Source organism: Notolepis coatsorum (assembly GCF_963971535.1).
Source record: "Notolepis coatsorum genome assembly, chromosome: 3".
Classification (NCBI taxonomy): domain Eukaryota; kingdom Metazoa; phylum Chordata; class Actinopteri; order Aulopiformes; family Paralepididae; genus Notolepis; species Notolepis coatsorum.
Window position 1 is genome coordinate 160488866 of NC_140167.1, and position 450710 is coordinate 160939575.

Sequence of the window (450710 nt, forward strand, 5' to 3'; positions counted from 1 at the left end):
GAGAGACACAGAGAGACAGAGAGAGACACAGGGAGACACAGGGAGACAGAGAGATGCAGAGAGACACAGGGAGACACATAGAGACACAGGGAGAGAGAGACACAGGGAGAGAGAGACACAGGGAGAGAGAGAGAGAGAGACACAGGGAGACACAGGGAGACACAGGGAGAGACACAGAGAGACACAGGGAGAGAGAGACACAGAGAGACACAGGGAGAGAGAGAGACACAGAGAGACACAGGGAGACACAGGGAGACACAGGGAGACAGAGAGATGCAGAGAGACACAGGGAGAGAGAGAGACACAGGGAGACAGAGAGAGACACAGGGAGAGAGAGAGACACAGGGAGACACATAGAGACACAGGGAGAGAGAGAGACACAGGGAGAGAGAGACACAGAGAGACACAGGGAGACACAGGGAGAGAGAGACACAGGGAGAGAGAGAGACAGACCCTTCCTCTAGTCTAGCTGATCCCCTCTGACCTACTTCTAGCCAAGCTATCACAAGACTGTCTGGAACGCAGACACGCCCCACTGCTACTATGAGAACACTGTCAATGCTCATTAGGTTTTAGTCAATCATCATCAATCATCATCTATTTAAGATTAAGATAGATTTCTGAACACTTTGACTCATACAATAAGCCTTTTTGCAACTTAATTCATCACATCGTCATCATTTTACTTCAATGTTTACAAATGTAAACAAACACTTTGCAGCTTCAGAATTCACACACAACTGTCCCCATGTGTAAGTGAAGTAGTTTCACTACATGTCATTAAACTAGTAGTTTAACTCCATTCTGCAGTAGTTTGCTGGTAGCTCAACTAGAATGTTATGATGCTGACAGGTTAATTGTTCAGACTGTTGTTATGATGCTGACAGGCTCATTGTTCAGACTGTTATGATGCTGACAGACTCATTGTTCAAACTGTTGTTATGATGCTGACAGGCTCATTGTTCAGACTGTTGTTATGATGCTGACAGGCTCATTGTTCAAACTGTTGTTATGATGCTGACAGGCTCATTGTTCAGACTGTTGTTATGATGTTGACAGACTCATTGTTCAAACTGTTGTTATGATGTTGACAGACTCATTGTTCAAACTGTTGTTATGATGCGGACAGACTCATTGTTCAAACTGTTGTTATGATGCTGACAGGCTCATTGTTCAGACTGTTATGATGCTGACAGACTCATTGTTCAAACTGTTGTTATGATGCGGACAGACTCATTGTTCAAACTGTTGTTATGATGCTGACAGGCTCATTGTTCAGACTGTTATGATGCTGACAGACTCATTGTTCAAACTGTTGTTATGATGCGGACAGACTCATTGTTCAAACTGTTGTTATGATGCTGACAGGCTCATTGTTCAGACTGTTATGATGCTGACAGACTCATTGTTCAGACTGTTGTTATGATGTTGACAGACTCATTGTTCAAACTGTTGTTATGATGCGGACAGACTCATTGTTCAAACTGTTGTTATGATGACAGGCTCATCCACAAATGTTGGCGTGTTCTTTTAAGGCTAATGGTGAAGCCTGTTGGAACCAGGTTTTCTGCGCGCAAATGTTTGATCTGATCATTCTGTGATGTTACTTTCATCTGTAATGTCTAGATGTGTTTGTTCTGAAACTCTGTGCTGCTGCTATTCCTGGCCATGTCTCCCTTGTTCCTGGATCTTAATTGGACAAACCTGGTTAAATAAAGGCTGAATAAACTAAATGAATAGAAATGTTCTTCTGGTGGTTGAAACAGAATGACAGTATTGCATCAGATGTATGACACACTATGGTTAAACCCAACATGCATCTCTTCACAAGTTCTGGGGATAACCGTACGTACTAGCAGGGGGTTTTATCAGGTATAAGACTTCCTGCAAGCCAGAAAACAGTAGATGAAGTAGGTTCTAGGAATCTAGGCAATCAGCTTCTCCGAGTCATCATCTCTGTGTGGGAAGCCCCACAATCCTCTAACTGACAGCAGTATGATCGTCACATCTTGTGTTTACAGTGCTGTAGAAAGTGTTAAAACCAGACGCGGCATATTATCAACGCTCTGACTCATCTCTGTAGATACGGCAGCCCGTGAAGTTCCTCTCTCTAACGGACACAAGGAACTCATTACATTACATTTACACCAGTTACTGCAATTGAGTACTGTATTTAAATTCTGCCATTCTACCATTATTACTATGTACTGCTCCATTACTATTACTCTTTTCTGCCTGTACCTCCCCTCCATTACTATTACTAATGTTGTCTTTTCTGCCTGTACCTCCCCTCCATGACTGTTATTGTCTTTTCGGTAGCACTTTATAATAACACCCTGTTATAATACATTTATAACGCATTAGTGGATAATGAACTAATCATGAACAAACCATTTATATACATTCATAAATGATTATTAAATCATTTATAACTATATTTGTATAACATTTACAGATTAGTTCTACATTATTTATAACTCATTATTGACATTGTTTGTTTTTCATGTTCAACAAATTATTTGTTAAGACATTCATAAAACATCTATAAATCATTTGCAGATGCTATTGTGGGGGCCAATCTGAAGTGAAGCCTATTCATCATTAACAAATGTCTAATACAGTTAATTATTTGTTTACTTTTTCATCACATGTTACAAATGTTGTAGACAGCTTTCGGGTACACCCTTCTTTGTGACAAAAAACAGTGACAGAATTAGGACTAAAGATAAATGCAATTGTATTAACATTATAAAATACATGTGCATGACATATAATGTAACATGGGGGGGCACTAGGACCCAGGAGTACCCTGGCCAGGTAGAGAGAGGAAGTCTCACGAGAGTGAGACTTGACTTCACGTGTGTTGCCGTCTGTTTGAATGGAAGCACGATACATGCAGAACCAAGTTATCCGTGCTGCTCCTGCCCCACGCTTTTAATAAGGTATGAGCAGTTTAAACACCTTTTTTGTTGGTAAATCTATTCCACCATTTCCGACCTACAAACAACTCTTATATGTTGTGTAGACGTACTTGATGTGGTGGGCGCTAACGTTACATTTGTTCCTAATGTGTGCTCAGTATATTGCGGTATGTTATGATGACACGACACACAAGGGTAATAATTATTTGTATTTTCAGACTGTATAGGCGCCGATACAGCCGGAAAATACAAATAATTATTACTCTTGTGTGTCATGTCATCATCACATACCGCAATATACTGAGCACACATTAGGAACAAATGTAACGTTAGCGCCCACCACATCAAGTACGTCTACACAACATATAAGAGTTGTACTTGTTTGTAGGTCGGAAATGGTGGAATAGATTTACCAACAAAAAGGTGTTTAAACTGCTCATACCTTATTAAAAGCGTGGGGCAGGAGCAGCACGGATAACTTGGTTCTGCATGTATCGTGCTTCCATTCAAACAGACGGCAACACACGTGACGTCAAGTCTCACTCGCGTGAGACTTCCTCTCTAGATACTCTTCAATACCTGGCCAGGGTACTCCTGGGTCCTAGTGCCCCCCCATGTTACACTATATGTCATGCACATGTATTTTATATGTTAATACAATTGCATTTATCTTAGTCCTAATTCTGTCACTGTTTGATGTCACAAAGAAGGGTGTATCCGAAAGCTGTCTACAACATTTGTAACATGTGATGAAAAAGTAAACAAATAATTAACTGTATTAGACATTTGTTAATGATGAATAGGCTTCACTTCAGATTGGCCCCCACAATCGTATCTGCAAATGATTTATAGATGTTTTATGAATGTCTTAACAAATAATTTGTTGAACATGAAAAATAAATGGAGATACAGTATAGTAGTTTTTTCATATCCATTTTTCAAAGCATCTACAAATGTGTTACTACACATTAAACAACATTATTTAATGATGAACAAATCAAATACAAACATTGTTGATAATGAGTTATAAATGTAGAACTAATCTGTAAATGTTTGTTCATGATTAGTTCATTATCCACTAATGCGTTATAAATACTTTGTAAATGTTATACAAATATAGTTATAAATGATTTAATAATAATTTATGAATGTATTTAAATGGTTTGTTCATGATTAGTTCATTATCTACAAATACCTTATAAATGTATTATAACAGGGTGTTATTATAAAGTGCTACCGTTTTTTTCTGCCTGTACCTCCCCTCCACAACTGTTATTGTCTTTTCTGCCTGTACCTCCCCTCCACAACTCTTATTGTCTTTTCTGCCTGTACCTCCCCTCCACAACTGTTATTGTCTTTTCTGCCTGTACCTCCCCTCCATGACTGTTACTAGTGTCTTTTCTGCCTGTACCTCCCCTCCATGACTGTTATTGTCTTTTCTGCCTGTACCTCCCCTCCATGACTGTGAGTGTTGTCTTTTCTGCCTGTACCTCCCCTCCACGACTGTTATTGTCTTTTCTGCCTGTACCTCCCCTCCACGACTGTGAGTGTTGTCTTTTCTGCCTGTACCTCCCCTCCATGACTGTTATTGTCTTTTCTGCCTGTACCTCCCCTCCATGACTGTTATTGTCTTTTCTGCCTGTACCTCCCCTCCACAACTGTTATTGTCTTTTCTGCCTGTACCTCCCCTCCATGACTGTTATTGTCTTTTCTGCCTGTACCTCCCCTCCATGACTGTTATTGTCTTTTCTGCCTGTACCTCCCCTCCATGACTGTTATTGTCTTTTCTGCCTGTACCTCCCCTCCACAACTGTTATTGTCTTTTCTGCCTGTACCTCCCCTCCATGACTGTTATTGTCTTTTCTGCCTGTACCTCCCCTCCACGACTGTGAGTGTTGTCTTTTCTGCCTGTACCCCCCCCTCCATGACTGTTATTGTCTTTTCTGCCTGTACCTCCCCTCCACGACTGTGAGTGTTGTCTTTTCTGCCTGTACCTCCCCTCCATGACTGTTATTGTCTTTTCTGCCTGTACCTCCCTTCCATGACTGTTATTGTCTTTTATGCCTGTACCTCCCCTCCACAACTGTTATTGTCTTTTCTGCCTGTACCTCCCCTCCATGACTGTTATTGTCTTTTTCTGTCTGTACCTCCCCTCCATGACTGTTATTGTCTTTTCTGCCTGTACCTCCCCTCCATGACTGTTACTAGTGTCTTTTCTGCCTGTACCTCCCCTCCATGACTGTTACTAGTGTCTTTTCTGCCTGTACCTCCCCTCCACAACTGTTATTGTCTTTTCTGCCTGTACCTCCCCTCCATGACTGTTATTGTCTTTTCTGCCTGTACCTCCCCTCCACAACTGTTATTGTATTTTCTGCCTGTACCTCCCCTCCATGACTGTTATTGTCTTTTCTGCCTGTACCTCCCCTCCACGACTGTGAGTGTTGTCTTTTCTGCCTGTACCTCCCCTCCATGACTGTTACTAGTGTCTTTTCTGCCTGTACCTCCCCTCCATGACTGTTACTAGTGTCTTTTCTGCCTGTACCTCCCCTCCACAACTGTTATTGTCTTTTCTGCCTGTACCTCCCCTCCACGACTGTTATTGTCTTTTCTGCCTGTACCTCCCCTCCATGACTGTTATTGTCTTTTCTGCCTGTACCTCCCCTCCACAACTGTTATTGTCTTTTCTGCCTGTACCTCCCCTCCATGACTGTTATTGTCTTTTCTGCCTGTACCTCCCCTCCACAACTGTTATTGTATTTTCTGCCTGTACCCCCCCTCCATGACTGTTATTGTCTTTTCTGCCTGTACCTCCCCTCCACAACTGTTATTGTATTTTCTGCCTGTACCCCCCCTCCATGACTGTTATTGTCTTTTCTGCCTGTACCTCCCCTCCACGACTGTGAGTGTTGTCTTTTCTGCCTGTACCTCCCCTCCATGACTGTTATTGTCTTTTCTGCCTGTACCTCCCCTCCATGTATTTTCTGCCTGTACCTCCCCTCCATGACTGTTATTGTCTTTTCTGCCTGTACCTCCCCTCCATGACTGTTATTGTCTTTTCTGCCTGTACCTCCCCTCCATGACTGTTATTGTCTTTTCTGCCTGTACCTCCCCTCCATGACTGTTATTGTCTTTTCTGCCTGTACCTCCCCTCCACAACTGTTATTGTCTTTTCTGCCTGTACCTCCCCTCCATGACTGTTATTGTCTTTTCTGCCTGCAGTGTTCGAATTATGAGGGGGCCAATGGGGGCTCAGCCCCCATAGCTAGAGTCTGAGCCCCCATAGTCAAGACCCCCTGTGGGGGTCTCTCAAAAATGTATATACTTTTTTTTTTTTTTTTTTATGTACGAATTAGTATTATTTATGTTACCTAAATAAATTGTTAATAGATCATATTTTTCTTTTCGGTTTTTAAAAGAACTGAGTAATTAATGTTGTGGAATAGGCTGCATTTCATCTCCAAGCCGCTATGTGTCGCCCATGAGCGTCGCCCATAAGTTTAACGCTACTCCAACCTAGTGAAGAAGAAGCAGCAAGCAGCTGCTGTAAACAGAAGGCTGCCGGTCCGTGTCCTGCAACTGAAAACTTAAACACTAAACAGTACGCCACATGCCGCCAAAAAAAAGGCTCAACCCGCCGCAAGGCTGTACAAAGCTGGACAGCTTTGGTTTTATAAAAAGGCCAAAGACTGACGCTGTTAGTGCAGCAGCTAGCAGCGCTACTGTCACTGAAGTTGACACTGCTAGTGCTAGTACTAGTGTTAGCTCTGCTGCTCCTGTGCGCAGTGCACCTGTTATTGTTAACGCGCCGGTTGGCGTCTAGTTTTTTACCAAACGGTTCGTGCGTTTTGCTAATCTGATTGGCCACGCACGTTTCTGGTCATGTGACATGTGCGCCCAATCGCGTGACGAGCAGTGTCTTAGCCCATTTCCTCGTCGAACAGCCTGCAAACGACCTAACGCCTAGTTTATCACTGGTTAAGCTTAGGCGACTCTTTCGCAGTTGGGTTAGAGTTTGAAATCAGGGCTGGCGTTCTATCGCCATGCTCTAAGACAAAAAAAAATAAATATAGCTGTTTATTTGCCAAGGAGGGATGCATTGGCTGCCTTCCATGTAAAAACGCCAAGACATTAAATAAATCATTTGGAGCCCATTTGGCAGAGCAGCAGAATGGGACTGTGACTAGCTCTCAGAGCAAGAAGTTGAGGAAGAAAATATACTTGCACAGTGATAGCATTGCTCATGATGTGGTGGCTGTAGCTCAGGAGGTAGGGCTAGTCGTCACTACTCGCTTTGGATAAAAGAGGTCAGTGGTTTGAATCCCGGCTCTTCCAGTCTGCATGTCGGTGACATGCTGGAGTAGTTACATTTCTTCTTGTTGTTCTAAGAAGATGCTGCTACTTCTAATTTATTTTTCATTCAGTTCTTGATTACCTGTGCATATTTGTTTATAACATTATTTATTTTGATTTATACAAGTATTTATTTTATGTTCATTTTATTATCAGATGATAATGTTACTTACTGTATCCTGATAAATGAGGCTGTTGTGCCATACAACTATTTATTTTCCATTCGATTATTTTGTTAGTTTTTGATTTATAGGTGAAGAGACAAATACATGTTAATTCAAAATCATAAATTTGGTCTAATTTTTCAAATTAAATTGTTGTATTTTATCAGATGCAAAATGCAAATAAGTAAATATGGCATTATATATCAGAGGTGAGTAAGAAAATGAACAAATATTGATGGTTAAGAATGAGACTGAATAATGACATCACACAATAGTCTAATGATTAGACTGTTGTGTGATGTCATTATTACTTAGTATTAGACTAATCCTAATGAGATATTCCTCTAAATATGACTTTGAAAACAGCCACAATTTCAGGAAAAAAATTGGAAAAAAATAAAATTCAGGGGGCCCCCATAGCTCTCAGGTGATAATTCGAACCCTGATTGTACCCATTCTGCAAGTTTTGGAGCGGCAGACCATGTTGACAGCATCTTGCTGAGCCTGTAGTCTCATAAAGAGAAAGTCTCCATTTCTCATATACTCACTGTTGTCCACGCAGACCATAGTACTTTCAAGCCCCATTTTGAAAACTTCTTTGGTGGGTCCTTAGTTTGTGAAATCTTCATCTTCTTGTGAATTTCCAGCAATCTAGACACCTTTCAGCGTATTGCTGCCAATGCTGCCTAACTATAAACTAGTTTACAATCTTCTTCTTAGGGGCTGTCTACACGAGCGCTGGGTTTAATGTAACCGTGATTGTATGTGCGCAGTTGCACTGTTCGCCCACACACAACCGGGGTTTTGCTACACTGCAACCGCAGTCTTTGAAAACCGGAGTCCAGGGTGAAGTTTTGCGCACATCCCGGTTGCAGTGGGTGTGTGTGGGCATAGCAACCGAGGTTATTCCCAGTGTTTACAGCAGAGCTGTCGCAATTATTTCCCATGTTAACGGCAGATTGTCGCAAACAATAGCAAGTTAGCAACCGAGCGCGGGGTAGAGAGATTAGAGCAGAGCCAGCTACACCAGTGTTTACAGCAGAGCTGTCCCAAGTAGCGTTATATGAAAATGATTGTAACAAACTTTTGTTTAAAACGTATCGTCTGTGTTGAAGAGTGTTGTGATCGACTGATTGTTGATCTGTTGTCGCATTCCTGACCTGACGCTCAGAGTAAACATGTAGCTGCGGCTAAACTAAACTCATGTGTTGTCAAGTTATTGTTATAAGGAACCCAGTCCAGACTGCATCCCCGTAACAATTGTTTGTATTGAGCCGTATTGTATTGTACCTATTCTGCAATGTGTTAAATAACGTTTGCATCCATTCATTCTACTAGCGTTAACGTTACCACATTATTACGTTAGCATGTATGCTAACAAAATCGCTGATGCTAGCCTCAGCTAGCCTCGCTGCTTACTATACATAGAGAATGCCATTCACATTAGCATGTAGCTAACAACACCGGAGATCTTTTTGTGAGACTAACTATCCTCTCTTGGTGGTAAATTGTGTTGCTGTTGGTTTGTTTCATCAACAAATGAGAGGCAGAACACACAGTGAATGGATCCGTTTGTTTATTGCACTTTTATTGCACTTTGCTGAAAAATATATGCTACATTGGCTAAATGGCTAACGCAAGGTATTTAAAGATGGTGGCTTTGTTGTTTTTAAGCAGGAAGTGTAGTGAGAGTTCAACCTTTTCTGATTGGTTGTAATGGCCTTCATGTCTGAACAACATCGCCGCCTACTGCTTTGGCATTGTACTACATGCATATGACTTCACTCAGTGCAGGGTTTAAACCAGTCGTGTGGACAGTTTAAATGTTTTGAATAATTAAAAAAACTGTGTCATTAATACCCGTGATCGTGTGGACAGGGCCTGAATGTTAATTCAGGTTGACAGTTGACATCATTTGACAGTTGACAGGGGGCTGTAAAGTTGATTTAATAAAAGAAAAAATACTAATTTAATCAGATTAATCACTTTATTCAAATTGAGGATTTAGTTTGAGGATAAAAAAAAATAAAAAGTATATAAACAGTTTTTTTTTATTTAAAAACGAAGGTTTCAACATCCGTTCGAAAAACGAAGTTTGAATCCCAAAAACAGGCTTTGGGGACAGCCTTACCAAACATATTATTTATATTATTCAAATGGTACTCTAACATGTTCCATTGTGATGTCACAGTATAAATGTCATAATAGAATATTCTAGAACATTTGTGATGTCATAGTATGACATTTAGTCTCCCACACCAGCTTCTCATGCTGATTTTAAATTTCCTCACTGAGAGGGTCCAGGGTCCAGCAGGTCTTTGTAAATGGGCAGATGTCCAACATGTCGATTTCCAACACTGGCTCCCCCCAAGGTTGCGTTTTGTCTCCCCTTTTATTTATTATGTACACGGACAGCTGCAGATCGCTTCATGACCAAAGGCATCTGGTTAAGTTTTCAGATGACACTGTCCTGGTATCCCTACTGCAGCGCTCCGAAACTGATCATGGACCTGTACTTCACGACTTTGTGAATTGGTGTGATGAGAATTACTTGGACCTCAATGTCTCTAAGACTAAGGACATGATAATTGACTTCAGACACAACCCCGATCATCAAGCCAGTGTAGCTAGTGTAATTCACGATGAGGACGTCCAGACTGTTGAATCGTACAAATACCTGGGAACTGTGTTTGATTGTAAACTGAAGTTCAACCTAAATACAGAGTCTATTGTTAAAAAAGGTCAGCAGAGGATCTACCTGCTAAGAAAGCTGAACTCTTTTAATGTTAGTGCGAAGATCCTGAGCACTTTTTATAGTTCTTTTATTGAAAGCCTCCTAACTTTTTCTTTTATCTGCTGGTTCAGTGGCCTGTCTATTAAAGATAGGAACAGCCTACAGTATATTGTGAAAGTGTGCTCCAAAATAATTGGAGTAAAACAGAGAGACCTATGTTCTCTCTGGACGGACCAGGTGGTCAAGAAGGGGACGAGCATCATTAATCAACCCCTCCATGCTCTGTCTCAGCGGTTTTCACTGTTGCCTTCTGGCCGCCGTTATGACGTCCCACCAAGTAGGACCAACCGCTACGCCAAATCTTTTGTCCCCTCGGCTATCAGACTTTTAAACACAGACAGTAGTCATTTTAAGTAGCCTTTTGCACTTGGTTGTCTGTTTTTACTTTTACTTTTATTGCTGGATTGTATCACATGGAGTGTTTCTCTTTTTATTTTCCGTGCTGTCGTTGAGATGTTTTGTTGTTTGTTTGTCTTTGTTGCTTGTGGTGAAGCTGCAAATATGAATTGCCCCACGGGGATCAATAAAGTTGTCTGAATCTGAATCTGAATAATAGGACATTCTAGAACATTTGTGATGTCACAGTATGATGTCATAATAGAACATTCTAGAACATTTGTGTATATATATATTCAACAAGAGAGAGGGGAAGGGAGGAGAAATTAGGTATTGTGGCCTTCGTGGCAGGGGTAGTTACTGGTATGGCAGAGGCTAAGGGAAGAACAGAGATGGTGAAGATGATTGTTAGGATAGCGGTTCAACATCTGGGATTGGAAGGTCTGGACTGGAAGGAGGTGTATAGTGAATTGGCTGAGGGGGCTGCGAGGGACAAGGCTGCGAGGGACAAAGCAGCCCAGGATAAGATAGCAGGGGGCAAGGAGGGTCCCGCGGAGGGGGGCTCAGGCAGGAAGTAGCAGCAGTAGCTGCACTCCAATGGACAATGTAGTTGATGACGGGGTCCAGTAGAAGAAGAAAAAGACGGTGAAGAAGGAGAAGGAGAAGAAGAAGAGCCCATAAAAAGAATTGCGGAGGGCAGTAATACGCCACGATGCGTCTACTCTGCCGGAAATTCAAATAAGAAGAAGAAGAAGAAGATCTCATTGTGCATCTTGAAACAGTACTGAACAGATAGACTAAACAACATAGATTGAAGCCTGCATTTCTAGACCAAGGTGCCTTGCCTACCGTTTTGCTGTGGAAAGGTGAGTGTCCACAACGGCTAGCTAGCTGTTCTACTTGAATACTGAATGTTAATATTGAATCAGACAATATTGAATACTGAGAGGCTGTCTACACGAGCGCTGGGTTTAATGTAACCGTGATTGTATGTGTGCAGTTGCACTGTTCGCCCACACACAACCGGGGTTTTGCTACACTGCAACCGCAGTCTTTGAAAACCGGAGTCCTGTTGTCGCATTCCTGACCTGATGCTCAGAGTAAACATGTAGCTGCGGCTAAACTAAACTCATGTGTTGTCAAGTTATTGTTATAAGGAACCCAGTCCAGACTGCATCCCCGTAACAATTGTTTGTATTGAGCCGTATTGTATTGTACCTATTCTGCAATGTGTTAAATAAAGTTTGCATCCATTCATTCTACTAGCGTTAACGTTACCACATTATTACGTTAGCATGTAAGCTAACAAAATCGCTGATGCTAGCCTCAGCTAGCCTCGCTGCTTACTATACATAGAGAATGCCATTCACATTAGCATGTAGCTAACAACACCGGAGATCTTTTTGTGAGACTAAACTATCCGCTCTTAGTGGTAAATTGTGTTGCTGTTGGTTTTGTTTCATCATGAGAGGCAGAACACACAGTGAATGGATCCGTTTGTTTATTGCACTTTTATTGCACTTTGCTGAAAACTATATGCTACATTGGCTAAATGGCTAACGCAAGGTATTTAAAGATGGTGGCTTTGTTGTTTCGTGTGGACAGGGCCTGAATGTTAATTCAGGTTGACAGTTGACATCATTTGACAGTTGACAGGGGGCCGGGAAGTTGATTTAATAAAAGAAAAAAATACTAATTTAATCAGATTAATCACTTTATTCAAATTGAGGATTTAGTTTGAGGTTTAAAAAAGAAAAAAAAATTATATAATTTTTGTAAATTTAAATGTTTTAATTAAAAACGGTTCGAACGTCTGTTCGAAAAACCCTGACGAAGTTTGAATCCCAAAAACAGGCTTCGGGGACAGCCTTACCAAACATGTTATTTATATTATTCAAATGGACCTCAAATGGACCTTATACTGTGGACATCCTCAAATGGATGTCACAGTATAATGTCATAATAGAACATTCTAGAACATTTGTGATGTCATAGCATGATGTCATAATAGGACATTCTAGAACATTTGTGATGGCACAGTATGATGTCATAATAGAACATTCTAGAACATTTGTATATTCAACAATTCTCTCAGAAGATCTCATCGTGCATCTTGAAACAGTACTGAACAGTACTGAACAGATAGACTAAACAACATAGATTGAAGCCTGCATTTCTCAACCAAGGTGCCTTGCCTACCGTGTTGCAGTGGAAAGAGACAATACAGACCCTCTCCCGTTGGCCGGCGGTTCACAGGCATCACCGACACTTTCACAACTTCCCAGCACGGAATTGTCTAGTTTCATATTAATAGTGATATTATATGTTCAAAGCTATGTGTTTCCTATTCCATATACACTGATGGTAAAGAGTACTTGATGTTTTCACAGGCAAGAGAGACGGAAAGGATGGAGCCTCTCATTATGCTTATCCTACTAGCAGGTATTTGTTTGAATGTTCATGCTTGTGTGTGTGTGTGTGTGTGTGTGTGTGTGTGTGTGTGTGTGTGTGTGTGTGTGTGTGTGTGTGTGTGTGTGTGTGTGTGTGTGTGTGTGTGAGAGAGAGAGATAATGAGTGGGAGAGAGAGAGAGAGAGAGAGAGAGAGAGAGAGAGAGAGAGAGAGAGAGAGAGAGAGAGAGAGAGAGAGAGAGAGAGAGAGAGAGAGAGAGAGAGAGAGAGAGAGAGAGAGAGAGAGAGAGAGAGATAATGAGTGGGAGAGAGAGAGAGAGACAGAGAGAGAGAGAGAGAGAGAGAGAGAGAGAGAGAGAGAGAGAGAGAGAGAGAGAGAGAGAGAGAGAGAGAGAGCGCGAGAGAGAGAGATCATCAAAGAAATAACGGTAGGACTTCTACTGTACAATATAACGTTCTGACATTCTCCCACAGGACTAGCAGGAAGATCATCAGCTAACAACAGTACAGCGACACCCACAAATGCAACACTGACTAACTCAACAACAGGTAATACAATTATATTATTTCAAATGTACCTGAAATAAACCAAAATTCAACATTTCAACTTCCAAAGAAGCTAGTTTTCAAAGGAGTCAGCGAGGCAAATGGCACAGAAGTGGAGGCTGCTAACTTTTACCTGTCCGACTTTTACCTGTTTTATTTTTTTACAAGTCGATTATTAATTTCAATATATAATATTAGTTGGCAGCCCTACACGTACAATTAGTTACTGCACACTACATCACCCCTGAGTGGAACATGGAAAGCCAAACTTCCCCCACTGTACCAAAAACCGTACCGAACCTTGACTTCAAAACCGAGGTACGTACTGTACTGTGGTTTTTGTGTACCGTTACACCCAGTAAACACAACCTCATCCCTTACTGGTAACAACGTCACCACCAGCAAATATAACTCCAATCCCACCACTATACACAACTTCACCACCAGTCAATACCACTGCAACATCAGTCAATGCAACTCCACCATCCATCAATACAACTACATTCCTAACCAATAATGCAACTTCACCACCAGTCAATACCACTGCAACATCAGTCAATGCAACTCCACCATCCATCAATAGAACTACATTCCTAACCAATAATGCAACTACACCACCAGCAAACTGCCATCACCTCTAACTCATCTGGTCTCACTCTTCCTATCAGTGCATCCTCTATTGTGGTCACAGCATGCTCATGTAACTTGTTTTTATTTGCAGATGACTCAGCCCTGCTAGTCTCACACAAGGATCAGAACACACTAGAACAGATGCTAGGAGAAGAACTTGCAGGGGTCAGCAGTTGGCTTTCGGACAACAGGCTTTCTCTTCACCTAGGTAAGACAGAGGCAGTACTATTGGGCTTCAAGCCCAAGCTCAGGAAAGCACGGGAGTTTAACATCCAGTTAGGAGCTGTAACCCTAAAACAGCAAAAAAAAAAGCGAAGTATCTAGGCTGTATGATAGACGGGAGCCTAGATGGGGAGGCTATGGGCAAAGGCAACGCCCGCACCAGGTACCTAGCTAGGAAAGCCAACCTCCTTGGCAGAGATAGCCTCAGGCTACTAGCAAATAGCCTAGTACTCTGCCACTTTGACTATGGTAGCGTGTCTTGGTTCGAGGGCCTGACAGTGACCATAAAAAAGAAGCTTCAGGTTCCCCAAAATAAGCTGGTAAGGGTGGTAATGCCGCTCCAACCGCCGCTCCAACTGCCGCTTCAACCGCCGCTCCAACCGCCGCTCCAACCGCCGCTCCAACCGCCGCTCCAACTGCAGCTCCAACCGCCGCTCCAACCGCCGCTCCAACTGCTGCTCCAACTGCTGCTCCAACTGCCGCTCCAACTGCTGCTTCAACTGCCGCTCCAACTGCCGCTTCAACCGCCGCTCCAACCGCCGCTCCAACCGCCGCTCCAACCGCCGCTCCAACCGCCGCTCCAACCGCCGCTCCAACTGCCGCTTCAACTGCCGCTCCAACTGCCGCTCCAACTGCCAATCCAACTGCCGCTCCAACTGCCGCTTCAACTGCCGCTCCAACTGACGCTCCAACTGCCGCTCCAACCGCCGCTCCAACTGCCGCTCCAACTGCCGCTCCAACCGCCGCTCTAACCGCTGCTTCAACTGCCGCTCCAACTGCCGCTCCAACTGCCGCTTCAACTGCCGCTCCAACTGCCGCTCCAACCGCCGCTTCAACCGCCGCTCCAACTGCCGCTCTAACCGCTGCTTCAACTGCCGCTCCAACTGCCGCTCCAACTGCCGCTTCAACTGCCGCTCCAACTGACGCTCCAACTGCCGCTCCAACCGCCGCTCCAACCGCCGCTCCAACTGCCGCTCCAACCGCTGCTTCAACCGCCGCTCCAACCGCCGCTCTAACCGCTGCTTCAACTGCCGCTCCAACTGCCGCTCCAACCACCGCTCCAACCGCCGCTCCAACTGCCGCTCCAACCGCCGCTCCAACCGCCGCTCCAACTGCTGCTCCAACTGCTGCTCCAACTGCCGCTCCAACTGCTGCTTCAACTGCCGCTCCAACTGCCGCTTCAACCGCCGCTCCAACCGCCGCTCCAACCGCTGCTCCAACTGCTGCTCCAACTGCTGCTCCAACCGCCGCTCCAACTGCCGCTCCAACCGCCGCTCCAACCGCCGCTCCAACTGCCGCTTCAACTGCCGTTCCAACCGCTGCTCCAACCGCCGCTCCAACTGCCGCTCCAACTGCGAATCCAACTGCCGCTCCAACTGCCGCTCCAACCGCCGCTTCAACTGCCGCTCCAACTGCCGCTCCAACTGCCGTTCCAACCGCTGCTCCAACCGCCGCTCCAACCGCCGCTCCAACTGCCAATCCAACTGCCGCTCCAACTGCCGCTTCAACTGCCGCTCCAACTGACGCTCCAACCGCCGCTCCAACTGCCGCTCCAACCGCTGCTTCAACCGCTGCTTCAACCGCCGCTCCAACCGCCGCTCTAACCGCTGCTTCAACTGCCGCTCCAACTGCCGCTCCAACCGCCGCTCCAACCGCCGCTCCAACTGCCGCTCCAACCGCCGCTCCAACCGCCGCTCCAACCGCCGCTCCAACTGCTGCTCCAACTGCTGCTCCAACCGCCGCTTCAACCGCCGCTCCAACCGCCGCTCCAACCGCTGCTCCAACCGCCGCTCCAACTGCCGCTCCAACTGCCGCTCCAACTGCCGCTCCAACTGCCGCTCCAACCGCTGCTTCAACCGCCGCTCCAACTGCCGCTCTAACCGCCGCTCCAACTGCCGCTCCAACCGCTGCTTCAACCGCCGCTCCAACCGCCGCTCTAACCGCTGCTTCAACTGCCGCTCCAACTGCCGCTCCAACCACCGCTCCAACCGCCGCTCCAACTGCCGCTCCAACCGCCGCTCCAACCGCCGCTCCAACTGCCGCTCCAACTGCTGCTCCAACTGCCGCTCCAACTGCTGCTTCAACTGCCGCTCCAACTGCCGCTTCAACCGCCGCTCCAACCGCCGCTCCAACCGCTGCTCCAACTGCTGCTCCAACTGCTGCTCCAACCGCCGCTCCAACTGCCGCTCCAACCGCCGCTCCAACCGCCGCTCCAACTGCCGCTTCAACTGCCGCTCCAACTGCCGTTCCAACCGCTGCTCCAACCGCCGCTCCAACTGCCGCTCCAACTGCCAATCCAACTGCCGCTCCAACTGCCGCTCCAACCGCCGCTTCAACTGCCGCTCCAACTGCCGCTCCAACTGCCGTTCCAACCGCTGCTCCAACCGCCGCTCCAACCGCCGCTCCAACTGCCAATCCAACTGCCGCTCCAACTGCCGCTTCAACTGCCGCTCCAACTGACGCTCCAACTGCCGCTCCAACCGCCGCTCCAACTGCCGCTCCAACCGCTGCTTCAACCGCCGCTCCAACCGCCGCTCTAACCGCTGCTTCAACTGCCGCTCCAACTGCCGCTCCAACCGCCGCTCCAACCGCCGCTCCAACCGCCGCTCCAACTGCCGCTCCAACCGCCGCTCCAACCGCCGCTCCAACTGCTGCTCCAACTGCTGCTCCAACTGCCGCTCCAACTGCTGCTTCAACTGCCGCTCCAACTGCCGCTTCAACCGCCGCTCCAACCGCCGCTCCAACCGCTGCTCCAACTGCTGCTCCAACCGCCGCTCCAACTGCCGCTCCAACCGCCGCTCCAACCGCCGCTCCAACCGCCGCTCCAACTGCCGCTTCAACTGCCGCTCCAACTGCCGCTCCAACTGCCGCTCCAACTGCCGTTCCAACCGCTGCTCCAACCGCCGCTCCAACTGCCGCTCCAACTGCCAATCCAACTGCCGCTCCAACTGCCGCGGTATGCTAGGTCGAGGGCCTTGAAGCGGATACGTGCAGCAATGGGGAGCCATTGCAGGTCCCTAAGAAGTGGGGTGACATGGGCCGACTTCGGTAGGTTTGAGATCAGGCGGGCCGCTGCGTTCTGAATGAGTTGAAGAGGCTTGGTGGCAGTGGCCGGGAGGCGTGTATGCTTTTACCAACGCGTTCGTGTTTCCGGGGTTCCCGTTTTGCGCTCTGATTGGCCACTGACCTATGCTATTACGCCCCCCTTTACATTCTCGCCTGAAACGCGCTGTGAAGCACCAGCGGGGCGAGGCGATGGTTTGCTGCCGCCGGCTTGTCTCACATGACTCGGTCCAGCTCCAGCAGCAGCGGCCGTCTTACGCCTGCGGTATCCTCCCTCCAGGCCCCCGAGGCGGCTCGTTCTTATTATTATCCCCCATTGTTCAGGTCGACATGGTCGCAAAAACACGTAGGTTTCAATCACTGAGCTGTCTGTCTGTTGTTGTGTGTCTTCGGTTCGGCTACTGTACATGGAGATGAGACCCCCCGCCTCTCTCTCCATAATAGACGCAACCAGGCGTGCATTCTCCAGCCATGAGATGTGATAATGTTACCCAGTGATTTAGTGTAGCGGGAGAAGAGAAGGGGTCCTAGGACCGAACCCTGGGGGACACCCGTCCGCAGGGGCCGGGTGGCCGACAGGGTCCCTCTCCATGACACTTGGTAGGAGCGGTCATTGAGGTATGATGTCAGCCATGTCAGCGCAGAGCCAGCCACTCCCATTCCTGCGAGGGCCGTGAGGAGGATCTGATGGTTGACTGTGTCGAAGGCTGCAGATAGATCTAGGAGAATCAGGACAGAGGAGAGGCCTTTCGCTTTTGCTAAGTGAAGTGCCTCTGTGACCGCAATGAGGGCCGTTTCTGTGGAGTGGCCAGTCTGGAAGCCAGACTGATTAGGGTCTAGGAGGTCATTCTGTAAGAGATAAGCAGTAAGTTGGTTGGATACAGCACCTTCAAGTGTTTTAGAAAGGAAGGAGAGAAGTCAAGTCAAGTAATTTATTTATATAGCACGTTTAAAAGCACAAGAGCCAACCAAAGTGCTGTACAATCAAAGCTTAAAATCAATGTCCTAATATAAAATACACAAATACAAAAATACAAAAAGGCACAGCAGGACAAGACAGTACATTCAGAGAATAGGACAGTAGGACAACACACGGATAGGGGAACACAAAGTACAGTAGCACACAGGGGACAGAGGAGCATAAGAAGAGATACAAGAGGGAGGGGGCAGGATAAAATTACATGGGAGTGTGTGAGTTAGGGTGTGGGAGAATCAGGGTTTATTGAAGGCCAGGGAATAGAAGTGGGTTTTTAGACAGGCCTTAAATGTCTCCAGCGAGGGGGCAGATCGGATCTCCAGGGGAAGCTGGTTCCATAGCTTGGGGGCCACGGCCTTGAAGGAGTGATCGCCTCTCTTTTTGAGTCTGGTGCGGGGGGGGACCAGCCGAGCCTGGTTGGAGGATCTTAGTGACCTGGGTGCTGCATAGGGGGTGATGAGCTCAGTGATGTATAGGGGTGCTGCACCCGATAGTGCCTTAAAGGTGAGGAGGAGGATTTTGAAGTCTATTCTAAGTGGGACTGGGAGCCAGTGTAGGGAGGCTAGGACTGGTGTGATGTGCTCTCTCTTTCTGGTGCCGGTAAGGAACCTAGCTGCAGAGTGCTGGACCATTTTGAGGCGGGACATGGCTGCCTGACTGATGCCGGTGTAGAGGGCATTGCAGTAGTCAAGGCGTGAAGTGATGAATGCATTGACTACCGTTTCCAGGTTGACGGGTGAAAGGATTGGTTTTATTTTACTGATGTTGCGGAGTTGGAAGAAGCATGACTTGACTACGGCATTTACCTGCCGGTCGAATTTGAGCTCTGGGTCAAAGATTACACCCAGGCTCTTGACGTGGGGTTTGAGGTGGGTGGAGAGTTGTCCTAGGCTGTTGGAGAGTGTTTTGGTGGAAGAGGGGGGGCCAAACAAAATGATCTGTTTTATTTTCATATAGCTGTAAGAAGTTGGGGCCATCCAGCTTTTTATGTCCCTAAGACAGTTTTTAAGAGAGTCTAGGTTAAGTGTGTCAGAGGGGTTGAGGGGAAGGTAGATTTGGGAGACATCAGCATAAAAGTGATATGAAATGTTGTGTTTCTGGATGATTTCGGCCAGAGGGAGCATGTAGATGGAGAAGAGTATGGGGGCCAGGATGGAACCTTGGGGGACCCCATACGGTAGACTAGCTGTGGGGGAGGAGTGTCCACCCAAACTGACCGAAAAGGAGCGGCCGCTCAAGTAGGATGCGAACCAGTTTAGGGCAGACCCCCCAATACCTAGCCTGTGTTCGAGACGATCGACCAGGGTGGAGTGGTCGACCGTGTCGAACGCGGCAGAGAGGTCCAGGAGGAGGAGCATGGCACAGCTACCTGAGTCGATGGTGAGAAGCAGGTCATTGTAGATTTTGACTAGCGCTGTCTCAGTGCTGTGCCCTGTCCTGAAACCTGACTGGAATTTGTCTAGGAGGTTGTTGTGATGTAGGAAGGGGAGGAGCTGTGCCAGGACAGCCTTTTCTAAAATCTTAGATAGGAAGGGTAGTTTGGATATGGGCCTGTAATTATTGAAAAGAGCAGGGTCTAGGTTAGGTTTTTTTAGAGAAGAGAGAAGAGAGACAGGACGATAGTGGCCTATGACGGTGGGGTTCAGGGTTGGTTTTTTATGAGGGGCGTGACTCTGGCTTGTTTTAGGGAGGTGGGGACCACCCCCGAGTTGAGTGAGGAGTTGATGGTTGCAGTTAGGAATGGGAGGATGACCGGTGCTATGGTCTGGAGGAGTGGGGAGGGTAGCTGGTCCAGCTGGCATGTAGTCGGACGGTTCGACGTTACCAGTGTCAGGGTCTCGGCTTCTGTAATGGGAGAGAAAGATGACAGAGTGAAGGATGAGGTTCTCGATTTAGTGTTTGGAATGGGTGGGGGTTGGGAGAAGGAGCTGCGGATGTTCTCCACTTTTTTCTCAAAGAAGGTCGCAAAGTCTTTGGCAGAGAAAGATGAGGGAGGAGGGGGTGGGGGGGGAGTGAGGAGGGAGGACATGGTAGCATGCAGTTTGCAAAGATTCTTGGCAGAGGCCTCAATCCTATGGTGAAAGAAAGAAGCTTTGGCATTAGTAATGGTTATGGAGAATGTTAACAAGAGGTTGTGATGTGTCGATGTCAGCAGTGAGGCGTGACTTTCTATACTTCCTCTCAGCCGCTCTCAGGACCTGTCTTTGTTCTCTCACTGCATCTGTCAGCCATGGTCTGGGTGGGGAACGGCGGGCAGGTTTCTCAACGAGGGGACAGAGCTTGTCGAAGGAGGTTGCAAGGGCTGAGAGGAGGGTGGAGGTTGCCATCTGTGGGCAGAGCAGAGAAGGTGTCACTCAAAAGTAGAGTGGATAGTATGTCAGAGGAGAGGGTGGAGGGGGATAGGGAGGGAAGGTTGCGTCTGAGTGAGACGGTTTGAGTTGGGGTGAAGACCTTTCGGTTAAGCATGAGAGTTAGTGAGAAGGATATGAAGGAATGGTCAGATACATGTAGGGGAGTTACCGTGGTGTTAATGATGCTGGAGTTACGGGAAAATATGAGATCCAAGGAGTTTGTGCTTTGTGGGTGGGAGGCATGGCAGTGGGAGTCAGGTCAAACGATTGTAGGAGGGAGACCACTGGGACCGACTGAGATGAGTCAGGCAGGTTGAAGTCGCCCAATAGAAGGAGAGGGGTACCATCTTCCGGTAAGGAGCTTAGAAGCATGTCCAGCTCATCTGTGAAGTGATCGAGCGGACCTGGAGGGCGATAAGAGTGTAACAATGGTGAGGTTGAAAGGATTAGAGACAGATACTGCAAAATGTTTGCTATTTGAGCTAGCTATTCAATAGTTCCACATCGCTTCCCCAACATGTTCTTTGATGTTTACAACGTCATTATGAAAAATGTCAGGAATATCTGTAAAATGTTATGCATCTTTAAGTTACTGGTAGATATATAACTAAACTAGCATACAATTCTGCAAAACACCAGTTAAGCTTATTAAGCTTCCTATTTCTTGGAAAATCAATAAGACAATATTCAAATCACTTAAATTACATTTCTATTTCTTAGACCTAAGAAGCAAATATAGCTGTAACACATTTGAAACATTTTGACAAAGACACATTTTCATCAAAAGTAATTAAATAAATGCCTTTCTTGTGTTAAAAAGAGAAGTGCAGGGCGCCAGGGTGGTGAACCACGTTACTGCACTGCAGACCTACACGGTCGACCCGGGTTCGTCTCCCGAACCTGACGTACATTTGCCGCATGTCTTTCCCCCCATATCTTCTCCCGACCTTCCTCTCTCTGCTCTCTGTCGGTCATGTCTGACCTGGGAAAAAAGCTGTAAAAATGTGAAAGAATTAATCTAAAAAAGAGAAGTGCAAAGTAAACGTTATTGTTTTGAACGCAAACGATGCACGTTGATCATGTGCATTTTGGAGGGATCAAACCAAACTAATAGAAATCGAATTAGATTCCTCAATGCCCCATACAGTTTATGGATCAATGCAACTGATTACTCTATTGTCTTTCAGATCAACACGGTGTACCAGAACTCCTTCCCATCAACTTATCTTCGCTCCCTTGTAACTCAATTCACGTAAGCTGGAATTTACAATATTGGCAAGTCTTAACTACTGCCCGACTCAGTTGTCATTGATTGCTGAGTGCTGTTTTTTTCTTCTTTTTCTCCCATTACAGGAGTGGATTAGGAGTTGATGTGGATATGGTCCTTGTTTTCAAAAGCAATTCAGTCCCTAGCACAAGCAGTGTAGCAGCAGCCCTGACTACTGCACTCAACAACAATTCTACTTCCCTGAGCATCATAGAAGGCATCAGTGCACGTAAGTTATTTAACTTAAAGACCTCAACTTCAAACTTCCATCATCTCTGATTGAATGTCATATAATTGTGTCACATTGCCATAATGTAACCGTAACCATTTCATTGCTCATGAGATATAACACTTGGTATGTAGCCTAATCATCAGTCACCAAAATTAGCAATTGCAATACTCTGTGTTCTACAAGGATTGCAAATATGACATGGCAGGTTTGACAATACCACGTATAGTTTAAATGATAATATCGGTATTATTCATTATTATATCCATTTGCATGTTCCTGGTATCTAGGAACAAACAGTCTGGAAAGATTGATTTATGACGTGATGTCATTTTGGGACCGGTACCGGTCTCGTCGGGCTTAAGAGGTTAAAAGCAAGACGTGGTCGCTGTTCCATTCAGAGGTCTCCGATCCTTTTGAAAACTGCAGTGACTTTCCTTTACTGAACCCTGTTTGTTTTCTAATATTTCAGAGGCGTCAGCTATATCAGGCATTCCTCCCAGACCCACAATCTTCTCAATGCTAGTTTTGCCTCTCGTGCTACTGTTTTTGACACGGATACTGACTGGCTTATAGTCAGCCCCATAGTTGGACATTGGACTTCATCTGCACCTCTCATTTGGAAGGACTCGGCTACACCAATGAACTGAATATAAGCTAGCACAATGAATTTGACCAACGTAGTGTTTACATGTGGTAAAATGATGTGCATGAACATGAACATATTTATTATGGCTGTCAGTTTATTGCGTTAATTAGATTGATTAATTACACAGCAAATTATCGCGTTATGAAAATTAACTCAAAATGTATTACAAAAAAAATTATACCTGGACCACATACTAAGTGACTGAGTCACTTAAAGCAGAGTGACTGAGTCACTTAAAGCAGATGGATGATTTGGAGGGCTGGATCCAGATACCTACTGTAGGGCTAGATCCACAAAGAATGGATTGCACGGTGCTAATTGCCGTACTGTATTGTACCCATTCTGCAATCTGTTAATAACATTTTTGATTGATTGAACATTTTATTAACAGATTGCAGAATGAATAAAGTATGGCTCAATACACACAATTGTTAAAGGGGGTGCAGACCAGAGAAAGACTTTCGTCTTGTTTACATCAGGGTCCCCCATTTTTAGTGTATGGTACTAATAATGAATGAGAAATTGAATGGAATCTCAAACTATTGTCCCCTCCCATAGCCTCTCCAAACATTGTTAAATTGTCTTTAATGTATTATGCTACTATTGGTGTGACCACTGATGTCCCTGTCGTCCGCTGTCAACAACACAATTCCTCCCATGTGTCAGGCTCCTCATTCACTTACATTCATTTTGAGGAATATAATACTTTTGAATTATAAACAAATGTTATTCTGTGTAATATTTATGTAACATTTTATTTTGGATTTCATGGTGTTTTTTTGTTTTGTTCTTGATTTATTATGATGTTTCTTCTTGACATGTTTAAAGAAGACGTGTCCGGCCCATGGGGACATTAACGTGTGTTGGCGGCCTTACAAATACATTTTATTTGGGGCGCCCCAGTGGCGAACCACATAGCGCGCTCAGCCGTCGTTATTTGCCAAATGTCTTCCCCCCACTCTGTCTCCCATTCCTCCTCTGTCTCTCTCTACTGGACTGCCCAGTAGAAATAAAGCAATAAAACGAAGAAAAAAAAAAAAAAACATTTGATTTGATTTTGTCATGGTCCCAGCCAGGGATCATGCCCGAACAATGTGAACAGTGGTTTTCTGCCGCTCTTTGGTGGCCAAACGCAGCAGCTCCAGATATTGGACCTGATCAGGCCTTTAGTCCTAGGTCTTCTGGATATTATTAATGCTACTGTGTTTTCTCTGTTCATGTTGTGTGGTGCGTTTTAGCTTGTGTTTTAAAAGGTTTATCTTTTCATAAGTTTCCTTTAAAAGGTTAATCTCCTTTACATATGTTTTTGTAAGTGTTTAACTTTACATGTGTTTCCTTTAAGGTTCACCCCTTTACACATGTCTTTATAGTGTTAACATCTTTACATATGTTTCCTTAAGGGTTTGTGTTCCTTTAAGATATTCCCTTTACACATGCTTTTATTAATGATGTGAGTTTTATTTTACTATGCCTTGTGTTCACCAGCCTGACCTGATACCAGCTGGCACTTGTTAGTAATCACGGGCAGTATATAGAGCTGCCCGTTCCTCACATTCATTGTCGTGCCATTGTATTGTATTGTTTCATTGTTATCACAGTTGTGTTCGGTCACGTACTCACCTTGTCACCAGTGTTTCCCCATGAGTTTGTTCCTCTTAGTCCATGTTTTTCCAGCTCTGCTGAGTTTATTTCCTGGTTGTATAGTTCGCTTTTGTTTAGTAACCGTTTTGTTTTGTAAACCATTGTTGCTTGCAAACTGTATATTAAAAGCCCGTTCACTTCATTCCGTCGTCTCAGTCTCTTTTCTCTCTGCTCATGTTACCTGCATATGCTCAAATTGACCAGACCTGAAAAATCTAAGCAAATTAATAGATGGAAGATGATTAAACAGAAGGTTTTGTAGATACAGTACTGAAGTCTGCCATCCGGACACATGCAATTTGAAATATGATTATAGAATATAGAATATCAGGCATAAAATGGTTATGCGATTAAAATGTGATTAATTAGATTAATTAATTACAAACCCTGTAATTAATTAGATTAATTTGTTTAATCGCCTGACAGCACTAATATCAGTAGGAGTTAGATCATTTTGTGTACTGTACTGTGTAGGGACTGTCCTGCTCCACTAGGGGCAGGCTTTTCTCATTCACTAGGCTGGGGGCGGGGCTGGCTTTTCTAATTCACAGGAGCGATCTTTTCTACTCTACGTTGGCTTTGAGAGTTGTGAATGAATGAATGAATGAAAACTTTATTTAACAGATTGCAGAATGGGTACAATACAGTACGACTCAATACATACAATTGTTAAGGGTACAGTACGACTCAATACATACAATTGTTAAGGGGATGCAGACCTGAGAAAGACGTTTGTCTTGTTTCCATCAGGGTCCCCCATTTTCAATTCATATAGACATTTATGACATACACAACATACATGACATTTATGGCATAGGGTATTAGGGACATATAGGTATTTAGTACTGATACATTTGTATATTGTGACATAACCGGTATTCAAATATACAGTACTGTTACCCCTAGATCCTGACAGAGTATATACATATGATGGGGAGGGGACTGTACATTAGGAGGGGGTGGGTGGGTGGGAGAGAAATATACATACGGCGGGGAGGGAATATATACATGTTTGATTGATTGAATTGATTGAAAACTTTATTAACAGATTGCAGAATGGGTACAGTACAGTACATAGATGTAGCAGTAGGCCTACTGTCTATCTCTATGTCATGTATGGGGACCCTGATGTAAACGAGACGAAAGTCTTTCTCTGGTCTGCATCCCCTTAACAATTGTGTGTATTGAGCTGTACTGTATTGTACCCATTCTGCAATCTGTTAATAAAGTTTTCAATCAATCAATCAAAACAGCTCAATACATACAATTGTTAAGGGGATGCAGACCAGAGAAAGACGTTTGTCTTGTTTACATCAGGGTCCCCCATTTTCAATTCATCATAAACTGTACTGTGCAGGACAGTGATGCAACAGTAGCAGGACAGTGGATCACAGTGATGTAGCAGGACAGTGATGTAGCAGGACAGTGATGTAGCAGGACAGTACATCACAGTGATGTAGCAGGACAGTGATGTAGCAGGACAGTGATGTAGCAGGACATTGATGTAGCAGGACAGTACATCACAGTGATGTAGCAGGACAGTGATGTAGCAGAACAGTGATGTAGCAGGACAGTGATGTAGCAGGACAGTACATCACAGTGATGTAGCAGGACAGTGATGTAGCAGGACAGTACATCACAGTGATGTAGCAGGACAGTGATGTAGCAGGAGTCAGGACATTGGATCACAGTGATGTAGCAAGACAGTGGATCACAGTGATCATTTTGTGTAGTGTACTGTGTAGGGACTGTCCTGCTCCACTAGGGGCAGGCTTTTCTCATTCACTAGGCTGGGGGCGGGGCTTGCTTTTCAATTCACAGGAGCGATCTTTTCTACCACATTGTACAACAGAACTGCCGAGTCCCGAGGCTGGTAAGTGCTAGTTAAAATGTACAGTAGTGCACAAACTCTACGTTGGCTTTGAGAGTTGTATTATTTATACTGATATAAAAGTTATGCTGTAGGTTGTATGTGGGAGGGGGGCGGGGGGCTGCGTCGCCCACAGTATTTGGTTAACGTTACTGTGGGAAGTTATGCTGTAGGTTGTGTATGGGGGCGGGGGGGGGTACGTCGTCCACGGTCTATTTAACGTTATGTACAGTAGTTGTGTTTGATTGATTGATATTAACAGATTGCAGAATGGGTACAGTACAGTACATAGATGTAGCAGTACTGTCTATCTGTATGTCATGTATGTCTGTCCTGATGAATTGAAAATGGGGGACCCTGATGTAAACAAGACGAAAGTCTTTCTCTGGTCTGCATCCCCTTAACAATTGTGTGTATTGAGCTGTACTATATTGTACCCATTCTGCAATCTGTTAATAAAGTTTTCAATCAATCAATCAAAACAGCTCAATACATACAATTGTTAAGGGGATGCAGACCAGAGAAAGACGTTTGTCTTGTTTACATCAGGGTCCCCCATTTTCAATTCATCATAAACAGGGGTGTAAAAAGTACCCAGAAATTATACTTTACTACTACTATTATACTAAGTACACTGTACAACTGTACAAGCAAAACTGTACATTGGAATATTGACGAAACCATACTTGGTAATTTACTGTACATTGGAGGGGGTTGGGTTAGGACATTTACAGGGTCCAGTTTCGAATTGCAGTCTCCCGTAGTTGCTCTTTGAGAGTGGTTTTGAAAGTGGGTAGTGATTCACATTCCTTTACAGCAGGGATCAGCATGCAACCTTTTTGATACGAAGTGCCATTTTAAAATGTTCTTGTTAACCAGTGTGCCATATCAATGTTAAGGTTAATTATGACACCACATCACAATGTAAATCTCCAACAGATCTGTAATTCTATTCCATCCATATAGGCAACGTGCATAGCAATAGTTTTAATAACCATTTTCCTCTCATAAATATATAAGAGAATGCTGCCGTCTTTATGAGATGCTTGCTTGCCATACCTGGACACATTCAGCCTTGTCTGCCTCATCCTTTAAAGTTCTCATGTTTGGTCTCAAAATGGCGTTTAACACTCAATGTTCGGCAAACAACAACAGACTGACCCTTCTCATTGGCTCTGACCATGAAATATCCCTGGTATATCAGTCAACCTACAGTACCATAAATAACAGGCTGTGCAACTGCCAATGGCTGTGAAAGAGGTAACTGCATGGGGAGGTAACTCAACATTTCCAAAAAGGTTCCTCTTACACATTTGCTAGTGTGCCATGTTGGTTTAGATAATGTGTACCAATGGTGGCACTCGTGCCTAAGGTTGCTGACCCCTGCTTTACAGCTTTGGGTAGGGCGTTCCACATCGATGTGGCATAATTGCGAACCGTGTTTAGTCCCTTGTTTGAGCCGAATCTGGGTTTAACATGATTTGTGGAGCTCCCTCTGGTGTTGTGATCGTGGTATTCACTGACCTTTGGGAAGTATTTTGACATGTACATGGGTACCTTAGTCGTATAGTGTATCTTGTTGACCAGGCCCATTGCAAGTTGCTGTACTCTGTCGTCTACTCTAAGCCATCCTAGGTTGTCAAAGTGGGCAGGGGTGAGGTGGGTTCTAGGAGTAAGGTCAAGCAGTAGTCTGACCAGTTTGTTTTGAGATCTGCCAGGTTATGACATTTATGCTTCTACCTAAAACCAGGTTATGCGAGTAGCTGGGATTGGTTCAGGTTCTGATATTGCTGTACAGGCCAAGATTTCACTGATCGCTTTAGTACTTAGACACATAGCACTATGTTGTATCCTCTCACCAGGCTCCAATGCAATGGGGCACATTTTCACATGATGTTGCTGTCAATGACGCATTATACAAAATGGTCATCAGTAGTGGCCACAGAAATAAACCCATATTCCATAATGGGACTTGAGTATACTGAATATTTGACCATACCAAATATCTCATATAAAAGGCCTTCTAGTAGGCCAGTTGACTAACTCACATAATTAGCATCATATAGCCACAATACTAACTAACAATGCTTTACTTTTTCTCTTTCCTTGGCATGTCTCCCAGGGGGCCCGGAATCACTACTTACTGGTCTGTTTAGTCCTATCTCATTCCTCATCTCTCCTGCTCCATCCCTCATCTGCTGACTGTGGTCATCCTGTCCTGGGTGTGTTTGGTCTCCTGCTCCACTCTTCTTCAGGCTCTGTGATCCTGCACCTTTTTAGGGTGGAGGATATCAGCAGCCATTGGACGTGGTTGGCTGCCTGAATTTAGCTTAAGTCTATTGCTCTTTTTGCCCAACAAAGTAACTGCAATTTTTTTGAGGACCAGCACCATGAAAGGACAAGACAATCTGAATGTGTGCACATAACCTCACCATGCTCACTGAGAACACCTGCACAATGAGGATTACAGTTGATCACAAATGATGTGCTTGTTTATGTGTTGTGCTTGTAGTAGTAGTGTTAGCTTGTGTGCTATTTGATTGTTATTATTTACACTGTTTCTAAACAACTCCTAACTGATCAGAAAAAGATACTGGAATATGTTGTTTCTTTACACATATGTTGGATTATGTAATTGGTTTGTCTTTTTTATTGGTTTGTCATGACAAACCAATTACATAATCCAACATGTGTAAAGAAACAACATATTCCAGTTAACGGTATATTTTTTTAATGATTTGTTACGGCGAAATCAATACTTCCATTTGTATAAATTGCATTAAGCGGACCTTAGTATTGCTGCCTGGCTGAGGGGCTTGTTGCGGCTCATGTGCATGCGCACGCTCGGCCAATCAGAGCAACGCGGAAGGGCTTGTTGCTTACCGAAAGTATTCACGCGGTTGGGGCTCCTTTTGCACAAATTACTGCATCAATACAGCTAAATATATACTTTTCCACGATATTCTAATTAATTGAGCTGCACCTGTACATCACTGTGCTCAGGAGGCAAAACGATGTCTAACATGCCTGCCATGTATCACAAACAGTACTGTATTTGCAAATCTGGTATGTCATAAATGTATAGATGTAGCAGTACTGTCTATCTGTATGTCATGTATCAAGTTTCAAGTTCAAGTTTCTTTAATAGTTGTCATACAGAAGTACAGAATACTTTTATACAAAATGCTTCTTTCTGTTACGCTCCAGAGACTGTGCTAGACAAAAGATAAGTGAAATAAAATAGTATAGCATGTAAAAAAAAATAGAAGTAAAAATAGAAGTCACGTACGTAGACACAGTGTAAGGGCCATATGAGTGTTTTGATTATGTCGGTAGCTTCTCCGATATATATATATATATTTTGTAATTGTGTTTAGTTTAAGGCACAATTAGGCGCCGGTGTGTAGAGGCCAAGGCCAACTTGTTGGATTTGTATTGCTAGAATATTAGAATTAATTTTGTCTAGAATAGTGTCTTATTTATGTTTGAACACTAGAGGGCTCACCGCCTCCATTATAGCCAGCTGGAAGTCATGAGATTACTTGAATGTAATTCAAGCATATATACCTTTAGGAGTTGAACATGAAGTAGTATTTTAACTTTGGGTGGAATAAAGTTTTAGAAACATTTGGGATGAATACACCTTTAAAGCTATTTGTGGGAATACACATACAAAAATAAAAACGAAAGAATGGAAAAACATGCAGAACTGATCGCTAATGCTGTCACGTCCCTGATGAAGATGAACAGGAGCACTTGGATTGGCAAGGTATTGTATTGGAGCGGACCCACGACAGGATGAAGGATGACAGGATGGGTCAAGCGCAGATGACATTTCAATGGCAACCCCCCCAAAGGAATGCGTGTGTGCTGCCCATCTCACATGTGTTACAAATAAAGACTTCATAGTCACATTTCATTCATTTATTCATTCAAACGATTTGGGGTTATAAGCTTTAAAATGATTTGGGGAAGACACCATAACACAATTGGGTATTAGAACCTTTAAAACCATTTGGGTGGAATACACCTTTAAAATTATTCGGGAAGACACATTTGGGTATTAGAACCTTTAAGACCATTTGGGTGTAATACACCTTTAAAATGATTCGGGAAGACACATTTGGGTATTAGAACCTTTAAAACCATTTGGGTGGAATACACCTTTAAAATGATTCGGGAAGACACATTTGGGTATTATAACCTTTAAAACCATTTGGGTGGAATACACCTTTAAAATGATTCGGGAAGACACATTTGGGTATTAGAACCTTTAAGACCATTTGGGTGGAATACACCTTTAAAATGATTCGGGAAGACACATTTGGGTATTAGAACCTTTAAAACCATTTGGGTGGAATACACCTTTAAAATGATTCGGGAAGACACATTTTGGTATTAGAACCTTTAAAACCATTTGGGTGGAATACACCTTTAACTGTCCTGCTACTGTTGCATCACTGTGATGTACTGTCCTGCTAACCATTTGGGTGGAATACACCTTTAACTGTCCTGCGACTGTACACCTACTGTACTGCTACTGTACACCTACTGTACTGCTACTGTACACCTACTGTACTGCTACTGTACACACCTCCTGCACATTGTGATGGGGCTGTCCTGCTAACCATTTGGGTGGAATACACCTTTAACTGTCCTGCTACTGTTGCATCACTGTGATCCACTGTACTGCTACTGTATTATAACCTTTAAAACAATTTGGGTGGAATACACCTTTAAAATCATTCGATTTGGGTTATAACCTTTAACACTATTTGGGTGGAATACACCTTTAACTGTCCTGCAGCCATTTTACCACTGTACTGTACTGTACAGTCCTGCTACATCACTGTCCTGCTAACCATTTGGGTGGAATACACCTTTAACTGTCCTGCTACTGTTGCATCACTGTGATCCACTGTACTGCTACTGTATTATAACCTTTAAAACAATTTGGGTGGAATACACCTTTAAAATCATTCGATTTGGGTTATAACCTTTAACACTATTTGGGTGGAATACACCTTTAACTGTCATGCAGCCATTTTACCACTGTCCACTGTACTGTACTGTACAGTCCTGCTACATCACTGTCCTGCTAACCATTTGGGTGGAATACACCTTTAACTGTCCTGCTACATCACTGTGATGTACTGTCCTGCTACATCACTGTCCTGCTACATCACTGTAATGTACTGTCCTGCTACATCACTGTCCTGCTACATCACTGTGATGTACTGTCCTGCTACATCACTGTCCTGCTACATCACTGTCTTGCTACATCACTGTCCTGCTACATCACTGTGATGTACTGTCCTGCTACATCACTGTCCTGCTACATCACTGTCCTGCTACATCACTGTCCTGCTACATCACTGTGATGTACTGTCCTGCTACATCACTGTCCTGCTACATCACTGTGATGTACTGTCCTGCTACATCACTGTCCTGCTACATCACTGTCCTGCTACATCACTGTGATGTATTGTCCTGCTACATCACTGTGATGCTACATCACTGTCCTGCTACATCACTGTGATGTACTGTCCTGCTACATCACTGTCCTGCTACATCACTGTCCTGCTACATCACTGTCCTGCTACATCACTGTGATGTATTGTCCTGCTACATCACTGTGATGCTACATCACTGTCCTGCTACATCACTGTCCTGCTACATCACTGTGATGTATTGTCCTGCTACATCACTGTGATGCTACATCACTGTCCTGCTACATCACTGTCCTGCTACATCACTGTGATGTATTGTCCTGCTACATCACTGTGATGTATTGTCCTGCTACATCACTGTCCTGCTACATCACTGTGATGCTACATCACTGTCCTGCTACATCACTGTCCTGCTACATCACTGTCCTGCTACATCACTGTGATCCACTGTCCTGCTACTGTTGCATCACTGTCCTGCACAGTACAGGACACAAAATGATTTAACTGCCTCTCACTAATATTTATACAAGCATATTTTCAACATGGAATATTATGTATGTTTAGTTTATGTTTTGATTAATGGGAATGTTGACATGAATGAATGGTATGAGTAACTTTTTCTTATCGACAAAGTCACCTACAAAACACCAGGATAATTTCTTCCAGTACCTGGACCACATACTAAGTGACTGAGTCACTTAAAGCAGAGTGACTGAGTCACTTAAAGCAGATGGATGATTTGGAGGACTGGATCCAGATACCTACTGTAGGGCTAGATCCACAAAGAATGGATTGCACGGTGCTAATTGCCGTACTGTATTGTACTCATTCTGCAATCTGTTAATAACATTTTCATTCAATCAATCACCACACAGGTGATTGATTGATTGAAAATTGTATTAACAGATTGCAGAATGAATACAGTACGGCTCAATACACACAATTGTTAAAGGGGGTGCAGACCAGAGAAATACTTTTGTCTTGTTTACATCAGGGTCCCCCATTTTCAATTCATAATGAATTGTAAGTAAGGGTGCAATTAGCACCGTACAATCCATTCTTTGTGGATCTAGCCCCTAGTGTATGGTAATAATGAATGAGAAATTGAATGGAATCTCAAACTATTGTCCCCTCCCATAGCCTCTCCAAACGTTGTTAAATTGTCTTTAATGTATTATGCTACTTTACTATTGGTGTGACCACTGATGTCCCTGTCAACAACACAATTCCTCCCATGTGTCAGGCGCCTCATTCACTTCCATTCATTTTGAGGAATATAATACTTTTGAATTATAAACAAACAATACAGCAATGTTATTCTGTGTAATATTTATTTAACATTTTATTTTGGATTTCATGGTGTTTTTTGTTTTGTTCTTGATTTATTATGATGTTTCTTCTCGACTTGTTTAAAGAAGACGTGTCCGGCCCATGGGGACATTAACACTTTCAATGCCACCAGATGGCGCCAGAGTTAGCGATTGAATGCCACCATCGGCGCCAATGTTAACCTTAATATAGCCTAATCTATGTTTTAAATTATGGCTATGTGTCTAATCTGCCCGTCGCTTATCAAAGAATCCTTTTCCAGTCAGTGCTGTCAAGGAAGATTGGTTTTTTATCGCTTCATTTCCGTTTGAGAGCATTTTGAAAAGCACCCGTTTTGAGGTAAAAAACAGTCCATTCTGGGCCATTCTATGATAATCGTCTTTTACTGGAATATTCCAGAACGTTGATATTTGTTGGCCTATTTATGAATCGTTTTCAAATAAACGCTAGATGATCAATATTATACGTATACGCACGCCCATTCGAGCCGCGCACGGATAATCGCCGTGTTCATTTCCTCTTGGATTTTTACAGTGAAAACGATAGACATTTCACAAAACAGCTTATATCTTCATCAAAATGAGTCTGATTATCCTAACACTGATAACATAGATTCCTTACCTGACATCAGATGGTATCCAACTGGTATATTCCAATTCCTGATCACCATTCGAAAAAATCGATAAGTGTATAGATCTAACGTGATACAGTAGAACACATGATTCCGCGGGGCTCAGAGGCTCCAGAATGAACTCTGATAACCCGGCTGCATCAGTGGACTGGAAAATGTGGAGTACAGGATTTTTTTCCCCATCCATTTTCATTGAGTCCATTCCAAAATCCCTTATGTCATCTGGGAGATGATAGGGGGATAGGGCTTTTTTCCACATCTGATCGCCGGCGGCTCTCGGGTAGACTAGGGTAGGCTCGCGTGATGCAATATGATTTCAGATCACTAAAAAAAATAAAAATAAAAAATTCAGAGAAATCTCGTGAGTGGCTTTCAACGAGATATTAATAATTCCGAGAAAACTCGTGAGTGGCATAGAAAGTGTTAACGTGTGTTGGCGGGCCTTACAAATACATTTGATTTGATTTTGTCATGGTCCCAGCCAGGGATCATGCCAGAACAATGTCCACAGTGGTTTTCTGCCGCCCTGTGGTGGCCAAACGCAGCAGCTCCAGATATTGGACCTGATCAGGCCTTTAGTCCTAGGTCTTCTGGATATTATTAATGCTACTGTGTTTTCTCTGTTCATGTTGTGTTGTGCGTTTTAGCTTGTGTTTTAAAAGGTTTATCTTTTCATATGTTTCCTTTAAAGGTTCATCTCCTTTACATATGTTTTTGTAAGTGTTTAACTTTACATGTGTTTCCTTTAAGGTTCACCCCTTTACACATGTCTTTATAGTGTTAACATCTTTACATATGTTTCCTTAAGGGTTGTTCTTTTTACATGTGTTCCTTTAAGATATTCCCTTTACACATGCTTTTATTAATGATGTGAGTTTTGTTTTACTATGCCTTGTGTTCACCAGCCTGACCTGATACCAGCTGGCACTTGTTAGTAATCACGGGCAGTATATAGAGCTGCCCGTTCCTCACATTCATTGTCGTGCCATTGTATTGTATTGTTTCATTGTTATCACAGTTGTGTTCGGTCACGTACTCAACTTGTCACCAGTGTTTCCCCGTGAGTCCGTTCCTCTTAGTCCATGTTTTTACAGCTCTGCTGAGTTTATTTTCGGGTTGTACAGTTCGCTTTTGTTTAGTAACTGTTTTGTTTTGTAAACCATTGTTGCTTGCAAACTGTATAGTAAAAGCCCGTTCACTTCATTCCGTCGTCTCAGTCTCTTCTCTCTCTGCTCGTGTTACCTGCATTTGGGGTCTACTCTTCTATACCACGCCGAACCCTCACATATTTATTATATTTTTCTCAGTCAAAGGTACTTTTTAGCTAATACCATTAAAACATTTTGAGTATAGGAACTATTTCTTACTTGAGGTGTAGTTTGACCAACTGTCAACTTCTCATCGAATGTTAAGAATATTCCAGCAAGCCAGCAGGTAGCCACTCGTCAATGTTCTATGCAAGGGAAAGATACACAGCACACTCATACCTACAACAAATTAACCGGATCTGCTTTTACTTTAAGTCTGGAAAGACACGTCAAATGCCAAAACAAACACGTACCTTTGTCTGCTTTATAGAAATCTCTCACAGCAGTAGTTTGTTTATAATTCATTATATTTTATAGGTCCTCAAAAATAATGGAAGTGAACGAGGAGCACCTGGGAGGAATAGTGGTGTTGACAGCAGAGGACAAGGACAGCAGTGGTCACTAGCTTACTTGTAGATGACTTTAGATAGAGATACGACTGCTGATTTCTGACAGGTTATACTAAATTTAAATATCCCTCTAAGGATATTGATGGACAATTGCCACCATATATCATAATGATGCTATATTGGAATTATTGACCTTATCTGACCGTGCTGAAATGATTGGCTTGCACCAGTTCAGTCTGAACTTGGTACAGTATGTCTGCCTTTTGTTTTGATGCACCAGCTTCCCGGAATGATCTTCAACTCACAGTAAAAACCATTGCCTCACTATCCTATGGACAATTTAAAAACATGATCACAAACCTCCCTACCTCAGTATGTAATTGTTTTTCTGATCTCTTTCTTTGTTTTCTTTCCACTTTTCATCTGTTTTTGTCCTATTTATGTAAATGTATTTTATCCTTTATTATGAGGGTAAAACCTCAATATCCATTTTGAGAATAAATACATGTTTCAAACAATCTTGAATACTTTCTGCGCCACCCTCAGGTCAAACTATCAAGTTTGTTTATCTCCTGATCCGTTAGTCATACAGTCATGAAACTGGTATCCAGAGATGTGTCTACTCATGCACAACAACTACCACCAGGACATATGAAGTCTGCCATATTGGAATTTGTATTTGGAACGTTGGAATTATTGGAAAATCACGTTTTCCTCTACTCCCCCTCGCCTGTTCACCCGATTCTCACCAAACTTGCCGTATTCAATCTGGGGACTAACATATTCAAATTTGTAATTTAAATAATTGCCAAACCATACCACAGGTTAGATTAAAATGTATGGTAAACAGGAAATGATTCGTTACATGTGAACGTTCTGTCCGATTTCCACCAAACTTGACATATATGTTTGCCTTACAACAACAAGGAGGCCTGTGAGATCCTGAGTCATCTTGCCTCATGGTGGCGCTATTCTCATAAACCTAAACATTAACTACCCCTCAACGGCTCAGATTAGGGACATGGTCAAAAGGTGGATTGCTGCTCAGGGATAAACCTGCAGCACATGTTTAGTTTCCACAGATTCAGTTTATTTATAGAGATGGTCAATAATATGTTTCATCACCAGCTTGCACAATTTGTAAAGGTTTGATAACGATTTTCTTTTCTTTGAACATGATGTCACTTCCTTTTTTCTAATATGGTTTATTTACTTAATTAATTTTGTCCATGGATTTAATATGAGTAAACTCTATTCAAAATGGATATGCTGGATATGTTTCTTTGTCTCATGGGTTTAAATATTAAGGTTATACTGAGTGATTGATTGTGATACCAGTGCTAAACTGAACCTTACTGTTGTACTGTTGCAGCCAAATGTGGTCACATAGCCCCCTCTCAGCCTCCTATAAGTACCGATGTAAACAGCTGTAGGAAGACCTGAACGTTAGTAACTTTAACCCTTTCACTACCACATTACAGGAGGTTAACCCTTTCACTACCACCGTACAAAGGGTTAACCCTTTCACTACCACACTACAAAGGGTTAACACTTTCACTGGCACACTACAAAAGGATAACCCTTTCACTACCACGCTACAAAGGGTTAACACTTTCACAACCACACTACAAAGTGTCAACTACACATTGACAGTGTTGTGAAGTTCAAGTTTCTTTAATAGTTGTCATACAGAAGTACAGAATACTTTTATACAAAATGCTTCTTACTGTTACGCTCCAGAGACTGTGCAAGACAAGATAAGTATGAAATAAAATAACATAGTATAGCATGTAAATTAGAAGTAAAAAAAATGAGGTCACAGTGTTCAGTATAGACATATGTACAATGTTCGATGCAGAGTAGACGTAACTGAGTTACCATATAATATACAATACTGTGTAGTGTACTAATATACAATACTATATAGTGCAAGGCAGAAATAGGATGAGGTGCAATTTAGGTACAATTTACAGTAGGTGTACGAGTTGTAGTGCAAATCCTTTATTAATAAATATAAAGTGTGTTTGTGTGATCTAAAGTGTGGAGAGTGGGTGCTGCAGTGTGTTGTTTGTTTAAGTGAGTGTGTACGTGTGGGTGTGTGTGCTGTGTGCATTTGATGGTTGTTGCATAGTGTTTATTGTTCGTTTAGCAGCCTGATGGCCTGGGGATATAAGCTTCTTCTGAGTCTTTCTGTGCTCGCCTTAAGACTCCGGTATCGCTTGCCTGACCGCAGCAGTTCAAAGAGGCAGTTGTTCGGGTGGCTCGAGTCCTTAATAATTCTCTTAGCCTTCCCCTTGCACCGCTTGTTGTAAATGTTCTGGAGGGTGGGAAGCCCCCCTCCAATTGTGCGTTCGGCTGAACGTGTCACTCTTTGTAGTCTGCTACGGTCTTGTGCAGTGCTATTCCCAAACCAGGAGGTGATGTTGCCAGTCAGGATACTCTCTATTGTACATGAGTAGAAGTTCCTAAGGATCTTCTGACTGACTTGGAACTTCCTTAGGCGCCTGAGGAAGTAGAGGCGTTGTCGTGCCTTCTTCACAACACTGTCAATGTGTGTGGTCCATGTCAAATCCTCGGATATGTGGGCTCCGAGGTACTTGAAACTGTTCACTCTCTCAACCGGTGCCCCGTCGATGCTGAGGGGGCTGTAGTCCTTGACCCCCGACCTCCTGAAGTCCACAATCATCTCTTTTGTTTTGCTGACGTTCAGGGAGAGGCAGTTCTCCTGACACCACTGTGACAGGTTCTCTACCTCTTCCAGGTAGGCCCTTTCGTCGTTGGCAGAGATCAGGCCCACCACTACTGTGTCATCAGCAAATTTGATGATGGTGTTGTTGTTCCGCTGTGCTACGCAGTCATGTGTGTACAGGGAGTAGAGGAGGGGGCTCAGAACACAGCCCTGGGGGGCCCCTATTTTGAGCGTGATGGATGAGGAGGTGCAGTTGCCTGCTCTTACCACCTGGGGTCTGCCCGTCAGGAAGTCCAAGACCCACTGGCAGAGGTCATAGTTCAAGCCCAGGTCCCTGAGCTTGGCTATGAGTTTGGAGGGGACTATGGTATTGAATGCTGAGCTGTAGTCGATGAACAGCATTCTCACATAGTTCCCCTGCCTCTTGTCCAGGTGTGATGCTGCTGTGTGCAGCACATGGGCTATGGCGTCCTCCGTGGACCTGTTGGGGCGATATGCAAATTGCAGAGGGTCCAGGTTGATGGGGAGGGAGGAACAGATGTAGCCCTTCACTAGCTTCTCAAAGCACTTCATGGCTATGGAGGTGAGGGCTACAGGGCGGTAGTCGTTGAGGCAAGCGGGCGTAGATTTTTTGGGTACAGGGATGATGGTGGACTTCTTCAGACAGGTGGGGATGACAGCCTGTTCCAAGGACAGGTTGAAGATGTCAGTGAATACCGGGGCCAGTTGGTCGGCACAGACTTTTAGGACGCGGCCGGGGATGCCGTCCGGTCCTGCTGCCTTCCTGATATTCACTTTTTTAAAGATCCGTCTCACCTCATGCTCTGTTACCCTGAACACTGAGTCTCCATCAGCAGACCCCCCCCATTGCCGTGGTTTGTAGGCTGGTGTTTTTATTCACAGCCTCAAACCTCGCATAGAAGGAATTGAGATCATTTGCTAAGGAGATGTCATTATTCAGTTTGAGGGAGGTGCCTTTGTAATCTGTCATTGTTCTGAGGCCCTGCCACATGCCTCTAGAGTCAGCCTGTTCGAACTGAAGTTCAACTTTATCCCTGTAACGCCGTTTTGCCTCTTTTACTGCTCTCCTGACGTTGTATCTTGCCATCTTGTGTTCTTCCATGTTGCCTGTCTCCAGCCCGGTGTTGTATGCTGATGTGCGCACTTTCAGAGCCTCACGGACGGATTTGTCTACCCAGGGCTTTTGATTTGGGTAGATTTTAATTGTGGTGGAGGGGATTGTTTCTTCTACCAGAGTACAGACATAGTCAAGCACCGTTTCAGTGTATTCGTTAATATTGGCTGTGTTATCACGGAATACACTCCAGTCTGTGCATTCAAGTGCAGCTTGGAGTGACTCCTCTGACGTCACGGCCCAACGCTTAACCTCTCGTGAGACCACCGGCGTTCGCTTGAGACTTTGTTTATACTTTGGCAAAAGGAATATTGCGGCGTGATCGGACTTACCGAATGGACTAAGAGCCTGTGACTTATACCCATTCTTAAATTGCGAGTATACATGGTCTAATATGTTCTCGCCTCTGGTGGGACAGGTCACATGCTGATAGAAATTCGGCAACACCTTTTTAAGACGCGCGCTGTTGAAATCACCCAGAACCAAAATGGCAGCGTCAACGCTAGCTATCTGTTGTTTATTTACCTCGTCGTGAAGTTTTGAAAGTGCGACCCCAGTGTTCGCGTGTGGTGGAATGTACACTCCGATGAGGATGATGGACGTTAACTCTCTTGGGAGGAAGAAGGGTCGACATTTTATCGTGATAAACTCCAGGTCTGGGGAGCAGTGGTTAGACAGTTCCTTTGCGTTGCCTATATCGCACCACTCCTTGTTTATCATGAAGGCAATGCCGCCTCCTTTCTTCTTTAGTGACTCTTCTGCCGTCCGGTCCTTGCGAAGGACGAAGAAGTGGTCTGCCGGTTCTATTGCGTGATTCGAGACATCTGGACTCAGCCAAGTTTCTGTGAAACAGAGGACGTTACAATCCCGAATGTCCCTCTGGAATTGGATCCGTGCTCTGATGTCGTCCAGTTTATTTCCTATCGATTGCACATTGGCCAACAATATGCTGGGCAATGTGGTTCTGTGTCGTTTGGACCTCAGTCTGTTCCGGACCCCGGCCCTCTTGAAGAAGGCACGACTACGCCTCTACTTCCTCAGGTGCCTAAGGAAGTTCCAAGTCAGTCAGAAGATCCTTAAGAACTTCTACTCATGCACAATAGAGAGCATCCTGACTGGCAATATCACGTCCTGGTTTGGGAATAGCACCGCAAAAGACCGTAGCAGACTACAGAGAGTGGCCCGTTCAGCCGAACGCACAATTGGAGGGGGGCTTCCCACTCTCCAGAACATTTACAACAAGCGGTGTATGGGTAAGGCTAAGAGAATTATCAAAGACTCCAGCCACCCAAACAACTGCCTCTTTGAACTGCTGCGGTCAGGCAAGCGATACCGGAGTCTCATGGCAAGCACAGAAAGACTCAGAAGAAGCTTCTATCACCAGGCCATCAGGATGCTCAATGAACAATGTAACAACCATCAAATGCACTCACAGCACACACATCCACACGCACACACTCACTTTAAACAAACAACTCACTGCAGCACCTACTTTACACACTTTAGAACACCTAAACACACTTTATATTTATTGGGAAAGAATTTGCACTACAACCCATACCTCATTACACCTTACTGTAAATTGTACCTAAATTGTACCTCATCCCATTTCTGCTTTGCACTATATTGTATATTGTATATTAGTATATTGTATGGTAACTCAGTTACTTCTACTCTGCATTGAACATTGTACATATGTACATACTGAACACTTGTGTCTACGTACGTGACTTCTATTTTTTACTTGCTATACTTATTTTATACTTATCTATTTTTGTCTAGCACAGTCTCTGGAGCGTAACAGAAAGAAGCATTTTGTATAAAAGTATTCTGTAGTTCTGTATGACAACTAATAAAGAAACTTGAACTTGAAACAAAGGGTTAACATTTTCACTAGCACACTACAGAAGGATAACCCTTTCACTACCACACTACAAAGGGTTAACGCGTTCACAACCACACTACAAAGGGTTAACACTTTCACTACCACACTACAAAAGGTTAACCCTTTCACTACCATACTACAAAGGGTTAACACTTTCACTACCACACTACAAAGGGTTAACCCTTTCACTACCACACTACAGAAGGGACGCTTTAAGTTTATTTGCAAAAGGGACAGTGCATATTAATCTACATTAAAAATGTAAATACGCCAGAATTAGCCAGAAGGCTAGATTTCATCTGTAGTCCCTGGCCAAGATGTTAAAAAGGGCATCAACCTAAAGTGATAAAAAAGGTTATCACACATAACATACATCAAATAGGCCTACATAAAATACAATTCATCACAATACACATTTTAACAAAAATACACATATAAAACAGAATAAAGCTGAATTGCATATACAGTACACACCGTTAACACATTGGCGACCACGGTTTGCAGTGTAATATGGTTCTGGACGACCAGGGTTCGTCAACAAACCGATGTACTTTCTAACAGCTATATCAGTGGAGGCTGCTGACCAAATTTTTAGGTGAAGCACAAATTATTATATTATATTATATATTAAATAATATTTTTAAAACATCCCCCACTGTGTGTCAGTGGTCAGTGGACACAGATGAAAACATATTAACATTAGGTGACAGCGGACCTGACCAGATGAAAACATATTAGGTGACAGCGCACCTGACCAGATGAAAACATATTAGGTGACAGCGCACCTGACCAGATGAAATCATATTAGGTGACAGCGCACCTGACCAGATCAAAACATATTAGGTGACAGCGCACCCGATCAGATCAAAACATTTTAGGTGACAGCGCACCTGACCAGATCAAAACATATTAGGTGAAGGTGACAAGGAAGCCACAGACTCATACCCCCCCGACACTCAACTAACCGCCTCGGACAGTCCTTCATACCAGTGGCCATCAGGCTCCACAACAGTGGGCAGCGACTGCTGCCAGACATCAACCTAGAACTAATAGGAACCCAAGTAGGACAATAACACTACCTTATGCATAATGAATTATGTATATTTCAGTTAGTTAGATAGTAAATTATATTGACCTATTTGTTTACACTGCTTGTGTTGTTTTCACTACCTGTACCCCCTTCCCCCATGCTGCTATGATGCCTGAATTTCCCCAAGGGGATCAATAAAGGAATATCTTATCTTATCTTAAAAGGAAAGATGAAATTACCTACCTGGGTTCCATCCTATAGAGGCAAATCTTTCCTGTGACAAAATGGGATCCAATGTAATAAAACTAAGTCAACCAACAAACTAGATTCCTGTACCGGATCTCCTCTCTGGTAAACAAGAATACCTTGAAGACTCTAACAGGAGCACTCATTCAAGGGTACTACGACTATGCCAGCCCTACAGTGTGTACAGTAAGTTAGCTTGGTGATTATCATTGTGATGTAGGCTAAGCTGGCTAGCTACTGTTAGCATACAAGCACTGTAGCCTACTTACTTTTTCATCCACAACGTTTTTTCTGATCCAGATGCATAAGTTCACTTCTTCATGTTGCTCAGTTGCTGGTTTATACTTCGGTCCTAATGTTGGCGCAAAGTTTAATTTAGCCTGACTTGACTTGTTATAGATGTACAGCTTACTAACTACTAAACAACAACTTTCTCATAGTCTCAACTTTCACATAGTCAAAACGGGTCCAGCTGCATGTCCGGAGGATAGGTTTAGCTCGGGCCAATCTCAAGTTTCTCAAGTTTCTTTATTAGTTGTCATACAGAAGTACAGAATACTTTTATACAAAATGCTTCTTTATGTTACATTTTGTATAAAAGTATTCTGTACTTCTGTATGACAACTAATAAAGAAACTTGAGAAACTTGAGATTGGCCCGAGCTAAACCTATCCTCCAGACATGCAGCTGGACCCGTTTTGACTTTGCAATGCAGCAATCTCTGATTGGATTTGCAAGGCTGCCAATCATATTCAACCTCCGTGTATTGGATGTCAAGGGCTGTCAATCAATCAATCCTCCATTCAATGGCAAGAGTTTAACTGCACAGACCGTGCTTAGATGAAGTTAATAGCCTATTTTGATTCGCTGTTATTTATTATTTATTTAACAATGGGTCACACCTGTGAAGTTTTCTTCACGAATAATTACTGCAGGCAATACTGCAGTGCAGGCCTGCTCAGAGCTGTCAATTTTGGCCATTTTTGAAGAAAAAAAAATTCACTGGAATTTTTTTACAGAGGAAAACATTTATAATAAAAAAAAAAAAATAATTAAAAAAATATATATATAGTTTTTTTTTTTTTTTAATATATATATAGGTATATGTAAATTATTAATCATTATGAATTATGAGTGAATTTGTGTTTCACGTGTTGTCATAGAGAAACCTCCACTGAGCTATATATATACTTTATAGTATTGCTATCTGTCCATTCTCATTGTCACTTGAGTGCATAAACCGTGCCTTCATAATGGCTTAAAGAAAATAAAAATCCATCAGTTGGTTGTCATTTTATAGCGTCGTGAATATAAGCTTTATCGCAGTTTTCGTCTCGTCTTTTTTCTGGGAAGCTAGATATGAGGCTAAAGGCTAGTCATGTTATATCAAACGCCATTTCTGTTGTATATATACGAATGAAATAAAACAAACTGCTTAGCATCCGGACTATTACAGAGCATCTATGGATGAAATGGGGGCGATGGGGGACGCCGATCAGTATTATTGATTAGCAATACAGTGTGCGTTCAAGTAGCCACATTCACTGATCGATCGCTTGCGTGTTACAACAATGTCCAATCCGGCTGTAATTTGGGTGAATAGTATCCTACCGTCAGGCCATGTGATCGCCGGCAGCATTTCGTCATTATTCATCGGCATCCGGTAGTTCGATATGTCCATTGGCTGATCATAAATCCCATTATTCCAGGCTGAAATCTGCGTTCCGTAACGTGATCAAAGATGGAGGATGTTCGGCTGGGATCCAGGCTCATATGAAACGCCCCTAGACAATAATAAAAAAAAAAATCCCATTCGGCCTCAATGATACTGCAGTGGAGCGATGGCGCCCCTAAGAGGATCTGGCCGGTATTGCATGTTTCGGAAATCAAATATGCGGGTAGATCCTGCAAGTCGATCGGGGACGTTAATACCGTTATTAATATGGAATAAAACAATAACAACTTGCCACAAGTTAATCTGGTCCACAACGGGTGGAATCGAAACACGAGTTAACTCGTGGACGGTCCTTAATGTGTTAATGAATTTAGCTGTGGGTGCAGCTCTGGTGTTCTTTGAGGCAGATTTTAACAGTTTTTTTTTTTATTGTTCAAGCATGTTACAGATATGTATAGGCATAGTGTTCCATAGTGCGGTAGTTACCGACCTTTAAGCCTCCTCGGAACCGATGTCAAACTGTACTCTAAGATATTAGCCATCAGATTGCAAAAGCATATGACGTCTTTAGTTCATCCGGACCAAACAGGCTTCATAAAAGGTCGCCTGATCAATGATAACATAAGGCGAATACTGCACGTACTAGATGCAGACAAAGAGGACACCACACCTAAGGCGATGCTATCCCTGGATGCTATGAAAGCATTTGACAGGTTGGAATGGTCGTTTCTATGGGCAATATTAGAAAGGATGCGGTTAGGAAAAGGATTCATTGATATGATTAAAGTACTATACAAGGACCCATCGGCCAGGATTACAACAGGCACATTCATCTCCGATATCTTTCCGGTATCACGCTCAGCCAGACAGGGTTGCCCTCTTAGTCCCGGACTATTCGATCTATCATTAGAACCTTTAGCACAATTTATAAGACAATCCCAACACATAGAACCAATAGTAATCAAGGGCACACAACATAAAATTAGTTTATATGCGGACGACGTAATATTGTTCATGCAAAACCCTAACAACACATTGCCGCATATACTCAAGTTGATAGAGAACTTTGGTGATTTATCGGGATTTAAAATAAATTGGCCGAAGTCGGCTTTTCTTCCTCTTAACATCAGTGCAAAAAAAGACACAACCCTCCCAGGTGCGATACCCATGGTCAAACATTTTAGATGCTTGGGTGTGGAAATATTTCCCACCATAAGACAAACGGTGAAGCACAATTACACAAAAATACAGAACAAAATCAAAGACGACCTGGACAGGTGGGCAAAACTTAAAAACTCAGTACAGGCAAGGGTATCAATAGTTAAGATGGATGTATTACCAAGAATCAATTTCTTCAGCTCAATGCTTCCGTTACCTCCTCCAGAGGGCTACTGGAAAAGATTACAAACCTCCACATACAAATTTATTTGGAATAACAAACCACCTTGCATAAAAAGATCCACCGCACAGAGAAATAAAGCAGACGGAGGCATGGCAGTTCCAGAATTTTTACAATATTTTAAGGCTTTCACATTAAGACCATTGAAGATATGGTTTGACCCCCAGGCTTTGGTATCTTGGAGAGAACTAGAAGAAAACATAGTAGCCCCACAGAGACTGAAAGACATAGCACACACTAAACTTTCAATCAAGCATTGTGAGCGAGAATTTGGCCCAATAATTACCCATGCAATCAGAACATGGCGGGAAACACAAAAGAAATATCCTAACCCTCAAGAATGGCATAATCACACTCCCATATTCAATAACAATGCACTCTTAATGGGAAAACGCCCTATAAGATTCCCTATATGGGAAGAGCAAGGCATACACTCATTAGGGGATATTTTTAATAACCAGGGCCTCTGTAGTTATGTCGAAATATGCACAAAGTTTAACCTCACCGAGTCCACATGGCTTTTTTACATACAGTTACGACTTTGTCTGAGGTCTCACGGTGTTCCATTACTCATACCAATTGAACACCACAGATACCACAAATTTTTCTATGAAAGAGAAACATTGGGAGGTTTTGTATCAGGTTTTTATTATCAATTACTAACGTCCTCGTATGAAACCCTTCAACTAGACACTGTCTGGAGGAGGGATATACCAGACCTGGAAAATGACTTTGATTGGCAAGGAGCCTGGGCAAATGTCCGACTTACATCAAGGAACCCGGATCATCAACAAATCAATCTGAACTATATTCACAGGACATACTTGACTCCTATAAGGCTGTGCAAAATGGGGCTTAAACAAGACTCCAAATGCTCCCAATGTACAAATGGGGACGAAGGAACATTTATGCACATGTATTGGGACTGCCCACCAGTTAAGGCATTCTGGAAAGATGTGTCCCAACAATTATCAATACTCGTATCTTGGAATATACCTGTACACCCCTCGGTATTACTATTGAATGATGTTTTTGAGTTTGCAGTGAATCCACAACTAAAGAGATTGGTTTTATCGGGTATCACAGTAGCTAAAAAACTGATCGCATCACGTTGGTTTCAACCGGAAAAAATGTGCCGAAAAGTGTGGTTTCTTACATATCTCGATGTGATATATCAAGAAATATCTACAGCAAGAATTCTGGGTCTCAATGAATCCAAAATGTCAATGTGGGTAGAAGTGGTGGAGAGAATAAAAGCTAGCTTATAATGGTAGTGTCTGGTTAGGAGTGAGGGATAATGGAGGTACTATCCAAGAGGGGGTCCGGGAGGGGGGGGTTCGAGTTGGAGCATATGTGTGTAGGGTTTTAGAAAATAGGTATTAGGGGTATATTCTATACTAACATTTATATAATTGTAATTTCGCTGGATATACACTGTATACGGTTAAAATGTTATTATAGACTATTTTTGTTTTATCTTGTTTCTGTACTTGCATGTATTTTAACCACCTTTACTGAAGTTTCATTATGCATTGTGTGTTGAGTACTGACTTTTAATAATTTTTGTTTTGCAATAATAAAAAATATATAAAAAAAAAAAAGGGCATAGTGTTCCAGTAGTCCAGTAGTGTTTACCCCCCCCCCGCCCCCCATCTACCCAACCGCCTCCGATGTACAGTGTCTTCCCCCTCAAATGTAAATACTCTCAAATGTATATAATGTATAACTCTCTTCTTAGAAACTCTGTCTATTATTATTTAAATTGTTTTTATTGTTTTTTTTAAGGTTCAACAACATTATATACATACATACATACATACATACATACATACATACATACATACATACATACATACATACATACATACATACATACATACAATACATGACTACGTATATAACCACACAATACCTCAAATAAATGAAAAATAAAGTAGACAAAAAGAGAAAAAAGAAAATAATAATAATAATAATAATAATAATAATAATAATAATAATAATAATAATAATAATAATAATAATAATAATAATAATAATAATAATAATAATAATAATAATAATAATAATAAAAGAAAATTGCATCGTTCTTATACAGGTTGTCACTTGCCATACGGAAATTGCCTATCTAATAGATCACCGTCTTTTGCCTAAGCATCCTCAGCCGGGAATTTTAGATTAAAATAGTCAGTGTTTACAGCAGAGCTGTCCCAAGTAGCGTTATATGAAAATTATTGTAACAAACTTTTGTTCAAAACGTATCGTCTGTGTTGAAGAGTGTTGTGATCGACTGATGTCTGTTGTCGCATTCCTGACCTGACGCTCAGAGTAAACATGTAGCTGCGGCTAAACTAAACTCATGTGTTGTCAAGTTATTGTTATAAGGAACCCAGTCCAGACTGCATCCCCGTAACAAGTGTTTGTATTGAGTCGTATTGTATTGGACTGCCTGTACCTCCCCTCCACAACTGTTATTGTATTTTCTGCCTGTGCCCCCCCTCCATGACTGTTATTGTCTTTTCTGCCTGTACCTCCCCTCCACGACTGTGAGTGTTGTCTTTTCTGCCTGTACCTCCCCTCCATGACTGTTACTAGTGTCTTTTCTGCCTGTACCTCCCCTCCATGACTGTTAGTCTTTTCTGCCTGTACCTCCCCTCCATGACTGTTATTGTCTTTTCTGCCTGTACCTCCCCTCCCTGACTGTGAGTGTTGTCTTTTCTGCCTGTACCTCCCCTCCATGACTGTTAGTCTTTTCTGCCTGTACCTCCCCTCCACGACTGTGAGTGTTGTCTTTTCTGCCTGTACCTCCCCTCCATGACTGTTAGTCTTTTCTGCCTGTACCTCCCCTCCACGACTGTGAGTGTTGTCTTTTCTGCCTGTACCTCCCCTCCATGACTGTTACTAGTGTCTTTTCTGCCTGTACCTCCCCTCCACGACTGTTAGTCTTTTCTGCCTGTACCTCCCCTCCACAACTGTTATTGTCTTTTCTGCCTGTACCTCCCCTCCATGACTGTTATTGTCTTTTCTGCCTGTACCTCCCCTCCACAACTGTTATTGTCTTGTCTGCCTGTACCTCCCCTCCATGACTGTTATTGTCTTTTCTGCCTGTACCTCCCCTCCATGACTGTTATTGTCCTTTCTGCCTGTACCTCCCCTCCACAACTGTTATTGTCTTTTCTGCCTGTACCTCCCCTCCATGACTGTTACTAGTGTCTTTTCTGCCTGTACCTCCCCTCCACGACTGTTAGTCTTTTCTGCCTGTACCTCCCCTCCACAACTGTTATTGTCTTTTCTGCCTGTACCTCCCCTCCATGACTGTTATTGTCTTTTCTGCCTGTACCTCCCCTCCATGACTGTTATTGTCTTTTCTGCCTGTACCTCCCCTCCACAACTGTTATTGTCTTTTCTGCCTGTACCTCCCCTCCATGACTGTTATTGTATTTTCTGCCTGTACCCCCCCTCCATGACTGTTATTGTCTTTTCTGCCTGTACCTCCCCTCCACGACTGTGAGTGTTGTCTTTTCTGCCTGTACCTCCCCTCCATGACTGTTACTAGTGTCTTTTCTGCCTGTACCTCCCCTCCACGACTGTTAGTCTTTTCTGCCTGTACCTCCCCTCCACGACTGTTACTACTTTATACTTCTACTCCACTACATTTCAAAGGAAATGTTGTACTTTTTTACTAACCTACTTTTATCTGAACCCATACAACTTACAACTTTGAGGAAAAAGATTTTGCAAAAAATCACAGTTTTTCACATTAAGATCTAACATCCCAACAGAACCACCTTGTTTATGGTTTGATTCTGTTTTAAATAGACAATAATAAAAGGAGTAAGATAGAATAGCCAGAGTAAAATAGTGCACATAAAATTGTTCTGGATTACTGTTTAACAGTTTAAAGTTGTCTTTCCCTTCTCTGTTTCGTATCGACAGTTTAAATCTTGACAATCTTCCCTCCTGTTTGATACTCACTTTGACCATTCGAACCTCCCACTCAGGGCGCAGTTCCCTCTCTCAGGGTGCAGTTCTAGGCCTGGGTCCTACACAGTTTTAAAGCGTGACAGTCTTTCTTGTTTGATACCCACACAGTTTAATACCTGGCAGTTTTTAACCTAATGCGTTTAACCTAATCTGTAATAAAAAGTAATAGACAGAGTAAAATAGTACAGTGCAATAAAATAGTAGAATAGAATAGATAGTAAAATTATGCAACAGTGCAGTGCAATAAAAAGTTAAGTAAAATGATGCAAAGTGCAGTGCAATAAAATAGAATGGACAGAGTAAAATAGTGTTACAGTACAATCAACAGCAGAGTGTATTAAAAGGCTATGGTGAAGAAGTACGTTTTAGCTTATTTCTTTTTAATATTAAGAGATCTAGCTTCCCTAATGTCCATAGGTAGTGTGTTCCATAACTTTGGTGCATAGTTTGCAAAGGTTGCATCCCCGATTCTCTTTAGGCTGTGGCTTGGAACTTCAATAGACCAGTAGTAGATGATCGCAATGTTCTAGAAGGCACATAGTTGACTAGAGAATTTGCAATGTAGCTTGGTCCTATATGAAGATTATGTACTTTCAAGTTTGAAGCCTGTCAACTTCAAGAGGATGTAATCAGAGCAGCATAACTGGACCACATACCACTTTAACAGAACCTTTAATCGGAGCAGCATAACGGGACCATGTACCACTTTAACATAACCTTTAATCAGAGCAGCATAACTGGACCATGTACTGTACCACTTTAACATAACCTTTAATCAGAGCAGCATAACTGGACCATGTACCACTTTAACATTATCCTTTAGACGTCAGTGGATGGAGGTTTGAACGCTCCCAAGCATTGGAATACACAAACGTGATGTAGAATGCATACCTTTACTTTAGATACTTAAGTATATTCAATTACAAATACTTCTCCACTTTTACTTAAGTAGAATTTTAATGGAAGACTTTTACTTTTACCAGAGTACTCATTTATCTGAGTATTTCAACTTTTGTAAATGAACTGTGTACTTCTTTGACCTCTGTTGATCACCAACGGAGACAAGTCAGCCTACAGGAGTGAGGTTGAAAACCTGGCAAAGTGGCGCCAGGGAAGCAGCCTCACTCTCAACGTTGACAAGACCAAGGAGCTGATCATCGACTACAGGCAGGGAGGAGCGGAGCATGACCCCATCCACATCAACGGGGTCGCAGTGGAGCATGACTCCATCCACATCAACGGGGTCCCAATGGAGCATGACCCCATCCACATCAACGGGGTCGCAGTGGAGAGGGTCGACCCTCTCAGCTTCAAGTTCCTCGGAGTTCACATCACAGAGATGCTGGACTAGAGAGTTCACACCGGCCATGTGGTGAAAAAGGCCCAGCAACGCCTCTACCACCTCAGGAGACTGGAACAGTTTGGCATGGGGCCACACATCCTGCGGGCATTCTACAGAGCCATCACAGAGAGTATACTGACGGGATGCACCACCGCATGGTTTGGAAACGCCAACCAGAATGACCGCTGAGCACTGGAGAGAGTGGTGCCAAAAGATCTGTGGATGCAAGCTACCCACCATACAGTATATTCACTGAGCGGTGCGTCAGCAAGGCATACAGGATCCTGAAAGACCCCAGCCACCCAAACCACAAATAGTTTGAGCTCATGCCGTCTGGCAGACGGTACCGCAGTCTCAGGTCCACATCCAAAAGAACACTGAACAGCTACTTCCACCGGGCAAACAGACTACTGACAGATAGACTCTGAATTATCACATGAGCAAACGGACAAAAGCACTTTAAACAGTGACTTAAAAGTGATTTACACACCACACACACTGCTGCTACTTACACTGTAGAATAATTTACTTTTAGTTTCAAGTTTCTCAAGTTTCTTTAATAGTTGTCATACAGAAGTACAGAATACTTTCATACAAAATGCTTCTTACTGTTACGCTCCAGAGACTGTGCTAGACAAGATAGTATCAAATAACATAGTATAGCATGTAATTTAGAAGAAGAAAATGAGGTCACAGTGTTCGGTATAGACATATGTACAATATTCTGAGTTACCATATAATATACAATACTATGCAGTGTACTAATGTACAGTACTATATAGTGCAAAGTAGAAATGGGATGAGGTACAATTTAGGTACAATTTACAGTAAGGTGTACGAGTTGTAGTGCAATCCTTCATCAATAAATATAAAGTGTGGGGAGTGGGTGCTACAGTGTGTTTGTTTAAAGTGGGTGTGTGCTATAGAGTGTGTGGAGTGGGTGCTACAGTGTGTTTGTTTAAAGTGAGTGTGTGCGTGTGGATGTGTGTGCTATGTGCGTTTGGTGGTTGTTGTTGTGTAGTGTTCATTGTTCGTTTAGCAGCCTGATGGCCTGGGGATAGAAGCTTCTTCTGAGTCTTTCTGTGCTCGCCTTGAGACTCCGGTATCGCTTGCCTGACCGCAGCAGTTCAAAGAGGCAGTTGTTCGGGTGACTGGAGTCTTTAATGATTCTCTTAGCCTTGCCCTTGCAACGCTTGTTGTAAATGTTCTGGAGGGTGGGGAGCCCCCCTCCAATTGTGCGTTCGGCTGAACGTGTCACTCTTTGTAGTCTGCTTCGGTCTTGTGCAGTGCTATTCCCAAACCAGGAGGTGATGTTGCCAGTCAAGATGCTCTCTATTGTACATGAGTAGAAGTTCTTAATGATCTTCTGACTGACTTGGAACTTCCTTAGGCGCCTGAGGAAGTAGAGGCGTTGTCGTGCCTTCTTCACAACACTGTCAATGTGTGTGGTCCATGTCAAGTCCTCGGATATGTAGGCTCCGAGGTACTTAAAGCTGTTGACTCTCTCAACCGGTGCCCCGTCGATGCTGAGGGGGCTGTAGTCCTTGACCCCCGACCTCCTGAAGTCCACAATCATCTCCTTTGTTTTGCTGACGTTCAGGGAGAGGCTGTTTTCCTGGCACCATCCCGCCAGGACCTTGACCTCTTCCAGGTAGGCCCTCTCGTCGTTGGCAGAGATCAGGCCCACCACCACTGTGTCGTCAGCAAATTTGATGATTGTATTGCTACTCCGCTGAGCCACACAGTCGTGTGTGTACAGGGAGTAGAGGAGGGGACTCAGAACACAGCCCTGGGGGGCCCCTATGTTGAGGGTGATGGATGAGGAGGTGCAGTTGCCTGCTCTCACCACCTGGGGTCTGCCAGTCAGGAAGTCCAAGACCCACTGGCAGAGGTCATAGTTCAAGCCCAGGTCCCTGAGCTTGGCTATGAGTATGGAGGGGACTATGGTATTGAATGCCGAGCTGTAGTCGATGAATAGCATTCTCACATAGTTCCCCTGCCTCTTGTCCAGGTGTGATGCTGCTGTGTGCAGCACATGGGCTATGGCGTCCTCCGTGGACCTGTTGGGGCGGTATGCAAATTGCAGGGGGTCCATGTTGATGGGGAGGGAGGAGCAGTTTTTTACCTTGTAAAAAACACATTGCTTGTATTGTATAGTCTGTAGAGATCATTGTGTATTGTTGTCTACAAAGCTACTGCGGTTGAGAAGCCGGGAAAAACAAGCATTGCACATAATCTGAATCTAGATTTTTTTAAAGATTTTTAAAGTCACACCACTTTTAAAATCACTATGATTTTAGCTTGAAAACAACTAAATACCTACAGTAAGTGCTGTGTTGGAATCTGTACTTTTACTTTTCGGGACAAATACTGTCAAATTTACTGAAGTAACAGTGCTTTCTGTTTGAGTTCGAATCTCAGTAACTTCCACCTCTGCAGATACAGGAGGAGCAACACGAAGAAGCAACAGACAGGAGGAGCAACGCGAAGAAGCAACAGACAGGAGGAGCAACATGAAGAAGCAACATGAAGAAGCAACAGACAGGAGCAACATGAAGAAGCAACATGAAGAAGCAACATGAAGGAGCAACATGAAGAAGCAACAGACAGGAGCAACATGAAGAAGCAACATGAAGAAGCAACATGAAGGAGCAACATGAAGAAGCAACATGAAGGAGCAACATGGAGAAGCAACATGAAGAAGCAACAGACAGGAGGAGCAACATGAAGAAGCAACATGAAGGAGCAACATGGAGAAGCAACATGAAGGAGCAACAGACAGGAGGAGCAACATGAAGAAGCAACATGAAGGAGCAACATGGAGAAGCAACATGAAGAAGCAACAGACAGGAGGAGCAACATGAAGAAGCAACATGAAGGAGCAACATGGAGAAGCAACATGAAGAAGCAACAGACAGGATGAGCAACATGAAGAAGCAACAGACAGGAGGAGCAACATGAAGAAGCAACATGAAGAAGCAACAGACAGGAGGAGCAACATGAAGAAGCAACAGACAGGAGGAGCAACATGAAGAAGCAACATGAAGAAGCAACAGACAGGAGGAGCAACATGAAGAAGCAACATGAAGAAGCAACAGACAGGAGGAGCAACATGAAGAAGCAACAGACAGGAGGAGCAACATGAAGAAGCAACAGACAGGAGGAGCAACATGAAGAAGCAACATGAAGAAGCAACAGACAGGAGGAGCAACATGAAGAAGCAACATGAAGAAGCAACAGACAGGATGAGCAACATGAAGAAGCAACAGACAGGAGGAGCAACATGAAGAAGCAACATGAAGAAGCAACAGACAGGAGGAGCAACATGAAGAAGCAACAGACAGGAGGAGCAACATGAAGAAGCAACATGAAGAAGCAACAGACAGGAGGAGCAACATGAAGAAGCAACATGAAGGAGCAACAGACAGGAGGAGCAACATGAAGAAGCAACATGAAGGAGCAACAGACAGGAGCAACATGAAGAAGCAACATGAAGAAGCAACATGAAGGAGCAACATGAAGAAGCAACATGAAGAAGCAACAGACAGGATGAGCAACATGAAGAAGCAACAGACAGGAGGAGCAACATGAAGAAGCAACATGAAGAAGCAACAGACAGGAGGAGCAACATGAAGAAGCAACATGAAGAAGCAACATGAAGGAGCAACAGACAGGAGGAGCATGAAGGAGCAACAGACAGGAGCAACATGAAGAAGCAACATGAAGAAGCAACATGAAGAAGCAACAGACAGGAGCAGCATGAAGAAGCAACAGACAGGAGCAGCATGAAGAAGCAACATGAATAAGCAACAGAAAGGACCAGCATGAAGAAGCAACATGAAGAAGCAACAGACAGGAGCAGCATGAAGAAGCAACATGAAGAAGCAACAGACAGGAGCAGCATAAAGAAGCAACATGAAGAAGCAACAGACAGGAGCAGCATGAAGGAGCAACATGAAGAAGCAACATGAAGAAGCAACAGACAGGAGCAGCATGAAGAAGCAACAGACAGGAGCAGCATGAAGAAGCAACAGACAGGAGGAGCAACATGAAGAAGCAACATGAAGAAGCAACAGACAGGAGGAGCATGAAGAAGCAACATGAAGAAGCAACATGAAGAAGCAACAGACAGGAGCAGCATGAAGAAGCAACATGAAGAAGCAACATGAAGAAGCAACAGACAGGAGCAACATGAAGAAGCAACAGACAGGAGCAACATGAAGAAGCAACAGACAGGATGAGCAACATGAAGAAGCAACAGACAGGAGCAACATAAAGAAGCAACAGACAGGAGCAACATGAAGAAGCAACAGACAGGAGGAGCAACATGAAGAAGCAACAGACAGGAGCAGCATGAAGAAGCAACATGAAGAAGCAACAGACAGGAGCAACATGAAGAAGCAACATGAAGAAGCAACATGAAGAAGCAACAGACAGGAGGAGCAACATGAAGAAGCAACATGAAGAAGCAACAGACAGGAGGAGCAACATGAAGAAGCAACATGAAGAAGCAACAGACAGGAGCAACATGAAGAAGCAACAGACAGGAGCAACATGAAGAAGCAACAGACAGGAGGAGCAACATGAAGAAGCAACAGACAGGAGGAGAAACATGAAGAAGCAACAGACAGGAGGAGCATGAAGAAGCAACATGAAGAAGCAACAGACAGGAGCAACATGAAGAAGCAACATGAAGAAGCAACAGACAGGAGGAGCAACATGAAGAAGCAACAGACAGGAGCAGCATGAAGAAGCAACAGACAGGAGCAACATGAAGAAGCAACATGAAGAAGCAACAGACAGGAGGAGCAACATGAAGAAGCAACAGACAGGAGCAGCATGAAGAAGCAACATGAAGAAGCAACAGACAGGAGGAGCAACATGAAGAAGCAACAGACAGGAGCAGCATGAAGGAGCAACATGAAGAAGCAACATGAAGAAGCAACAGACAGGAGGAGCAACATGAAGAAGCAACAGACAGGAGCAGCATGAAGAAGCAACAGACAGGAGGAGCAACATGAAGAAGCAACATGAAGAAGCAACAGACAGGAGCAACATGAAGAAGCAACAGACAGGAGCAGCATGAAGAAGCAACAGACAGGAGCAGCATGAAGAAGCAACATGAAGGAGCAACAGACAGGAGCAACATGAAGAAGCAACATGAAGAAGCAACAGACAGGAGCAGCATGAAGAAGCAACAGACAGGAGCAGCATGAAGAAGCAACATGAAGAAGCAACAGACAGGAGCAGCATGAAGAAGCAACAGACAGGAGCAGCATGAAGAAGCAACATGAAGAAGCAACAGACAGGAGCAGCATGAAGAAGCAACAGACAGGAGCAGCATGAAGAAGCAACAGACAGGAGGAGCAACATGAAGAAGCAACATGAAGAAGCAACAGACAGGAGCAACATGAAGAAGCAACATGAAGAAGCAACAGACAGGAGGAGCAACAGACAGGAGGAGCAACATGAAGAAGCAACAGACATGATGAGCAACACAAAGAAGCAACATGAAGAAGCAACAGACAGGAGGAGCAACAGACAGGAGGAGCAACATGAAGAAGCAACAGACATGATGAGCAACACAAAGAAGCAACAGACAGGTGACGTCAGCAGCAGGAAAGCAGGTAGTTTCAGATGAATAAATGGAGGGGAATCCTGTTTTAGTTACTGTACAGGTCAGCATGATCACACAGTGAGTCATTCTGACGTTTGTAGTGTCAGTTAGATTAGATTATATTCAACACTTTGATGAACATTGTTACTCAGTTGATAGAGTTGTACCCTTCCTGCTGTCTTGTTGTACAAAACTTGTAAGTCGCTTTGGATAAAAGCGTCAGCTAAATGACTAAATGTAATGTAAAATGTATTGTCATCATACAGCACAAGTACAGTACAACAAAGAGAAGTTTGTGCAAATGTAACAGTAAACTAAATTAGTACTACTGAGTGCTAATCAGATGTATGTACAGAGTTGTAGTATTAATATGTACAGTGATACAGGTATAAATACACTTTGGTAGTAAGTCATACTGGTACTATTAATATGTACAGGGATACAGGTATAAAGATACTATGGTAGTAAGTCATACTGGCCAGCAGTATAACTAGTAAGAGTAGGTAAGCGATATGTACAGATATATATATATAGTATCTACAGATTATATGCAGGTATGTACAGACAGATGTGTATATATATATACACAGTAATAATAATATATATATGGTATATACACCATTATTGTACATGCTATCATACAGGTATATGGGTTATATGCAAAATAGTTATATAGGATTATATGCAGGTATATTCAGACAGATATGGATATATATGGTAAATATAAATATTTAAATGTATACAGTATATACAGCACTATTGTACATGCCATCATATGGGTAGTTTGAGGTAGGTAGTTACGATTAGTATATTGTAGATTTTGAATATTCTAGTAATAAAACCTACTTTTGATATTAAGGAGTTTATGTACCAATCTGAAACATTTAATGCACAGAATCATGGCGAGTTCATGAAAAATCATTTTATTGACCACCTGACAGATACTTCTATACAATAACTAGTGCCGAGAGACCATGCAGGGATACATCGTGCTGTTATGAGACTGACATCTGATATGAGAGACTGAAATCTGATGAGAGACTGACATCTGATATGAGAGTGACATCTGCCCCCATAAAAAACAACACATAGATCTTGTGTGTAAACTTTCTTTTTATATATATATATATGTAACGGTTGTGACATCGTCACCTTAAACTTCGATGCCCCGAGGGAGTTTCAAACCCGGGTCTCCCGCACCGCGGGCAACAGCACAGACCGCTATACCGAGGTGAATTCACTTCTTTGTAACGTGTCTATGTGTCTTTTGAGGATGAGTGAGTTTAACCCATAGCACCGCTACTCACCCCAGTCACTTAACAACATCTGAAGTCCTTTGTGACTGCGCTTCGCGGTACCATCTGTGACATATATATATATATATATATATATATATATATATATATATATATATATATATATATATATATATATACTGTATATATATATAAAAATTACATTCACAGAATAGGCAGAACTTTCAGTTGTATCATACATGGAGAGAGGGAGGAGAGGGAGGGGGAGAGGGAGGGAGGGAGAGGGAGGAGGGGGTACAGATATTGCACATGGTCATCATCAGTCTTTGGAATAGCTGACAAGTCTTCAAAGGCGCACTATGCAGTTTCAGAGGAAGAGGATTTGTTTTCAGAGCCTGCAAAAGAAATTTCCTGTAATTTCTAGAATTGCTCTATTTTATGTTATCATAGATGAAAACAAAATGAATTTTAGACACTGTGAACCAAAGGTGAGCCTAGAATATGTTTGTTGACTAAATTGCGGGTCCTGCCTTTGTAAACAACAGCAGTGAAATAGTAATAGAATAGTCAGGAAGCTTTCCATCTTCAAACAAAAAATATACCTTAGAAATGATTCACTTCTCCGACTCTCACTAAATTACATAGTGCACCTTTAACTAAACAACAAGACACTCAGCTTGTGGGTCTGTAGTACGTCTGTGACTCACTCCACAAATATAGGCCTCACGACTTTAGAAAAGCTCAGCTCAGCATGGCTTTAGACAATTAGCAAAAAACGTACTTGTTCACTTACTTAATACAGGCAGAACACTACATATCACAATACTGCTTTTTATACAGTATAGGCCTATCTTTTTTTTTAATACTTTGTAAAATAATTACATATATGAAGTGATGTGATTGCTTTTATACAAAAACATGACATTGATTCAATGATTCAGCCTACAGCTGTTTGAGCGGTTAACTGTAGCCTCCATTCACTCTCATCCACTCATCCACTCACATCTACTCTCATCCACTAACATCCACTCACATCTACTCTCATCCACTAACATCTACTCTCATCCACTAACATCTACTCTCATCCACTCACATCTACTCTCATCCACTCTCATCCACTAACATCCACTCTCATCCACTAACATCCACTCTCATCCACTAACATCTACTCTCATCCACTCACATCTACTGTACTCTCATCCACTCACATCTACTCTCATCCACTCACATCTACTCTCATCCGCTCTCATCCACTAACATCCACTCTCATCCACTAACATCCACTCTCATCCACTAACATCTACTCTCATCCACTGTACTCTCATCCACTCACATCTACTCTTATCCACTAACATCTACTCTCATCCACTCACATGCAACAACTGCAGATGCAACGTTGACCGTGTGTTTAATGAACTGTATGCACTGCAGTGTAAAAAGAGAGATGAGCGTAAATGGTGCATTTATATAACAGCTTTTATCCAAAGCACTTTACAATTTGTTCCTCACATTCACCCATTCACTCACACATTCACACACCGACGGCAGAGGCGACCATGCAAGGTGCCGACCTGCTCATCGGGAGCATTTAGGCGTTAAGTGTCTTGCTCAAGGACACTCCCGACACGCTGCCCGGGAATCGAACCCGGGAACCTCCAGATTACCAGACGACTGCTCTACCTCCCAAGGCGTGTGTGTCACGTTAAAGGTGGGCTAACTGTGAATGTGATCATTTATACCGGTCAATTTATACATTCACCACATTTGTGGTAATTTCACCAATCAATGTGCGTGTTTACAAGCGGCCGGTGAATGTGTGCGTTTTCCCAAAGTACATCTGGTGCTGGATCGGTGAGCGTACGCTGAGCGGTAGATGTGTACAATAGGCTACGTTCACATTTTCTCTCATGTACCCTAACATGATGCACTAACATAGATGTAACACATCTAATACAGACATGTACATTAGCTTACAGTATCTGCATTAGCCACATAGAAAACAAAAAAGTAAACATAACTTTTACATAGCAAATACAGGGGGGAAAAAACCATGTATTTAACAAAACACAAGTTAGAAAATCATGGCGGATATGAACCCTGGAGTTTTTATAAAAACAAGCAGTTACATCTGAAACCCAGACTTTGACAAACAAGATCATTTCACATGTTAGAAGACATGAAGAAAATACAAGTACATTGGCATGATGTCATTACAACACTGTAGATACAGTACACACTCACTCACTCACTCACGGAGGCACGCTCGCACACACACACACACACACACACACACACACACACACACACACGCATGTATGCATATTTTACACATACACAGCAGGGTCTACATTTGCAGCATTCAGCATATTTATGCTTTGTAGATGAAATGGTAACACTTTGCTTTAGGGGCACAATGATAATAATGAAGTACCCATAGGAACTAACGAGGAACTACTGTATTACCTTGAATCGACAAATCCATTATTCATAAAGTCCTGCACATTAAGATTTGTAGATATGGTGTACATAAAAACCTTGGAAAACATTTTTCGTGCTAAGAGTAAAAGCCTACCAGTTTGTATTCAATGTCTCTTTCAACCTAGAGAAGGAAAGTATAATTTAAGAGGGTTGTGTATTCTTAAAACATGTAAAAGGTAAGAACTAATGTAAAAGCTAGATGCGTTTCAATTTTGGGAGTTAAATTATGGAATAGCCTTAGTGACAGGTTGAAGTTGTGTACTTCTCAGGGGAGATTTAAAAAAGCCTTAAAGGATAAAATAATTCAGGAGTACAGTTGAGTAAAACATCAAACATTATGTAAACATTATATTTAGTTTTTAAGAATTTGTAAAGGATAGGCAAAAATAAGCATGTGCTTCAGCCTATTCCTTTTTTTCAGTCGTTGATTTTGGATTTTGTGTTTGAGTTTGCCTTGAATATGTACATTTGTGATTTTCAATTTTTTTTTTAAATGTTTTGCAAGTCCACACGGGTGTGTTTGATTTGTCTGTAAACAAGACCGTAAAATAAACGTCATTCAATCATTATATTATGCTATAACCGATTAGCCAGCAGTTCAAGTCTCAGACCTGACCTCAGACCAGTCTCAGTGAAATCCTTCCAGAATGGCTTCAACTTCGCCTCACAATAGTTTAGTTAAAAAACTGCCCTCTAAAAGTTAACAGTTTAATAATATTTGTTCCTACGTTTTGTTAGCATTATAGTTCCTCACTGGTTGGACTGCACATTTATATACCACTTTTATACAAAGTGCTTTACAGTTCGTTCCTCACATTCACCCATTCACTCACTGACGGTGGAGGCGACATGCAAGGTGCCAACCTGCTCATCGGGAGCAGTTAGGGGTTAAGTGTCTTCCTCAAGGACAACCGGAGCCGGAATCGAACCAGGAACCTTCTGATTACCAGACAACTGCTCTTCCTTCTGAGCCACTGTCACACCGTGGTTCCTAGTTACAGTACTTAATAATTATCTGTGCCTTCTAAAGTGTTACTGGTTTCTGAGTTGGCAAGTTGAAGTATGATCTTCAGAAATGAATAGAACTGGATTCAGAACCAGAATCAATAATACAGTACAGAGTCCATGCTTCCAGTGTGAAGAAATCCAATCACGGGTCGAGTATAAATGCAAAACATACAGTATACATTCATAATGTATATATAGCACTGCATTGAAGTCATCTACAAGGTGCTGTACCGAAGGCTTAGTTTAGATGTACAGTACATTATATAGGAAATAATTAATGTAAATACATAACATGTACGTGTGTCTCTTTTCATTAACAATTAGCTCATCTTTACATTGCAAGCAAGATAAATAACTTGGATAAGATCTTGTAAAACAAAATGAAAAACTGTTTAGATGTTCAATATTATTATTATTATCATTATATTATTAATACCAGCATCACAAGCCAGGTGAGAAAGCTGCTCTTCTTGTGGTCTAAGACGGCCCAGAAAAAAACAGAGTGCTAAAACTCAGTGATTGTCATTGTGATGTCATTGTGATGTCATTGTGATGTCACAGTGATGTCACAGTGATGTCATTGGGCATAACGTCTGGAGCTGTACCGTAGACCCAGGGGAATGATCTAGCGTACAGGTTTTCAAAACCGAGGACACTTAAGATAAATAAAATTAAAATCAGTGTCCCATTCAACGGAGCAGCTCCAGACTCTCATGACATCATCACACGTCTGAGCGCTCTGGTCTCTGGATGGGAGTAGCTCACAATCACAGACATGGGACTGAACGTTCCTCGGCCATGGAGATAACATACAGGGACTTCTTCATTTGGGTGGCGTTCCCCTTTTAGTGGGAGAAATTATTTTAGTTAATCGTTTTAGTGTCATGGTAACATGGTTAGTGTCGTGGTGATGGGGTTAGTATCGTGGTGACGGGGTTTAGTGTCATGGTAATGGGGGGTTAGTGTTGTGGTAATGGGGTTAGTATCGTGGTGAACAGGGTTTAGTGTCGTGGGAACGGGGGTTTAGTGTCATGGTAACGGGGGTTTAGTGTCATGGGAACGGGGGTTTAGTGTTGTGGTACCAGGGTTTAGTGTCGTGGTAACGGATACCAGTCACAGTTAAGGGTGTAACCTCCAGTCGCTCAGCGCGCCACCTGCCACTACATCTACAAAATATGGCACGAAAGCATTTCCATGTGCAACTTGAAGCTTTGGGCACTTTTAAACAAACGACTGAGGTAGCAAAATAATAATCTCTATAAACGTTCTTCTTCTTCTTCTTCTTCTTCTTCTTCTTCTTCTTCTTCTTCTTCTTCTTCTTCTTCTTCTTCTTCTTCTTCTTCTTCTTCTCTTCTTCTTCTTCTTCTTCTTCTTCTTCTTCTTCTTCTTCTTCTTCTTCTTCTTCTTCTTCTTCTTCTTCTTCTTCTTCTTCTTCTTCTTCTTCTTCTTCTTTCTTCTTCTTCTTCTTCTTCTTCTTCTTCTTCTTCTTCTTCTTCTTCTTCTTCTTCTTCTTCTTCTTCTTCGGATTGAGAACAAGCTGTTCAGTCACATCACGTATGGCTGTCCTGGACGTCTCCCACGGTGCTTTGGCATCAACGATTGGGTGTTTACAGTGTGTAGGCGTCTCCCTCGAGTCGCTACCTCAGGCCCCCCCCCCCCCCCCCCCCCCTCCCGCCCGCGGTGACTCCCGGTAAGTCCGCTGCCAGCGCCAGCGCCGGTCCGAGAGCAGATCCGGCTAGTCTTTGACGTCCTTGACGACGGTCACCTGAGAGACGGTCTTCTTGACGCGCAGGGCGGTGAGGCGCGCCGCAGGGTTGGCGTTCCAGCTCTCGCGCATCAGCTTCCCCATCACACGCAGAGCCTGGAGACACAGATTCAGATTCCTTTTATCGTCGCGTCATTCAGTACTTTACAGAACAGAAAGAGTGAAGTTCACTTTGTTGTGGTTCCCTCGACCATAGCAGCATCCAATAATATAAATTAAATAAAATTTGCATAGAATAAGAATAAAATAAGATAAAATATGACTAAAATAAAGATGACTATATACAGTTCTAAAAAGTGTGCAGTGCAGATAACAGGATACATTTACACAGTGGTAAATGTTTCAAGTTTGCTTTTATTTGTCACGTATAAAGTACATGTACATTACAGTGAAATGCTTGGTTCTGTATGAGCCTCCTGAGAATGTGCTTCATACAGTAAATAAAAGTCCCAACACTATACAAATATACAATATACAATATACAAAGAATGACATCACGCCATAAATCCATCTCTACAGACTGTGTATTTTTTTCAAATGTAGCCAAGCGTAAAGACCCTAACCCTGTCAAAACAGCAGTCAAAGTGTATATTTTTAGCAATACGTTTGTTTACCAATAGGTTAAATGTTATTAGTGAAATATGAGTTTTGGAAATCTAGTCGGAAACATGCGAATATCGACGCTAGGAAATGTGTGCCACCATTTTGTTTGTAGTCATATGAGGAGAGGAGACCCAGGGCTTTCGATGGGCTTTGTAATTTCGAAAAACGACACTACCTAGCCCCTTTCGTGACTGTGATGCACCGAGTGAATCCACAGTCACTCTCAGCTACGCCGCGACCAGGCTAAAAAGAAACTACCAAGCGTGATCGGGGGGCTCGGGGTGGGTCAAAAATATATCAGATATGAATTTCAAAGATACCCAGCGTACAATATGGGTTTAACACAGCTTTACAGTGGGGTCTGGAAGCTCGGAGTTGCTAATAAACAGTTTAAATCATTGTTACAAAATGAGTGGTACTTACAGAGCGAGCTGTCTATTTCCGCCATTGGTGTCACCGCGCATGCGCACCAGGCAGCCAAACGCTTGGTAGTTTCTTTTTAGCCTGGTCGCGGCGTAGCTGAGAGTGACTGTGGATTCACTCGGTGCATCACAGTCACGAAAGGGGCTAGACACTACCCAGCTCAAGCCAGCTCCTGTCAATCATATGACTTGTGGATACACTTTTTTATTTATCTTATTTTTCGGGATTATCGCCCACAAACCTGAACGTTATTGGCATACATTATTTACCTTTATGTGAACGTCTAGCAAAAAACAGCGTTGCAATCTGATGAAAAATGTCGGAGAAATCTACATTCTAAACAAGTAACTGTACTTACAGTAGATTTCATTCACGGTTTTTGCTGCACGCCTGGTGATACTGAATCCGGATTGAACGCCATTGGAAAGGGGCGATTTGGCCTGATCCATAGATGTGCGACTTGTATAGGCCTGATATTACATATTCTATAATCATATTTCAAATATCATGTGTCCGGATGGCAGAATTCAGTACTGTATCTACGAAACCTTCTGTTTAATCATCTTCCCTTTATTCATTTGCTTAGATTTTTCATGTCTGGTAAAGAACAATTCTAAGGTAGTTTTTAAGTTATTTCTCCGGCAGCGCACGCAAAAATATGGATTCCGGCAGCGCAGGGGAAGACATACATTAACACAAAAGTAACACACAGACTAACTAACTAACGTTAGATGTGTGATAAAACAGGCTCCTCCTCACCTCACAGCTCTGCCACTGATTAGGGATGTTGGGTCTCAGCTTCTGGTCACAGACCACCTTCCTCATGTCTTCCACGGACGGATCTGAAGGCACCAAGTCATAGTAAGGCAACTGGAAATCCTCGTGGAATCCTGTCAAAAAGGACAAGAAGGCAGAATTTCCTTTTATCACGACAAGATTACTTTTCATCAGATGATTGTCGCGCTTGATACGCACACAAGCGCCCGGGCAAAACAAGAAGCACTACGTTGTGTGTGTGTGTGTGCGTGTGCGTGTGTGTTAACATACCCCTGACTGAGCATCTCCTGGCTAGCTCCCAGAACACCAGCCCCAGAGAGTAGATATCAGCCCGCTTGAACGACTCAAAGCTGCTCATATTGATTGTATCGTCCAGGATTTCTGGGGCCATGTACCTATAGAGGATGCAGAGGATGTAGAGGACATAATATAAATAACTATTTGTATAAATGTGTTTATTTTCCATCACATTGTTTAATAATCTACTGAACATGTATCAGCATCATCTACACCTTTACCCTCATTGAGATGAACATGTATCATCATCTACACCAGACCTGGGCATTGTAATCTGGCTCGCGGGATGATTCTGACCGGCCCGCGAAAGATTACATGATAATTCGATTATTTTTTTTATATATATATTTTTTTATAATTCTTTTCATGTCAACGTTCACACGCACAATATACGCTTACCTAGGATTTGACTTGATTCAACAACAAAGCAGTCAGGGCAAGCCGAAAACGGTCGAAAGTGTGGTTATTTGAAGTTTGGATTTTTTTTTCACAACTGAGGTAGGTAGATTACATTTTTAGAGACTAAAGTACAGAAAAAAGGTACCGTTGGGTACCGGTATCGATTCACAGGTACCGGTACCGTATCGGTTCAAATGTGAACGGTACCCATCCCTACTGAACACACAACTGCAGGGCAGGGGCATTTTTGCTCATGAAATGCATAGCCATGTGAAAGCCTTCATGACAAAGTTGCAATTCATTTCAAGGCAACTACTGTAGGCAGCAACAATCTCAAACACATGAAAACCCTGAAAGAAGTCAAACCATCAGCTGATCACCGGCACAGGTACTGATCCATGTTGGGAGCACTGCATGATGAATTTTCAAGGCGTTTTCAAGATTTCAAAAAGGTTGAGGATGAAATGCAGCTGGTTTCCTCTCCCTTTACCTGCAGTGTTGATAGTTGTTCAGCTTGAACTCATTGACCTGCAGTCTGATTCACTACTGAAAGAGCACTTTAAGTCAGCATCACTGCTAGAGTTCTACTCTGCTCTCAAGGAGGAGAACTTTCCAAACATGAGGAGACATGCTCAGAAGATGTTGGTTCTTTTTGGATCCACCTACATATGTGAACAGACATTCTCAGTCATGACGTTTACCAAGTCCACGTACAGATCCTCTCTCACTGATGAACATCTGGCAGCTGTGCTTCGCATCTCCACCTCAGACATGCAACCTGACTTTGATGGACTTGTTAAAGCTCAACAGAGACTGGATTTCTCACACTGAATGAAATTTTTTTTTCTTTTTTTTGCACAGTTCTGAAAACATTAAATGTTTAATATAGGCATGTAAAGTAAAAAAGGCTACAAAACTGGGACACTTTTCTTTACACAGTTCAGTGACATGTCTTGTTTATTTTGGCTATAAGATGTTTAGAAAGCTAAGAAAATCCTTGTTTCAATAGTATATGAAACTCAAAATGCCCTTTGTTATTAATTTTTCACATTTTGTTTATCATTTTGGAAATAAATTATATTTGAATAAATGATATATTTTAAAGCTAACCTGACCTTTTAATTGCCAAATAATAACATACACTCTTACCAAGGGTCAAAACAATGCCATTTACTGCTTTTTATATAGAAATAAAATGTATATTATGCATAATTGAGTTTGGAATTTTGGCCCGGCCCTCCAACATATTTTCAGTTGCTCATTCGGCCCCCTGGGAAAAATAATTGCCCACCCCTGATCTACACATTTACCCTCATTGAGATGAACATGTATCATCATCTACACCTTTACCCTCATTGAGATGAACATGTATCATCATCGTAATGTAGATCTTCACACAGGGTGAGGAGATATATTGCAATGAATGAAAATGTAAGTGTCATTATTTGCTCTCTGATTAGATATTTATTTGTTTGGTATAGATGTATGGGCACCCTGACTTGATGTTGTATGTATACTGATGCTGTAAACAGAAAAAGAAAAATATTTAAAAAAGTTTAAAAAAAGAAAAACATGTATCATCATCTCTACCTTTACCCTCATTGAGGTCAAGGTCAAGGTCAACTTTATTTATATAGCACATTTAAAACCAACCGAAGTTGCACCAAAATGCTTCACAATAAAAAAAAACAGAGAAATACTAAAAAATACAATATAAAAACTGAGAAATACAAAAAAATACAAAATACAGTATACACAAAATCAGAAGCTGCAATACATTAAAACAATCACGACACGACCGGGGATGTATGGCTTACTAAGCCTCAAAACGCCAAAGAAAATAGGTGAGTCTTTAGCTGAGCCTTAAAATTCTCTAGGGTCTGAGCAGACCTAATTTGTAGTGGAAGACTGTTCCACAATTTAGGGGCAGCCACTGCAAAAGCACTCGGTCACCTTTTGTTTTTAGCCTAGACCTTGGGACATCTAAAAGTAGTTTGTTTGATGACCTCAGTGCTCTAGCTGGAGTGCAAGCATGGAGAAGTTCAGCTATGTACTGAGGGGCCAGACCATTTAAAGCTTTAAACACAAACATCGCAATTTTAAAATCAATCCTGAAGTAAACAGGGAGCCAGTGCAGAGAAGCTAGTACTGGTCTAATGTGCTCACGCCTCTTAGTGCCAGTCAAGGCGTTCTGCACTAGCTGCAGGCGTCGTAGGAAGAGCTGGTCGAGACCCACATACAGAGCATTACAGTAGTCCAGCCTTGACGATATGAAAGCATGGATGACCCTCTCCAGGTCTTTGGGAGAGGGGTAGGGCTTTATCTTTGCCAGGAGCCCAAGTTGAAAAAAGGAGCCTTTAACCACAGACCCAATCTGTTTGTCAAGTTTCAGATCACTGTCAAAAGTGACACCAAGGCTTTTTATAAAATTTCGTTTTTTGGCATCGAGGGGCCCTAAAACACCAGCCGAGTTTCCCAAGCGGTCCAGATGCCCAAACACATTTACCTCCGTCTTGCCGTCTCTTGCAGGTCTTGGGATATTTCAATGTTTTGGCTAATTTTGATTTAAATTGTATAATTCCCATTTTAAAATGTTTTACCATGGTATGTTTGGTATCTTTTTTTTTAAGCACAGCCTCACATATATGACCTGACAGTTAGTTTTCATATTGTATAATACTGTATATACTGTATACTGCATAATGTACAACACAAAACACAAAATCGGATTGAGAAAATGTGTTATTTTTAGTATGAACCAATGCAAACATATCAAATCAAGGATATAACAGTGGAAATGCACCCTCAGGTAGCATATTTACATAAACAAAAGAGAACAGATCAGAATTCAATTTACAAAGCATTATTTTCTCCATACACAGGTAATAAACACAGACGAAATTTTGATTCTCAAATGGAAATGATCACCAGCATGCTTTTTTTTACAAAGTCAGTAAATGTAATTTTTTTTACAAATAAAAAGTAAAAAAAAAAAAAATACAGTAAAAAAGTAAAAAATAACTAAATAATTAAATTGTGGGATATTCAATATACATATATACAGTACACATATGACTAGAGTGCAGTCATATAGAGTGCAGGATGCCTGAGGCGTATCCAAAAAAAATATTGCACCTGTCAAACTGTAACGCCTTTTGACAGGTGTTACCTGTGTATACGTGGCATGGGGGTCTAGCTGCGGTCCTGGGGGTCTGCACGGCATGAACCGGAGGGGCTGAGGGGCTAAATCAGGATCACTGTCGGTCTTCCAGGGCGTCTGATCTCCTGCCTGATCTCCTGCCTGGGCTGGACGTCTTGGCCTGGCCTGGGTTGTCCTGCGTCGGACTGGAGCAGGCTGCTCATCATGTCTGCACATAAATGGCACACACATTGTACATATAAAACACTGCTCATACAACACACACACTGTATATACACTCAATATTCCATTCTGTATATATTGCATACAAAGTCTGCAAACCTAGTAATAATAAAAAAGCAATAAACATCCATAATAAGTCTCTCACCTGTCTGGGTCATTTCTTGACCTGGATCTGGCTTGGGCACGCCCTGCCCCCCAGGCAAATCATTGCTGTAGACAATGACATGTAAAAATACATTATTTTCAACTTTTATGAACAGAGTAATAACTAAAACAAAAGCACTAATAATAATAATAATAATAATAATAATAATAATAATAATAATAATAATAATAATAATAATAATAATAATAATAATAATAATAATAGTCTCACCTGTCTTGGTTAGCCCTCCTTCCATGTCTCACTGAACTGGTTGAAGGCAGGGCTTCTGCTCCTTGCTCCTCCTCACTGTAGACATTCAACAAGGACTCTCTTGATGCACACTTATCATGTACACTTATCCTGTACATGTGCATTCATCATGTGCACTTATCATGTGCAAGCCTTTCTTTGCCTTTCCCAACAAGTCTGACTAAAACAAAAGCAATCAAAGTCCAAAATAAGTGTCTTTACCTTTCATTGTTGTCATCAGTGGACCTTTCGTTGTAGTCACCATCACCAACCAAAGATGGATCGTCAACGTTAGCATAGGATAGCTCAAACTACTACTACTAAAACGTCTACTAATACTACTACTACTGCTACTACAACTACTACTACTGCTACTACTACTACTACCACTACTATTACTGCTACTACTACTGCTACTACTACTGTTATAAAAGTCGAACTACTAACTACTAACTGTCCGACGAATTTCTCGCTCATGTGCAGGCTTGTTCTACTCTTTTTTTCTGGCAGTAACTTCCGCCTACTTCGATACTTCCTCCCAATCTGTTCTGTTTCATTCTAGCACAAAAAATTGTCAAGATATTGATAAAAATGTAACGCATGTAAAATTAAATCTGGCACATTTTACGCGTGCGTAAAAGTTTATTTAGCATCGAATTGAAATGATCCTGGTTGAGTCATTTATTGGTTTATCAACACAAAATAAAAAGTAGCGTGTAGTTTCAAGGCCACGTCATAATGCCACGCCGAAAAAAACCCGGAAATGGACTACGTTTTCGGTACAGAGCGTCACAAACTGATGACGTCACTTCATCACGGCGCCGTGAGCCGCGACCGGGAACCGTTAAGATTTAGGAAGTTTAGATCCATCCAAATCTTAATGTCGGCAAGAGCGGCCAGCAGAGGTTCAAGACAGTCATTGCACTCTACTTTCAGAGGAAGGTAAATTTGGACATCTTCCACATTGCAGTGAAAGGAGACATTATGTTTGCGTAGAATAGAACCTAAGGGCAGCATGTATAAAGAAAATAACAAGGGACCCAGGATGGAACCTTGGGGAACACCACAGGTAAGAGGGGCCACATTTGAGGAGAATTCACCCAGATGGACAGAGAAACTCCTATCAGTCAGGTACGACTGAATTAACATAAGGGCAGCACCTCTGATACCAACACACTGTTCTAGGCGGGATAAAAGGGTCTTATGATCCACTGTATCAAAGGTAGCGGTCAAATCCAGTGTTACCATAATAGCATCACACCCAGAGTCCACAGTTAAAATAAGGTCATTGAACATTTTTAAAAGAGCAGTCTCAGTACTATGACGAGGTTTAAAACCCGACTGAAACTTCTCATAGATGTCGTTTGTCTCTAAACAGAAAGGGCAGTTTCGAGATATGACTAAAATTTGAGAGAACAGAAGGGTCCAAATTAGTTTTTTTGATTAGTGGCTGCACTATAGCGTGTTTAAAAGAAGTTGGAAAAATTCCTGAACTAAAACAAACATGCACCAAAACAAGAATAAAAGAGCCAACTGAATCAAAAACCTCTTTTAAAAGGCGAGAAGGAACACTGTCAGAGAGGCAGTTAGTGGGCCGCAACTCACGAACAACATCGGACAGTGAGGTCAAGGATATGGGTTTAAACTCCTCAAAAGCAGCTGGGCACACAGGTAGAACCGAGGGGTCAAGGGCAGCAAGAGGGGGTGCAGACCGAAGAGACGAGATTTTGTCAACAAAGAAATTAAAAAAATCATTACAGAGAGCAGGCGATGGTACAACAGGGGCAGTATCACGAGGGTTTACAAGAGAGTCAAGAGTATTAAATAGAACCCTGGGTTTGCTAATATTCTTAGAAATAAGATTGGAGATATACTCAGTTTTAGCAGCCTTCATGGCTCTCTGATACTCCATTAGACAGTCCTTTAGAATCCCAAACGAGACATGCAACTTATCCTTCTTCCACTTTCTTTCAGCGCGCCTGCATGAGCGTCTGAGCACACGTTATTTATCCATGGTTCCGAAGGAGCCCTGAGGTGTTTGCTCCTCAATGGGGTAATAGAGTCTAGGATGCTGGTGCAAGTGGAGTTAAAAAGTGCAACAAGCTCCTCTACATTAAGGGCATTAAACCCATCCACACTAGAAAGCACAAAGTCATTACAAGCTGTATGGAAATTCAGCGCAGTGTCTGTGTTTATAGCACGAAAACGGTGTGCAGGAGGACGAATAGCAACTACAGAGCATGGGACAACAGCAGAAAATAAAACAGGCATATGATCAGAAATACAAGCACTATCACATATTTCTTTTACACAGACACTCAAACCATGAGACAGCACTAGGTCTAATGTGTGTCCTTTTTTGTGCGTTGGACCAGAGACCCACTGAGTGAGATTGAAAGACTCAATTAGAGACAAGAAGCTTTTAGCCAGAGGACTGGATTCACAACAAACATGAATGTTCATATCACCAGTGATTAGAAAATGATCGAAAGCCACCATGGTTTCAGACAGAAAGCCTTTGCCGGTAGTCCGTGGGGCGCTGAGAAATGTACAGTCGGGAGGGAGGAGTTCAGAGAAAGGTATGGACTCATCGACATGTAGCCAGGTCTCCGTTAGAAACATAAAATCCAGTTTACGGGAAGTGAAAAAATCATTCAGAAGAAATTTCTTGTTTGATAGCGATCTGGCATTAATCAGAGCCATATTCAAAGTGATGTTTGGCGTCACACTGGTCGCAGCACGTCGTAGCGGGCACAAGTTAGTGTGGATAGCCCCTTCGCTACGGGCTCTCAGCTGCCCAGGTAGAGGCACCGTCGTTGTTGTAGTCTGCAACATTTCTAGGTTATTCTGATGATTTGTGATCATCCCTACTCTATGGCTTGTAGGTCTATTATTTACTATAACCTGTATAATTGAATTTAAATTATTAATATCAATGTTATAATGGCACAGGCTACAATCCATACGATTTTCAATACTCGGAATAGCTGATGTGGAATATCTAGCAGGGGTATAGCGTCAGTCTGCAAGACTGGCTAGATGGCAGGAGAAGTTGAAAGATAGAACCGAGACTCCTTTATAGCTGGGATGAAGTTTATCAGGTTTGTACAAATCCCTCAGCGTCCAAAATGAATAAAAATGGCCAATGTATTCGTAGCCATATGCTGGACAGAAATTTCGCAGCCACTGATAAGTAAGCACGACTAAAAAACTCTGAACTCCAGCGGAGGGTTGGAATTAGACCGGAGAAAATGCACACTTTGCCAAGGCAGTTTATTTGTTTTGCAATAGCTTCATAGTCCTGATGGAGCTTCTTTGATTGCCTGCCTCTAATGTCATTTGTCCCAGCGTGCACAATGATATTTGCAAGATTGCGACCCCCCTCGCATTTCCCTCACAATGGTTTGATCAACTGCCTCCCACCCCCAGCAGTCAGTGGCGCATGCAGGTAGGCTACAGTGAGTGTGTGGGAATCACCGTGACCGAATCATTCAGTCATTGGTGGCAGACCTTTCCAGTAAGTTGTTCAAACAAAGGATATGTTAGACATGTCTTTACTTCTACCACTCAATACAATAAAACACATTTATAATCATAACCGTCTCTTCATTTTCACTGCATTGAATTACAGGTCACTCTTTATGTTAGCTAGCGGTTAGCTCACGTTTGCTAGCTAGCTAGTAACAACCAGTGTTTGTGTATTTGACTAGCTAAGCTATCTACCTGGTAGATCGAAGCCCATTAGAGTTTGAGTTGATTAGGATCCCCATTAGCTGTTGCATGATAACAACTAGTCTTCCTGGGGTCCACACAAAACATTACTTTCGACAAGACTTTTACAGAACAGTAAATAAAAAACTGATTTCCGAAGTCCATTTTCCTTCAAGCATTGACTTTCATATTTTCCATCATATACCACTTATTTTCTGATTTTCATTTAATTAATCAATAATGGTAATACAATAAGAATAGCCTTCAATTCAACTACCTACCTGAAATGAAAATAAAAGAGAAGAATGAATTATAGAATGATAGAAGATAATATGATAGAAGCCCATCTCCTACTGTAAATAACCTGCACACTGTGTGTGTGTGTGTGTGTGTGTGTGTGTGTGTGTGTGTGTGTGTGTGTGTGTGTGTGTGTGTGTGTGTGTGTAGCCAGCCAACCAGGTAGAACATGGCAGAAAAAAGAAAAAATACCGACATCAGAGCAATTTTCAGTACACCAAAACGCAAAGTAGGAACCCTAGTAGCCTAATATCTCAAAGACTTACACTAGTTGAAATATGTTCATAAGAAAGAGGTGAAATGCTAATGGTAATGTTTCATAATGATGTCATTAGGCAGAGCAGGCAAGATATGGTAAACAAACAGCAGAGCTGGGGACAGATAGGCAGGAACAGACTGCCAGTGTATTCATAAGTGTATTGCTCTCCTTAATGTAGAATGATGTGGTGACTGTGCAGACTCAGGGAGGAGGCAGAGGAAGTGAGAAAGAGACCCAAGAGTTACAGGTAATGGAAATATCAGACAGCTTAAACTTAAAGTGTAGGATAACATCCCTAGTAAAAAAAAACGCTATAGGAATCTATACGTTTTTGGAACCCTATAGGAATCCTTTACGATCCCATAGGATTTTGAGACAGTTCTATAAGAATCCTATAGGATTCTTCTCATGGATTATTATGGGTTTGGTTCCAAAAATGTATAGAGATTCTTATAGGATTCCCATAGCATTTTCTGACTAGGGATAACAAATTAAGCCACAAATACTTGGATCATATGTTCTTTTAACTAGTGTTTTAGTGCGCAGGCGCTTCCAGTTTGAACCTCATTGTCGGAAAAGCAGAAAAAATGTTATGATATTTTTTTCTAGTTATTCTTGAAAAGAGAATCACACATTCCATTATTCTATGGATAGTAAAAAAAACTCACTGCAGAAAGTACAGAAAACAATGAAAAACTAATTTAATATATAGTGCAACATTAACTGAGCTTTAAAGTGAAAAGAGCAGCTTTATTGGTCAAGATTGCAGAAAGGTAGGTAGGTGGTAGGGCTGGGCGATTCTTGCTAAAATGTGAATCACGATTTTTCTAAGAATTGAGATCACGATTCTCTCACCCGATTCTTATTTTTTCAATAAAATCATTTATTGCACTCTTTCTTAAACAGACAACATAACATATATGAAAGTGTTTGACTTAAACTTAAAAGTCTCTTGTAACATACAAAATAACTCAAGTCAGAATCGTCATCATTTAAAAAAGTTAAGTAAAAAGTAAAGACATTTTTTATAATTATTGCAAGTTGCTGTACTCTGATATATTATAGTTCCGTTCCACAGTGGGTCTTCATCACAGTGGGTCTTCATCAGTCTTCATCACAGTGGGTCTTCATCACAGTCTTCATCACAGTGGGTCTTCATCACAGTGAGTATTCATCACAGTGGGTCTTCATCACAGTGGGTCTTCATCACAGTGGGTCTTCATCACAGTGGGTCTTCATCACAGTGGGTCTTCATCACAGTGGGTCTTCATCACAGTGGGTCTTCATCACAGTGGGTCTTCATCACAGTCTTCATCACAGTGGGTCTTCATCACAGTCTTCATCACAGTGGGTCTTCATCACAGTGGGTCTTCATCACAGTGAGTCTTCATCACAGTGGGTCTTCATCACAGTGAGTCTTCATCACAGTGGGTCTTCATCACAGTGGGTCTTCATCACAGTGAGTCTTCATCACAGTGGGTCTTCATCACAGTGGGTCTTCATCACAGTCTTCATCACAGTGGGTCTTCATCACAGTCTTCATCACAGTGGGTCTTCATCACAGTGGGTCTTCATCACAGTGAGTCTTCATCACAGTGAGTCTTCATCACAGTGGGTCTTCATCACAGTGAGTCTTCACCACAGTGGGTCTTCATCACAGTGGGTCTTCATCACAGTGAGTCTTCATCACAGTGGGTCTTCATCACAGTGGGTCTTCATCACAGTGGGTCTTCATCACAGTGGGTCTTCATCACAGTGAGTCTTCATCACAGTGGGTCTTCATCACAGTGGGTCTTCATCACAGTGGGTCTTCATCACAGTCTTCATCACAGTGGGTCTTCATCACAGTGAGTCTTCATCACAGTGGGTCTTCATCACAGTGGGTCTTCATCACAGTGGGTCTTTATCACAGTGGGTCTTCATCACAGTGGGTCTTCATCTTCATTTACTCTGTCTATTGCTTTTTATTACAGGTTAAAAACTGTCAGGTATTAAACTGTGTGGGTTTTATACCAAACAGAGAAGGTAAAGACGACTTTGAACTGTTGAACAGTAATTTTTTTATTGCACTGTAATTTTTTTTTTATCTATTCTATTCTACTATTTTATTGCACTGCACTATTGCACTATTTTACTCTGTCTATTTTATCTTACTCTGTTTATTATCGTCTATTTAAAACTTAATCAAACCATAAACAAGGTGGCCTGTTGGGATGTTAGATCCTAATGTGAAAAACTGTGATTTTATATGTCTGCACTTTATGTGCTCATTTTATGCCTGTCTTTTTTCTGTTGTGAAGCACTTTGAGCTGCAGTTTCTGTATGAAAGGTGCTATACAAATAAAGTGTATTATTATTATTATTATTATTATTATTATTATTATTATTATTATTATTATTATTATTATTATTATTATTATTATTATTATTATTATTATTATTATTATTATCACAATGGGTCTTCATCACAGTGGGTGATGCAACATCTACTATGGAGACTAGGGATGCACCGATATGAAAATTGGCCGCCGATACCGATACCGATTGTTCAACTAACACCATCGGCCGATACCGATACCGATATTTGTATATTTGTATATAAGTATTTGTAAATCTTTTTTTTTTTTTTTTTTTTTTTTTAATGAAACTACTGTATATTTGTATGTGTATGTTTGTATTTGTAGGCCTCTTTACTTACTTAAAAAAAGGAAACATCAAGAAATATGTTTATGGTATCACTATCTCTCTCCCAGTATCGTCTTGCGGCCTGCAGAGGGATACTATTTTCTCAACCAGAGCTTTCAACCAATGCAATGGAACCATTCTTGCGGCCTGCAGCGGGATACTATTCTCTCAACCAGAGCTTTCAACCAATGCAATGGAACCATTTTGATTGACAGTCGATTCGGCCAATTACGCCACACCGCTAGCACCCACCTCCTGCTGTCCTTACCACCAATCGGCAAGCGTTTATGCATTTTTCTACTTCCGGGCATGCCGCCATTGCTCTGTTTGCGAGAGCAGAACACATTTAACGTAGCTACGTTAGCTGCCCGGCCCGCCGACCGGCGCTCCACGCATGACCAAATGAGACATAATGATTTTACTGCAACAAATGTTATAATAAAACAAAGCCTTTCTATACATTTGTCTGGTTGAAAACTTTATTAACAGATTGCAGAATGTGTAGTTGGGTACGGAATGAGCAACGGAATGGAACCGAGCTATGAACGGACTAACGGAGTAATGCCTTGTTTACTGCTATCTTCGGGTAAATAATATGCTTGTTATTGAACGTGTAACACTTCATTTTAACAGCAGATACTTTCTTAAATGCCATCTTCCCGAGAGAGGGTGTTGACGGGGAGTTGTGTTATTAATAGCATTGAACAGCTAACCGAAAGCTAGCGTTAACTATTGTTAAAGGTTTAGCCATAACGTTACCTTGGCTAAAGTTGGGACTATTCATAATGCAGCAATAATGGCTGCAGACCTGCAAGCAAAGTACAGCAAGTTGACAAAGGAGTATTCCAACGCAAATCATATTTTCACCAGTAAGTTAGTCTTGCATCTCCCGGTAGCTAATGAACGGACTCGGAGTAATGCCTTGCTGCTATGGGTAATAATAATATGCTGATGTTATTGTCCGTGTAACACTAACTATATAACGCTAATGCCACAAAACGAATGCCTTGTTAATCATAAATAGTTACTTTGATGCAGTAGCACTAGCTTGTGTGTGTGTGTGTGGGGGACGGCGGGCGTTGTGCAGGTGGGTCGCGAGTGAACTTTTTTTTTTTTGCCTTTTGACGCTACACAAATTGATGGGTATTTATCGGCGACTGCTATCGGCACATTTGAGCTTATCGGCCGATAGGCCGATAGCAGTCAACAAGGCACTTATCGGCCGATACCGATACCCGACCGATATATCGGTGCACCCCTAATGGAGACTGGAGAAATGGATGGAGAAACGCTGCAGTGCGACGAGAGTTCAACCTGTTTTGCTTGAGATTAGATTCCCGTGGTTTTAGTGACGGACTGGTCCCGATTGTAGAGTTGCTTCAGAGTGAAAGGTTTTGTATGAATCCTAAAGAGGAGCTTGCTGGCCGCGACACGTGGTCGAGGTCGTCACGGTAAGTCAAAGTCAAAGTCAGCTTTATTGTCGCTTCTCATAATGTGCAACATTTTATTTCGTTTCCCCCTTCCCACGGTGTATATATATAAAAAAGAAAATCTAATATAAACATAAAGTAACATATAGGACACTATAAACATAAGTAACATATGGGACACGATGTACATACACTATACAAGACTATACAGTATAAACAGTGGCTACAAAATGAATGTATGATTGAAATAAATATAGGAGGTAAAAGAGAACTTAGTGCAAATCTTTTAGCGTTTAGCCTGGAGGCTAAGAACGCCCGGTTGATTTCTCATCAGCATTCCGACCGCATGCAGCCCCCAGATTCCAGTTTGCAGGTTCTCTGAAATAATCTGCCATTGATTTTGGCAGGTGGACTTCCTGTCACAGTGTGAGAGCCCCTGTTTCGTCAGGTTTGCTGATGACCGGGTGATTACGGTCTCCAGCAGGACCATGAGTTGGAGCCTCAGACAACGGATCAAAAGTGATGATTCATACTTTGACTTTCACTGAACTGCATCTACTTTTAGCACAGTGGAGACAGTACGTCAATACAGGCATTTATGACTAAATTACTTTCAATGCCAGCGCCGACTCCCATCTGCAAAAAGGCAGATTCTTGAGAAAGTTGCAGGGTTTTAATGTTGACAGAGCACTCTTGGAAATGTTTCAAGTCCATTTTCTTTTTTTAACTTTTGCAATGATTTGCTGGTTTGGCAACCTCAGCATGCAGAAATAGGCCGGGAAACATTGTTCAACTTTGCCAAAAGAGAGAAAAAGTTACCAGCTGAACTGGTTTAACTGTATTCAGTACTGACCTCTGTGTTCTGAACAGACTAACTATATTCAGTACTGACCTCTGTGTTCTGAACAGACTAACTATATTCAGTACTGACCTCTGTGTTCTGAACAGACTAACTATATTCAGTACTGACCTCAGTGTTCTGAACAGACTAACTATATTCAGTACTGACCTCAGCTCTACCAGCTCAATCAGTTAAGACAATTAGTATGCCTTCTTGGAAGGTCATATGTTGATCTAAGGTTATAGGTCATATGTTGATCTAAGGTTATAAGTCATATGTTGATCTAAGGTCAGGCCAAGATGTATATATTGCTTAATATATAACAATATAATTTGTCCAAAATTAAAAGTAAATAAGATTCTTTATATTGTTTGTTTCCTAAAATTAACACGTTGTGTTCCGTCCTGATCAAGTCTCCATTTCCAGCACCATTCAGCAACAATATTCAACATATTCTGCAGATCAGTTCATGTTCAACTAGTAAATGATATAGTCCACATATAATCATATTTATTCATTCTTTATCACTCTGCATACTGCATCACTCATTATCACTCTGCCTACTGCATTATTATCCAATCCAACTTTATTTATAAAGCGCTTTAACAGCCACAGGGGCACAAAGTGCTGTACAGAGGGGGCATAATAAAAAACTGTAAGCAGCACTAAAAAATAGATAAAAGAACAAGAGTACTAAAAAGAAAAAGAAAAAGGGTAAACATAGGCAACAATAAAAATTAAAATAGATGAGAGTACTTAAAAATATTTAAAAGCAAAGGACACAGTAACAAAACGATACAACAATAACACAATAAGATCATAAAATCAACAAGCTACATGGTGTCGAAAGCCAGAGAGAAAAGGTGGGTCTTAACGAGGCTTTTAAAATGGGACAGTGATGAGGCCTGCCTAATCTGCAACGGCAGCTCATTTCACATTTTGGGGGCGACAACGGAGAAAGCACGGTCCCCCCTGAGCTTACGCCTAGTTTTAGGCACTACTAGGAGCAGCTGGTCAGCTGACCTGAGAGAGTGGGAAGGTGCATAGAACTGCAACAGCTCAGAGAGGTAGGGTGGGGCAAGGTTATGAAGAGCTTTAAAAGCAAATAAAATAATTTTTAAATGAATCCTAAAATGCACGGGGAGCCAGTGGAGTGAGGATAAAATCGGTGAGATGTGCTCATATTTACGAGTGCCAGTTAAAAGACACACAGCGGCGTTCTGCACCATCTGAAGGCGAGCCACCGAGGATCCACTCACCCCTATATAAAGTGCATTGCAGTAATCCAGCCTAGTAGTCACAAATGCATGGATTACTGCTTCAAAATGCTGCGCCTGTAGGATGGGCTTAATTTTGGCCAGCTGCCTCAACTGGAAAAAGCCTACTGCATCACTCATTATTATCACTCTGCCTGCCTACTGCTGTACACGATGTGAAACCTCCCTAAATCTAGTTCCATCATTGTGAAAGTCCACCGGATCACAGAATTATGGGAGCCCATTGTTGCACTATGCTACACTATGCTACACTACACAAGCCATTAAACTAATGTTTCTTACAGTGCTGCAACCAAACCTCTCAAACATCTCCAAACTGTAATCAACCCATTATATTAGAGACAGTCTGTTGCTTTTAGATTAGATTAAAATGAATTGTCATCATAGGTAGGTAAGGGATATGTCTACAGATATGTAAAAAGGATTATATGCAGGTATGTACAGACAGATGTGGATATATATATATATATATATATATATATATATATATATATATATATATATATATATATATATATATATATATATATATATATATATATATATACGGTAAGAATAAATATATACGTTATTGTTCATGCTATCATATAGAGTTATATGGGTTATATGCATAAATCAAGGGATATATTGGTTGTCCTAACCTGATTTAGGTACACAGGTGTCTTGCTATGGTTTCCAGGGCTCTCACCTGTCACCTGCCAGTGACTTTGTTTCTGTACCAGTGAACAAGCCCTGGCTTTGCAGCTGGAGTCGCCTCATCACTATATGAACACAGCATGCTGTAATATGAACAGCTGCGAGGCGCTGATGGGCCAAGAGAAAGAAGACACCCCGTAGTCAGGGACACAGGTTCCATAAAACCAACAGAGCGACGGGGGAGAGATTAGTTCCTCCAGAGTCCCCCACTGCTCACAAACACCCCATCCTCACTGCTCACAAACACCCCATCCTCACTGCTCACAAACACTGCATTCCCACTGCTCACAAACACTCCATTCCTATTGCTCACAAACACTCCCTTCCCACTGCTCACAAACACTCCATTCCCACTGCTCACAAACACTCCATTCCTCACTGCTCACAAACACTGCATTCCTCACTGCTCACAAACACTCCATTCCTCCTGCTCACAAACACTCCATTCCTCACTGCTCACAAACACTGCATTCCTCACTGCTCACAAACACTGCATTCCTCACTGCTCACAAACACTCCATTCCTCACTGCTCACAAACGCTCCATTCCCTGCTGCTCACAAACACTCCAGTCCCACTGCTCACAAACACTCCATTCCCACTGTTCACAAAGACTCCAGTCCCACTGCGCAATTTATAGATATAACCTGTATATAGTGTATACATTAAATTCCGAGATCATATTGGCTAAATCCTTTTGACCATGTTAATTTCTGAATAATTACATCAGAGAAACAAATGACCATGAATAATGGTCCTACAGATAACGTATCATATCTAGACACTCTGTTGAGTTACCTCTTGGTTCCAACCCTGTGGTTAGACGGTATGTCTATGGTGTTGCTGGTGGAGTCGTGCTTCACCGCGAGGCCCAGGTCTGCAATGACCGCCGTGCCGTTCTTCTTCACCAGGATGTTTTTAGACTTGATGTCTCTGTGTGCGATGGCAGGCTTCCCTGGAAGACAGCAGGGGACAGAGCAGGGGACACAGCTCATAACATGAACCTGTCTGTCACACAGAATTATTTTTATTAATATGTGTATTATTATTATCTATTATGTCTGTCTGTCTGTCTGTCTGTCTGGGTGTGTCGGTGTGTCTGTCTGTCTGTCTGTCTGTCTGTCTGTCTGTCTGTCTGTCTGTCTGTCTGTCTGTCTGTCTGTCTGTCTGTCTGTCTGTCTGTCTGTCTGTCTGTCTGTCTGTCTGTCTGTGTGCGTGTGCGTGTGCGTGTGTGTGTGTGTGTGTGTATCCAGAGCTAATCTCACCAACTACAAGGCTGTGGTGGATGAAACTGGACACATAGACTGACAGCAGGCCGGGGATGTGACTCCTGGAATATGACCCCACTTGGCCTGATGGGGGCGCTATAACTACAGATAAAATCTACCACACTTGGCCTGAAGGGGGCGCTATAATTACAGGTCAAATCATTAAAGTTTGAAAGGTCCTAACTCCTATGCCGTAAGTACGATTTACACAAAACTTGGTACAGACGTCCATATATCCTGACTCTACAAGGATCCATAAAGTCCATATTGTATATAAAGCCATATAAAGTCCACCATATTTGATCTTTTGCCATTTAGAATTTCTTTAAAAACACAATTGTATATGTTTTTCTTTTACATATAAGGCTCATTGATATTTCCTTGTATTTTGAAGATATTGACCAATGAACTTCAAAAGGGCGGGGCTAGTGTGTAATAGTGTACTAGTGTGCTGCTGTAATAGTGCAATAGTGTAATAGTGTAAAAGGAATACTGCAGGGAGATCTACTTTCATTGGTCTATGTTAGCCCCGCCCCCTCCACTTCAGCCCTGCCTAACGATAGGTTATGACTATAACCAAGTTCTGTTAATTAGGGGTGACGCTTGGCATCACTCATGCACTCCCTCGCGTACGTGCACGCGCACTGAATAAATTCCACAAATGTACCTTTAATACCAGTATTAGTCTGACCACACCCCTCATCAGCTTACCTTCATAAGCAGGTGTGTGGTCACCTGCTCTCCTCCTACCCAAGCTTTCACCACAAGGTGAGGTCAAGGGCTGCAGCGGCGTCGGATGCCAAGCGTCACCCCTAATTAACAGAACTTGGTTATAGTCATAACCTATCGTTCTGTATCATTAGGGGATCCGCTTGGCATCACTCATGCACAAAGGGAGGCCAAGCGGAGCCACTGGCCGACAAATACACCCCGCTGAAGGCCCCCCACAACCAACAGAACAGGGAGGGCCGAGCCCCCCCGACCCCCCCTAATGGAGGGCACCCCCCCTATTAGAGGTTTCCCGGGAGGGCGACGGACCCGACCGTGCGAAGAGGCACTCAAGCAACTCAACGCACAGGGTGAGCAGACCGTGGCTTGACCCCACGACTACACACACGCACAACCCGCATGCCACCCGGGAACGAACGGAGGGAAACAACCTCGTTACTGCCCCCAGAATCACGGGGTCAAGGGCAAACCCAACCCCGTGGCAAGGCCGTAGCAGTGGAGCGCGAAGGAAGACCCAGACCCACCAAAGGGACTGGACCCCCTGGAACGGGGGCCCGGAGAAGTCCATGATGCCAGCATCAAGACCCCACCAGGTGGGCACTTAGTGACCCCGCCCCCCACATCGCCAGCGTATTCAGACAAAGGCCCCTCAGCCGAGCGGGCCCCGTCTTCCCCAACAGTACACCGTCTGGCACACTGACCCTGCAACAGGCAGTCAGCATGGCCGTAAACACACAAAAAAGGTTAACCAACGGAAGCAGTCAGCGCACCGGGGAAAAAAACCAGGCAACAGGCTGTTAACCCTAGCCTGGAGACTGCGGACGAGACAGGCGCCAGAAAGGACAGCTGAACACAGCCGCCCCGGCGGAAGGGGCGTATGCTGGCGTTGTTGCATGACCAAGCCTCCATTAAAAAAAAACCCACCCAGAGGGGTCGAGGCAGAGAAGGCTGACACGATTGGCAGACGTCATGAACGTGCAGGGGCACCCTCAACCGGTGAACCCGGGAGTTGACACTGCAGCAACACACCAGAGAACCAACCACCCAGGTGTTACCCTATGCGGTGGTTGGTCCCATAACCCCTCAGGAAAAAACCCCAAAACACACTGCCGCAGCCCGTGTTCCAGTTTCCAACAGGGTTATCCCGGGCCTACGGGTCAACGAAAATATTACCTCGGACCGGGCCCGGTGATACGGGGAGCACAGGGTCCCCCGAGGAGGCCAAGACCACCCCAACAGGCCCCTCTTCGCCATGCGTAAGAGAAGAGCGTAAAAATGGAAAACCAGCCCCAGCACCCCGTACTTGGTATTCCCAGGAGGTCACCCAACCAAGTACCAACCAAGACCAACCTGCATGGCGGCCGAGATCCGACGAGATCGGGCGCGTACAGGTTGGCACGGCCATAAGCCATTACGACAGTGTAGAATACAATGTACCCAACAAGGGTTCCATAGCGCTCAACCCTGTGACACCCGGACCGACCTAGCATTTTTCCCCCTGAAAAAAGCCCAAGTCCCTCAGGGTACCAGAACAGCAGATCTGCATCCCCGGCGGACAACGGGTTCAACTGATCCGGACCAGCGCGACCAGAACCAGTCCCGTGCCCTAACCACGCCGACATGCCAACTCCAGGAGAAGGGGCAGATATGCGTGTTGATCTTAAACATAAAAAGAAGGCGCCACTCAGACGTTTCGGTGCGAACCGCGCCCGGCGGCCCACCCCCAGGGCGTGAGACCCTTCCACATATGTTCAGATCCATTCCGTTATCATCCCCTGATATGAACGAGAACCCATCGACAACCACACAGGGCGTCGGAAGAGGAAAAACTCCCATCCCAATTGCTTTATAAAAACGCTGTTTTAACCCTAAGCAATCAAGGCTCGCCAGTCAGTTACCAATGTCCAACAGAACATCCTGAGCTAGCACTATGTGTGCGTTGGACATACCCACATCAATAATAGGCTATTTAGACCATCTTATTGAATCCCCAAGACGCCCAGGGGAACGACAAGAGGGGCGAGATGCAACCAACTCCATGAATGAAAACTCTATCCAACAGATTGCAGAAAGGGTACAACACAGTACGGCTCAATACACACAATTGTTAAGGGGAGGCAGACCTGAGAAAGACGTTAGTCTTGTTTCCATCAGGGACCCCCATTTCCAATTCATATAGACACATCCAACTCTTTATAATAATAAAGAAGAAGCATCACCCGTATGAACCCAACTGCACAGCTGGGAGCAAAAAACCTGTTTTCACACGATTTTACATCCAGTCACTCTTTTAATCAGAGAGTAAGACTAGACCCTCCCAGAAAACCTTCCCACACGAGTTGTAGTCATGAGAAAGACATGCCAACTGTGAGTCACGTGACCAACTGACTCAAGTTACACATAAATCGAGCGCAGCAGACCCGTGAGCCCTACGCTCTAACTCGACACCTTAAGACACCGTAACTCATGGAAGGCGTCGCCATAGCAACACCGCTACGACGGGTGGAAACCCTGCCGGCTCCTGTTTGTAATAGGAGTTGGCAGGATAACCCTCCCCTCCCCCCCCTGCCAAGACGTCCTACCGGCTCGGCCCTGACTGGCTCAGCAGAAGAGATAAAAAATCTCCTAAACCAATCAAGTGGGAAGGAGGGGTTTATTCGACACCCCCTCACAAAAAAAAAAACCCTTCGTTCCCTACACACAGAAAACAACCGTAGCCATTTTGAAAAGCTCCGGTAGAATGCTAATGTATAGCGTAAGCTAATACAATGCCCGCTACCCACAAAATGTGAACAGGATTTACAACAAAAAACAAGTCGCATGTGTGTGAATCCTACACCCGTTGACTATGTCGTACATAGCAAAAACGCTGACCGAGAGTAACGGCTAGGCCGTGGAACGTGTGTGTACGAGTATTACTGCAACTAACAACACAGCATTGTGAGACACATATACTTAGTTCAAGCAATGGAATAACACCAGTTTCTACCTGCATGTGGAGCGTCAGGCTAATAGAACCCCCTATGACTGAGTGTATGTTGCAGACCTTGCTTAATCTCGTAACACAACACGACTCATCTCACAACGTAAAAGTGCAGATTCATATTTACACAACCCCATCATATGATCTGTGAAGAAACACACAGTTTGTTTGCCAAAAAACATAGTCCCCCTTATGTCGGGGAACTTTTTATTTCACAAGTTTTTTAAAGCACAAAATCATAGAGGGGCCGGGGAGGGTGTAAAGGAGAGGGGACACAGAAGAGAAAAGTCACTTTCAGCGGCGTCTGCCACCTCGCGCCGCTCGCAGAAGCGCCATCTCTTCTCCTGGCCTTCTTGGAGGGGCCAGCAGCGGCGGCGGAGGCAGTGGTAGGGACGACGGAGACAGCTCGACGTCGTGGAAGCCTTCTGACTCCACCGGCAAGGACGGGAGGCGGAAAATGGGGTTGGAGGATGGATCTCTCCTCTGCCATCTCTCTGCATGTTGAGGTCATCAACCGCAAGGCCTTCCCGAACAGACCAGCGTCGGAGAGGGCGGCCGTCAGAAGAGGGGCTCTCTTCCGTTCCGGCACACGGGCCTGCTCCAGCCAAAGATGACGCTGGCCCAGGGTGGCCAGGGCGCGCACTTTCCCCATGGCTATGGCCAGCACCTGGGAAAGGTGCAGGACAGCTCCTGCCGCCTGGGTGATCTGATCGCATTTTACCTCGTTCAGATCCGTGCCGCCCGTCATAATCCCCGATACAAATCTAGCCAGGTGGGCGATGTTAGATGCCGCAGCCAGCGATTGTGTACCAGCGATGAATGACTGGTCACCCCAATATGCCAATCGCCTAGCCGATCTACCCTGGAGGACCGGCTTGCATAAGGGTTCCCACACCATATCCGGACAGAGGAGAGCGGCCAACTGGTACGTAGGTGGGGGTTAGTCCCATGATAATAATAATTAATAATTTAGGACCTGCTCAGAGGTCATTAATCGGCATGCATGCGATGCATGTATGCGATTCGTCTCTGCGATTAACCCATCCCGTCGTCCTTCCCCCCCCAAGGGCAGCCGGGAGCAGACAGGGGCAACGTGAGCCGCGCCAGGGGACCAATCCAAGTGCTCCTGTCCGTCTTCGTCAAGGACGCCACAGCGTTAGCGATCTTGTTGTTGTGCATGTTTTTCCATTGGGTTTATCTTATCGGGGGGGGGAAATGATGTTGGCAACCGCCTGACCCTGACGAACATAGGCCCCCATTGAGGGGAAAAATGGGTAGACAACGTCCACCCCTCTCACTGGGCGACGCTGCCAGCGATGACCTATGAGATCATCAGGGACAGGTGCAGGCAATGGCAGCGGCAGCGGCACGCCGTTTGCGGCGGCGGCTACCGCCATGAGCTCGGGAAACAAAGCCTGCAGTTCCCCCTGCGGACCTTCCTCCACCGAACCCGCATCCCTCACATGCAGCAGGCTGCAACTGGTCAAGGAGCCACAGTCTGATGTGGCAGAGAGTAGGGCATCCTGCTGATGAGGCCAAGGTGGTTCCTCGACATCTTCGAACAGGGAGCCCCATGGAGCCATTTCTCCCCCCTCCGGTGTTTCCTGGATAGGAGGGATACTCTCCTCCACGGGACCATCATACAAGAATCCGTCCGCCTCTTCCATGAAGTCCTCAGTTTCCATCGGAAATCCAGAGCCGGACGCATCCTCGCTGGTCTCCAGCAGTTCCCCAAAACCAGGCCGTTCACGCCTGCATGCTACCATCTTGCGACGTGAACGGGCAGACGCGAAAAGTTTGCGTCGCAAATCCTCCGGCTCCAGGACAACCCCCCGTTCACCAACGGACGATTCCCTGGAACCAGAGGAACCAGAGTCGAGATCAGGCAATCGCCGGAGCGACGGCACCGACTCCTCGGCTCTTCAGAGAGGCAAACTATCCATCGGCTGTCTCCTGGGCTGGGTCGGCAACCACGAAAGTGGCAACAGCCCAGCACCAGAACGCACAACGGAGGCGGGAATGGAGAACCGCTGGTGAAGAGTAGGTCTAGCGGGTCTACTCTCCGCAGAATACATTATGACCCAAACTTTTTCTTTACAACAGATATGAGAGAAGAAAAAATTAAGCACAATGTAAACTCGTCACAACTCTTTTCAACTAACAACACGTCAAGTGGGGTACTACCGGGCACTTCCTTGTGGTGAAAGCGAGAAGGAGGAGAGCAGGTGACCACACACCTGCTTATGAAGGTAAGCTGATGAGGGGTGTGGTCAGACTAATACTGGTATTAAAAATACATTTGTGGAATTTATTCAGTGCGCGTGCACGTACGCGAGGGAGTGCATGAGTGATGCCAAGCGGATCCCCTAATGATACAGAACCCTGTGTAGGCTACTAGAGAAGAAATCGGTGGAGATTTGTGCCCTACTGAGAGCACCTTTCTAGTACTAAGTAGTAACACTTGTGTGGGAATATGTTGTGCTGTACCAGTGATGCATTTGTAATAAAATAAGGTTCACCGGCGCTCGTCAGTTTAGTGTGACAAGGCATTAGGGCTGAGCCCAAACATTCGAACGTTCGCACCTTCGTTCGTTACGTTGGCATTCGAATTATAAATCAACATTCGAATAAATATTTTTTAATAAACATTTAAAAAATAAATTTAATAAAAAACGTTATGCGTCTATTCATTCCGTTTAAACCAATGGGGTTTTTCTTCTCAGTTGCAGATAAAGATTAGGCTACACTAATATTATAGTATTAAAACTGATGAGTTATATTCATTAAAGAAAGTTGATTTAATAAAGAAAAAAGACTAATTTAATCAGATGAATCACTTTATTCAAATTGAGGATTTAGTTTGAGGATATTTATATATATAAAAAAAATTATTTTCTTTTTTTATTATTAAAAACGAAGGTTCGAACGTCTGTTCGAAAAACCCTGACGAAGTTAGAAGCCCAAAAACAGGCTTCGGGGACAGCCCTACAAGGCATCCAGTCAAACCCTGGCTCACCCTGAGTGCCGATGATCTCCATGTGCAGGTGGGCCAAGCCGCTGGCGATGGACAAGGCCAGGACCATCATGCCCTCCACGGAGACGGTGTAGTGGTTCAGGTAGTGGAACAGGGAGCCGTGCGCGTGGTAATCCGAGACCAGCCACAGCTGAGTCCACGAGCCGTTATCTGGAAGACACGCGGTGAAGGACCAGACTTATGAATGACCTTATTTATATAGCACCCTTCACAGCATGAATGCACAGGGTGCTTTACACTACAGCATAACATATAAAAGAAAATCTAAAATAAATGACAACAATAACAGACAGCAGTTAAAAACAGTGAACCAAATAAAATTAAATAAAATAGAAAGAATTTAAATAAAATCATCAGTCAATAACTAAAAACTATGTGTTTCCAGAAATGGCTCAATGAAATGATCACAATCATACAGATGGAGAGGATCCGCTATTACAGATCCAAAGAGCACAACAGGTTTTCGGACATATGGACATACGGGAGCGCGCGTGCAGTAGGTGCGTGCAACCCCAGATGATTTCAATAACGCACCACTGTGTACAAGCAAAACTGTACATTGGAATATTGACAAAACCATACTTGGTTATTTACTGTACATTGGAGGGGGTTGGGTACAACACAGGAGCAGAGTACAGTACAGGAATGATAAACAGTGTAAATGGGTTTTAACATTTTAGTTTATTTCATGCGGATATGATCTGTAATACCTGATCGGTACAATATCTACTAACCTGATCAATACAAGCCCCCCCCCCCTCTCATGGAACAAGGAACTCTTCAATCAATCACTCTCAACAACCGCACGTCAGCGCAGACGTACTTGCTTTTGACGTTCAATTAACGTTCGCTAACGGACGTAGAGAAACGTCAGACGTACTTCGAGATACGTCAGACGTACTTAGAGATACTCTCGCTATGTGTTGGAGTGCGCAATGTGTGTGCGCATGCGTGTGGACTGGAGCACGTGAGAGTATAAAGAGTCAATTTTTTCCTAACTCTTTCTCACATCACAACAAGAAGAAGAAGAAGAAGAACTCTTTCTCACAGTGTGGTGTGCGCGCACTGCGCCGGCAGAACAAGTTCTTTCTTGTTCTTTCATCTTCAACCAAAAATGTCTTTCAGTAAAAATGTAAGTACTTATTTCGCTATTTTGGACATTAGGTGCGCACGTTGCTTATCAAGGCCACCACAGACCAGCTGTGCAATCGAATTTAATTAGCTAACTGGCTCTCTCTTTCTCTCTCTGCTCTCTTTCTCTCTCTCTGCTATCTTTACTAAATATAAACATGCAAGTGGTGTAGTAGGACTGCTATCTTTACTAAATATAAACTTGCAAGTGCATGGTGTATAGGACTGCTATCTTTACTAAATATAAACTTGCAAGTGCATGGTGTATAGGACTGCTATCTTTACTAAATATAAACGTGCAAGTACATGGTGTAGTAGGACTGCTATCTTTACTAAATATAAACCTGCAAGTGGTGTATAGGACTGCTATCTTTACTAAATATAAACCTGCAAGTGGTGTATAAACCTGCAAGTGGTGTATAGGACTGCTATCTTTACTAAATATGTAAAAATGTAAGTACCTATTTTGCTATTTTGGACATTAGGTGTGCACGTTGCTTATCAAGGCCACCACAGATCAGCTGTGCAATTGAATTTAATTAGCTAACTGGCTCTCTCTTTCTCTTTCTCTCTCTCTGCTATCTTTACTAAATATAAACTTGCAAGTGCATGGTGTATAGGACTGCTATCTTTACTAAATATAAACTTGGTCCTGGTCATATCGCTATTAGACCTAACTATGTATAGTGGTACAGTGTAGAATTACCAGAATATTGCATTGTCAAACTTTTTTACATTTTCTATATGTTATGCTTTTTCATATTAGTGAGTGGGAGGCATTCGATGACAAAATCGACCGTGAAAGGAAGAAGCAGCGCTGAACTCGGCTGCAAGGGTCCTCACGCACACCAAACCCTGGCAGCACATCACCCCCACCCTGCAAAAACTCCACTGGCTCAACTACCGAATCCCCTACAAGAGCCTCCTCCTCCGCAATCATTAGAGTTATTTTTTTTTTATTATCTTTTCCCCCCTCCTTTTTCCGATTTTTCTCCCATCCCACTGTTAGTCGTTATGCCAATTCCCAACCCCCTTCCTGGTTGTTGCCCCCCCCCCCTACTGTTGGTCCGAGAGGCCGGAGACTGTCGCATGCTTTCCTCCGACGCATGTGCAGCCAGCCGGCAGCCAGCCTGGCAGCGCAGATTCTCACTGGGAGAGTAACTCTACTGTGCTGCTGCCTTTATAGATCTGGCCAAGGCCTTTGACACTGTGGATCATGAACAGCTTTTGGAGCGGCTGAGAGACATTGGTGTCACTAATCACAGTGTAGCATGGTTCGAGAACTACCTCTCTGATCGCACTCAGTCAATAAAAACCGACAACCTATTAACCCAGTCCCTATCCATCTCTAAGGGGGTCCCCCAAGGCTCCTTACTAGCTCCAATCCTCTTCTCCATCTATATAAACAACATAGGCCAGTTCGCTGGAAACTCCCTAATTCACCTCTATGCTGATGACACAGTCCTGTACACCTCTGGTCCCTCCCCGGATGCTGTCCTGAAAACTCTCCAGGAGAGCTTTCTAAAAATCCAAGCTGGTTTATCCGCCCTTTGCCTGGTCCTAAACACCAGCAAGACCAAAGTTATGTGGTTCGGCCACAAGGGTACCTCCCAGACTGGCACCATTGTAGCCGCCGATGGCAAAAAGCTTGAACTGGTCACCTTTTTTTTTTTTTTTTTTTTTATTCTTTTTTTAAACATACATATAAACAAACATGACAACACACGATAAGATACACAAGCATTAATATACAGTGTATATCCAACGAAATTACCATTTATACCAATGTCTTATACTGGATATACCCCTAATACCTGTTATCTAAAAACCTACACACATATGCTCCAGCTCGAACCGCCCCCTCCCGGACCCCTCTTTGGATAGTACCTCCATTATCCCTCGCTCCTAACCAGACACTACCATTATAAGCTAGCTTTTATTCTCTCCACCACTTCTAACCACATTGACATTTTGGATTCATTGAGACCCAGAATTCTTGCTGTAGATATTTCTTGATAAATCACATCGAGATATGTAAGAAACCAAACTTTCCGGCACATTTTTTCCGGTTGAAACCAGCGTGATGCGATCAGCTTTTTAGCTACTGTGATACCCGATAAAACCAATCTCTTTAGCTGTGGATTTACTGCAAACTCAAAAACATCATTCAATAGTAATACAGAAGGGTGTACAGGTATATTCCAAGATACGAGTTTTGATAATTGTTGGGTCACATCTTTCCAGAATGTCTTAACTGGTGGGCAGTCCCAATACATGTGCATAAATGTCCCTTCGTCCCCGTTTGTACATTGGGAGCATTTGGAGTCTTGTTTAACTCTTTCAGTGCCACGCCTGGTTTTCCGTTTTACCGCTTGAATGCCACCATCGGCGCCAATGTTAACGTTAATATCGCCTAATCTATGTTTTAAATTATGGCTATGTGTCTAATCTGCCCATCGCATTATCAAAGACTATTTTCCAGTCAGTGCTGTGAAGGCAGATATTTTTTTTATCGCGTCGTTTCCGTTTCAGAGCAGTTAGAAAAGCCCCCGTTTTGATATAAAAAACAGCTCATTCTGGAGCATTCTATGAAAATCGTCTTTTAGTGGAATATTCCACAACGTTGATATTCGTCTGCCTTTTTATGAATCGTTTTCAAATAAACGCTAGATGATCAATATTATACGTGCACGCAAGCACATTACGGCCGCGCACTGATAATCGCTCCGTTGATTTCCTCACAGACTTTTACAGTGAAACCGAAAGAAGACATTTCACAAAACAGCTTATAACTTCATCAAACTTACTTTGATTATCCTACCACTGATAACATAGAGTCCTTACCTGACATCAGATGGTATCCAACTGGTATATTCCAATTCCTGATCACCATTCGAAAAAATCGATACGTGTATGGATCCAACGCGACACTGTAGATCTCCATGATCCGCGGGGATCTGAGGCTCCAGAATGAACTGTGGTAACCCCGGCTGGATCAGTCAACTGGAAAATGTGGAGTACCGGATTTTTTTCCCCATTCATTTTCATTGAGTCCATTCCAAAATCACTTATGTCATCTGGGAGACGACAGGGGGCGCTTTTTTCCACAGTGATCACCGGCGCAGCTCGGCTATACTCGGGTAGGCTCGGGTGATGCAATAATTTTTCAGATCGCAAAAAAATAATAATAATAATAATTCCGAGAAATCTCGTGAGTGGCACGCAACCACCTATAAAAAAAACAGAGAAATCTCGTGAGTGGCACTGAAAGAGTTAAGACCCATTCTGTTCAGTCTTATAGGAGTCAAGTATGTCCTGTCAACTGGTCACCTCTTATAAATACCTGGGAGTGTGGATCGACACCAAACTCTCCTTCTCTGAACACCTAACTAAACTGCAGGCCAAAGTCAAAGCAAGGCTTAGCTTTCTGTATAGGAACCGTTCCTCCTTCACTAGATCTGCTAAACTCACCCTGGTCCAGATGACTGTCCTGCCGCTATTTGATTTTAGCGATGTAATCTACCGCTTGGCCCGTAAAGGTGATCTAGAGCAGGGGTTCCCAAACTTTTCAGGCCGGGGCCCAGAAAATAAGGCGTCAGAGAGCCGCGGCCCAATGCACATCGTCTGGCTTTTTTTTTTTTTTTTTTTTGCCAGGCGACCGATTTTTTAAGCCAAATATCACTTCAATCCTATTAAGTTAGTTCAAGTTAGTTATTCATTTATATGTGCTATTTATGAGAGGGCTAACTTGTTGCAAAATAATAATGATAATAATAATAGCCTCATAGGGCGGCTACGTGGCGTAGTGGGCAAGGCGCTCGCCACGAAATCTGGAGACGCTGGGCTTGCCTGTTCGAGCCCAGCGCTCCACATTTGCTTTCAGTTTAGCTGGTCGTCCGTACTAATACACATTGGCCGTATTAGGGGGTGGGAAACTGATGGGTGGGGATCGGGCGTTGTGGACAGCGACTCCTACAGGTCGGTTGGTGCGCCTGCGCAGTAGAATCAGGAAGTGTCGGGGGCAGCGTGAGCCTCCCACGCGTTACTCCTCACCACTGAGAGGTCGAGCTGCGCAGGTGAAAAGATGCGACTGCTGTTACCTCAAGTACCGGAGGGGACTTGTGCTATGTATGACTTAGTCCACATTGCAGCCGGCTTGTGGGAGGCAAGAAACAGCGTTCGTGACAGGGGAGGGTTGAATTGGATGATACGAAATTGGGATGGGAGAAAATATAGAAAATGGGAGAAAAAGTGGATAAAAAAATTAAAAATAAATAATAATAGCCTCATTAAAATACTATTGTTGCTTCGGTTGTTTTCAGCGTTTTATGTGCATAATCTGTTATTTAGTTTGAAATGTTCGTTGAAATAAGTAGATTTTTCGTTTTTGTTTATTTATTAAGTTAAAGGGGAACTATCTTATAAATGGCCTTTTTGAGTGTTTAGCATTGTTTCCTAGCTATGTGAACTTATATTAATATGATCTATGTCTCAAAATTCTCATATTGGCGCATTCTTCCAATTCTCCTCTCACAATATTCACCCTCACTGAACCGAGTCGTTTGAAAATGTGCCTATATGTGATGTCATATAGTCACCGCTGCATGTTAATGTTGAGATAGACGACGACGCTCCGCAGTGGTTTAGGAGCCGCCCTGCAGCCCAGGCTCAAAACAGCTCGAAATCTTGAGGTAGAAAAATGCTGTTTTTGAGGACTTGATTAGAAATACAAAACAATGAATAAAAAAAATATATATATTACAGAGGTGTTCCATAGACTCACAGGAATTGTGTAAAAGTGCCCAAATAGTGAAAGAAATAGTAAAATAGTTCCCCTTTAATATAAAACCATATAGTCACATTTTAGAATACAATAGAATAGAATTTTAGAATACAACTAGAAACACTGTCCTGGCCTGCTTCTAAGTTCAGTGGCCTGACAAAAAAAATTAAAAAAAAAAAAAAAAAAAAAAAAAAAAAAACATCTCGCGGCCCACCCGTGGCTTCTCGCGGCCCACCTTTGGGTCGCGACCCCGACTTTGGGAACCACTGATCTAGAGCATCCTATATCACTCCGCCATTCGCTTCGCTACCAATGCCCCCTACAGGACTCACCACTGCGAGCTATACTCCCTAGTAAACTGGCCCTCCCTGGAGATTAGACGCAACATCCACTGGCTGGCCTTTGTATATAAAACACTTCTAGGCCGTAATCCCCCTTACCTTACTCGCCTAGTCCACCCTCGTCCACTCCCAAATTACCACACCCGGTCAGCCACACATATCCTGGTAAACGCCCCCCATGCCAACTCCTCACAAGGCCGTTCCTCCTTTCAGTACGCAGCAGCTGATAGCTGGAACACACTACAAAAAACCTTAAATATGGAAACGTTTATTTCAATTAGATTGTTTAAGGAAACTTTAACAAACTCCCTAGAGCACTCATGTAGATGTTTCTCCATGTGCTAACACCATGCTGCCACTATTGTTCTGTTGTCCGCCAGTTGTTGTTCAGTTCAGTTGTTGCTCTGTATGTATGTCCTGCCTTTTTAATAATGTTCCTTTGTGTTTTATTTTTATTTATTTGATTTTATCCCCCATCCCCTTTCCCCTAGGGAGCTTTTTACCCCCAAATAGGCCGTTATTGAAAATAAGAACTTGTTCTTAATTAACCTGCCTATTCAAATAAAGGTTTGATGATGATGATGATGATGACGTGTGGAAGGTCGCACTACCTCTCTCATTGTACTGTACTAATAGATGAACCCTTCAAGAGCAACGGGTACAGGGTCGATATGACCCTGATGTAAACGAGACAAAACTTCTTTCTCTGGTCTGCATCCCCTTAACAATTGTGTGTATTGAGCCGTACTGTATTGTACCCATTCTGCAATCTTGTTAAAATAAAGTTTTCATTCACACTCAAAATCTGTGTTCATTTTTTATTTTGCATACTAATGTTCTGTGTCTTGAGTCGTACTTATATTGAAAAACTGATTTTATATGTCTGAGGAGAAGACTGGTACTCATCATATTCGTCTCCACAAAAAGACATGTGAAGTATGTTGTGTGCCAGGTTCAAACAGTGCTGTATATGTACAGTTTATTCCTACTCCTATCCAAGCTCCGGGAGGGTCATCAAAGAGAAGTCGCCTATTCTCAGTCCTTGCCCCACAATGGTGGAATGAACTACCCACCCCAGTTAGGACAGCCGAAACCCGTCCAATCTTTCGCCGTCGACTAAAGACTCACTTCTTCAACCATTATCTGAATAATAATTAAAAAAAAAATCTAACCCTAACTAACCTTAATGTCATGCACTTGTCCTAATAAACTAACCTACACTGTAGCACTCAACACTTTATGAACATTGTTACTCAGCTGATAGAGTTGTGCCCTTCCTGATGGCTTGTCGTACAGAACTTGTAAGTCGCTTTGGATAAAAGCGTCAGCTAATCATAAATGTCTAGATGTAACATTACTGTCTATGTACCTATGTAAACGAGATGAAAGTTAAGTTTACTCTATTATTACTAGATCTGGTATGTCATAAATGTCTAGATGTAACATTACTGTCTATGTACCTATGTAAACGAGACGAAAGTTAAGTTGAAAATGGGGGAAGGTAAGTTGAAAATGGGGGATCTATGTAAACTAGACGAAAGTGAAGTTGAAAATGGTGCGCAGTAGTGCAAATACTTGTCCAGGCCACTAATACTTGTCCAGGCCACGAAGCCCCGCCTCCAACCCGTCCACGCCTGGGCTCTGCGGCTCTGCAGATACCCCCTATTGTTTACTACGGCCTCGCCAAGCGCGTTGCATGACGGTTAGAATGTTGTCCGACTTGCTCTGAAAATCTGACGAGACGAGGCGCGGAACTCTCGCGGGAGCGAGCCACGCACAGCCTTCAGAGCGAGGCTCCACAGTACCTCTCAGCCGGCTGCTCCCGGCTGGGAAGCGACTTGCTACGGTCGCGCAAAGCGCCTATTGGCTCAGAAAAGTTGTCAGTCACCAGCCACGTGACAGCCAGGGAGTTATGAGACGTTTGATTGATTGATTGATTGAAAACTTTATTATGTTATGCGTTATCATCATATCATCATGATAAACTTCAAGCTGTCAGACACACACACACACACACACACACACACACACACACACATACACACATGCATCGTCTGTTTTGCCTCAATACTGTATATATAATTCTGTTTTGCCTCAATATACACAGTATACATATATTTATATTGATGCAAAACAGAATTATTCAGCAGTGTGTTGTGTGTGCGTGCGGCCAGGAGCGCGCAACAAGATGGTATACATTATGGTATATGAATAGTATATTCCACTATAGCAGTATATGGTGTGCTGTACATTTGAATCTGATCTAATTTTGCACACGGCCATCGCATTATAATGAGCTGGACAGGTGTGTAATGTGTGTGTGGTGACGTGAAAGCGTATCTGCCATGCGAGACTAGGCGAGAGGCTCTCGTGAAATCTGAAGTGTCCGCCTTTTTAACTCCTCCCCCGGCTTCACTCGGCTACTCTCGTCTACTTTCGAGGCGAACCGAAATCCATCTCGAACAAGCCTCAGACTACCTAGTCTAGACGTCGCGTCTGCGTATGCATTTAAAAGAGTTTACAATTCAAACTATTATAAACGTCTACTTTCAGCCCGGAAATGCATTCTGATAAACTGGATTAAGGATAAACCTCCATTTTTACAAATGTGGTATAGAGAGATCTTCGGTGTGCTACCCCATGAAAGACACTGTGCAATGCATAGAGGCAACAACGCTTCCTTTCAGGAGGTGTGGGCCCCACTATTAGACTACTTTCCTGCTGAAATGTATCGGATCCTTCTAAAGGCCCAGTGCCCCATTGTATGGACAGACCTAGGATAGGAAAAAATAAATATATGTATGTCTACATGTGAATGGGCTCGAGGCAAGTGCAATAATGTACAGTGCCTGTCTTGGTCCTTTTAGCTTGTTTTTCTTTTTGTTTTGTTTTTGCTTGCTTATTCTCGAAGTCAACTTCCTGTCTGTCCTGGCGGGATGGTGCCAGGAAAACAGCCTCTCCCTGAACGTCAGCAAAACAAAGGAGATGATTGTGGACTTCAGGAGGTCGGGGGTCAAGGACTACAGCCCCCTCAGCATCGACGGGGCACCGGTTGAGAGAGTCAACAGCTTTAAGTACCTCGGAGCCTACATATCCGAGGACTTGACATGGACCACACACATTGACAGTGTTGTGAAGAAGGCACGACAACGCCTCTACTTCCTCAGGCGCCTAAGGAAGTTCCAAGTCAGTCAGAAGATCCTTAAGAACTTCTACTCATGTACAATAGAGAGCATCCTGACTGGCAACATCACCTCCTGGTTTGGGAATAGCACTGCACAAGACCGAAGCAGACTACAAAGAGTGACACGTTCAGCCGAACGCACAATTGGAGGGGGGCTCCCCACCCTCCAGAACATTTACAACAAGCGGTGCAGGGGCAAGGCTAAGAGAATCATTAAAGACTCCAGTCACCCGAACAACTGCCTCTTTGAACTGCTGCGGTCAGGCAAGCGATACCGGAGTCTCAAGGCGAGCACAGAAAGACTCAGAAGAAGCTTCTATCCCAGGCCATCAGGCTGCTAAACGAACAATGAACACTACACAACAACAACCATCAAACGCACATAGCGCACACATCCACACACACACTCACTTTAAACAAACACACTGTAGCACCCACTCCACACACCTTATAGCACACACTCACTTTAAACAAACACACTGTAGCACCCACTCCCCACAATTTATATTTATTGATGAAGGATTGCACTACAACTCGTACACCTTACTGTAAATTGTACCTAAATTGTACCTCATCCCATTTCTGCTTTGCACTATATAGTATTGTACATTAGTACACTGCATAGTATTGTATATTATATGGTAACTCAGTTACGTCTATTCTGCATCGAACATTGTACATATGTCTATACTGAACACTGACCTCATTTTCTACTTCTAAATTACATGCTATACTATGTTATTTGATACTATCTTGTCTAGCACAGTCTCTGGAGCGTAACAGTAAGAAGCATTTTGTATGAAAGTATTCTGTACTTCTGTATGACAACTATTAAAGAAACTTGAAACTTGAGAAACTTGAAACTGTTGTTGCTAGGCAACTGCAGCGTGGGGGGAAACTGCCCCGCCTGGTACATTGTGTACGGTTCATTTAGTGCAGAAGCGGATCGTTAAAGCGTCAAATTAAAGACTATCAAGCGGAATTTTCTTCAGTCCTTCACAATGCCAGAGCTGCTGTGTTACGCGTTGTACTAATGACAAAAACAGAAACAGAAAAGTTTTATACCATCAAGGAGGAAAAAGTGGCTGGTGGCTAACTTTCGGCTAACTCGCTCTGCTGTTGTGGTCGTGGTAGCTACATGCTAAGTTAACGTTAATTACATAATATCGAACCGATAGGAGCTTATCTTATCTAATCTTACTTGGATGTTTGATCGGGTAGTGGCACACGTGGTACCACCACGTAAGATTAGATAAGCTCCTATCGGTTCGATATTATGTAATTAACGTTAGCTTAGCATGTAGCTACCATGACCACAACACAGAGCGAGTTTACATTTACATTTACATTTAGTCATTTAGCTGACGCTTTTATCCAAAGCGACTTACAAGTTCTGTACGACAAGCCATCAGGAAGGGCACAACTCTATCAGCTGAGCGACAATGTTCATCAAAGTAGCCGAACGTTAGCCACCAGCCACTTTTTCCTCCGTGATGCATCAGCTGGTATTATATAAAACTTGCGATTTGGATTTCTGTGTTTGTTATTAGTACAAAAACGTAACACAGCAGCTTCAATTTGGGTATTCAAGAGTTGGCCATGTCTGTATGTGTTTTGTATGGACATTATGTCAAGTCAATCAGGGGGAGATCTTTGACTCATATCTCGCCTTAGAATCACCAGAAAGGCTTTCGAAATAGTGAAATGCCATGTTGGCCTCAATATTTTCAAAACAAATCGTATGAAAATGTTATGAAATGAACAAGAATGTGATAAAACATGTAATAAAGACTTCCGGTATGAGAGCAGACGGGTAACACACGTGCGGTAGAGCTCCTGGTCAAATGAGCGAAAAAACTGATAAAAAAGGACCCGAAAAGTGATTAAAAATGAAAATGCACACGAGAAGTAAGGAAGAGACAACGATTGTGAAGGAAAGAGAAATGGAGAACACACGAGAAGGAGAATTTGAAGAAACAGAGTCCCCGAAGCGAAGCCGAGAAGAGACAGGCGGAAGAAGGGGGAGGTCCCGCTGAGGCAGACACGGGAATGCCAGGATGGGCCGTGGTCATGCAGGCCGGGATATTGGAGAACATAACAGCGGCGATAAAACTGAACACGGACACGATAAGGAATGATATTGGGAAGTTACGGGAGGAATTGAGGATGGAACAGGAGGACTTCAGAGGCGAAATGAATACAGAACTCAAAAGGGTGGATGAGAAGATGGCGGAACAGGACAGAAACGTGACCGAGTTACAGACTAGAACGGCGCAAGCGGAGGAATGGAACACAGAGATACACGAGGTATTAACATGTGCGATCCAAAAACAAGAACAGATGGAGACAAAGATATCGGACATGGAGGGGAGGTCACGGAGAAATAACATCAGAATATGGGGATTGAAAGAAGGAGTCGAAGGGGAATCGGTGACCCAATATGTAGAAAAGCTTATCAAAGAGCAATTGAAGGAGACGGGACTGGAAAAAATGGAGATTCAGAGGGCCCACAGGGCGTTGGCTCCGAGACCGAAACCGGACAGACCTCCGAGAGCGGTGATTATTAACTTTCTGAGATTTGAGATTAAGGAATTGATACTCAGAACCGCGTGGACCAAGAAGATAGAAATCGAAGGGAAAAGACTATCATTTGATCAAGATTACTCGACAGCGGTAGCAATAACACGCAGGTCCTACGCGGGACTGAAGATAATTCTGAAAGAAAACGGAATGAGATTCCAATCACCCATGACCTCGCTAAGGATTCACTGGGAGGAAGGGACGGTGACGTACGCGACGGCGCGGGAGGCGGCGCAGGAGATGAGACGACGGGGGATGCAGATGGCGGAGGACGGAGAAGGAAGGAGACATGAGGACCAGACGCGGAGCCTGCAGCAGAGATTGGAGGGGGCACGCAGATGGACCAGAGTAGGAGACCGAAACCAGGGAGAGGAGGGAGGAGAGAGGAGAAGGCCGAGATGAGACGTGACAGACCGAGGGCGGAGACGGACGAGGAGGCCAGAGACGGAGAAGGAGGGGAGAGGAGGCGGGAGGAGGCGAACGGATGAGTACACGCACAAGAGATTGAAAAAACTATCCAAATAGAGACAAAAAATAGAAACTGAAATAACATATGCATAAACACACATTCCCAGGTAGAGGCAGGATATAGGAATGAACATAACGTATACATGGACACATAATACACATGCTGATGGAGGAAATAAATGGAAATATAACTAGGTATGATAGACGGGACACAGAACATACTGAAACAAATACATAGACACACGCTGCGAGTAACACAGTTGGAAGGGATTAAGGGGATAAATGGACATCACATAGAAAATAGAGGGGAGGAAAAGAAAGTAAAAAGGGGTACACAGAAGGCACCACACACGGGTTTGGGAGGAAGGAGGGACATTGGAACATATGAGAGACATTGAGAGGGACCTAGGAAATGAGGGTCTTTGGTCAGAATGAAGGACAGAGCGCTTTTGACCAGGAGCTCGACAGCAAAAAAAACAGTAAGAAAGCTGGACAAATATGACGAGCGGTTGGGGGTAAAGGCTTCAAACCCCCAAGCCGTCAGGAGGGGGCCTCTCACTAGGAGAGCAATTACTCCTCACCCACCAGCAGGGGACAGGGGGGGACACAGGGACCCCCCGAACGCCTTGGGAGCACTTTATGTAAAGTTTATGTTTTTTATTTATGTTAATCATTATATGTATTCCGTGAAGAGAGCGGAGGCTCCAACCGGAGGGGGGAATGAATGTGACATGGGGGGGACTGACAGACAAAAGAAGAAGAAAGATGACAATGGTTAAAGGTATAAAAATGATGTCGTTAAACGTTAATGGAATGAATAATGCGATAAAGAGGGGCAAAGTGATGTTGAAATGTAAAAAAAGTGAGGTGGAAGTGATTTTTCTGCAGGAGACACATTTGGTAGCACAGGATCATGAGAAACTGAAGAGATTTGGATATGAAAATGCATACTATAGTTCCTTTAAACGGAACCCGAGGAGAGGAGTAATCACGTTAATCAAAAACAGTCAAATTTGAATTGATCAAGGAAGTAAGAGACAATGAGGGAAGGTTTGTTCTGGTGAAGGGGAAAATGGAGGGCCAAATGGTTACGTTAGTGAATGTTTATGCACCCCCAGAGAGTGAGAGGGATTTATATGAGACCATTTTTGATATGATAGTGATGGAACTAGAAGGGATATTGATATGCGCGGGAGATTTTAACGTAGTACTGAATCACGACCTAGACACCACGAGTACTAGAAAAGGACGAGCACCCATCAGTAGATATATGAATATTCAGATGATGGAAATGGGAATTACAGATGTTTGGAGGGGGATGCACGCCATGGACAGGGAATACACACATTACTCACACCCACACGTGACATATGCGAGAATAGACTATTTTTTGATGACGACAGGGGACAGTTACAGGGTAGGGGAGAGCAGAATAGGAGTAGCGGACATATCGGATCACAGTGCCATATATCTGACAGTAGATCTAGAAGGGAGACGGAGGAACACGATCTGGAGACTAAATGTAGGAATACTAAATAACAAGGGGGTGGTGAGTCAGATCAAGGAGGAGATAGCCAGGTATAAGGAGGAAAATGACAACGGGACGGTAGACCCGAACATTCTATGGGACACACTGAAGGTGGTGATAAGGGGGAAATTGATGGAGAAGACAGCAATGCTGAAGAAAGCCAGAACGGAGACATATCACAATCTGATAGGGAAGCTGAAGGATCTAGAGGGGAGACACCAGATATCAAAAGAACAGGGAACGCTCGGAGAAATCAAAGAAGTAAAGGCCAGGATAAATAGGGAATTATTGACGGAAATAGAAAAGAAAGCGAGGTTCATGAAACAAACGTACTATGAAGGGGGATCAAAAGCGACCAGACTGTTGGCTAGGAGAATTAGGACGCAACAGAAGTTGAACACGATACACACAATAAGGGATACAAAGACTAATGAAATATTGAGAGACCCAGCGGAAATAGAGAGGACATTTAGAGAATACTATGAGAAACTATACACACAGCCAAAAGCAGCGGGAGAAGAGGAAATAGAAGCATATCTGGAGAAGCTAGAGCTACCATTGATAGGGAAAGAACAGAATGAAGAATTAAATAAAATAATTACGGAACGAGAACTGGAAGAGGCAATTAGTAGAGCTAAAAACAACAAGTCTCCGGGGAGCGACGGATTCCCATCGGAATTCTACAAGACATTTAGAACTGAATTAGCACGGCGTTCAGACACACGATGGAAGAGGGAAAAATGCCCCCCTCGTGGAAGGAAGCCATAATCACCACGATACCGAAGGAAGGAAAGGATAGAGAATTGTGTAGTAGTTTCAGACCTGTGTCCATACTCAACGTGGATTACAAGATGTATACATCCATAATATCAAAGAGATTTGAGACGTTTATGCCAGACATTATAGATGAAGATCAAACTGGATTTATTAAAGGGAGACAGACACAGGACAACGTGAGAAAGACATTACACATAGTAGAGGAGATACAAAAACAAGGAGGTAGCGCGGTACTGATTAGCCTAGATGCAGAAAAAGCATTCGACAGTGTGAGCTGGACATTTTTATATAAAACATTGATGAGGTTCGGACTGAACGGGAGGGCGATGAAGATGATCAAGGCGCTATATCAAGAACCGACAGCGAGGGTTAAGGTGAATGGCAGCTTGACAGATAGAATCAGATTAGAGAGGGCTACCAGACAGGGATGTTGTCTCTCACCGACGCTCTTCGCCGTTTTCATAGAACCACTGGCACAACTGATCAGACAGACCGAGGACATTAAGGGAGTAAGGATAAAGGGAACGGAATATAAACTAGGCCTATTTGCGGACGACGTGATAGTATACATGAGGCAACCAGACAAGAGCTTCCCGGCACTGATGGATCTACTGAAGGAATATGGCCACTACTCAGGTTACAAACTAAACGTGACAAAGACACAGACCTTAGCATGGAACTATACCCCAACGACGGAAATTAGGGAACAGTACGGGATAAGATGGGACATGGACAAGATTAAATACTTAGGGGTGAACATCACGAGAGGGGTGGAGAAACTATATGAGGCGAACTATACACAGATAAATCAGAACATCAAGAGAGACTTAGAGAGATGGACAGTAATGCCCATGGACTTCAATTCAAGAATAGATGTCATTAAAATGAACATACTATCAAGGTTACTGTACCTATTCCAGTCACTACCAATACAAATACCACAGAATCAATTCAGGGAGTGGGACAGACTGATATCGAGGTTCATATGGGCGGGGAGAAGACCACGGGTCAGATATAAAACACTACAACTACCAAAGGAAGAGGGAGGGATGGCAGTACCCAGCCTACAAGATTATTACTATGCAGCACAACTGAGAGCAGTGACGTGCTGGTGTAACGACAGATATGAGGCAAGATGGAAAGACATAGAACAAGAAGGGGAGGGATACAAGGTACAAGCTCTGGTGGGAGATAGGGAACTATTTAAAGAAAAAGAGGGACTATTACTGTAGAGACACTACAAAAATTAAAGGAGAAATTTGGACTAGAAAACAGGGACCACTTCAGATATCTACAGGTTAGAGACTACTACAACAAAGAAATAAGGGGGGCCAAAGACGAAGAACAGAATGGAATAATAAAGATGATAGTATGGGCATACGAAGGGGGGCAAGGAAGAGTAATATCAGCAATATACCGGGCTATAATGAACAGCAAGGGACACACGACCGATTACATAAGGGAGAGAGAGCTAGAGATAGAAATAACAGGGAAGGAATGGGGGAACATATGCGAGGTACAACATTCAACAACAGGATCGAGGATATGAAAAGAGTTTGGATGGAAAAACATAATCAGATTCTTTATAACCCCAGAACTGAAGGGAAAATATGCACCAACACAAAGAGCTTGCTGGAGGATGTGTGGGAAGGAGGGGGCAAATCACACACACATATTCTGGGGATGTCAGAAGCTGAAGGGGTATTGGGAGGAGATAGGGGAGGCAATGATCAGAATACTAGGATACGGATTACCACAAACAGGACTGGTGCTTTACTTAGGAGACCTGACACACGAGGGAATACAAGGGGGGGACAAATATTTAATAAAGATAATGTTGATAGCGGCCAGAAAAGCAATAACGAGACTGTGGTACAAGGAAGACCCACCGACAATAGCACAATGGGTAGGAATAGTGGAAGAGATACAGGATATGGAGAGGATTACACACATGCTGACGTTACAGGAAGAGAAATTTGGGGAAAGATGGGGAAAGTGGGAGGACTATAAGGGGAACGAAAACGACATCACAGAGGAAGAAACAAATGCAACACAAGAGGGAGAAGGGTAAAGGAGGAAAGAGGTTCAAGGAGGGTCTCTGAACCCATGTCACACATTTTTGCTTTAGTTAGTATTCTCTATTTCTATCATTTGGGTAGGACGATTGCTTTATGTTTTTTCAATTTATCATTTATGTCTGTGGAACTTTTGCTTAAGTCGGTATTTATTATTTCTGTTTTTGGGTATTACATTTTTTATTGTTTTTTTTTCTTTATAATTTGTCTGTTTAACGGTGTTGTACATTATGTCTATATAATATGTAACTGGAAGACCGACTGAGAGGATAATAATATTCAAATATGATGTTGTTTGTATGCTTGTAATACGAAAATGCAAATAAAAATTTAGTTAAAAAAAAAAAAACATGTAATAAAAACGGACCTCAACGCATGCATTTGATGGTAGAAATCCGTATGGTCCCCCTATACCAGGGCTATTCAACTAAATTGTTCAGGGGGCCACATTGTCAGAAACCCAAGGGGCCAGGGGCCGGACTGCCATGGCGCCTCCCCGTGCTATGAATATATGTACACTTGACACAACACGCAACCACATTTTCACAACTTTTATTTAACTACATTGCAAAAGTAGTATACTTTTCAAATAAAGTGCTTCATTTATGTGCCACATCTGCAACATCTCCTGCAGAAAGTGCTTCATTTATGACTGTGCAACAACTGCAACATCTCCTCTTCAACATTTCAATATAAAAATAAAATAAAAAACAAACAAGTGCATGATGTGCATCTGAACATTCTAACATCAACACTTGAACAAACAAACACATTTATAGTGCAGCTGAGCTTATGAAAAAGTGCTTCATGTCTGTGCAACAACAGTAAATCACAGCATCTTATTAGCACTTATTGTCCACTCTTAACTCTCAAACATCAGGGGGGGTGGGGGGCAGACAGGCCTAGCCTACATACACACATCTAATGAGAGCGATTGCACTTCTTTGACTGGGCAATGGCAGAGAAAGAGGGTTCATAGGAAGTGAGGGCTACCCGCAAACAGTGATGCAAATGCTCATTTGTCAAGGAGGCACGGTTGCTTGTTTTAATGGCATTCATGTGAGAGAAACTGGATTCACAGGTGTATGTTGAGCCAAACATTGTTAGCACAGATATTGCCAGCGTTTTTATTTTGGGGAATGTCTTGACATGAATACACTTTATCCAAAATGTTGTGGTGGATTCATTCTCAAGTGCCTGCTTCAGAGCAGATGATGCTTGCATGTCAATTATTTCAAGTTGCAGGAGACCTTCATCAATGTGAAGTGATGCAAGGAACTCTTGTCCTTTTGTGGAAATAGCAGCTACATTGGCAAATGGGTTGCTCACAAAATGCATCAATTCTCTGGACATGTCAAATTCATCAAATCGACTTGCAAAGTTTTCCCTCAATTTATCAATGAAATCTGTCATTAATTGAGTGACTTTTGGCTCAATTGTGCGTGTTAACGTTGACATGAAAAAAAAAGTGAAAAAAAAAAAAAAAAAAAATATCATCATGTAATCTTTGGCGGGCCGGTCAGAATCATCCCACGGGCCGGATCTGGCCCGCGGGCCGCCAGTTGAATAGCCTTGCCCTATACCAAGATGGCGGCGGTCTCGTGACATCAGAGTGTCTTCGAGAATGGTGTGGATGATGGCATAGAGATGAACTGGCGGACCCCCCCCCCCCCCTTGTCCCAATGTGTGTTTTTGTAATGTAAGTAACTGTACGTGAAAAATCTATAATAAAAAAATAAATAAAAAAAGAACTAAAAGGAACTAAATTAGTTCATTTTTGAAACCATGAACTTTAGTTCAACATTTTGAATTATGAACTATGAACTGAACTAGTTCATTTAAAAAAATTTGAACTGTGAACTGAACTAGTTCATGTAGAAAGCAGTGGCGGCTGGCCACTGGGGGCGCTCGGGCGCCGACCCCCCTGTTAAAAGAGAGAAGAACAAGATTTTTATTTTTATTTTTTTTATAGCCCTATAAATAATATAAACATGTTTAAAATTAATAATATTTACTCATTTTAAGTATGTTTGTGTTTCCAATGCACAATATAACGTTAATATATCAAATAAAAATAATCGTTTTCCTGAACAGGAAGTGACTCACTGTCGCATAGCCGCATTTCTCTCCTAGCCGTATTTCTCTCGGCCCGGGCTAGACGCAATAGCGCTCTGAGTGCGCGTCACTGTTTCATCGCTGTATCCGTCGCAGCCAATCAGTGCGTAACGCGCTGTGCGTTGAAATATGATGTATTATGTTGGAAGCCGGGCGCGATTTGAAGCGGTCTAGGCAAGCAGCCTTAGCAGCGTCTAGAATTTCCGTAGCCGCATTTCGCGGAGACGCTCTCTGATTGGCCGACGCGATGCCAGTACTTTTCCGTAGCCGCATTTCGCGGTTTTGCTTGTGTGGACGATAGAACGCCAGGTAGTTTGCAGGATGTTCGATGCTGTGTGTTGTGATGCAGTCTGGAGTCTGGACAGTGGCAGTGGATATACATCGACAACAGTCTGGGGGACAGTCAGTGGACATACACTTTATCAAGCCCTCCGGCTGGACCACGTTTCAATTAAACAAAGTGAGTTAATTCTCTCTCTCTCTCTCTCTTAGCCACTCAGCTAACGTTAGCTGCTGTTAGCCACTCAGCTAATGCTAAACTAACTAACGTGATTCTCTCTCTCTCTCTCTCTCTCTCTCTCTCTCTAACTAACGTGATTCCGTGATTCTCTCTCTCGCGCTCTCTCTCTCTCTCTCTCTCTGAATGAAAACTTATTTTAACAGATTGCAGAAAGGGTACAATACAGTACGGCTCAATAGGGTGATAGTTGTACTGTTGTAACTGTACCTACTTAAATATTGTACGATTGTGTTTCTCTGACGCACACAGTAGGCTACTCAGTGTGTAGTGTGGTGAGTGATGGCCTCTCTCTCCTCTCTCTCTCTCTCTCTCTCTCTCTCTCTCTCTCTCTCTCTCTCTCTCTCTCTCTCTCTTCTCTCTCTCTCTCTCTCTCTCTCTTCTCTCTCTCTCTCTCTCTCTCTCTCTCTCTCTCTCTCTCTCTCTCTCTCTCTCTCTCTCTCTCTCTCTCTCTCTCTCTTCTCTCTCTCTCTCTCTCTCTCTCTCTCTCTCTCTCTCTCTCTCTCTCTCTGCGTATGCGTGTGTTTGGAGACGGAGCGAGTTTGTTTCTAACTTTTCTATTTATATATTGTGTTTCAAGTTGTGAATTAGACTGTACTTTATTTGACTGGTTGTGTGTTGTTGGTGGTTTGGTAGTGTTGTGGGGAGTCAGTGTTCGCTTGGTCAGCTGTCCGCTGCCAGTGACATGCCAATGCGTGGTACATGTTTGCAAAATGTTTGGTATAGCGCCCCCCCATGGAGAAGAATGTACCGGCCGCCACTGGTAGAAAGTGAACTTTCCCAACACTGTCGATCACCCCGTGTTATAAAGCCTGGACCTGGGGACCACCAGGAGGTGCTGAGGAGGAGGAGCAGCAAACCCTGAGCAGAAGACTCCTCCGCTAGCTACCAACAGCTACCTACAATCACTGGTCTGTTGAGGCCTGCACTACCATACTCCTGGTGTGGCCTACACTGCACCCTGGATCCTGTTCAACTGCTACCAGCAGCTACCCACCAGCCCTGCAGCAGCTAGCTACCAGCAGCTACCCACCAGCCCTGCAGCAGCTAGCTGCCAGCAGCTAGCCCCAGTCCTGCAGGAGCTAGCTACCAGCAGCTACCCTCCAACCCTGTAGCAGCTAGCTACCAACAACTACCTTTGTTGGATCACACACCTCCGGCCTGCACCTCCACCTTGGACATCACAGGCCTGCACTATCCCGGGACCTCATGACATAACATCCCCCACCTACAACTGTGAGGAAAGTCTTCTATTACTACCAGCCACTGTGAGGAAAGTCCTCCATTACTACCAGCCACCGTGAGAAAGTCTCCATTACTACCAGCCACTGTTAGGAAAGTCCTCCATTATTACCAGCCACTGTGAGGAAAGACCTACAGCTGACACCTGGACACAGTACCTACAGCTGACACCTGTTCACAGTACTTACAGCTGACATGTGGACACAGTACCTACAGCTCCGGAAGAGCTAGCTGGTTCTGCTGACCCTGCTCAACGTGCGCTAAGCTAGTGGAGCTTGTTGTTTCATGGTTACAGCTACCAGTTGAAAAGGTCTGTTTTATCTAATCTGCTTTAAAAGCAGTGGACTAGTTATATTGTTTTGAGAACCTCTCTGAATGTATGCTCTGCTCTGTTAGCAGTAGCCTAGCCTAGCTGGCTCTGTTAGCAATTAGCCAGGAGCTCCGGAAGAGCTAGCTGGTTCTGCTGACCCTGCTCAACGTGAGCTAAGCTAGTGGAGCTTGTTGTTTCATAGCTACAACTAAACGCTACCGGCTGGTCTTTTAGACCATCGAGGAGCTTGTTGTTTCATAGCTACAGCTAGACGCTACCGGCTAGTCTTTTAGACCATCGATATCCTAGGAAATATACAGCAACCCATATGACAGCTATGTGTGAGTCATGCAACCTTACCATTTCAAAGCTGAAAGAGAACATCTCTCAGCTAAAATCTGAGCTTAGTGAGAAAAACAAGCTTGTCATGGAGTTCTCAACAGTCGCCTCAACACAGGCGAAAAAAATCGCTGTCCTGTCAACCAGCTCCATGGGTACTCTTCTTTTGGATAGCAATAGTCTCTCCAGTCCAGACGGAGCTCCGGAGGCTCCGGGGCAGTCAGAGGAACCCTGGTAACTCCAGGGAGCTAGGCCCAAGCTTCGTGCCACCTCCACTCCTCGGCGTAAGCATGTGGAGGGTTGGTCCAATGTTGTTGCTGGCAAGGGTAAAAATGCCGGTAGGTTACACATTCGAGAGCCCGAGAGGATCCAGCTTATGAACAGATACGACGTCCTGAATATGCAGGATCCCCCCCCCCCCCACACTGGCTTCTCGGTTTGTGGATCGCCGCTCTGGGACAGCGACGGGGTCCCCCCAATCTGTCCCCCCAATCTATCCACAGGCTGGTCAAACCAGTCTAAAGCCATCGCCTGCACAGGGAGCTAATAGGAAGCGTTCCTGTCCCTCGTCCCCGTTAACCCAATGTAAACGCCTCCGACGGAAAACCCCTCCGCCCCCTGTTGACCTACTGTCCGAGTGCGTCCCTTCAAATAGCCGGCTGCAGCTTTCGCCTGCACTGAACAACCGAGTATTAGATACAGCTAAGGCAAATGGTGACATCACCAAGGAAATCCCTGTTCCCGCTTCGAGCAACGTCAATGCAGCTCTCAGCGACAGAGCTGTTCCTGTTCCTACTTCTTCCCCTATTGTCTCGGACACTCTTATTATAGGTGACTCAATCGTCCGCTATGTCTCTGTGAAAGGTTGCGAGACAAGGTGCTACTCTGGTGCTAAAGTGGCAGACATTAACGCTATGATACCTAGTCTGTTGTCTGAGGTGTGTCAAAATTCCCTGGTGGTTCACATTGGAGCCAATGATATCAAAGCTGATGCATCAGAGCTGATAAAAGAGGAGTTCAATAGATTAATGGACACTCTCAGTCTATGGGAGACTGGTAAGACCATAGCCATCTCAGGGCCCCTACCCTGCCTATATCGTGGGGATATGAAATACAGTCGCCTTCATCAATTACATCTGTGGCTGAAGGAAAGCTGCTGGTTCTGGAACATTGCCTACATAGATAACTTCACTCTTTTTTATGACAGATATGACCTCTTCAATAGGGACGGAGTACATTTAAACAGGTCTGGAGCCAAGCTGCTCTCTATGAATATTTCTGATACATTGCAAGCCCTCTTTTCATTTCTCCAAAAGCCTGTAAATTGATGCTCTGTATGCCCAAGTTCTACAGTAACTCAATTAACTCACCGCCTTCAACTCTCTCCCCAGCCCAGGCTTGGGCAGCTTAGTAATCAGGAAAATAGTGCCCCGCTAATATCTTCTTCAATTTTATCATCAAAGTTACCTCTACCATTTCATCCCATTCCTACAATAATTAGCAATAGACATCAAAATAGAGCATCTGGTAAAGCAAATTTGACAGACCTCCGACCTTTAAAGTATTACAGTCCAGTAAAGTGCCATGGTCATGGGATAAAGATGGCCCTATTTAACATTAGGTCACTTCTCTACAAGTCCTCATCGGTTAGTGACATCATTTGCGATGAGAAATTAGATATTATCTTTCTAACGGAGACATGGCTTGGCTCTGATGGAGCGGTAACTTTGGCCGCTGCCTGCCCCGCGGGCTATAGTTTTGTGCACTCAATACGTGAGGGCAAGAAAGGAGGTGGACTGGCAAATATTTTCTCAGACACTTTAAAATGTAAACTTCTGATTCTTGGCAAATATTCATCATTTGAATACCAGGCCACCATACTTGAGAGTAAATCCCCTGTGCTAATAATTACCATTTATCGTCCTCCAAAGCTCAGTAAAACCTTATTTTTAACAGAAATAGCTGAACTTCTATCTATCTGTTCCACTAACTACGACAGAACCCTGATAACAGGCGACGGAAACCTTCATGTGGAGAATGTATCAGATACTGAAGCTGTGGGCTTCCTACAGTTGTTGTACTCTTTTGATTTTATTCAGCATGTTGTCGGCCCAACACATAAACACGGCCACACCCTGGACTTGGTGATCTCTAGAGGTATGAGAATCACTGTCGACAAAATTATTGAAAGGCCGGAGCTATCTGACCACCATCTGCTATGTTTTAGTATGACTGTCCCTGATCTTGAGAAAAACAGTACAGACTATACTATTAAAAAACGTTTCTTTAGCCCGTCAGCAGCCAGTGAGTTCCCTAGTCATCTGGTAGGTGCGCCCGCCCTACCTGAATCTTCCTCAGTAAATGATATGGTTCAACATTTTAGTCTTAAAGTAAGGTCAGCTCTTGACAAAGTGGCTCCCTTGAAAACCAAGAGGAGACATAAAGCCAGAATAACACCCTGGATCACCGAACATATGCGTTCACTTAAGAGGGAATGTCGTAGAGTGGAGCGAGTTTGGAGAAAAACCAAGCTCACTGTCCACCTACAGTCTTTAAAGCAATCTACAGTTGCCTACAACAAAGCCATGCGTCTGGCAAGACAGACGTATTTCTCAGGCATTATTAATGAGAATAAGACAAATGCCAGAGTTTTATTTTCCACCATTGAACGTCTTTTAAATCCCCCCCAGTCCTACAAGCAGTCGCTCGCTGCCACTAAAGATAAGTGTAATGAGTTTGCATCCTTTTTTGATAATAAAATTCTTAACATTCGTGCTAGTATTGTGAGTGATGCTCTTAGCACAAACTCTCAAACTACAAATGCCGCTAGTAGTGCTATATGCAACAGGATAAATCGCTCCAGGGGAAGTCTAGCATCGTTCTGTGAAATTGATGAAAAGGAACTCCGCAAAACCATATCGCAAATGTCATCATCCTCCTGTTCTTTGGATGCCATTCCCACCCCCTTCCTCAAAGAGGTTTTAGACCGTGTGGTTGGAGATATCCTTAAAATTGTAAACAGCTCTCTCAAATCAGGCATCTTTCCAGACTCACTAAAAATGGCTGTAGTTAGGCCCTTACTAAAGAAACACAACCTTGATCCCTCTGTGTTGAGTAACTATAGACCTATCTCTAATCTCCCTTTTTTGGGCAAGGTCTTAGAAAAGACAATTTTTTATCAACTGGATGCGTTTTTACAGAAAAATGGGGTCCATAACAAATTCCAATCTGGTTTCCGGAGGGGCCATAGCACTGAGACAGCACTTGTAAAGGTAATTAACGACCTTAGGGTGTCTGCGGACAATAAAGAGGTATCCGTTCTCCTACTCCTAGATTTAACGGCTGCGTTTGACACAATTGACCACACAATTCTAATGCACCGCCTCGAGTATTGGATAGGTCTGTCAGGCACGGCCTTGTCCTGGTTTCATTCCTACTTAACAGGTAGAAGCTACTCTGTCAATCTAGCGAATTATGATTCCGACAAACACACCATCTGTTCTGGTATCCCGCAGGGATCCATTCTTGGCCCTTTATTGTTCTCCCTGTATATACTGCCGCTGGGTGGACTTATTACCAATCATAGAGTTAACTTCCATTTATATGCTGATGATACCCAGCTTTACCTCTCCGTAGCTCCAGACAAGCCCTGTGCTCTAGACCCGTTGTTGACCTGTTTGTCCAGCTTAAAAGGCTGGATGAGTGAGAATTTTCTCAAGCTAAATGAGGATAAGACAGAAGTTCTCATAGTGGGGTCTAGTGAGCAGAGAGAACTGATAAAAAGTAGACTGGGTAACCTGAACGTAGAAAATAACACTGCAGTAAAGAACCTGGGGGTTATTATTGATTCTGAATTGAATTTTAATACACACATTAATCATGTCACGAAGATTGCCTTCTTTCATCTTAGAAATATTGCACGAATTAGAGCCTATGTGTCCCTGGATGATGCAAAAACGCTAATCCACGCTTTTGTTTTCTCTCGGCTTGATTATTGTAATGCACTTTATTCTGGCCTTCCAAAGAAAACAACTGACAGATTACAACTTGTCCAAAATTCGGCAGCCAGAATTTTAACTAGAACTAAGATGAGGGAACATATTACTCCAGTTTTAGCTTCACTGCATTGGCTCCCGGTTGTCTTTAGGATTGATTTTAAAATTCTCCTGCTTGTTTTTAAAGCTCTTAATGGTCTGGCACCATCTTATCTCTGCGACTGCTTACATAGATATGTTCCAAACCGCCCCCTCAGGTCCTCTAGTGCGGACCTGCTCGAAGTGCCTACAATGAAATATAAAAAATATGGCGAAGCAGCCTTTTGTTTCTATGGGCCGACGGCGTGGAATAATCTCCCACTACATATAAAACAGGCAGCCTCTGTGGATAGCTTTAAAGCACAGCTCAAGACATATTTTTATACTCTTGCTTTTAGCTGATTTTAAAATGCCTGTTGTCATTTATGCTTTTTAGCTATTTTCTTAATCATGTTTTGCTGGTCTTAAAATCCTGCTTTTCTTTTCCTTACTTTTTTTTTGTGCTTTATTGTAAAATGTTGTGTTTTTATTTCTTTGCTCTGTTAAGCACTTTGAGCTGCACTCCGTGTATGAAAGGTGCTATATAAATAAAGATTATTATTATTATTATTATGGCACTGTTAAAACATTGTTTTGGTCTGATGCGTTGGTTGGGAGTTTAGTAACTTATCATAGTGTGAGTTTCTCCTCTCTCGACAGAAACCCTTCCACCTACAGCCACTGACATCAAACCCACACTCTGACCAAAGCAAAAAATAATATAAACAAAGTGCAGTATTAAGTGCGAGGCTCTTTTACCTAGAGGTCATTAGGTACCATGGTAATTTTCATTTAATTTAACCATTTAAACTGTTCTTGTCTACTTTGTTTATTGCAAACAGCTGACCATTTTAAATGTTTGCCAAAAAGCCCATTATATAATGGGGGTTGAATAATTTCGATTGCAACTGTATGTGCTTGTGTGGACCTGCCTTTGTTATCAGCCGCGATGAATCCCAGGATGTTGTCGTGTCTCAACATGATGGTCTGGTAGATCTCAGCTTCACGGAACCACGAGCGCTCGTCTCTGGAGGAGAAGATCTTCACGGCCACGTCCTCTCCTCTCCACTTCCCTCGCCACACCTCCCCGAAGTGACCCTTCCCGATGCTCTCCTGCAGGACGATGGTCCGCGCAATGGTCCGCTGCACCAGCAGTGGTAGGCCTGCAACAATTAGATTACATTACATTACATTAGATTCAATTACATTCAATTACATTTGATTCGATTACATTTGATTAGATTAGATTACATTACATTAGATTAAATTACATTACATTAGATTACATTACATTAGATTAAATTACATTACATTTGATTAGATTAGATTACATTACATTAGATTCGATTAAACTAGATTAGACTAGATTAGATTACATTACCTTACATTACATTCAATTCGATTTGATTACATTAGATTAAATTACATTATTACATTAGATTATATTAGATTACATTATACTAGATTAGATTACATTAGACTAGATTAGATTACATTAGACTAGAATAGATTTGATTAGATTACATGACATGACATTAGACTAGATTAGATTAGATTATACTAGATTATATTACATTAGACTAGATTAGAATAGATTCGATTACATTAGACAAGATTATATCATATTATTATTTAGATTAGATTCAAATGTATTGTCATCATGCCGCACAAGTACAGTACAAGGAAAATAAGTTTGGCATCCAACCAGAGTGCAAATGTAACAGTAAAGTACAATAGTAATATACAATGTACAGGTGATTAAACTGGGTATAAAATATATAAATGAGTACTACTGATTAATAGTGCTAATCAGATGTAAGTACACTACAGAGTTGTAGTATTAATATGTACAGTGATACAGGTATAAAGACACTATGGTAGTAGTCATACTGGTAACTATAAGAGTAGGTAAGGGATATGTCTACATCTACAGATATGTAAAAAGGATTATATGCAGGTATGTACAGACAGATGTGGATATATATATATATATATATATATATATATATATATATATATATATATATATATATATATATATATATATATATATATATATGGTAATAAATATATATATATATACGGTATTGTACATGCTATCATATAGAGTTATATGGGTTATATGCATAAATCATAACACTAAGGATGCTGCTCATTCTAACTGCAGTTGTTTATGTAATACTGGCAGATTGACAATAACAATGATTGATGTGCATTGTCACTGTAAAGATAAACAAAGTTAAATAAAGTAATGAAAAGTAATGAAAATTAGCTGCAGATGTAGCTAATTTAATAAGTGAAGTGCCCAATTCTTAAAGGAACACACCAACATTATGGGAAATGTTCTTACCGTCTTCACCACAGTCCGACAAGAAGATATATATCAATTTCCTCTCTGTTCAGTAGAAAGCAATCTGGCTGCAAACTAGCTTAGCTTAAACACTTTTTAAGCTAGGCTAGTGGTCCGTATCTGCTTCCATTCATTTGTCATTCCGGATAGCTTTCTGCTGAACACACAGAGAGGAAACTGGTATCCATCTTCTTGTCTCTGGAGAAGACGGTAAGCACATTTCCCATAGCGTTGGCATGTTCCTTTAAGGGTGATCCAAAGGCTCTGCCGTAACAAAATAATCAGGTTTTGATATTAGAACAATGAGAACATATGAACAGCAGGTATACATTTCTCTGTATCTTTTTATTTTTTTTTATGCATCTGAGGCTCGTGACGCAGGTTGTTTTTTTGTTTGTTTATTTGGGTATCTAGCAATATTATTATTATTATTGTTACATTTATTATTACATTTCCCCTGTAGGCTACTGGCTTCCCTCCACTGGCTTCCTGTGCGTTTTAGGATTGATTTTAAGGTTGTACTGTTTGCTTTTAAATGTCTGAACAGCTTGGCACCGGGCTACCTCTCGGACCTGCTGGAACCTTATGTTCCTCCAAGGTCCCTCAGGTCCTCTGATCAGCTCCTCCTGGCTGTTCCCAAGTCCAGGCTGAAGCTTAGGGGGGACCGTGCTTTTGCTGTGGCAGCCCCCTCTGGAATGAGCTTCCACTGCATGTTAGGTAGGCCCCCACTCTGCAGGTGTTTAAATCACGCCTCAAAACTCATTTATTTGCTTTGGCTTTTGGTTTTTAAACAGTTTGAGAGACCTGCCTTTTTTATGTGACATATTGTATATGTTTTTATTGTGTGGTTTTATCTTTTTATCTTATGTTGTGGGACTTGTACAGCACTTTGGTCAACTTTGTTGTTTTTAAATGTGCTCTATAAATAAAGTGGATTGGATTGGACTGGATGTGTGATGGAGCGGCTCAGTCACGGACCGAGAGCAGCGCACGCACACACATACACACACCAAACATTTACCATTTCCTTCTGTTATTGTACTGAGAACGTCAACCCCCCCCCCCCCCCCCCCCTTTCCTTTACCGCCCGTAGCACAACCAGGGGTGCACACCTGGGAGTTCTACATTCATATTATCATACATACATTCATACATACATTTATATATTTATTATATTATCATGGTTGTGGTTTTTATTGGTGTTGCTATGTGCTGGGTAGGTTAATGAATTGATGTGTAGCACCTGTGTAGGTAGTTGTTAATTAATGATGTGTGGCACCTGTGTAGGAAGTTGTTAATTAATGATGTGTGGCACCTGTGTAGGAAGTTGTTAATTAATGATGTGTGGCACCTGTGTGAAGTCTGATGTGAGGCTACCAGGTACATGAGGGCCGTTTTGGCCGAGCGGAGGAGTCTTCACGTGCTCAGTTACGAAGTAGGTGAGATGGTGAAGCTCTGTAAGTGTTTTTGTTAGTTCTGTCTTCTGTGTATTATTGTGAGTCATTGTGGAACTCATTTTGTATTGTAAGTATAGAGTATTTTGTGTTGTTATTTAGCTTGTGTCACTGTTTTTAAATAATGTCACCTCTGCACTGTGGGAGGCCGGCGAATAAATAACACCAACGATACTTTTTCCGACTACGCCATTGTTTGTGGGAGTTTTTGAGGAGTTGAGAGAGAACACCCCCACACATGATATTATTACCTTGTTACCAAAGTACACCCTGCCATAAATAAGGGATAATGTATAGCTACGAGGTCATTGTCGCAAAATAATTGACCGACACAGAGTTTAAAATACAGAGGCGCCTTGCCGAGGTGTTTTAAACCTCAGTGAAGGTAAATTAATTTGGCGACAATGATCGAGTATAGCTATACATTATCCCGCTTATTACATGGCTAACTTACTAACAATATACCTCATTCATTTTACATCGACAAGACGAGATCAAATGCAGACGCAGTTCTGTTCTGTCGCTCCCGCTGTCATCGTCACACACACTCCGCTGTCAGTGCAGCCGGCAGGTGTGTCTGATTGGCTGCACTGATGCAGTGTGTCAGTGGGCTTGATTGCGAACAGCTGCGCACAGCGGTCATTATTGTTCGGCAGAGGTCCGTTATCGAGTAATAACGGACCTCTGACGAGCGCTATTGACCAATCACAAGCAAGCATTTCGGCAAATGTGAAAACGCCATGTAATAAGAGTTGATAATGAAATTGTTCATATCAAGCTCTGCCTCGAGGAACCATGTTATTTCTTCTGGACAGAGACATTGCTATTGAGTTTTTCAAATGGATTTTTGGAGCGTTGAGTGCTTTGACTTTCAGCTCCATTGTAGTGGAGTGACGGCTGACTCTGTACAGTTACTTCCAAAACACAAATCGCAGTGAAACTAGCCGTCTGAGTACGAGGGTAAAGAGGCTGAAGTGGCCTCTTGTGTGACTCTGGTAAATGGCTGCATTTATTTAACAGCTTTTATCCAAAGCGCAATTTTGTTCCTCACATTTTACCCATTCTCATGCCTTCTAGTACACTTGATTGTACTGTAGCACTATTTTACTCTGTCCATTCTATTGCATAATTTTACTATCTATTTATTCTATTCTACAATTTGATTGCACTGCACTATTGCACTATTTTATCTTACTCTTTTTATTATTGTCTATTTAAAACTGAATCAAACCATAAACTAGGTGCCCTGTTGGGATGTTAGATCCTAATGTGAAAACTGTGATTTTATGTCTGCACTTTATGTGCTCATTTTATGCCTGTCTTTTTTCTGTTGTGAAGCACTTTGAGCTGCAGTTTCTGTATGAAAGTTTATTATTATTATTATTCCCTCACACATTCACACACCGATGGCAGAGGCAACCATGCAAGATAAGATAAGATATTCCTTTATTGATCCCCTTGGGGAAATTCAGGCATCATAGCAGCATGGGGGAGGGGAGGTACAGGTAGTAACGTACAGGTGCCAACCTGCAATTAGGGGTTAAGTATCTTGCTCAAGGACACTTCGACATGCTGCCCGGGAGGAGCAGCAATCGAACCGGGAACCTCTGGATTACCAGACGACTGCTCTACCTCCTGAACCACTGTCGCCCCTTGTGTGACTCTTGTGTGCCAACTGACAAATACAGATTAGAAGGAATATGGGCCAAAGAAATGTATCTTCGTTACCTCGAAAAGCAACAAAACACAACATTAAAACAGTGGTTTAACACTTTGAGTGCCAACGACGAGATTTCTCGTTAGTTCATGCCAACCGTTCAGTGCCAACGATGAGAGATCTCGTTTTTTTTTTTATTATTAGCGATTCCCATTCATATTTCATCAATCTAGCCTCACGTTACCACTGGAACTCTCTCTGAGCGCCATTGGGAAAATACCGCCCCCTATCGTCTCTCTGGATGGTACTGCACCCCTTTGGATTGGATTGAATGAAACGCATGAAGAAAAAAAAAGTCCTGCTTCCACATTTTACTTCTCAGGCATGTAACTCGAGCCGATCGGATTCATTGTGGACCATCAGAACAGCGTGGAATTGGTGTTTCGACCACCCAGCGTTGGATCAATAAACCCGATCGATATTTGGAATGGCGATCAGGAATTGGAATAATCTTTTTGGAGAACATCTGATCTGAGGTAAGGAATCTATTTGACCAGTCTTGGGATAATCAGAGCTTTTTTCACCTATATATCAACGTGGGCCCTATGTGCGTGTGTGTGCTGATCAGGAAATGGATAATCGATTTTTCAGCCCGCTTCTATAGCGTGCATAAGTACACATATACTATCGATAATCTAGCGTTTATTTGAAAACGATTCAATAAATAGGCCAAAAAATGACAGTTTTTTGTGTATTCCAGTGTATTCCACTAAAGGGCAATTATCACAGAATCTTTATATTTTCCTGAAACTTTCAACAAAAGTTTTTCAAAATGGTATAAAACGGAAATGAACCGATTAAAAAAAACAATCCGTTTCAATGTTGACTGCAAACAAGTCATTGATAAGCGACGGCCATATTATACACATAATTTAAGATATAGTTTATGTGTTCGCAAATATGAGAGCTCTATCATTGAAGTGGGCGTTGGCACGCAACAGGGTTCTGGGGCACCGCATGGCTGGCATGGAAAGTGTTAAGGTAAAACATGTAGGATGGCAGGCTTTAGACCACATGCATTCACATTGTTTTTACCAGAGGGTGACTTCCACATCTTATCATGCCACAGTAGTGACTTTCACATCTTATCATGCCACAGTAGTGACTTTCACATCTTATCATGCCACAGTAGTGACTTTCACATCTTATCATTCTACAGTAGTATTTGCTTCTTAACACATTCAGTGCCGTTCACGGATAAACGCATTTCTGATGCCCAACGGTTGAGTGCCAATCACTGATTAACACGTTTCTGGATCGTTATTTCTTTTATTTGCTATTTCCATTGATAATTCATCGGGGCAGCCTGTGCAGACTGTCCTGAATGGGTCTGAGATAGCAAACGTCCAATACCGCCGCCTAGCGCCTTGCGGCCGCTATTGCACATCCTTGGCTTCTCTCTGGCTCAGCCTGTATGTTGATCTACAAGTCCGGTCCGGGTTTTCCTACTCGGGCAGTAGTAACGTTTATAACACATGGATTGGGGAGAATCAAGCACCATGGATTCATGTACTTTCGTGGATTATCTTGGCAACACGATCAAGATCAATACTTGGAATGGGGATCAGATAATTGGAATATTCTTTTTGCAGTACATCCTAGTCAAGGTAAGTGCTTGTTATCAATCTTGCGTTGATCCGACCATGCATTAATTGTGATCCGTGTGTGTCCTGTAACGTTACTCCACAACTAGGGGTGTAACAGTACACAAAAACCACGGTACGGTACATACCTCGGTTTTGAAGTCAAGGTTCGGTACGGGTTTTCGGTACAGTGGGGGAAGGTTTGGCTTTCCATGTTCCACTCAGGGGTGATGTAGTATCCCCCGGTGGGCGGTCGTTAGTGGTTAGCATACCGTTGTATTCGTTCGGTACACTACACAGCCGTTCGGTACGTTACACATTGAAACGGTTCGGTACGGTATGGATACGTGTACCTTTACACCCCTATCCACAACGTATGCCGTTGGTGACCGAAGCATAACCCCCCCCCCCACCCTTTCATGCATGCATGATGAAACATAATACCGATAATCTAGCGTTGATTTCAGATTGATTGTTGATCCAAGCGAGGATGTGAAATGCAATAAAACGCTGTTTAGCGTAAGGTTATGTATATAACCAAGTTCTATGAATTGTGGTGACGCGTGAATTCGTGCACGAGCACTGAATAAAAAATTCCACAATGTACCTTTACATCCCAACATTCATCTGGCCACACCCCTATCCGCTTACCTTCATAAGCAGGTGTGTGGTCACTTACTCGCCTCCTTCCCAAACTTTCACCACAAGGTGAGATCAAGGGCCGCAGTGGCGTCCTGACGCTGAGCGTCACCAGAATTCATAGAACTTGGTTATATACATAACCTTACGTTCTATTTCATTCTGGCTCCGCTCAGCGTCAGTCTGCACAAGAGGAGCTGAGCGGAAGCCAGAAGCTCGACAAATGTACCCCGCTGAGGACCCCCACAACCATCAGACCGGGGAGGACCGAGCCCCCCGACCCTCCCTAATGGAGGATACCCTCCCTATTGGAGGACGGGAGGGAGACGGATCCGACCGTGCGAAGAGGAACTGAAGTAAATCAACGCACAGGGTGAGCAGATCGTGGCTTGACCCCACGACTACGCACACGCACAACCCGCATGCCACCAGGGAACGAACGGAAGGAACAACCCTTGTTACTGCCCCCAAAATCACGGGGTCAAGAGCAAACTCAACCCCGTGGCAAGGCCGTAGCAGCAGAGCGCGAAGGAAGACCCAGACCCACTGAAGGGACTGGATCCCCTGGAAAAAGGGGGGCCCGGAGAAGTCAATGACGCATCAAGACCCCACCAGGCGGTCACTTAGTGACACCGCCCCCCACATCGCCAGCGTATTCGGACAGGGCCCCTCCAAGAGCGGGCCCTTTCCCCCCATTAGTACATCGCCTGGCACACTGACCCTGCAACACAGCCAGTCAGCATGGCCGTAAAGCTTTCAAAAAGTTAACCAACGGAAGCAGGCAGCGCACCGGGGAAACCAGGCAGCAGGCTGTAGACCCGAGCCTGGAGCACTGCGGACGAGACAGGCGCCAAAGGGGTCAACTGAAAACAGCCCCCCCGGCGGAAGGGGCGTATGCTGGCGTTGTTGCGCACCATGACAAAGCCTCCATCAAAAACCCCCACCCAGAGGGGTCGAGGCAGAGAAGGCTGACACGATTGGCAGACGTCATGAACGTGCAGGGGCACACTCAACCAGGTAACCCGGGAGTTGACTCTGCTCCAACACACCAGGGAATCAACCACCCTCTTGGTACCACATACGGTGGTTGTTCCTATAACCCCTCAAGAAAAAAGGGTTATCCCAGGCCTACGGTTTCAACGAAACATTACTTTGGACCGGGCCCGGCGGCTCGGGAAGCACACAGGGTTACCAGAGGAGGTCCAGAAGACCCCCCGAAAAAAGCACAAGTCCCTCAGGGTACCAGAACAGCAGATCCGCATCCCCGGCGGACAACGGGTTAACTGACCTGGACCAGCGCGACCAGAACCAGTCCCGTGCCCTAACCACGCCGACATGCCCACTCCAGGAGAGGGGGCAGGTATGCGTGTTGATCTAAAACATGAAAAGAGGGCGCCACCCAGACGGTCCTATTTATACCGCGCTCAGTGGCCCACCCCAAGGGCGTGAGACCCCTCTACCTATGTTCTGATCTATTCCGTTGACATCCCCCAGATATGTACGAGAATCCGTCGAGACCCAGTAACAGGCTCTCGGAAGAGGAAAAAAAATCCCCCATCCCAGTTACCCTATAAAAACGCTGTTTTAATAACAAGCAACCAAGGCGTACTAGCCTCCCGCATGATTCTTAACAGAAACACCCCGAGCCAGCACTATGTATGCGTCGGGACCCAAAACATATCAATGGACAGTCTAACCAGACCCCACATTGATCCTTCAAGGCACCTGGGAGAACGACAAGAAGGTTGTCGTGCTTCATATTCTCCACTCTTTATTAAAAAACAAAGAAACAGCGACTGACATGAATCCCACGTGACGCAGCCGAGGGTAAAATTTTTTACATCTTTACATCCCGCCACCCTCACCACAGAGAGACGGAACTCCTCAGAGAGACTTCCCACGTGAGTCGTAGATTGAAAAGTCACGGTAACATTGAGTCATGTGACCAACCGACTCAAGTTACCCGTATATCGAGCGTAGTAGAACAGTAAGTTCCTACGCTCTGCCCCGACAACTTGACAACAGACCCTACATACGGGTCTAAACTCACGGAAGCCGTCGTCCAATAGAACATGCCCAGTGACGTTTGCTATGACGGGGGGAAACCCAAGACTCAATCGCATGTGATAGGTGCGGAGTCTGGGAACCCCCCCCCCCCCGTGCCAAGCTGCCTAACAGCTTGACCCTGACCGAATGAAAAGAGAGTCCCAGAAACCCCCTGACCAATCAGAAGAGGGAAGGAGGGGTTTATCCGGTACCCCCTCGCAAGCCCAACCCTCGCATATGACAACAACAGCCATATGATACCTTCAGTAGCAATGCCAATGAATAGCGCAAGCTAATCCAATGCACGCTAGCCACAGACATATCTGTGAACAGGGTTTATAGCAAGGCCAAGTTGTGTGTGTGTGAACCCGACACCCGTATCTATGTTGTAAGACACAGACAAATCTGATAGAGAGAGAGAGCGGCTGAGCCGCGGTACGTTTTCATACGAGCATTACTGCAAACCAACACAATAGTGTTGCAGCTCAATATCACTGTTTAAGCAACAGAGCACACAACTAACCTCTACCTTTATGTGGAGATTCAGGTCGAGGCAGAAAAAAACCCTTTTTCAACCGAGTGTAGGCTGCAGGCCTTGCTTAAGCTCTAACATGAAAGTAACGTCTAGCCCTCCTATCAAACCCATACTAGCGAAAGATTCACACGTTGCATCCCCATCATATGTTTGGTGAATAAACACACAGTTTGTTAACAAAAAATACAGTCCCCCTTTAGGAGGGACTCTTTATTTTCCAACAAAAATCATAGAGGGGCCGGGAAGGGAACAGGGGGGGACCACAGAGGGAAAAAGTCAATGAAGTTAGCGACGCCTGCCACGAGCCGCTCGGGGCTTTCCACCCCGTGGAGCCCCGGAGGGACGGTAAACGATCGGCGGCTGGTCTCGACGATCCCTACCGTCACCTCCGGGCGTAGATGGGCCGGCTGCAGTGGCGGAGGCGCCCTCTCTCCTCCTGGCCTTCTTCGCCTCCAGCAGTGGCGGTGGTAGCAGCGGCGGCCACGGCGGAGGAACCTCGACGACACTGCGGCCGTCTGACTCCACCGGCAACATCAGGCGGGGGGAAATGAGGCTGGAGCACGGAGCGCTCCTCCTGCATCTCCCTGCAGGTTGAGGTCATCAGCTGCAGTGCCAACCCGAATAGTCCAGCCTCGGAGAGGGGTGCCCTTCAGAAGGGGAGTCCTCTTCTTCTCCGGCACACGCGCCTGCTCCAGCCAAAGGTGGCGCTGGATCAGAGTGGCCAGGGCGCGCACTTTCCCAGCGGCTATAGCCTGCGGCTGAATCAGATCAGATCCGACTGGGCGAGCTGACCATGCTGTAAATCAGTCAGCTCCGTGCCGCCCGTCAATATCCCGGACATGAATCTCGCCAGCTGCGCGATGTTAGAAGTGGCAGCTAGAGATTGTGTTCCGGTGATAAATGACTGGTCGCTCCAAAATGCCAACCGCCTCGCCGATTTCCCTTGGGGAACCGGCTTCCGTAACGGCTCCCACACCACCTCAGGACAAAGGAGCGCCGCCATCGGCCTATCAAGCCGTGGCACACCCTCCTTCATGCAGTCTACCAAACCCGCCACCCGCGTGACTTGCACGTAGGCGGGAGTAAGGCCCATGATGTGGGAGACCACCTGGCCCTGACGGACATAGGCCGCCATTGAGGGGAAAAATGGGTAGACAACGTCCACCCCTCTCACCGGGCGACGTTGCCATAGATGACCTATGAGATCGTCAGGGACAGGAACAGGCAGTGGCTGCGGCAGCGGCACGCCGTTTGCGACTGCCGCCATGAGCTCGGGGAACAAAGCACGCAGTTCCCCCTGCATACTTTCCTCCTCCGAGCCCGCGTCCCTCACATGCAGCAGACTACTGGTCAAGGAGCCACATTCTGATGTGGCTGATAGCAGGGCATTCCGCCGCCGAGTCGGAGGTTCTAACCCAACATCCGCGGACGAGGAACCCCAAGGAGACATCTCACCCCCCTCCAGTGTTACCTGGACGGGCGGGAGACATGTCTCCACCGGGCCTTCAAACAAGAACCTGTCCGCCTCTATCATGTAGTCCTCTGTTTCCATCGGCCATGTAGAGACAGACGCATCCTCATCCGGCTCCAGCAACTCACCAAAACTACCCATCGGACGCCTACCGGGTGTGGCTGCCGACCACGAGAGAGGCCTCAACCCCGCTCCAAGACGCACGACAGAGAACGATGGAGAACCGCTGGTGAAGAGTGGCGTTGCGAGCGTGACCCTCCGAAGTAGACATTATGACTTAGCTTTTTTCTTTCGAAATATATGAGAAGAAAAAAACAAGAAAAAATGTAAACACGTCTCAACTTTCTTCAGCTAACAACCTCGTCAAGTGTGGGATCTACCGAAGGCACTTCCTTGTGGTGAAAGTGAAGAAGGAGGCGAGTAGGTGACCACACACCTGCTTATGAAGGTAAGCGGATAGGGGTGTGGCCAGATGAATGTTGGGATGTAAAGGTACATTGTGGAATTTTTTATTCAGTGCTCGTGCACGAAGTGAAGTGCGTGCAGACTGACGCTGAGCGGAGCCAGAATGAAATAGAACAGCATTTCCTGGGATTACACAGAATTACTCTAAAACTATACTCATATTCACCACGGTATAAACGGGAATGTATTGATGAAAAAATTATCTGTTTTTTGCATCTTGACCGGAAGAAACTCAATGACAATCAACTATAGTATTAGATCCATAGCTATAATATTTAATATAGTTTTAGCACTGCAAACACCTCTGGCGCCCAATGTGTTAAGAGGCACTCACATTATCTATATCTATCTCTCTATTATGTAAGGGATAATGTACGAGGTCATTGTCGCAAAATAATTGACCGACACGGTGTTCTAAACGCAGTGAAGGTCAATTATTTTGCGACAATGACCGAGTATAGCTATACATTATCCCGCTTATTACATGGCTAACTTACTAAAAAAAAATTTACAGCGTGGTCTCATTTCTGGTAATTTATTTGGACGTTTCCATTTATGGTGAAATTGGACCAGTTGAGGGGGGCCAGTCGAACCACACTTTGCGCACAAGTCCAGTCGCCGAAGTTGGTGCCAACGCACTGGACTTGCGCAGGATGGCCATGTCCACTGTGGTGATGCCAGGATGGTGTCGGCTGGTGTCTTGGCCATTTTTACGCAGCTTTTTTAATTACGGACTTAAACACCCCGTTACATACATAGATCAAAAGAAGGACTCTTCATTGCATCCATTTTTGAAAAATGTCTGCAGATTCCTGCGCGCAGGGCCATGTAGCTTGCCACAGAGTAAGCCGTTCCTTTGGTTGTTTGAACGGATGCGTAAAATACGCGGAGTGCCTGGTTCAATTCTTCAGCGCTGACTTCTCCGTCCACATCTAGTGGTCTCTTCGTCTCCTTCAGCCAGTCCTGAAACACCCCCATTGCCCACACTGTACTTTTCTTGATGTTTTTTTCATGCCGGTCCTCTTCAATTCGATCCACCTCATTTTCACCGACATCTCGATGTCTCTTGGTGGCTGTCTCCGTGGCCGCTTTCTCAACGTTAACGTGATCGGTTGTAATATTTTCCGTTGTCTTACTTTGTTTTGCCGGGGGGGGGGCATTCGTGATTTAAATCGAAATTAATGTTAAAATCCTCAACACTGTAACTGTAGGCCATTGTGGATGTAACTTTAGCAGTTGTTTTGAAAAGTCGGTTATACAAACAACAGGCCTCTGTGGTTATTTGCCTCATGGGTCGGCAGGTGTGTCCTGGGCCCCGTTCCCCGTACCTGGATAACTGAGTTAGCCGGATAACTTTCGGTCAAGCCTGACTTAAGCCGGACCTTCCCATTCCCCGACGCGCGATTGTCTAAATCACCATGACAACAGATCAAAAAGTTTGAGCCTGGTCGAGAGCAGGGTTAAGTTCAAGTTAGCCGGATGAACCATGGCCACGCCCCCGCAAAGAAGTGACAGCTTGTTTCCTGAAATGATTCTCACAGTCTAGGATCTGCATTATACCATTCTGAATTACGTTTCTGTGCTTCGTTTTCCTAGAGGGGGCTTTTGAAATGTATAATAATAGAACTAAATGCTGATAATAAATCATATTGAGCCTATAGATTTACTTTGTCCTAAATAAAATAATGCACGTCATATACGGCGCTCGGAGTCGCGATACACGCTGCATGTGGTTATTTTAATAAGTGTCTATGCGGGGATTGTGGATTTTGTGTGATATTGTAACTGGGATTAAAATGTCTGATGAGATGCGCTGTTTGACGGATTTGAGAAATTGAATGAGCCGTTGACGTCACATTAATGCATTTGAGAATAAAGAGATAAAACTTCATTCTAGCTCTCAACGTGCACCAAATTGAATTATTCCTACATTGCAAAAAGAAGGAAAAGACTAGGTTTCGAACCCGGGCCGTCTGCGTGAAAGTCAAAAGAAGAAACCGTTACACCACAGTGGAGATAAGTAAAAGATCGACCATACATCAATCAATGGGTAAGAGAGCCGTATCGTTATTCTGTATAACAGTTTAACTAATTATTTTCGCTAGCAAGATCTCATTTGATTATTCAATCCAGCAGGCAAGTTTAAAGAAATATAATCTGATTGATTGAGGTAATGAGGGACTTAAAATTAGCCTATAGATAACGCATTTAACTTGTCGGCGAGGCGATTGAGCCGTACTGCAATATGTTAATAAAGTTTTAAATCAATTAATCAATCAATGCCGTTAGAGAATCAGGATCTCTGCTATCGATACGTGCTGGCTTTTCAACTGAAGCGGCCGCGCGCACTTATCCTGGGTCTCAAGTCTGGTTTGAGTTAACGAGACTGAATCCACCTTCGAGGAACAGGAAAATCCCGGCTTCAAACATCGGGTTAACTGAATCTGGATAATGGGACTCTTGATCGACTTAGTTGAACCAGGTACGGGGAATAGGGCCCTGGGCCCTTTGCTATTTTCGATTTTTACATGATACCCCTCGGCAATATCATACGCAAATTTGGCATAAACTTTCATTTTTACGCTGATGACACCCAATTATATATACCTATTAAGCCAAATGATTCCTCCCAACTACAAAACCTTGAGGCCTGCTTGCTTGCCGTCAAAAAGTGGATGTCGCAAAACGTTCTACTCCTTAAGGGCCCGCGTCCACCTGGCTCACAAAAACGCTTGCAGTGCGCCGGCAGCGCTGGCATGAAGCGCATCTTGTAGATGACAGAAAGAAATCTACAGCCATCCTTTTATCGTTTTTTCATGCCGCGGTTTTGCACATATTATAGCATGTTTTAATAACTTTATTGTATATTAATTATATAGTTATTGCCTGACACCACAGTTCGCCCTTTGCTTTTTATTAGCTTTTTAGTAGTGTATTCATGTAGTTATTATTATTAGTGTATTTGTGTTTTGTCGCGAATCTCAATGGCCCGTCTACTGTGGGAGACAGCCAGACAGGCAGGCAGCTCCGGTGTCAGGTTACAAACAGAGTGGTAGATATGAATGCTGTGATTGGTTGTCTGAAAATGAGCTCAGCGCATCGCTCTGAAAAGTTAAGAAAGTTTAAACTTTCGGCCGCACAAAAAAGCTGAAAAAAGAAGCCGACTGCAGCGCACTTCCTATAGGCGGCGCATGCGGCCGCATACACTCTCTCCCCATTGGGATACATTGAAAAAAGACGCTTGCGGTCATAAATATGAGGCAGGTGGACGCGAGCCCTAATGCAGATAAAACTGAGATGTTAATTGTTGGCCCCCCAAACCACAGAGGCCTGTTTCAGGACATCTCCCTCAACTTTGATACTTGTCATGTATCCCAGAGCTCCACTATAAAAAACCTCAGAGTCATTTTTAATTCCTCCCTCTCATTTAAAGCACATATAAAAAATTTCACCAAAATAGCATTCTTCCATCTTCGTAATATCGCAAAGATTCGCCCCATTTTAACTCTGGCTGATGCTGAAACCCTGATTCATGCTTTTGTCTCATCATGTTTGGACTACTGTAATGCACATTTTTCAGGCCTACCTAATTCAAGCATCAAAAATCTTCAACTCGTGCAAAATGCGGCTGCACGGATACTAACTAGAACTAGAAAATTTGATCACATCACACCAGTTTTGTCCACCCTACACTGGCTTCCTATTCAAGCCCGATCTGACTTTAAAGTGCTACTCCTCACCTACAAAATTTTAAATGAGCTTGCACCGCTCTATCTATCCGATCTCATCTCCCGATACTCGCCCGCTCGTGCTCTGCGCTCACAAAATGCGGGGCTTCTCTCGATTCCTAGGGTTAAAAAGAAATCCGCCGGCAACAGAGCCTTTGTCTACCGTGCTCCCTACCTGTGGAACAAATTACCTTCCGTCATCAGGGGCGCCTGCTCTGTCGAAGCTTTTAAATCCCTGCTTAAGACCCATCTTTTCTCTCTCTCCTTCAACCTACCCTGATCTCACCTGGTCGGGGACTGACCTTTAGATTATTCTGTCTAGTTTAGTTAGGATGTCTATTTTCCCCCATGTCTGCTTTTTTGCAGCACCACAAACATGGGAACTCTCTAACTCGCTATCAGCTCTATCTTTAATCTTTCAAAATGTTCAGTTGCTATCGCTATCAGCTCTATCTTTAATCTTTCAAAATGTTCAGTTGCTATTGCATGCACTCATCTGTGTTTCACTACACACTTGAGTGCATGCTTACCAACTGTTAGTCTGCAACACTACTATCACCGACATCTAAGAAGGGAGATCCCCCCTTGAATGGCCCTTCTAAGGTTTCTCTCCTCCACACTGCCTGTGGAGCATTTTTCCCTATTATTAGGTTTTAGTGAGTTTTTCCTTACCTTCGCGTGGGGTATGTCTGGGAGTGCTTGCATTCTTTCATTTATTTGCATTTATTTTAAATTTGTTGGACCTTATGGTGTTCTTGTTCTGTTCTTGACTTATTGTTATGTTTCTTCTTGACTTGTTTAAAGAAGACGTGTACGGCCCATGGGGACATTAACGTGTGTTGTCGGGCCTTACAAATAAATTAGATTTGATTTGATTTGATCAGTGGGCTTGATTGCTCCGGCTGCGAACAGCGGCCATTATTGCTTGGTTGCCCCTGACAGCAGTGAATTATCGAGAAATAATTGACCGCTGCTATGGGCAATCGAGCACTATTGACCAATCACAATCAAGCATTTTGGCGAATGTTAAAACGCCATGTAATAAATATATCTACTATATATCTATATCTACTGTATGTCTATAAATCTACAGTGGTGGCCAAAATTATTAGAACACCTGACGGATCTGAAAACATTGACCTTTTCTTGCCTCCAAAACATGATTTAATTTCCTAATGTTCATGAAACATGCAGATGGTTCCTCGGAGCACAACAAATATCATATGAAGCGAGTCCTACTGTTTTTATCCACTTTTAACTTTAACCTCTTAAGCCCGGAACCCTATTTTCTGAAAATCCGCCTAAAATACATACCTAAGTAAATGGAATATTGCTCCACTTCTACAAGGTCCATTTGCATGTTCTTGGTATCTAGGGACATAATATGGACCTCAGTGAATGTAGTCCCAGTGTCAGAAATATTGTGTCTATTACTAGGCTTGCTTAAATTGTGATGAAACAAAGGAGAATAAGAATTATTATTTTTCTTTGCATCTTTGACAGTGAATAACACCATGCTAATAATGACCAGACATGAAAAACTGACAATGATCTCGTTCAGTACCTTCTTGCGATCATGTGTACAAAAGATCTAAGGAAATAAATAAAGGGAAGATGATTAAACAGAAGGTTTTGTAGATACAGTACTGAATTCTCCCATCCAGACCAATGCAATTTGAAATATTATTATAGAATATAGAATAGCAGGCTTATAAATTACATTATTGTAGCCAATTCGCACATTTATGGATTGTGCCAAATCGTATCTTTAAAATGTCCGAGTTCAATTTGGATTTAGTATAACCAGGCGTGCATAAGGAACAGATAATGAAATCGACTGTATGTACAGTAGGTTTTTTAATGTTGCAAGAGGTCCGACATTTTTTTACTGATTTGAAATCGGATTGTTGCTAAATGCTCAAAATAGGGGAGACAAACTAACGATAGGTTATAACTATAACCAAGTTCTGTGAGTAAGCGTCACGACTGCACTATACTTCACTCGTGCATGCGCACTGAATAAAAAAATTCCACAATGTACCTTTACATCCCAACATTCGTCTGGCCACACCCCTATCAGCTTACCTTCATAAGCAGGTGTGTGGTCACCTACTCGCCTCCTTCCCAAGCTTTCACCACAAGGTGAGATCAAGGGCCGCAGCAGCGCCTGACGCTGAGCGTCACCATTACTCACAGAACTTGGTTATAGTTATAATCTATCGTTCTGTTTCGTAATGGATCTCGCTCAGCGTCACGACTGCACAAGGGAGGCTGAGTGAGAGCCCGACAAATGTACCCCGCTGAGGCCCCCCACAACCATCAGACCGGGGAGGACCGAGCCCCCCCGACCCTCCCTAATGGAGGTCACCCCCCCTATTGGAGGTTCACGGGAGGGCGACGGATCCGACCGTGCGAAGAGGCACTCAAGCAACTCAACGCACAGGGTGAGCAGACCGTGGCTTGACCCCACGACTACACATGCACAACCCGCATGCCACCCGGGAACGAACGGAAGGAACAACCTCGTTACAGCCCCCAAAATCACGGGGTCAAGAGCAAACCCAACCCCGTGGCAAGGCCGTAGCAGCGGAGCGCGAAGGAAGACCCAGACCCACTGAAGGGACTGGATCCCCTGGAAAACGGGGGCCCGGAGAGGTCAATGACGCCAGGCATCAAGACCCCACCAGGTGGTCACTTAGTGACACCGCCCCCCACATCGCCAGCGTATTCGGATAAGGCCCCTCCAAGAGCAGGCCCTTTCCCCCCAATAGCACACCGCCTGGCACACTGACCCTGCAGAACAGGCAGTCAGCATGGCCGTAAGCACACAAAAAAGGTTAACCAACGGAAGCAGGCAGCGCACCGGGGAAACCAGGCAACAGGCTGTAACCTGAGCCTGGAGCACTGCGGACGAGACAGGCGCCAAAGGAGTCAGCTGAAAACAGCCCCCCCGGCGGAAGGGGCGTATGCTGGCGTTGTTGCATGACAAAGCCTCCATTAAAAAAAAAACACCCAGAGGGGTTTGAGGCAGAGAAGGCTGACATGATTGGCAGACGTCATGAACGTGCAGGGGCACACTCAACCGGGTAACCCGGGAGTTGACTCTGCTCCAACACACCACCAACCACCCTGTCGTTACCCTATGCGGTGGTTGTTCCTATAACCCCTCAAGAAAAAACTCCAAAACACACCTGCGGGCATACACTGGCTATACCGCAGTACAAGTGTTTCAGTTTTCAAAAAAGGGTTATCCCAGGCCTACGGTATCAACGAAACTTTACTTCGGACCGGGCCCGGCGGCACGGGAAGCACAGGGTTACCAGAGGAGGTCCAAGACCACCCCAACAGCCCCCTTTTCGCCACGCGTGAGAGAGGAGCGAAAATAATGGAGAACCAGCCCTAAGCACACCGCACTTGGTATTCCCAGGCGGTCTCCCAACCAAGTACTAACCAGGACCGAACCTGCGTAGCGTCCGAGATCGAACGAGATCGGGCGTGTACAGGTTGGCATGGCCGTAAGCCATTACGATAGTGCAGAGTACAACATGTACCCAACAAAGGGTCTCCATAGCGCCTAACCCTGTGACACCCGGACCGACCCGGCATTTTTCCCCCCGAAAAAAGCACAAGTCCCTCAGGGTACCAGAACAGCAGATCTGCATCCCCGGCGGACAACGGGTTAACTGACCTGGACCAGCGTGACCAGACCAGTCCCATGTCCTAACCACGCCGACGTGCCCACTCCAGGAGAGGGGGTAGGTATGCGTGTCGATCTAAAACATGAAAAGACGGCGCCACCCAGACGGTCCCCATTTAGACCGTGCTCAGTGGCCCACCCCAAGGGCGTGAGACCCCTCTACCTATGTTCAGATCTATTCCGTTAACATCCCCCAGATATGAACGAGAATTCATCGAGACAACCTAGTAAACTGGCGCTCGGAAGAGACAAAACTCCATCCCAGTTGCCCTATAAAAACGCTGTTTTAACAAGCAACCAAGGCGCACTTAGCCCCTGTGTGATTCTGTCACAGAAACACACCTGAGCCAGCACTATGTATGCGTCGAGACCCAAACACATCAATGGATAGTCTAGCAAGACACCAAACATTGTTCCTCCAAGTCGCCTGGGAGAACGACACGGAGCCGTCGTGCTTCATGTACCTTCCTCTTTTTATTCAAAAAAGAAAGAACACAGACTGACATGAATCCCTCGTGACGCCGCTGGGGGTAATTTTTTTTTACATTTTTACATCCCACCACCCTCTCATAGGGAGGAGACGGAAATCCCCAGAGAGACTTCCCACGCGAGCTGTATAGATTGAAAAGAATATATTGCAACATTGAGCCATGTAAAATGTTGGGTTAGGGCTCTCCGAGGAGGAGGCACTGAACCAATACACACTCAATCGAATTGAATCGAATACACACACAATAGAGCAGGACTCCTTTTTGAAGTTCTACTCACCTTGACAATCTGAGGAGGAGGCTCTGAACTCTGAGGAGGCTCCCTCACAGGGAAGGAGAGTCCTAACTCACAGAAGGCCCGAGTAGGAGCTTCGTGAGGAGGAGCCCTGACCACTCCCTGAAACAGATCCATCATATGGACCTGAACAGCTCACGGAAGTCTTACCAACAGAGACGCGCACAGTGACGTACTCTATGGCGGGGGAATTTCTGCGGTACACACGCCCAATATTCCAGGGCGTGGGACCAGGAAACCCCCCCCCCCCCCCCCTTACCCTGTAACGTGCCGAACAGCAACGTGACAAGAACATTGAAGGACAGGAGGTTGTAACCCCTGCCCATCAAAAGGGGAGGAAAGGATTACCAGTTCACCCCTTTACGACCCCACACCCATGATACGATGTAATGACAAAAAAGAGCATGACACAGTCACAGTCAGCTACATGAAGTGTCTAACAGCTTCACACAGCTCATGTGCTAACCTGCTATCTGATTTTTACTAAGGAAAAAACACAGAATAGAGAGGGCCCCCTTAAGAGCCCCGGTACCAGACTTACACATGTGCTTCTGTGGCCAACCTAACCCAGTTGTAGATCACAAGACACACACAACCCTTTATCACCACAAAAAATGGCAAATACACTCTACAGAGGAACGCCGTTTTTCATAATGAGAGAATACACAATTCTCGATTAGTATCGGCCACTGGCCTTGCTAAGCACACACGAAAAGTGACCAAACAATCTTTTCTTTAGGAAAATATAGTTTCTCAAGCGGTTTTAGCACAACCCCAGCAACCAAGCTAAGGGTTACATCGTATCCCACAACACAGTGACACAATATATTGTAAACAACATGTCTGAGAGGAGGGTGGGGAAGTCCCCAGGGAACCGGGGGGAACACGCCTCCTACCTTACCCTTAATACGGCCAGTTGAACAGGTAAACCCGTTAATATGTGAACACACTGTTCATTGTCATTACAGGCTGAGAAAAGAATTCATTCTTCACTCATATGTTACTGAGCATAGCTTTATAGGTTAATTTAACCCCCTTAGTTGTGAGTACACGGTACATGAACACACATGATGTTTCTCAACACAACAAACCAGATCATTTTTACATAATTTATGTAACAAAAAACCCGATTTGCATGGAGATGCTAATACCAGTGACAAGACAATTCACACACAACTCGCGTTGTATCCTAAATGTATTGCAGCAACACCCATTTGGAAAACATTGTTATTACAAAACATTAGAAGGAAAGGAAGAAGACGCGTTTTAAGGTCTGGTCGGGACCTTTCCTACCGTGAGCGCAGAGCACGCGAACTGCAGTCTGGCTAACAGGGCACCGATAGTAAACACAGCATCCTGTGTTGACGACACGGGCAGCGTCGCTGCTCCACCCCGCCGCTATGGTTCTCCTTGTTGACGCAGTCCTCGCCGGCCGGGCTCCCGGTAGGTTCGACTAACATCCTCTGTCAAAGATGACGTCGTAGTCAGAGTGTTTAAAGCATGTTATAGTCTCAGAACGTTCAACAGTGTAGCATTAAGCTAACAGCCGATCGGCTGATAGCCACAAGCTAACGTATACCAGCCTGGTAAACACAGCGAGCTAACGCCGCAGCTAACAGCTGCGCGGCTAACAGCTGACTGGCAGTAGGCCATAACTAGCACGCAAGCTAACCAGCCAACACCTGAACTGTATACAATGACATAACAAGCTACACTGCAGACAGGCCGCTGTCCCAATCCCTTCCCTAACAGGGAAAAGAAAAAGAGATGTCAGAACACAGTTTCAACGGTGATCCAGACACACACGGGGCCCTTTGAGCATGGAACTTCCGATAAAGAAGATCTTATGCCCACATTTCCTCGTTAGGGTAAACTTTCATTTGTATATGAAAGATGGGGCCTACACGGGACAGAGAAGCATCCGCTCTAGAATCCTGGGATCACCAGAACCTAGCGCGGGCCACTAGATTAGTCATCATGGGCATCAGGCCAAGATCCTCCGACCACCGTTTTAAGCCAAGCAGAGGACCTTAGCCTGGGGTCAGCGGCGTGAGCTCCTAATACGAAAAAGCCGGTGGAGGTGTAGAATGATCATCATCTTCCAGACACTCCAGTAACGAAGACACTATCGCCGTATTTTCTCGAAAATAGTGAGAGAGAAAATAAAGATATGATGTCAACGTATCTCTTGTTTTCCAACTTTCTTCTACTAACAACCTCGTCAAGTGGGGATCTACCGAAGGCACTTCCTTGTGGTGAAAGCGAAGAAGGAGGCGAGTAGGTGACCACACACCTGCTTATGAAGGTAAGCTGATAGGGGTGTGGCCAGACGAATGTTGGGATGTAAAGGTACATTGTGGAATTTTTTATTCAGTGCGCGTGCACAAGTGAAGTATAGTGCAGTCGTGACGCTGAGCGAGATCCATTACGAAACAGAACTGTGCTCCAATATATGCCAATAACGTTCAGTTTTGTGGTATATTATCCCGAGTAATAAGAGAATAAAAAAATATTCATAACAAGTAATTTGCTTGCCGGGACCTAGAGGCCTTTGGGAAGTGTATTTTTTTTTTATTCCAACGCTCATTGAAAGCTCTGGATGTCCTCTTCAAAATGGCCTCAAAATGACTACAATTTAGCGACTTCCGGTAATTCAAAATGGTGGATTTTCACAATCACAACACCACATAAAAAAAACTAAAACCTCACTAATAACACTTTAACCTATTGGTAAACAAACGTATTGATGAAAATATACATTATTTATAACTGCTGTTGTGACATGGTTATGATGTTTATTCTTGAATACGTTTGAAAAATAAAACGATAATTTTGTCAGACAGTGGAGAGATTGATTTATGACGTGGCGGAAGAGGTTAATATTTAGTATGTCCACCTTTTGCAGCAATTACAGCATCTCTCTGGCATAGTGTCAATATATTTCCTGAGAACTTCAACACTAATGTTATCCCATGCCTTTTGCAACTCAAGCCAAAGGCTTTCCTTTGAATGTACAATAGATCTGTCTAGTTTATTGTCCAACTCGCCCCAAATTAGCTCGATGGGGTTGAGGTCCAGACTTTGAGGGGGCCAGTCCATCATTTTCAATGTTTCAACAGATTCCTTCTGTTGCAGCGACAGTTAGAAGAATGTTTAGGGTCATTGTCCTCTTGGAAAATAAATCCAGGCCCAATAATTCCGTTGCATAAGCGTATTTGACCATCAAAAACGTGTATAGACATATACACTGGTAATCGCGATGGCGATGCGATCACTTGGAATTCTTCTTTTTGAATACCTTCTGGCTAAGGTAAGGTACATTCTATGTCTATTTTACCAAATCTGAAACGTGTTTTTCTAACGATCACACACACACACATGAGTGCATGCTTACCAACTGTCCGTCTGCAACACTACTATCACCGACATCTAAGAAGGGAGATCCCCCCTTGAACGGCCCTTCTAAGGTTTCTCTCCTCCACATTGCCTGTGGAGCTTTTTTCCCTATTGTTAGGTTTTAGTGAGTTTTTCCTTACCTTCGCGTGGGGTATGTCTGGGAGTGCTTGCATTCTTTCATTTATTTGCATTCATCTAAAAAATGTTTGGACCCTATGGTGTTCTTGTTCTGTTCTTGACTTATTGTTATGTTGTCTTCTTGACTTGTTTAAAGAAGACCTGTACGGCCCATGGGGACATTAACGTGTGTTGTCGGGCCCTATAAATAAATTTGATTTGATTTGATTTGATTTATGTGTTTCACCGGACGAACTTCAAAACTTCGTAAAACGTTAAGGTGGAAACTTAGAAACTTCGTAAAACGTTAAGGTGGAAACTTAGAAACTTCGTAAAACGTTAAGGTGGAAACTGGGAAGCGTGGCCCTGGCGACAGTGCCTCAGGCGGTAGAGCAGTCGTCTGGTAATCAGAAGGTTCCCGGTTCGATTCCCACTCCTCGAAGTGTCCTTGAGCAAGACAATTAACTCCTAATTGCCCCAGATGAGCAGGTCGGCACCTTGCATGGTTGCCTCCGCCGTCGCTGTGTGAATGTGTGAGTGAATGGATAAAAGCTGTTATATAAATGCACCATTTACCATTTTTCTTTTATTGTGAGCATATTTTATGCCGATTCATATATCTGCACGTTGACGTTGCACTACTTTTATTGTCTTTTAGAGATATTCTTATGTCTGCAATTCATGCATTGTTTTTAATTCTGTAAATTGTGTGCTGATTTTATGCCTATGTTCATTTTATACTAATTGCTGTTTGGTCCATGTGTGAAAAGTGCTATATAGATCTATATATGTATTATTATTGTAAACATTTTAAATGACATTGAAAATGAGGGTGACCTCAATTATTGTCCTTTTTCGAGAATAAACAAAAAGGTTTGAATTGAATTGAACTTAAATAAATAACGCTTTCTCTCACCGGAGCCAGACCCGGAGGTGCTCATGTCGTAGATCAGCTCCTTGAGACACTTGTCGGGGGACATGAGGGTCTGGTCGTCCGGGGCCTCCTCCTCCGCGTCCCGCTTGCGAGCAGCGCGGCCGTAGGCGCAGCAGCGCTGGCCCTGCGCGGCGAACACGCCCAGCAGCACGGACACGCACAGCAGGCAGGAGGGCCCCAGGATCAGAGCGGCCAGCTCCAGCCTGCCCCAGCCGGGCTCCTCCTCCTCCGGCTCGTCTGCAGACACGGAAGAAACGAAGAGAACGTACTGTAACTTCATTTCAGATTCACAGGATACTCAATGACAATGACACTATGTAACAACCCATCATCTACAATCACGGCACATATCCACATGTACACTCACTTTAAATAAACACTCACCTTAACACCCTACTTTACTCACTTTAACACGCTTTATATTTATTAGTAAAGAGATTTGCACTACAATTCATGCCTCATTGCACCTTACCCTAAGTTTGTACCTCATCCCATTTCTGCATTGTACCTCACTGTTACTCTTTTTACTCTGTATTGTATATTGTATTATGTATATTGCCTGAACACTTTATTTTACGTACTTTTGACTTTTTCTATTTTATACTTTTTTCTATTTTTATCTAGCACACTCCCAAGGGCTCATACAGAAAAAAGCATTTCATGATAAAGTATTCTGTATTTTACTATGACAATTAATAAACAAACTTGAAACTTGATTCAGAGTTATATTTGCCACATGGAAGTAATATAAATCATACAGTTCTCATACAAACACGTAAATCCAGTTCCCCCATGGGCAAAAGGAGCAGGAAGAAGAAAACATCGTATAAAATTACCTGCCCCCTATTCCTGAACTAAACAAGTAACACTTGATGGTCTGTGTACAACCTAATTTACACAAAATAATAATTTATACAATATACAAAGAAAACAATTCACAGATTAAACAAGAAAAAAGGAAAGAGAAAAGAAAAGATCACTATTCAGATTTGATAATGACAAAATATAAAATGTTTAATACTTTTTGAATTGACAAATATTATTACACCCCTTCATTTTAATTTATTCGTACATGGAATTGTTACAGTCCAACAGCGTCTTCAATACATATAGTTCACTTAATATGATCCACTAAATTCCATGGCCGAAAGGAACAGGAAGAAGAAAACTCTTATTGTACCTGCCCCTACACACATAGTACACTGATAAGACTATTCATAGCGCTATGTTGTGTACCAAACCAAACAAAATGTACATACTTATTTTGCAGAAATGAAAACATCAACACAATTAAATTAACTTTAGCTACAGGCAGAGCTACATTACAGACAGAGCTACATTACAGACAGAGCTACATTACAGGCAAAGCTACATTACAGACAGAGCTACATTACAGGCAAAGCTACATTACAGACAGAGCTACATTACAGGCAAAGCTACATTACAGACAGAGCTACATTACAGGCAAAGCTACATTACAGACAGAGCTACATTACAGACAGAGCTACATTACAGGCAAAGCTACATTACAGACAGAGCTACATTACAGACAGAGCTACATTACAGGCAGAGGCGAATATTCATGGAAGCCAAGGGAAGCCAAGCTTCCCCAAAAATATAAACAGTCAAAGAAAATTAAATTAAAAGAAAAAATGTATTTTATTTTTTTATAGTTTACAATCATAAAAAAATCATTCTTTTTCATCTCTGTGTTATAATAATTTTCTCCCTCCTGGAGAAATTAACCGAACGGGCGAAACTGCGCCCACTCTCTCTAACACTGTCACTGACTGAGGCAGCCCATACTGACTGACTGACTGGCCAGCCTGGTACCATTATTTTGATTGACATTTGGAGGCTTTTTGGACGCTAGGCCGTTTTTTGGTTTGTTTATTCGTCCTATTGCTTAATTATTAGCCAATAAGATTCAAGCTGGGTTGGGTTTAGCGCCTAAGCCTTAACACGGCCCAGCTTGGTTCTAGGTTATGGGGCATTTTTTCTAATTTGGCTTCTTCCCCCCCCCTGGCCAATCAAATCACATTAAAAGCTAAACGTGACCACAACGCCATCGCCTCGTGGGCACCTTCAAATTATCTAGTACTGTAGATAGCGTTGCAATCATGGAGGAAGGAGATATTGTCGACTAGCTTGCTTGCTAGCTAACGTTATGTTGTAACGTTATGCGAGTCTTGTGAATGTCTAAACAAACGGCATTGTTTGATTGATTGATTGAAAACTTTATTAACGACGCAATGAAGCATATAGCACTAGTTAGAGGGGAAATTCAGATTCCTCTCTCGGATTCATTCATTGAGCAGCAACTTATTTTCGGCCAGCGGGACCTTTACTGGGGACCAGCACACCACTGTGGATATTCTGATTTAACAAATCTATCTGTCCAGGAGGACGACCCACATTGGCCAGGTAAGCCTGCATAGGCTAGCTTGGTTGCTAACTAACGTTATCAGAGTGTAATACTGTGTTATTATTTGACGGTCACCGAGCCATACTGTACATGATGACTGCTTGGTTTGATGGGCCGCCAAGCCATACTGTAATAACTGTATACTGTATGTTCTACCATGTCAGCATATTCCTATTCCCATTAATAATTGCAGTCCTGACTCCTGTGTGCGGACTGCGGAGACACGTTGTGAGCGTGTTTGTTTACAGTCTCTGTATGCACTATGCAGTACACTACTGGCAAGTATTTCATATCTTAACCAACATTGCAAGACGCTTATAATGGGAGGGAGGAAGGAAAGAGGGGGAGAATGAGAGACAGAGAGCAAGAGACATACTAGGAGATAGAGAGAGAGAGAGAGGAAAAAGATAATTCATCGTTCACCTTATGTAAACAAGACTAAAGTATTTTTCTGGTCTGCATCCTCTTAGCAGTTGATGTATTGAGCCATACTGTATTGTACCCATTCTTTGTGTTTGCTAAAGTTCAGTGATGTGAATGCAAATGAATGGAAACTGTCAAGTTGATCGGCAGATTTTGACTAAGAATCTGTAAGGGTGGGAGCAATTATATATATATATATATTTTTTTTTAAGTAACTAAATAGTTACTTTTCACAGTCACTGGGTGTAAGTAACTAGTAAAGTAACTGAATTACAATTTTGTAGTAACTAGCACAACACTGCCGATATCTGGTCTGGCCCATGGACTATAGTAGCTATAGCTGTATCTATTGTTTACACTTGAAATGTGTATTTTTATTTAGTGTGCATTTTTATTTAGTCACAATATTATTTGGCTTAAATATACAAAAATATATATAAAAAAAATATCAATAAACTTTTTTAATAAATTTTTCTTTTATAACTTTCTTTTTGGCATCCTCTGTTATTTTACCCACACGACGCCACTGATTACAGGCAGAGCTACATTACAGGCAGAGCTACATTACAGACAGAGCTACAGGCAGAGCTAACTTACATTACAGACAGAGCTACATTACAGACAGAGCTACATTACAGACAGAGCTACATTAGACAGAGCTACATTACAGGCAGAGCTACATTACAGACAGAGCTACATTACAGACAGAGCTACATTACAGACAGAGCTACATTAGACAGAGCTACATTACAGGCAGAGCTACATTACAGACAGAGCTACATTACAGACAGAGCTACATTACAGACAGAGCTACATTAGACAGAGCTACATTACAGGCAGAGCTACATTACAGACAGAGCTACATTACAGACAGAGCTACATTACAGACAGAGCTACATTATAGACAGAGCTACATTAGACAGAGCTACATTACAGGCAGAGCTACATTACAGACAGAGCTACATTACAGACAGAGCTACATTACAGACAGAGCTACATTATAGACAGAGCTACATTACAGACAGAGCTACATTACAGACAGAGCTACATTACAGACAGAGCTACATTACAGACAGAGCTACAGGCAGAGCTACATTACAGGCAGAGCTACATTACAGGCAGAGCTACATTACAGACAGAGCTACAGGCAGAGCTACATTACAGGCAGAGCTACATTACAGGCAGAGCTACATTACAGGCAGAGCTACATTACAGGCAGAGCTACATTACAGACAGAGCTACAGACAGAGCTACATTACAGGCAGAGCTACATTACAGACAGAGGTGATGTCATTTAATGGAGCCCTCCGCTCATAACCGACTGCCACAACACACACAGGATAGTATTTCACTGTAGCTGAGATTCTTATGTCCACTGCACCCTCCAGTGGCCACTGTTTGTGTTGCCATTTTCATATGCATTCATTTGCTATAATTAGGTCAGTGGAAAAATCTTTAATGTAAGAACAACATTCAGTCGATAGAGAGGTGCTCGTTTGTGATTGGTCGTTTCATAACAGGAAAAGCTTCCATTAGTGTGACAGTGACGCCATCGCTTTCAATGCGACCAATTCAGGAAGTAGAACTTTCAGCATGAGAAGGTTTTCCCAACACAACCTATTGACAAAAATATCTAATGTTCTATCAAGAGTAAATACAAGAGCCACATCACTGAGTTGGTACAGAGACATGGTTCCAACTGGCAATACAATGTATTTGTAAGTCTTTCCACTGCAACAACATTGCTCCAAAAGATGCTTTAATTGGGGGCAACAGTCACTCAGGAGGAGGAGCAGTCGTCTAGTAATCGGATGTAGATACCTTATCTATATCTGTACATATCCCTTACCTACTAGTTACAATGCTGGCCAATAGGACTTAGTAGTGTCTTTATACCTGTATCACTGTACATATTAATACTACAACTCTGTACATACATCTGATTAGCACCATTACTCAGTAGTACTAATTCATATATTTTATATCCAGTTTAATATATTACTGTTGCACTTCACCGTTACATTTTCACTCTGGTTGAATGCCAAACCTCTTTTGTGCCAATCCAATGACAATACATTTGAATCTAATTTAATTTAATTAAAATGTTCCCAGTTCGATTCCAGCTGCTCCTGGCAGCGTGTCGAAGTGTCCTTGAGCATTGATTGATTGATTGAAAACTTTATTAACAGATTGCAGAATGGGTACAGTACAGTACAGCTCAATACATACAATTGCAGACCAGAGAAAGACTTTCGTCTTGTTTACATCAGGGTCCCCCATTTTCAATTCATCATAACATATATGACATACACGACATACAGATAGACAGTACATCTATACATTTACATTTGCAAATACAGTACTGTTTGTGATACAAAGAGTCTAGAAAAGAGAGTATATACATTTGACGTAGAAACTGTACATTGGAGGAGGTTGGGTAGGTGGGGTTGTGGGGGGGGGTTGGGCGGGCGGGCGGGGGACTGTACATTGGAGGTGGTTGGGTGGGTGGGGTGGGGGGGTTGGGTAGGTTGGGTAGGAGGGGTGGGTGGGGGACACTGTACAACTCTACAAGCAAAACTGTACATTGGAATATTGACAACCATGTTTGGTCATTTACTGTACATTGGAGGGGGTTGGGTTAGGACATTTACAGGGGCCAGTTTCGAATTGCAGTCTCCCGTAGGTGTTCTTTGAGAGTGGTTTTGAAAGTGGGTAGTGATTCACATTCCTTTACAGCTTTGGGTAGGGCGTTCCACATTGATGTGGCATAATTGCGAAACGTGTTTAGTCCCTTGTTTGAGCCGAATCTGGGTTTAACATGATTTGTGGAGCTCCCTCTGGTGTTGTGTTCGTGGTATTCACTGACCCTTGGGAAGTATTTTGACATGTACATGGGTATCTTGGTCATGTAGTGTATCTTGTAGACCAGGCCCATTGAAAGTTGCTGTACTCTGTCGTCTACTCTAAGCCATCCTAGGTTGTCAAAGTGGGCAGGGGTGAGGTGGGTTCTAGGAGTAAGGTCAAGCAGTAGTCTGGCCAGTTTGTTTTGAGATGTTTGTAATTTGTAATTTGATGTTTGTAAGATACTTAATTGCTCCCAATGAGCAGGTTGGCACCTTGCATGGTTGCCTCCACCGTCAGTGTGTGAATGTGAGGCATGAGTTGTAAATCGCTTTGGATAAAAGCGGCTATATAAATGCAGTCCATTAAATCCAAATGTATTTTCAAATAAAACAAATCAAGTTCTTTTTTGTCACATCTCTGCCGTACAGATACAATGTGCAGTGACATGTCGGCTGACTCTACAACAAAGTGTGCTTCTGTACAATAGAGAAGGTAAGAGTGAAAAAAGGTAAACACGAATAAAATTAAGCTAGTATACACTAAGTACTGTTAAGTTAAGCGCATTGGGTCTCCTGAAAGGTGCTATATAAATCCAATAAATTATTATTATTATTATTATTATTAAATGTAAACTAAATCTAAATATATACATAAATGAATGAATCAATAATAAAAATGCATACACGAGTTTGCAACAGACTCCTACTATAAGATCTGTATTATTTTGAAATTATCAAAATAATATTTTCTAGAACAGGGCTGTGTTTCCAGGAACAGGTTCATGATCCGTTCACGTTATGAATATCAGATCTGCCGAGTTAGAAGACTTTTTAATGAGGCTACTTTTGTTCCGTGAAGCGTTGGCAAAGACAGAGCTCTGGTTCCTGCAGGTCGTCATTAGCATCGGCTTCCAGCACACCGGTCTGAGTCAGATCTCACAGGATCATTAAGAACACGTCGCCTCGGGCAGAACTCACAATTGACACGGGTCATTTTCTTTAAACGTTGTTGATTAAAAGGACATTCAACACCTCTGGCGTCTCCCAACAGTCAGCGGTGTCGGGAAGAGTCTAGACATTCTGGATGGAATCCAGCGATATCCATTAATCATCTTAAAATGTACAAGTCTCATTTGGACGTCTCTAGATATCTAGTGTTTTTACACATACTGTACAATCACATACCCCCCCAACATTCAACTAACCACCTCGGCCAATCCTTCATACCAGCGGCCATCAGGCTCCACAACAGTGGGCAGGGACCGCCGGCAGACATCCAACTACTAGGAACTTCCATCACAGTGAGTGTGTCTGACTTCCACCTAAACGGACAATATATAAGGTATGAAGTAAATCACGGCATACATACCTCATGCATACTGCACCTTATGTGTATACTGTATACTTACTTCATCAGAGCATATATTTAGCATTTTTTGCATTAGCATTTTTAGATTATACATATTAGACTAGATATTCGATTATTAGATTATATATATTGTAACTATATTGTAGGTCAAATATAACAGAGGGCATACATACCCTCATCTTGCACCTTGACCTTTTTACACTGCCTACTTCCCCATATGTGCATGCCCAGAGTTAATTATATTGTTATATTGTTTACACTGCCTATTTTTATTATATTTCTATTTTTACTTCTCCACTGTACTATAATTCTATGACCTGTATCATGTCTTATACTATGTGTACCTCCCATCCCCCCTGCTGCTATGATGCCTGAATTTCCCCAAGGGGATCAATAAAGGAATATCTTATCTTATCTTACATTCTTTTTCTGTAATGGACGTTTTCAGATCCCTTTCCCAGGTTACCTTCAGAGCACGAGACATGCAACAACTGTCTGCTGAAACACCATTGAGTAGTAGATAGAAGTATCATGTCCTCAACCAATTACATCTGTAATGCGACTGTTGAGGTGAGACTCACACTTCTACCTATTCGGCTGTTAAATCTGACACCATATATATGAATATATTAATGTCCGGGGCCAAATGCTCCGCTTCAGACAGCGGGAGATGTTTTTTTATGACTCGGATCTATTAAAACAACAAGGGACTCTGTGCTGAGGCATGTTAGAAAGATGAGAGGAAGCCAACACAGGAAGCTCGGTCCCAGAAACAGTTTATTGGTCGATAGGTCACAACTTAACAACCGAATAGTATGAGTCAGCAACACCGGAGTTGTAAATATTGCCAGAAGCAACTTCTGGAGAGATTATATTCCTGAACAGGTCTCTCAAATGGCTTTATTATTATCTCGCTCATATACAGTATGTCTGCTAGTTTCCTTTACTTGATTTATTAGAGAAGGATTACTTTATTTACCCAGTCCTTCCATAAAAAGGATGATTTGCTTGGTGTTATTCCAGATACAGGATTCAGAGTTAACATACACATTTATATTAAAGGCCTGGGAAATCTTCTTCCATATATTAGAAAGACTGGTTATAATGGGGTGAGTTTGTAGCTCAGAGGTTCATTTAGTGAACAAAGCATCAAGTGGAGCAAGCAGAGAAAAAAGAAACTGGACTCAATCTGATACCAGTGGGGGGGGGGGCAATATCCACTGAGTTATAGACCTGTTCGATGTCCACGTCAGACTCAGTGACCGCGTGCATCAAGGGGGCAAAAGGAATGTAATCCTGGTCAGAAAAACGGGGCAGGCTACAATATATTTGCATTCTGTTAGCCATGCTAGCAATCTAAACAACCAATCCATGCCAAAGCTAGATATGTAAAAGGTGAAAGATTCACACTCACAGCCATGCTGATTTGGCAAAATGACAATGGGTAGGAGGAGGCAAAGGGACAGAGGGAGTTTTAAAAAAGATCAGATGGAAATTAGTGCAGCAAGCCCTGAAAATAGTGCAATTAGCCCTGCAAATAGTGCAATTAGCCCTGAAATTTGTGCAGCAAGCCCTGAAAATAGTGCAATTAGACTTCACCAGGCAGAGGTATTTTTGAGGAACCCCAGAACCCTTATAAACCGCTGTATCCTTCATCGGTAGGACAAGGATAAGTGGCCAAAAGAAAGAGGGATGACTGTGAAGAGAACCAAGAAAACGCAACAGAACTGGGAACTTTGAAAAGCGCGTTGGTTCAAAAAGTGACGTAACGGATCTCGCTCTGAAGAGGTTACGAGCAGAAAGTCACTGAGAACAGGTAAAAGTTACTGAGAACTGGTAAAAGTAACTGAGAACTGGTCAAAGTTCATGAGAACTGGTCAAAGTTAATGAGAACTGGTAAAAGTTACTGAGAACTGGTCAAAGTTATTGAGAACTGGTCAAAGTTAATGAGAACTGGTCAAAGTTATTGAGAACTGGTCAAAGTAACTGAGAACTGGTAAAAGTAACTGAGAACTGGTCAAAGTAACTGAGAACTGGTAAAAGTTACTGAGAACTGGTAAAAGTAACTGAGAACTGGTAAAAGTTAATGAGAACTGGTAAAAGTTACTCAGAACTGGTAAATGTGGAATGAATGAAGTTGAAGACGGTGAGAGTGAAGAGAGTAAAGAAGAAACTGACGGAGCGACGGATCAGGAAGGAATCTGAACAAACGTTAATGAAGAGTTGTATGTTATAGGGGTGAAGATATGGGTCTATGTGAAGAGTTGTATGTTATATGGGTGAAGATGGGGGTCGTATGTTGCAGAGGAAAGTCTGTAATATCCTGGCAAATCCACATAAGGTGGTAGAACTTCAAGAGGAAGTGGGGAGACATGAAATCACCCAGAGTCACAAGAGGTGATAGTGATTGAGTGTTTCACTGCTAAGAGAATTATGCTAGGATGTAAAGATTTGATGGGTCATAGATCTCTCCTCCAAAGACAGTTACTGTCATGCACTTGTCCTAATATACTAACCTACACTGTAACACTCAACACTTTGATGAACATTGTTACTCAGCTGATAGAGTTGTACCCTTCCTGCTGACTTCTCGTACAAAACTTGTAAGTCGCTTTGGATAAATGCGTCAGCTAAATGACAAAATGTAAAGTCGTATGTTATAGGGGTGAAGATAGGGGTCGTACTGTATGTTGTTAAGAGTTGTATGTTATAGGGTGAATCCCCTTCCTGGTCGTTGCGCACTTACCACCCCCCCACCCCCCCCCTACCGTCGGTCCGAGAGGGCGGAGACTATCACATGCTTCCTCCGACACATGTGTAGCCAACCCACCGCTTCTTTTCACCTGGCAGCATGGACTCTCACTGGGAGAGTGTAACGTGTGGAAGGTCACACTACCTCTCCCAGATCCTTCCCTCGCTGTGCAAGCGCCCCGACCAAACTGTAGGAGTCGCTGTTTACAACGACCAGGACCCACCCTCACCGGCTTCCCACCCACTGACACTGCCAATTGTGTCAGCACGGACGATCGACAAGCCGGAGGTACCGCTGGCAGTTGGATTCGATCCCACTGTCTCTGCGGTGGTAGACAGACGCTTAGTCCGCTGCGCTACCCGGCCGCACCTGTAAACTCATTATTTGGTCAGTTTTTCTTTTTTTCGATTTTAATATTCTATTCAATGTCAAGGACATGTATGTTGCCGTTAAAAGGCATACTGGGACCCCGAGGGTGCAGTACCGGCCAGATCCTGCCAGGTGGCAGTATCGAGAGTGCAGTAAATGTTACGATTCTGGTTACTGACTACGGTCGGGAACCACCCACCATCTCTGTCACCTGTCACCTGACTGCTGTCACTTGTTTTCCCATTTAGTGCTGTCACTTAGGGGTTGGCTTCTGATTGGCTGTCACAGGGGTGTGTGTGGAATGTTGGTATTTGGTGGCTATTTAACATTCCTTCCTTCTGCTCGTCATTCGTCAGGTCTTCACTATAGGCGTTCGGAGATAACGCGACCGGTTCCAGTTCTGGACCACCACTAAGCTCCATTATCTATTCTCTCGTTCCTTTGCCCTCGGCATAGTATCCTAGTATTACTCTTTGTGTTCTTTACTATTAAAGTCGAACCTGTTCAAGAGTATACCATCTCCGTCTCTGTGATTGCCTACAACAATTGGAACCCACCTACCTCGAGTTGGTTCGGCTGGGCGGGATCGTCAGCTCGTCGCAGGAGACGGCGCATTCGGCGCTACTCACAGCCCAGCAGGCACCAGTCGAGGTGGCTGGGGTAAGGACGACGGTGGGATAGACGGCGGCAGGAGAGGCGGCGTTCAACACGATGTTCAACACCGAGGAGAGTCGGGGAGCTCTTGGGCACCAGGAGCGGACCCAGGAGCCACAGCTACCCCCACCAGGCCGCTACGCGGGAGCACCGGAGGGATGCAGGGATTTCATCACCCAGTGCTCACTCGTGTTCCAGCTGCAGCCACGTTTATTTCCCTCTTCCAGATCACAAGTCGCATATATTATCACCCTCCTCACCGGTCGAGCACTCTCCTAAGCTACGGCCGAATTGGAGAGCGGCTCGTCAATCTGCGACAGTGTGGACGACTTCACCGGGGAGTTGAGAAGAGTATTCGATACTTCCCGAGTACTCTCGATCTTCGAGGCCGGTGGGTGGCTTCTTGCCTGCCGGCAGGGCCTCCGCACAGTCTCAGATTACGCCATAGAATTTCGGATCGTGGCTCGGGAGGCAGCTTGGCCGGAAATTCCTTGTGTGGTCTTGTTCGTCAAGGGACTCTCTGCACGGATGAGGGACGAGCTCGCCGTGCGTGAGATCCCTGAGCAGCTGGAAATGCTCATCAACACCGCCATACGGATGGACAACCGACATCGGGAGAGAGAGAGAGAGCGTGAAGATACTACCCAGGTACGTGTCCCTTCTCCTCCCGGTGTTGATACTTTCCCGCATTACACGAGTGGGCCACTGGGTGATGAATCCATGCAGCTTGGGGCTCTGTCGCTCTCAGACGACGAGCGGCGGCACTTCATCGAGGAGCGACGCTGCTTCCGGTGCGGCCGCACCGATCAACCTCTTCGGCAGCTGTCGTGACCAGGCTGGCTCAACTCGGCGCCAGTCGGGAAGAGGAGGTGCTCCGCCAAGCCTCGAGAGGGCGCCAGCAGGTGGGCTCATCCCAGCACTACCATCAGACACACGTACATTTCTGGAGGTGGCGGTTAACTGTGGGGGTGACGTTAGGGGAACTAAGGCTCTCATTGACTCAGGGGCGGCGTGCAATTTCATTCACTTGGGGTTGGTGAGAGAATGGGGAATCCCAGTAGAGGAGTTGGGGGTTCCTATTCCTATCTACGCCCTGGACGGTCAGCCCCTGGGCAGTGGGAGCGTCACTCAACGCACAGTTCCTATGCACATCCGGGTGGCGGGGGGGGGGGGTGGGAGTGGGTTCAATTATTTGTCATTGTCTCCCCCTATTCTGTAATGGTGTTGGGTCATCCCTGGTTGTCTTCGTGTATACGTCATATTAATTGGAGCACGGGCAAGCTCTCAACGGAGGTCGACGTGAAGTCGGTCGTCGGCGAGAGTTTATCCATTCCCTTGTCTTCCCCCCCCTCTTCTTTTTTCTCCTTCTTCTCTCTCCAGGATGGTGGGGAGCGTCGCAGATTCTGTTCTACCCTCTAATCCCGATTTGATAGGGGTTCCTGAGATCTATTGGGACCTAGCGGACGTTTTTAGCAAGACGCGTGCTAAAGCACTACCACCTCATAGATCATACGACTGTCCCATTAATCTCCTACCCGGTACCTCCCCGCCTCGCAGGCGAATGTTCTCTCTCTCACGCCCGAGACCTTGGCCATGAACACCTACATTGAGGAGGCATTGCTTGCGGGGCACATACGTCCTTCCACATCCCCTGCCGGCACTGGTTTCTTCTTTGTTGATAAAAAAGATGGGGATCAGCGTCCGTGCATTGATTATAGGGGATTGAATGACGTTTCCATCAAGAACCGATATCCTTTACCTCTCATGGACACGGCCTTTGAGTGCTTACAGGGGGCGCAGGTCTTACTTCTAAACTTGACTTACGTAATGCATACAATCTGGTCAGGATTAGAGAAGGAGACGAGTGGAAGACTGCATTTAATACGCCTAATGGTCACTATGAGTATTTGGTCATGCCCTTTGGTTTGGCTAATGCTCTGGCAGTCTTCCAAGCCCTGGTTAACGACGTGCTGCAAGACTTGATTGGGGTGTCGGTGTTTGTTTACCTAGATGATATCCAAATTTGTTCTCGCGATATGGTGCAACACCAACTGCATGTTCGGGAGGTGCTAGACCATCTCCTCAAGCATCAACTATTCGTTAAGGCTGAGAAGTGTGTGTTTCACACTGATACCGTTTCCTTCCTGGGCTTTGTGTTGACGAATAGTGATCTGCGCATGGATTCGGCCAAGGTGAGTGCAGTCTTGGACTGGCCGCGGCCTTCGTCGCTCAAGGGGTTACAACGGTTTTTGGGCTTTGCAAATTTTTACAGGCGCTTTATTCGCAACTTTAGCGCCTTAGCCAATCCATTAACAGCTCTCACTAAAGCCTCTCTCCCTGGCTTTGAATGGTCGCCTACGGCAGAGTCGGCCTTCTGCGATCTCAAACGTCGGTTTACATCCGCTCCTGTATTGATATTGATTTTTTTCTCGCCGTCTGTCACCAGCCGAGCGTAACTACGACGTGGGTAATCGGGAGTTATTGGCTATCAAATTGGCACTGGAGGAATGGAGACATTGGTTGGAGGGGGCGGCACATCCTTTCATTGTTTGGACCGATCATAAGAACTTGGCTTACATCCAAGGGGCTAAACGCCTTAACGCTCGCCAGGTGGGCGTTATTCTTCACAAGATTTTGATTTACCATCTCCTATAGGCCCGGTTCCAAGAATATCAAACCCAACGCGTTATCGCACCAGTTTGATCTTCCTGGTCGGGAGGAGCAGCCCCATCCCATTATTCCACCGGCCTTGATTTTGGCACCCGTGTCTTGGGGCATAGATAAGGTGGTAAGGTCGGAGCTGACGCGGGAGCCCGATCCTGGTGGGGGCCCTCCGGGGCGGTCGTATGTGCCCAAGGCGGCACGCTCACGTTTGCTGCACCAGTCACCCTGGGGCCACCAGGACCCTGGAATTTATCCGTAGGAGGTTCTGGTGGCCGACAGTGGAGGGGGATATGCGTTCCTTTGTGGCGGCCTGCCCGGTGTGTGCGCGCAGTAAGACCTCTCGCCGTGCACCAGCAGGTCTCCTCCGGCCGCTTCCTATTCCTAAACGGCCCTGGTTGCACATATCCCTGGACTTTATTTCTGGCCTTCCCCTTTCGGACGGGTTCACCGCCATTTTGGTGGTGGTGGACCGGTTCTCTAAGGCGGCTCACTTCGTTCCTCTCCCCAAGCTTCCATCGGCCCGGGAGACTGCTGATCTGGTGATACAGCATGTCTTTCGGGTCCACGGGCTTCCGGTGGATATCGTGTCGGACCGGGGTCCTCAGTTCGCTTCCAGGTTCTGGAAGGCGTTTGCCGCCGGTCTCTGCGCCTCCGTCAGCCTTTCGTCTGGGTTTCATCCGCAGTCGAACGGGCAGACGGAGCGCGTCAACCAGGACCTGGAGGGGGTCTTGAGGTGTTACGTTGCCGGTTGCCCGGCAACGTGGAGTAGGAGGTTGGCCTGGGCTGAGTACGCGCATAATACCCTCCTCTCCTCCTCTACCGGTATGTCTCCCTTTCAGTGTCAGTATGGTTTTCAACCTCCTCTGTTTCCCGAGCAGGAGCAGGAGGCGGAGGTGCCCTCGGCCCAGGCACACGTGGCTCGCTGCCACAGGACGTGGAAGCGGGTCCGGGCGGCGCTGCAGAAGGTTTCGGTTTCGGTTAGTACCCAGCGGCAGGCTAACCACAAGCGTCGTCCGGCTCCGGTTTACCGTCCTGGGCAGCGGGTTTGGCTTTCCACCCGGGATCTCCCTCTCCGGGTGGAATCCTTTAAAGTGGTACATCGGGTGAATCCTGTGGCTTACAGGCTACGGCTTCCGAGCTCTATGAGGGTTCATCCGACGTTTCATGTGTCCCTGTTGAAGCCATTCCTCTCATCGCCCTTGGCCCCGCCACTGCCTACGGTTTCTCCGCCTCGGTTTATTGGTGGTCAGCCCATTTACACAGTGCGGAGGATACTGGGTTGTAGGCGGAGGGGTAGGGGGTTTCAGTTCTTGGTGGATTGGGAGGGGTACGGGATAGAAGAGCGTTCTTGGGTGCCTCAAAGGGATATTTTAGATCCCAGCCTGATCGTTGATTTCCGGCGGCTGAATCCCGAGGCCCCCAGGTGAACGTCTGGTGCCGTTCATCGGGGGAGGGTACTGTTACGATTCTGGTTACTGACTACGGTCGGGAACCACCCACCATCTCTGTCACCTGGCACCTGACTGCTGTCACTTGTTTTCCCTGTCATTTAGTGCTGTCACTTAGGGGTTGGCTTCTGATTGGCTGTCACGGGGGTGTGTGTGGAATGTTGGTATTTGGTGGCTATTTAACATTCCTTCCTTCTGCTTGTCATTCGTCAGGTCTTCACTATAGGCGTTCGGAGATAACGCGGCCGGTTCCAGTTCTGGACCACCACTAAGCTCCATTATCTATTCTCTCGTTCCTTTGCCCTCGACATAGTATCCTAGTATTACTCTTTGTGTTCTTTACTATTAACACTTTAATCGCCGTTGACGCTGAAACACGTCTTTCCCCGCCATGCTCATTCTGCCGAAGACGCTGGACAGCGTCTTTGATATCAATATTTCAAAAATCTGTGATCGAAATCATATTTCTCCCCCGGAGACATGAGATGTACTGTTGAGTCCCTCTCAACTCTACAACGGTTCAAGAGCGCCATCTGGTGGCCGATCGGTGGATCGCCCAGGGGAGAAACAGGAAGTGGAAGCTGGTGCTCATTTCAATTCTGTCCGATCACTCGCTAATAGTCCCAGGACTCGAGCTGATCACAACGGATAGTGATCCGTTACCAATAACTCGATAAACAACATGATTTGGACGTATATACTATTATACAACCTGGAAATGATATCGGATATTTCAACATCCCATAATAGAAAAAATTCTGTTCCACGCTCATCTCCCAACCGCGAGAGGAAGCTACGGTAAGTTTCAGCGTTATTTGTTAATGTCTTCGATACTAACTGCTCTGATGATCATATCACCCACACTAGATGAATGATATAACATTGCCCACTGAATTATAAACGACCCCCCGCCCATCCGGTCAACATCAGATCATACGTAGTAACTCCTAGAACCACGTCCAGTTGACATTTTTTTTATCTCGCACAGATTCCTACCAAACTGTATCTGATCATCAATATAATGCATTTAGGGCTATAAATCAAGTTCTGGAGAAAGCTGCAGAAAACGATAAAAACATACTTATACTTTAGACCGTATTTTAGTATGAATATGTGAATGAAAAAGTATAACGTTGCTACACCCTGAACAATAGATATAGGATGTTGAATGGGCCATAGTAATGTCAATTGAGCAATACAATTAAAAAAGTTATAGCCCTGCAAAGAAGGGGAACTTCTCCATGTTAAATAGGGCTGACGAGGGATGGTAAATTATGAATTTAACCCCGGCGATCAAAGTGTTAAAGTCGAACCTGTTCAAGAGTATACCATCTCCGTCTCTGTGATTGCCTACAACAATTGGAACTCACCTACCTCCATCCTGACAGTAAACCCTGTTCCAGACCCTGTGTTACACTTATAGGGGTGAAGATAGGGGTTGTATGTTGTTAATGAAGCGTTATATGTTATAGGGGTGAAGATAGGGGTTGTATGTTGTTAATGAGGAGTTGTATGTTATAGGGGTGAAGATATGGGTTGTATGTTGCAGAGGAAAGTCAGTAATATCCTGGAAGGATATTACTGACTTTATTAGGTGGTAGAACTTCAAGAGGAAGTGGGGAGACATGAAATCACACAGTCACAAGAGGTGATAGTGATTGAGTGTTTCACTGCTAAGAGAATTATGCTAGGATGTAAAGAATTGATGGGTCATAGATCTCTTCTCCAAAGACAGTTACTGTCATGCACTTGTCCTAATACTAACCTACACTGTAGCACTCAACACTTTGATGAACATCATTACTCAGCTGATAGAGTTCCTGCTGACTTGTCGTACAAAACTTGTAAGTCGCTTTGGATAAATGCCTCGGCTAAATGACAAAATGTAAAGTCGTATGTTATAGGGTGAAGATATGGGTCGTACTGTATGTTGTTAATGAAGAGTTGTATGTTATAGGGGTGAAGATGGGGGTCATATGTTGTTAATGAAGAGTTGTATGTTATAGGGGTGAAGATATGGGTCATACTGTATGTTGTTAATGAAGCGTTGTATGTTATAGGGGTGAAGATGGATGTATGTTGCAGAGGAAAGTCGGTAATATCCTGCAAAATCCACATAAGGTGGTAGGATTTCAAGGAAGTGGGGAGACATGAAATCACACAGAGTCACAAGAAGTGATAGTGATTGAGTGTTTCACTGCTAAGAAGAGAGAATTATGCTAGGATGGAAAGAATTGATGGGTCATAGATTTCTCTTCCAAAGACGGCTCCTCTGAAAGGGCTTGCTGGCAGGGTGCCTGTCTCATTGGATATTGAAGTGTATGAAGTGAAAATTAACTGAACTGAACTGAACAAGGAGAAAAGACTGACTTTACAATGAACAAGGAGAAAAGATTGGGCCTCATTCACGAAGCAATATATAAGAACAGATTTCCTCTTATTTTGTTCTTAACTAGCATTTTTTCTTATTCTGTTCTCATCTGGGATTCATCATTGTTTTCTTATTTTAGCTTTTCTCTTAGGCAAGACCAAATTTTAAGAGTGGTCGAGAGCACTCTTACCCAGATAAGAAACTCTTACCCAGATGAGAAAATAAAATAAAAAGGCTACCATTGGTCAATTGCCCCCAAATACAAATAAATAAAAACAGAACTTATTGCGTGTGTTCTGCTTCTGAAATGGATTATATTGTGCTCTGGCAGGCCGTACGCATAGAACGCATATTTAGAGATATTCTAGATCTATTTGCAGAGCCAGATGAGCCTAGAGTGGTCATTTTAGATGTATGCAATACTCTGGAGCCTCAACTCAGACACAACACACGCCGGTCAAATCCTGTGCCTCCACACCTACAAGTTCTGAGCGCACTCTGGGTTTTAGCCACAGGGACCTTTCAGAGAGATAGGTGACAGGTGCGATTGGCTCTTGACAAGTTCAAGTTCTTTAATAGTTGTCATACAGAAGTACAGAATACTTTCATACAAAATGCTTCTTACTGTTACGCTCCAGAGACTGTGCTAGACAAGATAGTATCAAATAACATAATATAGCATGTAATTTAGAAGAAGAAAAATGAGGTCACAGTGTTCGGTATAGACATATGTACAATGTTCTGAGTTACCATATAATATACAATACTATGCAGTGTACTAATGTACAGTACTATCTAGTGCAAAGCAGAAATGGGATGAGGTACAATTTTAGGTACAATTTACAGTAAGGTGTACGAGTTGTAGTGCAATCCTTCATCAATAAATATAAAGTGTGGGGAGTGGGTGCTACAGTGTGTTTGTTTAAAGTGGGTGTGTGCTATAAAGTGTGTGGAGTGGGTGCTACAGTGTGTTTGTTTAAAGTGAGTGTGTGCGTGTGGATGTGTGTGCTATGTGCGTTTGGTGGTTGTTGTTGTGTAATGTTCATTCATTGTTCGTTTAGCAGCCTGATGGCCTGGGGATAGAAGCTTCTTCTGAGTCTTTCTGTGCTCGCCTTGAGACTCCGGTATCGCTTGCCTGACCGCAGCAGTTCAAAGAGGCAGTTGTTCGGGTGACTGGAGTCTTTAATGATTCTCTTAGCCTTGCCCTTGCAACGCTTGTTGTAAATGTTCTGGAGGGTGGGGAGCCCCCCTCCAATTGTGCGTTCGGCTGAACGTGTCACTCTTTGTAGTCTGCTTCGGTCTTGTGCAGTGCTATTCCCAAACCAGGAGGTGATGTTGCCGGTCAAGATGCTCTCTATTGTACATGAGTAGAAGTTCTTAAGGATCTTCTGACTGACTTGGAACTTCCTTAGGCGCCTGAGGAAGTAGAGGCGTTGTCGTGCCTTCTTCACAACACTGTCAATGTGTGTGGTCCATGTCAAGTCCTCGGATATGTAGGCTCCGAGGTACTTAAAGCTGTTGACTCTCTCAACCGGTGCCCCGTCGATGCTGAGGGGGCTGTAGTCCTTGACCCCCGACCTCCTGAAGTCCACAATCATCTCCTTTGTTTTGCTGACGTTCAGGGAGAGGCTGTTTTCCTGGCACCATCCCGCCAGGACCTTGACCTCTTCCAGGTAGGCCCTCTCGTCGTTGGCAGAGATCAGGCCCACCACCACTGTGTCGTCAGCAAATTTGATGATTGTATTGCTACTCCGCTGAGCCACACAGTCGTGTGTGTACAGGGAGTAGAGGAGGGGACTCAGAACACAGCCCTGGGGGGCCCCTATGTTGAGGGTGATGGATGAGGAGGTGCAGTTGCCTGCTCTCACCACCTGGGGTCTGCCAGTCAGGAAGTCCAAGACCCACTGGCAGAGGTCATAGCCCAAGCCCAGGTCCCTGAGCTTGGCTATGAGTATGGAGGGGACTATGGTATTGAATGCCGAGCTGTAGTCGATGAATAGCATTCTCACATAGTTCCCCTGCCTCTTGTCCAGGTGTGATGCTGCTGTGTGCAGCACATGGGCTATGGCGTCCTCCGTGGACCTGTTGGGGCGGTATGCAAATTGCAGGGGGTCCATGTTGATGGGGAGGGAGGAGCAGATGTAGCCCTTTACTAGCTTCTCAAAGCACTTCATGGCTATGGAGGTGAGAGCTACAGGGCGGTAGTCGTTGAGGCAAGCAGGCTTGGATTTTTTGGGTACAGGGATAATAGTGGACTTCTTCAGGCAGGTGGGGATGACAGCCTGTTCTAAGGACAGGTTAAATATGTCAGTGAATACTGGGGCCAGTTGGTCGGCACAGACTTTTAGGACGCGGCCGGGGATGCCGTCCGGACCTGCTGCCTTCCTGATATTCACTTTTTTAAAGGTCCGCCTCACCTCATGCTCTGTTACCCTGAACACTGCGCCTCCATCAGCAGCCGACCCCCCCCCCCCCCCCATTGCCGTGGCTTGTGAGCTGGTGTTGTTATTACCAGCATCAAACCTTGCATAGAAGGTATTGAGGTCATTTGCTAAGGAGATGTCACTGTTCAGTTTGAGGGAGGCGCCTTTGTAGTCTGTCATCGTTTTGAGCCCCTGCCACATAGCTCTAGAGTCAGCTTGTTCAAACTGGAGTTCAATTTTATCCCTGTAGCGCCGTTTGGCCTCTGACACTGTCCTCCTTACGTTGTATCGCGCCACCTTGTGGTCATTCATGTTGCCTGCCACTAGGCCGTCGTTGTATGCTTTGGTGCGCTCTCTCAGAGCTTCACGGACGGATTTATCTACCCAGGGTTTTTGATTTGGGTAAACTCTCATTTTGGTAGTGGGGATTGTTTCTTCCACCCTAGTACAAACATAGTCCAGCACTGTTTCCGTGTAGACATTAATGTTATCTGTGTCGCGGAACACATTCCAGTCTGTGCAGTGAAACACAGACCGGAGCGTCTCCTCTGACGTCAAATCCCATTTCTGCACCTCTCGCGAGACTACAGGAGTACTTTTAATTCTCTGTTTGTACTTTGGTGAAAGAAAGATTGACGCGTGATCTGATTTACCAAAGCCACTATCAGAATGAGCCTTTTAGCCACCTTTAAATTGCGTGTAACAGTGATCTAGGATGTTACCGCCTCTGGTGTTGCAAGTCACATGCTGATAGAAGTCAGGTAATACCTTTCTCAGATTGGCGCTGTTGAAAGCACCAAAATGGCGGCGTTAACGTTCGTCGCTTGTATTCTATTTACCTCGTTGTGGAGTCTGGAGAGCGCGGCGTTGTTGCTGGCTTGCGGTGGAATATACACTCCGATCAGGATGATCGCCGTTAACTCCCTCGGGAGGAAGAAAGGACGACACTTGATGGTTATATATTCCAGGTCTGGGGAGCAGTGGTTGGATAATTCCTTCACGTTAGTTGGATCGCTCCAATTTTTGTTAAACATGAAGGCAATACCTCCTCCACGTTGTTTACCGGACTCTGATGTCCGATCCTTGCGATGGATAAAGAAGTGTTCGGCTGGTTGGATTGCGTGGTCTGGAACCTCCGGCGTGAGCCACGTTTCAGTGAAGCAGAGAACGTTGCAGTCCCTAACGTCTCTTTGGTATTGAATCCTTGCTCGCATCCAGTTTATTGTCAACTGATTGTACATTGGCTAGCAATATACTGGGTAGTGGTGTCCTGTGCCGCCTGGTTCTCAGCCTGTTACGGACTCCAGCTCTCTTTCCTCGCCGTCTGGGTCCTCTGTTCCTGGGATCAAGGAACAAAGGATCTGGTCCTAATCTCCGGAGAATTTCTTCAGGCCATTGTTGCGGTTCGGAAAGCTGGTCCAGTGAGTAATCCAGTTGGTAAGTTTCCCGTAATCCAATGTCTATGAGTGACTGACGGTCATACACATTAAATGCACCAACAGTTGGTACAAACAAAACTCTAAAAACTATAAATATTAACAAAAGTAAGCACAGTCTCGACGGAGCGCACAGACAGGCAGCCGTTCGTTGCGGCGCCATCTCTAGCCGCCCGCAGTGGTTCAGTATTGACAAAGCCTACTTTGCTGGAACTATTCATTTAGCACGTATACAGTACGTGTGTGTGTGTGTGTGTGTGTGTGTGTGTGTGCTGAGAGGCTGCCTCGCTAAGTTTTTATTTATTTATATTTATTTATTTATGGAGCATTTATTTATCCACTCTGGTTGGATGGTGTATTGTACTTGTGCTGTATAATACATTTTAATCTAATCTCATTTTGAGATCAGTCACAAATCGCAGATCAGCATGCAATGCCGAACCTCTCAAGCTGTTTTGCAAACCGCCCTCGCGCACGCTGCATTCGCCTTATAAGGAGCTGGCGGGGCGTGTCTGTATGCAAATGTGTTAATTTATATGAAAACTTCTGAGATTATTACTTTAAAAAGCATTAATTAGTCTGTTTTTATTTTAAATCAGATATCCGTGTCAGGTTAAAGAAACTGCCTCCTGTCAGTGCTTCCCTGATAACAAGCTCTGACATTTCCCCCTCTGTCCTTGGCTCTCTCTGTGGGTGGAGAGAGGAGGTATAAACCAACCAATACGCTTGTTACTGGTGTTTTTAATAAGTAGTGCAGATCTGTCTCTTTTAAATCTAGTGCTTAACATAGATGTGCTGATCATTTAAAATCTAGTGCTGACCAGAGATGTGCTCATCATTTTAAATCTAGTGCTGACCAGAGATGTGCTCATCATTTTAAATCTAGTGCTGACCAGAGATGTGCTCATCATTTTAAATCTAGTGCTGACCAGAGATGTGCTCATCATTTTAAATCTAGTGCTGACCAGAGATGTGCTCATCATTTTAAATCTAGTGCTGACCAGAGATGTGCTCATCATTTTAAATCTAGTGCTGACCAGAGATGTGCCGCTCATTTCTCAGGAAATAACTCATTCAGCATGGAAAGAAAGTCTTGGTAAACTAAGACCACACCAAAAACCAACGATTAGTTAACTACCAAATGACTAATTGACTACCAAAACGACCAGTTGACTACCAAACGACTAGTTGACTACCAAAACGACTAGTTGACTACCAAATTATTAACACTATTGCAGTGTAATACGGTGGTGTCATATTCTGTTTTGTTTATTCTCTTGGGTCTTTTTCGAATTCCTAAGCCCTGCGATGTCTTCATCAAGAGGAACATGGAAACATCTGCAGTCGGTCAAAACTACACAGACGAGTGTTTCCCAACATATCTTTGCCCTTTTACCTAGAAGCGCTCTCTACCTCGTGGCCAGCGAGAACCGAGTGAAAACAAGAAGCAAGCCTCTCAACTATGACCCAATGGGAAGACGGTCATAAAGCATCACGGTCGTAAAAATAACTGCCCTTCAACATGATGAATATCAAGTCTGTTTCACTCGCATATTCAGTTCCCAAAATGATTTAGGTATCAAGTTTGTTTGTGGTGCAGGATGACTACTACGGACACGCACCCCTCTACCTTCAGGAACTCATCACTCCACAATCCTCCACCCGTACCCTCAGATCTGCAGGTAGCCTGCTCCTTCGAGTCCCCAGTACCCGGCTCTGCACCATGGGTGACCGAGCCTTCTGCATGGCTGCACCACGCCTGTGGAACAGCCTTCCCATCCAGCTGAGGGCACCACAGAGCCTGGACTCTTTTAAAGCAGGCCTGAAAACCTGTTTAAAAAGGCCTTTGATTGCTATTTTCTTTTTCTTTTTTTGTGCTGTTGCCTTTAATTTTCTGTTTATACTATGTTTCTAACTACAGTTTTTTTAACTGTTTTAACCCTGTAGCACTTTGGGATTCTAGTGAACGAAAAGTGCAATCCAAATATAATTTATTATTATTATTACTTTGGGAACCGTGTCAGTGAAGCATCTGTATCTCTGAGCAGTCTTCATTTTAGACACATTTATATATATATATACACATATATATATATATATATATATATATATATATATATATATATATATATATATATATATATATTGTGGCACACCAGTGCCTCTTCAGCCTTCCACGGGTAATTGGGGAGGATCATTGAAAGTATTTCCCCAATTACCTGCTCACAGACCCAGGTGAGCAGCAGCAGGTGGTCGTTAGTGGGGAGAGCAGCCCAGGTGAGCAGCCCAGGTGATCGTTAGTGGGGAGAGCAGGTCAGGTGAGCAGCCCAGGTGATCGTTAGTGGGGAGAGCAGCCCAGGTGAGCAGCCCAGGTGATCGTTAGTGGGGAGAGCAGCCCAGGGCCCTCATTCATCAACGTGTGCGTAGAACACTATTTCCACACGTAAGCACAGAATTTAGAATGAGTGTACGCACAGGGAAGTCGGGATTCATCACACGTGCATACGCAGGTTCTACGCACACCTGTCATGATGAATATGACTTTGATCCTACGTTTGAGCTCGTGCACTGTTTTAAGTATTTGCATACCAGAAACGCCCCGATTAACCATATACGGTAATGGAATACACCCATGAAATGTGGAAAAATGGACTAAGCCGAGGGAAGCGTGTCATGAGACAGGCTGACAGACGTGTACACTTACGGTGATGTCGGATATGATATCTATTAACCATTGCTGCCTGGGCAGCGCAAACACTAATAAATACCGCGCTGGAATATGACTGCCTTTTCCCGTGTTGTTTGATTAATACCCAGGGATTAAAGTTCTCCTCAATTTTATTCCAAATCGCGATGGATCTCCCGTCAATTCTCTACCTGCTGCATATGATTTCTAGAGACATACTACAATCTATTTTGATGTCAGTATTGGGTAGCCTATATAAACAATAATACGAGAGCATATACAAGAACAATGAATCTTACTGCCATGTATGATGTAGCAGATACGCCATGTGTAGCCTGCCTATATGTGATCAATACAAACATGAACTTGAATTCCATCATGTCTGTGTGCGGGTCACTGCGGGAACTCACACAAGGCTGTTGTCACAATGTAAATAAGAACGTGCACTGAAAAGTTACAGTATGTAGTTGGTTGATTATTTGTATGACAGTCAGTAAACCCTTGCAAAAAGTATCCGTTTTATTTAATGAATTGAAAACATTCAGCATCGCCTTCCTCCCGGCATCCAGCAATAACATGTATCAGGCAAATGCGCATCGCAACATTGACTGAGTGGAATCCCTTTCTATTCACATAACTGCATTTGTGATGGAGCTTTGACAGCTACAGTAACAGTCTATTGCTCGATCCATCTCCAATATCACGATGGACCGTGCCGGTGGCAAAGACCCGAGGGTGGAGAGGATCTTGAATGAATTCCATCATCATATATATATGTTGTGTGTCTGTCCACTATGTTTGTTACTTTGTTATTCCCCCCCCCCCCCCCCTATCTATGTAAAGCGACCTTGGGTCTCTTGAAAGGCGCTATATAAAATGAAGCTATTATTATTATTGTTATTATTATTATCATCACATCTGTGCGGGAGCTCACAAATAGACTGTTAGTCTCAGTGAAGGTTCAACGGAAGTCATCTATTCTAACCAACAAATTGAAGTAGAAAGCATTTCGTGACCAATCTTATTTGGAAACATGACACAAAATAATTAGCTTTTTATTTGAAACAATATCTAATCGCGTTTGGAGGTTGGTGTTTTGCGTCAGCAGGCCAACCTCTTGTTCGCGTGTGAGCCCGTTATAATTACACTACTGTCGCTATTTTACAATGAACTATAATGAATTACGGGTCATACAGAAGTTGAACACTAATGCACGGAAGCTTATTTCCGCCTTGAAACTAATGCAGAACTGAGGAGTGCTTATGCGTAGTACTAGTAACGATATTCTACCACTGGGCGTCAGCTAAGTGTGCTCTGACCTGTGCGTAGACGTAAGCATGGAGTCAAGTTCAAGTTGAAATTGATGAATCCCACTCTTTGCTTAGAAATGATCGTACGCACAGGGTAAGCACAAATCTGTGCGTAGAACACGTTGATGAATGAGGGCCCAGGTGAGCAGCCCAGGTGATCGTTAGTGGGGAGAGCAGCCCAGGTGAGCAGCCCAGGTGATCGTTAGTGGGGAGAGCAGCCCAGGTGAGCTGCCCAGGTGATCGTTAGTGGGGAGAGCAGCCCAGGTGAGCAGCCCAGGTGATCGTTAGTGGGGAGAGCAGCCCAGGTGAGCAGGTCAGGTGAGCAGCAGCAGGTGGTCGTTAGTGGGGAGAGCAGCCCAGGTGAACGTTAGTGGTGAGAGCAGGTCAGGTGAGCAGCCCAGGTGATCGTTAGTGGGGAGAGCAGCCCAGGTGAGCAGCCCAGGTGATCGTTAGTGGGGAGAGCAGCCCAGGTGAGCAGCCCAGGTGATCGTTAGTGGGGAGAGCAGCCCAGGTGAGCAGCCCAGGTGATCGTTAGTGGGGAGAGCAGCCCAGGTGAGCAGGTCAGGTGAGCAGCAGCAGGTGGTCGTTAGTGGGGAGAGCAGCCCAGGTGAACGTTAGTGGTGAGAGCAGGTCAGGTGAGCAGCCCAGGTAAACGTTAGTGGGGAGAGCAGCCCAGGTGAGCAGCAGCAGGTGGTCGTTATTGAGGAGAGCAGGTCAGGTGAGCAGCCCAGGTGAACATTAAGGCCCTCCCATAGTCGAGCAGACTGTACACAGAGCAGACTCCGCGGAGGTCCGCGCGGACTCAAAGGGAGTCAAAGCAGACCCACAGCAGAGTGCAAAGTGCGAAGCTCCTATTTTCTGACACGCGGACGTCCGCTGAGATCAAAAGCTCAAAGAGTCCGCGCGGACCTCCGCGGAGTCTGCTCTGTGTACAGTCTGCTCGACTATGGGAGGGCCTTTAGTGGGGAGAGCAGCCCAGGTGAGCAGCAGCAGGTGGTCGTTAGTGGGAAGAGCAGGTCAGGTGAACATTAGTGGGGAGAGCAGGTCAGGTGAACATTAGTGGGGAGAGCAGGTCAGGTGAACATTAGTGGGGAGAGCAGCCCAGGTGAACGTTAGTGGGGAGAGCAGGTCAGGTGAGCAGCCCAGGTGGTCATTAGTGGGGAGAGAAGCCCAGGTGAGCAGCAGCAGGTGGTCGTTAGTGGGGAGAGCAGCCCAGGAGAGCAGCCCAGGTGAGCAGCAGCAGGTGGTCGTTAGTGGGGAGAGCAGGTCAGGTGAACGTTAGTGGGGAGAGCAGCCCAGGTGAGCAGCAGCAGGTGGTCGTTAGCAGGGAGAGCAGCCCAGGTGAGCAGCAGCAGGTGGTCGTTAGTGGGGAGAGCAGCCAAGGTGATCGTTAGCAGGGAGAGCAGCCCAGGTGAGCAGCAGCACGTGGTCGTTAGTGGGGAGAGCAGCCCAGGTGAGCAGCAGCAGGTGGTCGTTAGTGGGGAGAGCAGGTCAGGTGAACGTTAGTGGGGAGAGTAGCCCAGGTGAGCAGCAGCAGGTGGTCGTTAGCAGGGAGAGCAGCCCAGGTGAGCAGCAGCAGGTGGTCGTTAGTGGGGAGAGCAGCCAAGGTGATCGTTAGCAGGGAGAGCAGCCCAGGTGAGCAGCAGCAGGTGGTCGTTAGTAGGGAGAGCAGGTCAGGTGAACGTTAGTGGGGAGAGCAGACCAGGTGAGCAGCAGCAGGTGGTCGTTAGCAGGGAGAGCAGCCCAGGTGAGCAGCAGCAGGTGGTCGTTAGTGGGGAGAGCAGCCCAGGTGAGCAGCCAAGGTGATCGTTAGCAGGGAGAGCAGCCCAAGTGAGCAGCCCAGGTGAGCAGCCCAGGTGACCTGCACTCCACTAATTATACTGAGTGCTCTTAAGCAGAGTGAAGATGGAGGTGCTGAGTGAGCACATGCTTGACGTGTAAAAATTATTGAAGACTGAGGAAAACTGTGACGAGGGATGTTTTGCCCTACAGGTGTATTAGAGGATATGGACATTTTGCTGTGTTGATTTGTCTAGAAATACATCTGAAGAAGGCCTGGAGGCGGAGCTAAAGAAAGCTCAGGGAACAGGAGCCACAGCCTGGAGCTACTACCCCACTAACCCTGACCCCTCTCCCTCCAGGCAACCGGAAGACAATGACCCCAGATGGAATTAATTTATATTCGATTTCTCCCCACAGTTGGACAATAAAACGTATATATATATATATATATATATATATATATATATATATATATATATATATATATATATATATATATATACTGTAATGGTGCATTTATATATATCTCTTATCCAAAGCGCTTTACAATTTGTTACCCACATTCACCCATTCACTCACACATTCACACACTGATGGTGGAGGCGACCATTTATTGTGATATTGTTATCGACTTTGGACATGTTTTCTAGGTAAGACTTCAGGCTATGGCCCCAGCATTGTTTTCAGCTAATAACTATAGAGTAGATAGATCTGCAGGCATTGGTTTGCAAAATAATTCAGACGAAAATTTTAATTACTTTTATTTCAGTGTGGTCAAACTTCTGTAACTCTATGACAATAGCACGCCGCGGCCTTCATTACAACTCGGCTGGATTACTGCAAAGCTCTTTATACTGGCATTGATCAGGCATCACTCTGCTGCATACAGCTCGTCCAAAATGCGGCTGCCCGACTCCTCGCCAGCACTAAAAAGCGTGAGCACATCACCCCAGTCCTGGCCTCATGCCATTGGCTCTGTTACTGCATTGATTTTAAACTACTTTTAACCGTTTTTAAATCCGTAAATGGCCTGGCCCCACAGTACCTGACCAAGCTCCTGCATCTCCACACCCCATCCAGAGCCCTAAGGTCAGCCAACCAACTGCTGCTAAAGGTACCCAGGTCTAGGCTCAAAAGAGGGGGACAGAGCCTTTTCCATAGCTGTGGAATAGCCTCCCCTTCCACATCAGGTCAGCCCAGACCCTCGATGTCTTTAAGTCCCGGCTAAAGACTCACCTCTTCTCCCTGGCCTTTGACCAGAGCTGAGCCTGCCTCCTAGGTTGTTACTTGTAGTCCTTTTATGCCTTATCTTTTTAATCTGCTGCACTTTTTTCTTTTATTCTTATTTTATTTTGTATTTCTATCTGAACCCCTGCACTTATTTGTATTTGCACTTTTTGTACCATTATATTTAGTATATATGTATTGTATATGTATGTCTTGCTCTATGCTCTTATCTGTGAAGCACTTTGGTACAGTCACAACTGTTGTAAATATGCTATATAAATAAACTTGATTATGATTGTTTCCTTTCAAAAGAGTATAGCACACATGCACAAGAGTCTAGTCTAGTCTAGTCTCTTTGAAAGGTAACATTCTGATGTTTCTTACAAAATAAATCACTTTGAGTGCTAATGAAATAGAGTAACAGAGGTTTGAACACACTGAAGTAAAAGTTTTGTGTACTCAAATTTCTTTTTACTGGTTGCCAGATGCCGGTTTTTAAGTTCCAGCTGAGAGGTAGGATCTGGAAAACATAACGGTTCCATAGTCTGAAGTCTTATGTAGTACAGGTCCAAAGTTTATAAAGATCCCACGGAAAATGCATGTTTTACAAAAGGTTTTTGTAATGTGCGTACCGGTAAAAATTCAGCATGGGTATCCAAAACGCTCCCATTCATTCAGAGGCTCTCGTCAAAACAATTGACTTCTTCGTCTTCTTGTGTCACCTTCCCCCACTCTCAGCGGTGACTGGTTAGTTCAAGACCGTTCACAACCGGACGTGGTCACTTGTCCGAATGGCTTGTTAAATGACACTCGCCGGATGTTTCATCTTGTAACCTCAGAATGGAAGCACACAATAGGTTGAGTGGGGTGACGATCAAAAGGCGGTAAATTCAACTTTCCAACAATTGGTTGATGGGCGGAAACGCAGCCCGGAGCCGACAGACGAGAGCAAAGTATCGCGACGTGCGCACGAGGGCCGTCCGACCTTTAACCTCTTAACTCAATCCACGCCAGACAGATAGTCGGGTTAACTCGCCGACGCTTGGGCGCCAAACCCGAGTATAGTTGGGTTTTCATCGTTATTTATTTTATTCGATATTTCCATTCATTACAGGCACACGGACATCTGGGTTAACATGGGGAATCATCCTGAGAATGCCAAAGTGCAATACCGGCCGCATCCACCCAGGTGGCAGTATCGAGCACCCTTTGTAACCTTGTATCTTGGCCTATGGGATGGCCAAATGTCTCAGGTTTAATTTTTCCTTGTCGGGCGAGGCGAACGGTTCTCCTGGTTCCATTGAAGCGCGTCAAATATCCCCGATCCATATGTTGTGGTGGATTATGCCGTGGAGCAAATGGACATTGGATGTACCAGATGGCGATCAAACAATTGGAATATTATTTTTGGAATATTCCCAATCACAGGTAAGCACGATCTGACGTACATTTTTGCTTGATCCTGCAATGCTTTTATACCGATCGGGCTGATAAGCGTTTTTAGTGTTCAATACGAATGCCGTTACTGACAATCTAATCATCAGAAACGACCCCCCCCCCCCCCCCCTTTCATGCATTCATGATGGAACATAATATCTATGATATAGACTTGATTTCAGAATAATAGCGTGTACATGCAAGACACGGTAACATCTATAGTGGAATTGACGTATACGGCTATAACTCAGCATTTCGGGAATTACCCTAGACCGCTCTAAAACCATACTTATATTCACCACGGTATAACACGGGAACGTATGGATGGAAAAATGTGATGACAAATGGGCCATAGTATTGTATCCATAGCTATAATATAGAATATAGTTATAGCCCTGCAAACACTGCCACGTATTCGTATACTTTAGAGCAGTGGTTCTCAAACTTTTTACACCAAGTACCACCTGAGAACGTAGCTGGCTCTCCAAGTACCACCATATGACCGGCGTTAAAATACAGTCTATTCAGCTATGCACAGTTCACGCAGGAGGCAAATGTATTCCTAATACCATTATTTATTGTTAACTTTTGTCAGACACAGCCACAATGTACAAAGGGTTAGCACTAGAACTAGCAAACGCTTCCACACAACTCATACAATGCAAGGGGCATTGAGAACATAATAACTAACATTCTCACATAGCAAGTGAGAAAATTAAGAACAACTGTATTTCAGCAAATGTACTTAATTCTCTCTCTATCTCTCTCTCTCTCTCTCTCTCACACACAGCAAGCAATTGTCCGTCATTCTCTCACACACACACACACACACACACACACACACACACACACACACACACACACACACACACACACACACACACACACACACACACACACACACACACACACACACACACACACACACACACACACACACACACACACACACACACACACACACACACACACACACACACACACAATTATTTTGTTACAAAAACTTAATTTCTCGCATTCTGGTGCAGGAATTTTTGAATTTTTACCCTTTAAATGCCAGTGTTTGTGATGGGCATCACAAATTATTGTAAAAAAGAAAAGAAAACACATATTCAATACATTTTTGAATGTTTACCCTTTAAATGCCAGTTTGTGTGATGGCATCACACATTATTGTTAAAAAAAATATTTAAAATATTTACAATATATCAAATGCAAAGTACATTTTTCTGGGGGGGATTATTACAGGCTAGGCATGTGTCAATGATTAGCAGCAACACATATTTTGATGGATTTTTTGTAATGTCAGATTTAACACCAACTCTTTTCAGAAAAGTGGGAGTATTTCATTTTTTATCTGACATTACAAGAAATCTAAAAATAAATGGTTATGATCAGGGCTGAAGTTGAATTAAAGATTTATGACTGTTTAGACTGCATTACTCTCTGTCACAGTGATCTCCTGGTTGTTCCCCACTTAGATTATCTAACTATCGCGCTGCCGCAACCAGAAACACTGGCCTGGCCTGCTTCTAAGTTCAGTGGCCTGACTGCAAAAAAAAAAGAAAAAGAAAAAAAGAAAAAAAAGCTTTTTTGGAAATGTTTTCAAGTACCACCAGCAGTACCACCAAGTACCACTAGTGGTACGCGTACCACAGTTTGAGAACCACTGCTTTAGAGCGTTGGCCTTTTAACAACACATCACGCATATCGCTCCGGCGCTGATTGAGTTAAGGTTCTGGGAAAAATGGGGCTGTTTTTATTAATTTATTTGGACGATTGCATACCCAAAGTAATTTGCGATTTATTATACTTTATACTTATAACACATGCATGAGAGCCAGCCACTGTCGTCCCCGATAATGTAAAAGTGGAAAGTCTTGATGGATAAAAGCTCCCCTGCCTGCCTGACCTCACTCGGGTTCATTTGGAGCAGGAACACATTTATTCTGGTGTCTGTCTAATTGGAACGCTGTCTCACAGCCTCAGGACAGTGTCCTCGCAAATTACAGCAAACAGCCCAGACGCTTCCTAATACTTTCACTCCATCAACTCTATATTACACGTCATCGAAAAATAGTAGTTCATATTTGGTGTGCTTTTTAGATAAATGTTTATAGAGATGATCACACCCTTTTATCTGTAATTTGGAAACACATTTGTGTGTCTGGCCTCAGTACGATCAATGTAGTAACCAGGGAAACGGTCGTCATGAGGGAAGCAACAAAAGTAATAAATGTACCAAGGCCTCTCTACCTCTCAAAATAAAAGGTTTGCAAAATACTTCTACTTATTAACCCTTTCACTACCACACTACAGAAGGTTAACATTTCACTACCACACTACAGACGGTAAGGGTTAACCTTATGTAGTGCGGTTGTGAAAGGGTTAACCCTTTGTCGCGTGGCAGTGAAAGGGTTAACATTCTGTATTGTCGCAGTGAAAGGGTTAACATTTGGTAGTGTGGTAGTGAAAGGGTTAAAATAGAGTAATACAGTAGATGTACAAATATCTCTATTCATCATGATACTGTCAATAAATAACACTCTCACCATGTATCAACGAGGGGGTGACGGTGGCTCGGGAGGTAGAGCAGTCGTCTGGTAATCCAGAGGTTCCCGGTTCGATTCCCGCTCCTCCCGGGCAGTGTGCTGAAGTGTCCTTGAGCAAGACACTTAACCCCTAAATGCTCCTGATAAGCAGGTTGGCACCTTGCATGATTGCCTCTGCCATCGGTGTGTGAATGTGTGAGCAAATGGGTAAAATGTGAGAAATAAATTGTAAAGCGCTTGCTTTGTATAAAAGCTCTATAAATGCAGCCATTTACCATGTATATAAACCACTGGACTCGGTCTATCATTCTGCCCTCAGATTTATTACTGGAGACAGATATGATACCCACCACTGTGGCTTTATGAAAAGGTTGAATGTTCTTCTCTGGTTGAAAGGCGTAACTATCATCGGTATTTGTTTATTTTTAGAGCCCTTATTGGTGAACTTACTCCTTACACACTGTTGGAATGGAATCTTGGAACCTATTCTACATGTTCAAATTACTTGGTTGGTTCATAGAGTTCCTCCTAGTTTGCTCTGAACTAGGAAAAACGTTTTCCTTCGATGCTTCCAACGCCTGGAATGCCCTCCAACTGACTATTTTTTTAATGCACCTTTTCTCCTCTTTTTCAATTTTTTTCTCCCATACCAATTACCCACTGTGCCAATTCTCCCCTCCCCTGTCTTGAACGTTGCTCGCATATGCCCCCCACTGGCCGGTTGTAGGGAGGCTAGAAGCCTTGCATCACGTGTCCCCTCCGATACACGAGGAGGCAGCCTGTCACATCTTTTCACCTGCCAGCGCGGACTCTCATTGGCGAGGTGTAACGTGTGGGAGGCTCACACTACCCCCGCCATTTCCTGTCTCTGCTGTGCAGGCGTCCCCAACCGACCTGTAGGAGTCGCTGTCCACAACGTCCAGATTACCACCCATCAACTTACACCCTCTAACTCTGCCAATTGAGTTAGTATGACGACTGGCCCAAGCCGGAGGCAACGCCGACAGCCGGAGTCAGGGGCGTAACTATGGGGGGAGACTAGGGCTGCAACTAACGATTATTTTGGTAGTCGACTAATCTGTCGATAATTTTTTCGATTAGTCGACTAATCTAAAAAAATTATATACAAAAAATAAAGAAAATTATTTTAATTATTTATTTTTTTGCACTACCTATCTTTGTGAAAGTGGCTTCTCAGCTCTGGTCCAGCTGACATGTCCCCTGCATGTTTTCAGAATGCAGTTATTGTCCCCTGCACGATAATAAACGGTGACGCGACGTGATAGGACCACACGGAAAACGGCTGCTTGTCCATCTCTGAGCCATTGTCATGCAAAGTCAAGTAGCCAGGTGAGCACCCGGCTAAGTACTACCGACCACAGCTCTTTGCATAACAACAGCCCAGTCTTCAGGTGTGCTCAAATAGGCTACATAGCACCCCTCCCCTCAAAGTTTGGTGTGAAACTGAACGATGGTCTGTGTGACTGAGATTGCCATGAAATGCAACAGCATTGCTTGGTGTCTGTGAAATGTCTCTCTGTCTGTATTTAAAAGCCTCTAGGCTGTTGTTTTATACATTGTAGATAATGATTCTCTCTCTCTCTCCTCAAAGCGCTACAGTTAAAAGAACTTAAAAACTAGAGAGAATAAAGGAAAGAAAGAATATAAAAATAGGCAAGACTAAGCATAGAATAACATAGAGAAACATAGAATAAATAAAACTGATCAAAGAGATTGGTAAAAGAACATAAAATGTGTGGAGCTAAAAATTTGATAAAAAGTCAACAGAAGGCTCTACTAAAAAGGTGAGTTTTGAGGCCTTTCTTGAAAGCATCCACAGTCTGTGGTGCTCTCAGGTAGTCAGGGAGAGCATTCCACAGACTGGGAGCAGAAGAGCAAAAAGCCTGATCTCCCATAGTGCAGAGATTGGTCCTTGGGCGCTGGAGGAGGCTTGCCTGGCCAGAGCGGAGATGTCGAGAGGAGGAGTGAGGGGTGATGAGTTCTTTGAGGTATAGGGTGGCGTTTCCGTAGAGGCATTTGTGGGTGAGCAGGGAGACTTTGAACTCAAACCTGAGTGAGACAGGGAGCCAGTGAAGGGACTTGAGGATGGGAGTGATGTGGTGGTATTTCCACACTCTCATCAGGATCCTAGCAGCGCTGTTTTGGATACATTGTAGCCTTTGGATGTTCTTGCTAGGGATCCTGATGAGGAGTGCGTTGCAGTAATCCAGCTTGGAGGAAACAAAGGCTCTCTCTCTCTCTCTCTCTCACACACACACACACACACTACGCAGTACGCACGTTCCGAGACTCGCGCGGCATTATGACTTGTCATAAGTGAATTGTATATAGAAACAACTCACCAAAATTGACTTGCACAACTGATTAAAAAAAAAATATCTACGAAAGGGGGGGAGGGGGGGGGCCTTCACCCCCCCTCCCCCCACCCCCGCGACCACACAACTATACGTAGCACCCCTCCGCCACTGACCACACCCCCAAATGTGTCCCCTCCACAACTGACAACAAAGTTACGCCCTTGGCCGGAGTCAAACCTGGCGTCTCTTGCGTTGGTGACGAGCGCAATGTCCGCTGCGCCACCCAGCCCTCCAACTGACTGAAGCTGAAGGTTCTTCCTTCTCTTGCTGCATTTAGAAGTATGATGTCATGTATTGTTTTGTAAGCTTGTCGTCGCTGTAAACGAGGGTAACAAAGTATGATATACTGTAAGCCAGGTATTATATACTGCTGTATTTCTAGGTGCACCAACTTGACAAGGCAAATGCCTAGCGATTAAACTGATATGTATCTGAACTCTGAATGGATAGGAACTAACAACTTGTGCTTGTGGGGAGGGGCTGTACAAGGTTCACTATATATAATTCCTCTACAGCGAAGATCATATGTCAATCACGGGATAAACAGGACAAGATTTTTCCAAGCTATTCTAGGGTATCGAGCTATTCTAGGAGAGAGAGAGAGAGAGAGAGAGAGAGAGAGAGAGAGAGAGAGAGAGAGAGAGAGAGAGAGAGCAGATGTTGACTTACCAGCAACTGTTATATTATGTGGTATAGCCAAAGGTCCTCATACTGTTTATATAACAACCTATTCAACAGAATTACTAAGTCACTGACTGACTGACTGTCTGAAGTGAGAGGAGAGATATCAGATATTCCTTTACATCCCCTTGTAGGGCTGAGCCCAAACGTTTGAAGGTTCGGACCTTCGTTCGTTACACTGGCACTCGAATCTTAATTAATGGGTTCAAAACTCTTTAAAGACAGTTGGATGCTTTAAAAAATGATCTTCATTTTTTATTTATGTGTGATATATATCAGAATATCACAGTACTATGTTGTGTTTACAATAATTCAAAAGTCACGCACGAACACACAGACAGAACACAGTCAACGAGTCGCGTGGGGAGGGGTCACCGTCATACATCAGGAAATGAATCAAAATGGTATGCACGTTAGTCGTGCTATGCAGGTTTAGCTTGCCAACATTAAAATAGCAGGAGCCGTCTGCCAACAAATATCTATTTCAACAAATGCATTCACAAAATGGATTACCATCCAAACGTTATTGAAGACTCCTGTGACCAGTAAGTAGATACTACTTTTACTAACCATTTTTGACCGCAGCAATATAGGCATATGTACGCTATGTTATATGCGTAAATATAATATACGCTACGTTATATGCGTAAATGTGCGCTATGTGCCTAAAGTCAAGACTCAACAGTACTGAACCGGAAGAATTATTCATATGATTAAAAACGATGGTTCGAAGGTCCATTCGAAGAACCCTGCCGAAGTTGGAATCCTAAAAACAGGCTTCGGGGACAGCTCTATCCCCTTGGGGAAATTCAGGCGTCATAGCAGCATGGGGGAGGGGAGGTCCTACTGTATACATGCCTCATGACTAACCTACAGGGTCCTACTGTCTACATGCATCATGACTAACCTACAGGGTCCTACTGTCTACATGCATCATGACTAACCTACAGGGTCCTACCATGGGCGGAGTTTATGGGGGTTCAGGGGGTGCATTGCACCCCCTGGTGGCCGGGGGTGAAATTGCCTTTTTTTTTTCTTTTTTTTCTTTTTTTTTTTTTTTTTAAATCAAGATTATTTTTATTTTAATAAAATTATAATAATTGTGAGAAACAAATCTGAATTCTATTATGTTTTGTTTTACAATACATTCATTTTATAGTAGTAATCATGTCACATTATAAGGCGAACCTTCTGTAGTGTGGCAGTGAAAGGGTTAACGGCAACGCGCGGCCAGCAGCAGCAGCAGCGCGATACAAAGCCACTTATTCTGAGATGATAATTAATGTATCTGGATAACCAATGCACGAATTTTGTCGAGGCAGGTAGCGTTATTTCGGGAAAATTGATATCTATAGCCTGGTATATTTTTCGTCCACGAAAAATGGAGGCTGTAATAATTATTATTGCTCGAGAGTCTCTATGAATAATAATAATTAGAGCCTAAGTCAGTTAAAAATGATCCCCCGTAGTGCTGTGTGTGTGAGTGTGTGTGTGTGCTGCTGTACTACCTAAATAAAATAAAAAATTAGGGGTTAGGGCATTGTAAAAACGCTAAAATAATAAAATAAAGGTAAAAAAAAATCGCGTGCGCGCGGGTATAGTTCGCCAAGCAGTCGCACCCCCTGGCGTCAAGTTCAAACTCCGCCTATGGGTCCTACTGTCTACATGCATCATGACTAACCTACAGGGTCCTACTGTCTACATGCCTCATGACTAACCTACAGGGTCCTACTGTCTACATGCATCATGACTAACCTACAGGGTCCTACTGTCTACATGCATCATGACTAACCTACAGGGTCCTACTGTCTACATGCATCATGACTAACCTACAGGGTCCTACTGTCTACATGCATCATGACTAACCTACAGTACAGGGTCCTACTGTCTACATGCATCATGACTAACCTACAGGGTCCTACTGTATACATGCATCATGACTAACCTACAGGGTCCTACTGTATACATGCATCATGACTAACCTACAGTACAGGGTCCTACTGTCTACATGCATCATGACTAACCTACAGGGTCCTACTGTCTACATGCATCATGACTAACCTACAGGGTCCTACTGTCTACATGCATCATGACTAACCTACAGGGTCCCACTGTCTACATGCATCATGACTAACCTACAGGGTCCTACTGTCTACATGCATCATGACTAACCTACAGGGTCCTACTGTCTACATGCATCATGACTAACCTACAGGGTCCTACTGTCTACATGCATCATGACTAACCTACAGGGTCCTACTGTCTACATGCATCATGACTAACCTACAGGGTCCTACTGTCTACATGCATCATGACTAACCTACAGGGTCCTACTGTCTACATGCATCATGACTAACCTACAGGGTCCTACTGTCTACATGCATCATGACTAACCTACAGGGTCCTACTGTCTACATGCATCATGACTAACCTACAGTATACATGCATCATTAAACATCGATAACGTGTCGAGCCTCATGGGCTCTTCATCAGGTAAGTTTGCCCATGAGGCTCGAAACATTGTAGACTTTTAATGCAGGGATGTGCACAGGACTTTAGAGGGGCAGGTGCTCAAAGGCTGAAAAGGGCACTATACCTGTGTGTGTTTTAACCGAGCGTGCCGAGCCTGATTTTTAAGGGCCCTTTTCGGGCGTTTTTCGGGGTTTTGGTGATCAAATATTGAGTATTGAACTATAATAATCAGTGCAGGAGCTCACTTATCCTTGAAAGACACTTTTATCACTGACTTAAAAGGCCCATACATCTCCATAAATGTTCAGGGGGGAGGGAATAAGTGCTTACCCTACAGACCCCAAGAAGTGCTGTATATTCTGTATTGTTTAATATAAATGCATTTTTTATTCCAATCCCGATTTGTATTTGAGATTCCCAAATCCCATCAGACTTGACTTCTTCGTGTCCCTCAATGAGTGTAATACCAGCAGTGATGCCACTAACGCGTTACTAAGTAACGCGTTATTGTAATCTGATTACTTTTCCCCGAAAATAGTAATCTAACGCGTTAATCTTTACAAGCCAGTAATCTGATTGCAGTTACTTGTCCAAGTGGCTGTGCGTTACTATTTCGTTATTATCTCATCATAATGCAGGCGGAATGCAGTATTTTCTTTTGTTTTCGACAGTCAAATATACATTTGGAAAGCTTTTCCTTGTATTGGGGAGTGACGTCACAGCACGCAACCTCGCGTGTTGAGCCATGCTGGTGGGCGCGGCTGTTATTGTTATTTTCAGGCTGACCTAAACTGCGAGCTAGCAGGGAGACGCTCGCGCTCGTAACGCTTTCTTGCACTGGAAGTTCACTAGTCTACTTAACGTTTGTGTCAGCTAAGCCGGGTGAAAAAAACATTCACTTTGCGGAGGAAACAAAATACTGTCTACCGCATATGGAATATACAGCACAGCACGACCATCGACTTCTACAGGACTCGGAGCTGCACCAGCCAAACAGTATGTTCCACCTTTGAGTTAAACATCTTTTGCATTGCACTATTCATGAACATGGAACACCATACTGCAGTATGTATGTTGTCAGTAGCACACTGACAACACTGCAGTATATATATTCCCTCCCCGCCGTATGTATATTTCCCTCCCACCCACCCACCCCCTCCTAATGTACAGTCCCCTCCCCATCATATGTATATACTCTGTCAGGATCTAGGGGTAACAGTACTGTATTTGAATACCGCTTATGTCACAAATGTATCAGTACTAAATACCTATATGTCCCTATGCCATAAATGTCATGTATGTTGTGTATGTCATAAATGTCTATATGAATTGAAAATGGGGGACCCTGATGGAAACAAGACACACGTCTTTCTCAGGTCTGCATCCCCTTAACAATTGTATGTATTGAGCCGTACTGTATTGTACCCATTCTGCAATCTGTTAAATAAAGTTTTCATTCATTCATTCACACAATAATAAATAATAATAACGTAGAACCATATCTGAATGGGGCAGGCCTCAAAGGTAGGCTACATGCCTACATGTGGTGTTATTGACCATTTATCTTTTGTGAAATCTATAGATCTATAGATAGCAAGATAGGCCTACCTGCCCTATTAGTACATTTTACTCAAACTGAGTACATTTTACTAATTTTTTTTGTCATTCTTATGTTGTGGCAGCAGCAGGGGGGACGACTTCGTAACCTAGTTACTTTCAAAGTAACTAAGTTACTCTGATAATCAAGTAATCAGTAAAGTAACTAAGATTACTTTTTAAAGGAGTAATCAGTAATCAGTAATCAGATTACTTTTACAAGTAATCTGTGACATCACTGAATACCAGCATTCAACTGTATGCGCCACAGCGGTTTCTATCATCATCAGCATCACCACCCACGCTATGCATAAAATATATAGGTCCGCGGAGAGGCACGCTGAGGAGGCCGTGCAAACTGCAAAGGAATATGGGGCATCTCTCTCTCTTTACCTAATATTTTTATTCTATCCTGACATTTTTCAGTTGGAATGGCAGTCTATGTGTAACGGTAAAAAAAACAAAAAAGAAAAAATCTTTTTTCAGAAAGGGCACTTTTTTTATGAGGCTCAAAAAGGCAGGTGCTCAATCACCCCTTGGGCTCTATGTGTGTACGTGCCTTAATGCAATAAAGAAATAGGAAGAGACTTCCGGTTTGACAACGGCATGTGACGTCGCATTGGTCACACGCTCCGCTCCCGTTTCTGTTAATTTCGCTTAAAAACCAACTTTTTACAACACTAATGTGTTTAAACCTCGACATATATATTAACTAAGACCTTCAACTAACTATATCAACAGAAAGAATCAACATGCCAGCAAAGAAAGATACTACAAAGAGACGTGAAGCAGACACTCTAACGGTAGACGCTCCGTAAAGGAGAGAGCGGACGAGATTGAGAATAAAGCGTCCGACAATACCATGGCATCCAACGATCCTACGACCTCATCCGAGACAGACATGGAGAATACTTCACCCGATTTCAAAACGCTGACCACTCTGATAAAGATCTTAACCGACAAGGTTGATAATTTTGACGCCAAGGCTGGTAATATAGCTGACAGAGCGGATAGGGCTGTTGAGAGAGCCGAAGCTAATGCTAACGCATTTAAGTTAGCTATAGAAGCTACATTTGAAGACCTCAGGGCAGAGGCTGTAGTACAAACCGATCGCATAACGGCAGTTGAAAATACTGCAAACGAATACTCACTGAAACAAGAGGAGAAGAATAAGGATCTATATGATAATATCGCCGGAGTATCGAAGGAGATGCAAGTGGGGGACAAACAGCTTTGGCAGATGATACATGACAACCTCGAGAAAAACACGGTCAGATTGCTCGAAATCGAACGTCACTCCCGCAGATTTAATATCCGTATAGTGGGTTTGGATGAATCAGTCAAATGCAAAGATGCCTCGTTTGCTGCAGTGCTAGTCGAAATTCTAGGTTCTGAAATCCTACCTACAGAACCGATAGTGGACAAACGCTACAGAATAGGCACCGTAAACTACAACAACAACAAAGAAAGAGTGATCATTGCTAGCCTACGTGAAACTGAAACAAGAGACACGATCATCAGGGAAGCACGCAAGAAATGGGGAAAACTGATATATAAAGGGGAAAAGGTGTCGTTCTATGAGGACATGTGCAAGGATGCCATAACTCTACGTGCCCGTTACAAGGATGTGGTGCATCAGCTATATGAGAAAGGTCTCCATCCCATCCTACGTTATCCAGCTAATCTTTCCATTGTGGAGGGAGATGGAAGAAGATTCGTGCTACGTTCGCTTGAGGCGGCAGAAGATTACATGAAGAATACAAAAAGTGGATGACAAGATTCATCTTTTTTGGATAACTTTGCAATCGCACGGACATCAAATACGCCATCATACAAGCTTTTGACAACATTGAGGTATAAATAATTGAATATAAAACGCTAAACACTATATATATAGATTCATGGTAATATGCAGGTCATGATTTGATACCGACTTTTTTGGAACATTCTAGAATTTTCTATTTTCTTTTTTTTCTTGAAGGCTATGTGTCATAATGGAATATACTGGAATACACTGGATTGATATTGTTCTATGACATGAGGAATGTACTGGAACATTACAACAACAATCTGCAAGTCATGATCGGCTGACAGCATTCTGGAATACAATGCCTTTTTCAATGATGGCCCTCGAAAATAACAACGATATGAGACTTGTACATGAAATAGATGTGAAGAACAGCGACCACCATAACAGATTAATGACCACTCTTGACGGGGGACGATCTGCATACAAGTATTTAGAAACCTCCTTGTTATCTAGATGTGTAAACATGCAAAGTTATTTAAAAAAAGAAAAAAAATGTAATTAGTTATTCCCTGATTTTATGGATTTCGATAATCTAATTCTAAACATCGTTCTTTCTTTTTCTTTATTTCTGAAATGGTCTAACCAATACATGTTAGTAGAAGGTTTAAAAAAAAAATAAAAAAAATAGGTTTAAATGAGTATACTAATTGAGGTATATTTTTCATTTTGTTTAATTACATTAACGGGAGAGTGGCTTGGCCACAGGTGACATTCTATTAAATTAGAATTAAAAGTTTAGATTCTATGGTAATTTACATAGGAAGGTTTAGGATAAATTGCTCATTCTGGGCTGACCGGAGGTGCAAGATAGGATGGAGTTGTACGCGAAGGAGGTATCAAATAGGTACCTTGTACGGCTCTTTAAGGGAGGGGGGATCTCAGGGGATTATATATATGTATGTTTTTAAGCTCGGCGCTCAACAGGACCTCAATGATTGGATATATATCCATAGTGAATTTGTACTCCAGACGAATTACAAACAAATACACAACAACTTGTATAGATTATGGCTAGTTTGAATATAATGATTTGGAACACTGGGGGTATAAACAACCGAAATAAACGCAAAAGCGTGCTCACACTGATGAAAAACAAACAGGTGGATGTGGCTCTTTTAAGCGAAACGCACCTTGTTGTGAAGGGCCAGATTAAACCGAATATATATATTTATTTATATATATATATTTAATTGTATTTGTATATTCTCTAATATTCCCTGATATCCCTTGTATATTCCTTGTACAATATGCATTGAATATCCATTCTAGCCTACTGAACATCCCATAATAGTCCCCATTCTACTATTGGTCGAGACCTTGGTGCCAGGCTGCCATACCCCCCAGACCCAGTTCAAACGTACCGCTCAACATGTACGAACAAGTCCTAGTTCCGCGTAGGAATCTGGCTACCGCACCACTAACGGTACTATTTGTTCATAGTGCGTATATATGCTGCGCTACTAAAGTAGGACTTCTTTTTCAGTCCAGTTTCTTACCCTCCAATAGAGTCACAGACGTAAAGCCTCCCCGCGACGCCACGTGTGGGAGTAAGGCCAAGTTCGGCCTACCATCGGTATTGAGACATCGTGTATATTAATATTTGAATAGTCATATTTGGCACTATATCGTCGAGTTGGACGTAGTCTATTAAGCTAATAATAGTCTGTTAATATATAGTGCTTCGTGCGGTGAGAATACTACCGTAGTCAGTACCCCATCGTTTCGGGCAGAGAACTGGCTGCTTATCCAGGATGATCGACCCCATGTGAGATTGCACCCGAGGAGCCCCAGAGCCGACGAGCGAGTGGACCTGTATACCGGATTATTCTACCGACGACAGCCCGCCTTCCCAGGCACGGATTATGCTTTGTATACGTTGATTATTCCATGGATAAAGACCCCCGACACTGCCGTGTGTTGGAACCCCCCCCCCCTGGAGAGGACGCAAGGTGAGGAGACGCTCTGCAAGACGAGGTCGCTTCACGTCTCTCCCCCGTGGACCGGAGAGAGCCGGCTCACAGAGAGTCCACCTGCTTTCATCTGTGGTCCAAGGATCGCCGGCGCATTGAACGGCACTACAGTGGGTTCACCTGGGATACCCTTGGCCGGATGAGGCAGCCGGACTCTACCCCCCCCCCCCTTCCTACTCCTGTCGGCTTACAAGCGACCGGATTAACCCCCCCTAGTGTATCCAGTCTATAATCATTAAAGTATCATTGCTGTTATTCCTTAACTATTCCAGGTCGTATATGTACCACCTGCGCCTTCAGAGATTGGACATTCTCTATTGATATACCGACGAATACTCTTGCCATAAAAGTGCATACTAATTCCCATTCATAAATGTGATTGATTTGATTAAGTGCTTGCTCTACACACCATCGCTGTGTAGAAATAAAGACCTATTTCTAATTCGTACATTTGTGTTGGATCCGTTTCATCTACGTGACAGTGTTCATCATAATATATTTATGCCGAGTACTGGGTGGCCGAATATTAAGTACAAAGGTAGTGGTAGTAAGTATCATATCTAGTAATACAGTCAGGGAATTGTACCCCTCAGTTACACACCTTTTAGTGGAAGATAAAGTAAGGCTAGCGGACAACATATACCATAACATTAGCCACTCTTCCTTTGGAACGAGATCCCGTGGAGTTGCTATAGTCGTGAAAAGGAAGTTGAATATTGAATTGCAGGACGTATGGTCTGATACAGATGGTCGGATAACCATAGCTAAAATTATATACAGAAGCAGGAAAATAGCGCTGGTAGCGGCATATGCCCCAAACCTTACGAGGCTAACTTCTACGCTACACTCACTAGAAAAATGTTAGACCTTCCTGAATACTCATTTATAATAGGCGCGGATTTTAATGCCATTTGGGATCCCGGGATGGATAAATCTTATCCCACTATTTCCAATGAGCAGAAAAAAGGATTGGTCTAAGAATACAGGTGTAAATGACCTATGGCGATCACTAAACCCAATGACCCGAAAGTACTCCTGTCAATCTTTAAGACACAAGACATTCTCCAGGATAGATTATGTTTTTGCATCCCCTAGACTATTTGATAATTATGAGGTGGAAATGGTTCCCAATGCATTATCAGATCACTGCTATTTACTACTAAAAGGATCATTTGGTATACTGTCATCCCGGGCCCCAAGATGGCGATTTAACTCTAAATTGCTGAAAAACAATGAATTCACAACACAATTCAAAGAAGCACTTGTTGAATTCCTGCAGGAGAATGCGGAATCGACGCAGGACCCCAGAATATTATGGATGTCGGTGAAGGGATTTATCAAGACTTTCACAGATACCTTTTCTTCCAAACTACGCAAGAATCGTTGCTCAAAACTGGCAGAGCTGGAAACACTTTACTCTTCGTTATTTTCCTCTTTACAATACAACTATTTGGATCGATTGGAATCTCAAATCGATGTGTTAAAAAAAGAGATTAACGCCATTTTAAGACAATAATCTGAATTTCTAATACGTAACACAAGACAACATTATTACTTTCATGGTTCTAAACCAAGTCACCTACTAGCTATGCAGATACGAGCCAACGCAAAATTTGCAGATATCCCTACCATTAAGGCCCAGCAAGGACTGGTTACAGACCCCAATAAAATCAACGAGACATTCAAAAAGTTTTACTCCAACTTGCACAAATCAGAAATGGCCTTCGATCAAAACAAAATGGATATATATCTTAATAAAATTAACCTACCTAAACTATCAGAGGAAGACGCTAAACAATTAGAAACACCCATCACACTAGAGGAACTTAGGGAGGCTATATCAGAAATGAAAATTGGTAAGGCTCCTGGAAGGGACGGTATCCCACCAGAATTGTACCTCTCATGCTGGGATGTAATTGGACCCCTATTACTTAATATGATTTTATACTCAATCAAGGAGGGGAATTTCAATAAGATTGACAATATTGCACTTATAACTGTCCTCCTAAAAAAAGACAAAGACCCCACCGATTGCGGTAGTTACAGACCCTTGAGTCTCCTCGGAACCGATATCAAGCTTTATTCCAAGGTATTAGCCATCAGACTTCAAAAGCATATGACAACTTTAGTTCATCCGGATCAGACTGGCTTCATAAGAGGCCGCTTGATCACGGATAATATAAGACGGTTACTACATGTGCTAGATGCCAGCAAGGATGTCAACCCACCTATAGCAATGCTGTCCCTGGATGCGATGAAAGCCTTTGATAGGTTGGAATAGTCTTATTTATGGGCAGTACTAGAAAGGATGGGGTTAGGAAACGGATTCATTGATATGGTAAAAGTAGTATACAAAGACCCATCGGCCATGATCACAACAGGTATAATTACCTCCAGAATTTCTCCGGTATCGCGCTCCGCCAGACAGGGTTGCCCTCTTAGTCCCGGACTATTCGCTTTATCATTAGAGCCTTTAGCACAGTATATAAGACAATCCCAATCCATAGAACCAATCTCAATCAAGGGCACACAACATCATATTAGTTTATATGCGGACGACGTAATATTGTTCATGGGAAACTGTTGAAGTGCCACAAACAACTAGTGACACTTTTTATTATGACATCCTGTTCTCCCTGTCACTTGTAAGATATAAAGGATTAAGCATATGTTTATTATATATATCTGTAATTATGAAGAATGTCTTTGTATTCTTCCTCCTACTTGTGTAAAACTGTAAGAACTATAACTATAGACTCTAAAAACAGTAACTTGTGTAAGACTACAATATATTGTGTAGTCCTGGAGAATGGAAAAGAGAAGAGGCCTCTTATCTTACTGTTAGTAAAGCCAGGAATGTGGCCTTGACAACGGCTCCGAGCAGAGGAGCAGAGGAGAGAATCGCTGCCTGCAGAGTTAACCCTTGCAGTTATGAGGCAGAGAACTATACTTTAAACTACTATGATGTGTGGGCATATCAATCAGTGTTTAAGTATATGAGTACTGTATTGTACATGTATATATATATATATCTGTATATATCTGTATATATATATAAGCGTATTAGGCTATTCATGCTAGAAGGACCATGTACTGTATATTACAGCAGGGCAATTGTTTCATTCAATAATGCTGGACGCCTTTAGGAATGTGTCTATGACCTTGTGGGCCCCTGCTAGATACAGATGAAGACATAGGGTTTTTCCCAACACAAAGAAATCTATTACTTTCTCAAGTTACAGTAACGGCTGGAAAAGGGAGGAGTGGTCATTTTTATGTGTTATGTGTTGATTGGCTGGTAGAATGGCATCACTATGACATCACTGTATTTAGACCAATAGTAAAGAGGTTTTGATATGATGCAGAACCTGTATATAAAGGCCAGCTCGCTTGATCCCAGTCAGATTTTCAGAGATTTTTAGACTTTTCCACTTTGAGAGCTTTTATAGCGCCAGATACTGTTGAGCGATGTATGGAACAGAATCTGTCTATTTTTCAGAGTGGAGTCCCTATGACAAAGCTCTGTTTTTTTAGATGCTCTAAATCTTTTAAATGATAGCGACAAAGAGAGTTTTTGCTATGCTAGAGAAGAGATGTTTTGTTTTATACTTATTATTCCTGAATTGGACATTTCCAATGCAGTCTCTTTGTAACTTACTTTTTCTAATTAAAACAACTTTGTTATAATACTTTTTGAATTCGTGGACTGCTTTCTATCACAATGTGCCACGACGCTGGCCTCGCGCTGCTCTCATCTGAGGTAAAACGGTATAGCTATATTCTGGAAGCCATGCAGATTGAATCAATTGCTGGTTACTGCTTTTTAGCTAAAGTTATATAAAGGATATAATATATATATGTATATATGGCACTGTTTGTCGTTTGCGGGCGCCGGTATCTCTGTGTTCGACGGGCTCCATTGGATTTGTGGGAAACTGAGAGTCTAGCCACTGCAGGGCATGACGATCGGGCCACGGAATTGATGGACCTGTCGAATTGATAAGGGGTACTGGGGCTTGCAAATGATTATTAAGTGTTATTGCGCTAATATTACACTATTGGCAGTAGTAATACTTATTAAAAGAGTAGTAATATCATCAGGCTTTCAAATGATTAGCATTACAGGCCTTTCCTAAAAAAGGATAATAATGGTGGTGACGGTGATGGTGATAATAGAATTACTATTGTTGTTTCAAGTTTCAAGTTTCTTTAATATTTGTCATACAGAAGTACAGAATACTTTTATACAAAATGCTTCTTACTGTTACGCTCCAGAGACTGTGCAAGACAAGATAAGTATGAAATAAAATAACATAGTAAAATTAGAAGTAAAAAAATGAGGTCACAGTGTTCAGTTTAGACATATGTACAATGTTCGATGCAGAATAGACGTAGTTACCATACAATATACAATACTGTGCAGTGTACTAATATACAATACTATATAGTGCAAGGCAGAAATGGGACGAGGTGCAATTTAGGTACAATTCACAGTAGGTGTACGAGTTGTAGTGCAAATCCTTTATCAATAAATATAAAGTGTAAAGTGTGGAGAGTGGGTGCTGCAGTGTGTTGTTTGTTTGAGTGAGTGTGTGCGTGTGGGTGTGTGTGCTGTGTGCATTTAATGGTTGTAGGCAAAGTAATATCATCAGGCTTTCAAATGATTAGCATTACAGGCCTTTCCTAAAAAATGATGATAATGGTGGTGACGGTGATGGTGATAATATAATTACTATTGTTGTAGGCAAAGTAATATCAGGCTTTCAAATGATTAGCATTACAGGCCTTTCCTAAAAAAGGATGATAATGGTGGTGACGGTGATGGTGATAATATAATTACTATTGTTGTAGGCAAAGTAATATCATCAGGCTTTCAAATGATTAGCATTACAGGCCTTTCCTAAAAAAGGATGATAATGGTGGTGACGGTGATGGTGATAATATAATTACTATTGTTGTAGGCAAAGTAATATCATCAGGCTTTCAAATGATTAGCATTACAGGCCTTTCCTAAAAAATTATGATAATAGTGGTGACGGTGATGGTGATAATATAATTAAGCATTACATCACGCGCAGGAGTGGTTTGTGAACAATAAACCATGCCTAGGGGGGTCTAACGACCACCCCTAGGCATGGTTTATTGTTCACAAATCACGACTGCAAGTGGTGTAAGGCTTTTATACAACTGCCACATTCATCCAACCTTATTTCTATACAATAAACACACATTAATCGAAGATTTATTGAAAAAACCATCCGCCAGAAAAAGTAGTTCCCACAACTACAAAAAAGACAATTTGCCTCCATGTGGAAGCAGATCGGAAGTGCATCCAACCAACTAACACATCCAACTGTGTATTATTGGAATGATTGAGAGAAGTTGCCTCATGTGGAAGCAGCTTGAAGTGCATCCAACCAACTAACACATCCAACTGTGTATTATTGGAATGATTGATTGAACATTTTATTACCAGATGCAGAATGGGTACAATACAGTACGGCTCAATACACACAATTGTTAAGGGAATGCAGACCTACTTTCCATAGAACTTCATTCTTAGATGCTTCTATAGAAAGTAGGTAAAACAAATTAAAACGTTTTCTTTGCCCTATAGGAAAAAAACGTTTTCTTCGCCCTATTTTTTTATTTATTTTTTTAAACCTACTGTAGAGGGCCTAAACTTAACCAGTTGGACACCAAGCGTACAGTAATAAAATTAGCAATCAATCAATCAATCAACTCAATAGGCCATGCTCACTTAGAACAGCGCAGCACCCAGCTCTCTCTCAGTCTGACCTGCGTTGCAGACAGGAGTGTGTGTGTGTGTGTGTGTGTGTGTGTGTGTGTGTGTGTGTGTGTGTGTGTGTGTGTGTGTGTGTGTGTGTGTGTGTGTGTGTGTGTGTGTGTGTGTGGGGGGTGTGTGGCGGTGGGTGGAGACTAGAGCTAGCGCTGACAGTCAGAGAGAAGGAAAAAGAAATTGAAAAAAAAATGCAAATTAATCAATCAATCAAATCGCGATTTTTCTTTTGTTCTAGAATGACTCAAGACCCATCAATTACATCATCCAACATTGTTTAAAGGACTAACACATTCGCAGTGACAGAATCGCTTCATATTTAGTCGTTATGGCGCTATCAACATATCCATTTGTTGTCCGCGATCTTGTTTTCTCCCGGAGTGAGCCGGCGGAGTGATATGTGATTCGGTTGTGGGCGGGTCCTGAGCCCAGGACCGTGGATTGTTGCCAATAAAGACGTGTAAATGGACTGTTTCAGCCAATCAGAATCGAGAAATTTGCATGCCGTTGTATAATTACTATTATTATAGGCAAAGAGTTCTCCCAGACATACATTCGGTTTATTACAAACAAAGAAGAGATTAACAACTCTTCTACGCTTATATTTCATATCAACTGGATATAACTAACTAGCGACTATGAAGTAAGCGTGATTAGGAATAGTAATTGACCCAAGAACTTAGCGAGTTTAGCACCTCGCTGGGGGATATCGGGCGGCCACAGGGTTCTATCTCGAGTAGGTGATCTGAGATAGATAAGAGACAACCCGTCGGCATTCAACAGAAACCCTACCACCTCAATGCCTCATCTTCTCAAGTTGATTGATGACTTTGGCAATCTATCGGGATTTAGGATAAATTGGCCAAAGTCGGCCTTCCTACCACTTAACGCCCTTGCAAAGAATATACTCCTTCCAGGAAAAATACCAATGGTAAAACACTTCAGATGTTTAGGAGTTGAGGTATTCCCTACTATAAACCAAACGGTGAAGTACAATTACACAAAAGTCCAAGATAAGATCAATTACGACTTTGACAGGTGGTCCAAACTTAAAAATTCAGTACAGGCCCGAGTATCAATAGTTAAGATGAATGTCTTACCTAGAATCAACTTCATTAGCTCAATGTTACCGCTACCCCCTCCTGATGGTTACTGGAAAAAATGGAGTGTACAATTTGTTTGGAATAATAAACCTCCAAGAATAAAAAGATTCACCGCACAGAGAAACAAAGCCGACGGTGGATTAGCATTCCCAGACTTTTACCACTATTTTAAAGCGGACTCTTTAAGACCACTGACAACCTGGTTTGACTCCCAAGCATCAGTATCCTGGAGAAACTTAGAAGAAAAGATAGTAGCACCACATAGACTGCAGGACATAGTATACACCAAACTATCAATTAAGCAATATGAAGTGAAATTTGGCCCTCTTATTACACATGTGATTCGGTTATGGTGAGAAACACACAAAAAATATATTAACCAACATAATATACTAATAATAATACTCCCCTATTCAATAACAATGAACTCCTTATTGGGAAACAACCTATCAGATACCCCAAATGGGAAAAGCAGGGCGTATAAACAGTGATGGGCAAGCTACTTGGAAAATGTAGCAAGCTACACTACAAGTTACTCTCGATTAAATATAGCTCAACTACAATGGAAGCTATCCCCAGAGAAATGTAGCAAGCTACACTACAAGAATATGGCAAAAATAGCTAGCTACATCGGCACTACTTTTTTATTTTATTTTTTACTTCGTGACCAAGTTTCCACCAAACAAATAGGCAGGAAAAAAAAATTCTCAGTTTGATTGTTTATTATAAAACTGAAACAAGCCCTCGGTCTGGCTTTTTGTGTCATCCTTTTAACATGAACTTGTATTACACACTTCTTCAATATCTGAATAGTTTTACTTCATTTTACTAGTATTATGCTACCATGTATATACTACTACCAGTACCAACTATGCTAATATGTCTATACTACTACAGTATGTACTCAGAGTATAACACTCAAGCTTGACACTGACAAACAATACTACTTATCCTTGGCTGCTAGATATGTACCACTCCTACTGACTTGTTGTACACAATTTGTAAGTTGCTTTGAATGAAAGTGTCAGCTAAATGACCAAATGTATTTAAATATGTAACTCACAAAACATTCCATGGCCCCAAAATCATGTGGGGACCGCCCCTGGGGGTCCTGTCCCACAGGTTGAGAACCACTGCTTTTCCCTCTTTTTTTCTTTTCTCCACCCCAATAATATTGTTCATTTTCTGCCTACAGTGAAACATCATGATAGCAGCTATCTTAGTTAAAGCTGTTGACAAAGTGTACTGACTTGTGTGCTGTTTGGGAACAGTTGATTTTCATCAGCTCACCTGAATGTGTCTTCAAGTTGAGAGCAGCATAGTTTTAGCAGTTTTTTCAGTCAAACTCATAAATGTGTCCCAGATAGGGCCATGGAGAGTCATTGTTGTTATTGACATCATCATCTTCATCAATGCCATCGAACCCCTCTGCCATTTCGCTCAGACTGGTTCTTGTTCATGTAATCCGTTAAATTGCATTCATTCAATACGTCTGTTTTGATTTTCACTTCCTGCTTTGCGGCTGGAGTCCCGCCCTATCCTGCCTCTGATTGGCCTACCCATAACGTTTTGGCCTACCATACCCAATCGTGAAGTCGTCACTCATATCTAAACAAACCAAGCAACCAATCATAGTGGGTTTTTTACGGGGATTTTTTTTTCTCCTCGCAGATATTCTAGTGAATGAATGAATGAATGAATGAATGACTGTTTCTCTCGAAAGTAGCGTGTAACGTTTCTCGTCGCTACGTTACTACTTCGTTCTATAAAGAGCTCCGCTACAGAGACTGCTACCCTGGTTAAAAAGTAGCGAGCTACCAGCACGCTACTGAGAATTGTAGTTAAGCTATGTAGCGTCGCTACTTGTAGCAAGCTACTGCCCATCACTGTACATACATTGGGTGATGTTTTCAACAAACAGGGTTTTTGTAGCCATCATGATATACATACAAAATGTAACCTCACCAGTTCCACATATTATTTCTACACACAGTTATTAAAATGTTTGAAGGCTCATGGAGTCCCATTAAAAATACCAATTGAGCATCACAGATATCACAAATTCTTCTATGAAAGAGAGACATCGAGAGGATTCGTATCTGATTTTTATCATCACTTACTAACGTCTTCGTATGAAATCCTTCCCCTAGACTTAGTATGGAGGAGGGATATACCAGATTTGGAAGTAGATTTTGATTGGCAAGAAGTCTGGGCAAACGGTCGAATTGCATCACGCAACCCGGATCATCAACAAATTAATCTTAATTATATTCACAGGACATACCTGACTCCTATAAGATTGAACAGAATGGGACTTAGACAAGATTCTATATGTTCTTTATGTACAAATGGTGATGAGGGTGATACAAGAGTCTATGTGAGGCTCTGATACAGTGCTAGAGAGCTGGGTTGATACAGGAGTCTATGTGAGGCTCTGATACAGTGCTAGAGAGCTGGGTTGATACAGGAGTCTATGTGAGGCTTTGATACAGTGCTAGAGAGCTGGGTTGATACAGGAGTCTATGTGAGGCTCTGATACAGTGCTAGAGAGCTGGGTTGATACAGGAGTCTATGTGAGGCTTTGATACAGTGCTAGAGAGCTGGGTTGATACAGGAGTCTATGTGAGGCTTTGATACAGTGCTAGAGAGCTGGGTTGATACAGGAGTCTATGTGAGGCTCTGATACAGTGCTAGAGAGCTGGGTTGATACAGGAGTCTATGTGAGGCTTTGATACAGTGCTAGAGAGCTGGGTTGATACAGGAGTCTATGTGAGGCTCTGATACAGTGCTAGAGAGCTGGGTTGATACAGGAGTCTATGTGAGGCTTTGATACAGTGCTAGAGAGCTGGGTTGATACAGGAGTCTATGTGAGGCTCTTATACAGTGTTAGAGAGCTGGGTTGATACAGGAGTCTATGTGAGGTGCAGGCTTTGTGCCGTAGCGCCTTCTTGTGTTCATGTTTACCATCATTATTGATCTCACTGGGCAATGATGGACATTTTATTCAAATAAAATACTTGTCGTTGACCGGCTTGAAATGTATTCGAGAATTCAGGACCCTTGCCTGCTGCCCAGCCTATGTGCGAAGTTCCATCCAAATCAGATCAGAACTGTAGAGGACGTTATGGCTGGTGCAGACAGACAGACTGAGTGAATGCAACCATAGTGAATAACACAGACAAGCCAAGGTCAGAATCACAATACTCCATAATGACCAGAAAACTGTCCATAGAGTCTGAATTAAGGGCTGGAATAGTAAGTAATAGAAGCCATAGCAGCAATTATGGCTACGGCAGAAGTGACCTGAATCAGATTTTTTTTGGTCATATCATGTGACTCAGATCTGTTTTTGAGTGAAGAAAAATCACACAAAAAAAAAAAAAAAAAAAAAAAAAAAATCACACAAGAGGACCCAGGAAGACAGAGAGGACCCAGGAAGAGAGAGAGAGAGGACCCAGGAAGACAGAGAGGACCCAGGAAGACAGAGAGGACCCAGGAAGACAGACAGAGCAGACCCAGGAAGACAGAGAGGACCCAGGAAGACAGAGAGGACCCAGGAAGACAGAGAGGACCCAGGAAGACAGACAGAGAGGACAGAGGAAGACAGAAAGGACCCAGGAAGACAGTGAGGACCCAGGAAGACAGACAGAGAGGACCGAGGAAGACAGAGAGGACCCAGGAAGACAGAGAGGACCCAGGAAGACAGTGAGGACCCAGGAAGACAGTTAGGACCCAGGAAGACAGAGAGGACCCAGGAAGACAGACAGAGCGGACCCAGGAAGACAGAGAGGACCCAGGAAGACAGTGAGGACCCAGGAAGACAGACAGAGCGGACCCAGGAAGACAGAGAGGACCCAAGAAGACAGTGAGGACCCAGGAAGACAGAGAGGACCCAGGAAGACAGACAGAGAGGACCCAGGAAGACAGAGAGGACCCAGGAAGACAGAGAGGACCCAGGAAGACAGACAGAGCGGACCCAGGAAGACAGTGAGGACCCAGGAAGACAGAGAGGACCCAGGAAGACAGTGAGGACCCAGGAAGACAGTGAGGACCCAGGAAGACAGAGAGGACCCAGGAAGACAGACAGAGAGGACCCAGGAAGACAGTTAGGACCCAGGAAGACAGACAGAGAGGACCGAGGAAGACAGAGAGGACCCAGGAAGACAGAGAGGACCCAGGAAGACAGTGAGGACCCAGGAAGACAGACAGAGAGGACCGAGGAAGACAGAGAGGACCCGGGAAGACAGAGAGGACCCGGGAAGACAGTGAGGACCCAGGAAGACAGAGAGGACCCAGGAAGACAGAGAGGACCCGGGAAGACAGAGAGGACCCAGGAATACAGAGAGGACCCAGGAAGACAGTGAGGACCCAGGAAGACAGTTAGGACCCAGGAAGACAGACAGAGAGGACCCAGGAAGACAGAGAGGACCCAGGAAGACAGACAGAGAGGACCCAGGAAGACAGACAGAGAGGACCCAGGAAGACAGACAGAGAGGACCCAGGAAGACAGAGAGGACCCAGGAAGACAGTTAGGACCCAGGAAGACAGACAGAGAGGACCCAGGAAGACAGAGAGGACCCGGGAAGACAGAGAGGACCCAGGAAGACAGAGAGGACCCAGTAAGACAGACAGAGCGGACCCAGGAAGACAGAGAGGACCCAGGAAGACAGTGAGGACCCAGGAAGACAGCGAGGACCCAGGAAGACAGCGAGGACCCAGGAAGACAGTTAGGACCCAGGAAGACAGAGAGGACCCAGGAAGACAGAGAGGACCCAGGAAGACAGAGAGGACCCAGGAAGACAGACAGAGCGGACCCAGGAAGACAGAGAGGACCCAGGAAGACAGTGAGGACCCAGGAAGACAGAGAGGACCCAGGAAGACAGCGAGGACCCAGGAAGACAGTGAGGACCCAGGAAGACAGAGAGGACCCAGGAAGACAGAGAGGACCCAGGAAGACAGAGAGGACCCAGGAAGACAGAGAGAGGACCCAGGAAGACAGTGAGGACCCAGGAAGACAGAGAGGACCCAGGAAAACAGAGAGGACCCATGAAGACAGTGATGACCCAGGAAGACAGAGAGGACCCGGGAAGACTCAATGCCCTGAGATTTCTATAATCTTATATTTCACTAATAACAGTTAAAATAATTGGTAAACAAACATAATGCTGAAAATATACACTTTTACTGTATATCTCGGGCTTAAGAGGTTAACCCTGTGAGGCCCAAATTAAAAAGACATTAGCAACTTCAGAGGCCAGAGGGTGGGACATATAAACACATTTACTATCAAATAGCATTGTGAGGCTGAACAACAGGACTGTAACTGAGGGGTACAATTCCCTGACTGTATTAATCAAGTACTGATATCATTAATCACTACCGTCTATGTACTTCTGGCCAATACTGTACATGAGTATTATTAGATTGGAACACTCCCACAATAACACGGTTTTCCACACAGAATACTAGTTTAGAATATTTATTACACAAAGGGAATAGTATTACATGACTTAGTTGCGCTTATAAGGCAAATAGAATGTGCAGGTAAATCAATAATGGATATTAAGGATGATCTCTATGGTGCTCTGGGAAAAGGGGGTACTACCGGTTGTAAGCCAGCAGAGGGGGCCAAAGCTCTATGCAAGTCAATGGTTCACGGGGGCAATATCACCCCTGGAGCAGCGGGGATAGGCAACCTGGTCCCAGGATGCGCGCCGTGTAGGTGAGAGCCGTGGAGTCTCTGCTCCGGCAGAGACGGGCTCGAGTGGAGGTCCTCACGGTAGATGTGTAGATCCCACAGCAGCAGCGGGCAGACGGTTCTGCTCCAGCCGCCACAGTCAAAGCACTGAAGAATAATCCTTGCCGGAAAGTGGCTCTGCTGGCGGGGTAAATCCTCCGTGTTGCGCGGTAGTGCGCGGTGGTTCAGAGTTGAACTTGACGTTGGTCTCTCCTATTTGCACGCGGCTATAAGTGCTCTGTATAGACGCACAATTACTCACTTCACGTGGTCTTTGACTCGTAATGAAGGCTTTTACTAGTAAATAGCGAACGGTACCTTGAACAAAGGTATTAGGATAATACGACTCTATTTGGGGCGATACGAGCCCTGCTGTACCGCACGTTGCGTGGTGGGTAAGGCTTTACTCGGTAACTGAACCAGACTGAACTGAAGGCGAACTGAAAGAGAACTGCAAGGGGGGTTCTACATTTCTTGCGCCATATATATATGTACCGTGAACAAATAGTACCTATCTCATTTCTGTCGCCTCTCAGTCTCGTAGCCGTGGGCGAAAGCGGGCATGCCTGGGCAAGTCCTGGCGGCAGCTTTCAAGTCAGCTCGAGGGGGCAAGGCTTTACTCGGTACCTGGCGCCAGGGGATCGCTTCCAATAGGGGAACGAATACCATGGTCCGTCCTGCTAGACTAAAGGGATATTCAGTGCATATTGTACAAGGAATATACAGGGGATATCAAACGATATACAAATACTATACATGGGATCTCAGGCAATAAATATATATATTCGGTTTAATCTGACCCTTTGTAACAAGGACCAATTGACTATAAATGTGCTTAAAGGGGAACTATCTTATAATTGGCCTTTTTCAGTGTTTACCATTGTTTCTTAGCTATGTGGACTTATATTAATAGGATCTATGTCTCTAATTCTCATATTGGTGCATTCTTCCAATTCTCCTCACAATATTCACCCTCACTGAACTAGTGAACTGAGTCATCTGAAAATGTGCATATCTGTGATGTCAGAGATTTCTCAGCTGCATAATAATGTGGCAGTTGATGTGGCAGTTGGCACCAGGCCACACAGTGGTTGGAGCCCAGCCTCAAAACGGCTTAAGATCTTGAGGTAGAAAAATGTGGTTTTTGAGTACTTGATTAGAAATACAAAACAATGATAATTTTTTTTGTTGAAAAAAACCTAGGTGTTCCATAGACTCACAGGAATTGTGTAAAAGTGCCCAAATAGTGAAAGAAATTGTAAAATAGTTCCCCTTTAAAAAAATGTAAATAAACATTTTTTAATTTTAAATTTTGTACTTTTGTACTTTTAACCCTGTGAGGCCCAAATAAAAAAGACATTAGCAACTTCAGAGGCCAGAGGGTGAGACCTATAAACACATGAAGGGTGCCGTGACTGAAAAAAAAGTTGAGAAACGCTGGTACAGTATATGGTGTGGCTCTTTGTGGTACCACAGTCATTTTTGTGGCTCTTAGTCTCAGACTGGTTGGCCACCCCTGAACTACAGGTTATAATAAGAACTAGACAATTCCACGCGGGGGAAATTGTGAAAGTGTGGGTGACGCCTGTGCACCGCCGGCCAACGGGGGAGAGGGTCTCTTGCGAGTCTCTATGACAAACGGTTCAAAGGATACAAAAAGGGGGCGCGGCCTAAGGATCGGGGGAGTGGTCAACATAGACCAATCAAAGAGGATATCCCTACTGAGTGCAACGACACAACCCGCAACACTATTACACTATTACACACTATTACACACTATTACACTATTACACACTATTACACACTATTACACACTATTACACACTATTACACACTATTACACACTATTACACACTATTACACTATTACACACTATTACACACTATTACACTATTACACACTATTACACTATTACACACTATTACACTATTACACACTATTACACTATTACACTATTACACACTATTACACACTATTACACACTATTACACACTATTACACTATTACACACTATTACACTATTACACACTATTACACTATTACACACTATTACACACTATTACACACTATTACACTATTACACACTATTACACTATTACACACTATTACACTATTACACTATTACACACTATTACACTATTACACACTATTACACACTATTACACTATTACACACTATTACACACTATTACACTATTACACACTATTACACACTATTACACACTATTACACACTATTACACACTATTACACTATTACACTATTACACACTATTACACGATTACACACTATTACACTATTACACACTATTACACTATTACACTATTACACACTATTACACACTATTACACTATTACACACTATTACACTATTACACACTATTACACTATTACACACTATTACACACTATTACACTATTACACTATTACACACTATTACACTATTACACTATTACACACTATTACACTATTACACACTATTACACTATTACACACTATTACACTATTACACACTATTACACTATTACACTATTACACAATATTACACTATTACACACTATTACACACTATTACACACTATTACACTATTACACACTATTACACTATTACACTATTACACACTATTACACTATTACACACTATTACACTATTACACACTATTACACTATTACACACTATTACACTATTACACACTATTACACTATTACACACTATTACACTATTACACACTATTACACTATTACACACTATTACACACTATTACACTATTACACACTATTACACACTATTACACTATTACACACTATTACACTATTACACACTATTACACACTATTACACTATTACACTATTACACACTATTACACTATTACACACTATTACACTATTACACTATTACACACTATTACACACTATTACACACTATTACACTATTACACACTATTACACTATTACACACTATTACACTATTACACACTATTACACTATTACACACTATTACACTATTACACACTATTACACTATTACACTATTACACACTATTACACTATTACACACTATTACACTATTACACACTATTACACACTATTACACTATTACACACTATTACACACTATTACACTATTACACACTATTACACACTATTACACTATTACACACTATTACACTATTACACACTATTACACACTATTACACTATTACACTATTACACACTATTACACTATTACACTCTATTACACTATTACACACTATTACACACTATTACACTATTACACACTATTACACACTATTACACACTATTACACTATTACACACTATTACACACTATTACACTATTACACAATTACACTATTACACACTATTACACTATTACACTATTACACACTATTACACTATTACACACTATTACACACTATTACACTATTACACACTATTACACTATTACACTATTACACACTATTACACACTATTACACTATTACACACTATTACACACTATTACACACTATTACACAATATTACACACTATTACACTATTACACTATTACACACTATTACACTATTACACACTATTACACTATTACACACTATTACACTATTACACTATTACACACTATTACACACTATTACACTATTACACACTATTACACTATTACACACTATTACACACTATTACACTATTATACACTATTACACTATTACACTATTACACACTATTACACTATTACACTATTACACACTATTACACACTATTACACTATTACACACTATTACACTATTACACACTATTACACTATTACACACTATTACACTAGTACACACTATTACACTATTACACTATTACACACTATTACACTATTACACACTATTACACTATTACACACTATTACACTATTACACACTATTACACTATTACACACTATTACACACTATTACGCTATTACACTATTACACTATTACACACTATTACACTATTACACACTATTACACTATTACACACTATTACACACTATTACACTATTACACTATTACACACTATTACACTATTACACTATTACACACTATTACACTATTACACACTATTACACACTATTACACACTATTACACTATTACACACTATTACACTATTACACTATTACACACTATTACACTATTACACAATATTACACTATTACACACTATTACACTATTATTACACTATTACACACTATTACACTATTACACACTATTACACTATTACACTATTACACACTATTACACTATTACACACTATTACACTATTACACACTATTACACTATTACACATTATTACACTATTACACCGAGTACAATGGCACAATCCGCAAGTCTCTACGACAAACGGTTCAAGAGATACACTGAGGGGGTGTGGCCTAAGGGGGCGTGGTCTAAGGATCGGGGGAGTGGTCAACATCGACCAATGAAAGGTGGTCAACATCGACCAATGGCACAATCCGCAAGTCTCTACGACAAACGGTTCAAGAGATACACTGAGGGGGTGTGGCCTAAGGGGGCGTGGTCTAAGGATCGGGGGAGTGGTCAACATCGACCAATGAAAGGTGGTCAACAGGGGGAGTGGTCAACATCGACCAATGAAAGGTGGTCAACATCGACCAATGGCACAATCCGCAAGTCTCTACGACAAACGGTTCAAGAGATACACTGAGGGGGTGTGGCCTAAGGGGGCGTGGTCTAAGGATCGGGGGAGTGGTCAACATCGACCAATGAAAGGGGGTCAACAGGGGGAGTGGTCAACATCGACCAATGAAAGGTGGTCAACATCGACCAATGGCACAATCCGCAAGTCTCTACGACAAACGGTTCAAGAGATACACTGAGGGGGTGTGGCCTAAGGGGGCGTGGTCTAAGGATCGGGGGAGTGGTCAACATCGACCAATGAAAGGTGGTCAACATGGACCAATGAAAAATGAAAGAGGATATCCCTACTGAGTACAATGACACAACCCACAAGACAGAGGGCGCTGTCCAACAATTCAGTAGTGCAACACAGTGATGGCCAATGATGGGTTAAGTGGATGATGTCATTGGCAGGTCAGCTCAGCCATGAGCCCTGAGCCTCACAGCTGTTAAGCCTGAACCAATCAGCCATGAGCACAATGACTTGCATATTCTGAAACTTCTTTACATGACTGCATTGTCACGTTGATTAAAAGAAAACTATAAGAGATGAAGCGTTGAGACTCGCACAAGAGCACTACAACGAGTAGGCGAAGGGTTGTGCGCGAGATTGTGGCATTCGTGCGATATTGTGGCACTCCTTCGGCGATCGGAACAGAAGGCTAAAAAAAAATGGATTTCTAGAGGGCGATTGCATGGCGGTCAATGGGGGGGAGAACCTTCAAACAAATGGTCGTCAGTTGAGATAGAAATGTCCAATTCCATTTATTTTTCTTTTGTGAGCGGGATGACAGCCGTGTCATCGTTTTGATGTGTTTGTTTTATTTCTACGTCCAAAATTGAGATCACACTCGCAATTCACCCAAGGTAGGGGGAAAAAGATTATTTCAGCTGCTACACTCTAAATTGCAATGCATTCCCAATGGGACCGAAATTTTACCGTTTAAAGTTGATTCGTAGCCAGACGGTGCGGTGAAACTTTTACGAGTTCGGAGACCGCAGTTGCCATAGGCAAGCCGCTCGTTTTGATACCTTTCACGTGTATGGTGCGCGAACGCGTACGTGTTGCAAAGTGTTTGAAACTCTAAATTGCACTGTATTTCCGAAATATTACCGTTTAAAGTCGATTCGTAGCCAGACGGTGCCGTGAAACTTTACGAGTTCGAATATCACATCGAGTTGGAGCAAGCCGGTCGTTTTGATACCTTTCACGTGTATGGGGCGCGAACGCTCTGGCACGAGTGTTGTTGGGAAAATCGGTGGATCTCGCACTCTAAATTGCATGCATTTCTGAAATTTTACCGTTTAAAGTCGATTCGTAGCCAGACGGTGCGGTGAAACTTTACGAGTTCGGAGACCGGTGTTGCCATCGGCAAGCCGCTCGTTTTGATACCTTTCACGTGTATGGGGCGCGAACGCTTACGTGTTGCAAAGTGTTTGCAAAATCGGTGGAATAAATAAATAAATAAAAAGAGTATGGATATGTATAGTGTGGGTGGCAACCTGGCTTCGCCAGGTCACCCACACTAACTACAGGTTATAATAGGAACTACAGGAAAATAGCCTCTGAACTACAGGTTATAATAGGACCTACAGGTAAATAGCCTCTGAACTAGAGGTTATAATAGGACCTACAGGCCTCTGTACTAGAATACAATGTTTATTGTCAGATGTTTGTGAATGCCATTACCCAAATGTCTGAATAGCTAAATAAGTGTGTGTGTGTGTGTGTGTGTGTGTAGGCGTGTGTGAAATACATGAATATAGGCAATACAATTAGATCTGAATATAGAAATATGAGGAAAATAAACAGTGTAAACAATATAATTTACTCTGAATAAGAAAATGACAAAAATAAACAGTGTAAAGAAAAGGTGCAGATGAGGGTCCGTGTGCCCCATCGGTTATAATGTGTGTGTGTGTGTGTGTGTGTGTGTGTGTGTGTGTGTGTGTGTGTGTGTGTGTGTGTGTGTGTGTGTGTGAATGTGTCTATGCGAGTGTGTGTGTGTGTGTGTGTGTGTGTGTGTGTGTGTGTGTGTGTGTGTGTGTGTGTGTGTGTGTGTGTGTGTGTGTGTGTGTGTGTGTGTGAGAGAGTGTGTGTGAGAGTGTGTGGGTGTATGTGTTTGTGTGAGTGTGTATGCGAGTGTGTGAGAGTGTGTGTGTATGTGTTTGTGTGAGTGAGAGTGTTTTGATGCATCCTCCCCTCCACTCCACCGCCTCATGTCCTGGTACTGTACATGCGTTGCCATAGCTACCTGGGTACAGGTGCAGCGTCTCGTTGTTGCAGAAGTCGGTGAAGCAGCAGTTCCGCCTGTAGACGTTACGGGAGCTGTAGCAGAACATCTGGCTCATCTCCGACGGCGACAGGCAGGACTTCAGAGGCTCCTCCTTCCCGTCACTCATCATCACGGAGTTCCAGCAGGCCCCGCCCTCGCCCGTCTCACAGGTGTGATTGGTGGTGGTGCACAGCTGACAGACGCACTTCAGAGCTGCAAACGGAACGCATTGTTTATAAATGGTAAATATGGTGCATTTATATAGATTCAAGATTATTTATTGTCATGTGCACAGTTATACAGACAGTTTGCCGTACAATGAAAATCTTACTTTGCTACTGTATTCCGCCCTTCACACAAAATCACACAATACTTAACTAAAAAAGAACAATTTAAATACAAGCGAATGCTAAACATAAGGAGATATTTTTTTATAAAAAAGGTATAAGATATATATTGTAGCGACCTTGGGATGGGGGGAAGAAATGTATTTTGTGGTGTCTGTGATAGTACTGTCCTGTGATGTCTTGTGTGTTATTGTTGTTACTGTATTGTGTTGTGTTTTACATGTAAACATTTTAAAATAAGTCTTATCACAAATTATTACAGTGACTGAGTAACATTGACATTATTGCATGTTCCGTTCACAGTGTAGGATCCAGCAGTGTTTACTAATATAAATATATGGAGGTGACAATAGTCTATCAGTGAGCTGGATGCAATCCTACCTGGAGGGGAGAGAGCAGATGGTGGAGGTAAACGGTACCCTACCCCCCCCCCCCCCCCCCCCCCCCCCCCCTCACAGTAAGCTGTGGTGTTCCACAAGGAAGCATACTAGGTCCGTTACTGTTCCTAATTTATGCAAATGACATGTCGTCAGCTTGTGACTGCAACTTGTTCCTGTTTGCGGACGACTCAGCCCTGCTGGTCTCTGACAAGAACAAGTTACAGGTTGAAAAAACCCTCAGCTCAGAACTAGGCAAAATCTGCATATGGCTCGCTGATAACAAACTATCATTACACATGGGCAAAACAGAGTCCATTCTCTTCGGTTCAAATAACAAACTCAGCAAGACCGATGGCTTCTCAGTTACAGTGGGTGACAATATTGTCACAAGGAAAGAAGATATTACCTACCTGGGTTCCATCCTAGAGGCAAATCTTTCCTGTGACAAAATGGCATCCAATGTAATAAAAAAAGTCAACCAACGAACTCGATTCTTGTACCGGATCTCCTCACTGGTAAACAAGAATACCCTGAAGACTCTGGCAGGAGCACTCATTCAAGGGTACTACGACTATGCTTGCACCTCATGGTACCAAAGCACCTCAAAGGCGCTAAAAACAAAATTACAAACATCTCAAAACAAACTGGCCAGACTACTGCTTGACCTTACTCCTAGAACCCACCTCACCCCTGCCCACTTTGACAACCTAGGATGGCTTAGAGTAGACGACAGAGTACAGCAACTTGCAATGGGCCTGGTCTACAAGATACACTACACGACCAAGGTACCCATGTACATGTCAAAATACTTCCCAAAGGTCAGTGAATACCACGATCACAACACCAGAGGGAGCTCCACAAATCATGTTAAACCCAGATTCGGCTCAAACAAGGGACTAAACACGTTTCGCAATTATGCCACATCAATGTGGAACGCCCTACCCAAAGCTGTAAAGGAATGTGAATCACTACCCACTACCCACTATCCACAAAAACACTCTCAAAAAACACCTACGGCAGACTGCAATTCGAAACTGGCCCCTGTAAATGTCCTAACACAACCCCCTCCAATGTACAGTAAAAATTACCAAGTATGGTCTTGTCAATATTCCAATGTACAGTTTTGCTTGTACAGTTGTACAGTGTCCCCCACCCACCCCTCCTACCCCCCCCCCCCCCCCCCCCCCCCCCACACTCCTACCCAACCTCCCCCCACCCACCCAACCAGTTATGCAGGTGTCGAGGTTTGAATCCACACGTCGAGGCCCTCACCGGAACCATCTCAACCAGCTCTTTTGAAACATACATCGTCTTTTATGAAAGCAAAATAATTCAGAGTGTGTTTGTCTCATAACTTAGAAGCTATGCCATGAAAACTGGCTGTTATATAACCTCATATAGACACTTTCCAATAGACACCAATTAACTCGTTAATTGGTTAATTCACTGAAGGGGAAAGGATGCTTTAATTTATACTTACATTAATCCCCTTGGGGAAACTCTTCCTCTGCATTTGACCCATTCTAACTATTTTAGGAGCAGTGGGCAGCCACAGTCCAGTACCTATGGTCCAACTCCAGTTGTAATGCCAGTACCTTGGTCCAGGGACCAACTCCAGTTGTAATGCCAGTACCTTGGTCCAGGGACCAACTCCAGTTGTAATGCCAGTACCTTGGTCCAGGGACCAACTCCAGTTGTAATGACGGGTACCTTGGTCCAGGGACCAACTCCAGTTGTAATGACGGGTACCTTGGTCCAGGGACCAACTCCAGTTGTAATGACGGGTACCTTGGCCAAGAGACCAACTCCAGTTGTAATGCCAGTACCTTGGTCCAGGGACCAACTCCAGTTGTAATGCCAGTACCTTGGTTCAGGGACCAAATCCAGTTGTAATGACGGGTACCTTGTAGGGCTGCACGATTTTGGGAAATAATCTAATTGCGATTTTTCTGACAGATATTGCGATTGCGATTACATTTGCGATTATAATTTTTTTTAAGAAGCCCCACAGAGGTTTATTATAAAATGCGGCTTGCATCTGGCCTACGCGTGGGTCTGTTCGGGACACCGAGTCTGAAAATGTTTCTTTTTACCTGGGAATCGATACCGGTACGGTACCCAACGGTACCGTTTTTTTCTGTACTTTACTCTCCCTCTCTGAAGTAAACTTCACAACACACAATCTAAAACCCCTTACCTCCCTCTCCCAAATTGTTCCTACAACAATTTTTTTATGTTGCATGATCATGTATATTTATTTTGTATTATAATTTTTTTTGTGTTTAAATATCAACATTATCTGGCAATCCTCAGTAAATACTATCAAACTCCTCTGATGTCAGACCAGATATGAGACGCGTGCACACACACACACACAGAAAAGGAGAATGGCTTAAATGATTTTAGAATACTTCAGCTAATGAAGTTAAATGTTTATTATCATCAACTATCCAGTTCGTTTTTATAGTGCAACGTTTTTCTACTTTTCTACATTAATTGAACCAGTAGAGAGAGAGATGCCCCCCCCCCCCCCCCCCCCCCCCCCCGAGCCCCGCTCCCCCCCACCCTTTCCTTACTCAGCTCAGATGTTTTCTCTGACTTGAGCAGGGTTAGCTAGGAACAGCTTTCTCAAGCTTCGCACCTTGGGCATGGAATGGGCTACAGGACCATTATCCACTTAGACACCCCGGTCTCTCTTGGTGAATTTAAATCTGTATTACATAACTTCCTACAAGAAGAATGTTGCTGCTTTCTGTAGTCGGGTCCCAACTGCAAAATTACTGTATTACCCTGTATTATACACTTTTACTATCATGTAGACTATTCTACTTTGTGTTTTTGTGTTTACATGTGATGTATTGTATACATGCACATTTATTATGTTCTTGTGTGATGTATGGCACATTTTATTGCTGTGTGATGTATTGCAAATGTTATTGCTGTCATCTTCGCCAGGTCTCCCTTGCAAAGGAGATCTTGTATCTCAATGGGACTTCCTGGTTAAATAAAAAAAATAATAAAAAAAGATTTTTTTTAAATTGCAGGCTTGGCGATTTGATAATTGCATCATTCCAAATCGCGATTTCGATTAAAAAACGATTAATCGTGCAGCCCTAGTACCTTGGCCAAGAGACCAACTCCAGTTGTAATGCCAGTACCTTGGTCAAAGGACCAACTCCAGTTGTAATGCCAGTACCTTGGTCAAGGGACCAACTCCAAGTCAAGTCAAGTCAAGTCAAGAGTTTTATTTGTCACGGCATACAAGTATACAGTGAAATGCGGGGGGTCTTGCCCGCAACGATTGTGCATAATACAATAATAATAATATAATAAGAATCCAATAGAACGACATTGTGCAATAATACAAGTAATCAAAGTAGGGCATATCGGTATATGTACATGAGTTTTTACAGAGCATGGTAGGACATGCTAGGTCCTGTGATACACTGTTAGCTACAGATGAGGCACTGGGTCTTTATGTACACTGCTATACAATGCTATATTATACAATCTCAAGTTATACTATTCTTAAAGTGACCTTTCCTTTTGTAAAGTGACCATAAGTGTGAGCGTGTGCAGCATGAGTGTGTGTGTGCTCATGTTAAAGTGGCTGCTAGTGTGTGAGCGTGTACAGTGTGTGTGTTGTGTGTGTGCTCATGTGTGCTTGTGTGTGGAGAGTTCAGTGTTCAAGGCTCTGATGGCCTGGGGGAAGAAGCTGAGCCGAAGTCTCTCTGTCCTAGTTGCTGGTGTTCGCAGGCGTTTGCCTGACCGCAGCAGCTTGAACAGGCTGTTGTTGGGGTGGTGAGGGTCTTTCATTATTCTGCAGGCTCTGGATTTGCACCTCTTGTTATATAGGACCTGCAGGGGTGGTAGTGCAATACCCGTAGTACACTCAGCTGAGTGCACCACTCTCTGTAGGGCCTTCTTGTCCTGTGCCGTGCTGTTTACCAGGCAGTGATGTTTCCAGTCAAGATGCTCTCTACAGCTCCGGAGTAGAAGGACTGGAGTATCTTCCCCGATACTCTGAACTTCCTTAACTGTCTCGCCTTTTTTACGACTGAGTCTATGTGTGTTGTCCATGTCAGATCCTCTGAGATGTGGACCCCCAGGTACTTGAAGCTGCTCACCCTGTCCACGGTAGCCCCGTTTATCCTCAGTGGTGTGTGTGTCCCCTGCTGTCTTCTCCTAAAATCCACGATCAGCTCCTTGGTTTTACCAATGTTCAGGAGCAGGCTGTTGTCCTGGCACCAGCGTTCCAGTACCTCAACCTCCTCCCGGTAGGCCTTCTCGTCGTTGTCCGAGATCAGCCCTACCACCACTGTGTCGTCCGCAAACTTCACTATGGAGTTGGAGCTGCACTTGGCCACACAGTCATGTGTGTATAGTGAATACAGCAGGGGGCTCAGAACACAGCCCTGGGGGGACCCGATGCTCAGGGTGATGGTGTTGGAAGTCTGACCCCCCACCCTGACCGCCTGGGGCCTTTCACTCAGAAAGTCCAGTATCCAGGCGCTCAGAGCGGAGCTCAGACCCAGCTCGATCAGATTGTCCACCAGTCTGGTGGGGACTATGGTGTTGAACGCTGAGCTGTAGTCAATGAACAACAGTCTCACATAGCCCCCCTTCTGGCGGTCTAGGTGAGAAAGGGTGCTGTGCAGTACTTGGTAGACCGCATCATCAGTGGACCGGTTTGGCCTGTATGCAAATTGCATAGGGTCCATATCACTGGGGAGGGAGGCACAAATGTGATCCTTAACACTTTCAGTGCCCATCACGTCATATGACGTTTTATCAGTCTGAATGCCTGAATGCCCACGACGTGTATTATCGTTTAATTTTTTTATGATATGATTTCATATTTCATCAACCGAGTCTCCCGTTGGTACACCAGCCCCATCAGCAGCTCAGAATGGAAAAAAGCACCCCCTATCGTCTATCCCTGAGTAACTGCACGTCAGTCGCTTAGAGTGACCTGGGATCAGTCGCTATTTAGAGACAGGGCCAGCTGGCCCCCTGAGCTGGCAAGCCGTCTGATGAACATGGAAGTGATCGCGGGACGGGAATCAGCCTGGAATATATATTCACAGTAGCCAATCGATAGTAGACAGTAGTGATCGATTTTTGGAATGGCGATCAGGAATTGGAATGATCTTTTTGGAGAACATCTGATCTGAGGTAAGGAATCTATTTTACCAGTCTGGGGATAATCAGAGTTGTATTGGCTGAGATATCAACGTCTCCCATATGTGTGTGTGTGTGTGTGTGTATGTGTGTGCGATCACTGATGAGGAACTCAGATAATCGATTTTCAGCTCGCGGCCCCAGCGTGCATACGTACACATTTTTCGGCCGATTTATAAATCGTTTTTAAATAAACGCTAGATTATCGATAGTATTTAAATTACAAAGTTTTTGTGTATTCTAGAATATTCCAGTAAACGTCTTTTATCATGGAATCTTTTTATTTTCCTTGAAAACGAGGGCTTTTCAAAATGCTATAAAACGAAAATGAACCGATAAAAAAACAATCCGCTTCGACAATGTTGACTGGAAAACGAGTCATTGATAAGCGACGGGCAGATTAGACACATAGCCATAATTTAAAACATAGATTAGGCGTTATTAACGCTAACATTGAAGTGGATGGTGGGCATTCAAGCACTAAATCGTGCGCCCCCTGCTGGCACTGAAAGTGTTAACCAGCCTCTCAAAACATTTCATGGCCACAGAGGTTTTGGCCAATCCAGTTGTAATGACAGTACATTGGTCAAGGGACCAACTCCAGTTGTAATGTCAGTACCTTGGTCAAGGGACCAACTCCAGTTGTAATGTCAATACCTTGGTTGTTACAAAGGGTCAGATTAAACCGAATATATATATTTATTACTTGAGATATATTGTATAATATTTGTATATCGTCTGATATCCCTTGTATATTCTTTGTACATATACACGGAATATCCCTTTACCTAGGTACAGGCCAGACCATAATATTCGTTCTCCTATTGGACAGCGACCCCTAGGCGCCAGCGACCATACCCCCAATGGCGAGTTCAAAGCCACCGCTAAGGCTTGTCTCAACATGTCCAGGTTTGCGCAGTAATACGAGACAGAACTGAGGTTGGCACTAGATTATTCACCTTACGTATAAATACGGCGCAGGTGGAAACAGCAGCACTTCGTTCACTTCGTTCAGTTCATTCAGTTCATCATTCGTTCAAAGTAACGTCTAGTTGAGTTCATTACGTTAAAGCCTTCACCACGAGTCAACGACCAAGTGAAGTGAGCAACCTTGCGTCTAAATAAGAGCACTTAGAACCGCGTGCGAATAGGATAGTAAAAGTGTCCGAGTTTAGTGAAATAACGTCAAGTTCGACCTAGTTAATGTGAAGTATAGTGCACAGGAGAATCTACACCGGCGAATGCAGAGCCTTTTCCGGCTGGATTATATTGCTTTGGTACTGTGGCTGCTGGAGCAGAGAACCGTCTACCCCACTGCTGTGTGGGATCTACCCGTGAGGAGCATCACTCGAGCCCGTCTCTAGGAAGAGGCTGGCTGGCTTTCATCCATGCTGTCGCGCATACTTGGATTATAGCTGCTGCTTTTGTCTGCCGATCGAGGGGAGTATATGTACCGCCTCCCGTAGCTGGAGCTTATTGATTCCCCGTTGATCCAGACTTTTGCATCCGAACATTCCTCTCCCCTGCTGGCTTACAACCGGAGGGAACCCCCTTAGTATCTCCAGCTGACTACGAGTGTGCCTTATATAATTCTTATGCTACAGGTGGGATTAATTATACCCATCGTAATATGCTCATGGACTTACGCTCTTGACCTACTTAAGTGTTCTTCGCCATATAAGCGCAATTCATAATTCTCAATCTTGTAACCTATTGTTGCTTACTATAATAATAAATCCCTCCAAATATGACTTTCTTTGTTAAGCTGTATTCTTGTGTGGGTGTTCACCATATATACCGTGTACTGTATGGCCAGTAATTAAAGTACATAACTAAGTAGTGGTTTAATAATACCATACTCTCAATACAGTCAGGGAATTGTACCCCTCAGTTACATTGGTCAAGAGACCAACTCCAGTTGTAATGCCAGTACCAACTCCAGTTGTAATGACAGTACCTTGGTCAAGGGACCAACTCCAGTTGTAATGTCAGTACCTTGGTCAAGGGACCAACTCCAGTTGTAATGCCAGTACCTTGGTCAAGGGACCAACTCCAGTTATGATGTCAGTACCTTGGTCAAGGGACCAACTCCAGTTCTGGCTGTGAGGCAACAGTGCTAACCACTGAACCCAGGACATTCTGGCTGTTAGGCAACAGTGCTAACCACTAGGGGTGCACCGATGTATCGGTCGGGTATCGGTATCGGCCGATAAGTGCCTTGTTGACTGCAATCGGTCTATCGGCCGATAAGCTCGAATGTGCCAATGGCAGTAGCCGATAAATTCAGTCGCGTCCTGCACAACGGCGCCGCCCCCAGTCCCCCACACACACACACAAGCTACTGCATCAAAGTTACTACTAAATATTCAACATTCTCTTTTGAGACTCCGCTTCAGACTCTTATCATTTGGCACTAAAAGCTAAACATTGTCACCAATATGGCTGTCCGCAACATGTCATTAATTGTGTACGCGAGGTGGTCGCTCAGTGACTACGTTAACATGAGCTAGGTTAGCTAGCATGAGCTACCGGGAGATGGAAGACTAACGTTACTGGTGAAAATGTGATTTACGTTGGAATACTCCTTTGCCAACTTGCTGTACTTTGCTTGCAGGTCTGCAGCCATTATTGCTGGATTATGAATAGCCCCAACTTTAGCCAAGGTAACGTTATGGCTAAACCTTTAACGTTAGTTAACGCTAGCTTTCGGTTAGCTGTTCAATGCTATTAATAACACAACCAAGCAAACCCATCACAGCTCCCCGTCAACACCCCTCTCTCGGGAATATGGCATTTAAGAAAGTATCTGCTGTTAAAATGACACAAACATTCGTTTTGTGGCATTAACGTTATATAGTTAGTGTTACACGTTCAATAACATCAGCATATTATTTACCCGAAGATAGCAAGTAAGCAAGGCATTACTCCGTTCATAGCTCAGTTCCATTCCGTTGCTCATTCCGTACCCAACTACCCATTCTGCAATCTGTTAATAAAGTTTTCGACCAGACAAATGTATAGAAAGGCTTTGTTTTATTATAACATTTGTTGCAGTAAAATCATTGTGTCTCGTTTGGTCATCTTGTGGAGCGCTGGTCGGCGGGCAGCTAACGTATTAGCTTGTTGTGGTTCTCGCAAGCAGATCAATGGCGGCATGCCCGGAAGTAGAAAATGAATAAACGCTTGCCGATTGGTGGTAAGAACAGCAGGAGGTTGGTGCTAGCGGTGTGACGTAATTGGCCGAATTGACTGTCAATCAAAATGGTTCTATTGCATTGGTTGAGAGCGCTGGTTGAGAGAATAGTATCCATCTGCAGCCGCCAGACGATACTGGGAGAGGGATAGTGCTACATGGCATGGTGGAATTAATACCATAAACATATTTCTTGATGTTTCCTTTTTTTAAGTAAGTAAAGAGGCATACAAATACAAACATACACATACAAATATACAGTAGTTTCATTACAAAATACTTATTTTTTGCCACAAATATCGGTATCGGCCGATTGTGTTAGTTGAACAATCGGTATCGGTGGCCAATTTTAATATTGGTGCATCCCTACTAACCACTGAACCCAGGACCTTCTGGCTGTGAGGCAACAGTGCTAACCACTGAACCCAGGACCTTCTGGCTGTGAGGCAACAAGTTCAAGTTCAAAGTTTGCTTTTATTTGTCACGTATAAAGTACATGTACATTACAGTGAAATGCTTGGTTCTGCCCCTGAGAATGTCCTTCATACAGTAAAATAAAAAGTAAGTAAAAGAGAAATAAAGTCCCAACACTATACAATATACAAACTAAAGTACAACCTAAGTTCAATGAAGTAAAAATGTAGGCAATGAGGTACAAAAAAGTGTTTAAAGTGTCTAAAGTGAGTGTTAAGGTGAGTGTTTGTTTAAAGTGAGTGTGTGCATGTGGATGTGTGTGCAATTAGTGTAGATGGATGGGTTGATGTTACATAGTCATCGAGTATCCTGATGTAGCCTACTGTATATGAACACTGAAAACAAGCAGGAGGTCAGGAAGAGATTGAAGAGGTTATGTATGGCTGCTGCCAGCTGCTCTGTGCACATCTTCAAACTTCAAAGAGCCCAGATGGATTTTCCATTTGCACGGTTTGGACCAAAGCTGTTCCCTAGCAACACAATTCCATTGGAAAGGTCTATAGTAAAAATAGCAAGCGGCGTCATCAGCACTCACAAATAAGAATGCCATACTTTATTAAAAAAACTGTTTTTCTTGTTGGGAAAAATCGGTTCTGTTATGTATCCACATCCGTCTGTATATACAGTACCTGCATATAATCCTATTTACATATCTGTAGATACTATATGTACATAATGTACTATCCCTTACCTACTCTTACTAATTACACTGTACACTGTATATTACTGTTGCACTTTACTGTTACATTTGTACTCTGGTGTATCCAGTAAACGCTTCGTCTCTCTGGAGACAAGATGCTTCCTCTCTCTGGAGACGAGATGTTTCCTCTCTCTGGAGACCAGATGTTTCCTCTCTCTGGAGATGTTTCCTCTCTCTGGAGACCAGATGCTTCCTCTCTCTGGAGACGAGATGTTTCCTCTCTCTGGAGACCAGATGTTTCCTCTCTCTGGAGATGTTTCCTCTCTCTGGAGACCAGATGTTTCCTCTCTCTGGAGACCAGATGTTTCCTCTCTCTGGAGATGTTTCATCTCTCTGGAGACCAGATGTTTCCTCTCTCTGGAGATGTTTCCTCTCTCTGGAGACCAGATGTTTCCTCTCTCTGGAGACAAGATGTTTTCTCTCTCTGGAGATGATCCTCTCAGTAGCCCGACAGCTTTAATATCCGTGAAGCGTAGGCTACAAACTCCAGCAGAATGAAAGTCTGGCTACGGGAGACCTCTGGGCCCTCATTTATCAATGTGGCGTACGCACAGATATGTGCGTAACCCGTGCGTACGATCATTTCTAAGCAAAGTGTGGGATTTATCAATTTGAACTTGTGCTTGACTTTGTGCTTATATTTAAGCACAGGTCGGACCATGCGTACCGGCGCCCAGCGGTAGAATATGGGGACTGCAGACGGACGGCATAGCTCTCATCAGTTGCATGCATTAGTTTCAACGCGGAAATAAGCTTGACTGACGTGTTCTGTATGACCCCCGTAATTAATTATAGTTCATTGTGAAATAGCGATAGTAGTGTAATTATTGTCAAACCCTAAATAGCATGTGGAATAGGTCTTTCTCTCCGAATGAATGCAGCATATGGTTTATATATAGCGTTATCGGATGTACTGACTGCGCTCGCAGGAACTGTTTTCAGAGATAGCATCAGATAGGGATGAATGAATGAATGAGGGGCAGTCTAATTGCAGAGAGAACATAATATTAACTAGAGTCCACTACCCGAGACACCTCCTTCATTTGTACCGCAATTTGGGACCCAAATAAGCACGGCTCTGCAGGGTCCAGCTGCAGAGCCGGAGAGACAGACAACAGAGAGACAGACAGACAGACAGATAGACACTGTTCCACAGTGTGTGTGTGTGTGTGACTACTAGTCTCCTAGTAGAGACTCCCCCCCCCCCCCCCCCCCTCTGGACCACCTCCTAGTAGAGACCCCCCCCCCCTCTGGACCACCTCCTAGTAGAGACCCCCCCCCCCTCTGGACCACCTCCTAGTAGAGACTCACCCCCCCCCCCCCCCCTCTGGACCACCTCCTAGTAGAGACTGTACGACCGGCTGCGATGAGGAGGGGGAATTGCAACCACCGCAAGCAAAACTTAACCCTTTCACTGCAGTACACGGCTGTAACCAGAGAAGTCGTCATTAATCCTCATCTCTACTCTAAAAGTCTCTACTAGGAGGTGGTCCAGGGGGGGGGGGGGGGGGGGGAGTCTCTACTAGGAGGTGGTCCAGAGGGGGGGGGGGGGGCTGAGTCTCTAAGACGTCACACACACGCACACGCACGCTCACACACACACACACACATCTGTGGAACAGTGTCTGTCAAATCAAATCACATTTATTTATAAGGTCTGTCTGTCTGTCTGTCTCTCTGCTGTCTGTCTCTCTGCTGTCTTTCTCAAAATAGTATAAGTGCTATCTTGGCCCTGAGAGCGTTGCTCTCCGGCTCTGCAGCTGGACCCTTCTCAAATCAGCGCGAAAAAAGCTATAAGCTTATAAAACGATTTAATATGCTGAACTTTGTTTTAAATTCTTTAATTCACATTTGTTTATTTCATAAAGATTTTCCCGACATAATGCTATCTGCCCCGACCAGATCCGTGACTCTGTTGCGATACAGATTAATTATCTACTCAGAAAGCTTAAAAAAACGATTTAATATGCTAAACTTAATTTTAAATTATTTAATTCACATTTGTTTATTTCATGAAGATTTTCCCGACATAATGCTACCTGCCCCGACCAGATCCGTGACTCTGTTGCGATACAGATGAATTATCTACCCAGAATAGTATATAAAGTGGCTATCTTTTATGCTGTAGATCACTGCTGGTACGTGCGTGCAGAACCTTTATTTCAGCGGGGACTGTACGTATTTATTTGACGTTACTGTACAATATATGCGTGTATTAAAAGACAGAGCTGTCTTTTATTGTAATATAATAATTATTAATATTAAAAATAAATGAAGAAAGGCATTCTTATTCCAGCATGCATTAATGACACCAACGGGCAACGGCAAAACAGTGGTTAATGGTCTTTATTAGTGTTTGCGGTGTCCAGGCAGCAATGGTCTTTTAGGAAGTTAATAGATATAATATCCGACGTCACCATGTACAACACGCTTCCCTCGGCTTAGTCCACTTTTCCACATTTCATGGGGGTGGCCCATTACCGTATATGGTTAATCGGGGCGGTTCTGGTATGCAAATACTTAAAACAGTGCACAAGCTCCAGCTTAGGAGCAAGGTGATATTTATCAAGACAGGTGTGTGTAGGACCTGTGTACGCACGTGTGATAAATCCCGTTTTGTGCGTGCACACATTCTAAATTCTGTGCTTACGTATGAAAATAGAATACTTTCTAAGAAAAGTTGATAAATGAGGGCCCTGGTCTTTACTTCTGATGCTACTCTTGTGCTGACACTGTACACTGTACATTGGAATACTGACAAAGCCATACTTGGTCATTTACTGTACAACTGGGTTAGGACATTTGTGGGGGCCAGTTTCGAATTGCAGTCTCCCGTAGGTGTTCTTTGAGTGTTTTTGAAAGTGGGTAGTGATTCACATTCCTTTACAGCTTTGGGTAGGGCGTTCCACATTGATGTGGCATAATTGCGAAACGTGTTTAGTCCCTTGTTTGAGCCGAATCTGGGTTTAACATGATTTGTGGAGCTCCCTCTGGTGTTGTGATCGTGGTATTCACTGACCTTTGGGAAGTATTTTGACATGTACATGGGTACCTTGGTCGTGTAGTGTATCTTGTAGACCAGGCCCATTGCAAGTTGCTGTACTCTGTCGTCTACTCTAAGCCATCCTAGGTTGTCAAAGTGGGCAGGGGTGAGGTGGGTTCTAGGAGTCAGGTCAAGCAGTAGTCTAGTTTGTTTTGAGATGTTTGTAATTTAGTTTTTAGTGCCTTTGAGGTGCTTTGGTACCATGAGGTGCAAGCATAGTCGTAGTACCCTTGAATGAGTGCTCCTGCCAGAGTCTTCAGGGTATTCTTGTTTACCAGAGAGGAGATCCGGTACAAGAATCGAGTTCGTTGGTTGACTTTTTTTATTACATTTTGTCACAGGAAATGCTCTGAAATCCTCATTCTCAATGCCCTGTTCATTCTGGTGGAGGTAAACGGTACCCTATCCCCCCCCCCCCCCTCACAGTGAGCTGTGGTGTTCCACAAGGAAGCATACTAGGACCGCTACTGTTCCTAATTTATGCAAATGACATGTCGTCAGCTTGTGACTGCAACTTGTTCCTGTTTGCGGACGACTCAGCCCTGCTGGTCTCTGACAAGAACAAGTTACAGGTTGAAAAAACCCTCAGCTCGGAACTAGGCAAAATCTGCATATGGCTCGCTGATAACAAACTATCATTACACATGGGCAAAACAGAGTCCATTCTCTTCGGTTCAAATAACAAACTCAGCAAAACCGACGGCTTCTCAGTTACAAAAGGAAAGATGAAATTACCTAACTGGGTTCCATCCTAGAGGCTAATCTCTCCTGTGACAAAATGGCATCCAATGTAATAAAAAAGTCAACGAATGAACTCGATTCTTGTACCGGATCTCCTCTCTGGTAAACAAGAATACCCTGAAGACTCTGGCAGGAGCACTCATTCAAGGGTACTACGACTATGCTTGCACCTCATGGTACCAAAGCACCTCATCCCTGGCGGAGTCAGTAGTCCCTGCCTGCTTCAAGATGTCTACCATCATCCCTGTACCGAAGAAACCCTCCCCAACATGTCCAAATGATTACAGACCGGTGGCACTCACCTCTGTGGTCATGAAATGTTTCGAGAGGCTGGTCAAGGACCACATTTGTGCCTCTCTCCCCAGTGATATGGACCCTATGCAATTTGCATACAGGACAAACAGGTCCACTGATGACGCGGTCTCCCAGGTACTGCACAGCACTCTCTCCCACCTTGACCGTCAGAAGGGGGGCTATGTGAGACTGTTGTTCATTGACTACAGCTCAACGTTCAACACCATAGTCCCCACCAGACTGGTGGACAAGCTGATCGAGCTAGGCCTGAGCTCCGCCCTGAGCGCCTGGGTACTGGACTTTCTGAGTGAAAGACCCCAGGCGGTCAGGGTGGGGGGTCAGACCTCCAACACCATCACCCTGAGCATCGGGTCCCCCCAGGGCTGTGTTCTAAGCCCCCTGCTGTACTCACTCTACACACACGACTGTGCGGCCAAGTTCAGCTCCAACTCCATTGTGAAGTTCGCCGACGACACGGTGGTGGTGGGGCTGATCTCGGACAACGACGAGAAGGCCTACCGAGAGGAGGTTGAGGTACTGGAACGTTGGTGCCAGGACAACAGCCTGCTCCTGAACATTGGTAAAACCAAGGAGCTGATCGTGGATTATAGGAGAGGACAGCAGGAGACACACACACCACTGACTATTAACGGGGCTACCGTGGACAGGGTGAGCAGCTTCAAGTACCTGGGGGTCCACATCTCAGAGGACCTGACATGGTCAACACACATAGACACAGTAGTAAAGAAAGCGAAGCAGCGCCTCTACCACCTGAGACAGTTAAGGAAGTTCAGAGTATCGGGGAAGATACTCCAGTCCTTCTACTCAGGAGCTGTAGAGAGCATCTTGACCGGAAACATCACTGCCTGGTATGGGAACAGCACGGCACAGGACAAGAAGGCCCTACAGAGAGTGGTGCGCTCAGCCGAGCGTACCACGGGTATTGCGCTACCTCCCCTGCAGGCTCTATACAACAAGAGGTGCAAATCCAGAGCCTGCAGGATAATGAAAGACCCCCACCACCCCAATAACAGCCTGTTCCAGCTGCTGAGGTCAGGCAGACGCCTGCGAACTCCAGCTACTAGGACGGAGAGGCTTAGGCTAAGCTTCTTCCCCCAGGCCATCAGAGCCTTGAACAATGAACATTGAGAGACACAGAAACTGAACTATCCATACACAAGCACATACACGACACGCACGCTGAGCACGCTCACACACTAGCAGCCACTTTAACACTCATGCCGCACACACGCACACTTATGGCCAGAGGAAAGGCCACTTAAAGTAGTATAGCATCAGGAACAGTGTATTGCACTACTAAAGCTACCTAGCATGTCCTATATCCCCTGTAAATACTAATGTACAGATACCGAGATGGCACACCATGTACCTGTTTATTGCACTGTTTTATTGGATTCTATTAATATGTTGTACCACTGTATTTTATTGGATTCTATTATATGTTGTACCACTGTATTGCACATCGTCGCGGGCAAGACCAGCCGCATTTCATTGTATACCTGTATGCCGTGACAATTAAAACTCTTGACTTGACTTGACTTGAAAGGCGCTAAAAACAAAATTACAAACATCTCAAAACAAACTGGTCAGACTACTGCTTGACCTTACTCCTAGAACCCACCTCACCCCTGCCCACTTTGACAACCTAGGATGGCTTAGTGTAGACGACAGAGTACAGCAACTTGCAATGGGCCTGGTCTACAAGATACACTACATGACCAAGGTACCAATGTACATGTCAAAATACTTCCCAAAGGTCAGTGAATACCACGATCACAACACCAGAGGGAGCTCCACAAATCATGTAAAACCCAGATTCGGCTCAAACAAGGGACTAAACACGTTTCGCAATTATGCCACATCAATGTGGAACGCCCTACCCAAAGCTGTAAAGGAATGTGAATCACTACCCACTTTCAAAACCACTCTCAAAGAACACCTACGGGAGACTGCAATTCGAAACTGGCCCCTGTAAATGTCCTAACCCAACCCCCTCCAATGTATAGTAATTTACCTAGTATGGTTTTGTCAATATTACAATGTACAGTTTTGCTTGTTTGTACAGTGTTCCCCCCCCCCCCCAACCCCCTCCAATGTACAGTAAATTACCTAGTATGGTTGTCAATATTCCAATGTACAGTTTTGCTTGTACAGTTGTACAGTGTTCCCCCCCCAACCCCTACTACCCAACCCCCCCCCCCCCCCCCCCCCCCCCCCACCCAACCCAACCTCCTCCAATGTACAGTTTTTACGTCAAATGTATATACTCCCTTTTCTGGACTATTTTTGTATCACAAACAGTACTGTATTTGCAAATCTGGTATGTCATAAATGTATAGATGTAGCAGTACTGTCTATCTGTATGTCATGTATGTCATATATGTCCTGATTAATTGAAAATGGGGGACCCTGATGTAAACAAGAAGAAAGTCTTTCTCTGGTCTGCATCCCCTTAACAATTGTGTGTATTGAGCTGTACTGTATTGTACCCATTCTGCAATCTGTTAATAAAGTTTTCAATCAATCAATAAATCAATCAATCTGCCCACATAACAAAACAAACCCACACAAGGACACTGCAATAGGTAGATTACATGTAGTCCTACATGTAATTCTACCCCTGATTAATTTTCCGACCTGTGTGGGGATGTAAAAAGAATGGTCCTCTTTGATCATGACATTACAGTTCACACAGTGCCTCAGTGAAATTGTCCTTGGGCCAAAGCCCCAAATTGAACAATTTGGTACCATCTGGGTGGGCAAATTCTAGATGTGATTTTATTATACCTATACACCCCTAGATTATGTTTTGATATGATAGACCTTTTGGTTTTGTAGCGTATTAGTGGTTCTGTATCGTTAGGGGCTCAGCTTGGCTTCGCCTTCTGCACTATCTCGCGTACGTGCACGCGTACTGAATAAACCACAAATGTACCTCTAATACCAGTATTAGTCTGACCACACCCCTCATCAGCTTACCTTCATAAGCAGGTGTGTGGTCACCTGCTCTCCTCCTTCTCGCTTTCACCACAAGGAAGTGCCTCGGTAGTACCCCACTTGACGTGTCGTTGATAAGTTGAAAAGAGTTGTGACTAGGTTTACATTGTGCCTAACCTTTTTCTTCTCTCACTTGTTTATATAAGAAAAAGGTTTGGGTCATAATGTATTCCGCGGAGAGTAGACCCGCTAGACCTACTCTTCACCACCGATTCTCCATTCCCGCCTCCGTCGTGCGTTCCGGTGCTGGGCTGTTGCCACTCTCGTGGTTGCCGACCCAGCCCGGGAGACTGCCGGTGGATAGTTTTCCTCACCGACGAGCCGAGGGTTCGGAGCCGTCGCTCCGGCGATGGCCTGATCTCGACTCTGGTTCCTCTGTTTCTGGGGAATCGCCCGTTGATGAACGGGGGATTGTCTTAGAGCCAGGGGATTTGCGACGAAAACTTTTTGCGTCTGCTCGCTCACGTCGTCACATGGTGGCGTGCAGACGCGAACGGCCTGGGTTTGGGGAATTGCTGGAGACCAGCGAGGCCGCGTCCGACTCTGGATTTCTGATGGAAACTGAAGACTTCATGGAGGAGGCGGACGGGTTCTTGTATGATGGTCCCGTGGAGGAGAGTATCCCTCCTCCGGAGACCCCGGGGTGGGGGGAAATGGCTCCACGGGGCGCCTTGTTCGAGGATGTCGGGGAACCACCTTGGCCTCATCAACAGGATGCCCTACTGTCGGCCGCATCGGATTGTGGCTCCTTGACCAGTCGCAGCCTGCTGTATGCGAGGGATGCGGGGTCGGTGGAGGAGGGTCCGCAGGGGGAACTGCGGGCCTTGTTTCCCGAGCTCATGGCGGTAGCCGCCGCTGCAAACGGTGTGCCGCTGCCGCAGCCATTGCCTGCTCCTGTCCCTGATGACCTCATAGGCCATCCCTGGCAGCGTCCCCCGGTGAGAGGGGTGGACGTTGTCTACCCATTTTTCCCATCGATGGGGGCCTATGTTCGTCGGGGCCAGGCGGTCTCCAACATCATGGGACTGACTCCCGCCTACGTACCAGTTACGCGGGTGTCGGGGTTGGTCAAAGGTATGGGGGAGGGCGTACCTCGGCTTGACAATCCGATGGCCGCGCTCCTCTGTCCGGATATGGTGTGGGAGCCCCTATGCAAGCCGGTCCTCCAGGGGAGGTCGGCTAGGCGATTGGCTTATTGGGGTGACCAGTCATTTATCGCCGGTACACAGTCGCTGGCTGCGGCTTCTAACATCGCCCACCTGGCTAGATTTGTATCGGGGATAATGACGGGCGGCGCGGATCTGAACGAGGTGAGGTGCGATCAGATCACCCAGGCTGCGGGAGCTGTGCTGCACCTCTCCCAGGTGCTAGCCATAGCCATGGGTAAAGTGCGCGCCCTGGCCACCCTGGGCCAGCGTCACCTTTGGCTGGAGCAGGCTCGTGTACCTGAGAAGAAGAGAGCCCCTCTTCTGACGGCCGACCTCTCCGACGCTGGCCTGTTCGGGAAGGCCCTGCTATTGATGACCTCAACATGCAGAGAGATGGCAGAGGAGAGATCCATCCTCCAACCCCATTTTCCGCCTCCCGTCCTTGCCGGTGGGGGCAGAAGGCTTCCGCGACGTCGAGCTGTCTCCGTCGCCGCTACCACTGCTCCCGCCGCCGCTGCTGGCCCTGCCAAGAGGGCTAGGAGACGAGGCGACGCTTCAGCCACCGCCGGCCCATCCCAGACCGGAGGAGACGGTAGGGAACGTCGTGTCCAGCAGACTGTAAACTACCGTCCCTCCGGGGCTCCCCGGGGTGGCCAGACTCGAGCGGCGCGAGGTGGCAGGCGCCGCTGAGTGACTTTTCCCCCTCTGTGTCCCCTCCTCTACACCCTCCCCGGCCCCCCTATGATTTTGTGCCTTGATCACATATTATTTATTTAATAAAAAAGTTCCCTGATATAAGGGGGACTGTGGTTGGCCGAACAAACTGTGTGTTTCTTCAATACAAATCATGTGGTGGGGTTGTGTTTTATGAATCTACCCTGTTACGTTGGGGGAATGAGTTGTGTTGTGTTACGAGTTTTTAAGCAAGGTCTGCAACTTACACTCGGTAATAGGTTCTATTAGCTTGATACTCCACATGCAATTAGAACTGGTGATATTCCATTGCTTTAACTAAGTATGTGTTCACAACGCTGTGTTGTTAGTTGCAGTAATGCTCGTACACACTTTTCATGGCCTAGCCATTACTCTCGTTCAACGTCTTCCTATAGCTTAGGCTGCGGGTATGGGATTCACGCACAGGCGACTTGTGTTTTTTGTTGTAATCCCTTTTACACTTGTGGGTAGCTAACATTGTATTAGCTTATGCTATATGTGTTTTGTTCTACCAGAGGTTTTCAAAATGGCTACGGTTGTTTTCTGTGTGTAGGGATAGAAGGTGTGTTTTTCGGGAGGGGGTGTCGGATAAACCCCTCCTTTACCCACTTGATTGGTTTAGAGGTTGTTGACCCTCCTGCTAAGCCAGTCAGGGCCAAGCCAGTGCTTGGCGGGGGAGGGGGGGGGGGGGGAGGGGTATTCTACCGACTCCTGTTATGACAGGATCCGGTGGGTTTTCCCCGCCCGTTATAGCGTTGTTGCTATGGCGACGCCTTCCATGAGCTGGTGTCGTAAAGATGTCGAGGGTAGAGCGCAGGACTTAACCTGCTGCGCTCGTTTTTGTGTCAAACTTGAGTCTGTTGGTCACGTGTCTCACAGTTTACATATCTTTTTCTTGACCGTGGTCTCATGTGGGAAGGTGTTTCTGGGGGAATCTGGTCTTACACTCTGATTAAGAGGAGTGACTGGATTAAAATCATGTGAAAACACAGGGTTTTTTACTCCCAGCTGTGCAGTTAGGTCATACATGTGATGCCTTTTCTTTATTTTATAAAGAGTTGAATGTTCATTCATGGAGTTGATTGCATCTCGCCCCTCTTGTCGTTTCCCTGGGCGTCTTGGGGATTCAATATGGTGGTCTAGCCGGCCTATTGTTGATGTGGGTATGTCCAAACGCACACATAGTGCTGGCTCAGGATGTGCTTTGGCCGTTGCTGACTGGCGCGCCTCGTTTGCTTTGGTGAAACAGCGTTTTTATGGAGCAATTGGGATGGGGGTTTTTTTCCTCTTCCGACATCCTGTGTGTTGTCGATGGGTTCCCGTTCATGTCAGGGGATGATGACGGAATGGGTCTGGGCATATGGGAAGGGTCTCACGCCCTAGGGGTGGGCCGCCGGACGCGGTTCATACCGACACGTCTGGGTGGCGCCTTCTTTTTATGTTGGGATCAGACGCGCATATCTGCCCCTTCTCCTGGGGTTGGCAGGTCGGCGTGGTTAGGGCACGGGACTGGTTCTGGTCGCGCTGGTCCAGATCAGTGCACCCGTTGTCCGCTGGGGATGCAGATCTGCTGTTCTGGTACCCTGAGGGACTTAGGGTTTTTTCGGGGGGAAAAATGCTAGGTCGATCCGGGTGTCACAGGGTTGTGCGTTATGGGACCCCTTGTTGGTACCGAGTGCGGGGTGCTGGGGGCTGGTCTTCCATATTACGCTCTTCTCTTGCGTTTTGGCGCTGAGGAGCCTGTTGGGTGGGGTTAACCTCCTTTGGGATCCTGTGCTCCCCGTATCGCCGGGCCCGGTCCGGGGTGATGCCCGTTGACCTGTAGGCCCGGGATGGCCCTGTTGGGAACCGGAACGCGGGCTGCGGTGGTACCGCCGGTGCGTTTCGGGGTTTTCCTGAGGGGTTATGGGACCAACCGTTGCATGGGGTGATGCCTGGGTGGTTGGTTCTCTGGTGTGTTGCTGCAGTGTCAACTCCCGGTTCTCCGGTTGAGGGTGCCCCTGCACGTTCATGACGTCTGCCGATCGTATGGGCTTTTCTGTGGGCAGCTGTCAGGGGCCGTGTGGTCTACGGATCCCGCTCCTGACGTGCTGTTGAAAGCTTGGTTATGCGACAACGCCAGCATACGCCCCTTCCGCCGGGGCGGCTGTTTCGGCTGTCCTTTCTGGCGCCTGCCTCGTCCGCAGTTGTTCCAGGCTTGGGTTGACAGCCTGTTGCCTGGTCTTCCCCGGTGCACTGCCTGTTCCGTTGGTTAACTCTTGTGTGTTATGACCATGCTGTCTGCCTGTTGCAGGGCTTGTGTTCCAGGCGGTGTGCTGTTGAGGGGGACAGGGCCCGCTCGGCTGAGGGGCCTTTGTCCGAATACGCTGGCGATGTGAGGGGCGGGGTCACTAGGTGCCCCCCTGGTGGGGTCTTGATGCTGGCATCATGGACTTCTCCGGGCCCCCATTCCGGGGGTCCAGTCCCTTTGGTGGGTCTGGGTCTTCCTTCGCGCTCCGCTGCTACGGCCTTGCCACGGGGTTGGGTTTGCCCTTGACCCCGTGATTCTGGGGGCAGTAACGAGGTTGTTCCTCCGTTCGTTCCCGGGTGGCATGCGGGTTGTGCGTGTGTGTAGTCGTGGGGTCAAGCCACGGCTGCTCACCCTGTGCGTTAAGTTGCTTGAGAGCTCTTCGCACGGTCGGGTCCGTCGCCTTCCCGTGAAGCCTCTAATAGGGGGGATACCCTCCATTAGGGGGGGTCGGGGGGGCTCGGCCCTCCCTGTTCTGATGGTTTTGGGGGGCTGTCAGCGGGGTGTATTTGTCAGCCAAGTGGCTCCGCTTGGCCTCCCTTGTGCAGAAGGCGAAGCCAAGCTGAGCCCCTAACGATACAGAACGTTAGGTTATGACTATAACCAAGTTCTGTTAGTTAGGGGCGATGCTTGGCTTCGGACGGCCGCTGCAGCCCTTGACCTCACCTTGTGGTGAAAGCTTGGGAAGGAGGAGAGCAGGTGACCACACACCTGCTTATGAAGGTAAGCTGATGAGGGGTGTGGTCAGACTAATACTGGTATTAGAGGTACATTTGTGGTTTATTCAGTACGCGTGCACGTACGCGAGATAGTGCAGAAGGCCAAGCCAAGCATCGCCCCTAACTAACAGAACTTGGTTATAGTCATAACCTAACGTTATCACCTCCTGAAGGTATAGAGTGCTTTTTTTGCTAAATAAGTCTCCTGCCATATTTTGCTCCCCTTCATAGATTCGCTCGTAGGTCGGGTTGTCTGGGGACTAGAGACATCGCCATGCTAAAAATTGTATACGCCCGAGTCTCCCGAACACGTAGAGACAACTAGATCGGACCTTACTGTGCTGAGGTATCATAACTTTTGCACACCTACCCCCTACCGGTGAATGCCTCACTATTGCGGTTTTACTGAGGTATTATGCGGTAGGTAGGTGCGCGAAAGTTATGATAGCTCGGCGTAAGAAGCTCTGATCGACTCAGGGGTGTCTACGTGTTCGGGAGACTCAGGTTCACAATAACCTAATTACGATCATGTCTCTACCTCAACCACAGCCCAAGCCGTGAGCATAAATTACGCGAGCAGGATATAGCAGGGGACTTTTTTGGCTCCATCTGAAAAGTTGAAAAGGGTAAAAAAATTTACATAATAAATATCACCACAAAAATTTCCCAGTTCATTAATTACATTGAGACAATACTTTTCTGTGTAAAAGGTTTTTGAAAATGTTATGTTTAAATATGCATTTTTCTACATAAATATATGTTAATTTGCATATATTTCCAGAATATTGGTCCACAGATTGGATAAAGCCAGTAATTAATTTATATAAATCCCTAGATTATCTTTTTATGCGAAAGACCTTTTGGGACATTTTTGTTGACAGTTTAATAGTGGTTAGCCCCTCTGGCAATAAAGACCTTTCTGATTCTGATCTAATCTAATCTATCTAATCTACAGACACAGAAACAAGGCTTGGGAACAGGACTGAATTCAGAGTGTTTCCCATTAATTACCTGGACTGTGGCGGCCCGCCACAGTTTTATAATGAACCAAAAATCATTTTTTTTATAAAAATAAATAATATATATTTTTTAATATAAAGTTTGCCAATAGGGATGTATCAGTAGTATTGGCAGTGGTAGTAGTCGTAATAGTAATCCAGTATATTCTTTTATTTTCTAAAAAATAAACCAGTTCAACACAGGTAACCACTTTTGCTTCATTTCTTTGATGGCTCAAATGTATGCTCTAGCCAGTGGTTCCCAAACCTCTCCTCGAGGCACCCCAGCCGTTCCATGTATTTGTTAAATTCCACCACCAGCACACCTGATTCAACTAATAAAGGGATTGTTAAATTGAATCAGATGTGCTGGTGGTGGATTTTTTTTTTTTAATTATTCTTTAGCATTTTTACAGCTTTTTCTTGGTCACGCAGGACCTAAAGAGGAGAGGGCGAACGGGTCGGCCGCGTAGGTGCGCGAGGCACTATGGTATGCACCACGAGGGCGCCCCGCTGGTGGTGGAATTTAACAAATACATGGAACGGCTGGGGTGCTTCGCGGAGAGGATTGGGAAGTACTGCATCTAGTCGATTTTGTGTTTTGAGCACAAAGTTCATCATAGATCTAGCCTCTTTATTTTTGATGCATTTAACTTTAAACCAAAATAAAATGTCCCGGGTGGGTATTCCCCCGGACCCCCCTATAGGGTCCGAGGTTCACCCACCACAGTCTCACGAAATCCTGTGGGAAACACTGAGAGGGGTATAGAATATACAGCTAGAATGCATAATCTAAAGACATGTTTAGTGGACCTCAAATACCTATTTAACTTGTTGAAAAGGGCTACAATATGGGACCTTTAAAACTATACCGTTTCAAACCGTATCATTCGAATGTAACAACCTCAGAATGCTTGGTCTCTTTTAAACAAGAAGAGATGATTGCGGTGCTTCTGAGTGATAATTCTAAGTACAATGCCCTGGGGGGAAAAGGGTTAACCTTCTGTAGTGTAGTAGTGAAGGGTTCTATTTCATACTGGCTGCCGCTCAGCGTCATCTGCACTAACCTCACTTTGTGCATATGCACTGAATAAAAATCCACAATGTACCTTTACATACCAACATTCGTCTGGCCACACCCCTATCCGCTACCTTCATAAGCAGGTGTGTGGCCACACACTCGCCTCCTTCTTCACTTTCACCACAAGGAAGTGCCTGTTGTATACATCACTTGACGAGGTTGTTTAAGCTGAAGAAAGTTGAGTTACGTGTTTACATTTTTTCTTGCTTTTTTCTTTCTCTCATAACTTTAAAAAGAAAAAAGCTAAGTCATAATGTTTACCTCGGAGGGTCGCGCTAGCAACGTTACCCTTCACCAGCGGTTCTCCATTGCCTCCTCTGTCGTGCGTCTTGGAGCGGGGTTGAGGCCAATTTCCTGGTCGGCAGCCGCGCCCGGTAGGCATCCGATAGATCGTTTGCCTCTCCAAGGAGCTGGTGCACCAGCGCCGTCTCCTGTGCGATGGCCTGGTTCCGGCTCTGGTTCCTTTGCCGCCGGAGAGTCGTCTGCTGTTGGCCGGCCGGCTCCTCTGGTGGCGGAGGATTTGAGACGCAAACTTTTTGCGTCGGCTCGCTCCCGTCGTAAGACGGTGGCTTGTAGACGCGAACGGCCTGGTTTTGGTGAGTTGCTGGAGCCGGATGAGGATGCGTCTGATTCTCCATGGCCGATGGAAACAGAGGACTACATGGTAGAAGCAGACGTGTTCTTATTTGACGCCCCGGTGGAGACATGTCCGCCGCCCGTCCAGGTAACACTGGAGGGGGGTGATAGGTCTCCTTGGGGTCCCTCGTACGCGGATGTTGGGTTAGAACCTCCGACTCGGCGGCGGGATGCCCTGCTAGGGACGCAAGCTCGGTAGGGGAAAGTATGCAGGGGGAACTGCATGCTTTGTTCCCCGAGCTCATGGCGGCGGCGGCAGTCGCAAACGGCGTGCCGCTGCCGCAGCCACTGCCTGTTCCTGTTCCTGATGATCTCATAGGTCATCTATGGCAACGCCGCCCTGTGAGAGAGATGGGCGTTGTCTGTCCATTTTTCCCCTCGATGGAGGCCTACGTCCGTCAGGGACAGGTGGTCTCCCACATCATGGGCCTCACCTCCGCCTACGTGCGAGTCACGAGGGTGGTGGGTTTGGTAGACGGCATGAAGGAGGGGGTGCCTCGGCTTGATAGGCCGATGGCAGCTCTCCTTTGTCTTGAGGTGGTGTGGGAGCCGTTACGGAAGCCGGTTCCCCAAGGGAAATCGGCGAGGCGGTTGGCTTACTGGAGTGACCAGTCATTTATCTCCGCGACTCAATCTCTGGCTGCCACTTCTAACATCACGCAGCTGGCGAGATTCATGTCCGGGATACTGACGGGCGGTACGGAGCTGACCGATTTGCAACATGATCAGCTCGCCCAGTCGGCAGGAGCCATCCTGCATCTGATCCAGCCGCAGGCCATCGCCGCTGGGAAAGTACGCGCCCTGGCCACTCTAGTCCAGCGCCACCTTTGGCTGGAGCAGGCGCGTGTGCCGGAAAGGAAGAGGACTCCACTTCTGACGGCACCCCTCTCCGATGCTGGGCTTTTCGGGTCGGCGCTGCAGCTGATGACCTCAACCTGCAGGGAGATGCAGGAGGAGCGTTCCGTGCTCCAGCCTCATTTCCCCCCGCCCGATGTCGTTGGTGGAGTCAGACGGAAGGCTTGTCGTCGGGGTTCCGCCGCCGTAGCCGCCGCTGCTACCACCGCCACTGCTGGACCTTCAGCAAAGAAGGCCAGGAGGAAAGAGGGCGCCTCCGCCACTGCAGCCGGCCCATCCGCGCTCGGAGGTGACGGTAGGGATCGTCGTGACCAGCCTCCTATCCTTTACCGTCCCTCCGGGGCTCCCCGGGGTGGCAAGTCCCGAGTGGCTCGTGGCAGGCGTCGCTAAAAGTGACTTTTTTCCCTCTGTGGTCCCCCCTGTTCCCTTCCCGGCCCAACATATGATTTTGTAAAGAAATAAAAGGTCCCTCCTGGGAGGGACTATTTTTTGTTACAAACTGTGTGTTTATTCACTACATATGATGGGGATACGATGTGTGAACCTTTCGCTAGTGTGGGTTTGATAGAAGGGCTACGCTAGACTTTAAGTCTTGTTGGTCGCTAAACAAGACTTAAACAAGACTCCAAATGCTCCTTATGTACAAATGGGGACGAGGGGACATTTATGCACATGTATTGGGACTGCCCACCAGTTAAGATATTCTGGGAAGAAGTGACCCAGCAATTATCAAATCTCTTAATTCTGAATATACCTGTACACCCCTCTATATTACTGCTGAATGATGTTTTTGAATATGCAGTACCTATACAACAAAAGAGATTGGTTTTATCTGGTATTACAGTGGCTAAAAAACTGATAGCATCACAATGGTTTCAACCAGAAAAAATTTGCCGAAAGGTCTGGATTCTTACATATCTCGATGTGATTTATCTAGAAATATCTACAGCAAGAATTTTGGGTCTCAATTAATCCAAATTGACAATGTGGTTAGAAGTGGTGGAGAGAATAAAAGCTAGCATTTAATGGTAGTGTCTGGTTAGGAGCGAAGGATAATGGATGGATTATCCATTGGGGGGTCCAGGGCGGGGGGTGCGAGCAAGAGCATAATGTGTGTAGGGGAATAGATAGCAGGTATTAGGGGTATATCTTGTATAAGACATGTATGCAAACGATGAGTTAACTGATGTACACTGTTTTACAATGCTTGTATATCTAATCGTGTGTCGTCATGTTTGTTTATGTGTTTGTTTAAAAAATAATAAAAAAAATAAAATACAAAAAAAATAAAGTCTTGTTGGTCGCTACATTTCATATTAGAGCTTAAGCAAGGCCTACAGCTTACACTCGGTTGAAAAAGGTTTTTTTCTGCCTCAACCTGAAGGTTAGGTCTTCACATAAAGGTAGAGGTTAGTTGTGTGCTCTGTTGCTTAAACAGTGTTTTTGAGCCGCAACACTGTTGTGTTGGTCTGCAGTGATGCTCGTGTGTGTAAAGGTGCCGCGGTTCAGGCCGCTCTCTCTCTCTATCAGATTTTCTGTGTTTTGCAACATAAACACGGGTGTCGGGTTCACACATATAACTTTGGCCTTGTTATAAACCCTGTTCACAGACTTGTCTGTGGCTAGCGCGCATTGAATTAGCTTTGCGCTGTTCATTAGCATACTGGCTACTTAAGGTATCATATGGCTATTGTTGTTGTCGTATTCAAGGGTTGGGCTTGCGAGGGGGTACCGGATAAACCCCTCCTTCCCTCTTCTGATTGGTCGTTTTTTTTTTACTCTTTTCATTCGGTCCGGCCAAGCTGTTAGGCAGCTTGGCACGGGGGGGGGGGGGGGGTCCGCACCTATCACGGGCGGTTGAGTCATGGGTTTCCCCCCGTCATAGAATACGTCACTGGGCACGTTTCTATTGGACGACGGCTTCTGTGAGTTTTTTTCAGACCCGTATGTAGGGTCTGTCATTGTCAAGTTGTCGGGGCAGAGCGTAAGAACTTAGTGTTCTGCTACGCTCGATATACGTGTAACTTGAGTCTGTTGGTCACATGGCTCAATGTCACCGTGACTTTTCAAATCATGGCTCACGTGGGAAGTCTCTCTGAGGATTCCCGTCTCCTCTCTGTGGTGAGGGTGGCGGGATGTAAGAATGAAAAAAAAATGTACCCTCAGCCGCGTCACGTGGGATTCATGTCAGTCTGTGTTTCTTTCTTTTTAATAAAGAGGGAAGAATATGAAGCACGACAACTCCTTGTCGTTCTCCCAGGCGACTTGAAGGACCAATGTCTGGTGTCTGGTTGGACTATCCATTGATGTGTTTGGGTCTCGACGCGTACATAGTGCTGGCTCGGGGTGTTTCTGATAAGAATCACGCATGAGGCTGGTACGCCTTGGTTGCTCATTATTAAAACAGCGTTTTTATAGGGCAACTGGGATGGAGGTTCTCTTCCGAGCGCCTGTTACTAGGTCTCGACGAATTCTCGTTCATATCTGGGGGATGTTAAAGGGGAACTATTTTACTATTTCTTTCACTATTTGGGCACTTTTACACAATTCCTGTGAGTTTATGGAACACCTCTGTAATTTTTTATTATTTTTAATTCATTGTTTTGTATTTCTAATCAAGTCCTCAAAAACAGCATTTTTCTACCTCAAGATCCTAAGCCGCTTTGAGGCTGGGCTCCAACCACAATGGTAAGTTACTGACTCGCCTGAACATTATCATGCAGCGGTGTCTTTCACAAATCATCACATTTTCAGATGACTCAGTTCAGTGAGGGTGAATATTGTGAGAGGAGAATTGGAAGAATGCGCCAATATGATAATTAGAGACATAGATCATATTAATATAAGTCCACATAGCTAGGAAACAATGCTAAACACTGAAAAAGGCCATTTATAAGATAGTTCCCCTTTAACGGAATAGATCAAAACATAGGTAGAGGGGTCTCACGCCCTTGGGGTGGGCCACTGAGCGCGGTACGAATGGGACCGTCTGGGTGGCACCCTCTTTTCATGTTTTTAGATCGACACGCGTACCTACCCCCTCTCTTGGAGTGGGGATGTCACGCTGGTCCAGGTCAGTTAACCCGTTGTCCGCCGGGGACGCATATCTGCTGTTCTAGTACCCTGAGGGACTTGTGCTTTTTTCGGGGGGAAAAATGCCGGGTCGGCCCGGGTGTCACAGGGTTGGGCGTTATGGAGGCCCTTTGTTGGGTACATGTTGTACCCTGCGCTATCGTGAAGGGGCTGGTTCTCCATTCTTTTCGCTCCTCTCTTACGCATGGCGAAGAGGGGGCTGTTGGGGTGGTCTTCTGGACCTCCTGTGTGCTTCCCGGGCCGCCGGGCCCGGTCCGAAGTTGTGTTTCGTCGACCCGTAGGCCTGGAATAACCCCTTTTTGAAACTGAAACACTTGTACTGCGGTATAGCCAGTGTATACCCGCAGGTGTGTTTGAGTTTTTTTCTTGAGGGGTTATAGGAACAACCACCGCATGTGGTACCAAGAGGGTGGTTGATTCCCTGGTGTGTTGGAGCAGAGTCAACTCCCGGGTTACCCGGTTGAGTGTGCCCCTGCACGTTCATGACGTCTGCCAATCGTGTCAGCCTTCTCTGCCTCGGCCCCTCTGGGTCGAGGTTTTTTGTCATGGTGCGCAACAATGCCAGCATACGCCCCTTCCGCCGGGGTGCTGTTTTCAGTTGACCCCTTTGGCGCCTGTCTCGTCCGCAGTGCTCCAGGCTCGGGTCAAACGCCTGCTGCCTGGTTTGAGGGATCGACCCCCTCTGGGGTCGTCTCCCCGGTGCGCTGCCTGCTTCCGCTGTAGTGTAGCCTTTTGTGTGCTTCGAGTTACGGCCATGCTGACTGCCTGAGTTGTCAGGGTCAGTGTGCCAGGCGGCATACTAGTGGGGGGAAGGGCCCGCTCTTGGAGGGGCCCTGTCCGAATACGCTGGCGATGTGGGGGGCGGTGTCACTAAGTGTCCGCCTGGTGAGGTCTTGATGCTGTGGCGTCGTTGACCTCTCCGGGCCCCCTTTTTCCGGGGGATCCAGTCCCTTCAGTGGGTCTGGGTCTTCCTTCGCGCTCTGCTGCTACGGCCTTGCCACGGGGTTGAGTTTTCTCTCGACCACGTGTTTTTGGGGGCGGTAACGAAGTTTGTTCCTTCCGTTCGTTCCCTGGTGGCATGCGGGTTGTGCGTGTGGGTAGTCGTGGGGTCAAGCCACAGTCTGCTTACCCTGTGCGTTGAGTTGCTCGAGTTTCTCTTCGCACGGTCGGATCCGTCTCCCTCCCGTCCTCCAATAGGGGGGGTATCCTCCATTAGGGAGGGTCGGGGGGGCTCGGTCCTCCCCGGTTCTGATGGTTGTGGGGGGCCTCAGTGGGGTACATTTGTCGAGCTTCAGGCTCCCGCTCAGCTCCCGTAGTGCAGATGACGCTGAGCGGCAGCCAATATGAAATAGAACGTAAGGTTATGAATATGGAGGGCACCCCCCCTATTGGGGGCTTCAAGGGAGGACCCGACCGTGCGAAGAGGCACTCAAGCAACTCAACGCACAGGGTGAGCAGACCGTGGCTTGACCCCACGACTACACACACGCACAACCCGCATGCCACCCGGGAACGGAGGGAACAACCTCGTTACTGCCCCCAGAATCACGGGGTCAAGGGCAAACCCAACCCTGTGGCAAGGCCGTAGCAGCGGAGCGCGAAGGAAGACCCAGACCCACCAAAGGGACTGGACCCCCTGGAACGGGGGCCCGGAGAAGTCCATGATGCCAGCATCAAGACCCCACCAGGTGGGCACTTAGTGACCCCGCCCCCCACATCGCCAGCGTATTCGGACAAAGGCCCCTCAGCCGAGCGGGCCCTGTCCCCCCAATAGTACACCGCCTGGCACACTGACCCTGCAGAACAGGCAGTCAGCATGGCCGTAAGCACACAAAAAAGGTTAACCAACGGAAGCAGGCAGCGCACCGGGGAAAAACCAGGCAACAGGCTAGGCTGTTAACCCTAGCCTGGAGACTGTGGACGAGACAGGCACCAGAGGGGACAGCTGAACACAGCCGCACCGGCGGAAGGGGCGTAAGCTGGCGTTGTTGCATGACCAAGCCTCCATTAAAAAAAAAACCACCCAGAGGGGTTGAGGCAGAGAAGGCTGACACGATTGGCAGACGTCATGAACGTGCAGGGGCACCCTCAACCGGTGAACCCGGGAGTTGACACTGCTCCAACACACCAGGGAATCAACCACCTTGGTGTTACCCAATGCGGTGGTTGTTCCTATAACCCCTCAAGGAAAAAACTCCAAAAACACACCTGCGGGTATACACCGGCTAAGTGTTTAAGTTTTCAAAAAAGGGTTAACCCAGGCCTACGGGTCGACGAAACATGACTTCGGACCGGGCCCGGCGATACGGGAAGCACAGGGTCACCAGAGGAGGTCAAAGACCACCCCAACAGGCCCCTCTTCGCCATGCGTGAGAGAGGAGCGAAAAAGAATGGAGAACCAGCCCCAAGCACACCGTACTTGGTATTCCCAGGCGGTCTCCCAACCAAGTACTAACCAGGACCAACCTGTGTAGCGGCCGAGATCTGACGAGATCGAGCGTGTACAGGTTGGCATGGCCGTAAGCCATTACGACAGTGCTGAGTAAAAAATGTACCCAACCAGGGTCTCCATAGCGCTTAACCCTGCGACACCCGGACCGACCTGGCATTTTTCCCCCTGAAAAAAGCCCAAGTCCCTCAGGGTACCAGAACAGCAGATCTGCATCCCCGGCGGACAACGGGTTCAACTGATCCGGACCAGCGTGACCAGAACCAGTCCCGTGCCCTAACCACGCCGACATGCCTACTCCAGGAGAAGGGGCAGATATGCGTGTTGATCTTAAACATGAAAAGAAGGCGCCACCCAGACGTTCGGGCGAACCGCGCCCGGTGGCCCACCCCCAGGGCGTGAGACCCCTCTACATATGTTCAGATCCATTCCGTCATCATCCCCCAGATATGAACGAGAATCCGTTGATAACCAAACCAGGTCGTCGGATTTGGTTGTCGGAAGAGGAAAAACCTCCATCCCAGTTGCTTTATAAAAACGCCGTTTTAACCTCAAGCAACCAAGGCGTGCCAGTCAGTCGCCTGTTTACAGAACACCCCGAGCTAGCACTATACGTGCGTCGGGACACACGCACATCAATGAACAGGCTATCTAGACCTGTCATTGAATCCCCAAGGCGCCCAGGGGAACGACAAGAGGGGTGTGATACTTCCTAACTCCAACTAGAAAAGAAGGAAGCACCAACAGTATGTATCCCAGTCTACACAGCCGGGGGTAAAAAACATTTCACATTTTTACATCCCACGCCCTCCCATAGGAAGGAGACGGGAATCCCCAGAGAGACTTCCCATGCAAGCTGTACAGATTGAAAAGAATATATTGCACCTTGAGCCATGTAAAAAATTGGTTTTAGGGCTCTCCGGGGAAGAGGCACTGAACCCATACACACTCAATAATCGAATTGAATCGAATACATACACAATAGAGTAGGACTCCTTCTTGCGGGTCCACTCACCTTGACAATCTGAGGAGGAGGCTCTGTACTCTGAAGGAGGCTCCCTCACTTAAGGAGAGTCCCAACTCACAGAAGGCCCGAATAGGAGCTTGGTGAGGAGGAGCCCTGACCACCCCCCGAAACAGATCCATCACATGGACCTGAACAGCACACGGAAGTCCTACCAACAGAGACGCGCACGGTGACGTACTCTATGGCGGGGGAATTTCTGCGGTGCACACGCCCAATATTCCAGGCCGTGGGACCAGGAAACTCCCTCCCCCCCCTCACCCTGTAACGTGCCGAACCACAACGTGACAGGAACCTTGAAGGACAGGTGGGTTTACCCCTGACCAACAGAAAAGAAGGGGGAGGAAAGGTTACCAGTTCACCCCTGTACGACCCCACACCCATGATACGATGTAATGACAAAAAGAGAGTATGACACAGTCATAGTCAGCTCCATGAAGCATCTGACAGCTTCACACAGCGCATGAGCTAACCTGCTATCTGATTTTTACTAAGGAAAAAACACAGAATAGAGAGGGCTCTCCAAGAGCCCCGGTACCAAACTTACACATGTGCTTCTGTGGCCAGTCCAACCCAGTTGTAGGTCACATGACACACACAACCCATCATTACCTACAAAAAATGGCAAAAACACTCTACAGAGGAACGCCGTTTTTCATAATGAGAGAATACATAATTCTCGATTAGTATCGGCCACAGGCCTTGCTAAGCACACACGAAAGCGACCAAACAATCTTTTCTTTTAGGAAAATAAAGTTTCTCCAGCAGTTTTAGCACAACCTAAGCAATCAAGCTAAGGGTTACATCGTATCCCTACCACACAGTGACACAATGTAGTGCAACAACATGTCTGAGAGGAGGATGAAGAAGTCCCCAGGGAACCGGGGGGAAACACAATCCTCCTACTTTACCCTTAATACGGCCAGTTAAAACAGGAAAACCTGTTAATATGTGAACACACTGTTCATTGTCATTACAGGCTGAGAAAATAATCATTCTTTACTCATTTGTCACTAAGCATAGCTTTATAGGTTAGTTAACCCCCTTAGTTGTGAGTACACGGTACATATAAACACACATGATGTTTCTCAACACAACAAACCAGATCATTTTCACATCTGTAACAACAACCCGATTTGCATGGAGAAGCTAAATACCAATGACAAGACAATTCACACATAACTCGCGTCGTATCCTAAATGTAGTGCAGCAACACTCGTTTTGGAAAACACCGTTATTTACAAAACATTTAGAAGGGAAAGCCAGAAGAAGTGTACAAGGTCTGGCCAAACCTTGCCTACCCGGAGCGTAGATCAAGCGAAGTGCAGTCTCAAGGCACCGTAGTAAACACAGCCGTACTGTGTTGTCGATCTGGGCAGCGTCGCCGCTCCATCCCGTCGCTACGGTCCCCCTTGTTGACGCAGTCCTTGCCGTCCTGGCCCAGGGCAGGTTCGACGAACATCCTCTGTCAAAGATGATGTCGTAGTCAAGAGTGTTTAAAACATGTTATAATCAAAGCACGTTCAACAGAGTAGTATTAAGCTAACGGCCGCTCTAACCGTCGGGCGCTACCGCCCCTGCCCGCGTGACGCCGAGCGAACGGCGCACGCGACCAGAGGGGAGACTTCGAATCCCCCCCGCCTCTCCCCGTGAGGGAGAGGGGAGTTGGGAACCGCGGCGGCGCGCGAGGGGCCGGAGCCACCCCGCGCTGGGCCTCGGCCGATATCAGCAAGCTAACATTTCCTAGCCTAGCCAGGTAGGCCACCTAGTGATCACAGCAGGCTAGCGCCGCAGCTAACAGCTGACTGGCTAACAGTAGGCCACTAGCACGTAAGCTAAGCAGCTATCACCTGAACTTGTACACAATGATATAACACTCACTCAGACAGGCCGCCGTTCTGAAACCCTCCTCACTTTTTAAGAGAAAAGATAAACAAGATGTTAACAGTTTTACAACGGTGATTTTACCAACACCCGACGGAGCCAGCACAATACCAAACTGGCCTGTAGCTGACTTGAACACAGATCTTCCACTAACGAACATCTATGCCCATATTTCCTCGTGAGGGAATACTCTCATTTGGATATGAAAGATGGGGCCTTACACGGTGACAGAGAAAACATCCACTCGTCCAGAAAACACAGGGATCACCAGTGTTAATGGTCGTGGCCCACTAGTTAAACTATAATGGGCTTCAGATCAAGGTCTTCCGCTGTTGCCTAAGAGGCTGAACAAAAGACCTTAATCTGGGGCCGGTGTTCGTAAACATTGTCAGTTAGCCCCCATAGCACTAACAGACAAGTGGAGTCGCAAGCAAAACAGTACTCACCAACCTGAAACCCACCGCTTCTCACAACAGCGGCGCATCCTACAGTTCAGCTGTGTCCTGAAAGGTTTCACCCCAACCAACACAGCAAGGAACTGCAGTTGAGAGACATGCAGCGGCGTGCTCCCAATACGAAAACCGGTGGAGGATTTTAGAATGATCACCATCTTCCAGACACTCCAGTGACGAAGACAATATCGCCGTATTTTCTCGAATATAGTGAGAGAGAAAATAAAGATATGATGTCAACGCATCTCTTGTTTTCCAATTCTTCTCCTATCATCACATTATCAAGTGGGGATCTACCGAGGCACTTCCTTGTGGTGAAAGCGAGAAGGAGGAGAGCAGGTGACCACACACCTGCTTATGTAGGTAAGCTGATAGGGGTGTGGTCAGACAAATATTGGGATATAAAGGTACATTGTGGTCTTTATTCAGTGCGCGTGCACGTGTGCGAGGACAGTGCATGAGTGATGCCGAGCGGATCCACTATGATACAGAACCTTCTGTAGTGTGGTAGTGAAAAGGTTACCCTTCTGTAGTGTGGTAGTGAAAGGGTTAAATAATGTGTCTCACATAGAGATCCTTCGTCACCAGTCTGTCCCTCAAGTCACTTGATCCCTCATTAGAATATAGTGGAGTCAACAAACTCACAGCCAATAATTGGGTCACTGGGCACAGTGGGCAGAATAATAACACTGAGAAATACTGGCAGTAAACAAGACAACATAGTAAACAAGACAACATGGTAAACAAAACATAGTAAACAAGACAATATACTAAACAAGACAACAGTAAACAAAACAGTAAACAAGACAACAGTAAACAAGACAACATAGTAAAAAAGACAACAGTAAACAAGACAACATAGTAAACAAGACAACATAGTAAACAAGACAACAGTAAACAAGGCTTCAATGACTTAAACAATCATCCTGCATTTATTCTTTGGTAATAATTATTTTTGCTGAAAACAACTCACGGGTCATCATCAGATCAGCCCGTCTCTCAAACTCGTCCTCAGAGCTGCAACCTATTTAAATAAAGAATTATTATGAAGACACGTGTGTGCTACTCACTCACGAAGACATCAGACTCAAACCTGTGACGTCAGCAGGTATAAAGTCTGGAGCTGCTGATGTTGTGGAGCCACAGAATGTGTTATTCTATTGTCGTTTTGCCAGAATGTGTTATTCTATTGTCGTGTTGCCAGAATGTGTTATTCTATTGTCGTGTTGCCAGAATGTGTTATTCTATTGTCGTGTTGCCAGTTCTGAAGCAGAACATGTATCCACTCAGGTGCACTCTCCAGGGAGCTCTCAATGTCATCTAAATCAGTGTTTCTTAACTGGTGGGTCGCGACCAGTGTGTGTGACGTGTGTGTGTAAAAAAAAAAATCTAATTTTTTTTTCAAAAATATATATATTTAAAATTTATTTTTTTGCACTACCTATCTTTGTGAAAGTGGCTTCTCAGCTCTGGTCCAGCTGAAGACAAAGCGGAGGAACAGATTGGACATTGAGCATGACCTCAGAGTTGCTTTGTCTACCATCACCCCAGACTTTGAGACTCTTGTCAGGAGCAAACAACATCCCCAGTTATCCCATTAGTTCCCTGGGATGTTAAGCTAAGAAGTCTGCTAAGAAGGATATATTATTTATTATTATTATTTTATTTTATTTCATTGTGTTTTTAGCCCTTAGTTGCACTTTTGTTGCAACCCCAGTTATCCCATTAGTTCCCCCAAACTTACTGTAGGTCTGTTATGTTAACACTTTAATCGCCGGGGTTAAATTCATAATTTACCATCCCTCGCCAGCCCTATTTAACATGGAGAAGTTCCCCTTCTTTGCAGGGCTATAACTTTTTAAATTCTATTGCTAAATTGCCATTATTATGGCCCATTCAATGTCCTATATGTATTGTTCAGGGTGTAGCAACGTTAAACTTTTTCATTCACATATTCATACTAAAATATGGTCTAAAGTATAAGTATGTTTTTATCGTTTTCTGCAGCTTTCTTCAGAACGTGATTTATAGCCCTAAATGCATTATATTGATGATCAAATACAGTTTGGTAGGAATCTGTGCGAGATAAAAAATTTCAACTGGGTGTGCTTCTAGAAGTTTCTACGTATCATCTGATGATGACCGGATGGGCAGGGGATCGTTTATAATTCCGTGGGCAGCGTTAGATGATTCATCCAGAGTGGGTCATATGTTCATCAGATCAGTTAGTATAGAAGACGTTGGAAAATAACGCTGAAACTCACCGTGGCTTCCTCGCGCCGCTGGCAGATGAGCGTGGAACAGATTTTTTTCTATTATGGGATGTAGAAATGCCCGATCCATTTCCAGGTTGTATAATAGTATATACGTCCAAATCATGTTGTTTTTTCGAGTTATTTGCACCGATCGATGTTCACTGTATCAAGACGGAGTCTCTCTAACGATAGCGAGTGGCCGGACCACATATGGATGAGCACTACCGGTTCAAAGGTTAATTTCCGGTTGACAATGTCAATCACTGAAGACGCTAGCTAACGTACCTGCCGGTGATGACATCATCTCATACACAACCCGCCAGATGCCTTGTTGCCAGGCAACCAGTAGCCTAGCAAGCTGTTTTACCTTCTTAAATACACAGTACTGTGTGTGACGTCGTAGGTTAGTTTAAAACACTACCGGAACAGGACCAAATGTACGGCACGCATTCACTCCTTAACACTTTGAGTGCCGACGACGTGTATTGTCATCTTATCATGCCCCCCGTTGAGTGCCGACGACGTGATTTGTCGTTTGATTTTTATATTTATTGAATTCATATTTCATCAACCGAGTCTCCCGTTGGTACAGCAGACCCTCTAGGAGCTCAGATGGGAAAATACCGCCCCCTATCGTCTATCCCTGTGTAACTGCAGGCCATTCGATTATACTGCTGGATCTGTGGAGGTGGAGCCACTCCACTGTGCTGGCAAGCCGTCTGATGAACATGGAAGTGATCGAGAGTTGGAAAGCAGCGTGGAATATATATTTACAGCAGCCAATAATCAATCAATAAACGCGATCGATATTTGGAATGGAGATCAGGAATTGGAATCATCTTTTTGGAGAACATCTGATCTAAGGTAAGGAGTCTATGTTACCAGTTTTAGGATAATCAGAGCTGTATTCACTGAGATATCAGCATGTGCCGTGTGTGTGTGTGTGTGTGTGTGTGTGATGTTGAGGAAATGAGAGAATAGATTTTTCAGCCCACTTCTATAGCGTGCATAAGTACACATAGATAATCTAGCGTTTATTTGAAAACTATTCATAAATAGGCAGACAAATGACAACGTGTCTAGTGTATTCGAGAATATTCCAATAAATGCCGTTTATGGGGGAATCTTTAAATTTTCCGGATATTTTCGAGAGAACGATATATGTATGTATAACGATATATGTATATATATATATATATATATATATATATATCGAAATGCTATAAAAAGGATATGAACCGATTAAAAAAAAATCCGTTTGACTGCAAACAAGTTATTGATAAGCGACGGGCAGATTAGACACATACCCATAATTTAAAACATAGATTATGCGTTTTAACGCTAACATTGAAGTGGATGATGGCATTCAAGGGGGTAAAAAGGAAAACAAGGCCGGCACTAATAGTGTTAATAACCCCTGTGGGCCGCCAGGAACGTTTCTTCCGAGAGCCTCACTTTGAGAATGTCTGATCTTAATTAAATGCATTTCTCATTCATCTCAACAGGGGTGTTTCCATAACATACATTATATTGGTGGCGGTCGACCACAAGCCAGTTTGACACAAGTAACACAATTATCTTAAGTACACACTGCATTCTATCAAGGGGGGAAGAAGGAGAGGCAGCTGCATTAAAAACTAATGTGAGTTGTGTGTCTGAAATATTGAGATCATCTCTGTGTCAGAGAGAGAGAGAGAGAGAGAGAGAGAGAGAGAGAGAGAGAGAGAGAGAGAGAGAGAGAGAGAGAGAGAGAGAAATGGACGGAGGGGGAGAGAGAGAGGGGGACAGATGAAGAGAAATAGAGAGAGAGAGAAACGGACGGAGAGAGAGAGGGGGACAGAGAAAGAGAAATGGAGAGAAAAGGAAATAAATGGAGAGAGAAACAGAGAGAGAAAGATAAACAGAGAGAAACGGAGACAAAGAGAAGCAGACTAATTTATTTACACCATCAAATCAACCTGAATATTTTATTTCCTTTGTGCTTCGTTTGTTTTTCTATTATTATTTTAATTGTATTGCTAATTACATTCTGTATTGTTGTATTACTTGTGTGCGAGGACCCCAGGAAGACTAGCGGTCATTAATTTCACAGCTAATGTGGGTCCTAATAAAACATAAACATAAACCTTACATCACAAGTAAAATCAGCCCATACAGAAAGAGATGGAGCACGGCCCTGTTCCTCGTACCTGGCTAACTGAGTTAGCCGGATAATTTTCAGGATAACTTAAACTAGACCTTTCGGTTCCCCGACGTGCGATTTTCTAAATCACTATGGCAACAGATCAAAAAGTTTGAACCTGGTCGAGGGCAGGGTTTAGTTCAGTTAGCTGGATAAACCATGGCCACACCCTTGCAAAGAAATGCCAGCTCCCTTCCTGAAATAATTCTCACAGTCTAGATCTCATTATACCATTCTGAATTATGTTTTTGTGCTTCGTTTTCCTAGAGGGGGCTTTTGAAATGTAAAATAATATACCTAAAATGCTGATAATAAATCATATTCAGCCTATGGATTTACTTTGTTCTAAATAATGCACGTCATATATACGGCGCTCGCGAGGTGCGATATACACACTATGTGGTTATTTTAATAACGTCGGAGCATTGCAAATGTGAATCCCGCGGGCGTTTGGCTCCGATTAGTTTCATATTCTTGGCTGTGGATGTATTTGCGCCTGGATTGTGTTTCATTCAAGCATAAATTGAAGCGTCTTCATGCGTGGATTGTGGATATGAATTACGACGAATCTGAATATGTGGATTGTTGAATTGTGTCACTCACACGTTATTGTGATATTGTAACTGGGATTAAAATGTTTGAGAAGATGCGCTGTTTGACGGATTTGATGACATAAATCATGATGTGACTTGAGAAAATTAATGAGCAATTGCAAGCCTTTGACGTTTTGATGAATGCATTTGAGAAAATGCATTTATCTGTTCAAGCACTGTTAGTGTTATCTGATGATGAACAAGAAGGTGATTAACATGACTGGTGTCACTGGTATAAACCAAAGGTTAATCAATTCAATGCATGTATGGATGATGTCCGAAACAGATTAAAACCTGATTAATAGTGAAACTGTATAGCCGCCAAGCCTCTCTGACACGTTATTTCGGGGGTTTGCGCCTTGAAAACTTTGGGAACCATGTATTTTATATAGTACATGATACCTAAGCACATACAGTACAGATATCCTCATAAGTATCCATTAATTTGTATCAATTAGATAGTCTTTGGGCTTGTTTTTGTCTACTTATTCTGAAAGAGTTTAATTAATTATTTTCGCTAGCAAGATCTCATTCGATTATTCATTCCATTAAGCCTACTGGCAGCCAGCAGGCACATTTAAATAAATATAATCTGATTGATGTGGGTAATGAGGGACTTAAAATTTGCCTATAGATTTGATAACTTGGATAACTAGATAGATAACTTGTCGGCAAGGCTATTGAGCCGTACTGTATTGTACCCATTCTGCAATATGTTAATAAAGTTTTCAATCAATCAATGCAGTTAGAAAATCAGGATTTCTGCGATCGACACCTGCTGTCTTTTCAGGTGAGGCGGCCGCGTGCAATTATCCTGAGTATCAAGTCTGGTTCAAATTAACGAGACTGAATCAGCGTTCGAGGAACAGGGAAAGCCTGGATTCAAACATCGGGTTAATTAAATGTGGTTATACGCCGTATTCGCTATCACGTCCCGCTCTGAGCCTTATGAGATATACTATCTCCTATGATACCTAATGTATCTCCCACGAACAAAAAATACATGCACCACACCTGTATGGGGCTCCGCCCCCATGGTGGCACCGCCCATATAGCAGTGACTCTAGTCACCACACATCCTTCCTCTATTTTCGTCCCAGCGTACTTGGATGCGTGCACCGTACGATAACTAGTAGGATAAAAAAAGATTAAAGAAGATTCGTAATGTTGAGGGCTTACCGGAGGATTGTGTTTCCCTGGATTCTCCGCAGCTTGTCTCGACGACGCAGACCTATGCTGGTGGTTCCTCGGCTGACGGCGACGGACCGAGGGGCAGCGTACAAGGTTTGGCTAACGGGTCGGCTTGTACAAAGGTGAGGTCTGTGTCAGTAGGCATCGATGTCGGTGTTGGTCGTGCTGTGGAGTATGTTTCAGCACCGGGGCCGGGGCGGCTTGGCGATCGTTCCACTGTCGTGGGCGATGTCTTGGCGATCCTGGAACATGCTGTTAACGCTAATGCTACTACTGTTTTTTCTGCTAACACTGATGTTGACGCTGGAATGTCTAGTAATCCCCGCCGCGGGTTTCCGCTTTTCCCTCCTCTTGCCAGCTTCATTGATGAAGGTCAGTCGGTGGTGGATGTGGGGGGGTTTGCTGAGCTTTATTTACCTTTTTTACGGGTGAAGGGGCTGACAACGGGGTGCAGGCCGGGGGTACCTTGGCTGAGCAGCCAGGTAGCTTTTTTCCTGTGCCCAGGCGGGGATGAACGGCGTTCCGCCCGGCCGATGCTTGATAACATATCGGCTCGGAGGGTGGCAGTATGGACGAATGAGTGGTATACTGCTGCAGGATGGCATTTAGCGGCGGCCAGTGTTGTGGCTCAGCTGGCTACTTTCCTATCCAAGATGGCGCCGGGTTGTGGGTCTTTGGGTCAGACCGACATTGTAAACGTGATTCATGTTTGTGGTGTTATAGAGATCTTGACTCAGTCGCAAGCTATAACTGCGGGGAGGATTCGGATGCTATCAACTTTAGTTGTTAGGCATGCTTGGTTGGAGCAGTCTCCTCTTGGGGAAGAGGATAGGTTCTCTCCTCATGACTCCTTTTTCCACAGATAGTCTTTTTGGGCGTTCTGTGGAGGCGCAAGCGGTTATTGATCGGGGTCCTACACCGTCTCACGCTGTGCAGCCAGAGGTGGGAGCACGGTCTCGTCAACAACTGTGGCGAGATCCTCGACAGGCGGCCATTTTTCCCCCGCCAGTGGTGCCCTGGTTGGAGTGTCAACAGGGTATCGCGAGGCCGACAGCCTTGGCGGCTGAGGGATCGGCCATTTTGGGTGATTTCGGGTTTGGTATACCGTTCCCCGTTCGGTCCGCTTTCTGTTACCCTCAGAAGCGGGGCTCTGAGCGTTCTCCTTTGGCTGCGGGCCGCGAACCTTCTTTGAAGCGTATGCGGCCCCATTCTTCGCTTCTCATGGGGGCAGGGGCTGACACCCAGTTGATGGCTGAGCCTGGGTCTGTCCGTGAGAATGTTCCGTCGTCGCGTGGTTCCTACACCGCAGGTTGTGGGTGGGTGGAACCTGGTGTTACAGCTGCCACTAGTTCCAGTGGTCAGCAGGGGGATTCGGTGCCTCTTCTGTTGAATGCTCAGCAGGGGTTACCCCGGCTTCGCCCTCGCCAGGCGGGGTGTCGCGCTGTTGCCTCCCACTCCCGTCAAACCGGCAGTGGTCTGCAAAGAAGAGGCGAGCGTGATTTGAGTGGTAGCAATATCACTGCAGGGCTTCGGCGTGTGGGAGCCCATGGGGTCCTCATGCCTTGCGTGTCTAGCTGCGGAACGACTCCTCAGCGTACGCTGGTGGGGTGTTCAGGGGGCGAGTGTGTGTCCACAAGTTTGGTGACAGCTCCTCCCGTATCAAACCGGCCCTTTCTGTCGGGGTCCTCCCTTGGGTGTTTTGCACGACGGGGGGGGACCGGGCCAGCTATCTACTGTTCCTTGCGGCCCAGCGTCAGTTGGCGGCGGGGGCACTGTGGGACTATATTCACATATGGCGACGGGAATGCCTTTTGGAATCGGTGGTTGCGGAGAACGTTAGAGGCGGGGCTGGTTTTGCAGTTCGCACAGCCCCATCCTCCGTTCTCAGGTTTGGTATCGACCCTATTGTCAGGGTCGGACGCGGTGACAGCCCTGGCCGACGAGATCCAATCTCTGTTGGCGAAGCAGGCCGCCGTTGTGGTCCCGAGCGAGGACGCAATGTCAGGCGTCTACTCCCGTTATTTTCTGGTGCCCAAGAAAACAGGGGGGGTCAGACCTATACTGGATCTGTCCGCGTTCAATCGGTTGATTGTAGCGAGACTGTTCAGAATGTTGACCGTCAAACTCCTTCTGCTTGCTGTCAGGAGGGGGGACTGGTTCACCTCCATAGACCTGAAGGATGCGTATTTTCACGTTCCTATTTTCCCTCCTCACAGGAGGTTCATACGGTTCCTGTTTCAGGGCGTAGCGTACGAGTACCACAGAATGCCGTTCGGGTATTCTCTGGCTCCCCGCACATTCACCAAGTGCGTGGCGACTGCGCTGGAGCCTTTACGTCGTCGGGGGTTACGAGTTCTATTCTATCTCGACGACATTCTACTCCTCAGTCATTCGGAGGAGGTTGCCAGGTCTCATACCAGGCTGGTGGTGGAATTCCTCACCAGCCTGGGTTTTGCTGTGAATTGGAAGAAGAGTACCCCTCTTCCCAGTCGACAGGTGGAGTACTTGGGCTTGACCTTGAGGTCGAGGCCCATGCTTGCGACCCTCTCGGAGCAGCGTCGGGGGGATCTCCGTCACGCGCTCTGGGGTTTCCGTCTGGGAGGGACGGTTACGGCGCTGCAGGTGATGCGTCTGCTGGGCCTTATGTCGGCTGCTCACGTGGTGGTTCCTCTTGGCCTCCTCTTTATGAGGAGGATACAGAGGTGGTTTGTCTCTTTGAGACTGGATCCAGTGAGGGACAAGAGGAAACGGTTGACGGTTCCTTTGTCGATATGGGGGGACCTCACCCATTGGAGGAGGCTAGGTATCCTCTCCGTTGGGGTCCCCATGGGCGGCAGGAGCTCACACGTCACGGTCTTCACCGACGCCTCTCTCACGGGTTGGGGAGGGGTGCTTCGGTCTCATGCAGTGGGGGGCAGATGGACGGGCCATGCTGGCCAGGTTACCCTGCATATCAATGTGTTGGAGTTGAAGGCGGTTCTTCTGGTCCTTCAACGGCTCCACCACCTTGTGGTGGGCAGGCACGTTTTGATCAGGACGGACAATGTGACGGCGGCAGCGTATATCAACAGGCAGGGTGGGACTCGTTCCGCCCGCCTGCTCCGGGCGGCGCGCGAACTGCTGCTATGGGCATCCCGCAGGCTGCGCAGTCTGAGGGCGCTCCACGTTCCTGGTATGGAGAATGTGGGGGCGGATGTAATGTCTCGGGGCGGTCTTCGTCACGACGGGTGGGAACTCCGCTCCGACATAGTCAGGCAGATTTGGGATCGGTTCGGGGAGGCCTCGGTAGATCTGTTTGCGTGCCGACGTTCTCACAAGTGCCCCTTGTGGTTCTCGCTCAGTCAAGCAGATCATCCCCCCTTGGGGGTGGATGCCTTCTCGACGTTTCCGTGGCCACCCGGTCTTCTGTACGCCTTCCCTCCTGTACAGCTGTTGAGTCAGCTGTTGGAGCGGATACGGAGGGAGCGCAGGACGGTGATCCTGGTCGCGCCGGACCGGGGCACGTCGGTGTGGTTCCCGGTCTTAATCCAGCTTCTGATCGCTCCCCCTTGGGTCATTCCGTGGTCGGAGACGGCCCTCTCTCAGCACAACGGGGTGTTTGTCCGACCTCCGGTGTTGGGTCAGCCCCTGGTGGTGTGGCTGGTGGGGGGGTGAGTCTGGAGGGGATGGAGCCCTCTGTGGTTGATACCATTCGGTGTGCGTATGCTCCCTCCACTGTCGCGGTTTACGCGGGCAGGTGGCGTGCGTTCAAAGAGTGGTGTAAGGGGGGGGGGCTGGGACCCAGTCTCCTGTCCCCTGGATGCTGTTCTGAGTTATCTCCAGTCTCTTCTTGATGGGCTGTCGGCTTCGACAGTGAGGGTATATGCGGCAGCTATATCCTCCTATCATGAGGGTTTTGAGGGGACTGTTTTGTTCAGCCACCCTCTTGTGAAGCGTTTCCTGCTTGGCGCTCGACGCGTTAAGCCGGTGCAACGCTCCTTGGCTCCGACTTGGGATCTTCAGTTGGTCCTCCGTCGGTTGTCCTTGGCTCCGTTTGAGCCGCTCGAGCAGGCGCCTTTGGGCCGGCTGTCCTTCAAGACCGCGTTCCTACTGGCTGTCACTTCCGCTAAACGCGTAGGTGAGCTCTGTGCTCTCTCGGTACGTCCAGAGTGCCTGTCTTTTCGGACCGATTGCGGTGCCACTCTGCGACCTAATCCTGCTTTCGTGCCTAAGAATATCCGGAGTTCCTTCCGCTCCCGGGATATTGTGGTTCAGGCTTTTCGTCCTCCTCCTCACGCTAGTGTCCAGTTCACCTGTCATGTCCAGTCCGTGCTTTGGGGTTTTACCTCAGCCGTACTCAGGGCTTCAGGGTTACCGATCAGCTTTTTGTCTGTTACGGTGGGGCTCATGCTGGTAAGGCGCTGTCGAAGCGGCGTCTGGCCTATTGGTTGTGCGAGGGTATTGCCCTCTGCTACACGTTGGCTGGGCAGGATCCCCCTGGGGGCGTCAGGGCGCACTCCACTCGTGGGGTGGCTGCCTCTGCCGCCCTCCTGGGTGGGGCCTCGGTGGAGGACATCTGTGCTGCGGCTTCGTGGTCCTCCCCGGGCCCCTTTGTTAGGTTTTACCTCATGGACATGACAGGGGGTTCTGTCTCCCAGGCGGTTCTGGGGTCTGTGGCCTTTCCTGCTTCCCTTCCTTTGGTTGGGTAGCAGGGGTGTATGGGTATGGGCCACAGTGTGTTGAGTCACACGTGGTTCCGCCTGTACGGTGTGTTCAAGGGGTTCTAGTTTCCCTCTTGTTCGCATTTCAGGTGGAGTTGACTGCGCCCCCCCTTCGTTAGGGAGGATGGGGTGACAGGGCTCCCCACACCCCTTGATGTGGGCTTACGGGTCCTCAGGGGGTACATTTGTCGGGCTTCGCGTCCGCTCTTCCCCATATCTCATAAGGCTCAGAGCGGGACGCGATAGCGAATACGTCATATAACGGTAGGTTATGTAGATAACCTAGTTATACTAGTATTGGCTGAGCGTCCCGCTCTGCGCGGCCCTGAGTTCCCTCTTGAGGAATCTTTTCCTGGGACGGGTTTTTTGGCGAGGAAGGATGTGTGGTGACTAGAGTCACTGCTATATGGGCGGTGCCACCATGGGGGCGGAGCCCCATACAGGTGTGGTGCATGTATTTTTTGTTCGTGGGAGATACATTAGGTATCATAGGAGATAGTATATCTCATAAGGCTCAGAGTGGGACGCTCAGCCAATACTAGTATAACTAGGTTATCTACATAACCTACCGATAATGGGACTTTTGATCGACTTAGTTGAACCAGGTACGGGGAATAGGGCCTAGCTAAGAACCTCCTCATAGCACCACACAACAACAACAACAACAACAACAACAACAACAACAACAACAACAACACAGTCCAGATTATTCATCATCCTGTATTCATTGTTTTAAGTGTGCATGTCATCATTGTGATCAGTATGGTGACCACATTAAACTAGACTTTGAAGACATTTATTCCATTTCAATGTAGTCATGCAGCAACACACAGGAATAAACACATGCATTGTTTTTGGGGTCAAATGTATTTCTTTTTCATCTCTGCACTTGACCCATACCGTCGTCCTTCCCCCCCAAGGGCAGCGGGGGGCAGACATGGATTGCGGCATGGGGTCGTGTAGGGCTGGGCGATATGGCCTAAATATGATATCACGATATTTTCTGACCTTTCGGCGATACACGATACACATCACGATGTTTTTCTTTTTTACCCCAAACAATTCATTATGAGGCTTACCAAGACAGTATTTGAGTTTGCAAGCTAACATTAAAGACAAAATAAAATACCCATGCATTTAGCATTTTTATATTAGATTTAGATTATTAGATTATATATTGCATATGAGATATTATATGATTTAGATATGAAATATGATGAATTGAAAATGGGGGACCCTGATGTAAACAAGACTAAAGTCTTTCTCTGGTCTGCATCCCCTTAACAATTGTATGTATTGAGCTGTACTGTACCCATTCTGCAATATGTTAAAGTTTTAAATCAATCAATCAATAAATAGCATTTTAGCATTTTTATGAAACTACTGTATATATGTATGTCTCTAAATGTTTTGATGAATTGAAAATGGAGGACCCTTATGTAAAAAAGCCGAAAGTCTTTTTCTGGTCTTCATCCTCCTGTACTGTATTGTACCCATTCTGCAACCTTTTAATACAGTTTTCATTCATTCATTCTGACGGAAACATAATCATTTTGATCGACAGTCGAGTCTGCCAATGACGTCACACCGCTTGCACCCGCCCTGCTGTTCTTAGCACCAATCGGCAAGCGTTATTATTTTTTGACTTCCTGAATGTCCCGTGTGCTGAACATCAACAAAGCTACTAACGTTAGCTCCCCGCGGCCGTCGAGTAGGAGACCAGTGCTTCACAGGATGACTAAATGAGGCATAATGATTTTACTACAACGAATGTTATAATAAAAGCCTTTCCATACATCTGTCTGATTGAAAACTTTATTAACAGACCGCGGAATGGGCATATCTCAGCACAGGCTGAGATATGAACGAGTAACGTGTGGACAGATTGACGCGACACAATCCTCTTGGGCAAAACATCACGATATCCACGATACGTTGAAAAAGTGTATCGTTAATGAACTGTACCCGATATTTATATAATATCGTCATATCGCCCAGCCCTAGGGTCGTGCCCGGGGACCAATCCAAGTGCTCTGAGTTTCGTAAAAGTCAGTCAAAGCTTACCAAAAGCACGAGCAGTGAACTCCAAGACAGGGCTGTACGTTAACTTTTTTTGCACATAGCACTGGTGCTACAGAGGTTGATAGTTTTGTAGCACAGGCCAAAATCTTGTAGCACGAGTATAAAACGTCTCTAAAATCTCTAAAAACAACCACAAGTAGTGCAGTTCATTACTTAAATAGGTATGTGACTGGCAAGGGACATGAATCTTGCATACAGGGCACACAAAATCCAAACTTTAACAAGAAATGCTTTTAGACAAATTCTTTCTTTATTTGCCCATAATGTAAAACAAAAAGAACAAGGACATAACCATATAACCGATATGAAGCAGTCCGAGACCAGGCAGCGCTGGTGTGGACTCAGATTACAGGGAAAGCTAGAAACCAACCTAGAAACACCTAGAAACCAACATAACAAATAGATATAATGCATACAAACACCTGTACATATTTGTGGAACCAAATAAATAAATGTATTATTATTATTATTATTATTATTATTATTATTATAATTATTCGTGTGTGTGTGTGCGTGCGTGTGTGTGTGTGCACTGCACACGTGTCACAGTTCCAGCATCATGTCTGCTGGCCACTTTTTCAGATCCACACACACACACACACACACACACACACACACACACACTATTGCATTAATCAGAACTAAGTACAAGGAACTCTGCATGAATGAAAAGGGCTTTATAAATAAAATGAATTATTATTATTATTACCTTATTTGCATATTGTCTCGTTATTAGATAGATAGATAGATTGATTGATAGATAATTAATACTTTATTGATCCCGGAGGGGAATTTAAGTAGCCATACGATGGAGTTCTTTTTACAGAGTAAAATTAGCGGCTTAAATTTAGTGAACAGCATTTCTTCCTTGGCGATGCAATATGCCACATTCATCTTAAACTTTACCTCACGGAGATCAGCATCATCCGCTCTGGTCGTCTGTTTACTCAGCGAGTGCAAGAGGGTGCCGGCCCGCGCTCAGGAGTTTGTTTAGCGTTGAAGGCATCCCGGGCAAGAATGTGTCGATGGGACGTATTGTGTTTATTAATGTTATCCCTTTTTAGGATATTGTTACCCGCGAGTCAAGGGATTCTCTGATCGGATCTTTTCCGGAGTCTCCCGGCACCAGTGACAGAATAATAATAGCTGTGCTTCCTCATTAAAAAATATCCACGGAAAATCATTTTCCCACTCTGCGTTATATCTGTACATCTTGTTAATCTTCTCCTTTTGTCTCGTTTCTATTAACGGTGGTCCCTCTCGGGCTCGTTTGGGGTTTTGATCTTGTACTTCTTTTGTTGGATTTAATACCTTAAAAAAGCGCTTCATCTTGTCGAAGTCACCCAGTCAGTGTACATTGAGCTCGCAACTTAGTCGCGGGGATATTGTTCGCTAGGGATTATGGGATTTGGTGTTTGATTATGGACTCTACGCGAGACGGGACATTGTTTTTAATCGCACGAGACTACAAGTACCAAGTGGATAGCGTGGCGCTGTGGTCCATTCAATTTACCGTCACACTTTATTTTTTTTTGCTTGCTCCACGGGCCATCGCACCAGTGCTACTGAAGTCAATTCATTCATCGCACAGACTGACGTCAGTGTCGCACGTGCGACATATATGTCGCAATGTACAGGCCTGCTCCAAGACCACGTGACTGAACTCAAACTAGAAAGAAACAGACTAAGAAATGACGTAAACTCCATGATCAAAACTGCTTAAAAAAATTTCATCAATGACAAAACCGAGGAAAACAAAAATAAACCATGTGAACTTTGGAAATTACTCAACAATCAACTAGGCTGCAGTAAAAAACTCAAAACCAGGTTCTCAAACAAACATAAAGACGGACAACACGCTCATCACAGACAAGCTGGATGTAGCCAATTACTTAAACACTTTCTTCACAAACATAGCCACAACACTGGTAAACAAACTACCCTCCCACTCAGGGCAGTATGGGGTAGAACACATAGTAGCATACTACAAGAACCTAGGCGTCCACAAAGACGACTTCAAACTGGAAATAGTAACTACAGATGAGGTACTCAAAAAACTGAGCGCCCTCCAACCAAACAAGGCCACTGGCCATGACAACATCCCCTCCAAATTCCTCAGAGACTCAGCAGCAGCCATCACCCCAGTCATCACACACATAATAAACCTCTCCATAAAACAGGGACACGTCCCCAAGGACTTCAAAATTGCGAGAGTAACACCCCTGCACAAAAAGGGCAGCAAATTAGACCCGGGTAACTACCGCCCTGTTTCTATCCTTACATCCATCTCGAAAGTCATGGAAAAAATAGTATACAAACAGATCGAAAAGTACCTCGCTGAAAAAAATCTAATCTACGAATTCCAATCTGGCTTCAGAACATCCCACTCCACTGACACATGCCTTCTCTACTTGAACGACCACATCAAACAAGAGGTGGACGCGGGCAAATACTGCGGCATGGTCATGCTGGACCTACAAAAGGCCTTCGACACTGTCAATCACACCATTCTGATTGACAAGCTAAAAGCAATTGGTTTTGATAGTTTATCAGTGAGCTGGATACAATCCTACCTGGAGGGGAGGGAACAGATGGTGGAAGTAAACGGTACCCTATCCCCCCCCCTCACAGTGAGCTGTGGTGTTCCACAAGGAAGCATACTAGGACCGCTACTATTCCTAATTTATGCAAATGACATGTCGTCAGCTTGTGACTGCAACTTGTTCCTGTTTGCGGACGACTCAGCCCTGCTGGTCTCTGACAAGAACAAGTTACAGGTTGAAAAAGCCCTCAGCTCGGAACTAGGCAAAATCTGCATATGGCTCGCCGACAACAAACTATCATTACACATGGGCAAAACAGAGTCCATTCTCTTCGGTTTCAAATAACAAACTCAGCAAGACCGACGGCTTCTCGGTTACAGTGGGTGACAATATTATCACAAGGAAAGATGAAATTACCTACCTGGGTTCCATCCTAGAGGCTAATCTTTCCTGTGACAAAATGGCATCCAATGTAATAAAAAAAGTCAACCAACGAACGCAATTCTTGTACCGGATCTCCTCTCTGGTAAACAAGAATACCCTGAAGACTCTAGCAGGAGCACTCATTCAAGGGTACTACGACTATGCTTGCACCTCATGGTACCAAAGCACCTCAAAGGCACTAAAAAACAAATTACAAACATCTCAAAACAAGCTAGTCAGACTACTACTTGACCTGACTCCTAGAACCCACCTCACCCCTGCCCACTTTGACAACCTAGGATGGCTTAGAGTAGACGACAGAGTACAGCAACTTGCAATGGGCCTGGTCTACAAGATACACTACGCGACCAAGGTACCCATGTACATGTCAAAATACTTCCCAAAGGTCAGTGAATACCACGATCACAACACCAGAGGGAGCTCCACAAATCATGTAAAACCCAGATTCGGCTCAAACAAGGGACTAAACACGTTTCGCAATTATGCCACATCAATGTGGAACGCCCTGCCTAAAGCTGTAAAGGAATGTGAATCACTACCCACCTTCAAAAACACTCTCAAAAAACACCTACGTGAGACTGCAATTCGAAACTGGCCCCTACAAATGTCCTAACCTAGTTGTACAGTAAATGACCAAGTAAGGCTTTGTCAATATTCCAATGTACAGTGTAAAATGTGTGTGTGTCCCCTACCCAACACCCCCCCCCCCCCCCCCCACCTCCAATGTACAGCCCTCACCCAACCCACCCAACCCCACCCCACCCAACCAACCTCCTCCAATGTACAGTTTCTATGCCAAATGTATATACACTCCTTTTCTGGACACTTTTGTATCACAAACAGTACTGTATTTGCAAATCTGATACGTCATAAATGTATAGATGTAGCAGTACTGTCTATCTGTATGTCATGTATGTCATATACGTTATGATGAATTGAAAATGGGGGACCCTGATGTAAACAAGACGAAAGTCTTTCTCTGGTCTGCATCCCCTTAACAATTGTATGTATTGAGCTGTACTGTACTGTACCCATTCTGCAATCTGTTAATAAACTTTTCAATCAATCAATCAATCAATCTCCTGTCCATCTTCATCAGGGGCATGACAGCGTTAGCGATCTGTTCTGCATGTTTTTCCATTGGATTTATCTCCTTTATTTTGAGCAGGATTGGAGGATTTATTTAAGGTTAATTTTTACATATTTGGAGAAAATGAAACTTTTGATTCATGATGCGAATGCGAGGGGAGTCCACGGAGTTACAGGGCTACAACCACTACAGACAGGGTAAAGTGGAGCAAGATTCTGTCCTCCAATCCAGGCAACAGCAGCACATCTGGTGAGCGTCTCTCATAGTACTAGCCTGTCATCTAGTAACTAAATGACGCGATAAGCAGTAGTGTATCCTCCTAATATTACAATTGCCTGATTTTAGTCATTGTGTTCCCTAGCTGTGTCCACTGCAAATGCACTGCAAAGCCGTGGCAAGAACCACACGTATGAATGACAGAAGCGCCAACTTCAATATTCCCAAAGAAGTCCCATTCACTGTACCTTCAATGGAAATGTTCACTTTAACGTGAATACCAACACTAAATAGGCTAATCATTAGCCGCTAATATGTGTACTAGGCATGCTATGCTCGCAGGCAGCAATCAGCCTACGACAGAATGCCCAGAAGGCACAATTTTCTTGAGTGGAGCATCTGCGGACGCAATGTAAACACATTCTAACTAAATAAAACCATCCTTGTTATAGCCTTTGTGTCAACCGTCTATTTATTAATTTCTTTATTAAGTAGCTGTGTAATAAGCAGGATAATTTATGGCCAGCCGGTCATTGTTGAGATTTAAAAACCCTTCAGGGTGATTAGGGACCTCAGCCCGCCTCTGTGCATATAGTCACCCTGTCGGGTATTTAAATCTCAACAATGACCGGCTGGCCATAAATTATCCCTTAACCTTCTGTGTAGTGTGGCAGTGAAATGGTTAAGTAAAGGGTGGTTTACACAGCACCCTCGCCTCACCACCCAGACACAGGCCTCCACCGGCACATCAAGCCGCCCACTCAAGATTTATTCACAGACTTTACCAACAGCCGAGGCATCATCTTTCCACTCACATCTTCCAGAGACACACAAGTTCACAATCCGGCAATATAACGGAAAGTAGGGCTGGGCGATATGGCCAAAAATGATATCGCGATAACGATATCGATAACAATATCATATCACTCGATATTCGATATTATCGATATTGTTATAAGTATAAAAAAAAATAAAAATTTAAACAACAGATGTATGTTTATTTTGCAGCAATTCTTTGTCGTTGTCGCCATCTTTAGTGTTACATCCCCTCACACTCCAGTTCTAAGGCTGCAGCAGGTTTGAAAGCAAAAGTAAACCGGCTTCTCTGCTGGCTGTGGCTCCAGGGGAGTTGAACAATTCTGGCTCTGCTAGTTTCTTTTCCATCTTTTGGCGCTTTTTTGGTGGACAAACCACCGCACATGTGTATTGTGCACCGTGACTCGTGACTGGAGTCTAGCTCTGCTAGCACACATAGGCTACTGTGTACAGACAGTTTCAAACTGTATTTTAAATTAGAAAGCAAACAAAATAAATGGACAAGAGAAAAATAAATCTCAATTTGGTCAGTATTGTCATTTGGACAAGCAAAGCTGTAACTGAGGGGTACAATTCCCTGACTGTATTGATAAGTATGGTATCATTAAACCACTACCGCTTTATGTACTTTAACTACTAGCCACACAGTACATGATATAGATATGATGAACACTTTCCCACCATGAAACCAAGTCCACACAAATGTATAAGTCGAATATTTAATATATAGCAAAGGGTATATACAACGTTCACTTAATGACATTTATGATTTGAATGCACTTGTAAGGCAAATGAGTATTCGTAGGCAAATCAACATTGAATGTCCAATCTCTGGTTACGCAGGAAGCAAGTATACAACCTGGTTCTTTAGGGAACTATAGCGATGGTACTTAATGATTATAGCTGGATACACTAAAGGGGGTCCCGCTGGTTGTAAGTCAGTAGGGGGGGGGGGGGGGTTAGGAGAGCCGCTGGCGATATCCCATCTGGCCAACGATTTCTTGGGAGAATTCAGAGTGCTGAACACGGTGCCCACAGAACCTTGGTCCACAGATGAATACAGTTGGGCCCTCTTGTAGACGGTAGCTGCCGGTCCACAACGAAGAGACGTGAGGCGACCTCACTCGGGTTAGAGCGCCGTCTCACCTGGACTCCTCTCGGGGGTAGTTCCAACACTCACCAGTGTTGGCTGTTATCCATGGCATAAATCAAAGCACCCAAAGCAAGTAGATAATCCAAGCCGTGTAGGGCTCGCCGTCGTCCGGGTAAGGTAATCCAATGTGCAGGTCCACTCGTCCTAGCCCAGAACTCCTCGGATGAAAGCACCACACGTGGTCTGCCCAGCCTGGTTAAGACTCTAGATAACGCGAGGAAACGATGGGGGTACTACTCACTGTATAACTCTAACCGAACGATGCACCATACATAATAGACTATTATTAACTTAATAGAAATACGTCCCACTCGACGGTATAGTGCCAAACTATGACAATTCAACTATTAATCCACACGATGTCTCAATGCCATTCTGAGGCCAAGTTGACCATACTGCACCACACGTGTATCGTGGGTGAGGCTTAACGTCTTGCCACTAGGTTGGAGGGTAAAGAACTAAGGGCTAAGGGACTAAAAGAAAGTTCTACTTTACTTGCGCCATATATATATGCGCTGTGAACAAATAGTAACATTCGTATTTCGCCAGACGTATTCCTACGCGGAACCGGGGCTAGTAACGACATGTTCGTCGGCACGATTGAACTTGAACCAAGGGGCTTGGCTGCTGGCGCCAAGTTCTTGTCCAATGAGAGAATGAAACTATTATGGGCTGTTAGTAGACTAAAGGGATATTCAGTGTATATGTACAAGGAATATACAAGGGATATCAAACGATATACAAATACTATTAAATATATATCCATAAATAAATATATATATTCGGTTTAATCTGATCCTTCACAACAGCCGCCCCCTAATTAGTCCCACCTAATTAGCTAAGCAGAGACAGATTAACCGCACTGTCTACCACTCAAGGTCCGCTGTAAGGGTCAGTCAACTCACAAAGTCATGGGGTCATGGTCGTCATCGATAGTGTCTGGGAGTCTGGGCAGTTCTGTTAGCCTCGCCACGGGTCGTGTGTAAGTTCGCCCTTGGACGAGCACCTCAGCTGCTCGGACCTTGCCATCGGCACCGGTGATCACTTTGCTTACGCGGCCAGCCGGCCACATAGCTCTGGGTAGTGACTGGTCGATAATCATGACGACTGTTCCTTCTGTCAAATTGTCTCTCTCTTTTACCCACTTCTGGCGGGTCTGTAGAGACGGTAGGTAGTGGAGTAGAAAGCTGTTCCAAAACTTGTCAGCTAGTACTTGACTGTACCTCCACATTCTTCGGCCGTTCGCTTCTTCAGGCCTGTACATTGTCTGGGGTAGCGCGGGGTCCAGCCGCCCCATCAAGAGTGTGTTGGGGGTGACTGGGTCGACATCTGCTATATCACTGGAGACGTAGCCGAGGGGCTTGGAGTTCAATACTCCCTCGATCTCCGTGAGGACTGTCATTAGGACTTCTTCCGCCACAGTCTGGGCCCCAGGCACGGCGTACAGGGCTGTCTTTATAGAACGTACTTCTCGTTCCCAGGTTCCACCGAAGTGGGGTGCGTTCGGGGGATTAAACTGGAAGTCAATCTGGGATGGAGCGAGGTGGGTCTTAAGTTCTGGGCCCATAGCTTGGAAGCTCTCTCTCAGCTCTCTTTCTCCGCCTTTGAAGTTTGTCCCGTGATCAGACAACAATGTAGACGGTTTTCCTTTCCGCGATGTGAATCTTCGGAAGGCCATAAGGAATGAGTCTGTGCTCATGGTTGGAAGGAGTTCGATATGTATCGCTCTGGTGGTCATGCATTTGAATACAATACCCCACCGCTTCTCGGTTCCTCTTCCTTTCTTTATATACAACGGGCCAAAACAGTCCATGCCTGTGGAGTGGAATGGCTTGTCGCCGAGTCGGAGGCGACAGGGAGGTAGGTCAGCCATCCGGGGTATGCTGGGCTGCGCGCGCCACTTTCGGCAGTCTAGACAAGTTCGCTGGAAGCGTCGCACTGCTTCTCTCCCTTGAAGTATCCAATAGCGACGTCTGATCTCCGCGAAGACTCTCTCTGCTCCTGCGTGGTGTACATCCTCGTCGTATTTCTTTATGATCAGCTCTGTGACCTTGTGTCGGCTGTTCAAGACTATCGGGTACTTAACGTCATCCGGTAGATCGGGGGCTCTCCGCAGACGACCACCCACTCTGATGAGATTATGGGCGTCACTCTCGGGTGCCAGGTGGAGCAGTCTGCTGTCTGATGGGACGGGCTTTCCTCCCTGTAGACAGTCTAGCTCATTGGGGAACGAGTCTCTCTGGGCTCGTTGTAGTAGAAGAAGTTCTGCTTCTTCGTAGTCAGCTGCTGAGATGTCAGCGGTGGGCTGAATCTCTGGGTGGTGCCACAGAAATGTCTTTAGTTGCGCACTCTGTAGGGTGAGGCAGTCATCTATGTTGGGGTCTGTGGAGGCGACTGTGCTCAATCCACAGAACATAGGTTTCTTGTTCTCAGCCTCCTCTTTACTCGCCTCCCGTGGGGTGGGCATAGGCCACTCTCCTTCCGGGAGCTTGAGGAACTCTGGTCCGTCACTGTAGATGTTGTGACGGGTGAGGTCATCTAGGGACATTCCCCGGGTGATGACGTCAGCTGGGTTGTGTTTGGTGTCCACATACCGCCAGCTCGCTGCTTCTGTTAACTCTTGAATCTCTGTGACTCTGACTCCCACGAAGACTTTGTATCTGCATGAATCAGACTTGATCCATGTGAGTACTGTCGTGGAATCTGACCACAAGATTGTTCTGTGCACCGGAATGGTGAGTTCACGTTGGATTAACGTGGCTAGATGCGCTCCTGCTAGGGCTGCGCAGAGCTCTAGACGCGGGATAGATTGTTGCTTTCGTGGGGCTATTCTTGAGCGAGCCAGGATGAAAGCAGTGTGTATCTCTCCTCCCTTCTCTTGGGCACGCAAGTAGGCCACCGATCCATAGGCTACTTCGGAGGAGTCACTGAAGACGTGTAGATCCATCTTGCATGTCTCTGGCCTCACTGTGGGTGGGAAGTAGCTGCGGCGTATATTGACGCCTGGGAGTGAGCGGAGTTCCGTCTCCCACTCTCTCCATGTGGAGGCAAGGGGTGCGGGTATTGGGTCGTCCCAGCCCTGGTCCTTGTCCCATAGTGCTCGTACAATCATCTTTGCCCTGGTGGTGTAAGGTAGAATACATCCCAACGGGTCATATTGTCTGGCGAGTGTTCTGTACACACTCCGTCTGGTGGTCGGTATCGCCGTCGACCTTCCCTGCTCCGTGGTCAGGGGTTTGTGTCTATAGTGGAGCGAGTCTGTTTTGAAGCGCCAGACTAGTCCTAGTGTCATTTCTTGGGCTTCTCCTGGGATTGTCGCCATCCAGGTCTCGCTGCTGGCAGCCTTGTCCGCGGGGGAGAGGCTGCGCAATACGTGCGGGTCGCTGCTGGCCCACTGCCTGAGATCAAAGCCGCCTTTGATCAGGGAGGCGCGTAGCTTGAGTAGGAGAGCCTCGGCTTCTTCTTGAGTCGAAACGCTTTGTAAACAGTTGTCCACGTAGAAACTGTTCTTCACACTGTGTCGGACCTCTTCATCTGCTGCTGGGTCCTCTGCGACGTGTTTCTGCAGTGCAAATGTAGCACAGCACGGGCTGCATGTGGTTCCGAAGGGGAGGACTTCCCATTGGTAGATGGCTGGGTGCTCATCTCCGATCCTCTCTCTCCATAGGAACCGCAGTAGGGGCTTATCCTCCTCCACTAGTCTCACCTGCAGGAACATCCCTTTGATATCCCCGCTGATAGCCACCTTGTCCTGGCGGAAGCGTAGTAGCACGCCTAGTAGAGAGGGGCTGAGTGTGGGGCCGGGCAAGAGCTCTTTATTCAGATTCTGGGATCCGATCTGGTAGCTGCAGTTAAACACAATGCGATCCTTGCCGTTGTGGTGGACCTTGTGGTGCGGCACGTACCATGATTCGGTCGTCTGATCGGCCTCTTTAATGTCAATCTTCATTACGTGTCTCGCTGTGATTAGCTTCTCAATCTCAGCGCGGTACACACTCTCTTGAGCGGGGTCTTTGGCTAGGCGCCGCTCTGTGTTCAATAGATACCGCTCCGTAGCTTCTTTCGTGGCGTGAAAGGTGGGCATTCCCTCTCGCCTCAGGAGTGGAGTTGCGTATCTCATCACTCCGCCGACTGTGACTCTCTTTGTCCCTTGCTCGAGGAGGTTTATGGCGTAAATGTCTTCTTTAGAACGAATGTCTTTCTTTTCGTTCTTAAAGGGCATTGTCTCTAGTGTCCATAGCCTCTCGACATGCTGCAGGAGAGTGGTGTCTTCCTCTGTCACTCTGGAGTGGAGGCAGCTAGTGGCTGCTGTTCGGTTGAGAGATTTAGCGAGGGGGCCTTGTAGTGTCCATCCTAGGCGGGTCTCGACTGCTGCAGGACAGCCTCTGGGTCCTGTATGGACCCGGTCTATCGGGACTATGAGGTCTGCATGGTCGGAGCCTATCAGCAGGGTCGGGGTGGCGCCGTCTATGAGCGGGATAGGTAGTTGACGCAGGTGCACATATTTATCCATCAGCTTGGCGATGGGGTAGGTGTACTGTGATAGTCCTATTTCTTGGCTGGTGAAAGCATTTGTAATCCTATACCGTCTCTCTGGCTGCCCGCTTGCTGCGATAGTGAAGGAGACATTCTCGCCTTTTATCGTCTTTAAATCTCTTCTTATTGTCCGAATCGTCATTTGGTTCTCGCTCCCCCGCAGTCCCAGCTGGGCCGCAGCGGACGCGAGCAGAAGGGTCTTCTCTGACCCGTCATCAAGGACGGCGTAAGTGTCCATGACTTTATCTTGGTAGCTCAATGTTACACGGACTACCTTTAAGAGCACTTGGGCGCCGCTGCTGCTGGCGGGGTCAATGTACATGACACTTGCCTTGGTGCTGCTCGATGGTGCAGGTGCAGGCTTTCTTCTGTTACTGTCGTGTAGGACATCTAGGTGGGCTCCGTCACACCGACTGCACCTCTTCTTTAGGCGGCACTCGGCTGCCATGTGACTGCGCGCACATCGGTAACAGCGCCTGTTGGACTTTATCCATTGACTCACTTCTTCTGCTTTCATCTTTGTGAACAGGTCACATTGTGACAGCCAGTGTTCCTTCTCGCAGTACGGGCACACCATCTTCCACTTCTCTTTTCTCGAGGGGGTACTGTGGTTCTTACTGCTCGGTACTGATTCTGATTGGTGCATGACAGTCACCGATCTTCTTCCATCGTTTATTCTCCTGGGTCCCTCTCTGGAGCTTGGTGTGCTCCGCACGAACGTATCCAGTCGTAAGCTGCTGACTTCTCTCGCCAGGAAGTCGGCTAGATCGAGGAGGGATGGTTCGGGACCGTTAGGATCACGGTGGTCTCTCTGCCGCCTAAAGCGCTCTTGTCTGGCGGGTGGCAGCTTCTCTAAAATCCTCTCGACGTTAGAGTTGGCGTATAGCTCGTGCATACCCTTTTCTCGTTGCGCTCCCAGCATCCCTACCAGGGACTGCACTTTTATAGACAGGTCGTCTAATGAGCGATTGTCTGTTGCTGGGGGTAGGCGGTCAATATGCCTTATCTCTTGGATTACGTAATCCCATATACGTCCATATCTCTGGTCCAGCGCTGCTAGAGCCGCGGTGTATGGGGTCGTAGAGGTGGCATAGGCTAGCGCTATATTGTGCGCTCGGGGTACTTTCAGGTGCTTCAGTAATATTGCATACTTGTGACGTTCATCAACGACATCCACCATCATTGTCTCTAAGCACATTCGGAGCTCCGTGTACTGTGCCCGATTCTCATGGGTGAAGTCTGGGATGGTCGGTGTGGCAATGTATGACGCCGTGGATGGCTGATACATCGGCGAGCGTTGGGGGAGAGGCCTCCTAGGCGAGTCTCCTCTTGCGCCTCTCTGTGGGCTGGTACCGGCAGGGTACCATGGCCCGCTGGTCCAGGTGCTATTCCTCGGGGCTGGTCGTGCGTCATGCTCACCCGTGAATAGAGTCGGGGGTCTGTAGCGCAGCGCCGCGGGGGTATAGCCTGGGCTGTACTGGACCTCCTGGTCCGGTGGAGTACTGTGCTGTCGTCGGGCTTGGTTCTCCTCCTCTCCCTCTTCTTCTTCTATCAGGTCCTCTAGATCCTGTAGTCGTTTATTTAGCTTCTCCGCAGTGTATGCTGCTCCTTCCTTGTAGCTGGGTCTCGCTTGGACCGGTCTGGGAAGGGGGTCTGCGGGGGGTATAGGCTTGGTCTGTTGGTCAAGTTCAGGGTCGCTTGCTCGGTTAGGGGATGCTGCCCTTGACTGTTGTCTCGACGAGTTCCTTGAACCCCTGGCGGAGGGAGAGGGTGTTGCCTTGGTGATCAGCTGCTCCATTAGCTGCGCTTGTAGTCTGTCGCGCTCGGCTTCGCGCTTGATGAAAGCGATGTCGCGCTCTGCTTCTCTTTGGGCACCGGCAGCGGCACGCTGGGTGTCTGCTCGGTCTCTTGCCATATTCTCTTCCGTCTGAAGGCGTCTCATCTCCAGGCGTATGCGCTCTTCTTCGCTCCGTTGCTGTGTCTGGAGTCGATCGCGTTCAGTAGAGGCTGTCAGGCTGACGAGGAACACCTGTGATAGCATCCTCTCCGCTTCGCTGGGGGAAGACGGTTGTAGAGGTGAGCCGCTCCTGGCGGTACTCGTTGGGGAGTCCTGGAGCTCTATTTCCTCGGCGCTCTCCTCCTCTTCTTCCGTGCAGAGTTCTCTCTCTGTAGGGTTGTCTTCCTCCCGGGGCTGGTCGGGGACTACTTCTTCGGTATTGGCGGGGGGTAAAGGCATGTCAGCTCCCTCCTGGTCCCCACCGTGAGCTTGGTCAGTTACATTAGAACCCACTAGGGCCTCTGTGGTCGGGGTAACCTGGTCGTTAAGGTCAGACATAATTTTACTTTCTACTTTTACCGCGTTTACCGTTTGTAGAAGGCTAGGTAGTTGACTGACAGCGTAATCCTCTAAGTACGGAGGTGGCTGTCGTCTGCGCCGCGGGCGTTCTACGTTAGGAGGACCGTTTCGTGGAGTGTTCATCATAGGCCATTTCAATATTAATAACACTATATTAATATTACACTAGTTACCATCCGGCTCGAAGGACCAATTGTAACTGAGGGGTACAATTCCCTGACTGTATTGATAAGTATGGTATCATTAAACCACTACCGCTTTATGTACTTTAACTACTGGCCACACAGTACATGATATAGATATGATGAACACTTTCCCACCATGAAACCAAGTCCACACAAATGTATAAGTCGAATATTTAATATATAGCAAAGGGTATATACAACGTTCACTTAATGACATTTATGATTTGAATGCACTTGTAAGGCAAATGAGTATTCGTAGGCAAATCAACATTGAATGTCCAATCTCTGGTTACGCAGGAAGCAAGTATACAACCTGGTTCTTTAGGGAACTATAGCGATGGTACTTAATGATTATAGCTGGATACACTAAAGGGGGTCCCGCTGGTTGTAAGTCAGTAGGGGGGGGGGGGGTTAGGAGAGCCGCTGGCGATATCCCATCTGGCCAACGATTTCTTGGGAGAATTCAGAGTGCTGAACACGGTGCCCACAGAACCTTGGTCCACAGATGAATACAGTTGGGCCCTCTTGTAGACGGTAGCTGCCGGTCCACAACGAAGAGACGTGAGGCGACCTCACTCGGGTTAGAGCGCCGTCTCACCTGGACTCCTCTCGGGGGTAGTTCCAACACTCACCAGTGTTGGCTGTTATCCATGGCATAAATCAAAGCACCCAAAGCAAGTAGATAATCCAAGCCGTGTAGGGCTTGCCGTCGTCCGGGTAAGGTAATCCAATGTGCAGGTCCACTCGTCCTAGCCCAGAACTCCTCGGATGAAAGCACCACACGTGGTCTGCCCAGCCTGGTTAAGACTCTAGATAACGCGAGGAAACGATGGGGGTACTACTCACTGTATAACTCTAACCGAACGATGCACCATACATAATAGACTATTATTAACTTAATAGAAATACGTCCCACTCGACGGTATAGTGCCAAACTATGACAATTCAACTATTAATCCACACGATGTCTCAATGCCATTCTGAGGCCAAGTTGACCATACTGCACCACACGTGTATCGTGGGTGAGGCTTAACGTCTTGCCACTAGGTTGGAGGGTAAAGAACTAAGGGCTAAGGGACTAAAAGAAAGTTCTACTTTACTTGCGCCATATATATATGCGCTGTGAACAAATAGTACCATTCGTATTTCGCCAGACGTATTCCTACGCGGAACCGGGGCTAGTAACGACATGTTCGTCGGCACGATTGAACTTGAACCAAGGGGCTTGGCTGCTGGCGCCAAGTTCTTGTCCAATGAGAGAATGAAACTATTATGGGCTGTTAGTAGACTAAAGGGATATTCAGTGTATATGTACAAGGAATATACAAGGGATATCAAACGATATACAAATACTATTAAATATATATCCATAAATAAATATATATATTCGGTTTAATCTGATCCTTCACAACAAAAGCCATTACTTTAAGTTGCAGGCAAGAAAGACAAGTCTGTCCACTGTCTCTGGTTTTAAAACTGCCCTGTTGCAGGTCACAAAAAAAATATAAAAGAATTCGATATTTTTGTTCTTTTTTAATCAGGAGTCAAAAGGAGTGTAAAGGTAAAATGGACTGGATTTATAGAACAGCTTTTATCCAAAGCGCTTTACAATTTGCTCCTCACATTCACCCATTCACTCGCACATTCACACACCGACGGCGGAGGTGACCAGGCAAGGTGCCAGAAAGATTTACCAGAAAGATCAACAACAATTGATTCTATTTGCAATTGAATATTTCAAAATGTTTTACTAGTATCCTCAGGTCACATGGGTAGTTGCCTCTTTGGCACCACCTACTGAATACCTAGAGTAGGAGATGAGCCATGAAGTTTATTTATGTCTATAAATGCTGTGTAGTGTGGATTAGTGGTCTGCAAGGGCCTTGAAATAAAGCCCGAGCCCTGCCCGAGCCCGTGAACTTCAGGCCCTGCCCGAAAATAAGCCCGACTGTAAATAATATTTTAAGCCCTAGCCCGCGTGAAAACCAGAAAAAAATTATTATTATTAATATTAAAATATAAATTTTTTTGTATTTGTTTTAAATATTCGAAACACGGTTTTATATGAACGTAATAAATAAACAAAACTAAGAAGCATTTACATAGCCTGTTTCGCAATGCCGTCTCTCCCAGTGCTCGCTTATATAGACTGACTCACACATCAGCCTCGTCGTAAAACGTATTGAAGGCTATAGAATCTTCTTTGACACACACACACACACACACACACACACACACGACACACAATAGCCTACTCAGTCAAACAAACAAACAGAAAACAGAAATCAGATTTCGAGCAGAGCAACGTAATGAAAATCACAACAAAACAGGTAGCGAGTCGCGACCCAGCAAATAGTAAACATCACTCACCACACGTCAGCAACGCGCTGAACACCGTTAACAAAACCGGCTACATACATCCCAAGAACAAATTAAAACGTTCGCCAACTGGCTATATTCCAACACAACCAATCGAGTTGAACTTGTCCCCTGAGTTCTCCCTGCGCGCTGCAGTAATTACATCCAAATGTTTCTCTGGCGCAAAAGAGAAAGCGAATCTTAAAACGAAGGTTATCATATTTATATGTATGTGTTGTGTCTGTCCACTATGTTTGTTGACTTGTTATCTCCCCCCCCCCCCCCTTATGTAAAGCGACCTTGGGTCCTCTGAAAGGCGCTATATAAAACGAAGTATTATTATTATTATTATTATATAACCCTAGTTATATGAAAAAAATAAAAATAAAACGGCGGTGCCCGGGCCCGGCCGAGCCCGAATTATTTATTAAAAAAAAAGCCCTACCCAGCCCAAACCCGTCGGGCCTGGGCAAGGTTGCAGTGCACTAGTGTGGATGCCTACTGTACGTGAGTAACCTACATGCCATTACTGCTTTTTATCTATTGACTCATTATAGCTACTTTATTATCTTGAAATAATATAACACTTGCCCGTTACTATCACATTGTTTATCATTACATACAATGTATCCATGCCTGTAGCTAAATGCTGAAAAAGAGGGAACAAAATTAACTTTTTAGTTTAAAAAAAAAAACAGCCAGCCAGAGAGTTTTTTACCGGCCAAAAATTGCTTTTTAGTATATCTCCATGAATTATTATATGTATTGTGTGTTATCTCTCCACTCCACGCTATGGTAGTGCTTGTGCAGGCACAGGAGATACGATTAAATAATATTCTTTTACATATTTAAATCAATATCTTCCTTTTGAATAGAATAGTCTCAGGAATCAGGATTGTTAAAGCTAATTAATAGGGCTGTCAGTTTATCATGCTAATTAGATTAATTAATTACACAGCAAATTATCGCGTTATGAAAATTAACGAAATTAATTAAAAAAATCTAAAATAATATATATTTTTTAAATGTAACTTTTTTTTTATCACATTAATACCATAATACCGTAGAATACACATTTACAGAATTTTTTTTTATATGGTCCATTTGCATGTTCTTGGTATCTGATTCTAGGGACATTTATGGATCTCAGGGAATGTATTCCCAGTGTCAGAAATACTGTGTCTGTTACTAGACTTGAGTAAATTGTAATGAACCAAATGAGAATATCAATTAAATTTGTTTATCTTTGACTGTGAATAACACTATGCTAAAATTGACCAGACCTGAAAAATCTAAGCAAATTAATAAATGGAAGATGAATAAACAGAAGGTTTTGTAGATACAGTACTGAATTCTGCCATCCGGACACATGCAATTTGAAATATGATTATAGAATATAGAATATCAGGCCTAAAATGGTTATGCAATTAATTAATTACAAATCCTGTAATTAATTAGATACATGTTTTTAATCGCCTGACAGCACTACTAATTAGCCTAATCCATGTCAAAAAGAGTAGCCTATAGTAAAAGTATAAACACACACACAAGAGAGAGGGAGAATAGCTTATAGCAGACTTAATGATTTTACAATATTTTTGCTAATGAAGTGAAATATTTATTATCATCAACTATCAAGTTAGTTTTTATAGTGTAACTTTTGGCTACTATCATCATCATTGAACGTACAGAGAGAAAGAGAGCTATTTAGCTTAGCTTAGTTAGGGTTAGCAGCTAACGTTAGTTAAGGTTTTTACCGCGATGTGGGCATACAGGAAGGGCGAGGATGTAAAGCATAGACGCATTGATGGACCCATTGCTCATGGAGTTGTCACAGGCTGTAGAACACAGGGTTGAAGAGCTGTTATAGCTTCTAAAATTGAAGGTGGGGGTATCGGGCTCAGCCCCTCCCTTCCAGCTGGAGTTGACGTGAAACACGGAAGTTATCAAATGCGAGCGAAACGTGCACTGTCGAGTCCTATAAAGTTATTTATATTTTGAACGTGATTCATTGCGCACTAGTTAGATTACGCGTTGCGCATGTTATGACTTTGAACGTCTGCCATTTCCACCGCAAAAGGCATACAAGTAACAACAATACGATGCATAGATCGTGAATATGCAAATCGACGAAATTTCATGGTCAATGACGAACACTTTTTAGAACTGTATATAGTCATCTTTATTTTAGTCATCTTATTTTATCCTATGCTAAATTTATTGTATTTTTATTATTGGAAGCTGCTATGGCCGACGGGACCACGATAAATAGAATTTCACTCGTCTTGCTGTAAAGTACTGAACAATTATCTCAGGATTTATTATCTATTTTATCATGTTTATTCTACTTATTTTATTACTATTTACTATTATTTACTATTGTATTCTTGCACAATCAAAGCGGGCATAGCCAACCGCATTTCACTGTATGCCAGTATGTGATAAATAAACCTCTTGAATCTTGAAATAAGTGACAATTCCCTATCCACTACAGGTTTATTAGACACACCCAGAAACCAAAAGAGGATCGGAAGTATGGCATTTGCCAACTATGCCCCAAAACTATGGAACACACTACCAACACACATCAGGAACGCCAGCTCCATACACATTTTTTAAGGAAAATTTAAAACGTACCTATACAGTCTAGCTTACAAATAGTGTACCATGCCTTAGGGAAAGCGAGTATCTTATTGAAATGTTTTTATTATTATGTTTTAATTTTTTATGTATTGATCTTTTACTGAAATGTTATTTTACTGTACTTTGCCTATTGCCGTACTTTTATTACTGTTGTCTTATTAATGTGATGCTTTATTTTTAGTACCCGGAGCTGCTAACTGGCTAACGTTATGAGAGCTAACGTTGCTACCTACTGTACCCGGAGCTGCTAACTGGCTAACGTTATGAGAGCTAACGTTGCTACCTACTGTACAAGTGCATTGGTTTAGTGCACTTCCTACTTCCTACTTCCGGTTGCTGCTGAAAAAGTACAAGTGCATTGGTTTAGTGCACTTCCTACTTCCTACTTCCGGTTGCTACTGAACGGACCTGTTTGTGCGGACCTGTTCTCCCAAACTTTCTTGACTGTTTTCCTTTTTACATTATTTTTTCTAAAAAAGAAAATTTAACCATTGATCTTAACTGATCACTGTGACTTTATTGCTTTTATCGTTATATATGCCTATGTTTGTGTACAGCACTTTGAGCTACATGACATGTATGAAAGGTGCTTTATAAATACTTACTTACAATAAAGGAATCTGAATTTGACAGGGTCTGCGAATCGTGACAGCCCTAGTCTTGCTCAAGGACACTTCGGCACGCTGCCAGGAGGAGCTGCTCTACCTACTGAGCCACGGTGGCCCTGAGTCAGTGTCCTTGGTCAAAACAAGAGCCCACGACAATAAGAAAGCAGCAGATTCCGTTCCGTCTGCGTGAGCCGTTCTCTCCACGCCTCCCTGAAGACCAAAACTTAGTTCTCAACTGGAACCAAAAGTAATTTTTTTATCAAATCTTTTTTATTTTCCTTTTTCCAACAACATGAATCAAGACAACACAATACAGTAACAACACCAGCAAACAAGACATCAAGGGACACAATGGCAATAAATAATAATAACAACAACAATAACGACAATGACAAGACCTTCAATCATATTAGACCACCTGAGCACCCATCATCTCCAGCACCGACCACCGAGGTCCCCAACCCGTGAGGACCCCGAATCCGGAGCCCCAGGGACGCAGAGCATCATGCCTCTTTGACACTCCGACTCACCGAGACCCTGAATCAGGGGCCCCCACCGGTCCGGGCCGCAACCACAAAAAACCACCTCAAGGGGCCCAAACAGCCCTCCTCAATTGAACATAGATTAGAAATAAAAGTAATTAAAATTTACAAACCCCCCCGCTGCCCGCCCCCCAAAAGTATCCCACCTCACTCCGTCCCCCAAAAAAAAATATATATATACGTGGAAAGTTGACGCTCGCACGCTCCCCCCCCCCCTTAGGTGCAGCTAACCGCTTAGCGTTATCTTCTGAGATCTGTGGTAGGTTGATTTGATTAAGAAAGTCCTCCAGCTTGGTATGATCAAAGATCACCTCTGACTTGTACAGGTTGGAATAAGAAGAGCGAAATGTATCATTAATCTTTTTGGGGTTGGTGGTTACCTCCCCCTGTTGGTTCTTGATGGAAGGGATATCCGCAAATTGCTCACTGGCACGTATCTTCATAGCTAGTAGGTGACTAGGCCTGGAGCCATGAAAGTAGTAGTGCTGTCTTGTTCTGTGCATTTGAAATTCAGATTGTTGTCTTAAAATGGAGTTAATCTCTTTTTTCACTACCTTAATTTGAAGCTCCAGTCGACTAGAGTAGTTGTGCTGCAAAGAAGAGATCAACGTGGCATGAAGCCTTTCCAATTCCACCAGCTTGGAGAGACGTCCCTTGCAGAGATTAGATGCAAAGAGAGTAGTGTTACTTCTAATAAAACCTTTAACTGAATCCCATAGAATTCGGGGATCCTGTACCGAGCCAGCATTAAACTGCAGGAATTCAGTGAGCTTCTCTTTAAATTGCAGGTTAAACTCTTCATTTTTCAGCAGTGTTTCAGGGCGCGGGATGTTATTTTACTGAGGGAACCCTTGAGAAGGATACCTTTGTGGTCTGAAAGTGCAATGGGCAATAAGTCAACATCAAAGCTATCAAAGAGACGTGGGGAAGAAAAAACATAATCAATTCTGGAAAAGGTCTTATGTCTCGAGGAGAAAAAAGAGCAATCTCTCGCGGATGGGTTGAGCGAACGCCACATATCAATTACCCCCGTGTCCTTAGACCAGGCCTGTAGGGCTGTGGTAGCTTGTTTCTGATCAAAGGTTTCAGTGTGTTTGGATCTATCAATCAATGGATCCCATACTGCATTAAAATCAGCTCCTACTATAAACGAGTAATCAGGTAGTTTCAACATAGCTGGAGTGAGTACAGCATAAAAGTTAGTGTCATACAAATTAGGGGCGTATGCAGAGATCAGCGCAATTTTCCGGTTAGAGTATTCTATTTTAGCAATAGTAATTCGACCATCTGCATCAGACCACACATCTAACAGTTTAATATTCAAATTTCGCTTCGCTATTATGGCTACCCCTCGGGCCTTGGTGCTAAAAGAAGAAGAACTTATGTTATGGTAAAATCTATTTGCCAGTCTTGCGTTATCAGCCAATAAAAGGTGCGTTTCACTCAGTAAAGCAAGGTCCACTTCCTTCCTTTTTAGCCACGTTTGTACACTTGTGCATTTATGCGGTAGATTAAGACCCCCTGTATTCCAGATCAAGATATTTAAATTAGCCATAGTCTAAAAGGCTGCCGTATGGTTGAATGTAATACGTTTGGAGTAAAGCATTAGAACAGATACATATCCACTTGTTAAGGTCCTATTGAATTCCGAGCGTGAGCGTGAAAACTAAAATAAAGTGTTAGTTAGGAGAGTTGGATAACCAGCACGCTTTGAACTTAGCTCAGTCAGGCACAGGGCCAGCTATACTCTGATTCACGTAGACAGCTCCGCCGAGAAGGGACCATCCCCCTCGACCGGCAGATACGTTAAAACACAGTTCGTTTGAGTGAAACTTGTGAAACGCAGTTCGTCTGAGTGAAACTTGAAAAAAGACAATATGCATAACAATCTATGCGAAAGCAGATACGTTAAAAAACACAGGTTGTCTGAATTACACTTGAAAATAGTCAGTATGCATACCCGTTGCTGGAATAATACAGCATAGATAAACCTTGAGTGTTACCGTTCTGTTGGTCCGAAAAGCTGCGGTAGGCGAGTCGTAACATTAGTGTTAGCTTGGAGAGCCGGAAAATAAGCACGGCTTGTACTTAGCATACCAAGGCTCCGGGGCCTGTTATTCCCCGATGCCCGTAGCCTGCTCCACCGGGGCCGGCTCGCCTCCCATGGCCGGGAGGGCCATCGTGCCGCATCAAAGGAAACTCTCCGCCTCGGTCGGCGACGTGAACAGGCGGTTGCAGGAAACAACTCCGCGGCCCATCTTAACTTTCAAAGTTGCAGGGTAGAGTAGGTAAACCTCGATGCCCTTCTCACGAGCGAATCCCATAGCCTTAGAGAAGGCCCTGCGACACCTGGCGGTGTAATCGCTGAAATCCACAGCGAATCTAAGGGTATGATTACCGACGGTTGGAGGGTGTTTCCTGGCCTCTTGGAGAATAGTCTGGCGTGTAGTGAACCGCAGGCAGCAGAATATAAAGGCGCGTGGACGTTCGCCCTTCTCCGGGGGACCGTTCCTGAAGATTCTATGCGCCCGCTCAATCTCCCGGAGGATGACGGTTGGAAACCATTGGGGGATCATCCGTTCTAGGTAATGAATCGGCGCATCATCCTCGATGTTTTCGGGCAAGCCGTATATTCTGATGTTGCACCTTCTATTCCGGTCCTCTAGGTCAGCCATCTTATGTTCATAAACAAGCAACTTTTCTTCTATAGCCGAGATTTCGGTAGAGTTGGTCTCAGCGCTAGCCTTAACCGTGGCCATCTCCTCTTCCACTCCCAAGAGCCGCGTGGTCGCGCTAGCTATTTCTTCTTGGAGCGAGTCCAGTCTATTAGTTAGCTTCAGCGTGCTAGCTTCTAGTTCAACACGGAACAGAGCCCTGATCAAATCTCTGTCCACCTCATTTAACGTTCCAATCTGGTTCAGTATTTGTATAGTCATAATTACGATGTATACTGTGAGCGTATGGCGTGATATTAACGTTATCAATATTAATGTTAAGTGGTCACGGAGCTCGAAAAGATCAAGCAGCCATCTGATCCGAGCGGAACCGGAAGTCCTGGAACCAAAAGTGTTTTAGTTTTTCATTGCGAACCGTGACATCATCAGTGGGCATGTTATATTCTCTAGGCTGTGAAGACGAGAGGAAGAAGGAGACAAAGGCAGAGACTGACCACAACGTCAACAATGTCGAAATTAATGAAAAAATTGAATTTGCAGTGGTCTGCTGAGTAAACAAGATGCTCGGTGGTGATTTCATCGAGAGAGTTCCAGGAGAAGCTAGAGAGTAATACTAGAAAGAGCAAGCTGTATGAAGCTAGAGAGTAGTACTAGAAAGAGCAAGCTGTATGCAGAGCATGTGAAGAAATAGAGTAGTACTAGTTTAGTACAGTACAGTGTATCAATTATATTAAAGTGTTCTTAATAATAGATTAAATAAATACTTAGAATATAATAAAATGTTGGTGGATGAGCAGAATGGGTTTAGGGCTAAGAGACCTTGTATTGATCATGTTTTTGTTTTATCATCGGTGGTGGGAGCCAGATTGGACGAGGGCAAGAATACATTTGTTTGTTTCGTTGACTTTAAAAAAGCCTTTGATTGGATTAATAGAGCTTTTGGATTATAAATTAATTAGTTCTGGTATTGATAGTAGGCTTGGGCGGTATCCTTTTTTTCACACCGTCATCCCTTTATGACATAATACCCGGGTGTAGGTTTTTAACGGTATGACTTTCATTTTCATCAGTGGGGGGGGGGGGGGGGGGGGCAACCCGTGTTACCAAGTAAACAAATCATCGTCAGTTCTCAGAATGGTAGTCCCGCACCGGTAGAAGCCTGCACCATTAGCGTTAGCATCTAGCCTAGCCATGGCAGACTATTTGATTCCTTAAGGTCTAGAAATTGCCTGGGTTTTGGTCATATGCTCCCGAAATGCTCCCGTTGTCTGGCTACTTCTATGTGCAGTGAAAACTACTCTAATGCTTTATAACCTAGTCATTGATTTAGTTCAGGGTAATCTAAGATTAGCCGCAGAGCTAACGCTAGTTAATCAAGCTCAGTAGCTCACAGAGAGAGATAAACAGCTGACAGCGGATAGTACAGGACGGTACAAATACAATAAAAAGGCGGGTGGGGGCTGTTGTGTAAACCTTGTATAAGAGACGGATTATTTGCTTGCTCCACCAGTGCACCACAACAACACACACCAACTCTCGTCACAACGCTTTACGGTATTTTCACAGCACTGTCGCAACATTACCGTAAAACGTGAACACCGTTGTGACCCACTCGCTCCACTAGACTGGTCTCGCCCTCTGCTGGCGCGTGTGTGCACTACACTCAAAACTCTGTTTCACTGTTATAGAAACTGAAGCGCATCTGTGATTTTGACGGTGACGGACGGTATTGATTTTCAATACCGTCGGGATTTCTAAATACCCTGGTATACCGTCATACCGCCCAAGCCTAATTGATAGTCTATTTTATAAGGCTACCAAATACAAAACCCCATCTGTCTGTCTGCAGCTGAATGATGTTAGGACCGGCTTGTTCCCCACTCCATTCGGTGTAAAACAGGGAGATGTGCTTTCTCCCGCTTTGCCCTTTATGTTAATGACCTGGTGCAAGAAATGAAGCAAGCCAAGCTTGGTATTCCAATCGATAACATAATCCGAAATATTTGATTGTACGCTGATGATATTGCAGAAAATTAAGCAATTTAATTTTTTTTTTGAATATTATGAGTTCTTGGTGCAGGAAATGGAGACTTGAGATTAACAGTGAAAAAAAAGATTATGCACTTCAGGGAAAAAAAACAGCAGAGTAACTAGGGATGCCCCGATCGATCGGCCAGCGATCGGTATCGGCCGATATTCAGTATAAATATGAGATCGGTGGATTCCGATAATGCTTTATTTTCGCAGATCGTGAAAACCGATCGAAAAACATGATCCAATTCTTAGCGGAGTTCTCACTCGCTGACTTCTCTCTCAAGCACACAGAGCTGCAGCGCACTGCCCCTCCCCCTCCTCCTCCCCTGCCCCTCCCAGACCCGTGTCAACAGAGGCTCTGGCAATAGTCTGCTCTAGTCTAGTGCATGGGACCTCTGTGAGCTAACGTTAGCTACCTAGCTAACGTTACTGTTTAAACAAAATGACCCAGTCAACTATTCACTTTTAGTTTAATACATGAGGCATTGTCTAACGGTATCTAGCTGGCTAGCTACTGATAGCTCCTGATATCAACAAATGCTCCAGCAATAGTCTAGTAGTGCATGATATCTCCGTTAGCTAGGTAGCTCGGTAGCTAACGTTAGCTCACATTAGCTCACTGTTTAAATGAAATGTCCCAGTAAACTAAATAGTTCACTGAGGCGTTGTCTTAACGTTATCTAGCCGGCTAGCTACTGATAGCTCCTGATATCAACAAATGCTCCAGCAATAGTCTAGTAGTGCATGATACCTCCGTTAGCTAGGTGGGTAGCTCACGTTAGCTCACTGTTTACACGAAATGACCAAGTAAACTAAATAGTTCACCGAGGCGTTGTCTTAACGGTATCTAGTCGGCTAGCAGTAGCTACAGATAGCTCCTGATATCAATGTCTTATAACATTGATTCGATGCGTATTCGAGCCCCTGGCTTGCATCGCAGTCACGAAAGGGGCTAGCTGAGGGCATGCTGAATGTGATTTGACCAAAGCAGAGTATACACACAGACAGTGGAGCTGTTTGCAGATAGCGAGCATTTTGACTTGTTGATTGGTGGCGATGTCTCGCAGATAATACAACTACAAGTATAATTATAGATATATATTTTATTAAAAAAAATCAAAATTATATATTTACATTTAATTAAATTTTTATAAAACCAAAAACGATCGGTATCGGTGGCAAAAAACGTGATCGGGGCATCCCTAAGGGTAACCATAGGTTTCAATTTGGACCAACACCCCTGACTTACACATATTCTTATAAATATCTTGGTTTTGTCTTTAATGAGTACATGAGCTTCATAGAAGGAAGGAAAATACTGTCCAAGTCAGCAGGAAGGGTGCTAGGGGGTGTGTTGAGTAAAATGAAAGTGTGCACTGACCTTGGGTTTTCAACATTTGCACAACTCTATGATTCAACGGTTGGTTCCGTTTTATTTTATGCTGCTGGAGTATGGGGTTTTGATGATGCACCCGAGTGTAATGCTATCCAGAACTTTGCCATGAGATACTTCTTGGGAGTCCATAAATATATAGCAAAAGGGGCTATAGAAGGGGACATGAGTTACTTGGGACTAGGGCTGGGCGATTCTTGCTCAAATGTGAATCACGATTTTTCTTTCTAAGAATTGAGATCACGATTCTCTCACATGATTCTTAGTTTTTCAATAATATCATTTATTGCACTGAATGCTCTCTTTCAGACAACATAACATATCAAAGTGCTTGACTTAAACTTAAACATAACATATATGAAAGTGCTTGACTTAAACTTAAAAGTCTCTTGTAACCAGTGTTGTGCTAGTTACTGAAAAATAGTAACTCAGTTACTTTACTAGTTACTTCATTTCAAAGTAACTTCGTTACTGTACTAGTTACTTACACCCAAAAGTAATGAGTTACTGTGAAAAGTAACTATTTAGTTATTTAAAAAAAAAAAAAAAAAAAAATTGCTCAAGTCCCATGCCCCATATACTCAAAATCGGTTGATCAACTTGACAGTTTCCATTCACATCACCGAACTCTGCTAAGCAATGTGGTCTAGAGCGTTTCATTATATATTCCCTCCCCGCTGTATGTATATTTCTCTCCCACCCACCCACCCCCTCCTAATGTACAGTCCCCTCCCCATCATATGTATATACTCTGTCAGGATCTAGGGGTAACAGTACTGTATATTGGAATACCGTTTATGTCACAAATGTATCAGTACTAAATACCTATATGTCCCTATGCCATAAATGTCATGTATGTTGTGTATGTCATAAATGTCTATATGAATTGAAAATGGGGGACCCTGATGGAAACAAGACAAACGTCTTTCTCAGGTCTGCATCCCCTTAACAATTGTATGTATTGAGCCGTACTGTATTGTACCCATTCTGCAATCTGTTAAATAAAGTTTTCATTCATTCATTCATTCATCCATTCATTAATTCATTCATAACCATCTTGCAGCGTTGTTATCAAAGCATTGCAACGTTAGAATAGTTAGGATATCAATTGTGCATGAAAGGACTATATTTATATTGTTTGATTAGTATTATGAGATTCCCTGGCAGATTTTGTACAGTCAAAATCCGTTGATCTTGAGTTTCAGTGAACACATTGCACTCACCGTCACCAGTCTGCGGTGGTCGAGATGTAACGTTAGTCCAGTTGACTCCAGCAGCCCTTCAAACATGTTCTTTATCTCGTTTCCATGTTGTATATTAATTATCTCTCCAAGTAGTTGCTAAATGGTTTGTTAGTTCGTTATTATTACTGCGTTCTTATTATGTAGATTCATAGCGAGCGTCCTCTTGTTGTTTACTGTAGAGAGCGCCTATTTCTTTCAGAACGTCAGTGGCCAATCAGAAGTGCGAAACCAGAATGAGGCTACGGAAAGAAATAATAATAATAATAATACTTCGTTTTATATAGCGCCTTTCAGTCTACAGTAAACAAAACAAACGCAGGCGAAATAAGGACGCTCGCTATGAATCTACATAAAAAGAACGCAGTAACGAACTAACAAACCATTCAGTAACGTAAGTAGCGTTACTGAATTTCAAAAGTAATGCGTTAGAGTACTAGTTGCGGCAAAAAGTAACTTCGTTTCTGTAACGCGTTACTTTGTAACGCGTTAGTCCCAACACTGCTTGTAACATACAAAATAACTCAAGTCAGAATCGTCATCATTTAGTTAAGTTAAGTAAAAAGTAAAAAAAAAAATTATAAAAGAAGTAATTTAAAAATAAGATTGCATAGGTCTATGAATCGAGATCGCGATTTTATTTTCGATTAATCGACCAGCCCTACTTGGGACTCATGTTTGTTCAAGCAAAGATGTAAAATGGTTAGGTTATGGAACCGCCTGGTCCAGCTACCAGATGACAGGGTGACTAAAAAGATCTTTAACTGGTACAGAGCACACGGTCATCCCTGGTCAAGAGAGATGTCCATGATTGTTTCTTCTGCTGATTTAAGTATGATTTTTATGAATAATCTGTAAGGTTCATATAATTAAACCAAAATTATCAACAATCCATCAAGATAAGTGGAAGGTTGATATGTGGAAGAAACCAAAACTTAGTATATAAAATATGTTGAAATTAAAGATGAGTATTTTACTGAACGAAAGGTTATGACTATAACCTAGTTATATGAGTACTGGCTGAGCGTCTCGCTCTTCGCCATACTGAGATATATCTTTATCTAAAGTACCTACTGTACTTCATTAACAAAAACAATGCACCCATGCACTTGACCAGGCCCTGCCCCAGTGTCCCCCTATAAGACACCGGATATGGTCATACTCGCCCTTCCTCGGAAAAAAGTTTCCATCATAGAAAACCCAACCAAGGGACCTCAGGGCGTGCTAAGAGCGAGACGCTCAGCCAGTACTCATATAACTAGGTTATAGTCATAACCTTTCGTTATATAGCCTACTGGCCTCGCCTCTTGTTCTTCGCCATACTGAGATATGGGGCAGAGCAGATGCGTGGCCCGACAAATGTACCCCCTGAGGATCCGCAAGCCCTACCACCAGGGGGGAGGGGAGTCCCGTCCACCCGCCCTTCCTAGTGAAGAGGGGGCGGAAGTCAACTCCACCAAAGTGCGAAAAAAGAGGGAACTAGAGACCCCTAAACACTAGGGATGGGAATTGATAGGATTTTATCGATACGATTCCATTATCGATTCTGCTTATCGATTCGATTCTTTATCCATTCTCTTATCGATACCTGATCAATTTATAATTTAAATAAATAAATTGGAAATGCAACAGAACTAAGCTGGTTAGAATAACAACATGCAACTTGACATTTCTGATTGTCATTTATTGTTGAGCCCCCATGTCAGGGGCGACAGTGGCTCGGGAGGTAGAGCAGTCGTCTGACAATCCGGAGGTTCCCGGTTCGATTCCCGCTCCTCCCGGGCAGCGTGTCGATGTGTCCTTGAGCAAGACACTTAACCACTGCTCCCTATGAGCAGGTTGGCACCTTGCATGGTTGCCTCCGCCGTCGTTGTGTGAATGTGTGAGTGATTGGGTAAAATGTAAGGAACAAATTGTAAAGCGCTTTGGATAAAAGCGCTATATAAAAAAGCAGCCATTTACCATGTCAGAAAAATACAAAAACTGTAAAAAAGAAAACATTAACTATAGCCTACACTTAAATAAAATAATGTATTTGAGATTCTCTTAAAATGTATTTTTTTTTTTTAATCTATTGAATAACAGGTCGTTATTCCTCTGACTTCTGTCTCACACACACACACACACACACACACACACACACACACACACACACACACACACACACACACACACACACACACAGAGCTCCCTCCCCGGGCCCCTGTCCTGTAAGGTATTGGCTTGTGTTGCTACACGGACACATTTGTATGTTGCACCATGGTACTTCCTGTCTGACAGACTCAGAGTAGAGACTTAGTAAACAAACACTCCGCCTCTTATTATATGTGAACTAAAGAGTACAAGGTTTACACGACAGTCCCCACCCGCTGTTTTATTGTATTTGTACCTGTACTATCCGCTGTCAGCTGTTTATCTCTCTTTGTGAGCTTGATTAAATAGCGTTAGCTCACGTTAGCTAGCGATAGCTCCGCGGCTAATTTGAGCTCACCCTAAACTAAATCAATGACTAGGTTCTAAAGCATTCAAGTAGTTTTCACTGCACATAGAAGTAGCCAAACAGCGGGAGCATTTCGGGAGCATATTACCAAAACCCAGGCAATTTCGAGCCCTTAATGAATCAAATAGAGTCTGCCATGGCTACATGCTAACGCTAACATTATTGCGCAACTACTGGCAGCGATAAGGGAATCGAAAGTCACAGGAGCCACACGGTTCCAGGCATCGGCCAATTAGGAACCGGTTCCCAACCGGAACCGGTTTTCGATTCCCATCCCTACTAAACACATCACCCCGTGGCACACACCCACACACCCCTGCTAACCCACCGAAGGGCGGGACGCAGGGGAGGTCCCAGACCTCAGAACCACCTGGGAGACAGAACCCCCAGTCATGTCCATGAGGCAAAACCTAATGAAGGGACCCGGGGAGGACCAGGAGGCCGCAGCACAGATGTCCTCCACCGAGGCCCCCCCTAACAAGGCGGCAGAGGTCGCCACTCTGGGGGGGCCAGCCCAGCCGACGTGTAGCAAAGGGCAATGCCCTCGCACAACCAATGTGACAGGCGCTGCTTGGACAGTGCCTTACCAGCGCGAGAGCCACCGTAACAAACAAAGAGCTGATCGGTAGCCCTGAAGTCCTGAGTCCGACTGAGGTAAACCCCCAAAGCCCGGACGGGACATGACAGGTGAAGGCTTGCCTCTAACTCACCAGCGTGAGGAGGCGGATGAAACGCCTGAACCACAATATCCCAGGAGCGAAAAGAGCTCTGGATATTTTTTGGCACGAAGACTGGATTAGCCCTCAGAGTCGCACCGCTATTGACACGAATAGACAAGCACTCAGGCCACACCGAGAGAGCACACAGCCCACCCACGCGCTTAGCGGAGGTGATGGCCAGCAGGAATGCAGTCTTGAAGACAGCTGTTCCAAAGACGCCTGCTCAAGAGGCTCAAACGGGGCCTCAGACAACCGGCGGAGGACCAGTTGGAGGTCCCAACTCGGAGACAGAGAACATTCCACCGGCTTAAGACGCTGAGCGCCAAGCAGGAAACGCTTCACAAGAGGGTGGCTGAACAATGTAACGCCCTCAAACCCCACATGACAAGAGGATATAGCCGCGGCATATACCCTCACCGTCGAAGCCGACAGTCTACCCAAAATAGACTGAAGGAAGGAAAGGACAGCAACCAGGACACCGGGTCCAAGCCCCCCACTCTACACCACTCTTGGAAAATATGCCACCTACCCGCGTAAGCCGTGGTAGAGGACGGAGCGCGCGCGTGCCGGATAACGTTAACCACAGAATAGCAAAGACGCATCCCCACCAGATGCACACTGACAGCAGCCAAGCCTAGAGGCTGCCCCAGAACAGGAAGGCAGAACAGAGTTCCGTGTGCCTGAGAGAGGGCCCGCGGTGACCACGGAACAGGCCACAGCGGGGCCACACAGAGCTGAATCAGGGCCGGAAGGAAAGGAAGCGTAGGTAAGCCCTAGGATGGAAGATCGGGATGCGAATACGCATCCTACAGATCTATGGAGGAGAACCAGGCCCCCACCTGACAGCGTTCAACAGGTGGGAGACGGTCAAAAATGCTGAACCTTCCATGGGACAGGTCCAGCATGGGTCTGACACCCCCCCTCCCGATTTCTCGGGCACCAGAGAATACCGGGAGGAAACGCCACGCATCGCGTCCTCCTTTGGGACCACGACGATGGCTTGCTTCGCCCACAGAGATTGGATCTCGTTGGCCAGAGCGGTCACTGCTGGTGACCCTGACAATAGGGTCTGTACCAAACCTGAAAACGGGTGGGGTTGTGTAAACACAAGTCCCCGCCTCAGCGTTCTCTCCATCCACCTCGACATATGGCACTGCTGTAGCCATATGTGATGATAATCCCAAGCGCACCCGCCGCCACTTGGCGCTGGTCCGCCAGAAACCGTAGATAGGTGGCCCGGTCCCGCCCGCTGTGTGTAGCCAACCCTGGACCCGCTAACCGCGCGAGCAGAGCGTTCCGTGGAGTCGGGACATCGGACCCTGACACTACCCACGAGGCAATCGCACCCAAGGGGGGACCCCGACAAAAAGGGCCGGTTTGATACGGGAGAAGCTGGCATCATACTAGGTGACAAAAGCTCCCCCACTGAACACCCCTCCAGCATGGACTGCTGAGGAATTGTTCTACAGCTGGACATGCAAGGTGTGAGGCCCCCACACTGCCCGATAGGGTGGGTTCCTACACACCGTAGCCCTGCAGTGATATTACTACCACCAAAATCACACGCGCCTGCCAGACCACTGCCGGTCTTCCGGGAGTGGGAGGCACTAACGTGATACCCGGCCTGGCGAAGGCGAGGTCGGGGGAACCCGCACTGTTTGCCTCAAGAGGTCTCGAGCCCCCCTGCTGACAACCTTTGTAGTTGACAGACGTAACACCAGGCTCAACCAAACACAGACGCAGAACGTGTGGCGTGGGAGCCGCTTAACAGCACAACATTCTCACGGACAGACCCAGTTTCAGCTGGGTGTCAGCCCCTGTCCCCATGAGAAGCGAAACGTGGGGCCGCTTGCGCTTCATTGAAGACACGCAACCCGCAACCAAAGGAAACAAATCAGAGCCCTTATCCCGCTGGTGTTGGGGGGGGGGAGTGACCGGAGAGCGAGCTGCACACAGCTAGACGGCGACGTTTTTTTAGGGCGTGCTCATCTAATGTAGCTGATCCCTCGGCCGCCAAGGCTGTCGGCCTTGCGGTCACCTGTTGACGTTGTGCCCAGGGTAAAAAAAAACATGGCCACTGGTTGAGGGCCTCGCCACAGCCACTGGCGAGGCCGTGCTCTCACCTCTGGCTGCGCGGTGTGAGGCGGTGTGAGGCCTAGGTCAAATACCGCCCACGCTCCTGCGGAAAGACCAAAGTCCCTCTGCGGAGAGGGGAGCCCTGAGGAGGGAAAAAACTTCTCACCCCCTCAAAGGGAGACTGATCCAACCAAGATGTCTGTAAACAAGCGTTGACAGCATCCTAGCCCTCCCTGCGGTTATAGCTTGCGGCTAGGTCAAAGCTAATAACGTCAAAACCTTGCGCAATGTTTCAACGTCGGCTGGCCTTCATGGCCCTGCCACCCGACACCATTTTTGACAGAAAAAAAACAGCAATTCGAACAAAGTTACTAGTCGCTGCTAATTCCATACCGTGGCGGTATAGGCTTAACAGTAGGGATGCACGATAATTATCGGGCCGATATCAGCAATTATGACGTCATCCCGATAAACCCGATAACGTTATTGATAGCTCCGATAATATATAATACATTTTTTGGTTAAAAGAAATCCGGTGTGGGTGGATTTGGATGAAGGGCGCTTGTTTTTATTATAGCCTCCTCCCGTTTTGCCAGTACTGTGGTACGACTGACAGCGTGTGGTTTAGGAACAGGGAGTTTTTCACAAATCCAGCACTCCCTTTCTTGGCTGTGACGTAGTCACGTTACATTCGGAGGCAGACAGTCGATCTGCCAATTACGTCCCACCGCTTGCACCCACCTCTTCTTCTTACCACCAATCAGAAGCTCTCGTTCGTTTATTTACCTCCGGATTGTCGGCCATTATTCTACTCGGAGCTCAGGCTAATAACGTTAGCTCCCCGCCAGCCACATTGACAAGTACCAGTGCTTATACATTACTGGCAAATGTCTTGTTGCACTTGTGGCAACGAGCGTTGTCAGCATCGACTTTAGTAAAATAGACCCAGACTTTTGAACGTTTCGTTCTGTCCGCCATGATGAGAGCAGAGCTGTCTGTACTCAGCAGCACCCGTGTGTGTGTGAGTGAGTGTGTGTGTGAGCACAGCCCGCTCCTCGCGCAGGCAGAGACATCGAGGCAGGAGAGATATAGAAAACGGCCAACAAGATTAGCTTGCGACGTTTAAATTCCTCAAAATAAAACTCCATCATTTCTCGAGTACCGATAGCAGTACTGATGACGTTGGAGCTTATAAATACTAAAAAAAAAAAAAAAAATTATGTAAGGGATAATGTATGTCGCAAAATAATTGACCGACACGGAGTTTAAAATACCGAGCCGCTTCGGCGAGGTGTTTTAAACGTCAGTGAAGGTCAATTATTTTGCGACAATGACCGAGTACATACATTATCCCTTACATATTTTTTTTTTTTTTTTTTTTAGTATTTATAAGCTCCATACATTATCTATACATTATCCCGCTTATTACATGGCTAACTTACTAACAATATACCTAATTCATTTTACATCGACTCGCAACACTGGTTCTGGCTGCGTTCTGGCTCCGCTCGTCGCTCCGCCCCCTGTCATCGCCGGCAGCAGAACACCGGCAGTGTCTAATTGCACTGAAACAGTGTGTGTCAGTGGGCTTGATTGCGAACAGCGGTCATTATTGAAAAAACAGCGGTCATTATTGAAAAATAATGACCGCTGTCGGGGGGCTATTGACCAATCACAAGCAAGCATTTCGGCGAATGTGAAAACGCCATGTAATAAAATACAATAAATATCGGTTATCGATATCGGTTATCGGCTTGAGGAGCATAAAGTTATCGGTATCAAAAAATCAATATCGTGCATCCCTACTTAACAGCCCACCAGCCACCTGCCGGGCCGACTCACCTCGACCGTTCCAACATGCCAGAGGCAAAGGACTGATGCCACCTGCTTCACAAGCACGGAGCACCAGTGGTGGTTGCAACAAAAACTCCAGATTTGTTTTGGCAGTCTTGAGAACGACAGGTTATGTATATAACCTAGTTATATGAGTACTGGCTAAGCGTCCCGCTCTTAAGCCATACCGAGATATACCTCATCTCATGTACCTATTGTACTCCATCAACGAAAAAAACAAATACACCCACCACCTGCCAGGCCCCGCCCCTATAGTGGCGTACTATAAAGTACTAGGCGTGGTCACAACTCACTCTTCCTCGGAAAAAACGTTTCCAGGAAAAGATTCCCCAAGGGAACTCAGGGCACGCTAAGAGCGGGACGCTTAGCCAGTACTCAAGAGGCTCAAACAAGGCCAAGGACAACCGACCGAGGACCAATTGAAGATCCCAACTCGGAGCCAAAGAGCGTTGTACCGGCTTAACACGTCGAGCGCCAAGCAGGAAACGCTTCACAAGAGGGTGGCTGAACAAAACATCACCCTCAAATCCCTCATGATAGGAGGATATAGCTGCTGCATATACCCTCACCGTCGAAGCCGACAGTCTATCAAGGAGAGACTGGAGGTAACCAAGGACAGCATCCAGGGGGCAGGAGACTGGGTCCCGGCCCCCCGCCTTACACCACTCTTGGAACATACGCCATCTGCCCGCGTAAAGCGTGACAGTGGAGGGAGCATGCGCATTCCGGATGGTATCAACCACAGAAGGGTCCATCCTCTCCAGACTTACCCTCTCACCAGCCACACCATCAGACGTTGGCCAAACACCGGGTACTGAAACAGCGACCTGTGTGCTTGAGAGAGGGCCGTCGCCGACCAAGGAATAACCCATGGCGGAGCGACCAGTAGCTGGATCAAGACCGGGAACCACACTGCCGTGCCCCGGTCCGGCGCGACCAGGATCACCGTCCTGCGCTCCCTCCGTATCCGCTCCAACAGCTGACTCAACAGCTGTAGAGGAAAGGCGTACTGAAGGCCGGGCGGCCATGGAAAGATCGAGAAGGCATCAACCCCCAAGGGGGGATGATCTGCCCGACTGACCGAGGGGGCACTTATGAGAGCGTCGGCTCGCAAACAGATCCACTGAAGCCTCCCCGAAGCGATCCCAGATCTGCCTGACTATATCGTGGCGCAGTTCCCACTCGTCGTGACGAGGACCGCCCCGAGACATCACATCTGCGCCCACATTCTCCACACCAGGGATGTGGAGCGCCCTCAGACTGCGCAGCCTGCGAGATGCCCATAGCCAGAGTTCGACCGCTGCCCGGTGCAGGCGGATGGATCGAGTCACACCCTGCCTGTTGATATACGCCGCTGCCGTCATACTGTCCGTTCTGACCAGAACGTGCTCGCCTACCACCAGGTGGTCGAACCGTTTGAGGACCAGGAGGACCGCCTTCAATTCCAACACATTGATGTGCAGGGTAGACGGGCCAGCATGGACCTTCGTCCAGCTGCCCCCCACTGCGTTGGTCCGACACGTCCCTCCCCAACCCGTGAGAGAAGCGTCGGTGAAGACCGTGACGTGTGAGCGCCTGCTGCCCATGAGGATCCCAATGGCGAGGATACCCAGCCTCCTCCAATGGGCGAGATCTCCCCATATCGACAAAGGAACCGTCAACCGTTTCCATTTGTCCCTCACCGGATCTATTCCCATACTGAAGAACCACCTCTGTATCCTCCTCATGAAGAGGAGGCCAAGAGGAACCACCGTGTGAGCAGATGCCATCATACCGAGCAGGCGCATCACTTGCAGCGCTGTGACCGTCCCTCCCAGACGGAAACCCCCGAGTGCGTGTAGGATAGACACCCTCCGTTGCTCCGAGAGGGTTACAATCATGGGCCTTGACCTCAACGTCAAGCCCAAGTACTCCAACTGTTGACTGGGAAGAGGCGTACTCTTCTTCCAGTTCACAGCAAAACCCAGCCTGGTGAGGAATTCCACCACCAGCCTGGTATGAGACCTGGCAACCTCCTCCGACCGGCTGAGGAGTAGAATGTCGTCGAGATAGAATAGAACCCGTATTCCCCGACGACGTAGAGGCTCCAGCGCAGTCGCTACGCACTTGGTGAATGTGCGGGGAGCCAGAGAATAGCCGAACGGCAACCTCTGCTACTCGTACGCTACGCCCTGAAACCGTAGGAACTTCCTGTGAGGAGGGAAAATCGGGATGTGAAAATACGCATCCTTCAGGTCTATGGAGGTGAACCAGTCTCCCCTTCTGACAGCAAGCAGCAGGAGTTTGACGGTCAACATTCTGAATGGTCTCGCTACAATCAGACAATTGAACGCGGACAGATCCAGTATAGGTCTGACCCCTCCCGTTTTTTTGGGCACCAGAAAATAACGGGAGTAGACGCCTGACATCGCGTCCTCTCTCGGGACCACGACTATAGCCTGCTTCGCCAACAGAGATCGAATCTTGTCGGCCAGGGCTGTCACTGCAAGTGACCCTGACAATAGGGTCTGCACCAAACCTGAAAACGGAGGGTGGGGTTGTGCGAACTGCAAAACAAGCCCCTCCCTCAACGTTCTCTCTAGCCACCCCTCCAAACGGCATTCTTGTCGCCATATGTGAAAATAATCCCACAGCGCACCCGCCGTCAACTGACGCTGGGCCGCAAGGAACAGTAGATAGGTGGCCCGGTCCCTCCCGCTGTGTGATGCACTCAAGGGGGGACCCCGACAGAAAGGGCCGGTTTGATACGGGAGAAGCTGCCATCAAACTGGTTGACACACACCCCCCCCTGAACACCCCTCTAGCGCATGCTGAGGAGTTGTTTTACAGCTAGACATGCAAGGCGTGAGGACCCCATGGGCTCCTACACGCCGTAGTCCTGCAGTGATATTGCTATCACCCAAATCACGCTCGCCTCTTCTTTGCAGACCACTGCCACTCTCACAGGAGTGGGAGACATCAGCGTGATACCCCGCCTGGCGAAGGCGAGGCTGGGGTAACCCTTGCTGAGCATTCAACCGAAGAGGCCTCGAGTCCCCCTGCTGACCACTGTAAATAGTGGCAGCCGTAACACCAGGCTCACCCATCACACAACGTGTGGTGCAGGAGCCACGTGACAGCACAACATTCTCACGGACAGACCCAGGCTCAGCCATCAACTGGGTGTCAGCCCCTGTCCCCATGAGAAGCGAAAAGTGGGGCCGCATGCGCTTCAAAGAAGGTTCGCGGCCCGCAGCCAAAGGAAAACGATCAGAGCCCCGCTTCCGTGGGTAACGGAGAGAGGATTGAACAGGGAGCGGGCTGCTCGCGGCAGAATGACGACGGCTTGTTTGTTCCAAGCCGAATATACCCAAAATGGCCGATCCCTCGGCCGCCAAGGCTGTCGGCCTTGTGGATCCCTGTTGACTCTCCGCCCAGGGTACCACTGGCGGGGGAAACATGGCCGCCTGTCGAGGGCCTCGCCAGTCGTTGACGAGGCCGTGCTCCAACCTCTGGCTGCATAGCGTGAGGCAGTGTGGGACCCAGATCAACAACCGCCTGCGCCTCCACAGAACGACCAAAAAGTCCTTCTGTGGAAAAAAGAGTCGTGAGGAGAGAAAATCTATCTTCTTCCCCAAGAGGAGAGTGCTCCAACCAGATATGCCTATTAACAAACGTTGATAGCATCCTAATCCTCCCCGCAGCTATAGCTTGCGACTGAGTCAAGATCTCTATAACACCACAAACATACAACATGTTTACAGTGTCGGCTGGTCCCGTAGCCCCACTACCCGACGCCAATGTGGACAGGAAAATAGTCAGCTGAGCCATAACACTGGCCGCCACTAAATACCATCCTGCAGCAGTATAACACCCATCCGTCCATACTGCCACCCTCCGAGCCGATTAGCTCTCAAGCATCGGCCGGGTGGGACATCGTTCATCCCCGCCGGGGCACAGGATCAAAGCTACCTGGCTACTTAGCCACGGTACACCCGGCCTGCACCCTGTTGTCAACCCTTTTACCCGTAAAAAGGGTAAATAGGACTCAGCAAAACCCCCCACATTAGCTACCGACTGACCTTCATTAATGAACCGGGCAAGAGGAGAGAAAAGCGGCAACATCCCACGGCGGGGAATATTAGAACAACGACCCATTTCAGCATTAGCATTAGCAGTAGCATTAGTGTTAGCAGCATGCTCCAGGATTGCCCGGAAACCGTCCACTTCAGGGGAACGTTCACCAAGCCATCCCGCCCCTGGCGCCGACACACACTTCACAGCATTACTAACACCAACATCAATGCCTGATGACACAGGGCCTACCTGTGTACAAGCCGGCTCGATAGCCAAACCTTGCACGCTGCTCCTCGATCTGCTGCCACAAGACGAGGAAACATCAGAATAGGCCCGACGTGTCGCTGAAACATGCCCTGAAGATTCCAGGGGTAAGCAAACCTCCGGTAAGCATTCAACATTATGCAATTTCTCTAATCATTTCATAGCACTAGTTACATAGGGTGACTTGCAGCCGCTATGATGGAAACGAAAATAGAGGAAGAGTGAGTGGTGACCACGCCTAGTACTTTATAGTACGCCACTATAGGGGCGGGCCTGGCAGGTGGTGGGTGTATTTGTTTTTTTCGTTGATGGAGTACAATAGGTACATGAGATGAGGTATATCTCGGTATGGCTTAAGAGCGGGACGCGATGCAAGTACGCTATATAACTTGTATGTTGAGTTGGTTTTTTGTGGAGATCTTCTTCAGTTTTGCAGGATTTTTGGAGAAAGCATGGCACTTAAGACAAAAACACATTATATCCTATATAATTTGATATGAATTCCTCTTGTTTCTTTGAAGTACCTTGTTTACAGCTTGTTATGTTTTATTTTGTAAAATAAGAATTGTGGCCATCTTGGTATACAGGTGCAGCTCAATAAATTAGAATATCGTGGAAAAATCTATATATTTCGCTGTATTGATGCAGTAATTTGTGCAAAAGGAGCCCCAACCAAGTACTGAGTGAAGATACATGAACATACTTTTCAGAAGGCCGACATTTCTGTATTAAATTATAATTTTTTTGATTGGTTTTATGTAATATTCAAACTCTCAGATACTGAATTTTGGGCTGTAAGCCATAATCATCCAAACTAAAACAAATAAAGGCTTGAAATATTTCACTTTGTGTGTAATGAACCTATAATCTATGAGAGTTCCGCTTTTTTAATTGAATTACTGAAATAAAATAACTTTTCCACAATATTCTAATTTATTGAGCTACACCTGTATATGATCACTTACTGTCTGTGTGTCTTGTAAGCCCATATGGACTGGGCATACATCTGTATATAGGACACAAAAATAAAAAATATCAATCAATCAAACTATAAGAGCAAGCTGTATGCAGAGCGTGTAAAGAGATAGAGTAGTACTAGAAAGAGCAAGCTGTATTATGCAGAGCGTGTAAAGAGATAGAGTAGTACTAGAAAGAGCAAGCTGTATTATGCAGAGCGTGTGAAGAGATAGAGTAGTACTAGAAAGAGCAAGCTGTATTATGCAGAGCGTGTGAAGAGATAGAGTAGTACTAGAAAGAGCAAGCTGTATTATGCAGAACGTGTAAAGAGATAGAGTAGTACTAGAAAGAGCAAGCTGTATTATGCAGAGCGTGTAAAGAGATAGAGTAGTACTAGAAAGAGCAAGCTGTATTATGCAGAGCGTGTGAAGATATAGAGTAGTACTAGAAAGAGCAAGCTGTATGCAGAGCGTGTAAAGAGATAGAGTACTAGAAAGAGCAAGCTGTATTATGCAGAGCGTGTGAAGAGATAGAGTAGTACTAGAAAGAGCAAGCTGTATTATGCAGAGCGTGTGAAGAGATAGAGTAGTACTAGAAAGAGCAAGCTGTATTATGCAGAGTGTGTAAAGAGATAGAGTAGTTGTTCTGAAGGATCAGATTAAACCGAATATATATATTTATTTATATATATATATTTAATTGTATTTGTATACTCCCTGATATCCCTTGTATATTCCTTGTACAATATGCATTGAATATCCCTTCTAGTCTACTGAACATCCCATAATAGTCTCCATTCTACCATTGGACGAGACCTTGGTGCCAGGTCGCCATACCCCTCAGACCAGGTTCAATCGTACCGCTCAACATGTATGGACAAGTCCTAGTTCCGCGTAGGAATATGTCTACCGCACCACTAATGGTACTATTTGTTCATAGTGCGTATATATACTGCGCTATTAAAGTAGAACTTTCTTTTAGTCCAGTTCATTACCCTCCAACAGAGTGACAGACGCAAAAGCCTCCCCGCGAACCACGTGTGGGCAGTAAGGCCAATTCGGCCCAGTATCGGCATTGAGACATCGTGTATATTAATATTTGAATAGTCATATTTGGCACTATATCATCGAGTTGGACGTATTCTATTAAGCTAATAATAGTCTATTCATATATAGTGCCTTGTGCGGTAAGAGTTCTATAGTAATCAGCACCCCCATCGTTTCGGGCATCAGCTGGACGCTTATCCAGGGTGGTTGACCCCACGTGAAGCTGCACCCGAGGAGCTCCAGGCCAAAGAGCGAGTGGACCTGTATATTGGATTATTCTACCGACGACGGCTAGCCTTCCCCGGCTTGGATTATGCTTTGAGTACTTTGATTATTCTATGGATAAAGGCCAACACTGCGGTGTGTTGGAAATACCCCCCCCGGAGAGGACGACAGGTGAGACGGCGCTCTGCACAGTGAGGTCGCCTCACGTCTCTCCGTCGTGGACCGGAGGACGCCGGCCACAGAGGGTCCAACTGCATTCATCTGTGGATCGAGGATCGTTGGGCACCGTGTCGCACAACTGTGGACTCTCCCAAGATACCCTCGGCCAGACGGGATCCAGCCAGTGACTCTCTAACCCCCCCCCCCCCCCCCTCCAGCTGTCCTACAAGCAGTCGGAACCTTCCCCTAGTGTATCCAGCTATATAATCATTCAAGTATCATTGCTATTGTTCCCTAAATATTCCAGGTTGTATATTTGCTTCCTGCGCAATCAGAGATTGGACATTCGATATTGATCTACCTACGAATACTCATTTGCCATAAAAGTGCATACTATTTCAAATCATAAATGTAATTAAGTGATCGTTGTACATACCTTTTGCTATGTATTAAAACTCAAACTTTCGATTTGGTACATTTGTGTTGGATCCGTTTATCAGGTGGGAGTGTTCAACATATTCATACCTAGTACTGGGTGGCCAGAGTCTAAAGTACAAGAGGTAGTGGTAGTAAGTATCATATCTAACCATACAGTCAGGGAATTGTACCCCTCAGTTACAGTAGTACTAGAAAGAGCAAGCTGTATTATGCAGAGCGTGTGAAGAGATAGAGTAGTACTAGAAAGAGCAAGCTGTATTATGCAGAGCGTGTGAAGAGATAGAGTAGTACTAGAAAGAGCAAGCTGTATTATGCAGAGCGTGTGAAGAGATATAGTACTAGAAAGAGCCAGCTGTATGCAGAGCGTGTGAAGATATAGAGTAGTACTAGTTTAGTACAGTACAATGTATAAATTATATTAAAGTGTTCTTAATAATAGATTAAATAAATACTTAGAATATAATGAAATGTTGGTGGATGAGCAGAATGGGTTTAGGGCTAAGAGACCTTGTATTGATCATGTTTTTGTTTTATCATCGGTGGCGAGAGCCAGATTGGACAAGGGCAAGAATACATTTGTTTGTTTCGTTGACTTTAAAAAAGCCTTTGATTGGATTAATAGAGCTTTTGGATTATAAATTAATTAGTTCTGGTATTGATAGTCTATTTTATAAGGCTGCCAAATACAAAGCCCCATCTGTCTGTCTGCAGCTGAATGATGTCAGGACCGGCTGGTTCCCCACTCCATTCGGTGTAAAACAGGGAGATGTGCTTTCTCCCGCTTTGTTCGCCCTTTATGTTAATGCCTGGCGCAAGAAATTAAGCAAGCCAATGTGAAGAGTCCCGTTTGCAGAAAATGAAGCAAATGTATTTGAATATTATGAGTTATTGGTGCAGGAAATAAGAGATTTGTGAACACAGATTATGCACTTCAGGAAAAAACATGAACGGCAGAGTAACCGTTGAACCAGGTTTCAATTTGGACCAACGCCCCTGACTTACATGTACTCTTATAAATATCTTGGTTTTGTCTTTAATGAATACATGAGCTTCATAGAAGGAAGGAAAATACTGTCCAAGTCAGCAGGAAGGGCGCTAGGGGGTGTGTTGAGTAAAATGAAAGTGTGCACTGACCTTGGGTTTTCAACATTTACACAACTCTATGATTCAATGGTTTGTTCCGTTTTATGTTATGTTGCTAGAGTATGGGGTTTTGATGATGCACCTGAGTGTAATGCTATCCAGAACCGTGCCATGAGATACTTCTTGGGAGTCCATTAATATACAGCAAAAGGGGCTATAGAAGGGGACATGGGTTGGGACTCATGTTTGGTCAAGCAAAAATGTGAAATGGTTAGGTTATGGAACTGCCGGGTCCAGCTGCCAGATGATAGGGACTAAAAAGATATTTAACTGGGACAGAGCACACGGTCATCCCTGGTCAAGAGAGATGTCCATGGTTTTTTCTTCTGCTGATTTAAGTATGATTTTTATGAATAATCTGCAATGTAAGGTTAATATAATTAAACCAAAATGATCAACAATCCATCAGGATAAATGGAAGGTGGAGATATGGAAGAAACCAAAACTTAGAAAATATGTTGAAATTAAAGATGAGTATTTTACTGAACCTTATGTAATTTAAAGAGAGGACGGAGGTCTCCGTGTGCCCAGTTAAGGTCTGGCACCCTGCCATTGGCTGTGGAAGTGGGTAGATTCCAAGGTACACCTGAGGAGGAGCGGTTGTGTGTTCTCTGTGATCTGGGGGGGGGTGGAGGATTGTTTTTCACTGCCCCTTGTACACAGACTTGAGGAGGGTTTTATTTGAGAACGTTCGGAAAGTTGTAAATCCGGATTTGTTTTGGCAGTCTGGAGTTGTATGTTGAGTTGTTTTTTTGTGGAGGAGATTTTCAGTTTTGCTGGATTTTTGTCAAGACAAAACACATTATATCCTATATAATATTATATTAATTCCTCTCGTTTCTTTGAAGTACATTGTTTACAGCTGGTTATGTTTTATTGTTTTATTTTTTTGTGGCCATCTTGGTCTATATGATCACTTACTGTTTATGTGTCCTGTAAGCCCATTATGGGCTGGGCATACATCTGTATGTAGGACACAAAAATGTAATATATCAAACTAGAAAGAGCAAGCTGTATGCAGAGCGTGTGAAGAGAGAGAGAGAGAGAGTAGTACTAGAAAGAGCCAGCTGTATGCAGAGCGTGGGAAGAGAGAGTAGTACTAGAAAGAACAAGCTGTATGCAGAGCGTGGGAAGAGAGAGTAGTACTAGAAAGAACAAGCTGCATGCAGAGCGTGGGAAGAGAGAGAGAGTAGTACTAGAAAGAGCAAGCTGCATGCAGAGCGTGTGAAGATAGAGTAGTACTAGAAAGAGCAAGCTGTATTATGCAGAGCGTGTGAAGAGATAGAGTAGTACTAGAAAGAGCAAGCTGTATTATGCAGAGCGTGTGAAGAGATAGAGTAGTACTAGAAAGAGCAAGCTGTATTATGCAGAGTGTGTAAAGAGATAGAGTAGTACTAGAAAGAGCAAGCTGTATTATGCAGAGCGTGTGAAGAGATAAGAGTAGTACTAGAAAGAGCAAGCTGTATTATGCAGAGCGTGTGAAGAGATAGAGTAGTACTAGAAAGAGCAAGCTGTATTATGCAGAGCGTGTGAAGAGATATAGTACTAGAAAGAGCCAGCTGTATGCAGAGCGTGTGAAGATATAGAGTAGTACTAGTTTAGTACAGTACAATGTATAAATTATATTAAAGTGTTCTTAATAATAGATTAAATAAATACTTAGAATATAATGAAATGTTGGTGGATGAGCAGAATGGGTTTAGGGCTAAGAGACCTTGTATTGATCATGTTTTTGTTTTATCATCGGTGGCGAGAGCCAGATTGGACAAGGGCAAGAATACATTTGTTTGTTTCGTTGACTTTAAAAAAGCCTTTGATTGGATTAATAGAGCTTTTGGATTATAAATTAATTAGTTCTGGTATTGATAGTCTATTTTATAAGGCTGCCAAATACAAAGCCCCATCTGTCTGTCTGCAGCTGAATGATGTCAGGACCGGCTGGTTCCCCACTCCATTCGGTGTAAAACAGGGAGATGTGCTTTCTCCCGCTTTGTTCGCCCTTTATGTTAATGCCTGGCGCAAGAAATTAAGCAAGCCAATGTGAAGAGTCCCGTTTGCAGAAAATGAAGCAAATGTATTTGAATATTATGAGTTATTGGTGCAGGAAATAAGAGATTTGTGAACACAGATTATGCACTTCAGGAAAAAACATGAACGGCAGAGTAACCGTTGAACCAGGTTTCAATTTGGACCAACGCCCCTGACTTACATGTACTCTTATAAATATCTTGGTTTTGTCTTTAATGAATACATGAGCTTCATAGAAGGAAGGAAAATACTGTCCAAGTCAGCAGGAAGGGCGCTAGGGGGTGTGTTGAGTAAAATGAAAGTGTGCACTGACCTTGGGTTTTCAACATTTACACAACTCTATGATTCAATGGTTTGTTCCGTTTTATGTTATGTTGCTAGAGTATGGGGTTTTGATGATGCACCTGAGTGTAATGCTATCCAGAACCGTGCCATGAGATACTTCTTGGGAGTCCATTAATATACAGCAAAAGGGGCTATAGAAGGGGACATGGGTTGGGACTCATGTTTGGTCAAGCAAAAATGTGAAATGGTTAGGTTATGGAACTGCCGGGTCCAGCTGCCAGATGATAGGGACTAAAAAGATATTTAACTGGGACAGAGCACACGGTCATCCCTGGTCAAGAGAGATGTCCATGGTTTTTTCTTCTGCTGATTTAAGTATGATTTTTATGAATAATCTGCAATGTAAGGTTAATATAATTAAACCAAAATGATCAACAATCCATCAGGATAAATGGAAGGTGGAGATATGGAAGAAACCAAAACTTAGAAAATATGTTGAAATTAAAGATGAGTATTTTACTGAACCTTATGTAATTTAAAGAGAGGACGGAGGTCTCCGTGTGCCCAGTTAAGGTCTGGCACCCTGCCATTGGCTGTGGAAGTGGGTAGATTCCAAGGTACACCTGAGGAGGAGCGGTTGTGTGTTCTCTGTGATCTGGGGGGGGGTGGAGGATTGTTTTTCACTGCCCCTTGTACACAGACTTGAGGAGGGTTTTATTTGAGAACGTTCGGAAAGTTGTAAATCCGGATTTGTTTTGGCAGTCTGGAGTTGTATGTTGAGTTGTTTTTTTGTGGAGGAGATTTTCAGTTTTGCTGGATTTTTGTCAAGACAAAACACATTATATCCTATATAATTTTATATTAATTCCTCTCGTTTCTTTGAAGTACATTGTTTACAGCTGGTTATGTTTTATTGTTTTATTTTTTTGTGGCCATCTTGGTCTATATGATCACTTACTGTTTATGTGTCCTGTAAGCCCATTATGGGCTGGGCATACATCTGTATGTAGGACACAAAAATGTAATATATCAAACTAGAAAGAGCAAGCTGTATGCAGAGCGTGTGAAGAGAGAGAGAGAGAGTAGTACTAGAAAGAGCCAGCTGTATGCAGAGCGTGGGAAGAGAGAGTAGTACTAGAAAGAACAAGCTGTATGCAGAGCGTGGGAAGAGAGAGTAGTACTAGAAAGAACAAGCTGCATGCAGAGCGTGGGAAGAGAGAGAGAGTAGTACTAGAAAGAGCAAGCTGCATGCAGAGCGTGTGAAGATAGAGTAGTACTAGAAAGAGCAAGCTGTATGCACAGCATGTGAAGATAGAGTAGTACTAGAAAGAGCAAGCTGTATGCACAGCATGTGAAGATAGAGTAGTACTAGAAAGAACAAGCTGCATGCAGAGCGTGGGAAGAGAGAGAGAGTAGTACTAGAAAGAGCAAGCTGCATGCAGAGCGTGTGAAGATAGAGTAGTACTAGAAAGAGCAAGCTGTATGCACAGCATGTGAAGATAGAGTAGTACTAGAAAGAGCAAGCTGTATGCAGAGCGTGGGAAGACAGAGAGTAGTACTAGAAAGAGCAAGCTGTTCAAATAATGAATCAACTTAAAAAAAAAAAAAAAAAAAATGTGAATCCTTGTGAATTGAGCATCACCCTCTGGTGATGATAGGGGGGTGGAACTTTGGTTCCACTTAAACTGGTGTGAACGCGGGCTGGTTCACCAGAAAGCCCCAACGTTCAGAGACTCCAGAACGGAACCAGAGCCAGAGCCAGAACCATGTCTGTCTGAAAGCGGCTGACCCAGTGTGATGACCATCACTGTTGTTCCAAGCCCACTAAGTGTCTTAGAACACTGAATTTTGGGCTGTAAGCCATAATCATCCAAACTAAAACAAATAAAGGCTTGAAATATTTCACTTTGTGTGTAATGAACATAGACCAGTACAGCCCGTTTTCACCCAGCAGCCTTTTTGAACATGTTCCACATCCTGAAAAGCCCCTGATAAGTCAGAAAGCCCACTCAGGCTTTATTGGACAATAAAGCAAAAAAGTTAAAGAAAAGCAGGAGTTTAAAAGATACCTTCATGTCATGGTTTACACTTTACTGACTAGAGCCTAAAATATACCTTCATGTCATGGTTAATAATGTACTGATTAGAGCCTAAAATATACCTTCATGTCATGGTTCATAATGTACTGACCAAAGCCTAAGATATACCTTCATGTCATGATTCACACTTTACTGACTAGAGCCTAAAAGATACCGTCATGTCATGGTATGTGAACTCGGACATCAGGCTGCAAGGAGTGCACTTGCCTGCATGAATATTTCAATAAATGCGCCTCCTCTGGTAAGATGTCCACATCTTGATGCCATGGTGAAATGTTTCTCCAAGCCAAGGAAGATAAAGTGCAGCAGTGAATCATGCACAGTGAGTTCACAATGTGCTAACATTTGCGAAGGTCATACAGCTTGTTTTTATGCAATAATCGCAGCTTATTTAGTCATCCTCTCCTTGTGATTAGTTAGTTGTATGTCTTTAATAAACCAAGGGAACAGAAATTTGAACGCAAATAGAAATCGCAGACCGCCTGCTACGTCACCTGACCGAAGCTGACCACGTCCCTCGCCATGTCCCTGACCACGCCCCTGACCATGAGGGTCTATTGTATTATACGTTACACTAAATATGGTCAATAACACTAAGTAAGGGTAAGTAAAGTATACAGTATACACAGGTGCAGTATACATAAGGTACTCTAACTGGCATGATATATATGTCATACGTTATAGTCTGTGCAGTTTAGGTGGTAAGAGTCAGACACACTTAGTGATCAGACATTCCTAGTAGTTCTGGAGTTCTGCTGCCATTAGTTGGACTTCCTGACTGGCAGACCCCAGGTGGTGAGAGCAGGCAACTGCACCTCCTCATCCATCACCCTCAACATAGGGGCCCCCCAGGGCTGTGTTCTGAGTCCCCTCCTCTACTCCCTGTACACACACGACTGTGTGGCTCAGCGGAGTAGCAATACAATCGTCAAATTTGCTGACGACACAGTGGTGGTGGGCCTGATCTCTGCCAACGACGAGAGGGCCTACCTGGAAGAGGTCAAGGTCCTGGCGGGATGGTGCCAGGAAAACAGCCTCTCCCTGAACGTCAGCAAAACAAAGGAGATGATTGTGGACTTCAGGAGGTCGGGGGTCAAGGACTACAGCCCCCTCAGCATCGACGGGGCACCGGTTGAGAGAGTCAACAGCTTCAAGTACCTCGGAGCCCACATATCCGAGGACTTGACATGGACCATACACATTAACAGTGTGGTGAAGAAGGCACGACAACGCCTCTACTTCCTCAGGCGCCTAAGGAAGTTCCAAGTCAGCCAGAAGATCCTTAAGAACTTCTACTCATGTACAATAGAGAGCATCTTGACCGGCAACATCACCTCCTGGTTTGGGAATAGCACTGCAAAAGACCAAAGCAGACTACAAAGAGTGACACGTTCAGCCGAACGCACAATTGGAGGGGGGCTCCCCACCCTCCAGAACATTTACTACAAGCGTTGCAAGGGGAAGGCTAAGAGAATTATTAAGGACTCGAGCCACCCGAACAACTGCCTCTTTGAACTGCTGCCGTCAGGCAAGCGATACAGGAGTCTCAAGGCGAGCACAGAAAGACTCAGAAGTAGCTTCTATCCCCAGGCCATCAGGCTGCTAAACGAACAATGAATGAACACTACACAACAACAACCACCAAACACACATAGCACACACATCCACACGCACACACTCACTTTAAACAAACACACTGTAGCACCCACTACACACACTTTATAGCACACACCCACTTTAAACAAACACACTGTAGCACCCACTCCCCACACTTTATATTTATGGATGAAGGATTGCACTACAACTCGTACACCTTACTGTAAATTGTACCTAAAATTGTACCTCATCCCATTTCTGCTTTGCACTAGATAGTACTGTACATTAGTACACTGCATAGTATTGTGTATTGTATATTATATGGTAACTCAGAACATTGTACATATGTCTATACCGAACAACTGTGACCTCATTTTCTTCTTCTAAATTCATGCTATATTATGTTATTATGTTATTTGATACTATCTTGTCTAGCACAGTCTCTGGAGCGTAACAGTAAGAAGCATTTTGTATGAAAGTATTCTGTACTTCTGTATGACAACTATTAAAGAACTTGAGAACTTGAACTTGAAATCCAGGCCCAATAAGACGACTCCCAGATGGTACTCTGTGCCGCACCGGAATGTTGTGGTATACTTTCTTATCCATGATGCCATACATTTTCACTAAGTCACCTGTTCCTAAGGCTGAAATGGCACCCCACACCATAATACTAGCCCCTCTGTGTTTAACTGTTGGCAAGAGACACTCATTTTTATATCTCTCCCCCTTCCTCCGTCGAACATACACTCTTCGCTTGTTGCCAAACCGTTCAAACTTGGACTCATCAGTCCACAACACTTCATACCAATCTTCTTTTGTCCATTTCTTGTGTGTTTTTGCAAATTGCAGGCGTTTCACTATATTTTTCTCTCTCAGTAATGGTTCATTCATTCATAAATTTTATTTTATTTCGTACATGGGGGTACAGTTCATAGTCCGTGCAGTTTAGGTGGTAAGAGTCAGACACACTTAGTGATCAGACATTCCTAGTAGTTCTGGAGTTCTGCTGCCATTAGTTCTCTGGCTGCTGGCAGCGTTCGCTGCCCACTGTTCATTTCTAATGAACGATGAGACACTGGAGATAACCACACCACTGGGCGGCTAAGTGGCACAGTGCGCAAGGCGCTCGCCACTAATGCGGGAGATGCTGGGTTCGAGCCCAGCTCTCGGCATTGCTACCAGCTTGGCTGGTCGTTCATACTAACACAATTGGCAGTGTAGGGGTGGGAAGCTGGTGGGTGGGGATCGGACGTTGTGGACAGCGACTCCTACAGGTCGGTTGGTGCGCCTGCGCAGCAGAATCAGGAAGCAACGGGGGTGGCGTGTCCCTCCCACGCAGACCCTTGCCGCTGAGAGATCACGCTGTGCAGGTGAAAAGATGCGACGGCTGCCTCCTTGTGTACCGGAGGGGACATGTGATGCAAGGCTTCGTCCACATTGCAGCCGGCCAGTGGGAGGCATGGCCTAACAGCGTTCGAGACAGGGGAGGGTAGAATTGAACAATACGAAATTGGGGATGGGAGAAAAAAAAATTAAATGGGAGAAAAAGTTGATAAAAAAAAAGAGATATTACGGATTCTGATTGTAGTTATTTATATTGTCTTGCGTGGTTTTTTTAATCGTTTTATACTTATTTTGTCAAATACAATACCTTTATTTATTTAAATATATAGATGTGTACCTTTTAGTTCCACAGAATAGTTCATTGCTGCTAGAGTGGTTTGTTTAATCGTTTTATAGTTGTTATTTTGTAAAACATAATTTTTTATTTAAAGATGTGTATAAATTTGATCTATTATTATTATTATTATTATTATATATATATTAGAGGTGGGCATAGATTAATCTATCTGCAATCCTGGATTTAATCTAGATTAATCTAGATTAAAATGGCTAAAAAAAATTTTTAAATCTGCCGAAGGCATTCAAAATATGTGGACAGTCATTATTGTTATTATTATGTCGGTCATAGTCCTGTGATTTATTGTGGATTTCTACTGTTAATGTATTGTGTGTCTAGTTTTATGTTAAAAAAGGGAAAATAAAAAACATTTGTTCAAAAAAAATATATATGTGTGTTCTACCCAAATAATGACCAGAAGTAAGTCCTTACTTTTTCTTTCCTCCTAATGTTTCTCAGGCCAGGTGGCCCATTACACCATGAGCCCATCTCCCGTTTCCAAAATGCATTACAGACTGTTTGAAAAAGCTGTTTTGCTATGATAATTGGTAATGAAATATCAAAATAATGTTCAATAAGATGTACTTGTGTTTAATAAGTTTTATTCAGAAGTTAACACAAATAAATAATATTACCAGTACAGTACAGTATCTAGCACACTCTCAGGAGCAAAACAGAAAGAAGCATTTCAAACTTGAACTATGTGACATGGCTTGACTCAATCAGTCCAATCTCTATTTCTCCTTCTTCCACCAGTCACTCAGGCAGACCAGCTTATTTATGTAGCGGTGTCTACTTATAGTGCCTATAATATTTTACCCGTTGGGTGCCAGACAGGGCCAAACCCTGCCAATGCAAATCAACTGCTCCAGTGGAGTTGCTCAGTGGCCAATGGTGTCAACTGTGGTTGTACTGGGCAGCTCCCAGGTGTGAATGGAACTGTGTGAATGTGAAGCAGGGTGTTCCTGAAAAAGAGCATCTGTGCTCAGCGAACCTACCCTGGGTAAATAAAAGAAAAAAAAGAAAATGTAAAAAGAAAAAAAAAATTAGATTAACTGCGTCAATTATATTATCGCGCAATACTAGTATCGCGTTAACGCAGCACGTTAACGCCGTTAACGGCCCAGCTCTAATATATATACAGTGGTGGCCAAAATTATTAGAACACTTGGTATATTTAAAGGTGACATGCGTTATAAATGTCATTTTTCAGTCTCTAGCATTGTATTATAGTAATAGGAGTTAGTATCAATGTGTTTTAGTGTCTAAATACCATATTGGCGGATTGCTCTGATTCAGCTCAATAATAATAATAATAATAATAATAATAATAATAATAATAATACATCTATTTTATATAGCGCTTTTCCAGGTGCTCAAAGACGCTTCACATGGGCAGGAGAGACAAACTATGGCAAAACAAAAAAACAGAACAAAAATAATATATGACAAAATAAAATAAAACCGACAGAATTAGAGGTCAAAAGCAAGATTGAAAAGGTGAGTTTTGAGGGCTGATTTAAAAGATGTCAGGGTGTTTGCATCACGGATATGGCTGGGGAGGGCATTCCAGAGGGAGGGGGCAGCAGCAGCAAAGGCCCTGTCGCCCCAGGTCCGGAGCTTGGTCGTGGGAGGTGTTAGGAGGTTGGCATCTGCAGACCTAAGGCGACGGGTGGGCGTGTGACGGTGGAGGAGGTCGGACAGGTAGGGAGGGGCAAGGTTGTTGAGGGCTTTAAATGTGATGAGTAGTATTTTAAAATGTATCCTGTATTTGATTGGAAGCCAGTGGAGGTCGTGGAGGACAGGGGTGATGTGATCAGAGCGACGGGTGGAGGTGAGCATGCGGGCAGCAGGGTTTTGGACATATTGGAGTTTATTGAGAATAGTGTTTGGTGAGCCGTAGAGGATGCTGTTGCAGTAATCTAGTCTTGATGATATGAATGCATGAACCAGTGTTTCAGCAGCGGAGAGTGATAGGGAGGGGCGAAGACGAGCAATGTTCCGGAGGTGATAGAAGGCAGATTTGGTTATGTGGTTCACATGGGGGAGGAAAGAAAGGGTGGAGTCCAGGATGATGCCAAGGTTACGGACGTGAGTGGAGGGGGTGACAATGGTACCATCAATATTTAGGGTGAAATCCTGGGTGTGGCTGGTGAGGGATTTTGGACCGATAATGATGATTTCTGATTTATTGCAGTTTAATTTGAGAAAGTTATTTTGCATCCATGTTTTGATGTCTGTGAGGCAGGTGCTGAGGGTGGAGAGAGTGGCTGGAGTGATAGTCTTGGTGGAGAGGTAGAGCTGAGTGTCGTCTACATAACAGTGAAAACGCAGGCCATGTTGGCGGAGAATCAGACCAAGTGGAAGGATGTAGAGGATGAAGAGCAGGGGACCAAGTACTGAGCCTTGGGGGACACCATGAGTGATGGGGGCAGTGGGGGATTTGCAGTTGTTGATAGAGATGAATTGGTGCCTGTGTGAGAGGTATGATTGGAGCAAGGTGAGGGGGATTCCGGAGATGCCAACGGAGGACTGGAGACGAGTGATGAGGATGGGGTGACTGATGGTGTCAAAAGCAGCGCTGAGGTCTAGGAGAATGAGGATGGAGAGGGAACCAGAGTCGGCAGAGAGGAGTATGTCGTTGGTGACCTTTAGAAGAGCAGTTTCGGTGCTGTGTTTGGTGCGGAATCCGGATTGAAATGTATCATAAAGGTTATTGTTGTCGAAGTAGGATTTTAATTGGGAGGCAATGGCTCGCTCAATTATTTTTGAGAGGAAGGGGAGGTTGGAAATGGGGCGGAAATTATCAAGGGTTTCAGGGTTGAGACCGGGTTTTTTTAGTAGGGGGGTGACAGAAGCAATTTTGAGGGCGGGGGTAAATAGGCCAGTGGTCAGAGAGGTGTTTACAATGGAGGTGATTAGGGGAGAAAGGGCAGGGAGACAAGCCTTGACTAGGATGGAGGGGATAGGGTCCAGGATGCAGGTAGAAGTTTTCATTGTAGAGAGAATGGAGGATAGGTCCGATGCGGTGATTTCAGTGAAGGATGTAAAAGGTGGGTTGGGCGGTGGAGAGGGGGTTGAATCCGGAGGGGAGATAGTGTTGGCTCAGATCATTTCCTTCTCCAGTAAATTAGGCCATCCTGATTTGAAGGCCTGAATGACGTTACTCAGGCTCTGGGTAGCAGACAGTGATGTGATTGGCTCTGTGGTTGTAGCTAATGCCCGCCACACAATCTACATAGACTGACTTCACACAGCGAGTGGAAACCACTTCCTCATACTCTGCGTGCACTCTGGAGGGAGGGAGAGAGAGAGAGAGAAATAGAGAGCATTCAGGAGCACTTGGGGGGGGGGGGGGGGAACTGCCGCGCCACACACACCTCCGAACGGGAGAGTGATAGAAAAAAATAACGGCCTCTCTCTCTCTCTCTCTCTCTCTCTCTCAATTCACCTTTAAAAAAAAAATCATGTAATGAGGGATGGCGGACCTCTAAAGTTGACCTAAGTTACCGGGAATACCAATTCACTATCTCCTCCAATTTAAGAGAGAATTAAAATGTTTTGGTTGTTTTGTAGGGATATCATCATCATGTAACATAATACCATAGTTCTCCCCGAGTTATCTCACGAGAATTCAAATTTAGCTGAATCTGAAGGAAAAATCCGGGTATGGGATATGAGTCAACATAGTTCATGGCCTTCAATTGATAACAAACATAAAAGGCTTAATTTTCATGGCAGATGCATGATATGTTTTGGGCATGATCTTGGCACCCCAATGAACAAGCAAAATGAGTTTCGTCTTTTGTGGCCAATTATTTTAGGAGATAATTACGTTTCACATATTGATCCCAGGTTACCGCGAATACCTATCCTCACAATTCCAGATAAACACTTAAATCTCCTATTTTACTAAAGATTGGTGAGATTTTATTTTTGGAAATCATAACAGCAATAATAAGGGTTAGGTGTAAACCAGAATTACTAGAATGTGTTGTGTTTTGTCTGTTAAAATGAGCAAAAACAAGGAAAGGGTATTCCCAGTAACTTAACAAACAAGTGCAAAAAATACAGTTCTAGAACAAGTATTTAAATTTTTTCTATATTCAAGAAAGTGGAAAGGAACCCAACATTTTCAATTGTCTGCACACAATCGTTGTTTTGTTATTCCAAGATGGCATTTGAACAGAATTTAGGAAAAAAACAGGTATTCATGGTCACCTGAGTTAGGGTTCACCACCATGCCCCTAGTCAGTCTACACCACCATGCCCCTAGTCAGTCTACACCACCACCATGCCCCTAGTCAGTCTACACCACCACCATGCCCCTAGTCAGTCTACACCAACCTGCACCTAGTCAGTCTACACCACCATGCCCCTAGTCAGTCTACACCACCATGCCCCTAGTCAGTCTACACCACCATGCCCCTAGTCAGTCTACACCACCATGCCCCTAGTCAGTCTACACCACCACCATGCCCCTAGTCAGTCTACACCACCACCATGCCCCTAGTCAGTCTACACCAACCTGCCCCTAGTCAGTCTACACCACCACCATGCCCCTAGTCAGTCTACACCACCACCATGCCCCTAGTCAGTCTACACCACCACCATGCCCCTAGTCAGTCTACACCACCACCATGCTCCTAGTCAGTCTACACCACCACCATGCCCCTAGTCAGTCTACACCACCATGCCACTATTCTATTATATATGCTAGCCTACCCCTGATAATATTAATACATTTAATTAATGTATTAGCTTGTAGCTAACGGCCTGGGCCTCCATGATGTGTTAGCTTCAATTAATTAATTACCGGAATACATATAAGTTACCGTGAATACCTATATGGTAATAGTATTCCTGGTAACCTCTCCTTTTCACAAGTCACCGGAATACATATCAATATCTAAAGTTACCGTGAATACCTATCAGGTTACGGGAATACCTATTTAGGTAACCAAGAATACCTGCCCCTAGTCAGTCTACACCACCATGCCCCTAGTCAGTCTACACCACCACCATGCTCCTAGTCAGTCTACACCACCACCATGCCCCTAGTCAGTCTACACCACCACCATGCCCCTAGTCAGTCTACACCACCACCATGCCCCTAGTCAGTCTACACCACCACCATGCCCCTAGTCAGTCTACACCACCACCATGCCCCTAGTCAGTCTACACCACCACCATGCCCCTAGTCAGTCTACACCACCACCATGCCCCTAGTCAGTCTACACCACCACCATGCCCCTAGTCAGTCTACACCACCACCATGCTCCTAGTCAGTCTACACCACCATGCCCCTAGTCAGTCTACACCACCATGCCCCTAGTCAGTCTACACCACCATGCCCCTAGTCAGTATACACCACCATGCCCCTAGTCAGTCTACACCACCACCATGCCCCTAGTCAGTCTACACCAACCTGCCCCTAGTCAGTCTACACCACCACCATGCCCCTAGTCAGTCTACACCACCACCATGCCCCTAGTCAGTCTACACCACCACCATGCCCCTAGTCAGTCTACACCACCACCATGCCCCTAGTCAGTCTACACCACCACCATGCTCCTAGTCAGTCTACACCACCACCATGCCCCTAGTCAGTCTACACCACCATGCCACTATTCTATTATATATGCTAGCCTACCCCTGATAATATTAATACATTTAATTAATGTGTTAGCTTGTAGCTAACGGCCTGGGCCTCCATGTTGTGTTGTTAGCTTGTAGCGTGTAGCTAACGGCCTGGGCCTCCATGATGTGTTGTTAGCTTGTAGCTAACGGCCTGGGCCTCCATGATGTGTTAGCTTCAATTAATTAATTACCGGAATACATATAAGTTACCGTGAATACCTATATGGTAATAGTATTCCTGGTAACCTCTCCTTTTCACAAGTCACCGGAATACATATCAATATCTAAAGTTACCGTGAATACCTATCAGGTTACGGGAATACCTATTTAGGTAACCAAGAATACCTAGGCATGGTATTCCTGGTACCTAAAGGTATTCTCGGTTACCCATAGGTTACGGGAATACCTTTCTCCAGTTACCGGGAATGCTTTACAGATCGATCGATCGAGAGAGAGATCGATCTCTCTTTCTCGATCGATCTGTAAAGCATTCCCGGTAACTGGAGAAAGGTCCCTCTCTCTCAGAAACAGTCATGGAGAGTATTCCACCCCGACTTCAATACGCAGATGACAGATATGATGAAAATCCTAACCGACAAGGTTACTGAGATGGCTAAAGCTGAGTCGAGGCTAATGCTACCGCATTTAAGATAGCCATAGAGACTAAACTTGAGGATATCAAGACACAGATTGTAGCACAATCAGACCGCATAACGGCGGTTGCAAATACTGGGATTGAATACTCACGGAAGCAAGAGGAGAAGAATAAGGAACTATCTGAAGATATCGCCGAAGTATCAAAGGAAATGCAACTGGAAAACAAACAGCTCCGGCAGTTGATCCAAGACAACAAGGAGGAAAACTTGCTCCATCTGCTAGAAATAGAACGGCACACCCGCAGATTCAATCTCCGTATAGTGGGTCTGGATGAATCAGTCGACTGCACAGATGGCAAGTTTGCTGCAGTATTATTCGAAATCCTAGGTTCTGAAATCCTATCTACAGAACCGATAGTGGACAAACGCTACAGAATTGGATCTGAAAACTATAATAAAAACAACAAGGAAAGAGTGATAATTGCTAGTCTACGGGAAACTACAACAAGAGACACGATTATCAGGGAATCACGCAAGAGATGGGGAAAACTGATGTACAAAGGAAAAAGAGTGTGGTTTTATGAAGATATGTGCAAACAAGCCATAACTCTGCGGGCCCACTACAAGGTTGTAGTAAACCAGCTATTTGAGAAAGGTCTACACCCCATCCTACGGTACCCTGCGAATCTTTCCATAGTGGAAGGAGAAGGAAAGAGATTCGTGCTACATTCGCTTAAGGCGGCAGAAGAATACATGAAGAAAATACAAAGTGGATGACAAGATTCATCTTTCACGGATAACTCTACAATTGCATGGACATCAAAAAACAGCAACATACAAACTTTTGACAACATTGAGAAATAAGTAATTTGATATAAAACGCTAAACACCATATAAATATAGATTCACGGTAATATGCAGATCTTGATTTGATACCGACCATTTTGGAACATTCTAGATTTGTATACTCTATTTTTCTTACATGAAGGCTATGAGTCATAACGGAATATTCTGGAATACACTGGATGGTTATTGTTTTAGGGCACGAGAGGCTTGGTCACAGGTGACATTCTATTAAATTAGAATTAAAGCATAGATCCTATGGTATACCAGCGTTTCCGTTAGCCGGTAATTACCAGTATTTGACCGGCAAAATCTGTTGAAGTCCGACATATTTAATCTCTCCGGTCTTAATTGTCCGGTGAAAATAATTCCCTGAGTCTAAGCACAATTTGATTATTTGAATTGTATTAAAATAGGCTAAAATTAAATAGCCTATGCGATGAACGAAACAATCATTACATTTGTTTCATCGTTGCTTCTAATAATGACAACGACGTTGTCAGCGAGAGCTTAGTGCTGGGTGTGCAAACTTTTGTGAAGCTGCAGAGCCGGAGCAGCAGCAGCACAATGCAGTACTCCAGCAGTACTCCATTTCAGCCATTTTCAATTCAATGTTGGGTGGGGGGCGCTGCTGTGCGGTCCCCAGAAAAGAGCCAATAACAGCTGAATCTGCTGCTCTGCATCGACATACTCTCGCAAATAAGTCATTGGGAGGTGGAGAGAGAGAGTCGTCACGCAAACCCACGATAATGTTGCAGTCTCTCTCTGCCAAATTTCTCAGTTCTTCGCTTGATATAATTAATACAAATGTCCAATATAACGGAATTCGTTAGCTCATAAAAATGTGATTATAACAGACTGTTGTTTATTAATGTCGGGCGACTGCCCATAGACACCTATTTGATTTAAAGTCGGCAGCAGCATGAGTCTCGGGACTTATTTTATTTGGAATATAATGACTTTATACGCAAAAGTAGCCTAGTTTTAAGTAAAAATATTATAAATCTACATGCCTTGATGATGTAATTCTTTTGTTTTGTTGTCATTCTTTTGCCTATCAATTGTTTTTAAGCTCAATAAACTCTGACCGGAATTTCTCTCATTTGACCGGTAGATTGAAATCTACCGGATACTGAGGCCGGCAACAATTTTTTCTAACGGAAACCCTGTGGTATACATAGGAAAGATTAGGATAAATTGCTCATCCTGGGCAGACCGGAGGTGCAGCAAAGGAAGAGGTTATACGCGAAGGTGGTATCAAATAGGTACCTTGTGTTGTACGACTCTGTAAGGGAGGGGGGTTCAGGTTTTTTTTTGTATATATGTATGTTTTTATGCTCGGCTCTCAACAGGACCTCAACAGTGGGATATAAATCCATTGTGAATTCGCACTCCAGAAATATTACCAACAAATACAAATCAATATGTATAGATTATGGCTAGTTTGAATATAATGATCTGGAACACTGGGGGAATAAATAATCAACATAAACGCAAAAGCGTGCTCACATTGATGAAAAACAAACAGGTTGATGTGGCTCTCTTAAGCGAAACACACATTTTAGTGGGAGACAAAGCTACATTAGCGGACAACACATACCATAACATTAGTCACTCTTCCTTTGGAACGAGAACCCGTGGAGTTGCTATAGTCGTGAAACGGAAATTGAATATTGAATTGAAGGGAGTATGGTCTGATGCAGATGGTCGGATAACCATAGCTAAGATTATACACAAGAATAGGAAAATAGCGGTATATGCCCCAAATCTATACGAAAATAATTTCTACACTGCACTCACTAGGGAAATGTTAAACCTTCCAGAATACTCATTTATAATTGGTGCGGATTTTAATGTCATTTGGGACCGTGGGTTGGATAAATCTAATCCCAACTTTTCCAACGAACAAAAAAAGTCATCTAATGCGTTAAAGGATTGGGCAAAGAATACAGGTGTAAACAGGGAGCGAAATTAACTTTTTGACTCACCGGCCAGTGGCGGGTAGATGGGAAGAATCTACCCGCCAAGCATATTTCTTACCTGCCAACTTTTTTTTGATAACATTTTTTTTTATTATTATTTTATATAAAAATTTTTTTTAATAAAATATATATATATTATATAATCATACTTGTGATTGTGTTATCTGCGAGACATCGCCACCTCGCTGTCTGCAAACAGCTCCACTGTCTGTGTGTATACTCAAGTGGCCTCCAGCTCCAGCAAGGATTCTCCGGGGGTGCAGCTGGACCCTAAACGCGTGTTGCTTTCTAACAGCGGAGGAGTGCAAGAATGTGACAATTTGACCATGTGACCGCGGCAACGCGGGAGAGCGGCAGTGCGGAAATAGGCTGTCTATTGCCATTCTCTAAGACAAACGCTAACCTTAACCAGCTCCTTAACAGCGCCTAAACTTAACCGTTCTAACCTTAACCAACTCCGAAACAATGCCCAACCTTAACCTTAACCTTAACCATGCCTAACCTTAACCTTAACCATAGAAAGAATATTGCCATTCTCTAAGACAAACTCTAACCTAGGGCTGGGCGATATGGCCTAAATATGATATCACGATATTTTCTGACCTTTCGGCGATACACGATACACATCACGATGTTTTTCCTTTTTTCCCCAAACAATTCATTATGAGGCTTACCAAGACAGTATTTGAGTTTGCAAGCGAACATTAAAGACAAAAGACTCATGCATTTAGCATTTTTATATTATATATTAGATTTAGATGATTGGATTCTTAGATTATATATTTAGCATGTTAGCCTTTCGTTTTTTTATATTATATATTAGATTAGATTTAGATGATTAGATTACATATTGTAACTATTTATTTATTTACATGTATGTATACATTTATTATTTGAACGGCTTAAGGCTATATCTGTACTTGATGTTTGTTTGTTGTGTTGCATACTTGAAATAAACTTCAATCAAATCAAACCCCCCCTCTTAAAAACAAAAACCTGTGTTTAACCTAGCCATCTATAAAACATCATGCTAAAACTGTGAAACAAATGTCCTACTCCCCTAAAGAAAGAAATACATAGCAAACATGACTCAGTTATCCAATAGTGCTGCTGCTTTTTATTTTGTTAAAATCTTTTAGTTAATAAGACTAAAAGACTACAATATATATGACTACAAGGGCCAGAAGCCCACTTCATGACGGCTTCCTGTCCTCGCATTCCATTTCCGGTTTTCCGGTTAACGTTACATTTTCAACAACAGATTGCTGCTAATTAAACACTTCATGGAAACGGAGTAACGTTAACGTTATGTCGAGTTCATACGTGTAGTGTAGTATGAACTCCACATAACGTTAACATTACTCCGTGTCCACTGTTGCTGCCACTGTTGCGTCGCAGATGGATGGTACACTCTGTTAGCTCCGTAGCTAATCCGCTCATAAACTAACTTACAGATAGCAGTACCGTTAACGCCGGAGCTTACTCCTGGGTTTCAGGGGGCATCCCTAGCACCGAGCCACCGCCTCTCTGGCTAGGTGTGTGCGCTTGCATGCGTGTATGTGCGTGTAGATGACGTAATTTTGGCAAGTGTGTGTGTGACTGACTTTTTTTTTCTGCAAGAGGGAGAGGCGAGAGAGAGAGGAAAGCATTTAGCACTGCGCTTGTAAGTCTCATCTCAGCCGCGGCGGCCTCTAACGCGAGGGCAAAACATCACGATATCCGCAATACGTTTAAAAAGTGTATCGTTAATGAACTGTACCCGATATTTATATAATATCGTCATATCGCCCAGCCCTACTCTAACCTTAACCAGCTCCTTAACAGCGCCTAAACTTAACCAACTCCGAAACAATGCCTAACCTTAACCTTAACCATGCCTAACCTTAACCGGCGAAAGAATACACGTTAAAAAAAAATTTGATGGGATTCGAACTCGTCAACAACGGACCGCAGGACCGCTGCGCTGCCAGGTGAGCTGAGCTTCGAATGAAAATCATGGCGGATTAGGGCGGTTACATAATGTCGCAAGCTCTGCCGCTCCGCTCCGCGCTCTGCGGTTGCCGCGCCTGCCGCGGGGCGTGTCGCAGCCAATCAGGGAAAACGCGGAAGCAACGGCAGCACTGCTCCGCTGTTATTAAGCAATAGGCACCCTAAATGCTACATTCAGCATGCAAAAGAATTCTCCGGCGCTGCACCTGGACCCTAGTCAGCAGCCCTCACTCATGCGATGTAAGCCAGGGACTCGAATACGCATGTTGTTGTTGTAGGACATTGATGTCAGGAGCTTTCTGTAGCTACTGCTGGATGGCGTTGGGACAACGCCTCAGTGAACTATTTAGTTTACTGCGACATTTCGTAGTGACTAGTTACCTAGCCAACGGAGGTATTATGCACTGGACTATTGCTGGAGGATTTGTTGATGTCGGGAGCTATCCGTAGCTAGCCGGCTGGATAACGTTACACAATGCCTCATGTATTAAACTAAGTGAATAGTTGACTGGGTGATTTTGTAACGGTAGCTAACGTTATCTCACGAAGGTCCCACACTGACTAGACTAACGTCACGGTGAGGCAATAGCCTCTGTTTACATGCAGGCATACAGGGGTAGGAGCAGCAGCAGCAGTGCTAACTAACGTCACGGTGACTCGGAGGCAATAGCCTCTGTTTACATGCAGGCATACAGAAACAGGTGGGGAGGGGGTAGCAGCAGTGCGCGGTGCGCGCTTCATGTCTGTGCTGAGACAGCGAGTGAGAACTCCGCTAAAGAATTGGATCATGATTTTCGGTTTTCACATGACTATTTGATTGCCCGTCACACGGCGCTCAGACGTCTCAGTGGGAGGCGCCAAACGTAAAAACTGAGCGCAAATGGCGGGTGGCGCTCTCTAGTTTCGGTCCCTGGGTGTAAACGATCTATGGCGATCACTCAACCCCACAACCCGGAAGTACTCTTGTCGATCAGCAAGACATAAAACACTATCCAGAATAGATTATGTTTTCGCAACACCGAGACTATTTGATAACTATGAAGTGGAGATGGTACCCAATGCATTATCAGATCATTGTTATTTACTCCTAAAAGGATCATTTGGTGTACTATCATCCCGAGCCCCAAGATGGCGCTTTAACACAACACTGCTGAATAACAAGGAATTCATTACACAACTCAAAGAAGCTCTTTCAGTATTCCTACCAGAGAATGTGAACTCGGTGCCGGACCCTAGAATATTATGGATGTCGGTAAAGGGAATGATCAAGGATTTCACAGATAGCTTTTCATCCAAAATACGCAAGAATCGATGCTCAAAACTGGCGGAATTAGAAACGCTCTACTCTACATTATTTACTTCTTTACAATATAACGACTCGGCTCGACTGGAATCTCAAGTTAATTTACTAAAAATAGAGATTAACGCCATTTACAGACAACAATCTGAAGTACAAATACGTAGCACAAGACAACAGCATTACTCTCAAGGTTCCAAACCAAGTCACCTACTAGCTACGCGATTAAGAGTTAACGCAAAATTTGCAGATATAACCTCTATTAAAGCAACAAGGACTTGTAACAGACACCAAAGAAATAAACACGACATTCAAAGAATTCTACTCCAACTTGTATAAATCAGAAACGACCTTCGATCAAAACAAAATGGACACATATCTTAATCAAATTAACCTCCCCAAACTTTCAGAGGATGATGCTAAACAGTTAGAAACACCAATCACACTAGAGGAACTCAGGAAGGCCATATCCGAAATGCAAAGTGGTAGGGCTCCTGGAAGAGACGGTATCCCACCAGAAATGTACCTCTCATGTTTGGACATAATTGGACCCCTATTACTTAATATGATTTTATACTCAGTCAAGGAGGGGAACTTTCATAAGAACGACAATATTGCACTCATAACAGTCCTTCTTAAAAAAGACAAAGACCCCACCGAGTGCGGTAGTTATAGACCCGTAAGCCTCCTCGGAACCGATATCAAACTGTTCTCTAAGGTATTAGCCATCAGACTTCAAAAGCATATGACGTCTTTAGTTCATCCGGATCAAACTGGCTTCATAAGAAACCGTTTGATCACTGACAACATAAGACGATTACTATACGTACTAGATGCCAGCAAGGACGACACCACACCCAAGGCGATGCTGTCCCTGGATGCAATGAAAGCTTTTGATAGGCTGGAATGGTCGTATCTATGGGCGGTATTAGAAAGGATGGGGTTAGGAAAAGGATTCATTGATATGATTAAAGTATTATACAAAGACCCATCGGCCATGATTACAACAGGTATAATCACCTCCGGAATATTTCCGGTATCACGCTCTTCTAGACAGGGTTGCACTCTTAGTCCCGGACTATTCGATTTATCACTAGAACCTTTAGCACAATATATAAGACAATCCCAACTCATAGAACCAATCGTAATCAAGGGCACACAACACAAAATTAGTCTATATGCGGACGACGTAATACTGTTCATGCAAAACCCTAACACCGCAATGCCTTATCTTCTCAAGTTGATTAATGACTTTGGCGACCTATCGGGATTTAAAATAAACTGGCCAAAGTCGGCTTTCCTTCCACTGAACGCCCCTGCAGAGAATACAAGTCTTCCAGGGGAAATACCAATGGTTAAACACTTTAGATGCTTGGGAGTTGAAATATTCCCTACCATAAGCCAAACGGTGAAACACAATTACACAGAAATCCAAAATAAAATCAAATGCGACCTTGACAGGTGGTCAAAACTTAAAAACTCAGTACAGGCACGGGTTTCAATAGTTAAGATGGATGTCTTACCTAGAATCAACTTCATCAGCTCAATGCTTCCGTTACCCCCTCCAGATGGTTACTGGAAAAAATTACACTCTTCCGCATATACATTTATTTGGAATAACAAACCACCACGTATAAAAAGATCCACCGCACAGAAACAAAGCCGACGGAGGGATGGCAATCCCAAATTTTTTCCACTATTTTAAGGCGTACACTTTAAGACCACTGACAACCTGGTTTGAACCCCAAGCATCAGTATCCTGGAGAAATTTAGAAGTAAATATAGTAGCACCACAGAGACTGCAGGACATAGTATACACCAAAATATCAATTAAGCAATGCGAACTGAAATTTGGCCCCATAATTACACATGCGATCCGGATATGGCATGAAACACAAAAAAAATATTCTAATCCACATAAATGGCATAATCCTACTCCCTTATTCAATAACAATGCACTCCTGATTAGAAAACAACCTATAAGATTCCCTAGATGGGAAAAGCAAGGCATACATACATTAGGAGATGTTTTCAACAAACAGGGTATTTGTAGCTATGATGAAATAGAAAAAAGGTTTAATCTCACCGGTTCCACATTTCTTTTTTTTACGCACAATTATTGTTATGTTTGAAGACTCACGGTGTTCCATTAAAGACACCAATTGCACACCACAGATACCACACATTTTTCTATGAAAGAGAGACATCGAGAGGTTTTGTATCAGATTTTTATCATCAATTACTAACGGCTTCGTATGAAACCCTCCACCTAGACTCTGTTTGGAGGAGGGATATACCAGACCTAGAAAAAGATTTTGATTGGCAAGAAGCCTGGGCAAATGTTCGACTTGCATCAAGGAACCCGGACCATCAACAAATCAATCTTAACTATATTCATAGGACATACTTGACTCCTATAAGACTGAACAGAATGGGTCTTAAACAAGACTCCAAATGCTCCTTATGTACAAATGGGGACGAGGGGACATTTATGCACATGTATTGGGACTGCCCACCAGTTAAGATATTCTGGGAAGAAGTGACCCAGCAATTATCAAATCTCCTAATTCTGAATATACCTGTACACCCCTCTATATTACTGCTGAATGATGTTTTTGAATATGCAGTACCTATACAACAAAAGAGATTGGTTTTAGCTGGTATTACAGTGGCTAAAAAACTGATAGCATCACGATGGTTTCAACCAGAAAAAATGTGCCGAAAGGTCTGGATTCTTACATATCTCGATGTGATTTATCTAGAAATATCTACAGCAAGAATTTTGGGTCTCAATGAATCCAAATTGACAATGTGGTTAGAAGTGGTGGAGAGAAAGGCGATTAGGTGGCAGAGCGGAGATTGCGTTCGTCACCAGCCCCGGAGCTGAGCTGGATTTGCCTGTTCGAATCCAGCTCACAGCTCCGGGGTTGTCACCAGCTTGGCTGGCCGTCTGCACTGATACAATTGGCTGTATCAGAGGGTGGGAGAAGCTGGCGGGGTGGGTCCGGGTCGTTGTAAACAGCGACTCCTACAGTTCGGTCGGGGCGCCTGCTAAGCGCGGATTGGACGTGAGCAGGGGAGGAAATTAGGCCACTTTACTGGCCAAATGCTAGTATTTTTTACGTTTGGCTGGTAAAAAAAATCAGATACCCGCCAGTTGGCTGGTAAGCCAAAAAGTTAGTTTCCTCCCCTGCTGGCGAGTATACAAAAAAATAAAACATTCTGCAATCACTGCACTGGCAAACGGTGCGCGTCTTCTGAGTGTTCGCTTTAGTTGACAGTGCCACGAGAGCACTGCACAAGACCACCCGCGGACATATAATGTTTAATAAACGTTTGCGCAGTACTGGCCAACCCGCGGACATATAATAATAAAAGTCCCGCGGTACTAGGCTAGCCATCAGGAGCACTCGCAAACAGATAACGTTAAACACAGCAGAAGATGGAAAACAGACAGACTGACCAACGGGGAACTGCATCCAACCCTAGTACAACCCTCGAGTATAAGTTACTAAGGACACATTTAAATCACAGAGGTGTAATGTTAGTCTACTGGAACTGTATACAGTGGTTAGCTTCTAGTTAGCGTTTTAGCTATAGCTGCTTGCTAGCTAACGTTAGCCCCGTGTGCTCAAAGCAGCCAGCTAGGTGTATCTGTTATGACTATAATGTTTCCAAAAAAGCACCGGACTACGACGTAAGGTTAGACATTTTATTTCATGCTCAAAAGCCCCTGGCTTGCACATCGCAGTCACGAAAGGGGCTAGCTCAACAAGTGCACTGTGTACAACAACCCAACTGACGTTACCACAACACTTGACGGTACTTCACAGCACTGTCGTAAGACCACCGTGCTGTCTTAAAGGCACAGTGTGCCTACCCAGATGCATACACAACATTGACGCGGCTTGACATACAAAGAAGTAATTATCACAATTAGCGATTTTTTTGTCTGGTAAAAAATCTGTTTGGCTGGTAAAAAAAATCAGATACTCGCCAGTTGGCTGGTAAGCCAAAAAGTTAGTTTCCTCCCCTGGACGTGAGGGGGATAGTGTGGTCCTCCCACACGCTACGCCCTCTCAATGAGAATCCGCGCTGCCAGGTGAAAAGAAGCGGTGATTGGCTGGACGTGTGTCGGAGGAAGCACGTGGTAGCCTCCACTCTCCCAGATGATCTGACTGTGGGGGGTAAGTGCGCAGCGACCAGGAAGGGACTGGGAATTGGCATACGACTAACATTGGGATGGGAGAAAATCGGCGGAAAATGGAGGGGGGAAAAGACCAAAAAAAAAAAAAAAAAAAGGTGGTGGAGAGAATAAAAGCTAGCATTTAATGGTAGTGTTTGGTTAGGAGCGAAGGATAATGGATGGATTATCCATGGGGGGGTCCAGGGCGGGGGGTGCGAGCAGGAGCATATGTGTGTAGGGGAATAGATAGCAGGTATTAGGGGTATATCTTGTATAAGACATTTATCCAAACGATGAGTTAACTGATGTACACTGTTTTACAATGCTTGTATATCTAATCGTGTGTTGTCATGTTTGTTTAAAAAATAATAAAAAAATAAAATACAAAAAAAAGACAGTGGGCCTGGTTACCAAACACTCTTCCTCTATTTTCGTTTCCATCATAACGGATGCAGTGCACCTTATGTTAACTAGTTGTTATGAAAAGATTAGAGAAATTGCGTAATGTTGAAAGCTTACCGGAGGTTTGCTTACCCCTGGCATCTTCGAGGCATGTTTCAGCGACACGTCGGGCCTGTGTTGATGTTTCCTCGTCTGACGGCAGCAGACCAAGGGGCAGCGTACAAGGTTTGGCTATCGAGCCGGCTTGTACAAAGGTAGGCCCTGTGTCATCAGGCATCAATGTTGGTATTGGTAATGCTGTGGAGTATGTTTCGGCGCCAGGGCCGGGGTGGCTTGGTGAACGTTCCACTGCAGTGGACGTTTTCCTGGTGATCCTGGAGCACGCTGCTAACGCTAATGCTACTAATGCTACTACTGCTAATGCTAATGTTGACGCTGAAATGGGTCGTTGTTCTAATAATCCCCGCCGCGGGACATTGCCGCTTTTCCCTCCTCTTGCCCGCTTCATTGATGAAGGTCAGTCGGTTGCTAATGTGGGGGGTTTCGCTGAGTCCTATTTACCTTTTTTACGGGTAAACGGGCTAACAACAGGGTGCAGGCCGGGTGTACCGTGGCTACGTAGCCAGGTAGCTTTGTTCCTGTGCCCCGGCGGGGATGAACGATGTCCCACCCGGCCGATGCTTGAGAGCGAATCGGCTCGGAGGGTGGCAGTATGGACGGATGAGTGGTATACTGCTGCAGGATGGTTTGTAGCGGCGGCCAGTGTTATGGCTCAGCTGGCTAGTTTCCTATCCACATTGGCGTCGGGTAGTAGGGCTATGGGTCCAGCCGACATTGTAAACAAGTTGCATGTTTGTGGTGTTATAGAGATCTTGACTCAGTCGCAAGCTATAACTGCGGGGAGGATTAGGATGCTATCAACGTTTGTTGTTAGGCATGTTTGGTTGGAGCAGTCTCCTCTTGGGTAAGAGGATAGGTTTTCTCTCCTCACGACTCCTTTTTTTGATCTGGGTCCTACGCCGCCTCACGCTGTGCAGCCAGAGGTGGGAGCACGGTCTCGTCAACGACTGTGGCGAGATCCTCGACAGGCGGCCATGTTTCCCCCGCCAGTGGTGCCCTGGGCGGAGAGTCAACAGGGTTCCACAAGGCCGACAGCCTTGGCGGCCGAGGGATCGGCCATTTTGGGTGAATTCGGCTTAGATAAAACAAGCCGTCGTCACTTTGCCGCGAGCAGCCCGCTCCCCGTTCAATCCTCTCTCCGTTACCCACGGAAGCGGGGCTCTGATCGTTCTCCTTTGGCTGCGGGCCGCAAACCTTCTTTGAAGCGCATGCGGCCCCATTCTTCATTTCTCATGGGGACAGGGGCTGACACCCAGTTGATGGCTGAGCCTGGGTCTGTCCGTGAGAATGTTGTGCTGTCGCGTGGCTCCTGCACCACACGTTGTGTGATGGATGAGTCTGGTGTTACAGCTGCCACTAGCTACGGTGGTCAGCAGGGGGACTCGAGACCTCTTCTGTTGAATGTACAGCAAGGGTTACCCCGGCCTCGCCTTCGCCAGGCGGGGTATCGCGCTGATGCCTCCCACTCCCGTGAGAGCGGCAGTGGTCTGCAAAGAAGAGGCGAGCGTGATTTGGGTGGTAGCAATATCACTGCAGGGCTTCGGCGTGTAGGAGCCCATGGGGTCCTCATGCCTTGCGTGTCTAGCTGCGGAACAACTCCTCAGCATGCGCTAGAGGGGTGTTCAGGGGGGGGTGTGTGTCAACCAGTTTGATGGCAGCTTCTCCCGTATCAAACCGGCCCTTTCTGTCGGGGTCCCCCCTTGGGTGCGTCGCACAGCGGGAGGGACCGGGCCAATTATCTACTGTTCCTTGCGGCCCAGCGTCAGTTGACGGCGGGTGCGCTGTGGGATTATTTTCACATATGGCGACAAGAATGCCGTTTGGAGGGGTGGATAGAGAGAACGTTGAGGGAGGGGCTTGTTTTGCAGTTCGCACAACCCCACCCTCCGTTCTCAGGTTTGGTGCCGACCCTATTGTCAGGGTCAGAAGCAGTGACAGCCCTGGCCGACGAGATCCAATCTCTGTTGGCGAAGCAGGCCGTCGTCGTGGTTCCGAGAGAGGACGCGATGTCAGGCGTCTACTCCTGTTATTTTCTGGTACCCAAGAAAACAGGGCGGGTCAGACCTATACTGGATCTGTCCGCGTTCAATCGGTTGATTGTAGCGAGACAGTTCAGAATGTCGACCGTCAAACTCCTTCTGCTTGCTGTCAGAAGGGGAGACTGGTTCACCTCCATAGACCTGAAGGATGTGTATTTTCACATCCCGATTTTCCCTCCTCACAGGAAGTTCCTACGGTTCCCGTTTCAGGGCGTAGCGTACGAGTACCAGAGGTTGCCGTTCGGCTATTCTCTGGCTCCCCGCACATTCACCAAGTGCGTGGCGACTGCGCTGGAGCCTTTACGTCGTCGGGGGATACGAGTTCTATTCTATCTCGACGACATTCTACTCCTCAGTCGTTCGGAGGAGGTTGCCAGGTCTCATACCAGGCTGGTGGTGGAATTCCTCACCAGGCTGGGTTTTGCTGTGAATTGGAAGAAGAGTACGCCTCTTCCCAGTCAACAGGTGGAGTACTTGGGCTTGATGTTGAGGTCGAGGCCCATGATTGTAACCCTCTCGGAGCAGCAACGGGTGTCTATCCTTCGCGCGCTCTGGGGTTTCCATCTGGGAGGGACGGTCACGGCGCTGCAAGTGATGCGTCTGCTCGGTATGATGGCATCTGCTCACACGGTGGTTCCTCTTGGCCTCCTCTTCATGAGGAGGATACAGAGGTGGTTCTCTCTATGAGAATAGATCCGGTGAGGGACAAATGGAAACGGTTGGCGGTTCCTTTGTCGATATGGGGAGATCTCGCCCATTGGAAGAGGCTGGGTATCCTCACCATTGGGGTCCCCATGGGCAGCAGGCGCTCACACGTCACGGTCTTCACCGACGCCTCTCTCACGGGTTGGGGAGGGACGTGTCGGACCCACGCAGTGGGGGGCAGCTGGACGGAGGTTCATGCTGGCCCATCTACCCCGCACATCAATGTGTTGGAATTGAAGGCGGTCCTCCTGGTCCTCAAACGGTTCGACCACCTGGTGGTAGGCGAGCACGTTTTGGTCAGGACAGACAGTATGACGGCAGCGGTGTATATCAACAGGCAGGGTGGGACTCGTTCCATCCGCCTGCTCCGGGCGGCGGTTGAACTTTGGCTATGGGCATCTCGCAGGCTGCGCAGTCCGAGGGCGCTCCACATTCCTGGTACAGAGAATATGGGCGCGGATATGATGTCTCGGGGCGGTCCTTGTTACGACGAGTGGGAACTCCGCCCCGACATAGTCAGACAGATCTGGGATCGGTTCGGGGAGGCCTCAGTAGATCTGTTTGCGTGCCGACGCTCTCATAAGTGCCCCTTGTGGTTCTCGGTCAGTCGAGCAGATCATCCCCCCTTGGGGGTGGATGCCTTCTCGACCTTTCCATAGCCGCCCGGTCTTCTGTACGCCTTTCCTCCTGTACAGCTGTTGGGTCAGCTGTTGGAGCGGATACGGAGGGAGCGCAGGACGGTGATCCTGGTCGCGCCGGACCGGGGCATGGCAGTGTGGTTCCCGGTCTTGATCCAGCTTCTGGTCGCTCCTCCTTGGGTCATTCCTTGGTCGGCCCTCTCACAGCACAACGGGTCACTGTTCCAGTACCCGATGTTGGGCCAACGACTGTTGGTGTGGCTGGTGGGAGGGTGAGTCTGGAGAGGATGAACCCTTCTGTGGTTGATACCATCCGGAATGCACATGCTCCCTCCACTGTCGCGCTTTACGCGGGCAGATGGCGTATGTGGTGTAAGGCAGGGGGCTGGGACCCAGTCTCCTGCCCCCTGGATGCTGTCCTGCGTTATCTCCAGTCTCTCCTTGGTAGACTGTCGGCTTCGACGGTGAGGGTATATGCGGCGGCTATATCCTCCTATCATGAGGGGTTTGAGGGGAATGTCTTGTTCAGCCACCCTCTTGTGAAGCGTTTTCTGCTTGGCGCTCGACGCGTTAAGCCGGTGCAACGCTCTTTGGCTCCGACTTGGGATCTTCAATTGGTCCTCGGTCGGTTGTCCTTGGCCCCGTTTGAGCCGCTCGAGCAGGCGCCGTTGGGACAGCTGTCTTTCAAGACCGCGTTCCTGCTGGCTGTCACCTCCGCTAAACACGTGAGTGAGCTCTGTGCTCTTTCGGTACGTCCAGAGTGCCTGTCTTTTCGGGCCGATTGCGGTGCCACTCTGCGACCTAATCCTGCTTTCATGCCTAAGAATATCCGGAGTTCCTTCCGCTCCCGGGATATTGTGGTTCAGGTGTTTCGTCCTCCTCCTCACACTAGTGAGTTAGATGCGGGCCTTCACCTGTCATGTCCGGTCCGTGCTTTGGGAATTTACCTCAGCCGTACTCAGGACCTCAGGGTTACCGATCAGCTTTTTGTCTGTCACGGTGGTTCTCGTGCCGGTAAGGTAGGGGTGGACGGTATGGTCAAAAATTTATATCACGGTATAATTTTAAGGATAGACGGTTACGGTATATATCACGGTATATTCATTTATATAATTTTTTTTTTTTTTAATTCTTCTGAAGGGGTAAAACACTGGTATGGCAGCTATTATTGTACTCTTGTATTACTAGGACATATTTCACATAGTACAGAGGTATTTTAAGAACATTTATTGTGCAAAAATGACAGCAGGATAGGAGGTTTCTTTCCCTCAAACAACTCAAACTAGTAAACACAATAAAACTCCAAGGCTCCAACATAACTTAGTGTACTGTACTGGTACTGTACATGTTTACTTGGCCTCATTGCTTGTACCCTTAAACAATAAAATATAGCAGCATAAAATCAAATTGAAAAGTAAATTCAAGTACAGCAGGACAGGGGGTTTCTTTCCCTGGCTCAAACACAATACAACTCCAACTTAACTTTAGTGTACTTGTTTACTTGGCCTCATTGCTTGTACCCTTAAACAATAAAATATAGCAGCATAAAATCAAATTGAAAAGTAAATTCAAGTACAGCAGGACAGGGGGTTTCTTTCCCTGGCTCAAACACAATACAACTCCAACTTAACTTTAGTGTACTTGTTTACTTGGCCTCATTGCTTGTACCCTTAAACAATAAAATATAGCAGCATAAAATCAAATTGAAAAGTAAATTCAAGAACAGCAGGACAAGAACTTTTTTCCCCAAACAATATACCAACTCTCATAATACAAAATTACTAAATAAAACAGTGCAAGTGTTACTCTCTCTTAGTGCAAAAATAAATAAGTAAACATTCCTTTTTGTGATGCTTACTTAACCAGCCTAATTTATTAAGCCAGCTACACTACAGGTTATTAGCCAGGAAGACAAGTCTGTCAACGGTATCTGGCTTCAGAGCAGATCTGTGGCAGGTCACAATGTTGCCACCAGTGCTGAATGCCCTCTCTGAAGGGGCACTAGTGGCAGGAATACAAAGGTACTTCCTGGCCAAGCCTGCCACTCTTGGGAAATTAGCTTGGTGCAGCCTCCACCACTGCAGTGGATCTGTCTCACCATCGACCTCCATTGCCTGCAGGTAGCTCTTGAGCTCAACTTCAATTGCATCTCTGGAGAGGGCAACTGGGCCAGTTTGTTCAACTGTCTTTTTGAAAAAGCTACCCAGACTTCGCTTTGCTTTCTTCTGTGGTGCTGCAGTCGTCCCTGCAGTTTCTACTGCAGCTCCTCCCGCCTGCTGCTCCTCTGTGGATGCTGCTGCTGCCTGCCTTTCTAGCAATCTCTCAATCTCTGCTGCAGCTCTGGTTTTAATAAAATCTTTCCTGTTATCAGCGATGTACGTTGTTTTGAAACGTGGATCTAGGAGGGAGGCCATGTCGAGAAGGTCATCGGTTTTATGGTCATTGTATTTCTCGTTTAAATACTCGAGGATGGACCTCTTCAGCTCTTTTGTCAGGTCTGTGTCACTGTCATCTTGAGCTGGAGACAGAACAGTGTTGTTGAGAAGATGGAGCACAGGTTTGAGGTATGACACACTGACGTATTCTTCCCCGGACAGTGCATCTGTGAACTCCAGCAGGGGGCCGAGGGTCTTGCTCACAGATTCCAAAACATCCATCTCTTGCCATGATGGTGCCAGGTGCCGGGTTTTTTTATCAGCTTTAAGGACCTGAGATATGGCCTTCTCCTGTTCAATCACCCTCTGGATCATTTGCTGTCGAGATCCCCATCTGGTTGGCGATTCAGTGATGAGGCGGTGAGGAGGTAGTCGAAGTTCAGCCTGGGCAGTGGCCATTTCTCTCTTCCTTTTCCATGAGTAGGAAAAGCTGCTCACAATTTTCTTGCATATGCCAACTGCACGTTCAACACGGGGCTCTTTGGCACTTCTCTCTGTAAAATAATTCATATTCATTATTCTAGATGTACATATTTGACAACACGCATAAAATAATATACATAAAATGTATGAGGATGTGTTTATAAATATATAGAATAATGAATATTATGAATTATTCTATATATATATTTTTTATTTTATTTTATTTAACCTTTATTTATCCAGGCAAGCAATTAAGAACACATTCTTATATACAAAAGCAGCCTGTATGTCATTGTACACACACACACACACACATCCCATTTCTCATACATTTTATGTGTATTTGACAATAAGCACAACAGCACCGATAGTTACTTAGTTATAATACCATTCCTGTGCCTCTTATTTTTAGACTTTATTTAACTAAATTAGTTGTCTGCAGTCATTGGAAGATTGCACAAAATAATTTCATCCAGTCGTTTATAATTGATGGAAACTTGTGATGTGACAATAACGTTGAGTTTGAGCTTGTGTGTGTGTGTGTGTGTGTGTGTGTAGACCTACCGATGGCGAGGTGCAGCCTGTGGCCGAAGCACTGCAGTCTTGTCCAGTCGTTGAGTCCCGCTGCTTTGATAACGTTTGCGGCATTATCGGTTGTTATGCTGACTTGCGACTCTTCTTTAAGTCCCCATGATTCCAGCGCTTCCCTCAAGCCTTGGGCTATCTCTTCTCCAGTGTGGTCCTCCGGGAAATATGAAGTTTGTAAGCATTTGCTGCACAACTCCCACTCGTCGTTGATGAAGTGGACCGTTAAACTCAAGTAAGGCTCCATGGTGCGACTTGACCACAAGTCAGTGGTCGTTGCATAATGTTGAATTGTACAGAGTTCTTTCTCCACTTGCTCACGGACCTTGCTGTATAGTTTTGGCATTTCAATTGCGCTAAAGTGCCTGCGGGCAGGTAACGTGTATCTGGGATCCAGTGCTTTGACCATGTCTATAAAGCCCTTTCTATCGACCGTTTGGAAAGGAACCATGTGTTTACATAAGTAAACAGTGACGGCATTAGTTATTTCGGTCCACCGCTGGCTTTTTTTGTCATAAGGAATGCCTTTGGAAAACGCCTGAGTGAGTGATGTCTGAGCTGCAGGGACAGCTTTTTTCTTACTTGACGCTACCGGAGCCGGAGGACGCAGCCTGTTGCTTTCTTCATATTCCAACACGTGTTTTGATTTTAAGTGAAAGAACAGATTGCTGGTATTACCACCCTTTGCACTCACTGTCTTCCGACATAATTTACATATCACCGTTTTCTGCTCGGTGTCTGTAGTTTTAAAGCCAAACCATGTCCATACAATGGAATTTGCACCGATCTTTTTGATCAATTCCTCCTCGTCGTTGTCAGCCATTTCTCCGTTGTTATGAGACTAGTAGCAGCCTGCACGGCGCACGCGTCTCATTGCATTGCTGCTAGTGCCTCCCACTGTGGTTACGACATTGCTGCTTTTTTTTTCTTTTCTACCGGTTGCACGGTATTGGTCCAAATCCATACCGTGGCGCAAATTAATACCGTTTATACCGTATACCGTTCATACCGTCCACCCCTACGGTAAGGCACTGTCGAAACAGCGCCTGTCCTATTGATTGTGCGAGGGCATTGCCCTCTGCTACACGTTGGCTGGGCAGGATCCCCCTGGGGGCGTCAGGGCGCACTCCACTCGTGGGGTGGCTGCCTCTGCCGCTCTCCTGGGTGGGGCCTCGGTGGAGGACATCTGTGCTGCAGCTTCATGGTCCTCCCCGGGCCCCTTTGTAAGGTTTTACCACATGGACATGACCGGGGGTTCTGTCTCCCAGGCGGTTCTGGGGTCTGTGGCTTTTCCTGCTTCCCGTCCTTTGGTAGGGTAGCAGGAGTGTGTGGGTATGGGCCACAGTGTGTAGGTCACACGTGGTTCCGCCTGTGCTGTGTGTTCAAGGGGTTCTAGTTCCCTCTTGCTCACACTCAGGTGGAGTTGACTGCGCCCCCCCTTCATTAGGAAGGATGGGGTGACGGGGCTCCCCAAACCCCTTGATGTGGGCTTACGGGTCCTCAGGGGGTGCATCTGTCGGGCCTCGTGTCAGCTCTAACCCATATCTCGATAGGCTTTAAGAGCGGGACGCGATGGCCAAGTACGATAATATAACGTAAGGTTATGTATATAACCTAGTTATATGAGTACTGGCTAAGCATCCCGCTCTTAAGCGGCCCTGAGTTCCCTTTTGAGGGATCTTTTACTGGAAACGGGATTTTTGGCGAGGAAGAGTGTTTGGTGACCAGGCCCACTGTCTTATAGGCTACGCCTCCATAGGGGCGGGACCCGGCAGGCAGGGCCGCCTCAGGGGGTGTGCGAGCAGTGCGGTCGCACAGGGCCTCGCGGGAAGGGGGGCCTCGCACAAAAAAATTTTTTTTTTTTTTTTTTTTTTTTATTATTTTTTTTATTTTATTATTTTTTTTTGCGAGGCCCCCCTTCCCGCGAGGCCCTTTTTCATCACAGACCTAAAATCTAGTTTTGCTTATATGCTTATATATTTCACATTAGACACGTTTGTAGAATGTGTCCGACTTGTTCCTGGGTCTGCAGACATACTCACTATTGGAGCTCTGGGGCTCTGCAGCAGACATACTATTGGTTTCAACGAAGGGAGTGGTTACATCATGTGTACGCCGGCGTGCGTCAGCTGCGTTTGACTATTTCGCGCGTGCAGCTTTGGAGGTTATGCTTAGTTATGCCAGCCAAGACGAAGAGGTCGGTCATTATCAGTCGGTCGGTCACCAAGGAACGTTGACGAAAGGCCTCTCGCTGGCGGGACAAAAAGAAGCTATGGTGGAGCCTTGTCATGGTGCAGTCGGGATATAGCCATGATGATGTCGGCTAGTAGCTAGCTTAGCTAAAGGCTAACTAGCGTTAGCTAACCTAGAGACAGCGCATGCAGCCAAGATGAAGAGGATGGTCGTTTGGCAGATGAACTTCGTCAACTCCACGCGGTTGTCTCCATCCTCTTGGACGTTTGGTGAGTTTTTAACCTATTCTATTAACTCTATTCTATTCCCGCCGTGGATCTCTCTCTCTCTCTCTGGAGCCAAACTGGCCGACTAGCTGTTGTAGTACTAGTAGCTAACAGTGTGTGGCCTGGTGTCAGCACCTGTATTGCTTTTCTCACGTTGTACAGTTGTTCAGTGGTAGCCGCATAGCTTGCTTCTGCGTTAGCTAATGGTTAGCGATAGCCGGGTTGAGCTAACTGTTAGCCAGTTAGCTGTTTAGCTACGACGTTAGCTGCCGGCTGCGCTCGGCTGGGAATGTTAGCTTGATGCTATCAGTTAGCCTAGAGTTAGCTGTTAGCTTGTGCTACGACCATTGACATTAGCCGTGAGAATAGCAGGGGTTCTGGCACTCTGACTACGACATCATCTTTGACAGAAGATGTAGTCGGGCCTGCACCATGACAAGGCTCCGGCCATAGCTTATTTTTGTCCCGCCAGCGAGAGGCCTTTCGTCAACGTGGAGACCTGTGTTGCGGCCTTTCGCCCTGCGTTCCTTGGTGCAGGTAAGATGAATGAAAATGTCATGACATTACCCCACTCTTCCTTCCTTCCCCTCCCGAATGTTTTGTTAATAACGATGTTTTTTTCCAGGCAAAACATATGTTACTTCACAACATTTGGAGATACGACATGTGCTGTGTGTGAATGAATTGTCTTGGTCATTTGTGTAGCTTGGGTAGCGTTGGGCCGTTGGCCAAAGCTGTGTGTGGCCTGGTGTCAGTAGCCTACCTGGCTAGCCTATTTAGCTGATGTCGGCCATTGGCTCGTTGCTGCTTTGTTTTCTCTGGTATAGACCCTCTTCTCTTTGGATTTAAGTGTTGATCTTTGTCCTTTTGGATCTATGTATATTCATGTTGCCTTTGTGAAGTTATCTTTTCCTTCTGTTTTGTTCTTTCATTAAAAGTTGAATCGCGTTTAAATCTCGCACAGAGCCTCGCATTTCTCCCAGGCGGCCCTGCCGGCAGGTGTAGGTGTACGTGTTTTTTTCGTTGATGGAGTACAATAGGTACATGAGATGAGGTATCTCGATAGGCTTTAAGAGCGGGACGCTTAGCCAGTACTCATATAACTAGGTTATATACATAACCTTAGGTTTTGAGTACTTGATTAGAAATATAAAATGCATTTTTTGGAGAAAAAAACGTACAGATGTCTTCAATAAACTCACAGGAATTGTGTAAAGTTGCCCAAATAGTGCTAGGAATAGCAACGCATGTCCCCTTTAAGAGGTTTCAGTTGTTGTTGTTCAATTGGCCATTAAAATACGCATACAACTAATTAAATATACAAAGTCATCATTCTATAAACCATAGAATAGAGCCATCATAAGGAGATTTATGTAATTGTCCTTACAAAAAACTAGCTAGGCCTATTTCACTGCCACACAATCATGTTCCTTCATAGTCCAAGCACTATAAAGTACACTTTAGACCGTCATGATGCCACCAATTCACACCAGAACCGAAAGGGGAGAGATAGGGGAAAAAAACGTTCAGACAAGTGAAGCATCTCATAATTCTGTCTTTTAACACTTTCAGTGCCAACGACGGGAAATCTTGTTAGTTCGTGCCAACCGTTGAGTGCCAACGATGAGAAATCTCATCGTTTAATCGTTATTTTTTTATTAGCGATTTCCATTAATATTTCATCAATATAGCCTCACGTTACCAGTGGGGATCTGTCTGAGCTCGAACAGGGAAAATACCGCCCCCTATCGTCTCTCCGGATGGTACTGCACCCCATTGGATTGAATTGAATGAAACGCATTGGGAAAAAAATTGTCCGAATTCCACATTTTACTTGTCAGGCAAGTAACCGGAGACGATCCCAGTCATTGCCCACCATCAGAACAGCGTGGAATCTGTCTTTCGACCACCCAGCATTGGATCAATAAACGCGATCGATATTTGGAATGGCGATCAGGAATTGGAATAATCTTTTTGGAGAACATCTGATCTGAGGTAAGGAATCTATTTTACCAGTATTGAGATAATCAGAGCTGTTTTCACCTATATATCAACGTGTCCCATATGTCGCTGCTGGCGGGACAAAACCTCATAACTCCAAAAACCCAACTTTTCAGTAGATGAAAAAAACGAACACAGATTTGAGGGCGAATAGAGTTAGGAGGTTTAGACAGATGATCGGTTTAATGCTTTCCCATTGTTTAAATTTTGTAAAACCCAAACACACATATGGAGGATGATCTACGGAGTTGATTTATATAAAAAAATAAAAATAATAAAATAGAGTTATGAGGTTTTGTCCCGCCAGCAGCGATGTGTGCGTGTGGCTGTGAGTGTGTGTAGCTGATCAGGAAATAAGATAATGGATTTTTCAGCCCGCTTCTATAGCGTGCATAAGTACACATACTATCGATAATCTAGCGTTTATTTGAAAACGATTCATAAATAGGCCGAAAAATGACAACGTGTTTTGTGTATTACAGTAAAGCGCGATTCCTGCAGAATTTTTCTGAAAGTTTAAAAAAACTAGCGTTTTTCAAAATGGTATAAAACGGATATGAACCGATTAAAAAACAATCCGTTTCGACAATGTTGACTGCAAACAAGTCATTGATAAGCGACGGTCGTATTAGACACATAATTTAAGATATAGTTTATGCGTTCACAAATGTGAGTACTCTGTCATTGAATAGAGCGGTGGCACGCAACGGGGTATATAGGACTGGCACGGAAAGTGTTAAGGACCAAAGAAAGACCTCACGAGAACTGCGCGACAAGATGACTCAACACAATGACTAATGGTGCAACAGTGTCTTCAAGAACTGTGCGTCGGAAACAAGGACTTTACTTTACAAAGGAACCATTATTATTATTGTTATTATTCATGGTCATATTATCATTATTATTATTATTATTGTTAGCATAATTATGGTAATTATATTATTATTATTATTATTATTATTATTATTATTATATGGTATGAAGCTGTAAGGTGCACTTGAGCTGACCATTATGTTAAAATAAATATGAAGTTTGGAAGGGGACAGGAAACATAAGTTTTCTTCATCCTGCTCCTTTTCGGCCATGGGTGTATCATGTAAAAAAAAGAAAGAAAAAAAAAGGATGTTGGTGATATTGTGCAAAGATGAACTGTACCCCCATGTACGAAAGAAAATAAAATTTATGAATGAATGAACCATTACTGAGAGAGAAAAATATAGTGAAACGCCTGCAATTTGCAAAAACACACAAGAAATGGACAAAAGAAGATTGGTATGAAGTGTTGTGGACTGATGAGTCCAAGTTTGAACGGTTTGGCAACAAGCGAAGAGTGTATGTTCGACGGAGGAAGGGGGAGAGATATAAAAATGTGTGTCTCTTGCCAACAGTTAAACACAGAGGGGCTAGTATTATGGTGTGGGGTGCCATTTCAGCCTTAGGAACAGGTGACTTAGTGAAAATGTATGGCATCATGGATAAGAAAGTATACCACAACATTCCGGTGAGGCACAGAGTACCATCTGGGAGTCGTCTTAATGGGCCTGGATTTATTTATAGAACTAATGGCAGCAGAACTCCAGAACTACTAGGAATGTCTGATCACTAAGTGTGTCTGACTCTTACCACCTAAACTGCACAGACTATAACGTATGACATATATATCATGCCAGTTAGAGTACCTTATGTATACTGCACCTGTGTATACTGTATACTTTACTGTATACTTTACTTACCCTTACTTAGCCCCACCCCACGCCCACCGACCCCCCAACACACAGGACCCCGCCGGGCAAAGCCCAGCCGCTCTGATCCCCCTGAGAGAAACCCCTCCCTCCCGCCCTCCTCCGAGAAACAGAACACCCCCATAACCTGGTCCACCATGCGCGAAGCCGAGCACCCAGAGCTCCCACCCGCCCCCGCCCGACCGCCAGGCCGCCGGCCCACGAGAAGGCCCGCAGAAGGTCAAAGCACCACGCCTCAATGATATCCCGACCCCCCAAGCCCGGTGCCCCCCCGGCCCGGTGACCAGACCGCCCAGGGCCCCAGGAAACCCCACAACACGCAAGGCCCCCCCTCCCCCGGGTTAAACCGCCGGAACGATGCCCCCCCCCCCCCCCCCCCCCTGAACCCAGCCTGCCCACCTCTGTACCTCCCATGTCACCGACATCACCGCATATATTTATGAAAAATTTAACTAACAACACAATAAGAAAAAATGAAGTGAACATAAATGGTTATATGGTTAGCACTCTTTTTATCTTTCATTATGTTAGTACATTTCCAGAGCTCCCGGTCCGTTCTTCGAATGTGATTCCCCATGTTCCCGGTCATCTTATTTGTGTGTCATGTGTGCTAGTGTCTACAGTTTAGTCTAGTACGTGTTATTTGTATTATATGTCCCGAATCAAGTCCCAACCTCCCCAACTAATGCGTTTACCTTGTCTGTATTCCCAGTGGTCTGTGTGTTATCTGCAGTGTGTCTCGAACCATAACCTCCATTCACTATCAAATAATATGCTTAGTTGTGCGTCATGTGTGTTAGTGTCTACAGTTTAGTCTAGTACGTGTTATTTGTATTATATGTCCCGAATCAAGTCCCAATTTCCCCATCTAATGTGTTTACCCTGTCTGTATTCCCAGTGGTCTGTGTGCTGTCTGCAGTGTGTCTCGAATCATAACCTCCATTCACTATCACATTATATGCATATGTGGTATTGAATCTTGGTCAGTGTGTATGACCTCAGTGCTCGAGTCCTGCTTGGTGTGTGAGACTTTGTTATTCGAGTTCTGGCTGGTCCGGTTGATCTCGGTGCTCGGATCTGGGTTGGTGTGTGTGGCCTCCGTGTTCGCATCTTGGCCGGCCCGGGCGACCTCCGCGCCTGCATCTCGTGTGCGCATGGTCCGGCCGACCTCGGTGCCCGAGTCCTAGTTGGTCCGGTTGTATCCAGCGTCTCCCCGTCCCTCCCCTGGGGGCCGTCCGTTTCACCTCTCCCGAACCAGCTTGTATCACTTGCTGCGTCATATTCATCGTGTTAACTTCCATGTTAGCTTGCAGCTCATTCTCCAGCCAGGCCTTGCTGCGGTCCAACACCACGTTAGCTTGTATCCCTTGCTGCGTCGTATTCATCGTGTTAACTTCCATGTTAGCTTGCAGCTCCTTCTCCAGCCAGGCCTCGCTGCGGTCCAACACCACGTTAGCTTGTATCCCTTGCTGCGTCGTGTTCATTGTGTTAACTTCCATGTTAGCTTGCAGATCCTTCTCCAGCCAGGCCTCGCTGCGGTCCAACGCCACGTTAGCTTGTATCCCTTGCTGCGTCGTATTCACCGTGTTAACTTCCATGTTAGCTTGCAGCTCCTTCTCCAGCCAGGCCTCGCTGCCGTCCAACGCCCCGCTAGCTTGTATCACTTGCTGCGTCATATTCATCGTGTTAGCTTCCATGTTATCTTGCAGCTCCTTCTCCAGCCAGGCCTCGCTGCGGTCCAACGCCACGTCAGCCCTGAGTCCATCGATGTTGCTCTGGACGCTCTATGTGCCAGCCTGGACAGCCCGGTTAGCTAACTCAATAGCCCGTGTGCTAGCCAGTATGTCCTGGACCATCTGCATTATAGCTTGGGTGTTAGCCTGTATGTTAGCCTGCATGCTAGCTGCCCACTGCGCCATGGCAGCCCGAATCATCTCCTGCGCCCTCATTTGTACTTCTTCTGGGGTCGCTTTTCTCTCGCCTTTTCTCGTGTTCCTCCTTCCTCCCCTTCTATATCCTTGAATTGTCACTTTTTATTTCGCTTTGAATTGTTTTACTTCCTTTTTTTGATATTCAATGACCGGGAGCTCTTTCATGTGGCTGCTCACCAGAACGTCGCAAACCGGAAGTCGGGGAAGATGTCTTAAGTGCTCAAACTATCTGAGCTGAGATGCCGCAATGAGGAATTTCACCGCTCTCAAACATGAACACGCGTCCCCGTCCGAAGCTCCTTATAAGGCAGCCAATAGGGAAGTGTGCAGATGAAATCGCAAAAAGTCAATAGTTAGACACACCTGTCCAGCTCATTAGAATGCAACTGACGATGCAGCCGTGTGAAATGGTTGCAGATATACGGAAGCGATTTGCAGCCGATCAAAATGAGATTAGATTAATGTATTGTCATCATATATAGTACAGCTCGTGGTGCACCTGCCGCAGCACGCACGAGCGCAGTACTGTATAGCAGCGGTTCTCAACAGGGGTTGAGCCGCAGAGAGCTGCCAGGGGTGCCTTGAGATTAAAAAAATATATATATATTTTTTTGGATTACAGAAAATTATCACTAAAGTGCTATCTGTTGCAGCTGCACTGTTTTCCATGAAAATACCATATTTGGATAAGTTTGACCATTTCTCAAAATCTGAAAATCATTATTTAATAAAACACAGAAAAGGATCACCAAGTTACTCTGGATAGAAAAAACCTTTACAGACAACATTGAGACAAAGCTTCCCGACACATCTCCATCCAAACTCTTGGAAGAACTCATTGAAATCTCATCTGATACCACCTGGAGAGCTAGTTTCAGAGTGTGGTGCTGAGTACCAAGTATCTCATGATGCAGCAGTTAAGGTGTTGATACCATTCAGCACCACATATCTGTGTGAAGCTGGCTTTTCATCCATGACAGCTCTGAAAACAAAATATAGGGCCAAGTTGAGCCTTGAGGATGACATGCGTGTTGCCTTGTCAAAGATCTCCCCACGTATTGACCGTATTATTAGCCAGCAGCAGCAGACCTCGCATTGAGCTAGAAATTTCCACTGAGTGAACGAGTGCTTATTTTCTGTATTTATTTTATTAAATTTTTTGAGAAATGGTAACTTGGTGATCCTTTTCTGTATTTAAAAAAAAATACATGATTTTCTGTTTTTGAGAAATGGTCAAACTTATCCAAATATGCAATTTTTATGGAGAACAGTGCAGCTGCAACAGATAGCACTTTAGTGATCCTTTTCTGTATTTAAAAAAAAATACATGATTTTCAGTTTGATAAATGGTCACACATATCCAAATATGCTATTTTTATGGAAAAGTGTGCAGCTGCAACATATAGCACTTTAGTTAAAGAAATATGCTCTTTGATTTACTACTACAAGCAGTGTAATGTCAACAGTAGACCTGAAACACCTGTTAACACTTTGTATGCCACTCATGGCTAATCTCGGGATTACGATAGTGACTTTGAAAGCCACGTCACGGCTTTTCTCGGAATTATTATAATTTTTTTTTTTTAGCGATCTGAAATCATATTGCATCACGCGAGCCTACCGTTGGAAATCCAGGGGCCGCCGGCGATCAGATGTGAAAAAAGCGCCCCCTATCGTCTCCCAGATGGTAAATCACCCTTTTGGAATGGACTCAATGAAAATGGATGGGGGAAAAAAAATATTCCAGTCCACATTTTCCAGTCCACTGATGCAGCCGGAGTTACCAGAGTTCATTCTGGATCCTCTGAAGCGCGGCGAGCATGGGTTATACTGTACACATGTTGGATCAATATACTTAGCGATTTTTTCGAATGGTGATCAGGAATTGGAATATACCATTTGGATACCATCTGATGTCAGGTAAGGAATCTATGTTATCAGTGTTAGGATAATCAGACTCGTTTTCGAGGAGATAATAAGCTTTTTTGTGATATGTGCTCTAGCTGTTTCACTGTAAAATCCATGAGGAAATGAAAGCAGCTATTATCAGCGCGCGGCTCGAATGTGCACGTATACTATTGATCATCTAGCGTTTATTTGAAAACGATTCATAAATAGGCCGACAAATATCAACGTTCTGGAATATTCCAGTAAAAGGCGATTATCATAGAATAGGTTGTTTTTCACCTGAAAACGGGTGCTTTTCAAAATGCTCTCAAACGGAAATGAAGCGATAAAAAACCAATCTGCCTTGACAACACTGACTGGAAAATGATTCTTTGATAAGCGACGGGCAGATTAGACACATAATTTAAAACATAGATTAGGCGATATTAACGTTAACATTGGGAGTGGACCGTGGCATTCAAGGGGGTAAAAAGGAAAACACAGCGTGGCGCTCTAAGTGTTAATAATGCATTATATAGCCTGCATATACACACAAATGTGTTTCCCGGTTTCTTAAATAAACATTATTTTGAAAGCAAGCACTTTTGTCATCATTGTAGCAAAAAAGACAGGACCGGAAAAGTCTTTATCGTATGTAGGGGTGCCCTGGAATATTTTATTGAACACAGGGGTGCCTTGGCAGCAGAAAGGTTGAGAACCCCTGCAGTGTATAGCCTACGCGCGTAATGAATGAACGCAGTATAGGCTTATAAATTCTAATGACTTGTTTTATTAGGAGAGCAGCAAATATACTGCACTGCCTGCCCCGTAGACCGTAGTACAGTCCACCATGCAGTCTATATAGATAGATAGATATATAGTATCTACTAAATCCTAATGAAACAAGTAATTAGAATAATATAAGCCTATATACTGTTCATTCATTACAAGATACAAGAGTTTTATTTGTCACGGCATACAGGTATACAGTGAAATGCGGGGGGGTCTCGCCCGCAAAGATGTGCATAATACAAGTAATAATAATAATAATAATGATAATAATAATAATAATAATAATAGAGTCCAACCAATAGAGCGACATAGTGCAATAAACAAGTAAACAAAGTAGGCATATCGGTATCTGTACATGAGTTATTTACAGAGCATGGTAGGACATGCTATAGGTCCTGTGGTAGTGCAGTACACTGTTAGCTACGGATGAGGCACTGGGTCTTTATGTACACTGCTATACAATGCTATATTATACAATCTCAAGCTATACTATTCTTAAAGTGACCTTTCCTTCTGTAAAGTGTCCATAGTGTGAGCGTGTGCAGCATGAGTGTGTGTGTGCTCATGTGTGTGTGAGCGTGTACGGTGTGTGTGTTGTGTGTGTGCTCATGTGTGCTTGTGCGTGGAGAGTTCAGTGTTCAAGGCTCTGATGGCCTGGGGGAAGAAGCTGAGCCTAAGTCTCTCTGTCCTCGTTACTGGTGCTCGCAGGCGTTTGCCTGACCGCAGCAGCATGAACAGGCTGTTGTTGGGGTGGTGAGGGTCTTTCATTATCCTGCAGGCTCTGGATTTGCACATCTTGTTGTATAGGACCTGCAGGGTTGGTAGTGCAATACCCGTGGTACGCTCGGCTGAGCGCACCACTCTCTGTAGGGCCTTCTTGTCCTGTGACGTGCTGTTGCCATACCAGGCAGTGATGTTTCCAGTCAAGATGCTCTCTACAGCTCCGGAGTAGAAGGACTGGAGTATCTTCCCAGATACTCTGAACTTCCTTAACTGTCTCAGGTGGTAGAGGCGCTGCTTCGCCTTTTTTATGACTGAGTCTATGTGTGTTGTCCATGTCAGGTCCTCTGAGAAGTGGACCCCCAGGTACTTGAAGCTGCTCACCCTGTCCACGGTAGCCCCGTTTATCCTCAGTGGTGGACAATCCCCACTACCAAAATGAGAGTTTACCCAAATCAAAAACCCTGGGTAGACAAATCCGTCCGTGAAGCTCTGAGAGAGCGCACGAAAGCATACAACGACGGCCTAGTGGCAGGCAACATGAATGACCACAAGGTGGCGCGATACAACGTAAGGAGGACAGTGACAGAGGCCAAACGGCGCTACAGGGATAAAATTGAACTCCAGTTTGAACAAGCTGACTCTAGAGCTATGTGGCAGGGGCTCAAAACGATGACAGACTACAAAGGCGCCTCCCTCAAACTGAACAGTGACATCTCCTTAGCAAATGACCTCAATACCTTCTATGCGAGGTTTGATGCTGGTAATAACAACACCAGCCCACAAGCCACGGCAATGGGGGGGGGGGGGTCGGCTGCTGATGGAGACGCAGTGTTCAGGGTAACAGAGCATGAGGTGAGGCGGACCTTTAAAAAAGTGAATATCAGGAAGGCAGCAGGTCCGGACGGCATCCCCGGCCGCGTCCTAAAAGTCTGTGCCGACCAACTGGCCCCAGTATTCACTGACATATTTAACCTGTCCTTAGAACAGGCTGTCATCCCCACCTGCCTGAAGAAGTCCACTATTATCCCTGTACCCAAAAAATCCAAGCCTGCTTGCCTCAACGACTACCGCCCTGTAGCTCTCACCTCCATAGCCATGAAGTGCTTTGAGAAGCTAGTAAAGGGCTACATCTGCTCCTCCCTCCCCATCAACATGGACCCCCTGCAATTTGCATACCGCCCCAACAGGTCCACGGAGGACGCCATAGCCCATGTGCTGCACACAGCAGCATCACACCTGGACAAGAGGCAGGGGAACTATGTGAGAATGCTATTCATCGACTACAGCTCGGCATTCAATACCATAGTCCCCTCCATACTCATAGCCAAGCTCAGGGACCTGGGCTTGAACTATGACCTCTGCCAGTGGGTCTTGGACTTCCTGACTGGCAGACCCCAGGTGGTGAGAGCAGGCAACTGCACCTCCTCATCCATCACCCTCAACATAGGGGCCCCCCAGGGCTGTGTTCTGAGTCCCCTCCTCTACTCCCTGTACACACACGACTGTGTGGCTCAGCGGAGTAGCAATACAATCATCAAATTTGCTGACGACACAGTGGTGGTGGGCCTGATCTCTGCCAACGACGAGAGGGCCTAGCTGGAAGAGGTCAAGGTCCTGGCGGGATGGTGCCAGGAAAACAGCCTCTCCCTGAACGTCAGCAAAACAAAGGAGATGATTGTGGACTTCAGGAGGTCGGGGGTCAAGGACTACAGCCCCCTCAGCATCGACGGGGCACCGGTTGAGAGAGTCAACAGCTTTAAGTACCTCGGAGCCTACATATCCGAGGACTTGACATGGACCACACACATTGACAGTGTTGTGAAGAAGGCACGACAACGCCTCTACTTCCTCAGGCGCCTAAGGAAGTTCCAAGTCAGTCAGAAGATCCTTAAGAACTTCTACTCATGTACAATAGAGAGCATCTTGACTGGCAACATCACCTCCTGGTTTGGGAATAGCACTGCACAAGACCGAAGCAGACTACAAAGAGTGACACGTTCAGCCGAACGCACAATTGGAGGGGGGCTCCCCACCCTCCAGAACATTTACAACAAGCGTTGCAAGGGCAAGGCTAAGAGAATCATTAAAGACTCCAGTCACCCGAACAACTGCCTCTTTGAACTGCTGCGGTCAGGCAAGCGATACCGGAGTCTCAAGGCGAGCACAGAAAGACTCAGAAGAAGCTTCTATCCCCAGGCCATCAGGCTGCTAAACGAACAATGAACACTACACAACAACAACCACCAAACGCACATAGCACACACATCCACACGCACACACTCACTTTAAACAAACACACTGTAGCACCCACTCCACACACTTTATAGCACACACCCACTTTAAACAAACACACTGTAGCACCCACTCCCCACACTTTATATTTATTGATGAAGGATTGCACTACAACTCGTACACCTTACTGTAAATTGTACCTAAATTGTACCTCATCCCATTTCTGCTTTGCACTATATAGTACTGTACATTAGTACACTGCATAGTATTGTATATTATATGGTAACTCAGAACATTGTACATATGTCTATACCGAACACTGTGACCTCATTTTCTTCTTCTAAATTACATGCTATACTATGTTGTTTGATACTATCTTGTCTAGCACAGTCTCTGGAGCGTAACAGTAAGAAGCATTTTGTATGAAAGTATTCTGTACTTCTGTATGACAACTATTAAAGAAACTTGAAACTTGAAACTTGAACCACATAAAGACAGCACCTGCACCTGAGACACAAAGACAGCACCTGTACCTGAGCCACATAAATACAGCACCTGCACCTGAGCCACATAAAGACAGCACCTGCACCTGAGCATCATAAAGACAGCACCTGAGACACATAAAGACAGCCCCTGCACCTGAGACACAAAGACAGCACCTGCACCCGAGCCACATAAAGACAGCACCTGCACCTGAGCCACATAAAGACAGCAGAGCCACATAAAGACAGCACCTGCACCTGAGCCACATAAAGACAGCACCTGAGCCACATAAAGACAGCACCTGAGCCACATAAAGACAGCACCTGAACCACATAAAGACAGCACCTGAGCCACATAAAGACAGCACCTGAGCCACATAAAGACAGCAGAGCCACATAAAGACAGCACCTGCACCTAAGCCACATAAAGACAGCACCTGCACCTGAGCCACATAAAGACAGCACCTGAGCCACATAAAGACAGCACCTGCACCGGAGCCACATAAAGACAGCACCTGCACCTGAACCACATAAAGACAGCACCTGAGACACATAAAGACAGCACCTGAGCCACATAAAGACAGCACCTGAGCCACATAAAGACAGCACCTGCACCCGAGCCACATAAAGACAGCACCTGCACCTGAGCCACATAAAGACAGCACCTGGACCTGAGCCACATAAAGACAGCACCTGCACCTGAGCCACATAAAGACAGCACATGCACCTGAGCCACATAAAGACAGCCCCTGCACCTGAGCCACATAAAGACAGCACCTGCACCTGAGCCACATAAAGACAGCATCTGAGCCACATAAAGACAGCACCTGCACCTGAGCCACATAAAGACAGCACCTGCACCTGAGCCACATAAAGACAGCACCTGCACCTGAGCCACATAAAGACAGCACCTGCACCTGAGCCACATAAAGACAGCACCTGCACCTATAGCTGCCGCGGTATTGATTATTTCCTTACCGCACAAATTTGCAAAATATTTCCTACCGCCGCGGTTTTTACCGCACGCACACAAAAAATAAAAAAATAAAGTTTGAATGCATTTTTTTTTTAGTAGTAGTCTACTCTTTATAGCATATAGCCTGCCTCTAGTCTAAATGTCTATCTTTAGAGGATGACTTTGCAGCATGAATATTGTTTGGGATTCGGCAAGCACGCATTCGTTATTAAAAGTGAAACACGGATTCGAAGTCTCCCCTCTGGTCGTGCGCCGTTCACTAGGTGTCGCGGGCAGGAGTGGTAGCGGCGCGCCCGCCGGTTACCCCCCCGACCCTTTCTTCTTCTTATTATTATAACGTTACTACTTATGATTACAAAGGCATTCGATTTGTGGCATTAACGTTAGTATAGTTACACGTTCGTATTTACCGGACCATAGCAAGGCAAGCGTTACTAAATTAATATCTAAGTTCCTTTCTTTGCTCAGAGCGTGCCGAGTTGTACCCATTCTGCGGTCTGTTAATAAAGTTTTCAATCAGACAAGTGTATAGAACGAAGGGCTTTTATTATAACATTTCGTTGCAGTAAAATCATTATGCCTCGTTCCCTGAGGAGCGACGGCAATCCACTCCGGTCTCCGGTGGGAGCTAACGTACTATTAGCCGTGTTGTGACTGAGCTTTGATCAATGGCTCATGGCTGAGATTCAGGAAGTAAAAGCACTTCGCGTATCTCTTCTGACCAATCTGTGGTCTGCAGTGTTTCATGTGACTTTTCTGGTACCCAATAGGGTCGCTTGGAATCTCGACAGAGAAGTAGGGTATATCTGCAGAGCCGCAAGCCCAACGAGAGCGTAATAATAATAATAATATAATAAAAAACAGCGGTGATGCCGGTATTCAGCTCAACGCTGCGGTGGGCATGATGTAACAGTGATACCGCGGTAATACCGATACCGCGGCAGCTCTACCTGCACCTGAGCCACATAAAGACAGCCCCTGCACCTGAGCCACATAAAGACAGCACCTGCACCTGAGCCACATGAAGACAGCACCTGAGCCACATAAAGACAGCACCTGCACCTGAGCCACATAAAGACAGCACCTGCACCTGAGACACATAAAGACAGCACCTGAGCCACATAAAGACAGCACCTGCACCTGAGCCACATAAAGACAGCACCTGAGCCACATAAAGACAGCACCTGCACCTGAGCCACATAAAGACAGCACCTGAGCCACATAAAGACAGCACCTGCACCTGAGCCACATAAAGACAGCACCTGCACCTGAGCCACATAAAGACAGCACCTGCACCCGAGACACATAAAGACAGCACCTGCACCTGAGACACATAAAGACAGCACCTGCACCCGAGACACATAAAGACGGCACCTGAGCCACATAAAGACAGCACCTGCACCACATAAAGACAACACCTGCACCACATAAAGACAGCACCTGCACCACATAAAGACAGCACCTGAGATACATAAAGACAACACCTGCACCCGAGACACATAAAGACAGCACCTGTACCTGAGCCACATAAAGACAAGTCAAGTCAAGAGTTTCATTTGTCACGGCATACAAGCATACAGTGAAATGCGGGGTGTCATGCCCGCATCGATGTGCAACACAAGTAATAAGACAGGAATGAGAATAATACAATGTGCAATAATACAATGCAATAATACAAGTAATAATAATAACAGGTATATGTACATAAACAGCACCTGCACCTGAGCCACATAAAGACAGCACCTGTAACTGAGCCACATAAAGACAGCACCTGTACCTGAGCCACATAAAGACAGCACCTGCACCTGAGCCACATAAAGACAGCACCTGCACCTGAGACACATAAAGACAGCACCTGCACCTGAGACTAGAGCTGCCGCGATTACCGCATTACCGCGGTATCGCTGTTACATCACGGCCACCGCAGAGTAGGCTGAATACCGCATCACCGCTGTTTTTTATAATAATAATAATAATGAAGTACCCTCCTCTGAGTCCTCTCGTTGGGCTTGCGGCTCTGCAGATATACCCTACTTCTCTATCGAGGTTCCAAGCGACCCTATTGGGTACCAGAAAAGTCACGTGAAACATTGCAGACCACTGATTGGTCAGAAGAGAGACGCGTCACACGTTGGGAGCGTCCTGCAGTTTTTTACATCCTGAATGTCAGCCATTGATCAGAGCTCATCACAATACGGCTAATAACGTTAGCTTTAACTCCCCGCCGGAGTGGACTACCATCGCTCCTCAGGAGTACTAAACGAGACATAATGATTTTACTGTCTGCAACGAATGTTATAATAAAAGCCCTTCGTTCTATACACTTGTCTGATTGAAAACTTTATTAACAGACCGCAGAATGGGACAACTCAGCACGCTCTGAGCAAAGAAAGGAACTGAGATGGTCCAGTAAATACGCTGATGTTATTGAACGTATAACTATATAATGGTAATGCCACAAAACGAATGCCTTTATTATAAAGTAGTAACTTTATAGTAATAATAATAAGGAAGGGTCGGGGGGGTAACCACCCCTGCCCGCGACACCGAGTGAACGGCGCACGACCAGAGGGGAAACTTGGAATCCGTGTTTCACTTTCAATAACTAATGCGTGCTTGCCGAATCCCAAACAATATTCATGCTGCAAAGTCATCCTCAAACTTTTTTTTTTTTCTTTTTTTGTGTGCGTGCGGTAATAACCGCGGCGGTAGGAAATATTTTGCAAATCCGTGCGGTAAGGAAAACATCAATACCGCGGCAGCTCTACCTGAGACACAAAGACAGCACCTGCACCTGAGACACATAAAGACAGCACCTGCACCTGAGACACATAAAGACAGCACCTGCACCTGAGACACATAAATACAGCACCTGCACCTGCACCACATAAAGACAGCACCTGCACCTGAGACACATAAAGACAGCACCTGCACCTGAGACACATAAAGACAGCACCTGCACCTGAGACCAGGGAGCGAAATTAACTTTTTGACTCACCGGCCAGTGGCGGGTAGATGGGAAGAATCTACCTGCCAAGCATATTTCTTACCTGCCAACTTTTTTTTGATAAAAAAAATTATTATTATTTTATATAATTTTTTTTTAATAAAATATATATATTATATAATCATACTTGTGATTGTGTTATCTGCGAGACATAGCCACCTCGCTGTCTGCAAACAGCTCCACTGTCTGCGTGTATACTCGAGTGGCCTCCAGCTCCAGCAAGGATTCTCCGGCGCTGCAGCTGGTCCCTAAACGCTACATTCAGCATGCAAAAGGATTCTCCTGAGCTACAGCTGGACCCTATTCAGCAGCGATGTAAGCCAGGGACTCGAATACGCATGTTGTTGTTGTAGGACATTGATGTCAGGAGCTTTCTGTAGCTACTGCTGGATGGCGTTGGGACAACGCCTCAGTGAACTATTTAGTTTACTGCGACATTTCGTAGTGACTAGTGAGCTACCTAGCCAACGGAGGTATTATGCACTGGACTATTGCATTTGTTGATGTCTGGAGCTATCCGTAGCTAGCCGGCTGGATAACGTTACACAATGCCTCATGTATTAAACTAAGTGAATAGTTGACTGGGTCATTTTGTAACGGTAGCTAACGTTATCGCCACCACGCAACAAGTCAAAATGCTCGCTATCTGCAAACAGCTCCACTGTCTGTGTGTTTGTGTATACTCGAGTAGCCTCCAGCTCCAGCAAGGATTCTCCGGCGCTGCAGCTGGACCCTACTGGAGCTAACGTGTACTAGGTAGCTACCTATCCAACGGAGGTATTATGCACTACTAGACTTGCTGGAGCATTTGTTGCTATCAGTAGCTAGCCGGCTAGATAACGGACAATGCCTCAGTATTAAACTAAAAGTGAATAGTTGACTGGGTCATTTTGTAACGGTAGCTAACGTTAGAGCAGTCAGCAGACTGCCCGGCCCGACTCTAGCCTCTCTGTTTACATGGGGTTGGGAGGGGCTGGAGGAGGGAGGAGCAGCGCGTTGCATGTCTGTGTGCTTGAGACAGCGAGTGAGAACTCCGCTAAGAATTGGATCATCGATCATGTTATTCGATCGGTTTTCACATGACTATTTCGTTGCCCGCCACATGGCGGACAGACCACTCAGTCCCACCCGCCAAATGTAAAATCTGCCCGCAAATGGCGCTTGGCGGGCTTTAATTTCGCTCCCTGCCTGAGACACATAAAGACAGCACATGCACCTGAGCATCATAAAGACAGCACCTGCACCACATAAAGACAGCACCTGCACCTGAGACACATAAAGACAGCACCTGCACCCGAGACACATAAAGACAGCACCTGCACCCGAGACACATAAAGATAGCACCTGAGCCACATAAAGACAGCACCTGAGATACATAAAGACAGCACCTGTACCTGAGCCACATAAAGACAAGTCAAGTCAAGAGTTTCATTTGTCACGGCATACAAGCATACAGTGAAATGCGGGGGGGGGTCATGCCTGCATCGATGTGCAACACAAGTAATAAGACAGGAATGAGAATAATACAATGTGCAATAATACAATGCAATAATACAAGTAATAATAATAACAGGTATATGTACATAAACAGCACCTGCACCTGAGCCAAATAAAGACAGCACCTGTACCTGAGCCACATAAAGACAGCACCTGCACCTGAGACACAAAGACAGCACCTGTACCTGAGACACATAAAGACAGCACCTGCACCTGAGCCACATAAAGACAGCACCTGTACCTGAGCCACATAAAGACAGCACCTGCACTTGAGCCACATAAAGACAGCACCTGTACCTGAGCCACATAAAGACAGCACCTGCACCTGAGCCACATAAAGACAGCACCTGCACCTGCACCACATAAAGACAGCACCTGCACCCGAGCCACATAAAGACAATAAGAACAGCACCTGCACCTGAACCACATAAAGACAATAAGAACAGCACCTGCACCTGAACCACATAAAGACAGCGCCTGCGGACTTCCGGTATGAGAGCAGACGGGTAACACACGTGCGATAGAGCTCCTGGTCAAATGAGCGAAAAAACGGATAAAAAAGGACCCGAAAAGTGATTAAAAATGAAAATGCACACGAGAAGTAAGGAAGAGACAACGATTGTGAAGGAAAGAGAAATGGAGAACACACGAGAAGAGGAGAATTTGAAGAAACAGAGTCCCCGAAGCGAAGCCGAGAAGAGACAGGCGGAAGAAGGGGGAGGTCCCGCTGAGGCAGACACGGGAATGCCAGGATGGGCCGTGGTCATGCAGGCCGGGATATTGGAGAACATAACAGCGGCGATAAAACTGAACACGGACACGATAAGGAATGATATTGGGAAGCTACGGGAGGAATTGAGGAAGGAACAGGAGGACTTCAGAGGTGAAATGAATACAGAACTCAAAAGGGTGGATGAGAAGATGGCGGAACAGGACAGAAACGTGACCGAGTTACAGACTAGAACGGCGCAAGCGGAGGAATGGAACACAGAGATACACGAGGTATTAACATGTGCGATTCAGAAACAAGAACAGATGGAGACAAAGATATCGGACATGGAGGGGAGGTCACGGAGAAATAACATCAGAATATGGGGATTGAAAGAAGGAGTCGAAGGGGAATCGGTGACCCAATATGTAGAAAAGCTTATCAAAGAGCAATTGAAGGAGACGGGACTGGAAAAAATGGAGATTCAGAGGGCCCACAGGGCGTTGGCTCCGAGACCGAAACCGGACAGACCTCCGAGAGCGGTGATTATTAACTTTCTGAGATTTGAGATTAAGGAATTGATACTCAGAACCGCGTGGACCAAGAAAATAGAAATCGAAGGAAAAAAGACTATCGTTTGATCACAATTACTCGACAGAGGTAGCAATAACACGCAGGTCCTACGCGGGACTGAAGTGAATTCTGAAAGAAAACGGAATGAGATTCCAATCACCCATGACCTCGCTAAGGATTCACTGGGAGGAAGGGACGGTGACGTACGCGACGGCACGGGAGGCGGCGCAGGAGATGAGACGACGGGGGATGCAGATGGCGGAGGACGGAGAAGGAAGGAGACAGGAGGACCAGACGCGGAGCCTGCAGCAGAGATTGGAGGGGGCACGCAGATGGACCAGAGTAGGAGACCGAAACCAGGGAGAGGAGGGAGGAGAGAGGAGAAGGCAGAGGTGAAACGTGACAGACCGAGGGCGGAGACGGACGAGGAGGCCAGAGACGGAGAAGGAGGGGAGAGGAGGCGGGAGGAGGCGAACGGATGAGTACACGCACAAGAGATTGAAAAAAACTATCCAAATAGAGACAAAATATAGAAACTGAAATAACATATGCATAAACACACATTCCCAGGTAGAGGCAGGATATAGAAATGACATGGACACATAATACACATTAGGGATGCACCGATATGAAAATTGGCCGCCGATACCGATACCGATTGTTCAACTAACACTATCGGCCGATACCGATATTTGTATATAAGTATTTGTAAAAAAAAAAAAAAAAAAAAAAAAAAAAAAAAATTTTAATGAAACTACTGTATATTTGTATGTGTATGTTTGTATTTGTAGGCCTCTTTACTTACTTAAAAAAAGGAAACATCAAGAAATATGTTTATGGTATCACTATCTCTCTCCCAGTATCGTCTTGCGGCCTGCAGAGGGATACTATTTTCTCAACCAGAGCTTTCAACCAATGCAATGGAACCATTCTTGCGGCCTGCAGCGGGATACTATTCTCTCAACCAGAGCTTTCAACCAATGCAATGGACCCATTTTGATTGACAGTCGATTCGGCCAATTACGCCACACCGCTACGCCACTCCTGTTGTCCTTACCACCAATCGGCAAGCGTTTATAAATTTTTCTACTTCCGGGCATGCCGCCATTGTTCTGTTTGCGAATGCGAGAGCAGAACACACTTAACGACACGTAGCTACGTTAGCTGCCCGGCCCGCCGACCGGCGCTCCACGCATGACCAAATGAGACATAATGATTTTACTGCAACAAATGTTATAATAAAACAAAGCCTTTCTATACATTTGTCTGGTTGAAAACTTTATTAACAGATTGCAGAATGTGTAGTTGGGTACGGAATGAGCAACGGAATGGAACCGAGCTATGAACGGGCTAACGGAGTAATGCCTTGTTTACTGCTATCTTCGGGTAAATAATATGCTTGTTATTGAACGTGTAACACTTCATTTTAACAGCAGATACTTTCTTAAATGCCATCTTCCCGAGAGAGGGTGTTGACGGGGAGTTGTGTTATTAATAGCATTGAACAGCTAACCGAAAGCTAGCGTTAACTATTGTTAAAGGTTTAGCCATAACGTTACCTTGGCTAAAGTTGGGGCTATTCTTAATGCAGCAATAATGACTGCAGACCTGCAAGCAAAGTACAACAAGTTGACAAAGGAGTATTCCAACACAAATCACATTTTCACCAGTAACGTTAGTCTTGCATCTAATAGCTAATAACGTAGCTACGTTAGCTGCCCGGCCCGCCGACCGGCGCTCCACGCATGACCAAATGAGACATAATGATTTTACTGCAACAAATGTTATAATAAAACAAAGCCTTTCTATACATTTGTCTGGTTGAAAACTTTATTAACAGATTGCAGAATGTGTAGTTGGGTACGGAATGAGCAACGGAATGGAACCGAGCTAATGAACGGACTCGGAGTAATGCCTTGCTGCTATGGGTAATAATAATATGCTGATGTTATTGTCCGTGTAACACTAACTATATAACGCTAATGCCACAAAACGAATGCCTTGTTAATCATAAGTAGTTACTTTTATGCAGTAGATTGTGTGTGTGTGTGTGGGGGACGGCAGGCGTTGTGTGTGTGTGAGTGAACTTTTTTTTTTGTGCCTTTTGACGCTACACAAATTGATGGGTATTTATCGGCGACTGCTATCGGCACATTTGAGCTTATCGGCCGATAGGCCGATAGCAGTCAACAAGGCACTTATCGGCCGATACCGATACCCGACCGATATATCGGTGCACCCCTATTACACATGCTGATGGAGGAAATAAATGGAAATATAACTAGGTAAGATAGACGAGACACAGAACATACTGAAACAAATACATAGACACACGCTGCGAGTAACACAGTTGGAAGTGATTAAGGGGATAAATGGACATCACATAGAAAATAGAGGGGAGGAAAAGAAAGTAAAAAGGGGTACACAGGAGACACCACACATGGGTTTGGGAGGAAGGAGGGACATTGAAACATATGAGACACATTGAGAGGGACCTAGGAAATGAGGGTCTTTGGTCAGAATGAAGGACAGAGCGCTTTTGACCAGGAGCTCGACAGCACAAAAAAAAACAGTAAGAAAGCTGGACAAATATGACGAGCAGTTGGGGGTAAGGGTTTCAAACCCCCAAGCCGTCAGGAGGGGGCCTCTCGCTAGGAGAGCAATTACCCCTCACCCACCAGCAGGGGACAGGGGGGGACACAGGGACCCCCCGAACGCCTTGGGAGCACTTTATGTAAAGTTTATGTTTTTTATTTATGTTAATCATTATATGTATTCGGTGAGGAGAGCGGAGGCTCCAACCGGAGGGGGGAATGAATGTGACATGGGGGGGACTGACAGACGAAAGAAGAAGAAAGATGACAATGGTTAAAGGTATAAAAATTATGTCGTTAAACGTTAATGGAAATAATAATGCGATAAAGAGGAGCAAAGTGATGTTGAAATGTAAAAAAAGTGAGATGGAAGTGATTTTTCTGCAGGAGACACATTTGGTAGCACAGGATCATGAGAAACTGAAGAGATTTGGATATGAAAATGCATACTATAGTTCCTTTAAACGGAACCCGAGGAGAGGAGTAATCACGTTAATCAAAAACAGTCAAATTTGAATTGATCAAGGAAGTAAGAGACAAGGAGGGAAGGTTTGTTCTGGTGAAGGGGAAAATGGAGGGCCAAATGGTTACGTTAGTGAATGTTTATGCACCCCCAGAGAGTGAGAGGGATTTATATGAGACCATTTTTGATATGATAGTGATGGAACTAGAAGGGATATTGATATGCGCTGGAGATTTTAATGTAGTACTGAATCACGACCTAGACACCACGAGTACTAGAAAAGGACGAGCACCCATCAGTAGATATATGAATATTCAGATGATGGAAATGGGAATTACAGATGTTTGGAGGGAGATGCACGCCATGGACAGGGAATACACACATTACTCACACCCACACGTGACATATGCGAGAATAGACTATTTTTTGATGACGACGGGGGACAGTTACAGGGTACGGGAGAGCAGAATAGGAGTAGCGGACATATCGGATCACAGTGCCATATATCTGACAGTAGATCTAGAAGGGAGACGGAGGAACACGATCTGGAGACTAAATGTAGGAATACTAAATAACAAGGGGGTGGTGAGTCAGATCAAGGAGGAGATAGCCAGGTATAAGGAGGAAAATGACAACGGGACGGTAGACCCGAACATTCTATGGGACACACTGAAGGTGGTGATAAGGGGGAAATTGATGGAGAAGACAGCAATGCTGAAGAAAGCCAGAACGGAGACATATCACAATCTGATAGGGAAGCTGAAGGATCTAGAGGGGAGACACCAGATATCAAAAGAACAGGGAACGCTCGGAGAAATCAAAGAAGTAAAGGCCAGGATAAATAGGGAATTATTGACGGAAATAGAAAAGAAAGCGAGGTTCATGAAACAAACGTACTATGAAGGGGGACCAAAAGCGACCAGACTGTTGGCTAGGAGAATTAGGACGCAACAGAAGTTGAACATGATACACACAATAAGGGATACAAAGACTAATGAAATATTGCGAGACCCAGCGGAAATAGAGAGGACATTTAGAGAATACTATGAGAAACTATACACACAGCCAAAAGCAGCGGGAGAAGAGGAAATAGAAGCATATGTGGAGAAGCTAGAGCTACCATCGATAGGGAAAGAACAGAATGAAGAATTAAATAAAATAATTACGGAACGAGAACTGGAAGAGGCAATTAGTAGAGCTAAAAACAACAAGTCTCCGGGGAGCGACGGATTCCCATCGGAATTCTACAAGACATTTAGAACTGAATTAGCACCCATGTTAGGGGCGGCGTTCAGACACACGATGGAAGAGGGAAAAATGCCCCCCTCGTGGAAGGAAGCCATAATCACCACGATACCGAAGGAAGGAAAGGATAGAGAATTATGTAGTAGTTTCAGACCTGTGTCCATACTCAACGTGGATTACAAGATGTATACATCGATAATATCAAAGAGATTTGAGACGTTTATGCCAGACATTATAGATGAAGATCAAACTGGATTTATTAAAGGGAGACAGACACAGGATAACGTGAGAAAGACATTACACATAGTAGAGGAGATACAAAAACAAGGAGGTAGCGCGGTACTGATTAGCCTAGATGCAGAAAAAGCATTCGACAGTGTGAGCTGGACATTTTTATATAAAACATTGATGAGGTTCGGACTGAATGGGAGGGCGATGAAGATGATCAAGGCGCTATATCAAGAACCGACAGCGAGGGTTAAGGTGAATGGCAGCTTGACAGATAGAATCAGATTAGAGAGGGCTACCAGACAGGGATGTTGTCTCTCACCGACGCTCTTCGCCGTTTTCATAGAACCACTGGCACAACTGATCAGACAGACCGAGGAGAGGACATTAAGGGAGTAAGGATAAAGGGAACGGAATATAAACTAGGCCTATTTGCGGACGACGTGATAGTATACATGAGGCAACCAGACAAGAGCTTCCCGGCACTGATGGATCTACTGAAGGAATATGGCCACTACTCAGGTTACAAACTAAACGTGACAAAGACACAGACCTTAGCATGGAACTATACCCCAACGACGGAAATTAGGGAACAGTACGGGATAAGATGGGACATGGACAAGATTAAATACTTAGGGGTGAACATCACGAGAGGGGTGGAGAAACAATATGAGGCGAACTATACACAGATAAATCAGAACATCAAGAGAGACTTAGAGAGATGGACAGTAATGCCCTTGGACTTCAATTCAAGAATAGAGGTCATTAAAATGAACATACTATCAAGGTTACTGTACCTATTCCAGTCACTACCAATACAAATACCACAGAATCAATTCAGGGAGTGGGACAGACTGATATCGAGGTTCATATGGGCGGGGAGAAGACCACGGGTCAGATATAAAACACTACAACTACCAAAGGAAGAGGGAGGGATGGCAGTACCCACTACCCAGCCTACAAGATTATTACTATGCAGCACAACTGAGAGCAGTGACGTGCTGGTGTAACGACAAGTATGAGGCAAGATGGAAAGACATTGAAAAAGAAGGGGAGGGATACAAGGTACAAGCTCTGGTGGGAGATAGGGAACTATTTAAAGAAAAAGAGGGACTATTAGATCCAATCACCAAATACACCTTGACCATATGGAACAGAGTAATAAAAACACACAAATTGGAGAAGCAGTCAGGGGTCCTGAGATGGGTAGCACATGACAAGAGATTCAAACCAGGGAGGTTAGACTATGGATTCAGAAGGTGGGAGAGGGGGGGGGGGGGGCAACAGCGATATGCAAAATGATAGAAAAGGGGGAAATGCAGACACTACAAAAATTAAAGGAGAAATTTGGACTAGAAAACAGGGACCACTTCAGATATCTACAGGTTAGAGACTACTACAACAAAGAAATAAGGGGGGCCAAAGACGAAGAACAGAATGGAATAATAAAGATGATAGTATGGGCATACGAAGGGGGGCAAGGAAGAGTAATATCAGCAATATACCGGGCTATAATGAACAGCAAGGGACACACGACCGATTACATAAGGGAGAAATGGGAGAGAGAGCTAGAGATAGAAATAAAAGGGAAGGAATGGGGGAACATATGCGAGGTACAACATTCAACAACAGGATCGAGGATATGGAAAGAGTTTGGATGGAAAAACATAATCAGATTCTTTATAACCCCAGAACTGAAGGGAAAATATGCACCAACACAAAGAGCTTGCTGGAGGATGTGTGGGAAGGAGGGGGCAAATCACACACACATATTCTGGGGATGTCAGAAGCTGAAGGGGTATTGGGAGGAGATAGGGGAGGCAATGATCAGAATACTAGGATATGGATTACCACAAACAGGACTGGTGTTTTACTTAGGAGACCTGACACACGAGGGAATACAAGGGGGGGACAAATATTTAATAAAGATAATGTTGATAGCGGCCAGAAAAGCAATAACGAGACTGTGGTACAAGGAAGACCCACCGACAATAGCACAATGGGTAGGAATAGTGGAAGAGATACAGGATATGGAGAGGATAACACACATGCTGAGGTTACAGGAAGAGAAATTTGGGGAAAGATGGGGAAAGTGGGAGGACTATAAGGGGAACGAAAACGACATCACAGAGGAAGAAACAAATGCAACACAAGAGGGAGAAGGGTAAAGGAGGACAGAGGTTCAAGGAGGGTCTCTGAACCCATGTCACACATTTTTGCTTTAGTTAGTATTTTCTATTTTTTTTTCTTTGGGTATGACAATAGTTTTATGTTTTTTTACTTTATTATTTATGTCTGTTTAACAGTGTTGTACATTTTGTCTTTGTATTATGTACATGGAAGACCAACGGATGTGAGATTATAATTCAAGGAGGATGCTATTTGTATGTTTGGGAGTCTATGTAAATAAAAAATTTGTTTAGGGGGGGGGGGGGGGGGGGGGGGGGGGGGAAGAGAAAAAGGAGGCTTAAAGGAAATAGAAGGATAAGGGAGGAAGGAGGTTCAAGGAGGATCCCTGGACCCATGACGCGCATATCTACCTGAGTCAGAATTTAATTTTTTAGAGCAAGTATTATAATTTGATAGGATGGTTTAAGGAGGACATACACTAAGTATTAGTACCAAGTATCTGGGAAACCAACTGATGTGAGATTAATAACCAAGGATGATGGGGTATATATGTATGTAAAACAAAATGCAAGGTAAAACTGGGTTTAAAACTTTTCTATATATCCCTGTTCAAGTAAGATGTACATATCGTCATTGGATTTTGTACAGGCCAGCGAAGGTGCGATTACTATTCAAAGAATGACTCAGTCAATAATTGTATACATTCTTCTTTCTGCAAGAACGGTAATTTTGTATTCCTTTTTTTTTCTTTTTCAATATGGTTTAGGCCTGCATAAGGGCGATGTGTACACTATGTCTGTGTAATCTGTATCTGAAAAGCCAAACGGTGGAAGATGGACAATCAAAGTTGTTACTATTTGTATGTGTGTGAATATAAAGGCAAATAAAAATTGAGTTTAAAAAAAAAAGACAGCACCTGCACCCGAGCCACATAAAGACAATAAGAACAGCGGTCTGCACCTGAGCCACATTCCTGCTGGTAAGACCAGGAAGGCACGTTGACTGATGGTAGAATTATAATCATGTCAACCACAGGAAGGATAAAAACTAGGGTCAAGTGAATTCTGATCAGGTCAAAAGTTATGGAAAGGGCCGTTTGTTTTCTCAATACCATCTGGCATTCTAGCTCAGTCAGTCCAGACCTGTGCGTTTACAATCTAAATCAAGGTGGATTTGATCTCGACTCACAAAACACAGAACTTCATGGACCTCGGGTTGTTTTACTGTGAGCTGGTCCTGACACCATCTGTTCCAGTGATCATCACACGCGTCTTTTCCCACTGAACACAGGGGCCAACTAGACTCAGATGTTCGTGTTCCTGGCAAATAAATAAATACCTTGCCACCGAACGTCACACTGGGCAACCGTGTCTACTGCCCTGTGATGTTTCTCCTGCTAATCAGACAGAATGAAACAGTGACATTTACTCCCCTGTTTAAATGTGTTTAACCTCCTCAAACGCCCCCCTGCTGCACTTTCGACTGCAATTTATAATTTACCTCCACGATTATAGAACCTCAAATGTCAAACCTCTTGGAGACTATAATAACTGACAACAATCGGAAATGCAAATACGCAGCACAAGACAACAGCAGTACTCCCAAGGTTCTAAACCTAGTCACCTATTAGCCATGCGATTAAGAATTAATGCAAAATTTGCAGATATAACTGCCATTAGAAAACAACAAGTACTTGTAACAGACCCCAAAATAATAAACGATACATTCAAAGAATTCTACTCCGACTTATATAAATCAGAAACGACCTTTGATCAAAACAAAATGGACACATATCTTAATCAAATGATTCTCCCTAAACTCTCGGAAGATGACGCTAAACAGTTAGAAGCACCGATCACACTAGAGGAACTCAAGAAGGCCATATCCGAAATGAAAAATGGTAAGGCTCCTGGAAGAGACGGTATCCCATCAGAAATGTACCTTTCTTGTTGGGACATAATTGGACCCTTATTACTAAATATGATCTTATACTCAGTCAAGGAGGGAAGCTTCCATAAACACGACAATATTGCACTCATTTCAGTCCTTCTCAAAAAAGACAAAGACCCCACCGAGTGCGGTAGTTACAGACCCTTAAGCCTCCTCGGAACCGATGTCAAACTGTACTCTAAGGTATTAGCCATCAGATTACAAAAGCATATAACGTCTTTAGTTCATCCGGACCAAACTGGCTTCATAAGAGGTCGCCTGATCAATGATAACATAAGACGTATACTGCACGTACTAGATGCAGACAAAGAAGACACCATACCTAAGGCGATGCTGTCCCTGGATGCTATGAAAGCCTTTGACAGGCTGGAATGGTCGTTTCTATGGGCAGTATTAGAAAGGATGGGGTTAGGAAAAGGATTCATTGATATGATTAAAGTATTATACAAAGACCCATCGGCCATGATTACAACAGGTACATTCATCTCCAAAATCTTTCCGGTATCACGCTCAGCCAGACAGGGTTGCCCTCTTAGTCCCGGACTATTCGATCTATCATTAGAGCCTTTAGCACAATATTTAAGACAATCCCAATCCATAGAACCAATCGTAATCAAGGGCACACAACATAAAATTAGTTTATATGCGGACGACGTAATATTGTTCATGCAAAGCCCCAACACCACATTGCCTCATCTACTCAAGCTGATAGAGAACATTGGTGATTTATCGGGATTTAAAATAAATTGGCCGAAGTCGGCTTTCCTTCCACTTAACACCCATGCAAAAAAAGACACAACCCTCCCAGGTGAGATACCCATGGTAAAACATTTTAGATGCTTGGGTGTGGAAATATTTCCCACCATAAGACAAACGGTGAAGCACAATTACACAAAAATACAGAACAAAATCAAAGACGACCTGGACAGGTGGGCAAAACTTAAAAACTCAGTACAGGCAAGGGTATCAATAGTTAAGATGGATGTACTACCAAGAATCAACTTCATCAGTTCAATGCTACCGTTACCCCCTCCAGAGGGCTACTGGAAAAGATTACACTCCTCCACATACAAATTTATTTGGAATAACAAACCACCTCGCATAAAAAGATCCACCGCACAGAGAAATAAAGCAGACGGTGGCATGGCAGTTCCAGATTTTTTCCAATATTTTAAGGCTTACACATTAAGACCATTGACAATATGGTTTGATCCCCAGGCATTGGTATCCTGGAGAAAATTGGAAGAAAACATAGTAGCCCCACAGAGACTGAAGGACATAGCACACACTAAACTTCCAATCAAGCACTGTGAGCGGAAATTTGGCCCCATAATTACCCATGCAATCCGAACATGGCGGGAAACACAAAAAAAATATCCTAACCCTCAAAAATGGCATAATCACACTCCCATATTCAATAACAATGCACTCTTAATGGAAAAACGTCCTATAAGATTCCCTATATGGGAAGAGCAAGGCATACACTCATTAGGGGATATTTTTAATAACCAGGGTTTTTGTAGTTATGGAGAAATATGCACAAAGTTTAACCTCACCGAGTCCACATGGCTTTTTTACATACAGTTACACCTATGTTTGAGGTCTCACAGTGTTCCATTAGACATACCAGTTGAACACCACAGATACCACAAATTCTTCTATGAAAGAGAAACATTGAGAGGTTTTGTATCAGGTTTTTATTATCAATTACTAACGTCCTCGTATGAAACCCTCCAACTAGACACTGTCTGGAGGAGGGATATACCAGACCTGGAAAGTGACTTTGATTGGCAAGAAGCATGGGCAAATGTCCGTCTTACATCAAGGAACCCGGACCATCAACAAATCAATCTTAACTATATTCACAGGACATACTTGACTCCTATAAGACTTAACAGAATGGGCCTGAAACAAGACTCAAAATGCTCCCAATGTACAAATGGAGACGAAGGGACATTTATGCACATGTATTGGGACTGCCCACCAGTTAAGGCATTCTAGAAAGATGTGACCCATCAATTATCAAAACTCGTATCTTGGAATATACCAGTACACCCCTCTGCATTGCTTTTGAATGATGTTTTTGAGTTTGCAGTAAATCCACAGCTAAAGAGATTGGTTTTATCGGGTATCACAGTAGCTAAAAAACTGATCGCATCACGCTGGTTTCAACCGGAAAAAATTTGCCGGAAAGTTTGGTCTCTTACATATCTCGATGTGATTTATCAAGAAATATCTACAGCAAGAATTCTGGGTCTCAACGAATCCAAAATGTCAATGTGGTTAGAAGTGGTGGAGAGAATAAAAGCTAGCTTATAATGGTAGTGTCTGGTTAGGAGGGGGGGATAATGGAGGTACTATCCAAGGAGGGGTCCGGGAGGGGGGGGTTCGAGCTGGAGCATATGTGTGTAGGGTTTTAGAAAATAGGTATTAGGGGTATATCCTGTATAAGGCATTTGTATAATTGGTAATTTCGTTGGATATACACTGTATACGGTAAAATATTATTATAGACTTTTTTTTGTCTTGTTTCTGTACTTGCATGTAATTTTAGCCACCTTGACTGTTAGTTTCATTATGCATTGTGTGTTGAGTACTGACTTTTAATAATTTTTGTTTTGCAATAATAAAAAAAACACTGGGAGACTAGAGCTCACATCAGTTGACTGGGAGACTAGAGCTCACATCAGTTGACTGGGAGACTAGAGCTCACATCGGTTGACTGGGAGACTAGAGCTCAGATCAGTTGACTGGGAGAGACTAGTGCTCACATCAGTTGACTGGGAGACTAGAGCTCACATCGGTTGACTGGGAGACTAGTGCTCACATCAGTTGACTGGGAGACTAGTGCTCACATCAGTTGAGACTAGTGCTCACATCAGTTGAGACTAGTGCTCACATCGGTTGACTGGGAGACTAGAGCTCAGATCAGTTGACTGGGAGACTAGTGCTCACATCAGTTGAGACTAGTGCTCACATCAGTTGACTGGGAGACTAGTGTTCACATCAGTTGACTGGGAGACTAGTGTTCACATCAGTTGAGACTAGTGCTCACATCAGTTGACTGGGAGACTAGTGTTCACATCAGTTGACTGGGAGACTAGTGTTCACATCAGTTGACTGGGAGACTAGTGTTCACATCAACTGAGACTAGAGTTCACATCAGCTGACTGGGAGACTAGAGCTCACATCTTTCCAATTCACTAAATGATGATCACACGTTATAATGTAAATATATTATAATATACTTCACTGAAGACCATTGTCAAGTCGAGAAGACGACACCCATCTTGCTGCAAGACGCTGTCACCTCAGGAAAACAACATGTAGTGTTTGTTTGTCAGTGTTTGTTGGATGAACATACTTCATGTAGTGTTTTGTGTTGTTAGTTTGTCTGATGAACATACAACGTGGTGTTTTGTGTTTGTCTGTGTCCTCAGTGTTAGTTGGATGAACACACAGGGTCACTCACAACAAGGCACTTCTTGGAATTGTCAAAACATAAAATCTCTGAGAATAATGAATTGATATTGATATGAATGTTTCCTTTCACTGTAACCTGTCAAATTGGTAATAATAAGCAGCTTCTGTTTCCAATAATAACCTACTTGAACAGACTGTTCTTCTGCTTGACTTTTAAGAGACACAAATGGTCAAAGCAAGTACATTTTTGTACCCATTTGAAAACAAGGCTGTACCAAGAGATTCACTCGCTCGCTCACTCGCCTCATATGGAGAGGATGATCATCGGCACACAGCTGACAATTCAAATGAAGGCAGCTGTTGATTGTCAATTTAGCACGTGCTGCAATCTTTCTCTCCACAAGATCAGAGTGTAATTACAACAGGATCAGGGTACAAACATGGCTTATCAGTGTGGTGGTTTATGGCTATATATACCAGAAGAAAATACACTGAAGTCATGCAAGCTAATGCGATAGAAAATTAAAAAAACATTTAAAGAAACTTGCGATAACAAAATCGAAACACTGATGAAGTGTGTCAGTGCTTCTTACTGATGCACTGATCTGTTGTATGTTAAATACCCTGTTGTATGTCCGTTATATGTGATAATTGTTAGCCTATTTTTTAACTGAATCCAACCGCAATTAGTTTTTTGTCTATTCTATTTTTTGCAATATTATTTGTATTACTGAATGAAACTGTAAACAGAAAGGCCTATGATATCCTAATGTGAAACACTGTGATTTACCTTACCTTGCTACCTCTATCTTTTTTTATGCTTGCTTATGCCTGTATTTTTTACTGTTGTGAAGCACTAACTGCAAATTCTGTATGAAAAGTGCTATACAAATAAAGTGTATTATTATTATTATTATTATTATTATTATTATTATTATAATTATTGTGCAGCCTATACGCGGGTATAACCTAAAGATTGGAACAACGTCCCATAACTGACTAAGCGATTAGAAAGTTGCTGCTGTCAAAGTCCAGGAAACCGCGCGGCAGAGCGGCAGAGCAACGTACCTGCGCTGAGCTGAGCGACACACAGGAGGATCATCAGCGCCGCTTCCAGAGCGCGGCTCCCGGGACACGGCGTCATGGCCGGAGGAGCCGCATCTGCTCGCCTCCCCGGACACACGATCACAGTCACACAACAACAGCCTTCCCGCAGAAAAACATTTACACTTCCGCCGTAAGTCCGTTACTAACCGTGCAGCCTCCACATTGCTCTGCATTTACACTAACCACCACGCAGCCTCCCTCCACATCGCTCTGCAGAAACACTTAAAAATGACCACCGCGCCGCTGACGCAACACTCGCTCCACCTCCTCTCGACTGGAATTGAGAGGATTAAAAACCGCTCCGGCGCTGATAAACACGTGAACGTGTGCGCACCGTGTGAGCGTCACTTTAACACTTTAACTCCTCTCTCTCTCTCTCTCTCTCTCTCTCTCTCTCTCTCTCTCTCTCTCTCTCTCTCTCTCTCTCTCTCTCTCTCTCTCTCTCTCTCTCTCTCTCTCTCTCTCTCTCTCTCTCTCTCTCTCTCTCTCTCTCTCTCTCTCTCTGTTTATCTACCCCTCTCTCTCTCTGTCTCTTTCTCTGTGTCTCTCTCTTATGCAGGCACGTTCTTCATGGGACGGGGTTACTTGCACTCCGTGCCACCCCATGATAAGTACTCGCTATTTGCATATCAATAGCGCCGGTCGTCAGGTGTGTTAAATACGCTCTCAGATACATTCACACCCAACCTGTTGTGAAGACATGTGTTACATTCCATTTGTAGAGGCAATCAGGCACTGTCTCCAGTCTGCGCTCAAGCGAGGGGACATTAAATGATTTTAATAACGCACCACTGCTCTTATGTACCTCTCTCTATCTCTGTGTTTATCTACCTCTCTCTTTCTCTCTCTCTCTGTTTATCTACCCCTCTCTATCTGTCTCTCTCTGGCCCCGTCCACACGAATGCTGGTTTTAATATAACCATGATTGTATGTGCGCAGTTGCACTGTTCGGCCACACACAACCGGGGATTTGCTACACTGCAACCGCGGTCTTTGAAACCGGTGGCCAGGGTGAAGTTGTGCGGTTTTGCAGTTGCGTGTGGGCATAGCAACCGAGGTTATTCCCAGTGTTTACAGCAGAGCTGTCGCAATTATTTCCCATGTTCACGGCAGACCGCAGGGTAGAGAGATTATAGCAGAGCCAACTACACCAGTGTTTACAGCAGAGCTGTCCCAAGTAGCGTTATATGAAAATGAAGTAACAAACTTTTGTTCGAAACGTATCGTCTGTGTTGAAGAGTGTTGTGATCGACTGATGTCTTGTCGCATTCCTGACCTGACGCTGAGAGTAAACATGTAGCTGCAGCTAAACTAAACTCATGTGTTGTCAAGTTATTGTTATAAGGAACCCAGTCCAGACTGCATCCCCTTAACAATTGTTTGTATTGAGCCGTATTGTATTGTACCCATTCTGCAATGTGTTAAATAACGTTTACATCCATTTCATATCGGTAACGTTACCACATTACGTTAGCATTTAAGCTATATACTATACATGGATATAGCCATTCACATTAGCATGTAGCTAACAACACCGGCGGTCTTTTGTGAGACTAAACTATCCGCTCTTGGTGGTAAATTGTGTTGCTGATGGTTTTGTTTCATCAACAAAATGAGAGGCAGAACACAGTGAATGTATCCGTTTGTTTATTGCAGTTTCTTTCTTTGCTGAAAATATATGTTCCGTTGGCAAAATGATCAATAGGGTCCAGCTGTGCTTCTAAACAGGAAGTTTACTTCTTCTTCTTCTTCTTCTTCAGTGAATTAATGGCAGATCGCGACCCAACAGGAAGTTTAGTGAGCGTTCAGCCTTTTCTGATTGGTTGAAATGGCCTTCATGTCTGAACAACATCGCCGCCTACTGTTTTGGCATTGTACTAAATGTATCGGTTGCTGGGTTCCCAGCTCTGCCGTGAGTATGCAGTTATACACGGTTGTTCACCTGTGTTCACCGTGTGGACGGAGTTTTATTTGTTCAAACTTCGGTCATATTAAATCCAAACGCTCGTGTGGACAGGGCCTCTGTCTCTCTCTTATATACCTCTCTCTATCTCTGTGTATCTACCTCTCTCTCTCTCTCTTATCTACCCCCCCCCCCCCTCTCTCTCTCTCTCTCTCTCTCTCCTCTCTCTCTCTCTCTCTCCCCCTACCCACTTTTAAAACCACTCTCAAGGAGCAATTCGAAACTGGCCACCGTAAATGTCCAAACCCCCCCACCCAGAGGTGCGTTTCTCATATCAACTCTGATTGCACGCACGCTAATGACGCCACATGCATGCGCGCTCCCGCGCATAAATGTTCCCTCGCTTAAGCACAGACTAAAGACAATGCCGAATTGCCTCTACGCATGGAATGTAACACATTTCATTCACAAGTTAAGTTAGGTGTGAATAGTGAATGTATCTGAGAACGTATTTAACACACCTGACGACCGGCGCTATTGATATGCAAAGTAGCCCAGGTGGGTACTTATAGCGAGTTGGCGAGTGCAGCGCATTCCTGTGTACACGCGCGTGCACGCGCTTCTGCTCAAATCTTTGGGTGCACGGAGTGCAACCCCGTCCCATGAAGAACGCATCCGACTTCCGGTTCCGGGTCGAGTATGTAGGTCGCACTCTGTAAAGCTGCTTCTCCTGTTTTTTTATATTTTGCCTTTAAAAGCCTCTTTTTATACCCCCAATTCGGTTAAACCTGTACGTATATATATCACCTTAGGTTTCCAACTAACTATATTGACTGAAAGAACCACAATGGCACCGAAGAAAGCAAGCGAGGCAAAGAGAGATGACGCTTCAACCGATACGGAGTACATTACTAAGCTAATCGAAGAGCTAACGCAATCCCAGATCAAGCTCACGCATTCCCATCTTAAGCTCGAACGCACCATAACGATAATAGAGAGCACCATAACGGAAGGTTTTTACGCTCCCTAACCAGCCAGGTTGCCTCTAGCAAAGAATCTATCGAATCCAAAATCGATAAACTATGGGAAACGGTTGGTGTACAGACCGATCGTCTAGACGAAAATGGAAACCGGCTTGAGTACTTGCACTGCTAGATGCGTGGATATAGAAGGAATCAACGATAAGCTAATGGCTAAGATAGCCGACTTCGAATACCAACTCCGCCGACCTAATGTTTGCATAGTAGGACTGGATGAATCCGTGAGTTGCGATCAACCCAATATCTTGTTTGCAAAAGTACTGGTTGAGATTCTGGGACCGGAGATTCTCACTACGACACCCGAAGTGGATCAGTGTTACAGAATTGGTGCTAAAGCTGTAAATAACTCCAGGCCTAGAGTGGTTATTGCTAGCTTACGTCAAATTGGAATAAAAGAAAGAATTGTTCGAGAGGCACGGAAGAGAAGTGGTAAACTGGCATACGGAGGGCACACAGTCTACTTCTATGAAGATTACTGCCCCGAAGTTGTGGAGCAGCGTTCCCGTTACAAGACAGTCATGCCCTTACTCTACAATCAAGGTTTCAGACCGTCCCTCCAGTACCCTGCAAAGCTGATCATCGTCACCAAAGACGGAGTGAGGAGGCATGTTTCCTCGCCTGAGGAAGCTAAAACCTACTTGAAGAGCCAAGAGGACACCACGTCATAGGCTACAGTATATTGTTTTTGTGCAGTTAGCACTTCGTTATGGCTTAAAAGCCAAACGGCGTCATATACATTTAGATTTTTGGTTTTTATAAATAGGTTAACTATGTGACGCTGGATATCGTCTAGATACTTTATTTGAATGTTTCGCTACATCTGATATAAGGGGGGTTTGGTCGGTTTTATTTTGATATCCGTTGAACGTCCACTAAGGCTGGGTAGATAACGTTAGCTCTGTTTAAATGATCTATGATTTTTATGCAAGTCATCCGGAGGTTCGTGAAGGTTTTTTATTTAATTTTTTTGTTTTTTCTTCCTTCTTCCTTCTTCTTCTTCTTCTTCTTCTTTTTTTTTTTTTAAACTTAAATTTTTATTAACATTTATAGACAAACAACACTTACACAAAAATGGAACCCATAATACAACATTGTTAAACAGACATAAATAATAAAGTACAAAAAATATAATACAATTGTAATACCCAAAAAAATAAAAAAATAAATCAGAAAATGCTAACTAAGTCAAAAGTGTGTGACATGGGTTCAGAGACCCTCCTTGAACCTCTTTCCTCTTTTACCCTTCGCCCTCTTGTGATGCATTTGGTTCTTCCTCTGTGATGTCGTTTTCGTTCCCCTTGTAATCCTCCCACTTTCCCCATCTTTCTCCAAATTTCTCTTCCTGTAACCTCAGCATGTGTGTTATCCTCTCCATATCCTGTATCTCCTCCACTATTCCTACCCATTGTGCTATTGTCGGTGGGTCTTCTTTGTACCACAGTCTTGTTATTGCTTTTCTGGCCGCTATCAACATTATCTTTATTAAATATTTGTCCCCCCCTTGTATTCCCTCGTGTGTCAGGTCTCCTAAGTAAAGCACCAGTCCTGTTTGTGGTAACCCGTATCCTAATATTCTGATCATTGCCTCCCCTATCTCCTCCCAATACCCCCTCAGCTTCTGACATCCCCAGAATATGTGTGTGTGATTTGCCCCCTCCTTCCCACACATCCTCCAGCATGCTCTTTGTGTTGGTGCATATTTTCCCTTCAGCTCTGGGGTTATAAAGAATCTGATTATGTTTTTCCATCCAAACTCTTTCCATATCCTCGATCCTGTTGTTGAATGTTGCACCTCGCATATGTTCCCCCATTCCTTCCCTGTTATTCCTATCTCTAGTTCTCTCTCCCATTTCTCCCTTATATAATCGGTCGTGTGTCCCTTGCTGGTAATTATAGCCCGGTACAGTGCTGATATTACCCTTCCTTTCCCTCCTTCGTATGCCCTTACTATCATCCTAATTATTCCATTCTGTTCTTCTTCCTTGTCCCCTCTTATTTCTTTATTATAGTAATCTCTAATCTGTAGATATCTGAAGTGGTCCCTGTTTTCTAGTCCAAAGTTCTCCTTTAATTTTTGTAGTGTTTGCATTTCCCCCTTCTCTATCATTTTGCATATCGCTGTTGCCCCCCCCCCCCCCCCCCCTCTCCCACCTCCTGAATCCATGGTCCAGCCTCCCTGGTTTGAATCTCTTGTCATGTGCTATCCATCTCAGAACCCCTGACTGCTTCTCTAATTTGTGTGTTTTTACTACTCTGTTCCATATGGTCAAGGTGCATTTGGTGATAGGATCTAACAGTCCCTCTTTTTCTTTGAACAGTTCCCTATCTCCCACCAGAGCTTGTACCTTGTATCCCTCCCCTTCTTTTTCAATGTCTTTCCATCTTGCCTCATATTTGTTGTTACACCAGCACGTCACTGCTCTCAGTTGCGCTGCATAATAATAATCTTGTAGGCTGGGTACTGCCATACCTCCCTCTTCCTTTGGTAGTTGTAGTGTTTTATATCTGACCCGTGGTCTTCTCCCCGCCCATATGAACCTCGATATCAGTCTGTCCCACTCCCTGAATTGATTCTGTGGTATTTGTATCGGTAGTGATTGGAACAGGTACAGTAGCCTTGCTAGTATGTTCATTTTAATGACCTCTATTCTTGAATTGAAGTCCAAGGGCATTACTGTCCATCTCTCCAAGTCTCTCTTGATGTTCTGATTTATCTGTGTATAGTTCGCCTCAAACAGTTTCCCCACCCCTCTCGTGATGTTCACCCCTAAGTATTTAATCTTGTCCATGTCCCATCTTATCCCGTACTGTTCCCTAATTTCCGTCGTTGGGGTATAGTTCCATGCTAAGGTCTGTGTCTTTGTCACGTTTAGTTTGTATCCTGAGTAGTGACCATATTCCTTCAGTAGATCCATCAGTGCCGGGAAGCTCTTGTCTGGTTGCCTCATGTATACTATCACGTCGTCCGCAAATAGGCCTAGTTTATATTCCGTTCCCTTTATCCTTACTCCCTTAATGTCCTCGGTCTGTCTGATCAGTTGTGCCAGTGGTTCTATGAAAACGGCGAAGAGCGTTGGTGAGAGACAACATCCCTGTCTGGTAGCCCTCTCTAATCTGATTCTATCCGTCAGGCTGCCATTCACCTTAACCCTCGCTGTCGGTTCTTGATATAGCGCCTTGATCATCTTCATCGCCCTCCCGTTCAGTCCGAACCTCATCAATGTTTTATATAAAAATGTCCAGCTCACACTGTCGAATGCTTTTTCTGCATCTAGGCTAATCAGTACCGCGCTACCTCCTTGTTTTTGTATCTCCTCTACTATGTGTAATGTCTTTCTCACGTTGTCCTGTGTCTGTCTCCCTTTAATAAATCCAGTTTGATCTTCATCTATAATGTCTGGCATAAACGCCTCAAATCTCTTTGATATTATCGATGTATACATCTTCTAATCCACGTTGAGTATGGACACAGGTCTGAAACTACTACATAATTCTCTATCCTTCCCTTCCTTCGGTATCGTGGTGATTATGGCTTCCTTCCACGAGGGGGGCATTTTGCCCTCTTCCATCGTGTGTCTGAACGCCGCCCCTAACATGGGTGCTAATTCCGTTCTAAATGTCTTGTAGAATTCCGATGGGAATCCGTCGCTCCCCGGAGACTTGTTGTTTTTAGCTCTACTAATTGCCTCTTCCAGTTCTCGTTCCGTAATTATTTTATTTAATTCTTCATTCTGTTCTTTCCCTATCGATGGTAGCTCTAGCTTCTCCAGATATGCTTCTATTTCCTCTTCTCCCGCTGCTTTTGGCTGTGTGTATAGTTTCTCATAGTATTCTCTAAATGTCCTCTCTATTTCAGCTGGGTCTCTCAATATTTCATTAGTCTTTGTATCCCTTATTGTGTGTATCGTGTTCAACTTCTGTTGCGTCCTAATTCTCCTAGCCAACAGTGTGGTCGCTTTTGGTCCCCCTTCATAGTACGTTTGTTTCATGAACCTCGCTTTCTTTTCTATTTCCGTCAATAATTCCCTATTTATCCTGGCCTTTACTTCTTTGATTTCTCCGAGCGTTTCCTGTTCTTTTGATATCTGGTGTCTCCCTTCTAGCTTCTTCAGCTTCCCTATCAGATTGTGATATGTCTCCGTTCTGGCCTTCTTCAGCATTGCTGTCTTCTCCATCAATTTCCCCCTTATCACCACCTTCAGTGTGTCCCATAGAATGTTCGGATCTACCGCCCCGTTGTCATTTTCTTCCTTATACCTGGCTATCTCCTCCTTGATCTGACTCACCACCCCCTTGTTATTTAATATTCCTACATTTAGTCTCCAGATCGTGTTCCTCCGTCTCCCTTCTAGATCTACTGTCAGATATATGGCATTGTGATCCGATATGTCCGCTACTCCTATTCTGCTCTCCCGTACCCTGTAACTGTCCCCCGTCGTCATCAAAAAGTAGTCTATTCTCGCATATGTCACGTGCGGGTGTGAGTAATGTGTGTATTCCCTGTCCATGGCGTGCATCACCCTCCAAACATCTGTAATTCCCATTTCCGTCATCTGAATATTCATATATCTACTGATTGGTGCCCGTCCTTTTCTAGTACTCGTGGTGTCTAGGTCGTGATTCAGTACTACATTAAAATCTCCCGCGCATATCAATATCCCTTCTAGTTCCATCACTATCATATCAAAAATGGTCTCATATAAATCCCTCTCACTCTCTGGGGGTGCATAAACATTCACTAACGTAATCATTTGACCCTCCATTTTTCCCTTCACCAGAACAAACCTTCCCTCCTTGTCTCTTACTTCCTTGATCAATTCAAATTTGACTGTGTTTTTGATTAACGTGATTACTCCTCTCCTCAGGTTCCGTTTAAAGGAACTATAGTATGCATTTTCATATCCAAATCTCTTCAGTTTCTCATGATCCTGTGCTACCAAATGTGTCTCCTGCAGAAAAATCACTTCCATCTCACCTTTTTTACATTTCAACATCACTTTGCCCCTCTTTATCGCATTATTCATTCCATTAACGTTTAACGACATCATTTTTATACCTTTTTATACCTTACACTTGTATAGTAATTAATTGATTTGTGTGTAAAAATGGCATTTGTGTAAAAAAAAAAATGGCAGTTAGTACTTTTGATCTGGGGAAATTCTTGAGCAATCCTACTTGGGAAGCGCTAGATAGCTGCCGCAAGGCAGACTTAGTGGAGATTGCCACACATTTTAAACTCCCGGTTCAACAGAAGCATCTTAAGCAGGATATCAGGTGTCTTGTGGTAGATAAGCTGTTGGAGCAGGGGACGCTTGTTTTACCTGTGGTCTCTGATGAACCTGCAAGTCCTCCTGGTGAACCTACTGAAGCACAGCCTTCTGTATCTGAGGAGCAAGCTCATGGTGAAAGTGCTGAGAAGGCAGGTGTGAAAGTCACATTGCCACATTTTCACTTGACCTCTCCTGTGTCAACTGGGTCTCGAGAAGGGGCCCAGGTCAAGGTTAGAATAGCACGTCTCCAGATGGAGGCTCAGGAGAAGGCACAAGCACGTGAGGCGGAGTATCGGCTTCGTAGAATGGAGCTTGAGGCAGAAAATGAAAGGGCTGTTAACATTCGTAGGTTGGAGCTTGAGCATGAAGTGGAAAAAGAGCTCAGACTGCGGAGGTTGGAGCTGGAAGTCCTAAGGAGTGAATCCAACTCTGCTACACCGACTCCTCCACAAGGCCCTGGTATGTCCTCCTCCACAGCTTATTCATCACATACTTTTGATATAAGTAAACACATTGCTTTGGTGCCTCCGTTCCGAGAGACAGAAGTTGATACTTATTTTAATGTGTTTGAGCGTATTGCTGCTTCATTGCGCTGGCCAAGAGAGGTCTGGCCTTTGTTGCTTCAATGCAAATTGACTGGTAAAGCCCAAGAGGTTTGTTCAACACTTTCCCTAGAAGATAGTCTATTGTATGATACTGTGAAGGCTGCCATCCTTCGTGCATATGAGCTTGTGCCCGAAGCTTATAGGCAGAGGTTTCGCAGTCACAAGAGAGCTGTCAACCAGACCTTTGTAGAGTTTGCTAGAGAGAAGGGAACTCTCTTTGATAAATGGTGTGCAGCAAGCAAGGCCTCAGATCTTAACTCTCTCAGAGAACTCATTCTATTAGAAGAGTTTAAGAATCGTTTGCCAGAGCGTATTGTAATTTACCTGAGTGAGCAGAAAGTGTCCACTCTGCAGCAGGCTGCTGTATTAGCTGATGAGTTTGCGCTAACCCATAAAACTGTGTTTGTAGATAGGCGTGACTCGTTTCTCCCCCATGATTTCTCTCAGAGACCTTCTGTCCCCAACCATCCAGAATTCACACACCCCCGACCAAAAATGTCACCTCCACGCTCAAAAGAGGAGCGGACATGTTACTACTGTCATAAATCTGGTCATGTTATTTCTGACTGTTTAACATTGAAACGTAAGCAGCAACCGTCCTCTCAGAACTTTAGGCAACCCAAAGGGGTTGGTCTGATTAAAATGGCACCTGATTCCGATCAACAGATGCACAATGATCAGGATGTTCTCGATCCTTGTTTCAGGCCATTTACTTCCAAGGGTTTAGTTTCCTTGACAGGGGATCCAAAAGATCAGTGTACAGTTCAGATCTTACGAGATACTGGAGCCTCACAATCCTTTATCCTCTCTGATGTACTACCTCTGTCTGAGAAATCTTCCTGTGGTTCTAGTGTCCTAGTTCAAGGTATTGAGATGGGTTTCGTGCCAGCCCCGTTACACTGTATTCATGTACAATCTGATTTGGTCACTGGTTTCTTTAAAATAGGGGTGAGACCTTCCTTGCCAGTTAAAGGCATTTCCTTTATCATGGGAAATGATTTAGCTGGAGGACAGGTGAACGCTGTGCTGGAAGTGTTGGATCACCCAGACCAGGCCACGTGAGCGGATCGGCGCGGCCGAGAAATCCGCTCTTCGCTCTTTAAAGCTTGGTCCGCCCCGCTAATCGCTCATGTTGACCCCGCCCCCAAGTCGCTCTCCGCTCCCTCACCGCTCACCTTGAATCGAGCGCTCCCCGCTCCCCGCGCCAGATCGCTCGGCTTTTTTTTTTTTTTGGAGCATGGTGTAAATTAGCTCAAACTACAACAGTCTACACCCCCTGGGCCCCTTAACAATTGTTTGTATTGAGCCGCATTGTAATTGTACCCATTCTGCAATGTTAAATAACGTTGTTTATCCATTCACTAGCTCTATTAAGCGATGATAGTTAGCCGAGCCACAATGCTATGGTCGCTGCCATTAACGTTAGCATGTAAGCTAACGACAACAACAATGGCGTCGATACTTTTCTAACATCCTGTGAGTGAAGGAGGAGGAGTGAAGCCTGAACAGGATATCACAGGTTCACCCTTCTCAATTCTCATTGGTTGAAAACGGCCTTCATGTTTGTACATCGCCATCTGTTGCTTTGGCATTGAACTACATGTATATTATTACATCAGTGTTAAACCACTGTGTGAGCGATCCGGAGTGGATTGGAGCGGAGGAGAACTCTCGCTCCGGACGTCGCGCCGACCCATTTTAAAACCCACTCCTCGCTCACGTCAAAACCGCCCGCTCCGCTCCCCGCGCCGCTCACTCTCCGATCCGCTCACATGGCCTGACCCAGACACAGATTCTCTGCCTGATGACTTGTCACAGAACTTCCCTGAAGTTTTTTTCTGCAAGTGTTGTCACTCGGGCTCAATTGAAAAAGAGAGGTGATGAAATTAATTTGTCTGACTCTGTTTTTGCTTCAGCCTTTGTCAGGGAGGAGTTGCTGGCTCCAACTTCTGATACCGCTGACAAACCATCGACTCATAGTAAGGTACCCCCACAGACAACTGTAACTAGTTCCGACGCATTGAAGTTACCCGTTACTCGTGAAATGCTAATTACTGCCCAGAAGGCTGACCCTTCTCTTGCAAAATGTTTCTCTTCTCTTGAAACAGAACAGAGGAGAGAGTTGCATTCTTATTTTGTGGATGAAGGAGTTTTGATGCGTACATGGAGGTCCCATGGTACTAGACTGGCAGAGCATGCACAATCGGAGATAGGGCTACCAGATCAGGTACCAGACTGGAGCACTGTTTATCAGATTGTTGTCCCTGCAGTTTATCATCAGCATGTACTGTTCTTGGCCCATGACCACCCTTGGTCTGGACACTTGGGAGTCACTAAAACATACAACAGAATACTTCAACATTTCTTTTGGCCCGGTTTGAAGTCCGATGTAGCACAGTACTGTCGTACCTGTAGTACTTGTCAGATCACCGGAAAGCCAAACCAGGTAATTCCACCTGCTCCCCTCTGTCCTATACCAGCGGTCGGTGAACCATTTGAACATGTCATAGTTGACTGTGTTGGTCCGTTGCCAAAGACCAAAGCCGGCAATCAGTTTTTGTTGACAATAATGTGTACCGCCACCCGTTTCCCTGAGGCTATCCCTCTTTGCAGAATTACAGCGCCTGTAATAATTAAGGCTTTGACGAAGTTCTTCTCCACGTTTGGACTGCCTAAGGTAGTACAAACTGACCAAGGCACCAACTTCCTGTCTAGGTTATTTGAGCAAGTGTTACAGTCCCTGGGTATCCGACATATAGTGTCCAGTGCCTACCACCCTGAAACTCAGGGGGCTCTAGAACGTTGGCATCAGACCTTAAAGTCCATGCTGCGTAAATATTGCTTAGACACAGAGAAAGATTGGGATGAGGGTGTCCCCCTTGTTCTATTTGCTGCGCGAGAGACCATACAGGAGTCTCTTGGTTTCAGTCCTGCTGAGCTTGTTTTTGGGCACACTGTTAGAGGGCCTCTGAAAGTTCTTAAAGAACGGTTCATGTCAAAGGGTGCCAGCACACCCACTAATGTTCTAGATTTTGTTAGCCAGTTTCGAGAGCGACTGCATCAGGCGTGCTCTCTCGCAAAAGAAGCGCTCTCTTCTTCCCAGAGAACTATGAAACGGCACTATGACGAGAAAGCTGTTTCTCGATCTTTCCAGCCAGGTGATAAGGTTCTAGTCCTGTTACCTATCCTTGGTTCTGCTCTTTCCGCTCGTTTTTCCGGACCGTATGCAATAGACAAGAAAATAAGTGATACAGACTATGTAGTTCGCACCTCTGATTGTAAACGTCACTCTCGTGTTTGCCACATCAATATGCTTAAACCATATTTTTCCAGAGATAGTGTGCAGGTGAAGACCTCAGACCAGACAGCCGGACTGGCCGTCTCTGCTGTTGCCTCAACTCCAATAGTTCCGGACTCTCCTGACGTTAGTGGTGAGGATGTAGATGGCTTAGAGTTGCGCAATGCAGCCCATCAGGGTGCTAGATTGTCCAACACTGAGATGTTATTGAACCTGCCCACTCACTTAGCACACTTACCTGAGGAGCAGCGAGAGGACATCACAAATTTGATTCAGGCCTACATGGCTCTGTTTGGTGATGTTCCCTCTTGTACTTCTGTATTGGCCCATGATATTAATGTTAACAATGCTGTGCCTATCAAGCAACATGCATACCGTGTTAACATCACCAAGAGGGCCATGATGCAACAGGAGGTTGACTATTTGTTAAAACATGGTTTAGCCAAGCCAAGTTGCAGTCCCTGGAGTTCACCTTGCTTGTTAGCTCCCAAATCGGATGGAACTCCTAGATTTTGTACTGATTTCCGAAAGGTAAATGCTGTCACCGTGCCTGATTCCTTCCCACTGCCCCGCATGGAAGATTGTATTGACAACCTTGGATCTGCCACCTATGTTAGCAAACTAGATTTGTTAAAGGGTTACTGGCAGGTCCCTTTGACCCCCCGTGCCTCGGAAATCTCTGCGTTTGTTACTCCTGACAATTTTTTGCAATATACTGTAATGCCTTTTGGAATGCGTAATGCCCCGGCCACTTTCCAGCGACTGGTGACCCTAGTCCTGGCTGGTGTTCCAAATTGTAATGCCTATCTCGATGACCTGGTTGTCTATTCGACCAACTGGCGTGACCACATGACAACCTTACAAACTGTCTTTGACCGCTTAGCTGGAGCCTCCCTGACCCTTAACCTTGCCAAGTGTGAGTTCGGCAAGGCTACGGTTACCTATCTTGGTAAGCAGGTAGGACAAGGACAAGTGCGTCCGGTGTATGCAAAAATATCTGCAATCACAACTTTTCCAGTGCCTACTACTAGGCGGGAATTGCGTAGATTCCTTGGGATGGCTGGGTATTACCGTGGTTTTTGCCGAAACTTTTCTTCTGTCGTCACTTCTCTCACTAGCCTGTGTAGCCCGTCCAAACCATTCATTTGGACAGCTGATTGTCAAAATGCATTTGATGGTGTTAAAGCTCTCTTATGCTGTTCCCCTGTTCTCTCTGCTCCAGATTTCTCCCTGCCGTTCCAGCTGGAGGTGGATGCCAGCGGGGTGGGAGCTGGAGGGGTGTTATTACAGGAAGATCACGATGGTGTCAGTCACCCGGTTTGTTATTTCTCCCGGAAATTTAACAAACATCAACTAAACTATTCCACTATTGAAAAGGAGACTTTGGCTATGTTGTATGCGTTGCAACATTTTGAGGTGTATGTCGGTTCGAGCGTATTACCAGTGGTAGTATACACCGACGACAACCCATTGGTTTTTCTGTCGCGGATGTACAACCACAATCAGCGCCTCATGCGTTGGGCGCTCATAGTGCAAAATTATAACCTCAGCATAAAGCATAAGAAGGGGTCTGAGAATGTGTTGGCGGATGCTCTATCTCGGAGTTAAATCTCTCGTGCGGTCGACTTGTTTGTTGACTGGTTCATTGTTGTACCGACAGCTTATTTTTGTTTTTTTCATAGCTCTTTGTTTTGAAGTACATGTTATCTCAGAGATGGAGATCTCGTTGTTAAAAAAAAAAAACATGTTTAGTTGGTGTTATGTGTCAAACATGTTTTTGTCTTATGTACGGGGTGTTACATCCCAATGTATATATTCCCCAGTGTGTGTCTCCATGTGTGTGTGTGTTCTCCATTTTTCTTTCCTCCCTCCAGCCATTGTTCCCTCCACCATTGGTCCCTGCCAGGCCTGCCCTTCCATTACCCAGCACAGCACCGATTGGTGGATGGTTTTCCAGACTCCAACACTCAATCAACACCACCCAATCATGGATCACCACACACCTGTTAAAACATGGCTTCTCCCTTCAGTCTTTCTCTCTCTCTGGCATGAGGCTAGGCCTAGTGTTATTTTGTGGCATTGTACTTTGATAATATCCCTTTTTGTTTATAGGCCTTTGTAATAGTGAAAGTGCCTTTGTGATTGTATGGCCGCAGATAGAGCATTGTTACCTATAGATTGTTTTGTTATGTTTCCATTTTGTTGTATGTATCATTAATGTGTTTTTCTCTCTTTCTCAGGAAGCACAGATGGGGTGAGCTGCCATTTCCTTTGGATATTGTTTTCTCCTGTTTTGGTTAGGTAAGAGTAGTTTAGGTAATGTAATTTCTTTTACCATAGATTAGATTGGGTTTATTTGGAGTATAGTGGTGTTTGTTTGTTGTTTTGGCCTGGGCTCACCCCTGAGCTACATGTGCTTCCTTTGCATCTCTCAATAAATATCATTGTTGTTTACAAACGTGGTCCATCTTTTCTGTCAACCAACTGTTATGTTACAGCCCTTTACCCTTAGACACACAGGGGTCGTAACAGTCATCTTTCTTCTTCTTTCGTCTGTCAGTCCCCCCCATGTCACATTCATTCCCCCCTCCGGTTGTAGCCTCCGCTCTCTTCACCGAATACATATAATGATTAACATAAATAAAAAACATAAACTTTACATAAAGTGCTCCCAAGGTGTTCGGGGGGTCCCTGTGTCCCCCCCTGTCCCCTGCTGGTGGGTGAGGAGTAATTGCTCTCCTAGTGAGAGGCCTCCTCCTGACGGCTTGGGGGTTTGAAACCCCCAACCGCTCGTCATATTTGTCCAGCCTTCTTACTGTTTTTATTGCTGTCGAGCTCCTGGTCAAAAGCGCTCTGTCCTTCATTCTGATCAAAGACCCCCATTTCCTAGGTCCCTCTCAATGTGGCTCATATGTTCCAATGTCCCTCCTTCCTCCCAAACCCGTGTGTGGTGTCTTCTGTGTACCCCTTCTTACTTTCTTTTCCTCCCCTCTATTTTCTGTGTATGTGATGTCCATTTATCCCCTTAATCCCTTCCAACTGTGTTACTCGCAGCGTGTGTCTATGTATTTGTTTCAATATGTTCTGTGTTCCGTCTATCATACCTAATTATATTTCCATTTATTTCCTCCCTCAGCATGTGTATTATGTGTCCATGTATACGTTATGTTCGTTCCTATATCCTGCCTCTACCTGGGAATGTGTGTTTATGTATATGTTATTTCAGTTTCTATATTTTGTCTCTATTTGGATAGTTTTTTCAATCTCTTGTGCATGTACTCATCCGTTCGTCTCCTCCCGCCTCCTCCCACCTCCTCTCCCCTCCTTCTCCGTCTCTGGCCTCCTCGTCCGTCTCCGCCTTCGGTCTGTCACGTCTCACCTCGGCCTTCTCCTCTCTCCTCCCTCCTCTCCCGGGTTTCGATCTCCTACTCTGGTCCATCTGCGTGCTTTCTCCAATCTCTGCTGCAGGCTCAGCGACTGGCCCTTCTGTCCCCTTCCTTCTCCGTCCTCCGCCATCTGCATCCCCCGTCGCCTCATCTCCTCCGCCGCCTCCCGTGCCGTCGCGTACGTCACCGTCCCTTCTTTCAAGTGAATCCTTAGCGAGGTCATGGGTGATTGGAATTTCATTCCGTTTTCTTTCAGAATTCTCTTCAGTCCCGCGTAGGACCTGCGTGTTATTGCTACCGCTGTCGAGTAATCGTGATCAAACGACAGTCTTTTCCCCTCGATTTCTATCTTCTTGGTCCACGCGGTTCTGAGTATCAATTCCTTAATCTCAAATCACAGAAAGTTAATAATCACCGCCCTCAGAGGTCTGTCCGGTTTCGGTCTCGGAGCCAACGAATGTCCATTTTTTCCAGTCCCGTCTCCTCCAGTTGTTCCTTGATAAGCTTTTCCACATATTGGGTCACCGATTCCCCTTCGACTCCTTCTTTCAATCCCCATATTCTGATGTTATTTCTCCGTGACCTCCCCTCCATGTCCGATATCTTTGTCTCCATCTGTTCTTGTTTTTGAATCGCACACGTTAACACCTCGTGTATCTCTGTGTTCCATTCCTCCGTTTGCGCCGTTCTAGTCTGTACCTCTGTTACGTTTCTGTCCTGTTCCGCCATCTTCTCATCCACCCTTTTGAGTTCTGTATTCATTTCACCTCTGAAGTCCTCCTGTTCCTTCCTCAATTCCTCCCGTAACTTCCCAATATCATTTCTTATCGTGTCCGAGTTCAGTTTTATGGTCGCCTGCATCGTGTCCGAGTTCAATTTTATGGTCGCCAATATCCCGGCCTGCATGAGCACGGCCCATCCTGGCATTCCCTTGTCCGTCTCAGCCGAAACTCCCCCTTCCTCCGCCTGCCCCTTCTCGGTCTCGCCTCAGGGGGTTCTGCTCCATCGAACTCTCCTCTTCCTGTGAGTCCTCCATTTCTCTTTCCTTCATAATTGTTTTCTCCTCCTTCCTTCTCGTTTGCATCTTCATTTTTAATCACTTTTCGTCACTTTTCGGGTCTTTATTTCTCAGTTTTTCACTCTTTTGACCAGGAGCCTCACCACATGCGTGCTACCCTTCCGCTCTCATACCGGAAGTCCCTTCTTCTTCTTTTTATCTATTATTTTGATGTTTTCTCCGTGTGTGTACATGTTTGTATTGGACTTCGAGATCCATGGACGTTTCGGGCACGTTCTGCTGGCCACTCACTCGACATATAGTGATTTCCACCACCGGCTTCGTCATTTGCTATTGCTGTTGTTGACATATTGGAGGCTTCGGCCAGACATAATGGAACAGTACAGAAGATGCTAGAATGTCAGACGAGCTGTTGCACAGTGCCCTCTCCTGATACGATGGACTATGTGCACTTTTACTAAATGAAATGGAATATTCTGTAACTTTTACATGCGTTCTGTTGACCACACACACAGCATAGGTCACCGTCGGAGGAAACAACAGCCTTCACAGCGGAATATCGCCCTCCCCTGGCCTGGTGGACGTACTGCATACACGTATTTAACCCTCCTTCTTTTCTTTTGCAATAATTCCAATGCCTTTTCTTTCTATTTCTTCTGCGTGTTTAAACTTAGCCAAGTTCTTATAAGGTTTAAGTGAATGTACTCTACTTTCTGAGGCATCTTTTATTTTTTATCTCCTTTTTATTTTTAACAGGAGAGTGGCTAGCAGCCACTGAGAGAATAATCTACTAATGGTAGATTTGATAGTTTTAGACCCTATGGTAATTTGCATAGGGGAGTTATGGGTGATTTGCTCGATATGGGGATACTGGTTAAGTATTTTAAAGGGTGGGAGGGGGGCGGGAATAGGGGATTATATGTCTTTTTATTTTATATGTTTGTTGTTATGCTCAGGCTCGGATCTCAACAGGACCTTAACAGTTTGATATATATCTATTATGAAATGCTACTCCAGACGAATTATACACAGGAATACTGCAACCTGTTTAGACTATGGCTAATTTAAATATCTTGATTTGGAATACAGGGGGTCTTAATATACATCATAAACGCAAAAGCGTGTTTACATGGATGAAAAGACAACAGGTTGATGTGGCTCTTTTAAGTTAAATGCATCTTTTATTGGCTGACAATGTAAAGCTGGCGGATAAAGTATATTCAAAACATAAGCTACTCCTCCTTTGGCACTAAATCCTGTGGTGTAGCTATAGTAGTGAAACGGAAGTTGAATATTAAATTGTTGGACGTATGGTCTGATGCAGATGGTCGAGTAACTATTGCTAAAATAGATTACTGTAACAGGAAAATTGCTTTGGTAGCGGCTTATTCCCCTAATGTTTATGACGCTAACTTCTACTATTCACTCACTAGAGCGATGTTAGATCTCCCTGAGTATTCATTTATAATTGGTGCGGATTTTAATGCCATCTGGGATCCCTCGATTGATAAATCTAGTCTCACCACATCCTATGACCAGAAACAGTCCTTTACGGCACTACAGGCCTGGTCCAAGGACACAGGAGTAAATGATTTGTGGCGATCGCTCAATCCAACGGTGCGAGAGTATTCCTTTTTCTCAGCAAGACACAGGACATTTTCTAGAATAGATTATGTTTTTGCATCCCCTAGACTATTTGATAGCTTTGACGTTGAATTGGGGCCCATTGCACTGTCAGACCACAATTATTTACTCCTAAAGGGCTCATTCAGTAGAATGACATCCCGAGCCCCAAGATGGCGCTTTAACTCGACACTGTTGAAAAACAATGAATTCAACCTGCAATTCAAAAATAAACTCAGTGAATTCCTGCAGTTTAATGCGGGTTCGGTACAAGACCCCAGAACTTTATGGATATCGGTAAAGGGTTTTTATCAAGAATAACACTACTATTTTTGCCTCCAACCTCCGCAAGAAACGTCTATCCAAATTGGTAGAACTGGAAGTGCTTCACTCTTCGTTGTTCTCCTCTTTACAATGCAACTACTCGTGTCAACTGGAGACTCAAATTAAAGTGTTGAAAAAGGAGATTAACTCCATCTTAAGACAACAATCTGAATTTCAAATACGCAGAACAAGACAACATTATTACTTTCATGGCTCTAAACCTAGTCACCTACTAGCTATGAAGATACGATCCAGTGAACAATTTGCTGATATCCCCGCCATTAAGGACCAACAGGGAATTGTTATTACAGACCCCAAAAAAATCAACAAGACTTTTCGTACATTTTACTCAAACCTGTACAAGTCAGAAGTGATCTTCGATCATAATAAACTGGATAAATTCCTTGATCAAATTAACTTACCTCAACTTTCAAAGGAAGACGCTAAACGGTTAGATGCACCTATTACACTAGAGGAACTTAGGGAGGCTATATCTGAATTGCAAAGTGGTAAAGCCCCTGGCTGGGACGGCATTCCACCCGAACTGTACCTCTCATGTTGGGATATAATTGGACCCCTATTACTTGATATGATTCTACAGTCAAAGAGGGGAACTTCTCTAGGGATGTCAATATGGCACTCATATCTGTCCTACTTAAGAAAGATAAAGACCCCACCAAATGTGGTAGTTATAGACCCTTAAGCCTCCTCAAAACCGATCTCAAGCTGTACGCTAAGGTACTAGCCATCCGACTTCAAAAGCATATGACATCTTTAGTTCACCCTGATCAGACAGGCTTCATAAGAGGCCGCCTGATCACGGATAATATCAGACGGTTACTGCATGTGATAGATTCCAGCAAGGATGCCGCACCTCCTACAGCTGTATTATCCTTAGATGCGATGAAGGCCTTTGACAGGTTGGAATGGTCTTATTTATGGGCAGTACTTAGAAGGATGGGGTTAGGAAATGGGTTCATTCATATGATCAAAGTACTATATACAGATCCATCTGCCATGATTTTAACAGGTACATTCTGCTCCCCACACTTCCCTGTGTCGCGCTCGTCCCGACAGGGTTGTCCTCTTAGTCCCGGACTATTTGCTCTATCCCTAGAACCTTTAGCACAATGATCCCTCCTCAATTGCACTTGCCTTTAATCAGCACTTTAATTCTGTCTGCAGACTCAAATTTAATGACTCCTCATATTCCGATGTGCCTCTTAATAACACCAGATGCAACAGCTCTTTTTCCTTTAGAAGTATCCGTCCGCTTGATGTTCAGAAGGTCATTGATGAATTAAGATTGGGTACTAGCTGTGGTTCAGATGGTATGGAGATCAAATTCATCAAACTGGCATCTCATGTATTATCATATCCTTTGTCTGATCTATTTAATTTATCTTTAACAACTAATGAAACTCCATTAAGCTGGAAATGTGCAAAAGTCATTCCATTGCATAAAGGTGGTGATCCTTCTGATCTCAATAATTATAGACCAATTTCAATTATTAATAGTATAGCAAAATTATTTGAAAAACTAATTTTTAATCAATTATCCCATTATGTTAATGAATCTCATATTTTATCACCATGCCAATCTGGTTTCAGGCCAAACTACTCCACAACTACAGCCCTTCTGAAGTTGACCAATGATGTTCACTCAGCAATGGACAATAACATGGTTACTGGTGCAATATTTATAGATCTCACAAAGGCTTTTGATTTGGTTGATCATTATCTTCTTCTTGACAAACTGTGTGCTATTGGTGTCTCTAATAATTCTTTACTTTGGTTCAATTCCTATCTCCACCAGAGACGTCAGTGTGTATCATATCAGGGTAAACAGTCTGATTTTTTTTATTATGGATAAAGGTGTTCCTCAAGGTTCATCTTTAGGACCATTATTATTTTCTATATTTGTTAATGATCTCACCCTGATACCATCTGACTGTCTTACTCAATTGTATGCTGACGATACAGTGATTTATTCTTCTAAGTCTGATATTCAACAAATTCAGTACTCTTTACAGACTCATTTTGATGCTGTCCAGAAATGGTTATCTATTAACAAACTTTTATTAAATAAGAAGAAGTCCTATAGTATGCTGTTTGGTACTAGATCAAATCTGGTGCAAATATCAAATCAGTTGTCGATTAAGTTTTTAGATGATGTTCCTCTTGAAAATGTCGATGAATATAAGTATCTGGGTCTTTGGCTTGATTCTCAACTCACCTTTAAGTCACATATTGATGCTGTGATGAAGAAAACAAATTGTAGTGTTGTGGAAAGGTTGTTTAACACAGCAGGAGACGATATTTCCAATTGTAACAAATAGGTAATTTATTTAAGAAAAGAAGTTCTTTAACAGCAAGAGCTATGGGTCAAAGAGGATCACCACAGCTTGAACAAAAGCACTCTGTCCTGGATCCCTTTGCCTGTCCCTAAATCCCCTCTCAGTCCTGCCCCCCCATGACAGATATGATGACGTATCATATCATGTCAGATCTGACATGACGTACATTAAGATGATACGTAGATTTAACATCGGAGAGAGAACATGAAGAGAGATAAGCAAGATATGATGTCCACACACGATATGATGTAGAGAGTGAGATGTGTGTGTGTGTGTGTGTGTGTGTGTGTGTGTGTATGTGTGTGTGTGTCTGTGTGTGCGTGCGTCTGCGTACAGACGTATGTGTATTGTATGTGTGTATTGTGTCACAGGGAATGTGTGTGTGTGTGTGTGTGTGTCGGTGTGTATATCTGTGCGACTGTGTGTGTCTGTGTACGTGTGTGTCCGTGTGTCTGTGTGTGTGTGCTGTGCCTGTGTGAAAGAGAGAAAATAACAAGATATGAAAGCACACAATGTACGAGATTACCAGCACACAACATGCCGTACTGAAATGTCCATCTGTTCTAAATTGTTTTAAGAACGTCAGCCAGACCGTCTTTCAGCACTGCTAGTTGACCTATATTAAACTAGTCCACCTCATACACATTTTCCCCAACATTCCCCCATTTGGGGCTATCCCTAGTCCCACCCAAATCATATAACCAAGAAAATGTGAACGTCTAACTAAACGAGAAACCATATTTATATAATAAAAGTTTAAATGGCTGATCTAAACAAGAAACCTAGCCATATAATAAATTTTAAATGTCTAACTAAACAAGAAACCTTACTTCATTCACTGGACCCCTAACGGACCAACAAAGGCTGACTACCGTTCTCACAATAAACACAAAACCGCTCAAAACAAGAGTAATAATAAAACATAAAAAAGAAAAAAAAAAAAAATACCCCAATTTATAATCCTAACCTGACAGACAAATCCCCCCAACCTCCACCGCTTACCAAATGAGCCACAGTTCCGGCCGGAAACCGCGACTCTCATCAGGGAAAGGAGAAGTTGACCGTCAGAACTAAACATAGAACATCCCTCCCAAAAAAAATGACATTGTCTCTTCCATAACATTGAGTCCCAGTGTCCATCGCTCAGCCCCCCTTCCATGCCCACGCCATAGTCTCCTCACCGCATTGCCAAAAGTCACATTTTGCCAATACAGCAACCACCACGCCACACCTCCAGTCCTCATAGAAGCATGTCCCCATGCCTGGACGGGAGGCGCTGGTACCGACCTCACCACGTGTCCCCCCCATCTTCGACGGGAGGTGCCCATCTTGCCCACTGCGTTAGCCCCCCCCTTTGTCCCTCCAGTCCCCAGAACCGATCCCCAGACCACTTCTTCTCAATGCTTCCTCAGGCTCAGAACCGACACTCTGCCGATGCCCCTTCCCATTCCGGTTTGACCAGGACCACAAGTAAAATAAACAAAAAATAATAAAAAAATAAAAAACAATGCAATGATTTTCAATGGTTGCAATCTCTATGCCGAAGGGTCATTAGAAAATCAGACTAAAATTCCTAGTTAAAGGAATAAACCAACAAAACTGCACTCAGACCATCCCCCGTCACTCTTAAAGGAAAGAACCAACAAAAAGAAAATGTCCCTACCTCACCATACCCCTAATCCTCTATCCCCTCGTCTCCCTCTAAGGCAGCATAAAGCTGAGGATATGGCCCGATTTGTGGCTCAATCTCTTTCTGTCCCACCATCAGCATTTGGCTCGTTACGTGTGAAGTTACCAGCCTACCCAAGAGAGGCATACCACAACAGAAAAGGAGAACCAATATCAACCCTGCCACCCCGATGGATATCCCCGTCTGCATCACTATGCTTCCCCACTGTCCCAATCTTTCCAACACCCCACTCCCCCACCATTCTTCATTCCGGCCAGAATTCCCCCTCAACTCCTCCCTCAAATCCTTCAGCTTAGCCATGGCCTCGGAGAACTTTCCCCCTGGCCCCACATTCGTCGGAATGAATGTGCAGCAGTACTGTCCAAACATGGAACAGACTCCACCCTTCTCCGCCATTAACCAGTTCAGAGCCTGTCTATTCTGCCACGCCACCGTACTGGTCGCGTGCATCTGGTCCCCCATTGCATCCAACGCCTCCTCGGTGTAATTGAGATACCGCTGCTGATTGTAAAACAAATAGTTGATCCACCCGGTGTTCTTATTGACCGATATCCATGGCAGAATAGACTCAAACCCTGCCGCAATCTCATTCTTAGCCATGAACTCGGCTGGAATGCCCCTTGGCTGTCCTATGCTGTCCAGATACACCCTTGGGTCTGCCTTGTAGCTACGCTTCGTTCGAGAGATAGGAGACTCAGAAGGTCCTTCCGTCACTGATAATGGTAGGACCACCATTGGCATGATCGCCTGAACCCGGGCACATCTACCTGACCAATCTAAAGGAAGTGTATTCCTCAACCTCCTACCGCCGCAGAGCCAGTATTGGTCCGCCAGTGCCATATCCTGGACATGAAAAGGGCAAGCTACAGGCCGTGGGTTGGTATCCACTCCCTTTAACACGACCCCGTGTCCACACTTTCCTTCTTTCGTACAGTTAGTCGTGATGCTCCAAATAGTAGTGCACCGCCCCTCTGCCACCTCCCCTACATCCCGGGTCCCCTCCTTTTGCAAGCACTCGAAATCCTTGGTCAGCCATAGTTTGACACCTCTGGGTATTGGCAACCCCGTCGCTACCCCCTGCACACGTACATCCAATTTCCTACAACGTTCCCGCATAGTGACATCCTTGAAATCCGTGACGTTTCCTGCCGCCTTAAAACGACTAGAGCCGAGAAACCCCAAACACTCTGCCTCGCACCAAGGGCGACTATTATGGGGCCCCTCCCATGCCTCTGCGTCCCTGTCACACTGAGCCCAACTGAACTTCGTGCCCTTCACCAGCAGCCTATCCGGACGTGCCTTGGAGCAGACATAACAATCCTCTATCTGATTCTGCGCGCTCGTGTACTGGACCCACTTAAACCACTCATTCCCTAAAGCCGCCCTATACATCGGGTCAGCCTCCGGGTCTTCCTCGTCATAGTCATAGTCGCCCCCCATCCTGTTCCCCGGAAGGAAGCAAACCCCTCAACCTGGCCCAGAGTGAGCCCACTGAGTCCCTCAACGTTCCGGCTGTCCTCTGGAACATATCCTGTCCCCCCACCTCTTCCGACTCAGTGTCCTTGACCTCCCTTTTTCCCCTCACCCCTGTCCCCTGTGATTGGTTCGGGACAGGCTCAACTCTCCTATCTACCCCCACAACCCGATCCTCGTTAGTATAATGGTAAGTATCCCCGCCTGTAACGGGGGAATGGTCAAAATCAAAAACATGCCCTTGCGGTCCTACGGGAAACACCCCGTTTGGTTGTAGTCTTATCTTCTCCCCCCCTTCCTCGATGGAGGGAAGAGGGGGCGCCTGATTCTGAGCCTGGTCATGAAAGCCTGCTGGTACTTGAGCCTGAGCGGGACCCCGTGGGACTCCTACCCACTCAAACCCGTCATCCTCAAGGACGGGTCGACCGTGACGGTTCTTAATGACGTCGTTGTGCCCGGCCGACCGTCCGCACACTGCTGCCAACATCTACGGGAGCATCAGCAGGCACTGCACCTTCCAGTTGCCGTCTCGGACCCTCCATGTCGGGTTCTGCATAACTGCGATCGATTGTATCCCCCAAGAGATCGCCGCTGGCCTTTATGCAGTGATTGAAGTGGAACCAGGTCGCTGATCCTTTGACTTGGACTGCCGTTCCAGTCGATCGGATCACCTCGTACGGGCCCTCTCTCCGGGGTGATGACCACTTTCTCTTGTGGACCTTTACGAAGACCAAGTCCCCAGGGATCAGTCTCGGTTTGGTGGCTTCCTTCTCCGCCTCCTTTTCCCCCTTTCTCTCCTTTCTCTGCTCCTGTCGAAACACAGCTTCATGTATTTTAGTCACTTGCTGAAGATATTTTTTCAGATCTTGCTCAAAAATATCTAATGCCGGGCCCCTAGCCAGGTGTCTAAATGGCGGTGCTGGCATGCTGCGGCCTGTAAGCATTTCATGCGGTGTTAGCTGTGTTTGGCGGTTTACGCTGCTTCTAATAGCCATCAGAGCAAGTGGCAAAGCATCAATCCAGTTAAGCTTAGTTTGCATACAGATTTTCAACAGTTTGTTTTTAATGACCAGATTGGCCCTTTCCACCTTCCCCTGCGACCCGGGACTATAGACACAGGAAAGGCGCTGTCTTATACCTAATTTCTGCATCAGCCCTTTAACCACCTTGTCGATGAACTCGCGGCCATTATCGCTTTGTAATATCGTGGGAATTCCAAATCTCGGAATGACCTCGCGACACAGGAACTTGATCACTGTGTCCGCGTTCTTGTGTTTAGATGGAATGGCCTCAATCCAGCGACTAAAGCAGTCCTCTACTACCAGGAGGTATCGTTTGCCCTGCACTGGCGTTATCATGTCTGTATAGTCCATAATCAGATGTCTGAATGGTCCCTCAGGGAGGGGTGTGTAAGCCGCCACTGTCGGTACTCCTTTGCGCACATTGCCCTGTAAGCATGTTAAACACCTGGCTAGTGTAACGTCAATTTGTGCCTGAAGCTTTGGGGACCAAAATCCCATTTTCGTGATTCGTTTCAGGGTCTCTGCTCTTCCACAGTGATCAACACCATGAGCCTCAGGTATCACTAAGGACAGAAGATCGATGGAGGCGACTATCAAACCGTTATGACTCCTCCACAGACCATCTGCCCCCCTTACAGCCCCCCTCTCCGTCCACGACTGTTTCTCGGCCTGCGTGGCTGAGTCCTGAAGATCACTCAAATTATCCTCAGTTACCTCAGTCGTCAGTTCGGCCGCAAACATCAGAACAGCCGTGGACGGCACCGCAGCCGCCGCCTTCGCGGCCTCGTCCGCCGCGTTGTTTCCCGTCGTCACAAAGGACAGGTCTTTTCTGTGTGCCTGGCACTTTACGATAGCAATGCTTTTGGGCAACTTTACAGCCTGAATAAACGCCACAACCTGCTTGTGGTGAAGGATCGGTGAGCCGTCCGATTTCTTAAAGCCTCTTGCCTTCCAAATGGCCGCGAATAGGTGGCATACGCCATGCGCATACGCAGAGTCTGTAAAGATGTTAACCGTGCGATCTTTAGCTATTATGCATGCTTCTGTTAGTGCTATTAGTTCTGCAAGCTGGGCCGAACATGGTTGCATGCATTGTCCGGCCTTTCTTGTTAGTGTTTCTCCGTTAGGTTTGCACTGTACGACGGCGTATCCTGACCTTAAATTTTCCCCCTCCCGATAGCAGGACCCATCCACAAAAAGTGAGAGTTCTGCTATCGCGAGCGGGTCGACTCCCAAATCAGGACGGAGTTTCACGAAAGCCTGTACCTCCACCTCACACTCATGCGGTTGACCCTCGCTCGGGAGTGGTACCAGATCCGCCGGGTTACTGCCGTGGCATGTTTTTATCGTAACGTCCGAGTACTGCAGGAGCCTCATGTAAGCCTGTTGCCGTTGGCTGGTCAGAACAAATTTGCCTCTTTCAATCAAGTTTGCCAATTTGTGATGTGTCCAAATGCAAATGTCATATCCCATTGTCACGGCCGTTGCCTTCTCATACATCAAATGTGCTGCGGCCAGGGCCTGATAACAAGGTGGCAGACCCTGCTCTACCGGCGAAAGAGCTCTAGAGTAATATGCTATCGGTTGTTTTTTCCCACTCCCCCCCTGTGTTTGAGTCAGGACAGCTGTCGCATGCTGCGCTCTATGTGAGACGAATAGGTGGAAACACTTCTCATAATCCGGCAGCGCCAGGGCAGGGGCCTGTAACAACAGACGCTTAATGTTTATGAACGCGTCCTCCCCCTCCTCGGTCCATGTCAAGGGAGCGCGAAGCTTGTCTGTACCCGCCTCTTTTATCATCATCCTCAACGGCGCTGTCGCTATCGTATAGTCCTCCACCCACTCAGAGCTGTACCCAGTCATCCCTAAAAACGTCATCATCTGTCGGACCGTCAATGGCCTAGGTGCCTTGGATACAGCTTCGAGCTGCGTGGGTGAGATGCTTTTTATGCCCTTTTGAATGACGCGAGACAAGTACTCAACTTTTGGCTGGCAGTACTGCAGTTTTGAACGGGATGCCTTGTGGCCTCCCACGGCTAATCCACTCAAAACTTTGATGGAGTCCTCATGGCACTGCTGACGTGTATCCGAGCAGATTAGAATGTCATCTGCATACAGTAAAACCGTGCTGAGTAGTGTGTCGCACACTCCTTGCAAGTCTTCCTTGAGCGCCTTCGAGAAGTAATGCGGCGAGTGCGCGAACCCTTGTGGCAACCGGGTGTAAGAGTATTGTTTCCCCCTGTGGGTAAAAGCAAACAGATACTGAGACTCTTTTTCCAATGGAACACTGAAGAATGCCTGCGTGAGATCAATGACCGTATAGTACTGCGAGCTACTCGGGATGTTTGTCAGGAGGGTGTGTGGATTAGCGACTTCCGCCTCTGGTCCAGACACCACGTCGTTCACCGCCCTCAAATCGTGTACCAGTCTGTACCTAGCCCTGTCCGCCTTTAGCACTGGGTGGATAGGTGTATTACATCTGGATTTGAAAGGGACGAGCACTCCCCCCTTTAACAGTCCCTCAATCTGATGTGATATAGCTTCCTCCGACTCTGGCTTCATTGTATACTGTCTGATAAAGGGTGGTCTACAACCCTTCTTTAACCTGACCTTCACTGGCTGTGCCGACAATATTAGACCCACATCTGTGTCGTGTTTTGACCACAACCGTTCCGGGGTGCGCGCCAACATGTCCTGTTCCAGCAAAGCATCCGCCTCTGGAATAACGCAAGGGTCTCCTGGTAATCTGATTACTTGCGGTTTTGCCAAAACTGAAAAGGAAATCATTATTTTTATGAAACTCCCATCTGCGCTGTTCCAAATTAGCGGAGATTCCGTGGAGACCCACCTTTGAGTCTCGGATTCCTGTATCATTGAACCTAGATGTTCGGATTCGTAACCAGGATTTATTCTCAGAGTGATGTGTGGGGCGGCGTCTCTTAGTCTATGTTGTTCCCGTAGATACTTACCCGTGTTAACCCTCAACGCCGCGCCCTGTCTCCCTACAATTATCGTAGATGAGTCAATCTGCACCTGCTCGGGCTGTCCCTGCAACCATGCCTTGTTCCTAACTAGGTCACTATTCGTCAAATATTGTAGTGTGCAATGTGCCTCCATGTTTGTTTGTCTAGACTGAGGCAGTTGGGTTTTCAGAAATGGCTCCCAGGGGGCACAGACCCTTTGCAGCTCTGCATCTATGTTGCCCAGCCAGAACACAGTGGCCTCTTTCTCCCCCGTCCCTTGTAGCATCATTTGGTACACGTCTTGTTCAATTTGAATCCCCTCAGGCGTACATAGGATTTTACAGCCTAGTTTACACATTGCATCTCGTCCCAAGAGATTGCGCGGGGTGCTGTCCGAAATTAATACAGGTATTGTTATGGTCTTGTTGTTATACGTCATAGAGATTGGATCTGATGTGGGTATTAATTGTGTTTTTCCCGAGAATCCGACCGTCCGAACATACTGTCCAGACTGGGGTAAGTGAGCGGCGTATTTTTGCTTTATGCAGGAAAAACCTGCTCCAGTGTCTGCCATCATCTCTGTTAATTTGCCCTCCACTAGGACCTGCAGAATAGGTTCTTGCTCAGCTCCCTTGGAAACCACAATCATTTGATTTCCCCCCGTCGCATTCTCTGGGCACCCCTAGTGATTACCCCCCTGGTTTCGGGGCCCTCCTGTCTCCCCCTGGTCGTGGGGCCCTTGTGACTCCCCCTGGCGCACGGGTCTTCCATACTCCGAGCCGGGACGGTATGGTTGCCTACATCTCATTTCCCTGTGTCCCTGCATGCCGCAGTTCCAACAGTGGAAACGGGGAAACTGTTGTTCGTTCCCCGGTCCCTGTGTAAACCGTGGGCCTGATTGCCCATTCCCTGCCTGCCGCCTGAACGCCTGGTTCTGTGAACTATAGCCATAGCTTCTCACTACCTGAGGTGCAGGCGGGGGTCCCTGGTCCTGCATGGGTGGAGAGGTAGCAGATGACACCATTACTGCCTGCAACCTCCTTTGGGGCTGCAGTTGTTGCTGAGTTAACTTCCTTGAGTCATTTCTATCCTGATCCCTGAGTTTCTGCTCCTGAGCCCTTTGCTTCTCCACACTATGTGTTACATGTGCACAGAACAAAGGATAAGTCATGTCCATTAACCCCACCACGTCTTCCAGTCTATTCTTAACCACCTCTGGAAGCCCTCTCATCACACTTTCTCTAAACATCGTTCTCTGCAACGGGTCAATCTCTGGGTTGTGTCCTAGCTCACCTCTCCACTCCTTCAGTACTTTGTTCACATAGGCGCCAGGCCCTTCCGTCTCCATTATGGGGTTGCCTGCCAGTTTTGCCGGATTAATACGTGATGGATATTGATTCCTGAGTTTGTACCACAACGCCGCTCTATGCGCGTTGAATATGTCTCCATCATGGGCCTGCGTGTCGCATGCCACTCGCATCGATGTATCACCCATGATGTCCCGGCAGGCACCAACTCCTAGCAAACGCGTCAACAGGGATTTGACGTCACCTACTGCTAGCAGAAAAGATGACGTATTTTCCTCAAACTGCGTGATCCACCTGGAGGCTCCTTCTGAAAGGTCCGGTAGTCTTACTATTAAACCATCGATGTCTAGAGGTGACCATGGCATGTGAAAGATATCGTTCCCCTTTATTAGCAGGGGAAACTGGCCTGTGCTCGTCACACTTCCCACGAATGTAGGGGCGAAAGTCAGGGTTCCTGTAATGTTTCCTTTCTCCTGTCCTGGTTTTGTGTCATTCTCATCTTCCTCCTCATTCAACAGTTTAGTGTGGCCACACGCCCCGTGTTTCCCTGATGTCTGCTGTGCCACATTTTGACGGGCCTCTTCCTCTAACTTCCTCCCGACTCCCTCCCTCTGCCTGCCCAGGTTCTCTACCTCCTTTTCCTCTGCATCATACAACTTCCGACGTACTGTCTCGCCATATGCCGCCAGGTCTTTCGGATAGAGGTCCTGCGGGGTCAGTTTGGGAGGGATATCTCGCCTAAGGGAGGTCTCTGATCTAGCGGGGGTTTCTGACCTAGTGACGTGTTCTGACCTAGCAGGGGTCCCTAATTCCGTCTCCTCATATTCTCCTCTTATTGTCACAGTGCCCACCGGCAATTGCGTGACATAAGGTGGGGATGTTGGTTTCCCTATATCCGCCTCTCTCTGGTTTAGCGCTAAAGCTTCCTGCCTGTATGCTCTCCCCTTCTGGGCGTAGAGCTTCATTACCCCCAACTCTTCTGTCCTCTTTCTCAACCTCTTTTTGCTGTTGTCGCCTGGCTTGTGGTTACGAATCATTACATTCATCTCTTCGCATACGTCGAGATCAAAAGTACCTCCGGAAGGCCATTTTGTGTCCCCGGCCTTTGTACGCCTCTGCCAACGGACACCTACCTTGAGTATGAGGTTCTGTATGAGCGGGTTCCTGTCTAACAGTATGTCCTCTGCTGTATGCATCGTTGTTTAGTGTGTATATGTGTTTATTGTGTTGTGTGTGTGTGTGTGTGGTTGTACTTCAGCTACTACTACTCTACAACTACCACTCCTCTACAACTACCACTCCAGGAACAACAGTTAACCTAGATCTACTCTCTACAACTACCACTCCAGGAACAACAGTTAACCTAGATCTCCTACTCTACAACTACCACTCCAGGAACAACAGTTAACCTAGATCTCTCTACAACTACCACTCCAGGAACAACAGTTAACCTAGATCTCCTACTCTACAACTACCACTCCAGGAACAACAGTTAACCTAGATCTCTCTACAACTACCACTCCAGGAACAACAGTTAACCTAGATCTACTACTACAACGCTACTACAACTCGGTGTGTGTGTATGTGTGTGACTGTGTGTGTGTGTGTCGGTGTGTGTGTGTGTTTGTGTGTGTGTGTGTGTGTGTGTGTGTGTGTGTGTGTATTGTATGTGTGTGTGTCTGTGTGTGTGTCGGTGTGTGTGTGTGTTTGTGTGTGTGTGTGTGTGTGTGTGTGTGTGTGTGTGTGTATTGTATGTGTGATTGTGTGTGTGTGTTTGTGTGTGATTGTGTCACAACCCGCTGTTTACCAGGACACAGGAATGTGTGTGTGTGTGTGTGTGTCGGTGTGTGTGTCGGTGTGTGTGTGTGTTTGTGTGTGATTGTGTGTGTGTGTGTGTGTGTGACCGTGTGTGTGTGACTGTGTGTGTGTGCGTCACAACCCGCTGTCTACCAGGACACAGGAATGTGTGTGTGTGTGTGTGTGTCTATGTGTGTGTGTGTGTCTGTGTGTGTGTTCGTCACAACCCGCTGTCTACCAGGACACAGGAATGTGTGTGTGTGTGTGTGTGTCTATGTGTGTGTGTGTGTCTGTGTGTGTGTCGGTGTGTGTGTGTGTGTGTGTGTGGTTGTGTGTGTGTGTGTTTTCTACCACCAGGGGTCAGCCCAAGAGAGCAAACCCAGGAGAGAGATGTGTGTGTGTGTATGTGTGTCTATGTGTGTGTGTGTGTCTGTGTGTGTGTTCGTCACAACCCGCTGTCTACCAGGACACAGGAATGTGTGTGTGTGTGTGTGTGTCTATGTGTGTGTGTGTGTCTGTGTGTGTGTCGGTGTGTGTGTGTGTTTGTGTGTGTGTGTGTGTGTGTGTGTGTGTATTGTATGTGTGATTGTGTGTGTGTGTGTGTGACTGTGTATGTGTGTGTGTGTGACACAACCCGCTGTCTACCGGGACACAGGAATGTGTGTGTGTTTGTGTGTGTGTCTATGTGTGTGTGTGTGTGTGTGTCTGTGTGTGTGTGTGTGTGACTGTGTATGTGTGTGTGTGTGGTTGTGTGTGTGTGTGTTTTCTACCACCAGGGGTCAGCCCAAGAGAGCAAACCCAGGAGAGAGAGAGAGAGAGAGAGAGAGAGAGAGAGAGAGAGAGAGAGAGAGAGAGAGAGAGAGAGAGAGAGAGAGAGAGAGAGAGAGAGAGAGAGAGAGAGAGAGAGAGAGAGAGAAAGATTTAGTGAGATGTGTGTGTTTGTATGTGTGTTTGTGTGTTTATATGTGTGACTGTGTGTGTGTGTGTGTGTGTGTAGGACAGCTAGCCTCTCTGTAGCAACAACCTCACAAGCTAAATTCCGTAATAAATCCAATAATATTATATGGCAGTGAAGTGTGGGGTCCATTAACTAACCAAGATTTCCCAAAATGGGAAAAACACCCATTAGAAGTACTGCATGCAGAATTGTGCAAAAACCTACTTAAGGTCCACAGACACACTGCCAATAATGCATGCAGGGCAGAACTCGGCCAATACCCCCTAATCACTCAAATTCAAAAGCGAGCCATAAAATTTTACACACACCTCCAATCAAGTGACCCCCACTCCTACCACTACAAAGCCCTTCAGAGCCAAGAGATGAACCCAGATAAGAGTCCCCTCTGCCAGCTAGTCAGAAATCTCTGCCCACAAATGCCTCAGGACAGATACCAAAAAATCTGGCCCAACCAAATAACCTCAAAAAAGAAAACTATATAGAATATTGGAACAGAATACCTGACCACTGTGAATGATATAAAATTAAGAAAGATATTGACTTAATAATATATATGTTATTGTTTGTATATTGGACTTGATTTGGCCTGCCAATAAAGCCTATTTGAATTGAATTGAATTGAATTGAGAGAGAGAGAGAGAGCTATCTCTCTTGGCAGAACGCCCAGACCTGGGAGCTGGCTTTCCGCCCAGAATGAGCTATCTTCAGCAGTTTTTGTTTTGAAAGTGTGTGGAGAGTGTCGTAAAGAACTCAGGAAAAAGGGAGATGGAGAAAAATTTGACCAGAGGTCGAAAACATGCAATTAAAATTGATTAGTGGCCGCCACTGTTAAAAGAGGAACCGCCCCAGTGTAAACACCTTCATCAATCGTGTTCTTTTTAGCCGTCCATCCAGACCTCGTCAACACAGTCAGCTCAACTTTTCCCTCCCGCAGAAACTCTGACGGATATTTATATAACAAGCCCAACGCTTACCTTTCTGTCGACAACCGGCAGAATTTCTACGGGAGAGGTCCGGAGCTGGCCGTGTGAGGGGGCCCGGCAGGGCGGTCTACAGGTCAAGGGTCACCAAATGTTGTGGAAAGGTTGTTTAACACAGCAGGAGACGATATTTCCAATTGTAACAAATAGGTAATTTATTTAAGAAAAGAAGTTCTTTAACAGCAAGAGCTATGGGTCAAAGAGGATCACCACAGCTTGAACAAAAGCACTCTGTCCTGGATCCCTTTGCCTGTCCCTAAATCCCCTCTCAGTCCTGCCCCCCCATGACAGATATGATGACGTATCATATCATGTCAGATCTGACATGACGTACATTAAGATGATACGTAGATTTAACATCGGAGAGAGAACATGAAGAGAGATAAGCAAGATATGATGTCCACACACGATATGATGTAGAGAGTGAGATGTGTGTGTGTGTGTGTGTGTGTGTGTGTGTGTATGTGTGTGTGTGTCTGTGTGTGCGTGCGTCTGCGTACAGACGTATGTGTATTGTATGTGTGTATTGTGTCACAGGGAATGTGTGTGTGTGTGTGTGTGTCGGTGTGTATATCTGTGCGACTGTGTGTGTCTGTGTACGTGTGTGTCCGTGTGTCTGTGTGTGTGTGCTGTGCCTGTGTGAAAGAGAGAAAATAACAAGATATGAAAGCACACAATGTACGAGATTACCAGCACACAACATGCCGTACTGAAATGTCCATCTGTTCTAAATTGTTTTAAGAACGTCAGCCAGACCGTCTTTCAGCACTGCTAGTTGACCTATATTAAACTAGTCCACCTCATACACATTTTCCCCAACAGTAGCCTGAGAATATTGTATTGTTCTATTAACTGTTTTTCTCTTCAGGTTAGGAAAAGAATCATTATACAGCTGGTACTTCCAATAATGGATTACGCAGACATAGTCTATCAAAACACCACACTAACAAATCTCCGTCCTTTAAATGTTACTTATAATAGTGTTTGCAGATTTATATTGAGGTGTCCTTATAGAACCCATCACTGTCTTATGTCTGAGTTGTTAAACTGGCTTTCTCCCCAAATCAGAAGACATTTTCATTGGTTGCTTTTTGTTTACAAATGCATTTACTTTAATTATCCCCCCTATCTAAAGCAGTTCTTAACACCATATAGTTCAACTTATAATTTAAGACACACGGATCTTCCTTTCTTTAGTATTCCTTGAACCATCAAAGCTATCGGTCGACTTGCCTTTAAATATAAAGCACCAGCTGATTGGAACAAACTGCCTAGTTCACTCAGATCTCTTACTTCTTACCGGTTATTCAAGATATCTTTGTTCACTCATCTACAGATTACTTGCACCTGTTATTGATTTACTGTGTTAGGGCTTACATGTCGTTTTCAGATCAAATTATAATTTTGTATGTGTTTTATAAGGGAACATATATATATATTGGTGATCCTCTTGGGAGGAATCAGTGTGGATTGTGGGGGTGAGCTTGGGAGAGCGTCTGTCAGTGTATAAGTGCATTTGTTGTCCTGTTTTTTGTTTTGTTATGTATTGTATTGTATGTTTTGTATCCTATGTTAACACTTTGGGTGCCGGCCAAAAATCCGGAAAATGACTGTGGGTTGCCAGGATTCCTGGACGATTCTAGCATATCTCATGATCTTAGCGGAGCTATTTCTATATTTTATATTATAACTATGGGGAAATGGTTGGGCTCATTTGAAGACGACAAGTTGATGTACACAATGCAAAAAACCGTTTGTTTCTGCATGTCTTCGTTCGTTCACAATTACAAGTTAAAAAACGTCAACAAAAGATAAAAGTGGAGGTAAATTATTTAGAACAGAAGTTACAGGCACTTTTATGAAAGGTGTGCCGGCGGGGTGATAATAGGTACTGAACGTGTTATAAAGCAATTTAGACTGGGATGGATGGATGGATGGTTTGATTGATTGATTGTTTGACAGATTGTTTTATTGGTTTGATTGATAGAATGTTTTATTGTTTTGTTGATAGTTTGATTCATAGATTGATTTGTTTGATTGATTGATTACTTTGTTGGTCATTTGATTGATAGAATGTTTGATTGTTTTGTTGATAGTTTGCTTGATAGAATGTTTGATTGTTTTGTTGATAGTTTGCTTGATAGAATGTTTGATTGTTTTGTTGATAGTTTGATTCATAGATTGATTTGTTTGATTGATTGATTACTTTGTTGGTCATTTGATTGATAGAATGTTTGATTGTTTTGTTGATAGTTTGATTCATAGATTGATTGGTTTGATTGATTGATTACTTTGTTGGTCATTTGATTGATAGAATGTTTGATTGTTTTGTTGGTAATTTGCTTGATAGAATGTTTTATTGTTTTGTTGATAGTTTGATTCATAGATTGATTGGTTTGATTGATTGATTACTTTGTTGGTCATTTGATTGATAGAATGTTTGATTGTTTTGTTGATAGTTTGATTCATAGATTGATTTGTTTGATTGATTGATTACTTTGTTGGTCATTTGATTGATAGAATGTTTGATTGTTTTGTTGATAGTTTGCTTGATAGAATGTTTGATTGTTTTGTTGATAGTTTGATTCATAGATTGATTGGTTTGATTGATTGATTACTTTGTTGGTCATTTGATTGATAGAATGTTTGATTGTTTTGTTGATAGTTTGATTCATAGATTGATTGGTTTGATTGATTGATTACTTTGTTGGTCATTTGATTGATAGAATGTTTGATTGTTTTGTTGATAGTTTGATTCATAGATTGATTTGTTTGATTGATTGATTACTTTGTTGGTCATTTGATTGATAGAATGTTTGATTGTTTTGTTGATAGTTTGCCTGATAGAATGTTTGATTGTTTTGTTGATAGTTTGATTCATAGATTGATTGGTTTGATTGATTGATTACTTTGTTGGTCATTTGATTGATATAATGTTTGATTGTTTTGTTGATAGTTTGATTCATAGATTGATTTGTTTGATTGATTGATTACTTTGTTGGTCATTTGATTGATAGAATGTTTGATTGTTTTGTTGGTAATTTGCTTGATAGAATGTTTTATTGTTTTGTTGATAGTTTGATTCATAGATTGATTGGTTTGATTGATTGATTACTTTGTTGGTCATTTGATTGATAGAATGTTTGATTGTTTTGTTGATAGTTTGATTCATAGATTGATTTGTTTGATTGATTGATTACTTTGTTGGTCATTTGCTTGATAGAATGTTTGATTGTTTTGTTGATAGTTTGATTCATAGATTGATTTGTTTGATTGATTGATTACTTTGTTGGTCATTTGATTGATATGCCTGGCGCTAATGAACAAGTAAGTTTTATAACTACTGGTGTAGGTCCAGACAACATTATTATAAAATACAGAATACTTTACAATGCAAAAAACTTGAAACTTTGATGCCATGAACATTTTTATTGTAAAATATGTTCAATAAACTGGGTGACAAGTCATCAGTACCAACCATTGTTGCTGTGCATTATATGCTGGTAACATTCACAGTATAGGATTATGGTAATTTACCAAGACAATACCTTATAAAAAGTGAACACTGGAGGATAATCAACCATTGTTTCAGTGCATTTAGGAGTTTGTTGGTAACATTCACAGTATAGGATTATGGTAATTTACCAATACAATACCTTATAAAAAGTGAACACTGGAGGATAATCAACCATTGTTTCAGTGCATTTAGGAGTTTGTTGGTAACATTCACAGTATAGGATTATGGTAATTTACCAAGACAATACCTTATAAAAAGTGAACACTGTGATGATAACCAACCATTGTTTCAGTGCATTTAGGAGTTTGTTGGTAACATTCACAGTATAGGATTATGGTAATTTACCAAGACAATACCTTATAAAAAGTGAACACTGGAGGATAATCAACCATTGTTTCAGTGCATTTAGGAGTTTGTTGGTAACATTCACAGTATAGGATTATGGTAATTTACCAAGACAATACCTTATAAAAAGTGAACACTGGAGGATAATCAACCATTGTTTCAGTGCATTTAGGAGTTTGTTGGTAACATTCACAGTATAGGATTATGGTAATTTACCAAGACAATACCTTATAAAAAGTGAACACTGGAGGATAATCAACCATTGTTTCAGTGCATTTAGGAGTTTGTTGGTAACATTCACAGTATAGGATTATGGTAATTTACCAAGACAATACCTTATAAAAAGTGAACACTGGCTGATGATAACCAACCATTGTGTCAGTGCATTTAGGAGTTTGTTGGTAACATTCACAGTATAGGATTATGGTAATTTACCAAGACAATACCTTATAAAAAGTGAACACTGGAGGATAATCAACCATTGTTTCAGTGCATTTAGGAGTTTGTTGGTAACATTCACAGTATAGGATTATGGTAATTTACCAAGACAATACCTTATAAAAAGTGAACACTGGAGGATAATCAACCATTGTTTCAGTGCATTTAGGAGTTTGTTGGTAACATTCACAGTATAGGATTATGGTAATTTACCAATACAATACCTTATAAAAAGTGAACACTGGAGGATAATCAACCATTGTTTCAGTGCATTTAGGAGTTTGTTGGTAACATTCACAGTATAGGATTATGGTAATTTACCAAGACAATACCTTATAAAAAGTGAACACTGTGATGATAACCAACCATTGTTTCAGTGCATTTAGGAGTTTGTTGGTAACATTCACAGTATAGGATTATGGTAATTTACCAAGACAATACCTTATAAAAAGTGAACACTGGAGGATAATCAACCATTGTTTCAGTGCATTTAGGAGTTTGTTGGTAACATTCACAGTATAGGATTATGGTAATTTACCAATACAATACTTTATAAAAAGTGAACACTGGAGGATAATCAACCATTGTTTCAGTGCATTTAGGAGTTTGTTGGTAACATTCACAGTATAGGATTATGGTAATTTACCAAGACAATACCTTATAAAAAGTGAACACTGGCTGATGATAACCAACCATTGTGTCAGTGCATTTAGGAGTTTGTTGGTAACATTCACAGTATAGGATTATGGTAATTTACAAAGACAATACCTTATAAAAAGTGAACACTGGAGGATAACCAACCATTGTTTCAGTGCATTTAGAAGTTTGCTGGTAACATTCACGTCACATGAACTACAGGGCATATCTTACTTGGTCTCTCGCATCGATGACTGCATTGTCCATTGATAAATGGATGAAGCGCCAGATGATCTGTGGACCAAAAAATATCCAATACATGCTTCCAAAGTATATAAATAATAGGCCAATGGACTGCATTAGAAAAGTGTGGTATGTTACCTACAGTATATACTTTTTTAAACTGGGTGACTGCCAGCAACCATTGGTTCTGTGCAAACGGTAAAAATGAGGGGGGAAAAAGATAAATAAAAAAAAACTATATACACACACAATGCAAATTATGAATGGAGTCGATACAGCTAGATCGCTAACATAACGTCTCATCTGCAAGTGGTCCAAACATGCCTATGCAATATCGACAACCGTGGCCCAAATACATGTGTTCAACGCATTTGTCTTGTACAGAAAACAGTGCAACTACCCATACACTATACTATACTATACTATACTACAATATACTATACTATACTATACTACACTATACTATACTACACTCAGCTAGCTATACTATGTACCGGTACACATGGTTCTGTCTGTATCACACAATGATGGATTATTTAGAAGTAATCTGTACTTCTGTGTGCCGGATTATTTAGAAGTAGTCTGTACTTCTGTATGACAACTAATAAAGAAACTATTTAGAGAAATCCCTCTTTGTGTGGTACAGAGCGAAGCATTTGTCATGATGCAGGGGGACTTTGCACGATGTGCAAAAATATCTGGTCTCACTCCTGATGCCACGCCTACTGCAGACACGACATTTCCTACACGGTAGCTTTCTCTTCGGGGTGGCTTTGTATGCAACCATTACATGCTTCACAAAGCCACCCACTAATCTGCTCTGCGGGTCCCCCAGTGGGGCCCTAGGGTCGACACGCCCCACCTGCTCAGCCCCTGCCTCCTCCTCATCCCCACCCCCTGCCTCCTCCCCTGCCTCCTCCCCTGCCTCCGCCTCCGCCTCCATCTCCGCTGTCACCCCAGGAATCTTCTTCTCCTTACCGTCTGTGTAGGTCCGCGCCACAGCCCTGGTGAACCGGAAGAGGTTGGAGTAATGCCCTTGTGGGTGCTTTTTTTTGTACAAGACAAAAGCGTTGAAGATACATATTTGGATCAGATACATCACAAACTTTTTGGTCCACTTTCCAGTCTTACGTGTAACCGGATAGTACGATATATTCTGATCCAGCTGATCGACGCCGTTCATGAATTTATTGTACTCCAGGATTGATGATGGCTTGAGCATCTCCACCCTCAGCGCTTTGCCCTTCTTCTGCTTCTTCCACACCATCGCCTTTTCCATGGTGTCCTCGTGGAAGCTGCTGATGGTCTTCACGATTCTCTTATCGCGCCATGCCACGATCAGGACCTCCTTGTTGTTGACCGCAATGCGCTCCCCCACACCGATGTCACGTTTGGTAATGTTCTTGATGATGGCTGGCTCGCCCCGGTGCTTCCTGAGGGTACCACAGACGTCGGTCCTCAACTGTCGGAGCCTGGCGGACATACGTACCGAGTTGTAGAAGTTGTCCATGAAGAGCGTATAGCCGGCCCCAGACAGACGTCCAAGCAGACCGACGACCGTGTCCCCCAGGAGCGAGCCTTCCCGACAATATGGCTTAAATGAAAAGCAATATCCTGTGCGTGATTCGCACAGGAAGTAGGACTTGATGCCATAGCGGGTGGGCTTGTTGGGGTTGTAGACCCGGAAGGTCAGGCGGCCTCGCCATGCCATCACCCCCTCGTCAATGGCGAGCTCGCGTTCAGGCTGGTACAGCTCCTTGCACCTCGCGTTTACATGGTCGACTACAGGGCGTACTTTGCACAATTTGTCTCTAACCTCCAGGGAAGTATTGTCCGCAAAGTGGAGGAATCGCCAGATCAATTGGAACCTGTTGCGTGGCATGGTATCAGAGTAGTACGGTGTGTACATCATGTCGTCAGTGGTCCACATCTGGTCCACGCGAGGCTTCCGCAGGACACTGCTAAGGAAATGGAGTCCGAGGAACTTCTTCAGCTCCTTCAATGTGAGGGGCTTCCAAAGCAGTGCCCTGCTACTGGTTAGCGTGGGGTCCAGCCGGGCAATGGACTGCTCAGCGTAGAGGTTGGACTGGGCAACAATAGAGTTCAGAAAAGCATCTGTCAGGAACAGATCCATCCATTTCGCAGGCCGGTAAGATCTGAGTGCCTTGGCGTCCTGGAGCAACCCCGGTTGGGCTGTGAAGGGGATCCTTTGAGGCACCCAGCCCTCATGAGACCAGGCATTCTCCTCTTCCTGGCGGATCGCAGCCCTGCTCTTCGCTCCTCCACGACCTGTCAATTATACAAATATACTATAACACCCCTACTGTAGACATTCATATGCCACGTAGTTACAAACTGTGTGAGTGAATGAGTGAGTGTGTGTGGGGTTCAGATGTCAGAGCTGGACGTGGTGTGGGGGTCAGAGGTCAGAGCTGGAAGTGGTGTGCAGAGTGAGGCCAACTTACCGCTCTTAGATGTGCGTTTCCGCCCTGCAACGGGTTCCGGCATGTCCAGACTAGCATCCAGTTCTAGAATCACATGATGTAATACATTACACTAGGGCAACGCATTGTCATTGTATTTACCACCATCACCACCAGACCAGGCCCTGCAGCAGCCAGTCACCACCAGGCCCAGGCCCTGCAGCAGCCAGTCACCACCAGGCCCAGGCCCTGCAGCAGCCAGTCACCACCAGGCCCAGGCTCTAGCAGCAGCCAGTCACCACCAGGCCCAGGCTCTAGCAGCAGCCAGCTACCACCAGGCCCAGGCTCTAGCAGCAGCCAGTCACCACCATGTACAATTACCTGCAGGAGTAGAATGTGATCCTATGTCGTTGCCAGTCTCAGCGTCACTATCTGCAGGGTCTGCGCCAGAATCTGAATTGGATTAAATTCATTCAGTAAGTAAGTCTCACAAAACACAATAGTAATACATTTACACATACATAAATGTAGTTAGTACATACCCAAGCATGTTGGTGTATTGGCCCCGGATTCGGTTTCGGAGTGTTCTGCTGTGTGAACACAAAATAAATCAGCGGCCATCAAAGCATGTACATGTGTGTGTGTTGTAATCAATGGAATTTTACATATGCTACACAACCATGCATTTAAATATAGGCCTCGCCATGTGCCCATGCCATTGTGTATGTGTGTGCTGTAATCAATGGAATTTGCATATAGAGGCCTCACCATGTACTGCGAAGTTCAAAGGTGTTGGAGAGGATGCATGTCTTTTGATCTTGTGTGTGTGTGTGTGTACACACACTGCACACACACACACACACATACACACACACATCAAATGGCATGGGGTGAGGCATCTACACACACACACACACACACATCCATGTAACTAAATGTAGTGGCCTGTACATGCCTACTATATCCTATATCATTCAACTATCGATTTGAACATGCACAAAACAATATTCACATTGCAACATACCAATTACCACGTCGACCACCACCACCACGTCGTATCATGCCCAGCATGCAACTATTATCACTTACATGATAGCTACACACTTCAAAGAGCCACTTCAAAGGGCGTGCACATGCACACACACACACACGCACACAAGACAACCTAACTGTAGCACATGGTAGCGTGGCCTGTACTACATGCCTACTATATCCTATATCATTCAACTATCGATTTGAACATGCACAAAACAATATTCACATTGCAACATACCAATTACCACGTCGACCACCACCACCACGTCGTATCATGCCCAGCATGCAACTATTATCACTTACATGATAGCTACACACTTCAAAGAGCCACTTCAAAGGGCGTGCACATGCACACACACACACACGCACACAAGACAACCTAACTGTAGCACATGGTCGCGTGGCCTGTACTACATGCCTACTATATCCTATATCATTCAACTATCGATTTGAACATGCACAAAACAATATTCACATTGCATTAGTAAACATGACGTACCGTTGCCCCGTCGACCACCACCGTGTCCGACTCCCACGTCTGAATCGTGCGATGAATCAGACTCATACCTCCGACCCAAGCCGAGATCATCGTCAGATGATTCCGGAGCTAGAATATAATAAATGCATATCAGCGTTAGGTTTGGCAAACTAACGTTACATAGTCACAGAATAAGCGGTAGGTAAATCATCAAATACACGTTTCACACACACACAATCACATGCATATCGCCGGCGTTGGTTTGTCGAACTAACGTTACATAGTCACAGTATGTAAATCATCAAATACACGTTTCACACACACACACAATCACATGCATATCGCCGTTGGTTTGTCGAACTAACGTTACATAGTCACAGTATGTAAATCATCAAATACACGTTTCACACACACACATATATATATATATATATATAAGACCGTGTAATTACCTGGTGGTTCCCAATCGGCGCTCCCATCAGATTCGTGGGCGGTCGAATCGCTGTCCCCTGACTCGCATGAAGAAGCTATGACCACAGCGGCAGCCTTCCTCTTCCTCGAACTGCGTCGGGTAGAGCCGCTCCCGGTCCCGGGGCGAGACGCGTTACTGGGCCCAGCAACGGTCTCACGGCTCTCTCCGATCGGAGCTACCAAAGACGTTGGTGCTGTTGGTGCTGCTGCTGCTTGAACAACCGCGGGTCCAAACGCCAGCTTCGTCTGAACAAAGCGACCCGCCGCCGGATTGTCCCCTCGCTTTCCTACACTACGTCTCTTCATACTGATCTAATAATCTAAATGAAACTACTAACTGATCAAACTACTATTACTACTACTGAAATATACTACCTAGACTACACACTAATCCCTCGAATAGTACTACTACTTAGCACGACTAAGTACTTTCTAAAGCACAGCTGAAACCTTACAATTAGTCTGATACTACCACTATACTGTATAACACTATAAATATAGACTATAGGCTGATCTCAATTCAAATATCTCTCTCAATCTCTCTCTCTCTCTCTATCGCTCTATCTATCTCTCTCTCTCTCTCTCCTCCAAAACCTCGTAGATTCTGGGATCGCGCTAACGTTTTATACCTGTGGTTACATTGGCCAGGTATGCTGGCCAATCAAATGCCAGATTCATTGTGGGGTACAATATTCCCCCTATTGTGATAGTGTTAGAAAATAGGGGGACACTGCCACCTAGTGAAATTTGAGAGGAAATGCAGTTTCCGGTTAAAATTTTCTTCCAAAAGCTCGGCGGTGAAGTTCAGACGGGGAAAATCGAAAAAAGATGTAAACAGATCAAAGACGCTGTACAGCGTCCTCGGCACCTTGAGCATGGCCGGGAAAGACGCTGTAAAGCGTTTCCCGGCACCCAAAGTGTTAAGGACCCCCTCGAAAACGAGATAGCATATCTCAAGGGGTTTATCCTTCAAATAAAATTTCAAACATTTCAAATATAAGACAATCCCAGTCCATAGCGCCGATCTCAATTAAGGGCACACAGCATCACATTAGCTTATATGCAGACAATGTAATATTGTTCATGCAAAACCCTACCACCTCCCTACCTCATCTTCTCAAAGTAATAGATGATTTTGGCAATCTATCGGGATTTAAGATAAACTGGCCAAAGTCGACCTTCCTCAATTAATGTGACTGCGAAGGCTACCACCCTCCCAGCAAATATACCCATGGTAGAACACTTTAGATGTCTTGGAGTTGAAATATTCCCCACTATAAGCCAAACGGTGAAGTATAATTATTCCGGATTGCTAGATAGGATCACAAATGACTTCGGCAGGTGGTCAAAATTTTAAAACTCATTACAGGCCCGAGCGTCAATAGTTAAGATGAATGTTTTACCCAGAGTTAACTTCTTCAGCTCGATGTTGCCGTTACCCCCCCCCCCCCCCCTGTTGGTTACTGGCAAAAATTACACTCCGCTGCATATACATTTATTTGGAACAACAAACATCCACGAATAAAAAGATCCACTGCACAGAGAAATAAAGCCGACGGGGTTTAGCCTTTCCAGACTTCAACTATTACTTTAAAGCGTTCTCTTTAAGACCACTGATCACCTGGTTTGATTCTCAAGCATCGGTATCCTGGAGACCATTAGAGGAGAACATAGTGGCACCACATAGACTGCAGGATATAGTATACACCAACTTATCAATTAAGCAATGCAACTTGAGATATGGCCCTCTTATTACACATGTGATCCGGATATGGCGTGACACACAGAAAAAGTGTACTAACCACCATAAATGGCACAGTCACTCTCCCCTATTTTATAACAATTTACTCCTTATTGCACAACAACCTATCAGATTTCCTAGATGGGAAAAGAAAGGCATACACACATTGGGGGATATCTTCGATGACCATGGTTTCTGCAGTTATCAAGATATATTTAACAATTTTTACCTCACCAGTTCCACTCATTTTTTCTATCTACAATTAAGAGCAGCTTTGAGAGCTCACGGAGTCTCATTAAATATTCCACTTGAGCACCACAGATTTCACAAATTCTTTTATGTCAAGGAGACATCGAGAGGCTTCGTCTCTGACTTTTATCGCCACTTACTTACGTCCTCATATGAGGTCCTTCCCCTAGACTCGGTTTGGAGGAAGGATATCCCAAACTTGGAAGTAGATTTTGATTGGGATGCAGTCTGGGCAAATGTTCGGCTATCATCACGCAACCCAGATCACCAACAGATTAATCTCAATTTTGTTCATAGGACTTACCTGACTCCTAGACGTTTGCACCTAATGGGTCTCAGACAAGACTCTCAATGCTCCTTGTGTTCAAACGGTGCTCTTGGTATATATAATAAGGGGAAGGAAAGAGCGAGGAAGAGCGAGCAAGAGCACATGTATTGTATTTATTATTTTTATGTCTTTTAATCTACATTTATTTTGATTTAATTACTGGATTGTCATTATTATTATTATTATTTCTGTCATTGTCCTGTGATTTATCATTGATTATTACTGTTACTGTATAGTTTGTCTAGTTTCATGTTAAAAAAGGGAAAATAAAAAGCATTTGTTAAAAAAATAAAAAATAACACATCCCTGCCCCCACCCCCACCTAATAGAAAGTCCCCTCCCCACCGTATGTATATTCTCTCCCCACCGTATGTATATTTCTCTCCCACCCACCCAGTGATGCAGTGGTGGTTCCACGGGGTACCACACCATCCTAGCAGTTTTCTGAGCAGAAGTACACACAGTCGCGCACGGATGTGTACGCGCAGTCGCACACAAATGTGCACGTGCGCACACACAAAAATGCGCTTCAGTAATTCGTTGTGCGCTAAGTACCCACCGTCTTATAACAATAGCGCAGGTCGTCAGGTGTCTTCAACTACACTACCCGGCACTTATCTATCACCTAGACTTTGCATAATAATAGGATACCAATACTAACATAACAAAGAAAGAGAATTGCAAAACCAAAATACAAGCCCTGTGGGGGTTTGCTTGATCTGTGGAACTCTCACTATGTGAGAAATGGTCCCGACTGGAAGGATGAGGCATTAAGTTGTGCTTCAGAAGGAAACTGTCCTTCTATAAACTGTAAGTTACATTGTTAATTTAGTTTGTATTTACTTTTCTAGTTTAAGTTAATTCAACTAAAGAAATTGTAACTACAATATTGTATCTACAATTACATTTTTCAACCATATCTGTTGACAATATAATATCTTTTTCAGCTTCTCTATTTCAAGGCAATATTTACAAAAACTAAATTAAAACTAGTAATTTCCTATACAAACATGTTTCCTACTATTTATGCATAATAATCATCTGTTCTGTGCGACCGAGAGGGTTCTGATATTACGACTGCATCCCTGCACCCACCCACCCCCTCCTAATGTACAGTCTCATCCCCATCATATGTATATACTCTCTGTCAGGATCTATGGGTAACAGTACTGTATATTTGCATATCATATATGTCACAAATGTAACAGTACAATATACCTGTATGTCCCTATGGCCTATGCCATAAATGTCATGATGTCATATGTTGACTTACTTGACTTAATCCTCTTTACCCCGTTGGGGGGCATAGGGCGTCCACCAGAGCTCTCCATCTCACTCTCTTCTGGGCCAGGGCCTTTGCTTCTTTCCAGCTCACTCCGATGTTCTTTAGGTCTTGGAGTGTGGAATGTCTCCAGGTGTTTCTCGGCCTACCGGCTTTCCTCTTCCCCTGCGGGTTGTAGTCCAAGGCCTGTCTAGTGATATTGTTGGAGTCCTTCCTAAGGGTATGCCCTATCCAGTTCCACTTTCTCCTTTTGATGGTGGTAGCTATGCTGTCCTGGTTGGTTATCCTCCACAGCTCTTCATTTGTGGTTTTGATGGGCCACCACAGCTTGAGGATGTAGCGCAGGCATTTGTTGACAAACACCTGGATCTTGCTTGTGAGGCCCTCAGTAGTCTTCCACGTCTCAGAGCCGTAGAGCAGGACAGTCTTCACATTGGTATTGAAGATCCGTAGCTTGGTGTTGTTGGAGAGTTGCTTGGACAACCAGATTGGCCTGAGTATCCTGAATGCTACCTGTGCTTTGCTGATGCGTGCCTCTATGTCCCTGTCTGCTCCTCCATCCCTGCTGATGTTACTCCCTAGGTAGGTGAAGTGCTCCACGTCCTCTATGGCCTCTCCCCTCAGTGTGATTGGATCATGTGTTTTTAGATTTAACCTCATGGTCTTGGTTTTTCCGGTGTTGATCTTGAGTCCAAGCTGGTCACTGTTATCTGTCTTCTGTTGCATGTGTGTGTGGTTTTCAGAGACTAGCGCAAGGTCGTCTGCGAAATCCAGGTCCTCGAGCTGGGTAAACAAGGTCCACTGGATTCCTGTCCGTTGATTTTCAGTTGTTCTTCTCATGATCCAGTCAATGGCAATGAGGAAAATCAAAGGAGAAAGAAGACAACCCTGCCGCACCCCTGTTGTGATGGCAAAGGTGTCTGACAGTTTGCCCTTGCAGATCACCCGGTCATTGAAATCCTGGTACATGTTCTTTATTAGGTTGATGATCTTAGAGGGTAGACCATAGTGACCTAGGAGTTTCCAAAGCACTTCCCTATCTAGGCTGTCAAAGGCTTTTTCAAAGTCTACAAAATTCATGCACAGGGAGTTTTGCCACTCAACACACTGCTCGATAATAATTCTTAAAGTAGCAATATGGTCTGTGCATGATTTATCCTTCCTAAAACCTGCTTGCTCTTTCCCCAACTGTCCGTCTAAGGCTGCTTGTATCCTATCTAAGATAATCCTACAAAGAACCTTGCTAGGGACGGACAGGAGCATTATGCCTCTCCAGTTGTTGCATTCACTGAGGTTTCCTCTTTTTGGAATGGTGACCATTAAGCCCGTTTTCCATTCTATTGGGATTACCTCTGTATCCCAGATCTTGTTGAGGAGGTGGTATAGAACCTCTGTGGTCGCTTTGGGATCAGCTTTCAGAATATCAGGGGGTATGTTGTCAACTCCTGGTGCTTTCCCAGCCTTCATCTTTTTGATGGCTCTGGTTATTTCATCCTTAGATATCCTCCCACAGTTGATCTTCAAGGCTTCTGATGGTACACTGCTGATCTCTGGTGTTGTTTCTGGGGGAGGTCTATTTAGGAGTTCCTGGAAGTGTTCCCTCCAGCGGTCCAGCTGTTGGGCTTCCTGTGTGATGAGTTGTCCCTGTTTATTCTTCACTGGTCGGCTAATGGTTCATATGTTGTGTATGTCATAAATGTCACTATGAATTGAAAATGGGGGACCCTGATGTAAACAAGACAAACGTCTTTCTCTGGTCTGCATCCCCTTAACAATTGTGTGTATTGACTATTGAGCCGTACTGTATTGTACCCATTCTGCAATTTGTTAAATAAAAATTTCATTCATTCTCTCTCTCTCTCTCTCTCTCTCTCTCTCTCTCTCTCTCTCTCTCTCTCTCTCTCTCTCTCTCTCTCTCTCTCTCTCTGTCTCTCTCAATTAAATTCAAAGGGGCTTTATTGACATGGGAAACATACATTTACATTGCCATTACATTGTCTCTCTCTCTCTCTCCCTGTGTCTCTCTCGTATATCTACTGTAGTAGATTTCCCCAAGCTCAAACTGTAATTACTGTAGGAAATGGGAGGGAAAGTATTGAAATCTGTATTTCCCCAAGGTCGTCCGCTACTGGGACTAAGCTGAAAATGGTGGGACCAGTGCACACACATTTTAGAATAGTACATGGATTTTAGAAGTCCCATAGTAGTCTGAACAACATACAATACTAGGGGGTTTGGCTGTTAAGAGTGAGGCCCTGGGGGAGAAATGGATTAGCATTTCCCTGTGTTAGATAAACCTCTGTTCCCCCTGGGGGAAGTAGGTGCAACTCACCAGTTCAAAGGCCGGTGCTATGTACACAGCTGATGGAGACACTATTTAAAATAGTGTAACAGTTGAAGACAGTTGGTTTCACCAAAAGTCCATTGATAACATCGCCCTGAACGAATTTACATACAAGTGTCACAAAGAAACAGGAACAAAGCCCTAGGCTGCAGACATCCTGTGGGCACTGTAGAGAGACCACATGGTTCAGGAGACACTAAGTTCATTACTCCAGTCATTAAAGTACTTTTATATCGTTAAAGAAACTCCAAATTAAACTACAAATATTACAGTTATGTTGTGCTAATGAGGTTGGACGTAATGATATGAAACATGCATTGTTCATACCCAAAGTGAGCACCAAAGTTGCCATAAAACGCTTTCTGAACCAATCTTTAGAATATTCATAAATACTGACAACTAGCTGCTTATAAGGGATAATGATTAAAATATAACAGGAGTGTCTTAAAACCAAAGAGAAGATCTTATACTCAATTATACAACGGCATGCAAATTTCTCGATTCTGATTGGCCATTTACACGTCTTTATTGGCAACAATCCACGGTCCTGGGCTCAGGACCCGCCCACAACCGAATCACATATCACTCCCCGGCTCACTCCGGGAGAAAACAAGATCGCGGACAACAAATGGTTATGTTGAAAGCACCATAACGACTAAATATGAAGCGATTCTGTCAAGGGGAATGTGTTAGTCCTTTAAACAATGTTGGATGATGTAATTGATGGGTCTTGAGTCAATCTAGAACAAAAGAAAAATCGCGGATTGATTGATTGATTAATTGATTGATTTAAATGTCTTCCTTCCTACTTTCTACTGACTGCAGCGTTCTCTCTCACACTGTCCGACGCTGGCGTACCCACAAACACACACACACACATACACACACACACACACACACACACACACACACATACACACACACGCACGCACACACACACACACACTGTGACACACACACACACACACACACACACACACACACACACACTCCTGTCTGCAACAGCGGGGGAGTCAGACTGAGAGAGAAGCAGCGCTGTTTTAAGTGAGCATGGTCTATTGAATTGATTGATTGGTTGATTGCTAATTTTATTACTGTACCCCTGGTTTCCAACTGGTTAAGTTTAGGCTAAAAGAAATAAATAAAAAAATAGGGCGAAGAAAACGTTTTTTTCCTATAGGGCAAAGAAAACGTTTTAATTTGTTTTACCTACTTTATATAGAAGCATCTAAGAATGAAGTTCTATGGAAAGTAGGTCTGCATTCCCTTAACAATTGTGTGTATTGAGCCGTACTGTATTGTACCCATTCTGCATCTGGTAATAAAATTTTCAATCAATCATTCCAATAATACACAGTTGGATGTGTTAGTTGGTTGGATGCACTTCAAGCTGCTTCCACATGAGGCAACTTCTCTCAATCATTCCAATAATACACAGTTGGATGTGTTAGTTTGGTTGGATGCACTTCAAGCTGCTTCCACATGGAGGCAACTTGTCTTTTTTGTAGTTGTGGGAACTACTTTTTCTGGCGGATGGTTTTTTCAATAAATCTTCGATTAATGTGTGTTTATTGTATAGAAATAAGGTTGGATGAATCTGGCAGTTGTATAAAAGCTTTACACCACTTGTAGTCGTGATTTGTGACCAATAAACCATGCCTAGGGGGGGTCTAACGACCACCCCTAGGCATGGTTTATTGGTCACAAACCACTCCTGCGCGTGATGTAATGCTTAAATAATAGGTTAACACAGGTATTAAAATACGGCAAAAGAACTAAACTATTTTAAGTAATTAAAGTTAAGAGTAATCTTTGGGTTTTAGTCAGTAAAATAGGAATGTAGCATGTTTTAAAAACGTTAAAACCAAACAGTACATTTGTACTTTAAAATAGTCAAGACAGCCCCCAGAATTCAAAGGTCTCCATAGTGGGTGGCTCAAAATGGCCGCTCTAGGGTTTCAGCCAATCAGAACAAAGGACTCCTCCCCCTCTGACGTAAGAATAGCAGGTTCCGAAGGGGAGGAGTTAAGGCTTTAAGACTAGCAGTCTAGTTAGAGAGACAACAAGAAAGAACGCAACAACACACACACGCTTTCTTGAGCCCAGACCACAGGAGGACGGCAGCCGGAACAGAGGAAGAAGACGCTTTTCAGACGAGACACCAGATTCCTTTGTTGCAACCAGGCAACAGAGGCCTACATTGACCATTCCTTTAGTAACTTCCTTTTGAATTAGTCTGGAACAAAGAGCTGATGGCATAGTCTCAATGGTATCTTTGTTTCATTGCACGTTTTGAATTCAAGCCTTTTGTTATTTCACTTTTGCTTTTGAAATAAAGCTGGATCTGAGAACTAGCCAACTCTCATCGTCTTCATTTCATTCTCCTGCTCCGCCGTCGTTACAAGGCCATTTCCTGGCCTTTTTAAGTAAAAGGGAATTCGTAGACGGACAAACACAACGCAGAGTAGCATAGCTGGTTCTTAATATAAGAACCAAAGACCCTTTTTACTTCACTACCTCTTTCTCTCTCTCTCATACCCACTTCTGTGCTTTCCCCTCCTGGTCTCTTTTCATTCACACATTGTCAATCTCTCTTTACCTCTTCCTTTTCTGTATCTTCTCATGTTTTTTTCTTTCTCTCTGTCTCCCTGCTTTCTCTCCTCTCTTCATCCCTTCACCCCCCAATCTCTTATTTAATTCCTTATGTGATGTTCTGCTCATCAGGGACAATAAACAGTAAAAAATCAAGGTGAACACATTGAGACAATGTGAAAGCTGTTCTAGCATGTGCAGGACTATTAGGAATGTCTGAGGAGGACTTGAGTCTGAGTGTTTCTGACCACTAAGTGTGTCTGACTCTTAACCAACAAAACCTGCACGGACTACAATGTATGACCTCTATCATGCCAGTTAGGGTACCTTGTGTAGTGTTTCCCCTAGGATTTTTTTCAGGGGGGGTGGTAGGCTGAAATGAAACGATTGCACATAAATTAGGTAAATAAATATTAACAATATTAACAATATTTATTTACAACACATAAATTAACTTATTTACAATTATACATACAATAGTGACAACACACATATGAACTATTTACAATACAGGGAGGCACATACAACACTCATAACTTTTTACAACCAGTGGCAGAGCAAGCGCACTCAAGTTGTTCGGAAATTCTGAGGGCTCAGAGTGCACACGGGACGCTCTGACCGAAGAGTCAGTTTATCAGAGCGGAGCAGATTTTAAGAGTGAATTTATTAACTCACATTAACTATAGGGCCCTATGAAATCCGTTGTTTTTAACTAACTTTAATAACAGTACATCTGCAAACAGTGCCAGTGCAGTTCAATGTTCAGTGCCAGGCAGTTCAGTTATGAGGTTTATTTTTTTCAATTCAGTTCAGTTCAATGCAGTTCAACTGCCAGTGCAGTGCAATAACTAAATAATAATTAAATAGTTAAATAATACAAAATAATTATTTGTTTAAAAGAAATCAGAAAAAAACTGTAAAATGTAATTTCTTTCAAAGAGATGTACTTTAAAGGTTCCTGCTTCTCCCCATCTCTGTCTGACATCACCATTGTAATACATGATGGTTAGGCCTTTGTGTTTTCCCTTACACTAACCAAGCTCCTGACCTGATGGACTAGACTCTTCCATGTGTTTATGTTGTGCTGTCGTGCTGTGCTGTATTTATGTATTTATTGTGTCATGTTGTGCTGTATTATGTATCAATTTGTATCTATGTCCCAGTTTTATGTATTGTAGAGCTTATTACACTCTGTACCGATCAAGAATACCACCAACCTGGTTGTGTGGCAATAAAGGAATCTTGTATCTTGTATCTTGTGAGGGATTCTCTTTTGTCTGTCAGCAGCGTTTTGAATGGCACATTTGTATAATATTTTTTTAAGTTTAAATATCAACATTATCTGGCCATCCTCAGTAAATACTATCAAACTCCTCTGACCTCATCTGGTCTTTCCAAAGACCAGAGTTGGGACAAGCGTGAGTGCACACACAAATGTGCCATTCTCCCTTTCTGTGTGTGCGTGTGTATGTGTGTGCGCGCGCAAGCACCCATTAAGCAGACTTAATGATTTTAGAATATCATTAAGTCAACTATCCAGTTAGTTTTTATAGTGTAACGTTTGGCTACTTGAAGGAGAGAGAAAGATCGAGACTGAGACTCGTTAAGTGCGACGCTAGTCAGTGACTTGCGGAGCGCGCACTGCGCTCCGTTGTCTTGGAATGGATTTGTTAGCTTTTTTCTGCGTCTCCATAGACCGTGCCGTGCCAGTTTTAAAGTCGTAGTGAAGACTGATTTATATGAAAACCATATAATTTAGCTAGCTCGCTAATGTTACTGGGATTAAAGCAAGCTTAATTTTTTTTAAACGTATTAACCCTTTCACTACCACACTACAGAAGGTTAACACTTTCACTACCATAGCGTGGTAGTGAAAGGGTTAACCTTCTGTAGTGTGGCAGTGAAAGGGTTAACCCTTTGTCGTGTGGCAGTGAAAGGGTTAACATTCTGTATTGTCGCAGTGAATGGGTTAACCCTTTGGTAGTGTGGTAGTGAAAGGGTTAAACAAAAACCGTCAAGGCAATGGTAGGGGAAACACTTTTTATTTTTATATTCTGATATTATTTTCCTATATTTACATGTCTTTCTTCTATTACCCTGCCCATACCTGTACCACCCCCACCCCCATGCTGCTATGATGCTCAAATTTCCCCAAGGGGATCAATAAAGGAAGATCTTATGTATACGAGCTGAGTAGGTTCATTGACCACTGTAGGATTGCCATTAGACTACGTAAATGGTAAATGGTGCATTTATATAACAGCTTTTATCCAAAGCGCTTTACAATTTGTTCCTCACATTCACAGCGGCCTCGACCATGCAAGATGCCAACCTGCTCATCGGGAGCAATTAGGGGTTAAGTGTCTTGCTCAAGGACATTTCGACATGCTGCCCGGGTGGAGTGGGAATCAAACCGGGAACCTCTGGATTACCGGACGACTGCTCTACCTCCCGAGCCACTGTCGCCCAATATGGACTCCAAGTAGGCTGATAGAAAGGTTGAATAGTTGTAGGAATGGTTCACTGTATAGTCCATCTCATAGAATGTCCAGTTGAACTCCCCAGTGTGTTGATATCAGTGTTGAAATCTCAAGTCCCCAGTGTTCGAGTCCGAGTCCAAGTCACCAAAGAAGAGCCCGAGTCGAGTCCCCATTACCCTAGTCCGAGTCCAAGTCATCAAGGTTGAGTCCACTCCACTCTGGCGTCAAAGAGCTGACAATCATATAAATAAAAGGTCTACATTAAAGGAAAACTCCAACATTTTGGGAAATTAGCTTATTTGCCATCTACCCTGGAGTTAGACAAGAGGATGCATACCTTTTTATTCTCTGTGCATGCAGTAGGAGTAGGAAGACGTTGGGAACTAGGCTAATGGAGGAACCTACTTCCAGTGACTGATGCTAAGCTAGGCTAACAGTGCACGTCTTCCTACTCCTACTGCATGCACAGAGAAGAAAAAGGTAAATTGTGTATCTTAACACTCCAACATTTTGGGAACCCTGGAGTTAGACAAGAGAATGCATACCCTTTTCTTCTCTGTGCATGCAGTAGGAGTAGGAAGACGTTGGGAACTAGGCTAATGGAGGAACCTACTTCCAGTGACTGATGCTAAGCTAGGCTAACGGTGTGCGTCTTCCTACTCCTACTGCATGCACAGAGAAGAGAAAAGGTATGTATCTTCTTGTCTAACTCCAGGGTAGATGGGTTTTCCTTTAAACATAAATGACACAGTGGTCACCATTTCAAATGGAGTGTATTTACTTTGTGACACAATAGCCAAAAAATGCACTAGCCATCAATATCTTATGCCAAATGATTAGGGCCTATTACAAAAATTATTAGGGCCCATTACAAAAATTATTAGGGCCTATTTATCAATTAACAAGTCTGAGTCCTTCCGAGTCCGAATGCAGTCAATGCTCGAGGCCAAGTCCGAGTCACAAGTCCTGAAAATCTGTCCAGGACTCAAGTACTACAACACTGGCGGAGACACCGCTGGCAACAGAGACCGTCGTAGCCAGCGGCGTCTCATCCATTCAGAGCTCGTATTGACAACATAATTATGCTGCCTGCAGTACCGGATTCTTCTCAACTCCTCCGCAGAGCTCAACCCGCCTGCGTGTACAAAACAACACCCTCCGTGGAGCCACGGGCGGCCGGGTCGGGTCTCCGGGATCTCCATAGCAACACGTCAGTGACGAACATGTTACGCCTGCATGTCTATTTAATTATGATGAGTGAGAGACCAAGGCCACCGGCTCGTCGGTGCCATCACAACTTTTTGAGCTAACATAGGTGTGTGGGTGTGTGTGTGTATGTGTGCATATAGGCATATATAGGGGGGAGCAATATTGCAAAGAGGTCAATTTGTCGCCCTCAAAAAGTACTGCATATGAAAGACGACCCCCTCCCCAAAAGAGGTAAAAGAAATAAGGAGGGGGTCAAAACATTGATATACGAATATCCTTCTTACCTGTAACTATATATCAACCAACTATTTCAGAGCCTTACTGCATTATATTCCATTATATTTGTGTCAGCGGGTACCTGAATTATGTCTTTTCTTTTATATAAAGACATTTTCCACCATACATTTATTCAGAAAAGGCACAAATTGGTCCATAAAAAGTACACCAGAATGCAGGAAATTAAAAGTGTTTGAACTTGAATGTCCCGAGGGAGGACGTCCAGACTGCCCACTTAACCCTTTCACTACCACACTACAGAAGGTTAACCCTTTACTATCACACTCTGTAGTGTGATAGTAAAGGGTTAACCTTCTGTAGTGTGGTAGTGAAAGGGTTAACCCTTTGTTGTGTGGCAGTGAAAGGGTTAACCTTCTGTATTGTCGCAGTGAAAGGGTTAACAGGTTGGTAGTGCGGCAGTGAAAGGGTTAAAATATCCCCCCAATGTTATGTTGAAACCAAACCTACCCTGTGGTGTGTGTGTGTGTGTGTGCACGCAGAGGACTTTTACCAACTCTACAGTGTGGACTCTGGAACCTTGCAGGTAGAGCTGCTCTCATCCCAGCTCACCACTGTTTTAGCCAAAAGAAAGGACTTGCTTCAATGACCGCATCGGTGGCAGGGACGTTGTTGTCATGCCGTTCATTTGTTCCCAGAACTGTTGGTGAGGGGGTGATACAATGACCTTGAATATGAAGAACTTCTCGACATGAAAGCCTGTGTTGTTGGTGGCGAGGTGGGAGAAACTCTACCTGATTTGACAGGTTGCCCAACATGACCAGGTCCCTTTTTTCCAGTTGGGTCACTACAGGTCTCATGTACAATATTACATATTCAAACAATGTGAACACGTAAATATCTCATGACCCCCCCTCCATGATTGACCCTCAGCTCATTAATATGTGACGGGAGGTGGTGTCTGTGACTGTTTTTGGACTATATTAGTATATTATTATTGTGTTAACAATACCGACCAGGTATCAGTGCCTCGCAAAGTGCAGATAGGAGGTTTTCCCCCCACTTTTTCTTTTATGCAGATAGATTTGTTCTTCTGCCATCGATATATTACATGAATAGATTGGTGCCTGGCTATCTAGAAAATATGATCTTCTCTCCCAGCATCAAGTCTGTAACCTGTTCCATAACTTTATTCCAAACAGTCTGCTCACTCATTAAAAACCACATGCAATTTAGATTTTGATGGGTGATGATGATTTAACTCTTTGGGTGCCACGCCCTTTCCCCATCTGTACTCAATGGCACCAGCGTTATTGACCATTTTAGCGATGTTTGCAGACCCATCGTGTGTTCTGTATGATAGCTATGGAGACAATAGTATGACTCATTTGACAGGCATTGTTCACAGTCCATCACCTACTAATCAGTTAATTTCTACATACTGTAGTTTTTGCGCTATTCCACGCTAAACATCACCCCTTTCCAAAATAATCCAGTCTTTTTTCATAGATAGCGAGATATGACGCGTTATATACAATATGCCCAAATCGTTCTGGTCATTTTAACTAGAAACCGTGATAATGTTTGTCGAGCATGTTTTACGTCCGGTAAAACACGACACTGATCGTTACAGAAGCTTTACCTTAAAAAAATACCAGCAGGAGACCATACCTCAGTCAGAAAGTACTCCAAAATGAATAAATCCCAGTCGATCTCATGGCGATCGCAATTACTCGTGTATATTGGGCATGTCTACCATAGGGGAAAGAATAGCTCTGAGGCACCAAATCTTCCACCGATTGCTATGATGTGATCCACCCCTAGCGGAAAGAGCCAGAGGTAAACTCGGTACTGGACCAGGCTGGAAGACAACTGATATCCCCAGTTCAAAAGGTAGGCGATACTGCCACCTGGTGAGATTTGATCGTCATTGCAATTCCAATGTAGGCAGATGAGCCAGAGACCTAGAGAGCTCCGGGTGAGTGTTTAGAACAGGGATCAAAGGAAAAAGATCAACGGATCTAAAAACAAGATATTATGTTTTTGGCACTCAACGCTTGGTGGCGAAACACAAGATATTATGTTTTTGGCACAGAACGAGTTAAAGAATCCCTCAGCTACAGTCAAGCTTATTTTATTATCACTAATAGTGTGACATGTCATATCAAGTGGACAGAACCCGGGGGTTTAGTAGCCAGTAGGGTTGGGTACCGTTCACATTTGAACCGATACCAGTACCTGTACTACTTCTTGGAATTCGGTACCAAATGGTACCTTTTTTCGGTATTTAACTCTTTGTAATTACAAAATCATTCATTTCAGTTTGTTATTTCAATCAACATTTTGTTATTTATTGTTGTAACACATCACGCTAAATAAATGGCATTTGTTTAAATATGAATATTATCTGGCCATCCTCTGTAAATATTATCAGACTCCTCTGACCTCGTCTGGTCTTTCCAAAGACCCAAGAGACGGGACAGTAATATATAGACACCAATATAATATCTGAGGGAGAATCATGGGAGTCTACACTACAAGGTTTTTTTGTTTGACATCTGCCTTGAACTCCGCAGGGAACATTTCCAGGCGAATACAAATTAATTAGCTTGAACTGTGTTTAATATGGAGATGGATTAAAATGCCCCAAATACTTGTTTAGTGAAAAGCCTCCAAACGGGAGTTTTAAGTCAGTAAAGCCTGCAGGGCCACATTATGAAAACAAACCAGAATTGCTGTTGATATTTAAGTTAGACTGGTGCCAAGCCATTACTAGTCAACCATCGAAACCATCAAAATGAGACATTAATAAATATATTCAAAATCATTTACAGCCTGGAATGTTTGGAATAAATATTCTAAAAAATATCAAATACATTTAAATAATAATAACCTACTTTATTAACTGTAAACAATGAAACATTTAATATATATAATGAACTGCATATAGCCTTAACTTATTGCACGCCAATAACAAGATATCTCGTTTCTGAGAGCCAACGCTTGAGCGCCAATAACGAGATATCTCGTTTTTAGTTATTTTTTTCTATTTTATTATTTTAAACACTCGCGCAGGCCTTTGTGAATGTGCCTGGGACCTGCAATGACGATTGAATCCCGACAGGTGGCAGTATCACCTACCTTATGAACTGGGCATGGGCCAGTTCAGTGAGAGCAACCAAAGCACTAGGGAGCACTAGGGACTGAGCAGCAGTGAGCAAACTACAGTCATCTAACGTTGGACAATGGCGATCGCCTAGAGCGAACTATTGGATATTATGAAGAAGACAAAATGGATTATATGGATGATTATGGATGATAAGGTGCGTTTCCACCAGACTATGTTGGACTCAGCACTTTCTTTTTTAATTATGTTTTTGGTAGATATTTTATTGTTTTTTTCCGGGCAGTCCGGCAAAGAGAGAGGAAGTATGGGAGGATAGATGGGGGAAGACATTCGGAAAAGGTCGCCGGGTCCGGGAGTCGAATCCGGGACGGCCGTGTTGCACCGCAGTGCTGTACGTGGTGCGCCACCCTGGCACCCCGGACTCAGCACTTCTGGTAAATCATAAAAATACTATAGTCAAACTGGCCGATGAGGAAACCTATTCGGCTCCGTGGTATAGTCTGGCCTGAGCACACAATAGTAACCTGCAATGCAATGGCGAGCAAACTATTGGATATTATGAAGAAGAAAACAAAACGGATTAAATGGATGATGATTATGGACGATAAGGTGCATTTCCACCAGACTATGTTGGACTCAGCACTTCTGGCAAATCACAAAAATACTATAGTCAAACCGGCCGATGAGGAAACCTATTCGGCTGCGTGGTATAGTCTGGCCCGAGCAGACTATAGACAAAGAAGACAACGGATGAGGGCCACCTAACGTTATATGTATTGATCCCATTCTGATCTAAGACACTTGGAGCAAGAGTGGAGTGCATGCTGACAAAGGTAACGTCTATTTTATCTAACCCCATCATAAAACATGCTTTTGTAATGATCGCAGCGTCGGAAAACAACCCCTTCCCCCCCGATGGCTTTGTGAAGAAACATGGCCGTGTTTACCTTTGACCTGGCAATAATATAGGTTTCAGGCGAGCAGCCGCGAGATTTGCACATAATTATGTGCACAAAACACTATCTCACAATCTAGAAAACCAGCCTGGTTTATTGTGAAACGGGGGGATTTTTAGCATGGTATAGCGCACAAACGAAGGTATGTAGAAATAAACTGTTTCGTCCCTGTTGGAGTATAAATAGTGCCTGTCAAATGAGACATACCATTGTCTCCATAGCTATAATATAGAATATGCGATGGGTCCGCAAACATCGTGAAAATGGTCAATAACGCTGGCGCCAGGGAGTAAAGATGGAAAAACAGCGTGGCGGCAGTCAATGAGTTAAGATCATCACAACAAATGACACAGATACCAGTGACATTTCTTTCTATTTAATGAATAGAAATCACTAATATAAAATATTAAAGACATTTTTGAAAAGGCTGACGTTTGACTTCAGTTACTTTGACAACAGCACACGTTAAGACAACAGCGCACGTGTCAAGACAACAGCACACGTTAAGACAGCAGCGCACGTTAAGACAACAGTGCACGTGTCAAGACAACAGCACACGTTAAGACAACAGCGCACGTGTTAAGACAACAGCGCACGTGTTAAGACAACAGCGCACGTGTCAAGACAACAGCGCACGTGTCGAGACAACAGCGCACGTGTCGAGACAACAGCGCACGTGTCGAGACACAGCGCACGTGTCGAAACAGCGCACGTGTCGAAACAGCGCACGTGTCGAGACAACAGCGCACGTGTCGAGACAACAGCGCACGTGTCGAGACAACAGCGCACGTGTCAAGAAAACAGCGCACGTGACAAGACAACAGCGCATGTGTCGAGACAACAGCGCATGTGTCGAGACAACGCACGTGTCGAGAAAACAGCGCACGTGTCAAGACAATAGCGCACGTGTTAAGACAACAGCGCACGTGTTAAGACAACAGCGCACGTGTTAAGACAACAGCGCACATGTTAAGACAACAGCGCACGTGTCGAGACAACAGCGCATGTATCAAAACAGCGCATGTATCAAGACAACAGCGCACATGTGTTAAGACAACAGCGCATGTGTCAAGACAACAGCGCACGTGTTAAGACAACAGTGCACGTTAAGACAACAGCGCACGTGTTAAGACAACAGCGCACATGTCAAGGCAACAACGCATGTATCAAGACAACAGCGCACGTGTTAAGACAACAGCGCACGTGTCAAGGCAACAACGCATGTATCAAGACAACAGCGCACGTGTTAAGACAACAGCGCACGTGTTAAGACAGTATAGCTTTACTTTCTGCTCCTGAATGAATAAGAGTTCAGCGTCGTCAACTAGCAAATTATTTTATTTGTTCTTTTTAGCATTTGTCTCTGTAAAGCTGAAGAAACTAAACACGGAACAGGTACGTAATGCAACGCAGAACGCATGGTGATAAACAACCAGGGTACGTTTAGTTAAGACAACATCTCAAGAGAAACAAGAGTGGCTATGATTTCAGTTTTACAACTAAAATTATATTATAGGAGTGTTGAAAGATACCAGGAGAGTATTGTAAACGGCATGGTGACGTGTAGACAAAGTAAAACATAAAAACACACGGTTTCCTTTGTCACTGTTAAAAGAAATATGAGGACCAAGAAAGAAAGAAAAAATCTTTTTTGGCAAGTTTTAACTCTTTCCCAAATGCATCTACCACAGCATAAGTGAGGAACACAAAGACCATTAGTGCAATGCAAGAGAACAGGTGATATCTGCAAAATTAAATACTGTATTGTGTTCAGAAATTTTTCAATCTATAAAATGCATTAAAAGAAATGTGCAGCTCTAAAAACAAAAGCAAGCCTACTGAAAATGCCCAGGTAACAGTTTCTTCCTTGAAGAACATTGCTAAGAAGTTCAGCTCCTATGTTTCCTAATATCCAAGACCTTTAGCCGTCTCAGAAATGCCCAGTAAGCCATCTTTGGATGCCAAAATGTGTCCCGCTGAGTTTTTAAATAAATACAACGTGTCTCTATGAGGACACAATGTGTCTCTATGAGGACACCGAGCCCTCCTGTCCCTTTGTCTCCCAGGATCCGTCCAAAGTGGTCCTCTCTCTGGACATCTTGAAAAAGGCAGTTAAGACATCCGTCTCAGGTCCCTCTCCGCGAGGGAAACGCCTCAAATGTCCGTTTTGATTTTGTCCAGAGAGTTGTCGATCTTTGTCAGAGTCTTTTTGATGCGTAGCGCCGTTAACCGGGCGGAGGGGTTCTGGTACCAGCACTCCTTCATGAGTTTAGCAATGGCGGTTAATGTCTATAAAAAAAAATAAGAGAGAGAAATGAGGATATTAATCATCATTGAAAAACTATTATTTTAAACAACAAAGACAGTTAAAAAAAATGAAAAATAACAAAAAAAACAGTATACAATATTGTCCAGATATGGATTCATAACATGGGCAACTCACTGGGTCTGAGAACCATCTGTTGGGGATGTTAGGCCTCTGCTGGTCCACGCAGACCACTTTCCTCATGTCCTCGAAGCTGGGGTCAGTGGGCACCGCGTCGTGGAAGGGGGGCTTGTAGTCCTCCACGATGCCTGTAGAGAGAGTAGAGGAGGCAGCGGTCAGCGGGAAGCAGGAAGTAATATATTACATGTGGATCTTTATTAACCCTTTCACTACCACACTACCAAATGGTTAACCCTTTCACCGCGACAATACAGCAGGTTAACCCTTCTTAGTGTGGTAGTAAAAGGGTTAACCCCGTGGGGGTATGGCGGTGCGAAAACACTATCTGCGTTGGAAAATGCTGTGACAGACCTTTTGAACACTTTCACTACCACACTACCAAAGGGTTAACCCTTTCACTGCGACAATACAGCAGGTTAACCCTTTCACTGTCACACGACAAAGGGTTAACCCTGTCACAACCACACTACAGAAGGTTAACCTTTCACTACCGTCTGTATTGTCGCAGTGAAAGGGTTAACCCTTTGGTAGTGTGGTAGTGAAAGGTTAACCGTCTGTAGTGTGGTAGTAAAAGGTTAACCGTCTGTAGTGTGGTAGTGAAACGGTTAACCTGCTGTATTGTCACAGTGAAAGGGTTAACTCTTTGGTAGGGAAAGGTTAACCTTCTGTAGTGTGGTAGTGAAAGGTTAACCGTCTGTAGTGTGGTAGTAGTGAAACGGTTAACCTGCTGTATTGCCACAGTGAAAGGGTTAACTCTTTGGTAGTGAAAGGTTAACCTTCTGTAGTGTGGTAGTGAAAGGTTAACAGTCTGTAGTGTGGTAGTGAAAGGGTTAACCTTCTGTAGTGTGGTTGTGAAAGCGTTAACCTTCCATAGTGTGGTAGTGAAAGGTTAACTTTCTGTAGTGTGGTAGTGAAAGGTTAACCTTCTGTAGTGTGGTAGTGAAAGGTTAACTTTCTGTAGTGTGGTAGTGAAAGGTTAACTGTCTGTAGTGTAGTAGTGAACGGTTAACCTTCTGTAGTGTGGTAGTGAAAGGTTAACCTTCTGTAGTGTGGTAGTGAAGGGGTTAACCTTCTTTATTACATGGCGTTTTCACATTCGCCGAAATGCTTGCTTGTGATTGGTCAATAGCCCCCCGACAGCGGTCATTATTTTTCAATAATGACCGCTGTTTTTTCAATAATGACCGCTGTGCGCAGCTGTTCGCAATCAAGCCCACTGACACACACTGTTTCAGTGCAATTAGACACTGCCGGTGTTCTGCTGCCGGCGATGACAGGGGGCGGAGCGACGAGCGGAGCCAGAACGCAGCCAGAACCAGTGTTGCGAGTCGATGTAAAATGAATTAGGTATATTGTTAGTAAGTTAGCCATGTAATAAGCGGGATAATGTCCCACATCAGTGCAGCAAATCAGAGAACACCTGCCGCGGCTGCACTGACAGCGGAGTGTGTGTAGATTACAGCGGAGCCAGAACAGAGGCTGCCCGCGATAATAATAATCACTTTATTTGGGCTGACAGAGCCACAGAACAACTGCGATTTGTCAAATGAATTAGGTATATTGTTAGTAAGTTAGCCATGTAATAAGCGGGATAATGTATAGCTTTACTCGGTCATTGTCGCAAAATAATTGACCTTCACTGACGTTTAAAACACCTCGCCGAAGCGGCTCGGTATTTTAAACTACGTGTCGGTCAATTATTTTGCGACAATGACCTCGTAGCTATACATTATCCCTTACGTAGTGTGGTAGTGAAAGGTTAACCTTCTGTAGTGTGGTAGTGAAAGGGTTAACCGTCTGTAGTGTGTAGGGATGGGTATCGTTAGGATTTTATCGATACTACTACTCTTATCGATACTGCTTAACCGTTCGGTACTTTATCGATACTCTTATCGGTTCTTTTTAGGGATGTCCGATATTATCAGCCTACCGATATTATCGGCCGATATTGGCATTAAAATGTGATATCGGAAAATATCGGTATTCAATTTTTTATTTATTTTTTACATTTCTATAACCTTTATTTACCCAGGCAAGCAAGTAAGAACAAATTCTGATTTTATTTATTGTCAAAAGTATGCATAATGTTGTGTTAATTCCACAACAAGAGATATGTAATGTTAATTACCTGAAATTATTCCGTTTTTTGGGGGGAGAAACCCTGCATATATCGGTATCGGTTGATATTGGTTGATATCGGTATCGGAAATTAAGAGTTGGACAATATCGGTATATCGGTATCGGTAAAAAAGCCAATATCGAGCATCCCTAGTTCTTTTAGATTATTATTTAAATATTTAAATATTTTTTTTTACAATTTATTATTTTAACGGCTTAAGGCTATATCTGTACTTGAAATTTGTTTGTTGTGTTGCATATTTGAAATAAACTTCAACCAAATCAAACCCCCCTCTTAAAAAACAAAAACCTGTGTTTAACCTGGCCATCTATAAAACATCATGCTAAAACTGTGAAACAAATGTCCTACTCCCCTAAAGAAAGAAATATATAGCAAACATGACTCAGTTATGCAATAGCGCTGCTGCTTTTTATTTTGTTAAAATCTTTTAGTTAATAAGACTAAAAATGACTACACCGATTTCATGACGGCTTCCTGTCCTCGCCGGAAGTGCGTCGGATACCTACCTTAACGTTAAATTTTCACCAAAAGAACAGATTGCTGCCAATTAAACACTTCATGGAAACGGAGTAACGTTAACGCTATGTCGAGTTCATACGTGTAGTGTAGTATGAATGATGAACTCGGCATAATGTTAACGTTAGTCAGTTTCAGTGTTGCTGGATGGTACACTCTATTAGCTCCGTAGCTAACCACGGACAGGCACCTCCCTACCCGTGTATGTGTGAGTGTGAGCGGCTCGCAACAAGTGTGTGTAATGGCTTGCTGCCTCGCTTCTCATGCAGACAGAGAGAGGAGAGATAGTTCATAACGTTTAAATTCCTTGAAAAAAAAAACTCATAATAATAATAATTTCTCGAGTATCGATAGCAGTACCGATAATGTCGGAGCTTATTAATACTCAGTTTTTTTCTAATTTAGTACCGGTTCCCGTTTAGAACCGGGGTCCGGGGGGCAACCCTAGTAGTGTGGTAGTGAAAGGTTAACCTTAGGTTTAGGTTAGGTTTACTTTATTTGTTCAAGGGGGACAGTGTACATTAATAAAACATTTTACAGATGTAAATGCACCCAATTTTACATCTGTGTAAAATCCTGTGTAAAAAAAGGGTTAGCAATAAAAACAGAATAAAATCAAGATAAATAACATTAGAATAAAAACACAACAAAAGCACATAGACATAGTAGGGATACAGGTCACAATACAGTCATGGACACAAGGACAGAGCACATCATGACATATTAAGAGACCCAGACATAGACAGACGCACCACCTTCTGTAGTGTGGTTGTGAAAAGGTTGTGTGGTAGTGAAAGGTCAACCTTCTGTAGTGAGGTAGTGAAAGGTCAACCTTCTGTAGTGTGGTAGTGAAAGGGTTAACCTTCTGTAGTGTGGTAGTGAAAGGGTTATCCCCGGGGGGAAGGCAGTGACAGACATTTAAAAATTCATATCATGGGAAAAAAAAAACACACAATGGACGAGTTAAGTGTTGCGAGAACCCGAGATGCAGTCCGACAGGGACGGTGTTAACGTTCTACCAGCTGCTGGGAAGCATTCATTAAAAAAAACACCTTCAGAATAAAGGTCATGCGGATTTAAAACTCAAACAACAACAAGAACAACAACATATTGCAGGTCATAAAGAAACTCCAGTGTCTGCCAAAACAATTATCATATCTTGCAGCCCTGGCAGTCAGGTCACGTACCACTGAACACCGGGATAAAAAAAACAAAAACAAACAATAACTTGTCAAAGGATTTATTATTATTTTACTGTATAATAAATGACACCCTGACAAGCTGCTGAATGTGAAGGTTCCGTCTCCGGCCAATGTGCTAAGTGTCCCCGTCTCTCCAGGTCCTACTATAAATAGCGATGAAGCCATTTAACTGAGAGGAGGAAGCAGGGATCCAGTCCAGATCAGACACTGCTGGCGTCCCACACACAGAACTCAGATCTGCCACTTGAGGCAAAGTTAGTGGTCTCATCCACGGCAGAGAGGCTCAACACTGACTACAGGTCAGCCCCGTCCTCAACAAGAGAACTTCTCGAAGACCAACTCTTAAGTCAAGTAATGATGATTTGTTGATTTAATTGATGAATCTGTACAACCTTTTCCCACATTCAATCACCTCTTCACGTCTAGTGCTACCAAAAATATATAAACACTCCCCCCCGCCAAAAAAATAACCCATTCAGTGTGAAAAAAACAAACAAAACAAAGAAGAAAAATAACACAAAAGAAACAAAACACAAATAATCGACTAACAAAGTCTTGGACATCTAAGACTGAACCAAGCGACTGACTGAGGGTGTCACTAAGTCCTACAGCATGTCACTGAGTCCTACCAGTGGCGGCTGGTCCATAGGGGGCGCTAGACCGCAGCCCCCCCTGGTTAAAAGAAGAAGAAGAAAGAATTATTTTGCGTGTCCTATTCATCCCCCGGCCGTGTGAATACTTTCCCCAAGGCAGTTGTCCTTCCGCGTTCGGTTTAAGCGGCCTGATACAACTGCCTTGGGGAACGTATTCACGCCCCCCGGCTCCTAGCTAGGGCTGGGCGATATGGAAAAAAATCATATCGCGATAACGATATGATAATGTTATCATATTTCTCGATATCGATAATTATCGAATTGTTATACATTTTTTTTTAACAACAGATGTATGTTTATTTTGCAGCAATTCTTTGTCATTGCCGCCATCTTTAGTGTTACATCCCCTCACACTCCAGTTCTCAGGCTGCAGCTGGTTTAAAATCGAAAGTAAACCGGCTTCTCTGCTGGCTGTGGCTCCAGGGGAGTTGAACAGTTCTGGCTCTGCTAGTTTATTTTCGATCTTTTGGCGCTTTTTTGGTGGACAAACCACCGCACATGTGCACCGTGACTTGTGACTGGAGTCTAGTTCTGCTAGCACACATAGCCTACTGTGTACAGACGGTTTCAAACTGTATTTATTTAAATTAGAAAGCAAACAAAATAAATGGACAAGAGAAAAATAAATCTCAATTTGGTCAGTATTGTCATTTGGACAAGCAAAGCCATTACTTTAAGTTGCAGGCAAGAAAGACAAGTCTGTCCACTGTCTCTGGTTTTAAAACTGCCCTGTTGCAGGTAAAAAAAAAAAAAAAAAAAAAAATTCGACATCGATTATTAAAATATATCGCGATATTTATCGTTATCGTTATATCGCCCAGCCCCGAGCCTTTTCATGGGCGCTCGATCTCAGCTCTGCGGTCAGTGCGCAACTCACAGGGCAAATACATACGTATGTGTAAATAAATACGTACAACATAACACAATCAAATACGATATCCGAGGGCGCTTGGTCTAGTGCCTTCGCCGTGGGGGGGGGGCATAATCACCCAGACAATGAATGGTAACTTGTTTAAAATGACAAGATATACATATGTGATTATTATTGGATGGGGGTGTGTGTGTGTGAGTGAGTGAGTGAGTGAGTGAGTGAGTGAGTGAGTGAGTGAGTGAGTGAGTGAGTGAGTGAGTGAGTGAGTGAGTGAGTGAGTGAGTGAGTGAGTGAGTGAGTGAGTGAGTGAGTGAGTGAGTGAGTGAGAGAGAGAGAGAGAGAGAGAGAGAGAGAGAGAGAGAGAGAGAGTCCTAGAGGGTGTCACTAAGTCCTACAGCATGTCACTAAGTCCTACAGGGTGTCACTGAGTCCTAATAATAATAATAATAATAGATTGAATTTTAAGAGAGAAGCGCCTTTCTCAGACTCAAGGACACTGTACAAGGAAAGGATGGAAAAAAATAAAAGTAAGTAATAAAATTGAAAAAATATATATAATAAAATACATAAAAGATCTGTGTATAGTAACAACAAGAAAAAACAAATAAGATAAGAGATAAAAAATAAATAAAAAAAGGAGGCAAGTTCTGTCCAATTGGATGAAGTGGTTAAAATTAACAAACAAACAAACAACAAAACAAAACAAAACAACGGAATCTGTGGCTTAAAAAGAGTCAGGGGTGGGCTACTTGGGAGCGGGGCTGTGTTGCGTGAAGGCAAGTGTGAACAGGTGGGTTTTTAGCTTGGTTTTGAAGAGGTTGATGGTGTCAGAGCCTCGGATGAGGGGGGAGAGGGAGTTCCACAGTCTGGGGGCTGCTGCAGCGAAAGCTCGGTCTCCCAGTGTGGAACGCCTGGTGCGGGGGATGGTGAGGAGGTCGGAGTTGGAGGATCGGAGGCCTTGTGCTGGAGTGTAGGGGTGGAGTAGGTTGGTCAGGTAGGAAGGGGCCAACCCGTGCAGGGATTTGTAGGTGAGGAGGAGGATCTTGTAGGGGATTCGATAGTTGATGGGGAGCCAGTGGAGTTTTTGCAGGGTGGGGGTGATGTGCTGCCAGGGTTTGGTGCGCGTGAGGACCCTCGCAGCAGAGTTTTGGACGTACTGTAAACGATCCAGAACCTTCTTGGAGGCACCAAGAAGGATTCCGTTACAGTAGTCGAGGCGGGAAGTGATGAAGGCGTGAATGAGTGTTTCCGCTGAGGTGTCGGAGAGTGAGGGGCGGAGGCGGGAGATGGTTCTGAGGTGGAAGAAGGCGGATCTGGTGACAGACTTGACGTGAGGGTGAAATGAGAGGGTGGAGTCCAGTATGACGCCCAGGTTCCTTACCTCTGTGGAGGGGCAGATGGAGTAGCCATCCACGGAGAGAACAAGGTGGTCGATCTTTTGGAGGAGGGCTGGGGAGGCTATAACTATGAGTTCGGTTTTCTTACTATTGAGTTGAAGGAAATTGGTGGTCATCCATGTTTTTATGTCCTGGAGGCAGGCAGTGAGGGAGGGGGGAGGAAGGGGGGCCGAGGGTTTGGTGTGGAGGTAGAGCTGTGTGTCGTCTGCATAGAAGTGGAAGTGGAGGCCGTGTTTCCTTATGATGTCACCGAGTGGGAGGAGGTAAATCATAAAAAGGAGCGGACCTAGCACCGAACCCTGTGGAACACCCTGTTTAACAAGTGCTGGAGCTGACCTGGAGCCCCCGAGGGAAACATACTGCCACCTGTTGGTGAGGTAGGATGTGAACCAGGACAAGGGGGTACCAGTGATGCCAAGGACACTTTCCAGGCGGTCTAGGAGGATTGAGTGTGAGATGGTGTCGAAGGCAGCTGAGAGGTCCAGGAGGATGAGGATGTTGATGTTGCCAGCATCAGCAGCCATGAGGAGGTCATTTGTCACCTTGATCAGGGCGGTCTCGGTGCTGTGTTTAGCCCTGAACCCAGACTGGAGTGGTTCAAACAGGTCATGGTAGGCCATGTGACTCTGTAGCTGGGCGGCTACTGCACGCTCGAGGACCTTGCTGAGGAAGGGGAGGTTTGAGATGGGGCGGAAGTTGTTGAGGTTATCGGGGTCCAGACCGGGTTTTTTTAGAATTGGGGTGACTGCTGCCACCTTTAAGTCAGCAGGGACGGAGCCAGTGGACAGGGATGAGTTGATGATGTCTACCATGAGAGGACAGAGGGCAGGCAGGCCAGCCTTCACCAGGGTGGTGGGCATAGGGTCCAGAGAGCAGGTGGAAGATTTAGAGCCAGACACCAGCTTCGTAATGGAGTCGGTGTCCACCAGGGAGAAGGATGAAAAGGAGTAGGTGGGATGGGGCAGAGGGTCATGTTTAGCAACCGGAGGTGTGGGGGACACAGGAGTAGACTGGAGCTGCTGGTAGATGGCGTCGATTTTGTTTTGGAAGAATTCCGTGAATCTGTTGCAGAGATCAGAGGAGGTGGTCTGGAGGGGGTTGTCGGGGGGCTTGAGGAGTTTGGTGATGGTGGAGAAGAGGGCTTTGGAATTCCCTTGTCCTTTGGAGATGATATCGGAGTAGAAGGAGGACTTGGTTCTACAGGGTGTCACTAAGTCCTACAGCATGTCACTAAGTCCTACAGCATGTCACTAAGTCCTACAGCATGTCACTGAGTCCTACAGGGTGTCACTAAGTCCTACAGGGTGTCACTAAGTCCTACAGCATGACACTAAGTCCTACAGCATGACACTAAGTGCCACAGCATGTCACTAAGTCCTACAGCATGTCACTAAGTCCTACAGCATGACACTAAGTCCTACAGGGTGTCACTAAGTCCTACAGCATGACACTAAGTCCTACAGCATGACACTAAGTCCTACAGCATGTCACTAAGTCCTACAGCATGTCACTAAGTCCTACAGCGTGTCACTGAGTCCTACAGCATGACACTAAGTCCTACAGGGTGTCACTAAGTCCTACAGGGTGTCACTAAGTCCTACAGGGTGTCACTAAGTCCTACAGCATGACACTAAGTGCCACAGCATGACACTAAGTCCTACAGCATGACACTAAGTCCTACAGCATGACACTAAGTGCCACAGCATGTCACTAAGTCCTACAGCATGTCACTAAGTCCTACAGCATGACACTAAGTCCTACAGGGTGTCACTAAGTCCTACAGCATGTCACTAAGTCCTACAGCATGTCACTAAGTCCTACAGCGTGTCACTGAGTCCTACAGCATGACACTAAGTCCTACAGGGTGTCACTAAGTCCTACAGGGTGTCACTAAGTCCTACAGGGTGTCACTAAGTCCTACAGCGTAGTCCTACAGGGTGTCACTAAGTCCTACAGGGTGTCACTAAGTCCTACAGCATGATACTAAGTCCTACAGGGTGTCACTAAGTCCTACAGCGTGTCACTGAGTCCTACAGCATGACACTAAGTCCTACAGGGTGTCACTAAGTCCTACAGGGTGTCACTAAGTCATACAGGGTGTCACTAAGTCCTACAGGGTGTCACTAAGTCCTACAGCGTAGTCCTACAGGGTGTCACTAAGTCCTACAGGGTGTCACTAAGTCCTACAGCATGATACTAAGTCCTACAGCATGTCACTAAGGGCGCGTTCACACCTACCCTGTTTGGTCCACTTTAAGTGGACCATGGTCCCTTTAGATCAATAGTCAGTTTAGTTTATACAGGTGTGAACACAAACCAAACTATTTTGAGGACCAAACAACCGAACCATGGTCCTCTTGAAAAGTTGGGACTCGGTTCGTTTCAAAGTGGACCATGGTGCGTTTGCTGTTGGTGTGAACGCGATCGAACTTTATATAGTACCTAATCTAGAGCAAATTAGTGACAGACGCCTAGTGGCGGCTGGCGCGCGACCCAACTTGACAGCGCCAAGTGACAGCTTGCGCGCGACCCAACTCAAATGAATGACAGGCGCGCGGACTCTCTCTCTCTACTCTAGACTCGCGCCGCGCGCGGACAGTCTCTCTCTTCCTCTCTCTCTCTCTCTACTCTCTAGTCGACTTGCGCCGTGCTCGTAATAGTATCTCTCTCATTACGCTGCCGGCAACTGTTTACGTTTGTGAGTGCTATAGTCCAATAGATGCGACTGTATGTCCTTTGTTTACAAATTAGATCCGCACCAAAAAGGGTAGTGTGAACGCAGACCAAAATCAAACAATGTATAATTTTCACATTTGGTCCACCAGAAAATCCGGACTATCCCCGGACTTTCAGGTGTGAACACGCCCTAAGTCCTACAGGGTGTCACTAAGTCCTACAGGGTGTCACTAAGTCCTACAGCATGTCACTAAGTCCTACAGGGTGTCACTGAGTCCTACAGGGTGTCACTGAGTTCTACAGCATGTCACTAAGTCCTACAGGGTGTCACTGAGTCCTACAGGGTGTCACTGAGTTCTACAGCATGTCACTGAGTCCTACAGGGTGTCACTGAGTCCTACAGGGTGTCACTAAGTCCTACAGCATGTCACTAAGTCCTACAGCATGACACTAAGTCCTACAGGGTGTCACTAAGTCCTACAGCATGACACTAAGTCCTACAGCATGACACTAAGTCCTACAGCATGTCACTAAGTCCTACAGCATGTCACTAAGTCCTACAGCGTGTCACTGAGTCCTACAGCATGACACTAAGTCCTACAGGGTGTCACTAAGTCCTACAGGGTGTCACTAAGTCCTACAGGGTGTCACTAAGTCCTACAGCATGACACTAAGTGCCACAGCATGACACTAAGTCCTACAGCATGACACTAAGTCCTACAGCATGACACTAAGTGCCACAGCATGTCACTAAGTCCTACAGCATGTCACTAAGTCCTACAGCATGACACTAAGTCCTACAGGGTGTCACTAAGTCCTACAGCATGTCACTAAGTCCTACAGCATGTCACTAAGTCCTACAGCGTGTCACTGAGTCCTACAGCATGACACTAAGTCCTACAGGGTGTCACTAAGTCCTACAGGGTGTCACTAAGTCCTACAGGGTGTCACTAAGTCCTACAGCGTAGTCCTACAGGGTGTCACTAAGTCCTACAGGGTGTCACTAAGTCCTACAGCATGATACTAAGTCCTACAGGGTGTCACTAAGTCCTACAGCGTGTCACTGAGTCCTACAGCATGACACTAAGTCCTACAGGGTGTCACTAAGTCCTACAGGGTGTCACTAAGTCATACAGGGTGTCACTAAGTCCTACAGGGTGTCACTAAGTCCTACAGCGTAGTCCTACAGGGTGTCACTAAGTCCTACAGGGTGTCACTAAGTCCTACAGCATGATACTAAGTCCTACAGCATGTCACTAAGGGCGCGTTCACACCTACCCTGTTTGGTCCACTTTAAGTGGACCATGGTCCCTTTAGATCAATAGTCAGTTTAGTTTATACAGGTGTGAACACAAACCAAACTATTTTGAGGACCAAACAACCGAACCATGGTCCTCTTGAAAAGTTGGGACTCGGTTAGTTTCAAAGTGGACCATGGTGCGTTTGCTGTTGGTGTGAACGCGATCGAACTTTATATAGTACCTAATCTAGAGCAAATTAGTGACAGACGCCTAGTGGCGGCTGGCGCGCGACCCAACTTGACAGCGCCAAGTGACAGCTTGCGCGCGACCCAACTCAAATGAATGACAGGCGCGCGGACTCTCTCTCTCTACTCTAGACTCGCGCCGCGCGCGGACAGTCTCTCTCTTCCTCTCTCTCTCTCTCTACTCTCTAGTCGACTTGCGCCGTGCTCGTAATAGTATCTCTCTCATTACGCTGCCGGCAACTGTTTACGTTTGTGAGTGCTATAGTCCAATAGATGCGACTGTATGTCCTTTGTTTACAAATTAGATCCGCACCAAAAAGGGTAGTGTGAACGCAGACCAAAATCAAACAATGTATAATTTTCACATTTGGTCCACCAGAAAATCCGGACTATCCCCGGACTTTCAGGTGTGAACACGCCCTAAGTCCTACAGGGTGTCACTAAGTCCTACAGGGTGTCACTAAGTCCTACAGCATGTCACTAAGTCCTACAGGGTGTCACTGAGTCCTACAGGGTGTCACTGAGTTCTACAGCATGTCACTAAGTCCTACAGGGTGTCACTGAGTCCTACAGGGTGTCACTGAGTTCTACAGCATGTCACTGAGTCCTACAGGGTGTCACTGAGTCCTACAGGGTGTCACTAAGTCCTACAGGGTGTCACTGAGTCCTACAGGGTGTCACTGAGTCCTACAGGGTGTCACTGAGTCCTACAGGGTGTGACTGAGTCCTACAGCATGACACTAAGTCCTACAGGGTGTCACTGAGTCCTACAGGGTGTCACTGAGTCCTACAGGGTGTCACTAAGTCCTACAGGGTGTCACTGAGTCCTACAGGGTGTCACTGAGTCCTACAGGGTGTCACTGAGTCCTACAGGGTGTGACTGAGTCCTAGAGGGTGTCACTAAGTCCTACAGGGTGTCACTAAGTCCTACAGGGTGTCACTAAGTCCTACAGGGTGTCACTGAGTCCTACAGGGTGTGACTGAGTCCTACAGGGTGTCACTGAGTCCTACAGGGTGTCACTAAGTCCTACAGGGTGTCACTGAGTCCAACAGGGTGTGACTGAGTCCTACAGCATGTCACTGAGTCCTACAGGGTGTGACTGAGTCCTACAGCATGTCACTGAGTCCTACAGGGTGTCACTAAGTCCTAGAGGGTGTCACTGAGTCCTACAGGGTGTCACTGAGTCCTACAGGGTGTGACTGAGTCCTAGAGGGTGTCACTAAGTCCTACAGGGTGTCACTGAGTCCTACAGGGTGTGACTGAGTCCTAGAGGGTGTCACTAAGTCCTACAGGGTGTCACTGAGTCCTACAGGGTGTCACTGAGTCCTACAGGGTGTGACTGAGTCCTAGAGGGTGTCACTAAGTCCTACAGGGTGTCACTAAGTCATACAGCATGTCACTAAGACCTACAGAGTGTTTGGTCTTTATTCTTTTTATTTTATTACTATTTTTACTGTATGAAGCATAATCTCCGGGGGCTCATACAGAACCAAGCATTTCACTGTAATGTACAATACATGTTCACCTCATATGTGACAAATAAAACAAAACTTGAAACCTGAACCCTAGCGGCGTTGGTGCTTATATTGACCTAAACAAAGGACCACATGGAAAGAGAAGGTGTTTGCCGCATGGAAAGAGAAGGTGTTCGCCGCATGGACACTAAGGCTGTCCCCGAAACCTGTTTTTGGGATTCGAACTTCATCAGGGCTTTTCGAACGGACGTTCAAACCTTAGTTTTTAATCATAAAAAAACTATTTCTAAATACATTTTAAATAAATATCCTCAAACAAAATCCTCAATTTGAATAAAGTGATTAATCTGATAAAATGAGTTTTTTTTATTTATTAAATCAACATTATTTAACTCATTCTGCGCCAATGACGAGAAAAGCCGGGTTTTAATAGTTATTTCTTTTATTCGCTATATCCATTTATTTTTCATCCATCCAGCCTGATGTTATCATTGGGAATGGGTCTGAGCTCGCAAAAGGCCAATACCGCCGCCTAACGCCTTGCGGCCGGTATTGCACATCATTGGAATCCCTCTGGTTTGGGCTGTGCATCGATCTAAGAAGTCCGGCCCAGGTTTTCCTTCTCGGGCATGACTAACGTTATAACACACGGATTGGGGACACTGGGAGCACCGTGGATTCATGTATTTTGGTTGATAAACGTTGGACAGCCGACCGCGATCAATATTTGGAATGGCGATCAGGAATTGGATTATTCTTTTTGCAGTACATCAGATGTGAGGTAAGGACTCTATGTTACCAATCTTGGGTTAATCCGATGTTTTTTTCACAACGATCACAACGTGTCTGTGTGTGTGTGTGTGCGTGTGTGCCGTTGGCACCGACCAAAGTCGCACGGAGGGGCGACTTTTCCTCCCCCGCTTTCGTACGTGCATGACGAAACATAATACCGATAATCTAGCGTTTATTTCAGAATGATTCATAAATCAAGGGACAAATGGCACGATTTCTAAGGAAATGCATTGAAGCGCCGTTTGCTGGAGTTTATTGGGATTCGACAGGATCACTCTAAAACTATACTCATATTCACCACGGTATAAAACGGAAATGTATGAAAAAACTAATTTTTTTTGCATGTTGACCGGAAGAAACTCACTGACAATCGACATGTTTATTAGATCCATAGCTATAATATTTAATATAGTTTTTAGCACTCGCAAACACCGGTATTATCCCCATTGAACAGAGTGCTGGCCTTCTTACCACATGGTAAACAGCGACCTCTAGGCGCTGAATGATTTTTTTATACTATAATATTACTGTAGCCTAATCTTTATCTGCAACTGTGAAGAAAAACCCCATTGGTTTAAACAGAATGAATAAAAAAAAAAAAAAAAAAAAAAGAAGAAGAAATTTCTTTTTGCATTATTAAAAATTCGAATGTTGATTTAGAATTCGAATGCCAACGTATCGAACGAAGGTCCGAACGTTCGAATGTTTGAGCTCAGCCCTAATGGACACATGTACTGACCGTTGCTGACCGTCCTCCGGGCGATCTCCCACAGCACCAGGCCCAGGGCCCAGATGTCCACCCTCTTGTAGGACTCGAAGCAGTCCATCTGGATGGAGTCGTCCAGCACCTCCGGGGCCATATAGCGCTTGGTCCCCACTTTAGGGTTGTTCCCCACGTCCAACTCATTGGTGTCTTGGAAGTGCATCACAGCCAGGCCTGGGGGAATATTCAGAGTTATAAAAAATATTGTTTACACTGCACATTTTAACTTTTCTACTGTACTATAATTGTATTGCCTGTATTCATGTCTTCTACTATTACCATGCCCATACCTGTACCCACCCCCCGTTGCATTTCCCCAAGGGGATCAATAAAGGACTATCTTATTCTTATCTTATCTGTACTAGCTAGTTTTGTTGTTAGTAACATGCTAACTGCTATTACTCCTCTGTAGCTAGTTTTGTTGTTAGCAACGTGCCGACTGCTACTACTCATCTGTCGCTAGTTTATATATATATATACATATCACCTTTTTATTTGATCACTATGAGTAGCATAGATGTTTGTTAGGGGGTTTGGGTTTCTTCATTTCTTCATGACCCAAGTATCTTGTGTATTATTATAAATAGGGGGATTGGGTTTTGGGGCGGAGTGAAGCCTGGCTCTTGAGGGTGGTCTTCCGAGGTTTTGGGTTAACATTCTGTAGTGTGGTAGTGAAAGGTTAACATTCTGTAGCAGGGGTGCCCAGTCCCGTGCCCTAACCACGCCAACATGCCTACTCCAGGAGAAGGGGCAGATATGCGTGTTGATCTTAAAACATGAAAAGAAGGCGCCACCCAGACGGTCGGTGCGAACCGTGCTCGGTGGCCCACCCCAAGGGCGTGAGACCCCTCTATTATGTTCAGATCAGGGAACAAAATTAACTTTTTGGCTTACCAGCCAAGGTGGCTGGTAGATTAAAAAAAACTACCAGCCAGGCAAATTTTTTACCAGCCAAAAATTTGAAATAGCTTTTTAGTATATCGCCATGTGCAATTATTATTACTATATACAGGGCTCTACGCTAACCTTTTTCCCAGGGAGCACATATGCTCCTAAATTAAAAAAAATTAGGAGCACACAAAGAAATTTTGAAAGCACAGTGAAAATCTTTCAAGTAACAGAGTTTATTAACAAACTATTTATTACATGCATATTATACTGTGCGTGTGCATACTAAGGGACAAACATCTGTGCAAATAACACATACCACCAAAATCACACATTGGCCCATGCCTACTAGCCGCAAAGGATATCGGTTGTCAAGCTGCTTTTGTATGTTGTAGTGTTGTCACGATACCAACATTTAGACTTTGATACAGATAGGAAAGGTAATGGAATATATTATTAGATGACAGAACATGGAAGATTCTTTATACAATTATTTAATTCATTATAATTTAAATGCTATTGAATAATAGTTAATTAATAGTAATTAATACAATTATTCTGTTACAGCTACTGAGCTATATACTATAGCTACTGTCCATCAATATCTTCCTTTTGAATGAAATAGGAGAGATGTAGAGAGAGGTAGAGGGAGAGAGAGTGAGACACACACACACAGAGACACAGAGAGAGACAGAGATTCTCAGCCGCCCCTTCCCTCACTATGCCTTTGAGCATTCCCAGTGATTAGCGTTAGCAGTAGTTAGCGTTAGCAGGTTAGCTTAGTTGGAGTACTCAGTTCAGTTCAGCTCAGTTAGCAGATAACATTATAGTAGTTAATGTTTTTAGCGCAACATGGGTATACAGGACTGGCGAGGATGCAAAGCATGTTAGACAATTGGAACCGCTGCTCGCAGAGTTTTCGTTGCACATAGAAGCAGACTCGAGATGAGTTGTTACAGAGCTGATCCACGCTGCTCTGTGTCTATTATGAAATGACAATTGCGCAGTTGACACGGCCACTACGCAAGACGATTACTCGCACACTGTGCTCCTAAATGATTTATTTGCACAAATCTATTTTTACGGGTAAATGCGAGTGAAATGCTTGCACTGTATAGCCCTGATAGAATACTCTAATATGCTCATATGGCTCCCAATATTTTTTACACGCCAGAGTGGCTGAGTAGCCTCTGTAATTTACCAGCCAAAGAGGAAATCTACACGCCATTGGCGTTTGGCTGGTGCTTATTTTGTTCCCTGGTTCAGATCCATTCCATTATCATCCCCCAGATATGAACGAGAATCCGTCGATAACCAATAACAGGTTGTCGGAAGAGGAAAAAACCTCCATCCCAGTTGCTTTATAAAAACGCTGTTTCAACCACAAGCAACCAAGGCGTACTAGCTACCCGCATGATCTTTAACAGAACACCCCGAGCTAGCACTTAAGCGTGCGTCGGGACACAACCACATCAATGAACAGGCTAGTTAGACCTTTCAGTGAATCCCCAAGGCGCCCAGGGGAAACGACAAGAGGGGTGCGGCGCTTCCTAAACTCCAACTATTTTTAATAAAAAAGAAGGAAGCACCAACAGACATGAATCCCATTCTACACAGCCGAGGGTAAAAACTGTCCTTTCACAGAGGATGTAGACCGAAATTCCCCAGAGAGCCTTCCCACGTGAGTCGTAGAATGAAAAAGCCATGGCAACTACGAGTCACGTGACCAACTGACTCAAGTTACACATAAAATCGAGCGTAGCGGACCCGTAAGTCCTACGCTCTAACCCGACACTTTGACACAACAGATCGTACGTAAAGATCTAACTCACGGAAGCCATCGTCATAGCAACGTACGTAGTGTCGTATGCCATGACGGGGGGAAACCCAACACTCAACTCCTGTTTTTAATAGGAGCAGAGTCAGGACAACCCTTCCCCCCCCCCCCTCCCTGCCAAGGCGCCTAACGGCTTGGCCCTGACTGGCCTAACAGGAGATGAGAAACCCCCCCTGACCAATCAAGTGGGAAAGAGGGGTTTATTCGACACCCCCTCACAAAACCCTTCCCCTTACACACAATAAAAAACTGTAGCATATGAAACCTTTGGTAGAATGCTAATGAATAGCGCAAGCTAATACAATGCACGCTACCCACAGAACTGTGAACAGGGTTTACAACAAAACCAAGTCGTGTGTGTGTGTGAATCCTACACCCGCATTCCATGTTGTACATAGAAAAACACTGATAGGACTTCCGGTACGAGAGGAAACGGGTAGCACGCGTGTGCTGGAGCTCCTGGTCAAATAAGTAAAAAAACTGATGAATAAAGACTTGAAAAGAAATAAAAAATGGAGATGCAATCAAGGAACAAGGAGGAAACAAGGAATGAGAAGAAGAGAGAAAATGAGGGATCTCTGAGAAGGGAGAATCTGAAGATACAAAATCCCTGTCGCGAGGGAGAGAGGGACCAGGTGGAAGGAGGAGGTGGGCCGGCCGCGCTCGACAGGGAAGTGCCAGGATGGGCGGTCTGCATGCAGGCCGAGATATTGGCATATATGAAAACAATGACGGACGCAATATTGGCGGATATGCAGTCAATTACGGACACGATAAGGACCGATGTCGGGAGGCTGGGGGAGGAATTGAAGACGAAGCAGGAGGATATCGGGGGAGAAATGAATGCGGGACTCGAAGCGGTCAATGAAAAGATGGTGGAACAGGGTGAGAGCGTGGCGGCGTTGGAAGGGAGAACGGCAGAGGCGGAGGAATGGGAAACGAAGATACACGAAGTACTGACAATTGCAATTCTACAACAAGAAAAAATGAAGGAAAAGCTGTCGGACATGGAAGGGAGACCGCGGAGAAATAATACCCGGTTATGGGGATTTGAGGACGGAGTGGAAAGGGAGTCTATGGCCCTGTATGTGGTGATGGAGATTCAGAGAGCCCACGGGGCGCCTGCGCCGAAGCAGCCCGCTGGCAGGCCCCCCCGAGAGCGGTTACTATTAACTTTTTGAGATTCGAGGTGAAGGAAATGATAAGGAGACGTGAAGGAAGAGACGAGGTGAGACACGGGGAGGCGAACGAGAGGAGTACATAAAGAACGGATTAACCACCCCAGCTATAGACAATAATGCCCAATGGAACACATACACGAATGCGCACTATAATCACTGCAGATGGAAATAATTAGGAAGGTAAATATACAACACATAGAATAATTGGAGGAGTAAACATGCTACACACAGAGAATGGAGAACTATAATCACACAGAGGTTTACACACATTGGACTGGGATGAAGGAGAGTCAATGGAACATGGGACTCGAATCACGGGAGGACTGGAAGGTGGGGGTCTCGGAACAGGAGGAAAAGCAGACAGAGAACTTTGACCAGGAGTTCTAGCACAATAGACAACACGAATGTTGGACAATTATAGTGAGATGAAGGGGGGCCAAGACATCAGGCACCCCTCGCCACTAGGCAGAGCCCTCTCAACAAGAGAGCCAATACTCGGGGGGGGCAGGTGGCGCACGGAGATTACGTTCGTCACCAACACCGGGAGACACTAGGATTCGCCTGTTCGAATCCAGCTCCCGGCGTTGCTATCAGCTTGGCTGTCCTCTCACACTGATACAATTGGCTGTATCAGGGGGTGGGAAAGCTGAAGGGTGGGTCCTGGGCGTTGTGGACAGCGACCCCTACAGTTCGGTCGGGGCGCCTGCTCAGCAAGGGTTGGAACTGAGAAGAGATAGTGTGGCCTCCCACACGCTACACTCTCCCCGGTGAGAACCTGCGCGGCCAGGTTGGCCTGCCCCAGGCTGCACATGCGTCGGAGGAAAGCATGTGACAGTCTCCGGTCTCCCGGACCAACAGTAGGGGAAAGTACGCAACAACCAGGAAGGGTGGGATGGGAGAAAAATCGGGAAAAAAAGGAGGGGAAGAAAGATTAAAAAAAAAAAAAAAAAAAAAAAAAAAAAAGAGAGCCAATACTCTGCACCTACCAGCAGAGGAGAGGGGGAGACTTATGGATCCCCGTGCACATTGGGAGCGATTTATGTAAAGTATATATGTTTTAAATGTGCACATGGACAAATATGAAGGACAAAAATTCAAAATGTTGGACATGAAGAGAGGCTTGGAGAGCCTCCTGCGGGGGGTATCTTCGTCTCTGGGGGGGGGGGGGGGGGGCTTCTCCAGTAGGAGGGCTGATCCCCCTCCAAACTGCCAACCGGGGAAAGAGTGTGCTTATTGTATTGTTAGTTTTATTTGTGTGCGGTGATGTCTGTGACATGGGAGGTACAGTGGGTTTCCTGGGGTCCTCGGCCGTCGTGCCTGGGCGGTCAGGTGTCGGGGCCGGGGGGGCATCGGGCTTGGCGTCGCGGGGGGTCGGGGGGCCATTGAGGCGTGGTGCTTAGACCTTCTGCGGACCTGGGCTTGGGGCTCTAGTGGGCCAGGGGCCTGGCGGTCGGGGGTGGGGGCTCTGGGGGCTCGGCTCTGTGCATGGTGGACCAGGATATGGGGGTGTTCTATCTCTCGGGGAGGAGGGAGGGGTCTCTCACAGGGGGATCAGAGAGGCTGGGCTTTGCCCGGCGGGGCCCTGTGTGTTGGGGGGCCGATGGGCGTGGGGTGGGGCTCTCGGGGGCATGGGGAATAGCGGGCTTGGCTCGGTGGGGGGGGAGTCCCCTATCCTTTCCTCTACTGGACCTGGCCCAATTGATTCAAGGGACCCGTGTCGATGGGGGCCCGGCTACGGGCGCACCGGCCTAAGATATGGGGGGCGCCAATGGGCTCAACTCAGGGGGGTGGGGGTCAGCGTTTAGGCGGTTTGACCCGGGAGAGTGGGATCCCGTGGGTTGTGGGTTGGTTGTGCGTGGGGTGGGGGGCTTGGTGGCATGGGAGGTAGCGGGCTTGGCTCGGTGGGGGGGGGGGGGGGGGGGGGGGAGTATTGCCCCTCGCCCCTCTACTGGGTCGGGCCCAATCAGATTCAAGATGCCCGTGTCGCTGAGTGCTGGACCCCGTGTGGGACGGACCTGGGATGCGGGGGAGCCCGGTTTCTAGGGGGGGAGGGTGGGAGGTTCCTCTTGCGGGGGTCTGGGAAGATGAGCGCAGCCGAGTTCAAGGGGCCTACATCATTGTACTGTTGTGTTATTGATGTTATTGTATATGTTGTGTTGTATGTCTATAAAAAAAGAAACAATGATAGAGAGAGTAACGGCTAGGCCGTGGAACGTGTGTATACGAGCATTACTGCAACTAACACAACAGTGTTGTAGCTCAACATTACGTCTTGTGTAAGCAACAGACCATACAACCAGCTTCTACCTGCATGTGGAGTGTCAGGCCGAGATAGAAACCTTTCTATAACCGAGTGTATGCTGCAGACCTTGATTAAGCTCATAACACGAACGTAACCCTTCTATCAATGTATACTAGTGCAGATTCACACTTTGCAACCTCATCATATGTTTTGGTGAAGAAACACACAGTTTGTTTAACAAAAAATACAGTCCCCCTTCAGAGGGGACTTTTTATTTATGAGCAAACAAATAATATGAGAGGCCAGGGAGGGGTAAACAGAGGGGACCGCAGGGGAAAAAAGTCACTGGGTCTAGCGGCGTCTGCTGCCTCGAGCCGCTCGGGCTTTGCCACCCCGAGAAGCCCCGGAGGGACGGTAGATAATCGGTTGCTGGTCACGGCGATCCCTACCGTCTCCTCCGGTCATAGGTGGGCCGGCTGCAGCAGCAGCACCGTCTCTCCTCCTAGCCTTCTTCGATGGGCCAGCAGTGGCAGTGGAGGCAGTAGCAGCCACGGCGGAGGAAGCTCGACGACGTGGAAGCCGTCTGACTCCACCGGCGATGACGGGAGGGGAAACTGGGGTTGGAGCACGGATCTCTCCTCTGCCATCTCTCTGCACGTTGAGGTCATCAATTGCAGGGCCTTCCCGAACAGTCCAGCATCGGAGAGGGTGGCCGTTAGAAGAGGACCTCTCTTCTTCTCCGGCATACGGGCCTGCTCCAGCCAAAGGTGGCGCTGGATCAGAGTCGCCAGGGCGCGCACTTTCCCAGCGGCTATGGCCTGCAGCTGAGTCAGATGTAGGACAGCTCCTGCCGCCTGGGTGAGCTGGTCATGTTGGACATCAGTCAGCTCCGTGCCGCCCGTCATTATCCCGGATATAAATCTTGCCAGCTGCGCGACATTAGACGCGGCAGCCAGAGATTGTGTACCAGAGCCAATAAGCCAACCGCCTAGCCGATTTTCCTTGAAGAACCGGCTTGCATAACGGCTCCCACACCACTTCCGGACAGAGGAGAGCGGCCATCGGCCTATCAAGCCGTGGCACGCCCTCTCTCATACCGTCGACGGTAACCGGTACGTAGGCGGGGGTGAGGCCCATGATGTGGGACACCACCTGGCCCCGACGAACATAGGCCCCCATTGAGGGGAAAAATGGGTAGACAACGTCCACCCCTCTCACCGGGCGACGTTGCCAGAGATGACCTATTAGATCATCAGGGACAGGAGCAGGCAGTGGCTGCGGCACACCGTTTGCAGCGGCCGCCACCGCCATAAGCTCGGGGAACAAAGCCCGCAGTTCCCCCTGCAGACTTTCCTCCACCGAACCCGCATCCCTCACATGCAGCAGGCTTCGAGTGGTCAAGGAGCCACAGTCTGATGTGGCTGATAGTAGGGCATCCTGCCGATGAGGCCGAGGGTTTTCCCCGACATCCTCGAACAAGGCGCCCCAAGGAGACATTTCACCCCCCTCCAGTGTTACCTGGACGGGTGAGATACTCGTCTCTACTGGGCCTTCAAACAAGAACCCGTCTGCCTCTACCATGTAATCCTCTGTTTCCATCGGGCAGATAGAGACCGACGCATCCTCGCTGGTCTCCAGCAATTCACCAAACCCAGGCCGTTTGCGTCTGCAAGCCACCATCTTGCGACGGGAGCGAGCAGACGCAAAAAGTTTGCATCTCAAATCCTCCGGAACCAAAGGAACCGGCCGCTCAACAGCGGACGATACCCCGGAAACAGAGGAACCAGAGCCAGGACCAGGCCATCGCAGAGACGACAGCACCGGTGCACCGGCTCCTCGGAGAGGCAAACTACCCATCGGATGCCTACCGGGCGTGGCTGCCACCCACGAGAGAGGCAACAGCCCCGCACCAGAACGCACGACGGAGGCGGGAATGGAGAACCGCTTGTGAAGAGTGGCTCTGCGACTCTCCGAAGTAGACATTATGACTTAGATTTTTCTATCGAATACTTATGAGAGAAGAAAAAAATAAGCACAATGTAAACACGTCTCAACTTTCTTCAACTAGCAACCTCGTCAAGTGGGGATCTACCGAAGGCACTTCCTTGTGGTGAAAGCGAAGAAGGAGGCGAGTAGGTGGCCACACACCTGCTTATGAAGGTGAGCTGATAGGGGTGTGGCCAGACGAATGTTGGGATGTAAAGGTACATTGTGGAATTTTTTATTCAGTGCGCGTGCACGAGTGAAGTATAGTGCAGTAGTGACGCTGAACGAGAACCATTACGAAACAGAAAGTTCTGTAGTGTGGTAGTGAAAGGGTTAACCTTCTGTAGTGTGGTAGTGAAAGGTTAACCTTCTGTAGTGTGGTAGTGAAAGGTTAACCTTCTGTAGTGTGGTAGTGAAAGGGTTAACCTTCTGTAGTGTGGTAGTGAAAGGTTAACCTGTGGTAGTGAAAGGGTTAAGGCTGGCTTTTTTTTCTCTCCGTTTAACTACTTCATAGTTTTTTTGTGTTTTTTAGGAGCGGTTAAACATCAGTGAAATTAAATGCAACTCACATCCCTTGTAAAACATCCTGTGCAACCAGCGTTGTCATTATTAACCTCTTATTAATCTCTAGCTCACACTGGATCAACTAGACGGATCTGGGGTAATATTGTGGTTTCCTATAGGGCTGTACCGAATGTCATTTTTTAACATTCAAAGCTTCTATTGAAGTATTCGAACGAAGCTTCAAATGTCTGTCGTCATATTTTATGACGTAATCCAAACGTTTTTTTTAAAAACAACCTTTATATCCTCAAATTAAATCCTCAATTTGAATAAAGTGATTAATCCGATTAAATTAGTGTTATTCTTTTTTTGTAATCATCAGTTTCGTCAACATAAATAATCCAATAAGGGCACGGTTGGTACGAAAGTGATGGTGACGTCTTGATTAGATGGAGCGCCGAGTGCCAAGCGGATGCAGATAGGCTACATCATTTATGATAAATGTTTTATTAAAAATTGTATGACTAATACTATACTAATACTATAATATTAGTGTACTGTAGCCAGAAGTGGAACGCGGAGGAACTTCAGAAGGCCTCTACGTGCCCCTCAAAACGTGACGCAAATCAACCCCATTTCCGAAAAAATAAATGGCACTCCTACATCATACAGAAACGAGACCAAAACAACTGCCATCATCTTGTTTTTCAGGACCTCGGAGTGCATTAATCCAGGGAGGCAGGCAGGCAGACGTGGAACAGCAAATAAACATCTCGGACAGATGTCTCGGCTGAGAGGCGCTTCCTGAGCTAACTCGTATTCGTCATTATTGAAAGGGAACATTGCAGAGCCGGCAACAAGTGGGACTGAGTGGCTGTTAATGTATTTCTGAAGCTGTTAAAAGGCTGAAAGGAGCTGCACCTGGTGGCTGTTCTCTTCCCGCAATCACCAACTAATAATATGAGTACATGGGTAGATGTGAGTGGCGGGGGGGGGGGGGGGGGGGAGTAATAGGGTGAAGAGTGTAGCTCAGGAAACATCATTAAGGCGCAAAATAGAACATCCTGTTTATGATTAATACTGTATTGTAGGGGTAGTTACTGGGAACTATTCAAATGCGTATTGAGCTTCCACGCTAACATATGATTTTGTTTACTTAATAGCGAACGAGAGATAATACAACAAGCGAGCTAGCCGGCTGCTGTCATCGCCAACAGCTAACACTAGCGGAGCAGGTGAACATAAAGCATTCATTCTGAACGTGGCGGTGTCGTCTCCAGCAGGGGGCACTCTGGCCTCTGGACATGTCAGTAACAATGCCCCTGTTACGGTGATAGGGACACCGTACAGCTGCGATTGCCGTCCTTCGGATGGGACGCTAAACAGAGGTCCTGACTGAATTTGGGCGTTAAAGAACCCAGGATGCCTATTGTAAAGAGTAGGGGGTTCCCCGACATTCCTGGCCAAATTCCCAATCAGGTATCTGACATCAAGGCCACCTAATCATCCCTCTGCCTTAATTGGCTTATATCGATCCCTGTCTCCTGAGCCGTTCAGCCATTGTCAAGTCAAGTCAAGTCAAGAGTTTTATTTGTCACGGCATACAAGTATAGTGTAGTGTGATGTGTGCCGGGTGCCAGTGTATGGCAGCCATTGAGCCTGCGTAGCCCAAAGTTGGATGCTACCAGTGGAGGTGAAGGAGGCAATTTCCACCCTACGTTGTAAAGCTATATAAATGTAATGAATTATTATTAACGTTACATCACTGACTGTTGAAATGTGTGAACTTAGTGAAACAACATGGCAAATGTACAAAACGTTGCTTCAATGTAACATCTCCAGTCTCTTTTTTCATCTTTCTTTTCTGTTCTTCCAGTTGTTAACAGACTGTTATGCTACCTGGCTAGCTAGCGAGCTGTACCCAGCATGCCGTTCAGCGGTGTAACAGTTAATAAGGTTCCCTCTCAATACACTACACAGTGTAGGTGCCGGTAAAAACAAGGGAAAATATATATTTTTATATTTTTCAATTATTATTATTATTTTTTTTTTTTATTATCTTTTTCCCCCTCCTTCTTTTTCCGATTTTTCTCCCATCCCACTGTTAGTCGTTATGCCAATTCCCAACCCCCTTCCTGGTTGTTGCGCACTTTCACCTACTGTTGGTCCGAGAGGCCGGAGACTGTCACATGCTTTCCTCCGACGCATGTGCAGCCAGCCGGCAGCCAGCCTGGCCACGCAGATTCTCACTGGGAGAGTGTAACGTGTGGGAGGCCGCACTACCTCTCACCAGATCCTACCTTCGCTGAGCAGGCGCCCCGACCGAAATGTAGGGGTCGCTGTCCACAACGCCCAGGACCCACCCACGGCTCCCCTCCACCTAACTCAGCCAAACGAGTTAGTATAGCGATCAGCCTGAGCCAAGGCAATGCTGACTCTCCGGGACTTTGAACTGCTGCGGTCAGGCAAGCGATACCGGAGTCTCAAGGCGAGCACAGAAAGACTCAGAAGAAGCTTCTATCCCCAGGCCATCAGGCTGCTAAACGAACAATGAATGAACACTACACAACAACAACCACCAAACGCACATAGCACACACATCCACACGCACACACTCACTTTAAACAAACACACTGTAGCACCCACTCCACACACTTTATAGCACACACCCACTTTAAACAAACACACTGTAGCACCCACTCCCCACACTTTATATTTATGGATGAAGGATTGCACTACAACTCGTACACCTTACTGTAAATTGTACCTAAAATTGTACCTCATCCCATTTATGCTTTGCACTAGATAGTACTGTACATTAGTACACTGCATAGTATTGTATATTATATGGTAACTCAGAACATTGTACATATGTCTATACCGAACACTGTGACCTCATTTTTCTTCTTCTAAATTACATGCTATATTATGTTATGTTATTTGATACTATCTTGTCTAGCACAGTCTCTGGAGCGTAACAGTAAGAAGCATTTTGTATGAAAGTATTCTGTACTTCTGTATGACAACTATTAAAGAACTTGAACTTGAGTCGAGACCGCAGCCTCTTGCATTGGTGACGAGCACAATCTCCGCTACGCCACCTGACCGCTCTATTCAATTATTATTTTAAAATAATTTAATGACTATATTTCATTATGAAAGGTTGACTATATTTCATTATGAAAGGTTGACTATATTTCATTATGAAATGTTGACTATATTGCATTATGACAGTTGACTACATTGCATTATGAAAGGTCGACTACATTGCATTATGAAAGGTCGACTACATTGCATTATGAAAGGTTGACTACATTGCATTATGAAAGGTCGACTACATTGCATTATGAAAGGTCGACTACATTGCATTATGAAAGGTTGACTACATTGCATTATGAAAGGTCGACTACATTGCATTATGACAGTTAAACTACATTGCATTATGAAAGATGCACTACATTGCATTATGAAAGGTGGACTACATTGCATTATGAAAGGTTGACTATATTGCATTATGAAAGGTTGACTATATTGCATTATGAAAGGTTGACTACATTGCATTATGAAAGGTTGACTACATTGCATTATGAAAGGTTGACTACATTGCATTATGAAAGGTGGACTACATTGCATTATGAAAGGTTGACTATATTGCATTATGAAAGGTTGACTATATTGCATTATGAAAGGTTGACTATATTGCATTATGAAAGGTTGACTATATTGCATTATGAAAGGTTGACTACATTGCATTATGAAAGGTTGACTACATTGCATTATGAAAGGTTGACTACATTGCATTATGAAAGGTTGACTACATTGCATTATGAAAGGTGGACTACATTGCATTATGAAAGGTTGACTATATTGCATTATGAAAGGTTGACTACATTGCATTATGAAAGGTGGACTACATTGCATTATGAAAGGTTGACTATATTGCATTATGAAAGGTTGACTATATTGCATTATGAAAGGTGGACTACATTGCATTATGAAAGGTTGACTATATTGCATTATAAAAGGTGGACTACATTGCATTATGAAAGGTTGACTATATTGCATTATGAAAGGTTGACTATATTGCATTATAAAAGGTGGACTACATTGCATTATGAAAGGTGGACTACATTGCATTATGAAAGGTTGACTACATTGCATTATGAAAGGTTGACTACATTGCATTATGAAAGGTGGACTACATTGCATTATGAAAGGTTGACTATATTGCATTATGAAAGGTTGACTACATTGCATTATGAAAGGTGGACTACATTGCATTATGAAAGGTTGACTATATTGCATTATGAAAGGTGGACTACATTGCATTATGAAAGGTTGACTATATTGCATTATAAAAGGTGGACTACATTGCATTATGAAAGGTTGACTATATTGCATTATGAAAGGTTGACTATATTGCATTATAAAAGGTGGACTACATTGCATTATGAAAGGTGGACTACATTGCATTATGAAAGGTTGACTATATTGCATTATGAAAGGTGGACTACATTGCATTATGAAAGGTGGACGTCCTGTGATGATGACCGGGAGGATGCGACCCTCTCTGCGCCGCCCCCTTGCCTCAAATAGATCCACCATCAGCTCTATTTTTAATCTTTCAAAATGTTCAGTTGCTATTGCATGCACTTATCTGTGTTTCATTACACATATGAGTGCATGCTTACCAACAGTTTTGCCTGTTTTATTGCAACACTACTATCACCGACATCTAAGAAGGGAGATCCCCCCTTGAATGGCCCTTCTAAGGTTTCTCTCCTCCACATTGCCTGTGGTGCATTTTTTCCTATTGCTAGGTTTTAGTGAGTTTTTCCTTACCTTCGCGTGGGGTATGTCTGGGAGTGTTGCATTCATTTATAAAATGTATTTAAAAATGTTGGACTTTATGGTGTTTTTGTTTCGTTCTTGATTTATTGTGATGTTTCTTCTTGACTTGTTTAAAGAAGCCGTGTCCGGCCCATGGGGACATTAACGTGTGTTGTCGGGCCTTACAAATACATTTGATTTGGACCTCTGGACACGGCGGGTCAACATCACTCACCCAGGTCGGCGATGCAACACTGTCCGTTCTTGTTGACCAGGATGTTTTTGCTCTTGAGGTCTCGGTGGGCGATGGCCGGTTTGCCCTGCGTGCCGAAGATCTCCACGTGGAGGTGCGCCAGACCACTGGCGATGGACAGCGCCATCCGCAGGCAGCCGGGGGCGTCCAGGGTGCTAAGCTGCAGGTAGTCGTACAGGGAGCCCATCTCGTGGTAGTGGGTGATCAGCCACAGCTGGGTGCTGGAGTTCCTGGAGGTCATGTCCGAAGCAATGAAGCCTGAAGACGAGGAGATAACAGAAGACTTGATACACAGTCGGACGGCCACCTACGGAAATGGTTACGCAGAGAGAGGGAAGAGTACGCCTCATATAGACGCCTGTGTCTTGGCTCATCATTCAAATCATATGCCCTCAAGAAAGATGTGAGGCGTATAAGAATTCATCTTTTTCTCTTCTTTGAAGGTTCACCCTCCTCCTCCAGGCCAAAGACAGCGCAGCTACTAACTGAGAGCATATAATGGATTCTACATGATATATCACACAGGCACACAGGCATAGTAAATGGGATATACATAATATGATCACAAACCTCAAAGGATAGTCCGGTTTCCTACGATAGCAGCCTTTTGAAAAATAGTATATCAAGCCAGTTAGGGTGCCTTGTGTATACTGCATCTTGTGTATACTGCATCTTGTGTATACTGCATCTTGTGTATACTGCACCTTGTGTATACTGCACCTTGTGTATACTGCATCTTGTGTATACTGCACCTTGTGTATACTGCATCTTGTGTATACTGCATCTTGTGTATACTGCACCTTGTGTATACTGCACCTTGTGTATACTGCATCTTGTGTATACTGAACCTTGTGTATACTGTACCCTGTGTATACTGCACCTTGTGTATACTGCACCTTGTGTATACTGCACCTTGTGTATACTGCATCTTGTGTATACTGCACCTTGTGTATACTGCACCTTGTGTATACTGCATCTTGTGTATACTGCATCTTGTGTATACTGCATCTTGTGTATACTGCACCTTGTGTATACTGTATCTTGTGTATACTGCACCTTGTGTATACTGCATCTTGTGTATACTGCACCTTGTGTATACTGCACCTTGTGTATACTGCACCGTGTGTATACTGCATCTTGTGTATACTGCATCTTGTGTATACTGCATCTTGTGTATACTGCATCTTGTGTATACTGCACCTTGTGTATACTGCATCTTGTGTATACTGCATCTTGTGTATACTGCACCTTGTGTATACGGTTTACTTTTACTCTTACTCATAGTATATATTCAGATTCAAATGTTTTATTGTCTATATTTATTGAGCGTAACATATAATAACCAATACAGACCCTCATCTGCTCCTTTGTTTACAGCTTATTTTTAATTATATTGTTTACTATTTCTTTTTCTCATGTTTATAATTCAGATAAAAAATGTTTGCCTATATTTATGTCTTTCTACTATTACCCTGCCCATACCTGTACCTCCCCTCCCCCCTCCCCCATGTTGCTATGACACCCAACTTCAGGGATCAATAAAAGAATATCTCATCTCATCTTATCTAAATAGGCAACTCTAGAACTTGTGAGAACACCAACAGCTGCACAGACGCCTGAATCTAGAGGACAGTGTTGGTCACTGGGCTTTGAGAACAAAGAGATAGTTAAACCAACGACAGGGAGGATACAGCCGAGCGCAGCAGATGGGATCAAGAAAAGGAGAAATGAAAGTAAAACTTCAAAGTAAATGGTTGAAGAAAAACAAGATGAATGGTGAGTTAAGGCTGAGACCACTTATTGATTTATCAATAATTATCGATAACTGCATGAATTTTTTTTTATAATTGTAATATATATATTTTTGTAATACTTTATACTATAAAAAAATACTAGGTCTTGTGGCATGTTTTAGTTAAGTTAAAACATCCCCATTTCATGTAATTTCAGTTGAATTGCAACTCTGCACTGTGCATTCAATATGCAATATCCAGAGACCACGACTATAAAATGAGGATCACTGTGGTCGTTTTGAATGGGGAAATCTGTAACACTAAAGATGGCGGCAACGACAAAGAATTGCTGCAAAATAAACATACATGTGTTGTTTAAATAATAAAAAAAGTAAAGTGTATACTAATAAAAATATCAATATTTATCTATAATTTTGATCCGAATTATCGATTCTTCCAAATGGCATATGGTCTCAGCCTTATGGTGAGTTGAGTCCCTGGAGGGTGACGCTGCTCGTGCTTCTACTCACCCAGGATGTTCTCGTGCCTCAGGAGCACCGTGTTGTAGATCTCTGTCTCTCTGAACCAGGACTTTTCATCTCTGGAGGAGAAGATCTTCACAGCGACGCTCTCGCCCTGCCACTGGCCACGCCACACCTCCCCGTAGCGCCCCTTACCTGCCGGGAGACACACCGTTACTACACAGTTACTACACCGTTATCAGCCAGGAGACACACTGTTACTACACCTTACCACACCGTTACTACACCGTACCAGCCAGGAGACACACCGTTACTACACCTTACCACACCGTTACTACACCGTACCAGCCAGGAGACACACCGTTACTACACCTTACCACACCGTTACTACACCGTACCAGCCAGGAGACACACCATTACTACACCTTACCACACCGTTACTACACCGTACCAGCCAGGAGACACACCGTTACTACACCTTACCACACCGTTACTACACCGTACCAGCCAGGAGACACACCGTTACTACACCATTACTACACCTTACCACACCGTTACTACACCGTACCAGCCAGGAGACACACCGTTACTACACCTTACCACACCATACCGTTACTACACCGTACCAGCCAGGAGACACACCGTTACTACACCATTACTACACCGTACCAGCCAGGAGACACACCGTTACTACACCTTACCACACCATACCAGCCAGGAGACACACCATTACTACACCTTACCAGCCAGGAGACAGGAGACACAAGACACCGTTACTACACCTTACCACACCGTACCAGCCAGGAGACACACCATTACTACACCTTACCAGCCAGGAGACACAAGACACCGTTACTACACCGTACCACACCGTTACTACACCTTACCAGCCAGGAGACACAAGACCCTGTTACTACAACTTACGAGTGTCTTATGGGTTAATAATGTTATGCTCTACCCGGCCAGCTAGTCAGGACGGAACATGATGAACACTACACCACACAAGGTATTTTGCAGAAGTGTGTGGAGATCTCTCTCTCTCTCTCTCTCTCTCTCTCTCTCTCTCTCTCCTCTCTCTCTCTCTCTCTCTCTCTCTCTCTCTCCTCTCTCTCTCTCTCTCTCTCTCTCTCTCTCTCTCTCTCTCTCTCTCTCTCTCTCTCCTCTCTCTCTCTCTCTCTCTCTCCTCTCTCTCTCTCTCTCTCTCTCTCTCTCTCTCTCTCTCTCTCTCTCTCTCTCTCTCTCTCTCTCTCTCTCTCTCTCTCTCTCTCTCTCTCTCTCTCTCTCTCTCTCTCTCTCTCTCTCTCTCTCTCTCTCTCCTCTCTCTCTCTCTCTCTCTCTCTCTCTCTCTCTCTCTCTCTCTCTCTCTCTCTCTCTCTCTCTCTCTCTCTCTCTCTCTCTCTCTCTCTCTCTCTCTCTCTCTCTCTCTCTCTCTCTCTCTCTCTCTCTCTCTTCTCTCTCTCTCTCTCTCCTTTGCCGGCTCTGGCTTCACCTTTCACACTGAAACCTCCGGCCCCAGGAGAGATATTGCAGCGAAGCCATCTGGCCGCGGAAAAACATGTTTGACGGATAGTATTTTAACTCGAGACCCAATACATCAAATTTGCGCAATGTTGGATTTTATGACTTGATGCAGGACAGTTTGGCCATCTGGCCTCTCAAGAGCCTCCCTCCTCGTCACGCATCTCCGTTTGCAACCGGAATATCTGTTTGAAATACAGGCCACGCTTGCCGCGCGCCGGGTCCTTTCGGCACGTTAGCGGGAAGTGCTCTGCGAGAATCGCCGACAGGCGTCCAAGAGAAGAAGCACTCTCTCTCTGTGTCTCACTGTCTGATTGCAGAATGGGTACAATTCTCTCTCTCCCCTCTCTCTCTCTCCCCTCTCTCCCCTCCTCTCTCCCCTCTCTCTCTCTCTCAATTACAACACAAAAAAAGTTCTGTTGTGAAAGATGGACGTGTGCCACGACAGACTCTTACCGGGACGTTTACACTTAGTCATTTAGCTGAGCGC

General features: G+C 44.7%; 2 protein-coding genes across 2 annotated transcripts in view; both read right to left on the reverse strand.

Moving 5' to 3' along the window:
- Positions 1 to 62961: 62961 nt before the first annotated feature.
- acvr1c (activin A receptor type 1C) lies at positions 62962 to 357352 on the reverse strand (the record flags this gene model as incomplete). The annotated part of the gene is made up of 9 exons (XM_084310466.1): positions 357168 to 357352; positions 201479 to 201712; positions 138836 to 139090; positions 114871 to 115101; positions 88458 to 88625; positions 81260 to 81416; positions 65065 to 65189; positions 64777 to 64907; positions 62962 to 63087 (listed from the first exon to the last, which is right to left on the reverse strand). Exons 1-9 carry the CDS (start codon positions 357241 to 357243, stop codon positions 62962 to 62964), a joined length of 1503 nt encoding a protein of 500 aa, XP_084166592.1. The 5' UTR covers positions 357244 to 357352.
- A 60318-nt stretch (positions 357353 to 417670) lies between these two features.
- The window catches only part of LOC311226035 (uncharacterized protein), a 115210-nt gene continuing 82170 nt past the window's right edge, over positions 417671 to 450710 (reverse strand). The window contains exons 9-13 of the mRNA XM_084311415.1: positions 448751 to 448897; positions 446470 to 446745; positions 432743 to 432940; positions 418792 to 418922; positions 417671 to 418637 (exon numbers count right to left, since the gene is read on the reverse strand). Coding sequence (XP_084167541.1) covers positions 418503 to 418637; positions 418792 to 418922; positions 432743 to 432940; positions 446470 to 446745; positions 448751 to 448897 — 887 coding nt within the window. The 3' untranslated portion in view covers positions 417671 to 418502. The remainder of the gene's footprint in view (positions 418638 to 418791; positions 418923 to 432742; positions 432941 to 446469; positions 446746 to 448750; positions 448898 to 450710) is intronic.